Below are 487,587 nucleotides of genomic sequence, written 5' to 3' on the forward strand. Positions count from 1 at the left end.
GAGAAAGTGTATTTAAAAAGGCGTTACAACTTCCTGAATAGAGTTCTACTGGACTTCTTCATTCTTTGGGGTAAAGGCTGAAAAAGAATCTGCTGACTGGACCTAAGACCTTTTTCCTGATGAGACTGTTGGACTGGCATGTGGTGAGTGAAAGAGCTAACTCCTTTCCTGGATATTTTCTGAAGAAACTAGCCTCAGGAGAAACTAGCCTTTTGAGAGTTTCCCCCCAGATCCTTGGCTTTGCTGAAGCCAGTAAAGAACCAACTCTCCTTGCCTGGGTTTGGCTAGGGGCCAAGAGTAAATTACTTAGTGCTTAGACTAGATATCTTCCCCTATCCCCTCTCTGATTTCCTCCTTCATTCTTCTCTATATTTTGTAAACAAATTATAAAATAAATCTCTTTGGAATTAATTAAGTTCCTGGCAACCACTATTAAATAATTAAGTCCAAACCTTTAAAAAATAACCCCCTTTTCACTTGTACAGTTCTGGTATCTTCTTTACAAATACTTGGAAATCTTCTATTTTGTTGAATTCCCATACTTTCCCCTGGAATGTTATAGTCAGTTTTGATGGGTAACTGATCCTTGGTTGAAGACCCAATTCTCTTGCCTTTCTGAATATCATATTTCAAGTCTTTCAGTCCTTTAGTGTGGAAGCTGCCAGATCTTGTGTAATTGGGATTGGTGCTCCTTGATTTCTGAATTGTCTCTTTCTGGCTTCTTGTAAAATTTCCTTTTTAGCTTTTTTAATTTGGTAGTTATGTTCCTGGGTATTGTCTTTTGAGGATTTAGCATAGAAGGTGTTCTATGAACTCTTTCAATGCCTATTTCCCCCCCCTTGTTCAAGAACATCAGGGAAGTTTTCTTACATAATTTCTTGTAGTATAATGTGAAGATTTCTGTTTATTTCTGTGTTTTTGGGTAAACCGATGATTCTCAAATTGTCTCTTCGAGATCAGTTTTCCTGATCTCATCTTGTCAGTGAGATATTTTATGTTTTCTTCTATTTTGTCAGTCTTGTGACTTCCAGCTGTTTCTCCAATTGGGAGTTCCTGCCCTTTAAACTGTTATTTTCCTTTTGAACTCTTTCCCACTTTTCTTGCAAAAATCCTTCCATCTTTTTGATAAGCTTAAATTCGGAATTTCGGAATAAATTCGGAAAAATTTCGGAAGGTTTGTATGCATTTGTTTGTATATCCTCTTCTGCTATTTCCTCTGTAGTCTGGATTTTTCCTCCATAAAAATTATTCAGGGAGAATGCCTTCTTCTTGTTTTTCTTGGTGTTGGGAAGTTGTTTTCCTGAGCGTTGTTTTCCATCACTATGATGGTTTTTCCTTCCCTTTCCAGTCAGAAGTCTGAGTGAAGAGGACAGGCTCTCTGTGTATGGAGCTAAGGAGCAAGGTTTTTACCTGAGGCCACCTCTTGAGTGTCTGTAGCTTCTACTGTTTACTTCCCTTCTCTGTGCTATCTCTGTGCGGGCACCCAAGGTCTACACTCTTTAGTCTGTTGGGGTCTCCAGTCTAGCTGCTCTCAGGGATAGGTCTTTGGTGGTCTTAGTCAGTTGCCAAGGAACTATAGGTGCCCCTCTCTCACTTATTGATTCTAGCCCACTGGCTCTGACTCTGGCTACATAGGTGGGGGAAGTTTGTTCAGCTCAAGTTTTGTTGGAAGCTATTTCACTCCCTTATAGTATGGAAATGCCCAAATCCCATGTGCTGCACCCTACTGTAGAGTCCCTTTGTTCATATGAATTTGGGTTTCAGGGCCTCTTCAGGTAGTCTATATCAGTAGGTGGTGAGAAGAGGAAGAGTCCTGGGTCTACACTGCCACCATGTTTACCCGGAAGTAGCAGTCTCATTTTAGCTGACGTTTGAACATTTTTGCTGTTTGGAAAACCCAAAACTTATGTCCTCCCCTCCACGTAATTGCCTTTGGCTTTTGAAGGCATGATTTTTACTAAGAAGATATATTTAAAACTATTTCTAAACATACTAACAGAGCAGAACTGTGAGTGCATCTCACAGCTCAGGAAGATGCCAGCTGTTATCAATTATCATTAACTTTTTACTTGAACTGTTTGCCAGATCCCAAGCAAGAGTCGGAACCAGGAATGAGTTAGCAGGATGGGAATTTTAAGATTCTCGTTTCTTTCAAATATTCAACAGTATTTCATACTATTGATTCAAGTGAATTTTCTACTATTTTATTAGGAGAAACAATGTGGTGCCTGAAGTGCTGAGACCAGAGTGGGAAAGATAGTATCGGACATACACTAAGAGCTTAATAAATGCTAAATGAATGGCTGATTGTGGAGTGTTATTATTATCTCATTAAACAACAAATCAGTCAAGTCAGGGAATACTTAATTACTCTGAAGGAATAGGATTAAAAAAGCTTTGGGTTACACTGCTATTTCATGAAGTCTAAAAAAATGTCTTCCTATTCCAGTCAGACTTGTACTAGAAAGAACTGTAGACCAGAAGAAGATGCAATGGATGAAGTAGTCAACTAGGAGTGAAATTTGGGCTTAATTCCTCCCTCTAATGAAGTTTTATGTGTGTTGTGGATCCCTTTGGAATTCTGATGGAACCTATGAACCACTGCCCCCTTCTCAGAATAATGGTATTAAATATGTAAAATAAAAAGCATGACAAAGGCAACAAATTCTATTGAAATAGTTATATATATATATGTATATATATATATATATATATATATATATATATATATATATATATATATATATATATATATAAATTTAAGGATGAGGATCCCAAGTTGAAAAATCAGGAAGATCTGAGTTCAAATCTAGTTTCAGATAGTTCCCAGCTATTTGACCCTAGGTAAAGCCACTTAACCTCTATCAGCCTCAGTTTTCTCATCTGCAAGATGGGGATAACAATAGCACCAACTTCACTGGGTGGTTGTGAATATAAAATGAAATAACACTTGTGGCATACTTTGCAAACCATAAAGCTCTCTCTAAATGCTGGTTGTTGCTGTGGTTCTTGAGAATTCCTGTTCTAATATCTACTTGCTATGAGACCCTGGGCAACTCACTTAAACTCTGAGTCTTTGTTTCCTTATGTGTAATAGGGGGATGAAATCTAGGCTTGTAGAGAGATTCAGAACAGATAACACACTCTTAAAGTGCTTTGCAAACCTTGAAGCATTATAGGACCATTATTTTTAGAAGTCAGGGGACACAGGTGCTAGTGCAAGGTCAAAACACATAACTTGTTCCCTCCTCTGTTATCAAACTGAAAAATGATTCTGTCTCTTAGGGTGGTTGTGGGGATTCAAAGATAGAATATATGTGAAAATACTTAGAAAAGCACAAACTTTAAATGAGTCTTCATATTTATGGGAATAGAAATCATAGACTTTTGCAGCTGGAAAAGATTTCTGGAGGTAATTTATGACAGCAGCCTATTTCATGTAGGTTTGCATCACAACAATCAAAATCAGCTGGTTGTCAATCCAATTTTAAAAGCTCTCTAATGATAAAGGTTCTACAACTTGCCTTGGTAAGCAGCTTATTCTAATGATTAATGCATTTAAGATATACAAATTAGTTATTTTCCTAAGGGGAATTGTAACAACTATTTGAGTGAATTTCCTACAATATAAGCTCATTTCTCCTATCCATTATAGCAAAGAAAAATAATAGGTCAATGTCTGCCATTATGGTCTTAGTTATCTCTCCTTGGCCTTCTATGGCTAGGAGAAATTAGATGAGCTTCTTTGACCTTTCCTTCTGAGTTTTATTTTCAACCTCATTTCATTTCTTCTTTCTAGACTCCCTCCAGTTTCTCCACATTCCTAATATTCAGAGATCAAAGCAAGACAGAAGAGTCTAATGAGTGTCAATGTCAAGCAGAGTGGAAGGATGACTTTACAGTCATTTCCTAGGTTGCTGCTAATAATATACCTCAGAATCATGTTAGCTTAGAAAAAAAGAACTAAGTTTTTCACCTCAAATTCATTTGTGTTCTTTGTAATTGCCTCCAATTTCCCTCTGTCTTGTATCTGTAAGGCATGGCTCATGGTGTTTCTTTGAGGGCGATTTTTTTACATATGTATAACAAGCTTACAGACATCACAATGTAGAAGTGCCTGGTTGATTGTCTTTATCAAGGACTTCTGATGTTATTGCTAATATTTTGAGTTGGCACAGTCTCTCAGAAGAATTAGAAGCACAACTTCCTGATTCCTTATGGCTTCAAGCATAGCTGGGTAAAATAATCTCAATAAGACCAGACTAGTTTCCACTGATAAAGGAGGATGAGTCAGACAGCAGGGAAGATACAAGTATTTTTCCTTCTGTCTATACTTACTCCCCCATAAAAACACTGAATCTGAAATCCAAGGAAATCCCGCTTTGTTATAGCTTCACAAGCCCAGCATAGAAATATCAAAGAAGATAGGAGGAGGAGGAGAAGGAGGAGGAAAGATGAGGACAAGAAGGGGGAAGAGAAAAAGAAGAAAAAGGAAGAAGAGGAGGAGAAAGAGGAGAAGAACCTTTTAAGAAATAAAAGTGGTGGGGTAAAGTCTACTTCCACACATGGCACTGTGATTTAAGACACTTAAGCGATCAGCAAACTTTTTCAGCTTTCCAATGCTTAATATGATTAAAATATCACATAATGTTAATACCAAAACCATAATTACTGCTGGGTCAATTTTCTTTTCATTCTGGGGAACATATGTTTATTGTGGTTCATTGCCTTCTAGCCCTTAACTGGTTTTTAATTTTCAAACATTTGTTCCCTAAGGTTATTTAATTTCTCAGTGTCTTTTTGAAGAATCTTTAGACAAAGCTTTACGGAAATTCAAACAAATTATATCTTTTGGATTCACTTTACCCAACGTATTTTTATCTTTCTTAAAGAACCCTAAAATTTGGAGGTGGGATGGGAGAAAAGGTGGATTCAGGGTGAAATTTAGGCAATATAAAACTAAAATCTTTTGATAAATTTATTTTTAATAGGCTGATTGGTTGTATTTATTCTTCAAATTCACCAGGATGCTGTGTCTGATGGAAGAAGACCCAGTTTTAAATCTGGACTTGGCTACATATTGGCAAGTCATTTAATTTCTCAGTACCCTCAGGTAACCCTATAAGTCTAATAAGTAGTTTAGTAGTGTCTAATAAGACATTTGCTGATCTGCATTGGTGTTTTCTCACTAAAAGCTCCCTCTACCCATGAAGTCAGAAGTATGGGAAGGAAGGAAGGAAGGAAGGAAGGAAGGAAGGAAGGAAGGAAGGAAGGAAGGAAGGAAGGAAGGAAGGAAGGAAGGAAGGAAGGAAGGAAGGAAGGAAGGAAGGAAGGAAGGAAGGAAGGAAGGAAGGAAGGAAGGAAATTAGGTTCTAGAATACTGATGGCCTCATAAGTGGGTCTGATGCTGCTGGTTTGTTATTGAATTAGAGTTAGGCAGGTGTTTATGTCACAGAGATGAGCCTTAGATAAGTTTTCCTTACTATTAGTGGTTTCTCTCTTCAGATTCAAATATGAAGGCCACCAGTTATTTTCTGCATCAATTGCAACTGTGAAAGAGAGAATATTGCATTTTCTTCCATGCTTTATTACCATTTTGCATTTTTTAAAAAAATCTTTGACTGGTTCCACATCAGTCCGTCCATTCTATGTTCAGTCTATATTCCAATCTTGGAAATTGCTCTCAAATTTTCTACTTTAGCTATCTCTACTTAAGCCTATTTAAAGGTTCTCTTTCTGGCCCCTTTCAAAAGCACCTGCAGAGTAGGAATGTTCCCCATCCCTCAGACTGGAAAGACCAATATCAAAAATTTCAGCATGCCTTATTCAGGCTCATTTCTCTCATGCATGTAGCCCCTGACAGCTGTGGCTCACATCCCCCTGCCTTTGAGCAAACAATCAAATAGCCTTCTCATGGACTTGAGGGACCTTTGGACCACTGCTTATCATAACAAAGTCAAAGGAGAAAATGGTGTATAAGGGTTGAAACAGGATATGGGCAAGGGGGTGGGGGTGGGGAGGGGATTCTGAACTCTAGCTTTCTAAAGCAGCTACTAATTGATGAAGACCAGAGGCTAAGGTAATAATGATGTAATGGTGACCATAATTCATATTTTTACAGAAGACTATAGGAAGGTGAGGAAAATAATGGATTCCACATTCCTGAAAATGTTACCTAGCTTTTTTTTTTTTTTGCAAAGGATTTAAGGCAAGAAGAAAATTTCAAGAACATATAGTCCTCTCCTTATTTTACAGATGATAAAACTGAGACCCAGAGATGGAATGGGAATTTTCCCACGGCCTTATAGTTCAAATACCAGGACCTAAATGGCAAATCTGAGAATTAAATCCAAGTCCTCAAAATTTTTTCTTTTGTTTTATTTTTCCATCTACCTTTTTAAAATTAATATAACTTCTCTTTTTCCCTTATGAAATTTGTCCAGCCCTGAACAAGATTCTACTGCTGATTTTGTCTCAGGCCACTGATAATCACTTAAAGGATTTAAAGCTTCTAGCTCTCCAAGGAAATTGGGGCAGCTATATGTCAAATTCGGCATCAGACAAATACTAGGTGAGTGACCCTGGGCATGTCATTTAACCCTGTTTGCCTCAATTTCCTCATCTGTAAAATAAGCTGGAGAAGGAAATGGCAAACCATTCCAGCACTTAGACAAGAAAACCCTAAACGGGGTCCTGAAAGAGTCAGACACTACTGAATAGCAAGTCAATCATACTACCACCGCAAAGAGGAGAACTGCTGCCCAGAGACCTTAGAATCACAGGACACAGAGAGCTTAGAGATGATCATGGTTCAGTCAGTCAGTCAACAAGTGTGCTAAGCTCCTAGTATACTAGTAAAGGCAAAGACACCATCCCTTTTCTCAAAGAGCTCACTTTCTAGTGGGAGAAATAACACGCAAATAAATGTGAATATATATGTTCATAGGTATGGTACACATACATACATATCTCAGAAGGAAGGAACTAGCAGTAGTTTGGAGTTTTAACCAATTGGAATCAGAAAGGAGTAGATTTCAATTCTGTTTCTGACACTAACTTTCCCTCCCGCGTGCTCTTGCTTTTTTAAAATCTAAACTACCTGGTATTTAAGTACTTCGCTTATATTTGTATTTATTTACTTTAAGTAGGCTGCCCCAAAAGTCTGAGGGTGCTCTGGAGGGATTTTATGCGTGTGTGTGTGTGTGTGTGTGTGTGTGTGTGTCCTCGCGCGATTGCGCGATTCTCCCCCAATTAGAAGGTAAGTTCTCTGCAAGCAGGAAATCTCCCCATTGTTTGTACTTGTACTAGCTCAGTCGCCTCATAAAAGCTCCTTAGTGGATTTCCCCAGAAGCCTCTGTGTCTTCTGTCTAACCTACGGGGCTGTGAAGCCTAGTCAATGGAATTGCAATGATTATCCTTAGCCCACTCCCTCGTCTCATTTTTCAGAAAGAACAACTGAGGCTTGGAGAGGAAGAGGGGGTTGCACAGGGAGGGGCCCGAGGAGCTTGCTGCGGATTGGGCTAGTTCACCGCTGAGGCCCCTCACTCCAGGCTGCGGACTCGTCAGCGTCACCTTGAACGTGCGGACGGTCTTGAGTGGTGGCGGCGGTCCCCCCACCCCCACCCCAGGCCCAGCGGACACCCGGTGGGGCCCCGGGGGCGCGGGGCGCGTGTGCGCGCGCTTTCTGCTGAGCTCTCCCCAAATTCGGAGGTGGGGGAGGAGGAGGACGACGACAGCTAGAGGGAGCTCCTGGCGGCTGCGGGCGTCCGCGCCCGGGCTGCGCTCACACTCCCACGGGCGGTGCTCCCTTCGCCGCCGCCGCTGCCGCCGCCTTGTCACTCGCTGTTCTCCTCGGCTCGGCTCTGCTTCTCTCTCTTCTCGCCCTCGCCCTCGCCCTCGCCCTTTCGCTAGCTTGCTCGATCGCCGCGATGGCGGAGGACAGCGAGTCTGCTGCCAGCCAGCAGAGCCTGGAGCTCGACGACCAAGACACCTGCGGGATCGACGGAGACAATGAGGAGGAGACGGAGCACGCCCGCGGGTAGGGGAGAAGGGCAGGGAGCACGGCCGATCTGCCTCAGCCCAGCTTGGCCCAGACTTGGGCTGTGGGACTGGCGGATGTGCATGCATGTGTCTGTGTCTGTGCCTGTGCCACCCAGGCCCCACCCCTACCCCCTCCGCAGTCCCTGCTGCAGCAGAGTGCGGGGGGGGGGGGGGTCCCAGCTCAGGCCCCCTGGGCTGGGCCAAGCCCGGAGAGGCAGCGGTGGCAGCCGCCAGCGCTGTGCAACCGGGGAGGGCGAGCTGTCTAATGTGCATTTGTTTGCCTGGTGCGCTGGGCTGGCCCCGGACTATTGTACCCAGCTGGCCCTCCCGGAGCTCCCGGGCTTTCACCCCTGAGCAAGCCAATCCTGGGTTTGTGGAGGCGTGTGTGTAGATGTATGTGGGAGTATGTGCTTGTGTGTGTGTGCAAGCATGCTTGGGGTGGGGTGCGGATGGAAGGCACATCGTTGTCACCCAGCGGATGATGGCCGAGCCTTCCTTTCCTGCCTTGGATCCCGGGATAGAAGCTGTCTTTGGCTGTTCTGGGGCTGATGGGGCTCCGGTCTGGGTTTGTTTCCTGCCCCCTGGAGGGGGTCGAGCTGAATGTCTTTATCCGTCTCCGGGGAAGGTGTGTTATGGGGTGGGGGGTGGTGATTGCTTGCTGCAGTTCCCAGCATGTGATTCTGTCCGTGGGAACCCAAGGCGAGAAAAAGAGAGCGAGAGAGAGCGAGCGAGCGAGAGAGAGAGAGAGAGAGAGAGAGAGAGAGAGAGAGAGAGAGAATCCCATTTCCTTTGTGGTCGGGGCCCCCATCTTCTGTTCTGCTGCAAATGCCTTATTTGTACTGGATCATCCATACACTCTTCCTCTCGTCTTTCCCCTATTCTCGTGCCCCTCACCCCCCCCCCCCAACTTGGGTGTCTTATTGTTGTTGTTGTTGTTGTTTTAACCTAATATGCTTTTGGCCGGAGGTGAATTATAGAAAGTTCTGTCTTCTTTGACAACGGCGAAGTCCCCAACCTAGAAGCAGCAGCCCCAAAGGGCGTGGGGAAATATGCTGCCAGTTTCCTGGGCCAAGTCCTTGAACCAGGGGTCAATCAGTCAGTCAACAAGCATTCGGTTAAGCGCCACGTGCCACGCTCAGTGCTAAGTGCTGTGGATACAAAGAAAACGGTGCATGGGTCGGAGCGCAGAAATGCTTTCTTCGGGCTTTCCATTTCCCATTCCGACCTTCTCCTAGGTCGCTCTGAGCTGGTCTTTTGAAGAGGACAGCTTTGCATTGGTGGAGCCTGTCTGTACATAAGCATTTAGGGTAGGCTCTTTTCACCTAATTTCAGCTTTCTTTAGAAGACGCTCTTCAGGCTTGTGGGCACCTCCCACAGACTTCACCATATCCTGCTTACAAAGCTTCCATTTGATCTCGAGTCAAAGGCTCTAAAGTATTTAATACTCCATCGGAGCTCTGCTTTTGCTCTTTAACTTTCCTCCTGTCGCCCTGCAGATGAGATTTTCTCCTCTCTTTTCTAAAGAGAGACCAAATTGTTTCAGCTAGATATAGAAGGTATATTTTAACAGGTCTGTTTTCTGAGACTGGCTGGAGGAGCAATTTGACAGGAAGATGGGGCGGGGGAGGGGGGGAAGCAGGGGTCTTAAATGCAATTCGTTTCGCTGGCAGCCTGCTGTGTTCAGAGAATGTACAGGCATAGAACAATTACTGTTGCCCCTAGAAGTGAGATTTTTTGAACCAGGATGACTAATGTGGAAGTGGGTCAGCTTGAAAAACAGGCTACAGAAATCTTAGTCAGGGGTGGTTCTCTGATCCCCTGCTACACTGGATTCTCCAAAGGATCCAGGGTTTCAAGTGTGTAAAACAAACACCAACACAAAAACACTACAGGCTGTTTTACTGGCCACTGTCTCTGAGATTTATTTGAGAAGCCTGAGGACTGAACATTGGCATGTCTATTACATTACAAAATAAAAAATTAGGGAGAAACTAACAGGGAGTATCTCCCTTACTTGTGTTTTAGGTTTGTTTTCAGCATGGCAAACTGTCAAGGTGGGGTTTAGTAATTGTTATGGTACAAGTACAGCAAATTTTCATTTCCAAGACAGGGAAGGTTTAAGCTACACAATTCTGAGCCCCGTTATACTTATGGAAATTTACTTGTGATGGCTAGCTACAAATAAATAGCCTTATGGAAACAATAAATGTGGCAGCCTAAAGTAAATGCTATGGCAATCACTATTTCACTAGGGACGTCTTGGCTTCTCTCTCTTGCTCACTTGTGGTCTCCATTGATAGACTTCTGTTCATCTCCTGGCTGTGCTTTATGTGAAATTTTAGGCAGGGTGTTTGTCAGCTTTATAATTGTATATCTGGGTCTTCCTTCCTGCTTACACAGCACTTGGCCTTGGTACCAACAGTGTCAAGAATTACCCATCTGTGTACTGACTGATAAATTACTGTTGCCCCTTTCCCTGCCCACCCTTACCTCCTCAGTCCTAGAATCCTTGCAATGGGCTGGTGGAGGGTCTCAGAGAAATCCATTAAACATTATGAGTATTTCTTCAGGCAGGGTCTTTTAATATATCTCAGTTATTAATAAAAATGAAGACTGCCCAAGAGACTAACAGCTTTTCACTGAGAGCAGTTAAGGTAGCCAAATCAGCCATCAGTGGAAAAAAATAGAATTGAGATAATTAGTTGCTGGCCTATAAAGATGTAAGATCTTGAGTAAAATTCCAAGTTAATGCTCTTCTTGTACCATTTGTAGGGAGAGAATGGAAGTCTTTGGGCCTCAATTTCCTTATTTGCAAAGAAATGGGGTTGGGCTAGATTGCCATGAGTACTTTCATTTATTTAGCGCTTTAAGGTTTGCCAAGCATTTTCTTCATAACCCTGAGAGCTAGATAGCAAATGAATTATTTTTAACCCCCAATTTTACTTTTGAAGAAACTGAGACTAGGAAATACTGAGTTGCCCACATTCAGTTAGCTGGTAAAGTGTCAAATCCAGGATAGCAACATATTGCAGTTTATAGATTTGTATAGTACAGTGAAAAGAATGATAGATTTGAAGTCTGAGGACCTAGATTCAAATCCCAGGGCAACCTCCTATTATTCTGTGACACTAGGCAAAACATTGAATTTTCTGGGACTCAGTTTCCTCATTTGCAAAATCAGAGGATTGGTTTAGATGATATTTAAATTCCCTTTCTTTTTTTTTTTTTAACCCTTACCTTAAGTCTTAGCTAGGCAATTGGTGTTAAGTGACTTGCTCAGGATCACATAGCTAGGAAGTGTCTGAGAGCAGATTTGAACCCAGGATCACATAGCTAGGAAGTGTCTGAGAGCAGATTTGAACCCAGGGACCAGAACCCAGGTCTGGCACTCTTGCCTATTGAGCCACCCTTAGAATTCTTTCTCTTTCCTTCTTTCTTTTTCTTTCTTTCTTTCCTTCTTTCAAACCTTTTACCTTTCTGTTCTAAAGCTATAATCCTGTGATTACAGTTAAACCTCACTACTAAAAGTATGATGTGTTATAGGTGTCATTATCCCCATTTTATATATAAGGAGGTGAGATAACATCTATTATCACACAGCTAATAATAATAGCTAGTATATATATGCTTTGAGGTTTGGAGAACTTTCCATGTGATCTCATTTGATCCTCACAAGCAATCCCATTTGCCAGATAAGGAAACTGAGGCTAACAGAGATTAAGTGACTTGCCCAGGGTCCCAGGGCTAGTAAATGTCTGGGTTCAGATTGTACTCTGATTTTCTTTACTCCAGATCCAGTGCTTTTTCCACCATTCCAAGCTATTTAAGACATCCATGGCTCCTTCACCTATAGGAGTTTAAGTGGAAAACATATCATTTGAGGGAGTAGTTTTCTTTCATCTGGCTGTAATTCATACAATATTTTTCAGTAAAAATTTCCGATTTTCTTTCAAGTTGGCTTGAGGTGTGATGCTAAAATATGAGACAATCTTTTACACTTACTCTCTTCCCTCTCCATCAATTCCAGAAAGCAACAAAAAATGAGCCTTTGGGGATAATAAGCAGTAAATTGTTCACCTTCTCGAGGTAAGCTCTCTGAGGTTGGTGGGCTAGGGCAGAGGAGTCATTTACTAAATGGCACCCCTGTGGCCTGAAAGTATTTATTTGCCTTCTGAACTTACTTTATGGTATATGAAAATAGTGCCTTAAATTAGAAGAAAATATGCAATGGAAAATTTAAATCTATATGCCACTGATTTTGCTTTTCTCCTGTTTATATGGACTTTCTGTGAGATAACTAAAAATGTGGTTTTAAAAAAAGTTTGTGGCTGAGGCCTAGAGTACATGAATGAATTATGAAATATTTATAGGATGTTTTCCAATGAACAATATGGCTCTCTCCAGTATGTTGAAACCCACTGTAGAGTTATAAAATACTTGAATCACACTATTTCAGGGGCCTTGTTTTTCCACAGAAAATGTGACTTTTACAGTTAGGGCCTAAGTACTATGGTAGCATACTACAGTAAAATCTTACTAATTAAAGCTAGATTGGAGACAGACCAGTCTGAATTAGTGAACCTCAGCTCTTTGCAAACTGGCTTTTGACCTCATCATTCAGCTGAAACAGCTCCCTACCCAAGTTTCCAATCATCTCTTTGTTGCCAAATCCAATAGTTTTTTGTTGATGCTTGTCCTTCTTGACCTGTGTGCAACATTTGATGCTGTGGATTCTTTCTTCTCTTGGTTTTCATAGCTACTCTCGCCTGGTTCCACCTGAGAGCCCCTTCTCAGTCTTCTTTGATGGATTATCATTCATATTTCATCCCCTAACTGGCTACTTTGCCATTGTACACAGTACACAAGCACACAGTAGGTGCTTACTAAATGTTAACTGTCTGTCTGACTGAGTATGGCCCAAGGTTTTATCTCAGATCATCTTTTCTTCTCTCATCAGACTCTTTTGTTGATTTCATCAGCTCCCTGGGATCTTGTCATCATCTCTTGCCCATGTCCTTTATGTCCAGCCCTGGTCTTTCTCTTGATTGCCAGTCCTGCCTTACCACCACCTTCTTGGACATTTTGAACTGGTTCTCAAACTAAACTTAAATCAGTGAACTTTGTTAAGCACCCACTATGTGTCAGGCACTATGTCAAGTGTTAGGTATACAAAAAAAAAAAGAAAAAGAAAAAAAAGCCTGCTCTCAAAGAGCTCACAGTCTAATGAGGCAGCTATATACAAAAAAAGAGAAGATGGAGCTAATCTTATAAGGAGGCACAAAGATTAAGAGGCCTGGGAAGTCCTAATTCCTTCTCCCCCACATTAATAGTTTTCTTCTCAAATTATTTTCTATTCATTTTGAATATACTTAGATGCATACACATTATCTTCTCTGATGGAATGTAACCTCCTTTCAGGCCTATTTTTGTTTCATTTTAATTTATTTTATTTTACTTATTCATTTATCTCCTATACCTGGAACATAGTAGGTGCTCAAAAAATGCTTGTTGATGCGTCTTGGGAGGTGTGAGGATAGGCTGAATTGACTTCAAAATATTTGAAGAGTTTAAGACTTAATCTGGGAAAGAGTTTGTTGGCTGTCTTCTCATACCTGGAAAATTGTCATTTGGAAGAAAGATTGGATTTGTTCTGTTTGTTCTTGGAGCTGTCTATGGGTGGAAGCAAATTTGGGCTTAATGGAAGAAAACATTTCCTAACAATCAGTGTTTTCCCAAAGTGAGATGGGCTTTCTTGAGTGGTAGCTCTGTCATCATCCTCATCATCATTATCATTGTTAGCCTTTACATAACTCTTTAAGATCTCATTTTATCCTCACAAAAATCCTACAGGATGAACACTATTACCATTCCCATTTTGCAGTTGAGAAAACTGAGGGCAAGAGTGATTTAAAGATTTTCTCAGACTCACACACAGACATCAAAATTTGAATTTGGCTTTTCCTGACTCTTGAGACTAACACTTCATCTGCTCCCTAGTTTCCCCTTGAAGCAAAGGCTGCATTTGCCACTTGCCTGATTCATTGGAGTAGGGATTCTTGTTCTAGCATGGGCTGTATTAGATGGCCTTTGAGGTTTCCTTTCCAGCTTTTATTTAATTTTAGGTTGATTAGAGTTAAACCAACAAAGTGTTCCTCGAGTTAAGAAAAGTTTAGTAGCTAGAATATCCATAGTCTCTACATCTTGCCTCTATTGTAAGTATTTCTGGAGGCTTTGAGGGTGCTCAGAAACTGTTTTCTAATAACTTACATATTTTCCCCAAGCCTACTTACATGAATAATTTGATCAGCCAATGTTTTCTTCCCTGATCATGCAGAGTTAACCTTCAGCCAAACTCCAACCTGGATTGCCACAAATAAGGAGTGAGCAGGATCCACATGAAGGAGATTTTTACTTAATACTGGGCCTTTAGTAATAAAAGTGTCGACAACCCCATTGGCAGTGTTCTAAGGAATTAGGTAATTCTCTAGGTCTTCCATGATTTATACAAGAGAATATAATTACATTATAGATATCAAAGCTTTCAATTCAGTTTTATTTTTATTGGTTAAAAATGCCCTGCTATAGTCTACCTCCTACTGAACACAAAAAGTGTTTCTAAAACCAGTAAAGACAAATTAAGTCATTTAAGAAAAGAGGAAAGTTTTAAATGGAGATGATTGACTATGTGCATCTTTTCTATTTGCAAAATATCTTAAAACCTTCCTCATCCATTAACTTTGCAAAGTGTTTTACTACGTTCCTCACCTATAAGTTGGTAGAATGTTCTACTATCTTCTTCATCTATAACCTTTCAGTGACTTTATGTTCCTATCTAAAATAGAGCTCATGATCTTAAATCCAGGTCTCTTTCTGACTTCTGTTTTTCTGTCAAGACTGTAGCCAAACTGATCTACTTGCTCGTCCCTTCACTTATTATTTCTAGCCACTGGACCTTTGCTTCCATACCTATAAGGCTCTCCATCAGTAGTGCTTCTTGGAACACTTGGATCCCTTCTAAGGTCATCTCAAATTTCATGTCCTTCAATGGACTCCCCCCCCCAGTCCTAGTTATTAGTGGTTCCCACCTCCATAGCCCCATAATTGTGCATTTTGTGTGTATGTGTCCCCTGTTCCTACTTATTTGTCAAAAGTAAGTTTCTTGAAGGCAGGATTATCCCATTCTGATATTTATATCCCCCTTGTCTAGCAATCCATCAGTTAACAGCTTAATAATTTCACCATATTTATAGTTAAATTTCTATTTATTTATTTTCTTCCTATGGGCCAGGGACTGAGGATACAAGACAAAAGTGCTTAATAAATATTTATTCATTGATTGAAACAGGCAGAGAATGAAACTGACTTGCCAGATGCCACACAGGAAACCAGTGACAGTCAAAACTAAAACTCTGATCTCTTCTTGGCCCAGCCCTTGAGGGCTCCTAATTTCTTCAACAAAGTGTGTTTTTTATACACCTAGAGTTCACTATACTCAGTCTTTTCCTGAAAAGTTTTTTTTGGAAGGCTGGAAAGAGAAGCAACTAACTGGAATTTTCTGTGACTAGAAACAGTAAACATTTGAGTAAAAACACTGGTAAAATAAATTCACACTGGCCAATCAGCAACAAAGTGTTCCCTAGGGTGGTTTTTTGATACAAGGTAGTCTGAACATTTGAACAGTACTCCTTGTAGTTACAAGAAACTTGTAAATCTACCATAAACATTTTTCTTAGCTCTGTAATTTGGCACAGGTATAAGACTTGAATTCTTTAAAAAGTGGAAATAATATGTATATGTACATACACATGTCATACTGTATTTATGCATAATTTATATGTATGTATGTATTTATAGAAATAAATCTATTTATAGAAATGATTTATATGCATAAATAGACACATCTACATATTATATATGGGTGTGTGTACATATCCACAATACATACACATACACATAGCTTTGGATTCCCTGAGTAATGCATTAGGGTTAACAAGAGTATCTTTCAGCCAACTATATGGAATCCATGGGAAAATGAGAGAATTTGTTTGGCTCAGTAGATTTATCTAAGTACACAAAAATTCAAGGGGGTCTATTAAGCTTTCCAGGCTGACATTTGATCTGTGAACAGCTTAGCAAATTTAAGTGGGTAAATCTTGAAGGGTCGGAAGAAGGATTAATAATTTTTCTTCTCAAGGAAGTCCCTAAATTCCAGAAATGTATTTTGAAAAAGCCAGTGATAGGCTGAGATTTCTACAAAGGGTGGCTATGATAGAATGGCAGTGTTGGCTTCTAACTTACAAGCCAACTGTTTCCAGAGTGAAGAAAATTGTTTCCAAATAATATTTTTGAGGGAGTATGGAATTTCAGTAAGGTAGGGAACTCTTCTGGTATAGAAATTTCTTCAATTCTATAATTGATAGTGTTGGAAAGTTATTGGGGGTGGGGAGGTGTGGTTCATGTAGCTAGTGACATAGATGGAGTCAGGAGAACCTGGGTTCAAATCTAGTTTCAGACAACTCCTAGGTGTGTGATCCTAGGCAAATCACTTAACCCCAGTTGTTCTAGCCCTTGTTGCTCTTCTGCCTTAGAATTGAAAGAGAGAAGATATGTATGCTTTTTGTTTGTCTCCTTGACTTCAAAGTTGGTCTTCTACTATTCTGTTCTGCCTCTCAAATAATACTCTTATCTATAGGCAATACTCCATCAAACCAAAACTTTATATAGTTTGGGTGATAATCACCCCTAAATATTCTAAGCTGTTTTTTTAAAGCTCCAAAACAGACATAACAGCAGAACCTATCCTGTCTGCTCCCCTCTATGACTCTTCTTGCATGTTGGCAGTCAGACAGTCAATAAACATTTATTAAGCCACTGCTATATGCCAGGCACTGTGCTAAGTACTGGAGTTACAAAGAAGGTCAAAAGATGCAGTTGCTTCAAGAAACCCCTGTGGTACAAATGGGAGTTAATCTCTGAGGAAAGAAGGATAGAGGGGGAAGGGAGGCCAGGAAAAACTTTCTGTAGAAGGTGGAATTTAAGTTGAATCTTGAAGGAAGGAAGCCAGGAGGCTGGAGGAAGAGGAATTCTGTGTGTGTGTGTGTGTGTGTGTGTGTGTGTGTGTGTGTGTGTGTGTGTGTGTGTGTAACCAGTGAAAAGGCCCAAAGACAAGAACAGGAGGGCCCTGTGTTCAAGGAACAAGTATGTGGAAGAGTGAGGAATTATATGTACAAAACCTGGAAAGACAGGAAGGGGTTGAGAAGGGCTTAATTCATCAAACAAAGGATTTTATGTTTGATCTTAGAGATAACTGGGAGTTATTAGAGTTTATCTGATATGGGGGGAGTGTCATGATCTTATTAAATGATCTTAATAGCCTCTTAATAGGTTTGGAATACAAGTAATATTAGCCTTATTTCACAGAGGAGCAAACTGAATGACTTGCCTGGTCTCCCCAGGCAAATAAATGGCAAACCCAAGACTCAAACTCATGTTCTGGCCCTAAGACTAGGTCTCTTTCTATGTAGTGCATATACCTTGTCATCTTGAAATCATTACTAATCTAAAAGTTCCTGGCTATCATAGCACACATGGGAAAAATGAAAGTTAAAATCTTCAAAGGACATATCTGGGGGCTGAAAATGAGTTTCAATGAAAACTCAAGGGAAAAAAATCCTGGCGGTGGATCAGGCTGTTTATGAAATAAACAAAGTTTTGTTTTGAATTGGGGCCCCAAGAATGAGGTCCCATGACATGGAACTTACTCCGGGTTTTTCCCATCCAGATCAATACTGCTCAGAGAAAAGAAAGCTAACTAAGCATGATTAGTCAATGAGTAACCTGGGAGAAAATGTGGCCACATCAGCCAGAAAAGACTGATAAAATCCTCTTTGTTTTTCCTCTTAAAATGCCCCATCTGCCAGGTACCTCAGACCACTTGGGGAGCTAAAACCCTGCAGTGGAAAGAACTTGGAGTGAGGCAGGAGATGTGGCATCAAGTCTAATTAGATGGATGTAATTTGGGCAAGTGAGTTCATCTTTTTCTGAACCAGAGTTTCCTTATCTTTAAGACATACAGTTTCCCTCTTGGGGGCTTTATGCTATGGTGCACATGGTTACTAATAGACACTGGCTCAGAGCAAGTAAATATTTGGACTTGGTTAAGAGACAAGCAGTGTATTTGGGGGGCGATGTAGGGAGGGTTGGAGAGGGAATATGAGCTAAGCAGCAAGGTGGTCTAAAGCTAGCAGGGCACTGCTAAGGGTGGCCAACCAGATTAAAATGTAATTGGAAAATATTTAACAAAATAAATAAAAATACAATTGAACACCTGTTGTTTAGTAGACTTGTCACATTTAACCCTTTGTGACCCCATTTTGGAGTTTTCTTGTCAGAGAACACCAGAGTGTTTGCCATTTCCTTCTCCAGTTCATTTTACAGATGAGGAAACTGAGGCAAACAGAGTTAAATGACTTATCCAGGGTCACACAGGTAGTAAGTACCTGAAGTCACATTTGAACTTAGGTCTTCCTAATTCTAAGTCTGTAATTAAGTCTATCTGTGCCTGCCCCTACAATTAAACATAGATAATATTAACATGTGGTTTTCTAAGTCACTATGCAGTTGCCATGGATCCTTCTATATGGAGTCATTGCATTATTTGTTTGGGTTCGCAAAAATATCATGAAATCTAGATAGAATCCTGGGCTTGGATACAGAAAGACCTGAGTTCATTTTGAGCATCAAATACTTGGTAGCTATGGGACCCTGCTCAAATCCTTTAATCTGTTTGCCTTACTTTCCTCAACTGTAAAATGAGGGTAATAAGAGAATCTTCCTTGAAGAGTTCTTGTAAGTATCTAAAGAGATGATTGTAAAAGTGCTTGCATGGTGCCTGGCACATAGTGGCAATACGTGGATGATTATTCTTTCCCTTCTTCCCCACCATAAAAATCCTGATGTCAAAAATAGAAACCTTCATTTCAGGGAGGAGCTTGGGGACATCAAAGGTGTTGCACAGCTTTCCAGATACAATTCAGACTGTTATTTCTATCCTGCTCAATCCTGGGACAGTTGTTTGCCAATCCACAGAATCTGTTCAAGGGAACAGACCAGGTCAACCTGCCCCATGGTTGCATAGCACTGCGCTGGCCTGTGATATCCTCCTCCCCACCCTGCCTTTTGCAACCTCTGAAACAAAGGGAGGGGCAGAGAAGCCACAAGACCTAAAGCACCTCCCCAAAACTCAACCTAGAAGATGTCACAAGAGAGTCTGTGGATGCTGAGTGGACAGTAGTGACAAGTTCCGATAGAGGAGAGGAATAACTTTTATGACTCAATCACAGAATCCTGGAGTTAGGAGAGAGCTCTGTGGTCTTAAAGCCCAAATTGTATCCAGAGCATGAATATCCTCTGTCACATGCCCACTGAATGTTTGGGCAGCGTTGGGTCACACAATTCCAGTCAGGGAATTCACTGTCCCAGTAACAGTCTACTTCCAGCACACTGACATCAGAACAGGGACAGAAATGAGGAAACTCCCTCTGCCAAGGCAGGTAGATGGGCACCTTCTCTGCAACTGAAAGAAGTCTTAGAAGGTTATCTGGGAGCAGTGAAAAGTTATGGGACTTGCCCAAAGTCACAAAGACACTTTAAGTCAGAGGAAGTATTAAGCCAGATCCTCCTAGCTCCCAGGCCAGCTCTCTATTCAGTATGCCATTGTGTCAAATGTGGAGTGAGAAGAAGGGATGACAGATGGACAGGCCAGTGTATTCCACAGGTAGACACAAAATAGCAAGAAATCCAGAGCAGTGATTCACAAACTTTTTGGTTAACAGACTCCTCTACACTCTTAAAAATTATTGAAGACCTCCCCCAAAGAGCTTTTGTGTGGATCATTTCTAGCAATTGTATTGGAAATTAAAACATTTCATAATTATGAAAAGAGTTTTGACCTTGCAGACCCCCTTAAAGAGTTTCAGGGACTTTGGGGGGTCCCTGGACCCCTGTTTGAGAACCTTTCTTCTGAAGGAAGCCCTTAGGACAAAGGTATGGACAAAATGAGGCCATAGATAGACAGACACATCATCACATTGTGGGAGTGTTGTTGTTTTGCTTTTCAATATATACAGCAGTAGTCTTCAACCAGGATAATTGAGGGTAGGGGCCTGTCCTATTGTGTCTTCCCCGTGATAATAGACTCTGCTCATCACATTGGTTCCCTGTACAAATTTGTTGTTGGAACTCATTTGTCTCTCCTAATTCCAGCAAGAAATCTAATTTTGATTTTCCCCCTGCTTCTTTCTCTTTCCCCTTCCTTTCTCTTATTCTTTACCTTTCTCCCTGTTGCCTCTTCTTTCATCTCTCTCTCTCTCTCCCCCTCTCTCCAAGAATACCCAAGCAATCATTTTTAGAATGTAAAATCCAGAGAGCAAGCAATTTGGTCTGCCTTGTGTTCTAACATCCCACCTAGAACCTAGCCCTAGTAACATGAATGCTTGGGAAATAGTAATCAAGGATGGCCATAACTTCAGCTTCTCTAAATCAACCCTTATATGAAGTGGCCAATTTGACCACCAGAGGAGCCAGGTCTCATCAGTTTCACTAACAAAAGTCCCTTCCCTCACCCCCACCCTCTCAGTTTTTTGCTTATAAAAATGTTCTCCTTTCAGATTGATTGGAATTCTTCAGTTATATTATCATTTGGGGCTCTTCAGAGACCATAGTGATTTTAATGATCTCATTGATACAACTTTTGTCCTCTCTGGTTATTTCATGGCCTTCAGATTATGCTCTACTGTGCCACAAGAAATCCTAGGACCATGGGTTGACTACTCTGGCCTTTAAGAAATACCTGGCTATGGGGGGAAAGATCTCGCAGAAACTTTTAATAACAATACTATGCTAGCCAACATTTATAGAGGTCTTTAAGGTTTGCAGAACACCTTAGACAAATTTGTTCATTTGAGCCTTGCAACTTTAGGTACTGGAAGTGGTAACCCATCCTGCCATTTTACAGATGAGAAATCTGAGGCACAGAGAGCTTTGGAATTCCCCAGGAACACAAAACAGGAGTCTGAAGAGGAATTTAAAGCCGCATTTTCTTGACTCCAGGTTCAGGATCCTATCCATGGTAGGATACCATTTGAAGTATCCAGTGGAGGCTTGCTGCATTTCCTTCTTTCACAGAAAGGCATCTTCTCCCTGGCACAAATTCTGTGTGTGTGGCCCATCAGTAGGAGGGAGCCATCTTCCACTGGTAGCTGCTTTTCCTTGTGCCTTCATTCCCTTGGCTGGCTTTGCTGGAGTTCAGGGTGCCAGAGAACCAAATCATTTGTAAAAAGTTGATCTTCCCTCACTGGAGCTGGGCTAGAGCTGGGGTTGAGGTTAGGGGAGCACCTTTGAGTATAAAAGGTAACCCTGTTAGGCCACGGATCTCTAGCCATAAGCAAAACCTTTGCAGGTGTCTCTGCTGCTGCTTTCCCTCCTCATTTCAAAGTAATAAAAACCAAACTTTCTGCTAAGCCTATTGCTGTTATTCTTTTGAATGGATCACAGATGTTTGGGGACATCAGGACAGGGAGGGGTTGTTTTAACCTGGTTTTTCTGGTTACTTATTGGGAACTGCAACCCTACCCTGAAGCCTTTCTGGTTCTATTTTATAGACACTAGCTTGTGTGTACTCTCTAGCTTGACTTGTGGTGACTTTTATTTTGTGGCAATGGTATTTTTATCTGTGTGTGTGTGAGAGAGGGGAGGGGGGCAGTTAACCTCATTTTATAGATCAGGAAACCCCAGCAGCCAAGTTCTCTGATCAGGACCACCAATGGACTGAACTGCAGACATGGGATTCAGACTCCCAAGCTCTTGGCTTTTGTTCCATTCACTGGGCCGCACCTACCCTAGGCTTCTTCAGTAACTAAGGTTCTCTGCTTTTAAAGAAAACAAAGACTGAGTTGATTAGGAAATCTGACCCCTTAGTTTGTGCCTAACTACTGTGCCCAGTCCTGGGATGAACCAGGAAGGTCTTTTCCCTAAGAATCAATGTGCCAGGCACCAGGGACACAGAAAGAGGCAAAAGACAGTCCTGGCCCTGAAAGAGTTTACAGTCTAATAGGGGAGACAACATGCAAACAGATGTATATAGAAAGCAAGCTGTACACAGGATAAATTGGAGGTAAAACATGAAATAAATGGTTTTTGTTCTGTTGATTCCTACCCTACGGTGTCTTCCTTTAAATTGCCCTGATCTACCCTAGTGCACACATCAACGATATGGAAATGGGTTTTGATCAAGGACACAAGTAAAATCCTGTGGAATTGCATGTTGGCTACAGGAGGGGATAGGGAGAGGGGAGGGAAAGAACATGACTCTTGTAACCAAGGGGAAATATTCTAAATTGACTAATTAAATAAAATTTTAAAAAATTTCCCTGATCTACAGGTATACAATTGGCTCTTCTTATATTTACTGATGTGACCAAAACAAAAGAATGAAAGTAAAATTGGTTTTATACTCACAATTTCAAAACCAAATGACTATATTATAAATATTCTTTGTTGAATTCCTTTTCTAGATTAGCTTGTTTTTATGTAGGTCTTGAAAGTTTACAAAGTATACAACCTTGTCAGGTAGGCCTTGGAAAATATTATGAGCTTCCCCATTTTACAGATAAAAATACTGAGGCTGGGAGAGGTATAGAGAGTCACATGGCTAGTAAGCTGCCGCAGAAGCTAGACTTCTGGTTCCTGATCCAGTGCTTTTTTTTACTGTGCAAAGCTCTGTGCTAGGAACTAGAGGGGGGTAAAAAAAAAAACAAAACCAGTCTTCAAGAAGCAAAACCTAAGTGCTGGAGAAAGGGAACAAGTGTGCAATGGAACCCAGGGCGGATATAGTCCCCGAATACAGACAAATGGAAGCAATCTAGTGAAATAAGCAAGTTTTTATTAAGCACTGACTATGTGCCAGGTCTTGTGCTAAGCTTTAATCAGAAATAAAAACAGTTACTGCCCCAAAGAAGCTGATATTCTAATGGGGGAAGGTCACATTAAAGGGGGGAGACTGAAAAGGGTAGGGATGAGAAATGAAGGAACCCATGTGGGGTGTAGTAGAGGAAACCGGGAAAGGAATAAAGACATGGTAGGTCTGGTATCCTCCCTAAGATGGAGGTACTGAGAGAGGAACCAGCTAATCAGAGAGAGAGGCCCCAGGGTGGAGGGCACTTCCTTTGTGTGAAGTCCAGTGTGAAGAGGTTTCTGTGACATGGTAGAGAAAGACTAGAGCAGCAGGAGGACAGCCCAGAGAGAGATGAAAATATGGTGGGCCTGGGCATCCCCCTTAAAAATGAAATTCTAGGAGAAACAGCCAAAAGGACCACAGGCACCAAAACATGGCCAGTTTAATGATCCGTACAAGATGGGAACGCATGACAGTTTTGTGGTCTGTAGCACTAGTGGGACAACCAGTAATAATGAAATCACTGACCCATTAAAATACAGTGAGCAAAACAAGCAGCTAGCTTGCCTTGTGAGAAGTATGGCATCCCTAGGTAGTGGGGATAAGATACTAAAGTTAAACTGTCCTTGCCCTCCAGGAGCTTATCCTTCACATACAGGGTCTGAGACTAGCTAGATAGAATGCGTTCATTCTAAGGCGCCCATTCGTCAGGATAACTTAGCCACAGGAGAGAATTCCGAAGGTGACTAGAGAAGCTGGTCTTTGAAGGTGTGGTCCACCTTTGAAATCCTCTGTCCAGTTTTGTCTATTTGTCCATTATGGTTGGCAGTAAAGAGTCTTCTCTGCCAGAAGCTAAAAACTTCTCCAGTCACTTCACGTCTTTCCAATGCCGTTACAAACATCCAACCCTTTCTTCATCATTTTCAATATATTCCTGGGTTTACCTATATCAGTTTGAGAAAAATCTAATGGCATTTAGAAACTTTTATTTTCAGGAAATTCTCCTCCTAGAATATGAGGAAGATGTGATTTTATAGGAACTTTTGAGACTTTCTCTGGGACACTAGGAACGGTTGCAGGTCAGTCATACAACAATAAACAGTGTAGAGCTCTGGGGCTACCACCTTGCAACTGGCAGAGCCATTTCTCCAGGAAGTTAGCTAACCTACATTCAAGAGATTCTGGGTCTGTGTCCCTAAAACTAGAAAAGGTGACTGTGTGAGTCTGGACAATCATTTACCCTCTTTGAGCCTCAAGTTTCCTCATCTGTAAAATAAGAAGTTGGACTTGGAGGACTGTTAAGGTCCCTTTTAGGGCCTTAAATATCCAAAGTCCCTTCTGGCTTTAAACAGTGCCATTTTGGACTGTCTTCTTGACATGGCAAAGCTAATGAAGATAAAATGAGCTCCGTCTTCTTAGATTTGGCTCATCATTCATCCTTGCCAACGTCTTCTGGAATTCTCATTCTGTCATCTTGTGTGTTAGCTATCTCTCCCAGCTTGCTATCAGTGAAAAGTTGTATCAGCGTGCCTTTTGCACATAGAAGGTGCTTCATAAATACTTATAAATGGATCCATGCCTATATCCAAGTCATTGCTAGAAATGTTAGAAAACAAATGTTAAAAATGGATTTTACGTGTAAGTGGGAAAAAATAAAACATTCCTGAAGGGAAAAAAAATGTTGAAGCCAAGGACAGAATCTTGTGATACTCCAACAGAGATGTTTCTTGATATTGCTCAATACTGTTCCTTCCATTAATCGCCATCCTTGGGGCTATAACCAAAGCCTAGTAACCTGCACCTCTTTCTCTTTTCCATTAAGGTATTCTAAGAGTCTTTTCTCAATGCCACATTGCAATCCATGTATATACTGGGTCTGTCATATTCCCCAAAACTCTATTTGTCTGATTGCTCTTTCTCTCCAAAAAAAAAAAAGGAAATGCAGTTTGTTGCATTAAAAGAGTACTTTGTTTGGAGTCAGAGGAGTTACTCTTTGTGCCATCTTGGGCAAGTTTCATAAGCTCTCCAGCTCCTCAGAGTAGGAAGTGAGGGAATCCAACTAGATAGCGTTCACAGCCCCTTTCAGATCTCAGTCTGTCTGTGACTCTGCTAACCCATGGTGACTCTTTCTCACAAATTCTCACACACAGTTCTTTAACAAAAGTCTTCAGAAGTTGCAGGATCATGGGCCTGCTATTTAAGAAATCTCCCTTTGTGCCCCCCCCCTTTAAAAAATCCAGGACACTGAGCTGCTTCCACTCTTATGGTACCTTTCCAGTATCCCAAAATATTTTCCTGAATTTTTAAAGCTCACTTGCTTACTAAAGGTGACAGGGTAGACAGGAAGCAAAGTTCTACTCTATGTCTTTTACATCCACACTCTGGGCAATTTTTGTCCTTCCAGCGCTGCCTCCCTGAATAGATTAAGTGATTTGTAATTAGTATGCTCGTTGTTTGTCTGTAAGCATGTGCCCAAAGAGTCAGAAGGGCTGGAAATTGCTTTCTTCAGTATTTTAAGCATTCTTCTCTGCAATTTGGTTTATATTCTTAATTTAGATTACCTATAAAGAAAGGACTTACTTAGCAAAATTGAACTTCTGACCACCCCCCTGTTCAATTACCATTATTGAAGTTTTAGTATAATTGAAACATTTAGAAAGCTCTCTATCCAGTTCTTATATCAAGTAGGCACTCCAGGGGTTGGAGAAAATAAGGAGACAATCTTTAGCAAAAAAAAAAAAAAGCTTCCGTGATAGGATGGATTGACTAAATTTTGGTTTATAGAAAGAGAAAAGAAAAAGGATTGACTCTACTTTCATCATTAGCCAGAAATTTTCAGGCACGCAGCACTTAGCATAGTGCCTGGCACATGGAAAGCCCTACATAAATGCTTATTGACTGGCTGGCAAGATGTTCTTCTAACTGTTCATACAATTTAAAATCCTTGAATTGTTTTCTTTGTTCTCTGCACAAGATCTTTATTTCCCTCTTCAGTTGTATCCCATCATCCTGGATATATTGGTATCATTTACCTGTGATTCTCATCTTTTTTTCCTTAGACTAGTGTACTGAGAGCCTTTTCATGTTAGTTTGATAGGAAAATCTCTAGTATTTTTCCCCTTTTGCTTGATGCTTGAATCATTCAAATTAGCTCAATAAAGAGCAAATATTTTGGAAACGAAGACTCCACATTTCACTCGATGTGCACAGGGAGGTTTCCTGCTTTCCTGTGGAGAGAAAACAGTGGTCCCGGGAATCTGAGGGAGAAATGTGGACTGTGCAATTCATGCTGTCCAAGAACAACCAACACAAGCAGATGCTTTGCTGCTGCTGAGAACATTAAAGCAGGAAGCACAGGCATGAACAGTCCTCTTTCATTACAAAAGGGAGATGTATGCAAAAGAATACTTGCTTAGACAGAAGCATCCTCCTTCACCTTGCTAAAATAGTGAGTTTCTTTTCAGATTCATGGGCAATAAACCTACCTTGTTATATTTGAGGTAATAATAATAGTAACTTATTTGGAGATGATTTCAAATAATGTTCACTATGGAGTCAGGATCATTAGAGCTGAACAGGACTGACCTTAAAGGTCATCTAGTCCAAGCCCCTCATTTTACAGATGAGGAAACTGAGAGCCAGAGAAATTAAATAATTTGAACAAAGTCAAACAGGTAGTAGAGCTAGAATCTTTTTTAAACCCTTACCTTCCTTAGAATCAATGCTCATTATTGATTCCAAGACAGAAGAGCAATAAGGACTAGGCAATGGGTGTTAAGTAACTTGCCCAGGGTCACATAGCTGGGAAGATTTGAATCCAGGACTTCCTATTTTTAGGCCTGGCTCTCATTCTACTGCCTCCTAGAACTAGACTTTGAACCCAAGTCCATAGATTCCAAATCTAGGACTCTTTCTACTTTGCCATGTTAGATTCTTGAGTTCAAATCCCAGCTCTACTTCTTATGTGCTCCTGGGGGACCAGGGAGGTCATTTCCATTCCTCAGATCGTCACTTCCCTCATCTGGTGGGATTGAACAAGGTTGGTTATGGATCCTGTTCTAGATCTATGATCTTATGTTGCAAACTGATAATAAGTAACTTGTTAGGTGTCCAAATGATCATTTACAATCTTATCATCTTAAGAGGCTGCCGGGAGGTGGGGTGGGGGGGAATTGAATATTATTTTTATAACTTGAATGTTAGGACTTGTTAATGCATGTTCACTGCTGTCTTGAAATGTTCATGTGCTTCTCCCTGTATCTTCCCACATTCTCACTTGTTGATGACCCAGTTCAAATGCCACCTCCTGCATATAGTCTCTTCTAATAACCCAGGAAGGACAGCTCTTTCCCCATCTGCTCAACTGGAAGTTATGTTCCTCTTAGGCACTTAGCATAGTTTAACTTATAATTGTAAATAGGATAATGTCTGTGAAGTGCTTTATAAACTTTAAATCTTGACACAAAGGTTTATTGTTAGCATGATGAAGTTTGATTGTAAAGGAACTTTTAATCTATTAGAACTGATAAAACACAGAGATTGTTACTGTTATAATAACAATAATAATAAAGTTAATGATCCCTATGTGTTTTATTGCCTCTAGTAGATTGTAAACTTCTAGATCTTTTATATATTCCTTACATCTATCTCCCCACCTAGTAAAGTACATTTTATCTAGTAGATGCTTAATAAATGTTTGTTGAATGAATAAATAAATGCCTCACTGAGAGAAGTGACTCAGTGTCTCTGGTTATAACCTGTGAAATCCAAGCTGTTCTTTTCTTCAGAATCAGCACACAAGGACTTACTTGCTAGCTTCTTTCTCCTTGAACAAAGGGGCATCAGTTGCATCTGCTCCTAGCTCCTTGTTGATCTTCCCTGGAGTGAGGGCAAGATGTCTGCCTGGCTCTGATATACTAGATGATTTCCTATGGTTTTGTCTGGCTGCCTGAACAGATAAGAGTTTCTCTTCCCCTCCAGGATCATAGATTTAAAGCTGCAATGGTCCTTAGTGACCATCTTGTCCAATCATCTCACTTTAATATGGAAATAGAGAAATTATGTGACTCATTTAAGGTCACATAGGAAGCAAGTAACAGGATTTGAATCTGGATCTTCTAATTACAAATTCAAAACGCAGTCCATTATACCATATTGCCTCTTCCAGTCTACTACTAATGGCTTGGTGTGTTTGGAGCTGTGTTGGTTTTTTAAGGCTAAATTGCTATACAGAAGTGGCTTTATTGGTTCAAGTTTTGGCCTTTGATAAACCTAGGTATCATGTTGGACTCCAAGGCAGCATTTCTCAAACTGTCTCCCCATCACAGAATCGGAAATTTGAAATAGGAAGGTACCTTCACAGTTCTTTCCCAATTGGAAAAAAATCTCTACCCTAGCCAACAGATCATCTAGCATCTGCTTGAAGCCCTTCAAGAAGAGTGAGCCCACCATGTTCCCATAGAAGCCCAACCCAATCCACTTTTGGGCAGATCTGACTATTAGCTACTTTCTGGCATAACTATGGTGACGGTTCTTTCTGTGATTGGCTTTCATTAGACATCTTGGCAAGGGAAAATGGAAACTTCTCTTCTTAAATTTTTTTTTAAGATTAAAAAGCTAGCCTTAGTATCTGTGGCCAAATTTCTGGGGCCTAATTATCTGCTCTTCTGACAACATGTCAGTTAGGTTTACTGCTTGTTATTGAAAAGTTCAGAGAGAAAGCATGGGACTGATTACTAATCAGTCAATCAATAAGTATTTTATTGACCATATGCTGGGCCCTAGGGATAAAAGAAGCAAAACTACCCTTGCCCTCAGGCAGCATATATTCTAATGGAGACAACATAGTGATAGTAACAATAGCTAGCATTTGTAGATCACTTTAAGGTTTGCCAAATGCCTTATGTGTTATCTCATTTGACTTATACATATATCAGTACAAACAGAATATAGACAGAGTATTTGGGCAATGGAGTACACCAGCAGCTTGGTGGATCAGGAAAGGCTCCAGGTAGAAAATAATGCTTGAGATGACTGAGGAATCCAAAAGACAGAAGTGATGAAAGAAGTCTTCTAGCCATGGGAGATACAGTGAGACCTGGTTCAGGAAAAATTTTGAAGCCTTAACTGGTAGAACTCAAAGCCACAGGTTGCTGATTCCATGCCCTTTCTTAGCTAAGCTCTCTTCCGGGCTATGTGCCCTTCTAGGGGAAGATGACAGATAAATTCTCTTCAAGCTTTGCCTCACTTCTGATCTCAATGTTGCCAGGGAACATAAAGAAATTTCTAAGTTGTGAACCTCTGCTGTAGATAGCTTTGATAGGGATCTTCTAACATAATAGGCTGTTTGTTTTAGAGTAGCAACTACCAGAGAAGTGAGTAGAACCAGAAAAACAATTTATACAGTAATAAAAACATTGTAATAAGAAATAACTTCAAAAGACTTGAGACCTCTGACCCATGCAATGACCAACCATGATTCCAGAGGACTGAAGATAAAGCCTGCTATCTATCCACCTCCTGAAGGGAAAATGGGATGGGTTATACATTCTAGGTGATGGATGACAGATGACAAGGTAGAATATCCCTTAGCTATTTCATGCTATGTTCATTACTTCCATAACCGTGCCATCTTCATTTGAACGTTGATGTGACCTTCCATCTCCAGGTCTGGCTCTCAATCCACTGAGCTACCTAGCTGCCCCCTAAATTAAATTTTTTATACAGAGATATAGGAAGTCTAAAGAATTATAGATTGATTTTGGTTTATTTTTGCCTGCTGTACATGAACTTGGGGTGTGTGTGTGATTTTCCTAAGGATTTTTTTTCTTGTGTTAGAGTGATTTATTTAAACTTCATTAAAATTTTTAATATATTTTTCTGTTAGCAAACATTTGTTTTATCCCTATCTCCATTTAAAAGAAATATGAAATCCCAGTAATCAATACACATAGTTAAGCAAAACAATTCTCACATTGTCCATGTTCAAAAATATGTCTTATTCTGTACCTCAAGCCCATCACATGTCTCCATCAGGAGGTGGGTGGCATGCTTCATCTTCAGCCCTCTGGAATCATGGTTGGTCATTGCATGGGTCAGAGATCTTAAGTCTTTCAAAGTTGTTTGCCATTACAATGTTTTCCTTTCTGTATAAATTGTTTTCCTGGCTCTCTCTGGTAGTTGCTACTCTAAAACAAACATCCTGGCTCATGTTAGAAACTGGCCACCAAAACATGAAAAGCTTTGCATTTTCCACACTGAATGTGGGCTGAAAGTGAGGGGCACCTGCTTATAAACTTACACTGTAGACTCCTTAAAGGCACAGTTGTCTCCCCAGTGCCTAGCACACAGCCTTATGCAGAGGGGAGGCATATGAAGACTTTCACTAACTTTTTGAATTTGTAGACTGCTATACTAGACTTTCCTCGACCCAGCAACATACAATTCCTGGAGATTTAGGGCTTATGGGACTAAGCTGTATAATCCTGACCTCTTAATTTTGCCATAATGAAGGGCCAGACCTGTTGGTAGTTATCAAGGTGACTGTCAAGTGATGGGAGCAGGGTTTATATAGAGTTAAAACTTCAGATCAGGGCAGAAATACTTCTTGTCCTATGGCCCTGACATTACTTAATATTGTCAAATAGATAGCAGATGCTCTAACTCTTCTTGGCACCTTGGCAAAAAGAGTAGATAGGGTTCCTTTTGAGATCTTAGGGACATTTTAAGGCTCAGTGATTTTGTTGGCCCATCAATGGATGGCAGGACCAAACCTCAAAAGCAAGATGCAGAATGGTCCTGTTCAATCAATTGGTCAATAAGTAAGGTCCTAGGCATTGGGCAAAGTACAAAGAATGGTACAATCCTTTCTCTCAAGGCCCATACTTTCAAAAGGGAGAGACACTATATGTAAAAATATCTACAACATGAACAAAATGCAAACATACTGATATTTACAAGCTAATTAAATACAAAATGGCTTTAAAAGACCACCAACATCGATCTCAGGGGGACAAGGAAAGTTTTTGTGTTGAGTTGTACCTTAATAGTAGAGAGGGGATCTGTAATGCAGAGGTGGAAAGGGCATGCATTCCAGTTATGTGGGCTACATGGAAATGGGGAGATGATATATATCATATGTGAGGAACAGAAAGACCAAGATGGCAAGTGTGGGAGGGAAAGTAATATCTAGTAAAGGCTGGAAAAAAGAGGTTGATGCACTGTCATGAAGAGCTTTAAGAGTTAAACAAAGAATTTTATTTCATCCTAGAGGCACAAGGAAGCCATTGAAGTTGATTAAATGGAGGAGTCAGGTGGTTCAATCTGTGCTGAAGGAAAATGAATTTTGGCAGCAGTGTGTAGAATGGACTGGAGTGAGGAGAACCTGAAGGCAGAGGGACCCATTTGGAGACTGCCGTAATAGCTTAAATGAGAGGTGATGAGGGTCTGAACTCAGATGGGTAGCTTTCTTGAGTGGAGAGAAGGGGTCAAATGTGGGAGATGTGAAGATTCTTATACTGGCTCATGCTCCTAAGCCCCAGCACATGGAAAAGGGTTCCTATTTCCAAATCTAAGCTTATTTCAGGATGCAGTTGTTGGGATCTGTATTTAAACCAACTTGCCAGTTAGGTATTTGCAATGTTTCGTATTCACCCAGGGAAAATGAAAATGGCAATAAAGATCTGGCTGTGGCAGTATAAACCTCTAATTGGTGGGGCTGAGGATTTTTAGTGCAAAGGGGACCTTACAAATCATCTAGCCTAACCACTTCATTTTAGAGGTGAGGAAACTACTGATGTGAATACAATAGATGACTCACTTTCAGTAATGCATTCATATTTTTAGGACTCTAGGGTATTAGTCAGTGTACTGGGGGAGAGGTAGTTTGATAAATAGAGTACTAATGGCTCAAAGCCTTACTTAATGCATCTCAGACCAACAGTGATTTCTACTTTAGGCTAGGGTTAGGACCAAGTATATCTGGGTCGACTGCTTGAGCTTTTATTACAGTAGAGTAAGCCATTACTTTAAAAAAAAAAAGATACTACAAGAAATGTCATTTTCTCTCATGTATTCTTACACTTATCTTACAGTAAGAATAAGTCCTACTCAATTATATCCAGAAATATAACATGTCAGGTACCTTCCTGTTCTCCATAGTTTTGAATTTACATAGGAGTGAATCATCAAGTTTTGAACACTGAAATTCTGACTATTATTTTATCCTGTGAATTACTGAAGTACATTAGAGCCTTTAGATAGGGTAGCCATGGGGAACTGGGACTAGTGCCCCTCACTCATTCAGTCATTGAATAAACTCTTTGAGGACAGGGAGTGTTATATTGTTTGTCGTTGTATTCTCAGAACTTAGCATGGTCCTTGGCACATGATGGGCACTTAATAAATGCTTCTTGACTCTTTGGTTCATAAAATCATTGACTAAGAACTGGGAGTGATTTAAGAGCTCATTGAATCTAAACTCATTTCATAAGATGAGAAAACTGAAGCCCCAAGAGGTTAAGTGTGATTTGCATAAGGTAATCAATGGCAAAGTAAGGATTTGAACTCAGGGAAGATGAGATACATGTCCTTTTCTTTCATGTTTCTTATTCTGGGACACAGGATTTGAACCATTTTCTCTCCAAATTCCCTTAAGAATATTGCATAAAGATGAGATTCTACTGTGTTTACTATAGTCTTTTTAAACCTTGGGTCAAATAGAGGTTACCATATCCCCATCCTAGAAATATCAGATCAAGTGACACAGCTGGTGGCTAATGTGGGATGGTTATATAATAATCCAATAAGAATTTCTCCCAGACTTTTAATGCATCTTCTGGGAATTTTGCAGAAGTATGGGGCCACATAGAAACTCCTTGTAAAATTGTTTACCTTTCTTATTCTCTTAGATCATCAAGCATGTAAAGATATAAGTTTCAGATTCTGTAAAGTTAACCTAGTTTTTGCTTTTAGTTGTTTTAAAATTATATTAGGCCAGCTAGTGTTAATCTTTATCAGAAATTTTATTTTTCTAGCAGAGAAAGCCAATTTCTTTAGCTTTAGTGCATCAAAATTAGTGGCTTGTTGTGCCCAAGAGAGATGTTTATAATGGAATTTCTTTCTATGAGAGCCTCCTCTTAAAAGGCTTTTGAACAATTGACTAAAACTGGGTCAGTAGAACAGAGAAACAAAAGGCTATGAGTTGTTTAACATGCATTTATATAATATGGCATATCCAGACTGTATACTTTTTTTTCCCCTCCAGAATGACATTCAGATAATCATTCGGCAAGAGTAAATGTGAATTTGTCATATCCCTATTGGCTTGTTCTCCATTAGCTCATTAGCCTGGCTGAAATTTATTTTCTTCTTACTTCCCAACTTAGGTTTCCATAGTTAGAACTTACAGGTTTTCTTCAATGTTTAATTTCATGCCCTTCAGGCTTTTTAATAATAGCTTTTCTCATTTCATCTTCTTTGACTTTTCCAACAGAAGTCCTGGAGGGGATTTAGGAGCCAAAAAGAAAAAGAAGAAACAGAAGAGAAAAAAGGAGAAACCAAATTCTGGAGGCACAAAATCAGATTCAGCATCTGATTCCCAGGAGATTAAAATTCAACAGCCTTCAAAAGTAAGGGCTTTGTTTTATTTTAACTCTTGAGGTTTCCTGTGCAAGGAGAGTGGCTTTTGCTGCCTAGCCCTGAGAAGAATCAGAAGCCTAGTTTAGGACTTCTGTCACAGCTAGATATTGAATAGTAGTGGTTAAATGGAGGAGTCTTTATGGTTCTTTGACACCCAAATATATAAGTATACACATTTAGGAGAGGCAGCATAGAGTAGTGGATATAGGGGCAATCTTAGAATGAGGAAAAATAACAGTTCATGTATAGATTTTATATAAATATGTGTATAAATAATATATGTTGCTATGTGTATGTGTGCACTATTATTCCATACATGACTATATTAGTCCACATATTATATGAGTATAGCACATACATATAATATAAGCTACTTGAGAACAGGAACTATTTCATTTGTGTCTTTATGTCCTCATTGCCTAATATAATGCCTGGAACATCTGTGCTGATTGATAAATAGATCACTTCAAGATGTACAGAGCATTTCTCATAACAACCTTGGGTGATAGGTACTATTATATCTCTTTTTTCTAGCTGAAGACTCTGAGGCTGAGAGCAACTTGTTCAGGGCTACACAACAGGAAGGATTTAAACCCAGGTCTTCCTGACCTGAATAGAGTTTGGTGCTCTATCCACTATGCCACATTGCTTCTCAATCTGGGTTCAAGTTCTAACCTAAAAAAACTAGCTGTATGAACAAAGATAAGTCATTTGACCTCTCAGTGTTTCAGATAACTCTTAAGACTCCAATTCATAGATGAGCTGCCCATCTGTCTCAGAGTTTTCCATACTGACAGTTCTCTACCTCAATGAAATAATAGATCCAGACCTAAATAAATAAATATACACACACAATTCCTTGGTACTTTGAGATTTTGTTTCCTTTTTTTATTCCATAATATTCCATAATTAATTAATTAATTAATATTTTTCAGAAGAAGAAGAAGAAAGTCTCAATGTTAGTTTGAAATGTTTTTAGGAGTTTTTTGTCATTAAATGTATTTTTATTTTTAATTTTTTCCAGACTGCATGTTGATACAACTTTTAATAGAAGTTTTTTGACATTTTGAAATCTTTATTCCCTCCCTCCTTCCCACCTCTCCCCTTTTTAGGGTTAAATTATTCATTATTTTTCAGTTTAGAAGATATCACTACTTTAATTTTTCTAAATGTTTATCAAATTACCTGAATAATAATTCTTCTCTGGCAGCAGATTTCACTGTATATCAGACCATTTGTCAGTGTCCAGTCTGTACATCTCCCAAGGTTGGGGGCAGCCGTGGCTCAGTAGATGGAGAGTCAGGCCCAGAGACAGGAGGTCCTGGGTTCGAACCTGGCCTCAGACACTTCCTAGCTGTGTGACCGTGGGCAAATCAATTAACTCCCATTGTCTAGCCCTTACCACTCTTCTGCCTTGAAACCAACATACAGTATTGATTCTAAGATGGAAGGTGAGGGTTATAAAATCAATCATCAATCAACCAGTCTCCCAAAGTAGAAAAATACTCTGATGTTCCCACTGACAAAGTCTTCATTGCTAGAATAAGCCAGATGTCAAGTGAAGACAGCTGCCAGAAAATCAAGTTGTTCCTAGAGTGCATACACAGGATAGAACAGAATATAGCTGACATGTCTTGTGGACTAGCATCTCAGGAAAATCAGGCCGTGAAGGGTATTGTCCTTGTGCTCCCACAGAAGGTCCTTGCATCCCATTACCCAAAAGTTCAAATTCAAGATGAGCATGTAAAGAGCAAGAAAAATAGAAATATTTTTGTTGATGCTTTAATAAGTGAGCCATCAGCAGCATCTTGTGAATGTTTGTTATGCAGAGGCTTTGTTGTAAGGGGACTAGTTCTGTATTATGAAAAAGAATCTAGAGAAGATATGAAATTTGTAAATAAAGATTTGATGTTGCTGCAGAGTCACTTTTTTATTCATTTCTTTGGCGGGAAGGAAATAATTCTATTCAAATTTAAGCTTTCGATGGAGGCATGAAGAGATAGATTCATCGGCTCTTAGATGTAGAGTAGAAAGGAATGTAGAGGTCATCTAGTCCAATGCTCTCATTTTCTAGATGAGGAGACAGTCCCAAAGAGGTAAAGTGATTAGCCCAATGTCACACAAGTAGTAAGTGGCACAGTATGGTTTCCAACTTGGACCCTTAGATGCCAGGCTCTGTACTTAAAGTTCATCATTTGCTTCATTGTCATGTAGAGTAGAGACTTTTTCTTTGAAGGCAGTGGAAAAATCAGGGGTTCTTAAGTAAGGACTTGAGTTTAGATCCTGCCTTTTGACATTTAGTATGCATATGACCTTTGCCAAGTCACTTAAGCTCATTGAGCCTCAGCTTCCCCACTTGTAAAATGTGAGAGTTGAATTAGATGACCCTTGAAGTCCTTTCCAACACTCTATCATCCTATGACCTTTGCCTTTCATTCTCCTCCTGGCTCTGATCTTGACTTCTGCACTTCAAATTCATACCTCAGCTGGTATCTCATCCTAGAAATTTTCTTGGCCCTTGGGACTTCCTTGCCTTGTTGGTACATCAACTTTCTCTGTGGGCATTCTCATCTTGGTTTATTCCTCTGCCAAATCAGTTCCTTTCTCATTGCTGAGTTTTTTGTGAGGGCCTCTGTTTTGAGGCCAGGTTAGCCAGCCTTCATTCTGCCCTTGGTTATAATCTTGTGTAAAAGTTAAAATTAAATCTCAATAATAAAAATAGTATATTTTATGGAATTTATTAATGATCATTAGAAATCAAGGAATAAAGAGGATACAAAATAAAGACCATGTGCCCATAGCTGATCAGCCAATTCAAATGCCCGCCTTACCACCACCATGCTTGGGAGAGGAAGTAAAGAGGTGGGACCCTCCACGTCCCCACCCAATATCCCATCTACAGGAAGTATGTAATGACAGGAAGTCAGTGGGCTCCTGGGAAATGTAGTTCTTTTTTTAGGGTAACAGATTTTCAATTATGCATCCCCCCTTGAGATCCGTGGAAGACTAGTCTCTCTTGAAATTACAATAATTTGGGGATAAAAAGAGAACAAAACCAATGATTGCTAGGTGCATTGACAAAAAGCCAGTTGGGGGCAGTCCCCTTCAGCATACGCGTATACATACAAAACAAATGCATTCAACCCCATACTGTTCAAATCACCACATCCCAAAGTTCACTCTGGATCTTCTGGTTCAGTTTGTGGTCTATGGAGGCATCTTCATGGTACCTTCTCCAAACAGTTCAGTTTCTGGATTTGGAGAGGTAGCATGTTTTTTATCCTAAAATAACTCTCAAAAAGAATTTAAACTTTGCATTTTAGAATAATACAATCCCCCCTGAAGACAGTATTGATAAACACAGGGATCACTTAGGGATGAATGGCTGAGTTATGAAGTATATGAATCAATTGGCAAGAGAAATAAAAAATATTAAAAAATATAGACCATCAAAGTCTTATGTGTAAACATTTTAAGTAAAAGAAAAATTTATAACAAGTCCTTGAATCAGGGCGCAATTAAAGTGATTTCTGTCCCACAAGTCTATAGGACAAAATGCAGTAATATTTCACTTACCCATTTACAGCCAAGACTACAGGAATTTGCCATATTATAAGAGAGAAAAAAGGACTAGGTTTTTGTGTGATAGGGAAGTTTCATTCCCTGGTCTGATTTTACCTTCACTCTCAGGGATGGGGGAGCCAGGATGATAGCCATACTTCAGTACTTGTCTGTGAATATTTCACAAAGAGTGTGGTACGAGGGTCCTACGTCTTAACATATTTCAAGTGCTACAACCTTGAATCTCACATTAGATTCAAGTCCTTTCATATTGGCTTAGAAGTTCATCAGTCCTACCTGGATTGGTTTGGTCCTTTTTGGCCTTGTGCTCAATTGGCACTATGCAAGTAGATTTGTGTTTCTTTGGCACTGTGCAATGGCTCTTTTTGTATTCCCTTCTCCTGGAATCAGGCAGAATCATTAAGCAAAGCCCCATAATTTTTTTTTTAACAATGACATTTTTTTAAAAAATTTTTACACTTGACAGTCAGACTAACCATGCCTCCCCACATGTAGGCACCTCTATCTGCCCCGAAACCTCTGCTTTTTCACCCCTTTTTGCATGCTACCTTTCCTCATTCAAGCCCAAGCTCCTTGAGGGCAGGACTTATCTCTTTGCTTGTATTTGTATCCTCATCTCTTAGTATAGTGCCTGGTACACAGACAATAAGCATTTAAGAAATGCTGGTTTACTTCTTCCCTTGGACACATTGGACTAGTTGGCCTCTAGGGTCAATTTCAGCACTACATATGTGATTCTATAATAGGATTCCAACATGGAAAGTTTCCGTTTTCATAGTAACAGAGAAGGCAGTGTTGGCTGCCTTGAATATGGCAAAGTGAGACTGAGATTGGAGGCTTAAAGAAAGAAAAAAAAATAGAGTAATTGCCATGGGGGATATCCTAGGGCATTGCTGAGAGGTAAAGGGAAAGACTGGCCAAGCAGCAGTGAGAGCCCAACAGTTAGAAAGGAAAAAATGAGGGCAGCATCACCCTTTCTGTTGGTGCTTTCGAATATAATTGTAATTGATTACTGATGTCAGATTCCCCTGCAAAGCTCTTTTGCATCTCAGCACTTTTAGAATTTGCTCCCCTGACCCCTATCTCCAGGTGTCTAAGTACTCCTGTGACAGGGAGGCAGTAGAAAGGACAGATAGAGAGGGAAGAGCACTTGATTTGGTTTCCAAAGACCTAGGTTTAAATTTCATCCCAGACTCCTAGTTTGCAACCTTAGGCAAGACATCTAATTCTCTAGGCCTGTTTCCCTGTCTGTAAAGTGAGCCCTCCAAGGGCTCTCTCCTTTAACGCTTCTTCAGAAAGTGCCCACTATTTCCATTTATGTATCTTGTATATAAATAGTTTTCATATTGTCTCTCCCATATGAGCTCCTTGAGGGCAAGAACTTTATTTCTGCCTTTCTTTGTATCTCCAGAACTTAGCCCAGAACCTGGTATACAATAAGCATTCAGTAAATGTTCATTGACTGACTTTCAGTTCTAAATCTATGACCTTATGATAACCTTTTTCTAAGGATTTCTATGGGGTTTCCTCTTGGGCTTTCAGTCTTCAAGAGATCTGCATGCATCTCTCTCACCCTGTAAAGATTAAAATTTAGGGAAACTGAGGCAGGTAGAAATTAGTTTCTCTCTGCAAGGAGTATTACATTTTTATGAGGTTTATTAAAGATTAAGGATTAAAGAAATTACAGAAGAAGAAAACACATGCCTAGGCCAGAGAACTAGACAAAATAACCTCACATTCTGAAAGAGATGCGTCTGCTCCAAAACGGAGCTCCAAAAAAAAGAGCCAAAAGCCTTTGCAATCAGGTTAAATACCTTCTCGATCTCGGCCCACGTGAGAATTCAGTGAGATTAGAGGGAATTCTGGGAGCTAGCAAGGACTCCTGGGGAATGGAGTCCAGAGTTCAAATCTCAATTTTACAACCCTCAATATACTAACTGTGGACCTGGCCAGAAAAATGACTTTTCCTTCACTGGCCACCAAAGATTATGTCCCTGGGCTTTGACCTTGTTCCTTTGCCTATTGTATCAACCTGCAAATTTCCTTGGCTCTGGAGCCTTTGAAACCTTGCCACCTATAATCCATTTTTCCCAAAATGGAGTCAGAGGACTTGAGTTAAATTTTCTCTGCCACTTCCTATACCTGTGTGGTCTTCTGTAAGTCATTCCCCATCTTTGGATTGCAGTTTCCTAACCTAAGCAATGGCTTTGGGCCTGGAGTTAACATTGTATACTAGATCACTTCTGAGGTCTCCTCCAGCTGTAAATGGATGATCCTTCTCTCCTGATTGAGTTGCCTGAAGCACATTAATGAGCTTTCCACTCTAGGTGAAGTTCATTCCCTACTCCCCACTAGCAATGGGCACAGGAGAGCTCTTATTTCATTTCTGGAGGTGGTATGGATCTAGTCCTGTAGCTCCAAGATTCTGCACTATTTCAAGGAGAGTAGAAGAGGCAAGACTTGGATTTGAGATGAAACCTTCAGAGGGTTGTGGGGAAATTCAAGTGAGACAGACTTTCTAAAGAGCTTTGTCAACAATAATGACTACCTCCTCCCTCTAGGTTCAGTTTAGGAAATGATAAGTGTTACTAAGTGGATTCTAGGAAATCATTCTGGGGTACTGGTAGAGAAACTTCATTCTGTCATAGTGGTTTACTTACTTTCTGGGAATAGGGGCTCAACCTGTGATTTCATTACTGTAGGGAACTCCCAAGTGAATAAACTCCCTCCACTGGTGAAGATTGGCAGTTTCTAGGGCACTTCTAGTCTTAGAACAGAACCATGGACCTCCAAGAGTTCTATGGATGAACCTCAGGGAGTCTGTAGACTTGAGTGAGAGGGGAAAATACATTTTATTTCAATAAACTGGCTTCCCTTGTGCTCCTGTTTATTTTATTTTATGCATGTAAAAACATCATTCTCAGTGTCTATGACACAAAAAATAGTTGAAGAACCAATCTTAGGGGTGGCACAGTGAATGGATTACCTGTCTAGAGTCAAGACCCTCAAGGACCTGGGGTTCAAATCCAACCTGAGGTCCTTTCTAGCTATGTGACTAGACAAGTCACTTAACCTTGTTTGCCTAGCCTTTACCCTTCTGGCTTAGAGTTGTTAATAAAGCATAATGTAAGGGTTAAAAAAAAATCTTAGAGTTTCTTAGAGCACTGGGGGGTTTCAAATGACTTGGCTAGGGTCACATGATCCATATACTTCCTAAGCTAGGCTTGAACCCAGATCTTCCTGCCTTGAGGCCAGCTCTCTTTCCACTGTACCCTGGTCCCTCTAACAGAGCAGAAAGGAGTGTCAGGCAAGTTAACGTTGTAGTGACCACATGGCTGTCTTGTAATTTAATTCCTTTCCCCTTGGGAAGTGATTTGTACTAAAGATAGCGGAAGATGAATAGACTTAAGAGTTTGTCCCAAACATGCCATTTTATTTTTACCTTCCTTGAGAAATTTGAATCCTCTATTCAATTTAGAATTCCACCTTGAGAAATGTTTTGGATGGAGAGATTCCGAGCACACAGCATTTTTTTTCCATGAATGATGATTTTTTTTTTTACTGAATGTTTGCTGGTCAACGTGCTAAAAGTAAATTAAAGTAAAATTATGTACACCCAAGAGCCCTTTCAGATAGAGTTGTGATATTATTAGCCACTTGTGGGGCAGAGATGTTGACTCACACTTATTTCAAAATGGTATGGCTTTGTTAAATTCTGCTTAGGGGAGTTCTACCTCACAAGTCGGGGGAAAGGGTGGCAGTGAGCAGTGCACACTTTATAGGACCAGGTAAGTGCCTCATCGGAGACAAATTGACAGATATGTTACGAAGGCATGCTTTGTTGAAACGTCGTGCCTGATAACAGACTTCATCGTAGTGAGTCAAACACTTTGCATGGCTTAAAAAGTCACTTTTGTGCATGAAGTTCTGCAAAGATCCCATCCTAAAGCAGTGATTGTAAGGCAAAAGAATCACCTGAGCTGAAGTAATTTGTTCAGTTAGCAAATGTAATTAAGAAGTGACCCTTGTGAATATGATGTTGTTATTCAAAATACAAAGCAGGCATCTTACAAAGGCAACAGTAAGCTCTAAACTGAACTGTTAAATAAAAGCGGGGTATTTCGCTTTTGACCAGCCTCCAGTTAGACTTAGTACTGGGTTTCTTTTTAAAAGCTGAGATCCCCAAGGGAGTCAATGACTTAAAACTTCAATTTTAACTAAAATTCATTAAGTGTAGTAGAGTCAGTAGCTTCTTGAGTTAAATAAAATGGCTTAAGAAAACATGAAATTCAAACATAAAAATTCCGATCTGCTCATTTCCAAACCCTATAAGCACTTTCACCCAATCAGTTTATGGAGTGTTGGGACTCGCACACTGGAGGGGCTTCAACCTCTAGAGCTCTCTGAAATACAGCTTAGCAAGGATTAGTGGCCTCAAAACTCAAAAGAATTGAAGCTTTTTAACTATAATTTTTAAAGCATTTAAAAAACAATGCATTCTATCCAGGCACATGTACTGATGTATACTCAAAATAGGACTTTTTTTCCATTCGGGGTCAAACTTTACTTTGGCTAAGGGTTTTAAAAAGGATCTTGAAGAGTTTGAGGTTTCCAGTCTCCGAAGTTGGAAACTCAGTGTTCTTTAGAGGGGGCAGCAGGGAATGCTTTCTAGTCTTTTGGGAGTAAGGGAAAAGGAGACAGTTGTGGAAAGTTTTTTTTGTTAATATGAGGAATTACTTGACTTTGGTTACTAGAGGGTTTGTTTGGAGAGAAGTAGGGAGGTTGGATTCAGATAGGATAACCTAGGGTAGAAAGCCCAGGTGTACTAGAGTTGCTGGTTAAATATTCATTGTGAGTATTTACATTTCAGAAATTAGCAAACACTATACATTAGGGTTTGATTTAGTGTTCTGTTGATTGTCTATTCTTAAAATAGTGATTAAGGAAAGGTTAATAAAAATATGTTGTATATTTTTTCCCCTGGAGAGTCAGTTGTTAAACATTTTACAGGTATACCCCAGCAAAAAATTAAGAAAGTAGGGCTTTTTTGAAGTAATTCCAGTTGCTTTTAGGGTCATATATAGGAGTTTCTTTAGTGTACATCAGGGATTCTTAACTTGGGGTCCATAAGTTTTAAAAAATATTTTGATAACTTCCAATATAATTAGTTCCCTTTGTATTCTTATACATTTTATACCTTCAAACGCATTTTTTTTCCCTGAGAAGAGGATCCCTGGGCTTCCCTAGACTGTCAAGGAGTTGCATGATAAAAAAAAAAAGGAAAAAACTTTCTCATATTTTTCTTCCCCTTCCAAGTTGAATACAACTTTAACCCAGCTACCATATTTCAGTTCTAGAAGTTAGATGTTTAAATATACTTTTATTAAGCAAGGCTGTGGTAGATTATGTCACACATGCCAGGGATAGAAAGATAAAAACAAGAAAATCCTTGCCTTCAGGTGTTTACATCCATTTTCTCATACCTATAATATACTTCCTTCCCCTTTGTGCCTCAATCATAAATCTTATTTGTTTCTTCCTTTTTTCTAAAACCCTTACCTTCTGTGCATTGGTTCCAAGGAAGAAGACTGGTGTGGGCTAGGCAATGGGGGTTGTGATTTGCCCAGAGTCAAACAACTAGGAAGTGTCTGAGGTCAAATTTGAACCCAGGACTTCCCATCTCTAGGCCTAGATCTCTATCCACTGAGCCACCTACCTGCCCCCAACCTTACTTCTTTCAATGAAGACTCAACTATGGGACTAATTTCTTCAGGAAACCATTCCTGATTCCCTCAATTTCCGGTGTCCTCCCTCCCTAAACTATCTCAGATTTATTTTGTGTATACTTATATAAGTATGCGCTGTCTCTTCCAATTGAATATAAGCTCCCTAGAAGTAGGTACTGTCTCTTTTTCATCTGGCACAGCGTCTGGTACCTGGTATCACACTTAAGTCATCTTAGTTGTGTCTGATTTCTGATTCCATCTGGGGTTTTTGTTGGAAAAGATATTGGAATGATTTGCCATTTTTTTTCCTCTAGCGCATTTGACAGATGAGGAAACTAAGACAAACAGGGATAAATTATTTGCCCAGGATCAGTGTCTGAGGCCATATTTGAACTCAGGAAGATGAGTTCCTAACACCTGACTCGGTACTCTATCCACTGTACCACTTAGCTTCCCCTGCCTGCTAAGCTCTTAAGAAATGCTGTTTAATGTATACATCCTCCTGTTGCTTTTAATAAAACACACACACACTCTCCTCATCTCCCTTCCCCAATACATTTTTAATGAGATGTTGAACCAGGAAGTGGTTGATGGACTAATATTATGATGATTTATGATTTTTTATGATGATCTTTTTCACTTCTGCCAATATACAAAAAATAGTGTTTGCAATTTGCAAATGAGCAGCTAATGAAATAGAAAGTAAGGTGATTTGCATAGGCTTATTAAATGGCTTATTGTCATTGTTGAATTCAAAACTCTGGAACTGTTAATGTCATTTTACATCCCAGTTGTTAATAAAACCAGCATATTGAAATACAAAATTCACGCGGTAGCCTTGTGTTCCTAAAAGTTCTATTTCTTCTGCTAAATGCCATCTTTAGAAGTACAAATGGGTACATCATTGTTTCTGTGTTTCTGTCTGTGCAGAATCCAGCCATTCCCATGCAGAAGCTGCAGGATATCCAAAGGGCGATGGAACTGCTCTCCGCATGTCAGGGCCCTGCCAAGAACATTGATGAGGCTACCAAACGGAAATATCAGTTTTGGGATACACAGCCTGTCCCCAAGCTTCGTAAGTTCTTTTTCCTGAATAAAAGTAAAACTAGATAATGAACATGAGCATTTACTTCAGCCATACCAGCTGCTTTCTTGTAACACACAAATTCACTTGTCAAGTGATACTTTTTATTCAAATATGCAACTGTTTCATTTGATATTTGACCAGCATTTATTAAATGCCTTCTGGGTGCAGGCCACTGGCAGAGAGACAAAATGTAGCCAAGACAACGTCTCTGCTTTCGTGGAGCTTAGAAGTTTAGTGGCAGATAACATGTAACTAACTTTAACATACAGTGCAGCATGATAAGTTCATTAGAGAGAGATACACTATAATATAATGCCCTGTAAGAACAATGAAGAAAGATGTCAACCATGTAGAGAATCGGGGAGGCCTTATGGCAAACGTAGCATTTGAGCTTGATTAGATTTCAGAAGGCAAAGAAGGGATGGCAAATCATAAAGAACAGAGATGCAGGGAGGAAAACACTGGTTGGCCGGGGGACTAGAGTACTTCATTTTCACTGGAAGACAAAATATATGGAAGGGAGGAATAGGAGACGTGGGAAATAGAGTCTGACGCTATATTGTAGAGGGACCTGAATGCCAGGCAAAAGAGTTTATCTTTTAGCTAATGAATAATAAGGAGCCATTTAAGATATTTAAACAAAGTGAGATGGTAACCTATCAGGTTTCTCAAAATCTAGGATCCAGATCTGTGCCTGAAGATTAGACAGACTGGAAAAAGGAGAGAGTGGATGGGACCACGTATTGAGCTACTTAGAGTGGGAAGTTCAGGGAAGCAAAGGATGCTGCAAAACTTGGCAACATGAACATGGAAAGTAACAGAGAAATTAATATCAAAGAGGGAAGATTGGGTGAATGGTGGTGCCACTGGCAGAAACAACAAAGGATACTGCATTAACAGGAGAGATGATAATAACAACTGTGCACATGTTGGATTTGAGGTTCTTATAAGATTTCAGAGAAGAGATTTTGTAAGCTGCTACAAATGTGGGTGTGAAGTTCAAATAGGAATTTGGCACCAATGATAGAAAATTAAGAGTTATCTACATAATGGTAGTCTCTAAAATCAAAGTAAATTAAATCACCAAGAGAGAGGTGGGGGGAAGACTGCCAAGACAAGGTCTTGGGGAATCACTCTCCTTAGGAGGCAGGAAGATGAGATACCATAAAAGAGCAGTTAGAGAGTCGCCAAGGAAGAATGTAGTCAGAAATGTTCCATGCTACAGGAGGGTCAGGCAGTTTTAGGAGTGAAGAAAAAAAGTGACTTGTGAAAGTTTGAGGGAGATAGTTTGAATGGTGAAGGAAGAAACCAGTGTGCAAAGAGTTGAAAAGCTACTGGTGAGAAAGGGAAAGGTGTGGATGATGTTTTCAAGAAGATTAGCAAAGACCTTGAGCAAATCACTCCATTTCTCTGGGCATCAATTTATTCATCTGGAAAATGGGAGGTTAGACCAGATGACCTACAGCCCTATTAACTCTAAATCTTTTATATGTTTGTTTATTTTTAAACCCTTTCCTTTGGTCTTAGAATCAATACTATGTATTGGTTCCAAGGCAGAAAAGAAGGGCCAGGCCAAGATTAAGTGACTTGCCTAAGGTCACACGGCAGGGAAGTGTCTGAGGCCATATTTGAACCCAGGATCTCCTGTCTCTCAATCCACTGAGCCACCCAACTGCTCCCTCTAAATTTTTAAGGGAGGGTCACAAACTTTTGTGAGGGGGCATAAAGAGTGAGAAAAATAGTGATAGTTTTAAAAACACAACAGTACCAAAGTTTTTGTTTTGTTTTTTTAGAGGTGGAGTAAATTTAGTCTGACTAGCAGAGGTTGAATGATAGGAAGCTGTGATTTGGAATAATTCCATAGTTCAGGATCTTGAGATCTATAGTATGACATTGCTGGTGTGTACTGAAACCATGTGGAAAAGGAGGTCACTGGGAGCTGAGGAGATATAGGATTTATGGGAGTCAATTTGCTAAAGAGGTCATCAAATGACCCTGGGCAAGTCACTTTACCCCTATTGCCTACCCCTTACTGTTCTTCTGCCTTTTAACCAATATACAGTATTGATTCTAAGAAGGAAGGTAAGGGCTTATTGTCACCAGAAGGCAGAACTTGGAGCAATAGGTAGAAGTCCCAAAAAGGGCAAATTTAGGCCTGATGTCTTCTAACAATCAGAACAGCTGAGAAGTAGAATGGACTGCTATCAGATGTAGTGGGTTCTCTAATATTGGAGGGTCTTCGGGCAAAGATAGGAGGAGCACCTGTTGTACAGAGGTATTTCTCAGGTCAGAGTTGTGATAGATGGTCACTGGGGTCTTTCCAACTTTGAAATTCTATGATGGGAAATAACTAATTTCAAACACTATATTTTTTAAAAGTGTAAATTGGTGTATCTGCTTGCATAGGCAGTAAGGTGGCTGGAGTGGAGTAAGAAAGACTTGAATTCAAATCTGGTCTCAGACATTTACTAACTATGTATGACCCTGGGAAAGTCACTTAACTCTGTTTGCCTCAATTTCTCATCTGTAAAATGAGAAGGAAATGGCAAACTCTTCCAGTGTCTTTGCCAAGAAAACCTCAAAGGGGGTCATGAATAATTCGGTCAGAATGAAAACATCCAACAACAACACTCACACTTGTTCTTGAAGGTTTTAGAAGGTAACCCCATCCTCCACCTCTCCGAGTAGTATTAAATTACACCTACCAAATGTTACATGGAGTCTTTATTGAGATAGGGTTGTTTGTTTGTTTTTTCCTTGGTGTTCTGGCTTCCTCCCGGGTTTGAATTTGTTGGTTTTAGCTGACCACTATTTGCCTTGTTGCATTTGGTTCCATGTCAATCACCAAGTCCCTGCTTAATGGTGAAGACAGCATTACTCAGAAGATAGCCAGCTCCTTTGACAGCAGTTTGTGATATAATTTAGGTCACCATCACAACTTGGTCCTCATCCCAGGGTGGTACTGGAAGCTCTAGGGCTCCTGTGACTAATCCAGTAGATAGGGTCAGCACTAGAATAGCTCTAGGCTATCTGAAGTCACTATGGAGGACAAAGATATAATGGTTATAGCCTAATCTGGCTCATGTGGTCTGCAGATTGGGAATGAGAATAAGGGAAAGATGCCTATTTTAATTCATCACTATCAGATATGCTTCAAACTTCTACAGCAGAGAAGTGGGTTTGCCTCTGGATGCTATGGTCCAAAGTGGATGGCTTAAGATGAACACCCTCCTGGAGAGATTATGAAAACATTTTAATACAGCCCTGGAGCTCAGGGATTGGATGAAATATAACCCCAGAGGTCTCTTTTAGCTCTAAATCCTGGGACTTATACATATATAAATTTAGGAAAAAGATACTCTCTGATGATGACAGGAGACCCAGACTCAGTCTGGTACTGTATGCCAACAGTGTATGCCATGACGATTTGGAGACATCACTGTGGCTCCTTCTGCATTGCTGAGCACAGGACAGACAAATGAACCTGGCCTGCTTCTCTCATCTAATAACCAGGTGACTTTTTTGAGCCCCAAAGTATATCTGGTGTGTTCTGTTTTCCTGCTATGCCTTTCTGGGAGGTAAAGTATTGATAATACTTATAAATATGTAATGTTTGACATTTAGGCTAATAGAGGATATGATATATCTATGTCTCTAAGATATGTTTCTAAGGTACAGTGTAAGAAGTTGACATTTGGGGGGTATCTCATATCAGGTGTGCATTATCAATCACAATGCCTCGTAGTATTTTCCTGGGATGAAGTTTGAGGAGCTACTAAACCTGCTCCCTAATGGTAGCTTTTGCTATTTCAATAGATTATAACTTCACCTAATCATAGAATCACACAGTTTAAAGGGGCCTCAAAGGTCATCTGGATTTAATCATGTGTGACCAGGAATCCTTTCCATAACACCAAGTCATAAAATCATTAAATACCTCCTGTGTACCAGCTATTGTTTTAAGTGCTGGGGATAAAAAAGAGACAAAAGATAGTCCCCATCTTCAAGAAGAGTCAGCCCATTCCACTTCTGGAAAGCTTGAATTGTTAGGATTTTGTTGTTTTAATGAAAGGAAACCTAAATCCACTTCTACAAAATCCTATACATTACCCTTTGTGCCCTTTGGAGAACATGCCTTAATCCCTTTTTTATATGACAGTCCTTTAAACATCTGGATATAGATATCGTGTCTGCTCTTATCCTCCTCCACATCCATACACACATCTCATTTTTTTCCTCCACGCTAAACCCAACTAGTTTGTCAAACAATACTTGGATAGCAGAATTTCAAGTCTCCTCATCACCTTGCTCACCCCTGTATGAGTGCTTCATTCTGTTGGCTACATAGTCACTATTCTCTGACATTATAAACTGCTTGCCTTTTACCACAAAGGTAAACATTTCTCTGCTTTTGTGTGTGTATTCATTTGTGTATATGTGTTATTCTCTCCAGCAACCTAGCAGGTTAAAAAAAAAGGGGGTCCTTCACCTACTCACAAGGAGCTTCAAATCCAATGGAGGAGAACATGAAATGTTTTAAGTAAAGTTAGGCCAAAATTTTAAATAGTTAAAACAACCTGTAATGAAAACCTCTATCTCTCTCTCTCTCTCTCTCTCTCTCTCTCTCTCTCTCTCTCTCTCTCTCTCTCTCTCTCTCTCTCTCTCTCTTTCTCTCTCTCTCTCTCTCTCTCTCTCTCTGTCTCTGTCTCTCTCCCTCTCTCTCCCTACTCTCACAGATGAAGTAATTACATCTCATGGTGCAATTGAACCAGATAAGGACAACATCCGTCAAGAACCATATTCTTTACCCCAGGGTTTCACATGGGACACCTTAGACTTGAGTAATGCTGAAGTAGTGAGTAAAACAAACAATTATCACTTTGAGCAACTGAGTAAAGCAGTTGTGAGCTGACTTTGAAAGGTGGAAGTATAACACATCTTTTATCTTTTGCTCCCAGCTCAAGGAGCTGTATACATTGTTAAATGAAAATTATGTAGAAGATGATGACAACATGTTCAGGTTTGACTATTCCCCTGAGTTCCTCTTATGGTGAGTAACAAATTGCATTGGCTTTTCCAGGAGGGGTGTGCACATAAGTTGTCATTTTGAGGGGGAAGACGCCTTCTTTGTTCTTTTTCTTTTTCTTTGAACCACAGAAATTAACATGGTTTCCTTTGTCTCTGAACTGATTTTAGGGCTCTTCGTCCTCCAGGCTGGCTGCCTCAGTGGCATTGTGGAGTTAGGGTTACTTCAAACAAAAAACTAGTGGGGTTCATAAGTGCTATCCCAGCTAGCATTCGGATTTATGACAGGTATATATTGAGTTTTATATGTATATTTTTGTATCATCTCAAAAATGACCTCTTTGCTGTGATAATCTTGGCATCCAAGGGCTAGGAAGTACAACATCTACAATACATATCCCACCTGCTTCCCCCAAGCATTTTTATGCAAATGATTTAGGTAAAAATGAGTGTTCTGGATAGTTTTGCAAAGACAGAAAGGCATATGTATAGAAATAGGATGGGTAGTCCTACCCAATATACCTTAGGGTAATGGGCAAATTTAACAATCTGTGATCCAGAATTATAGAATAATTTAGCATGTGTAAATATATGTATATACACATGTTAAATCATTCTATCACACGCACGTATGTGTGGGTTGCCTAAAGTTCTCAATTGCCAAAGCCTGGCATCTTCAAATTTCTTTAATGATCCAAACTACGCCATATTACCATCACAAATCTTATAATTTCCTAAAGGCCTTGCCTTGAAGGCATTTATTTCACTGTGTTCAGGCAAAAAGAACATATGCATAAAGGGGCCAGAATAATTTTAAGAAGCAAAGTATTCACAGACTTTGTAAAATGTTTTACAATCAAATCTATACAAATGTATTATAAAATCCTATGGAAGAAGAGGTGATTTGCAGAGAGAATTCCAAGTTAAAGAAATATGTAAATTTTAGAGTATTTTTAAAAATTAAATTCAACTTTATCACTTTTAAGTATATTGAGTAAAGGCTTATTTATAATTACCCTTATATATAACCATTTGATACTGCTACTGAAGCTGTTGAAAAGTATCCTCCATAACAATCTTGTGCTGTTTTGGCAAAGCTTTTTTCACATAGAAAATCAAAGGTAAGTTTCTCTAATTGTATCCAAACTGGTAGAGTCTGAGTTAATCCACTTGGTCCATTTTTTTTAAGAACTCCAAAGAATACAAATTTATGCACAAAAAATTTCTTGTATTATCCATAACTTTTGACAATTTGTTTCTTAGTGTGAAGAAGATGGTAGAGATAAATTTTCTCTGTGTTCATAAGAAGTTGAGATCAAAACGAGTAGCACCAGTACTAATTAGAGAAATAACCAGAAGAGTCAACTTGGAGGGGATTTTTCAAGCTGTTTATACAGCAGGAGTAGTACTTCCCAAACCAGTGGCTACTTGCAGGTAAGGAGAATGCTTTTGTCAATTAAAGCTACCATTGTTTCCATTCCCATTTCCAGCCTGAGCACATGGCTGCAGTGCTCAGGAAGAGCATTTTGAAGCATCTGATTTAGTATTATGTTTATTAGCATATCATTCCTTTGTCCCCATTCATTTTTGAGAACAAATATGTGTGGGATGTTTTTTTTTCCTCTGTTATTTATTCCTTTACTATTTTCTCTTTCCTATTGTGTATGGCAAGCAGTTCCAAGAGCCACACTGAATGCATGGCAACAGTGGGTAAAAGAGGCATAGATAACTTTATTTACTGCAAGGATTATTCTCACCTCAGCCTGTTAGGAAGTATTTATTAAGTTCATACTATATGCCAGGCACTTTGCTAAGCACTGGTAAAAGAGGCAAGAGACCATCCCTGCCCTCAAGGAGCCTCCAATCATTAGAGGAACAACAAGTGGAAAAATATATATGAACAAGCTACAAGCAGTATAATCAGGAAATATTTAAAAGAGGGAAGGCACTAGAATTGAGAAGGGCTTGGCTTCCTTTCGAATATATGATTGTAGTTGGGACTTGAAGGAAGCCAGGAGATAAAGACAGAAGAGAAAGAATTCCAGAAAATGACCAGAGCCAAGGAGAAATGCCAAGTGTCTTCTTGTTCATGAAAAAGCAAGAAGGCCAATGTCATGGGTCAAAGAGTACATGGAAGAGAATTGCATGTAAGAAGACTGGAAAGGTAGCATGAAACTGATTTAGGATAGGCTTTCAATGCCAAACAGAGAACTTTGTGTTTGATCCTAGAAGTGATAAAGAGTTGCTAAAGTTTTATTAAGTGTGTGTGGGGAGGTGGGTTGACATGATCAGTCCTGTGCTTTAAGAAATCACTTTGGTAAACAAATGGAGAATAAATTGAAGTGGGAAGAGGGCAGGGAGACCCACCAGGGGTGGGTATTTTGCAACAGCAGTCCAGGTGTAAGGTGATGAGGGGCTGCATGAACAAGGTGGTAGCTATGTCAAAGGAGAGAGGTGAATTCAAGAGAAGTTGCAAAAGTAAAATCTACAAGCCCTGGCAACAGATTCAATAAGAGGAGTGGGAGAATAGCAAGGAAATCTAGGATGACTCCTAGGTTGTGAACCTGACAGACTTGGAGAATGGTGTTGTTTTCTATAATAAAAGCAAAGGCAGGAGAAGGGGAGGCTTTAGGGGAAGATATCATGAGTTCAGTCTTGCACACTGAGTTTAAGATGTCTATTAGACATCCAATTTGAGATTTTTGAAAGGCAGTTGGAGATACACAATGAGGTCAGCATAAAGGTTAGGGCAGAATAGGCAGTTTTGAGAGTCAGCAGCAGAAAGAAAGTAATTAAAAACATGGGAGGTAATAAGATCCCCAAAGTATTACTTAGTATGGAAGGATAAGAGGAGAGGATCAGGAATGAGCCCTGTGGGACAGCTAGTTGGGAAGGAAGTCTTGGATGAGGATCCAACAAAGGAGACTGAAAGGAGAACCAGGGAAGTGGTGTCTGGAAAACCTAGACAAAAAAAGAATCAAGGAGAAAGAGGGTGGTCAACAGTGTCAAAGGTGTAAAGAGGTCAAGAAAAATTAAAACTGAGAAAAGCCACTGGAATTTGGTAATTGGTCATGATCTCTTGATGGCTGGTGGAATCTGGTCAGACTGGTCAGAATCTGGATTGCAAGGATTTAGAAGTGAGAGAAGAGAAAGTGGAGGCACTTCTCAAGGATTTTAGCCTCAAAGGATAGAAAAGGGAGAAGATAACAGGGTCAGAAGGATTAAGTGAGGATTTTTTGAAAATAGGGGAGATACAGGCATATTTGAAGAGACAAAGGAAGTAACCAGCAGACAGGAAGAGACTCAAGATAAGAGAGTGGGAATGACAGAAGTGGGAAATCTATTGGATAGAATGAGATCACTTGTGTGAACAAAGGGGTTTGGGGCAGACTAAAAGTGAAGGAGGAAATAATGACAGAAGGCATATGATATGAGATATACTCTTATTAAAGCCTTAAGGTATTCTTTTAGCAAGTAAATTATTTTTCCCAGGTCATAATTTAGTCATTTTCACTTGCTGCACCCAATTGTCTTTTCCATTTCTCTCTCTTTTAATATATAAATACATAAGGCTCATAAGTGTGTAGTACACATTCCATTAGGGCATTTTTTTCAAGGCAGACATTTATTAATCCTTCATACAGGACAATATTTTTATTCATCAAAGAAACTAAAACTTAACTAAACCTTTTTCCAAAAAATTTAACTGTACTTAAAAACATTACAAAGGATTCCTTTTAATCAAATCCTTCCCCCATCCTAAAAATATAGCACAATCTTAAGAGCCTTATCTTCTTAGCTTAGAAAGCATTTCTCTAACCATGTTTTACCCCAACAGACTAGTAGCAATGAGTTTTTAAAGACTAAAATCAAAAGGCACATACTTTTAAAATTCAAATTTTTAACATTTTTTCTTCTTTCCAACTCAGAACCCCAGGGCCATTTTCTATGGATTACAAGACAGAAAACAAAATGGCCATAGGAATCAAACTGGGGAAAAATGTGTCCTCTTGGGCTTGACTGCAGCTAACTGAAATGCCTGACTAAGGGTCTCCTAAGGAAAACAAGGAGGGAAAACAGCCTACTTATCTCCACCAGCAAATAGAATTCAGCAGAAAGATTAGGGCAAGATGGGTAGATTTGATTTTCCAGCAAAGAGATGATAATTAAATCCACTGGAGCTGATGAGATCTCCAAGTACTTCTACTTGATATAGAAGCTAGAAGGTCCAAGGCCCCACCAAAGGGAAGTGCTACTAAGCAGGCAAAGCCAAAATGGAAGAGTTGATTCCAGACTACCAGATGACCAAGTCACTAGTTATAGATCTTTTTCCCTCTCTTACCAGTCAGAGACTTGTAGAAGTGAGAGAGGTAAAATGAAGAAAGGAAACTCCTCCTTCCATGGTAGCAGCACCAGTTTGGGGAAACTGCCACTTTCCTAAGTCAGCATTAAGAGTTGCTGGCATATTAAGTTGTGGCCAAGTTCACCTCATATATATATATATATAAAAGAAGAGATTATCAAACAAAGTACTATAAGGACATTAAAGGATTCAATTTCTAATTAAATAGAAAAAGAACAAAACCACATTAATTTCACTATATTTTTAAAACCAGCAACAAAATCTAAATACACAAATGGAAAAGGTCATCAAGAAAATAAGAAAAAGTTAAAAATAAAATATTTTGAGAAGACACTTTAAAATACAAAAAGTTCACCTGTGTAGATGTTATAATGTCTAGCCAAAATAAACTGTGATTCTCAAGTGTGCATTTTCTTGGGTAACTATTTGTTAAAGATACAATTTTGGGATGATATTTAAAGATTTTCTAGTTTAAGGTTCTTCTGTTGGTAAAGAAATGCCTTGTAAAAGACTTTTGTTAGAAACTTAACCTCAGCAATCAAATGAACAAAATAAATAGTAAAAATGATCATGAAATCATAAAGTCCAAAATATCACAAAGTAGAAAATATTTGTGCCCATAAATCCTTATGTTGGTTTTCCTTTTCCTTTATATACTTACCAGATTGCTGGTTTTAAAAATATAGAATGCATTTTAATCTTACTATTTTCTTCACTTTGCAGTCTTCACAACTGTCATCTTATGTCATAGTACATTAACATATACACCCCCTACACAGTTTATTCAAATATTCCCTAATCATCAAGTACCTCAGCTAATAAGTTTTTCAATTACAAGTAAAGCTACTATGGCTATTTTTATGAAGATGGGTAATTTTTGCCTTTTAAAAACATCCTTAGGATATAGGCTTAGTAGTAGTAACTCTTACCATAAGTTGCCAGATTGTTTTCCTAAAAGGTTCATAACTACTTCTTCCCTGGAGAACCTTACTGACATGGAATTTTTTACAGCTGTTGTTAACTTGATGCATATAAGATAATATCACTTTTTTTTTTTAGTTAACAATATCTTAATTTTTCAAGGTTGTATTTTTGTTTCTTTAACACACATGGTTCTGACACCTCTTATTGAAACCTTGGGGAATGGGTATTAGACTGGTAAATTTGTGTGCTAGATGGCTGATTTTTATCAGATATATTTACTACAGAGAGGCAACATGGAATAGTCTATAAGAGGATCAGTCTTAGAATCAGGATAATTTGTGTTCTAGTCCTGCCATTGACATATATTGGATGTGAGAATATGGACATTTCACTTAACCTTGCAGTTACCCCCAAGAAATTCTCTAAGACTTTAAGTTGCAGAATAGATGGAGATGTATACTAGTAGAGGGAGTTCCCTTTGGCCATGAAATCACAGGACTGAAACAAATCAAAAGCAAATGAGAATTTTTTAATCTATTTTTTTTTTATTTAGAACATACTGCTTATATTTCTACAAGCCAGATCAATCCTTTTTAATCTCTAATAATTTCTTCCTTTAGTCAGAAGATAAGGACTTTTCTTTCAATCTGAAATTAATGTGCTTTTCCTTTTTCTTCAAATGTTTTAATATTTTATTTACATTTAGAGCACTGGAGTTTACATTATTTATCCAGTTATTATCTCCACTGACAAAATAAAGTCCTGTTCTGAGCTCTCATATCAGGAAGGCAACCATGGGTTCCTGAAGGCTGAGTCACTGGAGTACAAGCTGGTAGTTGCTATCATATCACCAAGGCTTTGAGTACAGGCCAGGAGCAGGCCAGGCATTTCTAATCTAAGGACATATCTAGCCAAGTTCAAAGAGGCTCATTATCAGGTTGGCCATGAGGGAATTAACTTTTCAGGCACAGCAATTGAAATTGTGAAGGCAGAATAGTTGCTTTCTGAATGGGCAAAGGGAAAACTTATACCTTTGAAATTCTATATCCTTGAAATATGTAAATATGCAGTACAGGTTGTGGGTCTAATCAACTGTGGTGCCATCTTCTCCCATAATGATTGCTCTCTTCTGTATTTGATAGTCATGGGTTTTTCAAACCCTAATCTATTGCATACCTTTGTTTCTCAATGTTTTCTCCATTCTGTTCCACTGATTTAGTTTTTATCCACCCTCAAATCATTTTGATAATCACTGCCTTTGCTCTTCACAGGATCAGTGGTGGGTTTAAAGATCTTATTGAACTGGGGTAATATTGATGTACCTTTTGTAACTTCAAGATTTACTTTTACAAAAGAAAGGAAGGAGAAAAAAGGGTCAAAAAGTAAATAAATAAATAAATATTACTGTGGATGCTGGGAATGATTGAGAGGTAAAAAGTGAATGAAAAGTAACTTTCTGATGTCTATAGATTTTAGTGATGTACTGTTGAATAGTTGAATTAGTTGGCTAAAAAAAACTATAGTGAAAGCTTTAGAAAAAGCATTGGAAAACAAGAATAACTTTATAATGATATGAGAAAATCAGATTTAAAAGTCTTTGTTGCACTGTGTTTCCAGATACTGGCATCGATCACTAAATCCCAGAAAATTGGTAGAAGTGAAATTTTCTCACTTGAGTAGAAATATGACTTTACAGAGAACAATGAAGCTATACAGACTTCCTGATGTAAGTAAGAATAATTTGCAATTCTTCTGAGCTCAAACCAGTGAAGGTTTGAGCTTAGAAAAAGGAATATTTATAGGGGTGTAAAAACATACTCAGTATTTGCAAAGGTGACAGTGACAGGACCACAGAGGATACAAATACTAGGAGAGGTTGGCAAGTTTATTTTGAAATACCAGAGATTTTTAATGGCTTAAAAAATTATTCAGTTTGTGGTTGGAGAGGACCAAACTCAGGAAACACAAGTCTTTCAAGGTATGAATTTGTCTAGTGGAAAAGCAAAAAGGTGGAAAAGTCTAGGCTTTTGCTCTTTTAACTTCTTAAAATAAAAAATTAATCTTTTTTTACAAGAGCTGTGTAGAAAAGCTATTTTGTCACTCATATATCATTAAAATAGCAATGTTCTTAGGGTGAGATTGTTAAGAACCATTCTACCATCAAACACTTGTAAATCTAGGGCTTGTTAGCCTTTGTGTTCTGGCATTCTCTTTGGGTTTTTGGTCCTTGACTCTACTTCTTACATACCTATACTTTCTCTTAGGTTATTACAAATAACTGAATACTTTGATTTTATTGGATGAGAAGTGTAGAATATAGCCATTTTCACCATGAAAATGGTGAGAAATCTTCCATTTCTTTACAGTTCCTTTTGTTTGGGGGAGGCAATGACTCATGTGTATTGTAGGTTTGGTTTTGTTGGGTTTTTTTTAGTCTTACAGAGTGCTTTCCTTATAACAGTCCTATGAAATAGGTACTACAAGTATTATATATATATGCTTTATGGACTTGGAAACAGAGGTCCAAGAGAGGCAAGAAGTGACTAGCCTAAGGTCCCAGAGCTAAATCTTGGACCCAGCTCAAATCTTTGCACTACATCAGGAAATATCTTTCTGTCTTGTTTATCTGATAACAGCATTCCCAACTTCAAGAGAAAATGAGTAACTAAAAGAGGAGAGACTTAAGTTGTTAGAAAAAACAATTTGTCACATTTAAGCCACTTAGCCTCTCAAAGGGAAAGGAAACTTTCTTTTCAGTTCAATTAATTCTATTGTTGGAAGCAATGGAATGAAAAATGACTATTCACTGTCTCTAAGTGAGCTGCAGGAGAAATGGAGAACTGAGAAAAAAAGGAATTGGGCAAGGATAAGGAAAGAGTCTCTAAAGCCAGAGAAGAGAGATGGGGCAAGAACTTGGAAGCTTGAAAGGAAAAAAAATACCAGTCGAGATGAAGGGACTTGGAAGCAAAAGGAGAAAGCCATGGGTAAAATGAAGAATCAGGCTTCATTTTAAAAAAAAAATTTTTTTTTAAACCCTTACTTTCCGTCTTAGAATCAATACTGTGTATTGGTTCTGAGGCAGAAAAGTGGTATGGGCTGGGCAATGAAGGTTAAGTGACTTGCCCAAGGTCACACAGCTAGGAAGTATCTGAGGGACCTCCCATCTCTTGGCCTGGCTCTCTATCCAATGAGCCTCCCAGCTGCCCCTCAGACTTTATTATTAATCTGATAATTTTCTAATTGTTTTTCTTAAGAGGATAAGATTCAGGTTGGGCAGAGATCTCATCTGAAGTTTGCACAGTGCTCCATACCCTACAGGCATTTATGTAGTCTACTAAGAGAGAGTCACCAGGAAGCCTTAAACTACAAGTTATCAAGGCATTTCAGGGAAAGCAAAAGGGAAAACACCCTCTTACTGCCTCATTAGTCTTTTTTTTTTTTTTTTGAAACTTTGATAGAGGTCTAATCCAAGAATTTGAATGACTGTCTGGAAATAGGCAGAGGCTTCTCTTCCACAATAGGGGAGGGGCTCAGGAGGATTAGAATCAGGAGGGAGGAGGAGATTCTAAGAGTGGGAACCCTTGGTCTCTCTCTGGCTCTCTCTCTTGAGACAGATAGCAAAGGGGGAAGTCTTGTCTGAGACTGGATCTTGAGCACTAAAACTAATCCCTCCTTGAACCTAATCACTATTCCCCTACTTCCCAGAAACCTGAGAAGAGGAAGAAGCAGCCCTAACAAGATCTCTCACAGCCCCTTGATACCTTGGGTCTGGACATTGCTCTGCTGTGACAAAGACCAGGGTTCACCAAACCTGAACCTCTCAGAGACCAGGCTGTGAAGCCTGAATCTCTCAACTTTGGAGGGAAGGAAGGAAGATTTAGACAGATAGGGCCCTCCTTTCCCTTCCTTCCTGTAGATCTTAACCCTTTGGTCATCTTCCTGTTTCACCCTTCACAATAACTGTTTAGAATAAAGATTGTCATCTATCCTCAAATGACTTCAGTGTGAGTGAAGGAAAAAGTCACAGAGGAGGGGAGAGAGCCGATTTTTCTCTTTTCCCAAGGGAAGAAGTTCATCTACAAGAACAGTTAATAGAGGGGAGTAAAAGGCAGGTTTAGTGAGGAGATATATCTGGAGACGACTGAAGTGGGGAATAACCCATCTCACTGTCCTACCTTCTGTGCATATAACATCAACTCCTTCTATCCCTAAGAATTGCTTGGATTTTAATCCTGCCCTTGCCATTTACTACTTGGGTTCTTGGGCAGGTTACCTCATCTTTCTCAGGTATAAAAGGAGAGTGTAAGACTAAATAAGGTGTCTTACACTTCTAAGTCCTAGGATCACGTCATGTTCCTTCCTCTTCCTTGATTTGATTGCAATTCATCACTCTCTTGAACCAAAATCAAAGGGACTTGAGTAACACAAGCTTGGAAAACATCAAAATCCTACTGGACAGCAGGGTACTAAGACAGAGGGAAAAGCCACAAGAAGTAAACCTGAGAATAGTTTTGGTCAGTTTTGCCTATTAGCTTTCAGTTTTTAGCACTAATTACTGGCAGACAAGTCTGTTCTGGGCCATGTAACTCAACCCTTGGTCTGTTTTTAATGAACCTAATAACCTTTAAAATAGATAATTTTTTAAAACCACATATAAAACAAGGAGCAAAAAATCTTATGTAGAACCTTTAGCATTTAGTAAAGTAGAACCAGATAAATTAAAAGCAAGCTCCAAATACTTTGTTATGTGCCAGGTCTGTCTGCAGTTACATTAGTTTGGTGTACTATTCTATAATTTTCCATCCTATCATGTAGATCTTTCCATAATTCCTTATATACATATTAGTTATCTCCTTACAACACAATAATATACCAGTATATTAATATACCAGTTGTTGAGCCATTGGCCAATTGACAGACATACAGATTGATTCCAGTTTTTTTTTCCTTTTTTAAATAGAGCCACTCTAAGTATTTTTATACAAATAGATCCTCTTTTCCTTTAGTTGTTAGAATAAAGTCCTAGTAATGAAAACAGTAGATCAAAAGACAAGGTCCTTTATTTTACTTTAATTGTATGTTGCCATATTGCTCTTCAAACTGAGTCGGTTACATATATTCCCACCTACAATGTATTATTGGAGCATCTATTTCTCCATAATCTTGTCAGCATTACATCTTTCACTATTTACCTTTAGGTGGTAAGCTCGATTTGCATTTATCTGATCACTAAAGAATTGGAAAATCTCATAATTATTAAAAATGTATTTTGTCCTTCAAAAATTCTTTATTTTGTATTAAGTCACATAGATAAGTATCAATTTTTATATATGGTCTGTATGTCAGTGAGCATTGTACTTTTATTTTTGCATATTCAAATTTGTCAATTTTGTCTAATTTCTTATACTTATTTGATACCTCCTTTTCATATGTAATTAAATGCTATTATTGCTGCTTTTAGTTTTTTTAAGGTTTTTCTCTGTGTACAGAAACCGATATAATTTAGAGTTTATTTTGGTGTTTGGTGTGAGATGTGGATTTCAAGCAATTTTTTCATAACATAACTAACCAGTCTGTCTAGAAGATTTTATTGAATTAATTCCATTTTCTGTGTTTTTAAAATATAGATTTATCAAATGCTGATCTTGATAGATTAATATACATACACAGAGTTCAGTTCTTGGATTCTTAGTATTGTTCCATTCATCTATTTCTCTAACCTTTTCTAACATGCAACTATTTTATAGTTGTAACTACTTTATAAGACCCTTTGTGATCTGGTAATGCTAGAATAATCTTTTCTGCTTTTTTTTCTTAATTCTTTTGTATCTTTTCATCTGCCTATTTTCCCACATTCATTTTATTATGACTATTGACATTGATGAGATAACCTTTTTGTAATTTTTATTACTAATTAATTCTCTTATACTCTTAAGATAGATGGAAGGTAAGGGTTTAAAAAAAAGACAGTTTTTTTCTCTCTTTGGTAGTTTTAAATTTATTATTCTTATCTAATGATGGAAACATCCTTAAAGTCTTACATTTAAAAAATTTTAAACAAATAATGATTATTTTATTGATGATTTCCTGAAAGTCTTCTATTGTATCTATTGGTCAACAATCTTCTTTTTCAAGTTTGTCTTCATTCAATTTGGAGCTCAGTCAGCAAGCATTTATTTTGCTCCTACTATATGCTAGTCACTGTGCTAAGTGCTGAGGATTCAGAAAGGCAAAAAACTCTGAGTTCCTGTCTTCAAGTAGCTTATAATCTAATGGTTGAGACATTAAAAGAGCTATACATAGGATAATTAGGAAATGATTAAGAGGTAAAGCAGTGGGATTAAGAGGGGTTGGGGAATGTTTCCTATAGAAGACAGGATTTTAGTTGGGACTTAAAGAAAGCCAGTGTGGTCAGTAGTTGGGGCCAAGAAGGAAAAGTGTTCTAGTCATGGAGGACAACCAGAAAGAATGCCTAGAGAGCCAAGAGATGGAGTATTCTTGTTCATGAAATAGCCAGGATGCCAGTGTTACTGGTTCAAAGACTGTGGCATGGAGTAAGATGATAGAAAGATAGGAGGAGGCAAGTTATTAAGGGCTTTGAATAACAAACAGAACATTTGTATTTGATCCTGGAGGCAATAGGAAGCCATTAGAGTTTACCTAATGGAGGTAACATTAGATCTGAATCTTAGGAAAATCACTTTAGTGACTGATTGAATGATGGGTTGGAGCTGGGAGAGACTTAAGGCAGGCAGACCTATCAGCATGTGTGAGATGATGAGGTCCTGCACTAGAGAGGTGGTAGTATCAAATGAGGAAAGGGGCATATTCAAGATATGGTGAAAAAAAGAGTTCTTGACAACATGAATTGGGGGTGGGAGGGTGGGAGAGATAGTGAGGAATCCAGGATGACTCCTTGCCTGACTGAAAGGGTGGAGGTGTTCTCTATAGTAATAAGGAAGGTAGGGGAGGGAGAGGGGTTATGACAAAAAATAATGAGTTCTGTTTTGGACATCTAGTTTGAGATATCTAAAAGGCAGCTGGAGATGCAAGATTAGATAGGTTGGATAAATATATTTGAGAATTAACATAGATGGTAGTTAAATCTGTGGGATCTGATTGAGATCACCAAGTGAAGTAAATAGCAGAGAGAGATTAAAGAAAATGGACCAGAACAAAACCCTGAAGCATCTATGGTTAGAGAGTATGATCTGGAGGAGATTCAAGCAACAGTGACAAAAAGGAGCAGGCACATGGGTAGGAAGAAAACTAGGAAGGAGTGGTGTCCAGAAAACCTTGAGAGAAGATAGGATACAACGTCAGAAATGAAAAGGTCCCTATCATCTTACATTCAATACACTAGACAAAACAACAAGTCCACGAAAGTATAGCCAAAATAGGATGATGAAAGTCCTATTTGCTTCATCTCCTCCACTAGATATGTGAGCTCCTTTAGGGCAGAGATTGTTTTTGGCCTTTTCTTTGTATCTCTAACACTTAGCACAGTGCCCAGCACAGAGTAACTACTAATAAATACTTGTTGACTTAAAGAATGGGCAGTCTAAATGTTTTGGGTTTTTTTTTTCTGTTTTCTTTAAGTGGACCATATGCTGTAAATTGTTCTTCAAAACTTTGGTAAAAATCACTTGTTAAAACTCCTGGAACCAATATCTTTTGTTCAAGAAGCTATGCAAATTATCTCTCTATGACAAGTCCACTCAGGTGGACTACTCATTTTACTACTACTTGTTTTGATATTATGTTCATGTTTATAGAAGTAACTTTTAGTTTTAAAATATTAGCATATAATTAGATATAGTAATCTGATATTTTTCTTGACTCCTCTTTCTATACTATGATCTCTTTCTGATTTTCTAATTTTGGAGACTTGGCTTTAAAAAATTAGTCTTGTTAAATATTCTTTTTGCTTGTCTTTTATTAAAAAAAAATAAACAGCTCTTGGCTTTATTTATCTACCCAATATTTTTTCTAATTTACAATTATTTTGCTCTGCTGATCTTGGTCATATCCTTTTTTTCTGTTGCTTTTTTTACTTTGCTTTGTTTTTTAAGGATGTGCTTAATTTGTATCTCTATTGATATGAACATTCCCTGCTAAAAATTTACCTCTGAAGGCCACTTTAGCTTTATCACATTGATTTTCACTAGTAGGAGTTCTATTGTTATTATCTTTGATGTAATCTGCTAATTTTCTTTTTTACCCAGTCACTGCTGAATAAGTAATTTTTAAAATATCCACATGGACCTGCACTCTTGATTCACTGCATGCATTACTGTTAATAAATGTAGCATGTAAAGTATCCGCTTTTATATCTTCCTTAGGGCCCTGCACATTAGTTCTTGTATAGACTTTGTAACTGCTAGAAAAAACACAATCAAGTTTTCTTCAAATATCTATTAAATATAATTTATTTATTATGAAAAGACCTCATTATCTTTCCCAAAAAACCCTACCCCTTTTGAACTCCCTCTTACCATTAAGACTATTAACCAGCCTCTTAGTCACCTAAGTTATTCCTCACTTTCACTTACCACTCATATTCTCATCTTGTCCTTTCTACCTTCCCAACATCTCTCATCTCGTCTTCATTCATACAGCCAAAACCATAGTTCAGATATTTTTATCTCTTGGCTCCTTATCTTTCATTGGCTATCTCCCCATGCCTGGAATACTGGACCCCATCATCTCCATCTCCTTTCCCTGGTTCCTTAAAAGACTCAGCTCAAATGTCATGCCTGTAGGTGGCCTTTTCTGGTCTTCCCCACCCCCCATCAGCTCTTAATGCCATCCCCTCTGAGATTACCTTCATAGACTCTCATTGTATATATCTAACTAAGTATTTGCAGATTTTCTCTCCTCATTAGGAAATATACTAGTTAAGAGACCATCTACACCTTGAACCCATCCACACAATTTGCCTTTTCAGTGTATCCTCATCACAGTGCCTGGAAAGCAATAAATGCCTAATAAATATTTTTTCCTTACTGCTTATAATTTCCTTCCATATTTATCACATTCTGATAGTGGGTTGTTAATTTTTTTCACTTTTTTTTAGTTACTTAAGACCATGCAGCTTTATTTTTGTTCATTTAGTTGCAGTACTATCAGGTACAAAATTTGAATCTGATATATCCCTTTTTAAAAGAAGAAAAATCTTTTAGCATATCCTTTTTTAATATTTTTTTAGTTTGGATTCAATTTTGTCCATTATCCAACTATCTTATTCAACCATATTCTTATCCAACTAAATCCTTTCATCCTCTCTCTAGATGCTTAGCATTAAGAACAATTTATTTTCCCAAAATAGTACATCTACTAGTGGTTGCTTCTATGGACTTTTTCAGGCTTTCTATGATATTCTCCATGTTGATTGTTTTCTTAATCATTTCCTACTGTTATTTTTATCATCTTCATTCTTACTTGATCTCCTCTTGGGATCTTTTGCTGACTTCAAACTCTTATTTTCTTTGTTCTTGTGACTTCCTTAGTAGTGCCAATTCTAGCTTAATTTCTTTGTGTCATCCATCCATTTTAGGGTGTCTTTTAGGATATCTTGTGTAGTTGCTTTTCCTATCAGTATTGTTTCAGGTCCTTTATCTAGTTCTGTTGCTCTATGTTTTGTTTTGCTCTTAATTATATTGATACTCTGCTCTGTTAAAAAAGTATTTGATTGGTTTTTACTTTCTTGAATGGCTTTTAAGCCATTTTTCTCCCTCTCTATGGTGTCTCTCTTGGCTGGTTTTTGTTAGGAGGGACTGTGAGGTACCAGGAAGCCTTATTTGACCTTTCACTCTCTCATCTTGACTAGTATGGACTTGATTAACCATTGTTAAGGGATATTCTTCATGCCAGCTGTTTCTTATGTGTTGATATTTGTAATAGGCCTGTTAATAGCACATATAGCTAACAAAACAGAGCAAATAGAATAAGTTGAATCTGGGGCCTGATGTGCATGGGCTCCTCCAATATGACCCTTCATCTATATCCCTAATCTCACCTCCCTCACTGCAGGCTAACCCTGGTCAGACTTCTCACTGTGCTTTAATTCAATGAGATTCAATAGACATGAAGTGCACTGGTAATGCTCACTGTTGGATGAGTTAGGACAAGCAGGAGCAACCTCTTAAGCTTTTTTACTGCCACCAGCAGAACTAACCAGTTGCACAGGGTAATTTCTGATAGGTTTAAGGTATAAACAAGGCAGAAAAAGAGAATAAGATAAGAGGGAAAAAAGAGAGAAAGTGAATCTCAAAGGGAGGAAAGTAAATTCCACTTAGTGTGTGTACTCCAAGACTAGGAGAAGGGATGTCCCACAACTTTGGATTTCATAAGAACCTAGCCAAAAAAAAAATTATGCTTAATGTCCTATAAAAAGAGGCTAAAGCTATTATTTACCAGTTATAAGAGTCCACAATAAAATGCTTTTTCAGGTGGCCACTCTATTAGTATCAAGATATATCAATGTGGGGGCAGCTGGGTAGCTCAGTGGATTGAGAGCCAGGTCCTAGGTTCAAATCTGGCCTCAGACACTTCCTAGCTTTGTGACCCTGGGCAAGTCACTTGACCCCCATTGCCTACCTGTTACCAGTCTTCTGCCTTGGAATCAACACATAGTATTGATTCCAAGATGGTAGGTAAGGGTTTAAAAAAAATATCAATGAAAGGTAAAGAGAAAAAAAATACTGGACTTGGAGTCATATGTGGCCCAGGTTCCAATCTCAACTCTGACAGTAAGTCTATGATTATAAACCAGTCATTTAATCCTCAATTTTCTTAGTTGTAAAAGGGTGATGATAATACTTAGAGCATTTACCTTTTTAGGTGGCTGTAAGGATCAAATAAGATATGTAAAAAGTGTCTGCTAAACTTAAAGCATTATAGAAATGTATTGTTTAGGTATTGATCCAACATGGCTTTTATTCTTCCCAAAAAGAATACTGCCAAAAATTATTTTTCTAGCTTTTTTAGATCCAGGGTGATTTTTACTTCCTAGGGAAGCTTACCATATAGAACCCTGAAATAGCCTGAAAAAATAGGCCTTTGAACCTCTGGGAACTTATTGTGATTGTGGAAAGAACACTGAATCTAGTGTAGGAAAACACATTTTGTTTGTTCTTTAATCTCTCTGTCAAACTTGGGGGTCTCTTAGATTCCACGTTGACATCATATTAGACTAGAAATCATGTTATGTCTTTTTCACCTCTGAATGTGTTCTAAGTTCTAAGCTTGTCTTGGATGACCTTTCTTAGGGCAACAAGTCTTGCTGGCTTCTACCTCAACATACTCTCTTCCATCTTCCCTCTTTCACTACTCACACAACTATCAGCTTATTCCAGATGCTCAGCACCCTCTCATCGGGACTACATCCACAGCGCCTCCTGCTTCGTCTCCCTGCCTCAACTCTCCCCCTACACCTACCATGTCTTTCCCCTTTCTCTACAGAGCTTCAAGAACCCTTTACCATCTGGTCCATATCTTTATAAACTCCACAAATTATTCCCCTTTATGCATTCCATAGTCCAACCCAATTGGTCTCTCTGTTTTTTACATAGTACTCCAACACTCATCTCTTTGTCCCCCTCCTCCCCATTCCTGTCCATGTCTGCTCATCTCTATTTCAGAAAATCTCTTCATTTCAAATTTCAGCTTAAGTACTGTCTTCTTTCCTTGGGAAACTTCCTGATCACAACTACTAGTGCCTTCACTCCCTAATTACTTTGTATTCATTCTCTAAATATTTATTCTGTATAAATTTATATATGCACATGTCTTCCCTGGTAGAGTTTAAATTTCCTGACAGCAGAGACTTTCATTTTTTTTTATCTTGTGTAATGGGGAAATTTAAGGCTTCTGGGAGAAGGTTATAATATAGTAATGGTTACAAATGTGGCTACAAGTTTTATATAATATTTAACAATGGCCGCCAAGGAATTTACTTATGAAATTCCTAAAATGAAACACTCAAGTCAGAATGAGGTTTATGGAGGTTTAATCACACTGGGAGTAGGGAAAAGGTTAGGGAGAGAAGGAGAGAAGAGAAAAGGGAAAGAGGCTACTCAACCTCTGACCAAGGCAGGGGGAGTTTTAGGCCCAAAGGCCCAGGTGGAAAGAATCAGTCCTTAACTCACGTGACCGATCTGAAGGAAAGCTGTCTGCAGGCGTCCTCCCTCTCCAAGCTCCTAACACCAACCCCCTAGCTCCTTTACACAGGAAGTTCCGCGAATCTCAGAGGCTGTTCCCTACCTCTCTTCCTGTGTCTCACAAATCCAATGGTTGGCTCTAGCTTGGCTTAGGACAGCCCAGGTGGGCAGTTAGTTATTTCTGATTTGTCATTGACTAGCGCATGCCCGTGTAGGTGGGTGTGCACAATTTTTGGGTGCTAGACCAAAATGGAGACTTTTAAAATTCACACTTGGCACCTAAGCACAGTGGTTGGTGCATAATAAAAGCTTTGAATTAAGTAGTAAAAGCTACTTAATAAAAACTTTTTGGTTAATTTTTAGAAAATCTGAAGCCATAGAAAAGCACAATTGACTGTTTGTTTAGAAATCTGGATAGCAAGGCAGATGAAAATGGAGGTTAAGGTTTAAATACATGCAACATTGTTTTAAAAGTTATCTTCTTAATTTTTTTTCTTTTTTCTTTTTTTTTAAATATATTTTATTTGATCATTTCCAAGCATTATTCGTTAAAGACATAGATCATTTTCTTTTCCTCCCCCCCACCCCCCATAGCCGACGCGTAAGTCCACTGGGCATTAGATGTTTTCTTGATTTGAACCCATTGCTTTGTTGATAGTATTTGCATTATCTTCTTAATTTTAAGAACATAATTTATTAGGCATATTCTTACATTTGATTTGGTAAATCTGAAAGTATTTTTTCAGACAATATATTTTAAAACATTTAAAATTTTGATTACAAATGTGTTATTTGTTACAAGATGATAAGCATAAATAAATCTTTGCTTTTGTCAGTATTTAAGTTGGCAAAATATGAGAACAAAATAAATATCCAATGTTTTTTATTAAATATGATTCAAATTCAATTCAGCACAAGTATTTATTAACACCAACTATTCCCTAGAATACAAGCTGGTACAAAGATGGAGATGGCACAATGCTTAACCTCAAAGAGCTTGCATTCTGCTCCTCCTCCATTCTCCTCTGCCCCACTTGAGTAGAAGACAATACAACAGATATAGGAATATTTCAAGATCAACTATGACAATTGCAAATGATTAAGCAGACAATAAAGAGAGAATGACAGAATCACTCAAATGAGGGTAATTTTGAGAGTCTATGGGCCACATACTGTGCAAAGTGATGGGGATACAAAGAAGAAAAGGAAATAGTCCTTTGAGGAGTTTATATTCCTCAAGGGGAAGGTATGTGCCCAGGGAGGTATATACAAAATAAATGCAAGGGAATTAAGTGGGAGAAGGGAGATGTGTTAATAGCTAGAAAGATCTAGAAAGGCTTTATGTAGAAGAGAGTGGTGCTTTGGCTGAACTTTAAAAGAACACTAGAGATCTAATGAGTAGAGGTGAAAAGGAAGTGCATTCCAGGAATAAGGGACAAGCTGTGTATAAAGGTGGAAAGTCATGTACAAAGGACAGCATGAAAGCCAATTTGGCTGGAGTGAAGAATGCATGAAATACTGTATGAAAGGTGGGTTGGAGTCAGCTTATAAAGGTCTTTTAAAAGCCAGATAGAGGAATTATGTGTTTTAGTGTTTAGTGCATAAGAAATAGGGAGAAACTGGAACTTTTTTGAGCTGGGGAGTTACTTCATTATGCTTATGTTTTAGGAGTATCATTTTGGTAATGTATGGAAGACAGACTGGAGAAGGCAGGGAGACTTGAGGCAGAAAGACCAAGATGTCCAAACAAAGCCTGGTTTAAGGCATGTGACTAGAGAAAAGATGGATAGAAGAGATATAGTGGAAGTAGAAATGTTGGGAGAGTAATAAAGTTCTTTTGTTTCATCTTGTGCCAACTATATTGTTCTGAAGCAAGTAGGTGGTGCAGGAGATAAAGTGCCAGTCATGAAATCAAGACTAATTTTCTTGAGTTCAAATCCAGCCTCAGACACTTACTAGTTGTGTGAACCTGGCAAGTTACTCAACTTTGCTTAACTTAATTTTCACATCTGTAAAATGAGCTGGAGAAGGAATATTTCTGCCAAGAAAATACCAAATGGGGTCATGAAGTGTCAGACAGAACTGAAAAAATGACTGAAACAGCATACCTGCAGTTGTAATGGTTCAGAGTCCCTGTTTGGGCAGCTAGATGATGCAGTGGATAGAGCCCTGGGCTTGGAATCAGGAAGACTCATCTTCTTGAGTTCAAATCTGGCCTCAGACACTTATTAGCTCTATGACCCTGGGTAAGTCACTTAACCCTCTTTGCTTCAGTTCCTCATCTATAAAATAAGCTGGAGAAGGAAATAGCAAACCACTTCAGAATCTTTGCCAAAATGGGGTCAAGAAAAGTCAGTCACAACTGAAATAACTTAACAAAAAATATTGTTCAGATAATTGAGTGGCCATAATCAATAGTCTACTATATGATATCATTTACAAAACTTGCCTATTTCTTTTTAATGTCTTCAACAAGGAGGTCCTTGATGTGTGTATAAATTCTTAAGACTGCATAAAGCCTGGAATATAGGCATATGAGTTAGTAATTATTGATATTTTCAATTGCCTCTTCATAAATAAGGTCCATGATTTTTCCCTGAGCAGTGAATATCCTCTAATGTTTCAGATCCTTCTCTATTTTCAGGATTGTGTCTCCACCAGCATATACCACTTCTGGGGATACTTGTAATAGTCCCACTGTTGTAATAGTCTCAATGTTGACTTTTTTAGTGCCATCTCTACATCATAAGATCACATTTACTATACACTAGAGGTGATAACATTTTGTTATACATTTGCCTGAAAGCTACAGAGAAAGGAAAAATGCAGGCTTCGCTCTTGATGGAGTAAAGTGTTTTAGATATCTTGGTTAATCTCCATTTTTCATCCCTATTGTCCTTCCTATTTGCTTTCCTGATTCCCTCAGTTACTAGTGCCTCACCCCCACAATTATCTTGTATTCATTATAAACATTTTGTACATATTTCTATATGTGCATTTTATTTCCTTTAATGAATATAAGCCCTTTTAGAGTAGGAAGAGCTTCATTTTTGTGTCTATATCCCCAGAACCATAAGACCCTGCACATAGTAAAAAGCTATTAAATGATCCACAAAGAAGCATGGGACAATAGAGAATTAGCTTTGGTGTGGAGGACATGGGTTATATTCCCACCCACTGGGACAAGTCCTATAATCTTTCTAGGTCATCTTTATAATAATAGGGTGTGTGTGTGTGTGTGTGTGTGTGTGTGTGTGAATAACTCTTGATCTTTTGGCTAAACTCAAACTCTTGTAGACCTTAGATACCATCTAGTCCAGTTTTCTCACTAAATTAGGTTTTCTGGTGGCATTAACCTCCATAGAGAAATAGCACTTGTTTTCACATGCCAAAAAAAAAAATCTGGAGAAAAACCAGTAGAATATAAATATTGCTTCAAGGAACACTGTTTAATCAGTCTCATTTTCTGAGCTATCAGCAACAGTAGATTCTTTTTTTTCCCTCATGCTTCATTTTTATTTTCACAGACTTCTGAAAACAAAGGACTGTCTGGCTTGATAAAGATTTCCATTTTGTAAAATAGTTTAATTTATTTATTGATTTGGTGAGAACATTTCCAAGAATAGACTGATTTCCTTCACATGGAGTAGATAGAAATCTGAAGTAGGTGATAAGCAAGAAGCAGATGTGTCATAGCAAGGTATCGTCCCCCAGGTGGCAAGTGATATGTGCTGGGCAGAATCCCAGCCTCTATTTCTGAACCACAAATCTTTATACATTCTATATTCTGCAGAGTTTTAAAGTTTCTTTCCAGTGTTCATTTCTAAGTTTGTTTTATATCCAGTCAAGCTTAGGCAGTTTTCATCATTTACATTTCTGCCTTTGATTCTTGCATCTAGATTTCAAGGAATATAATTTCAGTGACAATATTCTCCCTGTTTTTAAAGTTTTTTTAAAACTTTATTCTGTGTTTGTAATAAAAACATACACCAAATCTTTTAAGAATGATTTTTTACCAAGTCATTTGATGAGGAATGTCTGATAAGATTGCAGTCTAATTTGAATATGGTAACTGCTAAAGAAATGGACTTTAAAACCTTTTAAAAAATTCTCCAGTGGAAGCCAGAGGTTGCAAAATCTTATATTCACAAGATTCTTTACACATATTATTTCTTCTGATTCCTATCAAAAATTCCTCATTCTCTCTCATTTTACAGATAGGGGAAACAAGTTCAGAACAATTAATTAATTAATTAACTTGGCAAAGGTTACAGAGCCAATAAGTGACAGTGCTGAGGGCTCAAAGCTGGATTATCTGATTCTAAATCCAGTGTTCTTTCCCCAGTATTTCACATTCTCAAACAAAATGGAGGTACTGGAGAGAGTAAAAGGAACACAAAATAAATGGTAGTCATAGTAGAACATTGTATTTTACAAAACAGAGGTTCTATCACTTAGCTAGTACATTCCTTGAACTTCTGGAGACAGATAAGGCACAGAGTGCATGCTTAATAAATGTTTCTCAAAAAGATAAGTGAATGCATTCTATTAAATTAAGTTCCTCTTTCTGGACCTCAATTCTATCATCTACATGAGAGAATTACATTACTAAAGTCCCTTTCAGCTCTAAATTATAAAATTAGAATGAAATATTCAACTATTACCTCACCTTAAAGAATTCTCGTAAACTATCAAAGGCTATTCCTACTTTCTACTCAAATGTTAGTATTATTTGTGTTTTATCTTCTTGAAGACAGCAGCTACCCTGAGGTTTTGGATATGCTTTGTAATCTGCATGTCTAGCGATCTTTTGGAGGCTGTCCAATTTCATGATATCATTAAGAAAGAAGTTTAGGCTGTGAGTTGCCTATCGTATAACATTACTGGGGCAAATACTTATCCATGATAATCTTCTGGTGTTTTCACATCCACAGGTTGAATTTTAAGAGTTGTAAGAGACTTCAGAAGCCATCTCAACTAATCTGTACAGAACAGAAATTCATTTACTAACATACTTAACAGGTGGTCATCCAGCATGTGCCCATTATGTGTCAGAAACTGTGCTGATGCAAAACAAAAATGAAAAGTCTCTGCCCTAATTCTACTCACCGAGGCCAGTCAGCACAAGTCTGTTTGATCCCTTTTCTCCAACACAGCCGAAAACAACTATCATATCCCCTACTTAGGTCTTGACTTTTCTCCAGTCTAAACTTTTACTTTATTTTGGCACCATAATCTCCAAGGCCTTTTATCTTCCTGGTTGCTCTCTTCTGTATATGCTCTAGCCTCTCTGTCTTTAAAAAAAAAATGTGCCCAGAAGAAGGATGTGGAAACCGCATTCTGGACCTTGTGTTTTCCTAATGCAGTGTAGGATAGTTATTTGCTTTTGGGGGCTTCCATGTTAGTCTTTTGAGTTGGTGAGCTTTATAGTTCAATAAACTCCACATTTTCACCCCAATAACTGTTGTCTAAGCTGCTCTTGCCTCACTCATCCCATATTTGTGAAAGTTTGAACTCCTGTTTCTTGTATTCTATAGCAAACAAGCACAGTAGATCATGCTTAAAAGATAATATTATCCTGTTATGTTCTCCTAGGAGGGCCTCAAAAGATGTCTACTATGTGAACAACAGGATGGCCTTCATAATTAAAAACCTTTCTGCCACTGTGCAGTCAAAGTTACTGATAGAAATAGTCTAGAAAAATATTTGCTCTTGCTAGAATAAATCAATTTTCTCCTGATCTTCAAGTGTCATTTTATCTACAACCGAAGTCATCACAAGTTTTTGCTAGAAGTTATTTGAGAATGTTGCCTGGAAGATTTTGTAATGATACTGATCTGACAGGAAGAAAATATCTTAAATAAGGATTCTCAAGTCATATGTTCTTTTTAACTCTTAACTTCTGTCTTAGTATCATTTCTAAGACACACTGTGCTACACACATGCCTCTCATTTATATATTCTTAATGTAGAGCTTTTCAACCAATGAAAACTTTCAAAAACTTTCAAAAATATATAGTAGGATGTTTCGTTGGTCACTCTGCTCAAATCTCTATAATCTAATCCAATTTCCACTCAGCTGTCAAACTGATTTTCCTAAAGTTCAGGTCTGCCCATGTCACCCCCACTCCATTTTAGTCAACTCCAATGGCCCCCTATCACCTCCAGAATCAAATATAAAATGCTCTGATTGGCATTCAAAGTCCTTCATAACCTAGCCCTTTTCCTACCTTTCTAGTCTTCTTTCCACTTATACCTCAACCACATACTGTGATTCTCCATCTCCCTAAGTTAAGCATTTTCCCTGGCTGTGCCCCATACCAGGAATACCTCCTCCTTTCTCCCTCTTAACTCCCCTGGCTTCTTTCAAGTCTAAGCTAAAATCCTATCTTCTACACCCCCCCCCCTTAATGCTAGTGCCTCTTCTCTATTGAATATATATATATATATATATATATATATATAGTATGTGTGCGCATAAGCATGTATTTGAAATGTGTATGTGTAGTGTGTTGTATCCTGTTTGCAAGGATTTTCTCAATTCCACTGTGAATTGCTTGAGGGCAGGGTCTGTTTCTGCCTTTCCTTGTATCCCTAGTGATTAGCACAGTATCTGCCACAGGAACTTAATTAATGCTTTATGATGAACTAGTCATTCTGGTAACATTTGATTATAAGATGAACAATATTTCATGTGACAATATTTGCAAATCTATAGGTTTTTTCTTAGACTAATTTAGAATGAAAATGCTTTGATATTCTAAAAATTGGTCTTACTTCAAAGGTAAAGATCAATGTAGTTTTGTAGCCCAACAGAGTTACTTATAAATGATTTTCCAGGAACAAAGGACAAATAAGTACCTTAAGGTTGAATGTATGATGTCACAAAATCTCAATTATCTTACATAGAATCAGCCAGTGTAAAGTTAGTGAAAAATATGAATTTAAGTTTAATTATTGTCTTTCATCAAAGAAATACAAGCTGTCTCAAAAGTCTTTGTCATTTTAAACTTTAATAGCTTAAAACTAGGTTAAGACTTTTGGGACAATCCTATATAGCCAACAGCAAACCTATGGTCTGAGTGCTGGAGGAGGCTGCTCCCTTTCCCCTTCTCCGTGCATGACTGAGAACATTTTTCACTTTACCAGCTCCTCTGCCCAGCAGCATTTCTCCTCTGCCTGGAGTAAGGTGGGGGGTGGGGATAGGAGGGGTGCCTCACATGGGGTGTGAGGGTTGCAGTTTGGGCACTTGTCTCTAAAAGGTTCACCATCATTGCTACACAGTCTCAGTTCCTTTATGGATCACAAGGTTATAGAGCCAGGAGGAGCCACATTTCTAAGTTCCATTCTCTCATTTTTCAATATGTCCTTAATCCCTTTTGGCCAAAGCCTTTCCATTGTAAGCTCCTAGTTTCTAATATCTCCAGGGGTGGGGGAGGGGGGAATACATTATACTTATTCTTTGGGACATTCAATTAAAAAAAGACAAGAACATATCTACCAACTTTTGATCCAAAGTTCACAAAGAGCCTGCAAGCAAAGAATAAACTGAATCCTTCAATTTTCTCTGGTGAAAATAGCATATAACTTTCCAGGGGTAGGAATCATCTTGGTCTTATATGTGAGCTTATAAAAAATATTGTGTTAAAAAAGTCAATTTTTAAGTTATTTGGTATAGCCCCTAGTAGTAAGAGTTGGACCCCTGTAAAATCAAAGCTGTAGCGCCTAGAAACAGCCAGACACATAGTATTCCCCTTGACATGAGAATTCAACCCCTCCTCTCCCCCAAATACTGAATGTTCTTCCAAAAAATTACTGATGCAGAAATTCTGCGAGAAGAATATACAGTATTCTATGAGAAGAATATACAGTATTCTGTGAGAAGCTGGGTCACAAATTGACATGTTTAATTATCACTGATAGAAAACTCTGTTCAAAGCTACCTAGGTAATTTAAATTCATTGTTTCCATCCTGTTAATCACTGACTTCTATTGTGAGTGATCTAATCCCTCTATCTGATCCAACCATTTATAAAAATCTACCTGAAATCAATAACCTTTGTCACTGATCAGCAAAAGGTCTGTAAGTCTGTGACCCTCCTGATCCCAACCTCATTCCTCTTATCCTGTTCCATGACCCACAAATAATTTAATGAGTTGGACTCAACAATTTGGGACACAAAATAAATTCACCATAGAAACTATAATATAAATGCTAGATAGATTGCTAGGCCAAGCTACAAAAGCCTTTTTAATCTGTAAATATATATATATATATATAATATATATATTTATATATATATATAATATATATATATATAAATATATATATATATATATAAACTTCTAATACCCTGAAATATGGATCCTTGGAATAAGTCCATGTAATAACATAGGAGGCCTAAAAAGCAAGACTTTCTTCCTTTTTTCTATAGCTAGGGGGCCAGCCTGGGCCATATTTAAAAATAAGATGAAGTCTATCTTTGACACGCTTTCATCTCCTTATTTTCCTCCCACCCAAACTCAGAATCTTCATTTTCTTTCTTGAGTTCCCCACTTTGACCCACCAGCCTCTTGCTTCAAACAAAACTTCTAATCCTCTAGGGTAGTTAGTTCTCAGATATAACACAGAAATGAGACTGGTTGAAATGATTCCATTTCTTGGGAATGACTGACATAAGTACCCTAAATATCTTCCAGATTATTTTGATTTTAGTTAACATAATGAGTCTCTAATTCTTAGAATTTCAGGCAAGTTACATGGAATAAATTCAGGCAGTAAGACAAATAATATTTTTTAGCATGGATTTACCCCTTGGGGAGGTGAGCTCTACTCTGGATGTCAATTTCCCAAAACTATTCCTACTTGTTCATGGCTTCCTCCTTCCTTCCACTTTTGAATTCACAGATTCTCTAAAAATTATTTTCTCCCCTCTCCTTTAGCTGTAATAATTTTAGCAGTGGGAAGGAGCTGGGGAACTGGAAAAGATAGGCTGAAAGAAGCTATTCCAATACAATGGGTTGTTTGTTAATAAGTCAAGCACTGTCTATAATGATAATGAAAATTTGCACTTTAAGATTTGTACTTTAAGATTCACAAAACACTTTCCTTATGACAACATTGTAAGATACATTGTCTAAATATTATCCCCATTTACTGATGAATAAATTAAAGCTGCCATAAAATGACATCTTAATTTATACAGTAAGTTTTAGAGCCAAGACTCAAACCCAGTGCCTTTTAACTATTTGCCATGCTACTGTGCTATGTAGCTTCTTCTGTGCCTGGCACATAGTAGGCATTTAATAAATGTTTATTGAATTGAACTAAATCTTTCCCATGACAATTTTACTGATCAATATTATACTTAGTTCTACATAAAAACAATCCTATTAACCTAATTGGATGCCCTTTTGAGTAAAGGCTGGATTGCAATACAATAAATAGTGTCTTGAATATGTTAATTGATATTCTAAAGTAACTGAATTTTTTCAAGATAAGAGGGGGAGATAGTATTGAACCTGTTCAGTAGAAGAGTGCACCTTATTTCTGTCTTTATCACTTAGAAACTTGGGCATTGTGGAGTGGTGATCCCTAGAACTGAATTAATGTATGGATATTTATGGAATTTTCCAATCTACTATTAACATTCTTGTCAGCTGGTTCTATTCAACTTGGTATATCCCCTTTGGATATGTGTTAACATTTGAGTAAGTGGGTCATGTGGATTACTGACTAAAGGCTATCTATCTACAGGGAGATAAAAAATAAGACAGCTTTGTGTGTATCCTGCTCTAGAATTTAACAAATTACCCAGATTGTGTACTCTAGCCTACTTTTAATCCTCTTGAATTTAACATTTGATCATTTCTTTTTTGTGTCACAATAACAAGGTCACAAAGACTTCAGGTTTGAGACCGATGGAGCCAAAAGATATCAAAGCTGTTCGAGAATTAATTAACAACTATCTGAAGCAGTTTCATCTTGCCCCAGTGATGAATGAAGAGGAAGTGGCCCATTGGTTTCTGCCTCAGGATCATATTATCGACACATTTGTAGTAGAGGTAAAGATAAGGTGACTAACAGAAGTTTGAACATCATAAAAGTCTCAGAACTGGAAGGGACTTTCAAGGGCATTGTAGGCTAACCCCTACCTGAAGCATGAAAAACTTCCACAACATCTGAAATGTTCCTCTAGCCTCTGCTTGAAGATATCCTGGCATAGGGAAACCCAATGCCTCTGTGCCAATTCTATTACCAGACAGCTCTAATTGTGAGGAAGTTTTTCTTATCTAAAGGTAAAATTCTGCCTCCCTGGAACTTGCTGGTCCACATATTGGTCAATACCTCTTCCTTATGACAGTCCTTCAGATATTTGAAGATAAATATCATGTTCCCCATAAATATGAAGACTTCTTCAGAGTAAATTTCTCAGCTCTTTCACTCAATCCTTGTATGACTTTAAATCTATCATTCTTAGCTAGAAAGAAATTTAGAGATGATCTAGTCCAACCCTCCTAGTTTACAAATGAAGAGACTGAAGCCAGAGGTTAAGTGGCCTGTCTAAGTTCTATGTCACCTCTTAATCCTCGTTTTTTCCCCTCTCAACAGTCTATGTCCTTGCTAAGATTTATGTAGTCCAACCTGAGCTGAGAACAATAAAACCATTACCTCCTTAATTCTGGATATTGTACTTCTGTTACTGAAGCCTCAGGTGCCATTAACATTTTTGGCTGCCACATTATATTGACTCCTGGGGCTGGAAGTCTCAGAATCTCAGAGTTATACAAAGGCCTCAGAGGACATCTAGTCCAATGCATACCTAAATGACAGTCCTCCTTATTTAAAAATCTACCTCCATGGAATAGAAATCCATTACCTTCTCAGGAGTCCACTAAATTTTTAAGCAGTTCTAAATATTAGGAAGTTTGTCAAATCTAAATATCATTTTGATACTTCTAACCATTGCTCCTATAATTCTGCCCTCTGATACAAAGTATAATTCCTCCTTTACATGAGAACCCCCAAATACTAGAGGACAGCTTTCATGTCCTCCTCAACCATTCTCTTCTTCAGGCTAAATATCCCCTTTTCTGTCTACTGATTCTATATAGCATAATCTCAAGGCCCTTCACCATCTTGGTCATGCTCCACTGGGCACTCTCCAACTTCTCAATGTCCTAAGATATAACACATAGAATCTAACACAATGGGGTCTGACAAAGACCATTCATTTTCTCCCTAGTCCTGAACATCAAACCTCTATAAATACATTTGAAAAGGATGTTTTTTTAAAGTTGCCATATCACACCCAATTGTGCATGAAAGTCACTAAAAACCTTAGATCTTTTTAGATAAGCTTATCTAGACACACTTCCCCATCTTGTACTTGTCAAGATACAAAAAAAGGAAAAGGTCAATTGAGATGTTTGTAAAAACATATAGCACAATACTTGGCACATAACAAGTGCTTAATAAATGCTCATTGCCTTCCCCATTCTTCTACTTATGAAATCAGTAAAGAACAGTTGTTTTGTCAATGAACAGTTCATTTGCCAAATTCTTTTTCATCCACCCAAAAGAAATTCCTAAAAGTATTTCAGTATTAAAAAAAAAAATTAAGGAAAGATTTTGTCAAAAGTTTCCCAAAATACTGTAATGGTTATATAGCTTTTGAGCTGAAACATAAAACTTACACTTATCCTTTTATTAAATATGGCTCAATTTTCAAATCAAGACTGCTTTGGTGCCTGTCAGCCATTATCTTAGTTATCCCTTTTAGCTTTGTGTCACATATAAGCAAGCTATATCTTTTTTCTTTTTAAATAAGCCTCTTTCTGTCTTAGCATCAATACTTTGTATTGGTTCTAAGGCAAAAGATTGGTAAGAGCTAGGCAATGGGGGTTAAATAACTTAGCTTAGGGTTACCCAGCTAAAAATGTTTGAGGCCAGTTTTAAACCCAGGATTTTCTGTCTCCAGGTCTAGTTGTCTAAGCCACCCACCTACCTCTGCAAGCCATATCTTTAAAACATTTTTAAATAAAATGTTACATAGTGAAAGACTAAGACAAGATCCTTGGGGCACACCAGTCAAGAACCCCTTCTAAGCTTATACTGAACTATCAATGACTACTCTTTAGGGCATGCCTTTTCACAAGCTTAATATAATTGCCACCACCAGCTTAATATATATGCCACCAAGTGGCATAATTAATAGAAAGCCACGTCTGGAATTAGTAAGAGCTAAGTTCAAATGCAGAACCAACATTTATTAGCTGTATGACCCTGAGCAAGTCACTTAATGTCACCATGAAATTGCTATTTTTTATATAGTTTCACTACTTTAAAGTCATTGTATGAATATATAAAATAGCCATACTGTATGATATTGCTAAGAAGCTATGTTTGCATGAAAGGACTCTATCTTTTGTAAATTCTGGAGACTTTTGAATAAGTCTGGAGACAAATGAATAATGAAGACTTTTAATGAAGGCTTTTTATATGTAGGCCACCAAGCTAGGCATTGGGATTAATGAGGAAAAGCAGTCCCTGCCCTCAGCTAGGTGTCACAGAAAATAGAATGCCATATTCCAAACTGGCCTCAGACATTTACTAGCTGTGTGACCTGTAGGCAAATCACTTACTCTCAGTTTATCTCATTTCCTCACCTATAAAATAGGGATTAATAGCATTCACCTTGCAATATTGTTGTAAAGACAAAATGAAATATTTATAAAGTGATAAACCCAGTGCTTGGCACCTAGCAGAAGCTATGTTAGCTATTAAATATTATTATTATTGTTGTCTGAACTACATCCTTCTTTTTTTTTTTTTGTCCACAAGAATAGCACAAGGAACTTTTTTAAATACTTGGCTAAAATCCAGGTTAATTTATCTATAGAGGTTCTTAGCCTTTCCTGTGTCAAGGATGGACTCCTTTGCCTGTTTGGTGAAACCTATAGCCACATTCTCAGAATTTTCTAAGTAATTGAAGAAAATACTAAGTTCCAGTTAGAGAATAGTGAAAATAAAGATTTCTTTTCCCCCCAAGTTCAAGAACCCTATAAAAATCTATCTATGGATCCAATCTGGGGACTTAAAGCTAAAAACTACTGATCTATCAGCTTCCTCCTGATTTACTAATAAAGTATTCTTGTTAAAAAAAAAGAAAGGAAATGAAGTTTGTTTGGCATGACCTGTTCTACAGTGGCATTTTGTGATCAATGAATGCTTCCTTTCTTACATATTCACTAATTAGCTCCTTAAATAAGATGCTATAATATTTAAACAAGAACTGAAGACAAACTTCAATTATAATGTCAGTTCCACTCTCTTCCCCTTTTTTGGAAAAGCAGTTGCCTTTCTGCAGGCCTTTAGCATGTTTTCTGTTCTCTAAGATCTTTCAGAGGTTCATGGCAGTGGCTCAACGATCACATTCACCAATTCTTTCACCTGGACCTGATAACCTAAATTCATCAAGATCAATTTCCTATGAGCTGATGCTTTTTATCTTTACTTTTGCAGCTGGTTTTTTCAAAAATGAAAATGAAAGACTTTGCCTTTATTATTGCTAAAATTCACCTTCCTAACTCTAGCCTATTGTTTTATCTCACTGATAACCTTTTTGATCCAAAGCTGTTGTCATATCAATGGTTAAGTAATTTAATCCAGTTTCACATATATAAAAATATTGTGAAATGTTTCTTAGAAGATCATATACCTTCCACATTTTTTCTCTTCTTCCATGAATCCCACTGTATTTTTAAAAAATGTACTCACAGGTAGTATGAAATGGTGGATAGAGCCAGCCTCAGAGACACAGGAAGAGTCCGACTTTTACTATCTTCTGGGAAACTGTCTTAACCTCTCAGAGACTCCAAAACACTCTCTCAATACTACAAAGGTGTAAATTTGGTTTTCCTTTCTATTTCAGTCAATAAGTTAGGCTGACAACATCCTCTAGAGATGTTTAGAGTGAGTTCACTAATAACTAGAGGAATTAGGAGAAAGACTACACCGAGATAAATCTTGAAAAGGGTCAGGAATGAATCTGAAAGATTAAGATAAGGATATAAAATGGAAGATAGATTTTGCAAACATGTGAAAGTATGAAAATGGCATGTGGAATTCAAAGAACTCAAGAAATTGGCTGGAACATGAAGAAAAAAATAATTTTCCCATTCCACTAATCTTTCTTGGCCTTTTAAGTATCTGACTTCCAGTCCTAATTCTCCCATTAATTAGTGTGATCTTAAGCAAGTGACCACCCTCTGATCCTTTTTTCTACCTATAAAAAGGGGGAAATTAACTAGATGATGACTCTTTCCAACTCTAACATTCTATGAATCTGGAGTTTCTACCTCAAATCAAGGGACAAGATTCTTTGAATTTAAAAGTTGTCCTTTCTAAAATTTTGAGAAAATGTTTTATTAACCAAAGAGGTTGAAAGATGATAAAGAAAGGAGATAAAAGGGGGGGGGGAGAAAAAAATTTCTAAACTGGGTCAATGAGATACTAATGACTTCGTATCTACATATTAGAAGAGTTCTTTTGTCCCTTATTCTCTAGATTTTCCAGTCATCATAAACATGTACATATATCCAAATATCTCTAGGGTTTATGAATTCATTACTGGTATACCTTTTTGTGATATTTCGTTGGAAAATCGGGAGGTGAAAAGAAAATGCTTTAACTTTGAGTTGTAGTTTGGAGCATTTCTTTTCCCACCACTTAGAGAGCAAGTGCTCTCTAAATGAGTGCCTTTTGTGATAATAGTTATATCATACCAGAACAAAAAAATTAGTCTGTGCACAGAACTTAAGAATCTAAAGCCTAATTTACTGAAATTAGATTTTAGGATTTATGAAAATGTCTGGTACTTGGTCTTAAATAGGCAGGAACACTGTTTCTGAGGGTGGAACCCCAAGCACTTCTTAATTCAGGATAGGTACTCCCTATTTTGTGTGGTGATGGGGAACTTTGTTCTTCCCTTTTTTATAAAAAAAAAAGACTCAATTCCTAAGACTGATATTAATTTTAACCACTTTAAGATCTATTCCAAACAGTACTCATATAGTCAGAGATAAAACTTAAAATATAATTTTATAGCAGTCTTTGGATATGAATGTGAAAGACATATTTATCTGCCATTCAAGCACAAGATAGGAAGGAGGGACTTTTCAAAAGCATACTTTCTACCTATGAGTTCAAAGTTTTTCTCTATCTTAGGAATTCAAAGTCTAAGATAAAAAGAAACTACTGGAGCATTTTTTAAAGACATAAACCAGTTTCCCAATCCTAATAGAATATTTTTAAACTAAAACCATATAGTAAAAATATATGCAAAGGTTGTACAAGAAATTTATTAGTATAAAACTTATGCCAATCAAGAAATCTATATGCTTTTAGTAATTGCTAGGAAAATGTATCTCTAAGCAAGAAGAATCATGAATATTGCTTTCCTTGAGCTTGATTTTTAGGCTTAACAAAAAGCAAAGAAACATCTCTAACACCACAAACTAGGCAAGGTCAACAGAAAGGCATGTATGTCAATATTACATTGCCTAGTATACCTGGGAAAATAAAGTTCTCTTTCAAATAAACTTGAGTTTCATATACATATATTGTGTATACCATACATATTAAGCTCCCACTATGTGCTAGGTGCCAGATACAAAAAGACAAAAATGAAAAGGTCTCTGCCTTCAAGGGGTTTAAATTCTGTTTGGAGAAAACATGTAGATGAATGAACAAAATCTATACAAGATAACAAACTGGGTGGACCTAGAACTTGAGGTGGGGGTGGAGGGTCCTCATGAAATCTTAATTACACTTTGAAGTAGGAATCCCAAGAGACATGAGGAGGGAATGCTTTCTAAGCACAAGGCATAGTGGTACAAAGTTATGAAGATGGCAGCATTGTGAGAAACTGTAAGAATGCCACAGTGATTGGGATAATGCGAGGGTATTATTTTAATAAATATCCTTTACTGAGAAATCACCTCAAATTTTCAGATGATGATGGTTTTTTAGTAATTCCACAAGTTCCAAACTATTTTCCTAATACTACCATGCTGCTTTAGTTTCTAATTGAGTAAATATCAATAGATATAGCCTATATAAACAAAGGCTCTTTGGGGAGAAGAGGAGTTCTCAATAATTTTTAGAGTAGAAACAGGCCAGAGACCAAAAAGTTTGATAATCAGTCAGAGAAAGAAGGCAATTAACACTTACCTTCACCTAATTATCTAGACATTAAGGCTACTGTAGGGGCAGTTAAGTGGCTCTGTGGATGAACAGACAGACCTGGAGAAAAAGATCCTGGGTTCTAATCTAGCTTCTGATACTTCCTCGCTATGTGACTGAGCAAGTCACTTAACTTCAATTGCTTAGCCCTTACCTCTCTTCTGCCTTGGAACTGATGCTCAGTATTGATTCTAAGGCAAAAGTTAAGGATAAAAATTAAAAAAAAAAGACTATTGTAAGCTTCTCTCTTAGATTATTCCCTTAAGTAAATATTTAATAGGAAGGAAGGGGAAAAAAAGAAATAGAGACTTATGTTTTTCATTGCTATATCCATTATCTTAGGGTCTTTCTGCTCTTGAATGCAAGTTTCAGCTTTAGAACCATAGAGAACAAATTACCAAAGGATTATTTTAATGTTCATACACCAGGATGTTTTGAATCTTTTAGATTGCTTAACAAATAAGCTTTATGGTTTTTATTTTTAAAGCCAGGAAAAAGCCAAATAATTTTAACCTTTCTTGTTTTACTTGATAATCATGTTTCTTTAAATTTTACAGTTGCAAATTTAGAAAGAGAAGACCTCTAAATAGACTGGGTCCTCAGACATCATCTAGGTCAAATCTCTCATTTTAACACTGAGGAAACCTTGGCTGGAAACTGTGACTTGCCTGAGGCCATACAAGTTATAGTAAATGGCAGAGCTTCGACTTGAATCCAAGTCTTCTGACTCGGAATCCTGGCCTCATTTTCACCCTGCTACCCTGATGCTGTGTTTCCAGTCACCTTCACATCAGCTGACTGGAGCTCTTCCTCCATCTGGGAGAAGTTTGGAGTAATAACCCCAGTTTATATATATATGAGTATGGAATTAACAAATGCTTGTTGAATAACACCTGATTTCTCTATGCAGTTAGCTGGTAAAATCTTTGCCCCATCATAAGTTTTATTGCATTTTTTTCTTAGGAAAATAGTTTTGAGGACACAGGACAATCTTAGGATAACAGAGCTCTTATTCTAATCTTTACAATGAAGGTTCTCATTGGGAGTTACTGTGCTGCTCTAATAAGTGCTGCTTTTGATTGCTGGTGGTATCACTTCCAGAAATCATTCCCAGGAAGTTTTTACTTCAGAGGATTTTATCTCCCTAAGCATCTCTATAAATTACAGATTTAAGCTGGCAATGAATTCAACCCCATATCCTACCAAACAGTGTAGTGGATCTTTCTAATCACAGCTAGAAAATAGTGTTGTATGAATCCTAACTTTATCTGTGTCTCATCCTAAAAGTTGTAATTAAACTTGGACATTTATGAAGAAACTGATGATAAAATAAATTCATTAAGGTATATACATAGGCATCATAGGGGCAAGCATGCAGGACTTGGGAGTAAGAAAACCTGAGTTCAAATTCTTTTTCAGGCACTTAAAAGCTATATGATCCTAGATAATCAATAGATATGTATTAAGTGCCAGATACAGAAGATATAAAGAAAAAATAATAAAACAGTCCCTGCCTGCCTATGAAGGCAGTCAAGCAGCACAGTAGAGTGCTGGACCTAGAGTCAGGAAAACCTAAATTCAAATATAGTCTCAATACTTAACTAGCTGTGGGTCCCAGGGTAAGTCACTTAACCTGTATGGTTTAGTTTTCTCATTTATTAAATAGGAATTATAACACCTACATCAGGGTTGTTGTGAAGATCAATTCAGTTAATATATGTAAAGCATTTTGCAAAACTTAATGCACCATGTAAATACCTTATTATTATTAGCTATTCTACTGGAGATAGGAAAGTGTAGTTAATGTGGTAAAAACAACTCCTGACCTCAAAGAAAAAGGAAAGATTTTGTGTAAAACTTAATCCTGGAGCTGAGTCTTAAAGGGATTAAGGAATTCTGTGATGAAGAATGGAGAAAGAATGGATGTTCCAAACATGGGGAACAGCCACTGCAAAGTATCAGAGGCAGCGAAAGATTATGGCATAGCCAGGCCAGTCTGGTGAGATTGTAAAAGGAAGGAGTAATGTAAAACCAGACTAGCAAGGGAGAAAGAGGATAGATTGTGACAAACAAGTCATTTATCCTCTCAAAGTCTGTCTTCTTATAAAATGAGGGTTTCTATCTCAGAGGCTTATTTGAGAAAAGCTCTCTGCAAACATATTGTTAGGTAAGTGTTGGGGGCCATATTTCTCTGCCTGACATCTGTTTTGTTTTTTTAGTGCTCAAATGGTATGTTAACTGACTTCCTGAGCTTCTACACGCTACCTTCCACTGTCATGCATCACCCGGTTCATAAAAGCCTAAAAGCTGCTTATTCCTTCTACAACATTCATACTGAAACTCCACTACTGGACTTAATGAATGATGCCCTCATTATTGCTAAATTGGTAAGCAACTTTTTCTTCAAAATTCACTTGCCAAAAACTTTATTTTCTTCCACAGACAATAAAACTCTAAAAACATCTCAATATTTTGATCATTAATCAAAGGGGTATTTTGACAATTTCCCCAGAACCTTTAGTGTTTAGTATCTGTAAACATCACAATCAGTCTATTCCTATAAAAGAAAAATCTCAGAATGGTTATTATTTATCTCTGATTTATGAAATAGCACAATTAAGTGAAAGCTATGAGATACTAACAAAGATGGACAGCTAAGAGGATCTGTAGTTAAATATCTGATCAAATATGGAAAAGTGGTTCCAAATGTATCTCATCATATTCTATGTTAATATTCTAAGTTTCTCAAGCAAGAAGTTAGGAAAACCATTGGTAATTTGCTTCAGATAACGGGCTTATGCCTGAAATCTCTGCTAACAGGGGAGGCTGATGGAAAATTTGAGTTAAGAGTTCTGAGCTGCAGTACAGCAAAAACCAATTGGGTGTCCTCTCTAAATCTGGCACCAATGGTTATCCTCCAGGAGCAGAGGGCCACCAGGATCCTTAAGAAGGGGCCAACTGGCCCCTCATCTAAAGTCAAGTAGATGAAAACTTCTGTGCTCTTAAGTAGTAGGTTCAAGGCCCGAGAGTGACAGCTCACTTCCAGCCAGCTTAAGAGGGAGATAGTCTTCTAAACAAAACAACCAAGAAAAGCCCAAAGCGTTGTGATAAAATTAGTGAGTGTGGCAATATAGTTTATAGTGACAGTGTGTCAAAACAGGAATTCCATTAATTTTTCCAGCCTTTGGTAATAAAGTTTTGTCTTTGAGTCAAACAAAAACAGCCCCAAAGGGTCCAACATCAATATGTTGATTTCAATTTGCTTCAAGGAAAAAAAATAGTCATCTGTATAATGACACTGAATTACAGAATTAAATATTTCCTCCAAGGCCTGTTACAAATTTTTTAGTCCATCTACAAGTGGCTAATATCTTAAAGCTTAACTAGAATTCTACTATCAAGCCAAAAAATTATTATTGTATGGAAACACTTATGTTCAATACATTAGTTCACATGAAATTGTTAGAACTCTTTTCCTTTTCTGAATATCAGAACTCAGAGTGCAGCAGTTAGAAATCCCAAGAGAATGAATAACCACATTGATCAAAATATGAGCCACTTTTGATTGTCTTTATGAAATGAGATATCCTTGAAAGAAAACAAAATATGTTCATATAGGTATGCAATGAAAATAATCCAGTCAGTTTTTTCTATAGATCAGATTTGGGAAGAGAAAAGGGCAATGTACATTTGGACAAAAGCAGTATTAAGACATTTTCTTTCTAAAATAGGGTTAAAACAAATGCTTTCACAAATGATGCTATCATGTCCATTTTCTTCTTAAGCAGTCTGTGTTCTAATTTTCATGGCTCAGTATTCCTAGATATTTTTACTGACTATCCTCTTAGCAAAGATTATTTAAGGCATTAGGCAGGATAATTCAACTATTGACAGTTTTTAATATTTTTAAATTTAGACTTGAATATTAGGCTCTAATACTTTGAAAATGTTCATTGAATTTTTTTATTGGCAGAAAGGATTTGATGTGTTCAATGCACTAGATTTGATGGAAAATAAAACATTCCTAGAAAAACTCAAGTTTGGTATAGGAGATGGTAATTTGCAATATTATTTGTACAACTGGCGGTGTCCAGGAACAGAATCTGAAAAGGTAAGTGGAAACTAGGGTAAAATGCAATTGGTTTAAGTTTAAAAACTTTCCTTCATTCTTTTTAAAGGTATTTTTAATATCAAGTTTTATATACCTTTAAAAGTAAAGTGGGGCAGCTGGGTAGCTCAGTGGATTGAGAGCCAGGCCTAGAGACTGGAGGTCGTAGGTTCAAATTTGGCCTCAGACACTTCCTAGCTGTGTGACCCTGGACAAATCACTTAAGCCCCATTGCCGAGCCCTTACCATTCTTCTGCCTTGGAGCCAATACACAGTATTAATTCCAAGACAGAAGGTAAGGGTTAAAAAAAAAAAGTGATGCATTTTCACCTTATGTTATAAATACTGGTTTGCCTACATTTAAACTTGTGCAGATAGGTGGCTCAGTGGAAAGAAAGGAAGACCTGAGTTCAAATCCAACTATAGATATTTACTAGCATTGTGACCCTAAGCATGCTACTTAACCTCTCTGTGCCTCAATTTTAACTACAAGATAAGGAAAATTACAATATCTATGTCCCAGGAGTATTTAGAGGATCAAATGAGATTATAATTATAAAGTGCTTAGCACAGAGTCTTGCACATTACTAAATGCTACATAAATGTTATTATCATTACTATTATTCCTTTTTCTGACTATTGCATTTCTTCCCTTTCTTTAGGTTGGTCTTGTTTTACAGTAGGACATTTTCATTTCTAGAACTCTGCAGTCATCATTTGAGTTCCTGTTCTAGTTGACAAATCTCGGAACCACTGTTCCAAAGAATAAAAGCACAATTTAAGTGAAATCAAAGTGATCTATAAAATCTGAAAATATGAAGAAATTCCACACTTGACCAATTTTACTTATTTTTGTCAATTTTGAAATGAAAAATTCATCCAACTTATAGTTTGTTCCTCGGAGAGAACAGGGGGAGAAAGGTACTGAGCACATTCCTCTTATTTTCAGAGCTTTAGTTGCCTCTTGACAAAGAGAAGGTATTTTTCCATTGTAGAAAATGGACTTTTTATACAAACTGAACTGCAGTGAAGGATTAATGAAAGAAAATCTTTGCTAATACATAAACTGCTGCATTTCTATTTATTAAGTGGTAATGTTTGTCAGTGTTACAGAATGAAGGATTCATTCTGAATATTTTTGCTTATTCATTTCACATGGATATTATTTGGGCAAATTTATAAGAGGCCAATACTTTTGTAGCTCAAATGAGAAGTCTTGGTAATTAAGTGTGAAGCTGTATAAAAATGTACTGGGTTGACTGGTGCATTTATCAAATACACAATGCTGCCAAGTCAATAAAAACACAAATTTATACTTTGCTCTTCACAAGATCAGTGGATTCAATCAGTAAGTAGCACTGAACTGTTTGGTGCAATCATTACATTCTGTCTGAAAGAGTATACCCTCATTACTATATATTGCAGCTGCTGTTCAATTTTAGTTTAGTTTTTTTTTTCCTTTAAAGCAATGTGAGGGAAAGATCCCAAACTAAATACCCAATGAAATTAATTAATGCTATCAGGACACTGATAGTCTGAATGTTTCCATTGCTAATGCAAATTGCACAAGTTCCTTTAAACCAATTTTGATTTAACAGGACATGTCATTCTAATGAAAATATCTTATTTGTAAATAAGTATTCATAATTTTGTTACTGACAGTGTTTTTATCCAGAGTTTGAAACAAAGTTTCACTGTGTAACATATGTGTATATAAAATATAAATATATTGCCAATAGTCAGAAAAGATAGGGAGCTACTAATGAGGCCTTGTAATGGGCTTTGACTTAAATGCTACAAAATGACATTCTTTCTCCTTTCTTTATAATAAATGTAGTTTCTAAAGCTCTCCCTTTCACAAATATGTACAACTATGTGATGGCATTTCTCTTGATAAAAAGAGAAATTAAAATAATTTTCCCAACTGGTAAGATATAAAACAAGTCGAGGGGCTATCTATACAGCTTTGTTCTGAAGCTTTTTCCCTAGTTGAGAACTGTCTAAAACATGTGATCACTAAAGCTACCACTAGAGGGACTTATTGGACCATTGGGTCTATACAAGCAGAGGTGTCAAATACCACAGCCAGCAATACTCCTGAGTGGCCAGAACCAGATTAAAATATAATTGGGAAACATTTAACAAAATAAATAAAAATACGAAGTTTTCTAAAGCAACAGGGGGCCCACAGGAATCTTTATATACAGTTTAATAGCAAACAGGGTGTTCAGAAAGTTTTGGTGCCATTTTAAATTTTGAAAGTTTAGCACACAAGGGTGTCCCAAAAGTCTTAGTGCAGTTTAAAACAAAGTTTAATGTTGTATTAAGACTTTGGAGGACAGTCTCCAGCACTAGACCTGCATTTCTTTCAAGTACCCCAAGGGATCTCTTAAATTTATATAGTTACCATATATCCTTTTCACAATACTGAAGGTGTTCTCCCAATTCATGTTAGACAAGGCTTCAAAAAGCCAAAGAGAATTAACCAACAACAAAATGTTTCAAAAAATGTTTTGAACCAACAACCACCCTGCCTTTAAAATATTTTAATAGAGGGAAAGGACTTTATTAGGGATCCTAAAGATATAGGCTAAAAATAGGTATTTTTGAAATTGAATTTAAAATTGAAAAAACTATTTTGCATTCTAAAAATTTGGCATTTATTTGAGACAAAATGATCCTACCAACTCAATTACACATTTTAACCCTCTTAATTTTATCAAGATGCTGTTTTAAAATTGAGCTTAATAAATAAACCATGGATTTGTTTTTCCCTTTTCAATAAGACAGTCATAACTTCTCCATTCTTATGTACAATTTAAGTATATCATCTGTAAAGATGCCAAAACAAACTGTAAAACTACCCATGTTGAGGGGGGGGGAAAAAACAGATTGGAAATCCTTGAACTTTAGACTTATAATCAGCATTTGATACAACTCCTTCAACCAATGTAGTGACTAAAGTGAAGCAATATACCATGTTCACACAGCTAATCAGTGAGAGCCAGGCCTACACATATTTTATAAGAAACTACTTCATTATCCTGAAAACACAAATTCTAGAATGTTCTGCTCTATTAAAACCAAAAATTATTTCTAGCTAAAAAGCACCTTTGAGATTTACTACTAATAAACCCTCTCAACAAATATAGAGTAAACCTTCTGGTAGAACCTCAAAATTCAAACGACTTACATTTTGATTATAAAAATAAACAACTCATAAGCCCCCTTCTGCATCTACCTGTGTATTTAGGTTTGTGGCCTTTGTTAGTTATTTTTAATACAGTTGCAGAACATTATTTTGTCTAATTGCCTCACTTTTTTTATCGTTGAACTTGTCATTTCTTTGCATTTCATTATATTAATATAATTTATTCGGAGATAATTTATCCAAATGTCATGGGACAGTTCAATTTTTCACTATTAAAAAATAAGCCAACTATAAGAAAATACTTATTGGCCACCTCTTTTTAAAATCCTTAGAGCAGGAGGTTCTAAACTTTTGTGTTATGGACTCCTCTAGGAGTCTGATGAAGACCATAGGATCCCTTCTTAGATTGTTTTTTAATATATAGAATTACAAAGGAAATCAGTTAGCAAAATGTTTTAAAAAATAAGTGTTCAGACCCAAGGTTAAGAACCCTTGCTCTAGAGATACAGTTGCAACAAAAACATTCTTTGAACTCTTTTTTTTTAATCTCCCAATTACCACAGTATGTTTTTCATGTATTTAAGATTATGGCACTAGGAACCTTTAACTTTGTTGTTAAAATGAATTTCCTAAAATGCCTATTTAAAAAGTATTTATCACTCCATGCATCTAATCTAGAATATACGAAAGTACCATACTTTATGTACATTGACTAGACTTGGGCAAAGGAATTTGCCTTTGCAATATATCTAGCTTTTCTACCTGTCCACTCCATTATAAAATAGAACTCATTGTCTGACAGTCTTATCCCTGAGTAGAATGAAGTGTTCTTTTTTCACTATTCCATGATGAAAGCCTAAACTAGCAAAAATGAAACTATTACAAAATGTATAATAAAGGGATTGCCCATTTTCTCCCTCTAAGACACTCATTTATAAAGAATGAATTATTACAATTGATTCCCCTTACCCATTAACCTTAATACTTACTGATACATAAAATTTCAAAATTAAGTGGATTGTTTCCAGACGACCATTTCAAGTCTGATAGTTTCCTTTGGCTGAATGTATTTCATTAGAATAACGCATATATAACCCAATTTCATATGCACTATGAATCAGAACCATGTCAGCTATGGCATAATGAGTTTGATAGGAAGACAGGTATCATAAAATACAGACTTTTCACAAACCAGCATCTTACTGGCCTTTTAAATGAACTTATATCAGTTTGAACATGTTTTAATACCTTTTTGTTTTTATACTCAGATTTTTTTTTAAATAATTGATGCTTTTAAGCATTTGTTTAAAACTATATGTTTGTGCTCTAAAGTTAATTTTTTTACAAGGAACATTTAACAAGCAATATAGTGAGGACATATGTAAAAGTAATTCATTTTATTAGAAATTAGTTTCAATTGTGAAAAGATGTTTTCAAGTTATGTTTCACATGTTACTTTAAAGTAGTTTTTTTATTTTTTGATGGTTTCTTTATCTTATTGGGATTTGGAATTAGTTTCTTTATTTTTAGGGGCTGTAAAGTTACAGCAGAAGTATCTTGCTGACATTCAACAAGCTTTCGCTTATTTTTAGTAAGCTCTTCAAAGGAGGTTTCTAAAACATTTGCATCTTGAGTTTCCAAAGTTTCAATGTCTGTATCTTCCAGGGAATCTTTAGTTTTGTCATGAAGCCAGGGCACATGCAAACTAGGCACCCTGGGAATTATAGCTTTTAGTTCTTCAACAAAGGCTTCAGTGTTCTTTTTGAAACCCAGAGCTAAGACACACTTTAAACCAATAACGGGTGCAATGCTTTCACTAAGGCGTGGAACCTGGCAAGCTGGGATAGCTCTGCTGACACTCAACTGAATCAGGTGGGAGGTCATCATAGCAGGTTTGACAGATTTGCACACTAACACTAAAAGCAGTTCATTTTTTTCTAGCGCTCTGGTGACTTCATTAATCCCAATGGCAAGTTGTTTCCTCACATGTATAGGAGTCCATCCAGGTACTTTCTGGCTAACTTCTGTTTCTTTTTTCTTTGGAACTTCATCATTATCAATAGAATCCTTTTCTTTAGTTTGTCGTTTTGAAATAGGCCGTTTTTTCTTCTTTGGATTCTCAATCTTTTGAAGTCCAACATGTTTAAATCTTTCTTCTAGTGTCTGTAAAATGAAGTGCATATCATCTCTGTCCAGAGTAGTCCAGTTGACAGCATACGGGTTATTTAGCACCGTCTTTACAGTAAATGATTTTGCTTTCCGTATAGATCCCTTCCCTGATGCTGCAGCCATCTTGAATGTTCTTTGACACCAAAACTATTAAAGAAAATTAGAATTAATTGGGAGCCCTTATTTAAAATAAATGTTTTCAGCAAATATATCTTGTTTGTTGTCTTATTCTATATTACCAAATAAAAATAAGTCACATTTTTATAGCCACTCCACTAATCCATGTAAAACTTCTTTAAAACAATATGGAATTACTTTCATTGGAATTTGGTATCACTCTTCAAACAGGAGAAAAGTAAAGCCAATATTACCCATCCTGGGAAATAAGATGGTTTATGTTACACAAATTTATGAGCAACATTTTTTTAAATTGTTTTTGCTTTTCTTCATAAAAATCTAGTAATACTCTAAGTACTTATTAACTCCTTTCTTCCTTCCACTTAACTGTGAACTCCTTGAGAGCAGGGGATTGTTTGTGTCTCTTTGTACTTCAAAAGCCTAGCACTTGACATATAAGTTAATAAATGTTTTCTGAGCACTATTTTCAGAAAGATATAGCACTACAATTCTAGTTTGGGGAAGACATTTAAAACCTTACAATGCAAGTACTGACATCGTTTCTCTCACTAGCCCCACATTCTGGCCAGCCCCATTTACTTATATGTGTACATAAGTGTGTTATTTATACATGTATGCATATATACACACATATATATGTAAATGCAAATATGTGTATTTTGTGTCCTTCCAATTAAAGTTTACCTACAACACCCGCCCTGCTTTCAAACAGTGCATTCAGAGAGGTAGCCTGAATAATGGAAGGAGAATGGGACTTGAGTGAAGAAACTAGAGTTCTATTTTCTGTTCTGCTAATCAGACACATCAACAAAAAAAATAAACAAAAAAAACCTTTCCTTCTCTGCTTAGTTTCTTAATTTGGGTAAATAAATATAAGTCATATACCATGCCTATTCTTGGTCCACTGGTTAGATTTAAGCAAATTTGACACGTTAGAGCAGAGATGGCAAACCTATGGCATGGGTGCCAAAGATGTAGCAGAGCACTCTTTGGGCCCTGGGCACCCCCCCCCCCCAATACCTTACTAGAAAGGCAGAGGGCCTTGGGAAGAAATGCTCCCCTCCCCCTCTCCACACTGCTTGATAACATTTTTTTCACATCACCCACCCCTCTGCCCAATAAGAGTGCAGTCAAGGTGGCAACTCACCAGGGAGCAGAGCACTAGGGCCACTTCCCTCCCCCTCTCTACACTTGAGGATATTCCTCACTTCAACAGCCCCTGCCCAGCAGCCCACACATTACCTAATAAAGAAGATGGCATAGAAAAGATAATGTACAAGATATACCGACATTTATTATAGCAATAAAGGGAAGCCACATATGCACGTATAGCATACATATAGAGCCTTTTTATATAAATAAGCACTGAAAGCCATATGTTCATATACATTATAAAGTTAGCTTATGCATACATAATAAATGTGTTTGTATATACGTAGTTTGTACATTTCCTCCCAAAGTTATCTCCTCTATTAGAATATGAACTTTGGGGAGTGAGGTAAGGGAAGCTAGGTGGTTCGGTGGGCTGACCAGACTAGAGAAGGGAGGACCTCCTAGCTTTGTGACCCTGGGCAAGTCACTTAACCCCCAATGCTTAAGCCCTTACTGTGCATTTGCCTTGGAACCCATATATAGTAGATTCTAAAATAGAAGATAAGGGTGTTTTTTTGTTGTTTTTTTTTTTTTAATGGAGCTCTCCGAAAGCAAGGCAGATTAGCATCTCTTCACATGCCCATCGTTTGGTATAAAATTTGGCACACAACCTGCGCTTAATAAAAGCTCTCAAACTGACCCTTCTCCCTCCGCATGCAGAAGGCGTTTCGTAAGTACTTGGTGAATGAATTAATGGAGGATTAACAGAAAGGACCCCGTGCGGAGCCTCATACCCAGCAGAGTGTAGAAGCGCGGCCCGAACGGCACGTCGGCCATTCTACTCGGGGCTGTTGTCCTGCTGGGGTCATGAGGCCAACCAGGGCTTGGGCCTCGCGGGCCTCACAGACAACCAGTATCGGTCCCTACTCCATCTCCCTTCCCCTGCCAAGACATAGCGGGTTTCACGTACCACAGGGAGCCAACTCACAGTCCAGGGTTCTTCGCCCTCCACAGGCTTCCGGACAACCGGCAGCACATTTGAGGTCACCTCAAAGCGAGCATGCGCACAGCCCTCCCCTTCCTGAAAGAGAAAGGGGAAGGAAAAGATGAAATCGCGCAGCTCCAAACTGAGACTTTGTGCAAAGCGCAGAACGAAGACCCGCCTCCCCCTCACCGGCAGCCAATTAAAAAGAAGCCAAACTCGTTCCGGATGTACTTCTGCCGGGCGGAGGAATTTCCTTCCGGGAACTGGTCGGTTGCATGGTAACCAGCCTATACTGTCTCGGAGACTGCCATCCTCTGGCATGTTTTGTGATTTTCAATTTGGATGACTACCTTATCAGTTTGGTTTTGTCCCCGCCTACTCCCCAGAGCTTCAAATTTGAGGGACCCAAAGGTTAATTGGAGCTGCTAGCTTTAAACAGGGAGTACCCCTCTAACCCTTAACGTCAATTTGGACCCTGTAAATTGGTTTGCAGTTCTTTTGAGAACTGTCTGTTCATATCCTTAGATTCCTTTTCAATCGGGGAACGTCTTTTAGTTTTTGCTATTTTTATGACTTGCCTGTGTATCGTAGATTCAATTCAATTCAATAAACATTTATTAAACTACCTACTACGTGCCTGGTACTGTGCTAGGAGCTGGGAATACTAAAAGAGCCAAACATAGCCTCTGCCCACAAGGGGCTCACAGTCTAGTGAGGGAGACAACATGCAAACAAATAAATACAGGGACTGATTAAAGGCAGGAATGCACTGTAATTGAGAAGTTAGAAAAGACTTCCTGTAGAACGGTGGAATTTTAGCTGGAAATTTAAGGAAGCCTTAAAATGCTATTGCCTTCCCCTAGAGATTACCTCCCATTTATCATGCATTTATCTTTTTTCATACATAGTTGCTTACCTGTCTTTCTCTTTAGAATGAGCTCCTTAAGAGTAGAGCCTTTTAGCTTTTGTTTATACCACAAACACTTAGCACAATACTATTATTAAATGTTTATTGATGTGACTTAAAGATATTTCATAATATTTTTCGCCCTTATATTCTATTACTTTTCAAGTTTTGATGCCAGAATGTATCTAGAATTTTGCCAGTTTCCATTAAATTGTTAGCCTCAACTTCCTCCTTTTTGCTGTTAAGGTGACTGTTAGTCAGTGACAGTGGAAACCTTTTTTGAGAAAAAAAAAAAGTAGGTAGGTAATGGGATATGATGGAAAGTCCACTAGATTTTAAGTTGAGGACTTAGTTTGAATCCTTCAACTTTGGACAGATCACAACCTCAATGGACTTCAATTTCCTCATCTGTAAAATGAAAATTTTAGTTCTAAATGATCTCTGTATTCTCAACAAACTAAATCTATGATCCCTCAAATAGCCTCATGATAGAGAAAGAGAGCACTAATGTCTCAGAAGTGTCATGAGTTGCTTGTCATATGTGTTCTATGTCCATAATCTTTCATGCTTGTTCTCTGGCCACCTTTGTTTCCTATGTGTATGACCCTCTATACATGTTCTTTGGTCACATTACTTTCTTGTGTGTTTTCCAACTAGTGGTGTAGTGTTACCTGTGGATGGTATATCCTTGTGGGCAAGGAGGAAATCTTTCTTGCCACTTGTTTTGCTATGCTATTTAATTAAATGTATTTCACTTGGAACTAATTCATCCTTTTTCCTCTCTTAACAGAGTTAGTATAAGGCACAATTGAGATAATGTATGTAAAACACTCTAATAAAGGCTTTTACAAATAGCATTTAGTAGGAGGAAATTAGGGGTAGGAAGAGAATGACCAATAAAAGAAAAGCTGTGGTCTTTTTTAAATGCTGCTCTACAAAGTGCCTTAAATTAGTAGTGGTATTCTGGGGCCCACATGCAAAGGGACCCAGAGTACTACACCTAAATCATGCTTTTCATAGTGATTACCTTTCATCAAGGAAGGGCAATGATCAGGGAAATAGGAAAATCAATCCTGGACATTTTTCTAGATATGTATATTAAGTGGCTCCCAACATAATAGTTAGGTGGCACATTGGATAGAATCGGAAGGACCTGAATTTGATACTTAACCAACTGTGCAGCCCTGGACAAGTCACTTAAGTACCCTTAGCCTCAGTTTTTTCAGCCTCAAAATAAGGATAATAATAGAATTCATCTTCCAGAATTGTTGTGAAATGTGATAACATATGTAAAGCATTTTGCAAACCTGAATGTGCTATATAATGCTAGCTATTGTTATTATAGACAACACATAAATATATAGGCTATACATAAACAGAGCAGGCTCCCTGGTCAAAGAGATTATGACAGAAGGCATAGAAAAGCCAACCTTTCTATATAATAGAAATGCTACTCATGTTTAACTTCCATAACACTTGAGCAAATAGATATTCCTTAATCACAACAACTAACTTTTCATCATTTTCATCAAGGCTCGAGTTTTCATCAACATCATCAATTCATCTGTCAATAAACATTTATTAAATATTATGTGCCAGGCATTGTGCTAAGCTAGGAATATAAAAGCAAAAACAATCGTCCCCTGCCTTCAAGAAGTTCATATTCTAATGGGTGAGACATGCAACAACTCTGTCCGTTACAAGATATATACCATATATATTTCATATATATATTTGGAAAATAATCCAAGAGGGAAGACACTAGCTTTGATTGAGGATCAGGAAAGTCCTCTTGCATTTCTTTCAGAAGATAAGATTGAGATGGGTCTTAAAGTCAGATAAGCCAAGAGGCAACCAGGAGGGAGAACACTCCAGACAAGGACAATGCCAATGAGAAAACAGGGATTCAGGAGATGGAGGGTCATGTTTGAGGAACAGCAAAAAGGCCAGTAGATTTCTTGGAAAGAAAGTATAAGAAGCCTGGGAAAGAAACCCAGTGGAATTGCATGCCAGATATGGAGGGGGATAGGGGAGGGGAGGGGAGGAAAGGAACATGAGTCTTGTAACCATGGAAAATTATTCTAAATCATCTAATTAAATAAATTTTTTAAAAAAAGAAGCCTTGAAAGGGAGGAAGAACACAGGATATAAAGGGTTTTTATAAACTGTTTAGCTCTAATCTTCCTCCTGTAGTAGGCCAAGTTACTACTCATGAGTATTCTATAATAGAGGATACAAGGGAACAGGGGAAAGAAACTTACTCAAGTCCATGAATTTATTTTTAATTTTATTTTTTTATAACCCTTACCTTCCATTTTAGAATCAAGACTGTGTTTTGGTTCTAAGGCAAAAGAGTAGTAAGAGTTAGGGCAATGGGAGTTGTAAACCTCAAAATTCCTTAGACTTATAAATGTTGGAAATTTCACCATTGGGAAATTTCATACTTGAAAAATTTCCTATTGATAGTGGGTCTTGGCTATTGGAATGTGAACCCCATTGGCATGGGAGGTTCCTCTTCCTCCCTTCTTAAGATTACTTTAGGACAGAAACCTTTTGCTGAACAATGGAAAGGACTTTGACCTATGCTTAAGCATAGAACAGGAATTTCTTTGAGTCATGATTGATTTTAGAATTGATACAATGGAGATACTTGGAATCAATCTCCACCCTATTCAGTCCTAACAGGATTGAGTAAGGGCTGCAGCCTAGATCAAAATGTAATTATTCCAATCTCTACCCTACTCAGGTTAACAGGATTTAGAAAGGGCTGTAGCAAAGGATCAAAGATTTAATTATTTGAAAATATGACCTTCAACAGACATGTGCAAAGCCAGAGACCTCTGGGCAGTCCTGGGTTAAGCTAGAGCCTCCATTGGCACAGGGAAATTGATGGACAGGTGATTGGTAGATGTGAGGACTGAGGGGAGGGAACTTGGATGGTTTTCCTTAAGGATAGGGGGGTCTGAAGACTCGAGGTGGTGGTTGAGGAGTTGGTCTGAGTGGTTGGTGTGTGCTCTGAGAAGCTTGCTCTGAAGGAAGCTGAAGGTGGGGGCCTCTAAGACTGTTTCTCCATTTTGGTCACGTGAGTAATAATTTTCTTTGCCCCAGCTATCTAAGGGCTTGGGCCTTTTGGCCCAGCCTAAACAGAAGGGGTATTTAAGCCCTATTCCCTTCTCTCCCTTTTCTCTCTCTCTCTCTCTAATTCCTTTCTTCCTCCTGTTGTAATTAAACTCCATAAAAGATTGACTGCTGACTTGAGTTTTCATTTAGGAATTACATAGCTGAATTCCTTGGCGACCTTAAATTAATATATATCAGTCTTTTAAAAGTGATTTCCTTGTCACAGAGTTAAGTGATTTGCTCAGGGTCACACAGCTAGGAAGTACCTGAGGCCAGATTTGAACCTAGGACCTCCCATCTCTAGACCTCACTCTCAATCCATTGAACAACCTAGCTGCCTCTCAAGCCCACTGATTTATGGACTTCTAGAATGTGAGTCCTTAAAAGATCCCTAAAGAGTCTATATAGTTTACCATTTTCACTTTATAGATGAAGAAATGGGAGACCAAGGAAAGGAAAATGACTTTCCCACGGTCATAAAATAGTAATAAAGTCTTATCCACAAGCACATTTTCCTGGCTCTCCCAATGCTGGGTTTTTTAAATGACAGGATTAAGCCTCTCCAGTTTGGTAAATGATTCAGTTGGGAAAGAGAACACAGGCTTGAAGAAAGGGTGGCAAGTCACTCTGGCTTTAATTTATCTTTACTTTTCTTATTCATTGGGTTGGTTAATTGGCTGGGCAAAAATTCTCTTTAGGGAAGAAATAATTTTCCTTTGGGCTCTGGGAATGAGGAACTGTTCACCAGCATCATTTACGCCAAGTTTTCCTGAGGCCTTTTTCCAGCAGGTGGAAGCAGAGCAACAGGACTAAAGTTCTGCATTTAAGAACTCTAGCCTGCCACCCAGCCATGCTCAGTTGCCCTGGAGAACATAAACATATCCCTCTCATAGTAGTAGTCTTTGAGAAGGGGCTGGACTCCTTATCTTTGGCTTTTTGTTTCATAATTATATAATGATTGTGTAGCATTTGGCCAGTGGTCTAACTCCATCTGTGTAAAAAGAAATCATACTCAAATAACAATCGCTTTAATTTCTATAGCACTTTATGATTATTTTAATTCTCATAAAAGTCCTATAAGGGCTATTATAATTATAAGGAGGATGGGGAAGGTGAAGGGAAGGAGAGAGTTGGTGAAGAGGGGAGAGAGAGAGATGACTGGAGCTGGGAGAAAGTCAGTATAGTTCTCCCTCTCCCTCACACCTTAAACATACAAGAGGGATATCCCTGTAAAGATGTAATGGGGATCCTGTCCCAATAAGTAGGCTTCTGGTACCTGGGACCCAAAAAGCCTCTTCTGAACACAATGTCCTGTCAGGCAGGCTGAATGGCTTCTGCTCTGGATTTTGCTTCTATGCCAGAGCTGAATAGATAGCCTACCCCAGTTCCCTCTTCCTCTCCTTTAACTTTGTCTCTTAACTTCTATGACAATTTAGGGCTGTTTTTTCCTCAGGAAAGGGGTGGCTTATTTGTTCAGGATACAAGGGAGGGTTACTTTAGAGGGATCAGGGTACCCTAAAGGACTATCCAAGCAATTTGTCACTTCTTTCTTCAGCAGAGAGCCAAATGGATCAGGCTTCAGCGTTTCTTTCCTCCTTTCTCTCTAATCACTCTACTAGCCTACCCTAAACTGGCCACTAGTGTCCTTCATGGGAAGGCAATGGAGGAGATAAGTCTTCAGGGTGACCCCTGTGAGATTTAGGAGTTGAGTGCCCCACTGCAGCAGTTGTTATCTTTGCTTCTTTGTTCAATGACCCAGTGATGTTAGGGATCTTTGTCTTCCAAGGCAAGGGTAAATTGAGGCAAGACTCCAGTACCACAGATTTGGGGTCCCTAAGCTCAGGTCCTTCATTCTTCACTCCCGTCTCTCTCAAGTCCAGAGGGCAAAAGACCACCTCCAAATTTCTATCTCCCACAAGCCCCTTTGTTCCAACAATTGCCACCCTTGTCCCTCCTCCAAACATTCCAAAATGGTTCCTCTGTCAGTTTCCTTTCTATAGGGGAGTAGTACAACTAGATGTTACGTGAGCTGCCAAGGTAAAATGGTTCACTGGAAAAAGATGAGCAATCAGCCAACTGAGAAGTGTTTATTTAAAAACCTGTATATACAGGCGTCAAACACTGGATACAAAGGCAAAACAAACAAACATACACCATAGTGGATGATGAAACTGAAGAGTATAATTACAACATATCAAAAAATAGAGACTAAGAATAGTGGATTGACTTTAATAAACAGGAATATATTCAGAGGAGAGTGAGCTGGATGGTAAGGAAATTTGAGAGTTCTGCCTTGCATACCAAGCATCAGCTGAAGTAATTTATGTGAAAGGAATACAGAATAGTTCAATTGTTTTAAATTTTTTCCTCTTAAAATTCTTATCTTTTTTGAACTCATAGAAACCTGCTGGATCTACATTCCTGTTCTCCCTCTCCAGTATTGAATGTACCTTCTCTCAGCTAAGAGGAGGGATAGGCATACTCTGCTCATTTTTCTGTTTGTTTTTGCCATTTCCAGACCTTTCTCCCTTTGCCATCACCCAATACCTTTTTTATTTGAGGTTTGTATCACTTTATCCAGATCTTTGTTGGTGTTATCGGCAAGCTGGAATTATTCAGTGCCAGCTTCAGCCTTCAGCTCCACTATAATCCTTGTCCTTCTGCTGAGAGGCTTCTATATCTTTATGTCCTTAAAAAAAAATTCAAACCTTGACTTAAAATCAACACTGAATATCTGTTCTAAGGCAGAGAGTAGTAAGGACTATGTAGTTGGGGGACGCCCAGCTAGGAAGTTTATGAGGTCAGATTTCAACTCAGGACCTCCTGTTTCTAGTTCTGGCTTTCTATCCACTCAGCCATCTAGCTATCCTATGTACTCTTTTTTTTTTTTTACCCTAACCTTCCATCTTGGAGTCAATACTGGGTATTGGCTCCAAGGCAGAAGAGTGGTAAGGGCTAGGCAATGGGGGTTAAGTGACTTGCCCATGGTAACACAGCTGGGAAGTGTCTGAGGCCAGATTTGAACCTGGAACCTAGAGCCTCCCATTCTCTAGGCCTGGCTCTCAATCCACTGAGCCACCTAGCTGCCCCCAATCCTATGTACTCTTAATTACCTTGGCCTCCAAGTTCATCAGCCTTCTGAACTCCCATGACCTGAATCTTGACTCCACCTCAATAACCCTTCTGTCCTCAGTATCACACTTAAATTGTTCAATCTTGCTGATTCAAAAATGTGATGTTTTCTCTGGCCTTTGATTTCCATCTCTGTCTCATGCCTTCTAATCTAACCCTATTTGTCCTCATCACAAATTCAGGCACTCTACTCCTTCTAGGTCCCTCAGTTATGATCACCACTCTTTCTTCGCCCTTTTTTTTTTAACTGTTCTCTTGAATTTCTTGTTTATCCTATTGCCATTAATCCCTTGTCTATTTTCATCTCTGAGTTCCCTCTACATCTGTTTTCTCTGCCTTTGCTCACCTGCTGCTTATCCTCACTGGAGAAAGTCACAGAACTTCACTGCCTGGGACAATTTCAGATTTATATTATCTAGTCTCACCTGGGCCTCTCACTTCTACAAAGAAATTATTCTTCCATTCTTGACTTGATATCATATTCCCCACACCTAATACAAATCTTCTCTCCTCATGCTACCTGTATAGCACCTTACCTCTTATTTTAGAGAAAATAGATGGCCCTGGTGTCTTCTCAATTTAGTAACTCAAACCCCCTCAGCACCCCACCTCCCCCCATTATTTTCTTTTATTGTCCAGTCTGCATTAAAGAGGTGGATACTCTTATTGCTAAGACCAACTCCACTTCTTATGTCCTTGATCCAAACCCGTTTTGCCTCTTGGCACCTTCCAAAGTTTTCCTCTCTTATCTTCTGCCTGCCTCCTTGCTACCATCAAACATACTTTAAAAAAAAAAAACAACAACCTTCCTTTGACTTTGCTACCAACCTCAAGGTATCTTCCTTTGTCTCCCTTTTGAATAGAAAGCTATCATAGAAAAAGCTATCTACATCCACTTTCTCCCCCCCCCCCCCCATTCATTCTTTAGGTCCTTATAATCTGACCTCTGACTATACCACTTGAGTAAAATGGCTTTTTTCCATACTCACAGTCTCTTAATCACTAAATGCAATGGTTTTCTCATCCCTTTCCCTTCTTAAACTCTACAGCTTTTTGACACTATGACCCCCTTAAACTGAAGCACTTTCAGCTTCCTGACTGCTCTTTTCAGATTCTTACCTAAACTATCTGAGCTTTCCTTCTTGGTCTCCTGAGCTGGATAATCAGCCATTTCCTACCTGACTCTGAGGGTGGATCCTGATGGGTGGTTAGAGGAATGGTTGCACTCTCAACAGAAAAAGGAAAATTATTAGATAAGATGGTTTTAAAGGGGAAAAATATAAACTTGGCCCTAGGCATGTTGAATTTGAGATGCTTATGGAGCATCCAGGTGGGTCCAAGCTTCAGATATTTCTCTTAGACCAACCACCCTTGAGAAGCTCCCAAAGAGAATTGAAGTAACTGTTTTGAATCTTCTCAGCTCTTCTGTTCTTTCCCAGAATTCTCTGAACATTATCTTGGCAGAGTGAGGGAACAGGCTGCTGTTTTTCGCAGATCAGGTCACATTGGATTGGTGAGAAAAGCTTCTTCCCTAGTGGCATTCCACCACCTCCACCCCACTTTTTTTCTTTTCAGCTTGAGTAGGGGTGATGGGGCCTTTATGCCCATAGGGAATCAGGTGGGTTTTAGGGCCCAACAGGAAGTCCTGCTCTTTTATTTTCCACAGCAGGCAAGGTCCTAGAGTTCCTTCTTTCAGCCTAGTGGGGGGGACCCCTTGAATGGATTCTAGGGGTTCTTCCAGGCTGTGGAGTAGAGTTAGGGGCTCCCTGGGACAGTCCCAACACAGAACCAGGGACCGAGGCAGGGGAGCAGCTGCTTTATATTAAAGGGCATTTCCCATTTCTTCCCTGCATCTGCCCTCTTTCCCACAAGGCCACCCATCCCCCCACTGAACCTGACCTGTTTTAAACCAAGGGGCACTAGGACCCAATGGATCTTTACCAGCCCAGTATCTGCCTGACTCCCCCCGCCATGCTGCTGCTGCAGGGACATTAAATTAATCCTGGGGGTCCTGGCAGGCTGTGTACTAAGATTAGGAACTCCCTGCCCCCCCAACTTTGAAACATCTGGCTGTTCTAGGTGAAGGGATTTAACTCCATTTTTCTTTACCTTCTCCCTTCCCCCCTCAAACAGACCTTAAACTTGGGCTTAGAAGAAGTGTTCTTTTGAAATTTGTTTCTTGAAACTGCATTTTTCTCTCTCCCTCCCCCACCCTCATACTTGTAGACTGCGAGCTTCTTTTTCATATCTAAAGTCACATTTTCCTTGGGAGTGCTTGCCTTCATTAGCATTGTAAAAGCCACTCAAAGCTTTGCTTGTAGACTGCCTGTTACTTTAGCATATTAAAAGACTTTTTTTTTTTTGCTTTCTCTTTATCTGACTGCTTGCTTAGATAGGTCTACCCACAGGTGCCTTCCACTCTATGTGGATTTATAGTACCACCCACTTTGGAGAATTAAAACTACAGGAAAATAAAAAGAATTGCTTTGCTACTACTACTAGTGATCTAAAATAATGCCATTAAATTGAATACATTTAAATAAAATGATTATTAATAGGAAATAGTAAAAATGTTTAATTTAAATAAAAACCAAATTTCTAAAATTGAACAAAGCCAACATTAAATCAAATTAATTGCATGTAATATTAAGGAATAATTTTAGAACACAATAGTATTAATAATAAATAATTAATCAATTAATTACTTAATACTTAAATAATTTTCAATAACTATTATTAGTCATCATTATTAATTACTAATGGTGATTGATAATTGTTTATGGTTGTTAATTATTAATAACAATAATGATAATAAATGCATATTATTAATTGTCAGGAACACCATCTATAATTATAATAAATGCATATTGTTTATCATTAATAATTATAATAAATGCATATAATTATTAATTATTAATAACAACAATTATTAAACTAAATACACATTCATTATTGATACTATTGCTGTGCAACAATAACTATTTTTTCACATTAGCTTTTTGTTTTAAACCTTTTATTGCCTTCCACAATAACATTGAAGAACTTTGTGTCTCCATTTTTTTAATGTTTTAGAAGTTTTCATTGTTCAAGCTGACCATTTAGCAACACACATACTAGCTTAAATAGGACCTATGGACTAGAAAATATGGGAAATACTGCAACACATCAAAGGAAATCAGGAAATATTCTTCCTGATTTAGCCCTGTATAAATTTTTAAATTCCCAGAATGATCCAAAGTTGCCTAAGGAGAATTGGATGACAAAAAAAGAAGCTAGAAAGCTTTGTAAGGCATTGATGGACATATCTTTTACCTGGTCAAAATATGGCTCTTTTGACTTCAATATCTTAAAAGATTTGAAGTTAGCCATTAAAAACAAAGATTCCAAAGATTATAAATATTGATACTTACGGGCATATCATGTTGATGAATCAACCATTCCCTCCAGTGAGGAAACCTTTCTTTCTTTGGAACCAAACCATTCTAGCATAACTCCTTCAGTCAAATCTAGCAAGAAACATGCTCTATCATCCCACCTGACCTGTGAGGAGTTTTCTCCTCATACTGACCAAAACCATGACTTGAACCCTTCAGCTCCTCTCCCTGTCAGACCTCACTCATCCCCTACTCCTCCCATCTCCTTTCCCCCCAATCTACCTCTCTACCCTCCTTTTCCCACCCATCTCCCCTACCCTCACCTATACAATCCATTTCTGTACCCTCCTTCATACCCACCATACTATGACCCCTCTAGACCTCACCCATCCTATTCCTCTCCATCCAGTACTGGGTCCTACCCCTCTTCCTCTCAACCCCACCCCTAACCCCACCCCATGCCTCTCCAACATGCCCCCAGACCCACCCCCAATACTTTCCCTCTTCCTTCCTACCGGCTGACCAGCTCCATTCCACCATACCATCCCCTTCCCCTACCAATCTCACTACAACCCACTCCATTGAACTCCAGAATACAGGCCAAGCAGCAGTTGCCACAGATGATTCAAATAAAGGTCTTTTCCCTCTAAGATTTTCCCCTACATATAAAAGACTTGAAGATTTAGTAAACATTAGACATCATACACCTTTTTCTCCACAGGACATTGAGAGATTCAAAGCAAAAACACCTTCATATGAAGCTGAGCCTGTGGTGGTGATAAATAAGTTTGAAAGCATTTTTTGCACATATAATCCCACATGGCTTGATGTAGAAGATTTGCTCCAGGCCTTGCTACGAGAAAGGGAAAGGAATAAGATTCTTTCTCTTGTTAATCAGGCCCTAGGAGAGGGAACAGCTCATTGGCCAAGTCAAGATCTCAAATAGGACCCAAATTCAGAGCAAGATTATTTACAACTATACCAGGCTAGAAATGCATTGATAAAAGCCATGATAGTCTGTTTTTCTGATAGGCCTGGTACATGGACTAAATTTGAAAATCTTAAGCAAGAAGATAGTGAAAATGCTGCCCAATTTATGGATAGACTTGTTGAGCTAGGAGGAAGATATATTGAGCTTTATCTGGATAGGGAACAGGACCTTAGACAAATCAGAATGCAATTTGTGAAAAGCTGTTGGTAGTTGGGAATTATTTTATGTCTAGCTGTCCAAATTGGCCGACTACGGACCTTGAAGAATTGAAGAAAGTGGCAGTTTATGCTTTTGAGGGACATAAGGAAAAGGAGAAGTAGAACACTGATTTAGTGGAAGCATTAAGGAAGGAAATAAAGAAATTGACTGCTAAACAGGGTGAGAAGGATAAGAAGAATGCTACTTTAGTAGAGATATTAAGGAATAAAATACAAGAATTTACTGGAACAGTTGTGAAGGTAAAGCAAGGAGAGATCATAGCTCCCTTACAAAAATTCACAAAGCAACCACTAACATGTTATTTTTGTGGAAAAGTTGGTCTTGTGATTATGAATTGTAAGAAGAGGAATCAGGTAAATAGGAACAGAAGTTTCAGGAATAGCAATATTGATAGGAGGAATGGTTATTTGAATGAGGAAAATAAAAAATCCCACTGAAACACCTATACTCAATGTGGGAACTCCCCTCAGCATGGGAGACCCCAGAGGTGTGGACAAAGGGATTATGATGACTGTTGGTACTTGGGAGGGAAAGGAACCTCAGAGTCTGGAGGTGAATTTTCATCCTTGTCAGACCTCATTGCCTAATTGATGTTAACTGTTGCAGTTTGTTCCCCTCCCCAGAATGAAGAATTCTTTGTAACTCAATTCTAAATACAAGATGTATGTAATTTAATGTTAACCAATTTATGAGTTATCAAAATTGAAATATTCTGTTAAATTGTCTTAATTTGTACCTCCCCTATGACTGTGATTGTACTGAAGAATATCTTTGTAAAAGCCCATAAACAGCATTTTGTTATTTTTTGCCTTTGTTAATTGTTACACAGAGCTGGTGGATGAACTCCATCAAATTGGCTTAAACCTGTATACAGGTTTTGAAGAATGTACTTATTTAATAATTTAAATTTATTTTAATTAGTATTCAGACATGGTTTTCAGATATTTGGGAGCTTCCCTACTTCTGACTGATCATTTACTTGCCTGCCTCTTGAGTTGTTTGTAATAAGAGGTCTATTTGTAGCTGAAGTAAGAGTGTAATGGCATTGTTATATTTCCCATCTCTGCACTTATTGTAAATGTAATGGATGACATATCTGAAATGATTTTCACTTTTTAGTTCTCAGCTCCATATACAAATGGTTGGGACATATTGGAGACAGTTCTGTTATACTGTTACAGTCTCATACCAAGAGGAAGGGAGGTGCCTAAGTGGCTTAGTTAACCTGTGATGTATTATATAATCTCATCCAGTAGGTGGGAATGAATTTTCCTGTGAAGCCTAGTAGCTTCGACATGAATTTCTTGTATTTGTGACTCTTCATTAACTGTACAGAGGTTTTTCTCGGTTTTCTCTCCCACCACATTTTGGAATGGCGGTAATAATATACTTTGTTAAAAATATCTTTGCCAAAGTTGAAAGATTGGCTAAAATCTATAGAACTTGTGATAAGTATTCATGATTTCAAAAGGTTTTTTAAATGTCATACAGCAAGTCATGAATCCTAATGATATTGGGTTTGTTTGCAGTGATCATTAAATGGGCTCTTATAATTCTGGTGATTTTGGTATTTGTTTAGAATCTGTATTAGTTGTTGTACTACTGTTTTTAAAAGGTTTTTACCTGGTGAAAAAATTATGTACACTCACACTGTGGATCCTGGCCAAGTTAAGAGTGATATACATTTCATTTTTGAGTGAACACCTTTTGTGTTATGCTTCTGCTTGGCTAACACATTGTCAAATGGAATGTGAACTGTGAAATTATGTTTTTTTAAATTATTTTTTCTCTTTATGTTTGTAATAGGATATTTGATTTTTTTTCTTTCTTTTTTCCTAACCTTGGTGATACTTGAAGTACATGAAATCACTATTAATGTTTGGTTAATGTTTGTTTTTTTTTTTTATTTGAAGGATAAAGTTTACAGTATCTATTGGTCCTAGTAATATGTATGCCCCAAAGGCTTTTGACTATGGAAACCTGCCATTTATTGATAAATGTTATGGGACTTTGTTTAATGATTATGTCTGATTCCAGGAGAAGGAAACAAAAGAGTCAATATACAGTGCCAAGTAGCACAAGGTCAGAACAGACCAAAACCAATCCAGGGAGGATTGTTGAACTTCTATGCCAGTACGAAAGGACTTGAACCTAGTGTGCGAATCGAGGTTTTGGTGCTTGACATATGTTAAGATGCAAGACTCCTTGTACCACACTCCATGTGCAATATTCTGACTCAAGGACCTCAAGTTGGCTATCATCCTGGCTCCTCCTATCTCTGACAGTGACAGTAAAATCAGACCAGGGAATTAATTTTCCCATTTGCTGCTGAAATTTAGTCCTTTCTATATTATAGTTTGGCAATTTTCTGTAGTCCTGGCTGCAAATGGGTGAAGTGCTATATTGCTGCTATTGTCCCACAGGCTTGTAGGACATAAGTCACTTTAATTGGTCCTTGGTGTGATTCAAGAACCTGTTACAGGTTATTTTTATTTTTTACTCAGAATTTTATACACATAAGATTTTCTATTTTATTTTGTATTTCTTATTTTTATACAGAATTTCATTAATTTTTACTCTTTTATTTGAGATTTTTTTGAGTGGTTTGTTTTTTGTTTTGTTCTCCTTTTGACAATTATTTCATATACCTCATAACTCAGTCATGTATCCCATTGTGAATGTAAACTCTCATGCCAAAGGGGACTGCCACTAATTGGCATTTTGTCAATGTATCTATCAATCAGTTTTTACATTTTACTCCCATCTCTAACTATTGTAATTCCCTCTTGGAAAAATGCAATATTTTATGTACTTTTAGCTAGAAGGTATTTAGAATTATAAGATAGTTATATTTAAATGATCCATTGGGGAGATGGGTCTCCCAAAGGATCACTGGGGTATTGTGTCAAGGAAGCTCATCCCCTCCCCCTCCTGAGTAACTTTACCTATCAAACATTCCTGACACACCATAGTTGTGCCAGGGTTGTCTTGGTATACATTCTGCACGTCAATAAAAGTTAAAGTTTGGGGTAAAATTGGGGGGAACAAGGAGAGAACTGTGGGGGAACCACAAGGAGAAGAGACAGGGCAGGCAGTTGAGGGGGAATGAGGAAGAGACTGGTAGGCTAGGTACCACATGGTCAGGTTACTTATAGGAACATTGCCTACCCTTCCAATAAACTTTATAAAATATATATATATATATGTACATATATACATATATTTATGGGTAGAAATATTTATTTTAATTATTACACTACTGCATTCCAAGCAGTAAAGTATATAGATTAGCAATGCAGTAGTGTAACAGTTAAATTAGCTTCTACTGATAAAAATGTTATATTTTAAGAGGTTTATTAAAGATTATTAGAAATCAAAGAATAAAGAAATATAAAATAAGAAAACCACATGCCTAGGGCTGATTAGCCCATTCAAAACACCTGCACTTAGCTTACTCATCCTTGCCATGCCAGAGTAGAGGAAGAGGCATGTGCTTAGAAGTGGAAGAAGAGAGCTCTTGGGAGGCAGAGAGCCCTTTAAATACTAAATTGTGTTCTTGCCCAGGTGGAGACCCAGGTGAGATTATAGGGAATTCTGGGAAGTACCAAGGACTTCTGGGGATTGAAGTCTGGGGTTCAAATCTCCATTTTTACAGTAGTTAACAATTTTTATCGCAGTTGCTAGTATAAGAAAAATCATTAAAAAACTTTTCAGAAACAGGGAGATAATCCTTCTATCCAGAGAGTGCAGGAGGGTCATCAGGCTGGGGAAGAGAGAAAAAATTAGAGCAGAGGAATCTTCAGGCCTTCCAGCACTGGTTCCAGTCTCCGAAGTCCTAACTGGTTGCAGCAACACAGTACTTGCCTGTGTTTCTTCCATGTGATTTTATCACACCATCTCAGGCTCAGGAATTCTTTGCTGGTAATTCATGGTGGCTATTTTTCCCGTCATCACTTTTTTCCCCCCCTGTTTCAAGGTCTTCCTTTGGATTCTATTCACTTTGAGATTCATTTTACCATTAACTGTAGCACAAACAATCAAATTAAAAGTTGTCGATAATCTAAAATATGTGATTCTTAGTCCTTTCTTTGCCCTTCCCTTACACTTTGCCACCATTTTGCAGAAACTACAAGGAAGGCGCTACATTGGACTAAGGGTCATGAAAACAGTTTTTTCCCCATGATTCATGGACTGTCATACCAAAAAATGTTTCATTATTACATGGCCAAACTATTGATGATGTGCCTTTTTGGTGATTTTTTTGCTTCTGGGCAAGTAGCTGGTACAGTGGGCCTAGACTCAGAAAGATCAAAGTTCAAATCTAATCAGACACTTACTAGCTGTGTGATCCTGAGCAAGTTGCTTAACACCTATCTGCCTAAAGGCAGGAAATGGCAAACCATTCCATTATCTTTGCCAAGAAAACCCCATGGTGCATGGGATCCCAGAAAGTCTGGACACCATCAAACAAGAAGAAGAATAACCCTGGTCTTCTTTTGTGCATTGTAATGGCTTGACAAATTTAAGATGGTAGAGATATATTTCTTAGCTTTTTCTTCGCTCCTCACCTTTAAAATTGAGATAGTGCCTTAACTGCCTAGTTTTTGTTACAGCTCTAGTTTGACTCTTCCAAAAGCTAGTAGAAGTCTTAAGATTTAGAACTGAGAAAACTCTTCAGAGACCATGTAGTCCTACTCTCATAATGTGACCAGGGGGTCTGCGGATGGGAGAAAAATACATCTTCCCCACCCCCTCTAATCTCTGACTGAAATTTAGCATTCTCTTCAATTATTGAAAAATATTATTCTAAGAAGGGTCTGCAAGCTTCACAGACTGCCAAAAGAATCCATGATACAACCTTCCCCCCTCCCCCCACCTAGTACCACCTCTTCTTTTTGGAGAGAAGGCAGTTGAGGCTTAAAGTAGTGAATTATTGTATGTAAAGTCACAGTAGTAGGACTGGGATTTGAACTCAGGTCTCTTGACTCTTCCCTTTTGAGGAACCTCTCAAGTTAATAATTAATTAAATTTAATAAAAGGAGAAAGCCCAAATGGGGTCAGCACCCTTTGAGTGATCCCTCTGGCTTTTGAGCAGGCAAACCCTTGAGAAGTTTGAGGATGGAAGCCAAGAATAGAGAAAGACACACTCACTGAACTCCCTCACTCCCCGAGGTCCCTACAGCTCCTCTTGTTGCCATTAACACAGCTGGCAGCCTGAGGTTCCTTTCCTTTGGTCCCCCAGGCCCAAGAGACCGTCAGGGTAGCAGAGGCAACAGCAGCGCCCAGTGCCCCTAGAGGGAGCCGGGGGCAGGGGGATGGGGGGGGCCCCGTGAGGTTGCTGATGTCACTCAGTTCCCCCCGGGCACTGAGTCACAAGCCTCTGGGCCAATCGGAAGCTTGAGGGCTGTGCCTTTCTGGGTGGCCGCCGGGGCTTTAAGAAGGAGTTGGGGAGTCTGCGGGGATGGGGGAAAGCTGACCGGTCAGTACCGCGTGAGCAGCAGCTGCAGTGGGGGCCCAAGCCTGGTTGCTTAGAGGAGTAGCGGCGCAGTCATGTCTCTGCAGGTAAAACTGGCGGTCCAGGATGCTGTCAGTGTCCTCTTCTCCTTGCTCGGTCAGGAGATAGAGGGCAGAAAGGATGCCCGTTAGTTACAACCTGCGGGGAAGGAAGAAGTGGGGTCGGCGGGATCTGGCCCCTCCCAGGTCCCCTGTCCAGACTGCAGGGCCCTCCCCTACCTCTCTTGTTCCCTGTCCTAGCTTTGTTCCAGGATGTCCGGGATGCCCAGAATACTTTAGTAGGCCTGTGATCCGGAGCCCATCGGCTTCAGCGCAGGCTGCAGGAGCTGGGCCAGCCAAAGCTCAAAACTCCTAAAGAGGTGGGCTGCAGCTCAGAGTTCTACAACTTTCTACAACCACCTGGGTGCTTTAGGATTGGGGGAGGGGAGGGGAGCATCTTTAACCCCCAGTTTTAATTAATCCAAGAGACTTTTGAAAGGCATTTATTTATGCGGGGCTTTCCCAAGGGAGGCTGGGAGGGATGAGGAGGGCTTTAATTCCTCTGCTCAGGCTGAGCTTTCTCCCTCACACATACACAAATACATAATAGAGGCATGTCCTAGGTCTCTGCAGTCGTGAAGGGATGTCTTTGAAATCTGTTCTTGTTTTTCCTGGCTACCTTAACTTGGCCACTGAACCCTTGTGCCTTTCTCCCTCCCCCTTCCCCTATTATGGTGCTACCAGTGCCAGGGAAAAACAAAGAAATAAGAGTTTTCCAGAAAAAAGCAATGCCAAGAGAATTAAGTTTTCTCTGAGATTTATGAAATAGTCTTCATCATTCCTTGCCTGGTCTGTGTACCTTTTCCCTTTCCCCATTTCTCTGTGTACCTTTTCCCTTTCCCCATTTCATGAAATTCCCACCCCCAAAACCCAACCCATAGGAACATTAAAATATTTAAGCAAGTATCTTTTACCATCTCTGCTTTTTTAGGAAACCAATCTGCTTGGATTCCACTTGAAAACTGATCATAATTCTATTTATTTATTTAGATTATTTATAATAGATAAAGGACCATTAGCACCACAGAAAAGAAAGACACAAACTAGCAACTAGGATCATGACATTTTGAGTTAGAAAGCAGGTGCCTCAGAACCAACAAGCTACTTTGTGAATTGAGCATGAGGGGGAAAGCAGTAACATAAACAGTAACAGCTTGGATCTCTCATTTTGATTTCAGTTCTCTTTCCGTTATCCTCAGGTCTCTCTATTACACTGTTTTTTTTTTCCCTTTAAGCTATTTGTATATTAAGTAATATCTATTAACATAACATTCAAAATGAGTCCTTACAGGGTTGATTTTGGCTAAGCAATTTCCACTGAAACCTTACCCTCTCCTTTTAGCTTTCCATTGGCATAATTACAAAGTACCTAATTTGTTGACTTCTTGCTAGTTAATGCCAAGGTGAATATAATCACTTAGTGAAAACTGAAGGAGAAGATGACTTGAATTGTTCTCTGTAAACCTCAAAAGGTTTCTGTCCTAAAGTAATCTTAGGTAGGGAGGAGAATGACCCTCCCATGCCAATGGGGTTCACATTCCAATAGACTATCAGTAGGAAATTTTTCCAGTATGAAATTTCCCAATGGTGAAATTTCCAACATTTATAAGTCTAAGAAATTTTAAGGTTTACATCTCCCAGACAGTTTCCTTTCATGACTGTTTTTTTTTTAATAACCCATATTAAGAGACTCAAAGGATTAACTCATAACAGAGACCTGAAATTCTACCTTGTTCAAATGATTTCTGTCTTCTCCCTTATCAAGTCTTTTATAAGTATTTGTATATATTATTTGTATATATTTGTATATATTTTATAAAATATATGTACATATATTTTAAATAATTAAACAATTATTTGTATATATAACAAGTATTACTAATGAGCTGGCAAAATTGGATGAATTGTTGACTTCCCTGTTGGAAGATGATGCCATCATGCATGACTGTACATTTGAGTATACAGCTGATAAGACTGGTTTTCTTTTCTTCTGTTTCCCTTTGCACATCCTCTATTTAAATTGCTAATGAATAGAGTAAAAATAATATATCTCTTTGCTTGACATAAATTAAGAAAATTCCTCAAACCTTGAATTGTCACACATTGCCTGTAAAGACAACACTTGATTTTTCCAAGGTTGCTGGGGAGAGATGATTTTTTTAACCTCTTACTGCCAGTTAGACTATAACTGCAACCCTTAACATAGGAAATGACAGCAAACTCAGGAAAACAGTAACAGACTGTTAGATTGGAAACAGAAGTGGCAGCATAAGCACAATTTGCTCATTAGTATGCTCCAACAAAACTGAGTAAGCTGCTTTTCTCTCCCTTTGAGCTATACAAAAATGGACTGAATTGTCTTAGGAGCTGGTGAATTCCCCCATCAGATGATCTCAGTTGAAAGTGTGACAACATACTGGACAAGAAGTCACTTTGAAAATCTCCATGGAGGCAGAGCTCACTACTTCCTGAGTCCATTCCACTTTTGGATAGCTCAAAGTGTTAGGCAGTTTTCCTTATGGAAAGCCTAAATTTGCTTTTTTTGCAACCACATTGTTCCTTCTTCTGTCAACAACATTGTCAGATGCCTTTTTCAAATGAAAACCTTCCAAATACTTCTAAGTTGGAGATCATATACTCCCTGAATCTTCTCTTTTCCTGGCTAACCATCCACAGTTCCTTCAATGTAGCTTTATATGAAATAATCTCAATCACTTCCTCCTCTGGATGCTTCTGCAGTCCTTTAATGGTCCTTTATAGTCCTTTAAAATGGTATCCAGAATTGAACACAACACTGTACATGTGGTCCATCAAGGATAAAGTGTAACAGAATCCTGGCCTCCCTAGAACTGAACATTATACTTCTATTAATTCAGCCAATCATTGCCACTATAGGCCTATACTGAGCAACTGCAGTCCTTTAAGAACTCCAGATCATTTTCTTTTCTTTTGTTTTAAACCTTTATCTTCCATCTTAGAATCAACACTGTGTATTGGTTGCAAGGCAGAATAGTAGTTAATAGCTAGACAATGGAAGAAGTTAAATGATTTGCCCAGTCACACAGCTTGGAACTGTTTGAAGCCAGATTTTTTCTCTGGTCTCTGGGCCTGACTCTCAATCCACTGAGCCACCTAGCTGGTCTCATTCCACCTCCCTCCAAAAAATGATTTTGAAAGGAACAATTCTCTAACCACACCTCTGTCATCTTATACATATGACATTTTTTGAAGTAGACCTGGAAGTAATCTCAGAAATTGTGTAGCTCAGCCTCTCCCCTCCCCAAGTTTGGGGAGTTTCCATTTACAATGCCCAAGGTCACAGTGGCATCAAGTTGACTTTCATTAACTCAGATAAAAGATTATATTTTTCCTATTAAAGTTTAGATCCAACCTACTATTCTATCCTGTTGAGATCTTTTTTGGATCCTGATGCTGTCATCCAACATTTTAGCTATCCCTCCTAACTCTCCTAGTCTTTGAGATGAATTTTTGGTAACAGCAATTTTGAAGAGCAAGGTTTGAAACTGGCATTGGTGCTAAGAGTACTTATACCAATAAAATCATGGTTCCTTGAAATATCTAAGGATTCCCTTTCTTCTCTTACCTAGTGAGAGATTCTTCTCCCACTATAACACAGAAGCACCTTCTCCTCAGGTAGAAGTTGTTAAAGTGGTTGGAAAGGAAGTCTACTTTCTTATAGGCAGCCAGCCTTTCCCTTGATGATAGTATTTCTTGGAAGGATATGTTTCTGTATACTGAGTCCCTAGAGAAACAATGAGAATTGAAGGCCAAGTTTCTATCTATTCCTCCCAAGATATTAAAACTCACAATCTTTTACTATTTCATTACTATTTTTAGTACTATTTCAGGTATTTATGCTTCAACATTTCAAGGATCTGTGATTTTGTCAGGATACGTATTTTCTCCATTAATTCAGGTGAGAACATACATACAACTCGGTAGATGGTCCTTGACAATTTCAATTACATTATCCATTGACTTGGCAAAGCTAAACTTCATTTACAACTTTTTCCTTGGGGAAATATGGCTGGAGTACCAAATAAGTGATTTGTCAACTTTTGGAAGACAAACTGTTGGTGAATTACGGACTATCTGGAGTTTTAGAGTGCCTTTTTTTTCTGTTAAATGAGAGACATCTGCAAACAAAACACAGCAAATAGAAGAGATGGAAGGGGAGGGAAAGACTCAAGGCAACAATACTTAGACTGAGCAATCATACTCTTTAGGATGCTATTTTTAGAACTTTATTTACATGTTTCACTACATGTTTTTTACATGTTACATTACACATTTTACAAAGAGACATTTTAAAAGGAAAACCAAAAAATAAATAACCAAAAGGAGTAGTTTTTACTTGGCATTTAAAATGAGTTAACCACTTAATCTGAATACTGAATTTGACCTTGAGTTTCTTGGCAGTTAATGTGAAGACAGGAACATGATGTATTTTATCATACTTGGTTGCAGACAAACTTGCATGTTTTCTTTTATCAGAGATAAAAGTTTTCTTAGAACTGAATTCCAAGAAAAATAATCTTATATAGGGGCATTAGGTAATATAACTGAATCTTCTAACCACAGTTTTATAGAAGGCAAAAAAATATTGCTTACATGTTCTTGTATCAATATTATGGAGAAACTCCTCTTTTTTGTATCAGTATTATGGAGAATTTTTTTATGGAGCATAACCTAGAATCATGATGGCACTTGTGCCAAATAGGGCACACAGATCCCTCTCTCTGGGCATACTTGCAGTCACACACCAGAATTCATTACTAGAAAGCCAGAGGGACTAGGGGTGGAGCTGTTCCTCTCCTGCTCTCCATGTACCTAACTAAGGACATTCCTCACTTTACCTAACCCTCTGCTCAGGAGCCCAATGGAAGTGTTCCTTCCCTCCCCTGTCTGGGGTAAGAGAGAGATTTGGGGGGAGGGGAGAGGTGAAGGGATAGAGTATAGTGCTCGATCTCTAGTGAGGCCATTGGCACAGCACTCCATCTCTAAAAGGTTCGCCATCATGTACCTAGACTATCAGTCAAGTCAGTTCTATGAGGCACAAAAATAACATATTTGAGAATCATTCATTTCTGATGATCTCCAGGGATAAAGTTCCAGGAATTTTGAGAAATAAATGGTGTTTATTAGACAAGTTCTCTCAAATATTAAATTTCTTAATTCATGTCTTTGGCAAGGTTTAGATTGCTACCAACCAATTCACAAGTGAATTCTCTGAGAAATACTCAAATTTACCAAGGGTGGTAGAACATATATCTATATTCTCTGCAACTGGGGAAGGCTGAAAGCTGGTGGGTTACTTGAGACAGAGAATTCTAGCTGTAATTGAATTAAAAGCTGGCCATCAGATTGCCAGAGGGAGCCAAATTGGCTGATGTAGGTCAGTAAAATACAGATGGTTAAAACTTCTGTCCTGATCAATTTGGGGATCAGGCTTTGAGTGGCCACCTGAAATCTCCATCTAAGTGAGATAGGGACATCCAGTATTACCAAAAAAAGTCCTTAAAGGGCCCAAATATTGAAATTTTCATTGTCAAGGGCTTCCTCAGACACAGGCCACAAAAGGTGCTCTTGGATAGAGTCATCATTTTCCTTAAAAAGGAACTTAAGGTAACCTTGGGCAAGTCACTTAACCTCTGGGCCTCTATTTTCTCATGTGTAAAAGGAGGGGGTTGAATTCAATACTCTCCAAGATAACTGGCATAGGGTATAAAGAGATAGAAAGATATGAGTTCAAATGTGTCCTCAGCTAGTTGTGCCCTAGCTTTGTTACTCTGGGCAAGTCGTTTAACCTTTTTTTTTTTTTGTCTCTGTGTCTTCAACTATAAAAGGGAAGATAAATCTTATCACCTATATACCATGATTGTTAGGAGAATAAAATGAGAAAATATTTGTAAAGAGCTTTGTAAGCTATAATGTACTTTATAAATCCTCCTCCTAAGTCCTTTATAATTCTAAAATCCAATGGTCCTATAAGTCTTTGTATATGTATTTGGGTAACTACTTAGATAAAACTCCCGAGTTCTGCTTCTTATAAGAATAAATGAAATTTTGGTCTGAAAAATTCTAAAGGCAAGTATCAGAGACAATCAGTTCTGTTGGTCATAAAAGAATCTTGGTGTGGCCTTGTAGCATCTTTGGTTTTGAATAATGATGATGGTGATGATGATAGCATTGATGTAGACTTTAATTATTGCAAAGCACTCTTACAAATATCTTATTTTATCCTCATAACAGCCCTCTGAGACCAAAAACAAGGTGAACTTTAGCTCATAAAAGGTCTTCATCCCAAGACAAAGAAGAAAGTGCCATTAAGTTTGCTCACAGTCTAAATTTCTTATTTAATTCATTTCTTCTGATCCAGTCATCAGGGTCAAGGGCATTTACTCATGGATTTTCGTTTAACACTTCATAAATTGGGGTTTTCATAATCTTTGGAATGAATAAGCAAGCCACTAATGCATATTAGAATAAGCCTTAACTCAGACCCTCTAACTTAGCCTAGGTGGGTCCTTGGAATTAGCAGTAGCCAAGCTCACTGGCGATTTGACGCTGGCCACATCCCCTAATCCCTGTTAGCCTCAGGTTTTTCATCCACCAAATGGGGATAATACTACCTCCTGAAGTTGTCCTGAGGACGAGATATTTGTAAAGCACACATGCTTTGTGTATAATAATTTTTTCATCATTCATTCAAAACATTTTGCAAACTTCAAAGCATCCTATACATGCCAGGATTGATATTGTTGTTATTATGATCATTAAACTCATTTTTCTTGGCTCCAGAAGGCACACCTAGGAATGATGAGTAGAAGTAACAGGTAGATCACTTAGATGTGTTTTAAGAAAAGACTTCCTGCAGGAGCCATTCAAAAATAGAACTGAATGATTCCAGAGAGAGTAGGGTCTTCCTCATTAGAAAAATTCAAGCAAAGGCTAGAGGACAATTTATTGGAATGGGTGTAAAGAAGAATCCTATCCAAGTATGGGTTGGCCTAGATCAGGGATAGGCAACCTTTTGAGCTTGGTGTGTCAAAATTCACCAAAAAACTGAGCATAACTTGGGTGGTGTGACACTTTGAAAAAAAATCATAATTTCATGATATTTACAGTTTAAATAACAAAAATGTATAATTGTAATATATAACTATTTAATAAACAAAAAACTAATTATTTAACTTACTTGCTTAGTGACTTCTTTGTTCATTTGTCAGTCAGTTTCTTTTGTTGGTTTTGACATTATTTCATTTGTGCCTGCCGTGAATTAAGATAAGTGAGGGGAGGGGGAATTCTTTAACTAACCTATTAGTGACTTTTTTGTTGCTGAATTTCATTGGCTAAACCTTCAACTGAAGGTTGATATTTTGTATACTTTAAGCCTAAGCAGGTGCTACTAACTTTATCTGTCAATCTGCTTTTGATATTTAATGCTGAGAATAAGATCTCACGAAAGTACATAGAGGGAAAAATTGTGAGTAAGGCCATTGCTATATTTTTCAGGATGCTAAAAGTGTCTGGTAATTGGTTCCAGGCTCTCCTCCATTGTACATGGGCTGGAGCTCCATTCAGTCTTCCATAGGCCCTGCCCCACCCCTCCCCAGATGGCTGACCCTGGGGCACCACAAGAGCAGGGGCTACTGCCCACCAGCCTGCCTGCCCTGCACTCCTCCTTCTTGCCTCCCGAGGGAGCCCCTTGTGCCCCAGCTGCCTGGCCCACACCACCCGTCACTTTCCCCCTCCCCCCATCCCCCTGCTGGGCCAAGGCATGGCCACAGCCATGGCTGCAGGTGTCCAGCTCTTGGTCCCCAAGGCGCCTGAGCCCTCATGCAGCCGCATGTCATAGAAAATGGCTACATGTGTCAGCGCTGACATGTGTGTCATGGATTTGCCATCATCGGTCTAGATGATCATTCAGCTCTAAGATTTTATGATTCTGTGATGACAGATAGATCATCTATTACCAGGCCTATAACTGCTGCTTTTCCAGTCTGGTAGGACTTGTTAGAGCTTGTACTCTTCTGGATGTAGATTTGAAGAACCCAGTGTCACCTTCCCACCCCAGTGAGACATAGGATTAAAACTTTATTGGAATCATGACACTAATTGTTTTAGTGTGTGTTGAGAATGGTGATTTGTGGACTCCATCAAGAGAGAAGTGGATAAGAAAGCATTATTAATGTATGATGGTTATAAATACCATTTGGACATATCATTGGTTCCTTATACATTTCAAAAGACAGATGAGGAATCCTAGAACATACTCCATTCTTAGATAGTGTTTAGAATTAAAATTCATCATAAGATCATTACTTTTTCCCCCTAATTCTTTTTTTATCCTATTTCCCCCAATTACACATAGATACAATTTTTAATAATCATTTTAAGACATTTTTCAATCCAGGTTTTTCCCCTCCCTTCTTTCTCTCCCCTGATCCCAAATGATATGAAATGTTATACTTGTGCTATCATGCAATGCATATTTACACATTCATCATATTGTAATTCCTGCTCAGTTAGAAATGAATAACAAAATTATTATTCAGGAAAGATTTCATGGTATAGTGGACAGGGAATGGCCTTAGAATCAGGAAGACTTAAATTCAAATCCAACTATTCTGGTAAAAATCTGGTTGTTGACCCTGGGGCAACTTAGTCAGTGTTGAGGGGAAACTCTCTAAGACTATAATATGAAGAGGAGATGACAATTTGTATTAGCTAAGGGAGTTTTCTTGCCCAGAATTCCCTATTTTAAAGACATTCTAGAAATTGCAGATTAGACCTCCCCTGTGAAAACTGAGGCTGTAACTTGGTATTTATATAGACATTATACTGTTTAGCTTGGTATAGATTTGAAAGTGAATGATAGACTGATGACTACTAAAAAAAGGTTTATACTTTTGTTTTTTCTCTACAAAACAAAATAGTGGAGTGAAGAGTTGTACCTAAAACCTGCTTTCTCTTTTCTCTATCTTGCAATTTACTAGAGAAAAAAGAAAGCATAGTATTTAAGGGATTTCCAAAAGGCTAAACTGGAGCGACTGAGAGTTTTGCTTTGTGAATGTAAATAAGCTGACAGTTTGAATTCTTCCTGTGGGAAAAAGCCAAACCTAGAGAATTGATTAGAGTAAGTAGTTTGACCTATCATTAAGTACATGATCTAAAAAATAATCTGCCATCAAGAAATCCTTAGGAGACTCTTTCATCTTTAGTACATAATTATATGTTTTAAAATAGGCAAACCTATTAGATCCTACCTAAAAAGGCCACTAGATCCTATAAAATATAGGAAGAACATTTTAGGATGGCATAGGAGAATTAAAACACTTTGCCAATAATCAATCATTCACTGAATCAATAGCAGTTTCTTAAGGACCTACTAAGTTCCAGTCACTACATTAGGTTCTTGAGATACAAAAGCAAAAATGAAAGAGCCCCTGCCTTCAAGAAACATAGTCGATCTTAGAAAACCGCATGGACATTTATGAGGAGAGTTAGAGTTTCATGGAAGGGTTCACTGCTATATTTCACTACTTTTAGACTCTTGGGGATAACTTTGTGGGTGACTATTCCTGTTAGCACTGTGGCTCATGAACCCTTCATGATGTATTGTTGCTGCTGTTGACTTGTTCAGCCAAGTCTGACACTGTACTATGACTCCATTGATTATAGTACTGCAATGCTTTCCATCGCAAAGATACTATTGTGGTTTGCTATTTTGTTCTCCAGTTGATTAAGACAACAGAGGTTAAGTGACTTGCACATGGTCATACAACCAGTAAGTATCTGAGATCAGCTTTGAACTAAGGTCTTCCTTACTCCAGGGCTCTGTCACTGAGCCACCTAACTGCCTAGCTTATATATTACCCACTAATAATAACTACCAATACTCAATTACACCAAACAAAAATGCAAAGCAAACACATACCAAAACATTCCATCCATAAACCTGAATCCCACTTTCCCACCAGAACACAGTGTCCATGAGGAGAGTAGGCACTCACAAAATTCTTAGATTGGAGACATATTCAGAGTATATGTAGCCTGGGCAACTCGTAACACTGAAACCATCAAGTTTAATATCCTCTTTTGGGCTTGGGAACTATCCTGTAAAAGTTCTCAGAAGAGTGTTTTTTCTGTGTGAACAAATGTTTCCCCTGCTAAGCTCTAAGTATAGACTAAGACCTCATTAGATACGACATGTTTCAGGTGAGCTAGATTTGATCCACTAGGTTTTTTTGTGATGCTCTACTTCTGAGATAGCCCTCTGTTCATCTCTGATATCAACTGGATCATATGTCACTTGTGGCTTCAGGCTTGGTTGATAGCTTTGGCTAACGTCATATTATGCTCTTTTGGGAAAAAGCAGTGGCCCTTGTCCGAATACTGGTAAAATGTGCTTCTCCTTCACCTCCACTTTCTTCTCCTCCTTTTCCCTTCTTCTACATTTTAATGACTTTCCCACAGAGAATATGGAGAACTGACACTCAGAGATCATACCAAGTATATAAATTTGGGCCCGAGCACATATTCAATTTCCTCTAATATAGTTTATTTAAATGTAGTAAATGTAGATTTTAAAAGTAATAGCAAAACTTAGTGACAAGTGATTACAGCTCTAGACCCTAAAATACTACTTATTCTCTGAGTAACCTCACTCCCTTAAGCTTCTGTTTTCTTATCTGTAAAGTGTTTGGACAAAATGGCTTTTCATCCTTTCTAGCTTTAAAGCCAGGACCCTATAATTTCACAGATCTTTAATCTAGGGGTATAGAAGATAGAGGGCCTTGGGATAGGGAATATCTTGAGTTCAGACTCAGCTTTACATACAAGTTGTGTGACGTTGGGTTAGTAATTTGCCTCTGTCTGCCTCAGTTTCCTTAACTATAAAATGGGTATAATAAAAGCAGTTACCTCTCAGAGTTGACTTGAGATTAAAATGAGGTATTTTTAAAAATTCTTCATTAACTTTATAGGGGATATAGAAATGTTAGCTAGTGTTGATTCTGTCATCACAGGATTGAGATGGATATGTACATATTATACATGTATATATATATATATTTGTTTTCTTAAAACTTAGGCAGCAAACAATGTGGTAAGGATACATTATGATGTAGTCTTTACATTCTTTATTTCTTTGGGCTGAAGATTTAGCAGAATGATTTCCAGTTCTTTCAATGAGATCAGAATATACAATAGTATTGGTCAGTTTACAAGCATCTATTAAGCATTCATTGTGAGCCAGGCACCTTGCTAAGTATTGGTGCTATACATAAAGATAAAATATTGTTCCTTTACTTTTTGCTTTTCTAGTATTCTGAGTTGCACTACCAATTCATTGATCTCTTCCATCTCTTTTTGTCAATGAAAGTGTTTAGAGATATAAAATTTCCCTTAAGGATTGCATTGGCTGCATCCTAAAATATTTGGTATAGTGTTTCATTGTTGTCATTTTCTTTAATGAAACTATCTCCTTTAGGCTACCAATTCATTAGGAATAAGTTAATCTCCAATTGATTTAAAAAGCAAACCCTTACCTTCCATTTTAGAATCAATACTGTGTATTGGTTCTAAGGCAGAAGAGCAGTAAGGGCTAGGCTGGGGGCTGTAATAAGGGACTATTTAAATGGTAAATGATAACTAAGATCAGAGCGGTTAATCATTTTCCTTCCTCCCTTCCTCTCTCCCTTCCTCCCTTTTCCTCCCTTCTTCCCTCCCTCTTCCTATTGATCTTCTATTAGTCTCTTAAATCAATTCAGAGTGACTTTATCGTGTCTCAAATAAAATACTCTTTCTCTTCTCTAAATTAAGTAAGGGGTTTATTAGGAAAGAAGGGAATATAAGAAATGGAGGGGAAGAGGGTTTGGGTTTTCCTTAATACTAAAATAAGTCTTAGTTTGAAGGATGGTAGAATAAAGTTCAATCTGGAAAATGGCTGATAGGTCTGGAAGTTCAGCCACTATTACAACAGAGCAAATCAGAGAGAGCTGGACTTTGTCTTTCTTTCTTCTGTCTTCCAAGCCAAAAGACAACCTTCAGACTTCAGTCACCAAAAGCCAAGAGACCTCAGACCCCTTCTGTCTTTCTAAGCCAAAAGGTCCAGACTTCAGTTGGTCTGCTCCCTTCTTCCAGTCACATTCCAAACCAGAATGCTCTCATTTGAATGACAGGTTATCAGTACCAGCTATTCCTGTCTTGTTGCAGGCTTTCCCAATTTCTCTCTTCCACAGGGTTAAGTGACTCATCCAGGATCACATAGCTTGGAAGTATCTGAAGCTAGATTTGAACCTAAATTCTCCTGACATGAGGCCTGACAATCTATCCACTGTGCTATCTAAATGCCTCAGCAGTAGTATCTTATACTTAGTCCTTTTTCTGTTTTCTTCATTTTATAAAGAAATCCCCAGTGTATTTGCAAATGTTTTTTCTGAACATCTCTTTTTGAATTAAGAATTTAAACACCCAGAAGCCTAAGCATTCATTTCTATACAACGACACATAATCTGGTAATCTGGAGCTTGGATCCTTTCCCCAGATCTAAGACTTTGGTAAGTGAGCTTTTGAGTCTTTTTGCTCAGAATCAGGCTACAGTTCTTAGCCATTTCCATTTACATATGTCAGCTACTTTTTTAGTTTCCCTTTATATGTTATCTTCTTCCACTACAATCTAAGTTCCTTGCAGGCAGGAACTCATAAAGCTCCCTTGCACTTGCATCGTCAGCAGTTGGTATAATCTCTGGCTCATAGTAAGCACATAATACATGCTTTTTTATTAATTCATTTCATTTATTCAAATAAGAACAGAAAAAGAAGATATATGACAATGATTTTATATTGCACACAGACACAAAAGCCATCATTTCTTCTGAATTTTATTCTTCTCTCTTCTATGCATTTTATGTCATTAATTCTTGCTTTTCTTTATTTGTATCATCTTCTAAATGTTTTCTTTTATCTTCCTGAGATAGGAGTCATAGAGAGCAAGTTTTGATGGCAAGAGTAGAATTTTTGTGGACTTAGTAATTTTTGTAAACTCTTTGCAAAGTTGCCATAGATATTTCTAATTATTCTTTATACATTTGTGAGGCTGATATGAAATTATTTCTCAGGTCTTTTAAAATTGGAGATTACATTTCTTAATGTATTGGCAGAAAGCAGATTGGTAACTGGTCTGGTGAGGTAATGGGAAGTAGCAACATTTATAAAAATGCATATCTGTTCCCTTCTTTCCTTTTCCCCTGCCATCACCCTGGGACAGACTGTTAGCACTTCATACCTGTATTATGGCAGTAGCCTGCTAGCTAACCTTCCTTTCTAAAGTCTTTTCCCAATCCAATCTAATCATCTACTCAGATATCAAAGTTATCATCTTAAAAACATAAGGCTGACAATATCATGTCTGTTCAATAACTTCAGTGGTACTCTATTTTGTCCAGGATCAAGCATACAATTTTTGCTTAGTATCTAAAGCTCTTCATAAACTGGTCCCCTCTTGTCTTCCTGGTCTTATTACACCTTACTCCTTCACCTCTCATCCCCATATGCTTTGTTATCCAGTAAGACTGAAATAGGAATAGTGGGTTGGGCTGTCAGGAGAAGTAATGAGAATTACTTTACAGAATGGTCACGCATGGTCTAGTTAGCCATTCTTTCAGGGACAATATTGAAGGAATTCTATATTTTTCGGTTGTGTACAATTCTTCGTGACTCTTTTTAGAGTTTTCTTAACAAGGATACTGGAGTGGTCTGCCATTTTTCTTTTCCAGCTCATTTTACAGATGAAGAACCTAAATGGGATTAGGTAACTTGTTCAGGATCACACAGCTAGTAATTGTCTGAGGTTGAACTTGAATTCAAGTTTTCTTGATTTTAGGCCTGTCACTTTATCCACTGTACCACCTAGTGGCTCCTAATTGGATGGAAATTATACTAAATGAAACCTTAAGGTTACTTCTTACTCCGAGAGCCCCCTTATTAAGCTTTTTCAATTAAAAAAATTAAAAATCTTTATACAAGGATGAGTACTTAAAGTCTTTGGACTACTTCTAAGGCCAGCAACATTTAAGAAATGGATCTATTTCTTTCTATAGAATATCTTTGGGGAGGATAGGATTATATATTTCTTTTTGTCCCACATACCAATTAAACCATAAAGTTTAGGTCTTTCATCATAATTAATTTATTCACTTAAAAAGAATGATTGTAGGAAAATTTCAGGCTACCAGAGAGATATTTGTTAATTTGACTGCTGGAAATTTTACTAAATACTTTATAATAATTTCCCACTTACAACATTTGCCAAAGTTTTATACATCAAAGCACAACCTCATTATTTACCAAAAGTGGCTGATTATATTGAAGTGCTACAACTTTGTGTTGAATGGCCGTTTCTTTTTCCTTGATCCTTTCTTTTATTACTGTAGTCAGGAAAATTCAAATATTTCTCTTTAAAAGACAAAGTTTCAAATTTTGGCACTAAAACTTGCTCTTAAGGAGATAATAGAACAGAAGATAAGGGCTTAGAACAACCAGTTCTAAGCAAGTATGAATCTAATGAAAAAATTTCATTCTATCTCTGTCTTTAGAAAGAATATATTGTACTAATAATACATATCTAACCCATAACCATGTAAGAGATAATTAATTTCCTTTTGTAAAGAAAATAGGGAAGGAAAAAATTTCTCTGGGCAAATAAAGATAGTAATGATGATAACAGCTATATATGTATTAAATATGATATAATAAATCATAAATATATGCTAATTAATATTCATCATGCTTAAAAGACTTACAAAGTTCTTTCCTTATTAGAGCTCTATATTGCAATTCTTCTTCTTCTTTTACAGATGAGGAAATGGAGACTCAGAGAAGCTTTTTCTTACGTGTCTTAGCCAAATAATTACCCAAGTATTACTTTTAGAGTCAGAATTCAAGACCAAGTCTCTCTCAGTTTCCAGTCAATCCATAGTTCTTTCCACACCAGACAAATAGAATGACCATTTATTTTCTGTAATATTTTATTTTCCTTCCCAATTACATATAGAAACATTTTTACCTTTTTCTCATATTTTGAGTTCTAAACTTATTCCCTACCTATCCTCTCCCATTCCTGAAAGAATAAGAAATTCGATATGATGATCATAGAAAACAATTTTTTTGTCATATTGGGAAAGACATATTTCACTAAAAAATCTCATGAAGAAAATAAAGTGAAATATTTTATATTTCAACCTGTCTTCAGACTTCATCTCTTCTTTCTCTTCTTTCTCTGGCAGTAAAGGGCATTTTTCAGCATGGGTCCTTTGGAGTTGTCTTGGATCATTGTATTGCTCCTAATAGCTAAGTCATTCATAGCTGACCATTGTACAATGCTGTTATTGTGTACAATGTTCTCCAGGTTCTGCTCTGCTCACTTCACTTTGCATCAGTTCATGTAAGTCTTTTCAGTTTAGATAGAGTGTTTATTCTTTACTATGTGCCAAGAACTTGCACAGTTCTGTTTGTGCACAGTACAGAGTGTTGGGGATATAAAGACAAGCAAGATCCTGTCTTCAAGAATCTCTCATTCTAATGGGAAAAGACCATACAGATTTTTCAAAATAGTTTTCCTTAGTTTAAGTAGCAGAGCCTTTAATAGCAGCTTAGTATTATTCACCCTTTCATTTTCTACCAACATAAGGAAGAATGATAATAATTAAAACAATAATGTGCTTTAAATGACACTTTGAAGTTTTCAAAGTAGAAAGGAAGAGTTACATATTCAAGTAGAGATTAGAATATTTGCTGAAAATGGATGCTTTTGAATTTAATTAAAGAGCCAGTTAGGTGTTTGGATCCATTGAACTTAGTGTCTCCTTATATCTGCTTTGCAGTAGGCTCAGACAAAAGATGCCATGCTTTGCCTGAAGGCAAAAAATGTACCACTGGATAACTTTCTTTCCCCTCCCTTTTCAGGATGATTTTGATAACGCTGCTGCAGATGTAAAGAAACTAAAAACAAGACCAAATGATGAAGAACTCAAAGAACTCTATGGACTCTACAAACAATCAGTTGTTGGAGACATTAACATTGGTATAGTACCTATACAATTCTGAACCGGGCAGCATTTGGGATTTTGAAAAATATTATGATGTCATCTAATGTAAACTTAAAAACAATCTGTGTTTCTTTTGACAGAGTGTCCAGGAATGCTAGATTTAAAAGGCAAAGCCAAATGGGAAGCCTGGAATCTCCAAAAAGGTATTTAATTGTTAAACAAGGTAACATATACTTCTTGTTTAGCATATCAGAAGATTAGCAAAGGTAATCTGTTTCTTTCCTTTTCAGGTCTGTCAAAGGAAGATGCCATGAGTGCCTATATTTCTAAAGCAAAAGAGCTGATAGAAAAGTATGGGATCTAGAATAGTGCTGGGGGGAATTCTTTTTCATTATGAAATAAAATAAACTAACATGTAAAGGAAGAAGTAATAATAATTCTTCATGTTTCATCTCACTCCTTAACATGAGTTGAAACATTGAACTTCATAGTATGTAGAAGGAACTTAAATAAATTTTTACTTTCAGTAACTATACAAAATCTGTGGGTTTTTTATTCTTTCTTTTTTAAGAAAAAGATAAAAGGTTGCTCTGTATGAAGACTGGATAAAAATGAGGAAATAGCTTCATTCTTATCTGGTATGAAATCATGACACTAGTATCTTCACACACTAGTATCTTCCCACTCTCATTTTAAAGTAAATCCCTAGGATGGTGGTATACACTGATATTCCTTGCTAGCAGGTAGGCCAAGGTTGGTGGATCTCTTGAGCTCAGGAAATCTGAGCTGTTAAGACCTGAATTGCTAAGCCAATCTGGTGTCTGCCCAATATAGTTGACATCAGTATGGTAATCCAGAGCCTGGTGTAGTAGGATGCCTAAGAAGGGGATGAACAAGCTAAGATGAGAGGCAAAAAGCAAAACTTGAATGCTAATCAGTAGTGGAATCAGGGGTCATGAGTAGATTCTGTATTTCCAGAATTTCCATTCCATATTCTAATTTCTTTAAGAATTTTAAAAATGAAGAAAATACAACCTCCCCCAAAACGGGTAATAATACAATGCTACAAATAAGCTGAGTGTTACGCTTTTGAAACTATATCTTGTGTAAGCTAAGAAGAAAAATCTATTAAATCATTGAAATACCTACTATTTTCCTTCAAAATTACTTCAAATTTAGTCACAAAACAAAATCAAAACTTAAGTTGAACATCTGGTGGGTAGGGACAGTGTACCTTAGGCATTATTATTCTAATAAATAGTTTGATCACAATGGATCTGGTGGACCATATGGTCTAGTAATGACAAATGATATAATGACAAAATAGAGAACAGACTTCTTGAGATCATTGCTGTATACTTCCAATAATAAAATAATCATTTTCATTTGTCTAAATCCTTTGAAGAATCTTGGTCCCAGCAGAAAATGAAATATAATTTTTTTGTGCCCAAACCTGAACTATATCTTTTGGGTTAGCAAAGAATTCACACATCATATAAATCATGTAACAGTTGTTCAATGGTATAGAAGATGTACCAAACAAAACCAAAAAAACCCAAACTTTCGACCTTGGGTTCCAATTGATGAATACTTCACTTCATTTTGCCCAGTCTCAAACTTTATGTAGTACTTTCCATATGCCCCATCTTTACTCTCTCTTCTTTAGAACTAAAAATAGTAATTAAAGTAACACTACCATCCTGACAAGGACACCCCCAATCAATTGCTTTATTATTCCAATCATCATTTTCCCTCTTTCCTCTCCAAAGCAATCCTCTTTGCCCATGACTCATATATGAGTTGTCTTCCCTATTAGGACCTCCATGGAGACCAAGAACTCTTACTTGTTTTTGTATCCCCAGGACTTAGCATTAACATCAAATTATTTTTCATTTATTCATTGAGAATAGGCTTTATCTACCATATAATAATACCCAACAATGAATAAAATGTCATATGAAAAATGCCTCAGTAATGATATCTTTCCTTTCATAGTCTGTTGATTTAGAATGAAGTCCAGGAATCTAGGGTGGTCTCTGAAGTGGAGGAACCTGGACTATGTATATTCTAAGGCTAATCCTGGCTTAGACCTGCCCTAGAGTACCTGAGATGGCTTCACAAATGTTTCACAAGAAGACAGTGCTACCAAAAAGCAGATGAAATGCAACTTACGGCTACAAATGGAAGAAAGAGCTTTCAGAATAAAGAAGTGATAGTTTTACTATATTATACCTGGATCAGATCACATTTGGAAGACTGCTTTCAGTTCTTGAAAGGTCTTGAATCAATGATATATAAGCATCTCTTGAAGGAATTCAGAATATTTAGTCAAGAGAAGAGAAATCTTTGGGTAGATGAAGGATTATAAATTAAGAGAAGGAATCTTCTGATAAGGCCTTTAGTCCAATTTTCTAATTTTACACATGAAGAAATAGGAAAAAGAAAGTTTACAAGCTCTCCCCTGGGTTATGCAACTACTTGGTATCTGGGGTGGAATCTGAACCCAATTATTCTTGACTTTGAGTCCAGAATTCTGTTAAGATTAAAATTCTATGGCAATGCTATATTAGTTTATAATTACTTATTAAATAATAAATTTTTAAAGCAGGCTGGAGAAAGAAAAGGCACCAGTTTCATGAGGCTGGCAGCTCCCTTAGCAGGCTCCTCCAAGAGCTGGGCCAATAAGCCTACTCACTCTGAATTCCTAAGAAAAAGGCCCCCACTTCCTCCTGGTACTCCAATTTATTCTCCTTGTAAAGTCCTTTTCCAAAAGAGGACTCCAACTTTACTCTGAGCAATAGAGGGTTCTTCTAGACCCTAGTGAGAGCCAGCCTGACAGGTAACGAGGATTATCCCAACACCAGAAGTCATGCAGAATGTGCATGTCCATTTTTTCTCCCTCCCATTATCTTTCTTCTACTCCTACTATCTTAAAAGGCTTGTTTACAGATAAACAAAAGGCTTTGTTGCCATTCTTATTCATCCAGAAGAGGGGAGGAAAGAAGCAAAATTATAGCTTCAATCTTTTTTAAATTTTTAAAAAATTTTAAATGTTTTCCCATGGTTACATGATTCCTGTTGTTTCCCTCCCTCTTCCCAGAACTGACAATTTCACTAGGTTATACATAGATTGTCACTCAACTCCTGTTTCCATATGATTCATTTTTGTAATAGAATAATCTTTTAAAAACCAAAACCCTAAATCATATTATATAAATAAGGGATAAATCATTTGTTTTCTTCTGGTTTTCTACTCCCACAGTTCTTTCTCCAGATGTGGATAGAATTCTTTCTCATAAGTCCCTCAACTTTGTCGTAGATCATTGCATTGCTTTTAGTAGCAGAGTCAATCACATTTGCTTGTTCCACAGTATTTCAGATACTGTGTATTATGTTCTCCTGGTTCTGTTTATTTCACTTCATATCAGTTCATGGAGGTTTTTCCAGTTCTTATAGAAATCAAGAAGTTCATCCTTCCTTATAGCACAATAGTATTCCATCACTATCATATAACACAGTTTGTTCAGCCATTCTCCAATCAAGGGACACCCCCTCATTTTTCAAATTTTTGCCACCACAAAAAGCACAGCTATACATATTTTTGTATAAGCAGATCCTTTCCTGTGTTTTTTTTTTTATCTCTTTGGGGTACAAACCCTGCAGTGCTATGGCTGGATCAAAGGGCAGACATTCTTTTAAAGTCCTTTGCACATAGTTCCAAATTGCCTTCCAGAATGGTTGGATAAATTCACACCTCCACCACCAATGCATTAGTGTCCCAATTTTGCCACATCCCCTCCAACATTTATTATTTTCCTTTATTGTTATATTGGCCACTCTGTATAGTTTCCATCTTAGATCAAATCTTTTCTCCCTTAAAACCCAAAAGTTGTCTTGGGGTGCCAAAGAAAGGGGTACAAGCTAATCTTAAATCTCCATGATTCTACTACATGAGAGATGTTCTTAAATTGAAAGTCGGTCCTGTGGAAGAGAGATTAGACTTGCTGTAGCTGGCCCCAGAAGACAGAAGTAGAAGCAATGGGTAGAAGCTGAAAAAAGGAAAACTTAGATGAAATTTTAGGAGAAAAATTTCCTCACAATTAAAACTAACTAAAAGTAGAAAGACCTGCCTTAGTAATTTGGAGGTTTACCGTCACTGAAAATCTTAACACAAAAGCTGAATGAACACTTAGATGTATCTAGGGGATTCTTTTTTTCAGGGGCATAAGTTGGACTAGATGGCTGATGAGATACCTTTCAAGTCTGGGCTTCTATGATCAGCAATGACCAGGCCTCTTAAGAGCCCAATTTATACCAGAAAATTTTAAACTGGGGTCCATCAATGTAGTTTAAAAAAAAAGCGATCCTTTTTATATTGTATTTTTATAGACAGAATTGTTGGTACAATTAGTTTCCTTTGTAATGCTATGTACTTTATGTATTTAAATACATTGTTCTGGGGCTCCGAAAGAGGCCATAACATAAAAGATTAAGAACCCCTGCTCTAGGCCTAACCTAGAATACTTTGAAGGACTGAAATCCAACAAGAGAAGATTTATTTGTTTATTTGATCAAGTGGAAAGCATGCTCCACCAAGGAACTTTCTCCATGGCATCTGCTTCACTGTAGGTTTGTAAAAATTAAAATTTGGGGAAATTGAGGCAGGGTAGAAATTAGTTTCTCTCTGCAAGGAGTATTATATTTTTGGAGGTTTATTAAAGGTTAAGGATTAAAGAAAATACAGAATAAGAAAACACATGTCTAGGCCTCTGGCCTAGACAACCTCATCTACATTATGAAAAGAGTGTCTGCTTGTAAGCGGAAATAGGAAAGAAAAAAGAGAAAGAGACTAAAAGCCTTTCCAATCAGGTTAAATACCCCATCTCTCTCTCTCGGCCCAGGTGAGAATTCAGTGATATTACAAAGCATTCTGGGGAAGTGGAGCAAGGACTTCTGGGGATTGAAGTCCTGGATTCAAGTCTCCATTTTTACAGGTCTTACACTGATCATGGCATATAAGCAAAGGAAGCAGTTGATAGTACAAACTATCTTTGTCCGGGATCTATTAGTGAGAGAAGTTCTCCAAACAACAACAGTTTAAAGGGTTAAAGGCTAGCACACACTTAAAGTTGCACATAATTTATTGTTTATTTTAGCACATAGTACTGAAACTCAAAATGAACCTCAGATTCAAAGCCCAAAAGCATTACAATGAGTTTGGACATACAATTGTATAAAATCTGAACGTAGAAATAATTTAAATCTAGTTTATTTTATTTATATTTTCATTAGTTTTACTATTATCCTCAGTAAATATAATAGTGATTCTTTTTAAAGGAAAATAATTCTGATTGAAATATTATAAAATCCTCCTCTAAAAAGCAAATTAACATTTCAATTGAACAAATAATTATTTCTAACATCTATGTAAAGCAGTGTTCTAAGGGCTACATTCTACTGAAATGAGACAGTTGATTGTAAATATATTTTCTTTCTTCTCAGTTTTGCTCTGTTTCACTGTAAAGGAAAGAGAGAAGTTTATAGAAAAGTTGATCCGGAATATGTTATTGGTGAAGAGGTAGGCTGGTGTGATATAGGGAGTGGTGTACTTCAAGGGAGGAAGACCTGGGTTTTCATTTCACCTCTGATACTAGCTGTGTGACCATCAGCAAGTCACTTAACTACTGTGTGTCTCAGATAAATCTCTGGGCCTTAGATATGAATTGTTCTGATCTGCCGGTGGAGAACATTCCCAAACCAGGAATATTTTACATTGATAAAACCATTTTTGAATTTGTGTGTTAATGGAAAAATAGATAATTTCGTTTTGTTTCTTCAACATTATTTCCATAGGTAAAATAATGGGGAAAGTACATTCATGCTTTAGCAATTGGAATAAACTTAATGAAAGCAATGAAAACCCAAATGATTATAATATAAAGAGAAACAGCACATCTTGTCCATCAAGTATATTGCTTATTTGTTTGAAAAGGTCCCATGACACACGGCAAGAAGGATATTTAGATTTAATAAGTCACCCTGATAATTTTTTTAGTCTACTAATAAACAATAGATTGATACAAATTAAAAAGATGAATAGTCATTTTGATTTCCTTAGATTACTGTGGAAAGGATGTGTAATTTACCTACCATCCACAATCAAAACTGAGCCTCAGATAAAATGTGACACTTCAAGGCTTTTGGTTATATAGTTGATGATGAAACTCTCATTGGAAGGGTTAATGAGATAAAAATGATCCCCAGGAAGCTTGTAATTATCAACACTCCCACTGGTTAGGTCCTTCCAACCTAAGAAATAAACAAAACAATATCAACTTTTAACCATACCCTAAAAGGCATTTCCTACTTCTGTGTATTATTACCCTTGGATCTCCCCAGACAGTCTGAATGCTCCTCTGATATCCTTTCAATGTTAGGGGAATGCAGAGAACCCCACACTGGCTCAGGGCGTTGGGTAGATAGAATAGCAAATCTACTTAATGATGTACCTAGTTTTCTGGGCGGGTACACATGGGTCCCAATGACCTGAATCATTGGGTGGAATGGCCACATAGTGAACAGACAGATCTACTGGAAAAAAAGACCTGTCACTATGGGGTATATTCCCATGAGCTATCCTGTCCCTTTACTTACCCAAAAACCTATTGATACAACAGGCTCATTGGGCGTGCATCTTGAATCCTCACCATTTATTATGACTAAGTTCTGATTGACTTCCCTCTATGGGCAGATCTGTGATGTAACAGTTAGTTAAATACGAAAGAAACCATTAAGAGTACTTTACCTTCCACTGCTACTATATCTTCAGTCCCAGAAAAGCATGTAAAATCACAAGAGAGAGGCTTTGATGGTTTGACAAAGCTGTGAACAGAAAAGCTGTTTCATTTTTCCTAAATATTCATAGATTTCATAATCTCTCTTTGTTGTTACAGCATCAATGCTCAAATGATTCACCTCCTTTCTTCTCCCCTCCCCAAATTAGCCAAAATCAATCAATCAGTCAAAAGTTATCAAACACTTACAATGTGCCAGACGTGTTAAGTACTTAATTAAAATGTTTTCACTGGGCAGGGGATGAGTTTTTTTTTTTTTCAAGAGAGATGCAAGAAATATTAGCTTGAGATCCTTGAACAATTATGAGTCCACCTTAGACTTGGTTCTGGACCCCTTCCATGAATATGGAAGTAACAGTAAGGTAGCAATAGTCTGTCCTCAAAATGTGCAACTCAGAGGTTGCAGGTCAAACATGAATCTTCCACTACAATGATCCATCATCCATTGCCACGCTGATGTCTCCCTTGCCACCTCCTTAGCAAGAGATCAGCAGTAGTCCTGAGCCAAAGCTGGGGTTTGGATGGGTGGGGTTTCAGATTTAAGTCAACTTATTTCAGTGACTATTTGGAGTTCAGTCAATTCAATTAATAATAAACTTAGTATATTTTGAGAAGATGTAGATGCTGTTGGGATATAAGAGAAATAAAAGTCATAGTCTCTACCCTTAATGAGCCTAAACTCTTCATTAGAGAGAGGAAAATATACTCCAATATGGGGAAAAATTATATTGTCTTATCATGATGATTAAATACCAAAAGGTTATACACACACACACACACACACACATATATTATATATACATACATATATACAACTTATAGAAGTCAGAATAGTGAAAGATAATGTGAGGGCTGACTATTCTAATTAGAGGAAGCCTCATGGATTAAGTGGGACTTTAGTCCTCTTAGAAAAATGAAGCATAAAAATGCTTATTGAAAATTTTTGCAAGATAAATAAATGGCAAGATGCCACTAAGTGGGCAAAACACAAAAAAATAAAACCAGGCTACCTTGCTATGGAGAATTTTACTATTGGTAACCAGATTAAATTAAATTAAATTAACCTTATTCCACTTATTTTTTATTTTTAATTTCTTTTTATCAACAAATTTTGTTTCAATACATCATACAAAAAAACCCAGTGTACTAACAATATCCTTCACAGTGCATCCTGGATGTCAGTTCAGCAAAACTACATGAGTGACTACAATTGATGGTACAGGTAACCAATCCTATACTTTGGTTATCTCCTTTTGTTTAAAGAGTCAGCATGTTATAATTGAGAGAAGGCCAGCATTGGGCAAAACAACCCAATTTCAAGCCTTCTCCAGAATATATTAGTGGTGTGATCTCCGGTAAGTCACTTAACTTCAAAGTACTCGAGGATTATAAATTATAGATCTTTCTTCCCTACCCAGATGAGATCATAGGCCTAGGTCTATGGTGGTGAACCTATGGCACATGTGCCAGAAGGGACACTCAGAGCCCTCTCTGTAGGCACAGGTGCCATGGCTCCAGAACAGAGCTCACCAGAATTCATTACTAGAAAGCCAAAGGGATGTGGGGCTGGGCTGCTCCCCTCTCCCTCTTCATTCTCACCTGAAGACATTTCTCACATCACCTGGCTGCTCCTCTAAATGGTTCACCAGCGCTGGTTTAGGTTAACAATAGGAAACATGTGCATGTCTTATTTATTTAAAAATCCTTACCGTCTGTCTTAGTATCAATTCTAAGACAGAAGAGTGGCAAGGAGTAGGCAATTAGGGTTAAGTGGCTTGCCCAAAGTCATATAGCTTGCCTGTATGTGTGTGTGTGTGTGTGTGTGTGTGTTTTATACTGAAGCACCTACTATGTGACAGGCACTGGAGATACAAATGAACAATTCTTTACTCTTGAGAAGCTTATATTATCTTATTTTATCTGTTTTGTTATTCTCAAAATTGTTTTCATTTATATAACTTTAATAAAGATATTTACATATGAATGTGTATATGTAGTGGTATTATCCTTTTGGCTCTTATCCCTATTCCAGTTGAAGGGTAATGGGAAATTGTAAAAACAAAAGTAGCCTGTGTTAGGGTAGGTCCAGAGCATATTAGTCAGAGTTCCTGATTCTCTCTTGGATAGTTGGTTGGAAATAACAAAGGCTGAATATGGTAGTGGAAGAAGCACTGAATTGAAAACCAGAAGATGTGAGTTTGAGACTTGGATTTGGTACTGACTTTGGGAATGTCCCTTAACCTCTATGTCTCACTTTTTTCACTCATAAAAATGAAGAATTTGGAGTAAATGTTTTTAAAATGCCCATTATCATTCAAAATCTAAGTTAAGCAATGCTGACTCTTTTTTTCTGTTGCTCTTCCTAGGTTTGGGTCTATCAAATAACAGCAGAATAAGATCCTAGTGTCCAAAATACTGGTCAGCAGAAGTTTGGCTCTCCATGTATACTTTGCATATATTTTTTCAAGTGTGTTGATGGGATAAAGAGTTTTTCTCCTTGCCCTCCCTCCCCCCTCTCTCCCTGCAACTCTTACCTGTAATTGCGTGCCATTTGAATATCTGCTTTAAAAACAGGAAGAAACATTTCCAAGAGTTCTTTGTTTTCAAGAATCTCCTTGGGAGTGCCACCCATATTTAAGATGAAATGGTGCAGTTGCTCTTCTGACATACTGGAAGTACTTGTAAAGTACCCATGGTAGGATTTCTTAAAATATTAAACAAAGTTAGTGTAATATGTCATATAGGACATTTAATTTCATTTCAGAGCTCTAATTATCAAAGGAAAGCTAATTAAATGGAACTTAGTATATGGAATTCTTTAATTGCAGAGTTTTAGCTCAGCAAGGATATTTCAGAACACTGAAAAAATTGCCAATCGATCACAGACAACTGTTCTTGGATCAGATTCCAATCCATTCTATATTTTCCAGCAAAATGACTTTTATTTACATCAATCCTCCCTATATTTATATCACCCCTCCCCTCTACAAAAACAAACAAATATAGTCAAATAACATAGTGAAAGGGGTAGAATAGAGATGGACATCCAGAGAACTCCACTGGTAGCCATGTAATATGAAAGAACCTAGGGGAAGGTCTTGTGTTGTTTAGTGTGTACATATATGTGTGTATATATATATATATATATATGTATATATATATATACATATACATAGAAAAACATTTGGGAGAAGAGATGTACAAAAAAAAGCATAGGATGAGAAAGAGAAAATGGGCTGAAATCTGTACTTTTGAGAAGAAAATATTCACATGGAAGATATAATAGATCCATTAAAGTATAGATATTTTCATACCAGGAATGCAAGGATGGTTCAATATTAGGAAAACCATCCACATAATTGACCATATTAACAAGCAAACTGACAAAAATCACATGATTATCTCAATAGATGCAGAAAAAGCCTTTGATAAAATACAACACCCATTCCTATTGAAAACATAGAAAGTATAGGAATAGAAGGGCCTTTCCTAAAAATAATAAACAGTATATATCCAAAACCATCAGCAAACATCATCTGCAATGGGGATAAACTAGAAGCCTTTCCAATAAGATCAGGAGTAAAACAAGGATGCCCATTATCACCTCTATTAGTTAACATTGTACTAGAAACACTAGCTGTAGCAATTAGAGAAGAAAAAGAAATTGAAGGTATTAAAATTGGCAATGAGGACACCAAGCTATCACTCTTTGCAGACAATATGATGGTTTACTTAAGGAATCCTAGAGAATCAACCAAAAAGTTACTTGAAATAATCAACAACTTTAGCACAGTTGCAGGATACAAAATAAACCTGCATAAGTCATCAGCATTTCTATATATCTCTAACCCATTTCAGCAGCAAAAATTAGAAAGCGAAATACCATTTAAAATCACCCTAGACAATATAAAGTACTTAGGAATCTATCTGCTGAGACAAACACAGAAACTATATGAGCACAACTACAAAACACTTTCCACACACCTAAAACTAGATCTAAACAATTGGAAAAACATTGATTGCTCATGGGTGGGGCGAGCTAACATAATAAAAATGACAATCCTACCCAAATTAATTTACTTATTTAGAGCCATACCCATTGAACTACCAAAAAACTTCTTTACTGAATTAGAAAAAACCATAACTAAATTCATTTGGAAGAACAAAAGATCAAGGATATCCAGGGAAATCATAAAAAATGCAAAGGAAGGAGGACTTGCAGTCCCAGATCTCAAACTATACTATAAAGCAGTGTTTATCAAAACAATTTGGTACTGGCTAAGAGACAGAAAGGAGGATCAGTGGAATAGACTTGACGTAAATGATCTCAGCAAGACAGTTTATGACAAACCCAAAGACCCCAGCTTTGGGGACAAAAATCCATTATTTGATAAAAACTGCTGGGAAAATTGGAAGAGTGTGGGAGAGATTAGGTTTGGATCAACACCTCACACCCTACTCCAAGATAAATTCAGAATGCATGAATGACTTGAGCATAAAGAAGGAAACTATAAGTAAATTAGGTGAACACAGAATAGTATACATGTCAGACCTTTGGGAAGGGAAAGATTTTAAAACCAAGCAAGACTTAGAAAGAGTCACAAAATGTAAAATAAATAATTTTGACTACATCAAATTAAAAAGGTTTTATACAAACAAAACCAATGTAACTAAAATCAGAAGGGTAGCAGCAAATTGGGAAACAATCTTCATAAAAACCTCTGACAAAGGTTTAATTACTCAAATTTACAAAGAGCTAAATCAATTGTACAAAAAAAATCAAGCCATTCTCCAATTGATAAATGGGCAAGAGACATGAACAGGCAGTTCTCAGCCAAAGAAATAAAAACTATTAATAAGCACATGAAAAAGTGTTCTACATCTCTTATAATCAGAGAGATGCAAATCAAAACAACTCTGAGGTATCACCTCACACCTAGCAGATTGGCTAACATAACAGTTTTGGAAAGTAATGAATGCTGGAGGGGATGTGGCAAAGTAGGGACATTAATTCATTGCTGATGGAGTTGTGAATTGATCCAACCATTCTGGAGGGCAAGTTGGAACTATGCCCAAAGGGTGATAAAAGACTATCTGCCCTTTGATCCAGCTATAGCACTGCTGGGCTTGTACCCCAAAGAGATAATAAGGAAAAAGACTTGTACAAGAATATTCATAGCTGCGCTCTTTGTGGTGGCCAAAAATTGGAAAATGAGGGGATGCCCTTCAATTGGGGAATGGCTGAACAAATTGTGGTATATGTTGGTGATGGAATACTATTGTGCTAAAAGGAATAATAAAGTGGAGTGTAAATCTTGAAATTTCTCAGACTTGTGAATGTTAAAAATTTCCACATTGAGGAATCCTCCATTGGAACAAATTCCCTACTGGGAAACATCCCCCATTTTGATGTGAGAACTCGCCAGGATCAGAAATGGGAGGACCTCTACTCCACCCATACTTAAGACTGCTTTAGGGGAGAAAACTACTTGCTAAACAATGAAAGTACTTGGACCCATGCTTATAATAAGGCAAGGAGTTCTTTGAGCCATGCCTGTTTTTTAGAATTGATACAATGGGATGCTAGGTACCTAAAAGGGTCGGGCAAGTTTTCTCTTAATGAGATTAGTTGACTCAGCTGTGTTTTCACTGGTTCAGACTTACTGAGGAGATTAGTCGACTTAGCAGGCATTCAGACGGGCAGTCCTTTGGAAAATGTCTACAGTCATTGGTAGATGTAAAGACTTAGGGGAGGTGACATAGAGAAAAACCCCTATATAAGAAAAAGCAGAATCTCTTGAGAAAAAAATCTTTTTGGAGGATCTCTGATGAGGATCGCTTGGGAAGAATCTCTTGAGAGAGGCTCTGGAGAAGGGAAGCTCTTGGAGGACAATCTCTAAGGAGGTCTCGCTGGAGCTCCTCTGAGGGGACTCTGTCCCTCTGGAGGCTCTGGAGAGAGGCCCTTTATAACAGTCTCTGGCTGGAAGGCTCTTTAAGGAGGACTCTGGCTGGAACTCTCTCTGGTGAAGTCAGCTGAGATGGAGCTGGCATGGTGTCACTAGAATCCTTGCTTAGACAGACCTTGTGGTGAGTGTTAAAAGACTGACTGACTGATCTCTCTCTTAAGACTCAGGTCTAGGCCATGTTGGCTTAAGGCCCTTCATACTTATTTCCTTTTTCTCTCTTTCTCTCTTTTCTTTAATTCCACATTTGTATTAATTAAAAATCTCTATAAAACCCAGTTGACTTGGGTATTTGAATAATTGGGAATATTTCCCTGGCGACCACCTTATATTTGATTTAAAAAGCAAGACACTGTAGTGAAACATTTTCTGCAGTCAAATTTACTCACCCTCTCTTATATCTATCACAATTTATATCTTCCACCATTTTAACTCACTACAGTTTACAACATCACTCTTTTAACTGTTACAGTTTAAGGCCTTCAACCATTTTAAATCTAACAGGAGGAATTCCATGGAGTCTGGAACAACCTCCAGGAAGTGATGCAGAGTGAAAGGAGCAGAACCAGGAAAACATTGTACACAGAGACTGATACATTGTGGTACAACAGAAGGTAATGGACTTCTCCATTAGTGGCAATGCAATGTCCCTGAACAATCTGCAGGTATCTTGGAGAAAAAACACTACCCACAAGCAGAGGATAAACTGTGGGAGTAAAAACACTGATGAAAAGCAACTGCTTGACTACAGCAGTTTCTCAGAGGAGAGACTCTAAACGAACACTCTAATGCAAATACCAACAACATGGAAATGGGTTCGAATCAAGAACACATGTGATACACAGTGGAATCGTGCGTGGGCTATGGGAGAGGTGGGGGGAGGGTGGGAAGGGAAGAAAAGAAAATGATCTTTGTTTTCAATGAATAATGTTTGGAAATGACCAAATAAAAATTAAAAAAAAAATAAAGTATAGATATTCCCTACCTCTGCCCCAACCTTTGATAAAAATAAATCCCATTACTCACATGTGGAGGACTTGCGCTTGACAGAAATATATGCACTGGTTGTAACCCATGATTTTGTTTTAAGTGATGAGCTGTGAAATAAGCAATATATGATCCCAAGCTAAATGTGAAAAAGAGAAAAGTCAGCCAAATGAATGATCCATTCCAAGTCAACTAGAACAAACATTCCTTTAATGTACCAAAAAATGTTTGTTTGTTTTTTCTCCAAGTTAGGAAAATAACAAAAAATTAGGTTTACATTATTTCAATAGGAAACTAAGCAAAGGAGCTGGGATTTCATCAACAGAGAGCCTCTCCTCTCCTTGTGGGAACTCCCACAGGTAAGTAAGTCATGGGGAGTTACTTGTGGTACTTAGAGGTTGAGTGACTTGCCCAAGGCCACATACCTAGTAAATATCAAAGAGATGATGTGAACTTTAGAGTCTTCCTGATTCTAACGCCAGTAATCTAGTCTTTATGCCACATTCACTGTCTCTACTGGTTTTTTCTATAATACAATTTTATTAAAAAGGCAATTTGTGATGTTTGTGGAAGCCAGAATTGAAAGAAGTAATGGGGTGGAAACATCAGCAAGAGATTTAAGGATGCTGATTTCTAGAGTTCCTAGAAAGCAGTTTAAATTTCCTTTTCTTACATAAGAATAGATGACTAGCAAACAATTTGCAATTAATTCTACTAATCCCCTATTCACTTAGTAAGTCCTGTGACCTGTTTTTCTTGATATATTATGAACAGATTCACACTTTGGAATATTTTCAAGACACGATGACAAAATTATTACCCAATAGCTTGGGTATGCTTGATTTTGTATATTCCTAGGACTAAGAATAGCAAATAAATGGAATTTTTGGTTGGTAAAGACTTTTACCATCCAAAGATGTCATGGCCATCTAGTCTAACCCTTACATGATACTCTAACAATCCCCACAAGTGGATGTGATGTGGGCTGGCAGTGGGCAGTAAGGAGTAGTAATAGGAATGAGACCCCCTACTCTGAAATCTTGCATTTCTCACTAGTTAGCACTGGTTAAACATCAACTGCAAAATCTGTAGTTTCAACATTAGTCAAGAATGAATTGTAGATTGTTCAATTACCCACTCTATATACTGCATCTGTAACATTCTATACTGGGCATTAGCTTTGTACCTACTCTGTTTTCTTAACTATATTGTTCTTAGAAATAATTACCTATAGTGGTGCTCCAATGTACCACATCCCCTCCCCACCATGTTCACACTCTAGAAGAGCAGCAAGACCTCTCCTGTGTTGACAAATGATGACAAGGTGGAACATGGAACCTGCATACTGGGGACTCTGACATTCCATGTGCAAACTTGCACATGCTCCTTATTTACTATGGCCCTCCACCTGAGTTTGGAAAGGGAGATGCTAAGCTACTAGATCCCAATAAAAAAAATCCCTATATCTAGAGAGTACTGCTCTCTGCAAAACCAAGATCAACAATGGGACACACACAGAGAAGGAATTCAGTGCGGTAGCTGTCCATTGAGTTTGTGCATTGGTCCTGAAGACTGTCTGGTGACACCAATTCATAAACAAGAAAGCAGAGAGGATCTAAGGGGAAGAACAAAAAATAAATCTGATCCATAGATTGAAAACCCTCCTACTCCACAATGGAAGCTGCCACTCTATATTGGAGCTGCTACTAAGCCCTAAGGCTACCTAATTATCCACCAGACTATTTCACCTACTATTAGGCTATTTTACTGCTATAAACCTCTTCTTCAAATAGAATTATTTTCTTACTTCTGGACAGAATGGGGTTTGAGTCTCCCATTCTTAAGGTGGGACTCTGCTACAAACTTGGGAGAATTTCTCCCACATCAGTTGACTGTACTAGAATAGGAGCCAGGGATACTAGTGCTCTGGTCTTATCTGTCACTAGCTAGATGTGGGATCTAAGGAAAGCCATTTTCCCTTTGTGAGCCTCAGTTTCCTTATCTGTAAAATGAGGTGATTGGAACAGATGTTCACTAAGGCCTCCATCAAATTTAAATCCTATGACTATGCCTAGATAGCTCTTTGAGGCTCTGTGTCCAATTCTAAAAGCCCACCTACCTCACAGGATTAGTATGAAGAGATCACTTTGTAAACTGCTAAGTCTTTGGATGAGTTTTAATTGGGTCAAGCCATTGCAAAGTAGCTAACTAAAGGTGCAACATAACTGATTTTTCTGAGCATGGTACTTACTACCAGACTTGTATACAAGACAGCTGAATCTGGATGGGGGTAAAAGTAGGGGACAGTGAGAAGGATGGGTGCATATCAAGAGAGGCCAGAATGAAAGATAATGTGAAGAACTGTGGAAAAATGCACTGTCAAAAAGAGAAGCAGAAAGAAAATGGCCTACTTAAACAAGCTTTTCCTCCACAAAGATGTACCTGATCACTTGCCCTATATCTAGAGAGTACTGCTCTCTGCAAAACCAAGATCAACAATGGGACACACACAGAGAAGGAATTCAGTGCGGTAGCTGTCCATTGAGTTTGTGCATTGGTCCTGAAGACTGTCTGGTGACACCAATTCATAAACAAGAAAGCAGAGAGGATCTAAGGGGAAGAACAAGTCATTATGTGATGCCTGGAACTGAAATCTCTCTTCCTGATTAAGCAGATTATAGAATGAGAAGACCAAAGTATTTACTATACTGTTCAAAGTACAAAAAAGCAAAAAACAGCAGCAAAACTTTAAGAGGGCAGGAGAAATGAAGAAAAAAAACCTCCTGTTATTACTTTTATTGAAGTTTATGTGTTTCTTTGGTCACAATGAAAAAGTTCAGGTTTTATCATTATCTTTTGGGGCTTTATTCTTTGCTGATATTTATTGAGATTGTTAAGCTTAAATAATCTTTACAAAATAATATGGCAGATCTCCAGGTAACGAAATCACTTGGACTCACCAGCAAGTGAGTTGAACTCAAGATTTACTCACTGTAGAGTTAAAAACAGGCAGAACTCTGAACTTTTATCATCTCAACCATCCCTCAGGTTAATAATTTTCTGGAATGTCTGGGCCATTGAGATAGGGAAATTTTTAAATAGGTCAAATAATAGGCCAAGGGCAATTAGGTGACTCAGTGGATAGAGAGACAGGCCTAGAGAGAGGTGGTCCTGGGATCAAATCTGTCCTCAGACACTTGCTGGTTGGATCCTGGGTAAGTCACTTAACCCTAGCCACTCAGCCCTTACCATTCTTCTGCCTTGGAACCAATACTTAGTATCTATTCTAAAACAGAAAGTAAGGATTTGTAAAAAAATAAAATAAAATAAAATTAGAAGGCCAGTGAATGATTGTGGGGAGGGCAATTTGAAAATCTTGAAGTATTAAGGAGAAAAAGACAAAGGAAAAGAAGGGCTCAAGTTGAAGGGCTTGGGGGAAAAAAGAGAAAGATAAGGAAAAAGAGAAGATAGTTGGACAGATCATGAAATTAAGACAAGATAAGAAGTTAGTAAGGGAAGAGGAAGAGAGAGGTGTGGGAATCAATGTGCTAAAGAAGTATGAAAAAGTCAGAAAAGGGACAACTCAGGAGATAGCAAACTCTCTTGCTCCAAAACAGTTTCTGGAGCAATTCTTCATGGAAAGTATCTGCAAGAACAGTGAAATCTGAGGATTTCTTCTCTAGCAAGTATGGAGAGCAGGGAGAAGTTTGCACTGATCAGTGTAAACTGTATAATGTTGATACTTCTGAGTTTAAATGTTTTCTATATATACTCAAAGGGCAGTCTAATAATCCTCATAGAAGTGAAGGTAAAAACGGTTTTAGGAACACTTTTCCAGTCTTCAGGAGCAAGAAGAGGAAAAAAAATTTTTTTTCCAGAGAGAGAGACAGAGACAGACAGACAGACAGAGACAGAGACAGAGACAGAGACAGAGACAGAGACAGAGAGAGCAAGGAAGAGAGAGAGACAGAGAGAGAGAGCAAGAGACAGAGAGAGCAAGAGACAGAGAGAGAGAGAGAAAGAGAGCAAGAGACAGAGAGAGAGAAAGAGCAAGAGACAGAGAGAGATACAGAGAGAGAGAGAGAGCAAGAGACAGAGAGAAAGAGAGAAAGAGCAAGAGACAGAGAGAAAGAGAGAGAGCAAGAGACAGAGAGAGACAGAGAGACAGAGAGAGAGAGAGAGACAGAGAGAGAGAGAGAGAGAGAGAGAGAGAGAGAGAGAGAGAGAGAGAGAGAGCACACAAGAGACAGAGAGAGAACAGCCAGGTAGCTAAGTGGATTGTAAGCCAGGCCTACAGCTGAGGTCCTGGGTTCATAGGTGACTTCAGACACTTCTTAGCTGTGTGATCCTGGGTAAATCACTTAATCCCCATTGTCTAGCTTCTGCCTTGGAACCAAGATACTGCATTGATTCTAAGATGGAAGGTAAGAATTTTATTCTTTTAAAAAGGAGTATAGGTTTCAATGTGGAGACAAAGAAAAAAAGAAATCTGAAAAAAGTATAGAGGAATGCAATGGAATTGGAGGATGAAAGAATGACCCACCCAGGATAAAGAGAATAATCTAAACAAATATAAAGTTCTTCTCAAAGAGAAGGGAGAGGGATGCCCTGAAAAGTTCACTAGGAAATGATGATATGGCTGATGTCAGGTGAAAGATTATCCAAGGAATGAGAAACAATACTGGTGGTTAGTGTTTCCTTGCTCAGGGGTTACAGAGACAGGTATTGGTTGACTGAAAAACAATTGAAAAGTCTCATCTTCTTGGGAAATGTATCTAAGCCAAGAGATGTTAAATCAGAACATTACTATATGTGTTCTATTTGATTTACCTGGGCATAAATGATACTGCCAAAAGGATTCTGAAGAATTCTGGGACAAATTATGAAATATTGGAAAAGAAACTGCTTGGAGGCATAACTGGTCATTTCATCATTGTTGCCTATTTAGAGCAAGGGCTTAAGAAGTAGAAGGAAAATTTGATAAGGGAGTGACTAGTTAAAAATATGGTGTCTAGAAATGCAGTTTGGATTTCTGGACCCCTACCCTCCAGGTGTCCAGATGAGATGGCAGCTTGGTACAGAAAGAGCATTGGGCAGGGGTTGGGGGGGATACAGCTGGGTAGCTCAGTGGTTGGAGAGCCAAGCCTAGAGACGGGAGGTCCTGGGTTCAAATCTGGCCTCAGACACTTCCCAGCTGTGTGACCCTGGGCAAGTCATTTGACCCCCATTGCCTAGCCCCTACCACTCTTCTGCCTTGTAACCAAACACAGTATTGATTCCAAGATGGAAGGTAAGGGTAAAAAAAAAAAAAAAAGGAAGAGCAGTGGCCCTATTCAGGGGACTGGGGTTCAAATTCACTTGTGACATTATTTTTGTGACTTTGACCTTGTTTGACCTCATTGGGCCTCATCTGTAAATGAGGGAGATGGGCTAGATGGATTCTGAGGTTCTTACTCTATGATCCTACAGGGTCAGAACATGCCATGCTCTTCATTCCCCATTGGTCTGATAGCACAAAACCTCTGACACTATAAATAGCTGTTTTTTCTTTCCTTTTCTCCTCTCCTCTCCTTTCTTCTTTCCTTTTTCCTTTCTTTTTTTCTTTGTATTTTTTTTTACCTGTGACCAAAAAATGCAAAAGTTTTATCTTGGATTAGTGGCAGCAAAGCATTAGAAACTTCAGCAATAACATGGTCCAGGTTTGTTGCAAATGGCTCTTTATCTCGACATTCTCTTCCAGGAAGCCTTATAGAGGAAACTAGAAATTGAGAGAGAGAAATCAATGTTATTATTAAATACATTATTATTATCATATAGAATATTATTATATAGAATTTTTATGTTATATACAGAATATATATGAATATATAGAATATTTTATATTATATAGTATTATATAGAATATTAGTATGTAGATTCTTCATTCATTCATTCAACAACCACATGACTTGCAATGCCTACTTCATATGGTTATTGTGAAGACCAAATGAGGTAATCAAGTGTAGCTCTCACAGACATGGCGTAGTCCCCACTTTTGCTCTCGGCTGGCTTATTCACTCCAACTTGTTCCCACACTGACAGGGTTGGGTTTTCCACAAAGGAAACACAACAATAGTGTTACAACTCTAAGTTTCTCAGGGTTTTATGTTGTGGGAGGGGGTGATTATTAACACTACACATCCCTGTGGCTCAAGATCCCCCTACTGGTGTGCTTCCCATTTACGCAAAATCAGTCATCACATCACCATTAGCTGTTAAACATGAAATATTTACTGAACAATAAGAATAGTTCTAATATTGTGGTTAATCAATAAGGAAATGTAGCAATAATCAAGACATCTAGTTCACCCATGAATCTGGGTTACATTTTATCTTTAGTTCATACAGTGAATATGGAAGAGAATGGCAACCCAGCCGAGAGGTATACGAGTGATAAAAAGCTGTGTTTGCAGCAGCTCACAACTCTAGAGGGAGGCTTTGAGCTCTGTCTCTGGTCCCTTTAGAACTAATCTACACCAGGCAGCTAGGTGGTGCAGCGGATAGAGTGCCAGGTCTGGAAGTCAAGATGATATACTCTACACCACACAAAACTGCTTTTCTGATATTTGCTCCCATTTTGGTTTTCACTGCTCCTCTTCTAGGCAAATCCACTGCTCTTCTGTTCTCAAACTGATGCTCTTTTAACTCTTAATTACCCCTAACAAAGGCTTGAGAACACTTCAATTATCTTTGTTGGGTTTTTTTTTTCCAGTTATGTCTGACTCTGGGGTTTTCTTGGAAAGGATACTGGAGTGGTTGGCCATTTCCTTCTCCAGCCCACTTTATAGATGAAAAACTGAGACAAAGAAGATTAAGTGACTTTATACAGGGTCAGAGAGCTAGTAAGCGTATGAGGCTGAATTTGAACTCATTAAGATCATTCCATCCTGATTTGAAGCCCAATGCTCTATCTACTGCACCACCAAGCTGCCCCATATTTTAATCATAGTGATGAATAATTCCATAAAGCCAAAGAACTGCAAAGTTCCTTAAGTGACTGCCTGGGCAACACAAACAAGCCCAGCCAGCTCTTCACTCAATGGGATTCTGCTCTGTCCAGCAACCTCTCGTATTCTTTTTGTAATTAAGCAGAGGTAACAGGAAAACTCTTCCGGTTGTCTTTTTGGACAATGTAGACAGGGCCAAATAACAATTCCCTGAAAAGGATTTTGTGCTTTTTGATCATTTTAAGGATTCTCCTTATCACAATGCAGATACAAAGCTCATTTTGCCTCTCTTTCTCTCTCTCAAACTAAAGAAGGTGTTACAGAACAAGCAGGCAGCCTTGAGAGGTTTCACTTCTCTCAAGTTGTAGATGACACCAAAGGGAAATCAGTCTTTTCCAGTGAATTGCTAATTGTTCTGGCCTATTCTCAAGTCAATCCATGAAGCAATGACTTTTCCATTCATCAGTCTCTGCAAAGCAGTTGAAGCTTTCTTGTCTGAACTGACTCTCCTGCAGATTTCTTAACAGCATCGCTCCTTCAGAAGATTTTCCCCCCACTGCTCTCAGTGCCTCAAATCAGAGACCAGTGGTGGTCTGTGACCCATTTCTCTCTTATACTTAGCAGCTATATAGCACTTTAAGGTTTTCAAAGCACTTTACAAATATTGTCTCATTTTTTCCCCACATCATAATCTACCTGTGAGGTAGGTGCTAATTTTACAGATGAAGAAATAGAGGCAGACAGAGATTAAGTGACTTGGTCAAGGTCACAAGTTATTAATTGTTTGAGGCTGGATTTAAACTTGTCTTCCTGATTCCAGGTTCCTTGCTCTATATACCATGCTACTTAACTGCCATATAGGAGGTAAAACTCATTGAATCCAGATTTCATGGATATTAGATATTTCACGAATTTCAGGTTATGAACCCAGTGAGCCTTAATCTTTCTCTAATCTCCAAGTGGCTATTTCATTTATCTATTTTTCAGTTTTAGCTTTTCAAGCTCTAAAAAGAATAATATGAAAATAAACTTAGACCATGATGCTCTGCAATCTCAAGCATTTCTCTGTCTTCAAACAGGACAACTAAATATACTCATCTGAGAAGTAGTTTTCTGTCTACTCCTCCAAACAAATTGTCTCTCCTCACATTTCATCAGGTCAATTCTTTTTCTTTGCACATTTTTTTTCAGTTTCTTATTCATGACTGTTCAATTTCCACTATTTTTGTCAACCAAACTATTTCTGTTCAAAAGAGTCTGTGCTTTACATCTTTAACAAACTTATTTTATCCTTTTTATTAACAGAGAAGCACTTTTTTCTACCCCCTTTTGTCAGCCAATCAATTTACATATAGAAAGAACATCTTATATACAAGTCCCATTGCAAACCTTAAAGTATTACATAAAACATCAATTATTTTTATTCATTTTGTTCTTTCAACAAATTTATTGGGCATAGACTTGAACTTGAGTATCATGTTAGGAACTTTGAGTGCAAAGTGTCATTTGGAAAATGATGAACATAACTATATTCAAAGAACAAGCTTTACTTAAAAAAGCTTCAAACTCAAATGGATCTGTGATCCCACTGAATCAGAAGTTCCTTCCAAAGATGCAGAGGCAACCCATCCATGTCTGCCCTTCTTAAACAGCTCTTGCCCATGTTGTCCCCCAAGTTTGTCACAATGGGTTTAACCAACATGGAGATGCTTCCCTCAACATTGTGAGGCTGCTGGGGAAGGACTCTAAATATTTTTTATCCCTAACTTGTATTATGACCATCTCATTTTTTTCTATTATATATAACATATGTGAGAAATATATGCATACATATATATATATATATACATATATATGTGCATGTACGCAGATATTTGTTGTTGATGTTCGGTTCAGTTATGTTCAACTCTTTGTGATCTCATCAATCATATGCCAAGTCTTTATATCTTATCTTATCTCGTTAAGTCTGCTGAAGCTCATGCTTGTCATTTTCATGACACTATCGATCTATCTCATCCTCTGCTGTCCCCTTCTCTTTTTGTCTTTAATTTTTCCCATTATAAGGGTCTTTTCTAATAAATCCTGTCTTCTCATTATGTGACCAAAGTATTTAAGCTTAAGCTTCAGAATTTAACCTTCCAATGAATAATCGGAATTAAATTCTTTAATTTTGAATGAATGAATGTATGTTTGCATGTGTAGTTATATATCTTCAATAACCTCTTCTATTTCTGTTCTTTGTTGAAGTTCCTCATTGACATTACATGACAGCCTATTCACGTCCAATATATACCTTTCCATTGCTTGCTGTGATACCCATTTTTAATTCTGTTAGACTGTTACCTTCCACATCCTGCTGCTATATGGCAGTACCAGTATAAAGTTGATGTTTTTAAAATGGGCTTGTATTTACATGGGAAGCTTGGAGTCATTAAAGGAACCTTGCCATTTGATCTAGCAGGCTACCTTTTGTTAATCTGGTCCCAGCTTATTGTTGTACTCTACCGTTTCACACAGACACACTGTATAAAATGATTTAAACCATTCTCTAATTTTTTTACTTACACAGAAAGTATCTGGCTCTATTTTTTCTAAAGCTAAGTCAGTCAGTGATAATAAAGTTTCAGGTTATTATGAGCACCAAAACAGAAATAACACATAGCATGAACTTTCCTTAGTGGCACCTGAGTCAAGGGTCAGAGTTATAACTAGACGTACCTAGGCAATCAAAGATTTGTTCCAGGATACTCAAATCTAAAGAGTGCTAACCCCACTCTATTCCTTCAGCAGTAGCAACAACTGAGCTCAACATTTACTTAACAAGAATGATTATCTAAAACAGGAAGCAGTATATCCACCTCTAGAGAAAGAACTGATATAAGAGAAACATAGCAAGATATAGTGTTATAGATACATAAATGTATATACATACCTACATATTAAATAAAAACAGACAGACAGACAGACAGAGATAGATAGATATATAGATAGATAGATAGATAGATAGATAGATAGATAGATAGATGGGTAGATGGATAGATGGAAAGACAGATTGATAGATAAAAAATAGACAGACAGACAGATAGATAGATAGATAGATAGATAGATGGATGTCTCGATAGATAGATGGATACATAGATATATGGATGGATAGACAGACAGACAGACAGATAGATAGATAGATAGATAGATAGATAGATAGATGGATAGATAAATAGATGGATAGATAGATGGATAGATAGATAGATAGATAGATAGATAGATAGATAGATAGATAGATAGAAAGCTAGATAGACTAATAGGCAGATAGACAGATAGATGGATAGAGATAGATAGATAGATAGATAGATAGATAGATAGATAGATAGATAGATGGGTGGATGGATGATACATCTTTTTATTAAATGATGCTTTCTCTAGTAGGAAGGAGAGAGGGGGGAGATACCTGGAAATTTTAATGTAACAAACAAATAAATTGAAAAAGTAAAAAAGTAAAGTAGGAAGCAAAAGAGTTCCTCCCCAGATAGGCCCTTCCCTTCTCTCTTATTAGTGACTTCCCCAATAGTATCCCGAAGTCTCTGTCATATCTTCATAAGTCCTTATGTTACAAAGACTGAGGTATCTCCCCTTGTTCATACTGGTTCTGACAAGTATTCTTGGCATTCCCAATCATGAACTACTTTATTCTTTGTCTTACTTCCATTTCTTCTTATTCCTTCTCTTTCTTTTTATTTCTTTCTTCTATGCTTTTCAGGATTATAGATTTAGAGTTGGAAGGGACCTTAGAGGCAGAGATATACTGGAGTCAGTCTCAACCAGCAAGCTAATTGCTAATTTTTCAGAGTGAACATTCATACTCCAGGAATTGGCAAATTCTATAAATTAGGTCTTAAATGATTATCTAGATTTATGAAATTGATGGAGAAAATGTTAATAATACAGAATAAACTTTAAAGTGTCCTTAGAGTTGGTTGTTAAACATGTACCAGCTTAAAGGCCATCTTGTCCAACCTTCTCACCCTATAGGTGAAGAATATGAATATGAAAGCTCAGAATGATTAAGGACCCAGACATAGTAAATGAGAAATGTGGTCACATTCATTCATTTGTTCCTTCAACAAACATTATTTAGCACCCATTCTACATAATTAATTGTGCTGTACTATTCAGGATGCAGAAATGAATAACAAGAGTTCTTTGCACAACTCTCCTCTAGCACTGCTTCTTTCTGCTAGTGGTATTCAAGTATATCACGTATTCCATTACTTCTAGGCAAAATAAGGCTCATTAATCATTAACTGGACATTAGAGAGGGTCAATGGAAAGAAATTACTAGCAGTAACTAAGCACTGAGATCAAATAACAAGAATTACCTACCATGGGACCTGAAGTCTGCAAAGATTATCAGATAGTAATGTCCACTTTAATGTCTCTCTTTTAGGCAGTATAGAGAAGTGTATTAATGCTGCATTTTTTAACAGAATAGATTTCCCCCCTTTTTTATCACTTCCCCTAGCAGGCTACCCATGTTAGCAACTAGATTTTAAGTATCGGCTTAATTCCTCTCTCAAAAGAAATTACCTTTTACTTATTCATATTATCCTTTTCTGTGGGGCAGTGGATAGTGTTAAGCCTGGAGTCAGAAAGACTAATCTTTCTGAATTAAAATCTGGTCTAAGACACTAGCTGAGTTACCTTGGGCAAGTCATTGAATTCATTTTGCCTCAATTTCCTCAGCTTTAAAATGAGCTGGAGAAGGAAATGGTAAACTACTCCAGTATTTCTGCCAAGAAAATCCCAAATAGGGTAATGAAGAATAAGACATGATTGAAACAACTGATTACAATTCTTTGTGTTGTTTCTCCCTAGTAGAATGTGAGCTCCTTGAGAACAGAACTGCCTTTTTTTTCTCTTTATATTTCCTGGGTTTAACACAGTGCTTTAAGTACTGAATACTTTTTTATTTATTCACTTACAATATATTTTATATAAAAATATATTGGTTCATATTGTCATACTTTATAGAATATAAGCTTCTGGGGTGGGGCAGGGATGGGGGTTTTTTCCTTTGTATCTCCTAGATCCTAACATGATACTTGGCACATAATGAGTTTTAACAGAAGCTTACTGATTGATAGATATAATATATTTTTTTCTGGCACTATGTCAACATGATGTTTAGTCAATTAGTCATGTCTGACTTTTGTGACCCCATTTAGGATTTTCTTGGCAGAGATTTAGAGTAGTTTGCCATTAGCAGTTCACTTTTGTCTTTTACTACAGCCAGGAAATGGCATGAATCATTTGTTCTTCCCTTTTCTGAAGAGAAGAAAGCCAATTTCAAACATTTCTGAACAAGCAGATTATTCTTTACATATTAAACTGTTCCCATGTCCTGAAAGAAATAAAAAAGTATTTTCATTGCCTTTTGAATTTCTCATTCTCTCCAGAATAGTTTGCTTATATCAGGAGAATCAAATCAATGTTGCTTCTGAAGACATAAAGATACCATCTTTGTTGTGGTTTGCAAAATTCTTTACATATGTTATCTCATTTGATTTTTATAACAACCCTATGAGTTAAGTGTGATTATCCCTCTTTTACAAATGGAGAAACTAAGTCTGATACAGTTTAAGTGACTTGCCCAAGAATACAGAGCTAAGAAGAGTCTTTAGCAGTATTTGAACTCATCTTCTTTTTTTTTTTAACCTTTACCTTCTGTCTTAGAATCAACACTATATATTGGTTCCAAGGCAGAAGAGTGGCAAGGCGATGAGGGTCAAGTGACTTGCCCAGGGTCACATAGCTAGGAAATGTCTGAAGCCAGATTTGAACCTAGGACCTCTCATCTCTAGACCTGACTCTCAATCCATTGAGCCACCCAGCTCCCCCCTCAAGTCCTCTTGATGCTCCATCCAGCCACCTAATTGCCATTATTATTATTTGCAAACCATGGTGGTTACTGAATCTACTATGTTTCCTATATATTGTGACAAGGAAATCACTTTAAAAGACTGATATATATTAATTTAAGGTCGCCAAGGAATTCAGTTATGTAATTCCTTAATGAAAACTCATCAGCAGTCAACCTTTTATGGAGTTTAATTACAAACAGGAGGAAGAAAGGTATTAGAGAGAGAGAGAGAGAGAGAGAGAGAGAGAGAGAGAGAGAGAGAGAGAAGGGAATAGGACTTAAATACCCCCTCTGTTTAGGCTGGGCCAAAAGGCCCAAGCCCTTAGATAGCTGAGGCAAAGAAAAGAGATCAGTCCCTATCACTCACTTGACCAAAATGGAGAAACAGTCTCAGGGGCCTCCACCTCCAGCTTCCTTCAGAGCAAGCTTCTCAGAGCACAACCTCTCAGAGCAAAACCTCTCCAACCACTCTAGTCCTCAGACCCCTCTATCTTTAAGGAAACCATCCAAGTTCCCTCCCCTCAGTTCTCACATCTACCAATCACTGTCCATGTCTTCCCTGTGCCAATGGTGGCTCTAGCTTAACCCAGGACCGCCCAGAGGTCTGTGGCTTTGCACATGTCTGTTGAAGGTCATATTCTCAAATAATTAAATCTTGATCCTTTGCTGCAGCCCTTCCTAAATCCTGTTACTCTGAGTAGGGTGGAGATTGGAAGTTCCAAGACCTGGTTCTGTCATTCCAAGTATCTCTATTGTATCAATTCTAAAATCAATCATGACTCAAAGAACTTCCTGTTCTATGCTTAAGCATAGGTCAAAGCCCTTTCCATTGTTCAGCAAAAGGTTTCTGTCCTAAAGTAATCTTAAGTAGGGAGGAGAAGGACCCTCCCATGCCAAGGGGGGGTTCACATTCCAATAGACTATCAGTAGGAAATTTTTCAAGTATGAAATTTCCCAATGGTGAAATTTCCAACATTTATAAGTCTAAGAAATTTTAAGGTTTACAATATTTATCTGCTTAGCCCAATATATACTAATATAAGTGATCTAGGCAATCAGCAAAAGAATCTCATAACCATTGAAAAGCCAGAACATTTTCCTGGAGGGAAAGATGATCCATTTTTTTTTTATGCAGAGGGGAGAATGAGGCATAGGTCATGTCAACTGACTAAACAGTCAGGAGTCAGAGCTCTTACTCAGAAACAGGTCACTGAGAGCTTTAGAAGAGTGAGTATGTCTATTTTTGAGGAAACTATATAGTAACCTTCTGTCCCTTATTCCTAGTGAAGGACTAAGGAGTAACATTTAGTTGAGAAAACACAACTCAGTGCACCAGTGGGATGGACCCATGAGTTGGTGTGTCAGTGGTGGTTGAAAGAGTTAGAGCATTGATATAGTGCTCTGCATACAGTAGACACTTAATATTTGACATGAACTGTCTAGAGTATGAGATACCCCCTCCCCCTCAGCTCTTCTCTTGTTCCCCTTTTGGAGGATACAGATCTCCTGATGGATGGAGAGGAAACACGGGCTAGGAAATGGGAAACTGTGAGCTCCCTGAAAGTAAGGCCTGGCTATTTTCCTTTCTTTGTATCTCTAGCGCTAAACACAGTGCCTGGCATCCAGCAAAGGCTTAATTAATAAGTGCTTGCTGACTGCTATAATTTTAGAATCATTGCTATGAAAAGTTCTTTAGTAAACTAAGCTGTGAATGATTCCAAGAACAGTATGGTCACTGGGAATCTGAGCACGAAAAACTCTGGTAAGTCCCAAGATGATAATGTAGACTCCTGATTCTAACAGGAATCACCTGGCATAAGAATTATATCTTCATAACATTCTTTTACAGACATCATTTTATTTTATCATTCCAGAGAAATCAGTTGAGCTGCCTGTCACAAATGGGGAAATGTATGTTTCAACCAAGAGGTGATGTATTTGACAAGCTTACAGTTGGGCAAGAACAGAGCTGGGATTAGCTGAGTATCCTGCCAGCCAGTTGGAGCATTCTTTTTTCTAAAACTGACTTTGATGAGATAATCTTTTAGCATCTGCATTTGTTCAAGAGTGCCTATATGTGCCTTCTTGTGGGAAAGGGAGGTTTTGGGAGGCAAGCAAAGGAGTGATTCTTTTTCTATTCCGTTTTTCCCTCTTAGATTCCCAGATTCAAAAGAGATTTCAAGGAGTTCGCTAGTCTAGATCTTTGTCCCTAACCAAAAATCTCTGTATTACCTATGATATCTTGTTTTCTAATCTGAAAGACTGTCAGAGATTGGGCTAAAACAAAGTAGCTTGTCAGTGGGAATAGATCCCAATCATTTTATGGTTAAGAATTTATCCACAACCTCTAATTGAAATCTCCCTTTTAAAATGCCAATGAAGGAGTTAAAAATGTACACAATGATTACTTTTCTTAGTCATTACTCATTTTGAACCTTATCAGTTCATTAGCTGCAACTGGTCTTCCTGCCTCAAATCTCTCGCCATTTACAAAGCTGCCAAAGTGATTTTCTTGAAGCAACATGATCATGTCAGTCTTCTACTCAAAAGACTCCAGTGGCTCCCTATTGCCTCTAGAATCAGTCAATTAGTCAAATATAAAATACTGCTTGGTATTTAAAGTCTTTCACAACCTGGCCTCAACCTACCTTTCCAGTCTCATTTCACATTATTCCCCTTCATTCAATCCACAGTCCAGTCAAACTGGTCTTCTAGCTGTTTCTCTCACATGACAGATACTCTTATTCCTGTGACTTGGTTCAGATTGTTCCCTATTCATTCACTGCTAACCCGACTCTCAGAATCTCTAGTTTCTTTCAAAACTCAACTTCTCCATCACTTCCTAAAGGAAGCATTTCCTGATTCCTGGAAGAGTAGCGTACTCTCATCCCTCTCCACCCATTACTTGGATTATTTATTTTGCTCATTGGTCAGTCTCCCTAATGTATACATACATTTCTGTATATATTCATCTATTCGTGAATATAAGTACATATACATTCTGTATGATGCTTGTAAGAATGGCATGCAGATAGAGAGCTGCCTCTGGAGCCAAGAGGGTCTAGGTTCAAGTTCTACCTAGACCATATATTGTCCATGTGACCCTGAGCCAGAATCTTAACCTCTCAGTATCCTCAGAAACTTCTGAAGAATTTAAGTCATAAAGTAGGTGCCGGTCACCATTGGAAGAAGTTCCTCCCTGGGAGCTCCCTACATTGTTGTTTTTCAGTCATTTTAGTCGTGTCCAACTCTTCATGATCCCATCTGGAGCTTTCTCACAAAGATACTGGAGTAATTTGTCATTTCCTTCTGCAGCTCATTTTAAAGCTGAGGAAACTGAGGGAAATAGGGTTAAGTGGCTTGCCCAGGGTCGCACAGCTGAGATTTGAACTCAGGAAAATGAGTCTTCCTGACTCCAGGGCTGGCAATCTATGCACTATGGTGCCATCTAGCTGCCCAGGGAAATCATATAGCCAATTAAAATACACATGTATATGTTACATACATATAGAACATGAGCTCCTTGGGAGTAGGAATGATTTCATTTTTGTCTTTATATCCCAAGCACTTAGAGCAATGTGTGAATATGCATATCTGTAAGTGTATATGTGTATATGCATACACACTATATATACATGCATAAATAAATATATGTATTTGGTACTTGTCATATATGTATTCTCATTGATTAAGTGACTGAACTTTTCTCATTGCTAATGAGCACAAAAATAATGGAAGATAATGGAACTTGATGACGGAGGTCACAATCCTATTAAAAACTCATTTGCTTCTAAATGTCTAAAACGTAAATAAATCATTTTAATTCATATGTTTTTAACCTCCTATCCCCCCCAACATTCAGATATAAAGTCCTAGTAAAGAAAGAAAGCAAGATTAAGTTTTTTTAATCACCTAATTTGCATTAGATTATTAATCACCCAACATTTACTAGATTGGTCAGGAAGGAAAAAAAGTTAAATAAAGAAAATTCCACAACTGATTAGAAAATAACCAATCAGCTCTTCCTAGCCTCACTGCCAAAATATAATGAAAAGAGAGTTCAATTACCCACATTCTGCCTTCTCTAATGATCACCAGTAATTTTTCTGGAAGTACTGCAGTTGAACTGAAGCCTATCCAGAAAAACTGGCTGTGACTTACATCTCAATTTACTCCAAGGGCATTTACTGGTTGGAGGCCCCGAAGGGGTTTTGTGTTTCTCCAGTGCTAAAGACCTCATTTCCTGCTAGTTGATTTGTTTTCCTTTATAAAACTTCTAGAAAGTATTTAGAACCACATCTCTCCTTTCTAAGGGATCCTTTGAATGTGAGACATTTTTCTGTTCTGATGTAATTGGATAACACTTCTTTTGTGTGTCTAGGCAGACATGCACTCTCTCTCTCTCTCTCTCTCTCTCTCTTACACACACACACATACACACTCTCTCTCTCTCTCACACACACACACTTATTTAATTGGCCAGCACCTTGGACTATACCTGTTATCTTAAATGAGTGAATGACAGCGAGGCTTCGAGTGGCTAATGGGCCCTAGATATATTCTCTTTGGAGAAGGTTTCTATAAATGCTTCAGATTTATCCAAATCCCCCTTGGAGTATTGGATTACTGGATGCCTGGTGGGGAGAGGAGAGGGAAGAGGTGCAGAGAGGAATACTTACAGAGATCAGAGAAGCAGGCTAGACAAGTGCTAAAGATAAATTTGGCTACCTCACAGTCTTATTCAAGAATGGATCCTAGAGAAAACCTCTTTTTAGCTTTTCCTTCAAGGAAAAGGGATAGATAGTGTTTTTTAATTGATCCCTGAAATAAATCCACTTCTTTCTTCTTCTTTCCCTGAGGGTCAGCATTTCAAAATCACCTGATCTCTGACATTTCAGTGATTTTGATTAAATAAAATAAATATTAAATGTGTAAAGAAGGGTGTCTATATCTCCCTCCCTTTTATTTTCCTGAACCTTTTGCAATTTGTCCTCTGTTCCCTAACTTTCCTGAAACTGTACTACAGAATATCACCACTGACCTCCTTACTGCCAAATCCTATAGCTTTTTATCAGATCTTATCTTCCTTGACCTCTATACAACATTGGATCCAGTCACTGCCACCTTTGGACTGTTTTTGGCATGAAACCCTGCCCCACCACCAGATTACTACTCTTGCAGACTTAAGCAAATTCCCTTCTCTGCTAAATAAATGAATTAAACTGGATGATTTCTAAGGCTAATTAAAGTCTAAATAATTTCTGATCTTGTGATGCTTTTAGAGGCCCCACAGAATAGAGAAGCCCACCTTGGAGCCAGGAAGATTGAATTCAGCCCAATCTCTGACCCATATGAGTTGTTTGACGTTAGATCTCATGGTATTCTTAGGCAATTGTCTGAGACAGAAAAGGAGGTGCTGATATGCACTGGCAAAGGGAATTTCCTCATTCTAGAGTTCTCTATCTCAAAGAATGACAGCTACAGTCTCTAGTCTATCCCAATGGTGAATCAACAGATAATCCTGATCACATCCGCCTGGCTTTCCTCTTACTTTTCTGGTTCTTCCAGTCTTTTTCAAGTCCTTAAAGGAGGAATTTCCTAAGACTTTGTCTTTGGCCCTATTTCCTTTCCTCCCTATACAACCTCTTTCAACCTTGACAACTTCATTCACTCTTACTTCAGTGCAGATGACTACAAATCTCGAACTCTGGCCTTGGTTTTGAGTGTGATATTCACTTGTCCCACTCCATCAGGAGATTTCTACCTGAATGTCCTGCTGGCACTGACAGCTCAAAATGTCTAATGCTGAACTCATTTCTCTTCCTCTTTCTGACCTCATTATTTAGGCCAGTTTTTCAGTCTCCCAAATGGAAACATAATCATTACCTCTGCTCCTATCTAACTCCCTTGCCCTCCCTATCTAACTGGTTAGTAAATCCTGTTGATTCTATCTTCACAAGTCCCGATTTACTTGTTGTAAATGCAAATTTTTCACACAAGCTTTCTCTTCTCACTCCCCACTTTCTTTCATCAATCAGAAAGAATTTCTTCCTTCTTGAACTCCCACAAATCACCTTATTATGCCTCTCTCTACTACAGGCATAGAAACAAAGCATTTAAAGATAAAAGGGATCTTAGAGGCAATTGAATCCAAAGGATCCTTTTGCAAGAATCTGAAGCCAGGGACAGGAAGAGACTTGTCCAAGGGCACACAAATAGTTAAGTGGCAAAGATGGGATTAAAATTCAAATATTCTGACCTCAAGTTCCTTGACTTTTTCTATACCTCCACTTATTATGTATTTCTTTCAAAATTATAGTTATTAGTGTAGGTTTCATATCCCCCCCTGCTAGAATATATGCCTCATAAGGGCAAGATGTCTTTTTTAAACTTTGTATTTTCTCTGACAACAAGCATATTACTCTCTATATTACAGACCCTTAATAAATATTTGCTGAATTGAACTAAAAGCAGCCTGATAGAAATAGTAAGATTTATCAAAAGGAAGGAAAGAAACCTTGTGCTTTACATCATCTTGTTAAAATTAAAACTTAATATTTTTCAACACCATTTTGAAGAAGTTCCCAGGCCAGCCATTCTTCACGTCTCTCCTATCTCAACTGGCTGACTGTCAGTCTTCACCACAATGTCTTAGATGTCTCCTCCCCTTGGAAGAACCTCTTAGCCCTAAAGCATCCAGCTCTCATTGGTGCGTTCTTACTTGAAGAATGGATGACCAAACTATTCTGGAAGGCAATTTGGAATTATGCCCAAAGGGCTTTAAAAGAATGCACATACTTTGGCCCAGCAACACCACTACTAAGTTTGTACCCCAAAGAGAAAAGAAAAAAGGGTTGTACAAGAATATTCATAGCTGCGCTCTTTGTGGTGGCAAAAATTGGAAAATGAGGGGATGCCCTTCAATTGGGGAATGGCTGAACAAATTGTGGTATATGATGTTGCTGGAATACTATTGTGCTCTAAAAAATGATGAACTGGAGGAATGTCCATGAAATGATGCAGAGTGAATTGAGTAGAACCAAGAGAACACTGTGCACAAAAAGTGAAACATTGTGAAATAATCCAATGTAATGGATTTTATTACTAGTAGAAATACAATGATCCAGGACAATCCTGAAGGACTTAAGAGAAAGAGTGCTATCCACATCTAGAGAAAGAACTGTGGTAGTAGAAATGCAGAGGAAAAACATTAATTTATCACTTGTTTAATATGGGTATATGATTTGGGGTTTTGGTTTTAAAAGATTGCTCTATTGCAAAAGTGAATAATATGTGTTTGTATGTGGGGATCTGGGTGGCTCAGTGGATTGAGAGTCAGGCCCAGAGACAGGAGGTCCTATGGTCAAATCTGGCCTCAGACACTTCCTAGCTGTGTGACCCTGGGCAAGTCACTTAACCCCCATTGCCTAGCCCTTACCACTCTTCTGCCTTAGAACCAATACCCAGTATTGATTCTAAGACAGAAGGTAAAGGTTTAAAAAAAGACTAATATAGAAATAGGTATCAAGTGATAACATTTGTTTAACCCAGTGGAATTGCTTGTTGGCTCTGGAAGGAGAGAGGAAAGACAGGAGGGAAAGAAAATGAATTATGTAAACATGGAAAATATTTTTAAAAAAATAAAGTTAAGATAATAAAACCTTCTGAAAAAATGGATGGTCAGCCATCCTTCAGTTTTCTTCTGCCTTTCCTCCTGATCCTCAAGACTTCACCACAGCTACCTTCTCTTCCCCATTGCCCTTTTATGGCTTGTCTTTCTCCATTTAAGTTTAAGCTTCTTAAGGGCAAGACCTTTTTTTTTGGTTATATTCCCAGTCCTTAGCAGTGTCTGCTCATGATAAACACTTGATATATGCTTCTTAACCTAACAATTGATATTGATAAGTTATTTAACATGGAAGAAGGCTTTTGCATTCTTTCATATTAGTATCCTGCCTAAGACACCAGTTTTATAAACTGCAGATAATACAATAACAAATTACTAACCTTCTATTGAATGATGAAAACTTTTGCCCCACTTTGCAAAATGGAGAGATCCACTTCCTGCCCACGGGAAGCAAATCAGCTTAAAAACTGTATCAGGTTGTTGGTATAAGCAGCTCACAACATTTTCTGTCCTATGGGAGATCATTAAAATACATTAATTATCAAAGATACCACTAAAGGCATTTTTTTTCAAGTATTCACTTGTTGCTGAACAAATCATCTCATGTCTTTCAGGGTTTATAAATATCTACTAGCAGCACTGACCTAGGTGCCATTCCCCCCACAAGACAGATCAGCCCCATCCCCATTCTTTCCCATAGGCCAATGATGGCCAACCTTTTAGAGACTGTATGCCATAGGTTTGCTATCATGGCCATAGGCTGTTGTTCCTTATGCCTGGAATTCTCTTCTCCCCTCACCTCATCCTCTTAGATTCCTTCCTTTCCTTCAGGCTGAGTACAAAGGAGATCTCTTATGGGAGGCTATTTCTGATTTCCTCAGCTGCTAGTCCCTCCTTCAAAATTCCTCCAGTTTATTTTGCTCTTACTTATGCTATATGTATGAAGCTTGTTTTCTCCAAAAGAATGCAAACTTCAAAAAGGCAAGGGTTGGTTTAGTTTTTGTTTATGTATTTCCAGCAGATGGCAGTTAGGTGGCACCATAGTGCACACAGTGTGCTTGGAGCTGGAATCAGGAAGACCTAAGCTTAAATCTGTCCTCAGACACTAGATGTGTGACTATGGGTAAGTCACTTAACCTTCATCAATCTCAGTTTCCTCATCTGTAAAATGGGGATGATAATAGCAACTATGTAACAGGATTTTTGTTTGTTTGTTGTTGTTTTTTTTAAACCCTTACCTTCCATCTTGGAGTCAATACTGTGTATTGGCTCCAAGGCAGAAGAGTGATAAGGGTTAGGCAATGGGGGTCAAGTGACTTGTCCAGGGTCACACAGCTGGGAGGTGTCTGAGGCCAGATTTGAACCTAGGACCTCCCATCTATAGGCCTGGCTTTCAATCCACTGAGCCACCCAGCTGTCCCCAACAGGATGTTTTAAGGATCAAATGAGATATGTTTAGAGGTCTTAGCACAGTGCTTGGCACAAGGCACACACTATATAACTGTTAACTATTCTTATTGTTATTATGATTAGTGTACTGTAGGTGCTTAACTATGTATTTCTTATTGAGCAATACTATTTAAAAAAAAGAATCATCAGTATTTAAAGCAGAAGATGTCCTTAGGCATTCACCATTTTTTGTACCCCCAAATTTATTTGAAAGCAATAAATGAGTCAAAGCATATATACATCTTTAAGCCTATCTTTTTTTCTTTCAATGAAATCATTACTAGATTAAGAGAAAAGGGGAACAGTTAGGTAGTTCAGTGAATTGAGAATTAGGCTTAGAGATGGGAGGTCCTGGATTCAAATTTGACCTCAGACACTACCTAGCTATATGACCGTGGGCAAGTCACTTAACCTTCCATTGTCTATCCCTTACCAATCTTCCACATTGGAACTAATGTAGAGTATTGATTCTAAAATGGAAGGTAAGGATTAAATAAATAAAAATAAAAATAAAAAATAAAAAGAGGAAGTGAAGAATGTTAGACTGCAAGTCAGGAGAGGGCAGGCTTGACTCTAGCCTTTAATATCTACTAGTTAATTGTGTGACCAAGGCAAAATTACTTAACCCCAATGTGCCTCAACATTTTCATCTGTAAAATGGATAGTACCTACAGATCCTACCTCAGGGTTGTTGTAAAGCTAAAATAAGACATTTAAATGTTAGTATTATTATTAATGATATTTATTAATAGTTATTATTTTCTTGTTATTATCCCTCAGTGCTAAATGAGTTAATCAGATTTTGCAAGTTGGATTTACATTAAAGTTTAACCCACATTTCTAAACCAAATATTTGAGTTTTCTAAATGGTATCCTTTGGCCCACAGAATAATGTGCCTAAAGGATAAAACAAAAAAGCAGATTTTTATCTGAGACTTGATGGAAGCCAAGAAAGTTGGGAGATCAAGATGAAAAGAGTGAGACTTCTCTCTTTAAACCAGAAAATACTACTTCTATTTGTTCATTACACTTGAATTCTTCTACCAAGATTTAAAGAGAACCAGAGCTATTGGTTCCTGGGATGAGTGGCTGCTCACTTCTACGGTTGTTAACCCAACACAGTAGTTCATATATTAGGAGATACCAGAGTATCGACTCAATGCAATTCTGTAGAGATTGCATTATTCATTGTAGTTATATCCCCAGAGTCTTGCACAGTGTCTGATACATGGAAAATGCTTAACAAAAACCGCTTAACTTATGGATTAACTCATCTATATTCTGTGCTTCAAACACTTACTAAGTACCTTTTATGTACCAGGGACTATGCTAGATACTGGATATATTTTTCTAATCCCTGTGCCCTCAAGAAGCTTAACATTCTACTAGAATAATATATCAATACGTTCAACAAACATTTTGGCCGCCTTACAGGATCAAATATAAACTTGTCTTTTTGGCACTTTAAAGACCTTCACTACCTGCTTTAACCTACTTTTCCAGGCGTGTTATATATGACTCATCTTCCCATTCTAGAAGGTTCAGTCAATCTGGCCTTATTGTTTATCATACAAAGCACTTCATTTCCCAACCAAGTGTATTTGCATTGATAGACTGTATTCCCTCTTCATTTGTGCTTCTTAGAACATTTAATTTCCTCCAAGACTGGACTCTAAAGTACCACCTTCGACATGAGGCCTTCCCTGATTCCCCCTTAGTAGTGCCCTTTTCTGAAAAATCAACTAATTTCTCAAGACCCAGAAAAGAGAGGAATCAAGAAATCGTCTACCCTCCTCCCGAACACACAACACTGCTGACTTCCTTGCTGTGTCTTACAAAAAGGCACTCTGTCTCCTGAGTCTGGGCATTGCCACTTGCTGGCTCCAGGCCTGGGAGTCTCACTCTTCTCATCTTGACCTCTCAATTTTCTTGGTTTCCATCAAATCTCAGATAAAAATCTACTTTCAGCAAGTAGCCTTTCCTGATCCTTCTTTAAAAAAAATACAACTCTTACTTTCTGTCTTAAAATTTATATTGAGTATGCATTCCAAGGTAGAAGAGTAGAAAGGGTTAGGCAATTGGGGCTGAGACTTGCCCAAGGCCACAGAAGTAGGAAGTGTCTTTGAGGCCATATTGGCACTCAGGTAAAATATACCTGTTTTCAGGTATGGTTCTCTATCCATGAAGCCAACCAGCTACCCTGTCTTAATCCTTTTTTTTTTTTTAACCCTTACCTTCCATCTTGGAATCAATACTGTGTATTGGCTCCAAGGCAGAAGAGTGTTAAGGACTAGGCAATGGGGGTTAAGTGACTTGCCCAGGGTCACACAGCTAGGAAGTGTCTGAGGCCAGATTTGAACTTAGAACCTCCCATCTCTAGGCCTGGCTTTCAATCCACTGAGCCACCCAGCTGCCCCCTGTCTTGATCCTTCTTAATACTAATGCCTCTCTTCTGTTGATTATTTCCAGATCATCCTGTGCATATCATTCATATATATATATATATATATATATATATATATATATATATATATATATATATATAGTTGTTTGCATGCTCTCTCCCCCCATTAGACTATAAGCTCGCTTTTCCCTTTCTTTATCTCCCCAGAGCTCAGCAAAGTTCCTGGTATATAATGGGTGTTCAGGAAATGATTGTAGACTGACTGACTATACCTATCTCCAAAGATGTTGGGTCTCCTAGAGCCAATTATTATTTGTTTTAGGGCAGACTCTGGCATTTGTTTTGATTTTGTATCTTCCGTGATTAACACAGAGGATTAATAAATGCTTGTTGGACTGGACAAGACTGGATTGTATATGTTGAGTCTTATCCTTGCCCTGGTTTCTTTGTTGAGCACTTTCACTAGCACTGAAACAAGTTAACAATTTATTTTCAAAGTCAATTCAAGCGATAGATAACATGTCACATAAAACAAATACATTTTCAGGTCATTTGAGAATATTCTGAACTGCTCACCCTGATTCCTTGGCACAGAATGTTGTGTGCTGAGCTTGTTTAAATCAGTCATCATTGCCATCTAGAAGGAACAATGTCCTTGGAGTAGCTGAGGCAAAAATGCTTTGTCCTATCTCAAGAAAAGAACAAGCAACCGTGCAAAGTACAAAAAGATCGTTGTCATCATTCATAATGGTGACCTACCTCATTTCTTTAACTGACTCCTTGCTCTCCATGCTGTGCAGAATTGGTGGGTAAGGCAATGCAAACCTGATGCAGCAAACAACACGGTCTTCCTCACTTAACACCTAAAACACCACTGAATGGAGGAAATACTCTTTTGGATCCTTTTGCCACACCTTCAACACCTACAAAAATCAGAAGTAGATTAAAAACTACATTCAAAGTATTTTTTCCTAGAAATCGATATCTTCTGTTCTGACATCACCTTCTCGATAGATCCCTTTGCCCTTCCCCTCAGAGCTACTCCTTTTAACAAAGCAAAAAATAGCAGTTCAGCAGTTTAGCAGTTTAGACAACCGCTCTCAAATTTGACAATAAATGTAATAATAATTCACATCCATAGTCCTGCATGTCTGTATTTCCTACTCTTCTTCAGGACTAAGCTTGAACATCATAATTACACAACGTCCAGTTTTTTTGGGTTGTGTTTGTTCTCTGTTCACATTGTTGGTGTCAGTGTGGAGATTTTTTCCCGTGGTTCTGCTTAACTTCCATCTGCATCAATTCATACAAGTCTTCTCCTCTTTCCCCTACCCTGCCTGTCATTCTGTCATGCCACTAACAAACATATAGTCAATTGTGTAAATCTTCCCATTCTGAAAGCTACATTCTTGATAGAGCCCATTGCAGCTTTTAATGTTACAAATATCTGACCAAAAGGGGGAACGAGGTGGCATGGTGGATAGAGTGCCAGATGTACAGTCAGGAAGACCCGAGTTAGATGTTAGCTATGTGACCCAATGCAAGACACTTTACTCTGTTTGTCTCCGTTTCCTCATCTATAAAATGAGATACCAAAGGAAATGGTAAACCACTGTAGTAATTCTGCAAAAAAACAAACAAACAAAAAAACACTCCAAAGGGGATCACAGAGTCAGACACAGCTGAAATGACTGAACTGACTGAACAACAATAATCTGACTGAAAACTCTTAGACATGTGTATGGAAAAAGGAAAATAGAAAACTCTCCAAATCAAGGTCCTAAACTTGCTTGTAGCCAAATGCCTTGGAAAATGCCCAAGTATTCAAATAGAATAGAAAGAGGCCAGAATCTTGAGTGATAGATATTCCAATCAAAATTACATACTTCTAGTCTCTCAATTTTACCATTCATAGTAAAATGCAGCATAGACTTTTCAATTTAGTAGAAATTTAATATATAATGTTAATAATTAAGATTATTAACATTATATATTATTAATATTAAATATATTTATATTTTAAAAATATTAAATATAATAATTATTATATATAATAAATAATAAAATAAAATAGTAGATAAAGTTTTTTTTTCTCCTGACCATTACAGAGGAAATAGGAGAAGCCTTGAAGTCTGGAAGACTCGAGTTGATATCCTACCTCTGAAATATCCTAACTGTGTAACTTTGTTCAAAAAACCCAACCTCTTAGTGCCTCATCTCTCCATAAGTAGCAGAGGGAATTTCCATATTGGGAGTTCCTTATGCTGATCACAATCAAAGATCTGATTTTTCTGCCTCTCCTCTCCTTGAAAAAAAGTCAGTTCATATTCTTTCAGATATAAAGGAAGAGTTTGGGACCCCATGTTGCAAATATTCTATTCAAAGTGATTTGTTTCTATTTCTTAACTTTCAAGTTCACAGAAAAATTAGCTTTAAAAAAAAAATAGAAAGTTGGCGTGATGGAGAGGTAACCTCAGTCAGGAAAATGTCCTTTCAAGCATGGCCTATGCTTAGGCTGTGAGGTCCTGAGTAAGTCACTAAAACTTCCACTGATCCATTGCAAATATTTAAGGCTGTAAATTGCAGGGAAGTTGCCAAACTGTACTTTACACAAATAATCATAGGATAACCCACATAAATATATGTATATGCACAAAAAGGAATAAGATAAACTTTTCTACAAGATGGCTTATCCCACTTGCAAACCCCATAAATAATTCCAATTCTTTTGAGAATTAATGAGGATCTAGAACCCATCCAGAGTCTCCTCTTGGCAATATTCCTTATTCAGTTAAGGACACACAGACTGGTAAGGCTTCCAGGGTGTTGAGATGGTGTAGGCAAAGTCAATGGTACACATGGTGGTAGTGGATGCTAAGTAAAATTAAATGATCCCCTCCAGCTTCTCCTTAGTGTTGTTCTTTTCTTAATTTGAAAAACTCCCATAAATTAATGTTGTCATTGCAAGTAGATACCATTTTTATGCAGAGATAACTAGTTATGTAGTCTGATGCCACAACATCAACAACTGGTCAAAGGTCCCACTCTAATAGTACACAAAACAAATGAACCTGGAATTTCAAAAAGGAGGAAGGAAGGAAGATGTGGAAGAAAAGCAGGATGGAGGGAGGAAGGGAGGGAAGAAAGAAGCATTATCAAACATCTCCTATGTTAAGATATTGTGCCAAACACTTTACATCTATTATCTTATTTGGTCCCTGCAACAACCCTGGGAGGTATTTGCTTTACAATTGAATGAGCAAACTGAATGCAAAATCAGATTCGAGAGCAGGTCTTCGCTATTAAGCCACATATTAAAGAGATTTTTAAAAATAGAAAACAATTCTACTCTTCTCACTATTTCTGAAAATGGTTAATTTAAAATGTTTGTTACTATTTTAAATGAATTAACTATGTTGAAAGTTACTGCTGTTATTTTCTAATATGATAAATATTTATATATAAAACCCACATAAACCAAAGTTCTTTGGAGTCCTCAATAATTTTTAGAGTGTAAAAAGTTGCCAAAATATTTGAGATCTACTGCTCTGGGAGATTAAGTGATTTACCCAATGATCATACAAGCAGTAATTGTCAGAGCTGGAAATTTGAACACAGCTCGTAAGATTATAGGTAGCCAGGGTTCCTTCCACTATACTATGATGCCTTATCTAACTCCATTTTATAAGTCAGAAAATTAAGGTCCAGAGAAGTTGTCATTTATCTAATGCTGACATAAGTAACCATTGTTATAGGTGAGTTCTCAATCCAGTTCCTCATAACCTAGAACTAGTGCGTTATCCATATCACTGGGATTCCAATAAAATAATTTTCCTTTTACTCTCTTATTCTTAGTTGGTATTTTCTTCAACTGGCATTTGGCATATCATTTCCTAAGTAGCTTTTCATTCTAGTTGTTTGGATGGAGTCTTCAGAGTCCATCTTTAATTTTTCTCCAAAATATTTTAATACAATGACTACATCCATTTCCTAAAGCAATTCTGCCCTTACTACTTCCATTCAGTGACATTCCTCTTGCTATGAGCAGGAACTATCATGGGGAATGACTCTCAAGTTTTTATAAGTTTGATTCAGAGTTATGGAGGATAGAACGTGAGACCTGAAGTCAGGAAGACCTAATGCAAATCTAGTCTCAGACATTTACTAACTTTGTGTTCCTAGACAAGTAACTTAGCCTCTTTTTGCCTCGGTTTCCTCATCTACTCCCATGGTTGTTGTGAAGATAAAATATAATAATATTTGTATGGCATTTTGCAAACATTAAAACATTATATAAATGCTAGTCATTTGGTCAACAAACATTTATTAAGTACTGTAAAAGAGAGAATTTCCAAGGCAAGCATGCAACACAAAGCAAAGGATATCATCTGTCAATCAAAAGGTAACATTCCATTGGAATGTTTCCAGGAGAAGCTGTTGGAGCCAAATCAGCAGCTGAACCGAGAAACTTACTTCTGAGCTAGGCTGAGAGGCTTCTGACTGGACCCCTCTTAACTTATGACCTAGGCTGAGGGACCCTTATGACTTCTGGATCTGGGGGAGAGGCTTTTGAATTAACTTTTGGCTAGTGTGGCTGACAGTGGTAGCTGAACTTGAAGAGCTAATTGTATATCTGAGATTTGAGTTTGGAGAAGAAAGAAGAAAATATTTGTCCTCTTATCTCTCTCTGACTGTCTCTGATAGTGACTGATTGCCATACTCCCAATACCCTCCTAACTCCTTGTATAGATTAGGGAAACCCCCATCCCTCTTACCTCATCCTCTATCCTTGTCCTATCTTCCCCAATAAACCTCCTTACTTGAGAAAGAAAGAGTATCTTCTCTGAACCTCATAGTTCACCTTGAGTTACTTAGAAGGTGACTGACTAAGAGGGAGGAGGGGAAGGGAGGCTGGAGGGAGAGGGAAGAAAACGGGAGGTATTGAGGGAGGAGGGTAGTAAAATCTTGATCCATTAGCCATTTAGTATTGATCAATAGACACCCTCAGAAGTATCTATCTCTGAAGTATCTCCTCTATTACAATAGACAGCAAGGGTATTTCCTTTATTACAGTACCTTCTATGTGCCCAGGTCCTTTGCTAAGGGCTAGGCATACAAAGAAAGGTGAAAGACAGCTCCTGCCGCCAGTGAGTTCACAATGTAATGGGGGAGATATCAAGCAAACCAATATATACAAAGATGCTACCTACAGAAAAATAGAAAATAACTAAAAGGAGGCAGGCATTAGAATTAAGTGTTTGGTAAAAGCTTTCAGCAGAAGATAGGATTTTAGTTGGAAATTAAAGGAAGCTAGTAGGTAAAGATGAAGAGTGAGACATTCTAAGAATGGGGGCTATACATAAAATTTCCAAAGCCAGGAGTTGGCATATCATGTTCAAGGAACAGAAAGGGGACCAACATCACTGGATTGAAGGATATCCAATGTCAAGGAGTGAGGTGTAACAAGACTGGAAAGGTGTGGTGGGGCAAATTTATGAAGGGCTTCAAGTGACAAATGGGATTTTTTATTTGGCCATGGAGATGATAGGGAGCCACTGGGGTTTATTAAGTAAGGCTGATATGCAAGGCAGATCAGAGTTGGGAAAAGACTTGAGGTAGGCAGATCCACTAGCAGGCTATTGAAATAGTCCAGGTAAGAGGTGATGAGGACGTGCTCTAGGGTAGTGGCAGTATTAGAGACGAGAAGAGAAAGTATGAGAGATGATGCAATGGCAAAATTGACAAACTTTGGCAAAAGATTTAATATGGTATCAAGAGATAGTGAGAAATCAAGGATGACTCCTAGGCTGTCTGGGGTGTGTGGGAAGATAGTATTGCTCTCAACAGTAACAAGAAAGTCAGGAATGAGAGGGAAAGAGAAGAGGAAGGTGATGTAGTTCATTAGAATTCACAATGTGTCATCATCTCTAAGATCACATTCACTAAAATCTTGTCAGCATTAATAACTAGTGTGTGTTATTGCAACCTAGTTTCAGTTAGTATTTACTAACACATGATGACATAAGTCCAGCTTAGGTGGGGAGGGGCCATATTTCCCAAATGGATACCCCAACAAAGTGAAGCTATAAGCTGCTAAATAAATGTCGCTCAAAAGCAGTCTCTTGACTTTTCCATACACAGTGGACAACTTTCCTTTTGAATTCTCCATTTGGGTCTTCTGTCCATTCTTTGGCTATGTACACATTAACAGGCAAGTCTTCATTGGGATCTGCCAGCAGAAATAATCATGATGTTTCCAAAGCATTATTTTGGCTTTTCATTGCCATATTTATCTTCTACAGCTTCATGAAGGATAGAAATGCACACATTGCCATTTTCATCAACATTTTGGTGTTATATTTCTGTGATGAATTTCATTTTTGGTGGTATGAGGAGGAAGTTTTGGGGGGAAGTGAAATGAGTTTTGAAAACACCCTCTTTGTACAGTGTGTCTGGGGCACCACTAACGAGAAATTTCCATCTGTACAGACCATTGGTATCTATTAAACCAGCTTAAAAGCCTTCTTCTGGAAAGGAAAAGGGGTAAGATTATAACAGTGCTAACTAAAAACCAAATATTCTTGTTTTTGTTGATCCCAGGTCCTGAATATTAACTTGATCCAAAATGGTGTGTAATTAGAATCTGGTACCCTAAAAACTAAGATTCCCCAGAAAACTATGATCCCCAGCAAAACTACAATTCCCAGAACCCCACTCACTTCCTGTCATTATGTGCTGATGTAGACAGGATATAAATTGGGTGGAGGTCTGTCTCTCTCTCTGCCTCTTTTTCCTTCCTGTTGTGGCTTTGGTGGAGCAAACTTTTTGAGTAGGTAGAAAAAACAGTCATGTGGTTCTGTTTTGTGAGATAATAAACTTTATAAAATATAATACTTCAAGTATTGCTCATTAATTTAACTCCTACAATGGTTACCTATAACTATTCTGGTTTACTTGCCCTATTATTTTTTTAAACCTTCACCTTCCATCTTAGAATCAATACTGTGTAATGGTTCTAAGGCAGAAGAGTGCTGAGGGCTAGGCATTGGAAGTTAAGTGACTTATCCAGGGTCACTCAGGTAGAAAGTGTCTGAGGTCACATTTGAACCCAGGACCTCCCATCTCTTGGTCTGGCTCTCAATCCACTCAGCCACCTACCTGCCCTTGCTATTACTTTTAAATGCACTAGATTTTATTGGTCTAGTTCAAAGGCATTTGTTTAACATATATAATATACAAACAACATTTGTTAAATGTACAGAAAAGGAGGTGTGAAGAGATTTTTAGGATGAAGCTAGGAGATTCAGGTCCCCATTTTGACACTACCTCTGTGACTTGGGACACATCACATCATTTCTGTGGGACTCAGTTTCCTCAAAAACTAAAATGAGGTTGAATGCAATGACCTATAAAATATTTCTATTTCCCAAAGGTCAATGATCACAGGATTATTTGTGTGAGGAGAAATTACTGGTACTGATAGGGGCTTTGTTGATATACTTACTGGTCTGCTTATCATTATAGTCTGTTTTAGGTTCAGTTAGACTACATGCTAGAGTTGTGATGGAGGAGAGTGGTGGTTATAGGAGACTGGTGTGCATTAAGAAAAGTTGGGATCACTAAAATCACAGTATTTGACAAATGGGGAGAGCCTAAGAGATTATCTAGCTTAAAACTCATTTTTACACATAATAATGAATTGCCTCTCTATTCTGAGGTGGGGGTGAGAAATGAAAGGAAAAGAGAAGGAAGTAAGAAATTAGCAGCCATTCAAAGTTCTATAATCATATCATAGGAATTTATTTTCTATAAGTAATTCAAACTTTGAAGACAGATAGCAGGACTAAAGAGAACCTAAATAGGTAAGAAGAGTCTAGAACTGCAGAATACTAGAAGTAAAGGGGTCCTCAGATGTCACCTAGTCCAAACTCCTCAATTTACAGATGGAAAAGCAGAGATCCAAGGAGGAACCATGACTATTTAATAGTACAAGTATGGGGAGGGCCTAGGTCTCCTGATTCCTCCTTCAGAGGTAGTTTCAATGAGTGGTCATAAATTTAGTGCTGAAAGGACCTCAGGGGTCATTTAGTCAGAAATCATTAGCTAATATATGAGAAATTGAGATCCAGATGTCACATGGGTAATATAGTGGTATAGCTGGAATTTGAACCCAAATTATTATTTTTCACTTTCCTGGGCCTCAGTTTACTTATATGTAAAAATAGTGGACTGGACTACGATGGCCTCTAAGGTCTTCTTTAGAAAATCTATGATCCTGTAATGGGATGATTCAAAAGTTTATGGCTTTTTCATTGTACAACTTCTAGGAACCCAACACATTGGTTTCTTAACATATGGACAATTCTGTCATCTTTAAAAGATTCTGTAAAATGCATATGGATATTGACTTCATACTATAGAATTAGAATTTAAAATAGTAGAGAGTTAGTAATTAAAATGGGAGGAGAGAAAGCAAGGTGGTACAGTGGATGGAATGCTGGGCCTGGAGTCAGGAGAACTCATCTTCTTTAGTTCAAATCTAGACTTGGATATTTACTAGCTGTGGGACCCTGAGCAAGTTGCTTAACTCTGTGTGCCTCAGTTTCCTCATCTGTAAATTGAGCTAGAGAAGGAAATGGCAGATCACCCCAATATATCTGCCAAGGAAATCCCAAATGGAGTCAGAAAGAATAGGACATGGTTGAAAATAACTGAACAATAACAAAATTAAAGTAGGATAGCATTAGTATCTGATTCATTTCAATATCTTGAGTCTAATATATATGAAAACTATGTTAAAGGGTAGGAGGTAGGCATAAAAATAATTGAAATTTTTAAAAATCTATATAAGATTTTGAAATCATGATTTTAGATATCCTAGAAGAGGGTTCTAATTTGAGAAACAATATATATATATATATATATATATATATATATATATATAGAGAGAGAGAGAGAGAGAGAGAGAGAGAGAGAGACTAGAAAATTTTCTAGCATGATACTAGTGTGGTTGTCATAGCTTATAGACATTTGAATACTGGATATTTTTATGTAAAAGCATTATTCAGGTAGCTATGTGGCACACTGTATAGAGCCTTGGATCTGGAGTCAGGAAGACCTGAATTAAAATCTAAACATTTACTAGTTGTGTGACACTGTGCAAGTTATTTAAAAAAAAAACTTCTGCTTGCCTCAGTTTCTTTATCTGTTCAATAAGCATAATATTTAGCACCTACCTCCCAGGATCGAATGAGATATTTGGAAAGCATGGTACAAACTTTAGAGTATTATATAAAGTGTTCTTTGAATAGGTGGAATAAAATGATTGATGGAAACTCCCAATATAGGATGGAAATCTAACAAAGCAAAGAACATCTAGCAAAGACACATGTTGGTTATTACTGGGTCAAGTTATACTTTTGAAACAAAAGTTTCTTTAAATCAAATTGTGCTTCTGAAATGTACCAAAATTCTAAATCAGAATGTGCTTCTGAAAAAAAAAGGCATATAAAGTATTTTGCTACTGGAAGAAGAAAAAAAGAAACTATAGCGGGAAATCAATTGAAACAGCTGACAACTCAACATAGGTATTTAAGTGCCAGAAATCATCAAGACAGTTGCTTACAGTTTTCCATTGAAAACATGGCACTTTTGTCAAGCTACCTCCAGGTAGAAACCATGTGGATAAGATTTCCCTAGGAAAAAGAAGCCAAAGAAGCAGTGTACCATGGGAAGGAAGAAAAGGGCTGGTGGTAGTCAGGATGACTGAGGTTCAAGTCCCTCTTTCTCATCCACTGTCCCTGTGACCTTCAGCAAGTCACCTGGTGTTCTAGGCAAGATGGCCTATTAGCTGTTCCATCCTCTTTGCACATTTGGTCTCCTATGTCTGGGATGCTCTTATTTCTCATCTTAGTTCCTTTGAATCCTTCTTCAGTTTCCTCATATGTAAAATAATGAGATTAGATGAGATAGCTTCTGATGTTCTTTCCAGCTGTAGTTGTGCCATCCTATTACTTAATTTAAATATAGACAGTAGGGAGAATTTTATAATGCTTCATTTAATATATGGTGCTTACTTTTCTACCATCTAATTTACTGTTCTATTTCTTTAACTTATTATCATACAATCTCCTAGATGTAAGGATAAGAATGCTACATGAATGTCTCACCACTCTTCCGGCTATCAGGAAAATGAAATATACCTTTAAAAAAATAGAAGAAGGAGGGACAGCCAGATGGCACAGTGGATAGAGCACTAGGCCTGGAATCAGGAGGACCTGGGCTTCAGACACTTCCTAGCTGCGTGATCTTGGGCAGATCATTTAACTGTATTTACCAAGCCCACATCCTTCTGTATTAGAATTGTTACTAAGACAGAAAGTAAAGTGTTTTTTGTTTGTTTGTTTTTTATGGAAGGACACCAAGAAAAAGCAAAGAACTCCATAGGCAGAGGGGGCTCTTAGACTTTGTCAAGAAATTAGAAGGTAGAATAAAGTGACACAGAAGACAGAGGGGAAAAGAAGAAACATCAAGTACTGAGTTACTGATACAGGTTATTGTCAAAGATGGAAAAGCTGGAGTTTGGGGAAAGAAGCAGCTTCTTATCTTCCAAGAATAAGTAAATCATTTTTTTAAAAAAAGTGACCCTTGACAGTTCATTTGTCTGGGGTATAAATCTTTTTCTGAAAAGAAAAAAAAAAGAAAAGCAGTTCCTGAGCGAAGTCTGCCTTGATAAATTCGCCTATCTGGGGTTAGAAGTCCAGGATTCTAAGAAAAGCTGTTTTTGAAGTTAAATCTGATTGAGTTCTGAAACAGCATATGTTTATTTGAATGTGCCAAGCTGTAGTATACTGGAGTGAAAAGAAAACACAGTATGATTTAGTGATATATAGATGAAGAACTGGAGAACTTTCAGGCTTGCACACTGGGTAGATATTTATACCACATTTGTCCTGTGATTATGAGACAATTGTAATTGACTTTATCACAGCAAGAAGGCAAGATTTAGTTACTAATCATAAGGATGTGGTCATTTGCTAAGTGGACCTTGGGTCTGAATGTAAAACAATAACAAATAAAAGACAGATGATGTAATTACTTTAAGGAAACTAACTCTCTGAATGATGCATTGCTGCCTATTATTGCTGACAGGTGGAAGAGAAGAAAAATCCAGCAAAGGAGTATGTCCTGGAGAGAATTTTACTAACTCTAGGATAAAGGTTTTTATCTCTTCCTAAAAGAACCTAACACTGCCTCAATTGAATCAATACATCAACATTTATTAAGTTCCCACTATGTGCTAGGCACTGTGCTAAGCTGAAGCATTTACACTGTATTAGTAAAATCTGAGTCTAAAGTTGCTATTGAGAAGTAAGTCCAGCTGAACAGGGGACAATTTGGAAGCTGAGAATCAGAGATGAGTCAGAGCATCAACTAGCTTGGCTGAGGCATTGTGCTCAATGAAGTGTTAGGCACAGCATGTACACTGTGCAATCCAGTGCACCAGAGGAATTAACTTTTCAACAACAAAAAGCGAGGTTAATAAAGGAATGTTAATGGACAGTCCTGGAGATAGAAAGAAATCACAAGTTCCAGAGATGAGAGTTAAGTTGAGCAAATGGATTTTCTTTATTAATGTGCCTCCTTGGTGAGCTTTGGTAAGTATATATCCTCTCTCCCTCAGAGAAATTGACTCTACTGGTAGAAGAGCATGACCCAAGTTTATGTATGGAGTGGAGTGTATTTATTATCTGTATTTGCCTTAAATTAGTACCTAGGGCATTGTTATTATTGCTTTCTCCTTGTTGTCCAGTAAATGATTACATTTAATGTATATGTCATCATTGTAAATAACTATGTTTGTGTAAATGGAAGCACACCATCAGGGCCTGAAGTTAAAGCAATAAATAGGAGTGTATCATTCACAAAAGAGTTGTACTAGGGCTCTGAGAAACTTTGAGAATACCACACGGTAGTCCTTCTCTAGGAATCCAGACCTGTCAGTGTAAGGAGAAATTGATATCCTTATCCTAAAGGAAGCAAAATTCTCTTCAGCAAAGAGATTGAATTGGGGTCTTTGCTAGAGGCATGTCACACAGGTATAGTTCAAGAAATAATGGTGTGCACTCAAATAATCCATTAAGGGTCAGAAGAAAGAATTGGCTAGTGGCTGTTACAAAGGGAGCTTCTTGTCATTAACACAAAAGAGACGTTTTGTCTTCCCAGGGCATGTGTCTAAGGTGAGACTGGGAACCTTTCTAAGACTTGGGAACCTTCTAAAACTTACTGTACTTGATTATAAATGGGTATATTTATGATAATTCATATAGAGCCAAATAAAACCCCAAAGGGAACCTTAAAAACTTTAGTAGGGATGGTGAATACAAGGAAATAAATGAAAAATCAAGGGTAAAGGTTCTTAGGACCTCATTTGGGTCAAGGACTCCTTTGGCAGGCTGATGAAGCTAGACTTGGGATGCCTATGGATACCTCCTCAGAATAATGTTTTTAGATGCAATAGACTACATAGAATTACAAAGGAAACCAATTAAACTGAAATACAATCATCAGAGTCTATGTCCAGTTCCATGAGAAGTGACTTAGTCCAGGAAATCATCGTTTCCCCAATAATTCATAATAAATATACCCATGGAACTGTACACAATGCAAGATGGAATAAAACTGAGATACAGGTTCAAAGTACTTTCTGTGTTTGCTTGGTGTGAGGGGGAGCAATCATTTTAAATAATACTTTAGACATATGAACATTCAAAAATAGTGATCTGTCCATGATATTGTCTTTATTACTGTTACTGTTTCTTCAAGAAATATTTAGTAAGCAAATAAATGATGCTTACATGGAAAGCCTCTTGAAGACAAGACAAATGTCCTGTATTGTTTTGAAGCCGTTACAGATGCAATCATTGGTAAATAATTGAATTAATAAGCAGCCTGTTGATTTAGATGAGCTCTATGGATACATACTGTGACCCCAGCTCCTAGGGCCCTTGTTGTCCTTGGAAACACAGCTTCCTGGAAATGATTAAATAGGACTAATCTTATTATGAAGTTCTGTTTCACTCCATTGGGGGATAATGATGTGTTAGGCAAAGTACCATCTGTTCCAGTGCCTATCATGGGAGAGATCACCTTCAAGGCATTTAAACTTGCTGAGTCATTCATAGGCAGGCCCCAGCCTCATAGGACAGTCATTGGACGTACTTTTATATAAAGGAGAGATCTGAATGCTGCTTTTAGTACACTTTTACATGAAGTAAGATGATTCTCTCTGAAGTATGTTCCAATGACTCTGACTTTATCCTCATCACTAGTTAAGCTTCACACAAAAAACCCTCTTTGTTTGTTGGGGTAACATAGTGCATTATTGGCAATCCATTTGGTTGGTGGGGGAAAGAATGGATTTTAATCGATATTAAATGATAGTGAAGAAATGAAATCCATGAGTGAGGTTTCCGAAGTTCAACAGATTTTGATCAATTCAGAAAAAAAGTCATTATGTCCCTAAAATATGCCTGGTACTTTTCTTTCTATTGCCCAATTTTGAATAGTGAGGAGATTTTTAGAAACAATGTTTTTTTAATAGCAGAACTGAATGTATACCTTTAAAACAATATGTAGGTGTTAGGGTTGCACTTAAAGGCTTACAAAGCACTTTATAGCTATCTTCTCGTTTAAGCAATTGTCACTCAACAATATAGTAGTAATGCCCTCCAAATTGGATCTGGTAATTTCAGATGATTTAATTTAATTAATTTCACATTTCTATAGATTAAGCCGATGTATATATTGTTCTAGTTCTGTTTTCTCCACATTATTTTGTATAAATTTATTTTATTTTTTTTAGCTTTCCTATACTTGTTATTAATGACTATTTAACAACTCTCTTACACTGGCATCTATTTCAAGGCTTCAATGGATCTGTGATTTCAACTGTGGAAATACAGTATCACTCCTACAGTTTAGTTTACAGTCCAATCAAACCTCCTCTTCCTCTTCACATCTTATATTCCTTTCTATAGTCAAGTGGTCCTCTCTCTCAACAAGTCAGCCTTTATACTTGTACCCATTTTTTTTTCATTTAGTAGATTGCCTCATCTTTTCCATCATTAAAAAGTTTTTCACTTGTTCCAACTATACTATAAAGCAATAATCATCAAAACAATTTGGTATTGGCTAAGAAATAGATTGATCAATGGAAATTAGCTGCATATTATATTGAAGCAAACAAATAGAGTAGCCTATTGTTTGATAAATACAAAGATCCCAGTTATTGGGGCAGGAATTCACTATTCAATAAAAACTGTTGGGAAAACTGTAAAGTAGTTTAACAGAAACTAGGTCTTGAGCAACATCTTACTGTGTACATGAAAATTAGTTCCAAGGAGTTTTTGACTTGAATGTAAGGAAAGCCAGTTGAAGAAGCAAGATTAAAAAATAAACAAGCTGTTAAATTTATAGCTAGGGAAACAACTCATGACCAAGAGATAGGATCACAGAAGTTAAGATGAACAATTTTGATTATCTAAAATTTAAAAAGTTTTACACAAACAAAACTAATTCAGCTAAAATTAGAAGAGAAGTAGGCAAATTGGGGAAAAAATCTTAGCAGCAAGTTTCCCTAGGATGGATTCAAATTCATAAGAATAAAGTCATTCTCAATTGACATAGTCAAAGGTATGAACAGGCAGTTTTCAGAGGAATAAACACAAGTTATCAGTAAATATATGAAATCCAAATCACTAATAATTAGAGAAATCCAAGTTAAAACAACTTGGAAGTTCTACCCATCAGACTGACAAAGCTGACAAAAAGATGGAAATGATGAAGGGAATGTGGGAAAATAAGTACATTAAAGCACTATTGAAGGAATCGTGAACTGTATAGGGCCATTTTGGAAAGCAAGTTGGAACTATGACCAAAAAGCTCTTAAACTTTAATACAACTATATTACTACTAGTACCATACCCACAAAATGTCAAAGATAGAGTAAAGGAACATAAATGTACAAAAATATTGATAGCAACTCTTTTTGTTTTAGCAAAGAATTGAAAATGGAAAGGATGTCCATTAACTGGGAAAAAGCCAGACCAAGTTATGGTATATGAATGTGATAGAATACAATTGTGCTATAACAAAAATATTCATAGCTGCGCTCTTTGTGGTGGCCAAAAATTGGAAAACGAGGGGATGCCCTTCAATTGGGGAATGGCTGAACAATTGTGGTATATGTTGGTGATGGAATACTATTGTGCTAAAAGGAATAATAAAGTGGAGGAATTCCATGGAGAGTGGAACAACCTCCAGGAAGTGATGCAGAGCGAAAGGAGCAGAACCAGGAAAACATTGTACACAGAGACTGATACATTGTGGTACAATCGAAGGTGATGGACTTCTCCATTAGTATCAATGCAATTTCCCTGAACAATCTGCAGGGATCTAAAAAAAATACTACCCACAAGCAGAGGATAAACTGTGGGAGTAAAAACACTGATGAAAAGCAACTGCTTGACTACAGGGTTGGAGGGGATATGACTGAGGAGAGACTCTAAATGAACACTATAATGCAAATTCCAACAACAGGGAAATGGGTTCGAGTCAAGAACACATGTGATAACCAGTGGAATCATGCGTCGGCTATGGGAGAGGGAAAGGCTGGGGGGGGGGGGGGGCCGGGAAGGGGAGGAAAAGAAAATGATCTTTGTTTCCAGTGAATAATGTATGAAAACGACCAAATAAAATAATGTTTAAAAAACAAAAACAAAAACAAAAAAAAAGAAATGATGAAGGGGGTATTTTCAGAGAAAGCTGGGAAGGTTTCTGAGGAGCTAATGCAGAGTTAAATAGACCAGTAGAACGATTTATACAGTAACAACAATACTAGAAAGATAGAGCACTAACACTGGAGTCAGGAAAATCTGATTTCAAATCCAGCCTCAGACACTTATGAGTTACGTGACCCTGAGAAAGTCACTTAACCCTGTTTAATTCAGTTTCCTCATCTGTAAAATGAGCTAGAGAACAAAGTGGCAAGCCCCTCTAGTATTTTTAGAAAGGAAACCCCAAATAAGGTCATAAAGAGTTAGGCAGCACTGAAACTTGTGAACAACAAAAAGATTAAAAACTCAGACTTAGCAACTCTCATCAGCATTAAGACCAACCACAATTCCAGAGGACTCATGAATAAACTCGCTACTCACATCCTGATAGAAGTGATAAACAAAGTGCAGGATATTACTTTTTAAAAATATTGACAATGCGAGAATATATTTTGCTTGACTATACAAATCTGTAACTGTTTGATTTTTTTTTTTGCTTTCTCAATGCTGAAAGAGAGGATGGAGGTAGAAGAGTGAATGAACCTTCACGAAAAGAAAAGAAAATTTAATTAATCTTGAAAAATCTTCATTTGAATAAAAAATCATAAAGTACATGGGACTGAACTATCAAGATTGAGTCTAGATTAATGTAGACAAAATTGTAAAATGTTCCTTTGAAGAAATGATTTGGACCAAGGCATCAAATACACATATGACTTGCAACATTCCCTTGGCTGAAGCCAGATTGAAATGTAACAACACAAACACAATAAAACATAATGTAATATGTGGATTTCTAAGTCAATTTGCACCTGCAGGTTAAGTGTCTCCATTTCTATTAGAGTTTGATCCCATTGATTTACTCAAGTAAAGTAAGTACACAATACTTCCTCTACTTTTTGAAGGATAAAGTGATCATGAAAGTAAACCTAGAACTTATTGCTTTTGACAGAGAGAAAATGCTATCACATATCCACATAATTGAAATCCTCCATCATTATTCCATAATACCTTTGTTCTGGCTTTTGTTATTTCATGAATTTCTCATCTATTTCTTCCATCTGTTCAGGTAGTATTTCTATATAAATATAAAAAAACAACAACCACACTGCTTCTGTTTCTCAACTGATATTTACCCAAGTGTTTTCTAATTATTCCCCCATCTGATTTATAAATTTCCTCACTTCAGTAATCTTATTCTCATATCATTAAATTCTGCCTCCATTTATCCATTCTATTCTTTTTTAATAGCCTGGATGGAGAGGACCCAGGATAATATTCTATTTATCACTTATTCCTTGAGTGATTTGGGGCAAATATCCTTTCTGGGCCTCTATTTCTTTAATTGTAAAATTAGGTCTTTGGGGATCAGAAGGCTTCTAAACCTCTTTTAGCTCTAGATCCAAGATACTCTGATCTTTGGTAATGAGGCACAACCCATAAAATCTCAGGTCAAATTTACCTCCTTGTGTTTACATCTCAAATTCACCTTGCTTATTTCACTTACTTTATGTACTTGGGAATAACCATCTGTATATATGACTTTTATTGCTGACATTTATCTTGGATTTTACTTCCTGTGCGTTACTAGGAATCTCTTTTACTATTCTTTTTTATTTATTATTTTAATGGTTTTTAACTTCATCTACAAACTTGTAAGACTATAGGAAGGAAGGAAGGATTTGACTCTAATTAGTTCAGGTTCAGTACTGGAATGAGATGAGACATTTGCAGAATTAAAAACTAAAACTAAAAATTAAACTAAAACTAAAAAACTAAAAAAAAAAAAACTAAAAAAAGGAGGCTTACATAGCTATGATATAGAAAGAATGTCAGACAAAGTTATTCCAGCACATAGCTTGGGTAGAACTCACTCCTTGTCTTTATATCTGGTCATGAAGGTCTGGGGACATCTGCTAAGTCTGAAGGGCCTTGACTCTATAGGTGGGTCTTTTATGCTAGAAGATGACCAGGAATTCACATAAATGCCATCAGAGGCCACCAGAACACTAGATCAGTCTCCTGTGCTGATATAAGTTCTAGGGATAGTTCTGTCACCTTTCAGGGAAAAAACTAACTTTAATGGGGGAATCAGGATTATTAGACTGACTCAGTACAATTTCAATTGACTATTCCTCTCACTACAGCAAGGAAACATAATTTACCTATTCTCCACATTTACATATATCATGCTTGACCAACAGTTAGCCCATCATTGCTAAATTTAAAGCCTCATAGAAACCCTGAATCAGCTACAATGTAGAAAGAGGCCATTTTCATAGCCAGTTATTGGTCTTTTCTGAAGACTCCAGCAGCTGTGATGAAAATATTGTAACTGAGGTCCTAACAGAACCCTAATCCCTAGGAAATCTTTAGGAAACCATTCCAAGTTTCATGTACTAGTGTTATTATTAGAGGGGATCAGTAGTAACTAGGTCTAACAAGTAGCAGAAGGTTCTGTGCAATGTCCTGGGAACATGCTCCAAGAAAACAGTGCGCCTCTCTACTGCAGAAATGCTGAAGTATTTGTTTTGAACATCCCTAATTGGACTTATAATGTAACACTAGGTATTCAGTTAGCTACATATGGTTGTATCTAATTTCTCTACTAGGCAGTAAGTTCCATCAGAGCAGGGAATGTGTTTTATCTAAACCTTGCATCTTTTCTGGCACTGCTGTTGTTCAGTTGTTCAGAGATAGGCAACTCTTTGTGACTCTGTATAAGTTTTCTTGGCAAAAATACTGGTATGCTATTTCTGTCTTGGGTGGATTAGGAACGTGGAAGTTAAGTGACTTGCCCAGAATTCCAAAGATAGTGAATTCCTGAGGCTAAATTTGAATTCAGGTCTTCCTGACCCCAGATCCAGTGATCTCTCCAGTGAACCTCTTAACTGCTTCAAGAATAGTGCAGTTTTTTCTTACTCCTGGTTTCTTCCTTTAGGAAGAAATGAATTAATGTTTGTTGAATGTGTGAATGAAGCAGTTTTTATATTATCATCCATACTTCATGAAAAACTACATGGGAAACTAAAGCTCAGAAGCTAAACAACTGATGGTCTTTCCACTAAATTTTACTGCCACCTCCCCTTGTGATCTGTAGAGAATGGCTAGGTAGTACCAGTTTGGAGTCAGAGGACTTAAGGGTCAATCCAGCTCTGCTGCATACTACTAGTGTCACCTTAGACAAGCTATAACTTCTTTAGATCTTAGATTCCTCATCTGAAAAATGAATGCATTGGATTCTATAAGACTGAAGTCCCTTCTCAGCTCTAAATCTATGATCTTAAGATTCAAATAATTTAGGGCAGCTGGGTGGCTCAGTGGATTGAGAACAAGGCCCAGAGGTGCGAGATCCTAGGTTCAAATGTGACCTCAGACACTTCCTAGCTGTGTGACCCTGGGCAAGTCACTTAATCGCCATTGCCTAGCCTTACTGCTCCTCTACCTTAGAGCCAATACACAGTATTGATTCAAAGACAGAAGGTGAGAGGTTTAAAATTTTTTAAAATTCAAATAATTTGAATCTTTCTTTTCCAACAGATTTGAGGAATCAGCTTGCTATACTCCTTTATGTAAATAAATCTGATAATGATTTGAAAAAAGAACACGGATACTTTTGAAAGTAATGTTCTATCACAGATCATATCTTTACAATCACACAATTAAACGAAAGATGTAGGGAATACAAGATTCTCCTGTACTTAGTAATTGTTGAATATATTTAAAAAGCCTTTAATTCTGCCCAGTGTTATCTCCCATACATATGGCAAAAGTTACAAGATTCCTGAAAAAATATAACAAAGAGTAAATGCTATTTGAGGATCCCTTAATTACTAAGAAGCATGAAATAAATAGGGAGCACATGCTTGTCAAGTCCCATGTTTGCTATAATCATTCAAGTTGGCCAACTTGGAGTCCAAATGGAAGAGGGATTCCCTAGAGATGGTAGGTTATTTAGATGCTCCTACTTGTGGATGTGCTGATTGTGTCAAGCTGTGGAACTAGGTACAGCTTCCTGAATGAGAATCACAATTATTTAATGTGGCCTGGCCTACTTAGCCACTCTAGAAAATCCAAATGAATCAAAGAATGTTAAGAATGTCAATGATATACAGTCGAATAGATCATTCATTATATATATAGTTTGGAAAGATACTGCAAATGGACAAAAAGCTGGCCCCAGAGATGAACAGCAAGAGAGGCAGGCTGGCTTGTCCTTGGCAAATTGTGAGTCTCTTTAATTTAATATTTTCATTTTTATCATGGTTACATGATTCTTGTCTCCCTCCCCTTTTTCTTCCCCTCTCCCAGAGTTGACAAGCAATTCCATTGGGTTATGCATATATTATGTGTTTCTTTAATGACAACAAGCTTCTCACCAAAACAAAGTCCTATCTTTTTAATAACAGTATTCTTCTGCTGATACTCTATGGCTGCAAATTATAGGATCACAGAACTAAATCTGAAAGGAGCCTCAAAGCCTATCTAGTTTAACTCCTTTATTTTTCAGATGAAGAAACTGAGGCTTAGATATAGAGATAATAAGAGTTCATATAGATATTAAGTATAAGAAGCTGGACCTGAACTCAGGTCCTCTAACTCCAAAGCAAGGGCCCTTTCCACTGTACCAAACTTCCATAAGAATTAAAGTTAAGGGTGACCCCAAGTATGGTAGAAAGATTCTGGTGGGCATGAGCCAGATTTGATCATTACAAAGTAGAACTTTGGGGAGGAGCTGTGAGGGATATAATAAGACAGATGGGTGACTGGAGAGGGTTAAGGGAAAATCATTCAACAGCTTTGATTGTATCCATGCAATGTCTAGAGAACTAGAGGGAGGCAAGGCCCATAGTGTGCTCATTGACCTCCCCATCTCCATCCTATAGGATGCCAGATCACAGAGGGCAGGATTTCTGGAGTTTAAAGATGGGACAGCCATGGTTTGGAAGAAATCTGACTACTGGAGGCAATACTCCATATAACAGATGCTTGCTAACAAGCAACCAAATAAAGCACATTGCCAGTTATGCAGAACTGGGAACACAGTGATTGCAACTATGTTCTTTTCCACATTTGCAATTTATCTCTTGATAATAGAAAAACTATGGCTTTTACCCTTCATTATGATACCAAGAATGTCCATTTTGTTTCCTTTCAGTGTGACTTTATTTACATTGTGGCAGTCAGTGTACATAGTACTCTTCAGCTTTCTTGAGTACGGCTCTGAATTACTCATATTTCCTTGCCTTATGGCAGCAGTTCTCAAAATGTGATCCTCTGGGGAACTCTGGGGGTCCATAAGACTGTTTTGATGGGTTAAAACTATTTTCTTAATAATACAAAAATGTTTAATTTCTAATCATATTGATAGTTATAACCTAAACAAAGAAAAGCTCTCTGGGGTCCTCTATAAATTTTAAAACTGTAAAGGGATCCTATAATAAGTTTGAGAACTATTGTCTTATGATACAGTAATATCCCATTACATCCATGTACCAAAATGTATAGACTTCTTGCTAGTTTCTCTGCCACCATTTTCCATATAGATGCCAGACTCAGGTCTGACCATATTACTCTGCTCCAGATTCTCTACTGACTCTCTGCTACCTTTAGGGTAAAATGCAAACAGCTTCTGTTTCGCACATAAGGGCTTTTAATGTTAGCCATTTGCTAGATTTCTCTAAGTTAAATGCATATTACTCTTCCTCCCTCACTCTATTCAAGCCAAAATGGTCTCCTACTCTGTTCTGCTTCTCCAACATACCAATTTCTATCTCCAGAGTGTGGAAGAGGCATGAAGGAAGAGAGAATTTCATGCATGCAAGACAGAGAATAAAGGACCTCAGATGTCAATCAAGAAAGAACATTCCAAATAGAATGTTCCCAAGGAAAGTCAGTTGGAGAGGCAAGCCAGGCTGAAGAGGGAAGAAGCTGAGAACAGGTCCCCTGTTAGCTTCTGTCCTGGGCTGAAGTCTCTTGGCTTTTGGAGAGGGGAGACAAGAAGAAGGTTTTGTGTGGCTGATGGTGGTAGTTGAACCTGAAGAACTGATTGTATTTTTGAGACTTGAGTTTGAAGAAAAAAGAGAGAAGATTAAACAGTTATCCTCCATCTCCTTGACAGACTTTGTGTCACAGCTATGACAGGACTGACATTTCCCAAAATCTTTCTAACCCTCTTTATAGACTAGGGACAACCCTATCCCTCTCACCTCAATTTCCATCCTGTCCCATCTTTCCCAATAAACCTTCTTACCTGAGAAAGAGAACAAGCTTATCTTCTCTGGACTTCACAGTTCACCTTTGAGTTATATAGAAAGGTGGTTGACTAAGACTGGGAGAGGGGAAAGGGAGGCAAGAGGAATGGGTGGAAAACTGGGAAGTGAAGGGTGGAGGGGAGGAAATAATTTTATCTATTAGCCATCAGTAGTGATCAATAGGCAACCCCAGAATATCTCTCTCTAATAGTAGCATCTCTCTATCTCTCTCTTATTAGAGATAGAATTATCTCTATCTCCATTACAACTAGGCACTCTGAAGTTTTCCCTAGTTCTCTTTAGTCAGCCAGAGTATATCATTTACTGCAACTAGAAATAGTTCCACAGATTATCTATTTCTAATACAAGAGTCACATAGCTAGTAAGTATCCGAGACTAGATTTGAACACAAGAAAAGAGGTCTTCCTGATTCCAAGCCCAGTGTTCTATCCATTATACTACCTTGCACCTCAGCTAAGACTCATCATAAAGTTGAAATAGTTCCTATTTTCAATAAGGAGAAGGAGGAAGAAGAGGAAGGAATATTTATATAGTATTTTAAGGTTTACAAAGTACTTTATAAATATTATGTCATTCAGTCCTCAAAACAAACCCAGGAGGTAGATGTGTTTATTACCTTTATTTTGCAGATGAGGAAACCAGATCAAACAGAAGTTAAGTAATTTATCCAAGGACCCAGTGTCTAAGGCTTAATTTGAACGCAGGTCTTTCTGAGCTAGGCAATACAGTGGATAAAACACTAGTCCTGAAGTCAGGAATTAAATCCAGCCTCAGATATTTACTCTCTGTGTGATCCCAGGGAATTCGCTTGACCCTGTTTATCTCAGTTTCTTCATCTGTAAAACGAGCTGGAGAAGGAAATGACAGATCACTCCAGTATCTTGGACAAGGAAACCCTACTCCCCCCAAAAAGGTCACAAAGAGTCATCAGACATCCAGAAATGATTCAACAACAACTTCCTAATTCCAGGTCCAGTGTTCTCTATATTTTGTCTCCTAGCTGCCTTGCAGACACAAACACTTCCCCTACTCCTCAACAGAACTGATTTATTAAGCAATTCATTCTAACTCAAAAACTATAACATGGGCTAAATGCCCAAACTAATGAGATTCTCACAAAATCAATAAGTGATACTTAGACCAAGATAGCATAGTAAAGAGGGAACTTGCCTGATTGCTCCCAAATTCACTTCCAGACCACTTTAAAACTAGTCTCTTACTGAATTTTGGAACAGTGAAGTAGTTCTTCTTACCCAAAAGAGCTCAGAGAATCAGCAGGAGAAAGTTTGTCTCCCTGGAGTGGGACAGAAGCTCAATCCTCAGCAGGCCGCCTAAAGAGGGGAAGGCAGCACCAAAACAGGTGGAGGATGAGGCAAGCAGCAAGACCCATCCCCAAGGTAATTAAGCCAGCAGTGAGACTTCACTTCTAGGGTAACTCAGCAACAGGCCTCTCTACTGGCAGAGCAGGAAAGCCAGAACCCCTGTATAAACTATCAACAAGGCCAAAGCTCCAGGGCAAGCCAGTGGCAAGGTCCTACCTCCACAGTAGCAGAATCTCAACCCCTGCATAAGGTACCATTGAGGTCACACCTCCTGGGAAGATCAGCAGTGAGCTCCTGCCCCACCCCATGCAAGTAAATATTGAGATTCCCCATTGTGCAAATTTAGGAGCTGAAGCACCTATACTTAATAAGCAAGCAGTGAGAAACCCCCAACTGGTGCAACCCAGCAGTGAGGTTCTCCCATTGTGCAAGCAAGCATGCATCCAGTACCCCTACTATGCAATTCCACAGTAAGCCCACCCACCAGAGGCCAGAAGCCAGACCCCAGTTTCCCACAAGCTAAAGGCAAAATTCTGAGCCTCATAAGAAGAAGCTTGGGACAGTGACTTCTCCAACCAAGGAACAGTGATCGATTTTAATATACAGTGAAAAGCTACATAATAAACTGACAAAAATGAGCAAAAAAAATCCCAATTATAAAGTTTTGGGGGGGTCAGAGAGGCTCATGGTGCAAAGCTAGAAAAGAACAATGTCCAAAAGGCTATAAGTAAAATCATAAAGAAAAACATGAATTGGAGTGAAGCCCAAAAAGAACAGTAGAAGAGATAAAAAAGGACTTTAAAAATCAGAATTGGGGCTATGCTTGGTGCTTCCTGGATCTCATCCTCATCCACTGGTTCTGTTCTTTGATTCTTACCCTCATAGATGCTTTCAATTGTAGCTTTCCCAGCCTTTTGTTCACTCATTTTATTTATTTTTTCTTTTTCCACCCTATAGACTATATAAAGACTTGCCCCTCTGTTGATTTACTGAGCCAGAGTGTTTGAACTGTTCTGCCCTGAGGTCCAACAGAGGGTGTCTAGTACAGGTCTCACATAGAAAGCTTGGTCTCAGAGTGATGGGTGGGGGAGGGTGTCCCACCTGAAGGCCCCCCAAGTTCTTCCCTGCCATCCATTATGCGAGCCCTGGGCCACATGTGGTGGGTCAGAGTTGAACCCTCACTACTGCAGTCTCTGCCAGGGGGCTGGTCTTATTGCAGGTCTCAGCATTGGGTGGCTCTCTGTTGCCCCATGAAAATAGACAGACTGTGCTTACCTTTCAAGTTGTTTTAGTAGGAGAGTCTTGTGACTTCTTGTTGTTGGATTTGGATTACTCTGTTCTTTGAAGTGTGATATAAATATTGGTTTTTGAAGGACTGTCAGAGAGTTTATGGCCTTAGATGCTCCTAAGCTGCCATCTAGGATCTGTCTCCTAAGTGTTCTAAAAACCAGAGTTGGAAGAAAAATTGGAAAAAGAAATGAGAATAATACCAAAAAAATCATGAAATAAGAGTCAATATCTTGGTAAAGGAAGCACAAAAAATTGTAAAGATAAATTTTAAAATTCACCAAAGGAAACATAGAACTGGTCAAATGGAGACAGAAGTACAGATGGTCATTGAAGAAAATGATTAATTAAATATTGGAATTGGAAAAATGGAAGCTAATGACTCCATGAAGCATCAAGAAACAATTAAAATTTAAAAAATTTAAAAAAGAGGAAAATATGACATTTCTCATTGGAAAAACAACTGATCTGGAAAATAGACTGAGGAGAAATTTAAGAATTGTTGGACTACCTGAAAGTGATAATCAAAAAAAGAATCTGCATATCATATTTTAAGAAATTATCAAGGAAATCTGCCCTAATAATCTAGAATCAGAGAGTAAAATAGAAATTGAAAGAATATACAAATCCAAAGATTCCAAAAAGGGACCCTCAAATGAAAAATCCAAGGAATGGTACAGACAAATTCCAGAGCTCCTAGGTTAAGGAGAAATACTACAAGTAGCCAAAAAGAAACAATTCAAATGTCATGGAGCCAGAGTCAGGATCACACAAAATTTAGGTGCTTCTATCATTAAAGATTGGAGGGTCTAGAATATGATATTCTGAAAAATAAAAGAGATAAGATTATAACAAATAATTATATACCTAGAAAAAAAAATGATTATAACTCTTCAGGGACAAAAGAAGATATTTAATGAAATTGAGAACTTTCAAACATTCCTAATGGAAAGACCAGAACTGCATAGAAAATTTGACAATCAAACAGAAGATTCAAGAGAAGCACAAGAGGGTAAATAGGAAAGAGAAATTGTAAGGTCTTCAATAAGGTTGGATTGTGTATAATGTTACACAAAAAGATAACACTTGTAATTCTTAAGAACTTTATCAATATTAGGGCAATTAGAAGGAATATACAGAGAAGATGTGGTTGCAAATGAACTACAATGGGATATTATGATCATGTGGGTTTTATACCAAGAATGCAAGGATGGTTCAATATCAGGAAAACTATCAGTATAACTGACTATGTAAATAACAGACTAAACAGGGATCATATGATTATCTCAATAGAAACAGAAAAAGCTTTTGAATAAATACAATTCTCATTCCTATTAAAAACACTAGTGACCATAGGAATAAAGCTTTTCTTAAAATAATAAATTTTATCTTTCTAAAACCATTAGCAAGAATTATCTCTAATGTAGGCAAGCTAGAAGCCTTCGTGTGAAATTAACATAAAAATATAACTTAGAGTTGGCACATGTGCATTACAGTAATATGAAGGGTGACAGTGAAATTTCTGATTTCCAGAATGGGCAAGAGGAAGCCTCCCTATGTGGCCTCTGACCTGGTGGTGGCTGTCCAATAAAAAACAAGTAGGGGTACTCTCATGGGCAAGATATAAGAGTCAAGACAAGCTGGAATTAGATCTCTCTGCCATTTTTTGGCTTGTGAAAGGAGCTCTCTCATCTGGTAATTGGTGCATCAGGGCTTGGAAATTGGGGACTCAGTTTGGGGGTCCAGTTCCTTCCTGAACTTGAGAATGCTCCTTGCCTGGCCTCAATTTGTCTGGCCCAATCATGTGGTTGACTGGACCATCCCCGTGGGAAATCTAGGACCTGATGAACTAGAAGCAACTCAATGGAGACATTGGAGAATTAGGCTTTTATATATAATATAGTTTTCTTTCTTTTTCTTTCTGTTTACTAATAAATACCTATTAATTTAAATAAAGTCTCTAAGATTAATTTTTATTTATTACAATTCCCAACAAGATCAGGAGTAAAGAAAGGATTATTCAATATTATACTAAAAATGCTAGGTATAACATAAAGAAAAGAAAAAAATTGAAGGAATTAGACTAGGCAATGAAGAAACAAAATTATTACTCTTTGCATTTGATACAATGGTATACTCAGAGAATCCTAAAGAAGCAACCAAAAATTGGTTGAAATAACTAAGAACTTTTGAATATTTGCAGGATACAGAATAAACCCACATAAATCATCAGCATTTCTATTTTTACCCACAAAGCTCAGCAGCAGGAGACAGAAAAAGAATTTCCATTTAAATTAACAGTAAATAATATAAAACTCTTAAGAGTCTACCTGCCAAAACAAACCCAAGAACTATATGAACTTAATTACACTTTTCATGTAAATAAAGTTATTTAAATAACTTCAAAAATATTCATCGCTCATGGGTAGGCTGAACAAATATAACAAAAATAAGAATTTTACCCAAACTAATCTACTTATTCATACCAATAAAAGTGCCCAAAATTATTTTATAGAGCTAGAAAAAGTAATAACAAAATTCACTTGGAAGAACAAAAGGTCAAGAATATCAAGTGAATCAATGAAAAAAATATATTAAGGAAGGTAGCCTAGGAGAACCAGAACTTGAACTGTTTTACAAAGCAGCAATTATCAAAACAATCTGGTACTGATTAAGAAACAGAGTGATACAACTAAAACTAGACTTGAACAATTGGAAGAACATTAACTGCTCATGGGTAGGACGAGCCAATATAATAAAAATGACCATCCTACCCAAACTCATCTATCTATTTAGTGCCATACCCATGGAACTCCCAAAAATTTTTTTTACTGATTTAGAAAAAAACATAACAAAGTTCATTTGGAAGAACAAAAGATCAAGGATACCCAGGGAATTAATGAAAAAAAATACAAAGGAAGGGGGTCTTGCAGTCCCAGATCTCAGACTATATTATAAAGCAGCGGTCATCAAAACAATTTGGTACTGGCTAAGAGACAGAAAGGAGGATCAGTGGAATAGACTGGGGGCAAGCAACCTCAGCAAGACAGTATATGACAAACCCAAAGATCCCAGCTTTTGGGACAAAAATCCACTATTTCATAAAAACTGTTGGGAAAATTGGAGGACAGTGTGGGAAAGATTAGGCTTAGATCAACACCTCACACCCTACACCAAGATAAATTCAAAATGGATGAATGACTTGAACATAAAGAAGGAAACTATAAGAAAATTAGGCGAACACAGAATAGTATACATGTCAGACCTTTGGGAAGGGAAATACTTCAAAACCAAGCAAGAATTAGAAAGAATTACAAAATGCAAAATAAATAATCTGGATTACATCAAATTAAAAAGTTTTTGTACAAACAAAACCAATGTAACCAAAATCAGAAGGGTAGCAACAAATTGGGAAACAATCTTCATAAAAACCTCTGACAAGGGTTTAATTACTAAAATTTATAAAGAACTAAATCAATTGTACAAAAAATCAAGCCATTCTCCAATTGACAAATGGGCAAGGGACATGAACAGGCAATTCTCAGCCAAAGAAATCAAAACTATTAATAAGCACATGAAAAAGTGCTCTACATCTCTTATAATCAGAGAGATGCAAATCAAAACAACTCTGAGGTATCATCTCACACCTAGCAGATTGGCTAACATGACAGCTATGCAAAGTAATGAATGCTGGAGGGGATGTGGCAAAGTGGGGACATTAATTCATTGCTGGTGGAGTTGTGAATTGATCCAACCATTCTGGAGGGCAATTTGGAACTATGCCCAAAGGGCGATAAAAGACTGTCTGCCCTTTGATCCAGCCATAGCACTGCTGGGCTTGTACCCCAAAGAGATAATGGACAAAAAGACTTGTACAAAAATATTCATAGCTGCGCTCTTTGTGGTGGCCAAAAATTGGAAAATGAGGGGATGCCCTTCAATTGGGGAATGGCTGAACAAATTGTGGTATATGTTGGTGATGGAATACTATTGTGCTAAAAGGAATAATAAAGTGGAGGAATTCCATGTGAACTGGAACAACCTCCAGGAAGTGATGCAGAGCGAAAGGAGCAGAACCAGGAAAACATTATACACAGAGACTGATACATTGTGGTACAATCGAAGGTGATGGACTTCTCCATAAGTATCAATGCAATTTCCCTGAACAATCTGCAGGGATCTAAAAAAAAATACTACCCACAAGCAGAGGATAAACTGTGGGAGTAAAAACACCGCTGAAAAGCAACTGCTTGACCACAGGGTTGGAGGAGATAAGACTGAGGAGAGACTCTAAATGAACACTATAATGCAAACTCCAACAACAGGGAAATGGGTTCGAGTCAAGAACACATGTGATAACCAGTGGAATCATGCGTCGGCTATGGGAGAGGGAAAGGCGGGGGGGGGGGGGGAGAGGGGAGGAAAAGAAAACGATCTTTGTTTCCAGTGAATAATGTATGAAAACGACCAAATAAAATAATATTAAAATTTAAAAAAAAAAAAAAAAAGAAACAGAGTGATATATCAGTGGAATGGATTAAGTACATAAAACCTAGTAACAAATGACCATAGTAAATTAGTGTTTGATAAATTAAAAAAAAATCTAACCTTTTGGAACAAAAATTCACTATTTGGCAAAACAAACAAACAAACAAACAAAAAACAACTGTAAGGAGAATTGGAAAATGGTATGGCAGAGACTTGTAATAAACCAATATCTAACATGGTATACCAAGATAAGGTCCACATGGGTATATGATCTAAATATAAAGGGTAATACAAGTTAAAGGAGCATAGAATAGTCTACCTGTCTGATCTATGGATAAGGAAAGAATTTAAGACCAAACGAGATAGAGAGCATTATAAAATATAAAATGGATAATTTTGCTTATATTTAATTAAAAAATCTTTGTACAAAGAAAACAAATATAGCCAAGTCTGAAAGGAAAGCAGAAAGTTGGGAGAAAAATTTTTTCAGCAAGTATCTTTGATAAAGGACTACCTTCTCAAATATGTGACTGTCAAATTTATAAAAAGAGAAGTAATTCTCCAGTTGATAAGGTCAAAGGAACAGACAGTTTTCAGATGAAGAAATCAAGGCCATCTATAGTCATATGAAAAAAAATGTTCTAAATCATTCTTGATTAGAGAAATGCAAATTAAAAACAACTCAGGTGCCATCTCTTACCTATCAGATTGGTTAACATGAGAGAAATGGAAAATGGTAAATGTTGGTGGCTATGTGGGAAACTTAGGGCAGTAATACACTGCTGGTTAAGTTGAGATCTAACCATTCTGGAAAGCAATTTGTAACTATGTTCAAAGGTCTCTAAAACTATATCTTTGATCCATCAATACCATTATTAAGTCTGTTTTTCAAAGAGATTAGAAAAGGGGGGGAGAATCTCTTTGTACAAAAATATTTATTATAGCTCCTTTTGTGGTAATTAAAAATGGAAACTGAGGGATTGTTCATCATTTGTAGAATAGCGATGGAATACTATTATGCTATAAGAAATGACTAGTAGGGTGATTTTAGAAAAATCTGGAAAGACTTACATAAACTGATACAGAGTGAAGCGAGCATAACCAGAGGAACATTGAACGCAGTAACAGCAATATTTCTTGAGGAACAATTGTCAATGACCTAATTATACTCAGCAAAGCAATGATCTATGACCATCTTGGAGATTCGTGATGAAAAATGCCACCTGCCCTCTGAGAAAGAAGTTGTAGAGTTTGAAGGCAGACTGAAACATACTATATTTCATATTCTTTTTTCTCCTTTTAAAAATTTGAGGTCTTCCACAAAATGACTAATATGGGAAAAATGTTTTTTATGATTGCACATGTAAATTCGATCTCAGATTGCTTACTGTCTCAAGGAGGGAGAAGGACAGGGAAAGAGGAAGAAGGGGATGGAATGTAAAAAGGAGGGAGAGAATTTTGAATATAATGAATGTTAAAATGTTTTTACATATAACAGAGGAAAAATAAAATACTGTTTTTTAGGAACCCACAAGCTTAGGGGATTTATACTTATTATCAATTTGACTATCCAAGGAGTATGACATATATCTGAAAATCAATTTACTTGTGTGAAGATAGGATTCGACTGTCTCCTGATTGTAACAATGAAGGTACTTAGCTCTTCCTTTATTGTGATGATAAAATTGTAATCCCCAGTCTATTTCTATATTTTAATCCCCCAAAGTGTTAACTTAGTATTTAAAGTAGATTTACCCATTTTAACCACAAGAAGGTGTGAACTAACTACAAAAAGGTGGGAACTAACCACAAAAAGATGTGAACACCCATTTCATGCATTGAATGGGAGGTCTGTGACCCATGTGTGGGCAGTCCTGGAGAGGAGCATCAGCTGTGATTGGTAGACATTAAAATTTAGGAGAAGTGACACAAGAGAAAAAGGTCTTTAAATAGAGGAAAGAGAGGCACACAAGAATAAATCAAGAATGAAGAAGAGTCACTTGGAGGAAAGCCTGGTAGACAGACACTTGAGGAGAAACTGGAAGGCAGACACTCAGATTTGGAGTGAAGACACTTGGCTGTGGAACTGGACCCCTGGAGGAGCTTGAGCAGGAAGCCTCAGACTGCTTTCTTTTTAGACAGCCACTGTGGTGAGTGTAAAGGCTGATTTAGTTTCCTTGCCCTTTCTGGTGTTGTGAACCTCTGAGAAAGGCCCATTGTCTTGAGACTCTTTTCCCCTGGCTGGGGCTTAGAATTTCTACTTGGCTCTCTCTCTCCCCTTTTCTCTCTTCCTCAATGTCTTCCCTCTATTGTAAAAATAAACTACCATTAATTCCATTTACGTGAGTAATTCATTTTCAGATTTAGAAATTAAATCCCTGGTGACCACCAATTAAATCTATTCAGTCAAAATCATAATAAACTTAACACCTACTAACTGAAAACTCAATGTTGTTCCCAGGTGCTTCTCATTAATACACAGTATCCTTGCCTATCTTACTGATAAGAGTCAGAGCTATGAAATGGAAAGTGCTGGTCTTGAAGACCATGAAGAACCTAGATTATAATACCTGCCTCTGGAGCCTACTAGCTTTGTGACCATAAGCAACTTATTTCACCATTCTGAGATACTACCAGCCATTTATAAAATGGGAATACTATCTGTGAAGTTCAGATGAAATCATATAAAGTGGGCTGTAAGTCTTAAAGCTGAGGTTCATAACCTAGGTTTTGTGACTGGTCCTGTGTGTCTGTGTCTGTGGTCTTACTATTTTGTTAATTATTTTTAAATACAAATGTTTTTCCTTATTCTACGTATTTTATTTTTTACATTTAAAAGCATTCTTTAAGAAAGGACCCCTAGGCTTCAGCAGATATTACCAAAAGTGGCTAGTACCCACAAAAAAGATAAAGAAGTCCTGCCTTAAAGAGATGTAAAAATGATTTGTAATTATGCAATTCAAAGATGGAAGCAACTGTAGGATCATGGGGTCATTAGCATAGAGCTGCAAGACCTTTTAGATCATTTAATCAGACCTCTTCATTTTACAGATGGGAAAACTGAGACTCAGGGACATTAAGAGATTTGCCTTAGGTTCATACAAATAGTTTCCAAGGCAGGATTTGCCTTCATGTTCTCTGTCTGACTAAAGAGTCAATGATATTTCCATTTTGCTCTTTTGCCTTGCTTGGCTCAATTATATCAAAAGAGATTAAATCCCTGAGACATTAGGAAAAAGTGATGCAAATCATTACATGGGACATAAGGATATTAAGGGTTAAATGTTTTGAAGGAAATGCCTAACGCTACATTCCCAGTCAATGGCACAGTTAGTTTTAGAACATAGGTCTCTGACTCCCAGGCACCGTTTATGGTCAAGGCTTGAAGGGAATTATTTGCCTAATACCTACGATGTGCCAGGTCTGTGCTAAAAGTTTTACAAGTATTATCTCATTTGAGACTTGTGGGTTTTAAAATTAATAATCAATAACTAAATATTATCTTTTATAAAGTTTTATTAATAATAACTAAAGCAAAAGAACTGCCTGACGTCAGCCTGGTTGCAGGTCCAAAAGAGGAAGAAGGAGGAGTTACAGCCACTTAAATACAATCACACAAAATGTGGGGACCCAGAAAATGGAATTTTGGGAAATACTAAGGGAAGTCTCAGGGATATAGTCCAAGGGCTCAAAAATCTCCATTTATACATATCCATATATATCCATATATACATATAAATCCCCATTTATACATACATATACATATATATTTATACATATACGGTGATCCTATTGGGAAACCAGTTTCCCCAAAAGGATCATGAAAACATAATCAACTTTAAAAATTGCAATAATTTGTGGATAAAAGGAAAAGAGAACAAAACCAATAATTTCTATGTTGACAAAAAGTCAATTTGGGGACAGTCCCCTTTGGCATAAGAGCAAAACAAAGGCATTTCAACCCCCCATAGTTCAATTCACACCCCAAAGTTCACTCTGGATCTTCTGGTGCAGCATGTTTACTCTGCAGGCATCTATCCTCAAGGCGCATTCTGGATTCTGGGAGGTAGCAAGTTTCTTATCCTAAAATTGCTCAAATTTAAATCAAAGTTCACAACAATAATTTGGCTCCCCTGAGGTGAATAATAACAAACACAGGGATCACTCAGTGCTGCATGGCTGAGTTATGAGGTATATGAATCAATTTGCAAAAGAAAATAAAAAACATAAAAATCCAAATAAAATAGAAAAATAACTTGTGAATGAAATACAAAATGTAAAAATCTTATGTCTAAAAAAAAATCTAAGTAAAGAAAAAAACAAATCTATAACAGGTCCTTGAATCAGAGACCAATTTAAATGATTTTAAGAAATTATGCACTACCCAATCAGTAGCCAGGACTATAGAAAGTTTGCCACACTATGAAAGACATTAAAGGGACTAGATTTCAGCAGCAAAGGGGAGCCAGGATGGCAGCAAAAAGTAAGTGCTTGATAGAATGTGGCTCAGAGGAAGTCCAGCCTCTGACATATGTCAAAACAGCTGCAACCTCAAACCCCAAACAAGTTCAAGTCCTCTTCTTTTGACTCAAAAGTGCATCAATCCTACTGGGATCTGGTCTCCTTGACCTTGTGCTGCATAGGCACTATGTGGGTGCTCTGTGTTTCTTTAGCACTGTATAGTGACTCTTTTGTATATTCCCTTCTTCTGGAATCAGACAGAATCATGAAGCAAAGTCCCATAATTCTTTTAAACAATCAATGGCATCATTTTTATAGTCTAAAGCTTTTTGGGTATGCCCCCTTAGTATTTCCCAAAATTCAATTTTCCTTCATCCCCACATTTTACATGATTGTATTTAAGTGGCTGTAACTCCTCCCTCTTCCTCTTTTGGACCTGTAACTGGGCTGAAGTCAGGTAGTTCTTTTGCTTTAGTTATTATTAATAAAACTTTATAAAATATAATATTTAGTTATTATTAATTTTAAAACCCACATTTTGGCAACCATGAAGGGATTATGAATTCTCAAAAATTTTTGAGCAGATAGTCTTACAGTAAAGATAGTAAATTTGCTGGTAGCTGCCCACCTGAGGGTCCAGTGGTGGGGTGTGCCTGCACTTCTGCTCCACCCTGCCACCTGCTACTGCCTGCTGTTTCTCCTGTCCATCTACTTGACCAGCATTCCTCAGTATTCCACTCTCCACCTAGCTTGGAGCCTCCTCTTGCCAAGAACAGACCCGCCACAAGAACCTACCAATCTCAGCCATTTTTTTCCACAGAGGGTGATGTATAAAAATCTTTCCACCCCAATCCTTTTCCACACTCCACGTGCGTGTTTCTAGTTTGCCTTAGCCATTTTTCAGCATGGAGAAAAGAACCCCACACCTTCTAATTTTTAAGCAGATTTTTTAAAAGCTGTTTCTGGACATCTAGTTTAGAAGGCTGTTACCCTCACAGGGAGGGTAGTTAGTTCCAAATCAGTAGATTTAAAGTCAGTTTTAAGGAATAAGCCTGTTTTTTTCCCTTCTTCCTCTTGACACAAAACACCAAGGAGAAGTATTTTTTCTCTCATATGCAAATATGCTATTGTTTTCCCTTGAAGTTTTGCTTCTTTCTGTTTACTCTGTAATCAACCCCATTCAGGGTCTTTCAGGAAAAATGCTTTTGCAAAGCTTGCTTGAAACTCTGAAACAACAGTTTGAGTTGGGAGAGCTAAAATGTGCAGTTTGGATCTGCTTAATTCTTATCCTGGGACTTTTAATTTTCATTGGAGATTTCCTTCTCCTAAAGAATATGCCACAAGCTAGGCTGCTTAAACTACACACTAACCTGAAATATTTTGACAAAGTTCTAAAAGTCCTAACTGCTTTCAACATGCAGAGTGGAGATTCTGCCCTGTGCTTTTATGAGGAAATTCAGACCTCTGACAATTGAAATCTAAATGGATAATAAATATGGGGGGAGGGGAAGGAAACTTTAAAAGAGATCTGAAAGTTTCTTACTAACTATTTTGAGTTTATTCTCTTCCTATAATAGTGAACAAGTCTATTGGGATTGGTGAAAAGGATTCTGACCACACTGCCTGTCTGCACCTTCTCATTGGTTTATATTATGTAACAATTAAAGTTTAGGGGAGACTGAGGCAGGTAGAAATTAGTTTCTCTCTGCAAGGAGTATTATATTTTTATGAGGTTTATTAAAGATTAAAGATTAAAGAAAATACAGGATAAGAAACACGTGCCTAGGCCAGAGAGGCCTAGACAAGATAATCTCACATCATGCAAGAGCTGCGTCTGCTCCAAAACGGAAGTCCAAAAAAAAAAAAAGACCCCTCAGTAGGTGGAGAACTCCTTTAAATAATCATTTGTGTTCTCGCCCAGGCAAGAATTCAGTGTGATTACAAAGCACTCTGGGGAAGTGGAGTAAAGGATTCTGGGGATTGGAGTCCTGAATCTGAGTCTATTTTTACATTTCCCCATTTGATTGTTATTGGGGAGAGAAGTTTCCCCAAAAAGGATCATGAAAACATAATCAACTTAAGCATTACAGTAATTTGAGGATAAGATAAAAAAAAACAAAACCAATAATTGTTGGACGCATTGCCAAAAAGCCAGTTAGGGGGCAGTCCCCTTTGGCATGAAAGTATACATACAAATAAATGTTCAATCAACCACACCCAAAGTTCAATTTTGTGCAGCTTGTGGTCTGGAGGCTTCTTCACAGTGTCTTCTCCAACAGTTCAGTTCTGGATTCAGAGAGGTAGCATCTTTCTTTACCTAAATTCTTCTCAATAGGAATTTAAACTTTGCAATTTAAATAATGATATTTTTTTACATTCCCCCATTAAGAGGGTGATTGACAAATACAGGATCACTTAGGGATGCATGACTGAGTTATGAGGTACATGAATCAATTGGGAAGAGAAATTAACAAAAACATCAGAAAAATCCAAAAGAAAAGAAAAATTTCTGGATGAAATATAGACTATCGAAGTCTTATGTGTAAAAATTCCAAGTAAAAGAAAAATAAATCTACAACAGGTCCTTCAATCAGGGCCCAATCGAAATGATCTAAGCAATGGTGCATTTACCCAGTCAATAGCCAGGACTACAGAAAGTTACCACACTATGAAAGGCAGAAAAGGGGACCAGATTATAGGAGCCAAGGTTTTGGGGATACTCGTCTGTGAGTATTTTCAGAGTGAGTGTGGACACAAGGAAAGCCTATGTCTAGCAATACTAAACACAGTAACCTCGAGTCTTCACACTAGGTCAAGACCTTTGTATTGGCCTAGAAGTGCATCAATCCATCCTGGATTGGCTTTTCTTTGGCCCTGTGCAATGGCTCTTGTGTGTATATCTTGTCCTGGAATCAGACAGAATCATTAAGCAAAGTCCCATATTTTTTTAAATAATTACTGGTATCGTTTTTATAGTCTTCTAGCTTTTGGGGCATGCATTGACAAATGCATTTTAAACTTATATTACTGAAAAATCAGAAGGTTAAAGAAAATCTAAAGAAAAATGACATGTGCTTCCAATATAAAAAGGAGAGGAAAAAAACTGAAAAAGTATATTGCACATGCGAGAAAAATATAATAAAAGAGCTTTAAAAATTCAAAAATATAGCTTATAATCATTGACACTCTGTGTCAGCTAAGAAAATATAAAATGCAAGGCTTTCTCACTAAAAATGAGGTCCATTTCCTCTTCATGTCTAGCCATGCTCCACTGTGAGTAGAAGGCAAATGAATTGAACAGTAGTACAAATATGTAGTTATCAATATCCCCAAAATTCTCAATAGCCCAATTAATTACAATAGCAAACAAATACACTATCATATTTCACATAAGTTACTGTATGGCATTTTTTAAAACCTATGAATTGATGGATATTTGTCACAAGTTTTTACAATCATAGCAATCTTTCAACCTTGTTGAATAAACATATTTTTAAACAAAGTAAAACCCATCTTGGGTTAAGAACATAATCAAGAAATCTATATATCATTCTGTTGGAAGTAGGGAGCTGAAGAGTATAAATAAAGGGGTGCTCCTTTTTGGAGGCTTATTTAGGGGTACAAATGCCCTGAGATTAACTGCCCCAACTTCCATTCACATATTTAGAAATGCTGGAAGGTTGGGGGTTATAATTGTATTTCACTTCAGCTAGAATTGGCCTTACCTTGTGGTAGGGGCAGGCAAAAATGACCAGAGATTGTTAAAAAAATTACAAAAATTATATTTAAAAAACCCTTAAAATCATTTGAGATATTTAGCACATTAAATTTTCCAAAGGTTGTTATAGCAATTGTAACCAGTTCTGATGAAGTCCATCTATCCTCTATGTGACAATTTACAAAGGCAAAAATAGAAAAAAGCTGTTGTTTTTTTTATATGGGCTTATTCAATAATATTTTTTCAATATATGGTTATAGGGGAAAAGCAACAGAATTTTAAAACTCAGTACATTAAATGAACAGTATAACAGAATAATATTGGAATTTAAAATCACAAAGTTAAACCTTAGAAATACAGTATAGTATAGTATAGTGGTAGTCTCTCGGTGACTGAGAATGACTATTGTCTTTGTGCAGTTTCATCTACGGTGTACCCTCATATGACTTTGAAGTCCAAAGACTGAGGCGCAGAGCTTGTGGCACATGGGGCCTGGGACGCCAGTTGTTACGGGAGGTGCGGTTGTGGCCTGGTGTCGGCGTTTACGCGCAGCAGCAAGATGTCGACGTCGCTCATCTTCAAAGGTGGCGGCGGCATGGTGAATGTGGGCTCGCCAGCTGCTTCTGTCAGAGGCAGAGTTCTAGTTGCTTTGGTGTCATGCCAGCCCACTTCATGTTGGACTTTAGCTGATCCTTGAATCTTCTCTTTGGCCGGCCTTGTTTCCTGAGTCCAGCTGACAGTTCACCGTAGAATACCTGTCTTGGTATTCACTGTGGGTCCATGCGGATGACGTGTCCAGAAATACAGAGATTTGTATAAACCATTGGAGTCTGAAATGCCTTAAAATTTATAAGCTCCAGTCTTTAAAGTTCCTTAGGTGTTTTTTTAAATTATTAATTATCCATTTAAATGTCTATTGTCCGAAGGCAGAGTGGTAAGGGCTAGGCAATGGGGGTTAAGGGACCCATCCAGCGCCCCACAGCTGGGGAGTATCTGAGGCCAGATTCTATCCCAGGACCGCATGTCTTTAGGCCTGGCTCTCAGTTTGCTGCTAAGCAGAGTTTTTTCCCCAAAATCAGCGAAAAGGAATGCAGGTGAAGTCAATAAAAGGATCAATGCAAGTAAAAGACATCCTTGTAAAATAGCCATTGCTTTTAAGTTCCTTGAAAAAGTCTGTTTGCTCTCCTCCCTTTTCTCTCTCCCCTGCTACCATCCACCCACGTGGCCAATAGTTACCAGCTGGTAGAAATGAGTCCTGAGCGATCTGCTCCAAGGATCTGGGTTGAACAAGGATCCGGTGCACCAGGGTAGGCCAGGAACAACAGGAACGCAGGCAAGCAGGGCCGGGAGCCAGAGCAGGCAGCCGGGGTGGGCAGGTGAGCTGCAATCTGCTAACAGGTCTGGAGCCTGGAGCAGGGGCTGTCCGAAGCAGATGGCGGTGGCGGCAGGCAGGCAGAAGTGGCTGAGCCGGGTGGGGTGGGCGGCAAATGCAACAGGTCTGAGCGAGCCTGTGAGCTATCTAATGGCTGGAATGAGCAGCAGCTTTGCAAGGGGAAAAAAAAACCTGGGCCAGAGAAACGTGGATCAAAAAATTTTCTAGGCACTAGCTATTAAAAGCTGAACTTAAGATCAGAAAAGAATCAGAAGATTGAGAGTCTTTTCTCCCATTAGGTCACCAACTGTAACAATTAAAATTTAGGGGAGACGGAGGCAGGTAGAAATTAGTTTCTCTCTGCAAGGAGTATTATATTTTTATGAGGTTTATTAAAGATTAAGGATTAAAGAAAATACAGGATAAGAAACACGTGCCTAGAGGCCTAGACAAGATAATCTCACATCATGGAAGAGCCACGTCTGCTCCAAAATGGAAGTCCAAAAAAAAAAAAGACCCCTCAGTAGGAGGAGAACTCCTTTAAATAATCATTTGTGTTCTCGCCCAGGCGAGAATTCAGTGTGATTACAAAGCACTCTGGGGAAGTGGAGCAAAGGATTCTGGGGATTGGAGTCCTGAATTTGAGTCTATTTTTACAATTATTGTATTTACTGATTGCTTTAAGGTTTAAATTTTTTAAAAGTTTATCTGTTTTAATCTAGTTAATACCTTTCTGTAATACTGAATCATTTTAAGCTACTATGTTTTGCTTATATTGATCTTTAATTTGTACCTTTACCTCTGCTGAAGAACAAAATATCACTGTATAAGCCCATGAACATCTTGCCTAAAACCCTTGTCATTAGATCCATTGAAGATTACATGTTGCCTTTTTGTATTGTAACATAGATGATGATGGATGGACTTCATCAAAAGCCATACGCAACCTTTAGAGAATTTAGTAAGCTAAGAATTTAATTGTAATTCTAAGGGATCTTCAGAAATAATTTTAGTAACTAGTAGTTTCTGAATGGATGATTTAAAAATATTTTTATATTTATATTATAAATAATGTTCTATTAAAGGCAGAGAAACCAAGAAATGTTCCTGCCAAGGTGTTTTTATGAATTAAGAACCTGGAAAAAAGAGCTCCTGCAAAACTCTTCATTTTAATTTACTTCCAGTAGATCAATCTAGATTTCTTGATGATGTTCTAGACCCAAATAAGTTTTACTTTGTTTAAAAATATGTTTGCCATGGTTGAAGGATTTGCTACATCTGTAAAAATTGTGACAAATATCCATCAGTTCATAGGTTTTTTATGTCATACAGCAACTTATATGAAATATGATGGTGGGTTTGTTTGCTATTGTAATTAACTGGGCTATTGTGAATTTTGGAAATACTAAGGGACTTCTGGGGGATGAAGTCCAAAGGTTCAAAATCTACATTTATGCAGACTCACAACTCAATGAGGAGGTGTTATTATTATTATTTTCATTTTATAGTTGATGATACTGAGGCAGACAAAGGTAAAGTGACTTGTCCAGCGTCAGGGTCAACTAGGGTCAAAGGTCAAATGTGAACTTAAGTCTTCCTGATTCTAGGTCCAGTATTCTATCTACTCTGCCATGTGGGGATACCTCTAGCTGTAAGTGGAATTGATGTGGGCTGAAATGTCCCACAAACCCTGCCAAGTAGCTATACACAATCAAAAGAATATGGAAACATTAACTAGTTGGCCACCTTTCATGTAAGACATATGTGTTGCTTAGATTCACAATTCTGACAAAACTCCTCAAATCAATCTTTAGATGTAGCCTAGGTCCTTGGTTGGGGTCACTGGACAGCAAGTACAGATGGTTCAGTTTCCTCTTCACATAGGTCCTTTGGAGTCTGCACAGAATCAGGCATAAATGACCTGAAGTTGCCCCAGGATATTTAAGATGCCATTTACATACTATTTATCTTGTTGTTTGCTCTCCATACTACTACCACTGCCTCACTGGGCAAACAGAGTGAATCATGAATAAAGCCAAGCAGACCAAAGTGGATCATGGGTAAAGTGACAGCAGTTCCCTGGAGAACCAGGACAATTGCCAGAATAAATGACCCCTTCGTTAGTAACTAATGAAGGTAAAAAAGTATTCTGGAAAACCCCCTACCCACCTTTTACTTTCTCTCCTCTCACTCTCTACCTTTACTTCACAATCTCTTGATCTCCTTATCTTACCTTAATTACTTATTTACTATACTAGCTACTCTGTTACTATATTCTCTTATAATAAAGCTTGCTTCCTCAAGATGGAGTTAGTTTGAACCATCAATCAATTCTTTGAATGAGACCCAGTTAGCATTGACCACATTAGAATGAGAGATTTTCCATAGGCATGTTAAATTTTTCTCATTTTAAGGGGAAATATTTGAGATGCCCTCCAATTTTTTTCACCTGTAATTTACAAAAAAAAGGCTTAAGTTGGAAGAAAATGGAAAGATCTTGTAAAGTAATTTCCTTGGCATTTTCCATAATTTCTTGGTCAGTTTTTCACCAGAAAAATATTTCAATTTGAAGCCAACTTCCTGTTTTGTTGCAATGACTATAAGAATTGCACCCTATAGGCGACCTGATAAAATGGAAAGACCATTTGCTTTGGAGTCAGAGAGTCCTGTATTTGAATTCTGCCTTCAGCATTTATTAATTCCAACTCTTTCCATCCCTCCCCTTGCTCATGCTTAAGCTTACTGGAAAAGATTTTCTCAGTAGAGGCAGAGGAGTGCAGTGGAGGGAGATTTGGATTATAGATGTAGTTTAGAAGGGATCATCAAATCCAATCTCCTGATTCTACAAATGAGAAAACCGAAGCTCTAAGATTTAACCAAGAATGCATAGATTTAAGTAAGGGTAAACAGTGGGATTTGGACCTAGTATCACTGCAGAGTTTTAGCTATGTGATATAATGTAAGTTATAGGGTAGTGATGGCAAAACTTTTAGAGATGGGGTGCCAGGCCCTGCCCCCACCCCACTCAACAGACTGTGTGCCTGCCCCCACCCCCAAGACCTTGTTCTTGCCTCTCCTCCCACCTCACTGAGTGTGCAGCATGCTCTGCCTCCTATTATCTCACACAGGGGAGGGAGAAAGTGCTCCCATTGGGCTGCTGGGTGGAGGAGTGGGTGAAGTCTCAGTGAGTATAGAGAAAGGGAAGTAGCCTGAGCACTCTGCTCTCCTCCAGCTCTGCTGCCTGTGAGCCTCCCACCTTATCCCCTGTGCACTCCCATTGGGTTGCTAGGTGGAAGGGTGGGGGAATGTGAAAATATGTCATCAGGCATGGTGGAGAGGGGGAGGAGAGCAGCTCCATCTGAGTCTCTCTGGCTTTTTAGTAACAAACTTGGGGAAGGGAGGGGAGGGTGACTGAGTGCCCACAGAGAACACTCTGCATGCTATCTTTGGCACCTGTTCCATAGATTTATCTTCACTGTTATAGGGTCATTGGAGCTGGATATTGACCTAGATCATTTTAGTCCAATACTCTCATTTTTTAGATGGAGAAAATAAGGACCAGAGAGTATAAGTCATTTGCCCAAGGTCACACAAGTAGAAAATGGCAGAAGGAGGATTAGAATGTAGAACCTTTGATTGCAGTCATACCTATGTTACCTTAGGCAAATCAATGAACTTCTCTGACTCAGTTTTCTCATCTGTCAAAAGGGGATAAAGATACCTATAGTACCTTTCTCAAAGTTGTTGGGAGGAGCAGATACCATAAATTCTGTGAAGTGATTTGCAAATCTTAAAGTATTCTATAAATTCCAATTGTTATTTTTGGTACCAAGCACATTGACTTCCTGTCAGGATCCTGTTTTCCACTGTTCCATTTTTGTTTCCAAGCACAGGCAATGTGAGCTGACTACATTTAATCTAAACAAAACAGAATTAGGATGATAAAAGTTGCATCATGTATTCCAGGGCTAAATCACATCATCACCACATCGTAGAGTGATATGAACTAGAAGAGACCTTAGGAATCACCTAGTACAACCCCAGATACTTACACCTCACTTTGTACTCACTGGAGTACAAAGAATGAATGAATGAAACAATCCTTGCCTATAAGAGGTTTACTTTACTTTCATTTGTCAAAGAATGAAATATTCATATTTTCAAAAAGCTTACATTCTTTTGAGGGAGACCAAAAGTACATGTATGTATAAGTATACACAAAATATAGATTATCATAATGACAAATTGAAGGTAGTTTGAGAGGGTAGGCACTAGAAGTTGAAAGGGTCACAAAAGGCATCATGGGGAAGGTGGTTGAGCTGTGCCTTCAAGGGAGAGAAGGATTTCATGAAGAACAGATGAGGAGAGAATGCATTCTAGGCAGGGGAGGTAGCCAGCCAAAAGGCCAGGGTATTGCATCAATTTGTGTCATATATGAAGAGATGAGGTCAATTTTGTGGGGTCTGAGAGCATAGGGAGTGAATAATGCATAATAAGGCCAGAAAGATGGAACCAGGTAATAAAGGATATTTGAGGTTAATTTAAATAACAGTATGGTCCAAGACAGTTATTGGAGAAAAGGCCCATCTACTTGGGATACTCTTCCTGGCAAAAGGTGTAAATGTCAATGAAGTTATCCTGTGCCTTTCAATCTTGCTGCCTTAAGTAAAATATATCAGGTAGTCTGATGCCTAGATTGTTAAGATCTGGAAGAGGCTTCTGCATGGTCACTTAGTTTTAATCCTTATTTTACAGATAAGGAAATTGCATTAAAGAAAATTAAGTGATTTGCCTAAGGCCACACAACAAGTTAGGGGCAGACTAGGGACTCTCAATAAATCAACCAGCATTTGTTCACTTCCTTCTTTAGGCCAGTTTCTCTGCTGGACCCAGGGAATACTAAAACAAAAGTGAAATGGTTCCTCTCTTCCCTCAGGGAGCTAACTTCTAAGTAGAGACATGCACATATGTAAATATATTCAAAACCCGGGGTAAGAGAGACAGACCAGAAAAGGTCTTTGACTAAAAATAATAGTAATAATAATGGTTCATGAGCTGAGTCTCAAAGGAAACCAGAGATAGACAAAGATTATTAAGACACAAATGCAATCAAGACACTGACTACTTCAACACTTGACATATTAATGGGGGAAGACAGTGCATAAAGAGAAGCTAAAAAGTGAGACAGTGGGAGAATAGGGTATTCCTAGGGGATCTGAGGCAGATGGCAAAGAGAAGCAGCAAGAGTCTAGAGAGAGTGCAGTTATGAATAAAATGAAGCATGGCTGGGGTCTTTCTTAAAATGGTGGTCCTAAGGAGGGAGTCACCAATCAGCTGAGGATGGTATGAATTCCAGGCACTGACACAGTCAGTGAAAAGGCCCTGAGATGGAAGATGGAATATGTTATTTGAGAGGAACAGTAGGAGGGCTAGTTTGGCAGGATCCCGGTGTGCTGAAGGTAGTAATGTGTAATAAGGCTGAGACTGGATATCTCACTTGTAAAATAATATGATTGGATGAGATATCCTTCAAGGTTTTGACATTGTAGGAATCCTTCAGTCTAGAAACTGGGAAATGTTAGGGAATCTACAGCTTCAATGTGAGGACTTGATTCACTCTGTGAAGCCTCACCCCATAGACTCTGTCCCTGGGAAACCAGAGCAGGGTAAATTAGACTCTTGAGGGAAATACAAATGAATAATATCCTGGTCTGGCAAATGCAACAAGGAAGAAGAAAACAGTGGTGAAGTAGAGTCCAGTAGGAATTGGGGGATAGCCAGTGCTTATATTGGTGTTTTTTAATACAGAGTGATGAGTTGGAAGGGACCCAAGTAAGTATCAAGTCCAATTCCCTCATTTTACAAGTAGAAAAACAAATACAGAGAGGCAAAGTAGCTCAGAGTCTTCTGACTTTTGGCTTAGGGCCCTTTCCACTTGTACAATTGTTGCTGTTGAACAGCATTATAGATCAAAAAATGAGGATAGCCTGAAGAGACCTAAGAAGAGACCCTTTGCCCTGTTACTCATTGACTGTGAGACTGTGGACTATACGCTCAAAATTCCTTAATTGTAAAATGAGAGTTTTGGAATAGAAGTCTAAGAGATCATCTCCCTTTTTTCTACTCACACAGGTCATACTACCTTGGTTCAGGTCTTCATTGACTCCTGATTAGAATATTGTAATAGTATTTTAATTCATTTCCTTGCTTCCTGTTTCCCCCTCCCTCAATCTAATTCTCCATGGCAATAATAATTACTTCCCTAATGCATAGGTTTTCATTGCTCAAGAAGTTTAGTGGTTCCCTGTTTCCCTAGGGTAGGAGCATAGGGGCATAGATTTAGAAATGGACAGGAAAATATCAGGGGCTATTTATTTAAACTCCCTCATTTTCCAGATGAGGAAACTGAGCCCTGGAGAAGTTACATGACTTGTTTAAGTTCCTCTAGGTAGTGTCAGGATTTAAACCCAGGTCCTTTTACCTTCGCATTGAATTGACAATTCAAGTTTTATACACCTTTTGGTTCCAGCTTACTTCCAGACTGATTTCATAGAACTCTCCTCCACGCATGCTAATTGCCAAGCTAATTTACTAGTTATTTGAAAAACTGAACTATCCTGTCCTCCACCTCTGTTCTCTTTGCACAGGCTGTTTCCCCCTCTCCCTCCCCCCCCCCCCCCCCCAATGCACTGTGTACTCATCTCAGAATTCAGAACTTTTCTGCCTCTAAGGGAAGTCTTTCCTCATCTTATTTATTAGAACTCAGCTCTCTCTATCCTTAAAGGATCTCAGGATTACTATTTAAATGTACACTTTGAGGGCAGACCACTTGGCAATTATTGTCTTCACATCCCCAGGGTTTAGAAAAGTGTCCTGTTTAAAAGAATTATAGATTGGGGAATGATGGAGATATCCGTAGTTGGTCCTAATGCTCCTTTTTATAACTGAAGAAATTCGGTCTATTAGAGGTTAAGTAATTTGCCCGCGGCCACGCAGTTAAATATATAGGCTGGGAATTTGAATGTAGCTCTTCTAGACCAGATCTACTGCCCAATCACTCACTACAGCCTCCTGGTCTCTTCAGTGTCTGCACTAAATTCTTGCAGTGATCTCTCTAGTCTTCCTCTTTTCCTGCTCTTGTACATGGAGGGCTGGGCTTGATGATTGCCTTCGAAGTCCGCGATCCTTCCATCTAGTCCAAACCGCCACGGCACAGAGAGGAAACGGAGGATCGGTGAGGTGAAGGGATGGGGGGGAGGGGGGTGTCTTACGGGACAGGGCTGAGCTGAGCTCTGGATGGGTGCTTGGAGCTGCTCCCTTTTTTGGGACTCTGTGGGGCCCACTAGCAGGCCGAGGGGAGCTTCGGAGCAGAGAAAAAGCCCACTTCCTACCCTAGTAGCTCCTGCCGCGCCCCGGGACTTACTAGGGTCTCATCGGCCTCCCGGCCTTCGCCCTCCCTCCCTGCATGTGGCCTGGGCCTAAGAGGGAGGGGCAAGGAGGGAACCTGGCCGGCAATGAAGTCATGGAGATAGCCCCGCCCACCGGCCCTCTTCCCGCCTCTGGGGCGGGATCCTTGCGGCTTTCCGTCCGCCCCCTCCGCCTTGGCTTAGTTTGGCCAGCGAGGAATGGGAAGGCCTTTGAGCTCCGAGCGGAGCACGCCGAGGGGCCGAGGAGGTGAGGAGGATGGCTGGGAGGCCCCAATCCAAAACTAAACTCGAGAGTCCTGCGGAACGCCCCACTCCCAGCCCTTGACCTTTCCCCTAGTGAGACGGAGTGGGGGGCTGAACGGGAACTAGAGGGAGGCTGGGCTGGGGTTGGAGGCTCTTGTCCCCTACTCGGGCCCTGAGCGTTTGTCCGTGGGGAGCGCTCCACTGTCTTTCTTCTGCAGGACCTACTGGTCAGCTTGCCCATTCTTCCCTTTCCATTGAGTGCCTATGTGCCTGTCTGTCTTTCTGTCCGCCTGACTCATCCTATGAGTGCTTGAAGCCTGGTCTGCCTTTTCCCCCCAAGTGCTTGTCTATGTCTCCTCTTGCCTAGAGCCCTCGTCTGCCCAAGACTCTTGGTCCTAAAGTGCTTGTCCTGCTTTTCCCCTGAACGTGTCTCCATCTCTGTCTTCCCCTGTGAGTGCTTGTCTGCGATTGTCTTTCCCCCTAAGTCCGTGTCTGCCTTTCCCTCTACTGTCTACCTGTGCTTTTGCTTACTTGCCTGTCTTTCAATCTCTCCAGTGCCTGTCAGCTTCCCTTTCTCTTTCCCTGTTTGAGTGTGAGATTCTGTCTCTAGCTCCCTCCCCGAGTCTGTCTCACACTGCTTCTCCTTGGGGAATTGCAAAATAACAAATCCCTGTCCTTTTGCTGCTAGGTACTTGGACCAAAGCCCATGAATAGAACTTTAGGGAGAAGAACCAACTCTCCCATCAGATTGATATTTACCCAAGATAAAACTTGGCAGCTAATTGCTCTGGAATGATATATCTTTGGGGGGGGGGAGAGGTTTTGGGGAGGGAATATATAGGTTATCTTCAGTTCTTTTATTTTTCCCTTCAAAGCCTTTTCTGAAAAAGACTGCAGCCTTTTCAGTTACCCAGGTTTATTTTTATTTTATTTTTTTATTTTTAAAACTTGTCTACTTTATGGTTTAGAGAGAATGATTTCCTGAAATCTAGAAGCCTTTTTTGGGGAACAAAAATCTGCCATATATCCTTTTTCTCCTTTGGGATCTGAGGAAGAGAAGGAGACACATAAGAAATCCTCTGTGAAAGAAACTATTCACCTTTTCTAAATTTAATCTGGAGGGTAATATGCTATTTTGTTTGTTTCTCCACTACTGGAAATTTCTTTACATATATTTTCTGATAATTTTTCAAATAATTTTGCCAGTTATATCTTTTATTAAGGGGTTTGGAGGTCAGTCACATTGTTTTTCTTATCAGTATTGATTTTGCTTCTTTCTTTTTATTTCCACAGTTTCCACTCTGATTCAAGCCCCTGACACCTGAATTACTGCAACAGACAGCATTGTGATTATACAGCCCTTCTATTTGTATATCTTGTAGGTATGATGAATACATTTCTAGAGTAAAAATCAAGAAACATAGATGGACAGATGATATTCCTTTTTACCAAACTTAGCTTAGATTCCACTTTCCTTTCTTGAAAATAGAATGCTTTCAGGGACATATATGATTTTCTATACTAAAGCTTTTTCCAATTTCTACCATGCAGAATTAGTCTATTATAATCTCTTCTAATTCACTACTTTTGTGAAGTCTACCCTAATTAATCCAATCCCACTATGACAACTTCCTTATTCTGAAGTCCTTTGGCCTAGATACCTAAAATTCAGATTTTATCTTTTTGCATTTTTTTGGTTTGCTTCTTTGTAGATTTTTAAACTCATATGAAAGAAATATCGATATTTATTTTAAAACTACCATTTGTGTAGGACTTTGCTAGGTACAGTGAAATTAGTTTTTTTTTCCTGTTAAGAGCTTTATACAGCTCTGTGTTAAAAAATATATACATATATACACACACGTGAATTCTTTATAATTTTCTCTTCATTGTTCCTATTCTGCCCATTGAAGCTATATAGAGCTCAACTTATTTCATTTAAAATTTTCTTCTCATTAACCTTTCCTCTAAAATACTACCTCCTTATAACTGTCTGATTTCTGTGGATGGCACCACCATTCTTCTAGTCCCAAGTTCCCAGCCCAGGAATTATCTTTAACTCTTCACTCTTATTCATTTCTCCCCCTCTATCCAGTTCCTAGTCTTACCACTGCTTTTCCAATTAGCTCTCAAATCTATTCCCTTCCCTCCAATTATAACAACCACCCTAATTCACACCCTCATCATCTTTTTTGCATGGATTTTTGCAATAGCCTCCTAACTGGTCTCCCTTCATCTAGTCTCTTGCTTCTCCCATCCACCCATCATCACACAGCATCCAAAATGATATTTGAAAAACATAGTTCTGACCATGCTGATCTCTTGTTCAGAAAGCTGCAGTGACTCATTGCCTCAATGATAAAATAATGACTCTTGTGCTTGGCATTTAGAGTCCTTCACAATATGACTCCAATTTATCTTTCTAGTGTGATTACACATTTCTCCTCCTCTTGGATTCTGGGTTCCAGCCAAACTGTACTATTTCTCACACCAGATATTTTCCTCTCTCCATGCTTTTGCATAGGCCATGCCCCATGCCTATAATATTTTCCTTTCTCACCTCATAAGTCTTAGAACAGATAGTTTCCTTTGAGTTTCAGCTCAAGGATCAACTCCTATAAGGTTGAATTAACAACTAAATTCCTCAACCCCCTCCCACCCCCACACAATTATTATAGGTTTCTTTTGTATACATTTTTTGTATTAAAGATTGCCTGTGGCACATTGAGATTAAATTGGTTCTTTACTTGGGGAGCTCCCATTATACTGTTGAAATCAGAAATCCAGGCCAAAGATAATATTTTGTAATGATTTTGGATGTGTTGTTCCTAGCTTCCTCTCCCTAACAAAATTTAAGTTCTTTGAGGACAAAAATGGTTTTGTTTTTATCTTTTTCTTCCCAGCATGGAGCACAATGCCTGGCACCTAGTAGATGCTTAATAAATTCTTATAGAATTAATTTTAACCAACTTGAATGCCATTTTCTTCATGAAGCTTTCTCTAAACTCAAATAAAAATGACCTCTCCCCTTGAGCTTCCTACATCACTTTGAACCTCTTATGTATACTGTTATATTATAATTATTTGTGTATGTGTCATATCCTTTCCATCAGTAAGCATCATAGTAAGCATCATAAGGATAGGCAATTTAGACCCTCACTCTAATCCTTTATTTCCAACTGCCAATAAGAGAACTGATTTGATTTTTCTGCCATGAATCCAGACTCAGTGTATCCAAAATTATGTCTTTGCCCCCACCAAAATGATCTTATCTCTCTTGAGATGTGATGATTCTTCTACCTTTCCAAGTTAGAACTCTTGTAATCATCTTTGATTGTTCTCTTTCATCTACTATATAATACTGTACACTACAGCATTGACTATAGGGCATTATGGGAAAGAAAACAAAGTAGAAATTAGATACCATATCTGCTTTCAAGGAGTTTATAGATTATTAGGGAGATAAGACACCAAGGAAGTTATTATACATATTACTATAGAAAAACTCATTAATTACAAAACAAAATGCTATATTACCATCTATGGGAGATAGTTGTTAACCAGGGAGAGTAAGGAAGGCCAATACCTAATTTACAAGGTTGACAGAAAACCTTATAAACTTTAAAGCACTCTAAAAATACAAGTTGTTATTGATATTACCGTTACTACTACTATTTTTGTTGATGGTCCTGCTATTGCTGCTACTGCTACTGCTACCATTACTAATGCTACACTTTCCTTCTGCTTCCTACTACTAGGGAAGAAGTAGGAGCTTAAAAGATGCATAGGAAGGAGTTTATAGATAAAGAGAGGGAAGGGAGTGTGTTGAAGACAATGTAGCAAAGAGAACAAAACCATAATAGTGTGGATGTTAAGAAAATATTTGTGGGACAGTGGTCCAGGTTGGCTACAATGTAGAGTGCATGGAGGAGATAATATAGGCTAAAGGAATGGCGGTATTAGGTTAATGGCAAACCTTGAACCCAGGTGAAGGAGTCAGAATTTTATTTGGGAAGCAGTTGTGTTTTCAGAAATTGAAGTTTCTTGGGTAAAGTGTCATGATCAGATCTGAGTGTGGAAAGATAATTCTGGCAGTGATATACAAGCTGGATTAAAAGAGAGGGAGAGTAGAGGAGAGAAGACTAGTTAAGCTATTGCTATGGTCCAGCGAGATGGTATTGAAGGCTTATATAGAGGTGGTGGCAGTGAGAAGGTGGTGATGATGGATTTAAGAGATTACAGAGATGTTAGTTGATAGGATGTGTAGAAGAGAGTCATAGATAAACCTAAGATTGCTAACTTGGGAACCTAGTGACCTCTAAATGAGTACTTTGTACTCATTTCTGCTATTGATATATGTGTGGTGGGATAATTCTTAACTAGAACTTGTTGATTTATCTTTGAACAGCCGATTTGTAGAAAGTCTGATATTAGTAACTTAGTTTACCAGTCTCAAATCAGGTCTGGTTAGATGAACAGTGAGGCCAGTGGAGCATTATCCAGCCATTAGATGGGCTTGGTTAGAACCTGACTGATATTCTATCATCTAATTCAACACTAGACCCTGAACTTGGAGGTGGATGAAGATATTTTTATATGAAAGATAAAGATTATCTCTTTTCTTATAGAGATTAGTATGAAGAGGGAAGTGTATACATGTGAAGCACAGAATAACAGCTAAAATCTTGGAGCTGAGCTCACTCTGGAACATCATTGTTGCTGAACAAGACACTGTTGCAGACATACACATTTCTTTTTATTAAGGGATAGCTGGAAAAGGCTTTTTCCATCTATGAGGCTTGTTGGAAGCTAGCCATAATGAAGAATTCTCCCTAAAGTTTTTATTCATTGGATTGTCCTATCATATATGTTATTCCTCTATCAAGGAATGACATTTAGGTACATATTTTCTTGATTTAGGGATAATTGCTACCCATACCATAATGAAGCAGTTTTGAGAAGGCAAGCAGCTAGGTGGTACGGGGGCTTGAATCATAAAGACTTTAGATACTTTCTGGTTGTATGACTTGGTTAATTCCCTTAACTTCTCTGCATTAGCTTCTCCAGCTGTAAAATGGGAATAATAATATCATGTACTTTCTAGGATTGGTGTGAAAATCAAATCCAATGATATTTGCAAATTTATTACAGTTCCTGGCCCATTGTAAAGACTATTTAATAAATATTTGTTACCTTCCTTTATCCCTTTGAGGACCTAAAAGAAATTAGAATAGCCTCAACAGAAATAAAATGAGTCTAATGTATATTAGAAATTCTGTTTAAAATCTGTCTCACTCTAAGCCATTAAAGATTCAACATTAGCATTTAGGGATCCTGTTTCCCAGAGTATGTCCACAAAATAACTGGAAGTAAGTTAATATGACTTAGAACAAAGTGAGGAGATCATTTCTTATCTTCAGATTTTTAACTGGTTCACTAACAAGGTCATTGTAGTAAATAGAGGAGATTTCATTATTGAATAAATAGCCAGTAAGCATTTTTAAAGGTTCAAGAACAATATAAGAAATCCTAGCCACTTAAAAAAATACTAAGAAAAAATCAACATTACAAAGAAACAAAGAGGATTTAAACAAAGAGGATTTAAGATAGAAGCAGTTCGATTTTATATAAGTTCAATTTTTAAAAAATAAGATAAATATAGTATAAATTCATGACCTACCTCTGCTTCTATTTCAGAGATGTTCTCCAGGTTCACATACCATGAATGGGAAGTATATAAATCATCTGTAGTTCTGCATATGTATTTTAAGGAGGGAGGAGTTCTTCTTCTAGTCCAATCAGACTCACTTTCAAGAAGAGTTGAGAAAAATCTACTGGCAGACATGTTAGAAATAGAATTGTTGGTTTTGTTACCACTTTAATGTATGATCCTGGCTTCAACAGTGCCATCATAATTTTAGGGAGTCTACTTTTTACTTATCATCAAAACCAGACATTGGTTGTAATTGGTTGTAAAATATAGCTAGGTTTTTTATGTTTTTTTTTTGACTCTTCAATTTTATTTTTGTTTCCCCCTGGAAATTGAGGATTCTTATATGCCGGTGCATAGTTTCTTACCTTGAATAAAATAGGGAGTGGTAAAAGAAAAGGATGAGGAAAAGGTATAAGTGGTCTTAGTGAGAGCAGGTACAACCAAATGGAATGGTTATAACCCTATCCATACTTATTTTCCACTAACCTGTGCCCTTAGGCTAGTTCATTTAGTTTCTCTCTGTCTCAGCTTTCAGATGTGTAAGAAGATATAGATTTTACTAATTAGTTTTTAACATCCCTCCCCAATGATTCTGTTTTGTTATTAAAATTAATCTCACTGTCCCTTGCATATATTGTACTCATTCCTTCTAAATTTTGCTAGTGCTATTTCCCTCCAACTGGAATGCCAGTCTCTGTTCTACTATTAAATCCTACTCATCTTAGAGTTCCCAGTTCAGTTAGTCTCACCTCCAAGAAATAATCCCTCCAGTTAACACTTTTTTCTTCTCAAGATTCTTACAACACATTAAGTACAAAAAATGTCATTATATCATTTAGTTTGTGGATTATTTTCCTGAGACCTGTGAATTTTAAAAATATTTTATAACATTAAATATAGTTGATGTCCTTTGTAATTCTAAGCATTTTATTTTATGAAATTTAAAAGCATTATTCTGAGTAGAGGTCCCTAGGCCTCTGCAGATTGCCAAAGGGATCCCTGACACACAAAAAAGTATAGAACTCTTGATCTAGTATAATTTTCTCATTTTCAAGATAAAACCTCAGTGAACTTCAATTACATGGATAGAAAGTATCCATGTATTGTACTGATATTGCAGCCTGGGCCATTTGATTCCAGATTCAGTGACCTTTCCATTGATTCATATTGTCTTTTATTCTCTTAATTTTTTCTCTGTTAAGTCCTGCCTGTCAAACTAAGCCCTCTCATCTTTAACTCAATTGAATGTATCATGCCCTCAATATACTCTCCTATCCCTAAAGACTATCCTAAAGTCTTTCGTAGCCAAACTCCTAGGAAAAGTGCTGTACACTCCCCCATTTCCTCACTCCCTACATGCTTAATCCCTTGCAAACTGGCATCAAACCCTCACATAGGAGGCACTATATACATTTTTATTCTTTTCCTTTGCCTCTTACCACTTAATTGAAACTGCAGTTTCCAAGGTTATTGGGCATTGCATAACTGCTAAATTCTATAGCCTTTTTCTAGTCCTCGTTGTTCTTTATCTCTGTTTAACTTTATACACCTTTGCTTATTATTCTCTCTTCCCTTGCTTCATGACTTTACTTTTTCCTGGTTCTTTCTTCCTACTTCTTTTAATATTACTTTTCAGTTTTCTTTGATGAATATCATACATTCTTTGGTTTATAGAGGTTTCCCAAAAGGTACCATCTTAAGGCCTCTTCTCCCCTTTCTCTACACATCTTTTTTTTGTTTTGGAAACTGTAAAACAGAAGAACATTAAAGGCTAGGCAGTGGGGGTAAAATGACTTGCCCAGGGTCACATAGCTAGGAAGTGTCTGAGATTAGATTTGAACCCAGAATCTCCCATTTCTGGGTCTGGTTTTCAATTTACTGAGCCACCTTGATGCCTCCCCCACACTCTTTTGATGTTGTCATGTGTACCCACTGGGTAACTGCAGTAGAAATTGATTCCTTTCTCAAAGCAGATGTGTCTATATTTCTCATCTTGTTTCTGGACTCAGACTGGCATTTTCAGAATCTAGTTTAACCTACATTAATGTAGGCTTATTTCATGTCACTCAAACTTTATTTGCTTTATATTCTATTCAAATTGATCTAATAACCATTTTTCAAAGGAAATTGCATTTCCAGTCTCCATGCATTCACACAGGACATTCTTTGTGTCATTCCTCTTCTCCCTTCTGCTCCCCACTGCCACCTTAGCTTCTTTCAATTTTAAGCTAAAGGGCCAACTCATATGGGAACCCTTGTGTGATCCTTCTGTTTTTCAATGCTCTCTACTTACTAAGAATACTATTTACTTATCTGTGTGTATGTTATAGTCCTCCTCAGCAGAATATAAAAATTCAGTGAAAACAATGAGTAATTTGTGAGAATTTTGTTTGTTTTGTTTTTTTATCATCAGCTTAAGAAATGTTTGCTGAATTGTAGTATGTTATAAGTTTCTTTCAGAACAGGAACCATTTGCTATACTTGTTTTATGTCTCATTTTAATGCTTTATTTCTCAACTTTCTCCTTAATCATCATCATGTCATAACTGACATATATTGATCCTGGGAACCTAGTAAATACTGTTTAATTGTTTGAACCCAATGACTTAAAAAAATTATGATCAGGGATTGATTTTGTTTTGTTTAGAGTTTTACTGGTTCTAGAATAATGGAAAACCAGTTGGCTAAGTCCACTGAAGAACGAACATTTCAGTACCAGGATTCTCTTCCTTCATTGCCTGTTCCTTCTCTTGATGAGTCATTAAAGAAATATCTTGATGCAGGTACAGCTCCTCTGTTTTTTTTTTTTAATCAAATGATATTTAATTTCAAATAAAGAAAAATACTAAAAAATAGTTGAAGTGAGTTGCTTGATCCTCTAATGCCAAGAAATTTTAGAAGCAGAACAAGATGTTAATGTTATAAAATGTCCTTTAAAAAATTCACTGTCCTTTCCTATCTCCTGCTTTTCCTCACTTTTCTTTCCTTTTTCTTGTCTCCTTATACCTATTGACTTGTAGCAACTTTTTTTCCCTCATTTTCTTCAATCTAACCATTTTAATAAAATTTATGTCAATTTGGGTATTATCTGCATCTTTGCTATTCTCTATGATTACAATAATAATACAATTGATTTTATTAGCACTCTTCTAAATTCCTGAATGTTGATGTTTGATTTCTAACAACTCTATGAGTTTATTCAGTATATGCCCATGAGGTGGCTTAATTTTTTTAATTACTGTTTTCCTTACTAAAGCAATATGTAGTTGGACATGTTTGCACTACTTCGTGGCACTTACAGTTTTGGCATAGGCCTCCTAACATTTGCTCAGGTAATTGACACCAGTAGTTGCAAGTTGAGGACTAGTGCCTCTCATCAAGCTCTCCAAATAACTATGATGTTAGTATTGGCTATGATGAAAAAGGATTATATTAACTATTTTATTAAAATACAGAAAGCAGATCATTTTCCAACTTGTTCATTCGCTATTACCAAATGATGTTTGTATCCAAAAAGGGAAATTTAAAAACATTTTAAAGAAGTGGTTGACAAAATTACACTATGCCAATAAGTATTTATTTTTGATATATTATATTTCCATTGCTATTTACTTGCAAACTTTATAATCTTATCCTTAAAGTTGTTAGATTGCCAACATGCTTACTTAATACATTGTTTTACGTATTTGAATTCCAAAACATAGATAGCTAATATGAACTGAGGTGGCTTGTGATGTTATTTTTATAACATGAATAAATTTTAAAATATTTCATTTCTCCTCATAGTTAAGCCATTTGCAAATGAAGAAGAATATAAACAAACAGAAGAAATAGTTAAAAAATTTCAGAATGGAATTGGAGAAAAGTTACACCAGAAATTACTTGAAAGAGCAAAAGGAAAAAGAAATTGGGTACTTATCTGTTTTCACAAGTATTGTTGACCAATTTGAAGATATTAATATAATATAAAATATAGTCCAAACATATATATGATGATATATACACATCTATATATAATTATATTGTAACCATTATTTATTGCTCACATTTTAGGAGTAATTTTTATTGTGTTAGTAGGTAACAAACTAGCTATTGTTATTAGAATTACTTATATATAATTTATAAATTTTTACTGCTATCAAATCTTTTAGGCTATTATCCTCATTATTATATTATTATATATATTATTATATTAATTATATTATATTATATATTAATATATAAATTATAAATTAATATATTATATATTATTATATTAATTATTATATTATTATTATATTAAAGACTTGTATTCATATATTCCCTGAAAAGAATAATACATTTGATTCTCCAATCTCTGGGTGCTTGAAATTTAGAATCATAGAATTTAGAACTGCAAAGGACCTTAAAGATTACCCATTATAACTTCCTTCTTTTTATAGGTGAAGACATTGAGGCCCAGAGAGGTTAAATGGTTGACCCAGGGTCATAGAGGTAGCCAGCAGCAGAGTTGAGACTTGCAGCTGGGTTTGCTGACTCTAGGTCCAAGACTTTTTTACTTTTCCTTACCTTTTCTGTGGGTCCTCAGTATATTATCAGTCACATGGAACCATTATGCAAATAAAGAAATTGACTAGAAACGCATGCAATATTTTGTATACCCAGGATATACAATATTACTTATAGTATAAAACTTTATAAAACAAAAATTCAGAGTAATGGTATTTTAGTGTTCATAGAAAAAAAGTCAGTTGGAAGCTAGGGAGGTGATTAAGAAATGCCACTTGTAGGAAGCTAGCCTGTATAAGTTGAGCCCCTCTAGGGTTAGAGGAAAGGTGCATTTGGGACATCATTCTTTTAAGAATTAGAGGATAAACTTCCATGTTAAAAAGAAAACCAGTTGAATATATGCGAATGACTCACTACATAAGAACTTTTTGAAAAAAAATTCAATACTAAACTTTTCACCAGCCATTGTCACTCTTAGAGCCTAACAAATCCCATGTTCTCTACTTTCTATTTTCAGCTTTGTGCAGTGTAACTAGGGCAAAAGTTTGGGAGCAGTTGTGATTTGCAGCCTTACTCTTATTCATCTTAGCTTGAATATCTCATTCTGGGTCTATCAGACTAGTACCTCCAAAAAGGTCTCAGGTTAATTTTATTAGATCTGCTTGTTTGTACAGGAAAACCAGCAGTTACATTTGGTTGAAAAAGCTACCCATCCAGATTTTAAGTTGGTACATATAGTAGAAGAAACACCTGTGAGAAAATGCTCATTTAGTTTAAAGTTGAGTGAAATGATTTGAATATATTTTTTGAAAATTTATATATATATATATTCCAATTATATAGAATAACAGTTTTTAACATTCCTTTTTTAAAATATTGAGTTCTAAATTTTCTCTCTTCCTCCTTTCTCCCCTCCTTGAGAGGGCAATAAATTTAATACACATTATACATGCATAATCATACAAAACACATATCCATATTATCAACCATTAATCCATAATTATTAATATTGTTACATGTTAAGAAAGAAAAAAAAAGAATCCAAGGGGGGAAAAAGGATGTTTTGCTCTGCCTTCAGGCTCCTTCACTTTTTTCTCTGAAGGTGGATAGCATTTGCCATCACAAGTCCTTCAGAGTAGTATTGGACGTTAGTATTGCTAAGAATAGCAATTATTCACAGTTGATCTAAATGATTTAAATATTAGTGAAAGAACACCCATTATTATTTGAAGAGCTAAGAGGGAAATAACCTTAATTGTTACGTATTATCAGATCAACTTCTAAAGGTTGCTTTTTAAATGCTAACTCTATGTTTGACCCTAGGAATTACAAGGTGTATAAAATACTCTGATTCCAAATCAAAATAAGGATATCTAAGATGTCAGTGTGATGATGTTTCTAAAATCACTTTTCAGTGATTCCTTGCATTTTGCCATTGTGTTCATTATGCTAGAGTGATATTGGATGGCAATTTACATAAAGCAAAATTTGGTTATTTTTGTGATTTGGAGTTCTTTCAAAACAGGGAATAACTTACAGGAGCATTTCACCTAAGCCTCTTGAATGGCTATACCTTTACAATGAAATGGTATAGTTGAAAGAATACTAGCTCTTTGGTCAGCAGATCTGCATTTGAATCTCACCTCTGAAAGTTACAACTTCATGACCTTAGGTTGTTAATTTCCCTGTGGGCTTCAGTTTCCTCATCTATAAAATAAGATTTTGGATTAGGTAGTCTCTTAACAGCTTTTCTAGCGTTAGATCTGTGATCCTAGGATCTTTAAGTGCTAAATAGTAATTAAAAGTAAACTATTTCAGTAATAGCTATTTCTGAAGTTGTTCTATTTTTAATCACTTTCAGCTGGAGGAATGGTGGTTGAATGTTGCCTACCTGGATGTCCGTATACCATCACAACTGAATGTCAACTTTGGAGGCCCTGCAGCTCACAGTGAACATTACTGGCCTCCAAAAGAAGGCACACAGTTAGAAAGAGGATGTATAACTCTTTGGCATAATTTGAATTATTGGCAGCTATTAAAAATGTAAGCTAGGGACTCGTAAGGATTAAATATTTACCTAAAGACTTAGATAATGTATACTGCAAAATTTAATTTCTTCATGTAAATATAGATGTTGAATTTCTGGTGGTTGGGCACTTGTTGGATTTTTAGAATAATTTTTTGATCATTTCCATTTTTCATAGGGAAAAACTAGCAGTTCATAAAATTGGAAACATACCTTTAGACATGAATCAATTCCGAATGCTGTTCTCTACATGCAAGGTACCAGGAATTTCTAGAGATTCAATCATCAGTTACTTTAGAACTGGTAAGTAGAAAAAGGGGAACTTTCTTTTTTTTAGTAAAGATAGGCTTTATGCTGTTTTTAAGAACATAATTATCTTCATTGACATGAAATACATTAAGCTTTTCAAAATGCTTTACCCAGATTATCCCAAGAAAAATAACTTCAGCTTCTAATTAACAATGCTCAAATAAATAAGTATTCATTAAATTTACATTTGTAACATATTTATAAATACCTCTCAAATAATACCTACATTATATGATTGTGGTATGTGTATGCACATGCATGTGTGTGGAGGATAATGAAATATATGAGATCTTTCTACAATAACAATCTTTCCTGCCAATAATAAAGTTAGATGGATCTTCCCTTAATTTTGTTTGAAGCCCCCAAGTTTCAATTTCATACTCACTGATGACTAACAGGATAATCTCTAAAGAACATTTCCCATCCTACTCAATTTTTTAAACTTTAAATGTATTTACTTGTTTGTTTTTTACAATAAAATGCCCAGTTAATTCTGTCTCTCACTGTGCTTCCTCCATTAGAGAAGGCATCATTTGACCAAAAAAAAAATGTATATGTAAAACTCTTATTTATTTCTGTTTATTAGTTTTTTCTCTGGAAGAGGACATAGATGAATCATTCTTCAAACAATATTTCTGTTGCTGAATATAATGTTCTCTTGGTTTGGTTCTGCTCATTTCACTCTTCATAATTTCATATAGGTCTTTCCATGTTTTTCCAAAATTAATTTGCTTGTCTTTTCTTACAGGATAAACAAGGGTAAATAGATTAACAACTAGATGGGTAAGGGGAGGAGATAAGGGAGGGAATCTTTCTCAATTTTATATTTATTCTCTTTTACCTCTGGGCTATAGCAAAAAAGCTTCATTTAAAAGATAATATTATCTTAAACTTAATAACGTCAACAAAACTAATCACCCAGACACAAAATAAGGGATGAAATCTTCCCTAGTAGTTAGCTTTTAAGAAGACAGAATCATCTAACTGAGCAAACAATAGAAGAGACTTTTCTTCTGTATCTCTTTCTAGGACTGCCTTAAATTCCAACATAGCCTTATTCTTTCTTTTTTCTTATTTTGTTTTGTTTCTTTCCTCTGTTACCTTGTTATAAATCTATGTTTTAAAAGATTTCTTATTTTAAATTATTTTTCAGATGCAAATTTGGTATAAGTATCAGAGTGAAATTCCAATAGAAGATACTATAGGCCTTTAGCTTTTAGAGATTAGATTCTAGGTATGCCTTTGTAATTAAAAAAAAAATCATGTAATACTATTCTAATAAAAATTTTGGAAGCAGAAGGTGATTCTTTTTCTCATACAGGTAAGAGTCACATCTACTTTTTCCTCAGTGGACAGACAGTAGGATATCTCCTTTTTTTTTTCCTTCTTTCTCCTCTTCCCAGAAAGTATAGACATCAGATAGACCCAGAGAGATTGCACTGAAGAAAAAGCTTAGACCATGTCAAATCATGATAGGTTAAAGTTCATGATCTTCCATTATAGTCCTACATACCATGGCTGTGCCAGAGGCAACAAGAGAGATGATTTTTAGGTACATAAGCAAATTTGTAAGGTTCTTCCATGCACCTCCTTACAATCTTCTTCCCACCCTTTCTTATTGACTATTTCTATGTTAACTTGTTAACATATTTTTATTTAGGATACATTTTCAAATGTGATGGATAGATTGATTGTCTTATAAATGGATAGCTATTATTCTTATTTAACCTTTGGAGGATTTAGCCCTGTTTTCTCCTCCTTATTCCAGAGAGCGAAGGACATACCCCAAGTCACATAGCAGTGTTGTGTCGAGGTCGAGTTTTTGTCTTTGATGTCATGCATGAAGGTTGTATGATGACTCCGCCAGAGCTGCTCAGGTTTTCAAATTACTTTGCATTCCTTGAATCTTCCTAGGTCGTAGTATCTTTCTGAAGTGATTCAGCACATTCTTTGCACTGTCTTTTTGAAGGGACATGTTGGTCATGTAAAATAGAAAAGAATCATAGTTGGAGAAAAAAGTTCTATTTACTAACTCTGTGTCTTTTATTTTAAGTTTATATTATTTGTTGAGACTTTTTTGGTGAGATCATGGCTCATTTAAAGACCAAGTAGACGAAAATTTAGTATAAAAATAGCTTTTAAAATGATCAAGAATAACATAAATGATGGAAGATTACATTTGGAGAAGTATTCAATAATAAAAACTTCAACTACCCTGCTACAAGAAGTTGGAAAGAAGCAAAAAAAGTTATGAGTGGTCAAAGTTCATAATTTAAAGCACATGTATTGTATGTCTAGAGTTGCTCAATTCCTCATTCAATCATTACTCAATCAATCGCTTACATCTCTGGAACAATTTATTCCCTGATGATATGAGATAAATACTTGACATGTTTGTGCTTCTAGGTCCTATTCATTTTATTCATTGTGTGCAGGTTGGAGAGTAAAACTAGACCAGCCTGTTAAGTAACTTTGGACTTGAGCTAGTCTCAGTAATTCTGTTGTTTGTAGGTATTTATCCAGGCATTCTTCCTACTTAAGTGAAAAAAGATTTTAGAATTTTTTTTCTCAAAAAGGTTTTTTTTAATATTAAAAAGGTCAGCATGAGTTTAAAATTCAGACTTTTATCATTTAATATAATTTTTTTTAAGTCTAGAAGGTCAGTGAAGTATATATTTTTATTTCATAAAAAATGGCACAAAAACTCATGGTTTGATGATTTAATTATTAACTTGCAAATAATTTCTTACTGTTAGGTAAAATCTCACTTCTAGCCCAAAATTTGCCTTTTGTAAAAAGACTGTTTCAAAGTAGTTGGATATTATAGATTTAACAAGGCTGGAGAATGTGCTATTTTTCCATCCCCCACATTCCCAAGGTTTGAAAGGGTAAACTTTCCCCCTGAGAATCACTTATCTCTGATCCAAATCTTCCTCTGTGAAATTTCACAGATTTTATGATCATTTGTCTTAGAAGAATATGAGTTACTTAATTAAAGGAAATGGTGGATTATTTGAATATTGACTGACCTAAAAAAACATACCTCTTACATGAATGAGGTAATTTGACATTTTTCAGGCTAACCATATTTCCCCCTGATTGAGAGTTAAAATATGTTGGAAATTTTTTAGCTAAGTGGAGAAATGGCCATTATTTAGAGCAGGAGAGCTGGTTTCATAGCTAAAGTAACCATGACAATTTGAAGCCTACCCTAATGCTCTCATCTACTGTTACAACCCCATTTCCTATTTCTCCCCCTTCATAAATTCTATACTCCAGACAAAATGGTCTCCCCAGCTGATCCCCAGATTATCTTGCACATTTTTTATTGACCACCCTCACATCTGTAATGTTCTCTCTCTCTAATTCTCTGATAAGGCTCAGCTCAGATGTCCCCTCCTTGTTCTACCTTTTCAAACCCCATTGCTAATAGTGTCTTTTCTTCCTCAAATATTCCCTGGGTGTTTTGTCTGTTCTCTCCTTTGCCCTCACTTTATGTTACATTTATCTGTGCTTATGACTCTGCCTCCAGAGTGGACAGGCTCTGAGGATGCTGCTGCACTTGATGTCAGTCTGTCAGCTTGAACTGAACTTGAGAGCAAATTGTACAACTTGTACATGAAACTTTTGTACATGAAACTTGTCAATGAGTAGGAAGAAATGCTTTGATGTTTCCAGAGAAACAGTGGCTCTTGGTAGTCAAGTGAAAACAGAACTGTTAAACAGGAGGAAAAAAAAATATTTCATCCTCAAAATCTGGGAAGAGTTTAGGATGAGGGAAATTATGCATGTACATAAACAATTTAAATATATGTTAAAACAAAAGCTATTGTGAGGTACTTGCAATAAATCTTTTAGAAATGAATTGTGAGGTTTTTCTAGCTTTGATCATAAGGAAGCCTTGAAAATTCCTTTTTAAGAACATTTTCTTTTCTTTTTTTTCTAAACCCTCACCTTCCGTCTTGAAGTCAATACTGTGTAGTGCCTCCAAGGCAGAAGAGTGGTAAGGACCAGGCAATGGGGGTCAAATGACTTGCCCAGGGTCACACAGCTGGGAAGTGTCTGAGGCCAGATTTGAACCTAGGACCTCCCGTTTCTAGGCCTGGCTCTCAATCCACTGAGCCACCCAACTGCCCCCTTAAGAACATTTTCTTAATGAAAAGTATCTCATTTTCCTTATGATAATAATAACTCATTTTAGAGCACTTTTAAGGTTGGCAAAGCACTTTCCATACCTTTCTTTTGAACCTTACAATAACCCTGTGAGAGATTAGTACCTTGGCTGTAATTATTTCCATTTAACAGATGAAGAAATTGAGGCTCAGGGCAGTTACATGAGTAGCCCATAATAATAGCATAGAGGGGTTAGGATTAACTGGAATGGACTTTCTCTTCTTTGGATATGTAATGCTTAACTGCTACATTTAAAAAGTATAGACAGCAAACTTGTGGTGGGTTTTCAAAAACTGAGAGAGGAGATTTTTGGCATATATTATTTTCTACTTAGCTTGGAGTTTTAAAAGTTATTTAAAAGAAAAGAGTGATGTAACTGAAAATATTTAAAATATTTAGACCATATTTTTGTTATTTACAAAAGAACCATAAAGTAACATTAATTTCAATTGACCAGCAGTGTTTATATAGTATCATTTTCATATGAGTGTTTTGTTTTAGTTTTCATTTTTGAAAGTTGCTTACATGGACTAACTAAAAAGTATATGTATCATTTTGAAATAGGTTAGGGCAGTCAAAAAAGCAAATTCATTCAAAATCAAACTAACTAAATCTGAGTATTGTAAACAATCACTCCTTTATGTAAAATATAAGACAAGAAAGAAACCCATTGCTATTCCCATCATGTCTTGATCCTCTTTCTTATCTAATAGTGAAATGAGAATATTTAAAATATTGATCAGTAAGAGAAATTTAGGGAAGAAATAATGGATAAGTTGCTATAGATCTGCCTAGAGAAAGTCTTTTTAAAGTTTGAGTTTAAATATGTGTTTGATTTTGTTGTTGTTTAATTTCCCCATAGATTTCTTATTTAAGAAATAAAATATTAGCATTAATGATTTGTTATGCAAAAATATATTTGTGGTGTAAAAATCCTGAATCCTCTGTTCATCTAAATATTTTTTAAAGGCAACTTACTTTTATCCAAAAAAAATGCCACAGTGAACCTGATGGACCTGGGGTAGCAGCATTAACCAGCGAAGAGCGAACCCGATGGGCTGAGGTTATTACATACTTTTATTAATGAAAAATTTTCAGAAGAAAGATAATCTAAATTTAGAGTGATTTGGTTGCCCAACTTAATCAGCATTTCTTTGTCTTTATAGGCAAGAGAATATCTGATTAGTCTTGATCCAAAGAATTTGACTATATTGGAAAAAATTCAGAGCAGTTTGTTGGTCTTTTCTTTAGATGATGCTAGTCCACAAGTAACACCTGAAGATTATTCTGAGGTATGTGTCAAATCTTATTCTTATTTATGCATCTCCATTTTTCCTCACAAGATTATTGGTTGTTTTAGAGAGACTTAAAAGTCTTTTGACTTTTTTCTTCCTTATGGGTCATTAACTACTTCAAAGGTTCAGAAATATGAGTCATGCTAATGCTTATGGATATTCAAATATTTAAGTATTAGCTTAGAATTATGTGATGTTGACAGTTATAATAGTGTTTTGTTAAATATCAAAGGGAGTCATACATGAAATTCCTTATATTCCATGAAGATTGCAACATTGTTATAAGGAATACATTGTGTAATATATGAAAATTTTGGACTACATTAAGCTATATTTATCATATTTAACTACATAGTAAATATAATTTCCAGAGAATTTTACTGTTTCTGTTAAGTAGCATCATAGTGCCATGAAAATTAAGACTTAATAAGTAACATGTATACTGGAAGGAGTGGAGGGTAAAGTGCTTGCTTTGCTCTTGTTACTTGTGTATAAGTAACTTTCCCTTAGTTCAGCTATACATGCTGATTTGTTAATCATTGTGTGCTTTGAGAATAGTTTCAAAGTATCATTTAGTAGATAGGAAATCCAGCATTATTTTATTCCTTATTAGATTTTTATGAGTAATTTTCTAGACTATAAATGTGGATGTTTTTGTACATACTTATTATTGTGTGTCCTCTTAGGGCCTCAGTTTTCCTTGTCTCTAAAATAAGGGGGTTAGATTAGATGGTTTTTGAAGTCCTAAAAATGATCTCAAAAAGTCTTTCTCACAGAATCCTATGATCTTGGGAATACCAAAGCTATATCCTCTCATTTACTTATCTATGTTGTCTCAAATATAGTGTTGTCTTTCCTTTCCTTTTTTTCTTTTTCATGGTAATCCATGAATTGGAGTGAGCAAAAAATGTTATTTGCAGCATTAATGCTCTTGATATATAGCATTTTATCTTATTACATCTTGCTCACAAAAGAAGGAAAAATGAAATTATCAATAGTTTTATACACTAGTCCTTTTAAAAAGTCAATAAAAAAATCTTCATTATTTGGAAAGAGTCTTTCTGTTTTAGGTAACTACATTGGTACTTACTGGTGATCCAACAGTACGCTGGGGCGACAAATCTTATAACTTTATTTCCTTCTCCAATGGATTGTTTGGCTGTAATTGTGATGTGAGTAAACTTCTGAACTTAATTTTCTTTGTAAATGTTGGAGTTAATTGGAAATACATTAAGATACCAACTCTTATACTGTGGTAGTTTATATGAACTTTACATAAGCTTATACATGGCTGTTCCATAACCCTAGTTCTTTTTTCACAATCATATAAGAAACTTCTATGAGTACAAGTTATAGGAACAATTGTAGTTAATAGAATTCTCAACTGAAGTAGAGTGAAGATATCTTCACCTGCATTAGATAAAAGGTGTGGGTATTTGAAATGAAATTTGCATATATGTAGTATAAGCTCCTGGGGAATAGATTCTGCTATTTGAAGATGAGTATCATAGATGGAATTAATATAAAAGTTATTTAAATTACAGGCTTACTGGAGTTTGTGCTTATGTGTTCAAGGAATAGGTAGCTGAGTATGGAACTATGAGAAAACCACAAATCCTTTGGGAGGAAAGAAGCCTGGGTTCTAGAACCACCTCTCCCATTAATTAGCTGTGTTATGCATATGCAGTATATATATACTGAGATATAATTTTTTATTAGTAAAATTAAGGTAGGAGAAAGATCTGAGCATTTAAATTCTCAATTTGGCTAGGAAGTTAGAGAAGGAAGGTGTATGGATCTTGATGGATACAGAGTATGAAATCGCTAAAATGTTTTATCTTTGGAGATCAGTTGAACTAAATGAAGAATGTTCTAGAGTTGAAGACTTTTTCTAGTTTATGTAACTACATTGGTGCTTACTGGTGATCCAACAGTATGTGGGTGGGGGTGTGTGGATCTTGTAATGATTTATTTCTATGTCTTAATAGTCACATTTAAGTTTTATTTTGTTAAAGTTTCATAATTTTGTTGTCTCTCTTTTAAGATGTAAACTCCCTGGGGGAAAAATATTTTTTGTCTTTCCTTTATATCCTACTAAAAACAGAGTTTGGCCCATAGAAAAAGCACTTAATATATGCTTGTTGATTGATTTCTGTTGAATTTGGATGGTAGTTGTAGCCTTCTAGAACCTTGTGATACTAATAAACTGTTTCAGGTGGCCCATGAGCTTTTTTTTTTTTAATTATTAACCCCTTACCTTCCATCTTGAAGTCAATACTATGTATTGGCTCCAAGACAGAAGAGTGGTAAGGGCTAGGCAATGGGGGTTAAGTGACTTGCCCAGGGTCACACAGCTGGGAAGTGTCTGAGGCAAGATATGAACCCAGGACCTCCCATCCCTAGGCCTGGTTCTCAATCCACTGAGTCACCCAGCTGCGCCGCCCCCCCCCCCCCCCATGAGCTTTCAATAGAGTTCTATCCTACCATCTTCTTAAATTTATTTTATCAAGATTTCCTCTCCCCACTTCCCTATTTCTCCCTGACACAACCTCCTTGCTTATATTTTAATACGGTATTTGAGTCCCACCTGACTGGAATGTTTTTGTTTGTTAAAGAATAAAATCAGTAATAAGTGGATCTCTTTTGGACCCTGTGCAAGGGAGTTAAAACATTAGAAAGACACAGTGAAATTGAAGTGATGTTTTTATACAGTTAGTCATATAAAATCTATTTTCTTTCCTCCTTTTAGAGATATAAATGATTATATCATTCCATCACTGATAAAGTTGTACCTTTTAAAAAGTGTATCAGTTTTTTTGCCTTCAGCTTTCTTCTTGATCTTCCTTGACTCTCTTCAGTCTGGCTTCTGTCCTCACCACACTCTGGAAATCCCCCTTTGTAAGGTAGTTGATAGCATCCTCTTGGGGGAAAAACAAAAAACACAAAAACAAGCAACAACAACAAAATCCTCTCTTTTCCTTCACTTCTCCATTGCATTTGACTCTTCTCTCTTTGATGTGTGCTGTGGCACTGGTGCCTCATATCCTGTCCTCCTTTTCTAACATCTATTCTATTAATGTCTCTCTTTCTGCCCATTGACTGTAACACTGCCTATAGTAGTGGGCACACTTCCTCCTCCCCCTCCCCTTTTTATAATCATTGTCTTCTGTGCTGTGAAATTTCTCCTATTATTTTCATCTGGATGGCTTAGAGATGCTTTTTACTTCATCTTTATTCTGAACCTTTATTCACTACCATTTCTTAGCTCTCCCTGGATATCCTGTTGTCCTATAAAGTGAAGCATTGAACACACAGAATGTATCATCTTCTCCCTTATGTTCTTCGTATTCCTTTGCTTCACCAGTACTGATTAGCAGTACTACGTTCCTGCTGGTCACCTGGGCTTAGAACACCAATCACCATTGACTGCCTTCCTTATTCCCCCCAAAAGAGCACATAGCCCAGATATATACTTGCTTTTGCATAATGGAGGCCTCTCTCATGCTTTGAGATATGTAAAATGGACACACAGTATTCCAACAACACTCCCTCCTCTGCATGTCATTAATCCACTTTGTGAATTTTGTATGGCAAATATTTAATCCGGGGTGGGCTTCATCTGTAACTGCATGATTTTGGAATTACCAATTTGAATATTAATTTAAGTAAAACATAATTAGGAAAATATGCTTTTTAGAAATGAAGATTTCTTTATTCAGATTATTTATATTTGGCTTTGGAATTACCCATGTCACTGTTTTTTTTTTTACAGTATAGGGAGAAAATTTATTATATATGTTGATAAATATTGTTCTAGACATATTTCTGGGATTTATCTGTATCTTAATCCTATCTTCTCTTTAATATATGAGCACTTTGAAGGCAAGGAACTTTGACTTCATGTTGCATAACATTATTGGAGAGCCTCCTGTATCACACAAAAGAAACCCTTAATACATTTTGTTGAAAATAAGCTTAAAATGAAAGGACACTAATGTGGGAAATTACATTAATAAATAAGTTAAGCATCAGATACTAATAATATCTCTCTGACTACTTGACATTAAGCTATATATACTACCTTCTTTGTACTCATTCTTTTACTGCAAGTTGGTATAAGCCAAGAGAATTAAAAATACAAGAAACTTAGAATATTTAATTTGATTCTTTGTTAAAAGATCTGATGAAATCCCTGATGGATGCCATTAACTTCAATAAGATTTGTCAGTTATCTTTTATTAGAATGATCATGCCTGTTACTCAGAATTATTAATGTAGCTGATGCCCCTTCGTCCTCTGAGTAATTTCCACAGATCTATTCTAGGTCCCTTGAAGTTGTTACATGTGCACTAGCACTACCCCAGTATTGGGGTGATAGGAGAAAAGATACAATGATTTCTTCTGCTGCCCTGCCAGAGGCAGCACTGCCTTGGCTAGTTTCTGCCCTCATTCTCATTATGTCTACTTCCCATAATAATCTCAATAGTTGGTTCCTCACAATTGCTTTGTATGTTAAAGAATGTCATTCTTTTTTGCCCCTATTATACATATGGGGAAATAGAAACTCAGGACAATAAACGTTCTCCCCATGGTCACCTAGCAGGATGCAAACTCGGGTCCTCTAAGTGCAGTGCTCTTTTCGCTAGAACAGACTACTTCTTATACTGACCAGTAATGGGAGATGCAATTAATATTTGGCAGCAGTGTTAGTGTTAGTGAGTAGTGAGGTAGTAATACAGAGAAATGATGCAAAAAACAATTGAAAGGAAATTAGGTTATCAAAATATTGTAAATAGTGAGATGTCAGAGTCAAGAGATTTGTCATCCAAAGCTAATGAGGATAAAAATCTACAGTGAGTACTCTATTACAGGCCATCTTTTCCTACCTTTCTCAGGCTTCTAATACTGTTTGTGATCCACACATTGAATGCAATTATGGACATAGTCAATTTGTTTTTTATCTCTACCTAAACAAATTCATAACTATCCAGAGCATCTCGTGACACTCTCAACGCTTTGTGTTTTTGTGACTTTTAAATTGTCTTTACAATGGCAAAAAATTACTTTTCCTAGATTTTCTCAGCATATACACACATACCCTGAACTCTCCCACTACCACCTTGGAATTCTTGCCTGAGAAAACGCAAATTTAAATGTTAGCTTCATTGCAAACTGTGTAACACAACAGTAGATGAACCACAACATGGGGACTGTGCAGTAATAGGAGCACAAGACTCGAGCAGGAGACTGGGTGCTCCTCAAAGCTTTGCCACCAAGTAGCTGTGGGTTCTTGGGCCAGCTTAATCTGGTCTTAGTTTCTTCATCTGTAAAATGATAGGTCCAGACGAGGTGATCTCCAGGGTTTCTTGCAGCTCTACCATTCTATATGTGAGATGCCGCCGAAGTTCTTAATTCTGTGACCTATAAATCCATACCTTTAAAAAGGGGGTGGAATGCCAGGGGGGAGCATTAAGGAAAGTCTTGTTTTCAACAGTATTAAATTTTGCTGAGGGATGGAGGGAATAGGAGGATGGGCCTAGGCCAGGAAGCTTTATAAGCCCCTTTAAACTGACGCACCTTGTTTTCTGTTATAGCATGCACCTTATGATGCTATGGTCATGGTTGATATCTGTCATTATGTGGATCAGAAGATCTTTGAAAATGAGGGGAGGTGGAAGGTACGTGTGACTAAACATTGCATTTGTTGCTGGCCAATGAATTGTCAATGCAATTGTATTTCCTGATCTTTTTTCTTCTCAGGGTTCTGAAAAAGTGAGAGGAAATATCCCTCTGCCAGAGGAGCTTGTTTTCACTGTGGACCATAAAGTATTAGATGCCATTAGCCAGGCTAAAGAGCAGTATCTCAAACAGGTGAATTTTATACATTTCCCTTTTTTTTTTAATCCTTTACCTCCTATCTTAGTATGAGTTCTAAGGCAAGGCACATGGCCAGGAAGTGTTTCAGGGCAGATTTGAACCCAGGTTCTCCTGACTCTGGCCTGGCACTCTATTTCCTTTGCTGCCTCATGGCTCTCCTCCCTCAACCACCACCAGTTTTCTCTTAGGAGTGCTTTTAACCTTGTGTGAAAGTTTGACCATTTTGCAACTAGCAGACCATAAAGGATAGGTGTTGTAATATAAATGGATCTGGTTCTTTCCAGACTGTTGTTGACTGCATGTAACCTGGGGGTAGCACTTTGGATATTGATTCATTCTTGACCATTATCCCTTTTTATTAGGGATCAGACTTGCAGATTGTGACTTATGCCTTTAAATCTTTTGGCAAAATGCAAACCAAGAAGAAGAAGCTTCATCCAGATACTTTTATTCAGCTGGCGCTTCAGCTGGCCTACTACAGACTTCATGGATGGTGAGGAAAAGGCTGGCTCAGATTTGGGCACTAATAGATAGGAGTTGTATGTCATGCTGAATAGTTATGATTAGGGCTCTCCTCTTGCTTCCAAATGCCTTCCTTCCCTTCCTTTCATCTCTTCTGTCTAATACTGTGGCTTCAGATTTCACTAGCATTGCTGCTTTTCACTGTTAATTGGGGATTCTTTTTTTTGCTAAACTAGAAATTAGGGAAAGAAATTAAGCTTATTATAAAAATGTGAACTTGTTTTCTGACACACATATGCCTCAAACACTTCAAACAGAATCACTATCTTAGGGGCAAGGATGATTTTAATTCTGACCTATATTTTTGGACAGAGAAGTCACTGACCAAAGCAGATGTGAAAAGTTAACACAGACTGTATTTCTAGGAGAAATGAAACAATCATTAAATTAGATCTTTTTGAAAAATACATTTTCTGTTTAAGGAAATGGAAACAACTTGGGATGGAATCTTTTTTTTTTCCTTATGAGAAAATCCTTTTGAGACAATCTTTCATTTAAATTTCTTCCCTTTTAGCCCAGGTAGCTGTTATGAAACTGCTATGACAAGGGCTTACTACCATGGTCGCACGGAGACTGTGAGATCATGTACTTTGGAAGCAGTTGAATGGTGTCAGACCATGCAGGATCCTTCTGCCAGTGTAAGTATTGAAAAATAACTTTAATGGATTTGAATAAGCTTCTACCCTTGAACAGCCCTTTTGTTTTAGTTTCTGGATTTGTAAAATTCAGGTAACATTTCATTGGGTAATTTTGAGATGAAAAGCAATTTTAATATTTTCTGTTCATAATATTTCTTCATATGAAATTTGCACATGAACAAAGCAGCATATTGAGAGCCTTAGAAAGGCAGTGATGGAAGGGAGATTCTTTCCTTCAAGGAGAATTTTTTTGTGCCAATTTCTGTGCAAGTTGAATGGGATAATATATGGCTGCTATAATGCTACTGACAGAATACAAATGTCATAAGAGTAATGAAGCTGAGACTTTTGCAAAGTATCTGACATTTAAAAGAGAAAAAAAATTCTTCCTACACATTTGCTTAGTTACATTTTGAACAAGCCCTTTCTTTCCAGTGGCTCTATATACTAGGACTACTCAGGTATATGTTAATTTAATCATATAAAAAGTTACTTCATAATTTTTGTGATGTTTGCTTTACCTTTGTTTCCATTTTATGCACTTTTATTTCTATTCATATAAGAATAATAAGCAAGAAGCACATTACTTTTGGGGAAAGAAAAGGCAATGGAAGGAAGAAGTCAGGAAAAAAGAAAATTGTTTATTTTGCTTTCCTAGAATTTCTGCCTATTCTCTCATGACTGATAATCTGAAGAAGCTTGATCTCCTGTTTGATTTGGTAGTAAAGCATGTCCTGTTTTTGTTAACACAGCTTCATAAACGGCAGCAAAAGATGTTACAAGCTTTTGCAAAGCATGGTAAAATGATGAAAGAATGTTCATCTGGGAAAGGTACTTAATATCCTTACATTTTTTTTGTCTTTTCTTTATTTAAAAAAGTTTCCCTAACTTAGAGCTTTGGGATTCTTTCCAGGATTTGATCGTCACCTTTTAGGTCTCCTTCTCATAGCCAAAGAGGAGGGGCTACCCATTCCAGAGCTCTTTACAGACCCAATTTTCTCCAAAAGGTAATTCATTTGATATTTTTTACTTTAAGTAGAAAAAGGCTTATGTCATTAGTCCGAGGAGTCACAAAGTCACAAAAACAATGTAAATATAATAACGTTTTTTTTATTACACAGTGGAGGCGGTGGAAATTTTGTCCTGTCAACCAGTCTTCTTGGTTATACACGAGTCCATGGAGTGGTGGTGCCTATGATTTACCGTGGCTATGGCTTTTTCTACCACATCAGAGATGACAGGTGAAGCTGTTTTCTTCTGTCCCCAGTATTCTTTTGAGTTAGATAATTATAATGTCCTCCTCTTTTAATTTCCTTTCCATGCTGTCATTTTACTGCTATCTGTGCTGAAGATATCAGTGCTGTAGTCACAGGAGGTCAGTCTGTGCAAATAGAAGTTTTGGTTTTTGCCCTTTACATTCTTAATATATAGGTATATTTGTCCTGTCTCCCTCTATTAAGTTGTATATGTCCTGAATAGATCCTTGTCAATCATTCGTTTTTACACTTTATGCAAGAGCAGAGTGAATATTGTGTTGAAGCTGGAGCATTCTCCTTCATCGTTCCCCTTCTCTTCTTTCTTCCTCTTCCTCTCCTTTCTTATCCCTCCTCTTCCTAAATAAGCACCCAAGGTATTGCCCAAGATTCTGTTCAAAATTGGCTTACAAAGTACAGTCTAGCTTATCTTTCTACGTGGAGAGTCGGGTGGCCTTTATTGAGCGCCCCGTGTGTTCTGGGCACTGGGCTTTCTTTTCTCTATCCGGAGGAAGAGCCAGGAGCCAGTGCCAGCAGATCAGAGAATAGGCCTTGGGAAGCAAGGCACAAGAAGAATGAAAGCGAGGAAAGAACCAGATCACAAAGGATTTAGAAATACAGAATTTTACGTTAGTTAGATAATTGAGGGTAGGTAATAGCCCCCGGCATTTATTGACTGGGAGAGAGGATACCGTCAGATCTGAGTTTTAGGAAGATCACTTGGCAGGCAGCTTTTGCCAGTTTGGGCCGCTTTTTTAGTCATGCTGCCTCTGTCTTGTGCTTGTGAAGCTTTAGACTAAAGCACAAAGCGTTACAGTCATCCCTGTTAAGTTTTCTCTTACTAGATTTGGCCAGGTATTCTAGCTCATTGATCTTTTGTATCTTAACTGGCATCCAACATACTAACCATTCTTTCCAGCTTTATGTGCTATGCCAATAATATGATCTTGTCAGGTGTGCCTTTGCCTGGCAGGGGACCCGGGCACGGTTATAGATCAGAGGCGTTTATCCGGAGTGGGGAACAAATTAAGTTAAGGTCAAGAGAGGCACCTCGAGTGGGGAGAGACTCGCATCAAGAAGGTCAGCTAGCAGACTGCTGAGGCAAAGAGTGCCCCAGGAAGAAGTGATGCTGCCCTGCCTCAGGGTGTCAGGAGGTGAGGGCTGTGTACAAGAGAACTTATGAAAATAGAAATCACAGGACTCAACAGGAGATTGGCCACAGGGTATGGGACGGAGGAACTGAGTGTGGCACCTACGTTGCAAGCCTGGGGCACCGGGTAGATGGCGGGTACCCCAATAACTTACGTCTTAAGGTAAAGTCCATGTAGGTCATGGTCGTGTCAGGTTTGGCTCTGGATATTGGGAGGGAAGGAGGGAAGAAGAAAATACTAGGCTAGGTAGCATACACGGTGATGAAAGGGCAGGAGGAGAAGGGAAAGAAAATAGGACAACGATGGGCGAGGAGGTGTTAACAGGGAGACGAGAGCCCTTAAAGATGTTGCAATTCTGTTCACGTTGGGTGCTAACTGAATAGGATCGTGTAGGTAGGACATAAGACCGTAAAGGATTAATTCCCTTAGTTGTCACAATTTGGAGCCTTTGGGGGCATGATTTTATTTAACATTTATATATTTATGCCATGCAGGTTTGTCGTGGCCTGTACAGCTTGGAAATCATGTGCAGAGACTGATGCGGAAAAGCTGGTTAGGATGGTATTCTGTTGTTTCCATGACATGATGCAGTTGATGAACACTGCCCAGCTTTAGAGATTGATTCCAAATTAAGTCCGTACCAAAAAATATTGTTAAAAGATGTGCTGGGCATGAATTGGGGCTATGCAGAGGAAGTTTGATTTGGCAGAAAGTAGTTAAATGTAGAAATAATGAAGAAGAATCTATCAATATTATGTAGCACTTACTGCCACATATTCTAGAAATAGAACATTGTCTCCCAGCTGAAGGTAATGCTTGCAGCAATAAAACTACTAAACAGTGAGTATAGAACTATGCAATACTTATGTATGCCTTAACAATACATATCCATCCATTTTCCCAGTACAAGTCTAATTTTAACTTTTATATAAGAGATTTTTGTTGATATCTGTATAAAAACACTGATGTTGTTCTTGCTTGGTCACTGTTTTATTTAAATGTTCCATCCTCCATGCACTTTATCTCTTTCTAGCTGTCAAAGGGCATGACAAATATGTTCAGAGGCTCAGCTGCCTAAAATTCATGCCTTCCACTTCCACTGCAGAGAGGCCAACTGCAGGTTTACTGTGCGTGAGGGAAGAGACCACTAGAAACACTAGACTACAGAGAACAACAAAAACTAGCTTGTAGCCAGGTGGTTGATGCTAAAGAGATCATAAACCTAACAACGTCGCTCATCCTGTATTTCGGTGATTCGTGACTATAAGTACAAAGCACTTGGTAGAAAGTCAGTTTTTAAAAATTTGTGAAGGGTTACTTGACAAATTCTCAGGATCTTCTGCTTGCTTTTTGATCATTTTTTTCTCTGTTCAACTTTGTAGTTTGCACTCTGAAAATAAAATTTATTGAATCATCTCTTGTGTGTGTTTGAACTTAGTGCCACTTTGAGGCATTTCGACTTGGCACAGAAGGACTATTTTCAGCATACTTGATGCGCGCTTCTGTTTTTGCCATTCTCAGGCTGGGGAACAGTTCACTGATTTTGATAACATTCAGAATACCACTTCTCTGTTTCTTCCCACTCACCTAATATAAACGAAGTAGTGGAGTCCTGGATCTGAGTTGGAAATGGTCATCTAGACTTTGCTTGAAAACTTTCAAGCAGGGAAAACCCATCTGCTCCCCAGGAAGCTCCTTCCATTACCACACAGACATCATTGTTAGCAAGCCTAAATTTAATGCTTTTTAGTTCCAGCCATTGCTCCAGTTTCTGCCTTCCGTGGCCAAACAAAACAACTTTAAATGTTCTGCGCCTAAAGTATGGTACCTAGACTCAAACCCAATACTCCGGATGGGGTCTGAATAGTGAGACTATTCTCTCTGTCATTCTGATCACTTGGCTTCAATTCAGACTTAGATTAAAAACATTAGATTTTCTGGTATTGTATACTGTTGATTCACTGACTACAATCCATTAATTCCACCCTCCATCTTTGTCATTTGAACTTTTATCTAGTCATGTCATCTGACACCTGTGAAGCTGAATTTTTTAACCCAGATACAAAACTCTACATTTACTCTTGTTAAATTTCGTTTTACTAAATTTAGCTGAGCATTCTTTCTAGCTTGCTGATCATCTTGTATCTTAACTGGCATCAAACATGCCATGCTACATAGATTTTATGTTATGTGCCAATTATATAAGCCCATCTTCCATGCCTTTGGCAGGTCGGAAGAGCCAGTCTCAAATATATCAGGAATATCTAGCCAGAGTGGGAGGCACGCATTTGCATTAGGGTCAAGGAGGCCAAAGCCTACCTAAAAGATTTTTTAAAAAACCAAGATAGCATAGTATAATAGAAGGACATTGAATTTGGCATCAGAAGACTCGTCTGAATTCCAGTTCTATTTACCACTCGTGACGCTGGCCAAGTTATTATTGCTCTTTGGACCTCAATTTCCTCATCTGTAAATCAGAGTTGGGCACTTTAGGGAAGCAAAACATAAGCCATTACAAGGAGAAAACAAGAATACCATCCTTGGCCACCAGCACCGGGCTAGATTATCCAGAAATGGTGGACTAGAGACAGTTTAAAGGATATTGTTATTTTTTCCTTCTTCCTTCTTTTTTCCCAGAATGCAATTTTGCTAAGATACCCTCCAAATGCCAAATCTTAAAATCTTCCTAGGAAATCTGGACTTAATTTTGTTTGGCACCTTACCTTTGATTTCTGTTCTTAGCCACACATGCCATGCCTTTTTTGTTTTTATTTTATTTGTAGAACACGAGACAGGTGGGAATTCTTTACCTTACTGATGGGTCAGGATACCCTACAACAAGTAGAGGAAGCCATAGGGGTATTCCCTTTTGCTATCCTTTGGGCCCGATTGCCAAGATGATTATAAAACAAAAATGAAAAAAGAAAGTGGTCTAGACCATGGGGACATTTGGAAGCCTATCACCTGTTGAAGTCTTAAAGGATTTTAGCTATCAGCTATTCCCGTTTGGAGTCCTTCACCTTTTTGCTTTACAAGCCAACTTGAGTCACTAACACACTCCTCTGATGTCTTGCCCAGACCCACTCCTACCTTGTTCAGTCTGACTCTGTGCCTTGGGAAATATCTGGGTTCACTTACAGATAGAGGAAGAAGTTTCTGGCAGAACTCAGTAACTGAATTCTGAGTTGGAAGGTCTCTACAAGAGAAGGTCCAGTGAGATGCTTAGCAGAATTAGCCAGGTTGTGACCTGAGCATTCCATGGGCTTTCTATTCATCCGTTCAGAATCCTTCCTTTGAAGGAAGAAAGAGCAAGTGACACATGAAACACATGTTAATACATGAATTTGAAACCAAAACAAACAATGTATATTTACTATGAAAGGCATCTACCTTTGGGGGGAAAAGCAGGGTGGTAGAGAAGTAGCTGTGGAGAATAGTAGAAAGCACAGTGGCTTTTGTAGTCAGGAGACCTGGGTTCAAATCCTGCTTCTGAGCCTCACTAATTGTTGATCTTAGTAAGGAAGTCACTTCTTAAACTCCCTGGACCTCAGTTTTCTCTTACATAAAATGAGGAGATTGGACTTGGTGCCCTCTGAAGTCCCTTTCAGCTCTAGATCTATGAACCTGTGAATAAGCATGAAAACAATGTTAGGTATAGCCCCAATTTCATTTTTCCGTAGACTTCAAAGATGCTCATGTTGTCTTTCCAGATAGAAGGGAAGCCCGTTGAAGGCATGTGACGTTTATATTTTTTTTTGAATTCTCATCACCTAGTGCAATGCCTGGCACATAGTAGGTACTTAATAAATACCTCGTGGTTGATAGATTGATAATGATATTCCAATGAAGTACCTATTTCATTTTTTCCACAGACTTCAAAGACTTGCATTTTGTTTCCCCAGAGAGAATGTAAGCTTCTTGAGGGCAGGGATGCTTTCTGTTTCAGTTTTGGCAGCTATATGCCTAATGCTTGTTGATTTTAAGATGGAAATCAATGCATAAGAAAAACCAATTTTGTTAAACTGAAAAACTCAGCAAACAGAGATGAGAATATTGGTTAACTGTAGCATGATATGGAAAAAGGGAAGATTTGGAGAGAGTGGACCAAATTCTGACTCTGCTGTGTACTGGCCTGGGTGGCCAGATGAAGGAGTTAGACTTGATGACCTTTATGGTCCTTTCCAGTTCTAAACCTATGACTGATCTGTGGAAAGCTTGCCAATGTTTACCACTAGTTTCATGCCTTCTGTTCTACCAGGGGCCATCTCCACCACTTACACTTTACCAGGACTTAGCCCCACATGAGAAAAAAAATTTTTTTCCTAACAATTAAAGGTGTCTAGAAGAGATGTGATGCCTCACAGGTAGTGAGGTCTCTGTTACTAGATGTCTTCAGGCAGTGGCTGGGTGATCAATTTTCAAGTTGGTTGACCAGAGTCACCTCTATGTGAGGAGAGAGACAAAAAAAGGTCTCCATGGAGAATGCTGGATCAACCTTCAATGGCATTCTTTTTGGAGAACATGAACATGAGTTATACAGGATGGACAGACATGGATGGGTTGCAATCTCTATTGTTGGTAGAAACTCCCATATCAATGGGATCATAGGTTCATTTGAATATCATCTTTACCAAATGTGTATTTGCCTACTTTGCTTTTATTCCTATTATGTTTAATTGTTTAATTGGCTTTGGTCCATACATTCTAGCGTCTTGATCTTTTGGGATCCTGATTGTCATCTAGTATGCCAAGTATCAGTCGGCTGTCAATGTCATCTAAGAAGCCTGATCCATTTGGAAGATTTGAGTTCAAATCAAGTCTTCTAGATCAGAAATTAACAGAAGTAATGGGGGAGGCAGTCATATTGAGTCAGGGGAAAGGGCAAGAGAGGCAAAATCCACAAGAAATCTTAATCTGATCTGCATAACAAAGTGAATACTGCTGTTATCTAGTCCCACTCTTTCCATACAGTAAGAACCTTCCCCATTTCTGATAATTCCTTATAATTTTACAACTAGTGCCTGGTTTAGAGTTGAAGGACTTGGGAACAAATACTACCTATGTGACTTTGGCCAAGTCAACTTTTCCAGGCTTCATTTTTTCTTCATCTTTAAAATTACATGCAGAGAGAGGGGGTGGTAAACGGAAAGAGGACAGGTTTAAACTATCTGATGTCTAACATCTTTTCCAGCTCTCAGTCCTCTGATATTTTGATTTTCTTATCAGAGTGTTTATAGTAGAATAGGTAACAAGATTGGACTGCAATATCACATTTCAGCAGTATATGAGCCCAACCTCCCAAATTCTTTGAGTTTCATGTATTTATTATTATAAATCATATCCCTACTATCAACTTCATAGGAATAAAATATGATTTGTGAGAGCTATTGAGTTTATCTGGAACAAGATTTACCTGAAGCTGGTGACCACTTATTATCAGAACTTGCATTACAAGACAAAAAATAGTGAAATAGTATGTACGTTTATTTCTAAGAAGTGGAAAGTAACAAGAGTTCATAAATTCTGTGTCCCAGTCTGAACGTTGACCAGTGAAAAATAGATGCCTTTCTGAGCCAGAAGCTGTTGATGTGTTCCATGTTCTTTGACCTTGCCATTCTGGAATACTACAATAAGATCGGCATTCTGGATGGTGGAGAGGCGATGAGCGATCACAATACACGTGCGACCTTCTCTGGCCTTGTCCAGGGCTTCCTGAACAATCTGTTGATAAGCGAAATAAAAGGATTTTTAGGGGTTCAGAATTGGTTTGCTTTGTTATTACTGTTTTCAGTCACAGAGATGATGTCTACTTTACAGATTAAATATGAACACAGAATAGTAGCCCACCATACCTTTTCACTTTCTGTATCCAGGGCTGATGTGGCTTCATCCAACAGCAAGATCCGAGGATGTCTGATGAGAGCTCGAGCAATGGCAATGCGCTGTTTCTGACCCCCTGAGAGCTGAGTCCCTTTGTCTCCCACTCTGGTTTCATATTTCTGAAAGAACATTTTGAATATATAACTACAAAAGAATTGAAATCTAACTCAGAAAAAGTCAGCTTCATGTATCATCATAAACGTTAGCTCCAATAAATCAATTTTTCAAATAAAAACATTTATGTTCAGATATTCAGATGAATGTCCTTTTGGGACAGTGGTGGGTTTTGTTTTTTGTAGGTGTTTCCCTCAGCCAATTCAGCAATTCACTTTCAAAATCAACCACAATGCTTAGTTTATATGAAAAGATGTCTTGAACTCTTAATTTTGGTCTCCAGCAAGATTTTGCGTGACAAATTCTTCTTTTCTAATTTTTGGCAATGTCATGGTAATGATAAATTTTTGCTGTTTGTAAATTTGTCAAGTATTATTTATTAGGAACATTTATTAAGTGCTTGCCTGGGCTGAACATGGAATGGGATCTGGAGAATAAACAATTAGTTATGGTAGGTAACCTGCTCTCAAGAAGCTCAGAGTCTAACAGGAAGGAAAGAAATTTACCTGTGCCTCAAGCAATTTGAGGAAGAAGAAATCACTTTGACTTGGGGAAATGGGGATGGAAAATCTTCAAGGAAGAGGAAATGCATGGAATTATAAAATCTGAGACTTAAAAGAGACTTCAGAGCTATCGTGCCCAACCTATACCTGAATAAGGTCCACATCACAACACACCTGGCAAGTGATCATTCTGCCTTTAAAGACCTGCAGTGAGAGGGAGTTCATTCTACTTTGGGATAATTCTAATAGGAAGTTCTTCCTTCCATCAAATCTAAATCTGCCTCCCTGCAACATCTGTTCCATTCTTTGGGGGAAACTCAAGACTAATCATTTCCCCACATTACAACCTTTCTGACACTTTAAGGTAGCTTTCTCCTAAGCTTTGTCTTTTCCAGGATAAAACAACACCAGATAAAACAACCTATTGTCATATGACATGGATCCAAAGCCCTTCCTCACCTCAGTTCCCTTCTCTAGATATTTTGTAGCTTACCAATATCCTTCCTAAACTGTAATAATCCAGAATAGAACACAACGTTCTTGATATGGTTTGATCAGGGCAGTATATAATAGACTCATCACCACTCTACCCGTTCCTGTTCACTGTCTCTTATTACCACATTCCATTGTGACTCATATTGAGCTTTAATTCCCTAAAACCCCAGATCCTTCTTAGACCAGGTTTTGCCTAGCCATGCATCCATTATCTTACTCTTTGTAAATTTGTTTTTTTTTTTTAACTCAAGCATAAGAATTTAAATGGATCCCTATTAAATAACATGTTAATAGACTAAGTGACTGAATTGTGGCTTGTAAGAAGCAGAAAATTCAAAAGGAACTTGGGGGCAGTCTATTTCAGGATGTGGGAACAAAGTCATACAAAGGCACAGAGATACCAACTCTGATATTCCTCTGGAATAATAATCTTCTGATGTTACACTCCTCTTGGTCCTGTTTTTAGTTTCCCCTTGTTCTTTCCCTGCATTGTGAATGCTGGTGACTTGATTGCTCCTTCTTCTCTGAGCTATCAACAATATTTAATCTTGACTGGTGTTCCCTTCCACTACTGACCCAGTTCTCGGCTCCTTCAATAAGGCCCACTTTTAACTCTTACATCTTTTACCCTTTGAGTTGAAAAGTCAATTCTGGCTAACCTTCAGCTATGGCTACATCCCTCGATCTACACCTATTTCTACTCTTAAAGTGATGACCAATATTGAAGAAAATAAGGAAACTTGTTGAGTGAATCTACTACAAATTAATGCCACTAATCACAACTGGACTTTCGCTGCTACATGGAAATCATTTCGTGATTTTTTATCACATCCCATACAAAGGCTATTCTAAACTTTTTTATCTCAAGCTCATCTTCACTTCCTTCCTTCTCATCAGTTTTACTGATGATACTGAAACCATCAGATGCTAACTTCCCCTTTCTCCCTCTTTTAATCTGATTTGGCACCCCTCTTTGTCTTTTCTCCTACAGTTTCAGAGATAAACTTGACAATTGTATCTTTGTTTCCATTTCCTTCCAAATATTCTGTGTACTTGTTCTAGAATCATTTCTCCCTTACACAGCTTTAATTTGTCCTCTACTGGTTCCTTCCCAGGAGGATAAAGCATGCTTAAGTTTCTGTTTTCTGAATGTAGAGCCTCCCTCAAACACCTGAGACTTCATATTAGACCAATATGTCTTATCTACGAGAGCATTATGTGAGCGGACCTGGACTTGAAGTTCAGAAGCCTTACAGTATTCTGGCTTTGACAGTACCTGTGGAATCTGGGCAAGTCATTTAACTGCTTTGAGCTGCAGATTAGACAATAGGACTTATGGAAGGGGAGTTGAATGCATGCTGGAATTTGTGGTTCAGAGGGATTCAGCTCTCACTAACATGACACTCTTGTCATTAAGCCAGAAGATGGAGACTGAGCTTCATCTGAGAAGGGAGAGATTGAGTTGGGCCATTAGACCTTTAATCACCTGAAGACTGACACTATACATGTACCCTGCTTGTTCCCTCTGATAAAGGAACCTCTTGGGGATCGCTGTGGTACACTGTGGAAAGTACTTAGTGGAAGGCACTTAATCCTCTTGGTTCCCTCCTCCATTCTGGAAAAGACAGCTACATAGCACCTCCTCGGTTTCCCCTTTCCTTTTTTGCCATCTCACCCTGGAGTCTGGAGATTTAATTAGCCACACTGTCACCAAAGCTGACTGACTTTCAGCGTAGGTGTACTAGCAGGATCCTCCAAGCTAGATGGTCCCTTCTGCTGTTTTATGGAGTTTCTCAGGAGGAAAATTACGAGTATGAGGACAACAGCTTGGAGCCTCCAGTCAGGAAAAGTCCTAACATTCAGACAGAGATTTGACTCTCTGTCCTAATCTGAAGTTGGATGTATCTCTACCTAACCCCGGGCCTCTTTATAGATATAGGAAACAGTTAGGTGAAAGAAACAAGCTGAATATATTAGTGTCTAATACTAGACACGTCTGGAGAAGAGAAATTGTAAAGAGCAGACCTTTCTTTTTTGGAATTTCCCTTAGTCCTTGAAGAGGTGAATATTAGTGATAGCTTCAGTGTGAATTCTCTTTCCAGATGAGGGCAGGGCCCAATGTTCCACCGACATCACTGTCTTCCTTTTTGCTGAAGCTCAGCCCTCTTTTTTCATTTTTTCTTTGAACTGTTTCCCTTTGCCACTGGGAAGGGATGCCGTAGCTCCACTCCTGCTGCTCTGCTCTTGCAGTCCTTCCTCTCACTTGATTTCTTTATGATGGTGTGCATCCCATTTGGAATTCCTGATGATGACTCAAGGCTACCTTGTGGCTCAAAGACCATTTAGTTGTGAATTGCTTTCAAGACTGGAGGGGTTATAATGATGATCCACCATGAAAGACTTGACTACTCTGATCAATACAATGATCTAAGACAATTCCATAGAATTCATGATTAAAAAATGCTATCCACCTCCAGAGAGAGAACTGATGGACTCTGAGTGCAAACTGAAATATCATTTTCTCACTTCTTCATTTTTCTTGCTTTAAAAATATGCCTAATATGGAAATATGCTTTGGGTGATTTCATATGGACAATGGATATCATATTGCTTGTCTTCTCAGTGGATGGGAGAAGGGGTGGAAGGGAGGAAAATAACTTGGAACTCAAAATTATAAAGGAAAGGAATGTAAAAAATGAATTAAATTAAAATGTAAAAGAAGAAAAAAGAAAATTGAGATGGAATTATTGCCCCTCAGAACTATAAATCCCAGGATGCCAGTTAGATCTCCAACTTCTTTCATACTTGTACTATAAACAACATGACTGTGGAAAGGACTTTGTAAATGTTAAAGGGTAAGAAATATGTGAACTCTAACAGGTTTTTCCTTGCACGCAAGCTCCGTGTCTGCAACTCTCTCCTTATCTGTGTCTCTCATCCTTCTTAGCCTTCTTTAAGGCTCAACTCAGCTGCTACCTTCTACTTGAAACCTTTCCACCCAGTCCATAGTGCTTTCTTTGTTCTTAGAATATCTTATATTTATTTATATGTCTACATGTTGTAGCCTCCCACTGGACTATAAGCTCCTCGAGGAATATTTCAGTTGTGTTTTGGCATTCTCAGGATGGAGTTGAATGCCGGATATGTAACAGGTGCTTAATAAATGCTGGTTGAATTGTAATGGATTTTTCCTTTGCTTTTCTGCCACAGAAAGAGCAGTTATGTAAGGTTTTACATAAGGCTCAGTCTTGCCTCCTATCTCTATCAGATAAATAGTTGACCAATAGCTATAATAAGGTGATATTCCCTACACTTTAGAGCTATTGGAAACACCATTTACAATTCTATTTTAATTCACACAAGCAGCTCTTAGGTCACTTACTTCAGGTAGTGATTCAATGAAAGGATGGATGTTAGCAGCTTTGGCTGCATTCACAATCTCCTCCTGTGACACCACCCGGCTGTTGTTTCCATAGGCGATGTTCTCAGCGATGCTGCAGTCGAACAACATGGGCTCCTGGGACACGATGCCAAGCTGGGACCGCAGCCACTGGACATTAAGCTTCTTGGTTTCTTGACCATCCAGAAGCTGTAAACAAGTTGGGCATAACTCAAGATAAGCTTTTAAATTCAGAAATAGATTTCTATTTGCTGTTATTTATTATTGCAACTTTCTTGCCTCTGTGTCACTTGTCTGAGTCCCTAGCAAGGTGTTTAGGGAAAAGGGTGATGGTCTTGTAGGCCTGGGAGCTATAAGTAGCCGATGAAGAAATAGAAACAAATTAAAGGTCTTGCTGAATGTCAAAGTTTTAGATCTGGGAAGGAGTTCAGAGATCATCTAACTTCACTTTATGGATGAGGGACTGAGACTTAAGGAGCAAAAGTGACCTGCCCAAGGTCATACAGGTTTATCAGAGCTTTTTTACAACTAGAAGGAATCTTGGAGGTTGTCTAGTCCAACCTGTTCTTTTTATAGATTTGGAAATATGGGTCCAGAGATATTAAAATAACATGTTCACAATGATGTAAGTAGAAAGCAGCAAAGCTGGAACTGGAACCCATTGACTCTGATACTAGAGTTCTGTTCATTGTACCCGCCAAGTCAGGACTAGAACTCTTCCTTAGCTTTTAAAGTCCTGTTTCCCGCATCACATCATGCTATCTCTATTTAATATTTATATTAGTCATGCAACTATGTCTTTGAACAAGCACAGATGAGAAAAAAAGTTGGCTGTGTATAATTTTCATATATTTTCTTTAATAGAGACAAGAAAACTTAAGCCCAGAGGAATCAACAGATTTCCCCGGGTCATGTAATTAGCTAACGGCTGGTATTTTTTCCTTTATACCATATCTGCAATACCCTTTTAATTTTTTAAGTCTGTATTTAAGACAATCTTTTTGTTTCTGATACATGAAAAAACCTTAAGGGTTAGAGTGGAGAAGAGTATTTTTTTTAACATAAGGCACAAACTGTCTTATTTGGATAAAGCACACATATCCATCTATCTATGAGCATGTGAGCAGATAACACCCACACTGATTGGAAGAACCTGACCAAGATACAAGCACATTAATAATGGCACTCAATTTACTGTCACTAGCTGCAGGGTACACAAACAAGCTTAGGGGACTGAGGGAGGTGGAAATTTCTCCCTTGGAAGATGACAACCCTGAAACTTCTCATGCTAAAATTTCACTCTAAAAAGACTTTGAAGCCTTTGTATAAATCTTTTTAAAACCACCTTGCTGAGGCCTGCATAAATTGTCAATATTACTATAATAACCTCTTAACTATTCTTTCAGGATCCCGTTTTTTCTCTCTCTAATCCAGCTTCCATACAGCTACCAATTTGATATTCCTAAAACACAGGTCTAAGATGTCATTCCTCTATTCAAGATGCTTTGGAATTTAAAGCCCTTCCCACATTGGCTCCAACCTATCTTTGGAGAATGGTTTCATATTACTCGCCCCTCAAGTAATTCTACATTTTAGTAAAATTGGCCTACTTGCTGCTCCCTGTACAGGATGTTCCATCCAGGCTGGCCCCCATACCTGGAACACTCTCCCTCCACATTGTTGGTTTTTGGAGTCCCAAACATTCTGTTTTCCTCCTTCCTCCTTCCTTATCTTGTGTATCAACTCCCCACTGATGACTTTTGTTCTACCTTTTCCAGGGTATTGGTCACTCTCCTTTTTCAAGAAACCCAAATAAGATTTGAGCTGTTTTGCCTTCTCCCCATTGTAAATTATTAAAATTCCATCTACTCCAAGCAAAAAGTCTATCCCTTTTTTTTGATGCTCCTTTTCCCATAGTATAACTCAAATGTCCTTTTTGTTGTTCCGTAGCTTTCTCCATTGACTTCATTTTGAACTTTAGCAGAGCTGACTTTTTTTACAGGACCATATCACATCTTTATATCCATCTTCCATTACCTATCTTTGCTTCTCTCTTCTGTAAATTTTCTTAAATTCTAAGTTAAATTAAGTTCACATATCCAGCCAACTGCCAAATCTTTTTTGTATCCCTATAACATCTCTCATGTGTCCCATCCTTTCCACTTACAACTACTCCCTTAGTTCAAGTCCTTATTATTTCTTGCCTAGACTATTTCCTACTATTTGTTCTTTATCTAAAGCCTCTCTCTATTTCCAGTCTATTTTCCACACGACTGCTTTCTTAATGAACAAGCCTGATCATGCCATCCTCCATTCAATAAACTCTAGTGCCTTTTTGTTTCCTCTAGAATGAAATAGAAACTTCCCAGTTTATCCATTCTCTTCATGAATGTAAAATATGAACCACTGTCAGCATTCATTAACACTAAGTTCTACTATTCAAAGTAATTGTTTGGCTAAGCTAAGTCCTCTACTGTTTATAAACAACACTCTTTTATTATTTACCCAAAATGTCCCCCAAACTTAGTGATCCCACTCCTATGTCAGTGATACAAAGAAAGGACTTATGTATATCATAATATTTATAGCAGAACTTTTTGAGTAGCAGAATAAGAAAACAAGGCAGGTGGCCATCCAGTGGGAAATGGGGAGCAAATTGTGCTATATGAATGCAATGAAATATTATTGTGTCAGAAGAAACAATAGTTATGATGAATTCATATGAGAAGATATAAGAACTGATACATAGTTCAGAAAATAGAGTCAAGAGAATAATCAGCACAATGACTATAATATGCAAATGAAAACAAAACCAAAAGAAGATATTTGGAAACCTCAAAAGCAATGACTAATTTTGACTCCAGAGGAGTGATGATGAAACATACTTTCTTTGTCTCATTAAGGAGGTTGGGGATTTTAAGAGCAGAATGCCATCCTGTATTTGTGCCTAGTGTTAATTGCCTGTCTTCCTTTGTTAAATCAGGATTCATAGGGAGGGGTATTGGGAAGTGATAGTGGGGTAAAAAAAAGCATCAATAAAACTTTCCTTAAATATCCTCAGAGCTCTGTATTTCAATTGTGTGTTCAATAAACATATCTACTTTTAAGGAAAGATGTGCGAGTTGTGTGTGAGTTGCTAGAAACAATCTAGCAAGAAGCACTACAGCTAAAAGTTCCCTTCTCATGAACCTTTTTGAATAGGCATATGTAATATAAACGTGAATGAGGGGAAGCTTATTAACAACCATAATGTTGGGGATTCCTCAATATCGTATTCTTTTGTAAACATCCCTTTCAGACTTTCCCCCCAAATATCAGAATTTTGTTCCAATTTTCCTTTAGTCAAGCTTTCCCCTAAAACATTAGATTTTAGCTACTGGCTAGGACTATGTCTTTATAAAAATGGGAACGTGCTCCCATCAAACCATAACCTTGTCCTATTCTTAGGGACTCCATTCCTTCAGCTTGCCCCCCTAGGCAACTTCCTACAGCAATCAGCTTCTTACCTAGACCTCTCTTCCCATAACATATTTTAGGTTCTCCCCTCCTCCTCTATACATTAGAAGAATTGAGTTCAACATCATGGTACTCTTCTTCCTAGTCTATAGCTACTTTGTTCTTGACTGACTGTGTCCTTACTTTTTTCCCACCTTCTCTCTTAATCCACCAATAATATACGCTTATAATATATAAGGCTTATATATATATATATATATATAAGCCTTAATAAGGCTTAGATACCACAAGGTAAAGTGGACCAAAGGGTAAAACTCTTGGAAGAGAGAGAGACAGACAGAGATAGAGAGACAGACAGACAGAGAGAGAGACAGAGACAGAGAGACAGAGACAGAGAGAGACAGAGAGAGAAAGAGAGGTCACAATTAGAAACCTTGTGATTCTCTAATCCAGACGAAAATTCTACTAACATGAGATTAAAAGGGCTGCTTCAACAAATTCCTTCTACAAGTTATACTCTTAATTTCTCATCATGACATAGAAATAATCTTATGTTGTTTAACTGCTGCTAACAGTGAAAACTCCTCCAAGTTCTATCATGCTACAAGGGCTCCCAGAATCTTCTGGCGAAAGACTAATTATGTAGATACAGGAACAACCTTGTGAAATAAATTAAGTATAGCATCAGTTTGTTGGCTATGAAGGGATGGATATTTTGGCCATGGCAACCACAACCCAAGTCATTTCTAGGAACAAGTGATGTAAAGAAAGCAGAATTTTTGGTAAGGTTGGTTTGGCTTTTATGGGTGAAATGGAGAAGAGTAGACTGAAAACATGGGTGAGAAGATTAAGGTGTGATTTAGAAGTGAAATGTTTGTAGATCCAGAATGTTACCATTAGAAAGAGTACTAAACTTGTAGTCATTGAACCTGAGTTTAAATTTTGGCACTGCAACTTATTAGCTGGGTCACCTTGGTTAAGTTAACTAACCGTTCTGGGCATTAGGTCTCTTGATCTGTAAAATGTGGGAGTTGAACTAGTGCTTCTCTAAGATTTCCTTTGGATCTAAATTTATAACCTATGAAAGTCAGAAATCCTCAGTCTTGGTTAAGCTTTCTCAGTAGACATGTTTCAGGTCTTCTAGATTTTTAAAAACATTGTGATATAGCCAACAGCATTTGGCTGTCCATCAGTTATTACTTCCTCTTGTAATACAACCAGTTGTTGTCTGGTGATGCCTTTTATACCATTTCTTTTATGTTATCTTTTGCTGCATTCTGGATGTACCTATCGTATGCCTTCTCCATTCGTCTTTTGGTATCATACAACTTTAATTCTTTAGATCTTGCGATATTTTACAACTTAGAACTATGTTACTAAACAAATACTGATGCTAAAAAGGGCCTTGTTTTAGGGAGAAGCCTCATTTCCCAAAGGCAATCCATTCCATTCTCTTTCTACTATTTAGTCCTAGGTTTGCTTTATTGTATATCCTCAGTGTTTGTCAAAGGTAAATGTACTAAAAAATCAGTTCTATGGGTTGTCCATCCAATTGTATAACATTGGACAATAGGTATTCTTCATTTACACATTTCCCCGCCCAGGGATATCTAGTCATATTTAACATACCTTTATTAAAATAGTCAAAAACCCATCTAGAAAACTTGTATGAACCCTAGATGATTTTCTTGAGGACAGTTCACTTACCACCTTTCCAGCCAGGGGATCATAGAACCTCTCAAGGAGTTGTACCACAGTACTCTTCCCACAACCACTGCTGCCCACCAGGGCCAGAGTATGCCCCTTCTTCACCTCCAGGCTGAGGCCTTGAAGCACCGGAACATTTGGCCGTGTAGGATAGTTGAACACAACTTCATTAAATGACACATTCCCCTCAAACTTACTCTAAAATCAAAATGAAACCAATAATGGATTGATCACTATTTGAACCATGAATGTTGTTTCCAGAAAACTTTACAGGAGCTATTGGGGACAGATAAAAATCTCATATATAACATATATTCCTGATATCATATGAAATCCTCATATAAAAACATCAATACATAAAAGTCAGATAAAGTATACTTCAAACTCTATTGAAACTCCCATGGATTTTTAATGAAAATTCAGTTCTTTTTTGTCCATTTTACACAGCTTTAAGTTCACAGGATTTTTAGAATTGAAATAAACCATAGAGATACAACCCTCTCATTTGTGTGTGAGGTGGAAGGGGAAACTGATGACCAAAGAGATTAAGGACTCTTGTCCAAGGTCACATAGGTAGGTGGAAGAGCTGGCTTTTGAACTGAGGACTTTTGATTCCAAATCCATAACTTTTTGCATTAGGCCATTCAAGAACTCTGTTCTAAAACAAGGCTTCTTAGCCAATTGTAATATTTCCTAATTGCTGGTTATAGAAGAAAAAGGATAGTTGTATTAAAAAGCCAAAATATAGAAGGAAGTCATAAATTAACTTAAATTTCAAAAATAACATGTACAGAAGCTGAAACCAAGGGCAGGTAATGAAGAATGAACACAAAAACAAAAGTATGACATGATTCTATAAGAATAGTATTAGGAGGACAAAGAATGCTAAGAACAACAAAAAGGGTGAATTTATTTTTTTCTCTTTTTTTTTGGCTATACTGAGAAAAAGAGGAGGATCAAAGAAGAAAGGACTGCTGCTTATAGCAGAAGGGGTGACAATAATGGGCAATGAATAGAAGGCAGAACTACTCAAACCCTCATATGCAGCTTTTTTTTTTTTTTGCCAAGAATAATCTTTGGCCTGAAAAGAATAGAACAACTCAACATAAACAGAAAGATTGTAAGGAAGCATCTATCTGCCTTTGATCAATTCAAGTTCATAGGCCAAGAGGAACTACATCTAAGAATACTGAAAGAATTGGTAGATATGTGAAGCACTGTCAATAATCTTGGAATAATCATGGAACATGGGAAAGATGCCACATGTCTAAATGAGGAGTTGGGCTTCTAAGTTCTACTTGAGCTTTAAATCCTATGATCCTATTATTATGGAGTAGAATAAATGTCCAGAATTTTTTTTAAAGAAAGAGACTGGAGTCAGGAGACTCCAAGCCAATAAATTCACTGACATCAATATCGGGTGTCATCCAAGGAATGGTTAATGAGCATTTATAAAAAATAGTGGTGATCACAAAGGGCCAGAATAGTTTCATCCAAGATAAGTCATAATAGACTAAACTTACTTTTTCTTTTTTTTGGACAAAGTTATTAGTCTGGTGGATAGGAGGAATTTGTAGCTGTAATTAACCTCAGTTTTTGGAAGGCATTTGACAAAGTCTGTTATGTTATTCATTTAAACACTGAAAAGATCTGAGTAAGAGAATTGTGCAGTTGGATGGATTTCAAGCTGGTTGAAGAGCCAGACACAAAAAAATTGTCACCAGCAGTTCAATGCCAAATTGAAGGAAGTCTCTATTTGTGTGCCCCAAGGATCTTCCCTTAGTCCTGTGCTCTTTTACATTTTTATCAATGTCTTGAATACATGAAGAGATATAATGTATATCAAATTTGCCAATGACACAAACCTCTAAGCAATAGCTAATGCCCTGGCTAATTGTCATGATTCAAAAAGATCTCAAAAAAACTAGGTCCAATCTAAGAAGATGAAATTTAATAGAGATAATCATAAACTCTTATTCTTTTATTAAAAAAAATAAATTACATATGTATGTGGAGAAAACATGGCTAGGCTGAAGTTCATTCATCTGAAAAAGGTCTGGAGTTTTTAGTGAACTATGAATTCGGTGTCTGTGGTGTGTATTCCAGTCCAAAAAATTTAAACTACATTAGGAGAAGCATGGTGTCCAGAAGAAGGGAGGTAAGAATTCCTGATGCTCTCTGCCCAGGGCTGATAATATCTCAAATATCCTGTTCAGTTCTGAGCACCACATTTTATCAAGAACATTGATAAGCTGGAGAGTGTAGAGAGAAAAGTCACCAAGGAAGAGCAGTTTATGCTTTAGGAGAATCAGTTAAGGGAATTAGGTAAGGTTAGCCTGGAGAAGAGACGACTTTCAAGGGGGATACTTGCAAAAGAAAGGACTTAAGAGCTATATTCAAGTTTCTGAAGGATTGTTATTTCGAAGATAGTCATAATCTTTGGCTCTAGAAATATGAGCAATGGGTCAAAATTGTAGATTAATGATCAGAGCTAATCAAACGGGGACTAAACTGCCTCACGTGGCAGTAATCTCCTCCTTAGTCAAGAGCAAAGGCTAGGGACCACTTGTTAGGGAGGCTGTAGAGAGGGGAGGAGCGACCTCAGTGGCCTCTGAGGTCCCTCTCAATGATGAAATTCTGTGATTCCACAAGTCTTATCCTGGTATTGAGGTGAGACCATGTCAATAATGGTCTTGTGTCTGTCTCATTCAAAAGCTTTGGCATTTAGCAGCTGCTTCTATCTTTATCTTTAGGCTGCTACAACTTCCTTGATGTGGTTCTTTGGAGCCTGGGTAGTTGGAGAAGCCTCAAGAATTAGCCCAAAGCATCTGGTAAACAAATCTTGCTCATCTTCTGAGGTAGTGCTAAAGTCAGAATCACAGAATCTTGAGGTGGAAGAAACCTCAGATACCATATCATTCAACCTGTAACCCTTGAAGAAATCCTTCCTGTAACTTTCTGGGAAGTAGCTATCCAGCCTCTCTAATCATTCCAATTTGGAACTACTTTAACTGTTGGGAACTTTTTTTTTAATGTAGAACCAAAAATCACGTCTCTATTTGCTCCTTCTTCTCTTTAAGGAAAATCAAATAAACTTCATCATTCTTTCATATAAGACCTCTTCAAATGCTTGAAGACAATATTCATGTTCCTTCTCCAAAAGTCTTCTCTTCTCTAGGCCATACATCCCTTTCTTCCAAACCATCCTCATAAGGCATAGTTTAATAGTCCACTTACCATCCTGGTGATTCTTCTCTGAACATGTCCGATTTTCCAATATTCTTCCTAAACTCTGTCTTCTTACACTATACATTTCTCCACAGAAGACCAAACATGTTGGGAGCTACCAATAACTATGTATAGGTAACTTACATGAGTGATTCTTGGCTCATTTGTCCATAATGACCTATACTGGCAAACAATTTAAATGGAAATAGTTCATTTCCAAAATGGGCTTATCCTTTGCTTTAGGTATGAAGCTTTTAGCCAGGGAGCAAGCACATTTAGTAAACTCTGGAATCTATATTGATGAACTCTTCATTTGGTTTTCAGGTTGCTTTTCTACCTTAGTAATGGAGAAAACTGCTTTTAACCCTTTATGATCTAATTCACATATTGTGGCTTTATCGGTTATGAATTTACTAGGAATGCAAAACAATTATGAACTGTCTTGTGTAAAGTGAACCAAATGCAAACTACCTCTGGCAAATGTACTATCTTTTAAAATTCTAATAAAAAACGATAGTAGCTAACAAGGCATAGTGGAAAGAGCAATGGATTTAGTGTTAGAGGACTTGAGTTTAAATGTCAGTTTTATTATGTACTACCTGTGTGACCTTGAGCAAGACTTTCTCTGCCTCAGTTTCCTCATATGTAAAAGAACAAGATCATGCTAAATGATCTCTAAGGTCCTTTCCAGGACTATATCCTATGATTCTATGACTTTTTAGTTAAAACTAGCAGAGAGTATTGCTGTCGTTGCCAAACAATAAGTCAACTTCTAGAAAAAACAAAACAAAAAATACAAGCAGTTGTTAAGCATTTGAGAACTTACAGGCTTCAGTCCTGCTTCACTGTAGCTGTCTATGAGAGGCTCTCTTTCGAACAACATAAATAAGTGGGCTGCTGACAACTTGGCTTTAGCATAGTCTGGAGCAAATGAACTAGCGTGTCCTAAGGCCATGGCCCCAAATACAATTGCAGAAAACACCCTGGAACAAGTATAGGTGGATAATGTCAGATCGGTCTTAAAAACAGTTTTTCAAATTCCATAGGACCAAAGAAAGTTGATTTAGATTGTAAAATTTCTATGCTTCCTACTTACATTTATTAATATCCTCCAAATGCCCCACCTACTAACTCCCATCTTATTTTGACGATTTTCCTTTACTATTCTGCATAGACTATAATTTTCCCAAATTCCCTTGAAACATCAACAATAAAGAAAGGAAGAGGCTTGAGTCAACTGCCCGAGGTTTTTTTTAATCTGTCTTCTCCTTCCCTTTATGTTCACACTGATGTCTAATAGTTAGTGCAGATTCCTAATGTTTTTCACTCATGGCTAGATAGTAAATAGGAGAATCAGGTTTATTATCAATTAACTTCACAAATTGCATTATTTAGTATGAAAACTCATAGATGGGGAAACTGAATCACATAATTTTTGGGTTTTGACTGCAATCACATAGCCAACTGATATCCTGTACTCAATTCTGACAGAGAAAGACAAACTGGTTGGCAAAGTAGAAACCGAAAGAATCACTGGAGAAAGTGACCGTGCCATCTTAGAATTCATGATAGAAAAGGAAATGGGTACTTTGATGTGTTCAGACATAATCCTTAGATTTTCAGAAAGCAGAATTCAAAAAGTTCACATAATGATAAATATGACCTCAATGGACAATGAATGGGAAGATGTTTCAGAAAAGAATGAGAGGTTCTCCAAATATGAAATTCTGATAACACAATTGGAGATGATCTTGATGAGGAAGGAAAAGGGTGGAGGGGAGACATCTCAAAAGATTGATGAGATTGCAAAGGGCTTCTTTCTTCTAATGTATTCAGACTTAAATAAAACACATACAAATGAGAAGGAAGGACACAAAAGCAAAGATGAGATATAAAAGAAAGACACAAAACACTTAGAATAGCAACATGATGGCAAATACTTTTGGACAAGACAAGACTTGTGAAAAACACGTAAGGATAATTTTAAAAGGCCATTTTAACCTATGTTTGAGGGAAAGAAGACAAATATGAAAAGGAGAGATCTCTTGTTTGAGGCAGATGGATGGTATAATGGTAACAGAGAAAGCCAAATTCCTCTAATCCCATTTTACTTCAAACTTTGTATCAAAAAGCATCTTCATGTTGAAAAGGGTAGGCTGAAGTTCAAGACAGGTGATGAGACAAGCAATACCAGTATCTCTTAAAAATAAGCAAACGAGATCCCCTGGGTTCAGAAACAGCCTTCAGTTGTAATCATGATATCATTCTTGGTAATCTTTGAGGACTCATGGAGAGCAGGGGAGGTGCCAAAAGAATGGTGACAGGTGAATGTAATAATTTCCCAAAGCGCTAAATCCTGGAAATTATGGATAGTAAATATGGTCCAATACAGCACCCGCGGATCTAGTTGTTACCCCCTCATTCTCCCTTCACATTCTATCCACTTCCTTTTTTGGTCATTTATCTCCATGATGATATTTTTTTGTGCAACTTATTGTGATCATCATTGGTAATACATTATATTCTATCTACACTCACCAAGTGTCTCTCCATTATCTTTAGGATGATCTGTAACTTTGCTTTCTCAAGAGTTTCACATCCAGATAGCAGGAATAGAAGAACAATCTTGTTGAAAAAATGGGATTTTTTTCCCAGGAAGACTGGGATCACTGATCACTGAAAGTGCTATGTAATTTCCCAAATGATATCCATTTTGCTTTCTTCCTCCTATTCAATCCTGGGCTCAGTTCACTGTCTTTCTTCAGCATCTGTCCAAGGTAAATGTACTGTTGGACTCAATCTTTGGGTTGTGTCTCAAATTTCATACCATGATCTAAAGAACAATTTTTCATCCACTTGACTTTTCCTGCATAGACAGTTGGGTCAAACTCTTTTAGAGAGGATGGAGCCTCTTCAATGTTGGAGACTTACTGCAATCAGCTTAATAGCATCTATCACTTATAAACAGGAACATCTAGAGAACTACAGGAGTTATTTTGCAATTCTCCCCACTACTAGTACCTTCCCTTCTGACATTACCTCTCATATACTCTGTAGGTACCTATTTACACATGATCTCTTCCATTAGATAAAAAGACCTCCTTGAGGTTAGGGTCCAGGTTTTTGCCTTTTTTTGTATGCCTGTGCTTATCACAATGCAGGGCACACAGAAGGTGCCTAATAAATTATTGTTGATTATCTATAGGGACTCATTTTTTCATTTGGGTTCTGTTCTCAAGTAGTCTCATTGATCTCTCTTGATATTACTGATCAAAACTATCTCTGATTGTATTTCTCAAGAAATCTTAGATAATTTTAACACATGTATGAAAGACACATTATTGGATGGTCTTTAAAGATGCATTTACTCTATCACCCCAATATTTTTATAGTCAACAAACTGAAGTTAAAGTGGAACCTTGTATTTCTTGTAACTTTTCATCAGTGGTATTACTATTAAAAATATCATCTATGTCAGGATACGGTTTACAAAAGCCTGCATATTCTCATCTGTTTTCATCAAGTATGTCCCAGATCACATTTGCAAGTTATTTTTCTAGTTTGTAAAGATGAAAAAGTAGGCATGTGGATTCATTTGGAATATTGAATGGGATCCCAGTTGTTCCTCCTGCCACTCACCTTTTTGCTAAACCATACTTCACAAATCATCCTTCCAAACACAAATTTGCATACCTCAATCTCCTCTTCAAAATCTGCAGTTGATGGATCCCTATTGCTTCCCCTTCTTGGCATTCAGTCACTCACAATTGACTTGAACTGACATTTACTGACTTATTACATGTTACCCTCCTTCAAACACTCCATATTTCAGCCAAACTGTTTTGTTTCTTATTCCTAAAACTTGACATTCTATCTCCTAATTTCCTTTGCTAAAATGCACTTCTTCCTTTTCTCTGTATTCTGGAGCCTTTCTATTCTTTCTAGGCCAGACTCAATCTCCTATGTGAAGACTTTCTTGATCCCCTTCCATTGACTGTGTTCTCTTATGATTCAAATGATCTTGTACTGATTTATGTATGTCCACTGTGCAGAATACAAGTTCTTTGAGGAAAGGGACTGTTTTTTTGCATACCCAGAGTTTAGCCCAGTGCCTTGCATTGCATTATGATAGTTTCTTGATAAAGGTCTATTTAATTGATTCACTTGAATGTCTTGAGTATTACCACTCAGTATCTTTATGTCATTTCTGGCAGAAGTATCTTCGACATATATGTTGTCTGGCTCAGCCATTTTCCCCATCTTTGTGTTCTTTAGTGTCACTTCTATTTCCTCATATAGCATACTGAGAAATATGAAATTAAACTCTATATCTGGTGGTTCAATTAATAATTTTGAACAAATTAGTTACAGAATTGCAAATTTTTTCCATTTTTAATCTCTATTTTTTTTCCCAATTTTGTACTTAAATGTTTTGGAAATAGACTAGCTTTAATGGACCTCACATCAATCTTCCAATAAATTCACTTCTCTTTTCATCTCTATTTATTGTTTCATAAGGCAATGCTATTAATAATCTTTTACTTTCCTTATTTGTAAAATTTTATGAACAACTTTACACTCTTAACTGCCATTGCCTTTAATTGCCTAAGTTGCAGCTTGGCAAAGGACACAAAAAACTTTTTTTTTGCTGAGGTGGTTTCAGGGCAATTTTGTCTGCTTTTCTTTATATCAACTGAACTTATGTAGGGAATAGTAAAACTCTGTGTCCAAGTCTGTCCTTTATCCATTTTCCATTTTTGTTCCAATAGCTTATTTAAATAATACTTTCATTTTTTGACTCATAGTCATATTTTCTAACATTTTCACCATTCTCTCCTTTATCCACCTATGCAATGATATTATCAAATATTAGAGTATATGTAGATTTAATTTGGAATTTTAAAAATCAAGCTCTCCTTAGAACTTTTCTAATGAATATCTCCTGCAATAATGATTGATATATAATCTATAATAGTCTAGAAATGGGTCTCTTTTTTATATTCATGTAACACTTGGGATACCCTATCTTGGATATAAGCCCCACAGAAAAGCTCTACCCAGGTTTAAGATACTGCGTGGGTCTGCATCTACTCAAAGTCATATTTTGTGAGCTCATGACTGGTATATTTACTTTTTATTATTAATCAGCTAGATGACACAGCTTTTTAAAAACAAAAGGCATTTAATTAAATAGAATAATAATTCAAATAGTAGTAGAACATTTCCCCCATATACCTGGAGCACATTTCCCCCCAAATACACAAACCATCAATGGGAAGAGTAGACATGCCTAAGGAAAACATGTGCAGAAGTGTACACATAAATGTGTACTCTGGCCAGAGTACATGCAAGGAAGGCACATATGTGAGGATTCCCATGATCATGAAACATGCATGAAGTGCACACACACAGTGAACAAGTGTGGCCAGGGTGCATGCATAAAGAGGCACACATGAGGAAGCCATAAGGCCAGGGTACATGTGTGGGGCAAACACACATAGGGACACGCATGTTGCCAGGGCAACTCACACCTCCAAAAGTGTAGGGCTGCTGCTGTCCTCTGGAGATATCATCATGTAGTTCTAACTTCTTCTGGGTAGTTCATCTCTGCTAGGCATTACTTTGTTCATCTTGTAGTTGCTGCTGGGACCCTCCACAGGGTATGTGAATATGGAGCTTCTCTCTGTGACCAGCTTCTGGACTTCATCTGTTCCAGGACATGTACTGGCTATTCTGGTGCTTGCCTTCTAAGGTGCAGTGACTAGAAAGCCTCTCCCTGATTAGCTTAGGCTAATTTCTCTTTAAGGCTATAGCCAAAGATATAAACTATTATAGCTGGTTAAGGTTCTCAAAGAAAAACTAGAAAGTGTCTCCAGGCTAAGAATTTGTCTTGACTGTTTAGATTTGGTGGTAAGCTGTGGAAGTTGAACCCTGAAATCCACTTCACTACCAAGATCCTAAGGATTTTACTACACAAATGAACAAATACAGGGAAGCAAGAACAACAACAAAAAAAAAAAACACTACAGGGGGCTACTATGAGATTACTGCCCTGTATCCCAAATCTCTTATAGCAAACTCTTGCCTTTCATATGCAAGTGTGGCTACGGACAAGCCTCCATGGTTTTGAGTGTCCCTATACTCATCATGAGCACTTAAATGTTAGATGACCAAGAATTCTAAGAAGTAATGTTCCCTTTAAATCTATGATAAGGTCAACTCTACTAACACCTTATTTGTCTTTCCAAGAAGGATATTTGAGCCATTCTTCCATTTGGTTAACTTCTTATATCTTCTGATTCCATTTATAGATAAACTGTCAATATTGATATGGTTCAATTCCATAATATGTCAACTTATTTGTCATTGGACATGTGTTTTACATTTTGAGCACCACCAGTTAACCTAATTACTAATACTGAAATACTCCAATAGATTTGACAGAATGAAAGTGTATACTGCTTCTGTTGATGAAGAGTAAAATCTATTCTTGCATGTTTATTGTAAGATTAAAATGTTTGTGATCCTTAGCAATATCTGTCCCTTTTCCTGTAACTCTATGATCATTTCTTATAGTAACAGCAAGAGCTTACATGGGATTTAGACACATTTTGTATTTTTTCTTAGTTTCATGGATTGACATGTTCAAATAACCACTTAATGGTTAATCTACTGGCAATCAGACTTTTTGTATTTTGTTAGCTTGATATTTGCAAAATAAACAAATTGTACCACCTGGATTATACCCAAAGCCTTCCTGGCACAGTAGACTATATTATAGTTTTTGCTCTGCTCTACCAGAGTCTATAATATTTTTAAAATTTAATTCTAAAAATATGTAGTGTGCCTCAGGATAGCAAATATATTTCAGCAGAGACTAAATCAGGAGTGTAACTTTATGCATATCATTATTTCCCCAATGTATTTAGATGCTATTATAATGATCTTAAAAGAGCATTGCTTAATTAACTCATACTCATTTTTTGCCATCAAACAATTTAATAATACTTATTAAGACAACTCCTTTGAAGGTATCCATTGTATTTTGGTGTAAAAAAAATCCTAACATTTGAAAAAATGAGGAACCACAGAACTAGGAGAAACTCTTTAGGGGTATGCTGTACAGCTCTCTTCTTTGCTCTGTCCTGTTTGATTGCTTTAATACAATTAACTCAGATGAAAAAACAACAATAGTAATGACACAGATAGCATTTAAGGTTTGCAAATCACTTTGCAGACTCTGTTCCTCACAAAAGTCTATGAGATAAGTTCTATAGATGTTCGAATTTCCATTTTTAAGATGAGGAAAAGCGAGAATCATAAAGTGTAAATGGCTTGCTTGCCCAGAAAGTGTTGAGGCAAAATTGGAACCTATATTTCTAATGACTTCAAATCCACTCACTGTTCTATACTGCTGCTCTGATCAGATTTACTGATGACACGAATCTGATAAGGCTAGCCAAAACTTTTGGGGACAGGATCAGGATCCAAAAGTTATTAAGAGGTTGGAATGATGGGCTCAAATTACTAGGACACGGTATAAGTGTACTCAGGGAAAGAAACTATACACAATGGTGCAACTGTAGGAAGGAGAAGACCCACACTAAAAGCAGTTCATATGAAAAAGACTTGGAGATAGATATTGGGTGAATCCAGGCCAATGTAAGTAAATGGTGTGAAATAAAAAAAAACCCAACAAAAACTAGTGTGATCTTACTGAAGAGAAGTACGATGTCCAGAACAAAGGAAGTTGTGGTTCTAATAGCCCATGTATGTTACTTGAAAGTACTAAGAAGGGCAAGAAAAAAATCAGAGTGCAGATATAGGGTCTGGGCAGGACTCCAAGCCATGCCATATGAAGAATGGTTGAAGGAACTGGTGAGAGTCAGCTTACAAAAAAATTCTTTAGGAGAAGATGATAATCAATACATCAAAGATGACTGTGTTAATAAGAGAATCCCCTATGACTCATTTTCTATATTGTCTCAATGCTTTAGAGTTGTCTAAGTCTTAGAGGGGCTAAGTCACTTGCCTAATAAGTGTCAGAAATGGGATTGAAATTATATCTTCCTGGTACCAAATCCAGTACTCTCTCTGCTACTCTCTTTTGTTTCTGCTTCTTTTAGCATCTGGAGGTAGGCATGATGGGGTGGAGGGAGAGCAGGAAGGTAGGCATAGAAGCAGCTATTTGATATCTATCTTCAAATATTCAAAAGACCTATAAGAGGGATTAGACAGCTGCATACTTCCAGAGAGCAGAACTAAGACCAATGGGTAGAAGTTACAGGACAGCTGGTTTCAGTTCAATATATGGAAGAACTCTCTAATAAGTAAAACCACCCCATGTTGGAATGAGTTGCCTTGGAGATCGCTTTGGAGTCAGAGATAAGATGATTGCCTGCAAGGGATGGTGTGGAGAAGATTCCTGCATTGGACAGAGGACTGAACTAAATAATCTACCTCTAAGACCCCTTCCATTTCCAAGATTCCAAGGATCCTAAATTCCAAACTGTGATTTCTTCCATAGTATCTCCCACGAGGTAATAAACAATCATCACTGCCAATGACTTTATTTTCAATTTGAAAACTCCTTTGATTGAAGTGATTCTTGTCAAAAGTCTTCTCTGTTTACAAATGAGAAACTTCTAAACCTAAGATAACAGTCCTATCTAAAACCCTGGTATAGAATAGCCTAAAATATATTTTAAAGATACTCACAGAATAACATCTCGAAAACGCATGTGTCCATTCACTATTAGATAAGCACCAAATCGAAAACAACCAGCATAGGAAAAATACATAAATGCTTGGGAAATGCTAAAAGTGATTCCATAGATGTGGGCCTTCCGCACAGAATTCCTGAAAAATAAGACCCAAAAAGTTTGTTTTTAACAATTGCCTCATTTTCCCTCCTTAACAAGAAGACATAAGTATTTGGAATTAGAGGGACTTGGGTTTGAATTGTGCCCTTGCCACAAACTAGCTGTGAGCTGGCACGTGTCATTTAGCTTTTATGGCCCTCAGTTTCTCCATCTGCAAAATTAAAGCATTGGATAAGCTGACCTCCAATTTGACATCCAGCTTTAAACTGATGATCTCTTAGGTAGATTCCAATTCTAATGCCTATGATTTACAACCTACATTCCTCTGGTTGAACTAGACCTCTGATGTCTTTTTCAAGTCTAGCTTTATGACCCTATAAAACTTTGAAGGCTGACCTAGATAGAAATACCAATTGAGATCCAATAATCCTGATATGTGGCAGAAAAAAAAAAAACAACTGAAAAGATAAAGGAATAAAGTTCAATTCCCATTAATATTTGAGTCTACAGGTTTTTCTTTTCAAACTGAATGTCTTAAAGACATACCTATGGTTCTGATATTTGTATCTTTAAGATATTCATTTCCAAAATAACAACCTGTAGATATGTGAGTCAAGAGCAAGCTAGAAGTCCTTCATTGTCTACAAACTTAAAAGCTGCCATTAATTTATAAACTTTAAAGCACCATATAAAGGAGACCTGTTTTAAGGTCTTGAACATGCTTTATTCAACATTATGGAGCAAAATGTCAGTTTTCCCAGTGTTCCTTAATTTTCCTGAAATTGCAATCAGACTAGAATGTGGGTGTCTTTTTTGCAATCTACTACAAAATGGACACTGGATACATCTGTGGCCATACGCCATATCTCAACAGAAGAGATAACAATCTGTCAACAGAATAAGGACTTCCCCATAACTAAGGAGGTGTATTTAAGAAATTTAGCAACTGAGGTTCCCAGTCAGCAATGCACAGCTACTTAAAGGGTTCTTAGTCTTTTCCATGCCATGGATTTCTTTGGCAATGAAGTCCATAAGCTTCCCAGAATAATGTTTTTAAAGGTGTGAAACAAAAATGAGAGAATAAATAAAATAAAATGAGATACATAGTTGTAAAGCACTTGGCACATAGGAGGTGCTTAATAAATGCTTGTTCTTATACACAGAATTACAAAGGAAACTAATTATAATGAAATATATCTCAAAATGAATATAAATATTTAAAATGATTATTATTTCAATTCTTGCCTTCTATCTTAGTATCAGTGTTTTGTTTTGTTTTTTAACTCTTACCTTTGGTCTTAAAATCAACACTACATATTAGTTCTAAGGCAGAAGAGGTAAGGGCTAGGCAATGGGTGTTAAGTGACTTTCCCAGGGTCAGGGTCACATAGCTAGGTAGTAGCTGATGTCAAATTTGAACCCAAGTCCTCCTGACTCCAGGCCTGGTGTGCTATCCATTGTGCTACCTAGCTACCGATATAAAAATATTTTTAAAATAGGTTCACAATCCCCTGGTTAAGGATACCTTTTCTAGGTTATAAACTCCTTAAAGGCAAAATTAATGCATTTAAATTTTGATAGCTTCCTCCCCAACCAGCACTATTTGGCATATAGTAGGATGTCAATAAATGTTTGCTGAACATAACTGTTTAATGCATAAAAATATGGTATGGTGGAAGTGAGTGAGTTTATAGCTTTCCTATTGACATATAACTTGAATGAAGAAAGCATTGGGAACAGTACTGATTTCAAAAAAGAGGAGGATAGACTGCAGAAAGTATATACTAATAAGCTTGATATTATTTTCTGAATTTTTTAAATAACCCTTACCTTCTGTCTTGGTATTGGCTCCAAGGCAGAAGAGTGGTAAGGGCTAGGCAGTGGGGGTTAAGTGACTTGCCCAGGGTCACCCATCTGAGAAGTGTCTAAGGCCAGATTTGAACCTAGGACCTCCCATCTCTAGGCCTGGCTCTCAATCCACTGAACCACCCAACTGCCCGCATTTTCTGTAAAATTTTAAAGCATTATTTCAAGGATAGCTTGAGAATCAATGACTACTAAAAGCCATCATGGCTTCATTCAGTTGTTTCACTTGTGTCAGATTCTTTGTGACCCCATATGGAGTTTTCTTGGACAAGATATAGGAGTGGTTTACCATTTTCTTCTTAATTTCATTTTATAGATGAGAAAACGGAGGCAAACAGGGTTAAATGATTTGCTGAGGGTCATGCAGCTAATAAGAGTCTAAAGACAGATTTGAACTCACAAAGGTGAATTTTACTGACCCCAGGTCAGGTGCTCTATCCACTGCACCATCTAGCTGCCCCTAGAACAAGCCATAGGAAGTTAAATTCTTCTTCTTTTTTTTTAAATGAGTTTTATCAGTTTGGTAAATCATAGCAATGCTGCAAAAATACATTCTCCTTGAAACCCTTCCTATTCTCTAGCTGTTAAGGACTCCTTACAGATTTGAACTCATAGTATGTTGTACTTCCCTCATTCTACTTTTTATATATCTATTTGTGTACTTATCTTATTCTCTTTACTATATAATAAGCTACTTAGGAAGATGAATCAACATTCCTTATTGAAAAAGACTTTTACCTCTGTGTTTCCAGTGAAGAGTATATAATAATGCTTGATGAATAAATGAATGAAGGAATGGAATTGTTCAATTAAAACGATTGCTATATTTAAGAATCAGGCAGCTAGGTAGTACACTGGATAAAGTGTTGGTTCTGCAGTTAGACTCATTCTTCCCAAGTTCAAATCTGGCCTCGGGCACTTACTAGCTATATGACCAAGTCATTGAACCCCGCTTGCTTCAGTTTTCCCATCTGTAAAATGAACCTGTAAAGGGAATGACAAACTACTCCAGTATCTTTGACAAGAAAACCCCAAATGAGGTCACAAAGAGTCATATACAAGTGAAACTCAAGTGAAAAAACATACCTGGCAATCTCTGCAGTTATAATGGTTTGGAGCCCCCCTTTTCCTACAGGATGAAACATTTACATTCACCAAAGAACACAAGACATCTTTGGTGAACCAAAAGGAAGCTGATTAGTTCTTCAATGTTAACATCTGCTCAGATTGGTCCAGATCAAAGATACATAAGGATACATACTGCCCATAGTTAGAACCAAATAATTATTCGGTTCTCTGCTACCTTTTAATTATAGAGGCTTAAATTTCCTGATGCATTTATATTATATTTCAGAATTTAGTATGTGCTAGCATTTTCCTTATAACTACCAGGTAGGGAATATAAATATGACCATCATTCTACATATGGGGAAACTGAGGTTCAGCAAGGTTAAGTTATTTGTCTACATTTAAATGGCTTCTAAGCAACAAGGCTAGGTCTCAATCCTGGATTCCTTAAGTACTAACCCATGGCTCTTGCTGTCATCATACTGTCTCCTGTAACATTAAAAAAATTACCTCTTTATATAAGGCTTCCACATCTTTATCATTGTTACATGGTTTGGAGAAGTATGATGGTCAATATTTTGAGGACGTTAATTCAATATTGATTCAACCCTCTTTAAGCAAAGTTCAAGCACTAATATTCAGTCTTGTGTTTATTTATTACCTGTAGGGCCCATTCAAATTTTCTCCATACATGGATTCAAATTTCCTTTCTTGGGTCAAGGACACAACTGTCCTAATATTTTCTATTGCTTCTGTTGCAATCTGTAATGCAGAACAGATTCTCATTAGAAGAAATAATGCTATGCTCTACCATATCCGACCATATTATAAATGATTATTATCAGTCTGTGCCTGTGATTTTTTAGGGAACTCTTCATAAGGAGCTCTCTCGTACTCACACATACTGACCAGCAATTTAGAGAGTTAGCTAGGACTTTGAGAGGTTAAATGACATGACCACAGTCCCACAAGTTACTAGGCATCAGAGGCAGAAAATGAATACAGGTTGATTTGCCTCCAAAGCTGATCCTTTGCCCACCACACCATAGCGACTTTCACAAATATTATTATACTAATATATAAGCAACAGCATTTTTCTTTTACTATCATGGCAATATTTTCACAAATCAAAGATCTTTGATTTTATTAATATGGTAACTCCTTTTACCAAATGGAGCCTAAAACCTCTTTAAATCTTAGTTGCCAAGAAAACTCCAAATGAGGTCATAGAGTTGGACATGACAAACCACTAAACAGCAACTAAATAAGTGCTTTAAAGCTGGTGAAACATTTTACACATATTCTTCCATTTCACCTTCACAACATAACCCCAAGATGTAGGCGCTATTATCACCCTTTTACAGATGGGGAAACTGAGGCAGCTTGCGAGGAAAACCAGACTCATACAGTAAATATCTGAAGCAGGATTCCAATTTAATTTTTCCTTACTCCAAGTCCAATGCTTTATCTAGTACTAACTGCTACAATTGTTATTAGGAGTTAATGCTAATTAGTAATAGCATCAAGTGTTTCATTGATTACTGATATGTGTTTGTTTCCTGGTGTAAACCCAAAGGCTGAATTCTTACTCAAATTAGTTCTTTTTTTTTGGAAAATTTTATTTAATTAGATGATTTAGAATATTTTTCCATGGTTACAAGATTTCAAATTGGTTCTTAATGTTCAGCAAAAGCCTAAAAGACTTTACAAATTCATTTAAGTAAAAAGAAACACCTGATTTACAGACACAGTTACAGTTCTTATAATTCGGGTCTAGATGTACTTCATGATAATGCTTTGAAAACTTTCTTTGGAGTCAGGAAGCCACGTGTTTCATTCCCTTTAAAGCACATTTCAGCTTCTTGACTTCAGACAAATTCCAAGTGTTTCAGGAGACACTAAGACTGATAAATTGCAGATAAAATAGCAGACTGTATCAGTGACCAGAAATTCTCCACAGTGATGATATCACAGATTCCCAATCCAGAATAAAAGTTCAAACTAAGCCAAAATTTGAAGTTTGGGGTTGTTGCAGTCAGAAAGAAAGACTTTCAGGAGATGGAGGAGGGCCCCTGACATTGAAAGGGCCCTGGGATTCCCAATAACAATTAATCAGGAGAAGATTTTGACTAGTTGATGCTTTGAATTTTGAGACTCTGTAAATATTATTTTGTTATACAAAGGATTGGTTATTTGCACTGTTAGAAAAACAAGACAAAACAAAACAACTAGCATACTCTCTCCAAGTCGCTACAATGTTAGTCAGGTATTCCATTCTCAAAACATTAGTCCTCCATTCTTGAAGAATTCCAGGACAATTAGCCTCCAAACTATATGCTAGCTAGCTCTGGGGACTCTTGAGAGAGGCTTTATTTATTTATAATGTTCTAGTCTTCTGATTTTTTTTCTTGGGGGAATACCCTGGGGACCTCAGCTGCTTTAGATGGATACTTAGCAGCTTCCTGTGAAAGCCCCAAGCAAACAGAAGCTTGAAACTGTAATCTTAATCTCAATCTAATTATCAGCAATTTTCACCTCTACTGATACATTCTACTAAGCTTTACTGATAAGAATTTTTAAAATCTCTTTCAAACTAGCCTCCAGATTTTAGCAAACCTGGCCTTTGCCACTTTCCTATGACTTGCTCCTAGAGGGTTTTTTTTCCCCCTTCTCCTTCTGCATCTTTTTGGCACCAGATTCTTGCTCTCTCTCCTAAAATTCTTCCCTTCTTGGACTCAGATCCTGCATATCTCCCCCCTCTCCCAGATCTTCTTCAGGATTCAATTTCATTCAGCAAAGATTGATTAAGCAATTACTATTCCCCAGATGCAGGCAAATAATACACTATGATTAAACCCCTCAGAAGATTCAGATGTTGTCTGAATTACCCTAGAGGAAGTTGACTGGTTGTCCCTACCAGAGTCAAATCAGTCCTTTATTTCACAGTGTGTACATGTATACATATTTAAATATAGTATATTATTCTATGTAAAATATAACGATATAACATATAAAATAAATAATTCTATAATATGTATATCAATATTACATCACTATACATAGCATATTATAATTTAAAAATTTAAATTATAATATAGCATACTATATCACATAATATGCTATATATTATGTAATATGCTATATAATAATATATACTATATATGATATGATACTAAATATAATAATATGCTATACTATATAATATAATGCATAATAATATAGTATGACAGATACTATATTATTTAATATACATTCTACATATAATATAGCAAATGATATGCAATATACTATATTATTGTATATGCATGTATTACATATACATATATGCATGTGTATGTAATAACCTCCCCAAACCATACAGAAATGGAAGTTACCATAATATATTTCATAGAGAGTGGCCTAGGAATTGGGACTTTGTGTTCTGTAACTGACACATACTGGCTATGTGACCTGGGAATGTTGTATAAATAACTTAATCTCTTGGCGTTCTGAATAACTCCACATTGCAGGAAAAGTTCCTCTTTGGAAGTTCTGTACACCAATGGATTCCCAAGTTCAGACCCTACACTGACCTCAAACAATGTTGTTTCATTACTTAATATAGAAGTGTAGACAAAAAGAGCACCATAAAAATAACAGCCGCTTCTACACCATCGATTCATTGGAGAAGATAAAGAAGAGAAATCCATCAAAGAATTCAGTAAGACCTCCTGAATGAAGTCAGCATACACTACAATATAATGCAATAGGGGGAATTGGCCAATACAGTAAAAAGATATATTTATAAATGTAGCTCAGGAATAAGGAATAAAAACCCCAGAGACTTGTGTATTACTCCGAAGTCTTATAACGTATATCTCTTTAGCAACTCTTGATTACAACAGACAATCTTAATCCAAATGATGGACCGCAAGCTACATAAATGAGAATCAGCCATTATAGATAATAGCCAAGATTTATAGCAAGTTTCCAAAAAATACTTGAACGTACATATGAACCTTCATCAGGCTCACCTTTCCAGCAGCTTCCAATTCCTTCTTGTCTCTTTTAGCATTTCCAGCCAACATTTTTATTTCAATGATTCCTGATACGGCAATAATTGGAACAACTGATAATAGCAAAAGGGTTAATTGCCAGCCGTATACAAATGATATGATTATCCCAGTCCCGAGATTGGCTGTGTTCTGAGCAATCAAAGCCAGCCTGCTACCTGTGGCCTGAAAAGAAAAGAAGGAAGCATCTGTATTCCATGTTACAAGCAAATGAGCTTATTCACTAATTTATTCAGCAAGCATTTATTAAATCCCCAAAGTATGTGCCAGGTACTGGGTACAAAGACATCTAAAGTCAAAAGCCAAGTAGGCCCTGCCCTCAAGGAACTTATATCCTACTGGGGGGAGGGAAGGACCTATATACAGATAAGAAATTATAGAATATAGGCTTTTATATGAATTAAGTAAATATAAATTATAGAGAAACTAGAATTTGCAGGAAAAATTAAGAGATAATCACGAAAGTAAATCCAAAGTAATTTCAGATGTGGCAGGTCACAGATGGGTGGGCAACACTAACAACTGGAGCTATCAGAAAAGTCTTCATGTAGGCAAACTGAGCTGAGTCTTAAAGTAAGCAAAGGCTTCTAAGAGGAAGAAAAAGGAGGAACTAATGGGTAACAGCTGATGCAAAGCCACGGCCAGGTGTCTTTAAAAAGGAATATCAAGTAACTCAGTTTGGCCAAAATAAAGAGGGTGTACATGCTCTGGGGGGATGGGAATAATAATCTGAAATTAGTCGAGAAAGACTCAGATTGTGAAGCTCTCTAAATAATTGGCAGAGGAGTGTGTATTTTATCTTGAGCCAAGAATCTTCTGGAGATATGGGGTGGCTGTTTGGAGCAATGGATAAGGCTTTGCAAAAGACTTTGGCTTTATATATGTTAACTCATTTGATACTCCCAACAACCCTGGAAGGTAGGTGATTATATTATCTCCTTTTTATCAGATGAGGAAACTGAGGCACTAAGAGGTTAAGTAATTCCTCCAAAATCACATAGCTAGCAAGTGACTGAGGCATGATTTGAACTCAGGTCTTTCTGACTCCAAGTCCAGGGCTATTTGCAGTTAGTTATCACTGGCAAGGTTTTCATCACAGGAATTCCTTTCTAATAATTTCTTCTTCATCTTTTTGCAGTTGATTTTAAGCATGAAACTTAACCTTTTATTCCAATTAAATGGTGCCCTTTTGGGAATTCATGATTCTGGTCCACTAGGTGGGCACTGATGGACTGAAAACTTGCTATGGATCTAAAGGAATTTGCATAATTCCACAATTGAAATTTACCATGTACTACTTTGTATAAGCTTTATATTGATTTAGCTGTGTACCTGCCTTGTTCTCCAGTAGAATGTGAGCTCCTTGGGTGCAGGGAATGTTTCATTTTTTGGCATTTGTATCCCATGCACCTAGCACTTCCTAAATGTTGGGTGAATTGAATTACAATGGCAAATGTTACAATATACATTAGATTACCATTCCCTGAAAAGACTGCTAGAATGCTAGAGAAATCACCCAGAGAGTGAACGTTCTACTGCATTTTGATTTCCAGCCATGTCAAAAGGGAGACTAGGTCAGCAGAGAAGAGGTTACATACTCCTTGGACTTGGGAAGCGTCAGTGGCAAGTCTTGTTGAAAGTGCACCAGTACTGTTCTTAGGATCATCAAACCAACTCATGTCCTATAACAAAGCCAAACAACATCCTTTAAATCTTGAAAAAATGGATCCAGTCCTGTCCTGGTATGTCATTAGTATAGGGAACCCTTAGTTTGGAAACTTCCTCCTCTAATGTCAATAGACAATTCACCTGTAACATCATCGTAGAGGATTATCTGGGGGTTTCTGCTTTGTTTTATCAAAGATCTCTACCATCAGCAATGATCCAAAATAAGTTAATATGCCAGAACAATAGTCTCTATACTCCTAATGGTGCTCAAATTGAGTGTTCAAATCTCAGGTTGGTATTAGAATCTCAGGCTTAAAATGGACCTTGAAAGACTGTTGACTTGATCCTCTTTGGGGCTTGGCCACACCCAAACACACATCCAAATGTTTATTGTCTGACTCCTTTTTTAAAGACCTCTATGTAGAGAGATTTCATTTTTTGCTAGGCATGTGAGGTTAATTAACCTGTCCAAGGTCACAAAGCAAGAATGTAGCAGATGCAGGATTTGAAACCAAGTCTTCCTGACTCCAAGACTGGCAAGCTACCCACTCTACCATATTGTCTCTCCTTACTTGAAGTAGTGAAGTAATATTCCCCATTCCTCAAACCACAACCCAACAACAACAATTATTGCCCCCTAATAGCAAGAATAGTAGATATGTACTGGACACATGCTTAATTTGGAAATGGAAGATCATAGTGTCAAGCCTTGATCCTGTGATACATATAAAGCTCCCATTGCCATGCTACAGTCTGTGTGTGTGTGTGTGTGTGTGTGTGCGTGTGCGTGTGTGCGCGTGCGCGCGAGAGAGAGTGTGTGTATATGCCCTCGATGATGACTTGAGAAAGAGAGTAGCCCATACTATTTTGGGAGAAGGGTAGGGATTCAGCCAATATTGAATATACTTCTTGAACTTGGGAAGCATCACTCCTAACTAGAAATCATATTTGAGGTCAGCTAGCCTGTCTTCAGAGGGAGAGGAATACTGAACCTGTAATGATGAACTTGGAATCACAAGATCTGAATATGAATACTGACTTTGTCACTTATTACTGGTGAAGTTATTTACTTGCTTTGGGCCTCAACTTCCTCATCTGTAAAATGAGAAGGTTGAACAAGAGGATTTCTGGAGTTTTCTCTTCCCTTGGCATAGAATGCCAGAGGTGGTATGGTAGAGAGAGGAGGGAAGAGAAGTGAGGAGGTTGGTTTGCAGAGTTGAGCATGAGCTATCCAAAAGGTTACTGACCTGACTATTGTATTTTAGGTAATAATAACACTTCAAATGAGGCCCCTGGAGTACAAAATGTTGAAAATGTTGTTAATTTGAGCCTGCCAAGTTTGGAGAGTCCGTATTTTAAAATTTAAACTCATATTTCTCCCCCTACACATCAACAGTGAAAATGGTACGAGTGGTATATTTAGGGGTCTGTTAAATCTGTATAGAAGGAACCCAGGTCAGAAGAATATGAGTGAAACGAAAAAGCAAGGGAAAACTCCCAAGAGCACATACCTGTCTTAGCATTGCCTTAAAAGCCATATACCGAAGTCTTGTTGTCAGGATCTCTCCAGCTTTACCAAATGTGAAGCCCTGATTGAGAAGAGAAGAAAAAGGGTGCCATTATTATTTCCCATCTTTCCTAGCCTTGGCCATAAACTTCTCATGCAACTTTCAGTACCGTTCAAGAGAATTCTGCCCCACTTTGGGGATTTATGCTTTGACTTTTTTATTTAACAAATATTTATTTAGATAGAAATTCTTGATTCTATGGAGATGTAATTATAAATAAAGTGAGATTCCTGCCTTTCCCCCCACAGAATTTAGAATTTAGTTGTCCTTGAGAGACTACATTTTCCAACCAAAAATCAACTAAAATAGCAAAGATATTCATAGAGTTTCACAGGAGGAGGAGATCCCACAGACTATCTAGTACACATCTCTCTATGCCTAAATGCTTTGATTTCTTAAGAACTCTACCATCAGCAATGACCCCCCAAAAGTTAATATACCAGAACAATAGTCTCTAGTCACTCCTAATGGCTTTCAAATTGAGTGTTCAAATCTCAGATTTGTAATACAATCCTAGCTCTAAAGGAGACCGTGAAAGGATGTTGAGTTGATCCTCTTTTGGGGTTTGATCACATCCGTATTATTCTGAATGTCTATTGTCTGCCCCATTTTTAAAAAGTTCTCAGTGTAGAGAGATTTCATGTTATTCTATGTACTACTTTTAGTAAAAATTAGACAAGATGGGTCAGTCATCTGCCTCTGATACATTCTGACTTTGTAACCTGATATAGTCACTAACCCCCTCGGTGCTCCAGGTAATTCTCTAAGATTATAAATTGTAAAATCTGAGAATAATGCAATATCTAGGCTGTAGAAGTTTTCCTACCCTGAAAGGGCTTATTTGCATTAAAATAAAAAAGTTTTCCAATGACATGTCTTAATTTTTATTTTTAAAAATTGTTCTCTCTTGTTTTACTTCACTCTCCAATACATCACTTCTCCTTCACTCACAGAACCATCCCTAATGACAAAGAAATGAACAAGAATTTACAAAATGAATTGACAATCCATCAAGTCTTCTGTTATATTCACTGCTTTATTCCCATCATATCCCACTCTCCTCAAAGAAGGAAGGGACGTATACATTGGATGACTTGTTTTTCTACAATTTCTATCTCCATATAGAGCCACCACCTCTTAGCACAGAACCCCATCCTTTTAACAAGAACAACAAAATTCAGCAAAACCACTAAAATATGTGTGCCCAGGTCTGACACACACATATCCTCATTCTCATATTCTCTCTCTCTCTCTCTCTCTCTCTCTCTCTCTCTCTCTCTCTCTCTCTCTCTCTCTCTCTCTCTCTCTCTCTCTCTCTCTCTCTTTCTCATTTACATGCTTTGATCGTGATGTATGTTTAATGATCTAATCTCTGGGTTACCTAAGGCTGGCCATTTCATCAGCTCAGAACCTGCATCCAAACAATTTTGTGATTTCAGTTAGCTCAAAGAATTTGGAAGAGTCACTTGGTTTTATGACTGGCCCATAATGGCATGAAAATATTTAGAAGCAAAGTAAGAGACAGATGGATACCTACCTGAAGGAAAAAAGTAAAGAACGAAATAATTCCAAGCCCTAAAAACAGCAATGAGAACATATTGCACTTTTGTTGCTTCACATCATCGTCCCCTGGTCCAAAAATCTAAGGAAGAGCAATGAAGAAACCCATTAGGATTAGGTGACTTTCCTTCTTTTATTTTTTTAACCCTTACCTTCCATCTTCAAATCAATACTGTGTGTTGGTTCCTAGGCAGAGGAGCAGTAAGGGCTAAGAAAGGGGGGGGGGGGGGGGAGGGTGTGTGTTAATTGACTTGGCCAGGATTGTACAGGTAGGAAGTGTATAAGGTCACATTTGAACCCAGGACTTCCTGTCTCTAGGCCTGGCTCTCAATCCACTGAGCCACCCAGCTGCCCCTCCTGTTTTTTTCCCCCCTGCTTATACAGTGGTAGTCAGGACACACATCAGAAAATAGACTCCTAAACCACGGATTTAGTAAAAGATGAAGTAGTTTGAGAGTAACATAACCATTTGTTGTTGTTTAGATCTGTGGTTTCACTGGTGTTGAGAAAACTCCCAGTGTAGATGTACAGGATGGTGCTCTGAAAAGAACTCTGAATTTGGAACCAAATGACCTAGCTTCTGTTGTTAACTACCTGTGTGAACTTGGGCACACTTGAGCAAGCCACTTAATTTCTCTTGGCTTCAGTTTCATCACCTGCAAAATGAGGAGGTTGGAATTGATGTCCTTTAAGAGAGGGAGGAAACCTCTCTACGTAAAAGCAGATCAGCAATGACCCTAGAACTTAGATGTTTAGAGAGCTGCCTGGGCCACTTCAAAGTTAGCTGTCTCATTCAGTCATGTAGCCAGTATGAGCAGGACTCTAGGTCTTCTTGACCCTCAAACTTGCACTCTAGGTGCTGTCAAGCCAAACTAATCTCAGGTCATCTAATGATTCCAGTATTATTAAATGTTGACTACAGGTACTTTGTAAACCTTAAAGCACTACATAAATGCAACTAGCTATTTATTATCATCATCATTATTATTTAGGGCATCAAGGTGACACAGCAAACAGGGTACTTGATTTAAAGTGAGCAGGACCTTAGTTCCAATTCTCCTCCAGATGCTTCCCAGTTGTGTGATATTGGACAATTTTGTTGTCCAAATACTGTCTAAAACAATAGACATTTAATCTGTCTATCTCAGTTTCCTTATCTGTAAAATAGTTTAATATTTGGGCCTGCCACATAGGATTATTGTGAAGATCAAATGAGATAACTAGATAAACACTTTGCAAATCTTAAAGTGCTATAAAATATATATTATGATGGTGAAAAATTCTGTGAACTTTATCAGCTCAAGTATCATGTCTTACCACAGGCCTCCTCTTACTCTTCTGATTGTTAGGATGTCTCCCAATTAATGCCATATTTGTATTTAACTACCTATGATATTAATCAAGAGAGAGTTTTAATCCTTAAAGCCCTATGTGACTGTAAGCCACTAGTATCAGTGTAAATATGTCGTTATTGTTCCTCTTGTCTCAGTACAGTATACATTTCTTAAGGGCAAGGACTAGGCTAGTTTGTTTTTTCTTTTTGAAACCCAAGTGCCTTGAATGCTCTGAGCTTCCAATAGTCCGTAAAGTTCTCCTCTCTCCTCTACAGGGTCTTGGAGTTGGCTTGGTTTCAATTGAAAATTCTCCTCAAATGAACAAAAATATAAAAGCACCGACCGGAACTAATGAAAGTTAAGCAGCTTTTTCCATTCGGTCATTAGGCCACCATCCAATCCCTGAGGCTTGGACAAAAATGGGCATGTTACCTGATGTTTTCAGACTTACTGCTAACATCTCTGAGAATATTATCGAAAATGCTGGCTGCAACGCTCCATTGACGATGGCACAAAGGGTTCCCACCACAAAGTAAGGCCATTCTGTTTTATTCAGCTTCAGGACTTTGAGAAAAGATACTGGGGGCACGTCTGGATCCTAGAACACACAAGAATCCAGAGAGAAAGTTACTCAATCCACAAATGAGCATTTGTTGGCATGCTGTGACCATCAATCAAGCAACAGTCACTCGCTGAGTACCCATTTTGTGTGCCTAGCACTGGGAAAAATGCTGAGGAAGATCAGGAAATGGATGACATAGTATGCACCTCAAGTGACTTAAATATAGTTGAGAATACATGCAGCACATACACAAAACTATTGGGAAACAGAGCACAGAAAAGCACGTGTTTGTTTATTTGTGTCCAGAACTGCTCTGAGAGGAAATCCCTTGTGCCAAGGAAGATGAGCAACTGTTTTTCAAATGAGGTTTCAGAGAGTTGGCTATAGGCATTAAGGGGTTAAGTGACTTCCTCAGGGTTATGTGGTCCAGATATATCAGAGGTAGATATCCAACTCCCCAGTGGCTCCTCTTTCCACTCACAACACTGCCTCTCATTATATTAATTATTTAAGTAGAAATGAAGAAGAGTTGACAAATGTGACTGAAGCTTTCCTTTTCCACTTTTCTTCCCCGCTCTCCTTTAAGGCATGGGGGAGCGAGGTGAGAAGGTAACAGGGTGAGGGTAGGAAAATACAGGATTTCCCAAAATGCTGAAGCTACATCAATCAGTGCACTGAGCAGAGGACACTGGTCAGAGGAAAGAGTTAAGAAATAGAAGGAGAAAAGGAGAAAGTGTTTGCATTATTAAGCAGACATGGAGCTTGTGGGTTTAAGGGCCATTTAGCATGGAAGACCATCTGCCACAGAAGGAGGAGAGCCAGCTTACAAATTTCTCCTGAGGAAAGGAAAGGCGATTGTTTTGACACAGCAAAGTACCACTGCCAAAGGAATGGTGGAAAAGTATAGACTTAGGAGAGAGAGAAATTATTGCCAGTATCAGCCTTTTGGGAAGAGGGGAAAGAAGCAAGACAGTGACTCTGCTCTCAGGGCCATGACTACAGTGTACAAGGAAGACACTGAGGTGCCCTGCCAGCACTGTGAGCTTGATTTCCAAGAAATATTGGGTAGGAGGGAGCCAGTCCTTAAATAAGAACAATGGATAACAACAATACCTTATTTGGTTGACTAAGGAAATACAATATTTGCTTTATCTAGGTTATACCAGCCCTGTTTCTGCAGAAGGTGAATTTTCTCTATTCAGACCTATCCTGAATAAATTGTTTATGATCAAATGCCCTGGGGCTTATCAGGTTTGTAGGAGTCAAGCTTTAGCTCTGATGTAAGCTAACATAAACCAATTCTTCTTTGTTGTAAGGAGTGGGATTGGTACAATGGGTAGGACTGGAGGTAAGAGCCATTGTCCTGTCCTAGCCCACTGCCACCCTTTCCCTCATTATTTCCTGCTTCTAACCTCTGTGAGAAGGTATGGAGCAACCATGGAGCCAGGGGAAGAGGTGCCACATTCATATTCAATTCGTGCCCAAGGCAACCCTAATGTGGTGGTAGCCCACTTCTATGCAAGTCATGCCATTTCCCAGCAACTTCCCCACATTATGTTCTTAGGCCTCCTCCTACTATTAGCTCTCTAAGAGGACTTAATACTTGTACACAAACTCTTCTCAATAGCCAAGTGCGTCTCTCTTCATGACTTTTGGATAAGAAAACCTAGAACTTTCTTCCTTCTGGGGATCCCTAAGTTGGCAAGAGAATGTTCTTCTGCCTCCTTTTTATATGTGTAAATCTATGGGGAGATAAGCTTTAGAAGGGACTCCTTCAATGTTTTGGTTCACTTAACCCTTTTATAGCTTTTGGGCTAATTTACAGCAGAAGTGGACTTCTTGGATAAACTCTGCTCCCTTGAGTGAGACACTGACCTTGTGGCCAGGTCTGGCATTTAATCTCCTGAGGGCCCTAAGGAGAACAGGACCTGGGCTCTGACTATTTTTTTTTTTTTGGTTCCACAGCAAATCCGAGATCAGTCTGCCCTGGTTATTATCCTGGTCCCCTTCATAAAATGGTAACATTTGTTTTTGAAAAAGGAAAGAAATCCTGAGTACCAGTGATTGAGTGGGGAGAAACAGGTGCCTTGTGCACCTGGGCATCCCTGAGGCAGTTTTCTTGGAAGATGTGGATGCTTTTATGAAACAGCTTGGGAATGAGTCTGTAGATACCGTTCTCAAGAAATTGGATGAGTAGTATCGAAAGCATAAATCTATGGAACTTAACCTTACTCAGAAAAGTCAGATTACAAACAGCAAACAGACATTACACATTTTAAAATATGTGCAGAAGGGAAAAAGAGACCACAAAGCCCCTGGAGGACAGATCCTTACTGGCTGACAAACATTACTGCAAGGCTTTGCCTCTGGTTGGGGGTCGATTCCATGTTTGAATATGACCCTGAGGAGACCCAGGTCCTCTTGGAGAGGAACCACTGGGCTACCACTAGCAATCTGGAATCTCTTAAGGAAAACCTGGATTTCCTGAATGATCAGTTCACCACTGTGGAAGTCAATATGGCTTGGGTTTGCAACTGGAATATCAAGAGAAAAAGCCAAGAAGAGTCCACCAAAGCTCAAGTGTAAGCACACCCACCCTCTATCCTGGAGGATGTCTCTCCTGAGGGGTTTGATGCACAGCAGAGATCCAAATCTGACTTGGGAATAATTGCTTTTCAACCAAAGGACATTCTAGAATAAAACTGAAGACAATAATGAGCACATATTTTCTCTATAAAGTGAAAATTTGGTCTCATTTAGATTTTGTCTAATTACTGTAGTTGTTCAAGGTCATTCTGGGGTTGGACTCCTGGAGCTTCAGGGTCCGTCTTGACACTGGATTTTGGGGGCATCTGTGATTGCACTATTTGGGGAGTAGGGGGTTCCTTTTTTGTTATTTATTGTGAGTTACCTTTGAAAAAGTGATGTCACTAGTGGTGGGGATAATCTCACAGACAGGTGGTTCTGGGCTTAAACCAGTCTGAACTTAACCTCCTGAGGCTCCTTCACATGTGGATATTCCTCCTCAAGTCAGTATGATTAGTTGCTGGTTGATTTACTGAATGTTCCACCCTTTTTAATGAATTGTTTTATCTCCAGACTTTGTAAACAATCTGACCTGAATAGAACCAGGATCCCCTATCTGCTGAATATCCACCATTTGTGCCCTTCAACTCTCTTGGCCAAGTCTGACCCAAGCTTCCTGACATTTCTTTCCATGAGGGGTCTCAGGAGGGCAAGAAAATTCCAGGTGTGAGTTCTTGTCTGCTAGCCCTTCTGGCATAGAGTAGCTACAACTGGAACAAGTCAGCCCTTAGCTGCGATCTCAATGAACTCTTCCACTTTCAAGTAGCCGATAGCAATACACTTAGAAGGATTTTATATTTTGCTTCCCTAATATTAAAACAGTGAAATTAAATCACTATAGCCACTTTTTTAAATGGCAAAAGTCGTAAATGCATGCAAAAACAATTTTTAATATTCCTTTAAAACATTTTTGAGTTCCAAATTCTCTTCCTTGTTTGCTCACTCTCATCTTTCCTCCCTCCCTGAGATGGTAAGCAATCTGATATAGATGTTTCATGATAATGATCCTTTATGAGGTAGGCGGCTGTCTCTTCCCTTCCTTTACAGTGAGTTCTCACTACTCATGGATTTAATTTTCATCTCTATGTGAAGATTCCCATATCTATATTGCAGTCCTAGTCTATGTCCAGAGTTCCAGTACCAGATCATCAATTGCTTATTTTTTTGGCTGGTTAACCCACGAACATCTCAAAATTAAAATGTTTCAAACTGAACTTATCTTATCCTCCAACTTAGCCCTATTTTGAACTTCCTCCAACCATCTAGGTTTACAACCAAATATGTCAATCCCACCTAGTTACTCAGTTGCCAGATCTTGTACTTTTGACCTCCACAACATCTTTAGCATCTTTGCCCTTCTGTTCACTGCCACAACTACCACCTTGTTTCATGCCCTCATTACCTCTAGCTGGGGACATTCCAAATCCTTCTAAAGTGGTCTCTTTGCCTCAAATTGTTCCTAACTCCAATCCAACAGCCCAAATGATTTTTCCTAAAGGGTAAGTCCAACCATGTCATTCTCCAAGATCAAATATCAGCTCTTCTATTTGTTATTTAAAGCTCTTTTTAGCCTAGCCCAATCTCACCGATGGTCTTATGGCCACATTACCCCACTTGATGTTTTTATACATAATTCTCCATCTCCAATTTCCAAGTCTTTTCATTGGCTACCCCATCTATGAAATACTTTTGGTTCCCACTTCTGCCTCTTGGAATACTTTGTTCCCTTCCAGTCAGCTCCTGTTCTAGATTAAGAAAGTATGCATGGGGCAGCTAGGTATTTGAATCAATAGAGAGCTATGCCTTGGAGATGGGAGGTCCTGTGTTCAAATCTGGCCTCACACACTTCCTAGATGTATAACCCTGGGCAAGTCACTTAACACTGATTGTCTAGCCCTTGATGCAATTCTAAGAATGGATATTAAGACTAGAAGGTACAGGTTTTTTTTTTTTAAAGCATCAACTCTCCATGAAGCTTTTCCTGGTTTTCTATGCCTTCTTCCACATTCTCCACTCCCAGAGAATAATGTGATTTCTCTCCCAGTTACTTTGAAACTGCTCTCTTTGTGTTTTGTATAAAGCTACAAGTAGATCAATATAAACACATAATATCAACATGTATGTATATATGTATCCACACATCTTCTTCATTAGACTATAAGCTCTTTGAAGGCAAATGATTTTGTTTTTCTTTGTATCTGTAATACCTAACACAATGCCTGGCACATAGATGCTAAGAAAAAATTCTAGTTAATGACTTGATTCTGGTGGTGCTTTAGGTATGGCTGTGAATCCCAAATTACTAGCTTTTTAAGAGCAGGGACTCTTTTCAGACTGGTCTTTGTATTCCCACTGGCTGATTCAGTTAATTAATATTTGTTGAATTGTGTGAAGATTGAAAACCCCAGCCAAACCAAAATGGAAATGAATTCTCTTCTGTTTAATGATGAGGCTAGACCATTGTGAATCTTAAAACTGCTCAAACTCTACTTCAGAAGATTTGATTAAGCTATTCCCCATTTTTAACAACGGAGGTACTTGGTCAGGAATGTATTGAGAACTTTTAAAATTACTCCACCCTACTCAGACAGTGCCTTAGGGGAAGATAAAGTTGAAAACTCCTGATTAAACAATGAAAAGTCCCTAACTCATACTTATAGTAAAGCTAGAACCTTAAGCTTGGTTTATTTTTAGGTCTAATACAAAAAGTTGCTAAGTACCTATAAAGGTTAAATTAATCACTAAAAGGTCAAGCAACTTACAAAAGGCAAGCTTAACAAAGAGGTGTGAAGTACTCAGAAGATATAATCTACCCAGAGAAGGTGAGAACTAAAGAATGGTGAGAACTAAGAATGGGCAGTCCTAGGAAAAAGTGTCTACTATGATTGGTAAATATGAAAATTTAAGGGAGGTGACATAAGAGAAAATTCTCTTTAAAAGGAGGTCAATTGAATTCAGTTGGGACTGTGAACTGTTCAGTTCAGTGGAGGAATGGAGCTTGCTTGAGACGATCTTGTGGTGAGTGATAAAGACTGACTTGCTCTCCCTTAGGCTCAGGACAGGCCCTTTCTACTATTTTCTCTCTCTCTCTCTCTCTCTCTCTCTCTCTCTCTCTCTCTCTCTCTCTCTCTCTCTCTCTCTCTCTCTCTCTCTCTCTCCTTCCTTTACTTCCTTCATTTATATTAATAAAAATCTCCATAAAACCTAGCTGACTTGGGTATTTTCATATTTGGGAATTTTCCCATGGTGACCACTTAATTTTAGATTTTAAATCAAGACACTAAAAATTATCTTTACAGTTTGGCTGAAACCTTTATAGTTTTGGAAATTCACAGTCTTGGCAAACCACATTTTCATGGTTACACTATCATTATGATTCCTTTCTTCTCCAAGTACATACACTAATTTAAGACCAACATTAAGAGCTCCTAAGCAGGGGGACAACTCTCAACAAGTATGATTATACTGGTAACTAGTTTGGAGCCAACCCAAATGCAACAGAAAACAATAGAGCTGATCAGTTTCTAGTAGGGAAAGCTTTTCAGGTTGAAAGAAGGAACAAAATCACCTTAATCTTTATTTAAAGATAACCAAACCAACATTTTGAACATAGAGTGCTTAAAAGAAAACAAAAACAAATTTGCCTCTCTTACTGAATGGCTTATTTCCAATATAGGGCTGTTAAAATGAATGGTCAGGTCATCCCCAGGATTTGGAGAGGAAAAGGACACCAGAAAGGCTGGAGGGAAGGCAGAAACCAGGCCTAGGATATGGCTAAGAAGAACAACAGGTTCATTCAGCATTTATTACCTTCGGGTCCAGAAAAACACTGGCTGTCAATGTGGGGTGGATTATGGTCTCCATGGACCTTTTGGACCACAGGGACCATTTATTTGTTCAACCTCTGAAAGCAGCTGCTTTTCCTGTTTGCCCCACCCACCAGGGTGTTGCTCCCTAATGAGCCCCAGAGTCACAGCTGTCTAGGCCTTTAACATGTTTTTACAAAACAATCCAAATCTCCATGGACAATTTTAAAGAATACACATTTTTGGTATTTCTATGGTTTTTTTTTCAAAGAAATGCAAGAAAATGTATAGATCAGAGCATACGTAAGCAGAACCAAGAGAACAATCTTTTTTCCACAAGAACAAATTATTGTTCTTATGAAAAAAAGACTGTTCTCTAAATTTCATTCAATAAATACAACAAACAAGTAAAAATATAACTGGTCATGGGTAAGAAAAAATGTACAGTTTGGTGGTTTATTTTGCATAATTAATTTGAAACAAGAGAATATCTCATTGGGGGAGTGATGTTATCAAGGAAATGGGTGTGGTATAAAAAAACCAAAAGGCATTAATTCTCTTTTCTTTAACCAGAATGATTAGAGGACTAATTATAAAAAGTTTATCTATGCTGTTCGATATAAACAACTTACAAAGCTGTAAGGTTCACTGTGTAGAAGAAGGATCTATTTGGAAATGAATGTGAGGTAAAAACAAATGGCATCAATAAAACAAAAAAAATTTGGACAGCAATAAAACTTTATATATCACAAGAAATACAGTTTTGTCTTCTTTATCTTCTAATTTGGTATTCGCTTTGACCTTTGCTCTCATAAGTTCTGACTGTACAAAGACAACTAATTCTGAAATGACTCCCATGTTGATAACTAGCTGTTCCCTATAAAACCACAATTTCATTTTTTGTGATGTTTGTAGGTGTTCACCATGTACAGTGCCTTCTAATCCTTTTAGAAGAAAGGATTAATGATGTTCAGGAAAGAAGTATTTGAGTGGTCTATCAGCCTTTGACCTTTTTAATTTCTTGACCTTAAACAATATTTTCCAACATGATTTTTGCCATCATCTATTTTTCCCACCTTCACATTGAAGTCATCAAGTATCAAGGTACACTTTGGAGGATCTTGTCAAGCTCTTCATAGACTTTCACTACTTCTTCATCCTCTAAACAGATGTTGATACATAAGGTGCAATTATCTTTGCTTAAGGTCATCATGAACATTGCATTTCACAATCAACTCGAAGATTAAGTTGTTCACTGCATGCCTTGGATATCCTCAAGAAAACAGAGTCTTTTGTTTTATAGCTGCTGCAAAACCTTTCCTTTGGTTCCCTGGGTCTGTACTAATTTCTCTTTAGTGTTTGGCAATAAATAAGCAGCATTGACTTTGGTCATCACCAGTTTTCCAGCCAAAGTGTCTTCAGAAAGAGTTTCAGTGAGCTTCAAGTCCATTCTGAGCATACTTTGCACTTCCAGAAACCCCAGTGGGCATGAAGCGTGCTACAAGCTGCAATTGCACTTTAATGTTAAATTTTCTAACTCCTTTATATTGTACTATTTCCTCATTATCAAGCAAATCATGTAACCGTGGCTGATAATTGTTATTTATCAATGATTTGTCTGGAATAGATTGTATAAATAGCTGATCAGCAGAGAGAGAAATTTGATATCTAATAAAAAGGTTTTTCTCCAAATCAGTAGTCTTATAAGGCTCGAAATCTATAATAGTCTTAGAAGTGGAATCCCAGCACTTTGCAGTCATTAGTAACTGTGGCCTTGAATGCATTCAGTATTCAAGATCTTCTGTAGAAGCAGCATCAATCATTACTCTTTGCATGAACATCGGTTCCAATCCAAAGTTGAAAATTATGGTTCGGTGAAAAGTCCCAAATGTTTTTGTGTTAAATGCTACCCCAACTTTATATACATAAAGGTCTAATCCATTTGGGGCCATCTTTCCTCCTATCCATTCTTGACAGTTTTCTGGGACTTCTTGTGATACCTGGGTAGTACTATCTCCAGCAGATACTAAAATGAGGATGATGAGCTTCATAAAGCAATGCTACTCGATACAACATTCTTGCAGGTTTACAAGTGAGAGCAAATGTCCATGTTTGATGCAACTTTTTGGTGTTGACAGTAAGAGAGAGTTCTGGATTATGTTCCACCCACATTCGCTAAACACTTTCTCAGGAGATAGTGAATTCCTCCATTTATCCATCAAGGTTTCCATGTAACTTCCAGAAAACTATTTACTTTCTACTGTTTCAATTTTATAAGTCTTGGTGCATATATTTTCTGCCATTCAGTTAGCAATTCCTGGGAATGGGCTGATGTACCATGGGCACCATACCTACATATTCCTTATTCTTAAAATCTTTTACACAAAGTATACTCTTCGTTGCTGGTGATTCCTCTAGGTGGAGGGTGGAAATGCCAGTTTTTGAAGAACCTTCTTCCAAGTCTCCCATGAGATATTCAGATGGGACTTTATTAGTTGCTGTCTCTGTTTCAGTGAGAAGAGTCTTTAGTCTTGTCAAATCTTTTGTGGCTATTCCATTCAGAGACTCTCCCTTCAGTGATTTGGAAAGAATATTAGAGACAATTTGGAGCTTTCCCTGAAGATGCATGTATCAAAGCACTGCTTGAAATGAGCCACCTCCCTTGGCCAATCCCTCTCCCAACACATACCTACAATCTCCAATGTTTGTCCATAGTTCTTAAGTTGTAAGAATGAGACAGTTCTATGCAGAAGACTCTCAATTTTTATGCATTCTATTTCTGATGGACATGTCTCTGGGAAGTTTATCAAAGATTACTGGCCAAGGGAAAGAAGGGCCTCTGTGCAATGTCTCACTGCCACTTCATAATCCTGTCTTTTAAAAGATTCACATGCTTGTTCACAGGACTTTTCAGGTCTTCTGTCTGCTACGACTCAAGGACAAAAATCCTTACTCATCTCAACAGCAGTGGAGTTCATTAGTGATTAATTAGTAAAACTTTATCCAATTTCTGTCATAACTTTCTACCCCATCTTGAATCCATTTGTCGACATCCCCACAAAGCATCCTGGGAAAGAAAGAGCCTTTAAAGTGACTTTCCCCTCCCCATCCTGTTTTTTTCCTATGATTTTTAAAAATGTACTTAGAATGTTATCTTGTATACAGTCTCTTCCAAAGTAGTCCCTATAACACCTGTCTATAATCCATTATAAATGAATATATTGTCATCAGAATTGTGGGTAATAGTAACAACTCCATGCTGATTTTATTCCCAAGGCACAAAGTGAATTGGAAAGATTTGGTGTCCAGGACCCAAACACAAAAGCTGAGCTTGTTTTTCAGCTTCTGGGTCTGAATGCTACTGAAAATTCAAATTTCTTTTTTTAAAGATAGCTCTAGGACCCCAAGTTAGGTGTTCATGAACTTGTTTAAAAGTAAAATTTTAGTTGATTTAGTAAAAATTAAATCTTATAATCTGCCAAGACATTTGGGACATCTTGATATTGATAACTATATTTCAGTATAATGGGTTTCCTATTATGTTAAGGACAAAAAAACCAGACTGTCCACCTGCAGAGAAAGGTTGAGACCTGCTCTAGGCAAAGAGATACTGAGGTCAAGGAGTCTACAAATAATACTACCAACACACTTTTCATGGGTGTTAATGAATGAACTTACCAGCTCTTCTGGAGCTACATCAAAGCTGTTTTGATGCTTTCGTGAATTTCTAAAACTTTTGTGTGTGGAATTCCTAAAAAGGCGTGATTTCAGGCCATTTGGTGCCATTACAGGGGTGTTCTCATCTTTTAATTCAGCTTCAAATTCTTCTGACTGAATCTGGTTTCCCGATGTCTGAAAGATTTAAAAAGTAAAATTATGAAAGACTTTTGATTGTGTAATCTTGGATGTGCAAACACCATTAAATTTCAGATTGAGAAACCTAAAGTTTTGGGATGATGTGCTATTAGTGGGAAAAGTGAGGACACTGGGATTCTAACATGGGCTTTGCCCTACTCCCTGGGGGAAGTTGCCTAACTTGTCTAAGCTTAGTTAATTCTTAAGCAAAATGGGAGCAATAATAAATGCAACATGGCAGGGAAGAATCCTTGGTCAAGTCTCACCTGAAAAGCATATGTAAGCCAGGTACAAATACATCTTTTACTATTTTCAAGTATCACTTTAGAGACCCACTGGAAAAGGACGTTAATAAGCTATAAAGTCTTATCTTAAGGGCCAGATGAGATCAGGTAGGTAAAATGCTTTGTTAACCTTAAAATACTCTAAGACTTAGCCTATTAATAATAAGTGTGCTAAGTGCTGGGGATAAATTTACAAAGATGACACATTCCTTATCCAGAAGAAGTTTACAAAAATAATAAATCATCTATGTAATAATAATAATAATAATAATGGTTCAAGTTTTAAGATTTGCATAAACTCTTTATGTACATTAGTACCATTTGATCCCATGTCAATTTACAATCACACTAATTGATGGATGATGAAACTGAGTTTTAAAGAGGTCAAATGGTTTGCTCAGAGCCACAAAGTCAGTCTCTGAGGTGGGATTTTAACTCAGTTTTTATTGGCTCTGAGTCCAGTATTCTAGCAATATTTTTTTAAGCCCTTACCTTATGTCTTAGAATCAATACTTTGTGTTGGTTCCAAGGCAGAAAGGCAGAAAGGGCTAGGCAATGGGGATTAAGTGACTTGCCCAGGGTCACACAGCTAGGAAGTGTTTGAGGCCAAATTTGAATCCAGGATCTCCTGACTGGTTCTTAATCTACTGAGCCACCCAGCTTCCACCAACATTCTAGCACTTAAAGGATTACAAAGTACCATATAAGGCTTGAAAATCTTAAAACATTGTTGTGAAAAGCAAACAAGAGAATTAATATACATGGGTGCCCTTTGGAATCGTTAAGCACTAGCCCTGGTGATCGTGGCCTCTGTGTATCTCTTGACTGAACTTTTATATTGGCTATCCTGGATCTCTGGAATGCTCTCCCTATTCACTTTAGCCCCTTGGATTTCCTGGCTTTCTTCATGACTCAGCTCAAATTCTGCCTTCTGCAAGAGGCTTTTCTTGCCTATTCCACCACCAACACCCTTCTCTTCTCTCCAAGATTTTTGTTAAGTCATTTCATTCCCTCTGACTCTTCAGGACCCCATTTGGGGTTTTATTGGCAGAGATAATAGTGTGGATTGCCATTTCCTTCTCCAGTTCATTTTACACATGAAGAAACTGAGGCAAACAGGGTTAAGGGACTTTCCCAGGGTCACATAGCTGATAAGTGTCTGAGACTAGATTGACCTTAGGAAGATGAGTCTTCCTGATCCCAGGCCTGGCACTCTATGCACTATAGTGCTACCTGGCTGCCCTTTCCTCTGAGATTGCCTTCTTATTTATAATCTATCTATCTATCTATCTATCTATCTATCTATCTATCTATCTATCTATCTCTATCCATCTATCTGTTCTGCCTATTAGTCTATCTAGCTTTCTATCTATCTGTCTATCTATCTATCTATCTATCTATCTATCTATCTATCTATCTATCTATCTGTCTATATTTGTATGTCATGTATGACTCTAGTTATTTGCCTACTACAGTTTCCATTAGAATGTAAGGTCCTTGAATATATGGATTGTGCTTTTGTCTCCCTTTGTATCCTTGACACTTAGACCAGTGCCTGGCACACAGTAAGTGTTTCAGGGCTTGCTGACAGACTTATTTAGAGCCTGAGGAGTGTTCAATTTCAATAAAATGTTTATCCTACACTAGGTATTAAAACCCAAGATTAATCAGCTCTAAGAAGTAATATTTAATCAGCATATAGTAGGTGATTCCAAATTTAATTTCAGAAAATAACAAAAGATAATGGCAACTAAACCAAGGGCAGAAAGTTTAAAATGCCATTGGTCCAGGGAAAAGTAGGTGGCTCAGTGAATTGAGAGCCAGGTCTAGAGATGGGAGGTCCTGGGTTCAAATTTGGTCTCAAGATAATTCCTAGCTGTGTGACCCTGGGCAAGTCACTTAATGACCACTGCCTAGCTCTTAGGGCTCTTCTGTTTTGGAACCAATACTATTGGTTCCAAGAGAGATGCTGAGTTGTTTTTTTTAAATGCCATTGGTTGTCTGGAAGTCTTGATAAGGCATTTTCCATTATGTCATGTGTTTTTAGGAATCTTTCCAATTTACAGATATTCCAAAACATATCTCTCTGCTATCATAAGTTAAGCGTGCCTCCAGAAAGTATCACAAAAGCATTCTCTCTCTTTCAGCTCCTGTATAGAACTGTGGGGCATAGTCACCACCCAGGGGAGGAGACAGGTACTGCTTGACTCACCTGGATGAGGACAGAGGACATGTGAGCTCTGAACTAAATGAGTCTCACCAGCTTTTTGTGGGTCTTTGGTAACTTCCCTATAAATACACTAGTGCTCTATAGAATCCTAGGAGAGACTACATAATAACAATGATAATAATAACAACAAAAGCATTAATCATAGCTCTTTGAGGTGTACAGATATTCTCTCATTTGATCCTTAAAACAATCCTGTGAGGTAGATGCCATTATTAACTCTATTAAAGATAAGGAAACTGAGGCTGAAAGAATAAGTGACTTGCCCTATACCATTGACATCACAGATTCAGACCCTAAGGTGTTGCATTATAGCCTTCTGGGTTGACATCTTATCCCTCAATATAGCCTGTTGTTCAGTGGTTCATTCACATCTGACTCTTTGTGACCCCTCTTGGAGTTTTCTTGGCAAAGATATTAGAACACTTTGCCATTTGCTTCTCCAGTTCATGTGACAGATGAGGAAACTGAGGCAAACATGGTTAAATAATTTAGCCAGGACCACATAGCTGGGAAGCATCTGGGGCCAGGAAGAGTCCTGTATATAGACTGTAGGGACTCCATCTTATCTAAAATTCCTATCCTCCTTATGGAGTTTTAAACACAGATGCAAAGCATCTGGAAGTCTTAAAGCACTATATAAATGCTAGTTGTAGTAGTAGCAGCAGCAGCAGCAATAATAGGAGTGGTAGAAGTAGTAGCAGTAGAAATAGTAGTAGCAGATACAGAGTAAATGCTTATTATATTAATGGACTGCATTGCAAAGTGATTCTACTTCATTTTGGGATTAGCTAAGGCCACCATATTTTTATATACATATATGTGGTATGTGTGTGTGTGTGTGTGTGTGTGTATGTTTATGTTTCTTACTAGAACTGCAATTTCATCAGTATAAGGAGCTGCTAGGGAGAAGAGAAAGCCTTCTCTCCCAATGTAGAATGACAACTTGTACCAAGTGACACTCTTCTAGACTTGCCTTGGGCATGGAGAGAGTTTGGACCTTTTTTTCAGTTGGCTTTTTTTTATCTGTTTCAGAAGTCCATATTGGGTCCAGTTCTTCTTGGTTCTGAGACTAGTCTTCTATCTCCGAGGCAGACCACACCACCTTACTTATACACACACACACACACACAAATATATAAATAGAAATTTTCTTACTTTCCCCTCAAACTCTCCCTCCTTTCTGTTGTTAGTGAATTGTCTTCTTTAAAGGAGGCAGTTAGGTAGCTCAGTGTAGTGATAGGTCTGGAGTCTAGAAGATCTGAGTTCAAGAGATTTATGAAGGCAAGTCATTTTACCTCTGATTGTCTCAGTTTCTTCATCAATAAAATGAAGATAATATCCCCATTCCTTTCCAGGGATCTAGTCCAATTTCCTCCTTTTATGGACAAGAAAACTGAAGCTCAGAAAGACTAAACCCAAGCGTTTACCACCCCAGGTTGCTGTGAGGATCAAATGAGATACTAATAAAATGTTTGCACACTTTAAAGAATTATAAAAGTGCTAGTTATCACCATTATTATTATTGCTATTATTAATCATTTTAGGTATTCTGGTAGCTGCTTCAATCAAGTTGCACACTTTCTTTTAGGTTTCTTCATCCACTTTTTCTTTTTGCTAGTTATTATTTCCCAATAAAGTACCTCTACTGTATTCCACTTAGAATAATCCCACAGGCACAGGGGCTCTTGGTTTAAAGACTCAGTTTTAGAATGTTTTAGGGATACCAAGCAGAGAAGTTCCTAGAAGAGAAATACCTGCATATTAACAAGCTTGAAGTAAACACCTTCCTTTTTCATGAGCTCATTGTGGCTCCCTTGCTCTGTAATGATGCCATCTTCAAAGCCAGCGATGACATCTGCATTTCGGATTGTAGATAAGCGATGGGCTATTACAATAGTAGTTCGGCCTTCTCTTGCCTGGGAAAAGGAGAGAGAGGAAGAGGAAAAGCAAGAGGGACAGAGGATGATTATAAGAGCAAAAGTTCACTTTGTACAAAGTTATCATAATAGAACAGCAACCACAACAGTGTCTTGTTCATGCCTTATCATAATGGATGTGGACTCAAAGTTCTCCAATTCTGCTTGTTACCATCAACTTGTTATTAACTGAGCTAATAAATGCTTACATTATATCTATTTATAAAGCCATAGAATTCACAGCTGGAAAAGATTTTCTTGTGGACAGAGCACTGGCTCTGCCTTGTGCGTGTACAAATTCTGCTGCTGACAATGACTTTTTGCATGATCCTGGGTTATTGAAATCCTCATCTATGAAATGTGGTGGGCAGGGGCTCAAGTCCCTTCCCATTCTAGTTCTGTGCTTCTCTGATCTAGTCCAACCATCTCATTTTACAGCCTAGGGAATTGAAACTCAAAGCACCTAAATGTTTGTTCAAGGTTACCCAGTTGGCTAAAGTGGAATCTCTAGCTTGGCTTTAGGTCCTGGTTTGATGGAGGTATGAGCCTATCTACTTGACAATCTTTTCAGAATAGGTAGAACATTATCATTACTATTGCCTTGGTCTCCTCATTTGCAAACTAAGAGTAATAAGCCTTACACTGCCTCCTTTGCAGGGTTTCTGTAAGGAAAGCCATTTCTAAACTTTAGAGCATTATAGAAACAGTCTATCATTATTATAAAGCAAGGATATGGGCAGCAGCCATGCCTGCAGATTGAGCCAATCCTTCTCAAATAAGTAAGTTTCAAATATTTACATAACTAATTGATGAGATCCTACATATCTTACCAAGTGCCACTAAAAGACATGGTGTTACCTAATATATATGCATATAAATATCTATGGATGGATATATGTATAAAATCTTAGTTAAAGCTTTGCAGAACATTTTGTACAGCTTCCTGAGATGAAGAACTGTTTTTGTTTGGATCTCCAGATGCTAGCACAGTGCCTGGTACACAGTAAGTACTTAATTCTTGCTGATTCATTGACAGACTGACATTTAATGTTGGAGCATACCTATCAAAAGCTGCTATTCCATTTTCATGCAATCAATAATGATTTCTTTTCTTATTGGTCCTGTTTAGACAGTGGTGTGATAGTACATGTTTAACTGGGAGGAAGGTATAAGCATGGCACACTTTCAAGTTTAATCAGCATTATGAACATTTTCTCCATCACCTTCTGAAGTCTAGACAAGCAGGCTCTAATCTGTAGCATTCAAGGAATGACAGCTCTCATGAGAAATTGAACAATTGGTTCTCCCAAGCTGCTTCCAGCTGACCACAGCAAAGCCCAGGGCTTAGCTGCTTAGATCATTTCTATGGCTTAAGCAAAGGAACCACATGGCCAGTGAGGAGGCTGCTTTCCCTCCGGTCAGCTTCAGAAGGAGGAGCTGGTCCAGCGTGTTGTATTGGCCATCCTAATGGTTTGGATTGAAGGGACCTGGTTTTCATTCCTAACTTTACAACTTACCACGTGTCACCTTAGGCAAGACTCTGACATGTTCATCTGCAAGATAAAGGTTTGGATGAGGGGGTCTCCAGCTAGCCCCAAATGTATGATTGTTTAATTTATTTCACCAAAGGCTTTTTAAAGGTACAGTCCTCTTTGAAATGGTTTGGCACTAAAGCTCTGATGGATGGTCACTCTTCTCCGTTTTGATTTTAGCTTAATCTTTGAATACAGACTCCAAAGTCCCATAAACAAATAGTCTGCGGGAAGTGCTGAAGTGGACAGAACCCATCCTCTGCAACCTCAACCTTAGTGTCTGGTCAAGCCAATGGACATAATGAGCCCCAAATCCCATGGTCCCTTCCAGGTTTCAAAACACCAAGAGTATGGAGAGATTGAATGGGAACAATAAATGGAGATGAGAAGAGGAATTCATTTTCATTCCTTCACTGGTTTTACCAATCCAGATTTGTGAATCAAGGCTGTCTTTTTTTTTTTTCCTACAGGATAACTTATGCAGCTTATCTTAGGTTCTTTGGGATGCACTGACCTTATCCAGAGCTGCCTGCACCTCTGATTCACTTTCAGTATCCAAAGCTGAGGTGGCCTCATCGAGCAGAAGGATCTTGGGATTCCGAACCAGAGCTCGAGCGATTGCTATTCTCTGTTTCTGACCTCCGCTTAGTTGAGCCCCTCTTTCTCCAACCAGAGTGTCAAATTTCTGTTAACACAGAGAGCAGTTGAAGGAACAGAAGGTGGTTCAGGGGAGAGAGTAATGGAACTGGAGTAGGAAGTTTCAAATTCAAATCCTACAGACACTAACTATGATCTTGAACAATTTCCTTATCTATAAAATAGGGATAATAATAGCACCTATCTCTCAGGGCTGTTTGGAGGAACAAACATAAGACAAACTTACATGGATTGGGGACATCTTGCATATAAAAAAGTTGGATATAATTTCTAGCTATTAGGAACTTTCAATCTTTATTATAGCGCAGAAAGTACAGCATTAGGTGATAAGTTAGAAGAAATGAATTCAAGTCCTACCTCTGATATGTGCTATGATCCTGAGCAAGTCATTTATCCCCTTCACTCCCTAAGGTATCTAGGACACTATAAATTAGAGAGGAGGAGCCAACCAGTGTTGGTAGAAATTTCTTCACTTGGAGATCCCACATCAGTGAAATCATGGATTCAGACTCTATTCCTATCACTTGTAAAAGCTTAATCAAAGATGCCTAGGTATATCATTCTGTACCATGCAAAGTCTGGGGAGTGTGCCTTAAACATTGGTTACATTACTTCTATTGATTTATTTAGCAAGATACCTCTAACCTCTAAAGAGAACACTGAGCCACTATATATGAAATGCAGTTGAAAAAAATCACTACCCAAGTTGCTGTTTATCTTTTATTAGGGATGGATGGGGGGGGGGAGAGGAATAGTTTGGGAATTGGTAGGGAAGGATCTAGTTGGTCAAAATAAAGTACATTTTCTCTGTCCCCTAATGTCTAACTTTTATGTAGTTTTAAGATTTGCAAAGCACTTTATAAACATCTCATTTGATCCTCACAAGCACCCTGGGAAGCAATAATAATAATAGCTAACATTTATATAGCCCTTACTATGTGCTAAGTACTTACAAATATTATCTTTTTTTCCAAATAACCCTGAAAAGTAGGTATTCTGATTATCCCCACTTTACAGATGAGGAAAGCGAGGCAGATTGAGGCTAAGTGCCTTGCCTAGGGTCACACAGCTAGTTAGTGTCTGAGGATGGTTTAGATAGAAGTCAGATCTTCCTGACTCTAGGCCCAGCTCTCTACTCACTATGCTACCTAGTTGTCCCTAAATTAATAAATAAAATTTAAAAAATGACTACACCATCCACCCCTTTACCTCTGGTAGTTTCATGATGAACTCATAGGCATTGGCATCTTTAACGGCCTTCTTGACTTCATCCATGGTGGCATCTTCCCTCCCATAGCGAATGTTTTCAGCAATTGTGGTGGCAAACAACACTGGCTCCTGACTTACCACTCCAATGATTTCCCTCAGATACCTCACATTTAGAGTTCGAATATCTTGCCCATCAATGTTGATCTGGAAGAAAGGAAGATGCCCCCTCCTATTAGAGATCTGAAACAACTTGACACCTGAGAAATGCCAGCTCTGACAGCAGCATATCATTCTACTATCAGTCAATTTGGGGCAGGTCAATGTATTTCAGTGAAAATAATCCATGGGAGTGATGCTTTCCACAAGAAAGGGACCTTGTTGGTTAGGGAGAAAATTCTGTTGTTGTTTTCAGTTAGGGAATTAACATAAACAAAAAACACAAGCGGTATCTGGCTTGTTAACTCAGATTCCATGATTGATTCCTTATGAGGCCATCTTTATTGTGCCTATTAACATCCCTAATATTAAAGAGAGCTGAAGCTTCCATCAACCTGAATAGATATTTCAATGAATGGCTCTAACCATAGTTCTAATAGTATACTATCATCGGTCACCCAGCTGCCAGCAAATTTTGCCCAGATAGCCATTGTTCAGAGGAAGCAGATCTTCTCAGACAGTATTAATGGCAAGCATGGTGAGCTATATAATTGAATTGATATGGGTAAGGGACTGAAACAAGATTCTATGGCTTCTGAATGCTTTGGGTAGATTATTTAGGTAGCACTTTAATGTTTATATTTTACAAATGTTCTCATTTGTTCCTCACAACATCCCTGAGAGGTGGGTGCTATGATTATTACCATTTTACAGAAAAGGAAACTGAGGCACAGAGCAATTACACAAGTTGCCCATGGTCACAGAGTTACTAAGTGTTCAGGGAAGAATTTGTATTCAGGTCTTTCTGATTCTAAAGCCAGCATTCTATCTCTAAAACCATTTAGCTGTCACAAACTATGCAAATGTTTGCACTATCATGATGCCTTTCCCAAACAGGATAAGTATATTCGGTGTTCTGTCATTGTCATTGTATAAAAGTGTTTCATACAAAGTTTTCAGCATTAGAAAGACCTCGTTCAGGGCTCTTACCGTGCCTTCCAGAGGGTCATAGAGTCTCTGTATCAACTGAACGGTTGTACTTTTCCCACAGCCACTGTTACCAACCAGGGCTACTGTTTGTCCACTGTTAACCTTGAGATTGAGGCCCTTTAAAATCTACATGGGAAAAAGGTATATCCATTATATCACTCCAATGTACAAGCCAGCAGACAAAAATTTCTAAATATGTTAATGTGGAAGTATTTTTAAATGGTATTCATTGTGCTCAAAAACCAACTTCAAATACAAACTATAAAACACGATTACATCTATATAATTAAGCAATCAGTTCTCAGAAAGAAATGCTTCTTTGTTTGACTTACAGTACCTTGACATCAGCTCTGGAAGGATAAGAGAAGTGGACATTTCTGAACTCCAGATTCCCCTTGATGTGGTCTGGTTTATGGCCCGTCTCAGAAAAACTGTCAATTTTAGGATTCTAAGTAAAACACATGCAATGGGGGGGAAAAAACAAAACATTGACTATTTTCTTAGAGGACTATTATTGCTATTTCTTAAACCCAGCTTGACTGTTTGGATGAAGTTACACAGGCACAGCACCTTCATCATACATTAAATATCCAGGGTCACTCTATTCACAACTGGATGTCTGAGACAGTTCAACAAAGTAGCCCTCCTGAAATAAAATTCCAGAGGCTCTCTTTTACCTTCAGCATCAAATATAAAATCTTCTGTTGGCCATTTGAAGCCTTTTATATTCTGACCCCTTCCTACCCCATCCACATTCTATTTTTTGTTTTCCTTTTTAAAAAATATTATTATTATTAACATTTTTTCTTTTTAAATTGAGTATCCAATTCTCTCCCTCTCATGTCTCCCTTACACCGCTGCAAAGAAAAGCAAAATGATATCAATTATACATGTGAAATCATGCAAAACATATTTCCATATTGGCCATGCAAAAAAAAAAAGAAAGTGAGAAAATTAAACTTCAATTTTCACTCAGAGTTCAACAGTTCTCTCTCTGGAGGTGGATAGCATTGTTGCCCTATGGAACTGTCTAATATCATATTGATCAGAGTAGCCAAGTCTTCCACAGTTGATCATCACTCCAACATTGCTGTTACTATACCCAATGTGCCCAATTCTTGGGTCTTCTCACCTCACTTTGCATCAGTTCATGGGTATTGCTATATTTCTCTGAAGTCAACCCCCTCATTATTTCTTATAGCACATTAGTATTCTATCACAATCATATGCCACAACTTGCTTAGCCATTCCCCAATTGAAGAGCATCTGTTCAATTTTCAATTATTCTTCCAGAAAGAGCTGCTATAAATATTTTTATATACATTGGTCCTTTCCTTTTTCCTTTGATATCTTTGGAACACAGACCTGGTTATGGTATTTTTGGGTCAAAGGGTATACACAGTTTAATAGCTCTTTGAGCATAATGTCAAATTGTTCTCCAGTTGGACCAGTTTCGCACTCTACCAACAGTTCATTAGTGTACTTATTTTCCCTCATTCTCTTCATTTGTCATCTCTGATGAGTATGTATTGATACCGCAAAGTTGTTTTAATTAGCTTTTCTCTAATTAATAGCAACTTGGAACATTTTCTCACATGACTCTAGATAGCTTTTATTTCTTCTTTTGAAAACTATATGTTCATATCCTTTGACTATTTATTAATTGGGGAATTTTTAAAAATAAATTTGATTCAGTTCCCTATATATTTGAAGAATGAAGTCTTTGTTAGGGAAATGGTGTGAACTTTTTTTTATATCATTTAATTGTCTATGATACCTTTAGTTTCTTTGATTATCTCTTTTAATTAAATCTATTTTTACTTTTGCTTTGTCTGAGATCATGATCACCATCCCTGCTTTTTTCATATCAGTTGAGGCATAGTACATTCTGCTCTAGCCCTTTATTTTTACTCTATGTGCGTCTTTCTGTTTCAAGTGTGTCTCGAGTAAACTGTATATTGTTGGATTCTGGTTTCTAATCCAGTCTGCTATTTCCTTCTTATGAGTGTACCCATTGCATTCCTATTCCCAGCTATGAATACTGTATATGTCTTTCTTATTTTTTCTGTTTCTCTCTCTCTCTCTCTCTCTCTCTCTCTCTCTCTCTCTCTCTCTCTCTCTCTCTCTCTCTCTCTCTCTCTCTCTCTCAACCTGGGATTGGGGTCTTTGTAAATACTTGTCATGGATTGATTCCTCCCCCCATAAACAAGGTCACATCTGGGCACATTAAGTAAAAATATAATAACATGGCAAAACTAGCCAATAGCCAGACCAACTCAATCATGCTAGACATTCTATAATCAGGTCAATCATGTGATGAAAAGTATTTATATATTGGCCAACAGGAATCTACACTGACTAGTCTAGTCATGCTTCAGCCCATTAATCTGGTGCTTAATTCTATTTATTGTTGTTGTTATATGCCAGGTTGCTCACCCGGGGCAAGTGGTGAACTAGCTATAAAACCTTCTGGGAAGAGATTTTTTGATATTGTTCAGTTGTGTCCTACTCTTTATGACCCTATTTGGTTTTCTTGGCAAAGGTATGAAAGGTTCAAATAAACAAGGATGTCATTCCCTTCATCCATAACTGAGACAAGCAGACTTCATTCATTTTACAAATGCATCCTTAGGCTAGATTTCATTTGTCACTCTTTTATGTTTTAAGAAGACAAAGGACTTACATTATCAATAATATCAAAGATTGCATAAGCTGCTCCTCTTGCATTAGCAAATGAATCAATGCATGGTGCAGCCTGTCCAACGCTGAAAGCTCCTATTAATATTGAAAAAAAGACCTACAGAGGAGATGGGAAAAGAAAAATATGAATAATCAATTTCTAGGACCACAAATAATGCCAAATAGTAAACACTACCTAGACGTATTATTATAAAGAAAGATTGTGGTTATAGGGGCAGGGCAAAATTATCCAGGGCTTATCAATGTTAGTACTTTGTGACCCATGTCATGTTTCACTTTCCCCCAAATTAATACATATTATTCTTTTTGCAGAACAACAAGCCTCAACTGTAACTTGCTATTGCTACTCTTCTAGACTAATGCAGTCAGATTTTCATTGTATTCCCAGGTTTTTAAGACAGGGACTCCTGAAAGAAAGCCTTCTTTTACACTGCTTACCTTCTCGGGACTCAGTTTCCTCAACTGTAAAAAGAGGTGATTGGACTTATTGGACTTTGAAGTCTCTTCCAGTCCTACTTCTAGAATCTGGTGATCCTAATTTATTAATTGTTTCCAAAAGATTTTTCCATTTTAGGACTCTAGGGGATGTGACAGAAACCTGAATAAGCATGGGCTATGGCTAACCAACAAAGTGGACTGGTCTTTAGAATTCTCCAACAAAAAGCACATTTTGAAATCAATATCTTACTAAACATGTTAGGACAGAGACCAGATGAATGAGAGCCTCACATTCAGATAGTGCTTCTTTTTTCTTTCTTTCTTTTTTTCTTTTTAAACCCTTACTTTCCATCTTAGAATCAATACTGTGTATTAGTTCTAAGGCAGAAGAGTGGTAAGGGCTAGGTAATGGGGGTCAAGTGACTTACCCAGGGTCACATAGCTAGGAAGTGTCTGAGTCCAGATTTGAACCCAGGACCTACCATTTCTGGACCTGGGTATCAATCCACTGAGCCACCTGGCTGCCCCCTGAATTTATTATTTTTTTACATAAAGGAAATAAGTTTGTGTCATTCAGGAATGTCAAAGATATGGTAGTAAGAGCCTTTATTCTCATTTTCTTTAAACTGCCTGTAGAAAGGGAAAAAAATGAGGGTATACATCCTCAGAGGATCCTAAATCTGGCACTGGGAGAGAGATCTCAAAGGCTACCTAGTCCAACTTCTTGGCAGAGACAAGATTTTGAACTCTTAACTTCAAAACTAAGACTCCATCCACCATACCATATTGCTCAGTACAATAGTTGCTATTCAGAATGAGGACTCTGCGCCACTAAGAAAAGGTTTTATTATGTTTAATAAGCCCTGCTTAAGAAACTATAAAAGGGGACAATCTTTAAAAAAAGATTTCCATATAAAATATTTAATATTTAAATATTGGATGCTTAACTGGATGAAACCTCAAGTATGCATAAATCTCAGCTAACCAAAATAACATAGTTCTCAAGGGTATTTGCTGAAATTTTACTGTATATAGAAATAAGTTTAGGGGGCAGCTGGGTAGCTCAGTGGATTAAGAGCCAAGCCTAGAGATGGGAGGTCCTGGGTTCAAATATGGGCTCAGACACTTCCCAGCTGTGTGACCCTGGGCAAGTCACTTTACCCCCATTGCCTAGCCCTTACCACTCTTCTGCCTTGGAACCAACACACAGTGTTGATTCTAAAATGGAAAGTAAGGTTAAAAAAAAAAAAGAAAGAAGTTTAACATTTTTCCAGTACCATGAAGCATACATAACAATAATAATAGTCACATTATTTATAGATAAAAACATTAGGACCCTGGTTAGGGACCCCTATTCCTAGACTGGGAATTGGACAGCATAACAAGTAGATTTGGCAGATTGATTCTAATTTCTTCTCTCCCTTAGCTGAGTCTGATGTCTCTCCTGAGATGATATGATTGCATCCTGAGACAGAACCAGAAAGAACTTTGGCTGAAAGAGATGAGGACACTGGTCCAGTTGATCTAGATATTGTTCCCCTGTCCATAAGATCAGGCTTGGAGCAGGGACATTAAAAAGCAGAAGATGGCAGGGTCTGTTGGATTCCACTGATTTGATCCCAGTACCTGTCTCACCTCCTTTGAACTGATTTTCTAGGCTTGACCACAACCCCTTTAGGTCCCACCATCTATTTCCTTTCAATGATCTCTTCTCTAACTGACAGATATGGTAGTTCCTACACCTGACTGCCTGCCTCAGCCCAAGTCCAGCCTCTACTAATGATTGGATTTAGAAAGCTTCTGTAGTCAATCCCCTTCACTTCAAATGGTGCCCATCAGATCTATCATTAATCCAGTCCTCTGTTCTTTCTCTAGGAATTTAATTTATTTTTCCCTTTTTTGAATACCTAAATGAAACTTAAACATCTAAATTGGACCTTTCCATATACAAAGCAGAACTGAAAAAGAACTGCCCCAAAATGGTAAGGATTTAACATATGTAATTTTTAAACCTTTATCTTCTAATATAATTGATACTAAGTATTGATTGTAAGGCAAAAGAGTGGTAAGGGCTGGGCAATTGGGATTAAGTAGCTTGCTTAGGGTCACATAGTTAGAAGTGAAGTGTGTGATTCCAGATTTGAACCCAGATCTTCCTGAATCCAGGTCTGGCTCTCTATCTACTGTGCTATCTTGCTGCCCCTTTATATATAACTTGCTACCTGTCCTCTGTCCCTTAATACTCCTTTTGCCCCATCTGCCTGCCCCCATCCAAATTGGGATCATATCTCTTATCTAATTGAAGCTGTAAATCTTGGGGTTCCCTAAACAGAGGTATAGTTCTAACCTGCCATTAGTAAGCTAAGTGCTTGGAGTTATGTGTCATTCATTCATTCATTCCATAAATATTTATTGAGAATCTATTGTTTGCAAGGCATCATGTTAGATACTAAAAGAATAATGACTTGCCTTGGTCCAGCCACTTTTTCTTTTTAATTAATAACAAGCCTTCTCAGTGCCTTTTCTTTTACAGCACAGACATCTCCAGATTTGCTTCCCTACACTCCACCCAACGAGGCTTCCTTTGTAACAACAATGAAACAGTCAAGCAAAACCAGTGACACTATTAGATGATGTTTGGAACATGGACCTCTCCACTGAAACCATCCACACTCTCTAGCATAAATCCCCATTAGGTCTAGTGGCACACATCTGCAACAGTGGCTAGTTGGGGCTATAGGAGCCATTGGCCACCAAAGGCGAGGGGGGGGGAGCTACTAGTGCTAGAAAGGAAAACCTTAATGTTGAAGGATTGGGAGGGCAAGGAGGGAAAAGCAAGAAGTATATGGGAGGGGAAGCAAAGATGACTAGTGGAATGAATGATGAATATTCCCAGATTTTTTATGAATATTGCATGAACATCTACTTACTGTAAGTGCATTTCCAATAGTGTATTCCTTGGATATGACTAGAGTAGATCCATACCAGAAAGCCAGGGCATAAGACGCATATATTAGCAGGAAGGCAATGCCCATAGAAATGTTTGCTGAAATAGCTTTCTTTATTCCAATCTTTTTTGCATTTTCTAAATGTCTCTGATACCTAAAAGAAATCAAAGAGGGAATAAAAGAGTTAGAATCCAAATGACTTTGTGCATTCTGAATCATCATCGGATCTAAGAAGCTGCAGGGTCGGAGGGTCCAACTCCCTATGACAGTGCCAGAGTAGATCTGGCCTTCTGTTTTAAACTGTTCAAATTTGGAGTGACCCAGGATCAGAGTGAATACTCTGGACTAGCCTAGACCCACGTCTCTTGACCCATACCAGTGCAGAACTCTATTTCTGGCTCAAGTCCAGTATCTGTCCTCTGACAAATGGGCTCAAGTCTTCTTTACTCCTATATTCAGATAGCTGCTTTCAGGGGATGAGTTCATCCTAATCCCAGGTTGAGGTAATGAGAAACGAGGCCTTGAAATCCGAACACTATTTTGCAACCTCAAAGAGTTAAAGACATAAAAGCCCAATTTCTTCCACCAGTGAGAAGGGATCTTCTCTCCACACTAACAGCACCACATTCAGGCTTTTTCAATAATACTGTATTGTCTCTGTGCCAGAAATGACAAGACAATCAGAAGAATGAATATTACATTTGAAATCCTAGTATTGGGACTGAGAAGGAGGGCTCCTCTTCTTGAGCTTTTTTTGTTTAATTTACAGCCACTGGACTAGCACACAGGGGTATATTATATTCCCCAATTTGTGAGATGGGGAAGGAAGTTTTCTATTTCTTTTGACCTGAATTAAATCCTGAAAAATCTAGAGCATCTGATCCTTGGGAGGAAAAAGGAAGATGAGAGGAAAGGGATACCCCCTTAAGATCACAGAAGGGAAAAGGCGATTGTTACCCAAATATGCTGCCATGAATCTGGACAGAACATGTATTAATTAATTAATTCCACAAATATCAAGTAATAATGGAACCCAAGGTGCCAAGATAAGACGATAATGTAGATAATGAGGTTTAGTGTGTGTGTGTGCGTAGTTTCATCTTAGTGGGAAAAGCTTTGGATCGAACCAGGAGTCAAGGGACAAGTGTCTTTATTTTCCTTTGACCAATGATTCCCTCTAAGTCTCATTTTCTTCAGTTGTAAAATAAAGGGGCTGGAACTAGAGTCATTCACTCATACACTGAGAATTAAGTCCCAGTTACATGTCATGAACTATACAAAGACTAAATACAAATACTAAGCAGTCCCTGCTCTCTGAGATCTTAAAATCTATCATTGTATGAGCTTTTCTGGCTCTGAAGTTCTATCATTTTTATTCTATGAAGATCACTTTCTTGATCTTTCATTGAAATGAAACCTATTTAAACAGAATAGATTATAATTATTCCATATGAAACAAGTTGATATACTTCCCATACTAAAAAAATTCAGGTTGTTAAGGAAACTGGTAGAGCAATGTGAGGGTACTTTTAAATCTACCATCTCTATCAAAGATGTGATCTCATCCCAAATTATAGCATTTTTATATAACTACACTAACGAGAAAATCATTTTTCTACAAACAAATAATGTGTTCCCCAAATATTCAACTTATTCTTTTGTTTTAGTTTGTTCTTTTTTAAAATTTTGGTCCAGCCCCAATGGTTTCAACTGTGTAGAGTATGGTCAATAAAGGAAATTCCATCTATCAGTGTAGATCAGCAACTATTCTGCAATTTATATTCTTAGAAAGTTGCCCGGGACACTAAGAGGTTGGGTGACTTACCCAGGATCACATGTTGGAATATATCAGAAGCAAAACTTGAACCCCATACTTTCTGACCTTGAGGTCTATGCAACACATTAATGTCATCCTTAAAACCTGACCTCTGTTTAGGATCCTGACCCTGAAGTTAGCCTGGATCTCCCAGGGGATAAAGAATGGTCCAATAACTTCAGCTTCATCATTCCACATCTGCTGCTGCACTCATTAGCCCTTCCAGGAAGATCTAATAGCAACAGACAGCCTGAGTAAGCATCCCAGTCTGAGGGATGGCTGTTCCATTATTTCATTCATTTTGACTACTTGTTTACCACGACTAAAGGAAGAAACAGTGATTACCCCAACTTGATGTGGTCCAAATGAGAGGCAAAGAAGTCTGGGTAGAATACTTGCTTAGGGAAGCAGGAGCAAGAGAAAGGAACTAAAACAAGATGTTAGAGAATAGGGAAGATGAAAGGGGGAAGGGTGTTAAGAATAGGAAGAAGAAAGATAAAGAAATGGAAATGAAGGTTTAGACTGGACAGTAGGATGCATCTATGGTCAGATTTACTAGTTGTGTGACCCTGGGAAGGCCATTTAACTTCTGTTTACTTCAGTTTCCTCAACAGTAAAATGGGGATAATAATAGGACCTACTTCCCAGAGTTGTTGTGAGGATCAAATAATATTTAATGCTATGATAGAGGCTGGCACTAGAGAAAAAGTGCCAGACTGAAGAGTATGTGAAATTGATCACCTCAATGAGGGAGGGGCTCCAGGAGTGAATTTCCAGAGGAGAGAAGACTCTGGTGATGAGAGCAGTAAGGGTCTCTCCATCTTGAGACATCGAAGAGAGAAGGAGGATAAAGACTTTCTCCTGAGGGTTACCCATTTTTCCTGCTGGTGAAAGGAAATCTTACCCCTCCCCCCCAACACTTCCCAATTGAAGGAACTTTCTGAAGAGAAACTTGAGCAGACTTTACCTCAGCTCCTGTTGCCCAGGGGTGAGTCAACTTGACTTTCTCTTAGGGGGTCTCAGACTGCCAAGGCCTGAGTTCCCCCCAAACTTGAGGAGGGAGGAAAAGGGTTTAGAGACAGGGACCCCCTTTTCCCACTTTCCTTTTCCCATTCTGCCCTGCCCGTTATTTCCTTTTGTAGTACCTGATTGGGTTAACATTAAAAAGTTATCTGTTCCCCAAGCTGAGTGTGAACGAATCAAGGAGAGACCTTTTGGGAGTCAAGTAGTGGAGGGGGGACAAGAGGGGCAAGAGCAAACTGGGGAGAGCAGCTTTAGCTAAGGAGGGAAGGCAGAAGGGGGAAAATCTTCAAACCCCCCTCCTCTCTCTGAGCCAACCCGTTACATCCGCTGTCTCTCCTGAACCCTGCTTTGAGGAAGTGGGGTTTCTCCTCTCTCTCCCCCTCTCTCTTCATACAAAAAGCCCAAGCCTCCCTTTGGGGGTACATTCCTCCCTTCTCTTCCCTCTCTTTCCTTTTTTTAAAACAGATGGCACCCCAGATTTAAAAGGACCCCATTTATTAAAAAAAACTTTAGTGACTGTCACCAACTGCCATCAACTGTCAATTGTGAAGTTTGTCAAATACAATTCTTGAGGCGAGCAGCCTTTGCTACTGACTCTGCCTAGCAGTTTCCACACAGGATCAAAAACATCTTGATTCCTTGTGTGTGTGGGGAGAACAAGTCAGTTACCAACTGCCACTATGGTCAGTTACAATACTGAGAGAGTGTTTATTGCAAAAGGGAGGCTGTACTAGAGCTGTCAGCTTATAGGATCTAGCCATCTTGGATCCTATCTAGCTAGAAGCAAAGCTTGTGGGGACAACAACCATTTTCTAATTGTTAACTCCTGGCAGTTAGAGCCTAGAAAAGATCTAATGGGAAACATGTTACAACTAATACTTTGGTCGACTGTGCTGGGAATAATTGCCATTTATTGGGGCTACTGTATCATTTATAATACAGTGGCAGGGATGATAGACAATGTTCTGGAGACATTATCCAATATGACTATGGAATGAACACAGTTGCCAATGAAGTATCTAGATGTAAATTATCTCTGGCAAATCATACCCCAAGTCTATTTTGTGTCTGTGGCAGTGACTAATGTCTTAAAGAATATCAAAGCTGCTGCCACCCTGATCTTCCCAAAGAAAACTGTACATGCTCTAGTCATTGATAATAGATTAGAGACATTGTTTGATCAGATCCCTCTTATAACTGAGATGTACTAGGATTACATGCAGAGAAAACAAAGCATGGGTAAGGGAACCGATGAGGAGACTGGGGATGTGACAAGACAGACTAATAAAGATGATGTAGTTACTAATACTAATACTGGGACACCTTTAGGTGCAGTAGGGAGAAATGACCTTGTCAATAACATACAGGCTCCAATTAATGCATCTGCCAACAATCTTACAAATGCATCAAAGGCTCAAAAGATTATGCCTTTGTGTGATATAGCTAAGGTCACTGATAACTCTGGCATTTTACATGCAAAGGTTCATAAGTCATTTACCACCCATGACTTAGAGTCTTTATGTAAACAGATGCCTAAAGTTTTATTAGAGCCTCATCTCACGATTAAAGAACTGAAAAGAGCATTTCGCCTCTATGAACCAGATTTTTGAGCATGTAGAAATTCTTTTATCTGAACTTTTTACACCCCAGGAACATAAAAATTTTATTGAGCAAATTGGAAAAGATTCTTCACTCATGAGCTGGCCAGAAGTTTTTAAGGATCTGGATTTTTCTAATCCAATATCAATGGCTTATCTAAGAAAATGCCATGAAGACTTATTGCAAGGAATGAAGCAATTGTCAGAATGACCCAATGCATGGGGAAAATTTGACAGATTATCCCAAGAAAAAAATGAACACCCAAGTATATTTATTGATTGCCTTGTTGGAAAAAAAAAACTGAGGGACTGTTAGGTTTTAGCCCTGATTCAAAAGAAGCAGAAGTACATGTGAGGAGACAATTTCTCAAGGGCTGCGATAAGCACTTAAGGGATTTCTTCAGGAACTATTGCCCTAAGTTTGACACCATCTCACTTAATGAACTTAGAGATACTGCCTCCTATCTTCATGATAACAAAGTAGATCAAGAAAAAGAAAACAATGATCTAAAGAAAAAGCTCCAAGAGACCTCTGAAATATTAAGGCAGAAAGAATTAGAGGAGGTTAAAAGCCTGGCTACAATTAAGACATTTAACAGACAAACCACACAGTATAGGCAGACACCCCAAAGTCAACAGAGTGTGCATAGAGATACCAGGACTTGCTTTTTGTGTTCTTGTCAAGGACACATAGTAAGAAACTGCCCAATGAAATATCGCTATGTACATATGGTACATAGAAGGCACTTAAAAATATTTATTTTTGCTTTTCCCTTTCTTTGAAAGAATACCATTGTTTTTTTAAATTAGATCTACAAGGATGCTATCAGCAGAGAAAACATTAATATTAGAAATAACCAGCTCCCCATTCCCCCCCAAAACCCCCCCAAACCTCCCAAAGTCATCCCATTAGAATGAGTCAAAAAATGCTGACCTTTCAAGTTCTTTGTTTTGTCCCCCAAAGGCTATCACCGTCTTAATGGCAGACAATGCCTCCTCTGCCACTGCACCAGCTTTGGCATAGGCTGCTAATTCTTTGTCACTAAATGCAGATAGTATCTGGAATAACAATAAAACCCAAATATTTAGGGAAAATTGGAAAGATAGTTTCATTTACTGAAATTAATGTCTTCCTTCTCTTAGTCTGTTATTTATCCCAATCACTATAAGGAAGTAATTCTTGGGCAGTAGGAAAGAGAAGCCTAGGAATGAGTTAGAAATGGGTTAAGTCTGAGGACAGCAAAAAAGGTTTTTTGTTTTTCCAAATTGATAGTTAAAGAAAAATTGATGACATTTTCTTATCCAGAAGCATCCGACCAACTAGTAACTTTCTCCTATTTTTTACTCTGTTGCTGACTCACAATCCAGTATACAAATAATGGGGTTATCATTCTAGACATCACTGAATCCTCCTCATCCTTCCCACCCTGTTCTTTAAGTCTACACAGAAAGAAAGTCCTGGCCAGGAGCCTAAAGATACAGTGTGGGATACAGGGGGGAAAGTGAAAGATTTTGGAATTAGAAGACATAAGTTGGAGTCCTTAATGAAATCCCATCTTCCTATGCCAAAAGTAACTAGGAGTGGGAGAAGCTTCCAGGTGGGACCACAAGAGGCCATGCTATCAAGCAAACCTTTGTGGTTATGGTATTGGCACAGTGTGTTTAGATACAGCTGAAGAAGGCAGGCACAGAATCAGCTTGCCAAATTGTTGAGTCTAATGGTTTTACAAAGGTGGCCTCAGTTTATCAGGGAAAGGAGGATTCACTCTAATGTCACAGTTCTCTGGAAGAACTATAAAGAATTATCTTCACTGAGCATCTTACTTTCACAAAAAGTTTCTCTTCTCCCATCAATATTTCTCCAGCATTCCTCACTGTCTTCCAGGCCAGTTAAACTAAAGAAATTATTTCACTTCCTTTTATCCTATTCCAAATAACAACGATAAATAACTACTGCCCTGGGATAGTAAAACTAAATGATTTATTTCACCTCCTTTTTCCCAATTACAAATAACAATGATAATAATTGCTGACCTAGGACAATAAAACTCAATAATTAATTTTACTTTCTTTTTTTCTATTACAAATAACAATGCAAAAAGTCCAAACAACAATAATAATAACTGCTGCCTTGGGTCAGTGAATCTCAAATCTTTCATTTTACCTCCTTTCCCCCCATTACAAATAACAATGATAATAATTGCTGATCTAGGCTAGTAAAACTGACATAATTGGTTTTACCTCTTTTTCCTCCTATTACAAATTACAATAAAAAACAATGATAATAATTGCCGACTGAGGCCAGTAAAACTCAATAATTAATTTCATCTCTTTTTTTCCTATTATGAATAACAATGATAATAATTGCTGATCTACTGTGGGTCAGCTTCCTGGCCTTGAAATTCCCAAATAGCAGGCAGCAAGACATAGGAGAGACAGAGCAGCAATCATAGTCCACAAAAAATTCAGCCTCAAGAATATTAAAAATTGGCAGTAGAGTCTATGGTCAGTTTATCGATATAAACACATATATTAATTTTTTGCTGAGAAGATTGTATTTGTTATATTATTCTAAGTTCCCTTCTCACCAAATCTTAGCTTCCTCCTTGTAAAAGCAAAACCACTTCATGTTTTCTTAGTATATACACTGTATTTGGGATGAACAGAGGATTAAAAAGGGTATCTTTGCTGTTTTCTCCTGATTATGTCTTCTCTCCTAAAACAAACAGGAGGCAACCTCATCCTAGATACATACTTGTCTGGGAAGCCATGAATTTCCAGCTTGCAGATCCAGTATTGGGGAGGGGGAGAAGGGTATCCTTCCTCCCCCATTCTCCAGAGCTTAGAGAGCTGTATGAGGTCAACAGATGGAAGAGGCTTATATCCATGATGTTCTGGATCCACTGAATTGAGATTCATTATAGTTGACAGGAGGCAGAGGATGGATATTTATGCCTGCTTTGAAATGGAGGAATGGGCATCTTATGTCCCCCAAAGTGGGCTATTGTATTTTTTCTTTAAAGCCATTTTTTTTGTGGAACCAAATTTGGTACCAAAGACCTTATCCTAGGGGCAGCTAGAAGTGGATAGGACAAGGGGACTGGAGTCATGAAGACCTGGGTTCAAATCCAGGATCAGATGATTACTAGTCAGTGTAACCCTGGGCAAGTCTTTAACCTCTGTTTGCCTCAGTTTCCTCAATTGTAAAATGCAAATAATAAGAGCATCACCTCCCAGAGTTGTTGTGAGGATTGAATGAAATAACTCTAAAGGCTTAGCACAATGCCTCGCAATACACATTATAATAATTAGCTATCACCATCATCATTATTTTTATCCCTTTTATACAAATGTAGAAACAAGTTAAGATATATGAATGGAGTTTTTCCATAGATACATAGCTATTAAGTATGATAGGGAGAAGTTTAAATCAGGTCTCTTTTGAATGCAAGTCCAGCATCAAGTATCATTCCATTATACCATGCTACTTCAGTGCCTGGCAAATGGTACACCCAATAAATAACTGTGAAACAGAAATGAATCAGAGGAAAACACAGTGAGCTTGGGTCTCCTCAGTGTCAATGAAGCAATGCACGAAGGTCCATCTGTTTCACCTACCTTTGCCCAGACAGCTGCAGAAAGTCCCAGGATAGGGCTGATGGCCATTATCACAAGGGTTAGCTTCCATCCTCTTATGAACCCCACTATGAATCCTGCAAAAAATGTTGCCACTGCTTGAAAGAACATTCCAACCTTGTCACCAATTCCTTCACTGATTTTGGAGATGTCACTAAAAAAAGAATCACACTTGAGTGGTTATGGTCATGGCGTATAAGCAGATGCGTTGAACACAAACACAGTTATACCAGACGACACATCACCATTCTTGAGCTCTCTAAAGATTTTGGCTTGACCCTCAGAAGAGAAGTCACATCGAAACTGGGACAATTTATGAAGAACAGGCAGTAGCTTGGGATGGCCAAAAGAAGGATTCGTCTGGTTTTTAGCTGGTTTGACAGCCTTAAAATGGGACCTTCATTTTTCTTCCTTAAAAAGTACACTTGACACATTTTCATGTAATTTATGTCCATCTCCTTAGAAAAGGAATCATTTTTCCAAACAAAATGATAAAGGAGTTAGCAGAATACTTACTCTGTGAGCCTTGTGTTGAGTTCTGTGGTATCATTGACATCAAACCAGCCTATTTCTTGTTGTAGAACAGCATGAAAAAACTTTTGCCTAATTTTTTTAATTTGCCGGCCAGCAGCCAAGGTCCAGAAGGAAACCTGAATGTAAGCAGCTATGAGAACACCTCCTCCTAATCCAGAATAATAATAGGCATATCTGAAAAACAACAAAAAAAGAAGGATGATAATAAAAAGAGCTGAGATCTCTACAGCACATTAAAGTTCGCAAAGTGCACCACAAAGATTACAGAATTGTTACCTCATAAGACTACCTGGGAGGCTATGGAGAGGGTAAATGACTTGTCACATGGGATCACACAGCTAGTAAACATCTGAGTCCGGATGCAAATAGCCTTTTAATGCAGGAATTTTAAAATCTCATCTTTTGGGAGTAATGTCTAGTATTGTATTGTTTCCTGAAGTGGTCTCACATAGTATGTAGAAAATATATTTTTAAATCTCTTTTTGCCATTTTTTTTAAGTTTTGGAGACTGTTGCTTTTCCCCTCACAATGTTAAAACAATTTAATCTAAATATCAGTCAGACATGTAAAACCCCATGGAATTGTGTGTCGGCTATAGGAGTGGGGTGGGGGAGGGGAGGGAAAGATTCTTGTAACCATGGAAAAATACTCTAAATTAATTAATTAAATAAATTTTCCAAATGAAAAAAAAAATCAGTCAGTTCCAAAGGGGAAAGACAATAAAGTTGATAATTTGATAATATTTAAACCAAAAATGGAGCCACCCCTCTTTTTATCCTTCCCTGACTGTTATCTTTTTTTTTTTAAACCCTTACCTTCTCTCTTAGAATCAATACTATCTAAAGTTCCAAAACAGTAGAGCAGTAAAGGCTAGGCAATGGGGGTTAGGTGACTTGCCCAAGGTCATGCTGCTAGGAAGTATTTGAGTTCTGAATTGAACCCAGGCTTCCCATCTCTAGGTCTGGCTCTTAATCCCCTAAGCCACCTAGCTGTTAACCCTGTGTTATCTTTTCAGAGTTTTGATTATCTTTTACAAAATAATATTCTAGACCCTATCATCTTTTTTGACCTATGTGACACATATATTTTTACATATATATATGTATATATATACATATATATAGCAATGGGCAGATAAATATGGAAATGGTTTCTACGGTAATTTATTAAAGTTATATTATCTGAAGCATCACAAAATTCCTTTTCCACTCTAATCAGAGTATTTAAAATAGTAGCAACTGGGGCAGCTGAGTAGCTCAGTGGATTGAGAGCCAGGCCTAGAGATGGGAGGACCTAGGTTCAAATCTGGCCTCAGACACTTCCTACCTGTGTGATCCTGGGCAAGTCACTTAACCCCCATTGCCTAGCCCTTACCACTCTTCTGCTTTGGAGCCAATACACAGTATTGACTCCAAGACAGAAGGTAAGGGTTTAAAAAAATAGTAGCTACTGACAATATTTTTAATTAGACAAAAATAAATCCAAACTAACTGAGCTTGGTTAAATACATTGAATTTATAAGAACAAATTCCTAAAAAGGAACAGTAAGAGGAATAGAGTTTTGTTACTTAAAAAATGACTAAATCTAAGAGATAACAATTTCAGCAAAGCTCCCTCAGCCTGCTTCAATGTATACTTTTGATTCATTTGAAATGAGTAGCATTTATTTGTGTGGAGTCAATCAGTAAGCTTTGGAGTGAACTAGTTATTTTAACTGATGAAAAAAGTTGCTTGATCTTTTGAATTATTTTCTGATCCTACTAGCATAAGCATTTATATGTGCCAGGAACTGGGATGAACTTTTAAAATATTGTTTATTTAATTTGGCAAAACCTCATTAACTTATTCATTTTCCTGCAAAATCTTTTTTATAGATAGTACAAGAGGAAACTATGACCCAACCCAAAGAGAATGATCAAAATTCCAAATGAAGGGGTATGGATTAGGGATTTTATTAGGCTTCATTTTCCTGATTTGTTTTGGCGATACTGGGGGGACTCGAGATTCAACACCCAGGTGAAATTCTGCCCCACTCTCTGCACACAAATGGACAGGCCAATGTGATTCTCACTCATGACTTTGATGGGGGAATGACACCTGTCATTGATGAAAGAGAGCAGGAGTATAGACAAGTGGATTTCCCACCAAAACAAGCTTCATGCTATTTATGAGGTCAACTGTTCTGGGAAAGGGATGATGTAAGAGCCACATGTACGCTAACAATAAACATGACCCTGGTTAAGGCTATTCCAGTCCTATAAGAAGTGACCCTCTCCCCATGGCCAAGCTTTCCCCATGGGAAGGCAGTGGCAGCTCCATTTTTCTGAAGTCTGGGGTAAGGTCAGACTCACCTGCAGGGATTTCCCAAATCACAACCTCCAGAGTTTTCCAAAGGAAATACTTCCCTCATCAAGATACAGCAATTCACACAATGGCACCAGTGATTCTGCTACCCACCATCTTTTTTCTTCCAGGAAACCAGCACAGTCTACACGAATTGATTATTGTGAAGACTGGGGTGGAGGCTACATCTTTGCCTACTGAGAGAGCATCAATGACACTATACATTGGTTTCTGCTACTTAGTTTTCTTCTTGTTTCCTTTTAAAAAGCAAACCCGAAAAGAACATGTGCTGACCCCTAGCAGAAAGAAAGTAACTAGTCGCCAGAGACATTTCTTGAAGAGTAAGTAGGCACACTCAGGAGAACAGGTAGCCCAAGAATGAATTTCACGTAGTTGTGTCTTGGGAGCAGGAAAATGGTTATGTTGGGCTGCGTGATGGGAATTCGGTGCTAAGTGTGATTTCTCTTATCACTCACATCTGACAGACATCTTTTTACCATTTCCAAGTCAAAAATGCAGGGAGTTTATGACTGAGCTTGTAACGATGTTGTAAATGACTATGATATCAAATTCAGCTGACTAAGGACTGGAATGCGGCCACTAGCTTGAGGACCAAATCCAGCATTTCTCCCATGCTCAAGTCTGACTCCCTAGTGCATTGCATAGCAAAAGACATCTGGCAAACAAACAGAGGTACATTTAGAGGGAGGCCATGCTTAAGGCTCTTAATAGATAGAACAACAGAATTAAGATTTGGAAGGAACCTTAGATATCACCTAATCTGACCCTTCCATTTTCTGAAAAGGTTCTGGTGTAGGAAGTGGGATGAAAGGACCCTGGGATACAAGGCTAGATTCCACTCAGATTTTCCCATTAACTTTACATGACTTTGACTGAGTCATTTACTCAGTCAACAAACGAATAAACTATGTACAAGGCAGTGGGGTGGGTGGTGGAGCTAGAACTGCAATGAATAAAATAACCAGTATTTGCAAAAAGCTAATATTCTAAGGAGAGAGACAAGAAATGCACCACGAATAATATTAGTATATGCAAAATATATTTAGTTAGTAAATTAATGCAAAATTAGTTAAATACAAGGGAGTTAGGTAGGTATATACTTGGAAATTTTGTATCCTTTGGACTTCATCTCCCAGCATTCTTTCCTTGTCCCAAAATTCACTTTTCCCTTTCTGTTTACCTGTGTCCTTTACTGTTATGGTTTTTAAGCTGTGGGTAACTCCTCCCTCGTTCTCTTTTCCATGTGGGAGGCTAGTGAGCTCTCTTGGTTACTCTAGCCTTTTACTTTCCCTTTGCTTCAAGTTAAATATTAATAAATATTATTAAATAGAATACTTGGAGTATTGGATATTAATTTTTAAAATTTTACATTGGGAAGGTGCCAGTAGTTGAGGCACTCAGATAGGGCTTAATGTTGAATTGTACCTTGCATTATTCTAAGACATGGAGGTAAGGAGAGAATGTGCTTCAGGCATGCGCAAAGACTTGGAGATAGGAGATGGAATGTTTCATGTGGGGACTCTTTGAACTTCAGTTTGCTCATCTATAAAATGCTGAGATTGGACTAAAGGATTCTTAAAATTTCCTTTTAGCCTTCTTAGTCTATGAAACTGAGGCCAAGGGAGGTTAACCGACCTGCCGAATGTTACCTTCATCTTTAGAACCCATATCTCTAACCTTCTATGCCAACATTCTTTCCATGACACCACATATATCTCCTACAGGAGGTCTAGTGTAGGTGAATTATTCATGAGTCTCATGAGGGCACAAACATGAATACCTGGAGTATTCTGAGAGGACTACTTATTAGAAAGCCTAGGTAGAAAAAGCAAAATCTCAAAGCTATCCTGGTATCCAGGAGATTCAGCTACACATTTGTCCTCATCTCCTAAACTCTTAAGTCCCAAAACAGCATTTATGCAATTGGAACATTTTCTGTAGATCCTGAACAACACTAATATGTGTCTTGTATATGACAAGGTCCTTCCTGCTTGCCTGCTGGCAGAATAAAATCTCAACAGAAACTAGAGTCATTGGGATAATCACTAATGTCCTAAAACAAGAGCTCTCACTGTTTACAGATGGAAGTTAGTAATTGTCTCTCCATGCTGTTCTGGGATGTTGCATTGCTTCAGCCTGTCTTCTGTTGTCCATTCCAAGATTCATTTTGAGATTTTTTTTTTCTTTTGTGGTTGCCTGGAAGTGGGTTTGGCAAGTTGTGAGAATTCTTAGTTCCCAGAATTGGAAGTCCCAATAATTGTTGATAAAAGGGCAGGTATGATTTTCCCAAAGAAGAAACAAAGTCTAGGGCTATGTTGGCAAACCTACAGGCACATGTGCCTCTGTGAGTGGGAGGAGGCTTCTCTGTTCCCTCTTTCCACAATGCCTGTGGACATTTGTCACTTGATCTGCCCCTCTGCCCAGCAGCCCAATGGGAATGTTTCCTCCCTCCCTGGTCTGGGGTAAGGTGAGGGGGGGGGTTCCCATTCATTCATACAGTTGCAGTTTGGGCACTTGATCTCTAAAAGGTTCACCATCACTGGTCTAGGGTATACTTTACCTATGTGGCCTAACCAAGTAGAATGGACATAGCACTATATGTAGAATCAGAGGACCCTAGATTCAAATAAAGGTATTGCTGCTTATTACCTGAGTGAACTTAGGCAAGGCAGTTAATCTTTTGGGGCCTCAGTTTTCTTATCTGTAAAGTAAGGAGGTTAAGCCAAATGGTTTCTAAGGAAAATCCTCTCTAGGTTCAAATCCTATGATCCCCCTTTTAAATATTCTTATTAGCTGAAATGGTAAATTGGTAAAATGAATATCAAGAAGAGTCCAAAAGTAAAAAAAGGAAAAAGAAAAACTCAATCAAGTGCTCTATGGATTAATTCACCATTCCTGTTACTCCATACACTAAAATCTCCTCCCATAGATTCCTCCCTCCTATATGTTGTTTCCCATTGGCCTTGTAGAAGTCATGGAATGGCTTATTCTTATATTTGTATCCCTAGTGCATACAAAGAATAATGCCTGGCATCTGAAAAGTTTTAAGTTTTTAATAAATGCTTTTTCATCTAATCATTTGTTCACCAAAAAAATCCAAAAAATAAACAATATGCAGGCTGAGAATACTAGTTATTTGCTTGGAATATGATAGAAAAAAGCACAGGACATGAAGTCAGAATCTGAGTTCAAATCCCAGTTCTGCTCCTTATTATTTGTGTGACTCTGGGCAAACACTTCATCTCTTTTGGCCTTAATTTTGTCAGCGATAAGGAGGGAGTGAAGTGCTCTTCCATTTAGAATTCTATGTAGACTAGAGAAGGAAGGAGAGGACACTACAGACAGGTATTCAGTCTCAGCCTAGCCTTCATAGGACGTCTCCAGGTCAATTGCAATCCTGCCTGCTTCCTACAGTGGCCAATGGTCACCAAAAGCACAGGTCCCAGAGCATTGCCCCAATGTTCTGTATCCCAGGTGCAGCTATGAGGTCTGGTTGTTAAAAGGGTGTATTAGATAAGGAGGTTCCAAGAAATCTTGGGATGATGATTGTATAGGAATGAATATTTCCTGAGGACAAGTGATATCTGGCAAGCCTGATCCCTGTCTTTCATTTCTGATTGCATTCCTCTAAAAATAACTATAATAAGATTAGCCAATCAATACATTTTAGTAGTATTCAACCATGCTTCTTCAGATAGATCTATAATCGTTTCCAGATACATCAATGACTCAATTGACAAGTATTCAGTAAGCACCTATGATGTGCCAAACATCATATACTAGGGATATAAGCAAAATGAAGCAATCTGCACAGCTTACATTCCAAATGAGAAGATATATGTGTGTGTGTGTGTGTGTGTGTGTGTGTGTGTGTATAAAATCTAGTGACATAAATATGAAGTGAATAAACAGAAGTATATACAAAGAAATTTGGAAGGGAGGGTCTTACTGGTTGGAGATATCAGGGAAGACTTGAGTTTCATCTTGAAGAGGAGGAGCGATGGATCCATCAAAGTAAAATCTCTCACCTATGTTGGTAGGTGAGCTCTAACATATTATATCTCTGTTAGAAGAGATTTGGGGGAGTGACCTCTTCAATTTCACATCACAGAGTCTATGAAATAACATCTCTGGAGCAGAAAGGACCTCAGGCATCATCTAATCCTCTGATGGCCTCATCTCACAGATGTGGAAGCAAAGGCTTGGGGTGGTCATATGACATGCCCATGGATGTCCTCTATTGTCAGAGCTAGCATCCTTGTTACAGTATCATATTGTTAACTATTTTGAAACAAATCTTCTATTTCTCAGATGTTCCACTTTGAACTAAAAAGCAGTTCTACAGGAAGGAATTACAATCCCAAAGGAAAGAGAAATTCAGTCCCAAAGATGGCTCATGGACAACTGTGAGCAAAGGGTTCCTATTTAATATACATGTGTTTGTGTGTATGTATTTGTGTGTGTGTGTGTGTGTGTGTGTGCATAAAAACTATCCAGCCCCCAAATGTGGAAATTTGTGAATTTTCTGTGGATCTGGTTGTTTAAAACAATCCAATGAATTCAATTAATGAGTCATTTTTATTAACTGAATTCAAAAGGTTTTTTTTTCAAATTAGATAAATGCTTCATTCAATTTTCAGTTCAATTCTCATGCAAGATAGTTTGTGTCTGTGGGAAAAGCTAGAGAGCAAACTCTAGAAGAAAAAAATATGCTATAAAATAAGGTGCTATTCATTGCCTAGAAAATGGAAGTCAACAAAGCAATGCTTGACTGATTTTTATTATTGATATTATTGATTATTGTTGATAATTTATCACCTCTATGTTCATGTATTTGAAGAACATTTTGTAATTATTTTAAGAGGTTATTATTCACAATGGCTCTCTGTGAAGGGGGTTAATTCAATAAATTTTACTCCTTGTAATTTTCCATATTCTGATTAATAAGGGTGAGGGTCCAAGAGAGGGAAAAATGATACCCTCAGAGCTTTAAAATGAATTGGTGGAAAAACTGAACTTAGTTTTCACTTAACTAATCAGATTGTAAAGTTGAATTAGGATTTATTTTCACAAAAAACTGAGTCAAATAAAATCTTGTCAGCTAATGGAATTGTATCTATTTTAGGATTAAAATTAAATTAAACACAGTACCTACTGTGTTCCATGTCTATAGCTCTTTTGATTTGATAATCCTATTTGGAAGGTATTAAAGATGGATAAAAAGTAAAATCAAATGAATACCTGATTTGCCAATAATGATATTTTCATTACCTTGTACTGTAATTTTTCTTTTAAAAATTCTTATCTTTCATCATAGTATCAGTGCAATGTATTGGTTCTAAGGCAGAAGAATGGTAAGGGCTAGGCAATGTGTTAAGTGACTTGCCCAGGATCACACAGCTGGGAAATGTCAGAGGCCATACATACTTGAATCCAGGTCCTGGCTCCTTATGCACTGAGCCACCTAACTGCCCCAATGTTATTTTTCAAATCAATATTAAATACATAATATAATAGCTTTCTTTAGTCTTTATAACATTAAAATATTGTGTTCTATATTCCCTAGTGGCTAACACAGAAATATTCTAGAATATCCTATAAAATTCATGACCAAGCCAAGATGACTTTACATATTTAGTCTCTGGGTTTTCTCCTCCTGGATAAGCTATAGCACACATATCTCATTCTCTTGAAACTACATTTATATAAGTACAGTTTGAATACACATATGTTAGCCAATTACCTGGTCATTTCTTCCTCCAGAATTCTGGCTGGATTTAACATCGCCAAAGAAAAATTTACTAAATAAAAAGAAATTAACAGAAAGACATTTTTAAAAGGTTGACCTAAGACTGGCATTGATTCACAATCATTGGCTATCATTGTGTACTTACAGTAAAAACCATTCTCTATTTAAGAACAAAACAAAACGACTGCTTAGAATTTAAACACTGAAAAGCTATTCGTTCTTATTCTCTGGGTAAAACTAAGTTATCATTTTGCAAATACATGAAGCAGTGAGTTCAAGGGTTTGGTGAAAGATGTTTTTGTAGGTCTAAAGCAGGGAAGATAAAGCCTTCCTTGATTCTCCTATACTATTTATTTGTGGTCTCTGCAGCTGTTCTTTAAGAAATTTCACACTCGTATCCAAGAGTAGGGGCCAGGTAGGGCATCAATAGAAGAATGAACTCAACTAAAACAAAGAGAAACAATAAATAATGATTTTAAACTTAATTCCTTCTGTATTTAGATAGTAGTTTTCTTGGGAGAGGGATAGGAGTGGGAGGTTTCCAAGCACTTTCCAGGTAATTTGTGTTTAAATATTTATTTTCCCCCCTTTTCCTTCATATGGGGATTGGGATAATAGAAGTAGGAAGGAATAAAGGCAGTATTGCTTTTTTTTTTTTTTAAAGCAACAACTCTTACCTTCTAAGTATCATTTCTAAGACAGAAAAACAGCAAGGACTGGACGATCAGGTTTAACCAATGGTTATATAGCTAGGAAGCATCTGAGGCTGGCAGTCTCAAGGCTTGGTGCTCTATCCATTATGCTACCTACCTGCCTCTACTTCTTGCCTTTTGAAGGACAGAGTTTGAAGCATAAGGGAGCTAAATGCACTAAAACCCAAGGTGATTTAGCAATGACTTCAAAGTGCACATCTATGGATTCCCATCCCTATTCTCTATTTATAGAAGTCAGGACTCTTAGCATTAGAAAGGACCTTAAGTGAATACTAGATACCTAGACCAACACTTTCATTTTACAGGTAAAGATACTGAAGGAGTTCAGTGATTCACTCAATGTTGATTTTTTTAAAGTTAAATAACTAGCCCAAAGCTAATTAACCAGGAGATCAGGGATCAGGACAACACTGGTCTCTTTTTCAAACTTATTCCTTAAAATGAATGCCTAATTTAGACTACAAATGCGATAAGATCCCAACTATCCATAGGTAAGTATGATGAGAATACTTTCTTATAGTATGGATAATCATTCATGGCTAATGTGTTGGGTGAGTTGGCTGATTGCATTTTTTAAAAATCATTTTTTATTCCTTATTACAAAGATTGACTCACTGGATAGTAGAGAGGGAGGAGAAAAAATTCAGAAATGAAGGTGGCATAAAGGCAAATTCTTAATAAAGTTAGATCTATTTTAATAAGAGCATCTCCTGGTTTTTCTATTTTTAAATCATCATTTAGCAGATAGGCTAATGGTTTGTGTTCATACCCATCTCCTACATCATACAAAGAGAAAGGATATAGGGGGAGCTGGGAATAAAAGCCAATAAATAACCAGAGGACAAAATACTGGATGGATCCCTTCAATAATTCTGAACAACACAGAGAAAAGGCACCAGAAGGATAATTTCCTTTTACTGTGACCTTGATTCTGGTCTGGTAGATCAGTTCAACATGGCTCCTTTCATGTATGCGCATATGCCAGAGGTCATGTTCTCTGGCTACTGTGGCTTTTTCCCAAAAGATAAGGCTGAAATTTATTTAATCCTTCAACTCTTGCCAGATTCTGTTGCCAGACATGTTGTCTGGCATGATTTTTGCTTCAGGATCCTGAGGTCAGTGCACCATGAAAGGCTTTCCCTCACTAACTGCACTTTTCATATGCTAATAGGTCTAAATAAAGTTAACAAACTATCTGATCTCCACCATCTGCCCATCTCTGCTTATATATGTGATTATGCTTTGGTGGAACTTTAAGGTTGGTTAGGGAGCCAGCTTCACAGGCTAACAATGGAATGAGAAGTGCCTGGGGTTGGATTCTGGTTTTACTTATATTACTTAGGTGCCTAAAGGCAAGTGATGTTAGCCACTCTGAGCCTCAGTTTCCTTATCTGTAAAATAGGAATATCAAACCTTACTCTGCCAGTGTCACAAAGTTATAAGAAAAGGGTTTGGTAAATTTCAAAGCACTAGCAATGTGCGTTATCATTCTTATTATTTCTGCTCTTGTTTGTTCTAGTTCTGAGGGTTTCTTAACTAAATCAGTAGGTAAGCATGACACTTGTGCGGTGGTACAATCCAACTGAGAACTGGCCACTTGGGAGAACTAAGGGATCAGCAGGAATTCTGAAACTATGGCATTTTGGAGAACTATTGCAACTAGACCATGAGAAATCTCCATGTTGATATATGGAAGAATCCCAAGTGACCCAATTAATTTGGAGCCCTACTCCCTCCAAGAACTTTGCCCTTCTTTTCTTCCCTACCAAAAGGATCCCAATCCATTCAGCATCAGTTTTATAACTAGGAATGTTTCTAGGAGACAAGTTCTGACATTGCCCTGCTAATTTAGAGATTTTACAAACTCAGAAGAGTGGAAAGCAAGGGGGTAACTAAGGATCACAGAACATCTACCATGACTGCTGAAGTTCTGGGTTTTATATACAATAGGTGAGAGGTAAGTACCATGGAAACTTGGAAGCAGGGCCTGATAGCAATAACTACACAGGAGTATAGAGCTTTCCTGGGGGAGGTCTTCCTTTTTTTAGTAGCTGCCTTATATTTCCAGAACTTTCCTTGGTACTCAGGGCTTTTTTCTCACTCAGGGAATTTTTCTCATTTATGCTGGTCCCTTTTGCCCAATGGGGAATTCCTTTTGAGGCTTCCATTTTGGGGAGAGGCTCAGTTGGTCAAGCTTTATTCCCCACATGGTTGTACTTATAATTTTCTGAACTTTATGCCATGATGGTTCCTTCAAAGCTACCTTTCCTTCCCATCCTATCCCCCCCACCCATACCACTTTCCAGCTTCCTTTGTGTGTGTGTGTGTGTGTGTGTGTGTGTGTGTGTGCGCGCGTGTGTGTGTGTGTGTGTGTGTGTGTGTGTGTGTGTGTGTGCGCGTGCACTGCTTTCTGCCATTAGAATGTAAGTTCTCCAAGGGCACAAACTATCTCTTTTTGCTTACATTTCTATCCACAGCACTTGAGTTCAGTGTCTGGCTCATAGTAAACATTTAATAATGCATGTTTGCTTGTTTTCACTACAAGTTTCAATCTGATTATATTTTTTAAAAGAAAAATCTGTACATCCAAGCTCTAAACATCCCCATGCTTACAACACATCTCATAATTCAGTCCTTTTATAATATATTTGTTAACCACTGGGAGAGTATGAAAATATTCTTAAAATAAGGAGCAAACCCACTATCCATCTAGAATAATTTAATGAATCTAGATTCATGGAGGGGATTATCATCCTGGCATGTAACCTTTGGTCACATGAGTCTGGAAAAGGGCCTTTTTGTTCATTGCCTGTAGTGAGTGGGACCATGTTAAAAATGGTGCTCAGGAAATGTAGGCTATTGGTTTTGATTATCTAGATATAGTTGCATACATTTGGCATGGAAATCTTCACAGAATCATATGGTTTCATGGTACTACTACCACTGTGGCTCTGAAGGTGAAACATTTTATACTTGGTACCTTCACACCTGAGCTATTTTGCCAACAGAAGCAAACCATCGCTCTCCCAAGTCATGTTAACAAGGATGGGCTTGTCTCACAAATTACAATTCAGTGTTCAGTCTACTGAGTAACTTAAAACTTTCTTCGGCATTCCCTTCCTATTTGTCTTTCACTAACTCTCCCACTAGTCTGCAATTCAAGTGAAGAGATTATCACTGGTATTCTATTTTGGGGATGAGCATAAAAGCCAAATATTCATTCTGTCTACAATCATACTCAGGACTTCTTAAGCCTAAAAAGTTCCTAAAGACTCACCTTTTCCCTCACATAGCTGCTACCCCATATTGCTTCCTTTTCACTTCTTTTCTTGAGAGTTGTTTCACTCTGTCTCACTCTGTCTCCTTGCTGGTTCTTTCACCCCTGTATTCATTTTGTGGCAATATTTTAATCTTGGTTGGAAAAGATACTCATGATGACATGGGACAGCTCTGGTTCACTCTGCCATCTTGGCTCAGCCACTGAAAGTCCTTCCTTTTCACTTCTACCCTTTTTTGAAAAGGTTGTCTATATTCAGTGCCTCGATGCCTCTATTTTTTTCAGATCTTCAAATCCAATGGGCTTTTTTTTATTGGTCCCCTCATCTTCCTTGATCTTTTTGCACCGTTTGATGAACCCTTTCCACTAGGAAAATCTTTCTTCCTTCGACTTTAAACTTTCTAGTTATTTCTCCTCTTTCTATATTTCTCTCCTTTGTTAATTCTTCATCATTTGACAACTCTTTAGTAAAGTTGTCCCCTAGGGAATCTGCCTCCCCCATCGGGGTGATTACATCCATCAACTCTTCAGCCTGTCACTCTTTCTTATATGTAAACCCTCTGTCACACTTGGTAATTCCATTCACACATGGCTTCAACTATCATCACTCTGTAGATAATTCAAAGTCTGTACTTCTACTTCTGACCTCTGTTCGGTACTCCAAATCAGAATTGCTGTCTGTCTAAAGGGCATATTTGCTTGGATATCCCAACAGTACCTTGAACTTCATGTCTCAAACCAAGCTTATAATCCTTTCCTTGAAACCTGAGCTTCTTTCTGATTGTCCTGCATCATTTTTCAGGTCTCCCATGTTTATAACCCTGAGTTATCTTTGATTTCCACCCCCCCCTTTCCTTCATCTTTTAAATCCAGTAAGTTACCAAGTCTTATTGATTCCATTTTCACAACATTTCTTGACTTCATCTTCTCCTATTCTTATGGTTTCTGCCCTATTAAAAGCCCTCATTACCACCAAACTAGACCACTGCAACAATGTGTTTTGGGATCTTTCTGAATGTTCTCTACTTCCTTCAATGGATGTTAGTATTGCCAGGATAATCTTCAGTAATCCTCTTGAATAAGTTTAAAGTTAAGGTACAAGTGGGACTGGTTTCCAAGGCTTTCCACATCCTGACTCCATCTTGCCTTTTGAGCCTTATCTCAATCATCTTCTTTCCCTCAATGTTCCAATCTCTGCTCCCTGAATACAATATGTTTCGTTCATTTGTTTACAATTCCCTGTGCCTGGAATGTCAATCCTCACTACCATGGTCTGAAGAAAACCTTTCCTATAAATCCTAGCTCAATCCTATTCCAGAAAGCCTTTTCTAGACCCTCAGATTATAGTGACAAACTTCCTCCTCACTGAAAAGGTGATATAAATGAGCCCTTTAGACTATAAGCTCCATGAAGTCAGGCACTTTCTTATCTTAACTTTGTTTCTCCTCTAATAGTTAGCATAATGCTCTGAATACAGCTGATGTTTATACAATTGAACTGAAAATGAGCGTTTGCCTAAATAAGTAATAGGAATATATTCAAATACTATCAGGAATAGGAATTTGGCTTCTAGAAACATTCTAGGCCACTTCCCAACATTAGTCCACACAGCACCTCAGAGCACAGAAACATAGAAAAGGCACATGCATATGAGCATCTATGTACATGAGCTAGATCCTTCCAGATCACACAAGACTGGTGTTGATTATGAACTCATTGACTATTCCTGGAAAAGACCTCTATTTGAGTTGGTCCAAATCACAAATCATTGACACCTTCCAACTATTGTAGATCCAGTTTCAGCAATGATAGTTCACTTTTGGGAAACTGAGGCTCAGAGAGGTTAAGAAATCTTAACCAAAGAACTGAGAAGAAAATCTTTCAGATCCAAATATAAATCCAGGGCTTAATGCAATGCCTTGCATATTTGTATTCAGCCTTCATTATCAAAGAGGACTAATGGCATCAGGGGGTGATATCTTGACTTGTGTTTGAATTGGTTTGGCGTGAGGCAGAGTTACACCAGATCATCAGTCTTATTTCGTCTTCCAGAGTCATCTAAGTCCAATGGCAAGACGCAAGTCAAAAATGGTGGTATGTATGGTAGGCACTTAATAAATGTTTAATAATTGGCTGATTAATATTTCTTCTACCGTACTATCTTGCCTCCAGCCATATGCCACACATGGAGTCTAGTGAAAAGCAGATGAACTAATTTGAGTATTTAAATATGGGAGTAGTCCAGTTTAATAAAAAAATGTGGAATTGGTGAATTTATCAAGGTTGAAATCATATATTGTGGTCATCTCTGAATACTCAATCAACCAAGTTTATCTTTGTTCCTCCCTGTGCTCCAACCATTTCTATTTATGATGTTGTTATTCTGACTAGGACTTGATAAAAACAGTAACAAGTGAGCACCTTGCTGCTGGTCTGGGTTAAAACATCTCTATCCCTATGCAGTGGAAGGTCTAATAAAAATACAAAGTATCTAGCTCTAGGCAAAATCTGTAAGGAGAAGCAGCATGGCCAAGGGCATGAAGTACTGGACTTGGAGTCAGGAAGCCCAGGCTTTAATTCCTGTCTCTGGCATTTAGTAGTTTAGTAATTAAAGGCAAGTTACTGTGACCTCTCTGAGTCTCGGGTAGCTCTTAAAGATTTTTAAGTTTGAGATGGCTTTCCTTCTGCATGGACAGAAGAAGTTTCCAAACAACAAAATCATAGGTCCTTTGTACCTGGATATATCCATGTCTATTCTTAGATAGGTTTCAACCCCCCTTTACTATCAAGTCCTCACAGTGAAGCATTAAAAGGATAAAGCCCTGATATGTGTATGTGTATGTGTGCGTGTGTGTATTTGAGACAAATCAACCTCTCATTCTTTTGTTTTTAAATAAAGGAAAATTATTTTACACGAGAAAAGTCTGTCATTTATTTTCAGATCTTCTTTGTGGCTATGTAGCTAGATTTCAGTACTTTGGGTTTTTTTTTTTAATTGGGAAAAATCCCTTTGCTTATTCCCTTAAGTTCTGGTCCTATATTGATAGGGTGCATGACTTTAAGCTTTGATATCAATTGCCACATTTTATTCCAGATGATAAAGTAATTATTTAAAAGGTTCCTTCCTTCCCAACACATTTCAAGCCTTCCTCCTAAACCAAATAATATTCAAGTTCTATCACAATTCATTGAAAGGCAAATTTAGAGAAAATAAAAAAAATGTATTGGTACACTGAACAGCTTGGAATTTCAAAGGCTACTGAAAGTGGGTTCTTAAACAGAGTCAGTATTGACCACATCTATGCAAACAAACTATGTTCATTGAACAAATCCATCTATTCCATGCCCTCAGATAACTACAGCTAACATCTCCAAAATGTAAGCCAAGTTCTGCAGAACACTGAGAACCCTTATTGAATGCCAAACATTATTTATGGTAGAGAGCTATTTCTCCACCATCAATTGGTTTTCTTCCTACACTCAACCATCCCATCGATATACTTAATCCCACAAGGTTTTATGATTTCATGAAAGCCTAGTAGGTTCTGCATGAAGCATAGGAATCTTTGGTACCATAGTATTTGGCTAACCTGAAGAACAATTCACTATATAGAAATTTCACTAAAAAACAAACAAAACAAAGCATCTGTGGGAAAAGGGTTCTTAGTCTGAGGTCTATACACTTGTTCTTTTTTTTTAAAAAATCCTGATAACCATATTTGAATATAAATGGTTTACTTTATAATCCTATATATTTTGGTTTTATGTATCTAAAAATTATTCTCAGAAGGACTCCATAGATTTCACAAGGCTGAAAAAAGGAGTCTGAGACTCCCCCAAAATTTAAGGACTACCTTAGGGTTTCAAGCTATGAGGCAAAACCATCTCATTCACTTTGGTGGTTAAATAACAAGGAGTCCAGGAGAAATCAGCTTGATTCTGATTCTCTTCCTTACCTACTTAAAGTTTCCTTGTGTATCTGGTTGAGTAAAAAAAAATGGAGTCTGAAAATGGGAATAGGCACAAGAATATTTTATTACCATAATAAGCAAAGCACTACAGCCATGCAACAAATATTTTTCATCATCATAAACATTTAATATTTGATTTTTCATAATGTTCTGGATGTTGTGTAACTACTCATAATATATTAAAAAGAACCATAGTGATAATAAAAACATTATCGTCCAGTAGAATGATATCTAATTTTTTGTGCTGGAAGCCCTTAAATGATGGACAAAAAAATTTCCCTCCCCCAAAGGAAATGCATCACTGATGTTCATTCATTCATTCATTTTTGATTCATTCATCCATCCATCCATTTATTGATTTTTAAATCAAAGTTAAATAAAGTCACTTTTATTTAGATGTTTCCTGAGGGTTTGACTACATCCCTCTGTGAAACCTAGGAAAGGCCAGGAGTATGGCCAAACCAACTGGGGTAAATCACTGCAAGTAGCTGGTAACAACAGAAATAAAAACCACTTCTTTCACTCAGAGAAAGGAATGCTGGAACTAAAGAACCTAGGGAAATGCTTACCTGGAAAAGAGAAGTTTCCTGCAGTATTTACAAAGCTATCTGTCATTTCTCCAAATACTATCATCATAAGTGGAAGACCCGAACCATGAGCAATAGCCATGACGGTGCCCAGCACCATAAATAATTTATCTTTCCAATCAGAATATCGAAACTGAAATAAAAAGGAAAAAAGAAACAAAATAGGGCTCAGGTTTGCAGGATGGAGTTGTTTCACTTTCCACAGATGCAGAATCTCAAGATTGGAAAAGATTGGAGAAGCAGTCTGGCTGAACTGGTAAGTGGCCAAGAATTGTCTTTTCAACACTGTCAAAAAGTAGTTAAGCAGACCTCAGGTGGAGACTTGAAATGAGATGGAATCCACTCTTTCCAGAGGCAGGCAATTCCACATGAACATAACTCTAATTGCTAGGAGAACCATGCTCCTTTAACAGCCAAAGTTAGGGAGAAGCCTCTATGACCGGATTGATTCTAAGTACATCCACAGTTTTGGTTTGGATCGGGGAGTGCCTCAGGTGGAAAATTGTTGCTCCTCAGAGTCCTCATTTTCAAATTAGATAATATTTGTAAACCTTTAGCACATAAAAGGAGCTTAATACATGCTTATTCCCTTCTCCTCCTTCATCTCTAAAATGAGGACAATAATCCATGTATAATCAATTGTGCAAACTGTTGTGAAGATAGCATTTTGTAAACCTTTCAGCCACACAGGTGGGAGTTACTATTAAGTCTGTATCCCCATCAAAGGGAATTCAGAACTATCAGAGGGAGGGAATACACAGAAGACTGGAGCCTTAGACAAGAAGCTAAGTATCTGAGGCTTTTAGTGAGCAGAGAAGCTAAGCTTGTGGAAAATCACTCACTCTGCCCTGGCAATTGGAAGCCGAAGGTAACCTAGGGCAGACAGGATCTAAAGCCACAAAAGGGCTCTAATGCTAGAAGCAGCTTAAGTAGGGGAATAATTAGAACGTCTTAGACACTAAGCACTTCATTTTTCCTTAATCAGGATTACAGTTATGAAACTGATAACAAAATAACTCTATATGGGACTCTAAAATGTGAGTAATCAGGAAAGACACGAGGGTAACTTTAAAGGGGCTGATGTCTCCAAATTGTATAATACCTAAAAATAACCTGTTTGATCTGCCTCTTCCACTTGCTCAGTATACCTGGAGTATACTTGGAGAGTGAAGTTAATCTGTGTTGTTTATCCCTTTTTAAAAAGCAAGGATTTTTTTTTTTTGAGGAGGGATACAAACTTGTGATTTTATTGCTGTGGGGAACTACCACTGTGGCAACTCATCCGGAACTTATATTCTTAGAAGCAAGATGTGGACCAATGGAAAGATGACCATCTCTGGAATCCAGTGGACCTGTGTTCCAAACCTGCTTCTGATGCTGACTGTGTGACCTTGAAACATTATTTAATTTCCCTGGGCCAAGCTCCTCTCAACTCTAAAATAAGAGAGTGGAACTAAATAGTCCCTGAGGTTCCCTGTGATTGGAATTGTCCTGGACACAAAGTGGGTGAATAACTAGCCCTCATTCCCCAAACCAATAAACTTTAGAGGCAGGACTTAAACCTATGTCTTCTTAGAGGCAGAGCCTCTCTCTACAGAACATGATACTTCTCTGGTAGTTATGCTGCTTTGATCTAATCATTTGCTTGAAGGTCAGACACTGAATATAGCATTTAAGCTTATTTTATCATCCTAGATAAAATTACTTCTGAGAAAGCCCTGAGAATTACTTTCTCCTGGGGCTAACACAGTACCATTCCTCCTAGCACCTCAGTTAAAGCTTGGGTGGTAAGAAATCAGTGTGTGCTTCAAAGGTTAGTGATAACAGCTGATAACACTTGACACCCACAACCCCAGTGCCTGGGCCACTTTATTGACATCTCAGTTACAGCAAGGTTCTAGTTTCTTCACGGAAAGAAATCTTTCATTCTTTGCTACATCTTTCATCTGCCTGTCTGCCTCTAACCTTTCCAGGACAGCCCCCCCTTTTTTTAATGATTCTTTTTCTCTTCCTTCTTTCCCCCACTTCCTTTTATGGCTATAATTCCTCCTTTTCTATTTATTTTCATGAAGAAATGAGGTGTCTTTCTGAACTGTGGGTGTTGAAGGTAGGATCAATTTCATACAGATAAGAACATCTGTATGCTTGGTCAATGGAATGGACCAAGGCAAACTAGCTTAAACTGGAAATTTTAGAGTTGAGCTGTTACCCTGTGCTTAGTTAATTTTCCAGCATGAGGATTTCTTGCACCCTCTGTATTATTTATGAATTTACCCTTCGCTGTATTTCAACTCATCATTCATTTATTATAAATTTCATGAAAAGCTGGGGTCAGAAAGGGAAGGATCCCCTGCTTGTGACTTCTTGGAAGTGTTACAGACTCAGGAGGATTAAAGAGTACTGCTAAGAATAAGCCACAGCATCTGACCTTTGAGCACGCAGCATGATGCACTGGTGGGATAGTTTGCCATGACCCACATTAGACCACTTTGCCAGCTAATCTCTTCATAACCCAGCTTCTTCCTACCTTTCCAGTCCTCTTCATGCACTCCACAAATCTAGCTGCACTGGCCTATTTGTGGTTCCCAGTCCCTGACACCATCTCTAGTCTCTGCCCACTGTCTGTTCCCCATGCCTGGCATTCTTCCTCTGCCCCTGATTAACCCTTTTCCTTGCTTTTATGGGCTCTAGAGATTGGCCCACTTGATTTCCTGTCAACTGCCACTAACAGCTGTTTTGAATCAGGGTATCTCTTCTCCCCTGGGTCACTGCTGTACTGAGCTCTATCTCATGATTTCCTTCCCTATTCTCTATCCCCTGACTCAGGCAAAAAACCCTTTGGGGGTTGGTTTCTTGGTCCAGCTTCTACATAAAAACCAACAAAACAAAAAACTTGTTAATAAAAAAGGGGAACATGGGCTTCTTAAAAAGGACCATCCATGGCCTTACTACTCCCAGCCCTTCTCCTTTTTTTTCCACTAAGACTCCAGAGAAAATTGCCTGAGCTACAACTAATGAGTTCTCTGGAAATATTTGGTGATGGAAGTAAGATTCACCTTCATTTCATATCCAAAGCAGACTTGAGGGTAAAGGAGAGATTCAGACTTAAAGTTCTTAACTTGTAGTCTGTAAACTTATTTTTGAAAAATATTCTGTAACTGTATTTCAATATATTGTGTATTTTATTTTATGCATTTAAAAAACATTATTCTAAGAAAGAATCCAAAAAGGTTAAGAACTCCTACTCTGCAAAATTTGACAAGGGAAAGACTTGTTAGCTCCTTTACTTTTTGAAAAAACTCATCTGTCTCAGAATTAATTCCAAGGCAGAAGAATGATAAAGGCGAGGCAACTGGGGTTAAGTAACTTGCCCAGGGTCACATAGTTAGGAGGTGCCCGAGGTCAAATCTGAACCCAGGACCTCCTGTCTCCAGGCTGGGCTCTTTATCCACTGAGCCCCCAGCTGCCCCTAGAATGTAATCTCGTTGAAGAAAAGACGGTTTTATTTTGATCTTTGTATCTCAAATATCTAGCTCAGGGTCTGGTCCATAACATATGTGCCTGACTTTAATAAATGCTTATTGATTAACTGGTTGCCAATGGTCATAATGGAGACCAAGTGGGATTGTGGATGAATCTATACAGAATTCATCTCTCAAATTATTGAAAAATTCAAAACAACTGTTTGTATCATCTCTAGTCACACAGATCAGGTATGGTTTGAAAATTATCTTCCCCCTTGTGTTACTATCCTCTGATCCTGTACTATAAAACATGTAACTACCCTCACATTCCCTAACAGTCCGTCTTCTACTCAGCTATCAAAATTATCTTCCAAAAGCTTTGGTCTGACCATTTCACTTATCCACCCCCCATTTAATGCATTTTAGTGGCCCCATATTATTTCCAAGATCAAATAGAAAGTTTTCTGTTTGGGATTCAAAGCCTTTCATAGCCTGAATCCCTCCTCCCCTTCCAGTTGACTTACGCTTTGAGACTCACCATCATCTACTCCATCTCCCCACAAGAGGCATTTTCAATGGCTATCCCCCAGACATAGAATTCTGAATCTGCATTTGTACCTCCTGGTTTCCCTGATGCCTTTCAAATTGCAGCTAAAATCCCACTTCCTAACATGAAGTCTTTCCCAATCCTCTTTAATGGTAGTGCCTTCCTTCTGTGGATTATCTAATGTCTATGAAGGGGACAATTTTCAGGTACTTTAGTGCCTCAATTTTGCACCCTCTTCTCTCTCTCTCTCTCTCAATCACTGCATTGGGCCATAAGCAGAAGTTTGCCTTGCTTACTTCTGGTACTAGCCATGGGCAATGCCTTAGCCCTGGTTATCACCTATGCCTGAAATATACTCTCTTTGCCTTTTGAGTATTTACCCATTCCCTAAAGTCCAGCTTGAATACTACATTCCTCCAGGACACATTTTCTATTTCTTCTAGTTGTTAAGGACCTTTACCCTCTGATTTGATTGGCTACACCACCATATTTTTCCCTTCTCTAATGCACTTGATATTAGGTATTTTGGTATCCATGTCGATGTCCTTTTTCTTCCCTAGACTGTAATATAATGAATTGGGCAGCTAGGTGGTATGGTGTATTGAGCCCCGAACTTGTAGTCAGGAAGATATATCTTCACGAGTTTAAATCTAGATTTAGACATTTATTAGTTGGTTGACCCTGGGCAAGTCACTTAACCCTGTTTGCCTCAGTTCCTAATTTGCAAGAAAATCTGGAGAAAGAAATGGAAAATCATTCTAGTATCTTTGCCAAGAAAACCCCAAAAGAGGTCATGAAGAATTGGACATGACATGACTCAACAAGGCTGTAATATTCTGGGAGGGTTGGAATAAATTTCTCCAAGGTCTCTATCAGATCTGAAGTCTTATGCCAGGGCTCTCAAGGATCATAGGATTTTAGATTTGCGAGAGAACACCTAGTCTAACCCTTACAGGATATTACAGTCTAGTGAGGGGAAAAAAGAATCATTTATCTCCTGTAGTATCTAGTAGGAAGTTCTGAATATAGCTTGTACTTTAAAATATGTATGTGGTGAGTCACTTTAACCTCTGTCTGCCTCAGTTTCCTGAAATGTAAAATGAAGATCATGCTAACACTTAACCCTCAGGATTGATATGAGGATCTGAGGAGATAATATCTATAAAGTATTTCACACAGTATGTAACAGGGACTTAGCAAATGCTCATACACTTTCCCTTCCTTAGTATCAGTTTTGTATTAGAAAGACAGTATCAGACACATTTCATAACTTAAGAATCTGTAACTTACCAGTGTTAATGGGCTGATCATGCTAGATTTCTTCATTTTTTTCCTATCTTGTTGGTTGCTGAAAAAGATAATATTTGGAATTATAAATGTACTATCAATATTTTATATATTTCATGAGATAAAACCAACCAGTCCACAGTTATTAAGAACCAATTATGTATGTTTCAGGCACTGTGGCCAGTCATAAGAAGGGCATAAAGTATTTGGGGAAGATGGACTTCTGATTTCCTTATAGTCTTTGAGAGACAAATGAGGCACTAAGAATTTGCTGATACATAGAGAACGTTTCAAAGATAAGACTTGAACTGATGTTGTTCTGACTCCAGGGCTAGTTCTCCCTTTTTTACCCTTCAATTTGCAAAAATGTATCCCCCACCACCACCACCACTACATAAGTTGAAAAAAGGAAAAGGAAAAACATCACTTCTCTGTCAAGAGGTCAGTATTATCACTGGATATCTCAAATCAAGCATTTTAATGACATTAAAGAGAATTCTTAAAAGACTTTCAAAGTTGACTTTGCTTACAGCGTTATTGTAAAATAAATTGCTCTCCTGGTTCTGCTCATTTCATTCTATATCAGTTCAAATAAATCTTTCCAGATTTCTCTGAAACTGTCTCATTTCTTCCAAGGCAATACTATTCTACTACATTGATATGCCACAATTCATTAGTCGATGGGCTTCAGTCCTTTGAAACCACACACACACACACACAAACTGTTATCAATATTTGTATGTGGGGAATCCTTTCATTTTTATTCATCTCCTTAGTGAACAGGTCTAAAAATACTTTGGGACATCAAAGCATATGCACAATTTAGTGACTTTGGGACCTCAGTTTCCAACTGATTTCCAGGATATACTGACCCTCTGTCCACCATATCACCTTTCTCTATCAGTATGAGCATAAATAAGTAATATCAGGAAAACTTATGTGGAAATTCATGAAAATAAAAAAATAACATCTACAAAAAAGAAATTTTCAGTTATCTTTTCAGATTAAATGACAGACAATTGTCTAGCTAACTGATATCCCCAAGTTACACATGTAAACACCTACAGGTGATTTTTCCAGATAGAGGATTTAGAAAATGCAATTTTAAAAACTGTCCAAATCGATGATTTCATAGCATGTGGAACTTCCAGTAAGGAATCTTCCTCTATTAATAAAGATTAGTTTCTTTTACAACTTATACTCAGAGAATTATCAAGGACCTTGAGGGCATTGAGTGATTTGGCCAGTGCCCAACATACAGATCTCTTAGCATTGCCCCATAGTGCCTCCAAAATCCCAGTGAAAATACCCTTATAGTATGTATTCAGATAAATAAATGAGGCTAGAGGTCCAAGGAAAGCTACCCTCAGGACAAGACTCTTAATCCTGAAACAAGATAAATTAGTAATACATGGCAGGATATGTTTTAGGTGAGAAAAAAGCCTTACAGAGAGTAAGTACAATATAAACAAGCGTAGTCAGAGCAACTTTTGTGTAGGAAGGTTTTATGAAATTAACTGTTATAAAAACCCATAAATTTTGAAAAAGTATAATATTTCTCAGGAAATGTTTTTCTTTTAGTTACCATCATCAGGCAATTTAGTGGAATAGTTTCTCTCTATTGATTTTTTGTAAATTATGATGAGTAAATAGGCTAAAGTAGGACAGTGTTGGCCAGAGACTTACTTCTATTCATCCTTAGATCAAATCTCCCTAAATCCCTTTCAAGAAATTCCTGGAAAGAAAAGAGCTCTGTGCAGTTTGGAACTATGCCTCCCAAACTATAAAACTTTGCATACGCTTTGACCCAGCAATACCTCTACTAGGTCTGTATCCCAAAGAGATCAAAAATAAAAAGGAAAAGGTCATATTTGAACAAGAATATTTATATCAGTTCTTTTTGTGGTGGCAAAGAAATGGAAATTGAGGGAATGTTTATCAATTGAGAAATGGCTGAATTAGTTGTGATATATGATTGTAATAGAACGGTATTGTGCTATAAGAAATGATGAGTAGGATGATTTCAGAAAAACCTGGAAAGACTTGCATGAATTGATGCAATGTGAAATGAGCAGAACCATTATGAGCAGATCATTGTACACACTAACAGCAATACTCTATGATCATCAACTGTGAAAGGCAGTTATTCTCAGCCACACAGTTATCCAAGACAATTCTGAAGGACTTATGATGAAAAATGCTTTCTACCTCCAGAGAAAGAACTCATGGAGTCTGAATACAGATTGAAATATAATATTTTCAATATATTTTCTTCGTGGGTTTTTTACGTCTTTTTCCACAACATGACCAATATGGAAATATGTTTTGCATGATATCACATGTATAACCTATATGATATTTGTTTGCCAACTCAGGAAGGGGGGAAGGACAGGAAGGAGTGAGAGAATATGGAACTCAAAAATTTAAAAGATGTGTTAAAATTGTCTTTACATGTAGTTTGAAAAAATATTGAAAAGAACTGTGAAAAAATTACATGAGTGCACATGTGTGCTCTGCTCCCCACTTTTAGATAGTACATCTGGAAGGTAGCAAAGACTTGAGAATGACAAATCAGATATAGATCCATTTCTATTTTTTGACCCTTTGTCAAATTGCTTTTAATACTGCTTTATAATAAAGTTTTGGATCTAGGAGAAAAAAGAGAACAAGCTCTGTGGTTCCTTTGGGTTTTCTTTTCCCAGCTCATCTAATGAAGGTTAAACAAAGCCCCCCTAAAGACAGTATTACTGATGATGAATATGATATAGCTTTTATATGGAAAAAAGCCAGTACAAGGCTACTCCTCAAGTAATAAAGACCAGGAAATAACTAGAGTACTGGATTTGGAATTAAACATGTGGATTCTATGAGTATTTCTTCTACTCGCTACCCGTGTTACATCAGCCAAGATGTTAAACTTCTAATGTGAGTTGGGTTTTTCATCTGTCAAAAATAAACTGTTGATCAATTGTTTTCAGTCAAGTCCAATTCTTTGGAATCTTGACAAAGATATTAGAGTGGTTTTCCATTTCCTTCTCCAGCTCATTTTACAGATGAGGAAACTGAGGCAAACAGGATGAAGGGACTTGCCCAGGTTACATAACCATAAATGTCTGAGGCCAAATTTGAACTCATGAAGATGAGACTTCCTGTTTCGACTCCAGCTACTGTGCCACCTAGATGCATTAAAAAATAATTGGGGTTGGACAATAATAATCTTTAAAGTCCTCTTCAGATCCAAAGTGGGAGCAGGTAGGGTCTTTTAGAAGCTGTAATCTCAATTAAAATCCTGACCTCTTTCATATTCCACCTGGACACCACCAGGCAGAAGTTGCAGATGCATAAAAAGATCTTTTTTATTTTCAAGGTGAAGGAAGGAGACTTGGTCTAGGTTACAGGGAATTTAGAAGCAAAGCATCAGCTAAACTCAGCCTGATGGTGTAGTTTCTTCTTACAGAAAGAAACCATCATTCACCAAGCTATCCAGACTACCTTACTCAGATTTCCAAAAAAAGAAAAAATAAACTGACAAAAGCATGAGTCACCTTCACCAGGTACTGCCTGTTTTTACTGTCTTTAAAATTTTACTCTCTGTCCTCAAATCTTTTTTTCCCTGGTCTTTGAAGTCTATTAATCATTTCTTGCTGAGCTCTAAGTGAATAGGATCTGCCTAGTCTCAAGTCAGTCCTGCTGACCTTGGATATAACTTTTCCTGCCTTCTGCAAGTTCTCTGACTTCCCCAGCTTCTCAACAAGAAAAGATTGGTCAACATGGGCCTCAATTGACCTCACTGCCTTCAGGTCAAATGCACAGCTTTGCAAATTCCCTATTCTACACACATAAGGTTTTCTTCATTTCTTGACCTCATGAAGAATCTTCAGCTCTTGTCCTTTGGCTGGTGATTGGGACACTGCCTTCTCCTTGCCTGTATTTTACTGCCTTCCCCAGATGTGGCACTAATGGACATGGGTTTTGTGTTGGCTGAATTTTATCGGGCTTTTTGGTCCATTTTCAACCTCCATGACCCCAACCTCTTGCGCTTTGTGCATTTATGTCAGTTGTTATTGGTCCTGCCTAGAATGTTTCTGATGTCACTCCAGAACCCACCTTAGGTGAATACAAGCACTCCTTTGGTTCTGAGAGTGCTTTGGCTGGCACTTTCCTTATATTATGTATATTCCTTATATTATTCCTTATATCAACCTTTAATTGTACATTAACCTCAACTACTGACAGCCTCCCTTTCCCTCCCCACCATCAAGAAAGCCAAGTCTTTGGATGCCAGGATTAGGCTGCTTTTCTTCTTTGTACCTCCACTGCCCAGCTTGAACAGAGAAAGAGCACAAGGAAAATGAATGGAATTGAACACATTGATCCAACGTGGTACTGTGCTCTTCACCTAGACTATAGGCGTTCTCAAGACATCTTCTCCTATCTAATTTCTACCAGTTCGATCCTCTTCATCTTTTCCTTTTCCTAATCTCAGGCTCTTCTTTTTTTAGGAGAGTTTCTATTTAATAGAAGGGTCAGAATGTAAGAATACCTCAGAGGACCAAGGGCAATACGAATATAGTGCATTTGTATGTATGAGAGATAATGGGATAAACATTTTTATTTCAAAGTAAATTGATAATATCTGTTGGCAATTAATGGTAGTACTGCCAGACTACCCAATGAACTTTACATTATTTTCCAGTCGGTAATCTGCTGTATGATTGTCTGTGGTAAACTTTAAATGTTAGCAGGCAGGTTTAACTTCCTCAGCTACCCACTATGGGCTCCCATTCTGCTGCTTTCCCTCCCAAATCAGTGTATGCTTAGGAAATGCCCATAGATTTTAATACTCGCTTAAAGTCTACGTAATTAAAAAGGTAAAAGTGCTACAAAAAAGTTACAAAGGCAATAACAATTTTTTAAAGATTCCAGTTACTTTGGATGCTTTTCCTCTATTAATGTCAACTTGGCTATTCCTTCAGCATTACGCTTATGCTTTATTTTGTTTATCTCAATATTTATTATTTTAGCTAAGATTTAAAAATAAGCAGACACACAGGTGAATACCAGCAAAATACTGTCCTTGGCAGACATCCACTGCTTTCCTAGTGCCTTCTGGAACAACATGCTACTAATTATAATTTCCACACATCTCTCTGGATCTGTTCTCTCATGCCTTGCAGACTTTATCATATGTAAATATTAACTCATTCTTCAGAAGCTCCATGACCTCACTGATATGGTGATTCATTACCCTGGTGCAGATAGCAGACCTTCCAGGTCTTCTTATCCTGTGTGATTCTTCTTCATGTTATAGGATTATAGAGTTAGAGCTGAAAGGGACTTTGGAGGTGATTTGAACTTTGACTTTACAGATGAGGAAACTGAGACCTCAAGAGGTGACTTGTTCAAGGTCACACTGGTTTTTCCATAAATCCTCCTTAGAGGATTTTTCAAATATAGAAGTTTTCATCTAGTTCTTTTTCTTTTTTTAAGTATTGCTTATTTTTTCCTTAGCATATAATAAATTTAATATGGTAGTACACACGTTGCCCTGCTTGTTTGTGCCCCTTTTGAACTTCCTACTCTGTATTTTGGGGTTTCATTGGTTTTCCTTTTTTCTTTTCAATCTAGTTCTTAAATAAGCATCTGGGACAGCTAGATAGCTCAGTGGATAGAGAGCCAGACCTGGAGACAGGAGATCCCAAGTTCAAATCACTTCCTAGTTGTGTGACCCAGATCACTTAACTCCAATTGCCTATCTCTTTCTGATCTTCTGCCTGGGAACCAGTACTCGGTACTGATTCTAAGACAAAAGGTACGAGTTTTTAAAAAATCATCATGTAGTTCCAAACTTAGCTAAAACAAATGCTAACCCCAGTCAACATGTATTTTAAAGGTCAGAGGAACACAGATTTAGAACTGGAAAAAAAATCTTGGAGGTCATCAGGTTCCACCACCCATTTTCTATATGAGGAAACTAATGCAAACAGAGATTAAATAATTTGCTTAAAGTCACAGAGACAGTAAGTATCTGAGGCAGAATTTGAAATCAGGTCCTCTGTACTCCAACTGTCTCATTCAATCCATTACACTGTCATTTCTCCTTAAGGATGAGTATTTTCCCTAACAGATAGCACACACTGACTGCTCTCTGTTCCTAGACACATTCACCTCAGCTGCTTCACATTATTCACATATGTTTTTATTGTCTGGAGGCTTCATTATTGTCCATCTGTAGCTATAGTTCTATTATTGAGATTTTTAAATTGGGAAAGAATTCATTCATCTGAGGAAACAAAGCTAAATTATGTAGGCTAGAGGTTCATTGTCAAATGCTCAACTGTTCAGTATGAGATTGTGGTCCCAAGGATCTGAAGTTTCCTTGTTATCAACATGGGAAAATATATTGTAACACCTTCTAGAACCCAAGCCACGCTGTATTCTTCAGAACTGAGCGTTGACTAGCTGAGCTGAGCTTTTTGTATTCATATATTTCTAACAGTTTTGACATCAGAATTCTAGTGGCTTCCCATTCTGCCTATGGCACTGAGGAAACGGGAAAGCCTTTTAGCTATGAAAAAAAACATCTACACAATAGCCTTTTAAGGAAACTGTAGAAAATAATGGATACTCTGCACTTTCTTAAAAGGAGAATAATTAAATTTACATGTATTTTCAGAAATGAAACCATAACTGGGGTAAGTTTAACAAAATTTGGTATTTCAAAAAGTCCTTTGCATCTTCTTTATGTTGGAGGACAAAAACTATGCCCGTTTTCTAGTTCTACTCTGGTTTTCAATAATTTAGTAGTAATAGTGATAATATTTTAGAATGACTCACAAAATACTTTTCATAAGTTATCTCAATTTCTCCTCACAACAACCCTATGGAGCTGGTACTATTATTCTCCCCATTTTACAGATGATTTGCCCAAGGTCATATAGTAAAGGAATGTTTAGAACCAATTCAGATTCAGATCTTTTTGATTCATTTCCTGGAGGATTTGAATGCACATATACTTTCATATTTTAGAGGGCTTTACTAGCCTTCCTACTTACTGATCCTTTTGGCCAATCCACTGATGAAAGTCAATTGTTAATTTAAAGTTAGATTATAACTTCAAGGTAATGAAGGAAGGAAGGAAGGGGTTGTGTCTGCCCTCACTAAAAGAACATTTAGTTTAACAAAAAGAATCAACCCAAGGGTCAAATGACCTCTCTGTTCAGACAAACCAACAATTGAGTCTCAGTTTATAAAAATATGAGCTAAGCTTTTGATTAAACTGTCTGAGCCGTATTTTGCAATCTACACATAACTCGTCTTCTGAAAAGTCACATACAAACAACATTAGAATTTAACACTCATTAAAACATAGGAAATGGAAAAATGTTTTTTTTTGTTTTTGTTTTTAGAAATTTGAGCTCATTAGACTAATGGAGGGATCAAAAGGAGGATTTCAAAATCCACCCCAGAAGATTCTACTCAAACTTTTACCAATTCTTGACCTATTTTAGAAAAGTTATTACCAAGGGTCTTATAGGATGAGCCCAGACTGTTTCTCTCTATTGTTTCCTTCCTTTTTGCTTCCACTCTCAAATTTTTAGCAGGTCATTTCAAAGAAGAAAGAGGAAGAGGAGGAGGAGGAAGAGCAGTAGGAGGAGGAGGAGGAGGAAGAGGAAGAGGAAGAGGAGGAGGAAGAGGAAGGTTGGGAGGAGAAGGAAAAAGAGGAGGAGGAGGAAGAGGAGAAGGAAAAGGAGGAGGAGGAGGAAGAGGAAGAAGAAAAGGAGGAGGAAGAGGAGGAAAAGAAAAAGAAGGAGGAGGAGGAAAAAGAGAAGGAAGAAGAGGAGAAGGAAGAGGAAGAGGGGGAGGAGAACCTTATTCTTTGTTGACCCTTCTTCGAACTTTTCCTCCTGTGTTCCGTTATGAAAATGTACAATCAAATAGCTTCTAGAAACAGCTCCTCCTCTGAGATGACTTTTGTAAAAGGGGATTTTTGTAGCTGTCAATAAGAACAGAGTCCTGGAGTCAGGGGACCTACATTCTGACACTAAGTGTCAGGCTTCTGGCACCTCTCCTCTGAATGACTACAATAGGCTTCTCTACTGGTCTCCCTGCCTTTATTTTCTCTCTCTTCTACAATCCATTGTTCACAAAGCTGTTAAACTCATATTTTAAAAAATACAGGTTAGGTCCTGCCATGTCACCTCCTGGCAAAAACTAAACTGAAGCAACAAAACCCATCATTGGCTCCCTAATGCCTCTGGGATAAAACAAGAATTCTTTTTGCTTTCTGAATTGACATTAATTTCCCTCACACACCAGATACCTCAGATAAATTGTCCAACTCACTAGTTCTGATAGAAATCATTCCATCTTCTGTCTGTCTCCTGGCCTTGGGGGTTCTCCCTCCTCACACCTGCCTCTCAGAACCCTTAGCTCCCTTAGTTTCAATAGATATAGATTGATTTCTACGCAAATGTGTGGTTTTCTAAGTCAATATGTCACCCACAGAGATCCTTCTATATGGTTTAGTGGCCACGGTTTCTATTTGAGTTTCATACCATGGATAAAAGGAATTTCTCCTACTAATGCAGATGAGTGTCTGCTTTGAAATTTAGTCTTAGAGAGTTGGCTGGGAATTCCCAGCCAACTTAGAAGGTTAAATGACCTGCTCAGTGTCACCCAGTCAGCACGTGTCAGATGCAGAGCTTGAAATCAGGTCATCCTAATTCCAAGGAGGGCACCCTAGAGACCATGCCATGCTGGCTCTTAGAATGTGCCACACTCTATAAGAAATATTCCTGGACCAACTATCTAAATATTTTAAAAATCATTCAAAATGGAGGGAAAATAATGAAATACTGATTTATTAAACAAAGATATATTTGTAGGCAGAATTGATAGATTTGAGTACATAAAAAGCAATTTGTAAAAGAAAACTCTTCAATTTTTTAATTGATAAAATTTTTAATAAATCTATCAGATAAAAGTCAGATATACAAACTAAACAAGGAACTGCCATATAGCTATAAGAATAAAACATCCCCCCGCCCCCGAAAAATAGTCAAAGTGCATACAAGGTTATTTTTAAGAAGGAAATACAAATTGCCAATAGCTTCTTGAAAAAAAATGCCCATATTTCTTACCAGGGGAATGAAAATCAAGACAACCTTTATATAAGTTCTTATACTTACTAAATTTGTTGCTTTAGGAGCTGTGGGGAAAGCAGTATAGTACTCTACTGTACTACCCAATGTCTGAAACCCAGAAGTTGCTTAACAAACATTTCTTGAAATAGTGAATTACATTGTTGGTGGTACTATAGATTGCTATGACCTTTTTGAAAATCAACATGCCAATATGCAACAAAAAGCAGAGTCTTTTATTCTATCATGGTAACTTTTCCAGTGTCTTAGTATCTGGCACGAAGTAGGTACATAATAAATGCTTGCTAATTAATTGTATGATTTAGCCTAAAAATCATAGAAAAGTCACATACACACACCTATATCCAATGATCAGTATGGCTAAATAAATTATTGTATGTTATTATAATGTAAATTATAAATATGTCATGTGGGAAAGAACCTAATAAAGCAGATTTAATCAGTAGATAGTCATTATTTTATGTCCCTTTAGAGTTCTATAGCCTCTCCATGTAATCCTAGTAGGGACTTGAATTTTTTTTTATTTTAATGATGAGTTTTAATTTTTAAATGATATTATTAGGAATAATCCCAATTACTAATTGATTGAATAATTGCATATGGGAATCAGTAATCAATAATCATACTGTAAGTAAAATAAGAAGGAAAATCCTCTGAAGTGCCTTGGCAAGATGCATGTCTTCAGCATCTTGGAATATGTTCAGATCCTTGTAAGGCTGAAGATTTATGACATCTAACTAGACATTAACTAGACAAAATGACATTAACTAGAGAATGACCTTGGTTATTACCATATATGACACAGAGATTATGCAACTGGCCCCAAGATAAGAAAAAAACTCTGATCTTCTCCAAAAAGAAGACATTCTAGAAGATAAAAGAAAGAAGTAGCTGACCAATTTCTCTTCGTTGCGGGGCTAGTTTGTGCAAGCTGATGGTTAGGTTTAGACTATAAATTCTTTGATTGTTTGGTTTCTCAGTGTCCATTGTTGAGTGTCTATACCTTGATTTTTGATGATTTATAGCTCCTACAATAAAAATCAATTTTGGGCTCAGAAAATCATTTCCCAGTATTTATTTTTTCTTTTACCTGTATAAGGAAATGTTGAAAGATGTAGATGAAGTGATTCAAAGAAAGGCAAACAGGACCAGAAGAGCATACACATTGGCTAAAACAATATATTTTAAATTTAAAGGAAAAAACCCCAAGGTAACAGAACTGACGGAACAAGGAACAAACAAATTTTAAAAATTAATTTGATTGGCTCTCTTTTATGAAAATATACAACATAATATGGCTAAGATTTAAAATACTATTTTAATATGCTATTTTGCCTATTGGCATTTTATCATTATTAGTATACGATAACTATTAATGACAGTTCTGAATCTACTGAAGAATTCTGCTGAAACTCAACTCTCCTCTCAACTTAAAAAAAACTTTTTTACATGAATGACAGCTTCCATCTCCAGTCTTTCCTTTTCCTTGCATATGGATCTCTGCAGTTAATAGCTACCTACTGGAGTTGGTGATTTTATCTGCAACACAATTTACAAGTAGCCAGACTATCATTCAATTAAGAGGTCATCCAAGGTACCCACTAGCTCTTAGAGTCAGGGGAATAGGCATGCTTGTCCTTATGTAACCTCCAAAACCAAAAGAACATCCTTGAAACTACAAGATGAGCCTCTTTCCCCATCACTCAAGAGACGAGTCATGTGATCTTCACTTAGATTTATCCCTTTTGCTACTTCTCTACCCAGTAACACTTCAGCAAACATCAAATCTTTGCCCAACCCTAATAATCAAGGGTTACTAAGAGAGATAAATAGCCAAGAAATCTTAGAATTGTGGGATGGTGCTTAATATCCTAGTATCCTGTCAGGGGTACAGATCTAAGAAGAAGAAATGGTAACGAGCCTTCAAGAGTATGTTCTCAACATGGTAGCAGTCTTCCACCAATGCTACAATCACCAAGGCACAATCTCTAGTTCCAGAAAAGCATTCCAGAGGGACAAACTGCATCCAGTGTCAATACTTTACAGCAGGGGTTCTTAATCTGGGGTCTTTGAACTTGCTTAAAAATACTTTCATGACGGTGTTTCAATATAATTGGTTTCCTTTGTAGCTCTATACAGTTTATTTTATGCAGAACAAAACCATTTTGCTGAGGAATTCATAGACTGCATCAGAATACCAGAGGAGTCCATGATGCAAGAAAGGTTAAGTAGCAGTGCTTTACAGTTGCAGTTTACACTTAACTTTCTACATATATTTCTGTATGAAATCTTAAGCTCCACAAGAGAAAGAGCTTCTCTCTGTTCTACATCCTTATTACCTAGCACCATTATTCATGATCAGAACTATGATAGGAATGGATTAGATGTTCAACCAATTTAATCTATGAATTCTGTGTCACTGAAAATGTTACATAGTTACTGACTCGTGACTAGTCCCTCTGTTATACCATCTGTTATTTCTTTACCTCCAAATTATCACTGTTGATTTTAAGAATGAATATGATGAGAATCTTAAGAATTTCCTGGTACATAAAGGACTCTAGTTTTTAAAAAGTTTTTATTATCTTGCAAAACATACTTCCATAGTAGACATTGTTGCAAGAGCAAAGTCAAACACAACCACAACTCCAAAATACCCTCTTTAGTTTTCAATGCAAACTACATCCAGTCTACACATTTGTGGATAAGTGCTAGGGAATTAACCTAAAACCAATGAGTATGTGACTTGCCCAAGGCCAGAAAGCTTGTGAGAAGATTTGAAGTTGGTCCTTTCTGACTCCCACCATGGCAATTTATCTACTGGTACACTGCTACCTCTCACTTTATATGTTTCTTAGGGAACAAGACCTCTGATTTCAGTGATGTACAGAACTATGAAGGTAGGTGAGCATCAGGTCTAAAATTTATACTTTTAGAATATAAGGTCTTAACTTTGGGCTAACAGACCCCAGAGTCGATTTTAGGGGTCTGTGAAGTTGGTTGGGCACCAAGCCTAGAGTCAGGAGGACCTGGGTTCAAATCTGACCTCAGATACTTCCTGGCTGTATGATCCTGGGCAAATAACTTAACCTAGATTGCCTAGCTCTTACTGCTCTTCTGAAGGTAAGGGATGAAATAAAGAAGGAGAGAGAGGGAGAGAAAGAGAGACAGAGAAAGAGAGAAGGAAAGAAGAGAAAGAGAAGGAGGGAGGAAGAGAGGAAAGGAGGAAGGGAGAGAGGGAAGGAGGGAGGGAAGGAGATAGAGGAGAAGTAAGGAAAAAGGGAATAAAGAAAGAGAAAGAAAAAAGAAAGAAAGAAAAAAGAAAGAAAGAAAAAGAGAGAGGGAGGGAGAGAGGGAAGGAAAAAGGGAAGGAGGGAGGAAGGAAGGAGGGAAGGAGGGGTGAGAGAAGGGGTAAGGAAGGCAGAAAGAAAGTAAAAGAAAGAAAGGAAGGAAGAAAGGAAGGAAAAAAGGAAAAAAAAGAAAGAAAAATTACTCTGGGAAGGGTCCATACACAGGCTTCTCCAAACTACCAAAGGGATTCAGGACTGAAGAAATTAAGAACTCATGTCTTAAACAATTATCTGGAGGTAAATGATAGGTTAAATAATTTGCATGAGGTCACAGAGCCAAACTTAAAGCAGATCTTCCTGAATCAGAAACTAGTTCTCTAAACATTATTCCAAACTACTTTGGGACTTTATAAGTTTCTACAATTATAATTTTACATTATAAAAAAAACAATATAGCTGACATTTATATAACACCTACTATGTGCCAAACACTTTACAAATATCATTGGATCCTTCTAACAACCTGTGATGAAAGCGATATTAATATCTCCATTTTACAGTTGAGAAAATTGAGGTAAACTGAAGTTAAGTGACTTGTACTAAGACCACAGCTAGGAAATGTCACCTAGCTTCCCAATCCATCTACTTTTCAGTAATACTATCCAGGAAATCCCACTAAAGTCCTATTTCAATACATCATCATTGTGGAGAGGAAACTTTTCAAATACTATACCAGGGGAGTACATGGTCCAGCAGATCCTACAAAGCACAAGAAAGCTATGGAAACATGAATGGATTGTCTGAATACCATTTGAAAATGAGCTCAGGTAAATTAAAAAAAATCATATTTAGATTAGGTGAAAAGCAAGAACTATGACCAAAGCAACCTCTAAATTGCAAGCAATGCCTAACATGGTGGGTTAGAAAGAGCACAAATACACCAAATCCCAGACCCTTTAAGTACTGAAATAAATATCCAGGAAAACAAAATTTACTATGGATTTTTGCCACAGATACTGAGGAGGCAAAAAACAAATTTGCAGTTCTTCATGTAGAATGAGGCACTATGGTGTAATGGTAAAAGCACTGAATTCCTAGTTAAAGAAATTGGGCTCTTAGATGGGAGAGATCATGTACTCTCTGAGAAAAGTCACTTAATTTTTCTGGGCCTCATTTTCTTCACCTGTAATAGGGGAGAATTGGACCAGGTAATCTTTAAGATCTCTTCCAGCACCAAATCCTACACCTCTAAGAATGATAGTAAAATTATCAGCCATTACTCACACCAGAAGGACACATTTTCAGTTAACTAATCAGTCCTAGGCAGCTTGAAGAAATAACCAGTGTAACTGATAAAATGACTCCCTGGGATGATCATTTGGTAAAGTAGTTCAATTAGTTCTGGGTGGCCAGGCATGAACTCAGAAGTTATAAGCAACAGTTTCATCGACTACTTGGGCCTAAACGAAAAGAAGATTCTTTCTACCTACTACGAAAGAGGCAGTAGGGTCACGTGAGAGACCTTTTGAGGCTTCTGAGTTTTACTTGCAAAAGAGCACCAGGATACTTGCTCCCATCAGAGCCCCAAATGAGACTTTTCCCAAAGCTTAAGTCCCATGTAGACGCCAAACAGAGCTCAGAGCCCTAACCTCCCCCCCCCCCCCCCCGTTCCCCCCGCCCCTCTCACTTCAAGCACGATTGAATTGGAACCAAACAGTGACTACTCTGGGAGAAAGGCTGCAGCGGAAACCCCTTTCCAAAGTGGGAAAGGACAATGGGGGAGGGAATATGACCATTTGCAAGAATGACCTTCTTTCCTCTTCTTTCTTTCAAAAATCCAAGAAAAAAATGCGAGAAAAAAAAAAGACTGACTGCACTTGGACATGGTTCTTTGAAGTTGAATAGATATTACTATATAACTCTGGTTTCACAAATGTAATCTATGCACAAATATTTGTTTGAGGCTTTCCTGGCAGGAACAGAGACAAGAAGGGGCAGCCTTTTCTTTTCCAATCCTCCTCCGGAAGGAGACTGGCAGATGCTGCTACTTGGATGCTGGGAACTTCCTAAGCAAAATCATCTCTCCCTCCCCTCCGCCCCCAAACAAAATCAAATGAAACCCCAACAACTTTTGCTCCAAGGTCAAAAACTCCAGATCAGCTACTCCAAAGGGGGACTTCACTTTATAGATTCCGAAGGAAAAAAGAGCAGCCAGAGACTCTTCTAGTTTTTTTCCCCCTGTGCCAAGTAAGGCAGTATGCACCGGTAACTACATGGAATGACGGGTGTACGGACCTTGTGGTGGCTAGTTCAAAGTCACCCTCCGAGCTCCCGGCGGTTCCGTTCCTTTCCTCTTCACGGTCCATCTCAGCCTGCCTAGAGAAAAAAGCACGAGACTGGAGGGCACATGCACTTGTCTCCTTCCACCCGGGACGTGTTCCCTCCCCATCCCCCACACCCATCATCCTCTTCCCCATCCGATCCTCCTCCCTCACCTCCCTGGATAGCCTTGGGCCACATCTGGCGCAAAGGTCCCCAGCTGCTCAGGCAGGGCTCACAGGATAGGTCGTTCTCTCTCCCTCCCTGGGACGCCCGTAATGCTCAGGCACAGTTCTTTCGGAGGCCCGGGATGCCCGGGCCGGGGCCGCCCGCGTGCTCCTGGACCCCCAGCTCACCTCCAAGTTCTCGGTCCCGCTTTGAGTGCACGCAGCTACCTCGGGCACAGCCGCGGCCCGGGGCACTGGACTTTGCTCGCCGCGGCCTCGCCGCCTCCTCCTTCCCGGCCCCACGCAGCCTGACCTCTCGGGGCGCTGCAGGTCAACGCCTCCCCGGGGCCGCCCGGGGCAGAGGGGCTACCGGGGCCCGCAGGAAGAGGACGGGCAATCCCTGGGCGCAAAGCTGCTGGAATGAGGGGCGCCCTCAGCCTCTAGCCCCCACTTCGCACTCCGCGACCCCCACCCCTACTCCCACTCCAGGCCGCTAGGACCGTGGTGAATGGCTGCCTTCTCCTTCCCGCGGCCCGGCCCGGCCCGACCCGGCCCGACCAACTTCTGCTGGGGCGGGGGCAGCCGCGGATGCTGAGGTGGTGATTCCCAAGCCAAGCCCTGCCAAGCCCAGGAACTGGGATGTTTCCCTGGTGATTCTAGGCTTTCTGAGACACTCTAAGTACCCGGCAGTTTACTTTCTCAATTGTATGATTTTCACACACACACACACACACACACACACACACACACACACACACACACACACACACACACACCCTTCCCTTGCCTGTTGCAGGGGACAGACTTTCTTTTCCTTTTGATACCCATGTGGGCCACTTTTTCTGGCTTCCAACAAGAAATCACAAGGACTGAAAAGAATCCAGTGGAAACCACCTCTACTACCTTTCATCTCCCACTTCAAAATACCCCTCTTCAAGACTGCTTTACACTGAAATGACACCTGTCAAGTGATTTTTTAATTCTTTTCTTAGAATTCCAGAGATGGAGAACCAACAGGGTAATCTATGCAAATCATGAATCCTCAAAATCAAAAGGGTTTTCCTTATGTTTAGGCTTTCTTTTGCCAAAAATTATGCTTCTTTCCTCTAATTTTAGATTTAGATGGAAACTTGGGATCACCTCATCCAAGACTTCTGTTTGAAAAAAGTTTTAATGTCTTTTATTTTGACATTTTATTTACATCAGAATTTCCCTGATTCTGCTTACCTCCCGAATCTTTTCATACTAAGAGCATGCTGGAGGAGGAGTCGGGAAGACCTAAGTTTGAATCCTGTTGCAAACACTCACTATGTGATTATGGGCAAGTCATTTAACCTCCCAGTCTCAGTATCCTCATCTGTAAAAGGGGGTAATAATAGCATCCATATCATAGAGTTGTAGCTAGGATCAAATGTGATGAAGCACTTTGCAAACCTTAAAATATAAATGTGTATAAATTTGTAATAATATAAATATATTATATAGAATGCTTAATATTTTGAGTAATATATAGTTCCATAAAATATTAATGTAAATATTGGCCAATATTGTTATTTTCATTGTCTTCCCACATTCCTGGATTTCTCTTTTTTTTCCTCTTAAAGCTCAGCAGTATTACATGGCATCCATACATGCTAGCATGTTTGGCATTGTTTACTGATCTCAGCCACTGAACCTTCACTTTTAGTGTCTAAGGCTGAGGTGGCCTCAACAAGAAGGATTTTGGGATTCTAAATGGGAATCCAAGCTATCCTTTTTCTTTGTTTCTGATCTCTGTTCTGCTGAGTCCCTCTCTCATACTGGAGTGTCAAATCTCTGTAAAAGAGCTACTAAAGAAACCAGTAGTTACTAGTGAATAGAGAAGTGCGCTAGACTTAGAATCAGGAAGACCTGAGTTCAAATCCCACCTCAGATACTTCTTAGTTATGTGACCTTAACCTATCTATGTCAGCTTCCTTGTTCATAAAATGAGGGTAATAATACCTTTCTTATCTCACAAGGCTGTTGTGAGGATTAAATAAGATAACATATGTAATTTGCAAAGCTTGAAGCCCTACATGTTAATTATTATTTCCAACATATTTTCACTCTTCTCATCTATGACCACTGAGGAGTAAAATAAATGTTAATTTAATACTTAGGCACTAAATTTTACCATTCTGGACACTTATTTTAAATGAAACTATAATATGAAAAAGGAGCTTCCACCTAAATAGATAAATGGTTGGCTTGATGTTCCTCACAGAATTTCTCTATCTCTTCTTTCTCTGCAATGGATGTTGGCAGTAAGCTGCAACTATTGCCATGGTAGTCCTTTTTGCAAATGCTCATGAGCCCTTTAAGTTAGATGACCAAAATTGCATGAATGATTTTTTTTGTTGTTGCCTTTGGACTCACGATAAAATGGATTTTGTTGACTTCATTTGCTCTCCTTAACGAGAACCTGTGATCCATTTATCTATTTAGGTGGAAGCTCCTTTTTCATATTCCAGTTTCATTTATTAGGAGAAGGTCAAGAATGGCAGAAATTTAGTACCTAAGCATTATGTCTATTTATTGTTCACTAGACAAGATCCTCCATTCAGATGATTCATAACAAAGTTCATGCTTATATATGATCAATATGATTCATCTTTTACCATTTCTACGAACTCTTGGCAACAAAAGACTGAAGCCCACATTCTACTTTTCTTTGTGTTTTGCTTTGCCATGTCTAAGAAATCCATCACTAAACAGAGCGGTTTACAATTAGTAAAGATCTTCTCCAAACTCAGGTAAACTGGCTCTCAAAAAGCAGGCATAGTCTAATACTGGGACCATACTTGAATCCTTTCCAGCTTGATAAAATCTCCCAGAACTTATGATCTGCTGGTCCTATCTTTAAGATCCCAGGGTTACTTCTATACCACAACGAGTCATCAAATTTGGACTTTATGGAGGTCAGAAAGATATCTTCAAAACTAGAGAAAGTCTGTATGGAAAGGCTAACATAGGAGTGAATAAATTCTAGGGCTGAGGCCACAGAGCTGTGGCTGTCCCTATTCTGTGTGGCAGACAGTCAGCATTCTTGGCAGAACCCATCTTGAAAGAATTAGCTTTGATTTTATCTTGATAAATAGTGTAAGATATTAGTTTATATCTAGTTTCTGCCAGATTGCTTTTAGTTCTCCCAGTATTTTTTTAACCAAAAAGTGAATTCTTATTTCAAAAACTTGAATTTTTACTTTTCTTAAACACAAGGTTACTATATTTAGTTTCACCAGAGTCTTAGCAAAGATTTTTCCTCCCACATGAAAAAGCTGAAAAGAGAATATTTTTTTTAGTTAAAACCCTTTCTATTCACTATTCAAACTACTCTGCCCTGGTTCCAATCTACTATAATTAGAGAATGCAGTATTTTGAGATTCTTTTTCTTTTTTTTTTTTGGTCACTATTCTAAGACCCTCACATAAGCATCTTATCCAAGACTCTCATTAGAACAAAGTTTTAATTACTTTTGTTTTTAAACTAGTTATTCCCCTTTATAAATCCACCTTTACCGGATTCTATTTACCTCCCCTTTCTTCTCTTTATATTAGGTGTATGCTGGAGAAAGAGTCAGGAAGACCTGAATTCTATTCCTTCATCAATTAAGAATCACTTGAACATACAGTGACATGCAAATTAATTGAATTGTCTCTTCTATATCTTCAAAATAAACAAAGGAGAATCTGAAGGATGGAGGTGGAGAAAGAACCTGAATTTTAAGATGCCAATTAAATACTAAAGAGATAGTGTCTCCGTGTGTATGTGTGTGTCTATGTATATTTGTCTGAGTTAACATAGGAAGTTTGCCTTTGAAAGGGAAACAGTTTTTAAATCTATTAATAGGTTTCAAGGATGGGGACCCAAGCAGAACATATATCTTTGTTTGCTGGAAAAAGCCATGTGAACATCTGTGTATTTGGGTATCTAACTGGATCCCACCCAATTTCAAGAGCTCCATTTCTGCTTCGATGATATTGCCATACTACAACTTGATATAAGAGATTATAAATTCCTCTTCCAAACTATAAGACATTTAATATCAGGGACAACTTCTAATTAATTTTTAAAATTGCCCAAAGCACCTTGAACACAGTAGGCAGTTAATATTTTTATTTGAAAATTCCAATTAATTAATTAATTTAGAATATTTTCCATGGTTACATGATTCATGTTCTTTCCTCTTCCTTCCTTCCTCCCACTTCCTATAGCCAATGAGCAACTCCACTGGGTTTTACATGTGCCATTGATCAAGACCTATTTCCATATTATTAGTATTTGCACTAGGATGATTGTTTAGAGTCTACATCCCTGATCATATCCCCATTGACCCATGTGATCAGGCAGTTGTTTTTTCTTCTGTGTTTCTACTCCCACAGTTCTTTCTCTGGATGTGGATAGTGTTCTTTCTCATAAGTTCTTCTGGATTGTCTTGGATCATTGCATTGCTGCTAGAGAAGTCCACTAAATTAGATTGTACCATAGAGTATCCATCTCTGTGTTTAATGTTCTGGTTCTGCTCCTTTCACTCTGCATCAATTCCTGGAGATCTTTCCAGTCCACATGGAATCCCTCCAGTTCATTATTCCTTTGAGCACAATAGTATTCCCTCACCAAAAGATACCACAATTTGTTCAGCCATTGCCCGTTTGAGGGGCATCCTCTCATTTTCCAATTTTTTTTTTGCGATCACAAAGAGTGCAGCTATGAATATTTTGGTACAAATATTTTTCCTTATAATATCTTTGGGGTATAAACCCAGCAGTGGTATGACTGAATCAAAAGGCAGACATTCTTTTAAAGTACTTTGGGCATAGTTCCAAATTGCCATCCCGAATGGTTGGATCAATTCACAGGCAATTAATATTTTTGAGAGAAGGAGCAGGTTTTATCTTTCTGGGGCAGATTATCTTAAACTTATTTGTCTCATGACCTCCTTTGGATATCTTGTGAAACCAATGAATGTCTTTCCAGAATTTCATTGTTTAGCCATGGTCATGACCCAGTTTTTTTTTTTTAATGAAGCCAATTGCCTTTTCCATGTCATTTTACAGATAAGGAAACTGAGATAAACAGGGTTAACTGACTTGCCCCGGGTTACACACCTAGTGTCTGAGGCCAGATTTGAGCTCAGGAAGTCGAGTCTTCTTGACTCCAGTCCCAGAACTCTATCTACTGTACTACTTAGTTGTCCCCCTTTCAAAATAATGATTCTTTAAAAATAACTATTGAAGAAAATATCAAATTTCAAGTTTATATTAATGAAAATAAATTTGTTTTTTGCCTATCCAAATTCATGCACCCTCTGAAATCTATCCAGGGACCCCAGATTAAGAAGCCCTCTTCTATGGCCAAATAGTTCATCACTGAATGATGAACTCTTGATACTTAGCTATATTGATTCTCAGAAAGCAGAGACTGTTGCTGGGACTGGATCCAAAGATTTTCCATTATGCTGGAACCTGCCAGACCTTACAAGACCCTGGCATGGCCTTCAGAAACTCAACATCATCTTCATGCCACAACAAGGCATTGGTGTGCTTTGAATTAATAACAACATTTATAGATTACTTTAATATTTGCAAAGTGCTTTACATATATCATCTCACTTGATCCTCATAGTAACCCAATATTACTTTTATCATCACCCCCATTTTATAGGTGAGAAAACTGAAGAACAGAGGGATTAAGTAACTTGCCCAGGGTCAAATAATTTTTAGTGGGTAGGGGAGAGGCTGGAGAAAGAAAGAGTTTGTAACTCAGAATTTTTAGATCCAATATGGTGGAGGTTGAGGGGTGAAGAGGGAGAGGAGTGAAGGATAAACTGCTCTACTGCTAACTAGATGACAAGAGTTCCAGAAGAAGGCCCCTGGCATGTCACGTGGACCCCTTATGAATGATTTATGGGAGAACACGGAAGAGTCACATAAGAGAAGAAAACATTGCTAGATTTCCAGCTGCACCCGGGGAGAGAGTAGTCCCCAAGATGAAAGCTCCAATTCACCAATGTATTAAAGAATAGAGAAGCTTAATAACTAGCATGAGGAGATCAAATTACGTCTAGGATGAATTTTCTATAAGAGAGAGTTGGGGAAATTGCAGGTCTTGGAGCCTAGAGAGATCTAAATTCTAATTTCTTCTCTGATAGATACTAGCTATGTGACCATGTTCAAATCACTTAGCATTTATGAACCTCAGTTTCTAGATCTTTAAAATGGGGATAAGAAGATCTATCTAATAGGATTGTAAGAAGCAAATGAGATAACATATACAAGCCTTAAACTATTACATAGATGTGAGTCCTTATTATCATTATCATCTCATTCTCATTAATGGTTCTGGGAAAAGTTGCTGAATTGCCATTATTCTTTAATATTTAATGCTTTTAAATTAAAATTTATTTTTTAATGAATGGAAATCTATTTTTTCTTCCTTCTATTATACTGAAAAGAAAAAGAACAAAATTCTAGTACTTGGTTGCAGGGCCAACCAAGCATAAATTCCCTCATTGGCCATTTCCAGAAATATATGTCTTATTCTGGACTTTGAGTCCATCACCTCTCAATCAGGAGGAAGATGGCAGGTTTCATCATTTGTCTCCTGGAATCAAGGACAGTTAATGCATTGATCAGAGATGTTGTACAATGTTGTTATTGCATAAGTTGCTCTGCAGATTCTGTTCATTTCATTCTTCAACCATTCATACAAGTGAAGTCAAACCAATAAGTATTTATTGGGTAACTTCTATGTGTGAGACATGACACCATGCTAAGGGCTGGGAACATAAAGACAAGGAATAGTTTCTGATCTCAAGGAGCTTATAGTTGAATGAGATGATACACAAACAATTATAAGCAAAAAAGATATATACAGATTAAACTGAGATGATATCACAGCGAAATACCCTTGGAATAGTCTCCAAATGACATTCCAACCATCCAATGGGAATACCATTCCAAAGGGCATACAATGGAAATCGTTCCTTTTTATAAAATTAATGATGCACACACATACACTGACACCCCCCCACAAATACACACACACACACCCCTTCTGATTCTGCTCATTTCACTATCAGTTTATATGTCTTTTCATGTCTCTTGGAAATCATCTTTAATTCTAATCTTAAAGCATGATAGTATTGCATTCCATTCATATGCCAACTTGTTCTATTATTACCTGATGGGTATTCCCTCAGTCTTCTTTTTTTTTGCCAACATAAAAAGAGATACTATGAGCATTTTTGTATATATATATATATATATAGGACCTACCTTTCTTCTTTTTTGATCCTTTTGGGGAATAGACTCAGTAGGCTTATAACTTTTTGGATATCATTCCAATTTGCTTTTTAGACTCATTGGAACTTTTCATAGCTGCACCAATACATCAATGCACCTATTCTCCATCATATCTTCCAACATATTCCATACAAAATAATCTTTATTGATCAGTTCAGTACAAAGTAGAACCTCAGAATTGCTTTAATATTAATTTCTCTAACAATCAGATGTAATTGTAAATAGAAACATATAATGTATCTAAATAAAATATATACTTTTCCATGGTTTCTTGTAGAAATGGGGAAATGAATTGCCATTTGTTATTTGAATGAAAGTATCAGAATTTAACATTTTTACAAGTTAATAATAATTATTATAAATTATAATGATAGAAATTATAATTATCACTCTATGCATGTCAGTCACTAGCATTACCACAGCTATTGAAATGGAAGCACATGGACTAAAGATGATAATGATAGCTTATTTTTCTGTAGTGCATTCTAGATTGTAAGGCATATTGTATATGCTATCTCATTGGACAGATTGTTATTAGCTATAATGATTTTATCATAGAATAATTGAAAGACAATCTGGATAATTTCCCCAACTTCCCTTCTGGTTCTGTGATTTGAATATCTTTAGGTCTTTTTCTGCTTTGGTTGTGTTTGTGCCTAGCAAATGATGCCATCCTTTTATTTGTAATTGTTTCCTAATTGAACAGTCACTCTCACATATGTCTGTGTTGCACAGGCTCCTAGTTGCTTTCAGACACCCTGCTACCTAATCCTTTTGGTATCTTTCTAAATTTCTGACATTTGCCTTAGTTTATACAGTTTAACTTCCCCTAGCCTCACAAACTCCAACCAGGTCATAAGATCACAAATTTAGAGCAGAAAGGTGACTTCTGGTGGAGGTCATTGAGACTTTACATTTAGCATATTACTTATGAGGAAACCAAGACCCAGAGCGAGTCAATAACTTGCCAATGTCACACAAATAGTTAGGTGCTATGATTCTAGATCTCATATCTTTCCATTTGGTATACCACCCTACCCCTTGCATTTACTTCCTCTACTATTTTCCTCCACTATCCCATCTACAAAATATTTGCTAGACTTGGGTAACTTTCCTTTTAAAAATTATTTCTTTAATCCCCGTCTTTTCCCCCTTATTATAAAATGCACAAGATAAAAAGGATTCTTTTAAGTACATAGTGCCTATACTCCCACAGGCACTCGATATAGCCAGTGATGGTGGTAATGATGATTTGGTCCTTTGTGTTCTGTTCTTTAGACCTTACTAAGTATTGGTGGATGTGTTGGCAGTCTTTCATTTCACTTTTAGAAACATTCAGTGGAGAAATTGCTAGTAAGCACTGAGATAATGTTGTTTATTCCAGTCTAGAGAAATGACACACAAGTGTAGCTTTGGGAGGTCCAAGGTCAAATTGCCTCATAGATCTTTTGGGTTGAATAGGTACAACTTGAAGATGAACAAAATAGACAGACATTAGTCAAATTCTGAAGGTTATTTTTGTTGAGGTAGACTGTTTTTTTTTAAAATAAAAACTGCAACTTCCCACACATCCAATTATTTGTAAATGTCATTTAAAGAAGTATCAAAACAACTTGGTGGAGGAAATGGACCATTTCCTATAAGTATACCAATTAACTCAGTCAGTGATTCTCAGCCTTAATTTTACACAACTAAGAAATGCTAGTTGATTGATTGATTGGTCCTATGATATTTCTGGTGACCTCAAGGGATGCTGTGAAATTATTTTTTTAAATGTAATTACATTTTTGTTCTCAAGTTAACAACCATCAAAAAAATCTGAAGAATTCCAAATATGTTGTAGGATAGAGGAAAATTTCCAAATCAAAGTTAATTCTAATTCTCCTTCCTTTAAAGAAAGAATATGTGGCATTTTTGGGTGGAGGGGAGAGAATTAGTCATCAAGCAATGTTAGGATGTCGCAACATTACTATTTCCTTCTACACCAGTGTTTTGTTTTTTAATCAGTCCCCCTAATTCCCATCCTTATTTTACTTCCCTTTCTACCCCTCCCTTCTTATTCCCCTCTTATTTTCTTTACAGTTTTTTAAACTACCCTTCCACCCTCTCCCTCCCTTGTATTGCTTAATTTTTCCTTGGTCTGGTAGTTCTTGAATTTGGCTATAACATTCCTGAGTGTTGTCAGTTAGGGATTAAGTAAAGGAGGTGATCTGTGGATTCTTTTAATCTCTACTTTTCCCTCTTGCTCTAGAATGTTGGGACAGTTTTCTTGGATAATTTCCTATAGAATGATGTCCAGGCTTTTTCTTTTGTCATGGTCTTCTGGTAGACCAATGATTCTTATGTTGTCTCTACTGGACCTGTTTTCTAAATCTTCTGTTTTGTGGATGAGGTGTTTCATATTTTCCTCAATTTTTTTTTCATTCTTTTGATTTGTTTTATAGTTTCCTGCTGCCTTGTGAAGTCATTTGCTTCTAGTTGTTGTTTTCTAGTTTTTAAAGACTGAATTTCATCCCTAGCTTTTTGATCATCCTTCTCCTTCTGGTCTGATTTTCTTTGGGGGTTATCTTTCATCTCCTTTGTCTCATTTTCAAGCTGGTTAATTTTGGCTTTTAAGACACTACTTTCTCATTTTAGTTCAAGTGCCTCTGTTTCCAGATGACTTATCTTGCTTTTTAAATTCTTTTCCTAGTTGTCTTCAGTCTCTCTTAATTGTTTTTTGAATTGTATTTTGAGTTCTTCCAAAACCTGTGGAATTTTGGTGTTTTTGCTTGGTGTTCCTTGATCTTCCTCTGTTTCATTTGCTCTTTGTTCATTGCCTGGTTAGAAGCTGTTGATTAGAATTTCTTTTTTCCTTTTCTGTTGTTTGCTCATATTTTCCTCTTTCCCCCCACCCCCACCATAGTTGCCTGTTGTCTTACTCCTCTCATTATGTGCTGGATCTGTGGGTTTGGGTTTTTCTGTCCTGAAGGGGCTTCTTCTCTGCTTTGCTGATTGGTCAGGTTGAGTCCTGATGTCAGACCTTCCCCAGCTGTCAGCAGAAGTTAAAAAGGAGCTGAGTTTCCCACCTTGTTATTAAGGTGTTTTGCAGTAGTTGCAGTCTTCACCCTTGGTGCTTAGTCAGCAAGGCTCTCAGAGCAGTCTTTGGGGGAGGGGTTCTGGATCTTGAGTTTCCCTGCCCTCTGAAGGCTTGATAATATTAGGCCAGGGCAGAGTTGATCTTGCAGAGCTGGATATGCCCTGGGGCCAAAACCTTGTGAAAGGGAGGGCAGTATGGAGTGTCTCGGCTGCTGAGACTAGGCTTTCTCCTCTGTGTTTCTCCTTAACATGCCTCCCCACTACCTGTGTTCAAAGCCCTGAGCCTGGCACTGCTGTGCCCACAAGGTACTCCCTCCAGGCTAGTGCCTTTACTGGTCCAGAGATTCCAGATACTGCTGGAGGCTCAGTACTGTAGGTGGGGGAGGGGTCCTATGACCTTCCTTCCTCCTTCCCCTTAAACCCGAGTGTCCTAGAATTCAGGCTTTTTTTTGGAGGGGCATACCTTTTAAGTTGAGTCCAGCAGGAGAGTTCCTTAGCTTTGTCCTGTTGTTAGATTTGGTTTTCAGTCCCCTAGAAGCATTTTGCTTTTAATCAGTGAGAAAGGGTTTTCAGAGGTCTGAACTTTCGCTGCCTCTACGCCACCATCTTGACTTTGCCCCAGGATGTTGCAACTTAAAAAAAAATTTGTAATCAATGATTTTAGTATTCATGAGTTCTCTTTTTTCTTTATGTTTTCTTTTGAAGCTTTTTTTGGGGGGGGTATTCATTTCTCTGTTGACATCTCTTTCAGAGAGTGGAGAAGCAAAAGGCAAAAGCTGAGAAGTTGAAATAGATCACTTTTGGGGATGATTTCCAGTTGTTAGAAGATAGAGGAAGATGAAAGAAGATGAAATTATTAGAGATAAGAAATTGTGAATTATGTGTGGATTTTATTTATTTAGGATCTTAAAGCCTTTATAAACTCTATAAGTTCAAGGGAACAAGGGCTAGACATTGTCACAATCTGATCCCACAGTTTTCTTAACAGTCTAAAAGATCACTGTTGAGTTTTATAATAGATATATACTTGCAATAGAGTGATAATCTGTAATAGACGGATACTTCTGAGCATGTCTATTGGTCAATACTCTAGATGACTAATGGATCAAGATTTTACCTACCCTCCTCCCTTCACCTCCTGGTTTCCTCCCTTTTCTGAAGCCTTTAGCTTCTCTTCCCCCATCTCCAGTTTCACTCAGGGTAAACTATGAGATTTCAGAGGAAATATTCTTTTCTATTGATTACTCAAATAGGGGGTTTATTTAGGGAAGACAGGACAAGGATAGAGGATAAGGTAAGAGGGATAGGGTTCCCTATACTCTAAAATGAGGGTTAGGAGGATATTGCGGAAATGGCAATCAGTCACTGGCAGGGACAGTCAGAGAGAGATAAGAGGACAAATATTTTTCTTCTTTCTTCTTTTTCTTCTAATCGGCCAGTTAAATATCAGTCAGTCAGCAAAAGCTTCAGGGTCTTCACCATCTGCCACAATCAGCTAAAACTTAATTCACATGCCTCTCCCCCAGCTCCAGAAGCCACAAACTTCTTAGCCTAGGTCAGAAATAAGTCCACCACAGTTCAGCTGCTGGCTTGGCTCTAACTGTTTTTTTCCGGGAACATTCCAATGGAACTGTCACTTGACTGACAGCTCTTCTGTCCTCAGCTTTCTGTCTTGCATGCATGTAAATTCTCTCTTGCATGCATGCCTTGCAAATTCTCTCTTACACAGTTTGACCAAGTCAGATGCACTAAGAATTAGAAAAGTAGTAATAATAGAATTATGAGGCAAAAAGTGTAGGCTATCCACCATGGATAAACTGGTGGTATTGTCTTCTCTGGATTTTTTGCCTTTTTCCCAAGCCAATTAGGGCCAATCTCAAACTATTAGACACTATGCATGGTAGAATAAATATCTAGAGCTGACCAAGGAAGAAAATCTAGACCAATCCATACACCACACAGCTTCCAAAATCCTCTTTCCAGTATAGATCTGACTATGTCACTTCCTTATTCAAATCTTTAGTGGCTCAGTTTGGGATAAATCATAAATACCTCAGTTTGGTACTTAGATTTTCAAGAATCTGATGCCAATCCTCTTTCTCGGACTTAATTCATATGATTCTCCTTGATGTCCTGAACCTTATAGCCAAATTGGGCAACCTTCTACTTGGTAGTCCATCTCCTGTCTATGTCTTTGCATGGGGTCTGTCTACCATTTCTATAGCACCTCTTCCTTCACCTAACCTTCTAAGCTTATTGCAAAGACCACTCATAGACTGCCTCCTATGGGAAGTTTTTCCTGATCCTTCTTGATAGTGGTTTCCTCCTCCTCAAATTCTCACAATGATGTTTCTGCTTTACAGGTTGTTTCTCCAAAGACAACGTAAGTTTCATGATTAGAAATCATACATCTAGAATTGGAAGAAACTCAAAGGTCATTTTACCCAAACCCTTCCTACTGCAGATGAAGAAAATGAAGTTCAGAGATGGCAAGTGATTTGCCCAAAGTCACACAGAGGCAGATTTAGGATTTGATCTTAGATTGGCTTCAAATTAACTCTTTCCCCACTCTTCCAGTTTTCAGCCACTTTTGCTTTTGTACCCCCTGCATAATATACTACACAATGCTGTCATCCCTCCTCTGTATTTGTGATTTCATTGGTGTAAGGAATGAGAGGACTCCCTCTATTACAGAATCACAATTCTACAATTTATAGTTTTAGAGAATAGTTTGGTGTACTAGGGATTAAGTGACTAGACTGAGGTTAGAGGGAGCAGCGAGGTGGCACAGTGGATATAGTACCTGGCCTAGAGTTAGGAAGACTCATCTTCCTGAGTTCAAATATAACCTCATTGATTAGCTGTGTGACCTTGGGCAAGTTACTTAATACTTTTTACCTCAATTTCCTCATCTGTAAAATGAGCTAGAGAAGGAAATGAAAATCTACTCAACTGTCTTTGCCAAAAAACAAAACAAAATAAAACAAAAGTCAAATAGGATCACAAAAAGTTGGGCATGACTGAAACAACTGAACCACAAAAGAGGCAGAACTTGAATCCAAGTTTTCCTGATATCTATTCTCACCTTGCAAACAGAAAATGCTTAATTAGATACTTGCTGAGTTGAATTACTCATCACAGGGAAAGGAACTGTCACCATAAGAATAATAAAAATTTCAAAATAAATTCTTGATAGGAAATATTAATAAATCCATTGGGCTTTTTTTTTTGTACATAACATTCTCCCAATATTTGCATGCCGGTCATTTTTTAATCAGATCCCAAACATACTTTGTTCTGTGTTCAGTGATATCTTTGCAAACATGGCTTAGGATAAAAGAGTCATTTACATCAGCAGAAAATGAAAAGTAAAACTCCTCTGCTTGAATTTCCTTTCTCCCACTCTGCAATGCTGATGAGTCTGTGCTCCAAGGGCAGAGTTTGTTCACCTCAGTGTTAAAAGGTTCAAAGGGAACACCTGGACTTAAAGTACTTGGCATCAAAATTGGGGCAAAGGGCTATAATTGGAAGAAATGACTTTTTTCCATCTCCAAATAGATGTGGAACATTTTGTTTTAATCATTAAGGGAAAACATTTTTTGTAAAGTAAAGTTAAATGACATTGTACCTAGATTGCTTTAAAAATATTGGACACAATTTACAAAGTGAAAGAAAAACCCCTAGTAAGTTTTCCCCAGGTATGTCCTGTATGGTGCTTTGAACAGTACTGGGTTCATAGTCACTGAGTGAAGACTAGTTGAGGCTAATTTAGATTATGAATGCATTCCCACTAAAATGGAAATGAGACATTTTGCATAGGTCCCTCTATTAATGACAGGGTTGTAGAAGTATTAATTTGAGAAAGTCTCAGATTTCCTGGAAGATATAAAAGAGTTCAAGCTTGGCATCTCGTCATTTGGGGAAAGGAAAAATGTGAGCAACAAAAAAGGAGGAAAAGATATGTGAATAAATCTGTGTGAGACTACTTGTCTTCTTGAGCAAGGATCAGAGAAATCTAACTAGCCTGCTTGGCAGAAATGGCCAGGATGCATTTTTTTCAAAAATGAATTAGATGCTGTGTGCAGAGAACCAGGAAAAGGCTTCTCTTTTCTTCAAGATCTAAGATTATTTAGAAAAGAAGATAGGTAGACTTGGGTTAAAAGCTGGGCAGAAATAGGAAATTTTGATTTTGCAAGGAGCAAACAAGAGGAAGAGCTAGAGAAATAAGTTCTACGATTACACGTAGAAGAGATAATTTCTTTATCTAGTTGGTACCCAGAAATCTAGTGTCTTATCAGCAAGGTCCAATTCAATTTTTACTTGCATACTTTGCTTGCCATCATATTATACTAAGCTCATCATTCTTTCAAAGCCCACTTCCCTCCGAACTTTGCTGTCTGTCAAAGACACATCATTCTCAAAACCTTAAAATCATCTTTGACTTGTTCTCCTCTTTTAAAATTCAGATTCAGTCTCCCAGGCTGCCCTCCACAGTTTCTTTGGATGCCAAAAGCAACTATTTATTTAAAAAATATTTATTTTTACTTATAGGCATGGAAGGAATTTTAGAGGACTTTTTTCAAACATTTCATTTTGCTGAGAACCCTCAGCCTCACAGGTTACATAGCTAAGTAAACAGTAGAGCTGTGATTTGAATTTGGGTCCTCAGACCACAAATCTAGTGCTTTCCCCATAATACATTATCTGCTACACATTTAAGACTTGATAGTAGCATCTATTTAAGAACCATTATTTATGTAAGTTATTTAAGAACTATTGTTCAGGGCTGTTTTATGCTATTCATTCTCTCTAACTAAATTGTATTTTGGTCAAGGACTACCTCTCATCCTTTCCTCCTATCTATCATAGAGAAGGCTGAGAAGCTTGTGTAAATGTAATAGAAGTCCAATATATATGAGATAGATTGAGTGTTCAATTCATTTCTGGAACTTTAACCTCTTGATTAAGTGAGATGCTGCTTTATGACTTATTATTTAGGAAGATTACCCAAGAGATAGAGATGATGAAAATAATTATCTCAGTCTTTCTCTCTCTGACCATGGGGCATCAACCCTCTTAGCGGCTGATGGCAAGAGAAGAAAGAGCACTTCCCCGAACCCTGAGTGGGAGGGCCAGGATGTGAGGGAAGTTTGGTGTCTCCCTCCTCTCTACTTTCCAAACTTTCACAAAACTGATCTGTCTTCTAGGTCTATATATCTTGGTCCTACTATTGCTAGAATGGCTGACGTGCAGTAGTGATGACAGAGATAACATCCATGATGATCTATCGACATCTCTCAAAATATTTCACCTTGGACCCCGAGATTTCACATGATCATGTCTGCAAAAGAATTACAATAGACCATTACCCTAATACTGTATTTTCCATTAAAATTATTCTTATGTAAAGAAGACTTTAGGCATGAGTAGCTTACATTTCAAAATATGACTAGCACTCCCTGGTGGATAGCATAATTAATAACCTTGAGGCTTGTCGGAATAATAGAAGGGAGTTTTCATATGGGTCAGGGTTATTCTCAGCAAAACTCGGGAGTCCCATTATGCTTAAGGGAACAGCATTGAAGACAGGGCCCTAGACTAGCTACATTTTTCTATACCATAGTTGGAGAGAAGAATCTTGTCATTTAATACATCCGAACTCACAGAATTTGAACTCTTCCATTGTGAGATTTGGTTGTAGGGAATGAATTCTATGAAAGGTAAGTCAGTATTTAAATGAAAACAGTAATGCAGTTTTTTTATTTTTTAAAGTGCAAAAATATTAGAAATCTTTAATAACACTTTGCTGCAACAATGCAAAAATAGTAAAAATACACCAAAGGAAGATTTAATCATATGATTTACCATTTCTGTCCTGATCCCAGACAAATGAATGAATCTTGCTTTGGTTTTCCATTGTCACTTATTTGACTACAATAAGAGAAATTGAAAAGTAAAAAACAACAGGGTTGAACGGAAGAGTGAAAAGGCTTGTATGGCTCTGTAGAACCCAGTATGAGAAAAAGACAGAACAGGGATCTGCTATTTTATGCTAAATTCCTCACAATAGAAATCTATACTATTTTGATTGGGACATGGACTATCCTGTGTATGCTTGGACAATATTATACCAAATCCTAGAAATGTTCTGTTTTTGTTACCAGCTCTTACATTTTACTAACAGTTATTTCAGTAGCTATTCCCCACCTTCCCCTTTGGTCACGGCATCTTTTTTTTTTTTAATGCAAGGAAAATCAGATACATTCTGAGGGAGACTAGAATTAAAAATGTAATTGCTTTGATAATTATTAAAAAAAAGACAGTCTCAATACTCCCATAAATATCCCAACCCATGAGACATTGATAAATCTTCCTAATGTACTGTTCCTTCTCTTCTAGAGACATATGAATTCTATGGGCAGAGATCCAGTTGTAGAAGAAGCTGATAAAAAAAAAAGGATGAGACAACCAAGAGGACTTGCTTTCTCATACTCAAAGCAAAGTCTTATGGCCATGATTCCATTTTTAAACACAAATAGAGGAAACATTTAACTTATGAAATGTATGAAGTGAGTAAAAGGAGTTTAAATGCGCTTTGCCCCACTCTGAACATTGACCAGTGAAAAATAGAGGCCTTTCTGAGCCATCAGCTCTTGGTGTGTGCCTTGTTCCTTGACCTTGCCATCCTGGAATACCACAATAAGGTCAGCATTCTGGATGGTGGAGAGCCGATGGGCGATCACAATACACGTGCGACCTTCTCTGGCCTTGTCCAGGGCTTCTTGGACAACCTATGTGGTGATTACATACATGATTATTTGTAAGAGAAAAATCCACTCTAACTTCTTAGTTCCTTCTCCTCAATATTCTCTCTTCTTTGTTTCCCTGATGAATTGTGTTTTTACTCAAGATTATGTCAATGAGTTGTAAGGGAGTCTTTGCAAAGCCTTAGCTTCATTCTTAAATTTAGCAGGCAAAGAGCTAATTTTATAACTATTATTCATGCTAATACTTGTTTCTCACTCTTACTGAATTCATTCCACCATCTGCAACATTCATTAGAATATCTGTTATCAGCATGGGCTGCCATTTTGTTTTTGACCTGACTTGGTGGGAAAGTTTGGGTGCTTCAATTCTACCAGGTGGCTTTTGAGGTATCTCTGAGAGACTGGAACAATCCATTGCCATTTGCAAGTTATGAACACAGCTCAAGAGATTTGTGTAGACTTGGTTTTCCTCCCTCATTAAACACTTAATAAACAACAGTAATGAGTGACTGATCTATCCTAAAGCTCAAATAGACAACAATCAGCTTCATCTTCTCTGTTCTCAGTTTTAGGTCCTGTGTGGTACCTTGACAACTAAGAACAGAAATAGAAACATTTGTACAATTCTTAAAGCAATGATGTTATGTGTGCTATATGGGGTCCAGTGCTCTATAACCTGTGCCACCTAACTGCCTTTGAGTCAGTAAAAACCTGAGTTTAAATCCAGACCCTTACTATCTATGTGACCAAAGGAAAGCCATTTACTCTCTTTTCTACCTCAGTTTTCTCAACTGTAAAATGGGGTGAAAAATAGAACCCGACACCCAGCATTATTGCCAGGATCCAATGAGTAAACACCTAGCACAATTTCTGACACTTAGTAAGTGCTTAATAAATGCATTTCCCCTCTCATTTCATTTTACTAGCATTATAATCTCTAGTATTTTGAAATACATTAAATATGCATAATAAACATCAGTGGGCTCTTTTAGAACATGAGTTCAGTCAGTCTATACCTTTTCACTTTCTGTATCCAGGGCTGATGTGGCTTCATCTAGCAACAGGATCCGAGGATTTCTGATGAGGGCTCGAGCAATGGCAATGCGCTGTTTCTGACCTCCTGAGAGCTGAGTCCCTTTGTCTCCCACTCTGGTTTCATATCTCTGTGTTAAAAGATAAATTTGGTTGGTGTTAAAAATGTAGATGCTAGTAAAAATCAAAGCTCTTATCAGGATAATCAATTTGCAATAAAAGAGACTTTGCTGCTTGAAGGTAAATTAAAATGAACATATTACTATACCAAGAAGAAGAAGGAAACTGATAAAAGAATAGAAAATAAGACAGAACAAGGAGAAATTGATCTGATGTACAAAGTGTTTTTTTTAAAGAAATCAATAAAATGGACAATTCAAAAATTTAATCAGAAAAATGGAGAATAAAAATCAAGTTACTAAAATCAAAATTGAGAAAGACACTGATGAATAATGAATAATGAAGAAAAACATCAGAGATTAAGGTGTACAGGTCTATGCCAACAGAACTGAAATTTTCAATAATAGCTCCCATTAATATAATGCTTTTAAGTTGACTTTATTGTTCAGTTGGGTTTGACTTTTTGTAAACCCTTTTGGAGTTTTCTTGGCAAAGATACTAGAGGGTTTGCTGTGTCCTTCTCCAGCTTATTTTACAGATGAGGAAACTGAGGCAAACAAGGTAAAATGCCTGGCCCATAGCTTAGTAAGTATCTGAGGTCAAATTTGAACTCAGGTCTTCCTGACACCAGCCCTTGAATTCTAACGACTGTTCCATCTAGCTGCCTTCTTGGTAAGCAAAGAAGAGCATAATTAGAAAATCTCAAGAGATTTAACAAAGATGCTGATTGATACTTTTGAAAGATATCAGGATGTAATATATGATGCTTCCTCCTAATCATCACCATATGTATATTTCACCAAGAGAAACCAGGGGAAGTGAATAGAAAGATAATGCCATTTATGATTATTCATAAAATATTTGAGATCTTGAGCATACCAAGGCATGTAGAAAACCTACAGGAAGATGTGTATAAAATAATTTTTACAGAATTGATGAATTAAAGAACTAGAGAATATTTTACTCAAAAACTGGATTGAGACATATAGTAAAATTTCAATACTAACCAAATTAATTTGTAATTTGATTCACTAGTAATAATGAGCCAAAGAAGAACTTCATAGATTATCTAAACCCTTACAAAATTTATATGAAAGAATCAGTAGAAAAGAATGTTTGAGGGCAATTATAAGAAAGAAATGGGGAAAGGAACATGCATTGCTAGATTTATTTCAAATTATGCCATAAAATTATGTTATCAAAATAATTGGGCATTGAAAAAAATGATTAGAAGAAACTAGCTAATCCAAGACTTAACCAAGGGCATATAATAAATTAGTGGATGAAATAAGCTAGTACCAACACATATTCAAGAGAAGAAGTCAAAGAGATATCTACACAGAAATAAACCAAAACTATTCACTATTTATATGGTGAATTTTAGCCTTTCTCATTGATACTAACAATGTGATCCACATAATATATTTTTCTTAATTTAAAAGGAGTAACAGTTTAAAATGGTAATAAGCAAAGTCAATGTTTATATCTCTCTTTGTACAGTGGATATAACAATGGACACTAAGTACAAAACACTAGAGTTCGAATATACCTTGAAACACACAGTATAGCAATTGACTACAGAGTATTAATGTATATTAAAAAGGTACCTAGTAATTGGGCACTCAGTACAAATAATTGTGATCTTAACTATGACCACAGGGTGGTGGTATTGACATTGTAAGAAGAAAAAAGCATCATTAAAATTTTTAGTTCTTTAATTATTCTCTCTTAGATTCTTCCCAGGTGTTCTCAGCTTTGAGAGGTAAGACCGCAGGGCAGATGGAAGCAAGAGAGACTCAGGCAACTCTCTGAGATGCCTCCTCGCTGGTCTTGCCTGATGCAAGAGCCTTCCACCTTGGATTTTTCCATAGGGACACAAATCTGAGGTTCAGACCACTTCCTTCTCACTCCCAGTAATAAACCTGTATTTACTATATATTTTAATGGGTTTAATTGATTAAGAAATGTCATTTGGGACACTATTTTTTAAAGTACAGAGTCTCCTTTCCAGGTTTCAAGGACTTATAGTTCTGGAGGAGAAGAAATTTCAGAGGCTATCTAGCCCCATTTCTTTATTTTTCAGGTAAACTGAGGCTGTGTGAGGAATGACATATGATCTGATCATGTAGTCTGATCCCTTTCATTTTAGGGGGAACTGTTTTGCCCAAAGTCACAGGCTCCGGTCAGAGACTGACTCAGAATGGAGGTCATCTGACACCAGAGTCCAGGCTGGGCTATGTTAACCCTCTAACTGTCTACACTATAGTCTGTGAATTTATTTATTTAAAAGAAATATTTTGATAACTGTATACCAGTATAATTTTTGCCAATATAATATGATTTTCCTCTGAAATTTTATGCACTTTAAAATATTATTCTGAGAAGGGGCCAAAAGAATCCATGGCATACAAAAGGTGAAGAATTCTTGGTCTAAATGACCTGTTACCCTTTTAAGAGTATTTTAGGGGGTGGGCTAGCACAGTGGATAGAACACCAGTCCTGGAGTCCAAAAGATCTGTGTTCAAATCTGGCCTCAGAAACATCTTAGCTGTGTGATTCTGGGCAAGTCACTTAACTCCAATTGCCCAGCTCTTCCTATTCTTCTGTCTTACAATTGAAAATAAGACAGAAGATAAGATTGTTTTTTTAAAGAATATTATGGTCTGGGAGTGGGCAGGGAGAAATATGGCACAGGCCCAGCAAAACAGCAATGGCTGATGCTGAGAGAAGCTTCATATAAACATTAAAATCACTATTTTCCATACTCCTATCAGGTGAAATCTTCACCAAATTATCCTTGTTCTTAGCTTCGAAAGGCAGCTCTTTTCCTTGACCCTTGGTGTTTAATTGTTAGCTATGGAAGAAACAAAGCACAGTAGAACTTGGGTGACCTAATGTTCTTGGGTCTCAGTTTCCTTATCTTCAAAAGGATAGATTTGGGTGAAATGGTTCATGATGTCCCTTCTGTCTCTAGATCCAAAATGCTTTTAACATGAATAACAGCTACCACAACCTTCAAACCCTATGACATGGTTCTTCTTTGTTATGGTCTGGGAGTGTCAAGATCAGAAGTCATTTAGAAAGGTATGGAATTGATGGTCAGTTACTGCCCTTATGTGGCACAGAAAGAAAGGAATGAAATAACATGAACAGGGATCTCCTAGGGGCCCAACAAAGTGTAAGTCTTTTGCTTAACACTTTTGAGAGTGACTCCAAGTGATCCTGCATAAATATTTAACATGTGCATAGTTGTTTGCACTTTGTCTCCCTCTCTTTAGACTGGGAGCTCCTTGAGAGTGGGGCCATTTTTGTTCAGCCTTTTCTTGTATCTCCTGTGCTTAGCATAGTTCCTGGCACATAATAAGCACTTAATGAATACTTCATGACTTTCTTTGACTTTTCCTCTTCCCTAGCACGACCCAGAGTAAACCCAGAGGTAGTTAAGGCTGGGAATAGGATGAGAGGGTATCCTTTGGCTGATTTTTTCTTTTCTTTTTGAAAAAATAAAAGCTATTATTTAATTATTAAAATTATTTCCTTTTTAAATCATGAGTTTTGTATTTTCTCCATCTTGATCACTCCTCTATCATCCATTGAGAAGACAAGCAAAAGGATATTAGTTATCCATGAGAAATCATGCAAAACAGATTTCCATATTAGCCATTTTGCAAAAACAAAGTGAGAAAATCTTACTTTAATTTGCACTCAGAATTCAATTCTCTCTCAGGAGGTAGATAACTTTTTTCCATCATGTCTTTTGGAATTGTCTTGGATCATTTTATTGATCAGAATAGCCAAGTCTTTCATAGTCAATCATCTTTACAACATTTTGTTACAACAACATACATTGTTGTGTATATATATATATACATATATATATACATACACACACATACACACATACAACAACATACATTGTTGTGTATATATATATACATATACACAATGTATGTTGTGTGTGTATATATATATATATATATATATATATATATATATATATATATATATTACACTTCCCTCTTTGAACTAATTCCAGTGAAGGTGAGGTTCAAGCATTGCCTATGTTTCCCCCCAACATTTTCTATCCACTGTAAAAGCTCTTCCTTGTATGATTAATTTTATCCCATCTACCTTTCCCTTTCCCTTTCTTCCAGTGCATCTCTCTTTCTCCCCCCTTCATTTTTTTTTTGAGAGGAGTCCAAAATAATCAACTCATATCCATGTCCCCTTTCTACATATAATTCTTTTGATTTTCTAATAATAATGTTTGTAGTAAGTACATACATCATCTTCCCACATAGAAATGTAAATGGCTTAATATTGAGTCCCTTATGATTTCTTTTTTATGTTACATTTTTATGTTTCTCTTGACTCGTGTGTGCTTGTTTTTTTTTTCAGTTTTCTATTCAGTTCTGATCTTTCCATTAGGAATGTCTGAAAGTTCTGTTTCATTAAATATTCATCCTCCCTCCTCCCTTCAAAGGATTATATTCATTTTTTGCTGAATAGGTTATTCTTGGTTGTAATCCTAGCTCCTTCACTTTCCAGAATATCACATTCTAAGCTCTCCACTCCTTTAATGTAGAAGCCACTAAATCTTGTATGATTTTGAATGTGACACCATGATATCTGAATATTTTCTTTCTGGCTACTTGCACTATCTTCTCCTTGACATGTGATCTGTCTATATTTGTCTATAATATTTTTTTATAATGTAAGAATTTATCTATAACATTCCTGGAAGTTTTCATTATGGGATTCTCTTTCAAGAAGTGTTCAGTGCTTCTTTAAATTTCTGTTTTGTCATCTGGATCTAAGACATTTACACAATCTAAGTTTTACATGATAATTTCTTGAAATATGATGTCTAGGCTCTTTTTTTAAATTATGGATTTCAAGTTTTGCAGTAATTCTTAAATTATCTCTCCTTGATCTTTTTTCCATTTTAATTATTTTTCCAGTGAAATATTTCACATTTTCTTCCTTTTTTCATTCTCTTGTTTTGTTTTAAAGTTTCTTGATGTCTCATGGATTCATTAGCTTCCACTTGCCCAATTTTAATTATTAGGAATTATTTTCTTCAATGAGCATTTGTACCTCTTTTTCTGTTGACCAGTTCAGTTTAAAAAACAAAATTGTTTTCTTCAGTGAACTTTTGTGCCTCTTTTGCCACTAGGTCATTTTTAGTTTTTTTTTTCCCCTTAGGTATTTTTTTTTTGCCAAGCTGTTAATTCACTTTTCATAATTTTCTTGCATCACTCTCATTTCTTCCCCTAATTTTTGCTCTACCACTCATATTTTTCACAAATCAAAGAATTCTTAGTGGGCTCATGTTCAATGAGCAGTTTTTCCTTAGAGGCATTGCTTGCAGCTTTTTCCACATCATTTTCTTCTTCTGAGTTGGTCTTGGTCTTCGTTGGAACCAAAATGGCTTTTTATGTTCAAATTAATTATTTTCTCATTTGCTCATTTTTCTATCCTATTTTTTTAACTTTGAAATTTCTGTTAAAATTGGGCTTTACTTACCTGGAGGTGGGGAGGTAATGCCTCAAGTTTCAGGCTTTTTCATGATACTATTTTCAGTTAGTTCTGGGGGTCTGCAAGTTTTCAGTGCTTCCAAGGTGGTATGATTCTGGGAGATGTATGCGGTCCCCTGCAGGCAGTTACTAGGGATTCTCTTGGCTGTAAAACTATGACCGGGTTCCCTGCTCTCCTGTTGCTGCCTTGCTAGCATTTCTCTCTGCCTTAAAAATATAATCAGGGATCCTTCTTCCTTGTGACAAATAATCAGCGCTCCTCTCTGGCTTGGAACTATGACTCAGAACTGCATTTGAGCAAAAGTTAACAATCAGTGCCAGATGTACCCAGTGCCAACAAAGGGTCATCTATAATCTCTTTCTGCTCAGTTGTCCAACTCACTATTGTGACTGCTGCTGCCATTGCTCTTATTGCTGCCATGTATGTATGCGCTCTTTCAGAAAGGTCTCTACCCCACTGTCCCAGATCTCTCCTGCTATCCTCTTAAATTTATGTAGGCCAGGAAAATGTCTCACTCTGATCTTTTGTTGTTTCTGATGCTCCAAAATTTGATTTGATTTGATTTTTTTTTAATTTAAACATTATTTTATTTGGTCGTTTTCATACATTATTCATTGGAAACAAAGATCATTTTCTTTTCCTCCCCCCCCCCCCCCCCCCCGCCTTTCCCTCTCCCATAGCTGACGCATGATTCTACTGGTTATCACCTGTTCTTGAGTCAAACCCATTTCCCTGTTGTTGGAATTTGCATTATAGTGTTCATTAAGAGTCTCTCCTCAGTCTTATCTCCTCCAACCCTGTAGTCAAGCAGTTGTTTTTCATCAGTGTTTTTACTCCCACAGTTTATCCTCTGCTTGTGGGTAGTATTTTTTTTTAGATCCCTGCAGATTATTCAGGGAAATTGCATTGATACTAATGGAGAAGTCCATTACCTTCGATTGTACCACAATGTATCAGTCTCTGTGTATAATGTTTTCCTGGTTCTGCTCCTTTCGCTCTGCATCACTTCCTGGAGGTTGTTCCAGTCTCCATGGAATTCCTCCACTTTATTATTCCTTTGAGCACAATAGTATTCCATCACCAACATATACCACAATTTGTTCAGCCATTCCCCAATTGATGGGCATCCCCTCATTTTCCAATTTTTGGCCACCACAAAGAGCGCAGCTATGAATATTCTTGTACAAGTCTTTTTGTCCATTATCTCTTTGGGGTACAAGCCCAGCAGTGCTATGGCTGGATCAAAGGGCAGACAGTCTTTTATCGCCCTTTGGACATAGTTCCAAATTGCCCTCCAGAATGGTTGGATCAATTCACAACTCCACCAGCAATGAATTAATGTCCCCACTTTGCCACATCCCCTCCAGCATTCATTACTTTGCAGAGCTGTCATGTTAGCCAATCTGCTAGGTGTGAGGTGATACCTCAGAGTTGTTTTGATTTGCATCTCTCTGATTATAAGAGATGTAGAGCACTTTTTCATGTGCTTATTAATAGTTTTGATTTCTTTGGCTGAGAACTGCCTGTTCATGTCCCTTGCCCATTTGTCAATTGGAGAATGGCTTGATTTTTTGTACAATTGATTTAGTTCTTTATAAATTTGAGTAATTAAACCTTTGTCAGAGGTTTTTATGAAGATTGTTTCCCAATTTGTTGCTACCCTTCTGATTTTGGTTACATTGGTTTTGTTTGTACAAAAACTTTTCAATTTGATGTAATCCAGATTATTTATTTTGCATTTTGTAACTCTTTCTAATTCTTGCTTGGTTTTGAAGTATTTCCTTTCCCAAAGGTCTGACATGTATACTATTCTGTGTTCGCCTAATTTTCTTATAGTTTCCTTCTTTATGATCAAGTCATTCACCCATTTTGAATTTATCTTGGTGTAGGGTGTGAGGTGTTGATCTAAGCCTAATCTTTCCCACACTGTCCTCCAATTTTCCCAGCAGTTTTTATGAAATAGTGGATTTTTGTCCCAAAATCTGGGATCTTTGGGTTTGTCATATACTGTCTTGCTGAGGTTGCTTGCCCCCAGTCTATTCCACTGATCCTCCTTTCTGTCTCTTAGCCAGTACCAAATTGTTTTGATGACCGCTGCTTTGTAATATAGTCTGAGGTCTGGGACTGCAAGACCCCCTTCCTTTGTATTTTTTTTCATTATTTCCCTGGATATCCTTGATCTTTTGTTCTTCCAAATGAACTTTGTTATGGTTTTTTCTAAATCAGTAAAAAAAATTTTTGGAAGTTCCATGGGTATGGCACTAAATATATAGATGAGTTTGGGTAGGATGGTCATTTTTATTATATTGGCTTGTCCTACCCATGAGCAGTTAATGTTCTTCCAATTGTTCAAGTCTAGTTTTAGTTGTGTGGCGAGTGTTTTGTAGTTGTGTTCATATAGATCCTGTGTTTGTCTCGGGAGATAGATTCCTAAGTATTTTATTTTGTCTAGGGTAATTTTGAATGGGATTTCTCTTTCTAGTTCTTGCTGCTGAGCTGTGTTGGAATTATATAGAAATGCTGATGACTTATGTGGGTTTATTTTGTATCCTGCAACTTTGCTAAAGTTGTTGATTATTTCGATTAGCTTTTTGGTTGAATCTCTAGGATTCTTTAAGTAGACCATCATGTCATCTGCAAAGAGCGATAATTTGGTCTCCTCCTTGCCTATTTTGATTCCTTCAATTTCTTTTTCTTCTCTAATTGCTACTGCTAGTGTTTCTAATACAATGTCAAATAATAGAGGTGATAATGGGCATCCTTGTTTCACTCCTGATCTTAATGGGAATGGATTTTGTTTATCCCCATTGCAGATGATATTAGCTGATGGTTTTAGATATATACTGTTTATTATTTTTAGGAATGACCCTTCTCTTCCTATGCTTTCTAGTGTTTTTAGTAGGAATGGGTGTTGTATTTTATCAAAGGCTTTTTCTGCATCTATTGAGATAATCATGTGGTTCTTGTTGGTTTGCTTGTTGATGTGGTCAATTATGTGGATAGTTTTCCTAATGTTGAACCAGCCCTGCATCCCTGGTATGAATCCTACTTGATCATGGTGAATGATCTTTCTAATCACTTGCTGGAATCTTTTTGCTAGTATCCTATTTAAGATTTTTGCATCTATATTCATTAGGGAGATTGGTCTATAATTTTCTTTCTCTGTTTTTGGCCTGCCTGGTTTTGGAATCAGTACCATGCTTGTGTCATAAAAGGAGTTTGGTAGAACTCCCTCTTTGCTTATTATGTCAAATAGTTTATATAGTATTGGGATTAACTGTTCTCTGAATGTTTGATAGAATTCGCTGGTGAATCCATCAGGCCCTGGGTATTTTTTCTTAGGAAGTTCTTTGATGGCCTGTTGGATTTCTTTTTCTGATATGGGATTATTTAAGAAAACTATTTCTTCTTCTGTTAGTCTAGGCAATTTATATTTTTGTAAATATTCATCCATATCACCTAGGTTGGTATATTTATTGCCATATAGTTGGGCAAAGTAGTTTTTAATGATTGCCTTAATTTCCTCTTCATTGGAGGTGAGATCCCCCTTATCATCCTTGATGCTGTTAATTTGCCTTTCTTCTTTCCTTTTTTAAATTAAATTAACCAGTACTTTGTCTATTTTGTCTGTTTTTTCAAAGTACCAGCTTCTAGTCTTGTTTATTAGCTTAATAGTTCTGTCACTTTCTATTTTATTAATTTCTCCCTTAATTTTTAGGATCTCTAGTATGGTTTTCTTCTGGGGGTTTTTAATTTGTTCATTCTCAAGTTTTTTGATTTGCATTTCCAATTCCTTGGTCTCTGTCCTCCCTAATTTATTAATATATGCACTCAGGGATATGAATTTTCCTCTAAGTACTGCCTTGGCTGCATCCCATAAGGTTTGAAAGGATGTTTCGCCATTGTCATTTTCTTCAACGAAATTGTTAATTGTTTCTATGATTTCTTCTCTAACTATCCGATTTTGGAGTATCATGTTATTTAATTTCCAATTAATTTTTGACTTGGGTCTCCAAGTACCCTTGCCGATCAATATTTTAATTGCCTTGTGATCGGAAAAGGCTGCAGTTAATATTTCTGCTTTTCTGTATTTGAGTGCCATGTTTCTATGACCTAGTGTATGATCTATTTTTGTGAATGTGCCATGTGGTGCTTAAAAGAAGGTGTATTCTTTTTTGTCCCTATTTATTTTTCTCCATATGTCTATTAACTCTAATTTTTCTAAGATTTCATTCACCTCTTTTACCTCTTTCTTGTTTATTTTTTGGTTTGATTTATCTAAATTTGATAGTGGTTGGTTCAAGTCTCCCACTAATATGGTTTTACTGTCTATTTCCTCCTTCAATTCTCCTAGTTTCTCTATTAAAAATTTGGATGCTATACCATTTGGTGCATACATGTTGATTAGTGATATTTCCTCATTGTCTATACTTCCTTTTAGCAGAATATATTTACCTTCCCTATCCCTTTTGATCAGGTATATTTGTACTTTGGCTTTGTCAGATATCATGATTGCAACTCCTGCCTTCTTTCTATCGGTTGAGGCCCAAAATGTCTTACTCCAACCTTTAATTCTAACCTTGTGAGTGTCAACCCATCTCATATGTGTTTCTTGAAGACAACATATGGTAGGGTTTTGGGTTCTAATCCAATCTGCTATTTGTCTACGTTTTATGGGTGAGTTCATCCCATTCACGTTCAAAGTTATGATTGTTATTTGTGGATTCGCTGGCATTTTGATATCTTCCCCTAGTTCTGACCTTTCTTCTTTAGCTTTCTCCTTTTGAACCAGTGATTTACTTTAGGTCAGTCCCCCTAGTCCCCTCCCTTGAGATGCTTCCCTTTCTAGCCCCTCCCTTTTTATGCTCCCTTCCCCTCCCCCCTCTCCTTCCCTCCCTTTTTGTACTCCCTCCCCCCTCCCCCTCCTTGAGTTTCCTTTCTTTCTTGCCCTAATGGATAAGATAGAATTCAGGATCCCACTGGATCTAGATGTTCTTCCCTCTCAGATTTGATTTCACTGAGAGTAAGGTTTAAGTAATTCCACTTCACGCTCTCTTCCTCTCCTTCTCATATGAGAGTTCTTCCCCTCCCCTTCCCATGTGTATCTTTATATGGGAAAGTTTATTCTATTGATCCCCCCCCTATTTCTTGAAGTTAATCTTAGTATTATCGCAGTTCCCCCCTCCCTTTTCCTTTCTTTGCCCCAACTTTCCCCAAATCTTCTTAATTCCCCAATCTTTCCCTATGCATGTTTCTTCTAACTACTCTTATGATGATACAATTTATGAGAGTTACACAAAACATTTTCCCCACATATTAATATATATAATTTGATGTAAATGTAGTCCTTATAGAAGAGAGTTTGACTTAAAGAAAAAGATAAGATTTATCTCCTTTTCCCTTTCTTTCATATTTACCTTTTCATGTTTCTCTTGCTTTCTGTGCTTGGATATCGAACTTTCCACAGAGCTCTGGTCTTTTCTTAGCAAATGCTTGGAAAGCTTCTATTTTGTTGAATGCCCATACTTTCCCCCGGAAGTATATAGTCAGTTTTGCTGGGTAGTTGATTCTTGGTTGGAGACCCAGCTCTCTTGCCTTTCTAAATATCATGTTCCATGCTTTGCGGTCTCTTAGTGTGTTAGCTGCTAAGTCGTGTGTGATCCTTATGGGAGCCCCCTTATATCTGAAGCTCTTCTTCTTGGCTTCTTGTAGGATTTTCTCCTTTACTTGGAAGCTCTTGAATTTGGCAATTATATTCCTAGGGGTTGTCTTTTGGGGATTTAGTATAGAAGGTGTTCTATGGATCCTTTCTATTTCTATTTTGCCCCCTTGCTCCAGAACGTGAGGGCAATTTTCTTTTATAATCTCCTGTAGAATAATATCGAGTTTGTTGTTTACCTCTGGTTTTTCTGGGAGACCGATAATTCGGAGATTTTCTCGTCTCCCTCTGTTTTCCAGGTCTGTGACCTTCTCAGTGAGATATTTTATGTTTTCTTCTAATTCATTAATTTTTTGGGTTTGCTTTATTGATTCTTGCTGTTTTATCATCTCACTTTCTTCGAGGTGCTTAATTCTGGTCGTTAGGGACTGGTTTTGCTTTTCAGCCTTGTCTGCCCTTCTATTGGATGCTTCGAGTTCTTTTTCCAATTGAGCATTCTTATCTGTCAGACAGCTGATCCCTTTCTCCCATTTTTCTTTCCAGGTTTCCATCTTTTGGATAAGTTCCAGTTTGAGATCTTCCAGAGCTTGTTGATAGTTTCCATTTTGGGAGGCGTGTTCTGAATTTTTTTGGATTTCCTCCTCATTCTCCTCTTTTCCTTGGGTACTTCCACCATAAAAGTTTTCAATAGTCACTTTTTTACCTTTCTTCCTGGAGGCTTGATTTTGGGCCATGTGAGCCATCCCTTTGGTGGTTTTATTCCCCTTTCCTTTTTGGTCTGGGATCTGGGTTATATGGGTGGTTTTTTCTGTGAATTTAGGTTGCTTCAGACTAGTTCTTCCCAGCCTCTGTGGTTTCTTAGAGTGCTGAGTCCCTGATCACAGCCACACTGCCCAGGTGTTCAGCTCCGCCCAGATAATCAGCATGTGGTCCGCCCCTGGTGTTCTGCGCAGCCCGCCCCAAGTACAGCTCCCCTGGATTCTCTAGTGAAACCGCCCTGAGACGTTTTTTCCTGGCAGTCCCCAGATCCCAAGGACCCTGGAGTGCCCCCCCCCCCCCAGACAGAGACATTCCCCACTCACTCGCTGTCCTGGTGAGCGCTCAGGTAGCTCACTCTGGTTTAGTGGGGAAGGTGGGGTGGGGGGAGGGCGGCTCAGTTCACTTTTCTGTGCAAGCTTTTCCTTCTTATTTTAGTGTGGAAATGTTCAAGCCCCACGTACCTTTGCCTCTGTGGGGTACTAGGGAGTCCTTCTGTTCCTCCAAAGGTGATTTTATGCTCCTTTGATGTAGTCTATTTTGTTCGGTGCCGGGGAGAGGAAGCGTGTGGCGTCTAGATTGCAGCCATGATTCCCAAAATTTGATTTTAGAATTATTTTAAAGTTTTGAGGGGAATATTGAGAGACTTAACCTGGGTTGCTACCTCTAATCCACCATCTTGACTCTGCCCTATGGCTGATTTTTCTACATTAATCTGAGCAAGGGCTCAAAACAACAATGATGCCAAGTTAGAGCAAGGTTCAGTGTTAGCACTTTCTTTCTGATATTGATCCAGTTCCTAGAGCCAAACAGGAAGTAATATCTTTCTTTGTAAATCAAGGATAGGCTATTATCCTGGGTAAATTCTAGGTACTTAGTTTGCTATTATTTAATTGAGGAAGATTTGAGGCCTATTCTCTCTACCCTTGTAAATGAACTTTGGTTAAAAAGCCAACATTATGTTTTGGACTGTGTGTTGAAGGGGACTAAGAAGAGAAATTGGAGGGGTATCAAAAAAGGGGGAAAAGGATATATTTATGGTATGACAGATCTCAGAACCCAGGTTTTCTACAGGCTCCAGCACTAAGGAACGTCATGGCCTAGAAAATAGGGAAAAGGTTATATTTCTGGATGAAAAGCAAAAATCCAGTGGACTGGTTCCATGTGGAAGCTAGAATCCTCAGGAACCTCTCTCAGATCATGGAAGGATAAAGCTCATGGATGAATTTTCTCACAGGCTCTGGTCTATGTTTTCTGGTCTATCTGTTTTGTCAACATTCTCATATATATATACTATGCTCTGGCCAAGCTGGATTACTCTCTTTCTCTGTACTCATGCTCATCTTTGCCTTTTGGAATCCAAAATACCTTCAATGTTCAGCTCATACACCACCTCTTCCATGACACCCATTTCAGATCCCCATGTTAGAAATATTCCTTTCCCCAGGACTTAGCACATTTCCTGATATGATAGCTATTATATAGATAATTAATATTGTAAGCTCCTTGAGGGTAGAGACTGGCTTTTGCTTCTTGTATGCCTAGTGCTTAGCATAGTACCTGGCATAGTATAGGTATTTAATAAACATTTATTGATTGAGAGAGAAAAGATAAATGCTTGATAGACAGATAGCTATAAAACTAACTGGAAGGGACCTTAGAGGTTATCAAATCCAACCTTTCTCATTTTATAGCTAAGGAAACTGCAGGAGAGATTACATTGCTTGCCCAGGGTCACACATCTAGTAAATAGCGGAGGTAAAATTTGAACCCATCTTCCTTAATATTAAGTCCAATGCTCTATTCATTCTAATATGCTGCCTCTCATTTCCTTTGTACCTCTCTTTTACAATGATGTACTATTGTGTTCTACAGTTTAGTTCATAGGAGCATAGATTTCAATCTGGAAGGGACTTCAAGTGTTATCTGTCTGGTTCAGCCCTCTTCATTTTATAGTGAAAGAAAAATTGAGATTCATAGGGGTTGCCTATGGTGTTGGGCTCTGAGTCAGGAAGATCTGAGTTCAAATCCAACTTCAGGCATTTAGTATCTGTGTAATCCTGAGCAAGTCATTTAATCTGTCTACTTCAGTTTCCCCAACTGTAAAATGGAGATAATAATAGCACTTACTTTATGGGATTGTGAGTATCAAATGAGATATTTGTAAAGCATTTGAAAATCTTAAAGTGTTATATAAATGCTATTAGTAATAATAATAGCAATCATTATTATTAATCAGTGACCTTAGGACAGAATAGCAATCATATTATTATTTCTCAGTCACTGAATTAGCAGAATCCAGAATTGATCCTATGTTCTCTGGCTCTAACGCCATTATTCATTCCACTTTTTCTGATCATCTCCCCTTTTAGATGATGGTTTTCTAAATGAAGGAAAGGATGCTATGTCTCCTGAGCATGAATTTTCTATTGCTAGGGAGAGAGAAGTTGAAGAACAAAGGGATTAAGAGCCCAGAACTTGGTAGCAAAAATCCTCTTGGGCATTTTTGGGACTTTAAAGGGCCAGAAAATAACTTACTTGGGGTAGTGATTCAATGAAAGCATGGATATTGGCAGCTTTAGCTGCATTCACAATCTCCTTCTGTGACACCACCTGGCTGTTGTTTCCATAGGCGATGTTCTCAGCAATGCTGCAGTCAAACAAGATGGGCTCCTGGGATACAATGCCAAGTTGAGACCGCAGCCATTGCACATTGAGTTCCTTGACATTTTTTCCATCAAATCCCTGAAAGCAAAAGTACATTTCATCAACAAACATTTATTAAGCCTCTATTAAGTGCCAGTTACTGTGTTAGGCTCTGGGGTTACAAAGATAAAAATGAAACAATTTCTGTCCTCAAGGATCTTATGTTCTCCAGAGGAGATTATATCCACATATGTATGTTTTTACAAGCTACATTTAGGTACAAGTTTTGGGTGGGAGCTAGGGGACAAGTAGGGTAAAGAAAACTCTATAGGAAGGGTTTCATATTAATGAGAGTGCTCAAGTTGAGTCCTGAAGCCAATTAGGGATTCCGAGCAATGCAAGTGAGGATGGCAAGTGTCTAGGCATGGAGGACAGCCAGTGCAATGGCATAGGGAGAGAAGACAGAATATCTCGTTTAAGGAACCATAAGAAGAGTAAGTATAGACTGCCAAATGAATGAAAACCTTGAAAGTCCAAACATGAATAACTGTGCCCAATTTTTGGGGGGTTTCTAAGACAGTTTTATTTCCTACATGCCATTTTATTAATGTATGTTGGAATAAGAGCATCTTATTTGACTTCCTGGAGTTGATTGAACAGAGATATGACACATACAGAGTTTTGAGAAGATAGTGACTGTGTTTATAAAGCATTGGTACTGGCGACCAACTTGTGGATTCACAACACTTGAACAGATACATCATGGTGGCTGAGTTCTCTTGTATACCTCATCAATTTTTTTGGCTAGGGAAAGGATGGTATCCATGGGTGGAGAATGTGGCTCATTTCATCTTCACAACCAATTATATCATATAGAATATCACACAAATATTATGCATTTTGATGAGATGAGTCAATAAGCATTTATTAAGGACCTACTATGTACAAAAACCTGGGGATGTAAAGCCAAAAATGAAATGTATTCTGTTTACAAATGTGCCCTGTACGTGATTTATTCCCCCACAATTAATAGGAAAGACAACATGTACTTCACATGCATATGTGGAAATGATACAAAATAAATGAGATACAAAAAGAATATACAAAAAATATAAAAAAGTTGGGGAGGGAGAACACTAAAGAAAGTTGGTGGGGTCAAGGAGATTGCTTCACATGGAAGAGAAAGTACTTAAGGGCACAGTGATTTTTACCTTGAGATCTATGAATATTTTTTTAAAAATTATTTTGATAACTATTTAAAACAATTATTTCCTTTATAATTGGATATATTTTACATTTAATAAACATTCTCCAAGAAGTATTCCATAGACTTTACCAGATTGCCAAAGGGAATATGTGAAACACACACAAAATTTAAGAACTTTTGAAATAGTTTATTTCAAAAGCAAAACTTGACCCTATCTTCCTGACTCCAAGGGCAGATCTCTGCCCATCATGCCATACTGTGTCACATTACTGTAGGTTTTCTGAATTGAAGATTACCATTCTAATACAGGGCCTGCTTTCTCTGCCTTCTGTTTCTTCCCTCTAACCATTCCTTCACATTGCTTCCAGAAAAATCTCTTTAAAACACTCCTTTCCACACATCACACTGCTTGCAATTAGGTTTAGTTGCTTTCCAATGTCCTATACAACACATAGCATGTTTACTGGCCTGTCCTTCAAGGGGTTCTATAGTTTGATTCTGAAAGATCTTGAGAGATCAGACTGATAATGGAGAAGAAAAGCATGGAACTAGAAATAGCCCTGATTCTGCCACAAATGAATTACTTATGTAAGCTGGCTAAGTCATTTTTATCATTGGAACCCTCATTTCCTCTGCTGTAAAATAAGGAGGTAGGATAGATGACATCTAGGGTCCTAAGATCTTTTCCCATCTTGACAGTTTTAAAACACTCAGAAAATGACTGGGGGCTAGTAGAGGATTTCTCCTACAAAATATAGCACTGTGAGGTGGCTGGATAAAAGAGAGAACCTTGTGGAACATCTGAAGGTGCTTGAATTGAGACCTGTGATTTCAGGGTTTGATAGGAAATGATTGTCCTGAGAACAGTCCACTTACCACTTTTCCACCCAGGGGATCATAGAACCTCTCGAGGAGTTGCACCACGGTACTCTTTCCACAACCGCTGCTGCCCACAAGAGCCAGAGTTTGACCCTTCTTCACCTCTAGGTTCAGGCCTTGAAGCACAGGGATGTCAGGCCGGGTAGGGTAGTTGAACACAACTTCATTAAATGACACATTCCCTTCAAATTTTTTCTAAAATCAAAGTGTCATTAAATTAATTACATGATAATGAAGAGAAGGCTACAAAACATCCTTCTCCACTAGCATGTGAGAAACTATTTTTTTACTATTAATTTTTGGCTCTGTTTTAGACATTTTAAGACTCAGTAAGTACATGTAACCCTTTTACAATGTTTTTTTTTTAAAGACAAATCATGTCCCCTAAATTATATAACTAATAATAAACTCTGATGGGACAGGGTTTGCTGCCTTTAAGATATAGCTTCTCACTGACAATAATGTTATTAAAAATACCTATATGCATTAAGCATATATTAATATCACATTTAATAATGCATGTTATTAATATATACCATTCACTTACAAATACATGTTTAACACAAAACATTTTCATATAATATATATTTCATAATCATATGTACAAAATATATTTGTATCTTAAAAACCTATATTTCTTAGCTAGTTTCTTAAAAGTGTTTTTTTTTTTAATTTGGTATTCTAGAAAGTTTTACTTTGTGATGATTGGATTTAGCTATCTCCTGATTATAACAATGAAGATACTTAGCTCTTCCTTTATTGTGAGATAGCATCCACCTGTTCAGGCACAACCATTTACCCCTGCCTATACCTCATTGTTAGGAGGAAATACATCCATAGCTACATATATCAGACAATTACAAACAAAATTGCAAGAACTCCCATGACTCTGGAGCTGCTGTTCAAGTAGACCCCATAGACTTCTCGCTTCATGATTTAAACCCAGGTGATAGTATGTATATAAAGAATTTCAAACCTACTGGGTTGACTGAACCTGCTTATGATGGACCATTCCAAGTCCTTTTAACTATACTGACAACTATTAAAATTGGGGAGAGGGAACTATGGATTCATTGTAGCTATGTAAAATAAGTACCCTTTATTGATAATGAATAATTGACTATATTGATTGTATTTAACTATTGATTATGATAAGACTTCCTTATTGATGGATCTGTAATATTTTATTGCATTTTTATTTGTGCCATACAGTATTTTATTTTTTTCTTTCTCTTATTTTTTGCATTTGAAGCATATGTAATTGTATTGAAAAGGTTTTCTTTGAACTATTTTGGATTTTTGCAATAAGCTAAGATGTCCATTTGCTTAGCATAAAAATGCATACCCAAAAAGCTTTGGACTATGGAAACCTGCCATTTATTGATAAATGTTATGGGACTATGATTTATGATTGTGTCTGATTCTAGATAATGGGATAAAAAAAGGAGCACAGATTTTATCTACATAGTGCTATAGAAGCACAGTTTTAACATGAAAAGTTCCAAAAGAGCACACAGGTCAAAAAGAAACCAATCCATGTGGGACTATGGCACTTGACATATGTTAAGACGCAGGATTCCTTGAACCACACTCCTTGTAAAATACTTTCTATGACAGTACCTAACAATTGGCTAGTCTGGTTCCCCTATCCCTGAGAAATGACAAAATATCAGACCAGAAAATGACACTTCTCTTTTTACAGAAAAATCTAGTTTTTTCTCTCTCTCTCTTATAGTATGGCAACTTCCTGTAGTCTTGGCTGCAAATGGATAAATGAAACATTACTGCAATTGTTTTCCCCTACAGATTTGTAGGTCAGAAATTTACTTCAATTGGACCCTAATAACAAGGACCTGTTATGAATTAATTCTTTTTTTATTCAGAAATTTTATATACATAGATTCTTTTTTGATATTTTGATTCTAATTTTGACTTTTTTATTTCTCTCAAAAGCCCAATTTCCCCCTTTATTTATTTTCTTTTATATTTTGTTTTTTTTCTTTTATTGACTCATACACCTAAACTCAACCACTTTGAGTTGATCCAGGTGTTGGTGAACCCCCTCTTCAGGGGGGATTGCATTGTATTTTAATAAAACATCCAATATTTAAAATTCTGTTTTAGAAAGGATTTCAGGAAAAGAAGTTTGCTAACTCCTTGAATCCAGAGAATGAACTCTTTGAAGGAAAATGCTTGCAGAAACCTATCTTCTTGATGCAGAATTAACTTTTGGGTGCAATTGGTTATACAAAAGAGGATTGAACATTTATTGTAAATGTACGCTTTTATGCCAAAGGGGACTGCCCTCTAATTTCAGCTTTTTGTCAATGCACCTAGCAAAACATTGGTTTTGCTTTTTCTTTTTTCTATTTCTCACTAACTGTTGTAATTTGCTCTTAAAAGGTGAAATATTGTATACATATGTAGTTAGAAGTGGTTTAGGACTACAAGATGATTATGTTAAATGATCAATGGGGAGACGAGTCTCCCAATGATAATCAGGGGGGATTGTGAAGATTGGATTTAGCTATTTCCTAATCGTAACAATGAAGATACTTAACTCTTTCTTTATTGTGAAGATAAAATTGTAATCTTCTGATGGTAACAATGAAGGTACTTAGGTCTTCTTTATAGTGAAGCTAGAATTGTAAGCTACAATCTATTTTTAAATTTTAACTACGAAAAATGTTAAGTAACTAAAAAAGGTGAATTAACTACAAAAAGGTGTTAAGTAACTATAAAAGATGAACTTACCAAAAGAAGTGTTAAGTAACCCAAAAAGATATAATCTAACCAGAGAAGGTGAGAACTAAAGAATGGGCAATCCTGGAGAAAAATGTCTGCTGTGATTGGTAGATGTGAAATTTAGTGAAGGTGACACAAGAGAAAAAGATTTTTAAAAAGAGGACTAAAAGTCAGAAGGAGATTATCATCATTTGTATTCAGACATTTGGGCAGTCAGATTCAGACATCCGGACATTTGGATAGATTCAGAGATATTCGATTGAGAACTCTGACTCAGAGTTGGACTGGAGGAACTGGACCCCTGGAGGAACTCATGCAGAAGACCTCAGACTGCTTTCATTTAGATGGTCACCATTGGTGAGTGAAAGGTTGACTTCATGACCCCGCCTTTCTGGAGGCATGAAGCCTCCAGGAAAGGCCCATAGTCTTGAGACTCTCTTCCCTGATTAAGGCCTTAGTACTTCTAACTGGTATCAGAGGAAACCAGAGCGCGCTCTCTCTCTCTCTCTCTCTCTCTCTCTCTCTCTCTCTCTCTCTCTCTCTCTCTCTCTCTGTCTCTTGCTCTCTCTCTCTCTCTCTCTCTCTCTCTCTGTCTCTTGCTCTCTCTCTCTCTCTCTCTCTGTCTCTTGCTCTCTCTCTCTCTATCTCTGTCTCTGTCTCTGTCTCTGTCTCTCTCCCCTTAATATCCTCCTTCTATTGTAAATATTATAAATAAACTACCATAAATTCCATTTACTTTAGTAATTCATTTTGGGATTTAGAAATTAAATCCCTGGTGACCACCTAATTAATCTATTCATAGTCCAACCCAATGATTTTAACAACTTACATCAACAACAAGTACTAAAAACATATCCCATTCATTTCTTATTATAACTCAATTCAATAAACATTCATTATGTACCAATTGTCCAAAAATCACCCAGGCTTTGCAATGGAGAAATATAAACAATAATTAAAGTTTTTGCCCTGGATGAAGTGGCATCTTACTATCTAATCCAAAATGGAAAATTCATGGTCCAACCACCATTCTGGAAGGAAATTTGGAATTATGCACAATGGGCTTTAAAAAGAATGCTTGCTCTTTGACCCAGCCATCCCTTTGCTGGGTTTATACCCCAAATAGTTAATAAGGAAAAATACTTGTACAAAAATATTTATAGTCCTGCTCTTTGTGGTGGCAAAAAAATTGGAAAATGAGAGGGTATCCCTTGATTGGGGAATGACTGAATTAATTGTGGTATATGATGGTGATGAAATACTATTGTGCTCTAAGGAATGATGAATTGATGGATTTCTTTAAGTACTGGAAAGTCCTCCATGAACTTATGTGAAATGAAATAAGCAGAACCAGGGGAACATTACACATAATAACTAAAACACTGTGGGATGATCAAATGAAATGGACTTTGCTACTAAAAGTAATGCAATGATTCAGGACAGTTATGAGGGACTTGGGAGAAAGAATGCTATCCACAGCTAGAGAAAGAACTAAGGGAGTAGAAATTCTGAAGAAAACATATTATTTATGACCTATCTATTTGGGTACATGTTTTTGTTTTAAAAGATTACTCTTATAAAAATGTATAATATGGAAATAGATTTTGAGTGAAAATATATGTATAATCCAGTGGATTGTTTGTTAACTCCAGGATGGGGGGAGAGAAAAGGGGAGGGAGACAATAAGAATCATGTAACCCTGAAGACATAAAAAAAAATCTTAAAACATTTAATTAAGAGTCAATGAATACATCATAAAATCCAAAGGTGAAACTGACCAGCTTGTGTCCCCCTTCACTGTAGCTGTCTATTGAGGGGCTTTTTTCTATGAGATGGATGACATGGGCTGCTGATATTTTGGCCTTGGCATAGTCTGGTGCAAGTGAACTTGTCTGTCCCACAGCCATGGCACCAAATACGATGGCTGAAAATACCCTATTAAAAAAACAACAACAGGTTTAAAAAGTCATCATCACAGTGATTTCAATTAAACATGAATAATAGGTCTAATTATTGAAGAAGTCAAAAAGAAATCTCTCCCTTTGCCTAAGTCCCATTTGTGAATTCTAGTATCACTGTACCCTGTGTGCCTGGGGAGAGATAAGAATGACTCATGGGGATCTGGATGCCTTCTGAGAGAAGTAAGTAATTTCTTTAGCTACTATATTAATCTATAATGATAGACAAATAGGTTGTACAACCTTAGGGACATGATGATGTTCTTAATAACAACAATAATAGTATTCATATGGTGCTATAGTATCATGTGTATGTTATCTCATTTGATCCTCCCATCAACTCTTTGAGATAAATGCTATTATTACTTGCACTTTACAAATGAGGAAATTAAGTCTGAGAGAGACTAAGTTTTTTGCCCAGAGTCACCCAGTGAGTAAATATTTAAGACCAGATTTGAACTCTGGCCTGCCTGACTCCAAGTAAAGTCCAATTATCTAATCCATCCTTTTTCTAACATAGGAATTCTTTCTATAACTTCTAGCCAATCTGGACATTCCCAGGGATGACAGTCTATTGACAGACAGGTTGATTAAAAATCCTTCTCACTTTAGAGAAGACATTTACTTCACTTTAATCTCTAAATATCATTCCTTTTCCCCTCTGGAGCAATAAAGGGTTCTCTTCCTTTTTAGAGTCTTTTTAATGCCTTGTGGCCTCTATCTCATCTATCCCTTTTCTCATCTCAGCTTACTCGTCTCTAAAATTAACATCTCTAATTGGTCCTAATGTTCCTCATGTATTATGGCTGTGAGTTTCCTTACCATTTACTTGCCTTCCTATGGACATGTCAGAGTTTGTCAGTGTCCCCAAGCTATGGTACCTAGTACTAAACACAATATTCGAGATATGATCTAATCAGTAAATTATACAGGAACATTATCAACTTCTTTGATCAGGCCACTGACTTCCACTAATACAGACTATGATTACATTCTCTTTATTAGCAACTGAGGCACACCATTGACTCATGTTGAGCTTATATTCAATTAGCCTCCCTAGAAATCACAGTCATTTTTACATTAACTGCTCTTAATTCGAGTCTCTCCCATAATGGGATAATTAAAATTTTAAGCCAAAGTGCAAGAGTAGCAAGAGCTTCCATTAAATTGATGCTTTTCCTTAGAGAGAAGGAATACACAAATTATTTTATTAGAGATGGAATGGCAAAGATACTAATTCTGATTTTCCCCAAAAGCTTATCCATTGCCATAAAAAGAATCTGCATAATTATTGGTGGACACATATAAATCTTCCAGTTCTATGTGGGTAAAACTTAAAGGATCCCAAAGCTAGAGCTAAAATCAACCTCAGAATCCAACTACTCCACCCCTTTTCATTTACAATTGAAGGAATTATGACTCAGATTGGTTATGTGTTTATCACTGAGTCACTTAATGTATCAGAAGTAGGGTTTCTACCCAGCTCTTCCCAAACCTGATCCCAGCATTTTCTCCATGATTTCATGCTCTCTCTTATATGAAGTCTTTTTGGAATCTTTTTGCATAACTCTCAATTCTTTTTCTTCATTGCTAATACATCCATACCTATACTTAGTGTCAATTTAATATATGCTTATATATCGACAGGTTGTCTTCTCACAAAAGAATGTAAGTTTATCTTCTGGCAGTGGAGCCAAAATGGTAATGCAAAGCAACTCTATGCCACCACAAGAATCCTCCCCAACCAAGATTAAAATATTGCCACAAAACAAATACAGGAGTGAAAGAACCAATTGGGAGACAGAGTGAAACGACTATCAAGAAAAAAACCCAAAATGTAGGCAAAGAACATCTGGGGCACTGGGGTGAGAAGACATCCAACAAGAAGCTGTAAGAGCAAGCCAAGAGCAAACCACAGCCCCTCAAATCCACATCAGTTGTCCAAGTTTTGGAACCTAATTCCAAGCCAACATCCAGACCCTCATATCCTGCCTGGGAAAATAGTGGTACACACCAACCTATACCCCTTGAAATTTCAAATTTGTGGAAAAGTCCAGACCCCCAGCCCAGGGAATTCTAGTCAGGGCTTGGGATAGGGACATAGTTCACACTTTAGGGTGGCTGATAGTTCTAAGTTCTAACTACTGAACTTTTTGCCTAAACTTCAGGACTGAGCTCCAAGACAGGACAAGCAAGGGTGTGCCTGATTGAATCAAGTGCCCATATGATAAAAAAAACTTGAGCATCATCCTGGAAATAGAATTTGATCAGTCCCTGAACTGATCAAGATCAGAGTGAGATCAAAAGCTTACATGTAAGCCTAAGGCAAGTCTTTAAGGTATCATGATCTAAAGGATCAATTGAATCAGCAGGACTCTCAGAGCTCTTAGCCCTTGAATCATCACATCTCCCAAGCCTATCTATAATTGAATAGGAAAAATGAGCAAACAACAAGAAAACATCTAACTGTAAAGAACTTTTATGGAGACAAAGAGAAAAGTACTGAAGGGGACAGTGAAAGCAAAGTCCAAAAGAAAAATATGGATTGGGCAAAGATTCTGGAAGAACTAAAAAAGACTTCAAAAACCAATTAAGAGAGGCAGAGGAAAAGTGGGAAAGAGAAATGAAAGTGAGGCAAAAAGAAAAGGTTCCATTGAAAAAGGAGAACCAAAAACTGGCAGAGAAAAATAAAGCCTTAAAAATCAGAATTGACCATCCAGAAACTAATTATTTAATGAGAAATCAAGAAACAATAAAGCAGAATCAAAAGAATGAAAAAAGAGGAAACTATAAAATATATTATTGAAAAACAACTGACCTAGATAAATAGATCTAGGAGAAACAATTTGAGAATTATTGGACTACCTGAAAGCCTTGATCAAGGAAAAACCTTGGACATCATAGTACAAGAAGTTATCAAAGAAAACTGCCTACAGATTCTTGAACAAGAAAATAAAATTGAAAATGGAAAGAATTCACAGATTGCCTCCAGAAAGAAATCCTCAAATGACAACTTTCAAGAATGTAATAGCTAAATTCAAGAACCACCAAGCTAAGGAGAAGATTTTTCAAACAGCCAGAAAGAAACCATTCAAATACCATGGAGCTATAATCTGGATCACTCAGGACCTAGTTTCTTCTACATTAAAGGATTGAAAGCCTTGGAATATGATATCAGGAAGGCAAAAGATGTAGGTTTACATCCCAGAGTCACCTATCCAACAAAACTGAGTATATTCTCTCAGGGGGAAAAATGGACATTCAATAAGATAGAAAATTTCCACTCATTCCCAAGGAATAAGCCAGAGCCAAACAAAAAATTCTGAAGTCCAAACATGAGACACAAGAGAAGCCCAAAAATGTAGATAAGAAAGAGAAAATTTAAGGGACTCATTCAGGTCAAAATGTTTATCTGTCTACATGGAAAGAGGATACCTTTAATTCTAAAAAAATTACTCAGTAGAAGAGAAGATAGAAGGAATTTACCCAGAAAGAGGGTGGGGAAGTAAGCTGATTATGATGATATGATGTATATATATATATATATATATGTATATATATATATATATATAAGATGATATGATATGTAGGTAAAGTGACAATATGAAATGATATGTATGTATGATATGTATGCCTATGAATGATACATAAAAATCAAGGAGTGAAAAAGAGGGTTGTACTGAGATAAAAGAGAAGGGAGAGATAGAATGGGGTAAATTATATAACATAAAGGGAATGAAAAATCATTCCAGAGAGGGGAAGATAAGGATATGATGGGAAATTCTTAAACTTTACTCTCATCATAACTGACTCAGAGAGCAAAAAATAAGTAAAATCAGTGGGGCATAGAAATCTATCTTACCCTACAGAGAATTAAAAGGAGAATAAGACAAGGGAAGGAGGGAGGTAATTGAAGGGGGGGGGGGGGTGACAAAAAGCAAAATACTTGTGAGGAAGAACAGAGTGAAAGGGAATAGAGCAGGATCTAAAGGGGATAATATGATCGAGGGCAATACATAGTTAGTAATCATAATGCTGAATGTGAATGGTATTACCTCACCCATAAAATGAAAGTGATTGGCAGAGTGGATTAAAAACCAGAATCCTACTATATGTTTTTTACAAGAAACACATCTGAGGCAGGGTGACACACACAGATTCAAGGTAAAAGGCTGGAGCAGAATTTATTGTGCATCATCTAAAGTAAAAAAAAAAAGCAGGAGTAGCAATCATGATACTAAACAAAGCTAAAGTAGAAATTAATCTGATTAAAAGAGATAAGGAAGGAAATTACATTTTGCTAAAGGGTACCATAAACAATGAAGTAATATCATTACTAAACATTTATGCATCAAATGGTATAGCATCTAGGTTTCTAAAAGAAAAATTAAAGAAGATCAAGGGGGAAATAGATAGTAAGACCATACTAGTGGGGGAGCTCAACCTTCCCCTTTCAGATAAATCAAACTGAAAAATAAATAAGAAAGAACCAAGGGAAGTGAAGGAAATGTTTAAAAAATTAAAGTTAATGGATATCTGGAGAAAATTGAACAGGGATGAAAATACTTTCTTTTCAGCAGTATGTGGTACATATATAGAGATTGACCATATACTAGGGCATAGAAATATTGCAAACAAATCCAGAAAAGCAGAAATAATAAATGCAACTTTTTCAGATCATAATGTGATAAAAATTATAATTAACAAGGGTCCATGGAAAGGTAAATTTAAAATTAATTGGAAACTAAATAATCTAATTATTCAAAACTAGTAGATCAAAGTAGAAATCATAGAAGCAATTACAGACTTCATTAAAGAGAAGGACAATGAGGAAACAAAATATCAAAATCTATGGTATACAGCCAATGGAGTGTTCAGGGGAAATTTTATATCTCTGAGTGCCTATAGCAACAAAATGAAGAGGGAGGAGATCAATGAATTGGGCTTGCAACTTAAAAAAATTAGACAAAAAACAAATTAAAAATTCCCAGATAAAAACTAAATTGGAAATCCTAAAAATTAAAGGAGAAATTAATCAAATTGAAAGTAAAAGAACTGTTAAACTAATAAATAAGACTAGGAGTTGGTGTTTTAAAAAAAACAAATAAAATAATGTAATGTTTAATCTAATAAAATAAATAAGAGAATCAAATTTAATAGTATCAAAGATGAAAAGGGTGATCTCACTTCTAATGAATAGAAAATTAAGGTAAGTATTAAGAACTATTTTACCCAATTATATGGCAATAAATATGATAATCTAGGTGAAATGGGTGAATATTTAAAAAATATAAATTGCCTAGATTAATAAAAGAGGAAATAGAATACTTAAATAATCCCATCTGAGAAAAAGAAATTGAATAAGCCATCAAGGAAGTTCCTGTATAATTGAAAATATGTTACCCTAAAAAAGAACTACATTTCCCAGGAGCCCACTGACTTCCTGTCATTACATACGTCCTGTAGATAGGGGATATTAGGCAGAGATGTGGAAGGTCCCACCTCTTTACTTCCTGTCTTGAGCTTGGTGGTGGTAAGGTGGGTGTTTGAATTGGCTCATCAGCTATGGGCACATGGTCTTTATTTTGTATCCTCTTTATTCCTTGATTTCTAATGGATAATTTAATAAATCTATTAAAATATAATATTTTTATTAGAGATTTAATTTTTACCTTCCTATGAAAAAATCCCCAGGGCCAGATGGATTCACAAGTGAATTTTATCAAACATTTAAAGAGCAACTAATCACAATACTATACAAATTATTTGACAAGATAAGCAAAGAATTTTATCTAATTCATTTTGTGATACAAATATGATATTGATTTAAATGAAAACTACAGACCAATCTCCTTAATGAACATAGATACAAAAATCTTAAATAGAATATTAGCAAATAGACTCCAGCAAATTATCATGAGGATTATTCATTATGATCAGGTGGGATTTATAGCAAGACTGCAAAGGATAGTTTAATGGAAAACCATCCACATAATGGACCATATCAATAATCAAACCAACAGAAATCACATGATTATCTTAATAGATGGAGGTAAAGCCTTTGATAAAATACAACATCCATTCCTATTGAAAATACTAGAAAGTATAGGAATAGAAAGGTCATTCCTCAAAATAATGAACAGCATATATTTTAAACCATCAGCAAATATCATCTGTAATGGGGACAAGTTAGAAGCCTTCTCAATAAGATCAGGAGTGAAACATGGATGCCCATTATCATCTCTATTATTTAATATTGTTCTAGAAATGCTAGTGATAGCAATTAGAGAAGAAAAAGAAATCGAAGAGATTAAAGTAGGCAATGGGGAACCTAATTTGCACATAATATGATGGTATACTTAAAGAATCCTAGAAAATCAACTAAAAGGCTAGTTGAAATAATTAACAAAGTTAGCAAAATTTCAGGGTACAAGATAAATCCACAATAAGTATCAGCATTTCTGTATATTTCTAAGAAAATTCAGTAGTTGGAATTAGAAAGAGAAACTTCATTTAAAATCACTCTAGACAGTATAAAATATTTAGTAATCTATCTGCCAAGACAAACACAGGAATTATACCAACACAACTATAAAACACTTTTCACATAATTAAAACTAGATCTAAATAATTGGAAAAACATTAATTGATCATGGGTTGTATGAGCTAATATAAGAAAAATGACAATCCTACCCAAATTAATCCACTTATTCAGTGACATACCTATTAAACTACCAAAAAATTTTCTGATATAGAATTAGAAAAAATTATAACAAAATTCATCTGGAAGAACAAAATATGAAGAATATCATGGGAAACAATGAAAAAAAAACATGTGAAGAATAGGGGCCTAGCAGTACTGGATCTTAAACTGTACTATAAAATAGTGGTCATCAAAATAATATGATACTGGCTACATAGTACCATAGAGACAGAAGGATGGATCAATGGAATAGACTAGGGGTAAATGACCTCAGCAAGCTAGTATTCAGTATAACCAAAGATCCCAGCTCTTCGGACAAGAACTCACTATATTACAAAAAAACTGCTGGAAAAATTTGGAAAACAGTATGGGAAAAATTAGGTTTAGGTCAACATCTTACACCCTATACCAAGGAAAATTCAAAATGGATAAATGACTTAAATATGTTGAAATAATAAATAAATTAGGCGAATATAGAATAGTATACATGTCAGATCTGTGGGAAAGGAAGGAATTTAAGACCAAGCAAGAGATAGAGAACATTACAAAATGTAAAATGAATGATTATATCAAATCAAAAAGGTTTTGTATAGCCAAAACGAATGCAACTGAAGTTAGAAGGAAAGCAACAAACTGGGAAAACGTGTTTATAACAAAACTCTCTGACAAAGGTTTAATTTTCTAAATAATAAGGAACTAAGTCAAATTTACAAAAAATTAAGCCATTCTCCACTTGACAAATGGTCAAGGAACATGAACAGAAAGTTTTCACATGAAGGAATCAAAACTATCAATAATCACATGAAAAAAGTGTTTTAAAACCCCTCCTGAAAAGAGAAATGCAAATTAAAACAAAGCTGAAGTACCACCTCACACCTAGTCAACTGGTCAATGTGGTAGCAAAGGAAAGTGAGAAATATTGGAGGGGATGTGGTAAAATTGGGACATTAATAAATACACTCCTGGTGGAGTTGTGAATTGGTCCAACTATTCTGGAGAGCAATTTGGAACTATGTGCAAAGGACTTTAAAAGAATGCTTGTCCTTTGATCCAGTCATACCACTGTTGGGTTTGTACTCCAAAGAGATAATAAGAGAAAGACTTGTACAAGAATATTCATAGCTGCGCTCTTTGTGGTGGCAAAAATTGGAAAATGAGGGGATGCTCTTCAATTGGGGAATGGCTGAACAAATTGTGGTATATATTGGTGATGGAATACTATTGTGCAAAAAGGAATAATAAAGTGGAGGAATTCCATGGGGATTGGAACATCCTCCAGGAATTGATGCAGAGTGAGAGGAGCAGAACCAGGAGAACATTGTACACATAGACGGATACACTGTGGTACAATAGAATGTAACAGACTTTGTTACTAGTAGCAATGCAATGATCCAGGACAATCGAGAGGAACTTATGAGTAATATAGCTATTCACACCCAGAGAAAGAACTGTGGGAGCAGAAATGCAGAAGAAAACATATGATCAATATGTGGTTTGATGGGTATAAGATTGGGGCTATTGACTTTAAATGATCACTCTATTGTAAATATGAATAACATGGATTTAGGTTTTGAACAATGATACATGTATATCCCAGTGGAATAGCTTGTCAGCTCTAGGAAGGGGGAGGGAAGAGGGGTGGGAAAAATAATGAATCATGTAACCATGGAAAAATATTCTAAATAAAGAAAAAAGAAAAAAAGAATGTAAGTTTCTTTATATAGAGACTATTTCATTTTTGCTTATGGTTCTAGTTTCCAGCAGAGCTTAGTATATAGAAGGTACAGGAGAAATTCTTTCCCATTTACTGACTTACTATATCTGTAACCATGGGCAAGTCAATGGACCCCAGTGACCTCATGGGTGACATGAGAAGTTTGGATGAGATGATTTCTAAGGCCCTTTTACAACTGGAGATCCTATGCTTTGGATCTCAGAGTAGGTCTGCTTGTCAATTTTTCTCCTTCCCACCCTATGTTTTGCTGGCCTAATTAGAGCCCATTAGAGAGGATAGCTGAAATTTTCACCTATATTCATTCAAGTGTTCCCCAAAAGGGAAAAGACCTCCTGAAAATTTCAAGAAACTTTACTTTGATATTGTTTTCTAAACTACCCAGAACTTGTCCCCCATAGCCACACCACATTCATCACCAAAATAAACTCTATGTGTCTCAATTTCTTAACTTTAATTCTAGAATACATCACAGGTCAAATGAAGAAACAGATTGAAATACTTACAAGAGCACATCTTGAAACTCTGAAATTCCATTTACCACCAAGTAGGCACCAAACCGGAAACAAGCAGCATAGGAAAAATACATTATTGCTTGGGTGACAGAAAAAGTGATGCCGAAGATATGTGCTTTCTTCATAGAATTTCTGAAAGGAATTTTAAAAAAATGAATCATGGCACTCACATAGGAACAAAGGAACGTGGCAATGGTATTCTTTTAAATTGAGAAGCTACCTCCGTATTGATGAGACAGGGTTAGCAATGACATTGACCATTGTTATCTGTGCATTTTTCCTTGTGATATCCAAAAGGAAAGGCTTTCCTTTGCAGAATCAAACCAAAATGACTAGTTTTGTCTTTTTTTTTTTTAACAATTCAATTACTTCTTACTGTTATAAGCCTGATAGTCTAATAATTACTAAGTGAATTAAGGTCAGATTGTTTCCATCTTGAAAATTACTAGGCTTCTTCCTATGTTTAACCTGTTCCCTCTCCTGCCCACAATTACCTTCTATTAATGTATCATTTATTCTGTACATATTTGTACAGAATTTGTACTGTAAGCATTTATTCTGTACATATACACATACTTGTGCTCCTGGCAGAATGTAATTCTCTTGAAGTTGAGAGTGTTTCTTTTTTTCTTTTTGTATGTTCATCCCCTGGCACAAAAAATGGAGCTTAAAATGCTTGTTCATTAACAAGGAAAGGAGGTAGCAACTAGTCAATGAAAGTAGGAATATTCTGGGAGACGGATGGGAAGAGTAAACACTCAAGGAAGATAACTGGTTTGGGGGGAGAACATGGAAGTGACACTAGTGACTATTACAATAGCAAGATAAAAGCGATCATACTCAATCATCAAAGATACAGGCATTAAGGCAGGAGCTCACAAAGTTCTGAACTATAAGGGAAAATATACACACACATACACAGCAACGACAATTGATTTCTGTGATCTAAATAAAGTTAATCCTGAAAGAATTCTAATTTAAACTGATGGTAGAAGCAATAAATTACTAATACGCCTTCCATTCTAGTAGTAGTTGTACAACTTTTCTTTGCCCTCTAGACATAAAACATGTAAACATAAAACAGTTTTTAAATGATCTTTGTAGTTGAAAGAAAGCCAGTTTTTTCCTTGGCACTTTCCTTTATCTCCCCACTCTATCCCATCATTCATTTCATTACCTGTATGGTCCTTGCAAGCTCTGTTCATACATGGCCTCAAACTTTTTCTCCTTGGTCAGGGAGACAACAGTTCGGAAATTTTCTATTGCTTCTGTAGTGATCTGCCCAAGGGAAAAAAAAAACTTAAAGGTGAATCTGTGACAAATTATCTACCTCTAACCATGAGCTCATAACAGAATTCATTCCACGCTTATGTATTTGGCTTCTTAAAAATGAGCACACAGAATTATCTTACTAAAAGAGCCCTCTAATTCCTATCCAACTGAGTGAGGATGAAGCAGCCTTGTGATACCTGCTACCCAAAGAGCTTAATTATGTATTGGTGTAGAAAATACCAACAGAATTGATCTTGTATGAATGTGTGAAAAATAGAGTTGAATCGAGAGTTCTGAAAAAAAGGCTAATGTTCTTCCTTGCTGCTTTGAGATAGAATATATGATTCTAGGATACCTAGAGGGACTAGAGGCAAATAGAACGAGACCAGCTTTGGAAGGAAAACATAACTATAAATCTGGCTCTTTACCATATGCCTGATTTCCATTTTGTCTCCCTAGAGACTTCAAGGAATTTCCTCTGGGGTGTGTGTGTGTGTGTGTAATCATGGACTTTCTCTGGGTTGAACAGAGCTCCTATCTGAAGAGCTCATTGATTCTTATGTATTTTCAGCCATATTCTAATCTTTATAACTTCCGTGATTTATACTCATTATTGGCTGTCACATCTTTTATGTGGCTAGCATTTTGTGGGAAGGGGTGTAAGCGTAGGGTTACCCCTTCCTCTTTACGAAAAAGCAACCAGACAATCTAATGCCTTTTTAACTTAGAAATTGTTCCCTTATGATTAGCAATATTTCCAGGGAAAACGAGATATAAATCTTGTCTGGAACCCCTCTCAGATGAAAACTTGTTGATCAACCTCATGTACTCTCCTACTTCTCCTTTCAAGGCAGGAATTTCAATTTCCCTGGAGAGGGGCAGGTATAATTGCAGAGATAACTATAGATACTGGTGCCTTCTTTCTGAGGTTACTTCCTATTTACCCTGTATAGATCTTTTTGTCCATAATTGTTTGCATGCTGCCTCCCTGCATAGATTGTAAGCTCACCGAGGGAAGGAAATGTTTATTTTTTGCATCAAACAACTTAAAATTTTTATTGTCTGACATTTTGCAATCCACTTTATTTCTTTCCCTCATACTCTATCCTACTCCTCAAGGATGCAGGTAATATTTTATACACTTATTTTCATATAATACACATTTACCTGCTCATCATGTTGTGAAACAATGTTTATCTTGGAGAAAAATTCACAGAGGAATAAAGTGAAGAAAAGTATGTTTCAGTTTGCATTCAGATTGTCTGTTCCTTCTATGGTGATGGAGAGCCTTCTTCGAGAATCCCTTAGAATCATCCTGGATCCTTGCCTTGTTGATAACAGTTGTCATTCACAACTGATCATCATAAACTAATTTTTACTATATAATGTTCTCTTGGTTCTGCTCACTTCACTTTGTACTACTTTGTCTTTCTAGATTTTTTTTGTGATCATCTTGTTTGTCAATTAATTTTTTAGTTGAATCTCTAGGATTTTCTCTCCAATTGTATATATCTCATCATATTGTCTACAAAAAGAAATCTGATTCTTTCCATTTCTTTTTCTTCTCTTACTGCTATTGTTAGCATTTCTAGTCCCATATTCAACCCTATCAATGAGCTTGCATCTTGGTCATCTTGACTGCTGAAATTTTTTTCTAGTGTTGAGCTTTTTCCTCTGTCTTTTGCTCATTGAGGGGTTATTTTTCTCTTGATTCTGACTATATACTGAAGCTTTGCTCCATTCCTGGGATGGAGGGAGAACTGTCCCATGCTGGTATTGTTCCTTGCGTTGCCTCAGCTGACTCAGTCCCAGACTGAGCATGCTGCAGACATGGCCTGCTTGGCCTGCTGTGTAGAGGTTTACAGTCATTTAGTCCAGATGCTGTTTGTGCTGGGTTGGGTTGGATTCTGCCTCATCTCACTAAGACTGGATCTTTTGGGGCTGAATTTCTTCTACTGCTGCCTTTGCTAGCTGATTCTCAGCCTTTGATATGTCTGGCATATGGGGGCCACTTTCCCCCCACTACTGCCTATTCTATACTGCACTGGTTTTTGCTCTTATGCTGCTGAGGCTGAACCAATCCAACTGGGATTTCCCCTGCAGCATGTGCTGTGTCACATCCAATTTCTCCTGAGTCTTGTTTGGCACCCTCTGCTTGTGCCCCAGCAAGATGGTCCTCCTTGCCGTCTCCCTCTGTTGTTTTAGGCCTGAGTATTGCTTCATCTACCTTCTTCTGTTGGTTCTGCTCCTCCAAGACTCGGAAGGTAGTTAATGGGCTCCGAGTATTTCTTACTCCATCATCTTGTTGAGCAGAAATAAAAAATCATTAGAAACTGGTTTTGCCTTTCTTGTATCCCCAGAGATTAGCAGAATCTCTGGCATGGAGGAAAGCACTTAAAAATGTTTGTTGCTTTGACTTGAAAAAATTTCTCCCTTCAAGTCACATGTTTGTATATTTAGACCTCCCACATGGACAAACCCATACATATGTGGGGAGCACATATTTTATAGAAGGAATATGAGGGGTCATCAAGAGTCCAACTCCCTCATTTCACCAATAATGAAACTGAGGTGGTAAGAGAAAATTTGCCAAAGGACAAATGCTACTATACCTGGCACCTGACTCAGTTTCCTTACACCTAGATCAATGCTCTTTCTACTACAAAATTTCACATTTTACTTGAGTAATTACCCAGCTGTTTTTAGATGGATAGGCATCAAGTTTTTTATTTTATTTTTTTTTTATTTTTAATTTAATTTAATTTTTTTTTAAATATATTTTATTTGATCATTTCCAAGCATTATTCGTTAAAGACATAGATCATTTTCTTTTCCTCCCCCCCACCCCCCATAGCCGACACGTAAGTCCACTGGGCATTAGATGTTTTCTTGATTTGAACCCATTGCTTTGTTGATAGTATTTGCATTAGAGTGTTCATTTAAAGTCTATCCTCTGTCATGTCCCCTCAACCTCTGTATTCAGGCAGTTGCTTTTTCTCGGTGTTTCCACTCCCATAGTTTATCCTTTGCTTATGAATGGTGTTTTTTTTCTCCTGGATCCCTGAAAGTTGTTCAGGGACATTACACCGCCCCTAATGGAGAAGTCCATTACGTTCGATTATACCACAGTGTATTAGTCTCTGTGTACAATGTTCTCCTGGTTCTGCTCCTCTCGCTCTGCATCACTTCCTGGAGGTTGTTCCAGTCTCCATGGAACTTCTCCACTTTATTATTCCTTTGAGCACAATAGTATTCCATCACCAACATATACCACAGTTTGTTCAGCCATTCCCCAATTGATGGGCATCCCCTCGTTTTCCAGTTTTGGGCCACCACAAAGAGCGCAGCTATGAATATTTTTGTACAAGTCTTTGTGTCCATTATCTCTTTGGGGTACAGACCCAGCAGTGCTATGGCTGGGTCAAAGGGTAGATATTCTTTTGTCGCCCTTTGGGCATAGTTCCAAATTGCCCTCCAGAATGGTTGGATCAGTTCACAACTCCACCAGCAATGAATTAATGTCCCTACTTTGCCACATCCCCTCCAGCATTCATTACTTTCCTTTGCTGTTATGTTAGCCAATCTGCTAGGTGTGAGGTGATACCTCAGAGTTGTTTTGATTTGCATCTCTCTGATTATAAGAGATGTAGAACACTTCTTCATGTGCTTGTTAATAGTTTTGATTTCTTTATCTGAGAACTGCCTATCCATTTCCCTTGCCCATTTATCAATTGGAGAATGGCTTGATTTTTTGTACAATTGATTTAGCTTATTATAAATATGAGTAATTAAACCTTTGTCAGAGGTTTCTATGAAGATTTTTTCCCAATTTGTTGTTTCCCTTCTGATTTTAGTTATATTGGTTTTGTTTGTACAAAAGCTTTTTAGTTTGATGTAGTCAAAATTATTTATTTTACATTTTGTGATTCTTTCTATATCTTGCTTGGTTTTAAAGCCTTTCCCCTCCCAAAGGTCTGACATGTATACTATTCTGTGTTTACCCAATTTACTTATGGTTTCCTTCTTTATGTTTAAGTCACTCACCCATTTTGAATTTATCTTGGTGTAGGGTGTGAGGTGTTGATCTATTCCTAGTCTCTCCCACACTGTCTTCCAATTTTCCCAGCAGTTTTTATCGAATAGTGGATTTTTGTCCCAAAAGCTGGGATCTTTGGGTTTATCGTATACTGTCTTGCTGAGGTCGTTTTCCCCCAGTCTATTCCACTGATCTTCCTTTCTGTTTCTTAGCCAGTACCAAATTGTTTTGATGACTGATGCTTTGTAATATAGTTTGAGGTCTGGGACTGCAAGGCCCCCATCATATGTGTTTTTTTTCATTATTTCCCTGGATATCCTTGATCTTTTGTTCTTCCAAATGAACTTTGTTATGGTTTTTTTCTAAATCAGTGAAGAAGTATTTTGGTAGTTCAATGGGTATGGCACTAAATATATAGATGAGTTTGGGTAGGATGGTCATTTTTATTATATTGGCTTGTCCTATCCATGAGCAGTTAATGTTTTTCCATTTGTTCAAGTCTAGTTTTAGTTGTGTGGCGAGTGTTTTGTAGTTGTGTTCATATAGTTCCTGTGTTTGTCTTGGGAGATAGATTCCTAGGTATTTTATTTTGTCTAAGGTGATTTTGAATGGGATTTCTCTTTCTAGTTCTTGCTGCTGAGCTGTGTTGGAGATATATAGAAAAGCTGATGATTTATGTGGGTTTATTTTGTATCCTGCAACTTTGCTAAAGTTGTTGATTATTTCAATTAGCTTTTTGGTTGAATCTCTAGGATTCTTTAAGTAGACCATCATGTCATCCACAAAGAGTGATAACTTGGTCTCCTCCTTGCCTATTCTGATACCTTCAATTTCTTTATCTTCTCTAATTGCTACTGCTAGTGTTTCTAGTACAATGTCAAATAGTAGAGGTGATAATGGGCATCCTTGTTTCACTCCTGATCTTATTGGGAATGCATCTAGTTTATCCCCATTGCAGATGATATTAGCTGTTGGTTTTAGATATATACTGTTTATTATTTTTAGGAATGACCCTTCTATTCCTATGCTTTCTAGTGTTTTTAATAGGAATGGGTGTTGTATTTTATCAAAGGCTTTTTCTGCATCTATTGAGATAATCATGTGGTTCTTGCTAGTTTGCTTGTTGATGTGGTCAATTATGTGGATGGTTTTCCTAATGTTGAACCAGCCCTGCATCCCTGGTATGAATCCTACTTGATCATGGTGAATGATCTTTCTGATCACTTGCTGGAGTCTTTTTGCTAGTATCCTATTTAAAATTTTTGCATCTATATTCATTAGGGAGATTGGTCTATAGTTTTCTTTCTCTGTTTTTGACCTGCCTGGTTTTGGAATCAGTACCATGTTTGTGTCGTAAAAGGAGTTTGGTAGAACTCCCTCTTTGCTTATTATGTCAAATAGTTTGTATAGTATTGGGGTTAACTGTTCTCTGAATGTTTGATAGAATTCACAGGTGAATCCATCAGGCCCTGGGGATTTTTTCTTAGGAAGTTCTTTGATGGCTTGATGGATTTCAATTTCTGATATGGGATTATTTAAGAATTCTATTTCCTCTTCTGTTAGTCTAGGCAGTTTGTATTTTTGTATATATTCATCCATTTCTCCTAAATTGGTGTATTTATTGCCATATAATTGGGCAAAGTAATTTCTAATGATTGCCTTAATTTCCTCCTCATTGGAGGTGCTGTCCCCCTTTTCATCTTTAATGCTGTGAATTTGCTTTTCTTCCTTCCTTTTTTTAATTAGATTGACCAGTACTTTGTCTATTTTGTTTGTTTTTTCAAAGTACCAGCTTCTTGTCTTATTTATTAAATCAATAGTTCTATCACTTTCGATTTTATTAATTTCTCCCTTAATTTTTAGGATTTCTAATTTGGTTTTCTGCTGGGGGTTTTTAATTTGATCGCTTTCGAGTTTTTTCAATTGCATTTCCAATTGATTGATCTCTGCTCTCCCTTGTTTGTTAATATGAGCTTTCAGGGATATGAATTTGCCTCTGATTACCGCTTTGGCTGCATCCCAAAAGGTTTGAAAGGATGTTTCGCCATTGTCATTTTCCTTGATGAAATTATTAATTGTTTCTATGATTTCTTCTTTAGCTAAACGGTTTTGGAGTATCATATTGTTTAATTTCCAATTGGTTTTAGATTTGGTTTTCCATGTACCATTACTAATCATTATTTTTATTGCCTTGTGATCTGAGAAGGCTGCATTCATTATTTCTGCTTTTTTGCATTTGTGTGCTATGTTTCTGTGACCTAATGTATGGTCAATTTTTGTGAATGTGCCATGTGGTGCTGAGAAGAAGGTGTATTCCTTTTTATCCCTATTTATTTTTCTCCATATGTCTATTAATTCTAATTTTTCTAAGATTTCATTCACTTCTTTTACCTCTTTCTTATTTATTTTTTGATTTGATTTATCTAAATTTGATAATGGTTGGTTTAAGTCTCCCACTAGTATGGTTTTATTGTCTATTTCTTCCTTCAATTCTCCTAGTTTCTCCATTAGAAATTTGGGTGCTATATTATTTGGTGCATACATGTTGATTAATGATATTTCCTCATTGTCTAGAGTCCCTTTTAACAAAATATAATTACCTTCCCTATCCCTTTTGATCAGGTCTATTTTTGCATTGGCTTTATCAGATATCATGATTACCACTCCTGCCTTCTTTCTATCAGTTGAGGCCCAGAAGGTCTTACTCCATCCTTTAATTCTGACCTTGTGGGTGTCAACCCGCCTCATGTGTGTTTCTTGAAGACAACATATGGTAGGGTTTTGGATTCTAATCCATTCTGCTATTCATCTACGTTTTATGGGTGAGTTCATCCCATTCACGTTCAAAGTTATGATTGTCATTTGTGGACTCCCTGGCATTTTGATTGCCTTCCCTAATTCTAACCTTTTCTTCTTCGGCTCTACCTTTTAGTCCAGTGATTTACTTTGAATCAGTCCCCCTTGTCCCCTCCCTTGATGTTTCCCTTTTTAGTCCCTCCCTTTTTGTTCCCTCCCCCTCCCCCCTCTCTTTCCCTCCCTTTTTGTTCTCCCTCTCCCCCTCCCCCCCTTGGTTTTCCCTTCTCCTTACCCTTGTTGGGTAAGATAGAATTCAAGATCCCAATGGATCTGGATGTCTTTCCCTCTCAGAGTTGATTTCCCTGAGATTGAGGTTTAAGTAAACCCCCCCCCCTCTCTTCCTCTCCTTCTTATAGGAGTTTTCTTCCCCTCCCCTTCCCCTGTGAATCTTTGTGTGAGAACCATTATTCTATTTGGTCTTTCTTTACCCCCTATTTATACATTACATTTTCCCCACATATTAGTATACATAGGTTGATATAAATGTAGTCCTTATAGAAGAGAGTTTGAGTAAAAGAAGATAACATTTTTCCCCTTTCCTTAATATTTACCTTTTCAGGTATTCCTCGCTCTTTGATTTTCGGTATCAAACTTTCCACAGAGCTCTGGTCTTTTCTTTGCAAAAAGTTGGAAGTCTTCTATTTTGTTGAATGCCCATACTTTCCCTTGGAAGTATATAGTCAGTTTTGCTGGGTAGCTGATTCTTGGTTGGAGACCCAGCTCTCTTGCCTTTCTGAAGATCATGTTCCATGCCTTACGATCATTCAGCGTAGAACTTGCAAGGTCTTGTGTGACCCTGATTGGCATTCCTTTATATCTAAATTGTCTTTTTCTGGCTTCCTGTAGGATTTTTTCTTTTGTTTGATAGCTTTGGAATTTGGCAATTACATTCCTGGGAGTTTTCTTTTGGGGGTTTAGTGTAGAAGGTGTTCTGTGAGCTCTGTCAGTGGATGTATTGCCCCCTTGTTCTAGAATCTCTGGGCAATTTTCTTTGATTATATCTTGTATCACCATGTCCAGTTTGGTGTTTATTTCTGGCTTTTCTGGGAGTCCAATTATTCTTAAATTTTCTCTTTTCCCCCTGTTTTCCAGATCTATCACCTTGTCGGTGAGATATTTTATGTTCTCTTCTAATTTCTTGGTGTTTTGGCTTTGCTTTATTAGTTCTTGCTTTAAAGCCTGGTTTTCTTTTACAGTTTGGTCAAACTGGTTTTGTAGATGCGTGAATTTCTTTTGCATCATTTCCCACTTTTCCTCCCAGAGGGCTTCCATCTTTTTGGTCCTTTCTGATTCAAATTCTTCATGGGTTTGTGGAGAGTTTCTATTTCCTTTGGGAGATTTTGGAGAATTTTCTTGTATATCTTCTTCTATCTACTCTGTATTTTGTATTTTGGCTCCATAGAATGTGTCCAGAGTCGCCCCTTTCTTCTTATTTTTCTTGGTATTTTGGGGCTTCTGTGCTTCTGTGGAGTTTGTCATCTCTGAACGTGGAGGATTGGCTTTTCTTGTCTTTGTCTGGTGATCAGAGGCTTTAGTCCTGGGCAGATGTTGGTTCTATGAGCGTTCCCTGGGTTAAACTGAATATGCCTCACTGGAACTGGAATGGAAGGGTCGGACCACGAGGCCACACTCTCCCCCTGGCTCGATTTCCGGAAGTTGCCTTCAGAATCCCTGGCCGTGAGGCTGTTTTGTCGGCCTGTGGGGGGATGGGCTGCCGCTTCCCCAAGCTCCGAGAGCACAGACTTTCACTGAGACTTGGATAGCAGGATCCAGCCCGTGAGGCTGTCTTGCCCGCCCTGAGGGTTGCTGTTGTTTTGACCAGCTCTCTGCAGCGGAAGCCCCAGGCAGTAACTTTCACCCGGACTGGGACTTGGGTAGAAGACCCTGAGGGTTGTTGTTCCTCAGACCCTGCTCTCTGAGCCCGGCGCGGCTGCCGCTTCCGGGAGCCTTGGACTCTGCGCTCCTACCCCTGAGGTCCGAGGGATCTCGGGTTCTGGCTTTTAAGGGGAGCCGTACCTTTTGAACCGGGTCCAGGTCCAGGAGGAGGGTTCCCAGGGTCTGTGCTGTTGATCGTTTTGAATTTCGGCGCCTTAGGAGCTTCTAGTTTGAGATCGGTAGGGAAGGGTTTTCCGGAGATCTGAACTTCAGCTTTCTCTAAGCCGCCATCTTAACCGGAAGTCCCCTAGGCATCAAGTTTTTAACAACACTGATGCTTCCAAAGTAATCTAAATAAAGATTCACAGAAGACAAATTATGGTGTCTGTATCAGTCTGTAACAGTTTCAGTATCCAGAAGCATTTTGGGTACCATGTTCCTCTTCCTCCCATTGAGGGTGATTATAAACTTTTCTTAGGAGGATCTTCAAGACTGCAACCAACTATTCCTTAGAATGATCATTCCAAATTTTTGAATAATGATGATAAGATTATTATTATTATTACTGTTACTAATTCATGACAGGGAGGGAAACTAATCTTCTGAGTTCAAATCTGGCCTCAGACACTAGCTGTGTGATCATGGGCAAATCACCTAACTTATTTGCCTAAGTTTCCTTACCCACAAAATGAACTGGAGAAGGAAATGGCATGCCACTCCAAGCATCTTTGCCAAGAAAACCCCAAATGGGGTCATAAAGAGTCAGATACAACTTAAAATTGACTGAACAGTGTTTGTGAAACCCTTTATGAATGTTATGTCCTTTTTTCACTCATTATGATCCAGGGAAATAGAGGCTATAATCAATTCCACTTCGCATATGAAGAAATGGTAGCAAACAGAGATAAAGTGATACATGCAGGATTGGGTAGTTAGTAAGTATCTAAGTGTGGTTTGAATTCCTCCTCAACATCAGGTCCAATGCTCTACTCAGCACCACCTAGTGGCCTTGAGGAAGAGAGAGAGGGAGAGAGAGAGAGAGGGAGAGAGGGAGAGAGAGAGAGAGAGAGAGAGAGAGAGAGAGAGAGAGAGAGAGAGAGAGAGAGAGAGAGAGAGAGAGAGAGAGGGGGGGGGGGGAAGAGGAGGAAAAGGAAGAAAAGGAAGAAAAGGAAGAAGAAGAAGAAGAAAAGTTTTTTTAAAACACAAAATAAGGTGCTATGGTTAGAAATCCTAGCCCAGTGATGGCAAACCTTTTAGAGACCAAGTGCCCAAACTACACCCTCATGCCGCATGTGAGCCACCCCCTTACCCCAGTCAGGGGAGGGGAGGGAGGAAGTGTTCCCATTGTGCTGTTGGGCAGAGAGGCAGGTGATTTGAAAAATGTCCTCAGGCTCAGTGGAGAGGGGGAAGAGAGCAGCCCTCTTCAGCATGTGTGCCATAGTTTTGCCAACATGGCCCTAGGCTTATAGCATTGGTGCTAGAAGAAAACTAGGGATTCCAAGAGGCAAAGGTGAAGTAGGGGTTTATTCTATGCACAGAAAACAGACTCTGGAAAGGTTAATGTAGTAGAGATAGAAGCCCTTTTGTAAGGTAAGGAACAGAAAAAAGGTCATTTTGAATGGAATAAAGACTTCATAAAGAGTTATAAAATGTAAGAGGTCCAGAAGTGTATTTTAAAGTTAGATCCTGCTTTTGTATGTGAGTCTATATTCCAAACAGAGGAGTCTGTCTTTTGTCAGCTGTAAGAATGCATTTAAGAAAGATTTTTCAATTACAAGGGTTAAAAGAAAGTTCTTTTATTTAGTCCTTCCCACACATTTTACTTCCTAAACATTCCACCAAAAATCTTGTTATATATTGGAGTGTGAAGATTTTTAAGCAACACATTCTCAAACTTTTCTAATCTTGCTTTAAACAGTTAGCCTACTCTTGTACCTGGTAAGATCAGTCATTTTAAAAATGTAAGCTACAAAAGCAGTAGCACTTATGAGATACTAAGCAAAACTATATTATCATTTAATGATTAAAGAATTCATTGTCTAGGAGAATGTAAAAATTAAGGAAATGTTTCACTAGTACCCTGAGATATTATTTTCTAATCAGAAGAATAAGTAGCATTTAAACTTTCTTGTGGAAATCTTTTCATTTCAGAGTTGTGGGAAAAGGGAACTGGTATAAATAGCTTCTAATAAAGTTAACTGTCTCATTACATTTATCCATTTCCCACACTTCCCAACTGTTACGGAAATGTATTTCAAGTTTTTCAAGACTAAAAAGATAAAACATTTACATCACTGAATAATCATCATGAAAACTGACTTTGTAAAAAACTGGATGGGCAACCTATAGCACATGTGATGAAAGATGATTGTTCAGGGGCATGTGGACTGGCTCTTTTCCAATGCTTTCACACCTCCTTTCCCACCCCACCACCACCAGTGAGAACCAATTATGCTGGTAATACATCAGTCCTTATCCCCTTTCCCTTCATTTTCCTTTTTTTTTTAAACCCTTACCTTCCGTCTTGGAGTCAATACTGTGTATTGGTTCCAAGGCAGAAGAGTGGTAAGGGCTAGGCAATGGGGGTCAAGTGACTTGCCCAGGGTCACACAGCTGGGAAGTGTCTGAGGTCAGACTTGAACCTAGGACCTCCCATCTCTAGGCCTGGCTCTCAATCCACTGAGCTACCCAGCTACACCCCCTCATTTTCCTTATTGGCAAAATGACAAACTAGAATTGAGAATTCTATTTTCGATAGATTCACAACTTGTGTCTAACATCTAAAGTTTACGATTGTCTCCTTCAGAGTCCTCACATGGCACGTACCAACCAACAGCTTGCTGATGCTGACTAAGTTTTCTGACATAGAATTTATTCCTAAAATTTCTTGTTGCTTCTACAGATAAACAAAAGCAGTCAGCAATGGTATTGGCCCCAAGAGAATCAGTTTTAAAGGCTCACTCTGACATTGTCTCCTTTTGTGGGGTTATAAAATGTGAATGTGAACTTTGTTTTTCTTTATTTTGCTTTTCACACCCTCATTAAAGGATGATTTAGCTTGTGTTTGATATCAGAAAACCTATAAAATACACGTTTTATGAAACACAATTACATATGTATGTCAATTTAAAGTATGGTCAGCCAGCATTTAATTACTGTGCATCACATATCTAATAAATCCATTTCTTTCCATGACCATTGCTTCAGAGAAAGTGATACAAATTCTCTTGGAGCCACTCCTATTGTGAGAATGAGGGTTTACAGATAGAGCTCCCAAGAGCTACACTGGTACCTCTGTACTGTTAAAAGGCCTAGAAGAAGGTTTTTAGTTCAATGGATTTATGGGATTACCTGAGTCAGTTTCATAGGAGAATGAGAAGGTGTGAATGAATCTGTACCATTGACAGAACTATTTACATTGCTGGGATCATAGCTATATTGAAGTATTTCATATCACAATACCACAGTGAACACTAGCTTGATAGACAAATGAATGGAAGCACATGCAATCATATGCATGTATATACACAATTTTTAAACCCTTACCTTCCATCTTAGAATCAATACTGTGCATTGGCTCCAAGGCAGAATAGTGGTAAGGGCTAGGCAATGGGAGTTAAGTGACTAGCTCAGGGTCACACAGGAAGTGTTTGAGGCCAGATTTGAACCCAGTACCACCTATCTCTAAGCCTGGCTCTCAATCCACTGAGCCACCCAGCTTCCTCTTATACATGCACATTTCATTTAAGATAAATGATTACTATTCTTTATTTTATTTCCTCTATGAATTTTTCTCTAGTATAAACCATACATGTCTTGTTTCACAACACAATGAACATGAAAATATAAATTATATGATATTATACATACAACCTATATCATATTATCTACCTTCTTGGGCAGGAAAAATCTGAAAACAATTGTATCAGAATAAAAAATAAAAAAGACATTATTTTATAAAAAATGAGATGAACTGTAGTAGATGGAATACAAAGACCAGGAAGCCCTGGATTTCATCTTTAACCCAACTGAATGAATGTGAGTTTATTTGTTTCAGTTCCCAAATCAACTGAATAAGCAGACAATTTGGTCATTGCTTACTTCAAGGGATAAGTAATCAGAGTTTATAAATAACAGAGAAAACTTAGCTTGACTTACCTTGCCAGCACCCTCTAATTCTTTCTTATCTTTCTGGGCATGTCCAGCCAACATTTTCATTTGAATAAGTCCTCCTATAGCAATGATGGGCACAATTGCTAAGAGTAGAAATGTTATCTGCCAGCCATAGATCAATGAGATGATAATTCCTGTCCCAAGGTTGGCTATATTCTGGGCAATAACAGCCAATCTGGCACCAGTAGCCTGAAAAACACATAACAGCATTTTCAAAATGAAAAATATTTACCTTCAACTGAAGTTAATTCAACTGCATGAACTCCCAAGGGAGCATCTTGTTCATGAAATAATTTTTGAAAAGTCCTGGAATGTATATGGCACATTTTGATTTGTAAATCACTTTACATGTTAATTCATTTGATCCTTGCAACACTGACGAGTCAAATGTCATTAGTATTATTTTGCAACCAAAGAAAGCTTAAGTGACTTGCCCAGTGACATATAGCTTAGTAAGAGTCTGAGACAGAATTTGAAGTCAGGTCTTCACTACTACAACTCCTTCATTATACTACTGTTATACCAGAGGATATTAATTATAATAAAAATAACATTTATATAGCACTTACTATGTACCAGACAATGAGCTAAGTGATTTTTACAAGTATCATCACATTTGATCTTCTGAACAACACTGAAAAGTAGATGCTATTATTATCATCCCAATTTTACAGTTGAGGAAACTGAAGCAAAGAAAATATTTTGTGACTTGCTCAAGGTTACAAAGCTAATCAGGCTCTAAGACAGGATTTGAATTCAGGTCTTCCTGAATCTAAACCCAGCACTCCAACCACTGTACCTACCTAGCAGAGGGCAGGGATTGTTTTTCACGTGTGAATCCCCAGTGCCCAGCCTGGTGCCTTTCACAAAGCAGGCATCTAATAAAAGCTTATTCAATTGGTAGTCTCCAGAATTTACAAAGTTAGAGTACTTTCATGAAAACTTATAGCTTCTTCAGATATCATACAGTAGAGGTATTTTATATATGTATAATGTCTTTAAAAGTGATGAAAATGTATAAAAGGAGAATATCAGTTTCATGCTTAATTCAAAGAATGTCAAGAACAAAGGAAACAGGAAATCTGGTACTTACCCCTTTAACTTGGGAGGCATCAGTGGCAAGTCTTGTGGTCAGAGCACCAGTGCTGTTTTTAGGGTCATCAAACCAGCTTACATCCTGCAGCACAAAACAAACTTATGATCTTAACATTTTTCACCTGAGGGCACTGCATATTGCAAATTGTCAGTTTTTTCAATGTATCAATTCCTTTTGCTAAATTTTATTCTCTTCATCTCTCTTTCCTTTCCTTTCCTTCCTTCCTTCCTTCCTTCCTTCCTTCCTTCCTTCCTTCCTTCCTTCCTTCCTTTTTTAAGGGGTTAAGTAGATAGAGCTCTAGTCCTGAATTCAAGGAAGACCTGAATTCAAATGTGACCTCAGATACTTTCTAGCTGAGTGTCCCTGAGCAAGTCATTTAATTGATATCTGCCTAATTTTTCTCATCTATAAACTGGGGATAATAAAAGCACCCACCTCCCAGGGCTGCTGTGAAGATAAAGTGAGATAATATTTGTTAAGCCCTTTGTAAGCCTTAAAGTGTTTTAAAAATGAGGGTGCCTCCAGCATCAATGAGCATTAATAGCTCAGGAGTAGATTTTAAGTGTGCATTAATATTCTAATTTTTCCATGATTGAAATTGTTTAATTGATTGTTTAGAGTCAGGATTGAGGTCAGGGCTAATTTGTAAGATGGTGGTGATATTAGTCTAAAAAGGGAAAAGGATTCATTTGACAGGTGGTGGTCATTCTATCATTCCTATCAATTCATAGACATAAAGAGAGAATACCTGTCTCAGCATTGATTTAAACACCTGATATCGCAGCCTCTTTGTAAGGATCTCTCCAGCTGTGCCAAATGTGAAGCCCTGTTGAGATGAAATAACACATTAGAGAAGGAACAGATGATCTACTAAGTACTTCCAATGTACCAAGAACTGTGCTAAACACTTCACAAATTATCTCATTCCAGTTTTCTTTAATAAAACACTAGGAGCAGAGGTAGACTTATTACCACTGAGGAAGCCCAATGGCACAGATACTTCTAGTCAGTATATCTCTCTGCTTCTTCACAGTATTGGTTTGCCATATGACCTTAATGGCCAAGTATTTCTCTTGTTCTTGATTTGTCTGTTCCAGTTGGACTAGTCCCCTAATTTGATGGCCAAGGTCATTTCTTCCACTGTGATTTTTGCCATTTAGACCTCTCTGTTTATCTAAATTCCATACTGTTATCTATCAAGGCACTGGCTCAAGACCCATCATTTCAATGACATTTGCCTTTCCTACTTTCACTCTTCTTTGATCTTTCCCTTCTGTGAATTCTCGAGGGTTCTAGAAATCAGTAATTGTTTCAGTACTTCTGTGCTATCATCCTAGCATGTGGAAAGGAAGACATTCAATTTTCGTTTATTTCTGTAGTTATTTGTGGATATATAACACTCAAACACTTGTGTGTCACCTTCTATTCCCCTAACTGTTAGTACTCTTTCCCTTCTTTTATTATCATGTATACCGTATCTGTTTACATACTATAACTCTCCAGTAGAATGTAAGCACCCTGAGGGTAGGGGGCCAGTTTTTCATCTTTGTTTTGAAGCCTTGGCCACTAGTACAATGTTGTCTAATGAGAACGCCCTTAACAAATTCTATTGGATTGGACTGGATTACTAAATGTTACCTGAATGAACATATCTATTCAGCGAGCAAGATTAAGCCAAAAGGGTTATATTGGAGAAGAAATTACACTGGCCACATTTAGGCATGACACCATCTTTAAGTTGGCAATTTCATTCAAGTCATTTGAAAGCAATAATATTGGATTCTTGAGAACTAGATTTTCTGCTGGCCTTTTGTTATTATAGTTGATTTTTACCTTAAGGCACAAGTATAATCCTTACATGGCAAAGGCTCTCATTTCCACAAAAAGTGGATAAGTGGTGGCCTTAGGAAAGAAAATTGATAAAACATTTGAATTTTTAACCTTTTGTGATTTATTTCTGTATATTTCTTTTCTAGGTCATAGATTGACATTTCATCAAAGTAACTCATTTGTTTGATTCAACACAAGGTTTTTAGGATCCTCCCAAATTCTATATTCTTCTTAAATGACCAACTTTATGCTCATCTCCCTCTGATTCTCACTATATTCTCAGCCATGCAATTATAGAAGGGTCCCAAGTGGAAATTGGCAAGGGATGAAGAAGAAATGAAATGAAGAGAGGACAGAAGAAGCATGTACATGTTTTATCAAATTTGACCCATCTTTTAACAAAATCAATAGAGTATATACCCAAGCTGACCAAGCTCTAGTTAGTTTTTTAACTCACTGGAAAAATCAAGCAGAATTTACTATTAAATATCCATGGTATATCAAGGTAAAGAAAATTGTTGTTGTTTAGTCATATATGACTCTTCATGTCCCCATTTGGGGTTCTCTTGGCAAAAATACTGGAGTGGTTTGCAATTTCCTGATCTAACTCATTTTATAGATAAGGAAATTGAGGCAAACAGGGTTAAGTTATTTGCTCAGGACTGGATAGCTAATTTGTGTTTGAGACAAGATTTGGACTCAGGAAGAAGAGTCTTCCTGATTCCAGGACGGGCATTCAATGCACTGTGTCACCTAGTTGTCCACATAGACTTTGATGGTCTCCTTAATTGCTGGAGTCCTCCCTTCATGACTACCTTGCACATAGCTTATATTTACTTTGTATTTATTCAACATCTCCTTCCATATAGATACGTCATCTACCCCAAATAAAATAAGTATCATGAGAGTAGGGATTGTTTTATTGTCTTTGGATCATAATACCCAGGGCCTGGCATGAATTTAATAAATGCTTACTGATTTAGTGACCATGCTAAGACAAACATGAAACATGTCCTCAAGGAGCTTACACTCTGTAAGGGAGAAAACATGTATATTTGATAGGGATCTAATCCAAGAACTTGAATGACAGTCTGGAAAGCTACAGAGGCTTCTCATCCTCAACAGGGGAGGGGCTCAGGAGGATTAGAATCAGAAGGGAGGAGGAGATTCTATGAGTGGGAACCCTTGCTCTCTCTCTCTCTCTCTCTCTCTCTCTCTCTCTCTCTCTCTCTCTCTCTCTCTCTCTCTCTCTCTCTCTCTCTCTCTCCAGCAAAGGGGGAAGTCTCCTCTGAGACTGGATCCTGTGCACTAAACTAAATCCCTCCTTGAACCTCATCATCATCCCTATCCCCCCTCCAAGATCCCAGCAAGAAGTGGCCGAAACCTGAAAAGAGGAAGAAGCAGCCCTAACAAGATATCTCACAGCCCCTTGATATCTTGGGTCTAGACATTGCTCTGCTGTGACAAAGACCAGGGTTCACCAAACCTGAACCTCTCAGAGTCCAGGCTGTGAAGCCTGAATCTCTCAACTTTGGAGGGAAGGAAGGAAGATTTAGACAGATAGGGCCCTCCTTTCCCTTCCTTCCTGTAGACCTTAACCCTTTGGCCATCTTCCTGTTTCATCCTTCACAATAACTGTTTAGAATAAAGATTGTCATCTATCCTCAAATGCCTTCATTGTGATTAAAGGAAATAGTCACAGTGGAAGAGAGAGAGAACTGATTTCTTTCTCTTTCTCCAGGGGAAGAAGTTCATCTATAAGACCAGTTAATAGAGGGGAGTAAAAGGCAGACTTAGTGAGGAGACATATTTGGAGAGGACTGAAGGGGAGAATAACCCATCTTACCCTCCTTCTACCTTCTGTGCATATATCATCAACTCCTTCTATCCCTTGTCCAAAACTTGAGGGGGTGGGGGGAAGACTCCATTCTTTCTCCCTTCCTCCATAACAAACCCTCTAATACATATACAACTCTGTAGAGAATAAGTAAAATTCTGGATGCTTACTTACCTGAAAAAAAAAGGTAAAAAAAGAAATAATTCCAATGACTAAAAATAACAGTGAAAACAAATTTCCTTCACACCGTTGTTCTGAAGGATCTTCTAGCTTTCCAAAGATCTAAAAAAGATATTTTAAATATTTTGATTAAAGGAATATAAGAATTGCAATGCTAGGTGAGCACAACAGTCTGTGTGCCCCAATATTCTGTTGCCAGCCAAGGCCTTAAAATACAAGTAGAATGTTTTGTTTGAGGACATCAAACTTAAAATTTCTGTATAGTATAAAGCTTTAGGGATGTGGGAGGGATTCAGGAAGGGAATATGGGAAAGGAAGAGTATTTGGAGCTCAAAAATTTTTAAGAAGAATCCTAAAATTTGTTTTTACATTTAATTGGGAGAAAAGAAATTTTTAAAGGTAATCTGTAATAATTTTCTCTTGGAAATTTTACCATCTTACATTTGTTTAAAATTTTATTTATTCCATTTATACTTTCTGTGGGCCAGTTTTGGAAGGGTGATGCATTCCTTATGTGAAAATATTTTAAATGATAAAGTTCTCTACAAATATTAAAGGAAAGCAAGGTTGAGAGTTTTAGATCTATAGTGAACTGACACACAGGGCCTTTTCTTTTGGCAAAAGGTAAATTATTTCATTAAAAGATTAATTTCATGGGACTGAGTGCCATAAGGGTCTCATCAGACCTCTTCTTTGAGCTTCAGATTCATATCTCTACCCACATAAAGAATACAAAAATTTTTTTGCATTAATGTTTATTGTAGAAATAGAAAGGTTTTTTAAAAAATACATGACTTTTGGGGTTCATATACAGTCTACATTTTCTCTATTATAGTTATTTTATTATGCCTCAAAGAGGACTCACTTTGTTAACTATACATTTTATTCAGTACAGAAATGGCATCCTTTCAAAAAAACTTTTTTTATGTTTGAGAAACTGTGCATATTGTATACATTATTTTATAATCCAAGAGGTCATTGCATTTTCAAAATAATGAAGTAAAAACCAAGTTGAACCAAAGTTAAAGTAATCTAGATATCCTAAAATTTTCATGTTCCATTTCTGAATCGATATCTGTTTCAAGTTCAAACATACTATAAAGAAATACTTGTTTACTATAATAGATTGCTTGCTGCCTACTGAGATTCAGATTGTCAGAAACATTGTACTGAACTGCATATATTTTTAAATGTCATCTTAATCCACCTACTTTCCAAGATGAACTTATCAACATTAAGTATTGTGTAAAACTACATGCAAAACTTTCCAAAAAGTTTAAATAGAACCAAACTGGTAGTTTTCAGACTGGACATTTCAATCTTAAAAATAGATATATATGTATATAGTATATTGCATATTAAATTGAACATTTCAAGTAACTTAAATACTTTTATCAAACATCCAGCAAGATTCTTTTATGAAAAGAAATTGTTCTTAGAACAAAAAGCTAATGAGTGACTATTTAGACACCAATTTCTTGACACAGTACTGAGTCTGTGAAAATTTGAATTCTAAATAAAGTCTGTTGCATTGTTAACAATAAGAAAATTGATTTTATCCTATGTTCTACATATATGAAAGTGCTTAGCATAACAAAATAAAAACATGTTAAAGATTATTTGGTTCTAGCAATATTAATAGTTCAAAACTTTGTAAAGTAATTTATCATTTGAATTTTAAAATTTATGCAAATATCCTACCTCTTCAAACAAATTTTTTTAAAGAAAATAGCCCAAGTCATTATCTAAATTATTATTCATCCCAGTTAGCTCATCACAAATAGGCTAAAAAAATGAATGCTTAAATGGATACTAAACTATGATAAAATATAATTATGAAAGCAAATTCCATTATTTTATCCATTGTCTGCTATATTGGATCCTAAAAGAGGCTACCGACAAATAGGACAAGTACAATTCTCAGATAGCCAGCAATCAATACAATGAATATGAAACTCATGCATGCAAGGTAATTGCCTAAGCTTATTTCCTGTTACATATTCATTGATACAAACCCTACAGGTTTTACTTAGTTCACTCTCAGTATTTCCAAAGTTCCGTGTAGAAAGATTGTCAATCTGCTCTTTGGTTAAACCCCTGAAGTGCTCATCATCATCATACTCATCCATGATACCAGCTCTTCTAAAGCTACACTTCTTCTCTTCTATCATTGCAATCTAAAGCACCTGGGATGAAACTTTGGTGTTATCTTGGACTCACAGTCTCCTCTCACCTCTCATATTCAATCAATCATCAATAAGAGTAAGTGAACAAATTCAACTTTAAATTAGGATTGTAGGCTTTTAGATTTTGGACAGAATTTAAAATCATCCAATCAGCTTCTTTCTTTTACAGATGAGAATTGGAGTCACAAGGGGTTGTGACTTGCCTGAAAAATATCCATGTAGTGAGGTGCAGAGTTACTTCAAATCCACATCTCCTGAACTCAACTCCAGCACTCTTTCCTCTACCCCCATGCATGTTTACATCAATACAGACCTATAAACAAACCACTGGAGTAATTTTGAGTCTTGTTACTCTTTCTAAAAGGGCATAGATGAAGCTCATCTTTTGATAAGTAGATGCCAAAGAATCATTGCAATGGGAATTTGTAGCATTGGCAATTTCTATTAGCCTTATTCTCTTCAGACTCTACCTAGAGGCATATTAAATCTCTCTTTATATGCCCAAGGGCTAATTTTGTTTAAGTTTATTTAAAAGTGTGAATTTTTTAATGTTCACTCTTGATCACAATATAAAGTGTTTTCCAGATTACATAAGGTAATGCTCAAAATCTTATGCATTCATTGGCATGATCATCCCACTAGTAACTCTTACCCCAATAATCCTGGAAAATATTATGGCAAATGCTGGTTGCAGACCTCCATTGACAATAGCACAAAAAATGCCAACCACAAAATAAGGCAATTCTCTCTCATTCATCTTCAGAATCTTGAGAAAAGAAACTGGAGGCACATCTTCATCCTAGAAAATAAAGATATCATGAGAAGTAATAGATCTCTCCAAATAAAACAATTTCAATGTGAGTGTTCATTATCTGCTATCAGCTAAAGCTTAGAGGAATATAGCTTTCTCCAGCCTGGTTCTTGAGTGACTTCCATTAAGAGAGATCATCCAGGGGCAGCTGGAGCACCAAGCCTGGAGTTGAGAGGACCTAGATTCAAATCTAGGCACAGACTTTTTTTTAGCTGTGTGGTCCTATGTAGATCACTTAATCCCAATTTTCTAGTCCTTACCACTCTTCTATCTTATAGTTGATATTAAGACAGAAAGTAAGGAGTAGGCGAAGGAGAAGGGGAAGAGGAAGAAGAGAAAGAAGAAACCACCCATCATTTGTGTCTCCCTTCTTTTGTTGCTTATTGGTGAGTATCTAATTGCATCAGTCCAGTGGGCAGGAAGGAGGACATTTATTTTGTAATTTTCAAACAAAGATCAGTGAACTTCCAGACATGTCACACTAACTTAAAATTATTGGCTGTTCTTTTCATTTAAAAATATCTGTGCTATTTTGACTAAATAGAATGGTAAATTCTCATGTCAGACCACAAGGGAAGGTATCTACTGTTTTTTTTCTCTTCTCCATTAAATATCAACTGTGTGCAAAACATAGCATGTCAGGTGATGATGATACAAAGACAATACCCACCAATTTTGTTCTTTCACCCTTTAAATTCTAGATCTTTTACCTTAAAAAAAGTAGTGTCAGCAAATTCTTTTTAAAAAAGCTAAGCAAAATATTTTTATTTTTCAAACTCTTATTTTTCTCTTAGTAACAATTCTAAGACAGAAGGGCAAGCAAGGACTAAGCAAATGGAGTTAAGTGACTTCTCCATGGTCATACAACTAGCATGTGTCTAAGGCCAGAGTGAACCCAGGTCTTCCAGACTTTGGGCCTAGAGCTCAATCCACTGTGCCAATTAGCTGTCTCTAAGTGAGGTTTTTTTAATTATGTTTTTTCAGTTACATGTGGAAACAACTTTTAGCCATTGTTTTCTGACATTTTAGGATTCAGTTTTTCTCCCTCCCTCTGTCCCCCCCCCCCCTTTCTGAGGTGGTTAATAGTCTGACATAAGTTATATCAGTGCTTTCACACAATACATATTTTGATATTCTTCATGTTATGATAGAAGACTCATGTCACACATATAATAAAAAACTCATGAAGGAAATGTCGTGGAAGATGGCATACTTTGATCTGCAATCAGACTCCTACAGTTAATGCTTTGACTGTGGATAGCATTTTTCATCATTAGTTCCTTGTGGTTATCTTGGAAACTTGCTTTGCTGATTTAGGTTTAATCCTTCACAGTTGATCATCATACAATATTTCTGTTACTTTATACATAGTTCCTTGTTTATACATCATTTCACCTTCCAGGTTTTTCTATACTCATCCTGTTCATCATTTCTTATGGAGCTCTAATATTCCATTACAACCATAAACAACAAATTGTTCATTCATTCCCTAAGTGATGAACAATATCTCAGTTACCAATTCTTTGCCACTAAGGAAGCTATTTTTAAAAGGTGTCAACACATCAATTTGCTAATTTCACATAATTAACAAGAAAGTATAGATTCAGAGTTGAAAAGGACATTAGAAAACATCTGATCCAAAGTCATTTTACAGATAAGAAGACAGAAGTCCAGCTAGGTTAAGTGATTATAAGACTCATAGGCAGAATTTGAACCCAGTTCCTCTGTGTAACAGTCCACACCTGTGTATGCACAAGGGAAATAATTAATCTGTAAGGATTGTCTTAGGAAAGCCCATGCTTGGTCCTGTGCATGGCAAGAAAGGCATTGACCTTTGATCCCAGCATTCCTAAGGTTTAGGCGGGAACTCAGGTTTCTTTGTGCTCACCTGGCTGAGACCACCTACGCCTCTGACATTGTAATCTACACCTGAACCAATGGCAATCCACTGTGTCTTTATTAATGTGTATTATGTACATTTGCATCTCAATGCCAATAAATACCAGCAGCTCAGAGAAAGCCAATCCCTTATTACCTCTCACCAGTCTCTGTCTTTCCTGGAGCTTGGCCTCTGGCCAAGAACAGCTTTCTCATGGAATTTCCTTTATTTCTGTGAAACACCTCTCTTTCTTAATCTCCTATCCTCTACCTGGTATGATCTGTGATTAGAGCCCTGGCTCTAAGGGATCTTAACTTTTCTCTCAGCTAATTTCTATACTCGTTGTTATCTCCATGGTGTTAATTTAAAGTTACCTAACTGTCTCATGTCCTTGTGAAAGTTAGGTAGCTGGAGCTTGATGTGTGTAGCTCAATTATTACAAATATTGCATGGGTGTCTGCCTCCTTTTTATCCATCCCCTCGGCTCAGTCCTTTCCCCCAAGGTCAACCTTCTATCTTTCCTTTCTTGTGGGGGCTGCTGGCCAGCCCCCCAACACTCTGAATGTTCAGCACTACATCCTTTCCCCTATGTAATTCAGAGTGCTCATTTAAATTGTGTATTTTATGGAAAGTATCACATTTGTTAAGATGATCAGATGAGAGCAAGGATGAAAATTTTCTCCTGTTTTCTGTTCTCATATTTTTGACTATTTCAGATGGAAACTTTTTATTTGTTATTTTTTTTTACTAGATAGGAACATTTTTAAACCCTTACCGTCTTAGAATCAACATTTGGTATTTATTAGTTCTAATACAGACGAGCAGTAAGGGCTAGGAAATGGGGGTTAAGTGACTTGCCCAGGGTCACATAGCTAGGAAGTGTTTGAGAGGCCAAATTTGAACCCAAGGCCTCCCATCTATGGCCTGACTCTCCATCCACTGAGCCACCCAGCTGCCCCCTAGATAGAAACTTAAATCCAACCTAGCATTGCCTTAAAATTGTCTAACTTTTCATCTATTATTAAATCATTATTTCGTTTGTAAAATAATTCTACAAAACTCCTCATGGCCTGATGGTTACTCTAAGTTGCCTTTATAGCCCCAGTACTTAGCACAAAATTGTTGTTCATTCTTCCCTTTTGAAGAGGACCAAGTTTAGATATAGATACACATGCATGTGTACATATCTATGTACACACAAATATTAAATTTTTATATCACCTCTGCATGAGACAAAAGTGATGACCCATCCAAATAAACAAACTTGGAGTCAGAAGGTAGAAGTAAAGAAAAGCAATTTAATCCCCTCCTGAAAGGGGGGGGGACTCAAATGACAGGCTAAGAAGCATCAACTGACTAGGCAGCAAACACACATTATTTACATAAGGCTCTTCCTCCCTTCCCTTCTCACTGAACCTTGCCTTAGAATCTAAAACACCTATGACTAGGCTGTAGATTCTTCCAACCCACTTCAGATGAGGTAAGGAGAGAAACTGGGCTTTTCATTGCCCTTTCTGTCTTCCATCAGTCTCTCTCCTAAGTTTGTCCTGGGGGCCTCAATCAACAAAAGGTAACAAACTAGCCTTTGTGAGCTGAATGCTTGTTCTGAGAATAGCACACTCAATTCTATCTCACCCAGTCCTCCCTCTTTTTTTTTTAAGAGACATGTTATTCTCACTTGCCTCAGTTTCCCCTTCTGGTGTTTCTGCCAGAATGGGTGGTTGCATAATATGTAATAAGCAGTGCAGATAATTGTCAACTTAATTAATTTAAAATTTAAAAATTGATTAACAATCAATTCTATTTTGCTAGCACTTGATAAATTCTAATCTTCAAATGCTCATTCACTTGGTTGCTTGGGATATGGAATTTTCACTTTGATCATCAAAATTTGGTATAGCAGGAAAATATTAATACTGTTGAACTTCAGGTATAGGTTAATCACTCATTCAATAACCATTTCCCTCAGGGATCGTCAGACTCCAGTGGGCCTTACTGAGTAAGAAGGATCCCATCTTAGCTTAGGCTGAGATTGCCCTCTCAACTTTATAAGGACCTACCCTTATAACAATTTGTATTCCTCTGAGTGCTTTGTAGTTTTTCTTGTGAATGGTGAATCATTTAGATAGCTGATACCTGAATTCCAAACTCAAATAATATTACTTGAGATCCCAAGTGCTTTTACCTTAAATAGCAACACTTACCCTTGGTATTCAAACTCCATTATCTTGAAATTCCATAACCCAAACAAGCTTTTTTCTTACAGATTCATAGAAAAATACTTTTTTTTTCAAACTTCCCCCTCCAATAAATACCGATTCTGTATTTTCTTCATTATTTTAGTCCTCATAGCCTCTCCTTACTCTACAATAGATCTTTAACTGAAAAAGAATGTATCCACAACTATTATAATTTATTTCTTCCCTGAAAATACTCAAGGCCATAAATGCTTACCCCTATTTCTTGGTAGTGGGGAAACGAGATGGTTAATAGCTTAAATTTACTAGCCTCAAAATATCCATGTTTTTCCCCTTTAAAGCCTCTCCTCAAAGCAGAATAGAACTCCCTACTTTGTCTTTCTCCTCCTCACATACCCTATGTATTTGAAACTTTACATATGACATCCCTCCCGCCAGAGTTTACTTAAAAGCCCCATTCTCTGATCAAATCCTTTAAAAACTAGTTTCTTTCATAGTCTAATCCAACATTCCTCTCAGCTTCTTCTACTTGCTTTTCACTATCATTATTAAAATAAATTTCACTCCACCAATATTCTTTTAGCTGCTATACTTGAAACAACAAGAACAAAATAGAGAAATATCAGGTGTCTACATGTACCTCCCCCCACCTCTGCAAGGAGGAGAGGTGTATTTTTTAAAAAAATAATTATTTTTTTTCTATAGCAACTCATGAACAGTCTGCTGAGATGTAAAGAATGTAGAAAACTAAGGAAATTATAGATCCTTGAACCATTCTAATAAAACAACTACTGAGTTTTTGCTACTATATTATATTTTTCTTTAATGGTCAGAGAAGGGGGCAGCTAGATGTCTCAGTGTCTAGACAGCCAGGCCCAGAGACAGGAGGTCATGAGTTCAAATTTGGTCTCATATACTTTCTGGTTGTGAGACCCTGAGCAAGTCATTTAACTCCAGTTGTGTAGCCCTTACCACTCTTCTGCCTTGGAATCCATACTTTGTATGGAGTCTGAGATGGAAAGTAAGGGTTTTTCAATAATAATAATAATAATAATAATAAAAAGATTATAGAAATAGAAAGCTGACAGAGTAAAGAAAGAGCTTGATGGAAAGATAGACAGGAAGGAAGGCAAAGAAAACAGATGTTCTGCTGTGAGTTGCTTGCTTTCTCTTCTACATTTTAGATGCTATTAACAAAGTACAAACTTAATTCTGTCCTTGCTTGACCTCCTGGGGGAAATGCAGCCCTGGTCAGATCAGCAGAGAACCCCCCCCAACAGACTTACAAGCTTCTTATCTTCATCATCTCTATTGTGTGAAGTCTGTGGCTTCTTTATACTTGTGTGAGTTGACAGTCTTTTTCGGATACTGAATTCTGAACCTTTTGTAAATGAGTCCTTTATTTCCTCTGCCACTCCATCACTAGTGCCGTCTGATTCAATCTGGTTTCCTCCTGTCTAAAATAAGAAAAATATGCTTTATAGACAGTATCTGTCACCTACTCAGTCTGATTAATGAAGAAAATTTAAGCTGCAAACAGGAAATGATAATGTTAATATTCTGTGTAATATTCTTTATCAGCAATGGATTAGCAAGAAATAGTCATTCATCCATTTAATTCATACCTGTAGGTATATGTGTATATATAGAAACATACACAGACATATTTTTCGTTGTTCAGATGTTTCCATTATGTCTGACTCTTCATGACCCCACTTGGAGTTTTCTTTGCAAAGATAGTAGAGTAATTTGCCACTTCTTTCTCTAGCTTAGTTTATAGATGAGAAAATGGAGGCAAATAGGATTAAGTGACCTACCTAGGGTCACATAGCGAGTAAGTATCTGAACTTTGATTTGAACTCAGCAAGATGAAATTTCTCGATTCCAAGCCCAGCATGCTAAGTGCCATTTAGGTGTCCCTATGTATCTCTCACACACATGCACACATACCTATACATATGTATTCATAACTAAAATTAATAAGTCATTGAACCCACTGTAATAAAATCATGCAAACAATGAAATAAAAGTACACAAAGAGAATTGTAGTAAAAAAAACCCTAGAAACTTAATGTTAAAATATGGCCATCATAAGTCTTGTTCACTTTTCTTTTCTGCAATGATTCCTTAACAGGTTCTCTGGTGCAATTACAGAGAACACTTATCTTGACTCTTCTCTTAATCATCTTTCCAACATATTCACAAATTTTCTCCTGTAGTTACCCTTTGTTGAGGACTCAAATATAAAATAACACCCTAAAGCTACGTTTGCCAAATATTTTTCCATCTTTTTAAAGTATTCTTGGAGAAGTGCTATTTACTTACTGTATAAATCATAGCAAAACCCATGTCTATATAGGAAAACTGGAAATATATATAATGTACCTGCATGGTGACAAGTTTGAAGTAAACTCCTTTCTGTTTCATTAATTCATTGTGATTTCCTTGTTCCACAATAACTCCATCCTCAAAACCAGCTATGACATCTGCATTACGGACTGTAGACAAACGATGGGCTATCACGATAGTGGTACGACCCTCTCTTGCCTATGGAGAAAGGAAACTGGAATGAAGCAAAAAGCAATTGCTCCAGGCAGAAGATCAAGCACTAATAAGATATGGAACTGGGGGCAACAATAACCTTGCAAGTGGAATTTCTGTATACCACACATTCTCCAATGTGTAACAGAATTAGTACAAAATGTTCAAAGTTAAAAGAAACTCTCCAGCACTCTGGACAGTGCCTTTGGAAGAATTTATAGGAATATCTGTGTAAGAATTGCATAATGTCACTAGCCATCACAGTGTAATCTGCATTAGTGGAAGGAATAGCCACATAAAGAAGATAATGAGTTTGTCCATGTAAGAGTACCAAAAAAAAAATACCTCAAAATTTCAAGATTGTCATTATTGTGTTGATGACAATGTTATCATTGAGGGTGTTTTATTCTTCATATTTTTATCCCCAACACCCAGCAGAGAATATGGTATATAGCAGAAATTTAATAAAATTAATTGTTAATAATACATCAGGTGAGATAATCAATAACCTGGAAAGTCTAAGTTTTGAGTCAAAGTTTTCATTTTTATTCATATTTTAATTTGCTCACATTATAGAGGCAGCATGGTAAAATGGAAATTCCAATGGATAGAGAGTCCAAGAACCTGGTTCAAATTTTGTCTCTGTCCCTTGCTAGTTGTGTGACGTGGGACAAATAGATTTACCTCTCTCAATGTATTCATCTATTAAGATGGAGTGTGGTAGATTTTGTTGTTGTTGTTCAGTTGTTTCAGTCTTGCCTGACTCTTCATGACCCCACTTGAAGTTGTATTACCAAAGATACTGGGTTTGCCATTTTCTTCTTCAGTTTATTTTAAGATAAGAAAACTGAGGCAAATAGGAAAAAGTGATTTGCCTAGAGCCACATAGCTAGTATCTGAGTCCAGATTTAAACTAGAGTCTTCCTGACTCCAGTCTAGGCACGCAAACCACTGATCCATCTAGCTCCTCAGGGAGGGAGGGAGAAGGCTGGGTATAGATTAGATGGCCTCCACAATTCTTTTTAATTCTAATATATGATTCATTCAAGGTCAGTTTAATGCAACACAAATGCTAAACCTAAATATGCACAATTGCACTACTGATTTCCAGAATTAGATTAATAATTTGGACTTTTTTAAAGGACAGAAAAACTTATAAATAGCTATCATTCTTGGTTTCTATTCTATGATTTCTATATTAAGTTTAAATAGCTGTTACTGCAACAAACATCTAAAAAGCTGTAAGCACAAGAACTTAATTATAAATACATGCAATGCCAGTTAAAATAGCCTTCATAAAGAGACTACAGATAGTTATTGTATCTTTGAAAAACCATGAGGTCTTGGATTGTAATAGCTTAACTAAAGAGTCTATGAAGAGATAAAATTTAGATACTGTTAATTGTGATGGCTTACAAGAAACTATGCAGGAAACAAAATGAAAAGACCAAGAACAAATTTAATTCTCTAGAGCAGTGATGGTGAACCTTTTAGAGACAGAGTGCTGGGTCCTCCTCCCCCGCCACATGCCATGTTCCTCCCCTGCACCAAGTGCTAGATGTGCCCCCCCTCCCTTACCCCACACAGAGGAGGGAGGAAGCACTCCCATTGGGCTGCTCCGTGGAGGGGCAGGTACAATGAGGAATGTCCTTAGTAAGTGTAGAGAGGAGGAAGGAAGTGGCCTAAGCACTCTTCCCAAGACCCTCTGCCTTTATAGTAATGAACTCTTGGTGAGGGGGGTGGGGGGAGAGGGGAGGAGAGCTGTGTGCCCACAGAGAGCACTCTGTGTGCAATCTTTGGCACCTGTGCCATAGATTTGCCATCACTGTTCTAGAGAATGGAGTTTGATATCTGGTAAAGAAACAAAAAGAATTCTTAAGAATACATTAATCAGTATCTTGAGATAAATGAATGCTGGTATGGTATTTTGAGAAATAAGTTAGCAGTTATAATAATCTTTAAAGGTGACTTTGGCTATGATCCTTCTCATGGTTGATATATTGTTGATGATTAATTTAAAAATTACTTGTAACACTTTGAATAAATAGTATAGCCAATATCCTTGACATTTATTTATGCATAGGAGATGAAAATGTTTTACATGCATGTACACATATAAGCTTCAATAGTTTAAAACACATCCACCTAAAAGCATTTGCCCACTGCATATGCTAGCCTTCTCCTTCCTCCCCCTTTTTCTCTTCCCCACAATATTTTAAAAGTCTAAGGCCTTTAGTACAGTTTTAGTCTATTTAAACTATTAAAGTTCAAAATGGCATAAAGACTTTGGAAGCATTCTGTATATTGAGTATACATACAGATATGCATATATATGTGTAGAAATATATATATTATATGTCAATCATAAAGCACTATCAAAATTTAAATAGCAAAAAATTATTCTTAGCTAAAATTTTGCTCATAAAAACCAAAGGCTAGGATGTTTTCTTGGGATAGTTGATACAGATTATTTTAGAAATCAGTGGAGAAAATTCTAATTTCTTAGAACAATTAAAAAGAGCATTCTTATTTAGTTGTTTAGTGATGTTTGACTCTTCAGAACCCCATGGACCAGAGCATATCAGGCCCTTCTGTCCTCTCACTATCTCTCAAAGTCTCTCTAAGTACACATTTGTGGTTTCCATAACAACATTCATATTATTCTTTGCTGTCCAATGTTCTTATTCCCATTTCTAGTCAAAATTAATTTTGTTGAAATTCACTGACCTTATCCAATGCCACCTGTACAACTGCTTCACTTTCAGTATCCAAAGCTGATGTTGCCTCATCAAGCAGAAGGATCTTGGGATTCCGGACCAGAGCTCGAGCGATTGCTATTCTCTGCTTCTGTCCTCCACTCAGCTGAGCTCCTCTTTCTCCAACCAGAGTGTCAAATTTCTATTATTTAGGGAAAGAGAAAAACACATCAGAGTAGCTCTCAATGTTCCTCCATAGATCAAAGTACCTGAAACAATGTACACCTATACACATCATGTTCCTGATACACATTACTGAGGAGAGTTATTGTTTAGTAACACCCACTACTACCAGGTAAGTCACCATCATTGGGCAAAATGGCATAGTACCTTAAAACCCAAAAAATGTAAACAATCTCAATATATACATACATGTACACATGAAAATGTGCATATGATGCACACACATGCACTCCACATAAATGCAACATATAACATACACATATGCACATGCACACATATTCACTTCTGAAGACTAAATGACAAAAGGCCCCTGGAAGGAGAGTAGTGCTTTGGTAGAGTTATGAGAACATGAGACAAAAATCACGAACCCAACTTGTCCTTTCCATTCTTGCTGAGTTTTGCGAGTTATTAATATTTAAGGGCACAGATAACCTGAACTGAAATATCAGGTGAGCCCTGAGGAGTTACCATCAAAAGTAAAGGCAAAGTAGTGAAAAAGGCAGATTTGACCTGAGGGATTCTAGCTGGATGGATGTAGGTGTGGGTCTGATTTGCAAAGGAGCACAAATAGGTCACTTTCAGCTGTGCTCTCTTATAAGAAGAGCAGTAACTACATTAGTAGAGAAGGCTGCTTAGAAGTTACAAATGAGTGAAGAACCAGCAGATGGCAGTATAGAAGAGAAAGTAGCCCAAAAGAGAACTAAGAACAAAAGCTACTAATGTAGCTCAGTGGGGAATTGAAAAATTATTGATTTATATTGATCCATAAGCTATCCCTAGTTTGTTATGATCTATCCCTAATTCATTTTCAATCAGCATTAATCAATTTAGTGTGATTATATAAGTGATGGCTAGATATACCCATGTTCATATGTTTGATCATATAGATATTATTCTATATTATACTCACATCAGGCTAAAGAGATTCTTTCTTATATTAGTCTTTTTAGGACACAAGAAGCAGGTTTAAGAGTGTATACTAAAAGCCAGGAGTGTACTTGATTAACCACAAAAATGCCCAAGCTATGGGCCCTCTCCCATGATGATTAAATGGTTTGATGAGTAAATGCCAACACGTGGAAGGGGATCACCCAGATCTCCTGTCCTCTGCCCTCTGCCATTTTCCCATCACCCAACTTGGGGAGATAAGTATTCCACTGTCCATATTATGACCCCTTATTTAGCAGAGGATGTATATCCATTTATCCTGTGAGCAAAGATGACCCTTATGTTGTCCCTGAGGAGAACTCTTGTTGTCCCTCTTGTGAACACCAATTGGAAAGTCCCCAAGTTAATTTAGAAGCTCGATGACCCTTTGCCATTTCTTTTAGTTGCCCAATGTTGGGTGGGATTCTGCTCACTGAATGATTGTCCAACTTCTGCCTATTACTCGGGTGGGGGTAGAGATCTCCCTAGCCATTGCCTTGAGATCACCAAGGTAATCATGACACCACCAATAAAAATTTATATTTTGTGATACACTATCCAGATTGTCTGGGACCCATAGGTTATAAAATCTGTGCTGGGGAGCAAGGGGCCATCTCAGATTGTAAGGAAGATCTGTAAAGATTCATTAAAGGGGGCCATGTCCCTTTAATAAATGGCTATTGGCTTGGAGTTCAACCTCAGTTGTCTAATTACAGATTGGCCAGAATTTTTGGCATGACAGGAAGCAGCACTCAGAAACTCTAGAAGCAGAGAAGACTTACACCTAAGCTGAACTCTAGGAGCCTTGATCTTCTAGATAATGTATCTTTCTTCCCTTCCCTATGAAATAGTAACCTAAAATTGTATATATATACATATATAAATATAACTAAAATAATAGTTTATTTTAAGATAAGGGAAGGAAGGGAAGGGAATTGGGATGATCTATATGAAAACTATAAATAATCTTTCTCCCCAAAATCAAGTTGATAGCCTGTACTCTTTAACACTTCTCTACCTATAAATATAATTCCTACAACTAGATAAATTAACCCCTCTTAGTTAATATATATATATATATATATATATATATATATATATATATATAAGTGGTAAGGAAATGAATGTTGTAGGAACAGGGCTCAAAGGAAAGGTCTCACTGACAGATGGCTTAGGTGTCTCAAGTAGCTCAGACAGTCCACAGGATACCCAGGAACAGGTTGGATCACAAGGAAAGCCACAGGAGAGAGAATATCTAGCTCTCTAGGTCCACCCCAGTAGACTAGACAGAAAACTCCTTCTGCCTGGAAGCAACAGAAATCCCTGACACTTCTCCAGAGTTCTGGAACCTTCCTGCTTCTGCCTTTCAGCATTGCTCCTGCTCCTGTTAATTTCCCTATAACACCTACCACTGCCTTGGGATACTGAAAGATTGTGACCATATGTGTATGGTAGTATTTTCCTTGTTATTTGTGCAACTATTCTGATTTTAATTAAAAGCTTTGTCCTTTGAATTAACATGTCCTCTTATTGGATGTGATTTTTATTAAAAGAAGCATTGGATTGAGGTTTATGAACCTCAGTTTTGCAAAGACATTGGCCAAAGAGTGCCTTGAATCTAGGGGGAGAAAAGAGGGTAGCAAATGTAGTTTTCAGGAGCCCATTTTTAAGGAGAGTTCAGTCTATACTGCCTAATGCTGAGATAGATAGTTGCTTACATTAGGAAGTTTCATGATAAAGTCATAGGCATTGGCTTCTTTGACAGCTTTCTTGATCTCTTCCATGGTGACATCTTCACGGCCATAGCGAATATTTTCAGCAATTGTGGTGGCAAACAGAACTGGCTCCTGACTCACAACTCCAGTAATTTCCCTCAGGTACCTTACATTTAGGGTCCGGATATCTTGTCCATCAATGGTGACCTGGGAAAGAGACAAATTCCATCTTCACCTTCTATATAAGTCAAAAAGATTACTGTCATGCTAATACCAAGGAATGGTGTATCATTAGCCCATTATTTCAATTAAAGTGATTTCTGTTGAGAGCCATTTTTTCATCATTTTTTCAGGCACCCAGATTTATCTTTGACTTGCCATTTCTCTAAGCCCTCATATCCAATTGCCAAGTGATGCCATTACAATTCCAAAACATGTCTCCCATCCATTTTTCTCTCTTCTCATATGACCATCACCAGTGTCAAGGACTTAATTACCTTATGACTAGAATATTCTGATGGCCCCTTAATTGGCCTCCCTGCCTCTGTTCTTTCTCCTCTGCAATCCATCATCTATTCTGGTTTTTGTTCAGTCATTTTTGAGTTATGACTAACTCTTTCTAATCTTATTTGGGGACTTCTTGGCAAAGATACTGGAACAGTTTGCCATTTTCTTCTCTGGTTCATTTTACAGACACGAAACTGAGGTAAACAGGGTTAAATGACTTGGCCAGGGTCACACTGCTACTTGAATCTAGGTCTGCACTTGGGAAAATGAGACTTTCTTACTAACTCTGGCCAGTCCCTCTACCCACTTGGCTGCCCTTTCCATTCTCTATACAGTTGCAAATTAAAATAATTCTTTTTTTAACATTATTTTTATTTGGTCAATTTCAAACATTATTCATTGGATACATAAGTCGTTTTCTTTTCCTCTCTCCTCTCCCACCACCCCTCCCATAGCCATTGCACGATTCCACTAGGTATCACATGTGTCCTTGATCTGAACCCATTTCCACGTTGTTGGTATTTGCACTAGCATGTTCATTTAGAGTCTACACCCCCAATCATATAAAATAATTCTGATAATGTCACTTTTCTATTCAAAAAACCCTCAATGGCTCCCTAATGCCCTTAAAGGAAAATATAAATTTCTCAACATGACATTTAAATATGACACTCTGACTACAACTTACTTTCCAGTCATATTTCACTTTATTTTTATTCATGTACTTAATAATTCAGCTAAAATTAGACTGCTAGCTGTATCCCAAATTTAGCCATTCATCTTGAGAATATACACCTTCCTCATATAAGTCAATATTCTTATTTTTTCTTCATGGTTCACTTTAGGTAGGTGCCATATCTTACAAGGGAATCTTTCCTGATTCACTCCTTCCACAAATTACCTTTATAAAAAGTCTTATTTGTGTAACATCTCAGTAAAATACAAACTCCTTGAGTGCCCTAATTATATAATTTGTCCTTGAAATTCCAACTGCTTTACACACTATACCTTGCATACAGTAGACACTTAAAAATGTTAGTGGAATTGATTCTTACCATGCCCTCTGTGGGATCATATAATCTTTGTATCAACTGAACGGTTGTACTTTTCCCACAGCCACTGTTACCAACCAGGGCTACAGTTTGTCCACTGTTAACCTTGAGATTGAGGCCCTTCAAAATCTGTATGGACAAGTAAGAAAAAGACAATTGGTATTACTACAGCTTAGAAATAGAGAGCTATTAAGCTATAAATCTATAAAACATGATCCAGGTTTAGCAGTTTTCTGTTCAAAGTTATGTTTAAATCTAAGCAAGCCATTTGAATTTATTTTTAGTGAACAGTCCCTAAGTGGGACACAAAAATAGATGAACATAGGACACTGACTAAATTTTTTCTCCATAAAAAGAAATCATTTTAGTTTGTGGACCTATTTTTTTTATAAATAAGTTGGTTCCCCTGCAGGAGAAGGGCCCATTCTTTTATTACCAGTATTCTACAAGTGCTATTTGGGTGTAAGATATGGTACACAACAGTCTCTGAAAAATTAATGAATATATCTTTATGTGGAGAGGTAGAAGGTGGAATGTGTACAGGACACCATATGTAATTAATGTGTACAGGACACCATACGTGATGAATGAGGAACTCCAAAGAAGAAGAGGAACAAAATATATTATCAGGGAAATGTATGATAGGAAAAGAAGATGGACTAGTCACAAGTTAACAAGGCAAAAGATGACAGTTGCACAGCTTAAGCCCTCTACTAGTATCCTTTCAATAGTAGAAGAAATCAAGAAATGTATGGGAGGACACAGGTCAGAGACCAACAGGATGGGCAGGTGTCAGTGAGTGATGGTCTGCATCATAGGAGGGAACTGCAGAGTGAAAAGACCACAGATCCATTGGAGTATTTTAAGCCACTCACCTTAACCTCTCTCCGAGATGGATAAGTGAAATGAACATTTTTGAACTCCAGGTTTCCCTTAATATTATCTGGTTTGTGGCCATGCTCTGAATAGCTGTCAATATTTGGTTTCTAAAAATAAAATAAAACATGAAGAAATAAGAAAACCTCCAAGTTACAAAATTTATTTTTTTTCTTCCCTAAGAACTTAAGCACAGGGTATCAATGGTCCAAGAATAAGAGTAGGAAATGGACAACCTAATTCTAGTAATATTATGAGATCCAGAGATTGTATAGGGGAAAATGAGACAGTGTTGCATAGTGGGGTGTCAGAGTTGAATTCAGAAAGATTCAGGCTTATAGCTCACTTGTAACAATACAAATACCAAAGAAATGCCAAGAAATAAAATTTGCAGCCCGTGGGTATTTTTATGAACACCATGTGATGGCAAACACTTGTTATTTATCCAACTCAAAAAGATTTGGAAGTTGCTCAGAACATGGTAAACTGTACAAAAGAAGCATCTAAAGCTGCATCAGGAGCCACCTAGCTGTCCTGCTTAGGATGAATTTAATTTCATTTATTCTGCATATAGGGAAAATGAGGTCCAGGGTATTTAAGGGAGCTATCTAAGCTAAGTTAGCAATATAACTGGAATGAGAACACAGGCTTCTATTTCCATTTCAACACTTTTCTACTCTTATCTGCTATAATCAGAGTTGAAATCTATTTTTCCCCTGGGTTTACAACTTGTATTAACAAAGAATTATTCCTAGAAAGTTTTATGAAACTATAACCCAGGGCTCAGGTCTAGGTATTGGCATAAGACCTTCCTGATAGGTAGAGAAGATGTTCCCTCAATTCTGTATGAAGGGTGGCCTTAGTGAGAGTCTGGAATCCTGAGAGTCCTCTCTAGAAGCCACAAGCTGGAAGAATTCTTGACATTCAATGAGGAATCTTAACAAATGCCCAGGCTGTGCTCTGGGTTCAATAATCAAATCAAATTTTCACTGTTCTATGAGTTCTTGCTATTTTAAATAATCTTATGGTCAATCTTAAGAAATATCATCTCTCATTCTATATTTTTCTTCTTTAAAAAGTTTATATTCATTAATATTTCTTTGTTTTTTGCCACTCTCATTTCCAAACATACTTTTACTTCCTCAACCAAGTTAGGTATTACTTATAACAATTTAAAAAAATAAAAAAAGATAAAGAAGCAATTCAGGAAAACCAATCAATGCATTAATCATGTCTGGCAATATACCTGCAGGATCTGTCTTCTCTTCTATGAGGATTCATCTACTTGTTGAGCCCTAGCTGATGGAAGTAACTCCAGGTTGTACCACTGATTGACTCACTTAATATACACTGGGAAGTTCTTGTACATCCAACGATGATTTGGTAAGTTGTATTTAGGGTTAGGAATGTAAGGCTGGCAAACCATAAGCTTAGCAAACTTTACCTAATCCAAGTAGGTAAAATTGACTAACTTTAGAAATCACAGAGTAATAAGTAATAGAAAACTAAAACAAAAATAAAACAAAACAAAAATAAACCAGTGTAATGGGAAGTGGGGGTGTAGACGAATCACAGTCTAGACCATCCCATGAATGACTAACTCAGCTGGAGTCTCTCTCCCACTAAGTTTCTGTGGATTTGCCCAGCAACAACAATGAGGCATAAGAACAGAAATGCAGAAGATCTAGATGCTCAGTTGGGGCATTCAGATTGCTGCAAGCCTGAACCACCATTGATGTATGTCTATGGGTTCACATATATTTGCGTGCCTGTGAGTAATAAATTGCCTTACTTGTGATCCTTCGCACATTTATGTTCCTTCTTGGACCTTTGGTACAAATGTACAAATTTGGATTTTCATATATTGCGTTATATTAATGGATTATTAACATCTCTACTTTAAGATAAGCATGGGAGGAAAGGTATAAGATATGCCTGCAATTGGTGTGTGCATTTTTGGGGATATATATACATATATTATGGGGCAGCTAGGTAGTGTACTAGAGTCAGGAAGACCTGGGTTCAAATCCAGTCTCAGACACCAGCTATGTGACCCTGGTCAAGTCACTTAATTTGCCTCAGTTTCTTCATCTGTCAAATGAGCTGGAAATGCAAGTCGAAAGTCATTCCAATATCTTCATAAAAACAAAACAAAACAAACAAAAAAAAACAAAACAAAACCAAGGGGGCAGCTGGGAGGCTCAATGGATTGAGTCAGACCTCAAGATGGGAGGTCCTCAGTTCAAATCTGGCCTCAGAGACTTCCTAGCTGTGTGACCCTGGGCAAGTCACTTCATCCCCATTGCCTAGTCTTTACTGCTCTTTATGGCGTGGCAAAATAACCCAAACTCTGCTACTAAAAAGGACAGATTCAAGTCTCTCCAAGCCACGGCACAGTGTGAGATCAGGAAGATACAAGACCGATGGTGGGGAAAAAAGGCAGAAGAAATCCAGTGCTTTGCTGATACAAAAAACTACAAACAATTTTTCAGTGCCCTCAAGACTGTCTATGGGCCATTAAAACCCACCACCACTCCTTTGCTATCCTCTGACGGTGACACTCTCATAAAAGATAAAAAAGGCATCAGCTGTTGCTGGAAAGAACACTTCAGTCAGCTTCTCAACCGACCCTCTTCAGTAGACCAAAGCGCCCTTGACCAGATCCCCCAAAACCGCACCATTGAACAACTTGACATCCCTCCTTCAATAGAGGAAGTCCAACTTCCGGGTAATCATGGCTGCAATCTAGACGCCGCACGTTTCCTCTCCCCAGCACCGAACGAAATAGACTACATCAAAGGAGCATAAAATCACCTTTGGAGGAACAGAAGGACTCCCCAGTACCCCACAGAGGCAAAGGTACGTGGGGCTTGAGCATTTCCACACTAAAATAAGAAGGAAAAGCTTGCACAGAAAAGTGAACTGAGCCGCCCTTCCCCCACCCCACCTCCCCCACTAAACCAGAGTGAGCTACCTGAGCGCTCACCAGGACAGCGAGTGAGTGGGGAGCGTCTCTGTCTGGGGGGGCACTCCAGGGTCCTTGGGATCTGGGGACTGCCAGGAAAAAACGTCTCAGGGCGCTTTCACTGGAGAATCCAGCGGACCTGGACTTGGGGCGGGCTGCGCTGAACAAGGCACACGGATTATCTGGGCGGAGCTGAATACCTGGGCTCGGAGGCTGGGAAGAACTAGTCTGAAGCAACCTAAATTCACAGAAAAACCACTCTTATAACCCAGACCCCAGACCAAAAAGGAAAGGGAAATAAAACCACCAAAGGGATGGCTCACATGGCCCAAAATCAAGCCTCCAGGAAGAAAGGGAAAAAAGTGACTATTGAAAACTTTTATGGTGGAAGTACCCAAGGGAAAGAGGAGAATGAAGAGGAAATCCAAAAAAATTCAGAACACGCCTCCCAAAATGGAAACTATCAACAAGCTCTGGAAGATCTCAAACTGGAACTTATCCAAAAGATGGAAACCTTCTGGAAAGAAAAATGGGAGAAAGAGATCAGCTGTCTGACAGATAAGACTGCTCAATTGGAAAAAGAACTCGAAGCAGCCAATACAAGGGCAGACAAGGCTGAAAAGCAAATCCAGTCCCTAATGACCAGAATTAAGGACCTCGAAGAAAGTGAGATGATAAAACAGCAAGAATCAATAAAGCAAACCCAAACAATTAATGAATTGGAAGAAAACAGAAAATATCTCACTGAGAAGGTCACGGACCTGGAGAACAGAGGAAGACGAGAAAATCTCCGTATCATCGGTCTCCCAGAAAAACCAGAGGTAAACAACAAATTGGATTTTATTCTAGAGGAGATTATAAAAGAAAATTGCCCCCACGTTCTGGAGCAAGGGGGCAAAATAGAAATAGAGAGGATTCATAGAACACCTTCTATACTAAATCCCCAAAAGACAACGCCTAGGAATGTAATTGCCAAATTCAAGAGTTTCCAAGTAAAGGAGAAAATCCTACAAGAAGCCAAGAAGAAGAGCTTCAGATATAAGGGGGCTCCCATAAGGATCACACATGACTTAGCGGCTAACACACTAAGAGACCGCAAAGCATGGAACACGATATTTAGAAAGGCAAGAGAGCTGGGTCTCCAACCAAGAATCAACTACCCAGCAAAACTGACTATATACTTCCAGGGGAAAGTATGGGCATTCAACAAAATAGAAGATTTCCAAGCATTTGCTAAGAAAAGACCAGAGCTCTGTGGAAAGTTCGATATCCAAGCACAGAAAGCAAGAGAAACATGAAAAGGTAAATATGAAAGAAAGGGAAAAGGAGATAAATCTTATCTTTCTCTTTAAGTCAAACTCTCTTCTATAAGGACTACATTTACATCTAATTATATATATTAATATGTGGGGAAAATGTTTTGTGTAACTCTCATAAATTGTATCATCATAAGAGTAGTTAGAAGAAACATGCATAGGGAAAGATTGGGGAATCAAGAAGATTTGGGGAAAGTTGGGGCAAAAAGGAAAAGGGAGGGGGGAACCGTGATAATACTAAGATTAACTTCAAGAAATAGGGGGGGAATCAATAGAATAAACTTTCCCATATAAAGATACACATGGGAAGGGGAGGGGAAGAACTCTCATATGAGAAGGAGAGGAAGAGAGCGTGAAGTGGAAGTACTTAAACCTTACTCTCAGTGAAATCAAATCTGAGAGGGAAGAACATCTAGATCCAGTGGGATCCTGATTTCTATCTTATCCATTAGGGCAAGAAAGAAAGGAAAATTAAGGAGGGGGAGGGGGGAGGGAGCACAAAAAGGGAGGGAAGGAGAGGGGGGAGGGGAAGGGAGCATAAAAAGGGACGGGCTAGAAAGGGAAGCATCTCAAGGGAGGGGACTAGGGGGACCGACCTAAAGTAAATCACTGGTTCAAAAGGAGAAAGCTAAAGAAGAAAGGTCAGAACTAGGGGAAGACATCAAAATGCCAGCGAATCCACAAATAACAATCATAACTTTGAACGTGAATGGGATGAACTCACCCATAAAACGCAGACAAATAGCAGACTGGATTAGAACACAAAACCCTACCATATGTTGCCTTCAAGAAACACATATGAGACGGGTTGACACTCACAAGGTTAGAATTAAAGGTTGGAGTAAGACCTTTTGGGCCTCAACCGATAGAAAGAAGGCAGGAGTTGCAATCATGATATCTGACAAAGCCAAAGTACAAATAGACCTGATCAAAAGGGACAGGGAAGGTAAATATATTCTGCTAAAAGGAAGTATAGACAATGAGGAAATATCACTAATCAACATGTATGCACCAAATGGTATAGCATCCAAATTTTTAATAGAGAAACTAGGAGAATTGAAGGAGGAATTAGACAGTAAAACCATATTAGTGGGAGACTTGAACCAACCACTATCAAATTTAGATAAATCAAATCAAAAAATAAATAAGAAAGAGGTAAAAGAGGTGAATGAAATCTTAGAAAAATTAGAATTAATAGACATATGGAGAAAAATAAATAGGGACAAAAAAGAATACACCTTCTTTTCAGCACCACATGGCACATTCACAAAAATAGATCATACACTAGGTCATAGAAACATGGCACTTAAATGCAGAAAAGCAGAAATATTAACTGCAGCCTTTTCAGATCACAAGGCAATTAAAATATTGATCGGCAAGGGTACATGGAGACCCAAATCAAAAATTAATTGGAAATTAAATAACATGATACTCCAAAATCATTTAGTCAGAGAAGAAATCATAGAAACAATTAACAATTTCGTTGAAGAAAATGACAACGGCGAAACATCCTTTCAAACCTTATGGGATGCAGCCAAGGCAGTACTTAGAGGAAAATTCATATCCCTGAGTGCATATATTAACAAATTAGGGAGGACAGAGACCAAGGAATTGGAAATGCAAATCAAAAAACTTGAGAATGAACAAATTAAAAACCCCCAGAAGAAAACCATACTAGAGATCCTAAAAATTAAGGGAGAAATTAATAAAATAGAAAGTGACAGAACTATTGAGCTAATAAACAAGACTAGAAGCTGGTACTTTGAAAAAACAGACAAAATAGACAAAGTACTGGTTAATTTAATTAAAAAAAGGAAAGAAGAAAGGCAAATTAATAGCATCAAGGATGAAAAGGGGGATCTCACCTCAAATGAAGAGGAAATTAAGGCAATCATTAAAAACTACTTTGCCCAACTATATGGCAATAAATTTACCAATCTAGGTGATATGGATGAATATTTACAAAAATATAAATTGCCTAGACTAACAGAAGAAGAAATAGTTTTCTTAAATAATCCCATATCAGAAATTGAAATCCATCAAGCCATCAAAGAACTGCCTAAGAAAAAATCCCCAGGGCCTGATGGATTCACCAGTGAATTCTATCAAACATTCAGAGAACAGTTAACCCCAATATTACACAAACTATTCGACATAATAAGCAAAGAGGGAGTCCTACCAAACTCCTTTTATGACACAAGCATGGTACTAATTCCAAAGCCAGGCAGGCCAAAAACAGAGAAAGAAAACTATAGGCCAATCTCCCTAATGAATATAGATGCAAAAATCTTAAATAGGATACTAGCAAAAAGACTCCAGCAAGTGATTAGAAGGGTCATCCACCATGATCAAGTAGGATTCATACCAGGGATGCAGGGCTGGTTCAACATTAGGAAAACTATCCACATAATTGACCACATCAACAAGCAAACCAACAAGAATCACATGATTATCTCAATAGATGCAGAAAAAGCCTTTGATAAAATACAACACCCATTCCTACTAAAAACACTAGAAAGCATAGGAATAGAAGGGTCATTCCTAAAAATAATAAACAGTATATATCTAAAACCATCAGCTAATATCATCTGCAATGGGGATAAACTAAATCCATTCCCATTAAGATCAGGAGTGAAACAAGGATGCCCATTATCACCTCTATTATTTGACATTGTATTAGAAACACTAGCAGTAGCAATTAGAGAAGAAAAAGAAATTGAAGGCATCAAAATAGGCAAGGAGGAGACCAAATTATCACTCTTTGCAGATGACATGATGGTCTACTTAAAGAATCCTAGAGATTCAACCAAAAAGCTAATTTAAATAATCAACAACTTTAGCAAAGTTGCAGGATACAAAATAAACCCACATAAGTCATCAGCATTTCTATATAATTCCAACACAGCTCAGCAGCAAGAACTAGAAAGAGAAATCCCATTCAAAATTACCCAAGACAAAATAAAATACTTAGGAATCTATCTCCCGAGACAAACACAGGATCTATATGAACACAACTACAAAACACTTTCCACACAACTAAAACTAGACTTGAACAATTGGAAGAACATTAACTGCTCATGGGTAGGACGAGCCAATATAATAAAAATGACCATCCTACCCAAACTCATCTATCTATTTAGTGCCATACCCATGGAACTCCCAAAAATTTTTTTTACTGATTTAGAAAAAAACATAACAAAGTTCATTTGGAAAAACAAAAGATCAAGGATACCCAGGGAATTAATGAAAAAAAATACAAAGGAAGGGGGTCTTGCAGTCCCAGATCTCAGACTATATTATAAAGCAGCGGTCATCAAAACAATTTGGTACTGGCTAAGAGACAGAAAGGAGGATCAGTGGAATAGACTGGGGGCAAGCAACCTCAGCAAGACAGTATATGACAAACCCAAAGATCCCAGCTTTTGGGACAAAAACCCACTATTTCATAAAAACTGTTGGGAAAATTGGAGGACAGTGTGGGAAAGATTAGGCTTAGATCAACACCTCACACCCTACACCAAGATAAATTCAAAATGGATGAATGACTTGAACATAAAGAAAGAAACTATAAGAAAATTAGGCGAACACAGAATAGTATACATGTCAGACCTTTGGGAAGGGAAATACTTCAAAACCAAGCAAGAATTAGAAAGAATTACAAAATGCAAAATAAATAATCTGGATTACATCAAATTAAAAAGTTTTTGTACATCAAAACCAATGTAACCAAAATCAGAAGGGTAGCAACAAATTGGGAAACAATCTTCATAAAAACCTCTGACAAGGGTTTAATTACTAAAATTTATAAAGAACTAAATCAATTGTACAAAAAATCAAGCCATTCTCCAATTGACAAATGGGCAAGGGACATGAACAGGCAATTCTCAGCCAAAGAAATCAAAACTATTAATAAGCACATGAAAAAGTGCTCTACATCTCTTATAATCAGAGAGATGCAAATCAAAACAACTCTGAGGTATCATCTCACACCTAGCAGATTGGCTAACATGACAGCTATGCAAAGTAATGAATGCTGGAGGGGATGTGGCAAAGTGGGGACATTAATTCATTGCTGGTGGAGTTGTGAATTGATCCAACCATTCTGGAGGGCAATTTGGAACTATGCCCAAAGGGCGATAAAAGACTGTCTGCCCTTTGAGCCAGCCATAGCACTGCTGGGCTTGTACCCCAAAGAGATAATGGACAAAAAGACTTGTACAAAAATATTCATAGCTGCGCTCTTTGTGGTGGCCAAAAATTGGAAAATGAGGGGATGCCCCTCAATTGGGGAATGGCTAAACAAATTGTGGTATATGTTGGTGATGGAATATTATTGTGCTAAAAGGAATAATAAAGTGGAGGAATTCCATGTGAACTGGAACAACCTCCAGGAAGTGATGCAGAGCGAAAGGAGCAGAACCAGGAAAACATTATACACAGAGACTGATACATTGTGGTACAATCGAAGGTGATGGACTTCTCCATAAGTATCAATGCAATTTCCCTGAACAATCTGCAGGGATCTAAAAAAAAAAAATAATACTACCCACAAGCAGAGGATAAACTGTGGGAGTAAAAACACCGCTGAAAAGCAACTGCTCGACCACAGGGTTGGAGGAGATAAGACTGAGGAGAGACTCTAAATGAACACTATAATGCAAACTCCAACAACAGGGAAAAGGGTTCGAGTCAAGAACACATGTGATAACCAGTGGAATCATGCGTCGGCTATGGGAGAGGGAAAGGCGGGGGGGGGGGGGGGGGAGGGGAGGAAAAGAAAACGATCTTTGTTTCCAGTGAATAATGTATGAAAACGACCAAATAAAATAATATTAAAACTTAAAAAAAAAAAAAAATAGAGGAAGTCCAAAAAGCCATTAAATAAATGAGTGCAGGCAAGGCACCCAATAAAGACGGGATCCCAATCGAGGTGTACAAGGCCTTAAATGGAAAGGCGCTCCAGGCATTCCACATAGTGCTGACCAGGATATGGGAAGAGGAAGACATGCCCCCAGAACTCAGAGATGCCTCCATCCTAGCCCTATACAAGAACAAAGGCTCATGAGCAGCCTGTGACAACTACAGAGGCATCTCAGTACTCTCCACTGCTGGAAAGATCCTCGCCCGTGTTATACTCAACAGACTCCTGTCATCTGTTTCAGAGCAGAACCTGCCTGAATCACAATGTGGCCTCCGACCAGATCTCAGCACCATCGACATGGTCTTCACGGTGAGGCAAATGCAGGAAAAATGCCTTGAGCAGAACCTGAGTCTCTACATTGTCTTCATAGACCTGACAAAGGCGTTCGACACAGTGAACAGGGACGCATTGTGGCTGATCCTCAGCAAGCTCGGTTGCCCAGCAAAATTCGTCAAACTGATCCAGCTCTTTCATGTTGACATGACAGGGGAAGTCCTATCTGGTGGAGAGACTTCCGACATCTTCAACATCTCCAATGGTGTGAAACAAGGCTGTGTCCTCGCTCCGGTACTATTCAACCTATTTTTCACCCAAGTATTACCACATGCTGTGATGGATCTAGACCTGGGCGTCTACATCAAATACCGACTGGATGGCTCACTATTCGACCTTCAACTCCTGACTGCAAAAACAAAGACAACAGAGAGACTCATCCTGGAAGCTCTCTTCGCAGATGACTGTGCTCTCATGGCCAACCAAGAAAATCATCTCCAAACCATTGTGGACAGGTTCTCTACCACAACAAAACTGTTTGGCCTGACTATCAGCCTCAGCAAAACAGAGGTGCTGTTCCAACCTGCACCAGGGAGGCCAACGAACCAGCCGTGCATTACAGTCAACGGCACGCAGCTTTCTAATGTCAACACTTTCAAGTACCTGGGCAGCACCATCGCCAAGGACGGGTTCCTAGACCACGAGATCAATGCCAGGATCCAAAAGGCCAGCCAGGCACTCGGGCAGCTGTGCTGCAAAGTCCTCCAACACAGCGGTGTAAGCACTGTGACGAAGCTCAAAGTGTACAACGCAGTGGTCCTCAGCTCGCTTCTGTATGGTTGCGAGACATGGACACTGTACTGGGAGCACATGAAACAGTTGGAGCAATTCCACCAACGCTCTCTCCGGTCAATCATGAGGATCCGATGGCAGGACCGAATCACCAACCAGGAAGTCCTCGACAGAGCCAACTCCACCAGCATCGAAGTCCTGGTCCTCAAAACCCAGCTACGATGGGCTGGCATTACACCAAAGCAACTAGAACTCGTTGCCTCTGACAGAAGCAGCTGGCGAGCCCACATTAGCCATGCAGCCGCCACCTTTGAAGATAAGCGACGTCGACGTCTTGCTGCTGCGTGAACGCCAACACCAGGCCACAGCCGCACCTCCCGTAACAACTGGCGTCCCATGCCCCATGTGCCACAAACTGTGCGCCTCAGCCTTTGGACTCCAAAGCCACATGAGGGTACACCATAGATGAAACTGCACAAAGACAATCATCATTCTCGGTCACCGAGAGACTACCACTACTACTACTGCTCTTCTGGTAAGATGGAAGGTAAAGGTTAAAAACAAAACCAAACCCAAATGGGGTCATAAAGAATCCTATAGTACTGAACAACATTGTCATATATACATACATAGTATAAAAAATTATTTATGTAAATAGACATAAAATATGGTTTATTTTATACATGTGCATAAATATATATAAATAAAAACTGAGGCTTACATTATCAATGATCTTGAAGATTTCATAGGCTGCACCTCTTGCATTAGCAAAAGCTTCAATGCTTGGTGATGCCTGTCCAATACTGAAGGCTCCAATTAATACAGAAAAGAAGACCTGGGTAAGTGGGAAGAAGAAGTTAGATGAGGTTCTTTAGTCCTTTATAGGACTCTCCTCCTTTCTGTTAGGCAATTTCATTTCCTTTTACATAGTCATTAATTTTATTTTTCAACATTTAATGTTTATCTTATTTTTAATACATGTAAACAAACATTTTTAACATTCATTTAAAAAAATTTTGAGTTCCATATTCTAAATCTCTCCCTCTTTGAAAAGGTAAGCAATTTAAGGTAGATTATTACATGTGCAGTCATTAAAACATTTCCATATTAGCCATGTTGCAAAAGAAAATGCAGATAAAAAAGAATAATAAAGTTTTTTTTTTTTAAGTATGTATCAGTTTACCTTTGGATTCCAGCAATTCTTTCTCTAGAGTCAGACAGCAAATTTTTTCATGACATATTTGGAATTGTCTGAGAGCCATTTATTTTAGAAGACTAAAACAACTGATAAAGTCAGAGGAGAAACAAAACAAATTGATGGTCTTTTCATCTTGAATTTACAATGGAGAATTCTGAAAGCTATCTGTTCCATAAAGAAAATATCTTAAGTTTTCAGAAAATTGGATAAAACAATCAAAAAGTTCTAGCATTATTCTAGTAGCTGATGCTTTAGTGTTTGCAAAGTTCATATCTAGGTTGTCTTTTTAAAGTATCTTTTAGGGGCACTTAAATAGCAGAGTGAATAGAAAAATAGGTCTAGAATCAGGAGGACTTGGGTTCAAATCTGACCTTAGCTACCTCCTAGCTGTGTGACCAAGGGCAAGTCCCTTAACCCCAACTTCTTATCCCTTGCCACTTTTCTGCCTTAGAACTGAAACAAGACAGAAAGTAACAGTTTAAATTTTTTTTAAAAATACAGTACTTTTTAAAGTGCAAAATATGAGATTGTAAATTCATTGTAAATTCAAGATGAAAAGAACATCAATTTGTTTTGTTTCTCCTCTGACTTTATCAGTTGTTTTAGTCTTCTAAAATAAATGGCTCTCAGACAATTCCAAATAAGTCATGAAAAAATTTGCTGTCTGACTCTAGAGAAAGAATTGCTGGAATCCAAAGGTAAACTGATGCATACTTAAAAAAAAAAACTTTATTATTCTTTTTTATCTGCATTTTCTTTTGCAACATGGCTAATATGGAAATGTTTTCATGACTTTTAAAAGAGTATTTATTAGCATTTCAAAATGAATAATAATAAATCTTAGAAAAAGGTTGCTTGGCCTTCCTACTACAAATTTGCAAATAATTAATTCTACCTCATGGACAGCTGTCATGGAGTGAGTCCAAAACCCTTTTATCATTTAGCTGGGCAGGTAAGGGAGGCAATGACTTGCCCATGGCCGTTGAAATGCTAATGTAGTTTCCCCTTTACTTCATGCCTGCTCACATGCAAAATGGAAGATGTTTAGAGTTAGAAAACTGGAAAACCCTGAACGCAGAACCATTTGGTAGTTACAGGCCTTCAGAGATTAAGACTAAGAGGTATAGGGAATGTTTACTATGCATTAGAGTAAGATTGCCCATAAAGACCCGAAGCCTAGACACTCAGGCACTTAGTCTTCATGTAGAGAAGCATGAAAGCACTCAGCTTAGAGAACCCTGTTCTGTGTCCTAAAGAGTATGTTACCTTTTCTACAATCCCCGAAGCATTTTTTAAAAATGAAAAAGCATTATAGAGGTAGCAATATAAAATATAAATACAATACAATAAAATAATAAGATTAAAAATCAATTAATCAATTAAAATATAAAAAAATATAAAAATAAAATAAAAAATAAAAAAGACTTTAGTTGAAGCTAGAGAATGGTGACAAACACTAAATCCCTGGGTCCAATGAAACTGGGCTGGCAGCCATCGGAAAGATGGCAGGTCCAAAAAGGACTTCCCTGTGGTACAGGGGCCCTAGTGGCCTCTCCACATGTGAGCCTCACCCACATGACTTGCTTTTATGTGAATCCCTTTATTATATCCATTCTTCTCATTACATGCCTTTGCTTTGAACTATGTCCTCTAGATATGAAAAGTATAAAAGTATCGGGAGGGGCTCGTGAGTCATGGTTTTTAGTAGATGCAAACCCAGAGGGTGCTTTGAACAAGATCTGGAGACTACCATGAATCTGGTTGGCCTCTCTTGGGGGAAACTGCTTGTTGAACTGGGAGGGCCTCCAAGCTCTTCTATGGATACCCTAGAGCCCCCTTAATATGAATTGGTTGGTGAGGCACTTCCTATTTTTCTATCTTCTTAGAGAATAAGTCCAGGGCTGTTCCCCCTTGCCAAATGTTCAACCTACCATTCAACTGATCTCAAGGTTATTCTTTCCTCAGGTCACACACACATATATATGAGGTCACTGTGTGTTTGAGAGGGGGGAAGGGGATAGGAAAGAGAGACAGTGGGAGAAAGAGAGAGAAAGAGAGACAGACAGACAGACAGAGAGAGAGGAGAGAGAGAGAGATGCAGACAGACAGACAGAGAGAGGAAGAGGGAGAGAGACACAGAGAGAGGGAGAGGGAGAGAAAGAGAGAGGAGGAGAGGGAAAGGGAGACACAGAGAGTGAGACAGTGACAGAGTAAGACAGAAAAAGAGAGAGACAGTGACACACACACAGAGCATGAGATCAAGGCTAGATAGAGAGATAAATGAAGCTAGTTGGGGAAATTGGAATAAGATAATAATGGTGGACTGGATGGAGTAGGAGTCTAACCCTCCCATTCCCAACCCTTTGCAAGCTAGGCTTTTTTCCCCTTAAAGGACACATAAACCATCCCTATGGCGATTGACTCAGAGGGCCTAAATGCTCAGGCTATGACATCTGAGACATCTGAGTAAGAAGAACCATAAGGAGCTCAGGCCATGCTTGTGTGCTTCCCTCGTTCCATTACTCTCAGCTGGATCAGCTCACCATATTCACCACAATAAGCCTTGAATATCCTTCCTTTATTATGGCTGATGAAATCTCTTTCTGCTCACTCTCCCAACCTTATTCTCATTGCGTTCCAACTTAGGATCTACACTATCAGGTGACCAGCCAGAGTCAGGCCCAACATAGAATAGGGGCAAATGCCCCTATTCAAATTATGATTTAACTATAATTCAAATTATGAACCAAATGCCTTATTATTGATGGAGAAAGACTAGGTCATAGGCATCATTTAGACCTTTATTTTGAACTAAAATTATTAACTACAGTAAAGCTTGCTGGTTTTTAGATAGATAGAATTCTGGCTTTTGGCAACTCTGAAGAGACTGTGTTAAGATATCTTTTTTAAAAAAAAATGTATTTTGGGGACAGCTAGGTGGCTTGGTCGGTAGAGTCCCTGGCCTGGATTTGGGAGGAGCTGGGTTCAAATATGACCTCAGATACTTCCTGGCTGTGTGACCCTGAGCAAATCACTTAACCCCACTTGCCTGATGTAATAGTTAAAGGAATTGTAGAGGATTGAAGAGGTACAGGGATAAGGAGGGTTTTCCTTTCCACACTGGCTCTTACCAGTTTTTTGTCTTGGAACCAATACTTGTAGACATTCTAAGACAGAAGGTAAGGGTTTTTAAAAATTAAATATATATATATATATATATATAAAAATTCATTTGGATGAAGTCCTTTCTCCTCACTGTTGTTGCTATTCTCAGTCTTTCTCCAACCTTAAACAGTCTGGATTTGTATAATAAACACAACTAAAGCTTATTTACATTTCTTGGGAACTGTCTTATAAACATATGAGAGTGTAAATTGCAATTAAAATGGAAGGCATCAATTTTAAAGCTGTTCTGCCTATGATAAATTATTATCGGATACTCTGGAAGATTATTTCCTTCATTTTAAAACTGTATTCAGAAGAGATACCAATTGAACATTCTGCCCTCTCCCAAAAGGCAAACCCTGCCTTTCTAACATGCTTAAGATGACTATGGGATACTTTCCATTGCTGTAGTCATTTCTTTTTGGCCTCAAATTCATCTGATTAGGGCAAAGATGCCCTTTAAATGGAAACATAACTAGCTATGACATCAGCTTTTTTACAAGCTAGATTTTGTCCTTGGCTCAATTCAGTGTGACATTTTAGAAGTTGAAGGACAAACAGAAATCCACTTGTCTGACCTTACGGTGTAGGTAAGGCCCAAAGCATGTCTCACGTAAAACTGAAGCTATTGACTTCCTGTAGTCTTTAGCATGAGCAAACAACTGTTATATCAATCTCTGAAATATTTCCTGAGGTAAACCAAGTAACACACATCTTTCACTGCAAAAGTTCTGCCAGGTATAGCCACCATCTACTCTGAGATTTGGCAGGAGGCAGCTGGGAGATGAGACAAACAAAGATAGGAAAAGCAGTACCATATCTGGCCACGTCTTCCTGACTAAATAACTTAATCTCTTTAAGTTTCAGTTTCCTCATCTGTAAACATGAGATGATCTGAGACTGAGTGTATAGTCAAGCTAGTATACACACACATTGTGGCATGGTTGGGTTTCAAAAGAATGATGGTAAAACAAATACAAGGTCCAATAACGGGAAAGTGGGATTTGGGAGAAATCTTGGAAAAACAGAAAGTTCTTGGGTGGCATCAGATAAAGGACACTAGATTTGAAATCGGAAAGATGATTCTCTATTATCTGACCCCAGGCCAGTCACTAGATTAATGTTCTTCCCACTAGTCAACCCTGGTTAATGTTTGCCCAAGAATCACTGGATGGAAGAAAGATCCAATGAATAGCTGGATAAGACATTAGATTCCATCAAGTCTTTAAAGGTTGTGCTAATTATATTCTATAATTAATGAGACGTCACTGAAGTTTGCTGAATAGGAGACAAATGGTAGACATGATAAGGATTTGGGACTGTATAATAAACAAGACAGAAAGGTAACTTCCTTTTTAATATCTGAAAGAACTAAGGATCAGAAATGGCAAGCAACTGCCAAAGTCACACAGCCAGGAAGTATCAGAAGTGAGACTTGAATTCAGGTCATTCAAAGCCAACAATATTTCCACTGTAGCAGGCTGTCCTCAAAGGCTCTGTCTTATATCTTATTATCTCTCTACCTCTTTACCCATGAGCTGAAGCATTATTGGAGTGCAGATGTTTCCAAATTTTCCTCATATCCTCCCTTTCCCCATATCTCTCTTCACAGTACCTGACACACAGGATCTTTTTAAAACCTTTACCTTCCATCTTGGAAACAAAACTTGCTGTTGGTTCAGCGGCAGGAGAGTGGTAAAGGTTAGGCAATGGTGGCTAAGTGACTTGCCCAGGGTCACACAGCTAGGAAGTGAGAGGCCAGATTTTAAACCCAGGGCTTCCCATCTCTATCCCTGGCTCTCAATCTACAGAGTCACCTAGCTACCCCCTACATACTGGAACTTTCAATGAGTGTCTTTTTCACTTGACTTGTGGATAGGTTGAATTATACTTTAAAATATCATTATTTCTCAAATTAATACACAGGCTGGATAGTATAGCCAATGGCCTATTCATTAAATTGGATAAAACTGGATTGGATAAAACAAGGAAATCTATATAGAAAAACTAGTGGACAAGAATTATAAAAAAGAAAATAATTACTAAGTCAGGAGAGCAAAGCCCACTCCATCTCAAAATAAGCAGCAATTACCCAAACTATCTATTACAAGTAAACACAGACAAATTAAACAGTGGAAGAAAATAACTAAAAGATATACATTAGATTTGGTTTTGATACCCCAAGATTATTAACAACAGCAATAGCAACACTAGGGAAAGAAATTCTTATTCAATAAAAACTATTGGGAAAATTGTGTGGCAATATGGGAAAAAGGCATTTAGATGGATACTCCACACACCATAGACTCCAACAAATTTTAATTAGATCAATGATCTCTCTATCTATCATATAGACTTACCTGGAAGAAAAAATATGCCCCTACATTGTGGGGAAGAGGAACCTTCTTATTCAAAATGGGGAAAGGTTATTTGCAATAATGATAGATCAGGTTATTTACAAATGAAAGATTGCACACCAAAACCAAGCATTTAAAAAATAGAAGCAAACTAGGGAAGAGGGAACTTCAATGGCAAGTATAACATGAAAAGATGGCCTCCCAAATCCAAGGAGCTTACACACAAAACTTTGAAGAGCAATATCTGTTTGTCAACATTCAATGATCAAATGACATTTGATTAAAGAAAAGAAATGCAAAACATTAGAAAAGAAAATTTAAAATTATTTCCCACGTTGTCATTAACTCTTTTCAGATCTGATGGAGATAGAGAGGGGAAAGAGCTAGATTTGGAGTCAAAGGACATGAGTTCAAATCAAAACTCTTCTACTTCCTCTCTATGTAACCTTGTACAAGTCACTAATCATCTATAAAAATGAAGATGTTGAGTAGATGACCTCTAAGCTCCCACTGAGCCTGAAAGTTTTACCTATTGTATTGTCTATATTGTTTTTAATGAGGCTTAATGTTAGTGCAATTATGGGAAAATGAGAGGAAAGGGGCAACTAGGTAACATAATGTAGAGAGGAAATGTGAGGAAAGAATTTAGATGCTAACTTTGCATTTGAGCTGCTTTCTTCCCATATACACAAGAGGAAGAAAATTTCATAACTATTGAATGCGTTGGGGGAGCAATACCTCTGATACAATCACAAAGCCTCGAGAAAGTGCCTCAGTGACCCCAGAAGAATGAGGCATGTCTGCAATAACATAGCTAATCCAGCTAGCCTTAGACAGTTCCCACCATTATGTTGATTCTGAGTTATAGACCCAGAATCTATCCTTTTCTGTGTCTGAGATGTAGACCTTTCAGAACATCTGTGGTCTGAGTCTTAATAAGCAATATCTCTTTCTGGGCACCCTCTTACTCTTCCTTGACTTTGTTTACCTTTCAAACTCCAGTTTCCTCAAAGACCCTATAATTAAGGTGTTGCCTTAGCCTGCCTTCATATAGCTGAGACAAGGCCCTCTTTGCTCCACATGCATGTCCATACTTCCAGAAAATAAACACTACTGCTATCACACCAATAGGACTCAGTTTGCCTCCGTCAGTTCTTTGGGGTCATTCAGAGTCAGGTCTGTTAAGAAATGCCAGGACTGGAGTCAGGAGAAGGCGGGTTCAAATTTGTCCTTAGACATTTAATAGCTATGTGACCTGGGGCAAGTCACTTAATCCCAAAGAAAAGAAGAAGAAGAAACATTTTTGCAATGCCAGTGGAGTTATGATTTGGCACAATCCTCTTGAAGAACTCTCAAGCAATAAGCAATGATCATTATCTCTTTTCTTGTTATGATCCCAACATTAGGGCTATAGCTCGAGGATGTTACTAAAAGGAAAAAGAGCAGCTCAAAAATATTTGTAGTAGCTTTATTTGTAAGGCAGAAAGGTCACACAAACTGATTACAACTAGATAAGCAGCAAGAAACAAGCCGGCTGGTTATACAGTTGGAACAGAGATTGGAAGAGGACAAAAATGTTATTGTTATGACTAAGTTTTAGCAAGCACAGATATAAAATGCACTATAAAATAAGGAGCTAAAAGCAAATTGTTTATGCATTTTATAATTTTTCTTTTTTAAATCATTTTTTTAGGGTTTGAAATATTTTTAACAACTTTTGGACATCGCCAGTGTAGGAATTTGTTTTGCTAAACAATTGGTATTTGTTATGAGGATTTTTCTTCTTTCCTAATGGAGCCAGGTACAAAAGGGAGAAAATAAATGAAAGTTAATTGTAAAGATAAAATAAAATTTGAATGAAGGAGTTTTACCCACTATACCATTGAATAATTTATTTGAGCAATACCCCAAAAGATAAGAATCATTGAAGATATATTCAGAGGGTCACAGATCTTGCAGGGAAAGGGATTTCAGAGGCATCCATTCCAACATCTTCATTTTACGCATGAGCCTGTGAGAGCTTTCAGTAAATTGTCCAAGGTTACATTGGTGGTAAGTCTCAGAGGCAGAATTTGCACCCAGAACTTTTAACTCCTGGGCCAGTGCAATTTAATTTCATGATATAGCCAATTCCATTTCTACTTTAAAAATCAGGCACCTTATATTTCTACTTGAAACTGCTATGGTATTATTCTCCTATTCTTCTAAATGAAGCTCTTACTAAAGCAAAACAAAGTCCCAATAATTTCTCTAGTGAAGCATAAGCAAACACACTTACAGTGAGCACATTTCCAATAGTGTATTCTCCAGAGAGAATCAATGAGGTTCCATACCAGAAAGCCAATGCGTATGAGGCATAGATCAGAAGGAAGGCAGCCCCTATTGAAATGTTGGCTGTAATAGCTTTGTTTATCCCAATTCTTTTAGCTTCTTCTAAATTTTTATTGTACCTGTTAAAGACAGCAGCAATTAAAAATATTAACTCACCTTCATGAGCAATAACAGGGCAATCCCAAGTACATAAAACATCACCCCAGTATTCTCTGCAGATCCAATGCATATTGACTTAAAAATCTGCTATATTCTCACTGTAGCATACGTTTTTATCCTTGGAGAACAGATGACTCCTGAGGTCAATGGACATAGCTTCTGCAACATTTTTGTCTTTAATTTTATTTTTATAAACCCTTATCTTCCAGCTTAGTAACAATTCTAAGACAGAGGGGCAAGGGCTAGGCATATAGGATTAAATGACTTGCCCAGGGTCATACAGCTAAGAAGTGTTGGAGGCCAGATTTGAACTCAGGAAGATGGGTCTTGCTGACTTCAGGCCTGACTAGCACTCTATCCACTGTACCTCTTAGCTATCAAATATGAATTATGTTCAAACAAGTATTTAAGCTGACAGTTCAAAAACTCTCCGACTCATGATATACAAAGCATCATGAAGATTAGTCAAAATTACAACCCACTCAGGATCTTTAATATCGGTGACAAATTTAGGGCTTGTTACCTCTTTCAGCTGGCTATATTAGCTTTCTTATGGGATCTATCTGGGGTAGAGTTTAACTACTGTAAAAACTATCTCTCCCATTCAACCCCAAGTCTCCCATCTCCCCCCAATACCGAGCTGGCAGTTTCAAGACTATATAGAAAAAAAGAAGGTAAATAAAATGAATATGGTTGCCCTCTCATTTGAGGAAACATCCCCAAATTTGGAACCAGCATGGTGTAATGAGTGGGGGTGAAGGGAAAGGTCATCGGATTTGGAGTTCAAGGATCTTAGTTCAAATGCTGGCAGCTAAATTCTCTGGGATTTAGTTTTTTTAATCTGTAAAATGAAAGGAATAGATTAGATCAGTAATTCTCAAAGTCTTAGAGACTCTTAGGAGCCCTTGGGTGTCCAAGGCTCTTTCAACAGGTCTTCAGGACCAACATTTTTTTCATAATAATACTAAAACATTATTATTATTTGCTTATTAAAAAGCTCCTCTCTTTTCCAGTTACATATCTGTTTGAAGCTATATTTTCTTCATATACTTCAAGCAAAATATCACAACAACATAATAGAAGATCAAATGCAAAAGCAGATATGAGAATTTAGCTACATTCTATTAAGCCAAACATTAAAGAGATTAAAAATGTAAAAAAAAAAAACAACAACAAATCTCATAGCTGGGGGAAGCTGGGTGGCTCAGTGAATTGAGAGTCAGGCCTAGAAATGGGAGGTCCTGGGTTCAAATCTGACCGCAGACATTTCCCAGCTGTGTGACCCTGGGCAAGTCACTTGACCCCCATTGCCTAGCCCTTGCCACTCTTCTGCCTTGGAGCCAATACACAGTATTGACTCCAAGACAGAAGGTGAGGGTTAAAAAAAAAGAAAAGAAAATATATCTATTTTTTAAAAAAAGTATTTGTTTGTATTAACATGTGTGAGTTTATTATTGCTGATTTTAAATGAATCAAAGATGCAAATTTTAAAATTTATCAATTTTCATTTCTTTTTGTTGGTTTTCATTCATTTAAGTCATGCTTGACTTTTCATGACCTCATTTGGAATTTTCTTGGCAAAGATATTGGAGCAGTTTGCCATTTCATTTTCTAGTTCATTTTCCAGATGAGGAAAATGAGATAGACAGAGTTAAGTGGCTTGCCCACAGCCACACAGTTATTATGTAAGTCTCTGATGCTAGATTTGAACTCAGGTCTTCCTGACTCTAGACCAATAGCTCTAACAGCTATGCCACTAAGCAATATGAAAAATATTGATAGATATACCCCACATTAACAAAAACTTAAGTATAAAGAGTTCCTGAGGCCAAAATGTTTGAAAACCATTAGGCGCTAAAAGTTCTCCTAAAGATTCCTTTCAGCTCGAAATTTTATGATGCATATATTTTTTTTAAAAAGACAGGTAGATAATAAAAACAAAATGGCAAAAAAGGGCTACATTTTCCCAAATAAATTTGGAAATCTGTCTTCTTAGATAACAAAATCTTAGATAATAAAATAATAAAAAACATTTTGTATTCATGAATTTCAAAACACTAGTACCTTCTAGCTGGTTCTTCACTATCCAATCTTGTGCTTACAGGCAGCCATTACAAGGCATGCTATCTGTGTTTATGATGAAAAGAAACTCAGAGCTGAAGTTCACACCTATTATCTCATGTACATCATGTAGTTTCTTACCCAGACTGGTGGAAACCATTTCATTGGCACCACCATGCTAGTAGAAACAATTTCATTGATCTCAGGCTAGCCCAAGTAGTCAAAAGGAAACATTCGCACAGGAAGAAGCAACAATGAGAAAGAAACTTTAGATTCTAGAAAACATGGATGAATAAAAATGGGATAAGGGAAAGGATATATAAAAAGATATAAAATGAACTATAAAACTTTTTTTCCCCTATTTTTCAGTGGCAATTATAACACCTCAGAAGAATGTTATAACATGGACAGAGTGCTGGGTTCAGTATCAAGACTACTTAAAATCAAATGTTGCCTTTGACATTTATTAGCTACATGACTTGGGCAAATCACTCCTCTAGGAACCACCTCTTAAGTCAAAGGGGTTTGCGATCTCTATTTGGAGAGAGATTTCCTACCCTGAGGTTCCTTATTATGATAAAATTGGAGATCTTTCCTATTTTCCCAGCTCACATTCTAAAAAGTCTTCATGGTTTATAAAGTGCTACATATGTGATATTTCAATAGGTTGTCAAATCAACTCTACAAGAGACACAGATTTGAGGGGTCTTCTCCTCTCAAGTATTCTTTGCAGTGGGTAGAGTGAAAAGGCTCAGGAAGTGTGGTGACTTGTGATGAAACTAGCAAAGAGTAGAACTAAGATCTGAATCCTTTGAGGGGGGGTTAAATTTACTTTTAGAAAAATTTTCAAGTAATGATCAATTTAAAAACTATTTTAAGGGGGCATCTGGGTAGCTCCGTGGATTGAGAGCCAGGCCTAGAGATGGGAGGTCCTAGGTTCAAATCTGGCCTCAGACACTTCCCAGCTGTGTGACCCTGGGCAAGTCACTTAACCCCCATTGCCTAGCCTTTACCACTCTTCTGCCTTGGAACTAATACACTCTATTGATTCCAAGAGAGAAGGTAAGGGTTTAAAAAACATTAAAATATTTTAAAAAGTTTACTTATTTAATTAATTAATTTAGAATATTTTTTCCATGGTCATAGGATTCATGTTCTTTCCCTCCCCTCCTCCCACCCATCTCCCATAGTTAATGAGCAATTCCACTGGGTTTTACATGTGTCATTGATCAAGACCTATTTCCATATTATTGATATTTGCACTAGGGTGATTGTTTAGAGTCTACATCCCCAGTCCTATCCCCATCGAACCATGTGATAAAGCAGTTGTTAAAAACAATTTTTTTAGAAGTTGTCCTTCCTAATATTCCACTCAAACCACTGAGCAACATTTTTAAAGAATAAACAATTACTTAAATACAAAGTTTCATAGTCTAGCAAAACAAATTCCCACATTGGGCATTTTTCAAAATAAGTCCCTTTCTTGAATTTAAACTCATCACTTCACTTGTCTGCCAGGAGGCAAATAATGTTTCATCTTTACTCTTTTAGACTTGTTTCTCATTGCAACAACTACTCTTGCATCCTTTTGATGGCAAGTCCTAGTCACTTTCCATTATCTTGCTTCCTCATTCTCTCACACACCCAATTTCACTCCTGCAAAACCCAATTGTTAGCCTATTTAGAACAGAAGACTCCTTGATGACTTTAATTATTTTGGCAACAAGATAAATTGTTTAGAGTAATTTATAGACTTTGTATCTCTAGTACCTGTTACATAATGACCATTTAATAAATACTTGTTGAATCAAAAATCTATGATTATCTTTGAGAACACAGTCCAAAGATCACTGTTCAACTCAGGTTCAGACAACAATGTAGCACATAACTTTCTGATGCTTAGTTTCCTCCTCTATTAAACGGGGTAAGAAAAATACATGAGAACTGACTTCAAAGGGTTGTTTTGAGGAAATCAGTTTCTACTCTTAAAGCTATATCTATGGGAATTCCATATAATTTGACCAATATTTGTAAAGTATTGTGGTGTGTAAGGTACTGTTGGAGAAACTGGGGAGATAAGGGATGTCTTAAGTCCCTGATTGTATACCCTTTGATCCAGCCATACCACTGCTGGGTTTGTGCCCCAAAGAGATAATAACAAAAAGTGTTTATACAAAAATGTTCATAGTCGCGCTTTTTGTGGTGGCAAGAAAATTTGGAAAATGAAAGGGTGTCCCTTGATTGGGGAATGGTTTTGAACGATTTTCATATGAACTGGAAAGACCTCCAAGAACTGATGCAGAGTGAAATGGGCAGAACAAAAAGAACATTGTGCACTGAAAGTGAAATATTGTGAAACTATCCAATGTAATGGACTTTACTACTAGTAGTAATATGGTAATCCAGGACACTCCTGAAGGGCTTATGAGAAAGAATGGAGAGAAAGAATTATAGGAGGAGAAATGCAAAAGAAAAAGTTATGACTTATTGCTTATCACTTATTTATATGGGTTTATGATTTGGGGTTTTGACTTTAAGACTTAAGCTCTATGGTAAAAATGAAAAATTTGGAAATAGGTATCAAATAATAACACTTGTACAACCTTTTGTACAACCTGTTGTACAACATTTGTACAACAAGTGAAATTGCTTATTGGCTCTAAAGAGGGGAGGGAAAAATGAATCATTTAAACATGAAAAAATATTTTTAAAAGTAAAATAAAAACTTAAATAAAAATAAATCCCTGATTGCAGTTTATGAAGATTTTCATTCTTTTCTTCTTCACCTTCTTGAACTCCACCTTCTTGAAAGTTTACTGAAATTCCATTACCTTAAAATGATATTAGAATGAGGGCAAGACTGTCTTTCCATTGTGTACTTAGCACAGTGCTTGGCACATTTGCCTTTTGTCTGGAAGGGGTTTTAAAAATTATTGAGTCCACTGTCATGGCCTAGATATGTTAACTCCATTTTACTTCTCTTTATATATCTTTAATTTCTTTGATTTTTAAAATGTCTCCTATGGACAACATTTCATTTCAGGCTTTGATTAAAGCAATTACAACTAGATAGACAGATTGTCCTACAAAGGATCTGACCAGTACTGAGTACCATGAAACACTCAGAATTTTAGAGATCTAATCCTGGTTTTCAAATATATTTTTTATTTGGGCTAATAAAATAGCAGAACCTTTGAATTATTTTTTAAGTTGAAGCTCTGAAAGAATGTGTGTAAAAAATGATACCTTAAAAAAATCTAGCCTAATCCTATCTAATTGCCTCAAAGTGTTAATATTTAAAGGTAATCCTAAAAACACCAGAGATAATATAATGAAGAAGAAAATGTGTTGCATTTATAGTCAGGACACATGAGTTCAAATTATGAATCTGATACTTATTAGCTAATGATACAACTATGACCCATTCACTTTCCACTCTAAGCCTTAGTTTGTTCACCTGTAAAATAGAAATAATATACATGTACCATTCACTTCACAGGGTTGTTATGGGGAAGGCCACTTATTTACCTTAACATGCTCTATACATATGAGTGATTACTGTCAGGATGTTAAGATGCTCCTGCTCTGAAGTACTCACCTTAGTTTTACACTTCCATTTTGTTATGGAATGAACATCATAGCAACAACCATTCTTTCCCATCTTGTATCTAAGTGGTTTGTTTTTCCTTCACAAATATACTATCTTAGTATAGACAATGAAGTAATATCCGCACTTAACATATATTCCCCAAATGGTTTGGCCTCCAAATTTTTAAAGGAGAAACTAAATGAGCTCAAGGAGGAAATAGATAATAAAATTATTCTAGTGGGAGACCTCAACCTTCTCTGCTTAGAACTAGGTAAATCTAACCAAAAAATAAATAAGAAAGAAGAAAAGGAAGTAAATAAAATTCTAGAAAAGTTATATTTAATAGACTCTGGTGAAAAATAAATGGGGATAAAAAGGAATAACTTTTCTTTTTACAAGCACATGGTGCATACACAAAAATTGACCATTGTACTAGGGCAGTGATGTAGAACATTTTAGAGACCAAATGCTATGCCCCACTTTCTCCAGACCCCATGCAGCACCATCCCTCCCCCCAATTTCTTTATCCTAGACAGGGGAGGAAGAGCTCCCATTGGGATGCTGGGCAGAGGGGTGGGTGAAGTGAGGACATATGTGAAGAGGGGGAAGGGAATGGACAGAATGCTCCCCTCCCAGCTCTGCCACATGTGAAGAGCTCTCATTGGGCTTTTGGGCAAAGTGGTGGGTAAAGAGAAAAAATGTCCTCAGGACGGTGTAGAGGAGGAAGGGAACAGTTCCCCTCAGTTCCTCTGCCTTTCTAGTAACAAACTCTGGCAGGCAATGGTTCATGTACCCACAGAGAGGACTCTACTTGCCTTTTTTTGCACATGTGCCATAGGTCCATCATTATGGTACTAGGGTATAAAAACTTAATAACCAAATGCAGAAAAGAAGAAATAATAAATGCATCCTTCTCAGATCACAATGCCAAATATACTTTTGTTCTTAGGGGGAAAACCTCAATAACAAAGTGGAACTTTTGTAATGACTTCTCCAATGTACTAAAATTATTTAAATTTTTAATGTTTTCTCAAAGGTGCTAACTATTCCTGTTTGATTCAATTCACTACATGAGTAAGTCATCTGTTTCACTACTGAGTTCCCTGTCAAAATATTAAAAAACAATGGAGTGGTCCCTGGAGCACCTCAGACATTATTACTTCCCATTGGTTTATTGGTTTTTTTTTTTCAGCAGAGCAGATAGGACAATCCCTCTCTGATGCCAAGCCAGTAGGCAGAGTTCCAAGAGAGAAAATCCACTAAATTTCTTCAATAGAAAAACAAAGGCTACTTCCTTCCCTGGGAAAGCACATGAAATGGAGGTCACCTCCCAGAATATTGGGCAAGATTCCAGCTCTCCACTAGGGTAATCCAAACCCTATGCCAGACTAAATGAATGGTCTTTTAATCAATACTACCATTGATCTAAAAGCCACATTTAGCATCTGTTGTCTATATATGAAATAATTGTGGGGTTTCATTTATAAGTCTTAAATCTTCTTGGGAGATAGAAAGGATTGCGAGGTCTAAAATGGATAATTTAGAATACCTTAAATTAAAAAGGTTTTGTACAATTGAAACTAATGTAACCAAGATTAGAAGGAAAGCTGTTAATAAGGAGGGGGGGTTGTAGGCTGTTTCTTGGACAGAGGTCTCATTATATCTAAAACATATAGAGGCTTTTGTCAAATGTATAAGAATATGAGGCATTTTATAATTAAAGTGATCATAATATATGAACAGTTTTTGGATGAAGAAATCAAAGTTATATGTAACTATATGAAAAATGCTCTAAACTATTATATATGACAGAAATGCAAACCAAAACAACTCTTAGCTATCATAATATGATATCAAATTGACTAAGATCGTAAATGAGCAAAATTATGAATTTTCAAAGACATGTGGTAAAAATTGGACACTAATACATTATTGGTGAAACTGTGAAACGTGAACATTTTGGAAAGCAATCTGGAATTAAGCCCAAAAAGTTTTAAAACAGTGTATACCTTTTAACCAAGTAATAACATTATTAGGTTTCTTCCCTAAGGTGGTCAGGTAAAAAGGAAAAGAACTTATATGTTCTAAAATATTTATAGCAGCTCTTTGTGGTGACCAAGAAATGGAAATTGAATGGCTGCCTATCAGTTGGGAGTAAACAAGTTGAGGCATGTGATTGTGATGGAATACTACTGTACCTTCGTAAATGATGAGCAGGCTAACTTTAAAAAAAAGGCATGGAAAAGCCTACATAAAATTATGAGGAATAAAAGAAGCAGAGCCAAGAGAACAATAGGTTCAGCAATAAAAATATGGTTTGAAGAATAACATGTTTGTCCACCTCCAGAGAAAGAATCAATAAATAGCAATAAGTACGACAAATAATGTCAAATGATGCCCTCTCTAATGGAGAGAGGGAAGGAGTTATCTGGGTATGTTAATGTTATAGACAAATAAATTACTTTTTTTAAAGACACCACTTGGTGTGGGGGATGGGGTGAGGGGAAGGTCATCTAGTCAGTACAGTGGATTGAGAGCCAGGCATAAAGATCAGAGGTCCTGGTTCCTAGCTGTCTGTCCCTGGGCAAGTGATTTAACCCCATTGCCTATCCTTTACCACTCTTTTGCCTTGGAACCTATAAATAGAATTGATTCTAAGATAGGAGGTTAGAGTTTTTAAAATATTGGGATAAAATAATATTAATTAATAACATAAAGCAAAATTATTATTTCTTCTTAACCTGAAAGGCTGTTAGTCATGAAAAATCATACTGAATTAACTTGCTTTCCAGGAAACTGTGTTTTTGTGTTATCTGTCTTCAAGATGTCTCAAAATTGATTTCTTTCTTTTATTTGGTGACAAATAACCAAGGTCTTGCATTTATGGACATGCTTCAAATTTAAACATGTTCTTTTGTATTTGGACCACATTGGAATTATAATTTCAAGTAAGATAGGTTTCCTTTATCCCATAATAGAAGGACACAAAGACATCAATAACTCCACTCAGCAGATAATTAAAAATATTATGGAGCATGTTCTAGATAGGACTTCTTCCTCCTATAGATTTATTTTCCTAAATATGACAGGCTCAGGCTAGAATGGAAATTATTTTGCATGCCTTTTCCTTGTAAATCAACTATGTGATGAACTGTTATAACTGATCGGGGCCTTTCAGATATGATACATTTATGAATGATGCAAATTAAGGCTACCCTTAAGTACCAGGAATCTATTGGAAGACTATGTCTAACACAATACTTTGTGGAAATGCATGCACCTAAGATAATATTATCAAGTGTATTGGAAATATTTTCTTTATATGCAATATAATAAACATAGAGGAAATATGCATGCAGAAAAATACATAAAATTTTAAAATAGTTTTCAATCAACTTTGAGAGAGAGAGAGATGAACCAACCTTTCAAGCTCTTTCTTTTGTCCTCCAAAAGCAATTACGGTTCTAATTCCTGCTAGAACTTCTTCAGCTACTGCTCCAGCTTTTGCATAAGCTAATAATTCTTTATCAGTAAAAGATGACAGTATCTGTTAAAAAAAAAAGAGAGAGGAATTCACTTTTGACTTCATGCTTTAGAAATTCCTTGAAGAAAATTCAACTCTGAAGACTTATTCTGGAATTCTGATGACATCTAAGAGTTCTTGTAGTTCTGCTGATGGAGGATCTGCTCTGGGAAGTTTAATGCTGCCAGAAAGCCTCAGTGATGCATTGTTGTCTGAGAAGCAGCCTAGCTAAGTGGGGAGAGGCTCAGAAGATTGGCCATCAAGTGATCCATTTTTCTGATGCCAACAACACATGAAGTCCATCTGTGGAAAGGTGGGGACATTGCTTTTTGAGCTTGTGGAGGGTATGGCTTATTCTAACACTCCCCAAAACCATTGTAGACCACTGATTTTTAACCTGGCATCCATGAATTTACTTTTAAAATATGCTTATTTTATTTTGATAGCTCCATTTCACAATAATTTGTTCCCTCTGTAACCTTCGATACTGCACTTTAGAACTTTTCATAACGTGCCACCCTTCCACCTTCCCATCTTCCTACAGCTTACCTCTTTCCACTTATTCTGCTGTCCAGTGATACTGACTGCCTTGCAGTTCCTCCCACCCAGTATTCCTTCTCCTGCTGCAGATTCTTTCATTGATTGTCCCCATGCCTGGAATCATCTCCCTCCTGGCTTCCTTCAAGTCCCCACAAAACTTCTACCTCCTGCAAAAACCTTTTCCCAGGCCTCCTTGGTCTCAGGTCCTTCTCTCTAAGGTTCTCTCCAGTTTATCCATTTATTATCTTGCTTGTACATCACTGATAGTCTGTTGTCTCCTGCATTGTACTGTGAGTTCCTTGAGAGTAGGGACTGTTTTTTTTTCTTTGTAGCCCCAATAATTAGCACACTACTCATTAGCACACTCACTGTGTTATATGATTAGTGAACTCTAAGAGCTTAGTTAGTTGCTTGACTGCATTAAAAATGTTATTCTGAGAAGGGACTCATGACTGAAAAAAAGGCTAAACAAAGCTCGGATGCTATCAGAGTAAAGTCCTCTGCAAACATTAGCTACAGAAACTCTACCTATTTCGAGTGATTAGTAACTTCTCAGCAGGTGTTGTAGGTCAATAGACTGAGCCTCCTCCCTCCAGATCTTTCCCATCATTAGCACCGTCCAATTACAAACAATATGCAAATGAGGCATGTCCTTGGTGCCTTCCTGCCAGCCTCAGGGGCAGGTAGACCTGCTTCTACCACAAAGTGACTGTGTGACCTTTGGTAAAACGTGAGACGCTCAGTGCTGCAGGCAACATTCTAAGGTCATAAATGACAGAATAAGGGCTTGCCTGTGCTGGTAGGAGGAGTTCTCTATAGCACGTTATGGGCCCAGCCCCCCCCCAAAAAACCAATAATAAAGATAATAAAAGTTTATATTTGCATAATGTATTATGGCTTATGAAACATTTTCGATAGGTCTCCAAGGCAGGGACATAAAGAAGTAATATATAGAATAGTAAGAAAGAATACTAGAAGCCCTGGATTAAAATGCTTTGAGGGCTTTGTGGGCTAAGCAGCTTGGCAGACTTCAGATTTTGGTTTAGAGTATTTTTCTAGAGAGGTGAGATTTTTCTGTCCTGTTCCCTCATTTTCTTTTTTTCTCTATATTTCCATTTTTTAAATTAAAATTACATTGTTAAGAGCTACTAACAGACACCTGTTTGAGAGTTAATTTTATAATGGCGACCACAATATTTTAATTAATATTACATTTAATAATTTTATTTTCAATTATTACAATACTGAAGGCTAAATTCATTGTTGTACAGTAACAGCCCATCACCAAATTATATGGAGCACCCATGCAGGATGCATTTTTTAAAGTGGCCTGAGTCTCTAATTCCGTCAGTGAGATACTACTCCCATGCCATATTCAAAATCAACTCCAAAATTATAATTCTGTATGTTATTACTCTACTGTTAATTAATTTTGTGGGATTCTTTAAGCAGACCATCATATCATCTACAAAGAGTGATAGTTTAGTTTCCTCATTGCCTACTTTAATCCCTTCAATTTCTTTTTCTTCTCTAATTTCTATTACTAGCGTTTCTAGAACATTATTAAATTACAGAGTTGATAATGGATGCTTTACTCCTGATCTTATTTGGGAAGGCTCTAACTTGTCCCTATTGCAGATGATACTTGTGGATGGTTTTAAATATATACTGTTTATTATTTTGAGCAAGGGCCCAGCTATTCCTATACTTTCTAGGGTTTTCAATAGGAATGGGTGTTGTATTTTGTCAAAGGCTTTTTCTGCATCTATTGAGATAATCATGTGGTTCTTGTTGGTTTGCTTGTTGATGTGGTCCATTATTAGGATGGTTTTCCTGATATTGAACCAAACTTGCATTCCTGGTATAAATCCCACCTGATCATAGTGAGTAGCCCTCATGATGACTTGCTAGAGTATTTTTGCTAGTGTTCTATTTAAGATTTTTTCATCTATGTTCATTAAGGAGAATGGTATGTAGTTTTCTTTTGAATCAGTACTAAATTTGTGTCATAAAAGGAATTTGGTAAAACTCTTTCTTTGCTTATTTTGTCAGATAATTTGTATTGTGTTGGGATTAGTTGTACTTTAAATGTTTAATAGAATTCACTTGTGAATCCATCTGGCCCTGGAGATTTTTTCTTAGGAAGTTCCTTGATGGCTTGTTCAATTTCTTTTTCTGAGATAGGATTATTCAAGTATTCTATTTTCTCTTTTGTTAATCTAGGCAATTTATATTTTTAAAAATATCCACCCATTTCACCTAGATTATCATATTTATTGCCATATAATTGAGCAAAATAGTTCTTAATACTTACCTTAATTTCCTCTTCATTAGAGATGAGATCACCCTTTTTCCCTTTGATACTATTGTTAATTTGATTCTCTTCTTTCTTTTCTAAAATTAGATTAACTAGTACTTCATCTAATTTATTTGTTTTTTAAAAAGTACCAGTTTTTAGTCTTATTTATTAGTTCAATAGTTTTTTTTTACTTTCAATTTGATTAATTTCTCCTTTAATTTTTAGGATCTCCAATTTAGTTTTTATCTGGAGATTTTTGATTTGTCTTTTTTTTCTAATTTTTTTAAAGTTGCAAGCCCAACTAATTGATCTTCTCCCTGAGTGCTGTAGGCACTCAGAGGTATAAATTTTCCCCTGGGTCCTGCTTTGCTTGTATCCCCTTGAGAACAGTGTCCTCAACCCAAACCATAGATTATGTCCTCATCCAAAATTCAAACTGGGATTCTCTCTGGGACCATGCAGATAGGCCCTCTTTAGCATAGATTGCCCTGGGCTGGGACTCCAGACTTATCCACATGTTTGAAATTTCAAGGAGTGTGGATTGGCTTGAACCACTATTTGCCCCTGTAGGATCTCAGGGTCTGACTGTTAGGGCTTAGGACTATGAGAGCAGATGTGGGATGGGGTTGGGGTAGGGTGGTTGTGGTTTGCTTTTGGCTTGCTCTTCACTCCCTGCTATGCCTCCTGCAAGCTCTGCTTCCATCTCACCCTAGTTGTCTGCCTACCATTTGGATTTTTCTTTTTATTGAAGGTTGTTTCACTCTGTCTCCTTGCTGGTTCTTTCACTACTATATTTGTTTTGTGGCAATATTTTAGTCTTGGAGAGGATTTTCATGTTGAAATGGCACTGCTATTCTAGTTACTCCTCCATCTTGACTCTATCCCACACCTCAAATATTTTTAATGGTAGGTTTAAACCCAGTAACAGACAAGTCAGGGAACTATTGATTCATGTAGTATGGCAGATATGTTTTATCTGTGGGTAAAAATATTATTTTAAAAATTCACAGGCTTTACATACCTTTGCCCAGACTGCAGCTGACAGGCCTAGGACAGGACTAACAGCCAGAATCACAAGTGTTAGTTTCCAGCCTCTTGTAAATCCAACAATAAAGCCTGTGAGAAATGATGCTAGGGATTGAAATAACAGTCCCAACTTGTCTCCAATTCCGTCATTAATTTTTGAGACATCACTAAAAGAAAGAATGTAAATCTTACTATTAGAAATAATAAACATTTAAATAACTTCTGTTGTGTTTTAGGTTATTTCTGATACTGTAAAAAAGGATGAGGTCAATGCTCATTTTCTTTTTTGTTCTACAAAGTCAAATATTTGCTACACAGAACTGTGCTCATGTGTGTGAACATGAATATGTGTTCTAAAACAATTGATCATAAACATTTCAGATTTCTCAGAGACTGTATCCACAGGAAAACAAGTTAAGAAGCAAACCATCCATATTCACATTTATTTTTATCATGATTGATAGATCTAAAAATGTAGACACCAAATGTGAATTGTCAATGTAATATACATTTCACAGCTTCATTAGACAATCACTATTAAGCACCTACAAGTTCAAGCCCCCCTTGTGATACAAAAATTAATAAAGCACACTCTTTGTCCTCATATTTACAATCTAGTAGATATTTTCTTTGGAGCTAGCTAGATCTCTTAAAAATCAGAAGAGCCTTTAAAGTCATTGAGCACAAAGAATCATCTAGAAATTAAATATCCAACAATGTGCTTACTCAGTGAGTCGAGTGTTCAGCTCCCCGACATCATGGACATCAAACCAACCGATTTCCTGGCGCATTATTGCATGGAAAAAGTTTTGTCTAATTTTCTTAATCTGTCGTCCAGCGGCTAAGGTCCAAAATGAAACTTGAATGTAGGCAGCAATGAGCACCCCAGCACCCACTCCACTGTAATAATATGCGTACCTGGAAAACACCAAATAGCCCTTGAAAATATTTCCTTCAGTTAAAATAAGTCTTTTAGAGACAATTTAACTTTTCCTACTCTCTCTCTCAGTTTCTCTAATCTCACAGGTCTTAAGAAGTAGGACAAGTCTTAAACTGAGATTGTTAGCATCACTAGTGGGCTATTATTCATCTGTAGAATAGCAGTTCTCCCATCCCATTCTTTCTTAATTACTTATTTCCTCTCTACTAATGAGTTGGTGTGATAACTTCTGCAGGTGGGCCAATGGAAAGAGTTCCTGTCAGGATGAGTGAATCAAGGAGAATAATGTTCCCTAGTGTTTGGGGATGGTAAACAACACCATTCCAAAGATAGGTAGACTCCCTAAAATAAGAAGGGTAAGTACAACTGACTACCATGTCTCTCAAAGGGTTTATTTCAGTCCTTTCATTCTTAGTTCTTAAAATCTAATTCTACAATGAGTTATAAAATAGATAAACATCTTCTAACACCAACTCCCAACCATCTAGAGAAGCAAAACATTTTCTTCACCAGATATTTGGTATTTCAACACCTACACATACAAACACAAATTGTCAAACAATTACTTTTAACAATGAAATGCCAGAGCACTCAAAATGAAGTAGAACTGGATTATAACTGAAGTTCTCAACTTCTCACATTTTAATATTCAGATTTGTGTATGTATGTGTATGAGTGAATTTTGCACAAGCTGTACAGAGGAACAGAAAATAACATCTCAACAATGAACTGTGATTAAATACTTTATCATAATTAAGGATCTTGGCACACAGTCCTTCCCTACAAATTCTGAGTTTAGTACAACAGATAATTTTGATCAGGGAAATAAGCCTTTGGTTAATGGATTACTCATTGGTGAATTATTACCTCAGTGTTAGTAGAAGAGACCTAAATAGGTGAGATAAATACCAGTATTGCTCTGAAATCTAAAGCAATACAAGGTCTGTAATTCCATATATTTGTCATTAATTTTTTAAAAACAAACTAAGAATTTAAATAAATTCAAGTAGTCATTAGAAGATTTCCATTGGCGGTTAAATACAAAAACCAAAAATAAAGTTCACCTGGACACTGAAGTTTCTGGTTTCCCCAAAAGGCTCAAATGCCATTTTAATCCATTCTATAACAGGTCTTATCTTTTGGACAACCCTATCTTTTTTTCATCTCTTTTCTCACTTATTTTATGTATCTTTAGTATCTTTGTTACAAGTAGTAAACTTAAGTGTCTTTTAAATTTCTTAAATCATTAATCAAATGGAAAAACAAGAATATGGAAATAGGGAAAAGGTAGGGGTGGGGAAACAAGCTATTAATGTATAGTTGGCTATGGTTAAACAAAAATAATCATATTACTTCCAGGTGGCATCATTATGTGTCATGTAAGTATGACGGAAAAAGCCTGGAAAGTGAACGAAAATTCTCTGACTTCAGTGATAATGTCAGAACTGAATTGTTGATAAAACTGTTTTTAAAGCTGCGTCAAGGTTTTGTTATTGTTGTTAGTATTATTATTAATTTTAAATTTGCATCTCTTTCACTCAGGTTGAAGAATAGTGGCTATTTGTGGGTCCAATATGACTAATAACCAGAATGGAAGTTTGTTCCTCCTTAATGGGCTAGTTCACCCCTCCTTAAGGCAGATGGATGTCTATTTCTTGGTTCTTAGGAGCTCATCATATTGGTTCCAGACAGTTCAACATCTAATCTGTATTAGATCTCAGAATTGCTGGACCTCACTTGAATTCACCAACTTCAGCTTCTCCCAGTAGCAGAAATTGCAGGAATGTATCATCATATTTGGGGAGAGAATGTTTCTAGAAACTATTTAACTGCTTTCATTTATATTCCACTAAAGGATAAGCTAACACATTGAATATTAAAGTAAGGAAAATTTATCAAAATCTTAAGTGAACATTATTTTGTAAACCAGAGAAGGCTTCTTCTATATCACATCATCCAGGTACTGAGCAATAATAATATGACTACTGCTACTGCCCATTCTGTCCCTACAGCATAAACTGACAATGTAATAAAAATTTCAGAACAAGTATAATAAAAGTCTTAGCTGATACCAACAAGAAGTATAATTAATTACGTGGTCATGTCTTCTTCCAGATCAGATATGAAATTGGCTGCTCCATAAAGAAAAAAAAGAAAGAAATGAGTTAAGTGAAAAGATATGACGTATAGGACTTTACTTAGCTTTATATATGCTATATTTAAAAATGAAGTTATTTAATATCCCTGTATTTCCATAAGTCAAAAACTATTCAGATTCTACTTAAAAATTTAAGATAGGAGAATGAAATTGCCATTGTGTTGTATGTACTTTCTAGATTACATATATTAATTATGACAAAATTATGGTATAAATTCTAGTTCTCATATTTTGAAAAAGAAAAAAAAACTTCTTTAAGAATCATGACTGTATAAATAATTTATACCAACATGTTAAGACATTGAATTATATATCTGACATTAATAAGGCTGGAGGCTTCAGATCATTACTTAATATTATATATACACTGATTTTTAAAACCACAATACATTAGTTCTGGATTTTTTGCTTTTTCTTTTTGGAAGGATGTGTAATATCAGTGGTATAGCTGAGGAGTAACTTCTATCAATGTAGAGAATTATCTTTTTTAAACTTAAAGTCTTAGAATTGAATGAATCACTAAGAGATTTACTATATTCAGATATCCAGTTTTATTATACAAAACCTCCAAGAGCTACCTGGGAGGACGGTGTAAGAGGAACAAGCAGGGCCAAAAGACCTATGTTCAAGCCCTGAGTCAGACATTTACTAGTCATGAAATATGAGACAAGACCCAACCCATCTGTGCTTTAGTTTCCTTATCTATGAAAGAAAACTAATAATACTCGAGTTGTTTCGCTCACATGGTTGTAAGGAAACGATGCATGCGCTTAGAACCAACCATTAAGCATTACACAAAAGTGAACTACAACAACCCAGAAAGCCTATCTGTGACACTATAGAAATAGCTTTTTAGTTCTGAACTTTAGAAAAAAAAAAAAACTTTGAATTCTTATAAGAACAGCATCAGGAAATTCAGGTTCTGAATGAGCTGAGCCTAGACAATAGGATTAAGAATAACAGAAAAGGGGGTTTAACAAAAATATTACAGTTTTTTATATGGCTGTATAAAAGAAACTATTTGCTGTCCAGGGTCATTGTGGTGAGGAGAAAGTGGAAGATGACAAAACTACTCCATTCTTGCCTTATTTCTAATTTTTCTGCCTATAAGAAGAGTTTTTAGATTTGAAATAAGTTCATCATCCAATATAGAAATATGGTGAAAGTGCTTAGTAAAGCCTTAAGTGTTACATAAAATTAAGATGTTTTTATGTCACTAAGGGAATATTGTTCCAGGTGTGGGGTGGGACTAAACGAATTTCTAGGTCTCTTCTGACTGAGATTCGATAATTTTGAAAAATAAATTAGATTCTGTAACTTCATATCTATTTGACGTATTTTGGTATTCAACTGGAGATAGTTGAATGGTGCCATGGAGAGAATGATGGGCCTGATCTGGCCTTAGACATTTGCTAGCAGTAAAACCTTGGGCGGGTCACTTAAATTCTGTTTACTTCATTTTTCTTATCTATGAAATGGGAATAGTAAACATCCCTACCTCCCACTGTTGTTATAAGCATAAAATTATATGACATTTATAAAGTTCTTGGTACATTATACAAGAAAATTATACAGGTACATTATAGGTACGTTATAAAGTGCTGAGCACATAGTAGGTGCTGTTTAAATGCTAGCTATATTGATTAATTGTCCAGACTAGTGACAATCAATTGTGATATTTCCTTTTTTTACTTTGTTTTCAGATGCAATACAGACAAAATAGGGTGTTTGATGATGAGGTCTGTGTTGAATAGTGATTCAGAAAGGAGAGGTAATTGCTGTTTTTCTGCCCATCATCCAGAAGGTGGTTCTAAATGACACTTATGTACATAGATCTCTAGATTCTTTGCTATTTTAGAGAAAATAGATTCAAATGGTTGTTAAAAGTGAGAAAGCAACAGAGCCAGGAATGTATCAACAGCCCTTTGGTAATGGTAGTATCAGGTCTAGGAATCATTCAATCAACTAATTACTAATATTTATTCTGTGTTCACCATGTAGTGGATACCACCCATAAATTAAAAAAGAAACTATCTCACTGAGTTCACTCACTCCCCCACTCCCACTCCCCATCCAGTCCCTCATCACTTCACAGCTCGATAACAGTTTCTTGCATGAAACCTCCAATTTCTCATATCCTAATCCATATTAAACTGAGCATCCTTAATGCATCATGTTAACAGACTAATTTTGATAACATGACCTTCATTATGTCACTCCTCTGCTCAAAAATCTTCAACAATTCCCTTTTGTTCCTGTTAAATCTAAACTCCTTGATCCATGTTTCAAAGCCTTCCATAATCTGATGCACTTTGCTCATAGAATCTTACTTTTCATTATTCTTATTTGTAGGTACCTTTCACTGTGATGAGGCTGGCTTCCCTCTTTCCCACAAATACACCATACTTGTTCCTGCCTCCCTGTTGCTCAGATTGCCTATAATGCCTTCTTTTCTATTCTTTTCCAGGCCAAATGTTGGCCAGCTCATTAAACAATTCTTCATCTCTAATGTCTCCTACAATTGTGATAAACTACAACTCATCCTTTATTACTCCAGCATATGCTTTCTTTTAGAGTCAGAGATATATCTAAAAGTAGAAGGAATTCTAGAAACCATCTAGTCCAAACTCTTTATTTTAAATATGAGTAAATTGAGGCCCAAGTAACTAGCCTAATACCATACATACATTGTTTCTCTTGGTCTTTCAAGTATATTTGAATTTGTTCAAGGAGAAGATTCATGTCTTCTCATTCAGTAGTCTTCATGACACAATGCTCAATAAACAGTTGGCTGGTTTATTTTGAAATTAGGTGATGGAATGTCTAAAATACTAGATTACAGTTAGAAAGAGTAGTCCTAGTTGTATGACCTTCCTAGTTGCATCACCACTGACAACACAACTTCTAGTCTGCCTCAGCTTCCTTATGTGTAAAATCAGTATAATAATTGTTCCTACCTGCCTGGGTTGTTACAAGGATAAAATGAAATAATATTTGTAAAGTACTCTGAAAATCTTAAAGTACTATATAAATGTTTTAATTATTATAGTAATTTTACAATTATTATAGTAATTTTACACACTCTAATTACAGTAATAATATTGCCAACTCAAAATGATGTGATACTTACTTAAATTTGTCATGTTAAAGTTAGTGAGATTTTTTTTTCCTGCAGAGGAAAAGCTATCCGTCATGTCCCCAAACACTAGCATCATAAGAGGGAGTCCTGCTCCATGTGCGATGGCTGCAACCGTTCCTAGCACCATGTACAATCTATCCAGTCCATCAGAAAAGCGAAACTGGTGGAGAGGGGTGGAACACATAAAATAGAAAAATTAATTAGCATAATTACAAAGTGTGTGTTTTTGCATATCTCTTTTGAGTTCTGAATCTAAGCTTCAGGTTAAACTTACTTGCTCCTTTTTTCTCAGAGGACTTGAATGGGAAAATGCACAGAAATAGAAAAACAGGATTTAAAATGATCATATCAGCAATATGTCTCATAAATATTATAAACCAGACTCAAAGCTCTTTTTTGAGGTGATATTGCCTTGAAAAGCACAAACAATATTCATTTTTAGAGGTTCAAAGAGGGGGAGGAAAGGTTTATTCCTTACAAAGACATCACTTATTCTAGACATCTGTCAAGCTATAAAATGGCAAAACTCATTAAAGATACATTTTAAATATAGACATTGCTTTAAAAAGGAAACAGAGCATTAAAATATGATTGAGATATATATTTTTGTCAAATGATGCCTTTTCTAATGTATTTTAATGTAACAAATAAATAATTTTAATATGGTTGTTAGAATGATGTTATACACTATGTTTATGTCATTTATGTCTCCATAATCTCTCCTTGTTATAGAAGAGCCTAAAAAATGAAAGAAGGCAAAAAAGGGAAGGAAAAAAGGAAGGAATGGAAGAAAGGAAAAAAAGAAGAATGGAAAACAGGATTATGAATTGGGTGGGAAGATTTAAGAAACAATTTACATCTTTTTTCTTAGATGGATTTATCTTTAATAGCTAAAAAGATCAAAGGTATGGAAAAACCAGGAGAGCACAATAGGTTGCTGTGCAGCCAAGGGTGATATCTGAAGTTGTATAATACCATAATCAGGTGGCTGTTATACTTTGATATAGATAGCAACAGGTTCCAGGACAAAGACATTTATAGAAGGTCTATTTAAACAGTAGGTCCAAGATTTTGTGAGATACACGTGTTATTGGGAATTCAGAAACACAAGGAAGGAGATTGGGTGGCAAAGAGTCAAAATCCTCAACACAAAATCTTGATAAGCAGTTTGAAATAATGCTGTTGATCAGTCATTCAGTTGTATCCTATTCTTCATGACTCTGAGGACCCTACTGTCCATGGGATTGTTGGCAAGGGGGCTGGAGTAGTTGGCCATTTCCTTCTGAAGTAACATAAGATACCACTGTAGAGAAATACAATAGCAACTCTACATTCTTCTACTTTTTTGTGGTTCCTGGTATGGTATGAACCTTTCACCAAAATGGGTTAGGCTGGGAAGTACCTGACTAAAGTATGAATGGAACAAGCAGGTAGAAGCCAACACAAAAAATTTTAGGTTAAACACGGATTATTTTTTTAAGTTAATTGTGAGAAAACCACTTAAAGTGTAACTAGGCATCTTTTAAAACTAAGTTTTAAATGTTATTCACCCGCCTCAAAATAAGTATTTAAAGTTATATTGCCTTAAGGACTGGAAGCTACGTGAATTTCAGACCCAGAGCATTGAAGAAAGTCAGTACCTTCATAAGGGCAAGCCCAAATCTATGAAATAGCAGAAAATAGTCTAAAAATCATGGTGCTCCAGGAGCTAGTCTGAAACCACTTGTGCTTAGATACTGCTTAAACTAAAAAGAAATCATTGTTTCATTCTGTAGGTATGTTTTGTCAGTTGCAAACTTTATCTTCATCCCTTTTCTTCCCATCTGTCTCCATGTCAAGGGAGATTTAGATGGCAAACTGAGGAACACTAGTAAGTCAATAAACAGTCAGACTGGCTGGCTCTGCACTTACTATGAATATTCTGCTTTTGATATGGTGTTCTCAAACAGAAAATACAAACTTTTACTCTAAGTAAATATTTTATCTACCACCACTGGAGAAGAGAAATGAGAAAGAAACCATTTACTACTTTTACTTCCTTTGACTTGGAGATCCAAATGAAGTTAAACCAATGATTCATCAAATTCATATTAAGCACATATTCTGTTCAGGCATTGTGCCAAGCACTAGCCTTCTAAATGTGGCTACACAGTGACATAGATTGCTAACAGGGTATAGGAGCAATGTGCCTGCCAACCATATCTTCTCAGAAGACTAGACTCTGTATCAAATGGCTAAAAATAAGGCATCATCAAGTTTTCTGAATTGATGAAGACTAATGGACATTCTTTAGTGCTCCTACTTGCATATGCTTTATGTTAGTTGCATCAAGCCCCAGAACATTATAAAGCTTCCTGGATAAGTCCTATAACAATTTGAGTTTGGTCTATCTAGCCATATATTCACATAGGGAAAAAGCCAAATGAATGAAGAATGCCAATGGTGCATCCAGCTCTTCATAGCCCTTCATGAGATTTTCTTGGCAAAGACACTGGAAGAGTTTGTCATTTCCTTCTCTAGTGGATTAAGACTAACAGAGGTTAAGTGACTTAACTAAAGTAACCAGCTAGTAACATTGGAGGCTGGATTTGAATTCAGATCTCTCTGACTCCAGGTTCAGTATTCTATCCACTCTTAGCTTCAGAAAGCTTCATATAAAATACTCTGCCATCATAATATTTCTTTTGGACAGACACTGAAAATAAGGTTAGGCCCAGAATTGTACAAGAGGACAAAAGTGTACTGCCTTTAGGGAACTGCAAAAGTTATTTTTTTTAACATAAAGTTTCTTTCTGAACCAAAGCCTCCTATTTTGAAATCCATTATTTTACCAGCTTTTCAGTATGGTTATGAGTTTCAGAGTACTATATTCTCCAAAGAAATGAAAATGGATGTCAACTTGAGGGGGGGACAGAAAATTGGGGGGAGGTTAGTTGACTGTTACTCAACAGATGAGAGGAATCACAAAAAAGAAAAGAAATTTGTGAGCTAAGAAAAAAATATGTACTGTTCACATGATGAGAATTAGAGGTATTTATGGAAATCATTTCACAGGCCCTAGCAATATCAGTTAGGCTGGTGATGGAGGATATGGACAAGAATCACACAGAATGATTAAAAAGGAAGCAAGAAACTGGGAAAAAATTTTATAACAAATTTCTCTGAAAATGTTTCATTTCTCAAATATATAAAGAATGAAGTCAAATGTATAAGAATACAACTCATTCCCCAATTGATAAGTGGACAAGGATATGAATAGGCAGTTTTCAGATGAATAAATCAAAACTGTTTATAATCATATAAGAAAGTTCTAAATCCCTCCTGATTTCAGAAATGCAAATTGAAACAACTCTGAATTACTACCTTACACCTATCAGATTGTCCAATATAACTGTAAAGGAAAATAATAAATGTTGGAGGGTATGTGGCAAAATTGGGACACTAATGCATTGCTGGTGGACTTGTGAATTGATTTGACCACCCACTGTCAGGGAAGATCCAAATGTTGTACTGTCAGGACATTCAGAAGAAAGAAACAATTATGCTAAAAGGTGCTGCAGCTTCCTGTTCATGGTATTTTTCACACAGTTATTTGAGATTGACCCATCCTTTATTAATACATTATATGCCCCTCTTAATAAACAATAGCCATATTTTATTTATTGGTTATAATTCTGGATGTTACAAAAGGATGCTAGAGGCCATCTAGCCTAATCAGCTCATTTCACAGACGAGGAAACTTAAGGGCCCAGAGGACTAAATGATTCATCCTTAACAATATAGGTAATGACAGAGGCAAGATTTGAACTTAGGATCTTTAACCTCAAAGCCATTGCTCTTTCTACCATACCATGTCACCTCCTTGGAGTAAAGTTTGCATCACTAGAAGGAATACTCATATCAATGAGATCAGAGATCCAATTGAACACTGAGTACAATCACCCTTTCTTCAATTAGAATAATTAATTAATTCAATTAGAATAGCCTTTTAAAGATCTTGAAGGCCCTGATGAAGTGAGACAGTATCTAGCAACACCAAGTCTATCATTACATGTAGCACTCAGTAAATGTACAATCATCATATGCACACCCTGGTCATTCAGTAAATGCATGATCATTATTAGTATAATAGATGTACTATCAATATAGCCATTTTAAAGTACATTACACTATCAAGTATACAAAATCTAGTTAAAACATTGCTATCTATAATATGTAGATGGTTTGTGACTTACAAAAAAAATTACAAAATATTACTTTCTATGAGGCAGTAAGATGACACTCAGGAAAGAAAACAACTTGAAATCTGGAAATCCTGAGTTTAAATCTGGAGACACATACCTACTTCATCACATGGCCCTATTTAACCTCTGTCTACCTCAGTTTTCTCATCTGTAAGATGGGGATAATAAAACACCTTTTCCCCAGGACTGTTGTGAGGATAAGATGAAATAATATTTTTAAAGAAACTCACAAACCTTAAATCACTATATAAACTCTAGCTATTAATCATTCTTCTCATTCCTTAACTATTACAGAAATCTGACACTTTGAAGTTGGCAATCTAACCAAAATATATCTATTTTGTGTCACGTCTTATTTTGTAATTTTCTTTCTGAAGGGAAAATTTAAATTTTCTCCAGAGAAGTTCAAAGTGGGGGAGAGGAATCAATTTTCTTCTTATTTACTAATTTACCACCAACATTTTCCAGGTAGAAAAAATCCAACAACCATGTTGAGACTTAGTTAAGAAAAGAAGGTTATTTTGATCTTTTGTCATATATACTAATAGCATGGGGAAAACAGCCTTCCATCCAAACAACTTCATTAGTAAGTTTTTATGTTTTGTATGCAATTTTTTGCAGAGTTCTACATAAATTATTCAGATAAAGAAACGAGTAAAGCAATGACCTCAGGACTACTTACTTCCTTTCCAAATGTTTTAGGTGATTGCCTGAAATGACCTGAGTCTTTCTAACCCTATATGACCTTTGCTTTTATGCTGCTTTTCAAGTTGATGTGAGTTTTACATGTTGATTGCTACTATTTATTGGTCAAAAGACATCACCAGGTAGGCTTATGAGAAGAAATTCAAAATATCAACAACTATGTGAAAAAATACTCTAACTCATTAATAATTAGAGATAAGTTAAAAACAACTTTGAATCCATCAGATTGGCAAAGATAACAAAAGAAGGAAATGACAGTTGTTTGAAGGGTTGTGGGAAACCAGACACATTAGTGTACTTGGTAGAGTTATGAATTGTTCCAGCCATTCTGGAAAACAATTTGAAACTATGCCCCAAAAGTTAGTAAACTGTGCATACCCTATGATTTCTCTTCACCACTACTAGACCCCCTGAAAGGTTTCCGAACTGGAAAAAGATCTATGTGTTCAAAAATATTCATGGCAGTTCTTTTTATAATATTCCCAAACTGGAAACCAAGAGTGTTCCCTTATTGGGGAATGGTTGAACAAATCATGGTAAATAAACGTAAAATTTATTGTGCCACAAAATGATAAAATAAATAATTGCTGAGGAAGTTAGGAAGAACTTTTATGAGCTTAATGCAGAGTGAAATTAGCAGAACTAAGGGACTGATTTGTATAATGGCAATAATATTCCATTATTTGAAAGACTTTAGAACTCAATCAGTACAATGATAAGCCACAAATCTAGAAGGAAGATGAAAAATGATGAACTTAAAATTCAGACAAACACAAACACATCAAAGCATGGACTATTTGGGAATTTGTTTTACTGAACTATGCATATTTATGATGAGAATTTTAGTTTTGGTTTTTGTTTTCCTGCTGTTATTCAATTTGGGAGAGAACATTGGGAGGGACAGATTTATAAATAGTTACCATTTATTGTACATATAATTAAAATAGGTGTGTATTATAAAGCTCATAAAGCTCGTAAAAGTCCTCAGTTTTCTTTCTATTTTATGCCAAGCATAACATAAAAGAAGAAAATTCAGCTTTTTTAAAACGTTTTAACAGTTTGTTAAATGTCAAAGACTTCTTATATAAAGAGTGAAATGAATAACCCCAGAAATATGACTTCAGAATTTCCCAGAGTGAAACAGAAAATTGATTTTATACTGTTATCTATCCATGAATTCAGGAGTGACAGAAATACAAAACAGTTGGGGATGGGGGCAGCTGGGTGGCTAATTAGCTTGAGAGTCAGGCCTAGAGACAGGAGGTACTAGGTTCAAATTTGTCCTCAGACACTTCCTAACTGTGGGACCCTGGGCAAGTCACTTAACTCCCATTGCCTTGTCCTTACCATTCTTCTCCCTTGGAACCAATAAACAGTATTGATTCTAAGTCAGAAGGTAAGGTTTTTTTTTAAATAAAAAAAAAAGAAATACAAAGCAGTCACTGTAGCATCAACATGTCTATCATAGAATGAAGGAGAGATATTAACAACAAGGAAAGGTGCTAGTTTCCAGGGTTCCTTTATTTTGATTGTTATTTCCTAACCTACAATTACTTATATAAACATTTAGCAAGATAACATAACAGAAAGTCTCTATTATTTATGAGTTATTCATTAAAGTTGTGAGTGATGATGCTGACAATGTGAAGTCTTCCCTGTGTGGCTGATTAAGTTCTAAAATTATGGTTCTCATTCTTTATCTAAGCCTTTGATATCATAAATATAACAAGGAACTAGGTATGGAGCAGACCAACAACACTCATAGAATTTCTGATCTCATCTTAAGGAAATATTACATATAGATTTAAAGATGGGACTTTTATATTTCATGTAATCTAATAATCTCTTCATCTTATAGATAAAGAAAGAGGTCAAGAAAGGTTAAAGGATTTGTTCAAAGGAACCCAGTAAATGACAGTCAGGATTTGAACTTAGGTGCTGTTACTCCAAATTTATTTCACTTTATACCATACTATTCTGCCTCCTAAGTCAAGATGAATATTTAATTATTCTTTATTAAACCTACAAATATCCTGTAGAAACTGGAATAAAGATGTCACAAAGATTTGTAAACTCCAGATATTCTTAGCCAAAGTCCAAACAGTGGATAATTATTATTTTCATTAATACAAGTAAGAAGGACTTAGACTCCCACCTAGCAAAGAAAGAAGGAATCTAATAAAGAAAGAGTGATTTTAGGGTTTTCCTTTTTGTTTAACAGCTTTGAGACTTCTTTCTTTCTCCCCTGTTCCTGTGCTTGCATAGATCCACCTGAAGGTCATAGACCTAGCACTAGAAAAGAAAATGGGGGCCATTCTAGTCTATCTGCCATCTTATCAATGAGAAAAATAAGACCTGGGGAGATGAAGGCAAAGCTTACTTACATGTTGTAATTAGCAGAGCTGAGATGATGATTAATGCACAGAATTAGGAATGAAGGCAAAGCTAACTGAGTCACAAGTAATCAGTTGAACGCTGGACTTAGAGATAATGATGCCACCTTTTATCACCAAAACAGCTCAATGAGTTGTGAGAATCATTTCTCCTTCTTGCTCAATAATCTCAATGATCCTGCGGCCCCCTATTATTCCCAAGATTATATAAATTATATATAATACATAATTATATATAAATTATAAAAAATTCCTCTGTTTGGCTTTAAAAATTTTCCATAATCTGGTTCCTTTCTACCTTTCCAGTCTTGAACCTTACTCTACCCTACACATTCTATGATCCAGTGACACTGGCCTCCTTGATGTTCTTGATACAAGACATTCTATATCCCAACCTTATTGCAATTTTACTGACTGTCCCCTGTATCTAGAATTCTCTCCCTCCTTTTTTTCCTGTCATTTAGCTTTCTTTTAATTTCTTAAAATCTGAAGATTATTCAAAGCTTTCTTCAAATCTCAACTAAAATCCTACATTAAAAAAAAAAGCATTCCCCAGTTCCTCTTAATTTTAGTGCTTCCCCTTGAGATGATCTCCAATTTATTCTGTATGCATTTTATTCACTATTAGATGTTGGCATACTCTCTCTCCCATTCAATTATGAACTCCTTGTTGGTAGGGACTGCTTTTGTTTTTCTTTGTATCTTGAGAATAGCAAAATATCTGGCACATTGTAGGTACTTAATAAAAACTAGTTGAGGTAACAATCAAATGAGATAATCTGTAAGGAAAACTTTAAAAAAAAGGCTATATAGTTGTTAGCAATGGCTATGATTTTGATCAACTATACTACACTATGCAATTCTCATACATATTATGAGAATTTAAATTAAGTCAATACAATTAGACAATTATTTATTCACCACTTCCTATATTTGTACCAGGCACAGTGCTAGATTTGGGGGGTGCAAAGACAGTAAGAGGAAGTGCCTCTTATCACAAAAAAGCTTCCTTTCCTTTCCCTTTCTGTACTTAAAACTCTCATAATGCAATACTATCTTTATCTAAAGGCTAGCATAAGCATGAGAAGCACAAGCATGCAAAGAAGAAAATCTGCTTGGAAATTTGTTTCCAATTTTGAATCACAAAGAGACCAATAACTCACCATTGTTGTTGTACTGACACTTGGCTTATGTTCTTTTTTCTTACTTTTTTTGCTAGAAAAATAGGACCAGGGAAAACATCGATTATGTTACATGAATGGAAAAAAAGGAATATATAGTTTCAACTTTTACTTCATCAGTGAGTCAAAACTTAATTATCTAAGCAGGCTGGTCATGCAAGAAAATTACATTTATTCTTTAACTACATTAGAAACCATTTGTTTCTTTGCCTGCAGCCAATTCCACAAACAGTTGATTCTAGTTTGCTTATTTAAAAATAAACATCCAGCATTCCCAGTATTTTTATTATATCCTTTTCCAAAGAAAATTTATCACAAATCCTACTTAGCTGATATTGTATGTCATGTCATATCACTATGTCCAAATGGGTTTACCACTATACAGATGTTTCAAATACATTTGAAATTTCTTAATTTAATAAAAAATCATGAGAAAATAAAACATTGGCCAGTAAATCATTCACAAACGAAAAAAATTGCATTAGTGTTTTGTTTTTACCTTTACACATTCTCAAATTTACTTTTTCCTTCATACTCTATTATTTATTTTATATTATAAAATTATTATTATTTAACAAACTTTCAAAATTCCCTCAAAAGATCCTCTCAAGTCCTGCATCTTTCACCTCTTTCATTTCAGCTATTTGGCTTTAAAAGCACAAATACACTTTAAAAAGAATTCTCTGCTTTCTAGCCTTTTCCCTAAAAGGAATTCTTAGGCAGAAATCAAGAATGTTAGTGTCAAGTCAAAAATAGCAAACTAGCGTTTTTCCTTAGTTATAAGCTTTCATTAATCATTAACAGATTTTAATGTAAGGGAGCTGGGACCCTGCCTTCCGTGGCATGGGACTGTTTTGTTCCTGATCAGACAGGAAACTACAAGTTCACTTCTGAAGTAATGAAGAGAAAGTTAAATCTACTAGCAAATATTCAAAGATGTGCGAGCTTGCTCTCCGAATCGCGTGCATCTTGTAGGAACCTCTTCCCACACACAGGATATTATACAAAGGATGTTGGCCAGGGTTTTGGTTTTGTTTTTGTTTTTAGCCTAACCACTATATCCATTGCTAGGATGTAGACGTCAATTACTTCGTTGCTGTTGTTTTCTTCTTTTTAGCCAAGTTTACCATAAGAACGGAAAAAAAAAAATTAAAAGACAACCTTTTGCTATCCGATGGCAAGTCCGTCCCCTTTTCCGCGGGGATTTTCGCCATTCCATTACTACCTTCTTCCCGATTCATCTCAACCTGAAGAGAAAGAAAGAAAGAGAGAGAGAGAGAGAGAGAGAGAGAGAGAGAGAGAGAGAGAGAGAGAGAGAGAGAGAGAAAGAAAGAAAGAAAGAAAGAAAGAAAGAAAGAAAGAAAGAAAGAAAGAAAGAAAGAAAGAAAGAAAGAAAGAAAGAAAGAAAGAAAGAAAGAAAGAAAGAAAGAAAGAAAATAGATTGAAATCAATTCGTCTTTCGCCACAAAGGAAGGCTGGACTGATGGGTAGCAGGATCTGGACGTGAAAAGCTGCCTCTGCCCCAACAGGAGGGAGCGTAATGGAAACTGCTGCGCACTTCATTCACTCATTCTCACTCACTCTCTGGGGCACGGGCCAGAGCCACTCACTGTTTTGGCTCCACTCGTCCCCCCTGAGCTACTTCTGAGTGGATCACTGACTGTCAGTAAGAAGGGGCCAGAGAGATGAAGTCCAACGCCTTCTTGGTTGCTCAACTCCACCCAACTCTTCAGGAGCAGGGTCGGGACTAGAACTCAGAGCTGATCCCTCAGGCCAGCGCTATTCTACATTCGCAGCGTCCAGGAGGTCTCGAAGAGGGGCTGGAGAAGGGATGTTTGACTTGCGGTACCGCTGGGCCGTTTTGCTCACCTGTGAACCGAGCTCCGCCACTGTAAACACTAGAAATCTCGAATGTCCCGACTTCACCCTTCCCCTCTGAACCACAGCTAGCGGAGCGGAAACTTTGAACTTTGCTCACCCCGGCTTCACCTTCCTCCCCGCCGCCACCCTCTGATATCAGCCAAGGCGCGGGTGGCGACTCCTCCTTTTTTCCTTCCTCCTCCTAGCCTGTCGGACTTTTCCGGGGGGCTTTGGGTGTACCCCGTCTCCGAGAGAGCAGCATCTCGCCTTGCAGAACGCACTGCTCCGAGGTACAGGTGTAGGGCTCCTCCCCAGCTCGAGCGCTCTGCTGCCCGGGCATGGCCCCATGACAGATGTTGTTTCTCTAATGACTCCAGAGGCAGAGAGAGCTCCGCGAGCACCACTCGGCTGCTGCCGCCACAGCTGCTGCCCTCTCTCCCTGCTCCTTTAAAACCCAGGGATTGGAGGGGCTGCCAGTCCTCTCCCTCCAATCACATCCATCCCATCCATCCATTAGCTCTCAGGCCCTCCAACTGCCCATCCCTTCGCCATGCACTCACTTGGGATCCCTCCAGTCCACTGAAGAGGTTTCGATGTCGGAAGCAGAAGTGGAGCAAAAGCCTGCACTAGCGACTTACCGCTGTACAGTCTAGAAAGTGAACTTTTGGTAGACACTGGGCAAATGAGGCCGAGTTTCTGGTGGGGAAACTCCTGACCCGGGACGAACTGGCCACACCCTGTTAAGCGCAGCCAATCAGCCTTACAGCTCAGCAGGTACTTTGGTTTGAAGACTCCAGTTTGTTAAGGATTGATATTTAAAGTAAAATGCAATGAGACTATAAAAGGCCAGATTCAGCTATTCTCTTGGTGTCCTACTTGACCAAAGGGTGAAGAGAGAAGCTGAAATATTTCCTGAGCCTTAGAGGACAGGAATATTTAAGGAATATTTAATGAATACATCGTCCCCCCCCCCCCCCCGCCCCCTTTAAACTCCTACTATCTGTATTAGAATCAATACTGTGTTTTGGTTCCAGGGCAGAAAAGTAGTAAGGCAATGGGGGTCAAGTGACTTGCCCAGGGCAGCTAGGAAGTGTC

General features: G+C 37.5%; 7 protein-coding genes and 1 pseudogene across 21 annotated transcripts; 4 read left to right on the forward strand and 4 right to left on the reverse strand.

Moving 5' to 3' along the window:
• Positions 1–7,234: 7,234 nt before the first annotated feature.
• On the forward strand, positions 7,235–92,380 carry NMT2 (N-myristoyltransferase 2). Of its 3 annotated transcripts, none has more exons than XM_001368464.4 (12): positions 7,235–8,038; positions 33,486–33,621; positions 43,870–44,014; positions 48,763–48,881; positions 48,985–49,076; positions 49,223–49,339; positions 50,315–50,485; positions 55,956–56,064; positions 76,394–76,564; positions 84,965–85,132; positions 86,719–86,856; positions 87,516–92,380. In XM_001368464.4, exons 1-12 carry the CDS (start codon positions 7,929–7,931, stop codon positions 87,534–87,536), a joined length of 1,497 nt encoding a protein of 498 aa, XP_001368501.1. In that variant the 5' UTR covers positions 7,235–7,928; the 3' UTR covers positions 87,537–92,380. The 3 variants fall into 3 exon arrangements, with proteins under 3 accessions (XP_001368501.1, XP_007504988.1, XP_056656138.1); XM_007504926.3 differs by lacking the exon at positions 7,235–8,038 and adding an exon at positions 8,417–8,665; XM_056800160.1 differs by lacking the exon at positions 7,235–8,038 and adding an exon at positions 9,747–12,126.
• Positions 91,387–94,571, reverse strand: RPP38 (ribonuclease P/MRP subunit p38). The gene is made up of 2 exons (XM_007504929.3): positions 94,198–94,571; positions 91,387–92,320 (listed from the first exon to the last, which is right to left on the reverse strand). The coding sequence occupies exons 1-2, from the start codon at positions 94,270–94,272 to the stop codon at positions 91,457–91,459; spliced, it is 939 nt and encodes a 312-aa protein (XP_007504991.1). The 5' UTR covers positions 94,273–94,571; the 3' UTR covers positions 91,387–91,456.
• Positions 94,572–111,432: 16,861 nt separating this feature from the next.
• ACBD7 (acyl-CoA binding domain containing 7) lies at positions 111,433–128,297 on the forward strand. Its single transcript, XM_007504930.3, has 4 exons — positions 111,433–111,693; positions 127,675–127,792; positions 127,898–127,960; positions 128,048–128,297. Exons 1-4 carry the CDS (start codon positions 111,682–111,684, stop codon positions 128,119–128,121), a joined length of 267 nt encoding a protein of 88 aa, XP_007504992.1. The 5' UTR covers positions 111,433–111,681; the 3' UTR covers positions 128,122–128,297.
• A 4,128-nt stretch (positions 128,298–132,425) lies between these two features.
• Positions 132,426–220,732, reverse strand: OLAH (oleoyl-ACP hydrolase). Of its 4 annotated transcripts, none has more exons than XM_056800161.1 (10): positions 218,051–220,732; positions 190,650–190,814; positions 166,701–166,864; positions 162,469–162,599; positions 147,181–147,319; positions 141,601–141,700; positions 137,146–137,315; positions 134,563–134,639; positions 133,908–134,066; positions 132,426–133,274 (listed from the first exon to the last, which is right to left on the reverse strand). In XM_056800161.1, exons 3-9 carry the CDS (start codon positions 166,730–166,732, stop codon positions 133,930–133,932), a joined length of 786 nt encoding a protein of 261 aa, XP_056656139.1. In that variant the 5' UTR covers positions 166,733–166,864; positions 190,650–190,814; positions 218,051–220,732; the 3' UTR covers positions 132,426–133,274; positions 133,908–133,929. The 4 variants fall into 4 exon arrangements, with proteins under 4 accessions (XP_056656139.1, XP_007504997.2, XP_007504995.2 ...); XM_007504935.3 differs by lacking the exon at positions 218,051–220,732 and adding an exon at positions 212,124–212,271; XM_007504933.3 differs by lacking the exon at positions 218,051–220,732 and adding an exon at positions 211,763–211,880.
• Positions 220,733–220,736: 4 nt separating this feature from the next.
• On the forward strand, positions 220,737–241,231 carry CROT (carnitine O-octanoyltransferase). Its single transcript, XM_016426380.2, has 16 exons — positions 220,737–220,866; positions 221,870–221,994; positions 224,433–224,614; positions 224,776–224,900; positions 226,675–226,783; positions 230,049–230,142; positions 230,246–230,371; positions 231,445–231,546; positions 235,969–236,052; positions 236,135–236,245; positions 236,614–236,744; positions 237,288–237,411; positions 238,164–238,242; positions 238,325–238,418; positions 238,533–238,652; positions 240,310–241,231. Exons 1-16 carry the CDS (start codon positions 220,752–220,754, stop codon positions 240,428–240,430), a joined length of 1,842 nt encoding a protein of 613 aa, XP_016281866.1. The 5' UTR covers positions 220,737–220,751; the 3' UTR covers positions 240,431–241,231.
• A 4,047-nt stretch (positions 241,232–245,278) lies between these two features.
• On the reverse strand, positions 245,279–352,236 carry ABCB4 (ATP-binding cassette, sub-family B (MDR/TAP), member 4). 9 transcript variants are annotated; one of them, XM_056797294.1, is made up of 28 exons: positions 352,101–352,236; positions 351,721–351,801; positions 336,975–337,032; positions 331,656–331,806; positions 323,120–323,177; positions 314,995–315,186; positions 314,461–314,632; positions 311,777–311,901; positions 306,388–306,559; positions 303,003–303,116; positions 300,657–300,767; positions 300,320–300,445; positions 299,174–299,377; positions 297,822–297,992; positions 295,614–295,775; positions 291,169–291,342; positions 280,988–281,134; positions 279,180–279,284; positions 277,586–277,663; positions 276,005–276,088; positions 274,368–274,571; positions 271,016–271,116; positions 267,317–267,457; positions 259,425–259,581; positions 255,371–255,568; positions 250,190–250,396; positions 245,668–245,814; positions 245,279–245,536 (listed from the first exon to the last, which is right to left on the reverse strand). In XM_056797294.1, exons 2-28 carry the CDS (start codon positions 351,789–351,791, stop codon positions 245,330–245,332), a joined length of 3,837 nt encoding a protein of 1,278 aa, XP_056653272.1. In that variant the 5' UTR covers positions 351,792–351,801; positions 352,101–352,236; the 3' UTR covers positions 245,279–245,329. The 9 variants fall into 9 exon arrangements, with proteins under 9 accessions (XP_056653272.1, XP_056653273.1, XP_056653274.1 ...); XM_056797295.1 differs by having other exon boundaries at positions 351,721–351,797; positions 352,101–352,225; XM_056797296.1 differs by lacking the exon at positions 352,101–352,236 and adding an exon at positions 351,921–352,054.
• LOC130454649 (prefoldin subunit 3-like) lies at positions 281,122–284,582 on the forward strand (annotated as a pseudogene).
• Positions 352,237–368,045: 15,809 nt separating the features above from the next.
• LOC100027271 (ATP-dependent translocase ABCB1-like) lies at positions 368,046–487,204 on the reverse strand. Of its 2 annotated transcripts, none has more exons than XM_007504942.2 (28): positions 487,053–487,204; positions 485,794–485,879; positions 484,615–484,666; positions 476,101–476,269; positions 472,908–472,944; positions 470,599–470,790; positions 469,868–470,039; positions 465,907–466,031; positions 456,623–456,794; positions 448,346–448,459; positions 437,357–437,467; positions 436,485–436,610; positions 434,926–435,129; positions 432,069–432,239; positions 429,186–429,347; positions 428,087–428,257; positions 422,565–422,711; positions 419,721–419,828; positions 416,628–416,705; positions 415,877–415,960; positions 414,769–414,972; positions 401,749–401,849; positions 400,563–400,703; positions 391,442–391,598; positions 386,916–387,113; positions 384,725–384,931; positions 370,098–370,244; positions 368,046–369,105 (listed from the first exon to the last, which is right to left on the reverse strand). In XM_007504942.2, the coding sequence occupies exons 2-28, from the start codon at positions 485,871–485,873 to the stop codon at positions 368,899–368,901; spliced, it is 3,837 nt and encodes a 1,278-aa protein (XP_007505004.1). In that variant the 5' UTR covers positions 485,874–485,879; positions 487,053–487,204; the 3' UTR covers positions 368,046–368,898. The 2 variants fall into 2 exon arrangements, with proteins under 2 accessions (XP_007505004.1, XP_056656140.1); XM_056800162.1 differs by having other exon boundaries at positions 486,502–487,204.
• Between the last annotated feature and the right edge of the window lie 383 nt (positions 487,205–487,587).

This window comes from Monodelphis domestica, chromosome 5 (assembly GCF_027887165.1).
Source record: "Monodelphis domestica isolate mMonDom1 chromosome 5, mMonDom1.pri, whole genome shotgun sequence".
Lineage (NCBI taxonomy): Eukaryota > Metazoa > Chordata > Mammalia > Didelphimorphia > Didelphidae > Monodelphis > Monodelphis domestica.

What these genes read in the sequence shown, in the direction of transcription:
- ACBD7 (XM_007504930.3), top strand. An exon ending in TGTTGGAGACATTAACATTG is followed by an intron (nt 127,793 to 127,897) that starts GTATAGTACCTA and finishes TTCTTTTGACAG; the next exon opens with AGTGTCCAGGAATGCTAGAT. An exon ending in AGCCTGGAATCTCCAAAAAG is followed by an intron (nt 127,961 to 128,047) that starts GTATTTAATTGT and finishes TTTCCTTTTCAG; the next exon opens with GTCTGTCAAAGGAAGATGCC.
- NMT2 (XM_001368464.4), top strand. Translation starts at nt 7,929, where the DNA reads ATGGCGGAGGACAGCGAGTCTGCTGCCAGCCAGCAGAGCCTGGAGCTC. An exon ending in GAGACGGAGCACGCCCGCGG is followed by an intron (nt 8,039 to 33,485) that starts GTAGGGGAGAAG and finishes CTTTTCCAACAG; the next exon opens with AAGTCCTGGAGGGGATTTAG. An exon ending in TCGACACATTTGTAGTAGAG is followed by an intron (nt 76,565 to 84,964) that starts GTAAAGATAAGG and finishes TTGTTTTTTTAG; the next exon opens with TGCTCAAATGGTATGTTAAC.
- RPP38 (XM_007504929.3), bottom strand. Translation starts at nt 94,272, where the DNA reads ATGACCCCAGCAGGACAACAGCCCCGAGTAGAATGGCCGACGTGCCGT. An exon ending in GCGCTTCTACACTCTGCTGG is followed by an intron (nt 92,321 to 94,197) that starts GTATGAGGCTCC and finishes TTTCTTTAATAG; the next exon opens with TTTTGGTGTCAAAGAACATT.
- CROT (XM_016426380.2), top strand. Translation starts at nt 220,752, where the DNA reads ATGGAAAACCAGTTGGCTAAGTCCACTGAAGAACGAACATTTCAGTAC. An exon ending in CATCAGTTACTTTAGAACTG is followed by an intron (nt 224,901 to 226,674) that starts GTAAGTAGAAAA and finishes TCCTTATTCCAG; the next exon opens with AGAGCGAAGGACATACCCCA. An exon ending in CACCTGAAGATTATTCTGAG is followed by an intron (nt 230,372 to 231,444) that starts GTATGTGTCAAA and finishes TTTCTGTTTTAG; the next exon opens with GTAACTACATTGGTACTTAC.
- ABCB4 (XM_056797294.1), bottom strand. Translation starts at nt 351,791, where the DNA reads ATGGACCGTGAAGAGGAAAGGAACGGAACCGCCGGGAGCTCGGAGGGT. An exon ending in GTGAAGCAGGACTGAAGCCT is followed by an intron (nt 255,569 to 259,424) that starts GTAAGTTCTCAA and finishes TTTTGATTTTAG; the next exon opens with AGTAAGTTTGAGGGGAATGT. An exon ending in TCATTGAATCACTACCTGAA is followed by an intron (nt 245,815 to 250,189) that starts GTAAGTGACCTA and finishes ATGTTCTTTCAG; the next exon opens with AAATATGAAACCAGAGTGGG.
- LOC100027271 (XM_007504942.2), bottom strand. Translation starts at nt 485,873, where the DNA reads ATGAATCGGGAAGAAGGTAGTAATGGAATGGCGAAAATCCCCGCGGAA. An exon ending in TCTTCAAGATCATTGATAAT is followed by an intron (nt 437,468 to 448,345) that starts GTAAGCCTCAGT and finishes TTTTATTTTTAG; the next exon opens with AAACCAAATATTGACAGCTA. An exon ending in TTAAATCAATGCTGAGACAG is followed by an intron (nt 415,961 to 416,627) that starts GTATTCTCTCTT and finishes TTTGTGCTGCAG; the next exon opens with GATGTAAGCTGGTTTGATGA.
- OLAH (XM_056800161.1), bottom strand. Translation starts at nt 166,732, where the DNA reads ATGGAGAGCAAGGAGTCAGTTAAAGAAATGAG. An exon ending in CAAATGGCACGCAATTACAG is followed by an intron (nt 134,640 to 137,145) that starts GTAAGAGTTGCA and finishes TTCTGTTCACAG; the next exon opens with CTTTGTCAAACCATCAAAGC. An exon ending in AGATATAGTAGCAGTGGAAG is followed by an intron (nt 134,067 to 134,562) that starts GTAAAGTACTCT and finishes TTTATTTCTTAG; the next exon opens with GTTGGAAGGACCTAACCAGT.